The following is a 576716-nucleotide window of genomic DNA, read 5'->3' on the forward strand; positions in this document are numbered from 1 at the left end:
ATTCTTAACAACTTCACCTGCTTCTGTTTCTACAACATGGTTAATTGTAACTGCTGTGCCACACACCAAAAGAACTTACTCTGCTTGATGAATGTGATGTTGAGTCATCCACCTGTATAAGAAAGAGAAGAGGACGCAAAATTAAACTGTATGTGACTTTCTGTGATTCGCCCCATGACAATTTTTTTTTTCTCATTCTAGTATCTGCTTCTTTTTATTAAATATGTGCAAACATATTATTCATCACTGATTCTTTCCACAAAAAATAGTGTGTTGATCGACATCATCAAATGCTCTGGACAGATGATACAAAATATCATTAGGTGATATTGCCAAGAGTTGTGCCACAGGCAGTACGGAGTTATAGCTAGTGTCCCCGCTAGCCTTCTGCAGAACACCAATTCCAATCCAATTACCACTAAATATTTGTTATGAAGTATTCATAATTTCTACAAGGTTCTTGAAACATATTGTGTTTGTTATGTTCACATATCCTGAAATAGTTGATGTTTGTATAAACAACAGCACCCTCCGTATCAGTGTGTTGGTATTTATAGATGGCCGTGCTTTCTGATTTGGACTCAAGTGTGATTTTTGCATGACCCTGTTTGGTGGAGATGTTGGTTATTTCAAAACATCTGTATCTCCTAGCTCCAATTAGACAACATAAAAGGTGTTGTCTTGATGAACAAATCAACAGTAAGTGAACAGCACATCAGACATCCTCCAGTGCCTACTGAAGACAATGGTCAGGACCCAACAAAATGGCTGAAAGGATTCAACTAATGTTTGCCATTCATATACGTTCATGTGGGTGGCATAGCCCAACTACAATTCAGGAACAACAAAGAGCAGTTCATTCGTTGGGGCAAATTCCAGGCCTAACCGAAGAAAACATTCCATAATAATCAGCAGCAGGTCCACTTAGTGGAAGAATAATTGAAGAATGGGGCCCAATTCATGAGGAAATGACTCAGTCATACATAAAAAATATTTTGCCTTTATGCCACATAGTGAAAGCGAATATGACAGAAGCTAACAAAACAGATGATGTATTGTGCTTTTCTGGTAAAGGATATCACAACAATCAACGATTTCATCTAATGTTACCAGTGCATGAAGAAAACACACAAGAGAAGACTCGAATGAAAGAAGTATGATCGGCATCTGAATGTGGTCCCCATGGCAGTTGTGGAAGCCCATCATGACCTCACCTCTCTGACACACCAGGTAATGATACATAAAGCAGTTTATGGTACCCAGGAATGTTGCACAAAGTGCACAAGAGATAGCAGCTATGAACATGAACCCCATACTTCAAAAAAAGAATGTTGACAAAGAGATGTACCAGTCCTTAGCCACAATCTCAGGCACTAGTTGAATGCACCATGAAGAATGGACTCTACCAACTTGGATTATGGCATATCCTTCAAATGACAACCCAGCATTTCTATAATCAGTACAACCAACTCCTCTGCCAAGTACAATGCCCTGTGGAAGAGACATCTGGTGGTCAGAGGACAACACACTGGTATGTCTTCACTGTGGGCACCCTGGAGTCATTGTACGCTAGTGCAGAGAAATAAGACTAGCATGTGATGATTATTGTGCCTTGATGCATCAAGTATCAAAAGAGTTCTATTCACACTAATCAACTGCAGATGATTAGAGTCGACTTGTGAGATGATACCAGTTGTTGTACACTGGGAAAAGTCACCCATCAGATGCTGATAGCGTTCCCTTTTGCCATACACACGTACCAGCCACTCACCTAGAATGTGATCTCATAAAAGCTAAGTGAGGCAACCATCTATGGAGGTGAGGCTGTCATAGACAAAAATCCTCCTTAGTTGGCAATCATCACGGTGTAAGGAAACCACAGCAACATAGTCACTGACGACCAACATGTCTGGGCACTGTTCAACTCCAAGGCATCTTTTTCTGCAATGTTGAATGCTTGTTATCACCAGCAACAGAGGACAATATTCCATGATACAAAAGCGATTGTGCTGATGGTTGCAAGTGGGAAATACATCCACGTGATGTACTGCAAGAATAACTACCATTTAAGAACAACAGCCCTTTGAATTTGTTTGTTTTAACATAACGTAATCACAATGTTGTTTTCAGATAGGAATTCTTGCAGATATGACACACAGTCAGACTGTGCAAAATCAAAGCTCCACATACACAAAGCTATTCCAACAAGCTCTGGGTGGTTATTTGCAACTCAAGATGACATCCCATTGTTGTCAAACTGATCAGCTCCATTCATCAGTCAAGATACTCAGTCAAACTGTGAAGCTCTTGTCAACTACAGAAAGATACTCAGGCCCAAAAAATAAATCTGCATTCATCACTAATTGTCACAAGCAAATACAGTTGTTCTCTAAATGTAATTGCATTGGAACAGCTAAACTAGACCAGAGTTGGCAGTTGAATGCCATTTGTGGAGAATTGTGCTCTGCTACCACTACAGATAATGAAGTGGACGCTGTTATTATCAGACAGCTAATAAGATCTGGCCTGATGAAGGAATAAAGTATGTATGAGTAGCCATTCCGTGCCAATGTTTGGTTGCTTTCAAACTTGAGTGCAGAAGTGAGAGATCATGTGGACCATATTAAAATGGGGCAGAATCCATGAATTAGTTAGCACGTGTATGAGAACACTGGCTGAGTGACACACAACTCATGAGGAAGTGGAGAAAGTGCCACAAGACGTCAGTATTGAGCTTTGAGGTAGCACTTTATCCTTCCTGCAGTTCTCATGAGGGGCGAGGATGGCGCGTGGTGTTACTGCATCGACTACTGACACTGAAAGAAATTCCGAAAAATTAGATAACCCCATTGCTGCATACTATACTCTAGACTGCTAGAAAGTAGCAAAGTATTTTTTTAACGATGATCATGCAGACAGGCTGCTGTCAAAATTGAGATTGATGAGGCTGATAGTGAAAAGACTGCCTTCATAATTCCTGATGGCCCCTCTGAGTTTGAAGACATGTCACTTGCACTGTGTTTATGTTTCTGTTCGACCTGCAGGGTTCCACCTGAGTCTGAAAAAGTGCCCATTCACCACCCAAAAAATAAAAATCTTGGGGCACCAAGTGAATGGCAACTGAGTCCCATCCTGATCCCAGTGTTTCATAAAGGACCTGTGCGGCAAGGCATGTCCCTTGCCAGAATTGCTACAGAGAGACACTAAATTTTCCTGGAATGATGTGGGAGGAAGACGTTTCCTTGCTGATAAGGAGATGCTAACATCTACATTGGTAACACTGTATGACAAAAATATTGAGGCAAACACTGGCAGTTATGGGACGTTGGCAGATACAGTCGAACAAAGATTGGGATACATATTGCCCATCATGACATCTGTGTATGACCAAGCCATGCAAGGTTTCACACTATTCTTTCTGCTCCACAGTCACAAAGCTGAAATTACAACAGATACATTGTTACATTTTTCCTGAGGACATGCAGCTTTACTGTATGATTAAATGATGATGGCGTCCTCTTGGGTAAAATATTCCGGAGGTAAAATAGTCCCCCATTTGGATCTCCGGGCGGGGACTACTCAAGAGGACGTTGTTATCAGGAGAAAGAAAACTGGCGTTCTACGGATCGGAGCGTGGAATGTCAGATCCCTTAATCGGGCAGGTAGGTTAGAAAATTTAAAAAGGGAAATGGATAGATTAAAGTTAGATATAGTGGGAATTAGTGAAGTTCGGTGGCAGGAGGAACAAGACTTTTGGTCAGGTGATTACAGGGTTATAAATACAAAATCAAATAGGGGTAATGCAGGAGTAGGTTTAATAATGAATAGGAAAGTAGGAATGCAGGTAAGCTACTACAAACAGCATAGTGAACGCATTATTGTGGCCAAGATAGATACGAAGCCCATGCCTACTACAGTAGTACAAGTTTATATGCCAACTAGCTCTGCAGATGATGATGAAATAGATGAAATTTATGACGAGATAAAAGAAATTATTCAGGTAGTGAAGGGAGACGAAAATTTAATAGTCATGGGTGACTGGAATTCGTCAGTAGGAAAAGGGAGAGAAGAGAACGTAATAGGTGAATATGGATTGGGGCTAAGAAATGAAAGAGGAAGCTGCCTGGTAGAATTTTGTACAGAGCACAACTTAATCATAGCTAACACTTGGTTTAAGAATCATGATAGAAGGTTGTATACATGGAAGAACCCAGGAGGTACTAAAAGGTATTAGATAGATTATATAATGGTAAGACAGAGATTTAGGAAACAGGTTTTAAATTGTAAGACATTTCCAGGGGCAGATGTGGACTATGACCACAATCTATTGGTTATGACCTGTAGATTAAAACTGAAGAAACTGCAAAAAGGTGGGATTTTAAGGAGATGGGACCTGGATAAACTGAAAGAACCAGAGGTTCTACAGAGTTTCAGGGGGAGCATAAGGGAGCAATTGACAGGAATGAGGGAAAGAAATACAGTAGAAGAAGAATGGGTAGCTTTGAGGGATGAAGTAGTGAAGGCAGCGGAGCATCAAGTAGGTAAAAAGACGAGGGCTAGTAGAAATCCTTGGGTAACAGAAGAAATATTGAATTTCATTGATGAAAGGAGAAAATATAAAAATGCAGTAAATGAAGCAGGCAAAAAGGAATACAAACGTCTTAAAAATGAGATCGACAGGAAGTGCAAAATGGCTAAGCAGGGATGGCTAGAGGACAAATGTAAGGATGTAGAGGCTTATCTCACTAGGGGTAAGATAGATACTGCCTACAGGAAAATTAAAGAGACCTTTTGAGATAAAAGAACCACTTGTATGAACATCAAGAGCTCAGATGGAAACCCAGTTCTAAGCAAAGAAGGGAAAGCAGAAAGGTGGAAGGAGTATACAGAGGGTCTATACAAGGGCAATGCACTTGAGGACAATATTATGGAAATGGAAGAGGATGTAGATGAAGATGAAATGGGAGATACGATACTGCGTGAAGAGTTTGACAGAGCACTGAAAGCCTGAGTCGAAACAAGGCCCCCGGAGTAGACAACATTCCATTGGAACTACTGACAGCCTTGGGAGAGCCAGTCCTGACAAAACCCTACCATCTGGTGAGCAAGATGTATGAAACAGGCAAAATACCCACAGACTTCAAGAAGAATATAATAATTCCAATCCCAAAGAAAGCAGGTGTTGACAGATGTGAAAATTACCGAACAAACAGTTTAATAAGCCACAGCTGCAAAATAATAACACGAATTCTTTACAGACGAATGGAAAAACTAGTAGAAGCTGACCGCCGGGAAGATGAGTTTGGATTCCGTAGAAATACTGGAACACGTGAGGCAATACTGACCTTAGGACTTATCTTAGAAGAAAGATTAAGGAAAGGCAAACCTACGTTTCTAGCATTTGTAGACTTAGAGAAAGCTTTTGACAATGTTGACTGGAATACTCTCTTTCAAATTCTAAAGGTGGCAGGCGTAAAATACCGGGAGCGAAAGGCTATTTACAATTTGTACAGAAAACAGATGGCAGTTATAAGAGTCGAGGGACATGAAAGGGAAGCAGTTGTTGAGAAGGGAGTAAGACAGGGTTGTAGCCTCTCCCTGATGTTATTCAATCTGTATATTGAGCAAGCAGTAAAGGAAACAAAAGAAAAATTTGGAGTAGGTATTAAAATCCATGGAGAATAAATAAAAATGTTGAGGTTCGCCAATGACATTGTAATTCTGTCAGAGACAGCAAAGGACTTGGAAGAGCAGTTGAACAGAATGGATGGTGTCTTGAAGGGAGGATATAAGATGAACATCAACAAAAGCAAAATGGGGATAATGGAATGTAGTCAAATTAAGTCGGGTGATGTTGAGGGTATTAGATTAGGAAATGAGGCACTTAAAGTAGTAAAGGAGTTTTGCTATTTGGGGAGCAAAATAACTGATGATGGTCGAAGTAGAGAGGATATAAAATGTAGACTGGCAATTGCAAGGAAAGCGTTTCTGAAGAAGAGAAATTTGTTAACATCGAATATAGATTTAAGTGTCAGGAAGTCATTTCTGAAAGTATTTGTATGGAGTGTAGCCATGTATGGAAGTGAAACATGGACGGTAAATAGTTTGGACAAGAAGAGAATAGAAGCTTTCGAAATGTGGTACTACAGAAGAATGCTGAAGATTAGATGGGTAGATCACATAAATAATGAGAAGGTATTGAACAGAATTTGGGAGAAGAGGAGTTTGTGGCACAACTTGACTAGAAGAAGGGATCGGTTGGTAGGACATGTTCTGAGGCATCAAGGGATCACCAATTCAGTATTGGAGGGCAGCGTGGAGGGTAAAAATTGTAGAGGGAGACCAAGAGATGAATGCACTAAGCAGATTCAGAGGGATGTAGGTTGCAGTAGGTACTGGGAGATGAAGAAGCTTGCACAGGATAGAGTAGCATGGAGAGCTGCAACAAACCAGTCTCAGGACTGAAGACCACAACAACAACAACAATGTTACAGTTTTAACTGGCTGATACTCAGGAAGACTATGTGAGACACATCATCACCAAGACTGAAGAAGCTAAACAGCTGGCTCGCATATGGAACCTGGAAGCCCAGGAGAAGGACCAAGAGCTGCATAATGCGAAAGTGTAGCTATCAGAAAAGTTAGTAAAATGCTAATGTGGTTTCTATTGTAACCTTCATCTCTTCTCAGAAATCACATACAAAGTAGAGGATTATGATCCTTCACCAAGAAGTCAAAAGTACAGAGATCTCATCAATGTCATCCTTATGAAGCCCTGCTACACTCCTGAGGCACACACTGACACTGGGGCTTCTCTTTCGAGGACACTGAAGGCCCACCAATGACTGTGAAGCTTATTATAATTTTCTTTCATTTATTTATTTGGCCATCAATGTGAGTAAACTACTTAGAAATTAAGAGTTAAAAGGAAAATTGGAATTATTTAACTTGAATGTGAATGTATTTCATTAAAATAACTAAACATTGTTTTGACGGAAGGTCTACCTTTCATGCTCATGGAAGGAAAGAGAACATGACAACAAATTATGACATGAAGATCTCTGAATTGCTGCCAAATGGAAGACCACTGACATGATCTAGATCCAGGATGTTGTATTCAACTCTAGTGAGAAGTTCTGAAATGGGCTGGCATCTGTTTCATCATGAGATGGAGCAATGACAGAATCTGTGCTGCATGGAAGTGCAGTACCAATCAGCACCATTGGCTGGCATGCTGCAAATTATCAGTTCAAATCCAATCACCAGCAAATATTTCTTATTTACTATATATCATTTTTGGAAGGTTCTCAAAGTTTATCATGTTCGTAACGTTTTCAAACTCTGGAATATATGATGGTTACATAAACAGCAACACTCTCCATTCAGGATCCAATTCTGTACTCTCTAAATGTTGGTGTCTGTAATAAATGTACTTTAAGTGTTAAGTATTGTACTTCACTGATGATCCTGCATTCTGCTTTGGACTCAGCTGTGGTTATGTCAACACTTATTTTTTTATGTAATGCTTGTAATATAAGTGATGAAGTCAAGAAAGATCTGGGCATTTTAGTTGGATGGAGACAGACAACATTCACCTAAATGTGCCAGTCCATGCAGATTGAGAACTTCTCACACCTTTGGCTCCCACCCCAGCTACCACCTTGGACTACATGGACATACGCCACCTACTGCCACAGTAGACATAAGTCGGACCACTGCAGCAAGTATAATGCACACCGACATTCAAAGGCATCGCCGCAACTACCGGTACACAAGATGGCTTCAAGGGGTAGCCCGATCACCGACTGCCGGCACCTGGTTCACTGTGCTATGTGCAGAGGTCTCAAGGCTTTCAATTGTCAGTGATTTTGAGATGTGTAACTACCTCCACCGTATTCTTGATAGTGTCACATTGTAAAACAATAAAGTGTATCTTTCTGTTCCTAGTTAGAGCAGTAGCTTGAGTGATTTCTCTATTGAATTAATATCATATGTACATCATTTTGTGATCCTCTTCATTTATTTAAGTATCCTAATCAGACTTGGCTTTCAGGGTTTTACTTACACCAGGCCAGTGCTTACTTATTTCTTTGTTCAAAAAGTATCATATTAACAAGTACAAAGAAGAAGAATGGGTAGCTTTGAGAAATGAATTAGTGAAGGCATCAGAGGATCAAGTAGGTACAAAGGCAAGGGCTCATAAAAATCCTTGGGGAACACAAGGGATACTGAATTTAATCGATGAAAGGAGAAAATATAAAAATGCAATAAATGAATCAGGTGAAAGGGAATACAAACATCTAAAAAAACGAGATCGACAGGAAGTGCAAAATGGTTATGCAGGAATGGAAAGAGGACAAATGTAAGAATGTGGAAGCATATATCACTACGAGTTAGATATTGCCTACAGGAAAAATAAAGACACGTTTGGAGAAAAGAGAACCTCCTGTATGAATATCAAGAGCTCAGATGGAAAACCAGTCCTAATCAAAGAAAGGAAAGCAAAAAGATGGAAGGAGTATACAGAGGGTCTATGCAAGGGACAACCTACTTGAGGGCAATGTTATGGAAACGGAAGAGGATGTAGAGGAAGATGAAAAGGGAGATATGATACTGCATGATGAATTTGACAGAGCACTGAAAGACTTAAATCTAAACAAGGCCCTGGGAGTACACAACATTCCGTTAGAGCTACAGATTGCCTTAAGAGAGCCATCCATGACAAAACTTTTCCATCTGGTGAGCAAGATCTATGAGACAGGCAAAATACCCTCAGACTTCAAGAAGAATTTAGTAATCCCAATTCCAAAGAAAGCAGGTGCTGACAGGTGTGAAAATTACCAAACTACCAATTTAATAAGTCACCGCTGTAAAATACTAACATGAATCCTTTACAGACAAATGGAAAAACTGTTAAAAGAAACCCTTAGGGAAGATCAGTTCCGATTTCAGAGAAACGTAGGGACACACGAGGCAATACTGACCCTACAACTTCTCATTGAAGATAAGTTAAGGAAAGGCAAACCTATGTTTATAGCATTTGTAGACTTAGAGAAAGCTTTTGTCAATGTTGACTGGAATAATCTCTTTCAAATTCTAAAGGTGGCAGGGATAAAATACAAGGAGCAAAAGGCTACTTACAATTTGTACAGAAACCAGATTGCAGTTATAAGATTCAAGGGGCACGAAGGGGAAGCATTAGTTGAGAAGGGAGAGAGACATGGTTGTAGTCTGTCTCCAAGATTATTCAATCTGTATACTGAGCAAGCAGCAAAGAAGACAAACGAAAACTTTGGAAGAGGAATAGGGAGAAGAAATAGAAACTTTGAAGTTTGCCAATGGCCTATGCCAATTCTGTCAGAGACTGCAAAGGACTTGGAAGGGCAGCTTAATGGAATGGACAGTATCTTCAAAGGAGGACATAAGATAAACAGCAAATGAGTTTTGCTATTTGGGAAGCAAAATCAGTGGTGATGTTCAAAGTAAGGAGGATATAGAATGTAGACTGGCAATGGCAAAGAAAAAGCAGTTCTGAAGAAGAGAAATCCGTTGACATCAAGCATAGATTTAAGTGTCAGGAAGTCCTTTCTGAAAGCATTTGTAAGGAGTGTAGCTTTGTATGGAAGTGAAACATGGGTGATAAACAGTTTAGGCAAGAAGACACTAGAAGCTTTTGAAAAGTGGTGCTACTTCAGAAGAATGCTGAAGATTTGATGGGTAGATTACGTACTGGATGAAATTGGAGAGAAGAGAAATTTGTGGTACATACTAATTAAAAGAAGGGATCAGTTAGCAGGACACATTCAGAGGCATCAAGTGATCAAAATGGCTCTGAGCACTATGGGACTTAACTTCTGAGGTCATCAGTCATCAAGGGCTCACCAATTATTACTGGAGGGAAGTGTGTGTGTGTGTGTGTGTGTGTGTGTGTGTGTGTGTGTGTGTGTGTGTGTGTGAGAGAGAGAGAGAGAGAGAGAGAGAGAGAGAGAGAGAGAGAAAAAGAGAGAGAGAGAGAGAGAGAGAGAGAGAGAGAGAGAGTGTGTGTGTGTGTGTGTGTGTGTGTGTGTGTGTGTGAGAGAGAGAGAGAGAGAGAGAGAGAGAGAGAGAGAGAGAGAGAGAGAGTGTGTGTGTGTGTGTGTGTGTGTGTGTGTGTGAGGGGAATAAAATCATTGAGAGAGACCAAGAGATGAATACACTAAGCAGATTCAGAGGGAAGTAGGTTGATGAAGAGATGTAGGTTAATGATGAGATGAAGAGGCTTGCACAGGATACAGTGGCATGGCGAGCTGCATCAAACCAGTCTTTGGGCTGAAGACCACAACAACAACAAAAAAGGTAGATCTTAAAAGTCCTAGATGCGAAATATCCAATGTCTTCTTTAGTACTTGAATATACATAGCGTCTACTTGTTCCTGTTTCAGGGGTTAACAAATTCTTTTTAACCTTTGAAGTCAAATATTGCCAGTATACATATTCTTGAATAATTGGGTGAAAGCAAACAGAATGGGAAAGAGATAGGAAGGAAGTACTGACTTCCAGCCACATAGGCCATTGCAGCAATGCAATGGTAAGAGTTGAAAATTTGTGCACACCCTGACTTGAACCCTGATGCTCCGCTTCTCTAGAACAGTTGCTTTCACCGCTTTGGTCATCTGGATATTCTTTCTGTCAGACCCAAATTCCCAACTTCCCACTCACCGCATAGCAACAACCACCACCCATTACCCTCCTACTCACAGATTTCTGATTCCCATTGGAGTTCTTCAAATGTTGGTTATGCATTCGAACCAAAACCTTTTCCACATTACTTTTTAAATACTGGCATCTGTATACTTCATGCAACCCTAGCATACTATTGGACTCCTTTTTGTGGAGACATTAAGACCATGATCACATTAATTACATTGTGGAATGCTCATCAACACAATTATGTGTGATCTTTCTGAACAGTGAAACTAGTCAGAAAAATGGCTTCAAGTAAGAATAAAACCAAGCATTTGCAAAGATGCCGCCTGCTCATGTTATATTCTATACCTGGATCTATGGGCATAAGTTAAATAAAAATAAATAAATAACATGTACATTTCATGTCCTACCAACTGGTCCCTTCTTCTTATCAAGTTGAGCCACAAACTCCTCTTCTCCCCAATTTTATTCAATACCTCCTCATTAGTTATGTGATCTACCCATCTAATTTTCAGCATTCTTCTGTAGCACCACAGTTCGAAAGCTTCTATTCTCTTCTTGTCCAAACTATTTATAGTCCACATTTCACTTCCATACATGGCTACACTCCATACAAGTACTTTCAGAAATGACTTCCTCACACTTAAATCTATACCCGATGTCAACAAATTTCTCTTCTTCAGAAATGCTTTCCTTGCCATTGCCAGTCTACATTTTATATCCTCTCTACTTCGACCATGTTCTAAGGCATCAAGGGATCACAAATTTAGGATTGGAGGGCAGCATGGAGGGTAAAAATTGTAGAGGGAGACCAAGAGATGAATACACTAAGCAGATTCAGAAGGATGTAGGTTGCAGTAAGTACTGGGAGATGAAGAAGCTTGCACAGGAGAGAGTAGCATGGAGAGCTGCATCAAACCAGTCTCAGGACTGAAGACAACAACAACATTAAAAATGGTCTTCCTCAGATGTATCTATACCTGACTCCTTTGAAGCAGAGTTTTCTTCCATTCAAGACGGGCAGCCACTTCTCCAGCAATATTTCATGACCCTGAAATAGAATGGGTCAGTGTAAACGTTATATGACAAAAAATGTAAATTTACAAAACTCATGCAATATTACACATGTGCGATTTGAGAATGAAAGTCTAATATCTTCCCAAAGACATTAGAGACTAAGTAACAGGAGGATCATGGAAAGTGACTAATGCATCTCAGACTGAATTACGGAAATATCAGAAAATCTTAAAGTGAATGTCACATGGACTTCGTATCTTGTTTCAGTTTGCTGTTTCAGTGGGTAAAGAAAATTCAATGAATCAGCAAACATTCACAAATTTCACTTGGGAACCATAGGTGAGCACATTCATAAGGTGTCATTACTCATTTCGCAGGCAATTAAAAAACATTGCTACCCACTGACTGGATATATGAGCACAGCCTACATGGTTGTCAGATGTCCTATGGTTTTTTATTTCTTTTATTTATTTATTTATTTTTCTGTGGGACGAAATTAAAGAGAAGTCTCCATGGTCATGGAACGAGTCAATACTTGAAATTATAACACGATAGTAGAAACAGATAAAATGAAATATTCAGGTGACAATTCGTAAGTTTAAATAAAGAAAATCAACACTGTAACACTGGAATCTGCTTAATTTTTCAGCTCTTCCAGGAGCTCCTCAACAGAATAGAAGGAGTAAGCCATGAGAAAACTCTTCAGTTTAGACTTAAAAGCGTTTGGGCTACTGCTAAGATTTTTGAGTTCTTGTGGTAGCTTATTGAAAATGGATGCAGCAGAATAGTGCACTCCCTTCTGCACAAGAGTCAAGGAAGAGCATTCCACATGCAGATTTGATTTCTGCCTAGTATTAAGCTGCTAACTCTTGGGAATAAGCTAATATTACTAACAACAAACGACATTAAAGAAAATATATACTGTGATGGCAGTGTCAGAATTCCCAGACTATTGAATAGGGGTCGACAAGAGGTTCTCTAACTCACACCACATATAGCTGGAACAGCCCATTTTTGAGCCAAAAATACCCTTTTTGAATCAGAAGAATTACCTCAAACAATAATACCAAATGACATAAGCGTATGAAAATATGCGAAGTAGACTACTTTTTGTGTTGAACTGTCACTTATTTGAGATACTGTTCTAATGGTAAATAAAGCAGCATTTAATTTCTGAACAAGATCCTGAATATGGGATTTCTACAACAGCTTACTATCTATCCAAACACCTAGGAACTTGAACTGTTCCATCTCGCTTAAAATATGCCCATTCTGTCTGATCAAAATATCGGTTCTTGTTGAATTGTGAGTTAGAAACTGTGAAAACTGAGTCTTACTGTGATTTAGCATCAAATTATTTTCCACATTATGTACATATAGATAACACACAGCCACGAACTTATATCATGAACTACATTATTTGATAATGTTTCAATATTACACACAAGATCCTTCACTACCAAGCTGGTGTCATCATTAAACAGAAATATTTTTGAATCACCTGTAATACTAGAAGGCATATTATTTATATAAATAAGAAACAGCAGTGGCCCAGCAGTGACCCTTGGGGAATGCCCCACTTAACAGTGCCCCATTGGGACTGAACACCACTACCACTATCAAAATTGTGGAGAATTACCTTCTGCTTTCTGTTCTTAAAGTACGAGGCAAACCAATTGTAAGCTACTCCCCTTACTCCATAATGGTTTAACTTCTGCAGTAATATTTTGTGGTCAACACAGTCAAAAGCCTACGTTAAATCAAAGAAAACACCTAGTGTTCACAACCTTTTATTTAATCCATCCAAAACCTCACAGAGAAAAGAGAATCTAGCATTTTCAGTTGTTAAACCATTTCTAAAACCAAACTGTACATTTGACAGCAAATTACGTGAATTTAAATGCTCTAGTAACCTTGTATATACAACCTTCTCGATAACTTTAGTAAACACTGATGGCATAGAAATAGGTCTATAATTGTCAACATTATCCCTATCTCACTTTTTATAAAGTGGCTTCACTACATAGTACTTTAATCAGTCAGGAAACCGACCACTCCTAAAGGAAAAGTTACAGAAATGGATAAGTACTGGGCTAACATACATAGAACAATACTTCAGTATTCTGCTAGATACCCCATCATATCCATGAGAGTTCTTCGTCTTTAGTGATTTAATTATTAACTCAATTTCCTCTTGTCAGTATCATGAAGGAGCATTTCAGGTAACAGTCTCGGAACACTTTTTTCTAAGAGCGCTATATGATTCCCTGTTGGGACTAGGTTTCTATTTAGTTCACCTGCTATATTCAGAAAGTGATTATTAAATACTGTACATATATGTGACTTATCAGTAACACAGACATTCCCACTATGCACTGATTCTATGTCCTCAACCTGTCTCTGCAGACTAGGTCAATTGTTAGACTCAAAAATTGATGGGAATTTCTTCCCATTTGCTGAGGAAATGAGAACAGCTACATTAACCTTCCCCTAGCTTCTCCCATTTCTACACCAACTGTGAGAGTCTTGTCATTTGTGTTCTGTTCAATGAAGGTTCAGCATCATAAAGTGTCATCAGAGATTAGCCACCGACATCCCTCCTCCCCCGTACCCCCCCCCCCCCCCCAAAAAAAAGGATGAGAATTAATCCATCTCCGCTGCACCCCCTCTAATTGTGTGAGTATGTATGTATGTGTGTGTGTGTGTGTGTGTGTGTGTGTGTGTGTGTGTGTGTGTGTGTGTGTGTGAGAGAGAGAGAGAGAGAGAGAGAGAGAGAGAGAGAGAGAGAGATTTCATGATACTTCTTTTTTCCCTTTTTCAGACATGTAGCAGCAGCAGCATCTATGTGAGTTATCTTTTGGCTTTGAGTCTACATTACAGCAGCAGCATCCCACAATAGGCCTATTTGAAATACTGGTTCAGGAGATGCCGCTGTTCAAGTTTCTTCAACCCACCGAGCCACAGTTAAATGGTCCCAGTTTACTACTACTCTTCGCCTTTACCCATAATTTCATTGTCGGTAGATCCAAATGTGCAAATACAAGCAGACTGTGACTACCATGTAGTAAAGCAAACTGAGAATGTTATACACAGTGCACACATGGAGTGGGATAAGCTAAGTCATTCAATGCCATACACCGATGCTCATATGATGATGGAGGATTACCCATCTTACTCTCCCCCAGATATTGGCTTCTGTGGTGTGAAGCTATCCATCATATGAATGAACAGGTATGCAGCATTCAAGGTAACACCTGGTTACTCTTCCATTTATTGACATCGTTCAAGACTTATTAACTCATTGGCCTATGCGGTGCATTACAGATTGTGTTTGACAGACTGAACTAGTGGCAACCATATGACAAAGCTGCATTCAGTGAGCCTGTGTGTTATCTATATGTACATAATGTACATGTAGATGACTTAACAGTGTATAGACTCATGTGTCCATGCAGTGCAAAACTGACTGCAATCATACCCACACGTATTAAATCCATAAACCGAATTTACAGATGGCATATAAGTTTCTTATTGGACCCGTCTGTCTGAACACTGTGGAGACCAAATTCAGATGAGTAAGGAACAATTTGGAGCTGCAATCAGGATGAGTAAGGAACAATTTGGAAACTACAGCACAGCTGTTGATGTAGTGGGGTAAAAGTGTTTTAAGAAAAAAAAGAAAAGGAAAAAAAAGGACGATGATTTGCTGCACACAATGTAATACAATGAATAATATTATCATCTTACAAAACTGTTTTCTTTTTTTCCCCCCTACCCAATCCTGTAACTTAATGTGATTTAAGCATTTATAAAGACATGCAGTCACTTTAGTTCCACAAGTAAGGTGTTCGTTCCTTCAACACAAGTTCATACAGAAAAAGTGTCATTACCATCCTTCCACCAACTTGCTAAGCTTTAACAACTGGACTTTTTTGCATTTTTATACCAAAAACAAAGCTCACATATATTAAACACTTTTTTGTGTTTTAAAGTTGCATATGCTGGTGTTAATTTTACATATTTACAGCAGTTGATAAACAGTTCACCTGTTTCTGTAACAACTCACAAAGCATGAAAATGTCTCAATGGGTAGTATTACTCCTTGCCTCAAGACCACCACCAAGTAAGTATTAGTGGCAATAATTAGTCAGAATGTTGTCAGTTGAGACAAAGTCATCACAGCCACCTCACACAAAACTTATACTGTTTAATTCTAACTATAGTTAAGTAATGGCAGGAAAATGGATCAGTGTGGGAATGAAGATGAATCACGAGTTCTACTCTTGCAAAAACCTAAGTACTGTGATAGGAGACTCATATTATCATACCAACTGAGCCACCACAATTATCATATTCATTTTCATGTTCCTGAATGCATGATGAGTCTGCACCTCTCACCATATGAGGTCATATCCATAACCACCACTCAACCGAACACATTCTGATATGAGAAGAGCACCTGATCCCACTCTTCATCAGTCCCATCCCTACGTGACCACTGAAGGGAATGGACATGCTGCAAATGCACTCCTGAGTCTCTGAGCTGTGACTTAACGATGCATGTGCAAATGTGTGTGGCACCCTATGGCCAATACGAACTACTACTGTGTATTGAACATGTATCTTCTGTGGGCTCAAAACTTCATCATTTGCGTGTTTTGTTCACATTTTCCGTACTTAGCAAAAATGCAGTAGAGCATCAATTATCGAAAAATTGGCAACTGAACAATCACTTACCCAAAATGTTATTTGCCCATGTGAAGACATTCTTGAAAAAATTAAAGACTGGGTGGGAGTCAATGGTACATATGCAGGGCACTAAATCATTCAAGACAGTGAAATTGTAAACCTCGTTACTGAAAGTTCACACTTCCAGCATCCCATCAATTAGTAGCCTGGAAAATGAAACATTTACATGTTTAGATTCTGCCTTGTGAAAGTTTCAAGCTCAAAATGAAAGTGAGCAATATCATATACCTGACCTGCTCGTAAGCAGCTAAGCTTGTGTAGAGAGATCACAATTAAAGATTTTTGTGTTAATTCTACACATATGTACTGCACATGTAAAATGGACACACATTACATACTTTTTGTTTACTAGGCTGTAGAACATACATTCCTACTGCAACTGCCTACACAATAATAATAATTCATTTCATTAAGCATGTAAGTAGTTTTTATTGTTAAATTTTTAAATAAAAGTATACAGTTCAATCAACCACATAAATCGGTCTTCTGAACACATACAGACAGATGTGTGGCACCATGTGGACACTATATGCTGCACAAAAATAGAATATGCAATTCCTACATATGCTACGACTTTTTCCCTGTTCTTCTTGCAGGTTATTTGTGCTTTCCTAAGAATTTGCATGGAATACACATTGAAATAGTATGTGTATGCATTCAAGAGACTGCAACCATCACTGGTGCACAGTCTTAAGTGGCATTTTCCCTGAATAATCACATCTACTAACTGTTAAGTGTGCGCTACAAATAAAACTGTTGGACAAGTGTGTTTGAATTTCTATGCACCATATTTTAGCAAAGGAGTGACCGAACAAAAATTAGACCAACATGGGGTTTTAAAATAAGTGTATTTAGACTGTACTTAACATCTCAGTGTCATTGCTGATAACATTTGTTCTATACGGAGGCCCCAGCACTGTCAAACAGCACAGACACTGACTGTAAGCACCTTTCCAAGTGTCACAACAGTGGACTGACACATCGGACCACCGTGCCACAAGGGGTGACAGCTGAGTCTGTGGCGCTTGCTGAGACAGCAATGTCAAGTCAGCAACACTTGCCCATTCAGTGACAGTTTGATGAGTTGTGTTTGCCCAGAAAGTGACAGTTGAGCAAGCAGGGCTTGCTCAGAAAGTGACAATCAAATCAGTGTGCTTCCTCAGACAGTGACAGTCAAGTGAGTGGTGCTTGCCAAGTCAGCAACAACTGGCGAGGTGACAAAATTGTTGCCTGAAACACAGACACTGTAATTGCCACAAAATGCTAGATGGTGTGGTCTAGTGTCCACAGAACACCAATGTCAGTGGCTCTGTAAAGGTGGCACGGGTTAAGCCACAAATGCACATTTTAAACACTACTGAAAAGGGACTAATGGAGGATGACTATGTCCCCAAGCCAGAAAAACTCAGCAACAGACTCCATTCTGAAACTGGCTCAGAATTTAAGGCAGAACATGTATTACCTATGCTGACGACTATTTGAAGTGTAAACTGTATCCCTTTGCCTTCCAACTCATAACACTTGATGCCAAGGTAGGACTCCTTCAGACGAGAACAGACGACTGCAACAGGAACTCCAAAGGGTGTCAGACCACCTGATTGAGGTACTTAAAGAAAATACACAAAATGAGACAGAAAAGTAGGAATTAATTGTGATGAACCATGAATCAGAGAGTGAGACAAATGAACTCTTAGACAAAGTAGACAACAGGTCCAAGCCCCCGTGACACCTGCAGTCACCTTTACTAGTGAACCAAAAACTAAAGAGCTACAAGTATAGAGCAGACAAAAGCTAAACAGGCAACAACTATGTCCCTCAAATCAACAATTAACCAGGAGATGAAAGCAATTAGACAATGATAAAAAATGTCCTAGAAAGGAAAATTATACACCAGCCTTGATTAGAGCAACCACAATAGCACTCACAGTAGAAACCGCTATACAGAACACATATTTATTGAAAAAGTGAAAGACAAACACCATCATTGGTGAAAGGCCCAGAAAATGAAAACCACTTGTAGCCGTCTACTACATACTACTGATGGAGAACCCTTAGAAAGCCTCTTTGAGCAACAAAATTTCCTGAATAACACCGCATGTGAGGAGTTTGACAGGGTCATGAAACTTAGATTCCAGCAGGATCAACCATCAGGCATACAGATTAAAGAATACATTGCTGTTAATCAGTGGTTTAACTGCCACGACCTCAGCCACAGCATTAAGGAAGTGAGAGGTAACATGCATAAAATATGGACAATCACTTCACAAATGAACAGAGTGCAGCTCAAGCAAGACCATTGTCTGCATATCATGCAAAAACAGATGCCATACCTGTAAAAGGGCTACTGCAGGGGACTGCCAAATGTACAAACAACTACACTACAACTACTGTCGATTATAAAATATTGATTATGGTTCAAATGGCTCTGAGCACTATGGGACTTAACATCTATGGTCATCAGTCCCCTAGAACTTAGAACTACTTAAACCTAACTAACCTAAGGACAGCACACAACACCCAGCCATCACGAGGCAGAGAAAATCCCTGACCCCGCTGGAAATCGAACCCGGGAACCCGGGCGTGGGAAGCGAGAACGCTACCGCACGACCACGAGATGCGGGCAAAATATAAAATATTGATTATGACAGTTAAATTCAACTAAATAAGAGACGTGAATGCACTAAAGGATACCTCAACCACCAAGATAAGCTACTGGAGAGCAATATTCTGACAGAGGCAAAAAGGCCTCCTAACATATAACTTCATAGATGATGAACAGATTCCCGCTCACACAAGTATGCTAACACTATAGGGCAGTTACATCAATACACCAGAATATACTTATGAAATGACTATTGGAGGATATGTTCTCCACAAGGTAGCCAAGAAAATCAAAAAACAAATGTATTACTGCATGGATTTTCAGGCATCACTCATACAACATAAAGAGGAGCTCAAGAACAAACTGATGATTACCTCACAAAAGAAAGCACAGAAAGCAGACTGTATAACAAAACAAACCAACCAGACAACTGGAGGACAACAAACAAACCATCACACTGATTACACCAAATCATGAATAAGCATATGGAACTCGTTAAAAGTGAATATTACATTAAGCCAGTAAAATTCTGTTTCTGGAGGCATTCTTAACACAGGCAATGAGATAAAAAAACGCTCACCTGCATTATAGGAAGCAAACACCTCAAATGAGACTGATCAAAAAGTTTCATTTGCAGGGCAGGAAACAAACACCTCAAACACCACAATGCCTACCACAAGGAGGCAAACTAAATGAGTAAAAATACAAAAGCAACACATGTGATACATGCAGAAATACTAGTATTTACGAAATGTCTAACCCCCCAACTATATCAAGACACAAAACCACTCACTCATATAAACATGGATGACATAACCAAGGGAAATGGTGTGATGAAAAGAGACACAAGAGATGCGTGTAACTGAAACAAGTGTAACGGTGTGCACCTCAAAGAAGATGCTTAAAACAATCACCATCATGGCGCAACATCACACTCAGCTTGCCATCCAGTTATAACACTCGCTTACTGTGACACAAACCAATGTTACCCTCTGGGAGGATTTTTAATTTTGACTCTGTGTGTGTCTAATGGATGAAGGTATCAGACAGTAATTTTGAGTATATTGTAATTAATAAAAAAAACTAAACAGGCTCTTACCTTCGGGATAATGAAAGTAGTAAAGTTCATATGAATGAAACAATAAATGGTCACCAGCCCAATTAGGCACATTAAATTGAAATATTATGCTCAAGAAAACTGAATATTAGTTGTTGTAGTGACTTTCATTAAGACTCCTTTTGAATAGCACACTGGATACACATGAATACAGGGCAATCTAAGTTGTGGGTAGCAGTAATTACCATTAATACACAAACCAGTAACCCTAGAAAGCAAGACTGTACCCTACTCATAATAATAACAGTTGCAATCACTATCATTACGTGACTCAGTACTGAGATGTTACTGCAGGACGCACTGAATTAATGTTGGACATGGAAAGGTTTCTGACTTAGCTGACATATAAAAACCACAAATAAAATACTATAATACTATAGTTACACTGTTTATACTCCCATTTATAGAAATGTATCAGATTTCTTTAGTAGCGATAATATACTAATTATCTTTATAATATGAGAATAATATGGTGGGGACCCATAAACTGATACTGTATCACTAGTCAAACTCTATGATCATTTCAGTTGCAAGATTCAATACAACTACATTTAATTCTGAGCCCCACTTGGAATAGTTTATGTTTTCATCCTTCCAATCAAATTACTCAACACTGAGCTCTATTAACCTAGAAATCATTCATGACAGTAATCAAGATTAAATTATGTTTCAAATAAATTTAACTTGTGTGCCTTTTTCATCACCTGTGAAGCGAGTATTTTAGACAGCAATGTATACACAGCCTGGCAGTGAATTATTGCACATTTAATACACAGGAATAAATTACTAGTTTGTATAAAATGGGATACTTGGTTTTCTGAACACTTGGGAGGGGATCCTGCATACGTTCATGATTAGGATAAAAGTTCTGGTCCTAAACACAGGTTTATAACACTTGGATTATTATTGAAAACACTCACAGAACTTAACTGGTCCATGCTCTGATAGATATCTGTATGCATGAAGTTGATGGAGCAGTGGCAAAGTAGTGGTGGCAAGCAATGTGGTGGCTAACTGTACTCATGGCTCTTGATGCTTGAATGCTCTTTACAATTTCTTCTTGGCGACGGATTTTTACCACATTAGAGCCAGTCCCTGTTTCTGAGAGAACCATGCAACAGCCAAATCCACATCCGAGGCAACATTCCTTGCAAAATGGCTTCCAAATGCCTACCTTGGCACCCTTGATGTTTACCGTGCAATGGCTAGAAACTGACTGCATCACGTTCCCACCAAGGAGCCACCCAGTTCGACCACCAAAACCACCTTTTACATCATGCCAAGCTACTTCTGCTGTGGAGGGACTTCCCTAGATCTTTTAATTATACAATACAAGTGTTCTAAGTATGAACCAGCTTCCTATATACAATGTTTTCTTTATAAACATACATATATTATAAAATTTCATTATTTTAAACATTATTTAGTTTTTTCCATACATACATTACAAACTTAAAATTTCCTGTCACAAATCAATGATCTTAACTAACAAAGAACAAACACTTTATAGTCACAGATACACAGTTACATAGTATAAACCTACGTCTAATTGATATAGCTATTACACAATGATAATACCCAATATCCCAACCTCCGCAGAACCATTGCTTGATCTGATGCTTCAAGTCTGCCCGCACCGATCTGAGCCTTTTGATCTTGAGAAACTCCATAAGAATCAGGTTAGAGTGCATGGTGGTACATGTTTTGATTATATTTAAACACACAGTAAATATTATAGCCATATTAAAACATCCATAATGAGAATCCTTTAGATTAATGCAATGAGGAGTACACTTGTATGCACTGAGCTCCCCAACTGGCTCAAGAACAGCACATGGGAATTCTGTGCATAAATGAATCCCATGCAAGCAAAGGCCAACTTACAAGTCTTTGCACCAACACTGTAATAACAACTGGTGGCATAGACCATAAATCAGTGATAGTTGTAACCTGTACGAGCATAAACACTATTACGATAACTCAGCTTTGCAATCAACATCTTATCACAATAAAATTGAGATACAGTAGGGATACATGGGTGATTGCCTCGGCATGTGCACATTGTACTCATAGAGTAAAGATTTATGCGGATTTAATTAAAGTTGTAGCCACCTACATAACAGGTAGGAAATTTTTCATAAGTGCAGACATCTACTGCAGGTCTGCCCTATGGAATTTTGACAGAACTGAAGAGACGGGTTGCATCATCAATGAAACAATACAATAAGCACACTTTCACATAATATATGTAGAAGGACAAACCACCAACCCAATCAGGACATGACAGAACACAAAGCAACATTGACTACACTCACAAACAATGTGGCTATCATACAGACAACAGGCTGGAGAGCAGAGACAACAATGCAATACCATTCATTCTAACACATGGCCAAACACGGCAGACACAACACAAACCAGATACTTACTATTTCACAAAGCAAACTGCTACAAATTATCAGAAGCAGCACAAGAACATAAACTGACCAACAGAGAGATAAGACTACAAGGCTCACATTCTAACAGAAACAATAAAAAATGCACAAAACACGTCCATGCCAGCAGCATCCAGTACAAAACGCACACGACACACACACCATGGACAGATAAACTAACAAGACTTAAAGAAGAGTCTTTACATAAACAGAAACTATATCAGAAAGTTATAAAAGATAAAAGAAAAACAACCAGACCAGACAAACAAGATTAAATGCATTTAGGTAAGCAAAAGAACTTTATAAACACATGTTACTCAAGACAAGACATTGTGGCCTATTCATAACAACAGGAACATATAAAAACATGGGGGGGGGGGGGGGCATAGAAGATATTAACAGAAAAAATTAAAACCTCTTGGTTCTGGGAATGCAAGATCAGGGGATGGAGAAAACTGCATAATTTCTGATGTATAAACTCCACACTGATGACACCATTCACACAGACACACAACATCAAGCCACACTAAAAAAAAAAGACAATCTATATAAATCTGCCACAGATACCTGATCCTTCTGAGCTAGCAGTGTCAGAACTTAATAGAAAAGTGTCTGAACCAGATGGTATCCATTCCAAAGTGCTCAAACGACTAATAACATGGATCACCCCATGTCTGACAATGTTACTGAATGACGCCCTATGGCTGAGTCTGGTACCTGAAGTTTCGAAAACCTCAAAAGTAGCTACACTCACAAAATCAGCAGACAGAGAGCCTTCTGATCCTAATCATAATGAGCAATGCATCTGATAAACACTCTAGCAAAGGTTCAGGAGATGCTACTTTGTCAGCACCTACAGGCCCCTAGAGCTCTCCTGGGCCTGAGTCCACACCAATTCGGTTTCAGACCCAGAATAATCTATAGGTGACAACATCAACAAACCATTGCAAATTTCAGGAAAACAAGAAATAAATATCCTGTGGCCATAAAGAGACACTGCAGGGCATTTCACATTTTCTGGTGGCCTGCAGCATTTGCCAGGTTAGGACAAGTGGAGGTACTACAGTATCTGTACGTAGTCTTTCAGGCTGCTGCAGAGACAGAGCAGCAGGATCCAAAAAAATTACCAAGGGTTTTCTGCATGTGCTGATTTGTAGCCCCATCTCCTGTACTTACTAGATGGGGAGAATACGACAGTTGGAGCTGTCGTGTTTGACAGATGATTTTAGTCACAATCTCTGCTAAGGAACAGAGACCAACTAGAAAACCACTACATGCTATCACACAATGGTGTAGTAATAATAAAATCAAGACAGGAGAAAGTAAAACCTACTCACTACTGAAGGGATCGCTGAAAAAGAATGTCTCAGTAAAGATTGAGGACATAAACATCAAACACCCCTAGATAGGAGTACACATATATGTTAAAATTAAATTTCCATGAACACACAAAGTTCACAACAGTCAACGAATAAAAAATGCTGTGCAAACTGACAAGGGTAAGTTCAAGCACGTACAGAGTGCCTCTACCAGTGATACGAACATACCATTGCACCGTCTTTGAATCAGTACCAAGTTTTACAGCTAGTATATTGGCATACAGTGTGGTGCCTCCAAAGAGCAATGTGCCAAGGCAAGACTGGTACCTCACGATGAAATGAGAAGTAAATATAATCATTGTCAGAAGCAATGACGAATGTGAGATGGTGGTGTAGACATGCGTATAAGTTTCCATACTCCACTGCATCAACATGCTCGCTTGTGGCAGAGTGGAGGCCTGTTTACCCCGTCAGCAATCATCATCGAGGACAACAGCATCGTCTCTCTACTGAGCCAACCGTGTGATAATTGTATTAAACAGAACTCTGCATAGAAGTTTATAATCAGTTGTACTCTGTTAGAAGAGACCAGTATGGTGTTCTGTATCAAGAAACACATTAATGTTCCATGACATTAATAAATACTCAAGACATTCTTGTGGATATGAGTTGAAACAAAGTTAAGTATTTCATTTGTAATAAAGCTATCTGAAATTTTATGTGTTGTAATATCACCTTAACCCCTCCTGGAGTAAAGCTAGGAACCCACAACTCTACCAGTGAATGTTATTTCATCCAATACAGCACACAAACAGACTCAAGTTATACTAACAAGGTGTCTGACAGACAAGGACGGAGATGTGTCTTGTTCAAACTATCAGGGGCATTAAGAACCAACTCAACTCAGGAAGAGCATTGAGTGTGTTACTATGAATATACCTGGTGAATATTACATTTACCCAATGAATATCACAATTACCAGTGTACCTACACACACCTGAGTGACAATGATATAAGGGTGCAGTTAAGAGTGAACCATACCTATCCCAGCCGAGGTATTTGCACATTTCTTAACTGGATGTGGACCTTATTCCATGAATTTAAACCACATGAGTCAGACAGACAGCAACCTGTACATGTGGGCAAGAAGTATCCCCAGAACATACAGCTTTTCCTGCAGACAGTATACAAACATCAGACACATACTATACCAGGACTACATAACACATAACCACATACATACACAATAATTAGAAACAAGAAATGGGACAAACTTAACACATTAAAGGACAACATCCACAAAGCAACATGAGAAAACTATACATGAACACAAACCTATTGATGGTGAGCCTATACACGACCTCATGACAGATTCAATAGGGGAGCTGCATAAGAATAAGAATAAGAAGAAGAAGAAAAAGAAGAAGAAAAAAGCAACAATTCACCTACAACAAAACAACTTTGGATGACTGATATGACCATACTATACAATAAGTTAGTGAATGAGATCTGCCCCAATACTAAAATCTAAACCTGTTTATAAGATGAAGTATAAGAAAGGGCATGTGTATACTCACAAAAATGCAGTGTAGATCTACAGATACATATAGAATAAAACTGTCAACAGATCATTAGGATGATGATGATGATGATGATGATGATGATGACAATAATAATAATAATAATAATAATAATAATAATAATAATAATAATAATAATAATAATGGACTAAACAAATACACTGCTCGAGTATCAACCATATAGCCAATGCCTTTTCTACTCTTAATTATTAATGTTAAGAATTGTGACTGGCAGTCATCACCTCAAAGCAACAGTTCCAAGGTATTCATCCCCAGTCATCTATAATTTGTCCTATCTTATATTTTCATCTTAAATATCAAAACATTAATTATATCTCATCAAATTTAATGTTCTATTAACTGGTTTTAAAAAATTCTGCAGAAAAGAAAAATTAAAATGGAAAAAATGAAAAAATAATAATACAATAAAAGTTGCTCAAAATCGAATCACATGGGACTAAAATAATTTTCTAAATTGGACAAGTTTCTGGATCACACAAAACACACTAGACTATGTAAAATTTGTAAAGTACCTTACACAAACACATAAGTTTGTAACTATGCACCTATTTAGATACCTTTACTCTGACACAGATGATGTGGCTTAGAACACCAGACCATTACAATACTGCTATGTGATACAGCATATCTGTATTTTTACAGTAACCTTCAATCTGCATACACGTCTTATTCCCTTGTTTATTTGCTAAACATTTTCCTGTTCAAAATTGTTTTTCAAGCAATATTTTAAACCACAGAATCGTTCCAACAGCTTGAGAGAATTTGTATGTGCTGCAAATTGTGTAACATTGTTTATGCTTGCAACAGCTTCTACAGGTGTACTAATTTTTCTAGGGACATTACTTTGCTCCTATTCTTCTTCTTTCTTCCCCTCTCATTGTCTTCTGCATTTGGGATTTCTATTACACCTATTGCCAAAGTAGAAGTGGAACGCATTGACAGAAAGTCATCACTTCAAATGTAGTCATCGAGACTACATATCATGTTTTGCATTTGAATTAATTCAGCACTTGCTGTAGAAATTTCTTGAGCTTTGAAGAGTACAGAAGCATCTTGTTCATCACTTCCATGCCCCATTTTGTTGAAACACTTGAAGGCAGTTTTGGACTTTATTTCCCTTACTGCATTCAGTACAGGAACTGACTGTACTAGAGGATATGGACTTTTGGCTTCTTTATCACTAAGAATAAGAGACTACATCAATAATCATCTGTATTGGGACTTGAATGTGTACTTAACCCTCTAGTCCATTGGTTGTGTGAGGCTGGTTGAACTGGGCAGCAACCCAGTCAATTTCACATTTGATAACTTGACTTTCAGTTTGCAGGATGCATTGTCTAGGAAAAGGAGAACTTGGCGATTTCCTTTTTTAATTTTGGCACTGAAAAAGCTCAACCACTGTTCCATAAGACACAAACACCATCTATGCCTTTTCATTGTTTAGCCATTTGACTGGAAACTCATTGGTGTCTGTGTTTTTGAAACAAGGGAGTTTTGCCACCTTCTCAATCATCAGTGGCTTCTCCATTTCACCCAACATGTTCCCATGCAGCAGTATAGCGAGTCATTCCTCAGACATTTTCCACTGATGTAATTTTCCTGAATTACTTCAGATTTTGTAGGCAGCACATGATAAAATAAACCCTTTTCATCAGCACTGGACAAATCTTTTGGATTGTAATTTACCATTAGGTTGTGAGTATTGTACTCCATTCTGCTTTACTGCACATCCTTTGCTTCCCCGTACAATGTTATATCTAGCTTTGAAATTGTCCAGGTATGTCATGGATGCCTTAAACTCTGTATTCCGATGCTCTTTACAGACTTTCAGAGCCAGTCTCTGCAACATGGGTCCAGCCAAAAGTAAGTATTTTTGCCCACGTACTAATGAAAATTCCCACACAATCTCTTTAATTTCTTCATTTCTGTCTTAACTTTTCTTTTTACTTTCCCATTCCCTTTGACTCACGTGCAGTTCCAGAGCTGTCCCATTAGCTCAGTGAGATGAGCAAAGCTGTGGAGAACAGATATGCACCAAATTTGAAGTTGTGTTCATGACAAACTTTTTTTCATTTCCAGTTAAAGCATTAATCTGTATCAAATTAACACCTCCACAATGTGGTATCTTCTTTCTGTTACTATTACCTTTATTTAAACATTAAGACATAAGATTAACTTCCTACAGACACAAATGACCACTGTGTTTCATCCATGACACAAGTAAAGCTGACAGAAAATAATAGGTGATACATTAACAGTGGCTGTATCCAATGAGGTGCAAAAACACAATAGACAGGCTGTACTAGATTGCACATTGTGCTATGCACAATAATTCTATTCTATATGTTTGACATCAGTCAGCCAGTACATACACATACGAGCTACATTCACTTTAGAAAAGATGATCAAACTGATCACCTCGCTTTGCCACTTCCTGGATCATACTTTGCTCAATCCTATGCAGGACACCGGCATCGACTATTGCCAAAGCAGCATCCACATGAGCTATTACATCCTGTACATCCATAGGTGGAGTGCTATAAACTTGCTCCTTTAAGTATCCTCACAAATAAAAATCTAGTGGATTAAGGAGCGGAGAACAATGAGGCCAGAACACTTGACCTCCATGGCCAATCCACTGACCTACAAATGCTTCATTTACACAGTTACACACATTCATTCCAGAGTGTGGTAGTACACCATCATGCTAAAGCCATAGCTGTTGCCAAACACCACGTTGAACATTTTCTAATGCATTAGGCAAAGTATTGCAAAGAAACATATGATACAGCAGCATATTAAACTTATTTGGCAATAGGTAAGAGCCCAAAAGCACTCTTCCCACACTTGCAACCCAAGGGTTTATGTCAAAACATGCCAAAGCCACGTTCAAGGAAGACATATTGTTGTGTTCTGACTAATTATGGCTGTTGTGGAGGCTCAACATACATTCATGAGTGCAGCTACATTTATCTGTACATACCATGTTATTTATAAAATGTTCGTAATCTTTCATGTGGTGCAAAAGCCATTCACAAAACTGTATTTTTTGAATATGGTCTTATGCTGGTGTTGAGTTAATGTGTAATTACATGAATGCCGTTCTTCATCACAGAACTTCAACAACCAGTCTTTGAGATAACTGGAACTGCCTTGAATTATTACGAGTAATTTTCCGAGGTGATGGTTTCAAGAATCATGACCTCTGTGGAGTACGTCTGGTCCTCGGATGACCTGTGCCATTACTTGTGGAAGAAGATTACCATGGTGATGCTCCAGGTGACAAAAAACATTTTTATCAGGATGGCGCCTTTGATGGCATACATATGAGTAGCAGTAGCAGCAACAACATCTCTCAGTTACCAGATCCATCAGCACCAAAAGCATATTGACATATTCATCATTTGTGTACTCCACTGGGAAGCTGCCTGACATGAATTTGACAAGACATTATGATTGAGCACTGAGTGATTAGTAGACACGTGTAGCATGAACTGTAGTGGATCCCACTGTCATGTGTTGTCCAAGATTATAAAAGGGTCTTATGTGACTCACCATGTATGTATTATGACAATCCCAACAAAATAACACAATGGAAATGACTGCTCAAAATATCAACCACTGCAGGGAATACAGCTCACATGAATGAAATCATATCAGTCATTTCAGATCCTCGAGAGAGATGCGTTGTTGAACAATTATTATGGAGACAACAGTAACTCCACAAACCAGTGTGTGAAAGATTCTCGTGTGGACATGCTGATATATGGCAGGCAGATCTCATAGATATTAGGGCTTGCTGATTTATGGCAGGTAGATCTCATAGATATTATGGCTGTTGACAAAATTTCAGCAATATCTTTTTCACCAATATATAGATATCAAAATGGCAATAATATTAAGTGCCAATATTTTTATTTTATATTAAATTTTTCTGTATTTTTGGTAAATATTTGAAACTGTTCTTTTGAAATTGTAGTAAAACATAATTTTACTTTCACGGTGTGAAGGAGTCTTACTTCTTTTTAAGCTTTCATCACGTCCAGTCTTTCTCTTCGACTGTGTGAAGCAATTTGGTGGCACAAAGAAGTAGTCCAGTTCCACTCAGGGGTGACAGTGTGAATGGAATGACAAGACTACCAATGCGAAGCAACAGCACACCAGTTGGGTTAAAAAACACTTTATAATGCAACTTTTGTGCTATTTCTACACAGCAGCATTATTTTAAAAAAAGTAGGGGTAGGCTTCTGCAGCCATTATCATTGTCAATGAAACAGCTCAGGGGCTGTTAAAATAAAACAGGAGTCAGCATTGTTAAAATAAAACAGTAGTTAGCGCAGCACAAGCCCTGAGGAAGACCACTTACAACAGTGGTCTAAGCTTTGGACAATTTTACATATTTACAATGCTGTAAATAGCCCTAAAGAATTTTATTGACAGTCGCTGAAAAAGATGAACAAAAATCTAAATGACGAGATTGGTCTATGTGGTAGGGTGAGAGGTGTGAGGGGGAATGCTGCTGTAATCGGCTAACAACAGAAACTGCAACGTTTAACTTCACCACACAATTTTGACATTACTACTGCTAGGTCGCTGACATTTGCAGAAATGAAAAAAAACAGGGTGCAGAAATAAAAAATAAAAAAAACATGGAAGTCGACATGAAGTTGTTTGGCCAGACCTGATATGTGATGAAACCGAATGACGTACCCATTGAACATCTTTCATTTACGTGCCACTTACATGCAGTTATCATTGTTAGCAAAGTGATTATCGCCAAGCATGAATGTGCATAACTTTCCTCTCAATTCTTGCTGTAAGAGAGATAAGCAGGCTGCTAGCTTGTTGATGAACAGAACATCTAACAATAAATCACTACAGTACTTAAAAGTACAGCTCTAAAACCAGCCACACATTTACAATGTACGGCTGATATTTTTATAGGCCAATGTTTTTTTCATCGATATATCAATAATTTTTGTGATAACGAGAGCCTTCTAAATAACAATATATCAGATTCACAATATTTTTATAAATATTGACAGTCCTAATTGATGTCACACGATATGCATGAGCAAATACAGGATTTACATATATTTTAATGGTTATAGATACATATTCCAAATTTCCCTGGGCTCTCCCTGGGAAAGCAAAGAGTGGAAAGGATGTTGCATGGGTGTTTGAACAATTGCTGTGGAGAGGGATCAGTTGTTGCCCAGGCAATCTTCAAATCGACTATGCAGGTTGTGATGCACCTTACCCATTTCTTGTTTTCATGTTTTCGATTTCTTCAAAGGCAGAGAGAAGCAGTGAAGTGTTAGCCCAGCATAGAGCCTGTGCCTACCATAATGTATTTTTGATTGTCAAGTGTTAAAAAACAAAAGATGTTTTCCCTGTTTCTTGGTAAAAGGAAGGACTCGCTCTCTGTTAATGAATGAAGGTAGACGCATATTATTTTAGAGTGTAATCTGCCATTTTGGTTGTGAGAATAAGTAAAAAGTCTGTATTTTTTATGTGCATCAAAGGACAAATACAATATTATTTTACTAACTGAAACATTATATGAGTTAAATGATTAATGGGAAATCTCGTATAAAGATGTGAAACAAATACTAACAAAGAGATAGAGGGGCTGGCCAGTACTTACCTCAGCTCAGTACAGCCGATAGATACCATTTTGTGTATCTATGATTAATGGAAAATCTCATATAAAGATGTGAAACAAATACTAAGAAACAGATAGAGGGGCTGGCCAGTACTTACCTCAGATCAGTACAGCCGATAGATACCGTTTTGTGTATCTATTGGCTGTACTTAGCTGAGGTAAGTACTGGCCAGCCCCTCTATCTCTTTGTTAGTATTTGTTTCACATTATATGAGTTATTATTCCAAGTGGTACTGTAATATATAAAAATCCAAGAAGCCCACCTTTGTACTTTGGAGTTACAATGAAGATCCGATTACAATGTTGTAGACACGGTCCAGATTTCTTAGGTGGATACGGTGATCACACGTAGTATTATTAATTGGTAGGCATAAATCTACAACAATAGGAAGAGTAATTCATCAATGCAGAACTAATATGAACCCTTTAAAGGCATAGCCCAGCTTATTGTGCTTGTCTGAGTGCCGAAGAATTAATCTCATTATTTCGATAGATATAAACATTTATATTATTGTATCATATATTTTTTATTATATTATAAGGTGAATCTTACAGTATGTATTTCAAGGAATGAAGTACACTACTACTCAACATTCTCCCATCTGAAACTGAGTACCATGGGACATCTGTACAAAACGACAAAAACCACAAATGTATGTGTTTTAATCTTTGTGGTTCTAGATATTCTCCCACAAATAATTTGGCGGTATAAGCATACTAAATATCACTGATAAAAATAAAATTATCGATGTTTAGGATAATGGGCTTCTAAATCTATGTTACTCTATGAAGACAAGTCATCGTTTAATATCGTTATCAAAAATCTTGGAAAGTTTTAGACCAATTTCTACACGATAGTATAAAGTTTGAATGGACATAATATATACTCTAATAAAAATTCTGGCAGACATATGTTACATGTATATATAAAGGGGAAACGCTGTTAACAAAAATTTCAAAAAGTTCTTGAACGATTTACTTCAAACATCTACACGATACTCTACTAAATGTTCAGACAGATATATGATAGCAAAGTACTTAAACCATTAGACAAACTTTCTCTCTCATATATATATGTATTCTTTTCCTCTATATATAACTTTAAACAAAAACTTTATACACAGTAATGTGCTTTTTTTCTTCTCTTTCCTTGCAGTTCATTTGTGCAGAATACAGGTAAGTTGTATTTATGGCTTATCAGCTTATGATTAGAATACTACCACGCAACTGCATTGTCTGAAACTTTGTAATTCACAGATTAAAACCATATGAATTACTGTCACAGAAGCTACTATCTTCACAGATCCAGCAGCTGGAGATGTCTCTCTCGTACCCTGCATACCAACAAACCCAACCGATTTACCCATACATTTTAAGTGACTTCAGTTTCCATTCAAGGTTTCATTTACAATAACAATAAACGAGGCTCAAGGTCAAGGTCAAGTAAGAGTAGACGGACAGAGGGGGGGATTGTTGTAGACAGAGGCAAGAGAGAGATGGACAGAGAGAGGGGAGGAGGGTATGGAGTGAGAGAGGGGAGGACATGATGGATAGAGAGAGGAGAAGGAGGTGATGGACAGAGAGGAAGAGGATGAGGAGGAGATGGGCAACTGTGAAGCACTGATGGGTTCCCTAGTATGGTAAACAAATGTGTTAAAATGGTGGATCAATGCGATCAAAAATTTAATGCCCCTGATTCGGAACATATTTCAAAATATAAGATGGTGTTTGAGAAATCTTATCAACTGAACTGGTCAACAGAGATATTTACAGTTTCCAAAGTGCAACGAACAAACACAAGAACTTACATCTTAAAGGGCAGCGAAAGTGAAGATATTTCTGTTAGGTTTTTACACAGAAGAATTACAGAGAAGCTCTAAACCAGATGTGGTTCTCATAGAACATGTCACAGGACATCAGGGGAACAGGGCTTCAGTTAAATGTGTTGGCTTCTAAAATTCATAAAAAAATTTCATAGGGTGTTCATGCAGAATATGATACCAAGGGCAAAGTGGAAAACTAAAGAATGCTGGACTGTAAACCTACATGTTGCAGGGGCATTTCGTATTCAATGTGCTGCATACGTAAAAAACGGAATAAAATCTACTAGTCTGACTCATTCAGTGATTTAAATCCATCACAAGAATCGTGCCACAATTTTACCAACAACCACATGTTCTACAGTGTTTGATGCCATCAAGACTCTGATACATATCTCATTTGATATTCCTGACTATGGCCCTCTTGATAACCGTACATGTGTCAGTTGATGTTTAGATGTGATGTCATACCTTCTGACTTTAAAAGAATGGTCATAATTATTAAGCACATATTTTATTAGCAAATTTTATTACATCACCTTTGTGCTTTAATAGTTTAGTTCCTTGAGTTTCTGCGCATAAATTTAATATCTAATAGCCTCTGTTCTTGCATTTTCATTTGCGTCGGAAAGTAGACTGATTTTGTGACATATTACTAGTTCCTAATTGGGGCGAATTATTTAGTTTCACCTGAGTGCTTCGGTGGTTAGGTTTTCGAATATTTGCGTATTATTAGACACAGTTCCTGTGTTTTCATCAGGGTCTACAGCAGAGTTGCGCAGCACATGCCGATAGTCCATTTATCTGATAGTTTACTTTTCCATGGCCTTTTGTATGGACAGGGAATGCAATTGTTGTGTGCGGATGCAAGCTGAGTTGGTGACACTTCGCTCTCAGCTTCGGAATGTGATGGATTCGGTTACACAGCTTGAGGCTGCAGTGGATGGGCACCACTTGCTATGGGCCGGCCGTGGGGATCCGCCGGGCCTCCAGCACGTCCGAGTCCTCCGATCGGTCCTCATCGGTGGCCAACCCAGTTACTGCTCACACTGAGGCTGACCCCTCACCTGTAGTAGAGTGGGAGGTCGCCCTGGGGTGAAGCAGGCAGCGAAAGACTTCTGAGGTGGCCGCACATAAGGCCTCTCTGGTTTGTCTGACAAAGAGGTTCCAGGTGCTGTCTGTGGCTGACACTGTCACTGAGCCAGATGCTGTCACCTGTCCTGTTTCAGAGAAAACCACTCAGCCTGCAAGATCCGGGCAATCACAGAGGGTGAGATTATTGGTAGTTGGGAGCTCCAACGTTTGAGCATTATGAGGCCCCTTTAGGGACCTGGCTGACAAGAAGTGTAAGAAAACCAATTTGCATTCCGTGTGTGTACCGGGTGGAGTCATTCCAGATGTGGAAACGGTCCTTTCAGATGCCATGAAGAGCACAGAGTGCAGCCAACTCCAGGTGGTTGCTCATGTTGGTACCAATGATGTATGTCACTTTGGATCAGAAGAGATCTCTCTGGTTTCAAGCAGCTAACAGAAGTGGTAAAGGCTGCCAGTCTTGCTGAAAGCAGTGATGACCATTTGCAGTATAGTCGACAGGACCAATTGCGGACCTCTGGTACATAGCCAAATGAAGAGTCTGAATCAGAGGCTCAGACAGTTCTGTGACCGTGTAGGCTGCAGATTCCTTGACTTGTGCCAAAGGTTGATTGGGTTTCGAGTTCCGCTGAACAGGTCAGGTGTCCACTATATGCAGGACATGGCTACATGGCTAGCAGGGGCTGTGTGGCGTGCAGTGGGTGGTTTTTTAGGTTAGAGGGTCTCGGGAAAACACAAGGAGGTCTTCAGTCAGAAAGGGTGCAGGCCATACACAGGAAGAATGTAGATACAGGAACCACTGGTATAACAGTTGTAAATTGTCGTAGCTGTGTTGGGAAAGTACCACAGCTCCAAGCGCTAATAGAAAGCATAGATGCTTAAATCATTATAGGCACTGAAAGCTGGCTAAAGCCGGATATTAGCTCAGCTGAAATTTTTACAAAGAACCTAACAGTGTTCCGAAAGGATAAGCTAAACACGATTGGCGGTGGCGTGTTTGTTGTTGTTAGAAGTAGTTTAACTTGTCGCGAAATTGAAGTAGATACTGCCTGTGAGTTAGTACGGGCAGAGGTCATTGTTCAAAACCAGAATAAAATAATAATTGGATCCTTCTACCGACCACCCAATTCAGATGAAACAGTTGAAGAAAGGTTCAAAGAGAACTTGAGTTTGATTTAAAAGACGTACCCAACTCATACGATAATAGTTTGTGGGGACTTTAATTTATCCTCGATATGTTGGTGAAAGTACATGTTTAATTCCGGAGATACACATAAAATATCATCCAAAATTGTGCTAAGTGCATTCTCTGAAAATTATTTCGAGCAATTAGTTCATGAGTCCACGCGAATAGTAAACGGTTGTGAAAACACACTTGACCTCTTAGCAACAAATAATCCTGAGTTAATAATGAGCATCGAAACCAATTCAGGGATTAGTGAACACAGGGTTGTCGTGGCGAGATTGAATATTGTAATCCCCAAATGCTCGAAAAATAAGTGAAAAATATACCTACTCTAGAAAGCAGATAAAAATTTACTTGACACCTCCCTGAGACACAATCTCCACACATTCCCATTAATAATAAAAGTGTAGACCAGATGTGGCTTAAATTCAAAGAAATAGTATTGGCAGCAATTTAGATATTTATAACAAATAAATTAACAATGGAGCTGATCCTCCTTGGTACACAAAATGGGTTAGAACACTGTTGCAGAAACAAACACGCCAAATTTAAACTGACGTGAAATCCCCAAGATTGGCAATATTTTATAGAAGCTTGAATTTTAGTGCCGACTTCAATGCGAGATGCTTATAACAGTTTCCACAATGAAACTTTGTCTCAAAACCTGGCAGAAAATCTAAAGAGATTCTGGTCATATGTGAAGTATACTAGTGGCAAGAAACAATCAATGCCTTCTCTGTGCAATAGCAATGGAGATACTATCAAAGACAGTGCTGCCAAAGTAGAGTTACTAAACACAGCCTTCCAAAATGCCTTCACAAAAGAAGACAAAGTAAATATTACAGAATTCTAATCAAGAAAAGCGGCCAACATGAGTAACGTAGAAGTAAATATCCTCTGAGTGGTGAAGCAACCTAAATCACCTAATAAAAGCTAGTCTTCTGGTCCTGACTGTATACCAATTAGGTTCTTTTCAGAGTATGTTGATGCATTAGCTCCATACTTAACAGTCATATACAACTATTTGCTTGACGGAAGTTCTGTACCTAAAGACTGGAAAGTTGCACAGGTCACCTCAACATTCAAGAAAGGTAGTAGGAGTAATCAACTAAATTACAGGCCCATATTGTTAGCATTGATATGCAGCAGGATTTTGGAACATATATTGTGTTTGAACATCATGAATTACCTCGAATAAAACAGGCTATTGACACACAGTCAATATGGGTTTAGAAAACATTGTTCCTGTGAAACACAACTAGCTCTTTATTTGCATGAAGTGTTGAATGTTATTGACAAGGGATTTCAGATCAATTCCATATTTCTGGATTTCTGGAAGGCTTTTGACACCGTACCACACAAGTGGCTCATAGTGAAATTGCGTGCTTATGGAATATTGTCTCAGAAATGTGACTGGATTTGTGATTTTCTGTCAGAGAGGTCACAGTTCGTAGTAACTGACAGAAAAACATTGAGTAAAACAGAAGTGATTTCTGGCAGTCCTCAAGGTAGTGTTATAGGCCCTTTGCTGTTACTTCTCTATATAAAGGATTTGGGAGACAATCTGAGTAGCTGTCTTCGGTTGTTTGCAGATGATGCTGTCGTTTATCAATTAATAAAGTCATCAGAAGATCAAATCCAACTGCAAAACGATTTAGAAAAGATATCTGAATGGAGCGAAAAGTGGCAGGCGACCCTAAATAACAAAATGTGTGAGCTCATCCATATGAATGCTAAAAGGAACTCATTAAATTTTGGTTACACGATAAATCAGTCTAATGTAATAGCCACAAATTCAACTCAATACCTAGGTATTACAATTATGAACAACTTAAATTGGAAGGAACACATAGAAAATGTTGTGGGGATGGTTAACCAAAGGCTGCATTTTATTGGCAGGACACTTAGAAAATGTAACAGACCTACTAAGGAGACTGCCTACACTACAATTGTCCATACTCTTTTAGAAAACTGCTGCACGGTGTGGAATCCTTACCATATAGGACTGATGGAGTGCATCAAAAAAGTTCAAAGAAAGGCAGTACGTTTCGTATTATCATGAAATATGGGAGAGAGTGTCACAGAAATGATACAGGATTTGGGCTGGACATCATTAAAAGAAAGGAATTTTTCATTTTGATAGAATCTTCTCATGAAATTCCTATCACCAACTTTCTCCTCCAAATGTGAAAATATTTTGTTAACACTGACCTACATAGGGAGGAATGATCACCACAATAAAATAAGGGAAATCAGAGCTTGTATGTAAAGATATAGGTGTTCATTCTTTCAACGCACTATACAAGACTGGAATAATAGAGAATTGTGAAGGTGGTTCGATAAACCCTCTGCAGGCATTTAAATGTGACTTGCAGAGTACCGATGTAGATGTAGAAATTACTTTCCACCAACATATCTAGGCAAGGGTCCTGGAGTATTGCACTGATCAATCTTGAGACATACAACCAATTTCCTACTATCCACAAGGCAAACAATAAACTACATCTAGGAGTTGGTAAAGTTGTGGAAATATGCCCGGCTCATATGATATTGATGATTTAAATGAATGTATAAAAAATTCATCTGTAAAAGAGTGCAAGTTACATGCAAATGTTAATATGTGTAAAATGAAAATAAAAATGGCAAAACAGACAACAGACTTTAGCCATGAGGGTTCCATATGGCCACTACAAGCCTTCTCAAGGATTCACATTTTGGAGAAGAATTCTGATAAATTTTAAGGATCAGAACAACCTGTGGATGTACAAGCAGTTAGCATGATTAGTGTCAAGCATACCATCGCAATGAATCTGAATCTTCACTACAAAGGCCCAGGATACAAAATTGTCGAGATGTGCCAAGCAAACTGATACACCTGCCAGTGACTTGGCAGGCACCAGATCATCTCAATTTGAATACTGTTGACCGGGACAAGAATACAGTTGATTTTTTACAAGAGACAATTGTCATACCACTTCACTTTAAACAGCATGGTACAAAAGGGATGCACACAACCTTCAGTACATCACATCATTTCAGAAGCTCAATGTTGTAACATGGGAGAATTACAGGTTCCTTAAACTGATAGGATTGAAACCACATAGTGATGTCACTCAATATAATGGCTCCAGTCCGTGAACCATTTGCTAGGAATATTTCTCTCATAAGCCTTTTGCTTCAGCAACATTTAATAATAATGATGGGATAAGAATTCTCATTCTACACACACGATGGTTTAACAATTGCGAGCAACAGTTTCCTATACTTGGAAGGGAAATTTGAGAAGAAAGATGGAGGCCCTATACCAGCTTCCAGCTTACATGTAATATTTTTGCCTTTATCTGTCAAGAAATACGATACTAACTGGGTGGCATTGAAGTCGATCATCAAAACATATGTTTCTGTGTCAACTTTGGACTTGAGGAGGATGGTACAAACACAGATGAATAAGTCTCTGCTTTAGAGTATGTATCCCACCAAAAATTTTTATGGGGAGTGTTTAGGATACAAGACACATCATGAACGCTAAGTAAGAACTAATTTTGGTTTGAATTACAACAGATAACTCAATATAAGAGCCTAAGCCTAAAGAGAATAAAAGACCATCAGATAAATTGGTATAGGAAATGCCTCATATTCGTGTGACAGGGGAAATGCCTCATATTCTTGTGACAGATAAAGAACACTTGAATTTTTTATGGGTATTGAAATCAGAAGTTTAATTACCAAGAAGTTTATATTCATAGGAACTGTTTGAATATTCAGTTCTACAGCAGTTCAACTAGAACTGCAATGATTCATTATACTGGCTCTCTAGACGGGATGGGATGTCTGAAAAAGTATTCGAGTGTGTTCAACAATTGTAAACTAACCAAAGCCAAAGTGTACTTAATTCTGAATTCTACCTATATGATAATTTGCAATTTGACTGTGGTACTAACACTCATGGCCTACTCTCTGACATGTGTACAAGGTTTCACTCTAATTAGATACATCGTTCAAAGCAAAATGAAAGTGAAATCAGGACTAAGAACATATGTGTTGAATTTGAATCATCAGATAATTTCCCCAGGTACCACAGATCCACAGCATTTCACAATGACACCTTCAAGTGTGAACATCATTGCTGACACACAGGGTTTCTACAACAAACGAGGAAAATTTGTATTTAAATATATCATCTTTACTGTATTCACAAATGTTGGACATGTAATAATGACATTCTCTGCAAGTGTGACACAATCCAATTGTTCAGAAAAGTAATGCGTGCCAAGACAAAAAATCACATTGTGGTCAGCACATTGTCACCACAGGAAATACTGGACCATCCCAGGAATTGCTTACAACGATATAATGACATCCGTCCAAATCTTTGTACACAAAGACAATGTCATTTACGTCAAAGTTAATGAAAAGGTGTTGTGGATATGTAATTATAAGAATGCTTCAGTTAGCAACTGGGAATAGCATCCATCTGATAAACAGGTGTATGAATTTGAGTGACCAACAAATGATATTTTCTTTTTCAAATAAGCTTCGTATTTAATCAGTTCAATATCCTTCTAAATCCTCCTCCACCAACAGGTTTCAACATGTGTGCCGACAGGGAATTATTCACAGTAAGTATTTATTTTCATCCAGAAACATTTAGGTTTCCCATCCAAAATAGTAGAGTTTTAGATGTGGCTTCTACATGTCTTTGGAATCAGCAACAGTCTCCTGCTGCCTCTTTCTGATACACTATCCAACCCATTCTGAATGCAAACTTCCATGTATTTATTGCACAAACTGAGGTGCACACCTCATACTTAAAGTTCACTTTTTTCTTCATCACTGCACTCATGCTGGATAAAAACCACCCAACATTTATGTCTCAGCCCTTTAGATAATAATGTAACACTGGACAGTGCATACAGACACAGCTGTGTCCTACGCACTCGAAGGAAGAACTCTAATAATGAATTCAAGATATCCAGACCCTGTCGCCACCAATACAATATCGATACCTCTGAACTTCTAACCCAGCATACAAAGTGCATTTTGGGCCTGAAGACAGCATACTGAAATGCTAACACTGGAACCCAAAATAAAATAAAATAACTTCTCAAATATGTACGGCTATTTGGCAATCTTTCTCGATAAAAGTTTTTGGATAGGTCTATGGCAGCAGCATGTCACAGCATTGCTGCAATCCTTTACTTGACTAAAGTAACATCAAGTACATAGGAATGCGCAGATATTTAAAACACCCTCTTGATTTTTGGTGGTTTAAGATATCTTCTATAAAAACAATAATGATATATATGTGTGTGTGTGTGTGTGTGTGTGTGTGTGTGTGTGTGTGTGTGTGTGTGTGTGTGTGTGTGTGTTGGGAGGGGGGAGTGCAAGCTGGTTATCTACTGGGGGATGAGGCTCACTCTCTCCCCTCCATTCCACTCACTGACTCGAAACTAAAACGACTGTAGGAAAAACATTGCCATCAATTAGGTCTCAAAAACAAAGAAAGCAGGCAAGGCCTGTTGATGCTAAAGGAGCTGGATTGGCTAAAAGGCTGTAAGGAATCACTGAATATATCAATGCAGAGTGCAAAGCAGATGGCAGTCCTCCAGGGCTCTTACTACAGTGAGAGTCTTTCCCTCCACATTTGTGATAAACACTAACATAAAGCTTAACAGAACTTCAAACTGGGGTAAAATCTGCTTTCTCTAATGTCTTAGAATTCATCCAATACTCGCTTCACCGTGTCAGTATTTCATCAATATATGGGTTAATGTGAGGAGGGGTACCCAGATGGATCCTCTTGCCATAAGAGAAAATCATTACCAAGCCTTGTATGTGTGATCAACAGACTGCATAAAGTGGCAAAATTCTTTCCTCAAAGTTCAGCAGTGATTTTCTTTCTTCATTCTGATTTTACTGGGGGTAGTAAAATTTTACCAATCAAACTCTCTTCCTGTCATGATTAGATTCATTTCTTGGTGTATTAGGTCAGTACCAGGTATCCTAATGCCTAGTAATTCACTCACAGTTGCTTCCTCAGCAAGATGAGCTGTGAGCTGCTTACGAGCCCAGGAGTGTGCCTCGGTAAGCACATGAAAGTGATGGCACCATCCAATGGAGGAGGTTAATAGTAGATCCTGAACACTGACAGGCATTGCCTTGCATAGTGATGGCTAACAGATTGAAGACAGCTCTATGAGTCAAAGACCAACAGCGACTTTTTGGCTACAATGTGTTATAGGGCTTTGGTGACAATTGCCCGCTCAGCAGTGAACGCACTTGGCAGAGACCAGAGTTTGTTATTACTACTGTACACAAACACACACTCAACTCTACAATAGTTCTATAGCCATCTGTGTACATGGTTTCTGAATTAATATACCCATGAAGGATTAAAAGAAACAGTCACCTACAGACATTAAGGTGTGTGTTCCCTTCAGGTCCACAGAGCAGGTCGAGGTGTATGTTTGAGCTAGCTATGCACTACGGAGTAGTTCGAGGAAAGGATCTGTGCCTACAGTTGATTGGAGGTATCTAAAGACAATTCCTCAATATTTCCCAGTTGTTCTACTACCCCAGAGACATTTCACTTAAAGTCTAGACTTCTGATTGCCAGAGGCAGATGGCAGGGATCACCAGGTGCCTACCCAATCATTATTACATGATTAAATAGAAGTTCCTGATGCTTAACTTGCAATAGCAGTAGCATGCTTCTGCCAGAAGGCCTTCAATGGGACCTGTGCAAGAGGCTCGTTGCCAGCTTCGTACCACTACTGTGGACAGAATCTAGTCAAATACCAATGGTGTTGCAAATCCGTGTGTTATACACCCTTAACCTAAATGGGATAAGATGAAGGATTTCTAGAATTTTGACAGAACTGTAACGATACAGTCACCTTAGCACAAGGTTCCATTATGGAATATTAGAGCGATCTTAGAGTGTTGAATTTTTATAGATAGTAATTTTATTTGGCACCCATGTGATAACCATTTTAGTTTCTTGTCAAAAACGCCTCAGGTGTGAAACAACTCCACCACTTCTTCTACCTGATTATTTGAGATACGTTTAAGATGTGGATACCTAATTCAGATACTATAGAGCTGTATCTACATCTACATAAACCCTCTGGAAGCCATCATATGGTGTGTGGCAGAAGATACCCCATACAACTACTAGTTTTTTCCCTTCGTGTTCCACTCACAATATATGTCTCCGTACAAGTCCTGTTTCTTGTATCATATCGTCGTGGTGCTTACATACAATGTATGTTGGGAACAGTAGAATCGTTCAATAGTCAGCTTCACATGCCAGTTCTCTAAATTTTCTCACTAGTGTTTTTCAGACAGAATGTTGCCTTCCCTTCAGAGATTCCAATTTCAGTTCTCGAATTCTCTGTAACACTTATGTATTGCTTGAACCTACCAGTAACACATCTAACAGCCCCTCCTGTGAACTGCTTCAATATCTTCCTTCCTTACAACACGGTGTCCGCCCCTGATAGCTGAGTGTTCAGCATGACGGAATGTCATACCTAACAGCCCCATTGACATACAAGTCGCCAAAGTGGTGTCAACTCGAAAGACTTGCACCAGGCGAACAGTCCACCTGACAGGAGGCTCTAGCCACACGGCATTTACATTTTATCTGACATGGTATGGATCCCCAACACTCTAGTAGTACTCAAGAATAGGTTGCACCTCTGTCCTATGTGCAGTCACCTTTACAGGTGAACCACTCTTTCCTAAAATTCTTCCAATAAGCCAAAGTAGACCATTCGCCTTCTCTACCACAATTCTTGCATGTTCATTCCATTTCAGATCACTTTGCAATGTTAGGCCCAGATATTTAAATGACTTGGCTGTAGCAAGCAGGACACTAGTAATACTGTAACTCAACATTTCAGGTTTGTTCTTTCCATTCATCTGCATTTGACCGTCATTCATTACACCAACCAGAAATATTGACTAAGTCATCTAGTATCTTCCTACAGTAACTCAACTTTGAGGAAAACATACTGTGATCTTTTACTTACGAAATCTTCGAGCCACTCACACATCTGTGAACTTATTCCATGTGCTCATACCTATGGCAACAGCTTGCAATGCAGCAATGTACCAAATCTAGAAATATGGAATCTGTCTGTTGCCCTCCATCTACAGATCGCAGTACGTCATCTGACAAAAGGACAAGCTCAGTTTCTCACAAGCAATCCTTTCTAAACCCATGCTGATTCTTGGACACAAGCTTCCCAGGCTCAAGAAAGTTTAATATGCTCAAACTTAGAATATGTTCATGGATTCAGCAACAAAACGAAGTTAGGGATATTAGTAGGGAATCTTTTGTGTCTGTTCTTTTACTCTTCTTATTTACTACCATCACCTGTGCTCTTCTCCAGTCACTTGGAACTTTGTGATGAGCCAGAGATTCACAATAAATGCAGGCTAGGTAGAGGCCAAATACCATAGAATACTCTTTGTAAAACCAGATTGGGATTCCATCCAGACCTGGTGATTTATCTTCTTTCAAACCTCCCAGCTGTTTCTCTACGCTAGAGATGCTTATTACTTTGTCATCTTATGAGAGTCAGTCTGATGCTCAAATGAGTGTATCTTTGCATGATTCCCCTGTGTGAACGATTTCTTGAACGCAAAATTTAAAACTTTGGCTTTCGTTTTGCTATTTTCAACTGCCATGCTGGACTGGTCAACAAGGGACTGAATTAAAGACTTACATATGACTAGAATTTTCTCAGGTACTCTGCCAGAGCTTTTGCTGAGGTGTGACTGTGATAGTCGTTGTGTGCTTCATACATAGATCTTTTCACAGATGCATTAATCTCTACTAACCTTCACTTGCCACCATTTGGCATTTTCTTTTGAAGTGAGAGTGCAACAGCCTCTGTTTCCTCAGCATCTACAAAAATTTCGTTTTTAAACCATGGAGGTTCCTTTCCATCCTTCATCCACTTTCTATGCAGTTAACTCTCCAGACCATAATTTTCAATATGCTTAAACTTTGCCCATAATTCCTCTATATCCACCTTACTCAAACTAAGTATTGTCAATTCGCTCGCTAAGTGAGATGCTAACAACTGCTTTTCTGCTCTATCTAGCAGAAATTCTCTCCTAGCCTCTTTTCCTGATTTATTAACTTTAGAAACCATAGTTGCTATAATGATATCAATATTGCTAATCCCTGTTTGTATACTGACATTGTCGATAAGATCCATCCTATTTATAGCTACAAGGTCTAAAATATTTCCAGTGTGTGTGGGCTGCTGAGTTAGCTGCTCAAGATAGATTTCAGAAATCATGTTCAAAAGTATTTCACATGACTGGCAGTCTATACCACCCCAATGAATCCATAGGAATGCCAATCTATACTGAGTACGTTAAAGTCGCCTCCAACTAGTCTTGCACGAAGTCAGTATTTATGCGCTACTGACAAGATTTTCTTTGAATGACTATAGAACTGTCACAGAGGAATCAGATGGCTGGTAGGAACATCCAACAATTAACATGGTTTCACCTACAACTGTTATATGGAAACAGATGACATCACTGTCACACTCAGCTTCAACCTCAATAGAGGCAATATTTTTGTCAACTGCAACAAACAATCCCCCACCTTTGTATGGCCTCCAATCTGCCTTTCCGATATACGTTCCATGACTCGCTAAATATCTCACCTTGGGTTTGAGCATAAGAACTTTCCCGGAGGGCAGTAAATATGAGAACTGTATTCAAACACTTCGACAGTTTGCTGATATTGTGACAGTTGAAGTGTCTTTATTCTGAAGGCCGTCTGGCTTCCTTTGCTGCATATCGACTGTGAGTGGTCATAAGAGCACCTCAAAGTAACATCTAGTCTAAAAAACCTTCATGTGCACTCCACAAGTAATCTGCTACCTGAGTAGCTGCTTATTTTGTGTAGTGCACCCCTGACCCATCAAGGGGAGTTCTACAAATCCTGACAAGATAATGCAGGTCTAGAAATCTGCAGCCAAGACCATCACAGAGTCGACCAAGACTTGGTTGAGACCTTCCACTTGGCTGCAAAGCAACGGATCCTGATCAACTCTGGGAAAAATACTGCAAAGTGCGACCTCTGCTTGTACCCCACATGCGAGGCCAACAGTCTTCACTACATCTGCCAGTCACTGGAATGAGCTGTGGATGGCTTCAGGACCCAAGCGAAAGGCGTCTTTGGTGTCAATATGAGGCACAACTTGCAGATGACTGCGCCCTGCACGCTCGATAGCCACAGGCAAGGCCGCCTCAACATCTCGGATGAGGCCTCCTGACAGATGTATTGGGTGCACATTGGCTTTCTTTCCAGCCCTGAATGCTGTGCTCCTAAGGGGCCCCATAACGCTCCTAGTGTTGGAGCTCCTGATAACCAGTAATCCCCCCAACCCCATGTGCCTGCATGGGCCCTACTGAAGAAGCAGAGGAGTGGCCACCCGTCCACTCACAGGATGAATGGACGAGGCGAGGTGACCGGTCTCCACATTGGTGGTGTGGGTTTTTGTAGAGAACTGGGTGCCACTGTTCAGTATCCAGTCTCTTGAACACCTCGCTAGAGCTGACATTTTGTTATACTAGTGACGTGGAGCTGCAATGTAAAGAGAAGTCATCAACACACAGAGGTCAAAAAACCACACAGCTCACCATGAATATGATGCCACTGACACCATTTACAAAATATTAAATATTGGTGATGCATGAATGTTTTTTAACTGGATATATCAAGAGTATAAAATGGTAAAAAACTGCATTGATACTGGAGTAAATGCTGCCTGAATTGGAGAATTTGGCAGTTCATCACCCGTTTGAAGAGTTTACACATTCCATTCAACAGAGAGATAATGCTGTAGTTGTTCAAAAAATGAGGAACCTTTGCTGACCTCAAGGCTGCAATAAAGGAACTCTTTAGCCATTAGGAGGAAAATACCCCATCTTACCATACCAAATTAGAAGACTTTGAGAACATGCAGTTAATTCCCATGGCTGAGATGTTTTCATTTCTACAGACGTGTTGGAAAATAATGTAATGCACAATGCAGCTTCCATGGACTGTAGCACCATAACGCCTTTGGAATCCTGTATCCTATTCCAGACAAATCTCCACTCTCCCATAAGGGTATATATGTAATATTAGTAAATATTTCTAAAAACAAAGATGATGTGACTTACCAAACAAAAGCGCTGGCAGGTCGATAGACACACAAACAAACACAAACATACACACAAAATTCAAGCTTTCGCAACAGACAGTTGCTTCATCAGGAAAGAGAGAAGGAGAGGGAAAGACGAAAGGATGTGGGTTTTAAGGGAGAGGGTAAGGAGTCATTCCAATCCCGGGAGCGGAAAGACTTACCTTAGGGGGAAAAAAGGACAGGTATACACTTGCACACACACACATATCCATCTGCACATACACAGACACAAGCAGACATTTGTAAAGGCAAAGAGTTTGAGCAGAGATGTCAGTCTAGGCGGAAGTAAAGAGGCAAAGAAGTTGTTGAAAGACAGGTGAGGTATGAGCAACGGCAACTTGAAATTAGCGGAGGTTGAGGCCTGGTGGATAACGAGAAGAGAGGATATACTGAAGCGAAAGTTCCCAGCTCCGGAGTTCTGACACGTTGGTGTTAGTGGGAAGTATCCAGATAACTCGGACGGTGTAACACTGTGCCAAGATGTGCTGGCCGTGCACCAAGGCATGTTTAGCCACAGGGTGATCCTCATTACCAACAAACACTGTCTGCCTGTATCCATTCATGCGAATGGACAGTGTGTTGCTGGTCATTCCCACATATAAAGCTTCACAGTGTAGGCAGGTCAGTTGGTAAATCACGTGGGTGCTTTCACACGTGGCTCTGCCTTTGATCGTGTAGACCTTCCGGGTTACAGGACTGGAGTAGGTGGTGGTGGGAGGGTACATGTGACAGGTTTTACACTGGGAGCAGTTACAAGGGTAGGAGCCAGAGGGTACAGAAGGTGGTTTGGGGATTTCATAGGGATGAACTAAGAGGCTACGAAGGTTAGGTGGACAGCGGAAAGACACTCTTGGTGGAGTGGGGAGGATTTCATGAAGGATGGATCTCATTTCAGGGCAGGATTTGAGGAAGTCGTATCCCTGCTGGAGAGCCACATTCAGAGTCTGTTCCAGTCCCGGAAAGTATCCTGTCACAAGTGGGGCACTTTTGTGGTTCTTCTGTGGGAGGTTCTGGGTTTGAGGGGATGAGGAAGTGGCTCTGGTTATTTGCTTCTGTACCAGGTCGGGAGGGTAATTGCGGGATGCGAAAGCTGTTTTCAGGTTGTTGGTGTAGTGGTTCAGGGATTCTGGACTGGAGCAGATTCGTTTGCCACTAAGACCTAGGCTGTAGGGAAGGGACCATTTGATGTGGAATGGGTGGCCGCTGTCATAATGGAGGTGCTGTTGCTTGTTGGTGGGTTTGATGTGGACGCACGTGTGAAGCTGGCCATTGGACAGATGGAGGGCAACATCAAGGAAAGTGTCATGGGTTTTGGAGTAGGACCAGGTGAATCTGATGGAACCAAAGGAGTTGAGGTTGGAGATGAAATTCTGGAGTTCTTCTTCACTGTGAGTCCAGATCATGAAGATGTCATCAATAAATCTGTACCAAACTTTGGGTTGGCAGGCCTGGGTAATCAAGAAGGCTTCCTTTAAGTGACCCATGAATAGGTTGGCGTATGAGGGGGCCAACCTGAGACCCATGGCTGTTCCCTTTAATTGTTGGTATGTCTGGCCTTCAAAAGTGAGGAAGTTGTGGGTCAGGATGAAGCTGGCTAAGGTAATGAGGAAAGAGGTTGTAGGTAGGGTGGCAGGTGACCAGCATGAAAGGAAGTGCTCCATTGCAGCCTGGCCCTGGATGTGCGGAATATTTGTGTATAAGGAAGTGGCATCAATGGTAACAAGGATGGTTTCTGGAGGTAACAGATTGGGTAAGGATTCCAGGCATTCGAGAAAATGGTTGGTGTCTTTGATTAAGGATGGGAGACTGCCTGTAATGGGTTGAAGGTGTTGACCTACGTAGGCAGAGATACGTTCTGTGGGGGCTTGGTAACCAGCTACAATGGGGCGGCCGGGATGATTGGGTTTGTGAATTTTAGGAAGAAGGTAGAATGTAGGGGTGCAGTGTGTTGGTGGGGTCAGGAGGTTGATGGAGTCAGGTGAAAGGTTTTGTAGGGGGCCTAAGGTTCTGAGGAAGAGGACGTGGGTCCCGCTGGGACGGAGGACAGAACTGTTCCAGGCAGGGTTCAATTTGGATAGTGTCTTGAGGAGTTGGATCATTAGGAGTAGGATTAGACAGACAATTGTTAGCCTCATTTTCTTAATCTGCCACCACAAAACCACTCCTTTTAATACACTTACACGTAGTTTTTTCGAAATTTCTCCATCCTTTAATGTGTTTTGGTGGCAACACAACCACCTAACCTTTATGCACATCGTTGTCTACCAACCCAAGTTCACCACAGGATCAACGTAGCCCAGCTTTGACCAACACTTTTTCGCCTTTTTTCACACCAGATCTCCAGTTGCTTTCTAGTTCACCTTTATCTCTCCCCATATATTTTTATTTCATTTTCATTTTCATTTCAGCCTCATGTTACACTTTCCACCCTCTAATACCATGTCACCCTCACAACACCCCCACAATGACCCCATTAAATTTTATTTACATTCCCTCCGCAAACATGCCTTCGCCCTAGCCAGATTACGCTCCCATATTTTATTTTCTCAGGCTTGTCTGACATTTGGTATTACCCCCAAACGCCTCACACTTAAAGTTCCAAACCCTGGCTACAACCCTTCTATCCATCAGTCCCTATACCAGTTCCAAACTGAACAATCCATTGCCCTCACCCACCAAATCCTTCACCTACACATCAACTAAGCCAATGAACACACCCGTCAACTCCTATCCTTAATAAAAGTCCTCAATCTTTCCTCTCCCACATCCACACCAGCTGTTCAGAGCATCCTCCTACAGGCCAACCGCAAATTAGAACAGCATGCCACCCTCCACCTCAAAAAACTAACCAATCTCCTGGTTTCCCACATCCGGAAAGGCAACTCACTCACCCTTCACAACCTTTCCAGCAAACCTCAACCTCCCCTCGTTGCACACAAACCCAGTCTCTCCCATCTACTCAATCTCCCACTTCCAGCTCCACTCCATCCAAAATCTCAAAATTCCAATCAACACAATCTGGAACCACAAAACCCTAATTCAGTAGTTAACCTTTATTCCAAACCTCTCTCCCAATCCAAAACCTCTCTCCTATCCAAAGGCCTCACCTTCAGCCCCACTCCCAGATTCAACCAAACAGCCCTCATCAAAGATTTACTGTTCTACACTCGTACTCTCCGCCAGAAATATCATTTTGCCACGAAGAGAAATGATCCTAATCCTACTCCTAATGATCCAACTCCCCAAGACACTATCCAAATTGAACCCTGCCTGGAACAGTTCAGTCCTCCGTCACAGCGGGACCCACCTCCTCTTCCTCAAAATCACCCTCTCCAAACCTTCCAGGAATTTCTGACTTCCAGCCTTGCCTCTCAGTCCTTCTACACTACTGGTGAAGCCCAAGCTATCCGTGATCTGAAGGCTGACCGATCCATCGTCATTCTTCCGGCGGACAAGGGTTCCACGACCGTGGTACTTGATCGTTGGGAGTATGTGGCTGAGGGACTGCGTCAGCTTTCAGACAACACCACATACAAAGTTTGTCAAGGTAATCCCATTCCTGATGTCTAGGTGGAGCTTCAAGGAATCCTCAGAACCTTAGGCCGCCTACAAAACCTTTCACCTGACTCCATCAACCTCCTGACCCCACCGACTCCCTGCACCCCTACCTTCTACCTTCTTCCTAAAATTCACAAACCCAATGATCCCGGCTACCCCATTGTAGCTGGTTACCAAGCCCCCACAGAATGTATCTCTGCCAACGTAGGTCAACACCTTCAACCCATTACAGGTAGTCTCCCATCCTTAATCAAAGACACCAACCATTTTCTCGAATGCCTGGAATCCTTACCCAATCTGTTACCCCCAGAAACCATCCTTGTTACCATTGATGCCACTTCCTTACACACAAATATTCCGCACGTTCAGGGCCTTGCTGCGATGGAGCACTTCCTTTCACACCGATCACCTGCCACCCTACCTAAAACCTCTTTGCTCATTACCTTAGCCAGCTTCATCCTGACCCACAACTTCCTCACTTTTGAAGGCCAGACATACCAACAATTAAAGGGAACAGCCATGGGTACCAGGATGGCCCCCTCGTACGCCAACCTATTCATGGGTCACTTAGAGGAAGCCTCCTTCGTTACCCAGGCCTGGCAACCCAAAGTTTGGTACAGATTAATTGATGACATCTTCATGATCTGGACGCACAGTGAAGAAGAACTCCAGAATTTCATCTCCAACCTCAACTCCTTTGGTTCCATCAGATTCACCTGGTCCTACTCCAAAACCCATGACACTTTCCTTGATGTTGACCTCCATCTGTCCAATGGCCAGCTTCACACGTCCATCCACATCAAACCCACCAACAAGCAATAGTACCTCCATTATGACAGCGGCCACCCATTCCACATCAAATGGTCCCTTCCCTACGGCCTAGGTCTTCGTGGCAAACGAATCTGCTCCACTCCAGAATCCCTGAACCATTACACCAACAACCTGAAAACAGCTTCCGCATCCCGCAATTACCCTCCCGACCTGGTACAGAAGCAAATAACCAGAGCCACTTCCTCATCCCCTCAAACCCAGAACCTCCCACAGAAGAACCACAAACGTGCCCCACTTGTGACAGGATACTTTCCGGGACTGGATCAGACTCTGAATGTGGCTCTCCAGCAGGGATACGACTTCCTCAAATCCTGCCCTGAAATGAGATCCATCCTTCATGAAATCCTCCCCACTCCACCAAGAGTGTCTTTCTGCTGTGCATCTAACCTTCGTAACCTCTTAGTTCATCATTATGAAATCCCCAAACCACCTTCCCTACCCCCTGGCTCCTACCCTTGTAACCGCCCCCGGTGTAAAACCTGTCCCATGTACCCTCCCGCCACCACCTACCCCAGTCCTGTAACCCAGAAGGTGTACACGATCAAAGGCAGAACCACATGTGAAAGCACCCACGCGATTTACCAACTGACCTGCCTACACTGTGAAGCTTTATATGTGGGAATGACCAGCAACAAACTGTCCATTCGCGTGAATGGACACAGGCAGACAGTGTTTGTTAGTAATGAGGATCACTCTGTGGCTAAACATGCCTTGGTGCACGGCCATCAGATCTTGGCACAGTGTTACACCGTCCGGGTTATCTGGGTACTTCCCACTAAGAGCAACCTGTCAGAACTCTGGAGCTGGGAACTTTCCCTTCAGTATACCCTCTCTTCTCGTTATCTGCCAGGCCTCAACCTCCGCTAATTTCAAGTTGCCGCTGCTCATACCTCACCTGTCTTTCAACAACTTCTTTGCCTCTGTACTTCCTCCTCAACTGACATCTCTGCCCAAACTCCTTGCCTTTACAAATGTCTGCTTGTGTTTGTGTATGTATGGATGGATATGTGTGTGTGTGTGTGTGTGTGTGTGTGTGTGTGTGTCTGCCAGGCCTCAACCTCCGCTAATTTCAAGTTGCCGCTGCTCATACCTCACCTGTCTTTCAACAACTTCTTTGCCTCTGTACTTCCTCCTCAACTGACATCTCTGCCCAAACTCCTTGCCTTTACAAATGTCTGCTTGTGTTTGTGTATGTATGGATGGATATGTGTGTGTGTGTGTGTGTGTGTGTGTGTGTGTGTGTGTGTGTGTGTGTGTGTGCGAGTTTATATGTGTCCTTTTTTCCCCCTAAGGTAAGTCTTTCCGCTCCTGGGATTGGAATGACTCCTTACCCTCTCCCTTAGAACCCACATCGTTTTGTCTTTCCCTCTCCTTCTCTCTTTCCTGATGAAGCAACTGCCGGTTGCGAAAGCTTGAATTTTGTGTGTATGTTTGTGTTTGTTTGTGTGTCTATTGACCTGCCAGCGCTTTTGTTTGGTAAGTCACATCATCTTTGTTTTTAGATATATTTTTCCCATGTGGAATGTTTCTCTCTATTAAATTCAGATCATTAATTTGAACCCAACAATTACGTTTTTAAGATTAGTAATTTACACCAATTTAAAATGTTGCTTTGACTTTGACTACATTGTGTCTCACCAATATATAGAATGAAGGTAACATATTTCTGGTTATATGTATTCGAATTCACCAAAGCAACTTTGAAATCTACACTAATTTAAACTATTGTGGTGACATTGTTTCATTGGGCCTCACCAGTATATCGTATGAAGGAAACATGTTGGATTAAAAACTAAGGTACCATCATAATTTGCACACAATACAAACTACTGGCACATGGAATGAATAAAATTGTTATTGTAGTTATGGAGTAATTAGCAATTAAAGTTATGATATTTCAAGTCATCGAGAGACAGCTTTTTTTATGTTTTTTAAGTCAGAAATTGTTCATTCTCCAAACAGAAACATGACACAATGCTTTTTCAGACAGAATCAAACACCTTTATGTTTTAATTGGTGTTAGTTACTATAACTGTAATAACGACTATATAGAATGTAAAATTTTACTCGTAGAAAATTTAATTCCTTCCTGTCTTTGTATAATAAATTGTAAAATAAAACTGTTATTCTATGTAATTTTCTATGTGATTTGGGAAGATGTATATAAAAATTTTAATTGTTAAATATGAAAAATTCAATGTGTAACAATAACAGTAATTGTTTAAAATCATATAAATAGAGGCGATTTGTATGCCACCAGAGGGTAGTCCTACGTCAGTCTTAAGTCTGCCTTGGACAGAATTTTTGTGTTAACAGCATGTAGTCAGACTTTGTATGTTCGCCATCCAACATCTAGCATACAAAATAAAGTTCTTTGTGTACAAGAAGTAATGAACTTACTTCATTACACGATTCCCATGTGGCAATGCAGTAACATCAAGTTGAACCTAGGGCAGCATCAAGAAAAAGTACTCTGGATTACACAGGATTTTTTTTTTTTTTTTTTTTTTTTTTTTTTTTTTTTTTTTTTTTTTTTTTTTTTTTTTTTTTTTGTGGAGGATATCCTTAATAAGATGTGGCATATTGACCATTGTTTTTCTTGTGTTAAGCAATGATACACATTCCAAACTTCAGCACAAAAACATTTGCGGCACATTATATTACAACTGAATGAAACACGTAGTAAGACAAGAGCCCCACAGTGCTTCTGAAAAATTCTTCTACTGTTGATAGATAATCAATGGAAAGTCTTGTGTCTGCTAGGATAAAATTTAATAAACAGAGTTGATGGACATGTATTTATGCACTGAAGTTTTAACTCTGTGAGAATCCATTATACTTCCATGTCTCATCTTTGAGAAAATTCCTTGTACTTCTGAGATATACATGACAACTGGTAGTGACCATACATATTGGATGCTGAATCCCCAATCTGGCTTGTTCTAGTTTGAACAGACGCTTTCTATGCAGACCATATGTCACTGGTTTTGAGGAACTTCACATTCATTCTTGTCATGTGTCATAATTAAGCACAGTCTATGAGTGAGACAGAACTTTATCGAATAATTTTGTGGAATACCTGTTCATGAATAAATCTTCAAAAAGGTAACAACTTGCTCAGTAAGACAAAATCTTAATATGCTCTAATGTCAAAATAGTGATGTACACAGGCGAAACAATACACCACAGTAATACACACAGCATATGATTTATCATTTTAAAACAAAATTACCTTGGAAACTATGTTGACATCATCTTTAGTAAAATTGCAGCAGCCAAAGCATAAAATTCACTAAAATAAGTCATGATCAGCCTCAACTGGTGAGAAGAGGCAGAAAGTGTGTGTGTGTGTGTGTGTGTGTGTGTGTGTGTGTGTGTGTGTGTGTGTGTGTGTGTTGGGGAGGGGGGGGGGGGGGGTTGTGTTTGTAGTTCACTCAAACATTACACAGCCCCAAGTGCTGTGACTAACCCCATCATAAGTTTACAGGATTCAGACATAATGGCAAGGAATCAAGGTATTCATCTCTGGCACAAGAGCCAGTGATAATTTTATCATTGGTAAGAAAACCCAAAACTATTTTACAGAGCTGAATACTGCTACTGTGGCAAAGTTCGGCCCATACTAGTGAAGATGAAGTGTGAACTCTCGCTAAGCTGTTCCTAACATTTATTTTTTCCTTTCTTATTAAAAATCAATCCCACACTTAGTAAGGTTTTCTGTGGAAGAATGACATTTGAACCATTGAAGTGCCCATCTCCATGCTTTGATGGCTGCAGCAATCAGTTCTAGCCACCACACCACAAGTTTCTGATGACACTTCCCAAAGAAGCGGGAGACTGTCACTTGTAGTGTGTGAGATTTATTCTCACTTTTTCTTACACAATATCGTCAATTCCCTTCAACTGATTAAATTCAAACACTACTTTGGTGCAAGAAATTGACCAATCAGCTTTTCTGAGAGACAGCCACTGACACAGTGATAATTGTGACTGTGTTAAATAAGGGAGTGATGGTTGGGATAAAATTTCTGACCGCTAGGATATCTTTGCTGAAATGAATTTTAACTCTAGTATTGGGTGGGCAATGATCAAGTTGTGTAATTAATTTTTCTATTGTTTGATGGCTTTAGACTTATTTGTATCATCCCGTTTCTTTGTGGTATATTAGTTCAATTTATCTACACCACAAGAATTGCTCAAATGAAGTATGTCAACCTAAACCAACTTTATTGTTGGTTTATCATTATTTCTTTACCTTTAGCTTTAGCTTTTTTTGCCTCTTGTTTAGCTGAAACTAGTCCTCATTGTCAATTACAAGGAATGACTGTTTCTGTCAGTTTTATCAAATTGAGACTCTATGAGTACTTCCATCACCTTTTCGCACTTTGATATCCTTTCCCTATGGTGAGTTGTGTAATTATGCTCAAACGCTAGAATGTAGTCAGCCATTCAGTTTATAAATATGTGGAACCATTAGAAATCACAGTAATTCATTCTTCATTTGAGATTTATTTGCAGGAAACAAACAATTTACTCTTTTACCACCCACTGAACTGTCAAACTTCTTGCATTTGAAGGCAAGGCCAGGTACTGTGTGCCACATCTTCACTGAGATATGATGAACCATTGAAATCAATATTAAGAGCATAGTTCTCATCGCTCCTACTTTTGCAATTATTACTGATTAATTGCTGCCTAGTTTTACACATAACCTGAAGTAAAATATTTGTATTCTGCTTTGGACTTTCTGCTAAGAAACTTACATTAAGGGCAGTTTCTCCCATGTACACAATTATTTGAGGAGACGGAAGTATCCTTGTCTCCGCCCCTCAGTATTCAATGAAGGATGAGGCAACATGAGTGTAGTGAATGAAATGATCTTCATTAGAACTGGAGCAGATTTGTTTCAAACCTTCACTGAGGTATCTGTTCTTACTTTTAATAAATTGAATTTTTATAGTCAAATAAGCTACATTTACTTACAAAATACTTTACTTTACGATTGCCCTCAGCTTAAGTGGGACAGAAAAGCACCCAGTATATTACAATAACTAGTAAGCTCTTAGGGAGTAATACGCACTTCGAAAAAATGGTGTCACGAAATTTTAACCCAAAAGAACTAATGTTGTGTAGGTCAACAGCGCACCATTTATAAACTATGGAAACTTGCTGCCATACACTTCGATTAACTGCGGGATTGCCCTGTTCCCGGTGGTCTGGAGAATGCGTAACTGTGAATGTTTTGCCTGCCAGAGATCACAATGTATCCAAGACATCCCACACACTCGATGGTACTGTGCCAGCTTTCCACTCTGGGGGCCTCGGGGGAAATCCACCAAGGTCCCAACACATCCATTGCAGTTTCATGATAAGACGTTCAGGGAACAAACCCATCAACAGCTGTTAGTTCATGTACAGAAAGCATTTTACAAATTGTGTCGGCACTGAAAAGAGCCTTTTTTGTAGCTAGGACACTGTTTACCAAAGCAGGTGCTCAAACTGGCGACCCTCTAAAGTGACACAAGCTTGGTAACGTCGAACGGTGTTTCGCCGAACTCTTTCAAGGATTCCTGGCATTGCCCTGATGTGATTGGTGGCATGCTGAATGTGATACATTAATTCCTCTTCATTTGTAGGTGGTTCATATCCAAGTGGGTGAACTAGAACCTTGAAGAATCCCCATAGGAAAAAGTCTGATGGCGTGAGATCTGGTCATCAGGGCCATGTCCTACAAGCACCTCTGTCATTGAACTGGTCGTCGAAGAGTTCATTTAAATATATGCGCACAGCACGACTGTTATGTGCGGATGCCCCATCATGCTGCAACCACATGCGTAGTCAGATGTCCAGGGGAACGTCTTCTAGCAGCCTGGGTAGAGTTTCTTACTAAAAATCAAGGCAATTGGCCCCAGTAAGTTGAGGAGGTAGACGGACCGGCCAAATCAGATGGTCGCCCACAATGACTACCTAAATGTTAAATGAAAATCATTCCTGGTTTACCTGGGCGCATGTGACATGAGGATTTCCCCTTGCCCAGTAATGAACTCGTCGATAAACAACACAATGGCGGGGAAGTCAGGACCTCATGCAACACTTCACAGAAACCACCGGAAAAACCCTAGCCTGTGGTCATAGTCCGCCACAGGATTTAGGTCTTTGACAGGGTGGAAACTAAATGGATGCTGGCCGTAGTTACTCAGAACCTCCCAGACTAACTGATGAGTGACCCCCAAGTTGTGTCCAACCACTCGAGGACTTGTCGTAGGTGCTTCCTTGAAGTGCTTGAGAACAGTCTCTTCAAATGCAGCATCCTATCATGTTCAAAGTCTTCCAGCATCATCACGATATCCCACTAATGAGTATGTTTCACTAAGTTGCTGAAATGAAATGAGCGTTTGGCGTCATTGGCCGGGAGGCCCCTCGCGGGGCAGGTCCGGCCGCCATATCGCAGGTCTTATTGCATTCGGCGCCACATTGGGCGACCTGCACGCCGGATGGGGATGAAATGATGATGAACACAACACAACACCCAGTCCCTGAGCGGAGAAAATCTCCGACCCAGCCGGGAATCGAACCCGGGCCCAGAGGACGGCAAACCGTCACGCTGACCACTCAGCTACTGGGGCGGACACTAAGTTGCTGGTCAATTGCTGTAAACATCTGGGGGTGTGGGTGGCATCTTGCTGCATACCGTTCCTCACACAACTGTCGAGCTTCATGCGCATTACCACTGGCTAGTCCATAGACAAAACTCATATCTCGTTGTTCCTCAAATCAATACTGTGCTGCCATGCTTACTGCATGACTAAATCACAGGTGGTATTTGTGTGCTCTGAAGCGAAGCTTATGTGTGAATGCCTCCGATGTGAGGTGGAGACAAACAATAAGACCGATTCGACGTGTGTGTATCACATGGTGGCAGTGACGGGGCGAGGTGTGTTTGTATGTGTGAACCGACAACCATAGCACTGCCCGTCAACCGATGAACAGCAACAGGGCAATCCCACAGCCAATTGGAGAATGTGGTGCCAAGTTTCCATAGTTTAAAAAGGATGCGTTGTCGACCTACACAACATTAGTAATTTTAGTTCCTATTGGCATCAGCTATCTAGGGTTAAAATTTTGTGACACAACTTTTCTCCATCCTGCTGAAATTATCAAGAAACTGCTTACTAGACAATGGACTTATTTTGCCTGAGTCATGATCATGGCAAAGAAGTCAAAACAACATCTGAGGGATCATCATATGGACAATCTTCTGGGAGAGTATGCCAAACAGTGAGAATAGCTGCATAGTTACTTTTACATGGCACTGTGAAATATATGCTGACGAAAACAAAGGTTTTTTAGTGAACTACTAAATAACGTACATTAAACTCAAGATATCACAGAGATGAGAAGACTAACCTGAAATGTGTGTGCAGAATCATTTTGAAAACCAGGTTAATATTTTAAGAAGATTATATGCTAAAAAATCAAATTTTTCAGATGTAATATCAATATCAATGCTCCTCCCCATCCTCCTCCTCCTCCTCCTCCTCCTCCTCTTCCTCCTCCTCCTCCTCCACCACCGCCACCGCTTAAACTTACCACCAATGTCTGAGGTGTATTAGTTCTTCTCGTGACAACCGATTGCTTCTTATTTCCATACAGATTATCATTGATTTTTGCATCTTGACAATTTGTGTCCAAGTCAACAATGCCATTATCTTCATCACTTGAGTCTTCACTATCACTAATAACATTGAAACTTCTTTCAGCTGTCAGAAAATGATTCTTTGTAGTTGTAGCTGTGTTGCTACATTCTGGTTTATTTCTTTTGGGGATTACACAATTAGTTCTTTCTTCCTCTAAACGTGGCTGATTTCCAGTACTTTTAGTATCACATTTTTCATTTATAGCATTATTAGAACCAAGTCCATGAACTGTATCTGTGAACTTATTGTTGGCAGGTAAGGGCGAAAATGCAGAATTCCTCTTTTGAGGTTTGTTTCTGAATTCCTCACAACTACTTTCTTGTGATGATTGTCCAGGGGCTTTTGGGAGGAGGAACAGCTGTCTAAAATAGCTGCATTGTCATTTCCCTTCCACTGAAAATCTTGTGGTTCTCCTGATTATCAGGCATAAAACAAAAAAAAAAAAAAGATTAAAACTGAGGTGATTATAATGGAGTAGTCAACTTAAGGCATGAATGTAAAACAATCAAAAAGAAATAAAATAATTAATTATTGGAATGATCATATCATTTACAATGTGATATAAATATTTATGTACAAGACTTAAATGACAAACAAGCAAATCTGTGAAACTAAAACTCTTAACTGGTAACTAAGTCAGTTAAATGAGTTTAAAATGAACTAACACAACACAAAATATGGCAGAAAAAGAAAGCAAGCTTTCTCAGAATCGATATAAGGATAACCACTAACCATATAGGTAAGGTACTGAATAGACAACATGCACATACAACGAGACTGGAAATGTTGTTGTGTTTTTGGACAATGTTCTTCTTAGCTTTCAATGTTATCCTTCTAAGCTGATGAAAACCACAGACCCATTGACTCAAACATGCACAGCTATGTTGACCCAATTGATTGCATAGCCCTAAGGCAGCAGCCCAATGGTGTTGGGAGTTCTGTTGGATGGAGAGGGTGGGAGGAGTAGTGAGGGTGAAAGGCAGTGGGAGGAAAAGGCAACAATGGAAAGAGATAGGTATGCAGAAACAGAAGACCCACCCATGAGTAGACACCACAGTTTGTGCAATAACCAAGAAGTCAAGCCTGTTGCGCTCAGCAACATGTTCTGCTACTGGATAGTCAATTTTGCTGTTTGTTATAGTTTTAGATTGGTTATTATTCAAGTGTCATGTTTACATAAAAATCTGTACCAAAGTCACAGCTGAGTTGGTATACAATATGACTGCTTTCACAGATGACCCTGTCTCTGATAGGGTAGCATATGACTGTTGGGGTGGGATGTTCTACTGCTACACTCTGCGGACCACTGTGAAGAGCACTGTACTATATAAGCTTATTTCTATTCCATTCCCACATGGAGCACAGGAAGAATGATTGTTCACAAGCCTCTGTGTGTGCTGCAATAAATTTAATCTTGTCATGACAATACCTATGGGAGCAATCTGTAGGAGTTTGTAGTATATTTGAAAGAGTCAAAATTGATAGCAATTCTAGCAACTTTGTTAGAAGACTTTCTCAGGACTCTAAGGCTGCCAGTTCAGTTCTTTCAAAATCCATGACTCTCTTCTGTGGATCAAACAAACCTGTGACCATTCATAAAACAAGCCTGTGACCATTCATACTGCCCTTCTCTGTATGCATTCAATATCCCCTACTAGTCCTAATTGGTAAGGGTCCCACACAAGCAATATTCTAAGATGGGTCACACAATTGATTTTTAATCTATCTCCTTTGTAAACTAATTGCATTTTCCTACTATTCTACCAAAAAACTGAAGTTTGCTACCTGCTTTACCTATGACCGACCTTATGTCATTTTCCCTTTCATGTCCTACCAAGTGTTACACACGGGTATTTGTGTGAGTTTACCAATTTCAACTATGATTCACTGAAATTATGTTCATCTTATACTATGTTACTATGTTACTTTTTTATTTTTTATTTTGTGAAGTGCACAATTTTACATTTCCGAGCATTTGAAGAAAGTTGTCAATCATTGCACCACTCTGAAATCTTATCATGGCCTCAGTGAATATGTTTGCAGCTTCCTTCAAACTATAATTCATTGTAGATAACTGCATCATTGAAAAAAGTTGAGTTTATATTAATATTGTCTGCAAGGTCATAAATATGCAACATGGACAGCAAGGGACCCAACACACTTCCCTGGGGTACATCCAAAGTTACTTCAGTTCTATATTTGTCAATAGTTCTCTATCCAAGATAACATGCTGCATCCTTCTTACTAAGAAATCTTCAATCCAGTCACAAATTTTGCCCTGTACACCACATGATAGTACTTTTGTCAAGAAATGTAGGTGTGATATTGAATCAAATGCTTTTTGGAAATCAAGAAATACTGTACCTTTGATGGCTTTTAGAACATTGCATGAGAAAAGCATGTGCTGATTTTCACATGATTATGTTTTCTAAATTCATTCTAATTAGCATGGAGGAGGTTGTTCTGTTCAACAGCTCTTATACGTGGGTTCAGAATATGTTGTAAGTTTCTGCTATAAATCAATGTTCAGGATACTGGACAGTAATTTTGTGGATCACCTCTGCTAATTTTCTTATAGACAAGTGTAACCTATGCTTTCTTCCAGCTACTGGGTATGGTTTTTTGTCTGAGAGAACCACTATAGGTTGTAGTAACAGAGGGACTAACTCAGATGAAAATTGGGCAGAATTTGAAAGGTACTCAACCGAGCCCTGGAGCTTTGTTCAAATTTAATGATTTCAGCTGTTTCTCAATGTCACTGAAACTAATACCATTTCACTCATCTCTTCAGTGGTATAAAGATTTAACTGGTGCAATACTCCTGTGTTTGCTTTTGTAAATGAACGTTTGAAAACAGAGTTAAGAATTTTTGCTTTTGCATTACTACTCTCAATTTCAGTTCTCGTCTAGTCTGCAAGTGACTGGATGCTAACTTTTGTGCTACTAAAAGCCCTTACCTATGAGTATATTCCATATTTCATTTAGCATTTCTATCTGCAGCCCTATGGTTTCTTTTACACACATTATCCAGTAGTCTGTTTCTTTAAAAGATTCTTTACAGTGACTGTATACCATAGAGGATCTCTTACATCATAAACTGGGTATATAACTTTCCAATGTACAGTCAACTATTCTTTTAAACTTGAGCCATTATTCCTATACATCTCTGTGTCCTGTGCTGAAAGTTTCCAGTTCCTCACTGAGATATGATACTACTGCCTCTCTGTCTACTGAACATATAGGAAAAGATAGATTGCTACGTATCGTAAAAATGACATGTTAAGTTGCAGATAGTCACAATTAAAAGATATGTAAATTAAAGGGGTATCACTGCTGTTAGCTGCAGTGAAACATTAAGCAGAATCAACGGTGATATTCATCATTTCAGAGCACTATTAAACGAAGGCAGATGCTGAGCTAAAAATGTGGTTAAGTTGTTTTAGTCTAGAGTAACAATGGGAGCATTCCACAGCAACAGGTTCAGTGGAGTGGTTCAAGGATTAGGGCCATATGTGGATATGCAACAGGAGATATACAGGGCTATTACAAATGATTGAAGCGATTTCATATATTCACTGTAGCTTTATTCATTGACATATGGTCATGACACACTACAGATACGTAGAAAATCTCATAAAGTTTTGTTTGGCTGAAGCCGCACTTCAGGTTTCTGCCGCCAGAGCGCTCGAGAGTGCAGTGAGACAAAATGGTGACAGGAGCAGAGAAAGCGTATGTCGTGCTTGAAATGCACTCACATCAGTCTGTCATAAGAGTGCAACGACACTTCAGGACGAAGTTCAACAAAGATCCACCAACTGCTAACTCCATTTGGCAATGGTATGCGCAGTTTAAGGCTTCTGGATGCATCTGTAAGGGGAAATCAATGGGACGGCCAGCAGTGAGCGAAGAAATGGTTGAACGCGTGTGGGCAAGTTTCACGCATAGCCCGTGGAAGTCGACGAATAAAGCAAGCAGGGACTTAACCCCATGCGATTTCTTTCTGTGGGGTTATGTGAAAGATTCAGTGTTTAAACCTCCTCTACCAAGAAACGTGCCAGAACTACGAGCTCGCATCAATGATGCTTTCGAACTCATTGATGGGGACATGCTGAGCTGAGTGTGGGAGGAACTTGATTATCGGCTTGATGTCTGCCGAATCACTAAAGGGCCACATATCGAGCATTTGTGAATGCCTAAAAGAAATTTTTGAGTTTTAGTATGTGTGTGCAAAGCATTGTGAAAATATCTCAAATAATAAAGTTATTGTAAAGCTGTGAAATCGCTTCAATCATTTGTAATAACCCTGTACTTGTAGACTAGGTTTGCAATGGAGTGACTGTGAAGGTTCTGCCAGCATACCATAGGGGTGCATTGCCTGTCACTCCAGGTATGATATCAACATGTGGTCATGTTCTATGGCAGGGGATGGCTGCTAACAGAATAAGGTACTGTTGATGGTTTGTAGTCTCAATGACAGAGGTTCTCATAGAGCCATCGGAGAGATGGAGATTGTTGTCCAGTACAGTGGCATGCCAAGTTAAAGAGGACCGTGTGAATGGAAGAGGAAAGAAAGCCTGGATGCTGTGGAAGAATGAGGATATAGTGTCTTGCCCAGATCAGATCAGATCAGATCATAATGATATCATCAACAAAGACAGACATGACAAGGGCATAGGATTTTTGGGTGGCTAGTAAGGCTTCCTTTAATGACCCATAAACAGACTGGTATGTTATAGACTGGTAGCATTTTAACTTTTCTGTGGTTTCCTTAAATTACACTGACTGACCACATTAAGGGGTGCTGTCAAAGAGTGGTACATGCTTCAGTGGCAGCTTCTCAACTACCGAAAGTACCGCATGTCAAAGAATGTCAACGATGATCTGAGCATTTTATAAGTAACACAGTATCGAGTGTTACCGAGTGGCAGATTTTCATTTCACAGGTATGTGCTTTTGAACAAATGGGCTTTACACTGAAGTGACAAAAGTAATGGGATAGCAATATGCACAAATACAGATGGCAGTAGTGTTGTGTACAAAGGGTATAAGTGGACAGTGCACTTGTGAAGCTGCCACTTGAACTCAGATGATTTATGTCAAAAGGTGTCCAATGAGATCAGGGCTACAGGAGATGAATTAACAGACTTTAGATGTGGAGTGGTAGTTGGAGCTAGACATACGGGATACTCCATTTTGGAAATAATTACATAATTCAATTTTCTGAAATCCACAGTGTTGAGACTGTGCTGAGAATACAGAATTTCAGGCATTACTTCTCAATGAGGACAATGCACTGGCCAACTGCCTTCACTTAACAATTGAGAGCAGTGATGTTTGAACAGAGCTGTCAGTGCCAACAGACAAGTGACACTGTGAGAAATTACCACAGAAATGAATGTGGGATGTACGATAAACATACGCATTAGGACGGTATAGCAAAATTTGGCATTAATGGACTCTCACAGCAGATGACCAACAGGAGTGCCTTTGCTAATGTCACAAAATGTGGCTTGTGAAGACACTGGTTAGACCCTAAATGACTGGAAAACTGTGGCATAATCAGACGAGGCCCAATTTCAGTTGGTACAAACTGGTGGCAGGATTCGAGTGTGGTGCAGACGCCATGAAGTTGTGGACCTGAGTCATCAACGAGGCACTGTGCAAGCTGGTAGTGGCTCCATAATGGTGTGGGCTGTGTTTACATGGAATGGACTGGGCCCTCTGGCCCAACTGAATTGATCATTGGCTAGAAACGGTTATGTTCGGCTACTTGGAGAACATTTGCAGAAATTAATGGACTTCATGTTCTCAAACAACAATGGAATTTTTATGGATGACAATTCACCATGTCAATGGGCCCCAATCATTCTGTACAATTCGAGTAAACAATCTGGCCACACAGAGCACCCAACACGAATCCCATTGAACATTTATGGGACATAATGGAGAGGTCAGTTCATACACAAAATTCTGCACCGGCAAAATGTTCACAATTATGGATGGCTACAGCAGCAGCATACTTCAATATTTCTGCAGAGGACTTCCAATGACTTCTCGAGTCTGTGCCACATTGAGCTACTGCATTACACCAGGCAAAAGGAGGTCTGACACAATATTAGAAGGTCTCCTAAGTCTTTTGTCACCTCAGTGTATTTTGGTTATTGTGCTGTTTCTGTTCACCCTAATCTTCCATCCTACAACTCTTTATTTACACAATCCCTTCAACAACAAGTTTCATAAACAAGGCATAAAGTAATATGCACCCAACCATTTTCTCTTTTCTAGTTATAAAGTTCTTCACTAGTCATATTTCTTGCTGACTCACTGCTGGACTTAGTTCCTTATTCAATTAGTCTCCTGATTTTCAATAAACTCCCTTGTAACACCAAAATTTACAGGCTGTAATATTTTTTTCTGATTTTCCATCACACATGCTATTCTCTAAACAGACTTTCATTAATCTTTGTCTGATCTCTGCATATGGGGAAGCATTCAAATGGTGTCCCATTTTTATCTTATGGGATCAAATTGCTTAGGTCATCGATCCCTATGATGTTCCACAATTCTACATAATTTGATCAGCAATATATAGCCACAATTTGGTATGCCTGTCTAACAATCATCCTGAAACATTAAGCAAGAAGAGTTGAAAGAATTACCATCCTTTCTCATAATTGATCTTTGGACAGCTGAGTAAAGGACTATGAAGTGACTGTGGGACAATGAATGAGACAACACTTTTAGCCATGCTTTGATTATGTCAATCTTTCAATCTGATTCAGACAGAATACTTTCCATCATATATATCACATGAAAACATCTTCAAAGATTTTTTGATATCTGTTGGGCACACTGTGAGAAAAATGAGAAATGTTTTGTCATACCAATATGCAAAAATACTAAGACAATGAAGAGTCAAGGTAAAACCACATCCTTAGGTAACAAACAAAATATCTAGAGATACAGGTCCAATTGCAGTCTGGACACTTGTTAAATATCTTGAAAGAACACTTGCTGAGTAGTTTGTAACTCGAGTCATATGACTGAAAGGTGGAAAGCTTTTCTAGAAATATTCATTTTCCTATAGCTGCCCTTACAATATTCATAGACTTAAAAATATTTATAAGTAAAATCATAGTATTAACAGACAACCTGTTTCATTAATATAATCAGTATATAATAGAAAAGGAAATGTGAGTTTTAACATAGTTTTATACAAAGAACAGTCAAGGGCAAGATGCAGAATTTCACTCAATCAACCAATTGTTTAATGTTCAATTAACGAGGGTATTTGAGATACAGGACAAAATCAATTGGGGGAAAACCAGCCAATCTCCAGAAAACACAGAACAGAAAAATCTGGGTGGCTGGATGGTGATTTGCACCACCTGATTCAGCAATTCCAGTGCACCAAATACTGTGAAATGGTGAATAATGCTATCAAACAAGCTAAAACCATGCATCACATGAGAGAACAGCAAAGTCACTGACTAAAATTACAACTTTAACGCATGTCAAGAAATAATTATAACAACAGAAATAGGGCATTCAGGGTATTACTATAGGGAAAGTGAAAATTCACGCAATCCAGAAAACATTTCATAACCACTATTTTTCATTACTTTGCAAGTAAAATCAAGCTTTTACTGACAAACATGTAGAACTTTTGAAATATTGTTTTCTGAGTCAGTTGCATCACATGCAGCAACAACAACCAAAGAAACAAACAGAGGAAACTGAATCAATTACTGAAACACGTAAAGACTCATACATACAACAAAATATCATGTAAAACTATGTTGTTGTTGTGGTCTTCAGTCCTGAGACTGGTTTGATGCAGCTCTCTAAGCTACCCTATCCTGTGCAAGTTTCTTCATCTCCCAGTACCTACTGCAACCTACATCCTTCTGAATCTGTTTAGTGTATTCATCTCTTGGTCTCCCTCCACGATTTTTACCCTCCACGCTACCCTCCAATGCTAAATTTGTGATCCCTTGGTGGCTCAGAACATGTCCTACCAATCGGTCCCTTCTTCTCGTCAAGTTGTGCCACAAACTCCTCTTCTCCCCAATTCTACGCAATACCTCCTCATTAGTTATGTGATATAACCATCTAATCTTCAGCATTCTTCTGTAGCACCACATTTCGAAAGCTTCTATTCTCTTCCTGTCCAAACTATTTATTGTCCATGTTTTACTTCCATACATGGCTACACTCCATACGAATACTTTCAGAAACGACTTCCTGACACTTAAATCTATACTCGATGTTAACAAATTTCTCTTCTTCAGAAACGCTTTCCTTGCCATTGCCAGTCTACATTTTATATTTTCTCTACTTCGACCATCATCAGTTATTTTGCTCCCCAAATAGCAAAACTCCTTTACTACTTTAAGTGTCTCATTTCCTAATCTAATTCCCTCAGCATCACCCGACTTAATTCGACTACATTCCATTATCCTCGTTTTGCTTTTGTTGATATTCATCTTGTATCATCCTTTCAAGACACTGTCCATTACGTTCAACTGCTCTTCCAAGTCCTTTGCTGTCTCTGATAGAATTACAATGTCATCGGCGAACCTCAAAGTTTTTATTTCTTCTCCATGGATTTTAATACCTACTCCAGATTTTTCTTCTGTTTCCTTTAATGCTTGCTCATTATACAGATTGGATAACATTGGGGAGAGGCTACAACCCTGTCTCACTCCCTTCCCAACCACTGCTTCCCTTTCATGCCCCTTGACTCTTATAACTGCCATCTGGTTTCTGTACAAGTTGTAAATAGCCTTTCGCTTCCTGTATTTTACCCCTGCCACCATTAGAATTTGAAAGAGAGTATTCCAGTCAACATTGTCAAAAGCTTTCTGTAAGTCTAAAAATGCTAGAAACGTAGGTTTTCCTTTCCTTAATCTTTCTTCTAAGATACCTCGTAAGGTCAGTGTTGCCTCATGTGTTCCCATATTTCTACGGAATCCATACCAATCTTCCCCGGTGTCGGCTTCTACCAGTTTTTCCATTAATCTGTAAAGAATTCGTGTTAGTATTTTGCAGCTGTGACTTATTAAACTGATAGTTCGGTAATTTTCACATCTGTCAACACCTGTTTTCTTTGGGATTGGAATTATTATATTCTTCTTGAAGTCTGAGGGTACTTTGCCTGTCTCATACATCTTCCTGGCCAGATGGTAGAGTTTTGTCAGGCCGTCAGAAGTTCTAATGGAATTTTGTCTACTCTCGGGGCCTTGTTTCGGCTCAGTTCTTTCAGTGCTCTGTCAAACTCTTCATGCAGTATCGTATCTCCCATTTCATTTTCATCTACATTCTCTTCCATTTCTATAATATTGTTCTCAAGTACATCGCCCTTGTATAGACCCTCTATATACTCCTTCCATCTTTCTGCTTCCCCTTCTTTGGTTAGAACTGGGTTTCCATCTGAGCTCTTTTCTCCAAAGGTCTCTTTAATTTTCCTGTAGGCAGTATCTATCTTACCCCTAGTGAGATAAGCCTCTACATCCTTACATTTATCCTGGCCATCCCTGCTTAGCCGTTTTGCACTTCCTGTCGATCTCATTTTTGAGATGTTTGTATTCCTTTTTGCCTGCTTCATTTACTGCATTTTTATATTTTCTCCTTTCATCAATTAAATTCATATTTCTTTTGTAACCCAAGGATTTCTACTAGCCCTCGTCTTTTTACCTATTTGATCCTCTGCTGCCTTCACTATTTCATCCCTCAGAGCTACCCGTTCTTCTTCTACTGTATTTCTTTCCCCCATTCCTGTCAATTGTTCTCTTATGCTCTCCCTGAAACTCTGTACAACCTCTGGTTCTTTCAGTTTATCCTGGTCCCATCTCTTTAAATTCCCACATTTTAGCAATTTCTTCAGTTTTAATCTACAGTTCATAACCAATTGTCTTACAATTTAAAACCTGGTTCCTAAATCTCTGTCTTACCATTACATAATTTATCTGATACCTTTTAGTATCTCCGGGATTCTTCCATGTATACAACCTCCCTTTATGATTCTTGAACCAAGTGTTAGCTATGATTAAGTTATGCTCTATGCAAAATTCTACCAGACGGCTTCCTCTTTCATTTCTTCGCCCCAATCAATATTCACCTACTATGTTTCCTTCTCTCCCTTTTCCTACTCTCAAATTCCAGTCACCCATGACTATTAAATTTTCGTCTCCCTTCATTTCCTGTATAATTTCTTTTATCTCATCATACATTTCATCAATTTCTTCATCATCTGCAGAGCTAGTTGGCATATAAACTTGTACTACTGTAGTAGGCGTGGGCTTTGTGTTTATCTTGGCCACAATAATGCATTCACTATGCTGTTTGTAGTGGCTTACCCGCATGCCTATTTTTTTATTCATTATTAAACCTACTCCTGCATTACCTCTATTCGATTTTGTATTTATAACCCTGTATTCACCTGACCAAAAGTGTTGTTCCTCCTGCCAGCGAACTTCACTAATTCCTACTATATCTAACCATAACCTATCCATTTCCCTTTTTAAAATTTCTAACCTACCTGCTCGATTAAGGGATCTGACATTCCACGCTCCGATCCGTAGAACACCAGTTTTCTTTCTCCTGATAACAACGTCCTCTTGAGTAGTCCCTGCCCGGTGATCCGAATGGGGGACTGTTTTACCTCTGGAATATTTTACCCAAGAGGACGCCATCATCATTTAACCATACAGTAAAGCTGCATGTCCTCAAGAAAAATTATGGCTGTAGTTTCCCCTTGCTTTCAGCCATTTGCAGTACCAGCACAGCAAGGCCGTTTTCTTTATTGTTACAAGACCAGATCAGTCAATCATCCAGACTGTTGCCCCTGCAACTACTGAAAAGGCTGCTGCCCCTCTTCAGGAACCACACGTTTGTCTGGCCTTTCAAGAGATACCCCTCCGTTGTGGTTGCACCTACGGTACGGCCATCTGTATCGCTGAGGCACGCAAGCCTCCCCTCCAATGGCAAGGCCCATGGTTCATGGGGGGGGGGGGGGGATGTAAAACTATAATAATGAAAATAATCATTTTTTGAAAATATATTGTAGTCTTTCTTTCTCATCCTGGCCAGTAAGTCTTCCCTGACCTGGGGTTCTGGCTGATTTTTCTGAGCTCTATCTCTTTTCCTAAACCTCACCAGGTCTTTTTCCTTCAGCCCTCTGCCTAAAGCTTGCCTACGTAATACATTTCTTACGTGTGTTCTCCTGCTGCTGTCAGTAACAAGATTTTTTATCTGTCCGTTTATATTATGTATAATTATAAGTATCAGTACATAACACAACGATACTGTAATGCCTTCAGTAAATTTTGTGCATCACTGAATTAAAAGCAGCTCCACTATAGCCGTACGCAAGGCAAGTGGTCAAGCACAGAGGGGGTGACATGTAATTTCACAAGTGAGCCTGTCTGTACACTGTGGTGAAAGGCCGCACAACAACAAACCAGCCTGCATAGTATTTCCACAGCACTGAGATGTTGATATGTATGTGCCTGGGAACAAGGCAACGGCACAATGAGAGTGTTATTAATTGCCATAAATACTCTCGCTTTCTAACACAATTATACACAGTCTGGCAGCACCTTCCACGACATCAGTTCGGTGCAATTCTCCATCATATTACAGGCCAGCCAGCAGCCGATACCAATCTGGGCACCCACCTCCACCAGACCAACTCACAGTTTTATGTCTGCACCTGTAGACTCGGGATGACACAACAGATGAGCCACCCCTAGGCTCTGAGCTCCAATGCATCACCAGACTTCTGCCTTGGAGGGCAGCAGTTCACAACCACGGAGGTATAGCTGCAATCATTACACATTAGGGTGCATTTCTAAACCAGTAGCAGTGGCTGCCTATGAGAATTCAGTGGTTTATGCAACACTGGCACTGCTCACTAAGGGTCACATAATGCTAACTTAGCCATGCACTGCCAAGTGAGGTAAACAGTGTCAGCAATATGAGACAAGGATATCAAACAGCCATCTTGCCCCCGCAACCCTTCGACATCAATGTCAATGCCAGTAGACCACACACCTGAAGAGGGTAAATCTGGGAGCATCACAGCACTTTGACATTGCAGCTCATGGTTAAATAAAATATGTCGTATCTTGCAGCAGAGTTTTCCTAGTTGATCCTGGCCAGCACTATCATCTCCAGGTCCTATGTGCAATATGATTCAGGTGTTATCATTTACTGGACATGAGAATGTTTGTTGGGAGGGGGGAGGGAAAAATGATTTCATAAATGTTTGAAGGAATAATGCAATATCATTAAAAATGGAGTAACACATCTCAGTGCAAGTAACTGATCACTTGGCTTCATGAATTGTGTGTGTGTGTGTGTGTGTGTGTGTGTGTGTGTGTGTGTGTGTGTGAGACTGATTAAGTAGTAAGTTGAGGGCATTAAGTATTTATTTTCTTTCAACATCCATTTGTTCATGTGAACAACACTACATGCTCGCATCACACAGAATATTACAGATTTATGTGGCAGACTGATCAGTTGTTTCTTTTGTATCTAACACAAAGATAATAAAACCAATTCCAGCAAAGACGTAAAAGAAAATGTGGGACACTATGGGATTATTATCTGTATGGTCATCATAAATAGTTCTGGGGCTAACGCTTGGATAAAATTCAATAAGTTAAAATACAGCCATCATCCCAGTTTCTCACACTCATGAACATTGACGTTGACTGTTGATATTGTAGCACAGACACAGTCCCTTTGGCTGTTCAGAGATGTCACTAAACCCACCCAAAGATGTAAACAACCATGCATGAGCAGTGCCTATTAGATGGAGGAGGCCCAACAGCTGATCAGTTCCAGACATTCCACCAGGAAGGAGGTACATGGCTCGTGCTGTCTGTAGTTGAACCATGCCTAGACAGTCAACACCACAGTTTGATCATGTCTGCACTGTTACTTTGTGCCAGGAAGGGCTCTCAACAAGGGAAGTGTCCAGGGGTCTTGGAGTGAACCAAAGTGATGTTGTTCGGACATGGAGGAGATACAGAGAGACAGGAACTGTGGATGACATTCCTCGCTCAGGCTGCCCAAGGGCTATTACTGCAGTGGATGACTGCTACCAAATGATTATGGCTCTGAGGAACCCTGACAGCAATGCCACCATGTTAAATAATGCTTTTCAGGCAGCCACAGGATGTCATGTTACGATTCAAACACTGTGCAATAGGCTGCATGATGTGCAGCATTCACTCCCAACATCTATGGTGAAGTCCATCATTGCAACCATGACACCAAGCAGAACAGTACAGATGGGCCCAACAACATGCTGAATGGACCGCTCAGGATTGGCATCACCTTCTCCTCACCGACGAGTGTTGCATATGCCTTTAACCAGTCAATCACCGGAGACGTGTTTGGAGGCAGCCCAGTCAGTCTGAACACCTTAGACACACTGTCCAGCAAGTGCAGCAAGGTGGAGGTTCCCTGCTGAGTTTGGGTGGCATTATGTGGGGCTGATGAACGCTGCTGGTGGTCATGGAAGGCGCTGTAATGACTGCACGACACATGAATGGCATCCTCTGACTGATAGCGCAACCATATTGGCAGCATATTGGTAAGGCATTCATCTTCCAGGACAACAAATTGCTGTATGGTGGTATAACATGCAATGTGTAGTTTTCATAAGCAATAAAAAGGGCAGAAATGATGTTTATCTTGATCTCTATTCCAATTTTCTGTACAGGTTCCAGAACTCTCGGAACCGAAGTGATGCAAAAATTTTTGATGTTTGTAATTCCTAAATTAAATTATAAAAAATAAAACTGAACGAATTCCTAAATAAATATATCCAATGTTCTGTTCTCTCTCTCTGTTCATGCTTGTATGACATTGCACTTGATAACATCATTACATCGCAAGTCAAAGCCAACACCTGATACAGTATGTTCAAGCGACCCAAAGCAACATGTATACATGCACAGCTACACTGCCCTGGGCAGCTCCATATTCCTACCTCAGCAGTGTAGTTTCTTTATTCCTTCCATTATTCCACTATTTTCCGGTATTGGAGAGTGTTAGAAATAATTTTAGTGTTTTATGTGCCAAACACTGTGGTGAGAGGTGATAAAGTAGTGAGAAGTGGCACAGACCCAATGTGTTTCACTATTGATGTTTGGTCGATTGTCATGAAATCACTAGATTTAAACAAATACCGAAGCCTTGTTGACAATAAAAGTTGAACACAACCAAAACAAGAGTAAAGAGAGAAAATGAATTCAAAAATAAAATTCCAAATATCAATTTGGTGAAAATCCTAAGATATTTATGACTTAACACACCACCATTTCAGCCATATGCTTCCATGGTGTTGTTGCAAGTCTTTTAATGTTACCTATCCATTATCTACAAGTTCAGCATCTCTGTTCTTAGTCTAGCGGAGTCCAGCAAGTAGCTTGCTCAGGCCATCTGCAATCAAATTGTGTGGCTGCAAGTCCTGTCCAACTCAATTTCATTTTTGTTAGCATTATCAAATTAATCTTCCACTGAAGTCTGTTCCCTAAGCCATTGGTATGTTTCTTCTTATCTTATAGTAATTCCCAATGTGTATCTCCTTATTGCTCGATGGACAACCCTCAAGTGTTTGAAAGGTTTTTTAATTTAATGGCCATGTGCCACTGCTTTATGACAAAACTGGTAACAAACACTGATTTTAAACTTTAATTTCAGACATGGCACAATTTTTAATGTATTTAGGAGCAAAACACAAAACAGGGACTCTGTCCTTTCTGTTTGTCTTCAGCTCTCCATCCAGCTGTAGTCAAGAAGTGATCTGAATAGGAAAACTAAACTGTTCTACGGCTCAGCTGTCAACTTGCATCATTTTCTATTACATGTTTTGTAGGTCTACTTCTAAACTTACTGTATTAGGTTTTTTCATTAGTTATTGAACTCTACCTGCACTACACATTAACAGTGATTCTGTACTATCTTGTGTATATTTTTTTAGTTACAAACTAGTCTGCAATGCTTCAATGGATGTGGCACTACAATCCTGCAGACAAAGAGAACATTGCAGTGGAAAACAGACAACTTGAAAAGCGGAGAGAAGATGAAGTGAAACTATTATGGTGAAATGTAGACTATAACAAATACTGCATTCCAGAAATGATCACTGGTCTTGAAAAAGTGCTTGTGTTAACACTGATACAGATCATTTTTAAAAGGTTTGTTCTGTATCTTTGCTAACTTACCCTAACTGCAGTAGACCATTCTCATACATGAAATGTGAATGTTGATTGTGAAAGAACTTTTCAGCAATAATATTTGGCATACAAGGTGAGGAGAAGTGACTGAACAGTTCTTGATCAACAGAGGGAATCTAGTGTCTGTACTCAATCTTGCAAAGGAGAAGGTGCAGGATAGGGCTCACTGATTTGGCTCAAATTTTTTGAGTAGTAGCATGTGGATGTCCCTTACAGGTTCCTTAAAATATCAAAGGATATTCCTCTCATACTGTCATGCCCTTGACCAATATGAAGAAAGTCAATGATTTTGCTGATGTTCATCCAAAATGGAAATTCCTGTTATTAAAAATAACATAGTTGCATTCAACAGCTATGAAACATATGAAGGGTTTCAGGGTGCAATGGACTGCTATGAACAGCTGATGAAGAGAATATTACAACAATGGGCAATAGCAATGCAAGGAGAGGGAAAAAATTTAACAGTGGGTATCAAACCAGAGAGAGAGAGAGAGACAGAGAGAGAGAGAGAGAGAGAGAGAGAGAGAGAGAGAGAGAGAGACAGAGAGAGAGAGAGAGACCGACCACATACCTCTTCATAATGATCTTGTTTGTTAGGTTCAGTGTATAATGTCTTATCTCCATTATTTACTATGAAATTATCATTCATAATTTCAGTTACCTGCTCTGCAATTGCTTGACCCCTAGCTATTTCTACAGGGCTCACATAGGCAGAAAGATTGTTGGTGATCACACCTTTTTCTTCATAAATTGAGAAAGTGTCAGGAAAAGTTGTAGTTTTGATGTTTCCACCCATAACATCACTGGTAGGAGATTCTTGTTGGGTTTCCATTTTCCATTAAAAGAATAACTTTTTATGAAAATCACTGCAAACACAATGCAAGACAGCATTCATAACTGTAGAGACCATTACAAAAATGTCAGGCAACAGATACAGCAACGACAAACTATACGGGATTTGAAACAGCTGCCAGAGCCATGTGCTCTGACCCATAGAAGAGAAACAAACAGGAAGGGTAAAGTGAGGATATGACAACAGAATATTGCTACTGAAGGACAGTTGAAATCACAAACCATCAGAAATGTATCATTTAAAATAATTATTCTTTAAATATATTAATTAATTAAAGTAATCATAACTAAATTTAACATATCAAACAAGGAAACTTCAGGTCAGAATATCAACAATGTAGGAAACGATAGATTGCTACTTATTGTAAAGATGAAACATTGTGTTGCAGACAGGTACAATTAAAAGATACTTATACGTAAGCTTCCAGACACCATCTTCATCAGAAAAAGATGAAGGGTATGGGTGAAAGTATAGTGCAAGTATACTGTTACATTTAAAGCATTAATTTTAAACAATGAAAACTCCAGGCTGGAATATCAACAATATAACGAAAGGACAGAATGCTATTTACTGTAAAGATGACGTGTTAAGTTGCAAACAGGCATAACTACATGACATTTACACATTAGCTTTCAACAACAGTCTTTGTCTGAAAAGTAAACACACTCACACACTCACACACTCACACACACACACACACACACACACACACACACACACACACACACATTCACACAAGTAGGCACACCTGATGCCCACATCTTGACTGCCATCTGTGGCAGCTCCGGCCAGAATGCAACTGTCACGTAGAAGAGAGAAGCAGCAGTCTGGAGGGGGCAGGGATTGGGAAGTGAAAGAGATAGCAGTGCACATGTGGGAGGAGAGATAAGCCTGTCTGGCAGGCCATGCAGCAGACTAGGCTGGTGACAAGTGTTGCTTTGGGAGGCTGTGAAGCCGGGAGTTTGGTGGAAACATGGAGCAAAAAGGGAGAGAAGCGGGAAATGGGAAAGATGGGTGGGTGTGTTGGCAGAGGGTGCCAAACAAAGAGGTTGGGAGACAAGAGTAGGGATGAGGTGACAGAATAGAGGAGGTGAAAACTGTTAGGTGGAGGGTGTGGGGACCGTATGTTGCCACAGGGTTAGGTCAGAATAACATCAGGTGCAGAGAATGTGTTGTAAGGATACTCCCATCTGCGCTCTTCAGAAAAGCTGGTGGTGGAGGGGAGGATCCAGATAGCTTGGGCTGTGAAGCAGCCATGAAACTCAAGCACGTTATGTTCAGCTGTGTGTTGCACCACAGAGAGCTCTACTTTGCCCTCAGCCACAATTTGGCGGTGGCCATTCATCCTGGCAGACAGCTGGTTGGCAACTACAACAATATAAAAAGCTCTGCAACAATCACTGCAGTGCTGGTATATGACGGTGGCAGCTGTCACAGCTAGGCAGCCTCTGAAGGGATACAATAAGCCTGTTACAGGTCAAAAATAGGAAGTGCTGGGTGAGGGACTGGGCAGCTCTTGCACCTGAGCCTCCCACCGGGATGTGATTGGGATTGAGAGTGGTACAGGAATGGACTATAATGCTGAGGAGGTTGGGTGTGTGATGGAACACTACTTTAAATGAGGTTTGAAGTATCTTGGGTTGGATGTATGTCATTAATCACTAATTTTATGTATATAAATGAACTGTTTAAACATATTTACATTTTACAATTAATAGATTAACATTGTGAGGTCCTTTGATATAGGTTATGTTGATATCCCCCTCACCCATCCACCCACCCCCAAAATACAAAATATAGTAGTCCCCTCAGTGTTATTTGAGAGGAATAGGCAATGATCCACTTTCTTCTTAACAGTTCCCAGTCTTTAGGGAGTCAACACGCAAATCTGTTTTTAATTAAGTGTGGTAAATCTGGAACAGAAGCCAAAATGGAAATGTCAATGAATGTTTTTCAGATATTTTTATATAAAAAAACCTGATTAATGTACTAATGGCAAAAATTCTGACAATTTCTTTCACTGAAATCAAACATATAGGATTATTACAAATTAAAAACAGTATAAGTTGTGGGAATACAACACTTCTGCATGAAAAGCTTAAAGCAAACAGAAAAAAGGCAAATAAGAATATCACAAAAAGAGCTTACCAGTTAGACTAGTTTAGTTCAGAGCTAGGTACCATCAGTTTGATTAAAAGTTGCTAACAAGAGGCTCTTGAGGCTTGGGGCAGTCAGGGCAGGAATACTCACATTAGTTGGTTGGTTGGATTTCATCACAATTTCAAGGGTTACATGGTGCTTTTGTGCCTGGAGAATTCTCTCATAGATTTTACAGATGTGAGGCAGCAGAGGGAGTGGGGCTGAGGGGGGGGGGGGGGAGTCAGGAGCTTCCAGGATTATTAACTGGCTTTCCTTGTTTTAAGATTGCTATTAGTGTTGGTTGAAGATGAAGCAATTTACGAGTTCTAGCACCCATTGTTATATTTTAGCTCCAAAACATGTAATTTGTTGTACTAGAATATCATATAAGTGTTTGAGCCTTCTTCACTTTGCTCCTGTTAAGTGCCCTGTTTGGCTCTTCTGCACTGAATGAGTTCCAAGTATTAGTATTTCTTCTTCTTCTTCATTGTTCCTATGTATTTTGAAGTATAATTTGGAGGATTTCAGCCTAGGTGTGCTGTTTTCCAGGAGAGCATGGCTATTTGGCTGGCAGTGGTAGGAACATCCTCCTGTAGAGTATGAAGTGTTGCAGTTGAGACATCTCAAAGATTCAATTGCTCTTCCCATTTACAGTTCTTCCATTGCCTTTCTAATACAACTTGCTGTTTTGGCAATCTGTACTGAGTTGATTAACAGTTAGCTAGTACTACCTGTATGCACAAAGTGGTTAGCTTTAAATAGTTATACATATCTTTATAGCTTGTGTTCCATTTCTCATGATAAACCCTTGAGCTAATTGCACCTACAGCCTCTTGGAATGGACTGTCTTAGAACTTTGTTGCTGGTGTTATTTCAGTACTATGTTATCTATTATGCTCTGGAACATCTTCTGCTTTGCTTTTTGGATTTTATACCTGCATGAAAATCTGACATTTGCAGATGAACATGTACATTACTTGAAAAATATTTTTCCTGTTTTGGTTGTTTGACACAGATGTGCAACATATTTTATGCTCCAAGTTGTAATCTCTTCAACATCTCGGATTTTTAAATGACACAGGGAGTTTGACACTGTCAATACGTTGTAAGTGGTTTGTTTCAATCCACTGAATAATGACCTCCCCATTGTTATAATCTTTGAAGTGGCCCCTTAGGTTTCTGTAACAGCTCAAGCCAGAACTAATGGCAGACAAAATTAACTGAATGTTAAGTCATTGATGTTGTTACCGGAGAAATACATACCTGCTTCATTTTCAATAATATCTTAAGTAAATCTTCCAGAGATCTGCAAAAGGTATGACCCTACAAGCCATCAAGTTTCTATTCTGATAGGTTCTTGAGGACAGAGCTATCTCTATACATTTCCATTTTATAAACTCCATACAACACTGTTTAATGTATGCATGATTATTTCTAGCTGTTATGAAAAGAATGTTGGGTGGGGGGCTATGCTTAGTGCCTACATTTGAGGCTCTGGCATAAATGTTCAGTTCGAATTTTCAATGGTCATTGTATGAGAAATTCCACTTTTGTGCAGGATTAGAAAACACAAGACAAAAGTACTTTTCTGGCACTCTTCAGCTGATACTGCACTAATAGTGGTGACTTACTACTGTATACTCTATTCTAGACAATTATACACAGCAGACTATTTCAATTTCTTTTCCTTTGCCAACTGCTGAAACAGGAACAAACAGATTGACAAATTAACACAAATAGATGATGTATCTACAGTCTTTGCTCAATTATCAAGATAAAATAGGAGAAGGCAAAGAGAACATGGACCACAGCATACATATTTACTTTGTGCTACACTTTGTTCATCATATGAACAAACTTGATGCAAACAAATACAAATGCGATGATTAGTCCGCAACCATAGAACATGTACACTGGTGTTCTCACTCTCTTGGAAGCAGGTCCTACTTATGTATTAGATATCTTATTCCTAGGTTACTCTAAATGAAACTTCAAGATCTTCTATTGTATTAACAGCCATCAACATACAAGGATGGCTTGAAAAGTTCTTGGAACAGAAAAGAAAACAGTACTTATATCACCGAAACTATTTTTATTTTTCAATGTACTCTCCTTGTAGATTAATGCACTTGGTCCAACAATGCTCCAGTGCCTTGATCCCCTCTCAGGCCTGCAAAATAGATGTCAACTCTGGCTATCAGGTCTTCATTTGAAGAGAAACTTCGTGCTCCAAGAAAAATTTTCACTTTTGGGAAGAGATGGAAGTCTGATGAAGCAATATCAGGTGAATAAGGCAGGTGTGGCAACAATTCATACCTCAGTTCATGTGATTTTGCCCTGGCAATGGCACATGTGTGGGTGCACATTGTCTTGATGGAAGATGACTTTCCCTTACTAAACCTAGCCTTTTTTGCAAAACTCTTATTGCAATTTGCCCAGGAGGTTAGCATAGTATTCTCCAGTAATTTTTTGCCCAGTGGGTAGATAATCTACAAACAGAATTCTCCTTCCCGGTGAAGTGATAGTCTTTGCTTTCTTTGGCGGTGGAGAATCAACGTGTTTTCACTGCTTTGACTGCTGTTTTGTCTCTGGGGTATAGTAGTGCACCAGAGTTTCATCTGTGGCCACAAACCAGTGCAAGAAATCTTTTTCATTTCTGCTAAAACAGGCCAAACATTCTTCCAATATGTCCATTCTCACGCATTTTTGATCCAGCATCAAGAGTCGCAGCACCCATCTTGCAGATAATTTTTCCATTTCTAATTATTCAACTAAAATGTGATATACCCTTTCAGATGACATTTGGCAAGCACGAGCAATTTCACACACTTTCAATCGCGGATCTTCGATGACCATTTTGTGCACTTTTGGAATGATTTCTGGAGTAGTGACACATCTTGGATGACCACTGCCCAGATCATCATCTAAGCTCTCCTCACAAAATTTAAATTCATTTGTCCACAGTTTAATATGAAGGAGCAGAGGCTGCCCCCCACCCACCTCCCTGCCCCCCACCCTGTATTCTGGAAATCAGCATGAATGTTGTTTCCTTTCATACCTTTCTTTATGAAATACTTAATCACTACTTAAATCTTGATTTTTTTCTATCTTAACAAATCACTACGTGGGAACAACAACAAAGCCACATTACTGCCACAGCTCTCTTCCAAAAGCACTGATGTGGCATGTGTTTACATGCAACAGTACAATGAATATCATGTAAACAACTCGTTGGGATAGCGGTGACCTCTCATAATGATTCTGAGAAATTTGCATGCCACCCTCATATTTCTTAAATACAACTCAGCTGTGTAGTTTTTATTGCAAAAATTGTGTACCACCACAGTCTCTGTACACACTAGTTGTACTCTAATTGTTGTGCTGTTAATACACACATCAATAAAAGTTTTACATCACCTTGGTTCTGAGAGTTATGGAACCAGCACAGAAAATTGGAATAGAGATCAACATTAACATCATTTCCGCCCTTTTTATTGCTCATGAAAACCACACGTTGCTTGTTGCATCATCATACAGCGAGACCTTCAGAGGTGGTGGTCCTGACTGCTGTACACATTGGTACCTCTAACAGCCAGTAGCATGTCCTCTTGCATTGATGCATGCCTGTATTCGTCATTGCATACTATCCACAAGTTCATCAAGGCACTGTTGGTACAGATTGTCCCTCTCCTCAACAGTGATTCAGCATAGATCCCTCAGAGTAGTTGGTGGGTCATGTTGTCCATAAATCCCACGTCTTGTTCAATAGCGTTCATGTCTGAAGAACATGCTGACCACTCTAGTCGAGCAGTGTCATTATCCTGAAGGAAGTCATTCACAAGATGTGCACAATAGGGGTGTAAATTGTCATCCATGAAGATGAATTCCTAGCCAATAAGCTGCTAATATGGTTGCACTATGGGTTGGAGGATGGCATTCACGTATCATACAGTCATTATGGCGTCTTCCGTGATCACCAGCGGAGTACGTCGGCCACACATAATGCCACCCCAAAACTTCAGGGATCTCCACCTTGCTGAACTTGTTGGACAGTATGTCTAAGGCATTCAACCTGATCGGATTGCCTCAAAACAGGTCTCCAACAGTTGTCTCGCTGAAAGCATATGCAACACTCAATGGTGAAAAGAACGTAACGACAATCCTGAGCGGTCCATTCGGCATGCTGTACCGCAATGCATGGTGTCATGGTTGCAAAAATGGACATTGCCATGGACGTTGAGAGTGAAGTTACACATCATGCAGCCTATGGCACACAGTTTGAGTTGTAACATGACATCCTGTGGGTGCAAGAAAGGCATTATTCGACATGGAGGTGTTGCTGTCAGGGTTCCTCCAAGCCATAAAAGTGGTCATCCACTGCAGGAGTAGCCCTTGGGTGGCCTGAGCGAGGCATGTCATTGACAATTATCTCTGTATCTTCTCCATGTTCGATCAACATCACTGTGGTTCATTCCGAGATGCCTGGACACTTCCCTTGTTGAGAGCCCTTCTTGGCACACAGTAACAATTTGGATGTGCTCGAACCGTGTTATTGACTGTCTAGGTATGGCTGAACTACAAACAACACGATTCATGTACCTCATTCCTGGTGGAATGATTGGAACTGATGGGCTGTCGGACCCCCTCCATCTAATAGGCGCTGCTCATGCACAGTTGTTTACATCTTTGAGCAGGTTTAGTGACATCTCTGAATAGTGAAGGGACTGTGTCTGTGGTACAATATCCACAGTCAACATCTATCTTCAGGAGTTCTGGCAATTGGGGTGATGCAAAACTTTTTTTGATGTTTGTATATACAGTGAAAATTGCTCATGCAATTTCCTGCTCCATACTAAACTAGACAAACAGAACACCTTTAAAAAGTGGCCAAAAACTGGTTGTTCTTAACACTTTTCACAAGTTCTGAGAGGAAATTGGCTTTGAAGTTTTCTGAGGGATTTTATTTACAGAAGTTAAGGCATATTTGTGAATGAACTGCATGGCTGAATCACTAGCCTTAAAGAATTGTGGCTGGATGTTGCACATTGATCACTGGTTTGAAGCTTGCTCTAGTCTTTCTCTTTTCACTGACCCCCCCCCCCCCCCCCCCCCGCCACCAATTCAATTTGATTACATAGATTAATTAAATATAGAATTCTCCTAGATCATTTAAATATAAAATTCATCAAATGTATGCTATTTAACACTCATCTAATCATCATTTCCCTTCTTTTCTTCTTGTTTCTAACTACACATATTCCAGTTTTCACTGCAAATATAAAACTGTAATTATCGATATTTTTCATAAAACTTGCTATTAAAGAGTTTTTAAATTAAGAACACACTAAAAATAAATTTTTGGGACAAAAATGAAAAATCAAATTCTCTTTATTGGGATTAGATCCACCATTTTACATTACACATGTGATCTCAACAAGCCAGAGTGATAAGCTTTGTTATAAATATGGAAAACAATAGTTTCCATGACACTGTGCATATCATACAACTGCTGCATTTTTATAGCTGCCACCATACCACTGCAATCTAAACAGAATTGAGTTAAAGGTTATTTTGTGAGAAATAACATGAAATTTAAGCTCCCAGATGTACTGGAATAAATGTACGAAGCTTTGTCATATGTGAATGCTGAATGCTGGCAGGATGCAGAAAAGCATTCACAAAAAATGGAGGGGAAAAAGTGATGCTTGAATGGCTTCATGGTTTCTCTTGTTGAATGCCTTGTTATCAACATAGCTAATAACAGTTCCTAAACTGTACACTATTTTAACTATACGATGAAATCCCTGCAATACACTTTTGCATTACACATAGCTGGTGCAGAAAAATTGCCCTGTGTTTAAGTTGTACATCACTATGTTAGCTACTGTCAACATTATGTTCTGTTTTCCGTATTGTCTTGTAAGAAGCATACTGCCAGAGTTTTGCTGTGTATTATTTCATTCTATTCAGAAATTAAATGACATTAAAAGCCATATTTTTTGTCTGCTCATCTGTTTTTACATCATAACTGCCAATGTTCACATCACTGCTGGTTACTTGGGCCAGCTAACTGGCCAGTGCTGTCCAAGTTTAATGTGCTGGTAAAACTGTTGTCCTGTATTATCGTTGAGTCAGTGTGCGAGTGATACAGCATAAAACACACCTTCAAGATATTAGAATGGCTGGTACTTAACCAAATCAGTGCCACCCTCAAAGTGAAGTCTATCTCACAACAAGTAGGCTTTCATGCTGGCAAATCATGCAGTAGTCAAATCTCGAATCTAACCCAGCACATCGAGGATGGTTTTGAGAGTTGTGAGATTACTGAAGTCGCTTTTGTTGATCTAACAGCTGCATATCACACTGTGAATCATAGGAAACTGTTAAGGAAAGAGTATTACCCTACTAAGGACTACCAACTAACATCCCTTATTAGTGCCTTACTCCAGAACAGAATATTCCAAGTTTCATTACAGGGTAAGAGGAGTAGATGGTGAACGCAGAAGAACGGTCTCCCCCAAGGCAGTGTGCATGCTCCAGCACTGTACAATATCTACACAAATGCTCAGCAACTACCAGCGAGTACTAGGCTCATCATCTATGACTATAAAACAGCAGTAGCTGTTCAGTGGATAACCTTTAAATAAGTAGAGGGAAAACTGTCTCTAGCAATGGATGAACTCTCCAAGTACTATGATGACAAGCACCTGAAGCCCAATCCCAGTAAAACTCAAGTGAGCGTCTTCCACTTATGAAACAGCAAAGCGCAGCAAAAGGTGAACATCACATGGTGAGGAGCAACTGAAACATTGCCCAACACCAGTCTATCTAGCTGTCACACTGGAAAGGGCTCTAACGTACAGGCAGCAGTGTCTAAATGTGGAACAAGAAGTCTTTGCTCGCAATGGGATACTTAAGAAGCTGATTGGCAGCAGCTGGTGAGCCAACCTGCCTGCACCTCCTAAGGGCTTCTGCACTTGTGCTCTGTGTATCAGCTGTCGAGTATGCTGCTCCTGTGTGGAAGGCTTCAGCTCATGCTGAGCAAGTCGATATTGCGGTCAATGATACTGCAAGGATCATCTCAGGATACTTGAAACCAACAACAGTGCTTAAATTGTATCCGATTGTTGGAATAGCCCCACCCAACATCTGGAGGGTCGCTGCTGCAGACAATGAGAGAACACAGCAGGAAATGACCACCGACATCCTATGTACGGTCATCAGGCAGCAAGATCATGCTTTAAATCTTGCAAGAGTTTCATTCCTAGGACTGTGCCACTGGAGGAAGCACCAGAGGCAATTCATCTTGCAACATGGAAGAGCTCACTGCCTGTAGAGGTATCACCAAAAGAACTAGCTCCTGGTGCAAACCTACAATATCCTGTATGGAGGTCCCTCAACCAACTAAGAGTGGGCATTCCCTGATGCAAGACCAACCTGAAGAAATGGGGAACCCTTCCAGTGAGCGCAGACACCTCTTGCAACTGCGGTGCTGAAGAAGATTCAAGCCTCCTCCTGGGCAACCTGTGCACAGTACAAGATATTTAGGAAGGAAATGACAAAGCTATCACAGCCGTGGTTTTTTGGAAATGCTGACCGGACATGGCAATGAATGAATGAGCATAAAACATACACTTCTTATTGTACTTCACTGTACTCGAGACAGCTTGGCTTCCACTGCATGTGAAATACAATCCCACGAGATTCTAGCACATATGGAAGTATATATAATGTAATGTTTACATCAGGTTTATTCTTATGATATTCAGAGAGTCCTATCATGAAGTACTGGTTCCCACCATCAACAGAGCTATTAATTCAAATGTTATTGTTGAGTCCCAGTTTACATATTTTGTGAGTCAGGAGAATAGAGAGGGTGGGGCGAGGAGAAACGAGAGACACACAGAGAATCTACACATTTGTAAAGTGGAATCTGTGATTTGATTTCATTAAAAGAGCTTTGTGTTCCAGTTTTATCCATAAACCTAAGAATGTGTTGCATAGGTTGGAGAAACCACAGAAAGCCAATCTCCATCAGAATTACACAAACAATTTGTGTTTGACACATAATCATATGCTAATGTCACGTGTGCATAAACTGGTGTGAAGACTGGTTATTTTCAGGTGTCACATACATGTTTGTCATTGGCAAATCCCACCCAATATCTAGTACAGAGGGGCCTGACAATCATGTCACATCACTGAAACCAGTAGCCTATAAAATAAATTGGAGACAAAATTCCAGCTGACTGGGTTTTTGATATTTTTTTACATACATATGGACTGTTGTCGTAAAATTCAGCAAAGCAGAAATGCAGGCACACAAACTGCTCAAATCACGTCCAGCTGTCACCCAGAAAGTGTTAAGCAATATAATGTTAAATTTTTATCAACATTCCACATCTGAAGTTGATTAAAGCTGATCACAGTTATTAATTATAAAATGATGAAACTTTGTCAAAGCATTTGTACCTAATTTGCTGCATCAGCTGTGGAAATATAAACAGAGTATATTACACTCTTTCGTTTTTTTAAAATGTTTCATTATGGCCCACAGTTTACTAACTGTACTAGTCATTTATAAAACACTATTACAAAACAACATATTTCCATCACTACAATTCAAATAAGGAAACAATAATATGCCCAATACAGTAATGAAAATCCCAGAGTCATTTTTGCTGTATTTTAGTTATTGCTCTTACAAGGCGTAATGTGATGATATTGCTTAAGGGCATACTATTACCAAGTGATGGCCAGTCCGTCACCAGTGGAGGTATTGCACAATGCCCATGCGTGTGCCCTGCAAACAGAGTAGTCTCTACGAACAGTGGTAACCAAGTTTCGCAGCGGCAGTCAGTTTGGGTGGGACAGGTAGCTACTGTTTATGGCACTTGCTTGCAGTGATCATCTTACACACACACAAAATGCCATGAAAGACACTACTTTTAGACCAGTCTTTGCAGGTGTAAGAACAGGTGTACATTTAAACTGGTGATATAGTAACACAGACCTGCTTATCAGTATTATGACTTGCATCCAAATATCCAATACAAGTAACACCATGCAACAGCCTTCCTCAAAGTGTAACAGACATTCCATACCCCGCTGCTGCTGCTGCTGCTGCTGCTGCTGCTACTACTACTACTACTACTACTACTACTACTACTACTACTACTACTACTATTCTTGTATCATACTGGAAGAGACAAACAACATCACTAACCAAAGTTCATTATCCTTCTGCCTAGAAGTGAACAACAGCTTATAACATAGACACAAACATAGAAACAAGCAACATACTGATATAAGCAGCTGCTGACGGCAAGTATGAACACAATATGAAAACAAGTGCCTGCTGCAATTTGCTTATAAAGAGAAAGGCTCCAGTATATGATGCGGCAGATGCCACGGCATGTGCGCAAGTCACACGGCCCACTGCAGACGGCCTCTGGTGACCAGTCCACGCAGATGCCATTGATGGAATATTCAAAGTATAGTGTGCTAGGGGCCTGGTGCCACAGCATGTACCCAAGTACCATATCCAGAGTTCTAGCAGCCCTCCTCCATGGGGAGAGAACATTTCAATGATGTGGACATGAGGGCAACTCTCAAAATATCCACGGCCTCTGTGACGGACACCATAAACGATGAGTGTGGCATACAAGGAGATTCAGCGCTGGAATCAGTGAGTACAGGTGCTGAAATGGTACGGCTGCGGACACATGTGGCGTCTGCTCCCTTGTGAAGTCCCATAAGAGAGGAACGGTAACACAGATATCGGTAGCATCTCAATGTCCAGTTCTCGACATGATGGAACTGTGCCTACGGTGAAGGTGCTGGCATCTCATTTGGGGGCACCAGTGTCAAAGGGCCTGAAGGCACTGGCCCTGCTGGAACCAATGGCAGTAAAGCACTGCGGAAAGGCCCGGCAGCAGGCATCAGGGCAGCTGGAGCCTGGAGAAAAAGCAGGAGGTGGCAACCTCCACATGGAGGGTGGGTTCACCCCTACACCAGGGATGCTCTATGAGGCCAGGACAGGTGCTGATGGCAGAGGCAGCATGTACTGTTAAGCAGTACTGGTAGTGGTGCCACACTGTCAGCCTGCCACTGGTGTGCACAATATAGTGGCAGTGGCCTCGGCAGATGTGGACTGTGGCCAGATTCCTTTTTGGTCTGTGGCCAAACACCAAAGCCCAGTCCGTGGAGCCAGTAGTATAGCACAGAGAGAGCTGTGCCTTCGGGCTTTGGCTGAGTGGCATGAGCAGATGCAGTAGGGTGCATTCCTGGCAACCACGGACCATCTCGGTTGGAATCCAATCCCTGTAGGAACTTGAGAAGCATCTCAAGGTCTTGTCTATGTAGGAGGCCACCATGAGGTACTTTTTCATTTGTACATTGAAATGTGTGGACAAGACATCCCAACTCACCATTACACCACACTGTGGACTATCACCTGTCAAGCACTTTCGAGACAGCCTGAATCATAGCTGCGGCTGATGTCTGAGGGCAGTGAATAACATATGGAAATTTATAAAAAGCATGGACAAGCAAAAACCTGGAAAAATTTAGGATGGGTCTCATGAAATCAATATGGACACATTCTCACATACTCTGCAGCACAGACAACAAAGAGAGTGTCATTCACAGTGCTGTCTATTGTGTAGCATCAAGATGTACAATGTCAGCATCGATTCCCCGTCAAAACACAATAACCTGGTACCCAAGAACCCTCAATGTCCCCAATGTAGGAGCTGAAGCACATTCTGCTGTAAGGCAGCCAGAATCACAACCGTAGGCAACAACCCAACTGTAACTAAGACACAATCATCAAACACTGAAAGGTTGTGACATAAGGCAAAAGAGTTACGTAAAGAATCAGAAGTCGTGCCCAGAGGCCTTTCCGGCCAGCTGTGCTTATGAGGTGAACAACTTGATGCAAGACCGTATCAGCAGTGCCTACAGCTGCAATCCAGGAGCCTGTGATAGGACATCCTTTCACTGTACATTGCACCTCAACAACAAAGTGAAAACAAAGGAGTTCACCTTAATAAAAAATAGGACTTAGACCCCGTGGAAGGCAAAACAGCGCATCGGTGTCAGTTTGTTGCACAGTAGGCCAAAAATGAATTTCATACTCTTAGTGACTCAGAAATGAGACCCACCACTGGAGGCAATGTGCTGCTTTGTTGGGCAACAAAGCAGAAGGGTTAAACAATGAAACCGAGGGCTTGTTGTCAGTGAAGAGGAAGAACTTAGACCCATACAACACAATATGAAACTTTCTGAGTGCATAGAGTGCAAGTGCTTCCTTCTCAACTCAGGAGTTGCACTGCTGAGAGAAGTTGAATATTTATGGCAAATTAGCTATCGGACATTCGGAACCATCCTCACCTTGAAGTGTAAGAAGTCTGTAATGGAGGTGTCCATAGCCAAAATGTCATCGTAGTGCATATAGTGTTCTGCCACTGCACCTCAACTCCATGCCACGGTCTAGGTCACAAATGTGTTTGTTACCAATTATCATCACAATTCCTATATCAATTGTATGGTCCTTGGCACCATCATTCAGTTGACTCTTGAAACAGAGATTCCAAATGTTATGTAGATTTCAAAAGCGTGAACACACGCTCCCAGGTCGGTATCCACTGATAACAAAGGTTCTTGTGAAGAGAGACAAGTATTCAGAACACAGAGAATCTAACTGTCAGTACGGAACATGTTCAGAAACAAGGTACACCTTATGTGAAATGGAAAAATCAAAGGTACTGAAAGCATCTAGACCAAACAAATGTGCAGTACCAGCATCCACTACCAAAAATCGAGGAACAAATCACAGACAATACATAGTGGGAGCCATAAATAGCCCAAACGTGGAATGTACTGCTCGTTTTTGGTTGCCAAATGTCAAGTAACTGGAGACCACACTGGAGACACAATTAACATCCACCTTCATCTCCACAGGAGGGGGCTAGGAATCATACACAGACACTAGATGCCCTTTTTTCATTCACTTGTTGCCAAGTCAGCAAGTGCTTAAGGAAAATGGCCTTACCATGTTGCACAAAAAAAAAAAAAAAAAAAAAAAAAAAAAAAAAAAATGCGAGATAGGAGAACAAGGTGCTGCCATTGCTGTGGTGGTTGTTTGGCATGTCACTGTCCAGTGTGGCATGGAGGCTGCATTTGTACAGCTGTCACATCATCCTCCCTGAGTACTGACCAGCACCCAACAACCAGGAACAGGAGCCACCACAGCGATGTCCCACTGAGTCTCAATCTGATAACTAGCAGCACAAGATACGTAGGTTGGAACTTAAAAAGTGGCAACACTGCTGTGGAATCACTATGCAATGGAATCTACTATTGTCACTGATAGCACACGTTGTTGACATACCTACCTTACCTTCAACCAAATGGACTCGTCTGTACAACGTCACTGGCATGCGCACAATCAAGAGACACACAGTCACTTCTGAGTGAGCAGTCTAATGTAATGGTACCACTATGTTTTCGAAACAGGATAATGGAGTTGGATCAAGATTGAATGTGCCAGAGGTTGTACAGTACAACAGTGTCATCAAGGTCCTCAAGAGGCATGTGGGGAATCGGCATTGCCATACAGAACAGTGGCACATTGGGTAAAAGCCTTCAATGCAGGTCGGCAAACTGTGGCAGACATGCATCGGGTAGGTCGTCCTAGCATCTCTGAAGAAGAAGTGCATGCTGTTGCCGTGTTAGTGGACAGTGATTGGTGCCATACGATTCATGGGCTCGCCCATGAAACCGGATTAGCACATACGACTGTGCTTTGCATCCTGAAGGAATGCCTTTGCATGTGAAAAATTGCAGCATGATGGGTTCAACATGACTTGATGGAAATGCAGAAATGGATGCATTAAGACACAGCTCAGATGCACTTGGAGCACTATGAGTGTGAAGGTGACGCTTTTTTACACCATATCATAACACTGGATGAGACATGGGCCACATCGTATGAGCCAAAACTGAAACAACAATCCAGCGAATGGTATCATTACAGGTCACAGCGAAAGTCGAAAGTGCATCAGAGCCCAGTATCGTGAAAGTTATGGCGATTCTTGTGTACAACTGTGATGGCGTTAGCATAATGCATTATGTTATTCCATGGCAGGCCGTCAATGCACAGCATTACTGTTCATTTTTGAAGCATCTCCTGTGACTAGCTTTGTGAAAGAAGCGGCGACACTTTCTGGGCAACCTCACCCATCATTTTGCAAGACAATGTATGGGCACATACGGCAAAAGCTGTGGCTGCTCTGTTCAGTTGATGGGACTGGGAAGTACTGTACGATCCACCATACTTCCTGGACTTAAGTCCTTGTTGTTGTATCCATGGACCCAAACAACCAACCAACCAACTCGCGCACGCACATCCTGACCGTGACATCGCTGGCCACATTTCCTGTCTCAGCCGTCGGCGTCTCATGGCGTTACCGCCGGCGGAAGAGGTCGCGCCATGGCTGAGCTCGGGTCCACACCGCCCTCTGCCTTTTGCATATAAGGAGGAGCACTGGCCACGAGACGGACAGTCTAGTGTCGATTGTCTATTGCTAGCCTTTCATGGAGTTTATAGCGGAGCCATTGCAGTGTGATATTTGCTATTGTATTCGACTAGGCTCAGTACACGGATTACTCTTGGATATTACTTGGACTTGTATTGCTGGTGCACGTTTTGTCAGAAATAAAGATAAGTTATCTCTTCATTTTAGCTGGCGCAATTCTTGTCATTAATTATTTTTCGGCCAACAGACATAGCTACATCCTGGTCACTAGTTACGCTTTATACAATTTGTTGTGGCTGGCCCAAAAGTACCACTGAGGACCTTGGGTTTGGGAGCTGACACAAAACTTGTGACTTTGATTTGATTCCAAAGATGAAGGAACCACTTTGTGGCATTCTCTTCAGAACTGTTCCAGAGTATGACAGGCAGTAGACCACTCCATTCACACCATCAGCAGAACACACTCTGCTAATGGTATACTATGCCTTCCACATCCCTGGCAACGGGTTCTACACAATGTTGGTGACTGTTTGAAAGACAGTAACAGGTGCTAATGTGTAACTCTTTTGTATCGGTTGTGAATAAATAGTTGCCACCATTTAAGTTCCAACCCTTGTACCTTGAAAGATTGAACAATATTTAACACTTCACTCAAAGATGGGTTTTCAGGTTGTAGTGCGCACTGACACACCTCCTTTTCATGAGGCAACCAAATGATTGTGCCATTATCCATAGAACCGGCATAGGAATCGTGATGAGAATTGGTAACAAACTGTCACCTCAGCCCTGTAAGACTGGGGGGCAATGTCAGAACTCTACACACAATGAAACATGTACATTTAATGGTGATAATTTGACAACTTAAACACTTCATCAAATCAAAGTGATGCAAGTTCCTTGAGTGTGGCTAACTGTTAGGTGCATCCATTGGTGCTCTTCATTTTGAGAAATATGGGTGGTGCTCTTTCTTTGTCACACATTAAAAATTCCAATTTATCCAGAATTTTTTGTATTTTAAATCTTTCAGGACTGCTTAGTAGAAGAAATTCACATTTTTCACTGAAAAGAACATTGGAGGGTATGATTTTCATTAAATTGAACAATGGCGAGTCCAGGTGAGAATACCAAAAACTATGAAAAGGATACATTGCTACTCAATGTGTCATCTTTATGGTGAGTAACACTCTTACACCTTTCATTAAAATCAGTGTTTAAGTTGTAAAAGTGAATTACCATTTACTGTGGATGCTTTGTTGGCATACTACTATATACTGAGTCCAGCATGTATTGTATAATGTAGTGTCCTGTAATGTATATGACAGCCGACAAGTTTTGTGTTGCAATCATTCTCTCAGAAAACTTTTGTCGTGGATGAAATAATCTTCCTGCAGATGTTTCCTGACTCATTACATAGCCAATATATTTCTATTGTTGCCAATGTATAATACTGCTTGTAATCCTGTCAAGTCATAGTACAAGTTGATAGTGTGGCATCACAGTCCAGATGGGTGGAAACAAACAGTTGTAATGTTTGCATTTACAATGTTAAGAGTTGGCCAACACATGAAAAAAGAAATGAGATGTAATAATAAACCCAAGCCATGTTTCTGCAAACACTCTATTAACTTTTGGCAGCCACTGTATTGTGAATTTTTAGTTCAGTGACTACAATAAGAAATTTCTGATAATGGTCATCAATGGGTATTTGCTTATAAGATTAATAGAGTGTGTTTGAAATCTTGAAATAGTCACAAACATAACGCAATAAAATTGCTAGTAGGTGGAAAAAATGCGGAAAGAAAAATGAAATATTGCTGTCACTGTTGCAATAGCAGCCATTGATATTCTAAGTAGGATTTCATGAATAACAATTCATGAAATCCTACTTAACATGCACAAAAAAGGAAAGGACAAATGGCTTTCATTGCAATTAGAAAGCAAAATTTTCTCTCCACATCCTTTCCACATACTAGTAAATTACTTGCACTCTGGTCGTGACGACTTCAAGATTTAAAACATGCTCCATTGACTTTGTGAGCAAATACCCATTTATCACCATTACAAGAAATTCCTTGTTGTTGTCATTGAACTTAAAATTCACATTATACGGCTGCCAAAAGTTAAGAGAGTGACTGCAGAAATACTGCTCAGATTTATTATTACATCTCATTTCTTTCCACATATGTAGGCAAACACTAACATCGTAAATGCAAACATTACAACTATTTGTTTAAACCACATGCCCCCATGGACTGTGATGCTACACTATCAACTTGAACTATGACTAAACAGGATTACAAGCAATATCACACATCACCAACAACAGAAATCTACTGGTTATTTAGTTGGTCAGGGAACATCTGCAGAAAGATTGTTCATTCATGACAAAAGTTTTCTAAGAAAATAAATGCAACACAAAACTTGCCACCCGTAATATCCTTTATAGAACAGTGCATTATACAATACATGTTGGACTCAGTATATAGTAGCATGGCAACAAAGCAAGATCATCACACTCACATCATGACATCCATGGCAAATGGTAATTCAGTTTTACAAATGAAACACTCAATTTAATGAAAAGGATAAGAGTGCTACTCACCATAAAGATAACATATTGAGTAGCAATCTGTCCTTTTCATAACTGCTGATATCGCAACTTGGACTCTCCTTTGTTTAATGAAATGTACATCCTCCAATGGCTGTTCTGTCGAAAATTGTGAAACTTTGTATTAACTCCTGCATCTGTACATCATTCCCTTCCTGTTCCAGTTAGTGCCCACTGCTTCACTCGTGTAGACTGTATGGCCTGCAGAGATCAAATTTTTATGTTGTTCACAAATTGCAACAGCTTGTACACTTTTCACACTAATTAAGGCCTCATAAGCGTGGCCTTTTCTGAATGTACTTCTGCCCAAAAAGCAATTCTGGTAGCTAGAGTCCAAAGTTTTCATTTATTTATATTTCTATAGCATTTATTTATATTTCTATAGCAACTTTCATTCCCTAACAAATATTTCTTTATATCTAACCAAAAAGTGAAATACCAATTTTCGTAAATTTAGCTTTAATATCTTTTTAATGTAATGAAATATTTTCTTAAAAATTTTTGACCCAATTGTACTGTCTATGACGCTGAATTTTCAGAAACACTGAAACCTATATTATTATTATTTTTATTACTATTATTATTATTTTTAACTGAGAAGTCAAATACCAATTGTTATAGATAAAGCCTTAAAAATCCTTTAGCAGTTCTTTAGTAATTATTTAATTTTCAAAAGCTTTTCACCCACTATTATACCCCCTTAGTTGTTGAATTTACAAAAATGCTGAAACACATATTTTTATTTCCTGAAAGAAACCAAATACCACTTTTCGCAGTTCTAGCTTCAAAATTACCTTCACAGCAACATATTTTCAAAAAGCCTTTTATCCCCAGTTTCACCCCCTTAGGAGTGGAATTTCAAACAATCCCTTCTTAAATGATGCGTACAGTGTAAAATCCACACCCTCTCCAAACTTCAAGTTTCTGTCCTTAGCAGTTTGGGTAGGCAATGATAAATCGGTGAATCTGTCTGACCTTATTTAATCTCCTTATGGGCTTAATTTCCAAAAACGTGAAACATGTATTTTTAATCCCTAACCAAAAAACCAAACACCAAATTTCAAAGATTTGCCTTTAAAAATGCTATTGCAATGAAATATTTTCATAAATGTCCCCCCCCCCCCCCTTCCCCCCATATTTCACCGCCTTAGGGGCTGAATTTCCAAACACAGTGATTTGCATATCTTTTATTTCTAACAGAGAAACTTAATAAAAATTTTCGTGCATTTAGCTTCAAAAACACTTGTACAGTGAAATATTTCCAGAAAAACTTTCATCCCCTGTTTCACCCTATAGGGGTTGAATTTCCAAATACAGCTAAACACTATTTTAAAATTTCCAACTAAGAAGCCAAATTTAAATATTCACAGATTTAGCTTTGAAAATTCTTTCATAATAAAATATGTCCATAAAAAATATCATCTGCTTTTTCACCCCATAGAGGTTCAACACTGAAACAAATATTTCTTTTATTTGTACCCGAGAAGTCAAAATGCCAATGTTCATAGATGTAGCTTTAAAAATACTTCAATAGTTCCTTAATAATGGTACACTTTCAAAAAAACCTTCACATACTATTTCACCCCCACAGGGTTAATTTTCCAAAAATGATGAAACATATTTCTTTGTTTCTGACCATGAAACAAAATACCAATTTTTGTAGGCCTAGCTTCAAAACTGACTTATAATGACATTTCAAAAATAAAACCCTTCATCCCCCATTTCACCCCTTTTACGGTTGGAATATCGAAAAATCCCTACTTAAACAATTCGTACAGCATAAGTCCCATACCTCTTTCAAATTTCAGATAATTATCCTTAGCGGTTTGGGGCAATGAGGAGTCAGTCAGTAATGATGTTGCCTTTCATACATAAAGATTGAGATATAATGTACCACCTGCATTTATAAGCCATTCACACTCTAAATAGTAGAAAATGTGTCCCTTGGAACAATTCAAACAGATTCAGTTTGTAGCAAATATTTAGAAAATAAACTATTTTCTCCATAACAGTGTAGTAAATATATGGCAGGACATATCACAGTCTTCATCAATGAAATTTTTCAATTTGCATAAAGAATTTCGACTGGCCACAGTATGGGAATCCATTCATTTAATTATTGGTTCAGTCTGAACAATACCACTCCTATAAAGATAAAGAAGATAAACAACAAAATGATTGAATGCATATTGCAACAAGTATAAAATTAACTGTGTATAGATATCGATTACAAAACCAACAATTAATGCACCATTACATGAAAGTTATTTTTAAAATTCCTCATATTTTGCAAATCACTGATCTAGTTTAGCAGCAGTATTTTATCCAAACAAAGTTAACCGTATTTTCTGCTTGTTAAATGTCACAAGAGCAGGGATCTTGCATTAGTGAATAGTAATTTTACAAGTCAAAAGGTACTCCACTTTTATTATTTCACAAAACATATTTGCAAACATATCTGCAGGACCTCACACTATATGTGGGGCCTATAAAAGTGGCAAACAGTATGTATTTCTGCCATGAGATTTGTTGCACAAACTGTTCTTATCACTAATTCTCTAAACATCACAGATTTAGACAATAATCATCATTATCTTCATCAAGAAAGCAACTGACTGTCAAAGAAGTAACAGGATTGCACAAATATAACAAGTTTAGTGGTGCCCACTAGGACCAGAGATTACATTGGTGTCAGCAATGAAATGTAGCTTTCTGCATCTGTTTTCATCACCACATTTAACATGGGATGTGCTGTTAGACACTGTCATGTTTGCCCAAGTATTTTTCCCAGAGTCAACAAAACCATCCCTCCTCATTCTATGAGGGTCACTCCAAAACAAATGTACACTATTTTGTAAAAATACAGTTTTCATTCTGCATGTGTGAAAGTTTTACAGTGTGTAGATACACCCTTCCCACTTATTTTCAAACTTAGTTCAACCTGTTCCTGTGAGTGGCGCCCTCACAGCATGTCTTCAAGGTGGCTGCTACACTTGACGTTTGTCAGAAGCAACATGCTGTCATAGAATTCCTGTGCTGTGAAAACGAGACAGTGGGAAACATACACAAGAGGTTGAAAAAGGTGTATGGAGATTCTGCTGTTGATCACAGTTAGTTGGTGGGCAAGCAGGTTAAGTGATGAAAGCGGGCACGGCAATATTGAGGATTGTCCTCGCAGTGGCAGGCCTCGTACTGCACACACTCCATGATCACAAAACTCGGACAGACAACACTGAAACACCCACCTTACAGTCCTGACCTGGCTCCATGTGACTATCATCTCTTTGGGAAACTGAAAGTCTCTCTTCACGGAACAAGGTTTGAAGATGATGACTGCCTTGTGCACGCTGCCAAACAGTGGCTCCAACAGGTTGGTCCATAATTTTACTGTGCGAGTATACAAGCGCTGGTTCCAAAACAGCGTAAGGCAGTCAAGAGGGATGGAAATTATGTGGAGAAATGAAAATATTGTTCCTAAAGGATGTATCTACACACTGTAAAACTTTCAAACATGTAGAATAAAAGATGGATTTAAAAAGAGAGAGAGAGAGGGAGAGGAGGTGGGATCATTATCTGCAAACTGTTCCTCTACTGTACGCAGTATACAATGCAGTAAAATGTGTTTATAACCATCCACAATTAGCATTTTGTAAGCACAATAAGGTAACCATACCCAAACCACAAGAAATACCTCCATAATGTAACACCACTGCCTTCGTAATTCACTGTCGGGCCTACACAGGATGGTGCCTAAAGTTCTCCAGAATTTACCAAATACCAAACCCAAACCTTTCCATCAAACTGCCACAGGGTATTGTGTGATTCATCATTCCAAATCACTTATTCCCAATCATCCAGTGTCCAGTGATTTTGGCCTTCACACCACCTCAGGTGTCGCTTAACACTGACCATAGAAATTTGATGCTTGTGAGGAGCTGTTCAACCATGGCACACCATTTCTTTTGAGCTCCATACAAACAGTCACTGTGATAGCTCCACTGCTAACAATTAGAAATCCCCAAGTGATTCCCTTCACAGACTTCATGTAATTTTTTACAGTCTCCCTCCCGCAATGGTCAATTGTCCCTATCCATCTCAACATGAGGTCTACCTGGATCGGTTTACTGAGATGTTCCTTTACATTTACATTTCACAATCACATCACCAACAGCTGACTTGCGCAGAGCTTTATAAGGGTTGAAATGTTGCTGATGGATTTGTTACTCAACTGACAACCAATCAGTTGTGCATGTCAAAGTTGCGATATTAAGCTCTCCTGACTGTTAATCCTTCTCTACTGACAGCGAGATACTCCTTGCCTCCTTTTATACTCATTGTTCCGCCTCTTGTGACATCTAGTGGTCAATTCCACGTTACATAGAAGTGTTCTGGTACTTCTGGCCAGATAGTGTATGTCTAGCTTGTATCCACACAGTCATTAAGTATCACTCAAAAGTTATCACTTACTGCAACTTAGTGCATTTGAGGTACAGAATAACACTTCTTTTGAAAAAAATGTAATTCATTGCAAGATGGACCATTTAAGTACAGAAAAGGAGAGCATGACACTTTATGCAAAAATTCAGGCCATTTCTGTGATCTTAGCAAATTTAGTTGATTAACTTTTGAACTGTTCAGTTGTTGTACCTGAATTAGAACTTCCAACAACACAAAAAAGTTTGAAAATTCCATATCAACAGAAGTAGATTCAAGATATCCTTAAACATATTAAAACAAAGTATGTTCTCAATACTCAATAACAGCAGAAACACTGAAATTATCAAAATCAAATATTATCAAATTTTAACAGTTGTTCTCTGAGAATATCTGGAAACTGACAAACATGTAGAAAAATGGCAAATAGCTCTAATCCAAACCCTTCATTTAAAAAAATATAAATAAATAAGGTGTTGATAACTACAGAGAAATATTGATTTCATCTATTCTATTATGAAACTGTAAATAAACTTTTGAAACAAAATTAAGAGAACATTTATCTAAACAATTCCCAGAATATCAGGGTGACTTCAGAAAGGGAAGATTAAATCAGAAATCTACTCTAGATATAAGATCAATAATTTCTCACAGCATTTTATGCACAAAACTATATACTTTAATTTGCTGACTTACAAAACATCTGACCCTGTAGATAGAGTAACACAGGATAAAAATATCACAGAATTTGAAGTGATAGCAAAATTAGTAAACATTATCCGTGAAACCCAAACTAATAATTAGTCATTTTCAAAATTAAGGTATTTTCCAGATTTTTCAAGTCAAATCTTTCTCAAGTTTACTTTTTCACTACATTTGGCTCCAGAGTGTCCTTTTTTTACAGAGATATATATTGACAATTCTTAGAATATCTATAATTAATTACTTTTAGAAGTATAAATCAGAGAGGAATTTGGGACAGATTACATCAAAAATTGACAGATTAGAAATAAAACATTTTTAAAATATTAAATATTGTATTTTGATTTAAAGGCAACAGAAAATATCAAATAAAAATTACAAATTCTGTTTTTAAAAATACAGATACATTATTAGTTACTGATTAAAACTGATTAAAGGGAACAAACTCTAAAAATACATCATAATAAAATGAATATGACACTTCATTACATTTTGTATTTCTGCCAAAATCTTTGGTGCTTTGCTCAACATAATTTCTCCTTTCGTTTCAAATTCTTTGATTTCAGCTTGCTTTCACTTGTTCGGTAATCATTCTTTCTTTTCTTATTCACATTTCTTCTATTTTTTTAGGTCCTCTTTGCACAAAGAATGTGCATGCGAAAAGAGGATATAAGACTTTTGTCAATATCACCATTTCCATAATAGTTTTCTTTATGAACCAAGAAGCAATGCTATACTTTCCCCTTTCAGGTGGTCTTTTGTGTAGCTCAGCAACTTTCTTCTTCAAAAGTGGAATATGTTGTTTAAGTGCTCTCTTCATGACTTACAACATTTCCAACCCATCTTAGAGAACAAAATTTGAAAGGGAGCTTGGAAAACCATGTAATATTTGAGAAGGTTGTCCTCCTTGAAGGAAAATACTTCATAAAGTACAGAACCACCCTAAGAAATTCAAGAACATTCCAGCCACTTTCATTATGAGCAGTTTTCAAAGCTTCATACACTACATGAGGTGAGCAATTGCAACAATGAAACATTGTGTGTTTGATTATCTTCTTCATTTAACAGAAATGCTTGAAAATCATGCAACATATTTAAGTTCACATCTGGTCCATCCACAGAAATTTGGATTATATTCTTAGGTGACAAATTCGAACCCTTCAGATCCTCCAGGAAACCTGACTGTAAATCAGAAGGTGTGGCAAAATTTAAAAACACAGATGTTACATATCTTGTGGATAGAGATCGATATTGTTCATCCCTGAAACAAACCACCAAATCGGTCTGTGCCTTTTGCACAACCTCGCTTAAACTCTTGTCATTTGACACACAAAAGAATCAAACCTCCCTGACTTTGTTAGGTAGGAGTTTCAGGAAATGAGGGCCACGTACACAAGTAATTATATGTGACAACCTACACTTGCGTAATTGTAATTTTTCTGTAATCATGCTGCCAGAAAACATAATTTGGAATATGTCTGTTGTGTTTACAGAACTTCTCACTGAAGAATGAGACATGACTTTATTCATAGACCATATAATCTCAGATTTTACTATCTCATCAATAACTAAAAAATGTCTCAATGAGTTTGTTTTGGAAACCTCTTCAACTGAAGTTCTAGGTATTGTAGTAAGAGCAAGTAATTGTAATTTGTCACTGCCATTTAAATTCCTTTCAGAAGAAACTTGTGACTGAGCTGGCACTGTTTGTACTATAACTCAAGACAACTTGTTTTGTTGCCTTGAAAATAATGAATCAACCAATGTTGAATGTCTCTTTCCTCTTGCATGCGTTTTTACATTTGAAATGCCACTGGTACTAATGTCTAAGTCACATTTGCACAAAATGGTCGACAGATGCCAAGTTATAAGCTGCAAGTAGTACTAATATGATGTGGGAAACATTTTTGTTAGCAAGAAAACAATTTTACTCTGATTGCCCTTAACATCTTTAAAATGAGATTACAATTACAACAGTTTTATATTAGTAATTAAAAATTTCTAAGGAAGTGTCTTTCCAAAAAAGATGCAGAATAAAGATATTTAAACAGAAGTGGGAGTGGACAGAATTACAGAAACAGCTGATAATCCTCCAGCACCACACGGGATGGCAGCACTGTCATGGGTGGAAATACAAGTTATATGTCATTTCCACTAGGTGTATATGTGGTGCCACGTATAGCTCAATCAAGTCACACCTTCACATTTCTCAATTTCCTCTCGTGGTTGCAAACTGCAGTAGCAGAGGCTTTGCTAACATGGCTTGCACAGATGGACTCTTAAGTTTCCTACGCATAATGAAGACCTAAGAGATCTGGAGAATCTTTATATGTTGTTGTTGTTGTTGTTGTTGTTGTTTTGTGGTCTTCAGTCCAGAGACTGCAGCTCTCCATGCTACTCTATCCTGTGCAAGCTGCTTCATCTCTAAGTATCTAATGCAACCTACATCCTTCTGAATCTGTTTAATGTATTAATCATGTGGTCTCCCTCTACCATTTTTACCCTCCTAATTGCACCCCAGTACTAAATTAAATTGGTGATCCCTTGATGGCTCAGAACATGCCCTACCAACTGATCCCTCCTTCTAGTCAACTTACACCACAAATTCCTCTTCTCCCCAATTCTATTCAGTGCCTCCTCATTAGTTACATGATCTACCCATCTAATCTTCAGTATTCTTCTGTAGCACCACATTTAGAAGCTTCTATTCTCTTTTTGTCTAAACTATTTATCACCCAGATTTCACTTGCATACATGGCTACACTCCATACAAATACATTCAAAAAAGACTACCAGACACTTAAATCTATACACGATATTAACAAACTTCTCTTCTCCAGAAACGTTTTGCTTGCCATTGCCTGTCTACATTTTATATCCTATCTACTTCGACCATCGTCAGTTATTTTTCTCCACAAATAACAAAAATCATTTACTACTTTAAGCTAATCATTTCCCAATCTAATTTCCTCAGCATTACCTTATTTAATTCGACTACATTCCATTATCGTCATTTTGCTTTTGTTGAGGTTAATCTTTATATCCTCCTTTCAAGACAATGTGTGTTGCATTCAACTGCTCTTCCAGGTCTTTTACTGTCTCTGACAGAATTATGATGTCATCGGCTAACCTCAAAGTTTTTATTTCTTATCCATGGATTTTAATTCCTACGCCAAAATTTTCTTTTGTTTACTTTACTGCTTGCTCAATATACAGATTGAATAACATCAGGGATAGGCTACAACCCTCTCTAGGGTAACTGGTAGGGTCAGTATTGCCTCACGTGTTCCAACATTTCTACGGAATCCAAATTGATCTTCCCCAAGATCTGCTTCTACCAGTTTTTACACTCGTCTGTAAGGAATTTGTGTTATTATTTTGCAGCTGTGACTTATTAAACTGATAGTTCAGTAATTTTCAGATCTGTAAACACCTGCTTTCTTTGGGATTTGAATTATTATATTCTTCTTGAAGTCTGAGGTTATTTCACCTATCTCATACATCTTGCTCTCCAGCTGGTACAGTTTTGTCAGGGCTGGCTCTCCCAAGGCCATCAGTTGTTCTGATCGAATGTTGTCTACCCCCGGGGCTTTGTTTTGACTTAGGTCTTTCAGTGCTCTGTCAAACTATTCACACAGTGTCATATCTCCCATTTCATCTTCATCTACATCCTCTTCCATTTCCATAATATTGTCATCAAGTAAATCGCCCTTGTATAGACCCTCTATATATTCCTTCCACCTTTCTGTTTCCCTCCTTTGCTTAGAACTGATTTTCCACCTGAGCTCTTGATATTCATACAGGTGGTACTCTTTTCTCCAAAGGGCTCTCTAATTTCCTTGTAGGCAGTATCTATGTTACTCCTAGTGATGTATGCCTCTACATCCTTACATCTGTCCTTTAGCCATCTCTGCTTAGCGATTTTGAACTTCCTGTCAATCTCATTTTGGAGATATTTGTATTCCTTTTTGCTTTCTTCATTTACTGCATTTTTGTTTTCTCCTTTCATCAATTAAATTCAATATCTCTTCTGTTACAATAGGATTTCTACTAGCCCTCGTATTTTTACCTACTTGATCTTCTGCTGCCTTCACTACTTCATCCCTCAGAGCTACCCAGTCTTCTTCCACTGTATTTCATTCCCCCGTTCTTGTCATTCATTCCCTAATACTCTCTCCAAAACTCTCAACAACTCTTGGTTCTTTCAATTTATCCAGGTTCCATCTCCTTAAATTCCGACCTTTTGCAGTTTCTTCAGTTTTAATCTACAGTTAATAACCAATAGATTGTGGTCAGAGTCCACATCTGCACCTGGAAATGTCTTTCAATTTAAAACCTGGTTCCTATATCTCTGTCTTACCATTATATAATCTACCTGAAACCTTCCAGTGTCTCCACGCCTCTTCCATGTATATAACCTTCTTTTATGATTCTTAAACCAAGTGTTAGCTATGATTAAGTTACGCTCTGTGCAAAACCCTACCAGGCAGTTTCCTCTTTCATTCCATTCCTTAGTCCCATTCCATATTCACCTACTACTTTTCCTTTTCTTTCTTTTGCAACTATCGAATTCCAGTCCCTCATGACTATTAAATTTTTATCTCCCTTCACTATCTGAATAATCTCTTTTATCTTGTCATACATTTCTTCAATCTCATCGTCGTCTGCGGAGCTAGTGGGCATATAAACTTGTACTAGTGAGGTAGGTGTGGGCTTCGTGTCTGTCTTGGTTACAATAATGCGTTCACTATGCTGTTTGTAGTAGCTTACCCATGCTCCTATTTTTTTACTCATTATTTAACTGGCTCCTGCATTACCCCTATTTGATTTTATATTTATAACCCTGTATTCACTTGACCAGAAGTCTTGTTCCTCCTGCCACTGTACTTCATGAATACCCTTTATTTCTAACTTTAACCTATCCATTTTCCTTTTTAAATTTTGTAACCCACCTATCCGATTAAGGGATCTGACATTCCACACTCTGATCCATAGAACACCAGTTTTGTTTCTCCTGATAACGACGTCCTCCTGAGTAGTCCCAGCCCGGAGATCCAAATGGGAGACTATTTCACCTCCAGAATATTTTACACAAGAGGACGCCATCATCATTTAACCATACAATAAAGCTGCATGCCCTCAGGAAAAATTACGGCTGTAGTTTCCCCTTGCTTTCAGCCTTTTGCAATACCAGCACAGCAAGGCCATTTTGGTTAATGTCACAAAGCCAGATCAGTCAATCATCCAGACTGTTGCCCCTGCAACTACTGAAAAGGCCGCTGTCCCTCTTCGGGAACCACATGCTTGTCTAGCCTCTCAACAGATACCCCTCCATTGTGGTTGCACCTACGGTACGACTATATGTATCACTGAGGCATGCAATCCTCCCCACCTAAGATACAAGTTACACTTCACCAATTGATTGTCATCCTTCATTATCTGGCACAGTTCACAAGTTCTGATAACTGTTAAGACTTTCTTACTTATGTTCTTAAGGGGACATGCTCGTGAAAATGACAAAAAATTTGAAAAAAAAACAAAAATTCTTGGTCTATAGAAAAGAGCATTTCATGCTGGTTTCAAAAATGTGTAGTTTATGGGCATTATCATTTTACGTTCGTTCTTAAATTGCGGTTGAACGTGATGTTGCACAGTGGTCATCCCCATCTGCCAGTTTGAAGTGCATCAGAATACGTGATGCATTATTTTGTTCCGTTTTTTTGCATCATTAGCTGGGGATCGTTAACACACGTGTATTCTAGAAGGCACTGACTCCCAGAACCAAAGTACAGGCATGTCTAGAAGGCTATGGTTCGAATGTTTACATTGGTGGTTTTATAGTTATTTTGTGTGTGTGTGTGTGTGTGTGTGTGTGTGTGTGTGTGCGCTACAAATGGCGACAGTAAAGAAATTCAGCCTAAAATGAAATTTTTGCGGCAACCTGTTCCAAACACAACCAAAATACACCTCAGTTACTTCAAAAGTCACCCACGGAAACTGTGTCTACAGGCAGTGCTTCTAGACGTAAACTTTCACTTTCTGAAAGTAATAAGAACAATCCTAATAGTATTGTAAGCAGCAATAATGACGGAAATGTTATTGTGAACCCAAATAACCTGCCAAGACTTTTGAAGAGTGCTGTGAAATGTAAGTACTGCAATTGTGAAGAGAGTACTGACGTTTCTGAGGACAATTCAGCAAGGAAGGGTCTTTCAAATTGTTAGTGATTGCCTGTAACTCGTATAAGATGCACAGTGATATTATGACATCGCCAGTAACTGATAGTCAACATTACAGAGTAAATATTGAGCTTGAAACTTCCTAGCAGATTAAAACTGTGTGCCCGACCGAGACTCGAACTCGGGACCTTTGCCTTCCATGGACAAGTGCTCTACCATCTGAGCTACCAAAGCACGACTCACGCCCAGTCATCACAGCTTTACTTCTGCCAGTATCTCGTCTCCTACCTTCCAAACTTTACAGAAGCTCTCCTGCGAACCTTGCAGAACTAGCACACCTGAAAGAAAGGATACTGCGGAGCCTCCGGCTGTGGCTAAGCCATGTCTCCGCAGTATCCTTTCTTTCAGGAGTGCTAGTTCTGCAAGGTTCGCAGAGGAGCTTCTGTAAAGTTTGGAAGGTAGGAGACGAGATACTGGCAGAAGTAAACCTGTGATGACCGGGCGTGAGTCGTGCTTCGGTAGCTCAGATGGTAGAGAACTTGCCCACGAAAGGCAAAGGTCCCGAGTTTGAGTCTCGGTCGGGCACACAGTTTTAATCTGCCAGGAAGTTTCATATCAGCGCACACTCCGCTGCAGAGTGAAAATCTCGTTCTGGAAATATTCAGCTTGCTTATGCAATGCCATGTATTGGAAGGAGAAAGAGAGCTGCCCAGACTTTTTGTACAGTGACGGATTTGCCTCCACCTGCATTGAGGCTTGACAGATACAATAAATTAATACATAATGCTTGATGTGGTGTAAGTCTACATTCAATAAAAAGAGCAGCAGAATAAGAAGTAGCCTTGTCTGAAAATACAGACATTGTAGCAGCATTTAATGGATCTTGGCAAAAGAGAGGTAATACTTCTCCGAATGGGGTTGTAACTGGAACATTTATTGAAACGGGTAAGATTCTAGATTATGAATGTCTAACAGAGCACTGCCAGGGTTGTTCACGTAAATTTATTGGCACATACATTTGTGTACAGAACTTTGATGACACTAGCGGAAACAAGTAAAACGAAAGGAGTTCTAAACATTTTTAGAAGATCAGAGATCAGTCATGTTGTGAGGTATGTTGGCTATCTTGGGAATGGCAACTGTGAAGGACACACTACTGTTGTTAATGACATACCATATGGGAACACCATGATAGAAAAGATGGAATGTGTTGGGCATGTACAAAAAAGAGTGGGAGCTCGGCTGAGAAAATTATGTAAAGACTTCAGTGGAAAGAAACTGTCAGATGGAAAACACATTGGTGGACCAGGTCATCTTACACAAAGTGAAACAGATTCTTTGACTCAATATTATAGACTAGCAATAATGTAGGAGATTAGGAGAACATGAGACGAGCTGCTCAGGCAACATGGTTTCACGGAATATCAACAGATGAAACAGCTTGGTTTGTGTCCAAAAGGGGAAGAATCGTGGTGCAAATATTGCTTGAGCAATGCTACAGGCATACAATAGAACCACAAGCATTCCTTACCACTTGCTGTAATGGAGGATATTAGGCCTTATATACATACACACAAAATTCAACCTTTCGCAAAAAATGGTTGCTTCATCAGGAAAGAGGGAAAGAGAGGGAAAGACGAAAGGATGTGGGTTTTAAGGGAGAGGGTAAGAAGTCATTCCAATACCGGGAGCGGAAAGACTTACCTTAGGGGGAAAAAAGGACAGGTATACACTCACGCACACACACACATATCCATCCGCACAGACACAAGCAGACATTTGCAAAGGCAAACAGTATGAGCAGAGATGTCAGTCAAGGCATGTTTAGCCACAGGGTGATCCTCATTACCAACAAACACTGTCTGCCTGTGTCCATTCATATGAATGGACAGTTTGTTGCTGGCCATTCCCACATAGAAGCTTCACAGTGTAGGCAGGTCAGTTGGTAAATCACGTGGGTGCTTTCACACGTGGCTCTGCCTTTGATCGTGTACACCTTCCGGGTTACAGGACCGGACTAGGTGGTGGTGGGAGGGTACATGGGACAGGTTTTACACCGGGGGCAGTTACAAGGGTAGGAGCCAGAAGGTAGGGAAGGTGGTTTGGGGATTTCATAGGGATGAACTAAGAGGTTACGAAGGTTAGGTGGACAGCAGAAAGGCACTCTTAGTGGAGTGGGGAGGATTGCATGAAGGATGGATCTCATTTCAGGGCAGGATTTGAGGAAGTGGTATCCCTGCTGGAGCGCCACATTCAGAGTCTGATCCAGTCCCAGAAAGTATCCTGTCACAAGTGGGGCACTTTTGTGATTCTTCTGTGGGAGGTTCTGGGTTTGAGGGGACGAGGAAGTGGCTCTGGTTATTTGCTTCTGTACGAGGTCGGCAGGGTAGTTGTGGGATTTCAGGTTGTTGGTGTAATGGTTTAGGGATTCCGGACTGGAGCAGATTCGTTTGCCACGAAGACCTAGGCTGTAGGGAAGGGACCGTTTGATGTGGAATGGGTGGCAGCTATCATAATGCAGGTACTGTTGCTTGTTGGTGGGTTTGATGTGGACGGACGTGTGAAGCTGGCCATTGAACAGATGGAGGTCAACATCAAGGAAAGTGGCATGGGATTTAGAGTAGTACCAGGTGAATCTGTTGGAACCAAATGAGTTGAGGTTGGAGAGGAAATTCTGGAGTTCTTCTTCAATGTAAGTCAAGATCATGAAAATGTCATCAATAAATCTGTACCAAACTTTGGGTTTGCAGGCTTGGGTAACCAAGAAGGCATCCTCTAAGCAACCCATGAATAGGTTGGCATACGAGGGGGCCATCCTGGTACCCATGGCTGTTACCTTTAATTGTTGGTATGTCTGGCCTTCAAAAGTGAAGAAGTTGTGGGTCAGAATGAAGCTGGCTAAGGTAATGAGGAAAGAGGTTTTAGGTAGGGTGGCAGGCCAACTGCAAATTAGAACAGCATGCCACCATCCACCTCAAAAAATTATCCAATCTCCTGGCTTCCCACCTCCGGAAAGGCAACTCACTCACCCTTCACAACCTATCCAGCAAACCTCAACCTCCTCTCATTGCACACAAACCCAGTCTCTCCCATCTACTCAATCTCCCACTTCCAGCTCCACTCCCTCCAAAACCTCAAAATTCCAATTAACGCAATCTTGAACCACAACACCCCAATTCAGTAGTTAACCTTTCCTCCAAACCTCTCTTCCAATCCGAAACCTCTGTCCTATCCAAAGGCCTCACCTTCAGCCCCACTCCCAGATTCAACCAAACAGCCCTTGTCAAAGATTTACTGTCCTACACTCGTACTCTCTGCTGGAAATATCACTTTGCCACAAAGAAAAATGACCCTAATCCTATTCCTAATGATCCAACTCCCCAAGACACTATCCAAATTGATCCCTGCCTGGAACAGTTCAGTCCTCCGTCACAGCGGGACCCACCTCCTCTTCCTCAAAATCACCCTCTCCAAACCTTCCAGGAATTTCTGACTTCCAGCCTTGCTTCTCAATCCCTCTTAAAAAACCTTAATCCTACTCCCAACATCACCACTGCTGAAGCCCAAGCTATCCGTGATCTGAAGGCTGACCAATCCATTGTCATTCTTCCAGCGGACAAGGGTTCCACGACCGTGGTACTTGATCGTCGGGAGTATGTGGCTGAGGGACTGCGTCAGCTTTCAGACAACACCACATACAAAGTTTGCCAAGGTAATACCATTCCTGATGTCCAGGCGGTGCTTCAAGGAATCCTCAGAACCTTAGGCCCCCTATAAAACCTTTCACCTGACTCCATCAACCTCCTGACCCCACCGACTCCCCACACCCCTACCTTCTACCTTCTTCCTAAAATTCACAAACCCAATCATCCCAGCCGCCCCACTGTAGCTGGTTTCCAATCCCCCACAGAACATAACTCTGCCTACGTAGATCAACACCTTCAACCCATTGCATGCAGTCTCGCATCCTTCATCAAAGACACCAACCACTTTCTCGAACACCTGGAATCCTTACCCAATCTATTACCCCGTAAACCATCCTTGTTACCATTGATGTCACTTCCTTATACACAAATATTCCGCACATCCAGGGCCTTGCTGCGATGGAGCACTTCCTTTCACGCCGATCACCTGCCACCCTACCTAAAACCTCTTTCATCATTACCTTAGCCAGCTACATCCTGACCCACAACTTCTTCACTTTTGAAGTCCAGACATACCATCGATTAACGGGAACAGCCATGGGTACCAGGATGGCCCCCTCGTACGCCAACCTATTCATGGGTCGCTTAGAAGAAGCCTTCTTGGTTACCCAGGCCTGCCAACCCAAAGTTTGGTACAGATTTATTGATGACATCTTCATGATATGGACTCACAGTGAAGAAGAACTCCAGAATTTCCTCTCCAACCTCAACTCTTTTGGTTCCATCAGATTCACCTAGTCCTACTCCAAATCCCATGCCAGTTTCCTTGACGTTGACCTCCATCTGTCCAATGCCCAGCTTCACTCGTCCATCCACATCAAACCCACCAACAACCAACAGTACCTCCATTACGACAGCTGCCACCCATTCCACATCAAACAGTCCCTTCCCTACAGCCTAGGTCTTCATTGCAAACGAATCTGCTCCAGTGCGGAATCCCTGAACCATTACACCAACATCCTGAAAACAGCTTTTGCATCCCGCAACTACCCTCCCGACCTGGTACAGAAGCAAATAACCAGAGCCACTTCCTCATCCCTTCAAACCCAGAACCTCCCACAGAAGAACCCCAAAAGTGCCCCACTTGTGACAGGATACTTTTCGGGACTGGTTCAGACTCTGAATGTGGCTCTCCAGCAGGGATACCACTTCCTCAAATCCTGCCCTGAAATGAGATCCATCCTTCATGAAATCCTCCCCACTCCACCAAGAGTGTCTTTCCACCATCCACCTAACCTTCGTAACCTGTTAGTTCATCCCTATGAAATCCCCAAACCACCTTCCCTACCCTCTGGCTCCTACCCTTGTAACCGCCCCCAGTGTAAAACCTGTCCCATGTACCCTCGCACCACCACCTAGTCCAGTCCTGTAACACTGAATGTGTACACGATCAAAGGCAGAGCCACGTGTGAAAGCACCCATGTGATTTACCAACTGACCTGCCTACACTGTGAAGCTTTCTATGTGGGAATGACCAGCAACAAACTGTCCATTCGCATGAATGGACACAGACAGACAGTGTTTGTTGGTAATGAGGATCACCCTGTGGCTAAACATGCCTTGGTGCACGGCCAGCACAACTTGGCACAGTGTTACACCATCCGGGTTATCTGGATACTTCCCACTAACACCAACCTGTCAGAACTCCAGAGATGGGAACTCGCCCTTCAGTATATCCTCTCTTCTCGTTACCTGCCAGGCCTCAACCTCCGCTAATTTGAAGTTGCTGCCACTCATACCTCATCTGTCTTTCAACAACATCTTTGCCTCTTTACTTCCGCTTTGACTGACATCTCTGCCCATACTCTTTGCCTTTACAAATGTCTGCTTGTGTCCGGTTATGTGCGGATGGATATGTGTGTGTGTGTGTGTGTGTGTGTGTGTGTGTGTGTGTGTGTGTGTGTGTGCGAGTGTATACCTGTCCTTTTTTCCCCCTAAGGTAAGTCTTTCCAGTCCCAGGACTGGAATGACTCCTTACCCTCTCCCTTAAAATCCACATCCTTTCGTCTTTCCCTCTCCTTCCCTCTTTCTTGATGAAGCAACAGTTTGTTGCGAAAGCTTGAATTTTGTGTGTATGTTTGTGTTTGTTTGTGTGTCTATCGACCTGCCAGCACTTTTGTTTGGTAAGTCTCATCGTCTTTGTTTTTAGATATACTATGTAAACATATTAAAGACAGTGTTACATGCTGGAATACGGATTTTCACTACTCTGACCACAAATGCCAGCTTGTAGAGTATGTAAACACAAGCATCCAAAAAATGACAAAAGTTATCGAAAATAAAAGAATCCTAAAAGAGGGTAACATCCTTGCCCTAAGAAATAAATTAGCTATAGAAGACTGGGATCTGGTTTACCAGACTGAAGGATCTGACAACAACTGGGCCAAATTCTATGATACTGTGCTAAGACACTTTGACTGATGCTGCCCCGTTAAGAAAATAGAAATTGTGTTCACCCATAACCAAAGTGCAAAAACCAACAGACTGATACTTCCAGCAGATATGATAAAACTGAGGCAAAACATCCCGGACCTGGATGTGTTACACAAGTCAACAAACCTGCAGGTTTTTAAGGCCAAGTACAATGAAGCCAAGAAAATCTTTAAGAAAGAGCTTTCAGATCTAAGAAAACAGATGTACAGCAGTGAAATAGCTCAATCAGACAATATAGCCAAGACCTCATGGAGAATTGTAAATCAATTTCACAAAGCCACGCCGAAGCCAGAAACTGAAATTGTAAATATAAGACATGAAGGAAACACAATTAAAGATCCTAATAAAGTCTGCAATGTTTTCAATAAATACTTTATATCTGCAGCTGTTAGTACAGTTAATAACACAATTGTGAGTAGTGAGGTAAAGCTCTGCCCCTTTGAAAAGCCACCTTTTGAATTCAAACGAGTAAGTGAAAAAGAAATAGGCAGGATAATAAATAACCTAAAGAATAAGTTCTCATCTGGATGGGATGGTTTGAGTAGTATCGTGATTAAAAAATGTAATAAGGAATTAGTTAAAATAATCACCAACCTGGTGAACTGCAGTATTAGAGAACATACATTTCCAAATATATTGAAATGGAGCACAGGTAAACCAGTGCATAAAAAAGGATCAAAGAAAGAGGTTTCAAATTTCAGGCCCATTTCATTAATACCTGTCTTCAGCAAAGTATTTGAAGTTGTGCTGCTGACACAACTTAGTGACTATTTCTTGAAAAATAAGTTCCTAACAGAGACAACACGGATTCCAAAAAGATCATAGTACTATCACAGCAATTACGGAATTTCTTTACAAAACGTATGGTGCTCTTGATCAAGGAATGCAAACAGCTGGCATATGTCTAAACCTTACTAAACCCTTTGACTCGGTAAACCATGAGTTACTTTTAAGTAAACTTGAGTCATACAATGTAAATGTTGCATCCATGCAATTGCTGGCTACATATTTATTTAACCACAAGCAGCAAAATTTGGAGTAGGTATTAAAGTCCATGGAGAAGCAATAAAAACGTTGAGGTTCGCCGATGACATTGTAATTCTGTCAGAGACAGCAAAGGACTTGGAAGAGCAGTTAAATGGAATGGACAGTGTCTTGAAAGGAGGGTATAAGATGAACATCAACAAAAGCAAAACGACGATAATGGAATGTAGTCGAATTAAGTCGGGTGATGCTGAGGGAATTAGATTGGGAAATGAGACACTTAAAGTAATAAAGAAGTTTTGCTATTTTGGGAGCAAAATAACTGATGATGGTTTAAGTAGAGAGGATATAAAATGTAGACTGGCAATGGCAAGGAAAGCGTTTCTGAAGAAGAGAAATTTGTTAACATTGAGTACAGATTTAAGTGTCAGGAAGTTGTTTCTGAAAGTATTTGTATGGAGTGTAGCCATGTATGGAAGTGAAACATGGATAATAAATAGTTTGTACAAGAGGAGAATAGAAGCTTTTGAAATGTGGTGCTACAGAAGAATGCTGAAGATTAGATGGGTAGATCACATAACTAATGAGGAGGTATTGAATAGAATTGGGGAGAAGAGGAGTTTGTAGCTCAACTTGACAAGAAGAAGGGACCGGTTGGTAGGACATGTTCTGAGGCATCAAGGGATCACAAATTTAGCATTGGAGGGCAGCGTGGAGGGTAAAAATCGTAGAGGGAGACCAAGAGATGACTACACTAAGCAGATTCAGAAGGATGCAGGTTGCAGTAAGTACTGGGAGATGAAGAAGCTTACACGGGATAGAGTAGCATGGAGAGCTGCATCAAACCAGTCTCAGGACTGAAGACAACAACAACAACAGTGTACAAAGCTGGCTTACAAAATCAATAATCAGATCATTAATTTCCAGTTCAAATATGAGACAGTCACACAAGGTGTACCTCAGGGCTCAATTTTGGGCCCTTTCCTTTTCCTAGTGTACATAAAAGATATAGAGCAACTCCCAATTGGTAACCTATGCAGACGATACCTCACTGTTATTTCTTGGTAAACAAAATGATGAGTTAAAGTTGGTAGCAACTGAGGGACTACGTCAAATAACTACTTATTTCCAAGATCAAGGTTTGAAAGTTAATATCAGTAAATCTCAGTTATTGCCATTTAAACTTACAAACTCACACCAAACCTCTGTCAGTAACATAGGTGGAATTGAAGTAGTGGACACAGAAGGCTGCAGATTTCTAGGTATTCACCTAGATGAAAAATCTAAGATGGGTAAACCATATCAAATGTTTATGCTATAAAATCAGCAGGTCATTACATCTAATCAGCCAGTTATCAAAAGTAGTCCCACATCAGACATTAAAAACAATTTATTATGGAACCATTTTTGCACAGATTAATTACGGGATAGAGATATGGGGTTGTGCTGCCGACATACATATGAACAGAATATTAACCCAACAGAAAAGAGCAATCAGAATTTTCCATGGATTAGGGTATAGAGATTCATGCAGGGAAATCTTTGTTCATCATAAATACCTCACAGTCTACTCATTGTATCTTTACAAATTAATTATATTTTTTGTGACACATCAAAACAAAGCAACAAAGTGCTCTGATATGCATGCCTATAATACAAGAAATAAAGACTGCTACTACAGACAAAGAACAAAATTAAAAACAACAGACCATAGTCCATGCATTAGTGGTCAAATATGGTAAAACAGATTACCGAGCTCTATAAGGTGCCACAAAGGGAACATATTCAAAGTGAAACTGAAATATTTCTTGATTGACAAGTGTTTATATTCTTTAAGTGAATATTAATATGAAACTAAAATAAATTATTGTATATATATATATATATATATATATATATATATATATATAAAAACAAAGATGAATTAATAGAGGGAAACATTCCACATGGGAAAAATATATCTAAAAACAAAGATGATGTGACTTACCAAACGAAAGTGCTGGCACGTCGATAGACACACAAACAAACACAAACATACACACAAAATTCAAGCTTTCGCAACAAACTGTTGCCTCATCAGGAAAGAGTGAAGGAGAGGGAAAGACGAAAGGAAGTGGGTTTTAAGGGAGAGGGTAAGGAGTCATTCGAATCCCGGGAGCGGAAAGACTTACCTTAGGGGGAAAAAAGGACGGGTATACACTTGCACACACTCACATATCCATCCACACATATACAGACACAAGTAGACATATTTAAATATGTCTGCGAAGGGTAAAAAGAACGAAATAATAGGAGTTGGTAAAACTACTCAATTTGTTTTTATTCATGGACCTTTCGTTTGGTAAGCCACATCATCTTTGTTTTTAGATATATAGACAAAGATTATGTGACTTACCAAACGAAAGCGCTGGCAGGTCGATAGACACACAAACAAACACAAACATACACACAAAATTCAAGCTTTCGCAACAAACTGTTGCCTCATCAGGAAAGAGGGAAGGTGAGGGGAAGACGAAAGGAAGTGGGTTTTAAGGGAGAGGGTAAGGAGTCATTCCAATCCCGGGAGCGGAAAGACTTACCTTAGGGGGAAAAAAGGGCAGGTATACACTCGCACACACGCACATATCCATCCACACATACAGACACAACTATATATATAGTTGTGTAAAATCTGAATATTTGTAATAGGTACAATTTAACACCGAATATTGTGCCTTATTAAGTACAATGGTCCATTTGTATCATGTATATGAAATCACATATGTATATATGACTGTACTAAACTTGTAAAAGAAATGCTATGACGTTTGCAAAAGACACCAGTTGGTGTCTCCATGCAAAAAATTACAATAAATAGAAAATAAAAAAATAAAAGTAGAACTCTGCTAAGCCAAAAAAGGACCTCAGTTGCTTTGCATTCTTACATTCTGAGTAATCTTTAATTGCTCATGTCCTAAAAATTTTAGCTCTTCCCTATCAAAGTATGATTCTGAAAGCTTGAATGTAATACCTTTCACAAAAAACATTTCCAAAGTTTTTGTTAATAAATCACAATATCTTCTCACATTTCAGATACTAAAAGTACATTACTTACATAAATGATTAAGTGTTGTAGTAACTCCTTTCCCAAGTCAGCAGCTAAAGCCCAAATACTGATATGCTCAATCCAAATGGCAGTACTTTAAACTGAAATGACTTACCCCCACATAAAAAAGCTGCAATTTCTTAGATTCCTCATCCACTTCCACCTGCCACAATCCAGCAGTCAGATCCATTGAGCTAAAGTCTTTGGCTTGCTCAAACTTAGCTAAGATTTTATTTATACTAATAGGTCTCTCTCTCTTGGTTTATATATGCATATTTAAAATGCAAGCACAGAGCCACAAACATACTCCACCAGTGGCCTTGTGCACCAAAAGTAGTGGTTCTATAATACCATCATTAATCCTTTTGTCAATCTCCTCTTGTACAGTGGGACGTATGCTTAAAGGTATTGGACACAGTTGAAAAAGAAGAAGAAGAAGAAGAAGAAGAAGAAAGTGTTTCATCCTTTATCTTGAAACTACAAACGTAATCTCCAAGTACGCCTGGTTTATCTCAAAATATCTTCTCATATTTTAATAATATATTGTACAGATCTTCCTATTGTGACTGTTTCAATACATCACTCACAAGCTTTAAACTTAATCTGTGCCTTTATCACACCTTTAGGACTCATTGGATCCTCCAAACTTACTGTTTTTCTTGTAGAAATGAAGCATATTGCATTATCTTCCATGTCTACTATGTTCCTATTTTTAAACGGTATTTCATAAACCATGTTGTTATAGCTACATGTCAATTTCTTAGTTGCAGGTTCTAAGCTTACATTATATGTAACTACCCAGTTGATCCCAAACAACATTTGCATGTTAATAACATTAGGTACTACTAAACATGTTTGCATAAATGGAAACTTGTTTACCAGTATTCTTAGAGGCAGTCCTACTTCTTGTTTGATTTGTTTGGCTTTAGCCCCTGTAACACCAATAACATATACTCCAGTTACTGCAAGTATAGGATATACTATTCTATGTTTCAATAGCTCAAATGATTAATGAATAATCCTTCAACAGGCGTTTATTAATTTCGCCATTATCTTTCTGTCCCTCCTCCAGTAACCATTTCTTTACTGGTAAGTTTCGGTAAATACAACTAATTTTTCTATGTATGTGCCTGATCTTACATAGATATGTGGGTTGGAACTTTAATAGTGGCAACTATTTATTTACAGCTCGTACAAAATAGATACGTGTTGCAAAGTTTTACTGACCTTCAAAGTAGTCACCAGCATTCTTTATAAACCACTGCCAGCGATGTGGAAGTGGTAGCATACTCTTAGCAGTGCCAGTTGCGATGACAGTTTGAGCAGCATGGTCTATTGCCCAACAAATTTATAGCAGTTCTGAAGCGAATGTCGTGAAGTGTTTCCTTCAGTTTAGAAATCGAGTTGAATTCACGAGGGCTTAGGTCAGAGGTGGTATAGCCCATAGCAGACCTATCAGTCAAACAAATCAGTAACAGGTTACAATGAAAGTGCTTGAGCATTGTCCTACAAAATGATGGTCTCGTCCTGCAGAAAGTGTCATCACCTCTGTCTCTATGCTGTTCATTTTTTGAACACAACCTACGACCAGCTTAGAGATAGAAGTGAGGACACTTTCTGCAGGACCTGACCATCATTTTGTAGGACAATGCTCAAGCATGTACAGTGCAAGCTGTTACTGATTTGTTTGACTGATGGGGCTGGTAAGGACTATACCACCTACTGCACTCCTCTGACTTAAGCCCTCGTGAGTTCAACTTGATTTCTAAACTGAAAGAAACACTTCACGGAATTCACTTCAGAACTGCCACAAATTCGTTGGGCAGCAGACCACTCTGCTCAAACTGTCATCACAACTGGCACTGCTAGGAGTATTATACAACTTCCACATCACTGGCAACGGGTTATACACAATGCTGGTGACTACTTTGCAGGCCAGTAAAACTTTGAAACACATATCTATTTTGTATAAGCTGTAAATAAATACACTCCTGGAAATGGAAAAAAGAACACATTGACACCGGTGTGTCAGACCCACCATACTTGCTCCGGACACTGCAAGAGGGCTGTACAAGCAATGATCACACGCACGGCACAGCGGACACACCAGGAACCGCGGTGTTGGCCATTGAATGGCGCTAGCTGCGCAGCATTTGTGCACCGCCGCCGTCAGTGTCAGCCAGTTTGCCGTGGCATACGGAGCTCCATCGCAGTCTTTAACACTGGTAGCATGCCGCGACATCGTGGACGTGAACTGTATGCGCAGTTGACGGACTTTGAGCGAGGGCGTATAGTGGGCATGCGGCAGGCCGGGTGGACGTACCGCCGAATTGCGCAACACGTGGGGCGTGAGGTCTCCACAGTACATCAATGTTGTCGCCAGTGGTCGGCGGAAGGTGCACGTGCCCGTCGACCTGGGACCGGACTGCAGCGACACACCGATACACGCCAAGACCGTAGGATCCTACGCAGTGCCGTAGGGGACCGCACCGCCACTTCCCAGCAAATTAGGGACACTGTTGCTCCTGGGGTATCGGCGAGGACCATTCGCAACCGTCTCCATGAAGCTGGGCTACGGTCCCGCACACCGTTAGGCCGTCTTCCGCTCACGCCCCAACATCGTGCAGCCCGCCTCCAGTGGTGTCGCGACAGGCGTGAATGGAGGGACGAATGGAGACGTGTCGTCTTCAGCGATGAGAGTCGCTTCTGCCTTGGTGCCAATGATGGTCGTATGCGTGTTTGGCGCCGTGCAGGTGAGCGCCACAATCAGGACTGCATACGACCGAGGCACACAGGGCCAACACCCGGCATCATGGTGTGGGGAGCGATCTCCTACACTGGCCGTACACCACTGGTGATCGTCGAGGGGACACTGAATAGTGCATGGTACATCCAAACCGTCATCGAACCCATCGTTCTACCATTCCTAGACCGGCAAGGGAACTTGCTGTTCCAACAGGACAATGCAAGTCTGCATGTATCCCGTGCCACCCAACATGCTCTAGAAGGTGTAAGTCAACTACCCTGGCCAGCAAGATCTCCGGATCTGTCCCCCATTGAGCATGTTTGGGACTGGATGAAGCGTCGTCTCACGCGGTCTGCACGTCCAGCACGAACGCTGGTCCAACTGAGGCGCCAGGTGGAAATGGCATGGCAAGCCGTTCCACAGGACTACATCCAGCATCTCTACGATCGTCTCCATGGGAGAATAGCAGCCTGCATTGCTGCGAAAGGTGGATATACACTGTACTAGTGCCGACATTGTGCATGCTCTGTTGCCTGTGTCTATGTGCCTGTGGTTCTGTCAGTGTGATCATGTGATGTATCTGACCCCAGGAATGTGTCAATAAAGTTTCCCCTTCCTGGGACAATGAATTCACAGTGTTCTTATTTCAATTTCCAAGAGTGTAGTTGCAATTATTAAAGTTCCAATCCTCATACATCCTGGGTTTTGGCTTTTTGACCAGGACACTGCCCATCTTCCTCAAAGAATGTGGATCATGACTGTGTATATCATCGAAATATTGAATATTGTTTTATCATCATGCCTTTTAGTTTTACTAAGTGTTTCTGTATTTGCATTTCTCAGCCTGTTATTCAGTTGTTTATGTTTACCCAAAGATAATTTGTTACCTGACAAAAGTTTGCCTTTTTCTTTCCCTGAAATTCTGAATTAGGTCTACTATTGCCATGATTTGTCTCTTCTGGATTTTGGTTTCTTTCTTCATTGTTCATGGTATCTAAACCTCCTATAAAAGAGAGTAATTCATTTACTGTTAACCACCTGTACACAAAATTTCTTTAGGTACGTAGTAAATTAAACATGTAAGTAGTATCTTCACTACATTCTCGAGTGGGTAGTCTACAGACTTCGATCGGATAAGGTGACACTCTGTATACTTTTTAAAATTTCCCCATGAACTGTTATAATATTTTAGGTCCAGTAATTCTAATGTTAGTTTTTCCTGTATATTTTCATTTAAATATTTTCTGAAAAAAAAAAAATCCGAGATGTAAACTCCTCTGAGTGTCCATTTCCTCACTCTGTTGCATCCCCTACCAAGTAAGTCAATACAGAATCAATGTTCTTACAATCCTCCTACTTTTGTTGTAGGGTCCTAGAAAACACTATCAAGAAATAAGTAGAATGTACACTCATGTCAGAAAAAAGCAGAACAGCCTGAATGACTAGAGATAGGAAATTGATATTCACAGGCATGTACATTAGTATGTTCTGCAGAAATGATTAGCATTTCAGTCACCTTGTTTCAGCATGTCTCCTGTTGCCTAGCAGGCACAGGGTCTGCCATGGGCACTGATAACGCATTCCACGCATGATGGCATTGATGCATATATGATGTGAATGGAGTCTTGTTGTATAGCCATCCATGCTCCATCAACATGGTTTCAAAGTTCATCTGTGGTGGTCGACACTGGGTCACAGCACTGCACCCGTCATTTCACCACATCCCACACACTTTCAATTGGTGGCAAAGTCTCGAGATCTGGTGGGCCACGGCAAAAGGCTGACACCAAAAAGGTACAAGTTCGTGCAGCAACATCTTGCTGAAAAATGGAATCTGGGGTGTTATTCAGAAACGGCAAAGCTATGAGTCACAGGAAGCCATTTGCATGGGTCACACTGGTCACAGTGCCGTGGACTAGGAGCAAGTGTGATTTGTAGTTGTACCCAATAGCACCCCACATTGTGCTTCTCCATCATTTGATGCTTGCCTAAATTTGGTGCTGTGTGTCTTTTGCAAATGTAGTCAGTGTGATGCCGCTCCCTGTCTGCAGACTTCGATCGGATAAGGTGACACTCTGTATACTTTTTAAAATTTCCCCATGAACTGTTATAATATTTTAGGTCCAGTAATTCTAATGTTAGTTTTTCCTGTATATTTTCATTTAAATATTTTCTGAAAAAAAAAAAATCCGAGATGTAAACTCCTCTGAGTGTCCATTTCCTCACTCTGTTGCATCCCCTACCAAGTAAGTCAATACAGAATCAATGTTCTTACAATCCTCCTACTTTTGTTGTAGGGTCCTAGAAAACACTATCAAGAAATAAGTAGAATGTACACTCATGTCAGAAAAAAGCAGAACAGCCTGAATGACTAGAGATAGGAAATTGATATTCACAGGCATGTACATTAGTATGTTCTGCAGAAATGATTAGCATTTCAGTCACCTTGTTTCAGCATGTCTCCTGTTGCCTAGCAGGCACAGGGTCTGCCATGGGCACTGATAACGCATTCCACGCATGATGGCATTGATGCATATATGATGTGAATGGAGTCTTGTTGTATAGCCATCCATGCTCCATCAACATGGTTTCAAAGTTCATCTGTGGTGGTCGACACTGGGTCACAGCACTGCACCCGTCATTTCACCACATCCCACACACTTTCAATTGGTGGCAAAGTCTCGAGATCTGGTGGGCCACGGCAAAAGGCTGACACCAAAAAGGTACAAGTTCGTGCAGCAACATCTTGCTGAAAAATGGAATCTGGGGTGTTATTCAGAAACGGCAAAGCTATGAGTCACAGGAAGCCATTTGCATGGGTCACACTGGTCACAGTGCCGTGGACTAGGAGCAAGTGTGATTTGTAGTTGTACCCAATAGCACCCCACATTGTGCTTCTCCATCATTTGATGCTTGCCTAAATTTGGTGCTGTGTGTCTTTTGCAAATGTAGTCAGTGTGATGCCGCTCCCTGTCTGCAGTGAACCAAAATGTGGCCATCATCTTCAAACAAACAGAACATGGATTCATCTGAAAACACTATCTGATGCTATTCCTGTACCCAGTAACATCATTCCATACACCACTGAGGTCTAGCATGTTTAAGCCACATGCACATTTTATCAGCAGGTGGTGGTGTGCCATGATATTGATGTTTACCTTCAACCCGCGGGCCGACATGATACAAATGCTAATCATGTCTGCAGAACATACTAATATACATGTCCTGTGAATATGAATGTCCTATCTCTAGTCATTCAAGGTGTTCCGTTTTTTTCTTAACACAAGTTTACACTGCCACCAGGTTTAAATTTCGCAAAATGTTTCCACATATTCAAGTTACTTCCTAATTACACTGTAGCAAATACTGCAACCAGCCTCAAATATTTTTAAATGATTTTATTAAACCATTGCTAGTTACAGAGCTAAGCCTATCATCAGATGGCAGCACTGACTTCTTTGCAAGTTTTACATTTGTGTCCTAAATTATAACAAGGTATTTGTGTTGCACTGTTTACAAAAGGCTTTACATTTGTTTCCTAAAATATATCAAAGTTTTTATGATTAAACAGTTTTATGCTCATATATGCTCTATACATAGCACTTACTTCACAAAAAGCCCTCCTTTACATACTATAAGACAGTAGTTTGATTTTCTTTTACAGTCAATGTTGATCAATGAAGTGAGCTAAATACATGATGGCAAACACATTTGTTTACATCGGCAGCTGATATAGTGTGCCAAAGACTGAGATATGTGAACAGATATGGCACAGTTCTAGAGCTACTGCAAAGGTAATTTTAATGGTACAGATAATTCCATACAGTAATACATTTAATTATTAAGGTTTCAAAGATGCTGGTAATGGCCAATGAAGAATTTTCTCTCTGCCAATTAATTATTATTGCTATCATTTCAAATTATAGGAGCTGTATGAAATTTTGGAGATATACTGGATTTCTTTCATTTCCGTTCTAATACAGGAAATAACACTAAGTTGTCTTTGATGCTTTTTTTTCTGTGTTTCCACATTGGGCCATGTGACTAGCAAAAGTTGACTTATTTAGGTTGTTGAGCCTAAGAGCATCTTACCAGTTTGGCTAATGTTAAAGTTGGATCACAGAGAACAATTTAGTTTATAAATGCCAGACCTATGCTGTACTTCAGTTTTTAAATTTAAGTTGTGAACAATTTTGTCTTTCATTTTATTGTTTGTGGAAAAACTAATTTTGATATTTTATTGCATGGAATAAGTTCGCAATATGATATGATGCTTTACCAATGAATGGAAAGCAGATATATTTCACAGAATTCTTTGGAGGTATTTGAGCTAAATTGCTGTTTTATTTGGAGTTAGAGCTATTTTTGTCCCTGTATTTCTTTTTAATTCTGTTGTAAAGTTTAGTGATAGTGTCAGAGCTGTAACCATCATTATGGGTGATTAGTTTGATCGTTTTTAGTTCTTGTAGTTTATCTCCAGTGTCCAAATGGATTTTTTTTTCCCATTCTGTTGAGTGTTACCCTATAATACACCATTTTATGTTGCTCAGGGTGACACGATTAGCTGCTGTTGTGGTATCCAATGTAGTGGGTTTTCTATATATTTTAAACTTATATTTACCATTGTATTTAATAATTTTTTATCCAAGAAATTTATGCCATTATCAGTTTCATGCTCAACAGTAAATTTTAGGTTTCGGTGGGATTTGTTAACCTCTTTTGAAAACTGATCAATTTCCTGTATCATTCAATCAAACAAGATAAGTGTGTCATCCACATAGTGTCTGTAATATATGACTTTTTTCTTTATTGTCATATTGGCATTGAAAAAGATGTTTCTAAATGATTTATGCAAATATTGGCTAGCAGACTAGCTAGGCACCTGCCTATTGCAAGGCCATCTTCTTGTTCATAGAAATTGTTATTAAAGCTGAACTAATTTTGAGACACCACTAAGATTATAAGTTTGACTAGATCATAAATTTCTGGTATACTGATCTTTTTTACGTTTAATTATGTTATTTTTAATTACTGAGATTGTTTCTTTTGCCGGTACTTTTATAAACAAGCTAACTATATCAAAGAATGTGAATGTTCTTTGTGAATCTATGATTGTGATCAAAGTCCTGAGGCTGGAGGGTACATTATTGTGCATTCAGATTTTTCACTAATTTAAGATTTTGCTCAGTATTAATTTCTTTTATGTCACGTTTCTGAAAAAATCTAGTGTTTGTTTATGTAATCGTCTTCATACGTTATCATTGCAGAGCTTTGTTCTCACTGAGTTTTTTTATTTATTTTTCTGGTATCAGTCGAGTCTTGTGAAAATTTGCATTGCGTCTTGTTTGTGTCTGTGTGTTCCTGGATTAACTTGTTTATTTCATTACCTACTGCATTTTTACTGCAACTATTAACTTAGCTATCTAACATGCAATTTTGGTTTCAATAATTGCTTCTTCAATGCTAATTTTTACTTGTTTTAGTTGTAATGTTATGTTTTGGGGCCTTGATTAGCAGATTTATTTCAAAATTAATGAAACTAATAGTTCTGAAATTGATAACTCTATCAAAGAAACAATCTTCATCAGATGATGGGTTTTTGTACGACTTCTTGCTTGAAATTGGGGCTTTTAATTTTCTCTTATGTCTTTGCGGTATGATATGATGTTTTGTCCTAACGAAAACATCAGTTTCATGTACAATGCATATGAAATGCACAGGAAACAGCAAGTTATTTCATTCTAAATGAAGCACATATATCTGTCTTTTACAGAAGCTCTTTCTGTTTGTACTGAGCTCTCATTTCACTATGTAGCCAACACAGTTCACACTTTACATTTGCTAGATACACAGTTTTACTGATGTTCTTGACGTTCACTGTGATATATTTTGGAATGAGTCTTTCAGCAAGACACTTTTTGTTAAATGCTACAGTAAGTATTACTTTCATTAGCTGAAGCTTGCACTTTTCACAAATTATGCTCAGTTCTCCTTACCTGGTGGCATAGTAACTTTATCCACCTTGGTGAGAAAACACCGCAGCTGTTTTCGTAAATTATACTGTGGGAGTAGCATTGACTTTTTTGGAAGTTTTACATTTGTGACCTGAAGTATAACAATGTTTCTGTGATTGCATACTTTACAAAAGGTTTTACATATGCATCTTAAAGTTAACCAAGTTATTGTGATTATTGTGATTACTTATATATGTTCCATAAATTGTACTTTAGTATTTTAAACAAAGTGATTGTGGCTAATAATGGGTACAATCAGCATATGATCGATTACTTGTACAGTAAGAAAACTTTCCAAAACTGTTCGACTTCGAGCAACAACCTTCCCACTGATAGCAAAGAAGCTAAAAAATTTATTTCCATTCTTTTCTTGGGTAATATATTGTATAGGATAAAATGTCTTCTAAGGAAAAAATATAACTGTAACGTCTCCTTCTCTACAGATAACAGTTTAAAAAGAAATCTTGTACATTCAGTAGAGATTGGCAGTGATTGGTTTTCCAATTCAGGTGTTTACAAACTAACCTGTAATAACTGTCCTTCATATTATATTGGTCAAACAGGCAGAACTGTGAAAACAAGATATAAAGAACACCTATTAGGTAAAAAAGGAGCGAATATACATAGCTCTTCTTTTGCTGAACACCTCTTGATAGCCGGTCATATGCCTAAACAGTTAGAAGACACTGTTATCCTACACAGAGAAGTCAAAGGGCGTAGATTAGATCTGTGGGAAAAGTTACAAATTTTCAAACATCTAGAGCTCAAGGACGGTAATATACTGAACGACCAGTTGAACCTTGCTTGTAGACAATTTTTTGACGGCTTTAAACCTGTACTGTTTATGGTATAACATTAATGCTGGTAGCCTTAGTGGTCTATCTCCTCAGGAAGCTATGATGCACCTTCAATGCTTTAATCTCACTACCCCTTATATAATGTGGTTTTCTCACAATGTATGGTTGCCACTACATCGGCCCTTATGTGATTTTGTCTGGCTTTAAAACGTTGGTTCCCTGCAAATGTGTATTAACTGTATTGTATACCAGGATTCCTAATTCTGTCTTAAGAGGCATTATTGTCAATTTTAAAGTTCTGACACATATACCTTTTGTGGGCTTCACTAATATAGTAATGTAATTTTTATATTTTGGCTGCATATGCCACTGTGCATAATTCTCTTGGCGTGAGCACCACATGCCTTTTTGATGTATAACTACATTAATTGTACCAATGCTCCCATACTGTTATAACGGGAGTGTTAAATGCCTTCTTTCTTTTTATTGTTATTTTATCTAAGGATGTTATTAATACTGATAATTTACAAGTTGCCTTCGTACGTCAATTGGCACATGGTTCGCACCGTGAGCGCCACCTGCCCTGGTCGCAGAGCAACTATGCTCGCATATTACACTTAGTCGGTTGGAAGCTCTGCAAGATCCATGTACTAATTTATATTTACGTGACAAACCCTAATTCTAGGGCCACATTTCAATTTTGACAAATGAATCTATGCCGACATTTGTAAAAACGGGGATGGTACATTAGTCCTTACTAATGTATAATTGTAAGTACCAGTTGTTGTTCTCATATTTCTGTAATGCAAGAGCTCTCTAATTTGTGTTAAAATCTATTCTTGACTTAAGTTTCATACTTTTCTAATGTAAGCTATGATGTTCATTGTCCTTAGGCCACCTTCTGAAGAAGACAAATTTATATTTGTCGAAACCTAGGTAAAGAATTCTGTATCCATTGCAACTGGTCGGCTGTTTCTAGTTTTATTAAATGTACTTTACATGTTATAAGATGAAGGTCTGATCACTCTTTTACAATCCACGTTGAACAATGCTGATGTAAACAAATGTATCCACCATCTTGTCTTTAGTTCATTGACCAACATGAAATGTAAAAGAAAATCAAACCTCTACCTTATAATATGTAACAGAGAGCTCTTCATGAAGTAAACACAATACATAGAACATATATACATGTAAATTTATGCAACTTCACAACCTATCCAGCAAACCTCAACCTCCTCTTATTGCACACCAACCCAGTCTCTCCCATCTACTCAATCTCCCACTTCCAGCTCCACTCCCTCCAAAACCTCAAAATTCCAATCAACACAACCTGGAATCACAACACCCTAATTAAGTAGTTAACCTTTCCTCCAAACCTCTCCCCCAATCCAAAACCTCTGTCCTATCCAAAGGCCTCACCTTCAGCCCCACTCCCAGATTCAACCAAACAGCCCTCGTCAAAGATTTACTGTCCTACACGCGTACTCTCTGCTGGAAATATCACTTTGCCACGAAGAAAAATGATCCTAATCCTACTCCTAATGATCCAACTCCCCAAGACACTATCCAAATTGAACCCTGCCTGGAACAGTTCCGTCCTCCGTCGCAGCGGGACCCACCTCCTCTTCCTCAAAATCACCCTCTCCAAACCTTCCAGGAATTTCTGACTTCCAGCCTTGCATCCCAATCCTTCTTAAAAAAACTTAATCCTACTCCCAACATCACCACTGCTGAAGCCCAGGCTATCCGTGATCTGAAGGCTGACCGATCTATCGTCATTCTTCCGGCGGACAAGGGTTCCACGACCGTGGTACTTGATCGTCGGGAGTATGTGGCTGAGGGACTGCGTCAGCTTTCAGACAACACCACATACAAAGTTTGCCAAGGTAACCCCATTCCCAATGTCCAGGCGGAGCTTCAAGGAATCCTCAGAACCTTAGGCCATCTGCAAAATCTTTCACCTGACTCCATCAACCTCCTGACCCCACCGACACCCTGCACCCCTACCTTCTACCTTCTTCCTAAAATCCACAAACCCAATCATCCCGGCCGCCCCATTGCAGCTGGTTACCAAGCCCCCACAGAACGCATCTCTGCCTACGTAGATCAACACCTTCAACCCATTACAGGCAGTCTCCCATCCTTCATCAAAGACACCAACCACTTTCTCCAATGCCTCGAATCCTTACCCAGTCCGTTACCCCCGGAAACCATCCTTGTTACCATTGATGCCACTTCCTTACACACAAATATTCCGCACATCCAGGGCCTTGCTACGATGGAGCACTTCCTTTCATGCCGATCACCTGCCACCCTACCTAAAACCTCTTTCCTCATCACCTTAGCCAGCTTCATCCTGACCCACAACTTCTTCACTTTCGAAGGCCAGACATACCAACAATTAAAGGGAACAGCCATGGGTACCAGGATGACCCCCTCGTACGCCAACCTATTCATGGGTCGCTTAGAGGATGCCTTCTTGGTTACCCAGGCCTGCCAACCCAAAGTTTGGTACATATTTATTGATGACATCTTCATGATCTGGACTCACAGTGAAGAAGAACTTCAGAATTTCATCTCCAACCTCAACTCGTTTGGTTCCATCAGATTCACCTGGTCCTACTCCAAGTCCCATGCCACTTTCCTTGACGTTGACCTCCATCTGTCCAATGGCCAGCTTCACATGTCAATCCACATCAAACCCACCAACAAGCAACAGTACCTGCATTATAACAGCTGCCACCCATTCCACATCAAACGGTCCCTTCCCTACAGCCTAGGTCTTCGTGGCAAACAAATCTGCTCCAGTCCGGAATCCCTGAACCATTACACCAACAACCTGAAAACAGCTTTCGCATCTCGCAACTACCCTCCCGACCTGGTACAGAAGCAAATAACCAGAGCCACTTCCTCATCCCCTCGAACCCAGAATCCCCCACAGAAGAACCACAAAAGTGCCCCACTTGTGACAGGATACATTCCGGGACTGGAACAGACTCTGAATGTGGCTTTCCAGCAGCGATACGACTTCCTCAAATCCTGCCCTGAAATGAGATCCATCCTTCATGCAATCCTCCCCACTCCACCAAGAGTGTCTTTCCACCGTCCACCTAACCTTCGTAACCTGTTAGTTCATCCCTATGAAATCCCCAAACCACCTTCCCTACCCTCTGGCTCCTATCCTTGTAACTGCCCCCGGTGTAAAACCTGTCCCATGCACCCTCCCACCACCACCTACTCCAGTCCTGTAACCCAGAAGGTGTACACGATCAAAGGCAGAGCCACATGTGAAAGCACCCACGTGATTTACCAACTGACCTGCCTACACTGTGATCCATTCTATGTGGGAATGACCAGCAACAAACTGTCCATTCGCATGAATGGACACTGGCAGACAGTGTTTGTTGGTAATGAGGATCACCCTGTGGCTAAACATGCCTTGGTGCACGGCCAGCACATCTTGGCACAGTGTTACACCGTCCGGGTTATCTGGATACTTCCCACCAACACCAACCTATCCGAACTCCAGAGATGGGAACTTGCTCTTCAATATACCCTCTCTTCCTGTCACCCACCAGGCCTCAGTCTCCGCTAATTTCAAGTTGCCGCCACTCATACCTCACCTGTCATTCAACATCATCTTTGCCTCTTCACTTCCACCTCGACTGACATCTCTGCCCAAACTCTTTGTCTTTAAATATGTCTGCTGGTGTCTGTATATGTGTGGATGGATATGTGTGGATGGATATGTGTGGATGGATATGTGTGGATGGATATGTGTGGATGGATATGTGTGTGTGTGTGTGTGTGTGTGTGCGCGAGTGTATACCTGTCCTTTTTTCCCCCTAAGGTAAGTCTTTCCGCTCCCGGGATTGGAATGACTCCTTACCCTCTCCCTTAAAACCCACATCCTTTCGTCTTTCCCTCTCCTTCCCCTCTTTCCTGATGAGGTAACAGTTTGTTGCGAAAGCTTCAATTTTGTGTGTATGTTTGTGTTTGTTTGTGTGTCTATCGACCTGCCAGCATTTTCGTTCGGTAAGTCACATCATCTTTGTTTTTAGATAAACTTTGAAATATTTTAGAACACAAATGTAAAACCTTTCATAAATTAAGCAATCACAAAAACTGTGTTCTATTTTAGGACACAAATGTAAAACTTCTAAAGAAGTCAATACTACACACCTGATGATGGGCTTAGGCCTGAAATTAGTGCTGGCACAATTTTAAAAAAATCTTGTGGCCGGTTGAAGTATTTCTCCCAAAGTGTAATTTATGAAACCAGATGTGGTGTTTTCTAGCCAAAAGTGGATAAAATACTATCTAATTGAAATACTTCCAATAATGTACTAGTGGCACAGGATTTTCTCAGGCACTAATTTTCTTTCTATTGTGGTTTTTGCTAACACATCCCACAATCATTTGAATTCCATGTTGTGTCAAGTAGCCTCATTCCCCAGAAAGTTTGATATTATCCAAGTTCTTTGCCTTTTCTCAAAATTTCTGTTCTAGTAATTCTTCAACTTTTTCCTCCAAACTGGTAAGTGTATCTCGTGAACAAATTGGTTCACCATTTTCACACCACTGTTCTAATAATTTGATGTGGCCTTGTGCCTCTGAGATTGGATCCTTTACATATTTGCAAACCTTCTCAGTCAAATCACATAAATGCTCTCCAATGATGTGTAATTCTTTAATATGACCATGCATTTCACACCTCACCAAATCACACTGCCATAAAATTTCAGTGTGTATCTCCTCTTTTAATGCTGACAGTTTTGCACCTAATTTATTACCTAGCCTCATCTCAAGGTATGATTTCAGAACCTCACAAGTTTCTCGAATCTATTTCTTTAGCTCTTCTACTAATTTTGCATTACTATTTTCTGGCTTAGTTGTACTCTCTTGTTTTTGAAGCATTTCACTATTAAGGTGATTGCCTTGAGCCATAATATTATGTTTTACTATCACAACTTCAAAAGAAAAACTGCTATCTTCATTCCCTGTCCATCAGGGGTTATTTTTCTAGTAATTCACTTTCTGTGGGTCTGTAAAGTCATGGTGCAGTTATGAATGCTTGTTGTGGCTAACAGAAGCCAAATGAAAGATTGGAACTTGCACTACACTGGACAGTATAGCAAAGAGTTTCTGTAGTATGATGTTCAATGATGTGTGTGTATGTAAGTCATAAAGCAACCCAACAAACAGGTTACCAGCAGCAGCTGATCAGGCCATGTCAGTCGAGATGTTGATGATACAAAGAAAAGTCTAGCATACTTCGTAGCTTGCTTAATCCGAATCCGTGAACGATGTTCAACTTGAATATCATCACATGTACAACAAAGAGACACCACTTATAAAAAACCATTAATTGGTGGGATACCCAGTTAAAGGAGACTGGCAGTTTGTTGATGAACCATGTTCTGATAGTCATTCACTACGCCCTGAGTCCGTAGAAGCTGTACAAGTTAGCTAACTAATGAGAACCAAAAAATCTGGTGTGTCTTGCATTGGTAATTAGACCTAAAAAAAAGGTAAGTTCATAAGGTCTGAAATAAAAAGATCATCTTTTTAGGGTTACAAATTGTGGTTGTTGCACAGTATCAAACTGACTGATAGGTCCAAACGATTGAAGTTAATTACAGAATGCTTGATGAGATCAGTTATGATGAACAATTTATGAAGAAGATTGTGTACAGCAATGAGGCACATTCCATGTCTGTCATATTCATCACTGTTCATCAGAATATGGGCTTCAGAAAATCCTTGTGCCTACGCTGAACACAATGTCAACAAATGGTGTGCCCTGATGCGTAAGTTTTAGGCCAATTTTTCTACGTGGAGCAGACTATGATGTCAACAACTACCTTGACATGTTGCATTGAATGCAGTGGCAGTGCCACAATTTCCAGAAGGTATCGTGTTTGAACATAATGGCGCTTCTCCACACTACATCAACAATGATCGCAAATTCTTGGATACAGAATTTTCCCCCACAATGAATAGGAAGGGGTGGTTTTAACTCATGACCACCATGATCCTGGAGCTAATATCATTAGAATTTTACTTTTGGGGTTATGTGAAGCAACGTGTGTACAGTGAATGTATCAACAACATTAATCACAGAATCGCAGATGCTATTCGCGCTGTTACACCAGATGCCCATACACGTATGGTAAGAGCTAGAATATATCATTTAGGTGTATGTGGTGCAAAAAATGGAAACCACATAGAACTGCACCAAACATGTATGCACACTTGGAAAGTTCGTCGTTCACTTTCATCTCGTATCACATTTCTACCTCATTTCACTACATTTCTGTGACCAATTAAAACTGCACTATGACTTTACAGACACACTGTATCTGCTATTTACCAAATTTAATATCACTTTTCCATTATAGTACTCCCTGCACAAAGTCACTTCATTTAATGTGTAGCAAACATCAACAATTAATTTCTTTACTCTATTCACCAAAACAAACAAATTTACCTTAAAATATATTAACCACAGCCCACCCTAAGATAAGAACTGTGTGCTGGTGATGAGTTGTGTGCTGGTGTGCTGCAGACACATCCCATCAAGCAGCTGTCACAGGCTGTTGTAGCGTGGCTGGCAACCAAAAACTGTGTGGTGCCGTAGGCTGCATGCTGAGTCGAGAGGCAGACACAATGTTTGTGGACTGCCATCCTGTCACCATTCTTCTTTACGGAACTCACCACAACATCTTCCTTATCGTAACACTAACTGTATAAGGATTGTAGACCTTTTTCTTTTGTCACACATTTACAATCCTTAGCAATGGACTTGTGTTACTATGATCAACTGCGCTCTTCTGTTTAACCTTTATTAGCACCCTTCTTTTACTTCCCAAATTCTTGGTAATTTGTTCTCCCCTATTTCTTTACCAATTCTTCTTATCTGTTTATACCACATGTCTACAGCTAGATGTTCCATTGTTGATGTCAGTTGCCCTTGGCAACTGTACTTCTCCTTGAATATAAAAGGAAAATCTTTCTTAAATTGATGTTCTTTTTTGATTTTCCATTCTCCTACTACCATATTTCTTTTCTCCTGGCCTATATTGTCAACATATGCAAGTTGGTTTGGGTCTTAGTTTGTCCTCAGACTGGATGTGTGAGTATCATGTTCACACACAGGGAGGTTCACACAAGGGCTATAGAAGTTTCTTTACTCCTTGAATTCCATATATGCTCACACAACAAAACTTCTCTGAATATATAGTCACCTATATTATTTATTACAGAATCCACAGCTGGTCCTGCTATTCACTTCCAGCTTCTCTTCTTCTTTGTGCCTTGATGGGGACCCCTACTTCGACAATTTAAGAAATACACTGAAAGAGAGGTCAATTCTGATCTAGCACCTCTTTCCACTTAAAACATATATTCTCTCATCTGTTAAGAATACAACTTGGTCATATAACATCATCCAGTCTTGCAGACCTCATTTTAAATATTTGCCTCCACCTCAAGTACTTGTTCCATAGCAAGATCAACAACAAGAACAACAAGACCAACTGGAGAAGATATCAAAGATACATTTTTACGTTTTTAATTCAAGTCTTATGTCTTCTCCATGAACATTTCTCATGACACTTTCCAACTTGTGGCTGCACAGAACAACATACGCCCACTACAGCAGATGGAGACATGCGCTGACTATCCACTTCCACCAGACGGGCAGCTCTGCACAAACAGAAAGCCTAGCGGCAGTCTACAGCTCTCAATCATTCTCCCTTAATTTAAAACTTTTCTCTTTATTCACATGGACATTTTCATCTCTTGCAGAGCCTAAGAGATGTACATTGGCATTTTCAATTCTAAATGACACGTAACACTAACAGTAGCACTATCTTCATTTGCCTACATGTTCTTTTTTATTATTTCTTTTTTTGTGCCATTATTAATTGCAACTGGGAAAGAGATCAGTACATGTCAAGCATGTCTGACAAACATATCACTAACAAAACATTTCATTGAGACCTGTAAAGATAAACCAGGCAGCCCGAAATGGCTAACATGTACTAATATTTTTCCCAGTTGCATTTGGTAATGGCTCAAAAGCCTAAATTTGGGAAATAATAAAAAAAAAACACACAGGCAGATGGTGGCAGTGTCATCATTTTAAAACTTTATTATGACTTTGGTACAAGAGTTGAAAACTGAACAACAATAAGCTGTTTGAGTGTTCCAAGAAGAACCAAAAGTAACAGAAGTGGTTTGTTTGCAAAGCACTTTCACTTTCAAGAAAACGGTCGCTTACTTCTTTGGTTACAGTGTAAATATTGTAACCTTTGCATTCTACAAACAATTAATGCTGAATATCACCACTGCAGAAAAAAACAAATTGCTACTTACCATAAAGAAGACACATTAGCTTGCATATTAATTATGCCTGTCTGCAACTTAACGTGTCTCCTTTACAGTGAGTAGCAATCTACCTTTTCCTAAATTGTTCATATTCTTACCTGGAGTTTCCATTCTTTAATTAGTTCCAAATGGAATACAAGAACTTATATGCTACAAGTCATCAAAGAAATCAGGAAAAACCAAAGAATAATAGCCAGAAATATTTTAATAATTGTGGCATTTCAGTCATGAAATTGATAATTCAATACTTTTTACATCACCAAACGTTGTTAATATCAAATATGCAAGACCAAACGGAATTAAAAATACCATCAAGTTGCTAAAAGCAGCAATATTTTTCTATGACAGTGTTTCTAGCAGATTAGTAAAATCTTGTGAAAGGTTGATGTTGTGACAGTGCCACGACATTTAACAGTGCCGCCACATCAGTACGCACAAATGGCGATAGAGGCGCTTCGCAATTCGGTTGAGCGCGGGAGCGCCACCTAGCTACAAACGGCGCCGGCCGCATGTCATGGCACGGCAGTCGAATGACCGATACGGAATTGGCAGCATGTAACCAGCTATTGTTTCTACGTTTGTATATCCACGCAATTTATTAGTGATTAAAGGTTATAAGACTTTTTGGCGACGAGGATAGGATAGTTTTGTTCCTGCATTGTGGATTCGTGTGTTCGTGTCGGGGCAGACGTGGAACAGCTTATGCAAGTGCTCATTGAACAACAAACACAGCTGATAGCCGCTATTCAGGCATTTTCGATGTCGCTTACTCATCATTTGTCTTCCTCTTCTCCACCTCCGTTCCCTCCTTAAGATGAGGCCGCTGAAGACTGGGAGGATTATGAGAAGTGTTTGCGGCAACACTTCTTGGCTTTCGGTGTTGTCGACGCTCCTATGTGTCAGTTGTTATTTCTATCTTGGATTTCCCCACGGATCTATCAGCTGCTATCTCACTTGGCCCCACTGCGGGAACCTGCCTCTCTGTCCTTCCAAGAAATGTGTGACTTATTGTCTAACTATTACCGAAAAAACACCCACATCACTGCCGCCTGTGTGGCGTTCTACCGGTGCCGTAAACAGCCCCATCGATCTTACCGAGCTTGGGCGGCGGAGCTACACGGTCTGAGTAGGAAATGTCAGTTTGTCACGGACACTCATCATGAGTCTTATGCTGATTCAGTGGTTAGGGATGCTATTCTACAGCTTGCTCCTGATAAAGAAGTTCGACAACGTGCCTTACCACTGCCAAATCCGTCGTTGTCGGAAGTTCTAAGCATCGCTCAATCTTTTGAAGTGTCTCACACTGCTGGTGCGCAAATAGATGTATGGTGTGATGTAGGCGCTATACAGACCACTTTCGACTTGTACAATTTGCTCGTTTCCCAGGAGACAGACAATGTGGCGGCGGTTCAGTTGCGTCAACAACGTCGCGTTGGGCCGCCACGCTCGCAGCAAAAATAGCAACCACAGAAGCAGGTTCGTTCCGCACTTCTTTCTTGTCCACGTTGTTTCGTACAGTATGACAGGGCTGCGTGTCCAAAGCGTTGGGCCACATGTAATTCATGTAGGAAAAAAGGCCACATTGCTTCTGTGTGTCAGTCCCCTAAAGTTCCTGTCGACGAGGATGAGGCATCGAACGTGGATGTTAACTATGTGCTTTCTCAAACAAATAAGTCGTTTGTTACTGTTCGTGTTCTGGATAAAGACATTCGCATGCAAGTGGACACTGGCTCTGCAGTAACTCTCATTAATTCTCACACGTATTTGGAGTTGGGCTCCCTTCCCTTGTCTCCAGTTACGCAAAATCTGAGAACTTATAATAAACAGAAAATTCCTATCGTTGGCCCGTTTGATGCTTCCACTGCCTACAAGTCTGTTGTTAGGCCCCTCACGTTTTATGTGGTGGATCATGTGGGCACTGAAAACCTGTTCGGTTATGATGCTTTCCAGTTGTTCGGGTTCTCCATTGATGATGATGTGCACCTCATATCTGAGGATATTCCATATCAACAGCTGGATGGATTGTGTTCTGAATTCTCGTCCATGTTCTCTGCTGGTCTGGGTCATGCCAAGGATTTTGAAGCCCACATTACTCTTAAACCTACACCTTGCCCTATTCCGGTGGCGTTGCGTGCACCTGTCAAGGCTGAGATAGACAGGTTAACAGCTTCAGGGATTCTCCTTCCTGTTACCTCCAGCGAATGGGCATCGCCAATCGTGGTGGTTTCTAAACCAAATGGGAGTCTGCGATTGTGTGGCGATTTTAAAACCACTGTCAACGCTCAGAGCCTCATTGACACTTATCCTCTTCCCCGTCCTGAGGAGTTATTTACCAAGCTCGCTGGGGGCCAGTTCTTTTCCAAACTTGACTTATCGGAGGCGTACCATCAGTTGCCGTTGGATGCGTCTTCCAAGGAATTTCTCATCATCAACACTCCTTCTGGGTTGTATCAGTACCAGCAGTTACCGTTTGGCGTCGCTAGTGCGCCGGCCATTTTTCAGCGGTTTTTGGAACAGCTCACGGCTTCCGTTGCCAGCTGCATAAACTATCTGTATGACATTGTTGTCACGGGGCCCTCCACTGAGGAGCACCTTCGCAATTTGCGTTCACTGTTTCGGGTTCTGCATTTGGCTGGGTTGAAGTGCAATCTGGACAAGTCACAGTTCTTCCAACCCTCCATTGTGTATCTTGGTTTCCACTTGTCTCGTGAAGGTATACGTCCTCTACGTCAGCATGTTGCGGCCATTACCGCTCTACCCCGGCCGTCTACGGTAAAAGAACTTCAGGCGTTTCTAGGCAAGATTGCTTATTATCACAAATTCATTCCATCCGCGGCGGCGGTAGCTCATCCTCTGCATCAGCTGTTACGCAAAAAAGTTCCTTTCTGTTGGTCAAACGAGTGTGAGCAGGCTTTTGTCTGCCTGAAGGCTCATTTGCAGTCGGCGCCTTGTCTTGCCACATTCCGTCCGGGTTAGCACTTGGTTCTGGCGACTGACGCGTCCCAGTATGGCCTAGGGGCTGTTCTCACCCATCGGTATGAGGATGGGTCGGAACAACCCATCGCCTATGCTTCCAAGACCCTCAACGATGCGCAATGGCGTTATTCTCCAATCGAAAAGGAGGTGCTCGCTATCGTTTATGCTCTAAAAAAGGTCAGCGTTTTTTTGTATGGTTCTAAGTTTCACCTCATCACCGACCACAAGCCACTGGTCTCTCTGTTCAGCCCGTCAGCGTCGCTTCCGGATAAGGCAGCTCACCACCTGCAACGTTGGGCCTTATACTTGTCTCGTTTTCACTATGAGATTCACTATCGCCCCACTGATCAGCACGCCAACGCTGACGCGTAGTCGCGTTTGACGATGGGCCCCGACCCGGTTTTCGATCGAGATGAACTACTCTGTTTCCACATTGATGAGGCAGAACGTCGTGCAGTCGAGGGTTTTCCACTTACAGGTTCGCAGGTCGCGTCGGCATCTGCACAGGACCCGGACTTGCGTCAGGTGATCGGTTTTATTCAACGGGGTTAGCCGGACAGGACCAAGGGCCGGGCATCGGATCCCCTTCGCAACTACCATGCCTTGCGCCTTCGTCTGTCTGTTTGTGATGGTGTTGTTCTTCTGGCCACGGATGGCGCATCTTCACGGGTCGTGATGCCAGCCTCTCTTCGCAAAGATGTTCTCAAACTGTTGCATGAAGGCCATTGGGGAATTTCTCGGACTAAGTCCCTGGCCCGCAAGTACGTTTATTGGCCCGGTATTGATTCGGACATCGCCCACGTGGTTGCTGCGTGTGGTCAGTGTGCTCAACAACTGGCTGCACCCCGTACAATGTCCTCTCTGAGGCCTGACCCCGCGCAGCCATGGGAACGGGTGCATGCTGACTTTGCCGGCCCTTTCCTCGGCACTTATTGGCTGCTGTTGATTGACGCCTTCTTGAAGTTTCCATTTGTTGTTCGATGTCCGTCGCCCACCACTGTGGCAACGACGCTGGATTTGACCAAAATCTTTGCCCTAGAAGGTCTTCCATCCACGATCGTCACGGACCATGGCCCTCAGTTCTCTTCGCAGGCCTTCCGTGATTTTTGTACTGGACACGGGATTCATCATGTTACAGCACCGCCCATCCATCCGCAATCGAATGGGGAGATCAAGTGCCTTGTTCGCACTTTCAAAAGCCAGATGAAAAAATACCTCAGTGATTTTTCCACAGATGACGCTCTGTTGCATTTTCTGAGTTCTTATCGCTTCACGCCTCTGGGTGATCGCAGCCCTGCTGAACTCTTACATGGCCGCCAACCGCGCACTCTACTGCACCTGCTTCACCCTGTCATGCCTTGTACTGTGTCCCCTTGTGCGGGAAAATACTCGGTGGGCGCCGACGTGTGGGCACGAGGGTATGGATCTCGCCCTAAATGGATTCCAGGGGTGGTCAAAGCTCTTCGCGGCCGCCGGCTTTGTGAAATACGTACAGATGACGTCATGGTTGTTAGCCATTATGACCAGATGTGCCCACGAGTGGTGGCCACGCCGGTGTCAGCGCCCCTTCCTTCACCTCCACCAGCCCGAGAAGTCAGTCCTGTTGCTGCTGCCGATCTCCCGTGCGTGTTGCTGCAGCCGACATCGCTACCGATTCTGAGTATGCCAGAACCGGCCCCAGTCGCGATGCCGCCTTCTCCGGGACCCATCTCGCTGGAGCACACCCCCAGGTCCACGACACTTATGGATGCTGCTCCGGAGTCTTCACCCTTCATCTCGTCCAGGAGGCACGTTCCACGCACGGGTTTCCGTCCTGGACATTTTCGACCGTACTCTCGTGTTTCTCCGTGGGATCTTCTTGGGGCCTCCCAAGAGGCCATGGGTGTCTCCGCGCTGTCCGTGTCTCCCAGGAAGTGAGTGTTTTTTTTTTGTTTTTTTTTTCAAGGGGGGAAAAGTGTTGTGACAGTGCCACGACATTTAACAGGGCCGCCATGTCAGTAAGCGCAAACGGCGGTAGAGGCACTTTGCAACTCGGCTGAGTGTGGGAGCGCCACCTAGCTACGAACGGCGCCGGCCACATGTCACGGCACGGCAGTCGAATGACCGATACGGAATTGGTAGCATGTAACCAGCTATTGTTTCTACGTTTGTATATCCACGCAATTTATTAGTGATTAAAGGTTATAACATTTGATACAATTAACCTTGAGCCATATTCATAAACAGTCCTTAACTCAAACAAAATTTGCTAAATACTTTTGAGTTTCACATCTAGCCGCCACCATATACCCTTATGAATGAAAACCTCGCAGAACTAAAAACAACCAAAATAATCCCGCTGGTATATTTTGTGACCTTACTGAAGCCTTTTACGTAACTAAATGGTTCAATTTTGTGGAACAAATCTGCAAATTTACTTCACAATGAACAGCTAACTGCATGTTCAAAAATGGTTCAAATGGCTCTAAGCATTATGGGACTTGACATCTGAGGTCATCAGACCCCTAGACTTAGAACTACTTAAACCTAACTAACCTACAGACATCACACACATCCATGCCTGAGGCAGGATTCAAACCTGCGACCATAGCAGCTGCGTGGTTCCGGACTGAAGCGCCTAGAGCCGCTCGACCACAGCAGGCGGCCTACATGTACTAAGGTGAGTTTTCAGCTTCAAAGGACCTGATGACAAGTCATATACTACTTAATCACAAAAAAGAGAAATGTGAAATCAGTTAAATATCAATGTAATCTACATTTTGAATGTGACAAAAGGCAGTCATTGTAAGCAACATGTCAGAAACAAGTGAAATTTCAAACATGCTTACTTGTTCTCCACAGATCCCTGAATGCAGAGATCAAGTTCATCTGTTAAAACACACCTCCATCTTTCAAAGGTCATCACTTTCTGGAAATAGAGGAAAGATAAGTCTTAATTATTGCATAAAGTATATCATTGATCTAAGTTTTATTTATACAGTGATCATTTCTTACTCGTGGAGTTGGTTGCACAACCAAGTCTCTTTTCTTTGCTGCACTAAATGGATGGAATAATTGTACTGAGGTAATCAGAGTTGGTTTACGGCCAAAGTGACTCAAGTGGCCACTTGCAGCACTGTTGGTGCTGGTCATGCAAAATTTGTAAACAAGGTGTCTCATAATAAGTAGCAAAAATAATCAGTTTCTACCCTCAGTAGATTTAGATTTATTTTTAAAGGTCTTACCAAGCTATGGTAAGTAATGTACGAGGCAAGGAGTGAAAGGAAGAGGGGTGATACAAGGTGAGGAGGGGGGGGGTTGCTAAATGTTATGCCACTTTCATGGGAAAATGTTTTTGAAATAGCACTGGAGATAACACATATGAATAAACAATACTGGAGCATTATTTTACAATGTTTTCAGTGCAGTGCCCCCCCCCCCCCCCCCCCCCCCCACCACCCACACACACACACTTTTTCACTAGCACACAATATTTTGTATAAATGAATTTTCTTACCGGAATACAACAGATTGAAAAAAAAATATGTGTTATGTCTTCTTCTTCTCAAAACATTCAGACAAAAAGTGGTCTATTTACTAACACACTCCTTTACTTTTATCTTGTACACTCAGGGTGGCTACATAAACATGCTATTTACAGAACTCTTTTTTTAACTATGACATCCCTCGGATACTGACTGCAACCTGTATAGGACTACGAGCTTCATAAAAAACAGATGGTGTTCTTCCAAGTTCCAACCAGATACTAAACTGCTGAACAGGTGATAGTATGAAGCACGAAGGCTTTCTGCTACAACTGTGGGGAATGTGCAAAAAAAAAAAAAAAAAACATAGCTACAATTAAATTGCAAAATAAGTAAGTCTCTTTTATAGCAAATTGTTTGCCTTCTAAGCAAAATTAGTCTAAATCAATCACAATGGCACACACATTGACGTATGAATAGCCACATGAAGCAACAAAATTACTATCCTAGCAGCCGTCCTGTTTTGGAAACCATTAACAACGAGCTATCTCAATAAAAGCGATTTTCCTTGTGGCAATCAGCATAGGATGGTTTTTGAAAGTAGTGATAAAATAATCTGGTATTTGTGATCAAACAATTTGGTATGTGGAACATCAGCTCCTACAGAAACTGTGTACCTCTTTTTACAGAAAACACCACAATTGCAACCACAAAAGCAATGGGGTAAATTTTGTCTTGGTGCTATGTTACAAGATTCGGGAGTGGGTCGAGAGGCAGGAAACTGTTTGATAAACAGGAAGAAAATAACATCTAAGGGCTAAGATGTAACTTCCAAATGCTTCAGGATAATTTGTCAGACTTAGTTACATTTTATATGAACAATGAATAACATGGGAAGGCTATATTGCTATTCATCAAGGCAGCATTGAGTTACATTTTTTACAAACAATGAATAACATTAATATGGGAAGAATATATTGCTATTCAGCACATAGAAGCTGTGTTGAGCCACAGAGAGGCAAAATGAGAAGCCTGCTAAAATATTACAGCTTTCAGACAAAGTCCTTCTGCATTAAAACACACACACACACACACACACACACACACACACACACACATATATATTCACCCTTGCATAGCTCGCACACACATGACCACTGCCTCAGAGCACTTGAGTTCAACTGCGACTGTGACTGCATCTGCGTCTGATGAAACAGTAATCTGCTCGGATGGGGCGGTGTATGAAGACCTAGGTTGTGGAAGGGAGAGGGTGGAGTATCAGGTTATGGATGGGGGTTGATGCTGGTGCTGCCTGTGAGACTATCCAAGTTGGTTGCTAGAAGCAGCATCAAGAGACTGTGCTGGAAGAGTGTGGAAATGGGGAGGAGGAAAGGGAGGGTACAGAAGTACAGAAGAGGGAAAGAACTTATAGGTGCATTGGCAAGATAGGTATTGCAGTATGAGCTGGGAAGGGGGTAGGCAGGAGGAAGAATGGAAGGTGGAGGCGAGCGGGGATTCATGAACAATGGATATATTGTAGGAAGATTTCCCTGCTTGTTAGCCTGTTAGTAGTCATGCCCATGTAGAATGCGGCACAGTGGTTGTAACTAAGTTTGTAGATCTCACAGCTGCTTACACAGATGGTCCTGCCTTGGATGGGGTAAGAGAGGTCAGTGATATGATTGTAGTAGGTGGTAACAGAAGGATGTATCAGACAGGTCTTGCATCTGAGTCTATTGTATAGATATGAGGCATGTACCAAGGAGTTGGGAACTGGGGCAGACTAGGGATGGACAAGTATATTTCATATGTTGGGTGGGTGGTGGAATACCACTGTGGGAGGGATGGGGAGGATATTTGTCATTTCAGTTTTGACTGTCTCCCGACCTGTCCTGAAATATCCTCACTACTGTCTTCCCCAACCCTCCCATAATGATATCTTGTTGCCCACCAGTCCTAGACAATACTCTTATCCATCACTACTCCTCTCTTGCTCCTAGCACCTTGCCTCAAGGCTTATATCTGTGCAACAGACCCAGAAGCCATATCAACTCCAGTCCTATCACTGACATCTCCTATTTGATCAAAGACAGAGCCACCTGTGGAAACAGCCATACAATCTACCAAATAAGCGGTAACATCTGTGGCACATTCTATGTAGGCATGACCACTAACAAGCTATCGGTTTGCATGAAAAAGCTACCTTATAAAAGGGGAGAAAGGGATAATATGACCAATTTCAGACCTATTTCTATGCCAACAGTGTTTGCTTAAGTTATTGAAAAGGCTGCGTATGTAAGGATAATTGACCATTTTATTTCACATAATTTGCTATCAAATGTCCAGATCAGTTTTAGAAGTGGTTTAACAACTGAAAATGCTATATTCTCTTTTCTCTGTGAGGTGTGAGGTACTGGATGGATTAAACAAATGGTTTCGAGCACTAGCCATCTTTTTATAATCAACTACGGTGCTCAGTTGTGTTGATCACAAAATATTGATACAGAAGTTAGACCATTGCAGAATACAGGTAGTAGCTCACAGTTGGTTCACTTCTTCCCCAACCCCTACCCTACTATCCCTCCCACTCCTCAACTTGTGCCACCTCCTTTTACCTGTCACTCACTTCAGCAGTTGTTGCTCATGTCAAACACAGTCCCAGTCTGGCCTTAATAGCCACAAACAGTAGCCGTGTGTGTGTGTGTGTGTGTGTGTGTGTGTGTGTGTGTGTGTGTGTGTGTGAGAGAGAGAGAGAGAGAGAGAGAGAGAGAGAGAGAGAGAGAGAGAGAGAGAGAGAGAGAGTGTGTGTTCTACTTCTGAGGAAGGACTTTGTCGAAGATTGTACATACTTCCAGTGCCCATTTCATTGTGCTGGCCTGCAAATCAATGACTCTTCTATGTTACGAGTAGAACTCTATCCTCTATATTATTGTTCTTACATCCTGGACCTTCCATTGATCAATCAATAATATTTGTAACTATACAAGCTCTCAGGTAATGTAATTACCATTAACAAAAAGTTATATCAAATGAGTATGTGAAGCAACTACCAGACCACATTAAATGAAACAACTGAACACATACACTTGACAGCACAAAAAGTTCCCCACCCCTCAGAATTCTAAGCCTTGTCATTTGCATGATTTGACAACACAGGATGCAGACACTGTAAGATGTAGACATTGTCTTTCGCTTGAGTTGTTAGAGTGCTGTACCACTCGTGGTCTAGTGGTAAATGTCATGCAATGTAGATGCAAAGTTGTATGCTCCAGTCTATTCATTCCTTTATTTTTTAACTGCAGTTTGACTGCCTGATAATAGTGTGAACCTGATGAAACCTCAAAGGTAATCTGCTTCACTTTCTAACCAAACAGTAATAACAAAAGATCCATCAAGATCACAACAGTTTATGCTTAAACGTTTCCTCACCCTACATAACCACTGCAACCCAACTGCTCACCACCAGGCATCTGACACTGGTTGTAGTCCGAACAGATGAATGTGGTGCATTGCGTTTGGAGCACATTTATGCTCTCACACTGATAAGCATGAAATTATTTATTAGCATAGTTGGATTTTCTGCAGTAAATAACTTTAGTAAACCAAGTGAACATGGAGCTACACAAAAGGTATGAGTGTATTTATCAACTGTCATTTTCTAATTTAAAATTCTAGTATTTGACTTGCAGTTATGAATTGGATTTTTCATAATTTGATCTTTTTAACTTTGTTTATGCATTATAAACTAAGTAGCATGAGGAAGATGTCTAATACATGTGACATACTGTTTGCTGTGGGTTTAACAGAGGGGTGAATGCACCTTGAAGCATTTGTGTGAAGTGTGGAACGAGTGATATTAGGAAAACCACATCAGAAAAGGATTTTCTTGTTTCTTTCATTCTGGTATGAATTAATTTCCACATTCATGAAGTTTCAATAATTGATATATGTGATGAACTGTTACCATTTAACTTTCGTGCAACATTAGCATTCAACTGCCAAAGTTAAGAAGTCAATAGCAGAAGTACAACATGCCACAATTAACAGCAACAAAAATCAAACTGGTGTCTATTACCGCATTTTGGTTTCAGTGTCATCAGTTCACTCATAGAGCTTCCCTATGCCACAGCTATCAACATTGAGAAGATGCTGTTATAAAAGACATGGCAAATATGGAGGCTCTTTCACCTGTCAGTTAACCCCAAAATGAAAAATATGTCTGAAGTGTTAGACCCTTTCCTCTTGCATCTATTTCATAACACTCAAACAATATTCATAAGATTCAACTACACACAATCCAGTTCATAACTACACATCAAACATTGGAAGTTCAAATAAGAAAATGGCAACTGATAAATATATTCACAATAACCTACACATGTGTAAATGCATGGTGTCCACCCCATTTATCAAAGTTATTTCATGCGGAGAATCAAACTACACAAAGAAACAATTTAAATGCGAGAGCAGCAAGGTACCAAAAATACGTCCCAATGAGCTCAACTGGTCAGATGGTGGCTGGCATCAAGAGACCAGTGGCAGATGGCTGGTTGCTGCTCTATAGAAAGAAAACTCTCGACTATAATCTATTCCAATCTTGATGCAGCCATGAGCTCTTGCACAGAAGATTAGAAAGTGAAGCAAATTATCTCTGAGTTTCCATCAGACTGATACATTAAGTACACAGCCGAAATGTGGTTAAAAAATAAAAGAATGAGAGGACTTAAACTCTCAACTATGCAAATACATTGCGCGACATTTACTACCAGATAAAACACTGAAACAACTCGAGTGGAAGACAACATTTCCTCCAGACACATACACATACTATAGTGTTGCCAGATTGTGCAGACGGCCAGACTTAGAATTCTTAGAGGACAATTAATTTTTGTGCAGTCAAATGTAAACAATAGGTTTATCTGGGCTTGCCCAACTTATACAATACAGTATTACAGAAAAAGTATTCAGTATTATATTTACAGACTGCAAGAATGAAAGACATAAGCAAGATGTAGACAACATTTTAAAAACCCAATATTGAGGTGTTGAGAAGCCTCAGATCACCAGTTATTTTGGCAACAGAGAATGTTGCTGTCTTCAGCTGATTTCTGTGGGATGGACTGTTACACAACTGAGTTCACTGGGTAAAAATTTAGCTATCTATTGTGTTGAAACTAAATGAAACAGCACGCATCTGCAGGATACGTGCAACAAAGAGTGGGAACCAACTGCTGACTGAAAACTACCTCAGTATGAAAGCCATCTTGAAATACAAACTGTGGTTGGTTAAGTAGCCCATAATGAAGGAAAGAAAACAAAGTTCTTCTCCTGGCAGAGAGTTGACAATGATATGAAGAAAAGTTTGTTTTAGTTATGCTGAATAAAATATGTGTGAATAGCTCTATGTTCTAGATTTGACCAATTTCTTTTTACATGGTGAGTTAATTGTGAGCAAGTTTTACCATGCATTCATACTATTGATTCACCTCAATAGGTAATTAATTCCCTACCTTCAGTGTGGATGTACGCTTACATTCAACCTCCAGTGTGAATATAAAATCAGCGAGAAAGTACGACATGGACAGGGACTGCTGATAGGTGCCACTGGGTAGCAGTGAGAGTCTGCTGGGGAGCACGATGAGATAGTCTGCGTTTTTGCAATAAACACTGTGTCCAGGTGGCATTGCGGTTAATGTGACTGCCTAGTAACCAGAAGATCATGGGTTTGAGTCCCTCTACAGCACGCATTTTCACTCATCGCTGCTGACTGTGTAAAGTCTCGATGCAGCTACTATCATTAGTCCCTTCCCTTTCTCTGCCTTCCTCTCCCTCCAACTACAATTGCTGTCATAGCTGCAGATTCAGTGTGGTGTGTGTTCTTCCAGAAATGTCCAAAACAATTGACACCATGCTCATATAATAACTGAAAGTACTTCCTCAGGCTTCACTACTTCGGAAAAACCAGAAGAAGCAGAAAATGAACGTTATATTTTTAGGTAATGCCTGCTGAAATTGTTATCAGGGGGATGGCACACAATCCCCATGTGTGACATTTTCTTTATTTTACGCTGACAGTACCATATTAAGTGGTGTTGGCCATTATGACATATTTTTTGTTTTAGAAGATTTCCTTCTGGTGGCACACAGTCCACCTTTTTTCACTTTGAATGATCCTCTGTTTATGTGGTTTGTTCTTCTTCAGTATTCTAGTGAGACAGTACTTAATCTTAACATCTACATTTGTCAAACCATTGGTCATACTTGCATAACCAGTTGATATTATCATTCACAGACTCAGTACTTGTAGCTGACAAGCTATGGAAGAAATACAGTTGTGCAGATGCTTCAGCTGTTGATCTGCACCTCCCCCAACACGCTGTGGTTGTCCACAACAAAGTCTCCATAACTACTGTTGTCCTCCCCAACCACGCCATCTGCACAGCAGCTATGGTCTAGGTTATTTTGTGTGCACTGAGCAAGACTTCAGGAAGTATTGTAAGCTATTAGAACAAAGGTGACTGACTTGTTTATCCAATGAATCTTCAGTACCTTCAAAGCCACCATAAGGGTGAATCTTCAAATTATGGACCAATTTCATACACTTTCCTGCTTAAGGAAGTACCAAGATCATTGTGAAATGTAGAAGAGACCATTCTCACCTAAGGGAAGAATGCAGGTTTCAACATGTGATTTGATCACATAGTGTAAATATTTGAACAAACTATCTGTTGAGGATATAAATCATACATAAGCTTCAGCATGTACACATGTAAGAAATAAGCAATTCAATCTAGGCTCAATGCTTCAATGAGGAGTATTCAAAGGAACATTAATTGCTGTGTAACAAATGAAAAGTATACAAACAGCTTTAAGGTATTACAATGTCTGAAATTTATTTAATCATCCTGTGAGATGCAGTAGTCTTCTTACACTGTCAAAATGCAGGCTTATGACAAAGCAAGCTGGGATCTTCTTACTTCCTCTTGTTTTGTTAACTGCCTCCTTAAATTCTTTTTTTAAAATTTTTGACTAATTACCATCAAAATATGTAAGTATAATCTGCAATTTCATAAAAGAGAAAGGTTGGTCCTCAGTTTTAAAGAATATAGCACCAGATCTAGATTTGTGCTCCGTTTTATGTCTGTAATTGATTTTCTAATTTATTTTAACAATTTATTGTTAATATCTTCTGTTATAGGATGAAATCAGTAATCGTTTTGTGGCTTAGATTCTATTGCTCACTTACAAACAAATATAAATTCTGTACTAATCATAAACATTTGGAAAAAGAATCACTAGGATTCTTGACGTATTTATTTGGCTCTATTTGAAAATATATTAACAAATCCAGCCCTTCATTAATTCCAAAGTAATTAACAGGTTTGTAAAAAGTATTGTTTCTATATCTATATCTGTTAATTTCATCATTTAAACAAATAATTCGGCTTAACCCCTTTGTAGAACACTGTTAAAAAGAACCAATTTTTCAACGTACTCACTTAATTTAATGATTTATGTTTTAATTGTAACTTCTGCAACTTAAACACTGAACAATGTGTAATTTCAGTGCCTATTACTGAGATTATGTATAAAGGCCCAATTTTTGGTCCCGAGACAATCAGTTCACGGGCGATTTTCAGACGAGAAACCTGTGCTGGTCAGGTCAACAACAATGCATCAACGTAACAGTGAAATACGTGTAATAGGTCATGTGTTAAAACAATGACAGTGTTTATTCAATATGTAGCATATTATTCTGCAATAACTGTGTGATCAGGTTTTTACTGCTCATAGGTGTTCAACGGTAAACTACAGTAGCAGTATGCTGATGTTTGCCTGAATACTATTAATGAGGTTCATCAAAAGTTAAACAATAGTGCACTGGCCATATTAACTGTGTTTATTGGCAGGTCGTGAACAGTGAAAGTAAAGAACTAGGAACGCAACTGTGCACCTGTTGGCTACATTATTTACAGTAGTCAGTGTTGAAATTTCACTCCCCATTTTTCATTCAGTAACACAACGCAATATGTTGACACCAAGGACCATCAACAAACAAATAAAGCAGGTGAACATCATGTATGGTTCCCTTCTGGGTGATGATTATCGTAATGGGGCACAATAAACTAGGACTCACAAACTATGAACACTAACTCAAGAACAGTTTACAATACAGTGATTATAACGAAGGAAGGGCAACAGCAAATCAGCGAATCGGTTTCATGGCCACAGTATGACAGCAGCCAATCAGCTAGTGGGTTCTATGGAAGCAGCCATTGAGTACAGGAGCAGCAAATCAGCACGCACATAGACGCAGCTGTGCAGACGATGAATCGAGATGATGATTACTGCTGCTGCAACTGCAGCAGCAGCAGAAGAAGACGAGTGAATAAGAATAAGTTAATTTCATAAAAAAGTCATTTTATATTAAATTATGCATAATGAGTGGCCTTAACGAACAAGACAGTGTGATGAGAGAGAAGGGACAACAGGGAACTGGTTCTGTAAAAAATGACATGCATGTAACTTTGAATGATGGGGACGAAAGCCCTATTGTAGATGAAACAATAAAAGCGTCATGCACACTGTATGGTGATGCAAGTGAAATGGATGAAAACAGTACTGAAGTGGATGAAATCATTAAGGTTAAGGGGGAGTAGTAAAAGTCAGTGAGGGCAACAGGTTAAGGCAGACGAAAAATTGGAATCAATGTTAAAAGGAATTATGAGTAGTATGTGTACGAAAGAAGACATTATTAAGGTGGAAAAGAGAACTCATAGCATTAGAACTGACATGGTTAGCTTCAAGGATGAATTGGAGAAATAAATTAAAAAGGAGATTAAGGTAGTCAGCTCTAATCTTTCAGAATTAAATAAGAAGGTTGAGGCAGTAGCTAACGAGTGTGATGAAAAGATAAAGAAAGTAGCACATAACACTAATGAGAAATTAACATTAATGAGTAGTAAATGTGTAGAAGACAGAAAGAAGCTTTGTGATGACTATAGTAGGAGGGTGCAGGCTTCTGAAAAACAGCGTAAAGATGAAGTCAAAGCAGCCAGGAAATTTTGTGCTGAAAACAGGGTTAAACTTGAACCAAATCAATCAGATTAAAAATGATTTAGAAACAGAAGTGGAAACCAAGTGTGCAGTAGTGGTAGAGGAAAAACTGGTAAAAGTAAATAATAATGTAGATTCCAAATTGGCTGATATGGAAAAAAAGATGGAAGAAATACAAAATCTAAAGTATAGAATATGTAGTGTCCCAAACAGAACTTCATTTGTTGGTTGTAACAAATTTAATAGTTTTGAACCATATGTTCAAGAGCATCCATAGGATCTCATTAGAAAATTTAATAATTTGCTTGAAACATGCAATCAAAAGGAGAAAATGTCATTTGTGAGAGATTTTTTTAAAGGGGTAGCTCACGGGTGAGCAGCTCAGGTAGCTGATAGTTGTACTTTCAGATGTTATTGAATTTAGTTTATATTTCTGCTCCAAGACACAGCCCTCCAAAAATGACACTGTGCATACCATTTTGAAGATGTGAATTTTTGATAAAATTTTAAAATGCTGGAACATCTCTAGATATTTTATTGATTTTTTTTATTTGAAAGCTAATTGCTTTATGATTACAAAGAACCCTCCGTTTGGACTTATATGACAAAGTTCTTTTACTATAGCATTCTGAACTTTTTTTATTTAATTTATGGATTTTTTTTCAGAAATTCCAATCTCTAAAATTTTGATTTTTTTCTGTTGATTAGTACCATATTATTTTACATTCCCTGAAAAGGGGAGCCTCCACTTTTCAGTTGAACAGGTTTCACAAACAATTGAAATTTTTGCCCTACATAAAGCATGTTTTATTATCACATTATCACATAACAGGCTCATAAAAATCAAAAACTACCCTTATTTAACAAAATTTTAGTAGTTTGAAAGATGAGTAAGAGACACATTTTTCAAGCATTTTAAATGATTCCAAAACATATGTGAAAGGTCCAAAGACTTAAAAGTTTCAGTTTATATAACTTATGTGTACTCTGTTTTGTATCGAAATTAGCCAGTTAATGAACTAAATATGTGTTCCAGTGCTTCAGTATCTTCCTTTAATATAGAGTGATGCCTTCCTGTTGAACCAACAGGAACTGGAGCACTTGAGAACATTGTGAACAGAAGGTGAGCACTGATGGCATTGTTGCTGTCCTTCAGCTGGACACTTACATCCAGCAACTGGTCCATGTGGTAGCATAAATTTCACTACAACTTCGTTTAACTCATAACTAGTGTCTATAAATCTCTGCAATCCCAGTCACACACACATGCCACAAACATCCCCCTTCTCAGGTTGTGAATCTGAATATTATCCTACTGTTTCTGAGGTGTTGGCTGAATGAATGAAATGTCTTCTTTCTTGCTCTTTAAAGTGAGTCCAAAAATGTGTCTTCTGAATTTCTTTCACAGGAGTAATTTTTTTGGACCACAGAATTCCTTGATTTCCTCTTTGGACAAAAGAATGAGGGCTGCGGATGTGTAAGATTTCACAACTCTCATAAAATCCTTAGCATTCTGTATTGCAGCTATATTTGGAATGGAAAGATTATGTTTTGTAGCATGGTGCTTCATCAGGCGTCCTACAACACAAGACCCTTTCCCGAGACCAGTAGCACTGTGTACCCAATCAGTTGGCACAAGTGACTAACTCAATTCAAACAGCTGGTAATGATTTTTAAAATGATTAGGAGCACCATCAGAAATAATAACAATCTTCTCTGTTTGCAGTTGAAGAATTTTGTGCACTGCTAGCAGAGCATGTGCTGAGTCATGTCCTGTGTCATCACTTATAACTGTAAAACTTGTGGTCTTGTTTTGAAAATGTCACTCCTGTAAAAATTGAAACCTGGTCATTACACCAATGGTACCCCTGTTTTATGTTACAGACTACTAATGAGTTCACACACCTAACAGAGACGTCATATGTCATGTGATCCAGTAAGTTCTTCAAAGTTACCACACAAAGTTCAAAATTCATGCCGTACACACATAAATAGACATCTCTAGGTGGATTGGAACTACCCACTTACATCGTAGTGCTAAAATTTTGATCTTCCGATATGTGAAGTTGTATTGTTGCTCTTATAAATTGCAAAAGTTTCTTTAATACTGTAAGTCATGTACCTCTACACTTTCACAAATTTTTGACCTTCACCTGTTAGTGTTATAGTGTCTTTTTTGTTGGCACTCTGACAAGAAGAGTCCCATTTATCTTCCAGATAAAATGACTGCACTATAAGAATCTGAGCTGCTTCTACAGGATGACCATAATAGGGATCTGGTCTTCCAAAGATTCCTTTTACAGACTTCACATTTCTTGATTTGTCTACCATGTACTTTGATACTGATGCAAAGTGGTTCAAAATTGTTTTCTTTAAAAATGTCTCTGGAATAATAGTTAAAACTTGCGCCTTTTCACTGTAGGATGCACAGTATACAACAGCTGAATTGATATTTGTGAAAATTCCTGGCTAGAGGTATAAAAGGGCTTTGATTCATTTTCTTCTGAATTTCTACTTTTGAGAGTATGGTCAGTTTTGCTGTAGTGTATTCATCCATAGCTTTAGTAATTTTTCTGCACTTTCTTGATGCATAGAGCTGCTGATTCGACTTCACTGACCACGGTTTCTTAACAGGACAAACATCTACCTCTGTAGTTGACTGACTCAGGGTATTTTATTTCTCCTTTACTGATGCAAAATTTGCATCATCTGCACCATGGGAGGCTTCACATTGTTCAGATACTATCATTGTTGTTATTCTGTCAAAACATTTAGAACACAAAAAGTCATTGCTGGAAACATCTTTACTTTGAAACAGAGTCTTCAAATGAGAACACTTATTCCCAACCTGAACAAAGTCTGCTTTTTCTGTTTGTCTTATAGTTAACTCTTTTATGAATATCCAAATAGTCAGCACACTTCACTCTCCTGTGGCCCCAGTCGGAAGACATTTCAAACAGTCAATTTCAAAAAACACGCTGCAACTGTGTCGACTGGCAAATTCCTCATGAAAACACAGAACGCACTGGATGGTCTCAGATTTCTTAGATGCCTCTTCAGTAAACAAATTAGCACTAAACAACTACAATACAGAAACCTGCAATGAACACCCACAACAAAGAAACTGACAAGAAACTACCACCAAGTGTAAGAAATATCTTCAACAATGAAAGTGAAAAGAAGTAAATGCAAAAAAGAAAGTGATAAAAAATAACTGCAACAAATACAATAGAAATAAACATTGTAACAAAGAAATTAGTAAGAAACAACTTCAGTGGAGTCATATGTTACCCATGAAAGTTGAAAAAAAAATGATTTTTTTAAATAAAACCTGTCCAACTTAAAAGTGGAAGCTATCCTTTACAGAGAGTACTACATAGTACTAATCAACCAAAAAAATCTAACTTTTCTGGATTAGCATTTTTGGAAAAAAAAATCCGAAAATTATTAAAAAAATAAAATTCAAAAGGCGACAGTAAAAGAACTTTGGCAGATATGTCCAAATGGAGGATTTCATTGTAATCATAAAGCAATTATCTTTTAAATTTAAAAAAACTCTTAAAATATCTAGAACAGTTACAGAGATAAAGTGTTTCAAAAATTTTTCCTAAATTCGCATATTCAAAATGGTGTTCGCAGTCTCATCTTCGGAGGCCTGTATCTCGGGGCAGGAATTTTTTTTGGAGAAAACAAAAAATTATGGGTTTTTAACTTACTCCTGAATTTTAACAGATGCTAAATTCAATAACATCTGAGCCTATAAGCGATACAGATCATGCCTTCACGGCACAGCTTTGAAAAACCAATTCTAGATGAATATTGGTCCAAAGAGAAGCAGCAGAGAATTTTGAGTGAATTTTGTGGAGGAGAGAGATTTGCCTGTAGGAAGGGTACTATGAAAGGATTCTGTCAGCTTTGGATAAAAAAAATGAAATATTTGGACAAAGAGCTAGCTAGTGGGTTTAGAAAGTAAGTTGCGTCAGAAAGTTAGAGAATTGCTCGTACCTGCCCCTACAGGTAATATTAGTGATATCTGAGTCATATTGATAAAGTGGAGAGGGTGAAGCCCTCAATGGAAGATCGTAGGAGGAATTTTGATGACAGTAATCAATTAGGGAGAGAATTTCAGGTTAATATGATGAACAGGACTAATTACAGTAGAAATTCAAGGAATGGTTGGGTGGCAGATAGCCAGAATGGACATGGAAATAGTAGGAGAAATTCAAGTAAAAGAAATGGAGCAGATTATTTTAATTCTGGATCAAACCATTTAAACTAGATAATGCTCCAGTTTTGGCTTGCACTAGAGCAGGTAGTGATGAAGAACCATGTGTACATAAATGTGCTGTAATCACAGGTAAGGGTAATGTAAATGATAGTAGTAAGATGAGTGTAATTTCTAATTCTAGTGAGATGTTGAATGATGCTGTGGGTAGCAATATTTATCCCATAAAAGTAGAGGAGGAATGTACTATAATAAAATCAAGTGATGAAACACAGTGTGTTGCTATTGCCCAGGATGTCCAAAGTGTCCAGACAGATGGTAAATTTTTAAGAGAACATAAGGAATTCAGGTGTATTGCTTTATGGTCTAATACTGGAAACAATAATCAACTAATACGCCAAATATTAGATGACAATGAAAGTGACAGTGGGTCTGATTCTGACAGTAGCTGTAATGATGATAGCAGTGACGAATTCAGTAGTGACAAGGATGAGGTATTTAAATTTATAATTGATAATGATGACAATGTGTTACGTAAAGAAAGAATAAAGGAAGATAATGTTAGGTGTAATGAAGAGTTGGAGTTTGAGAGTGGTAATGAGGAAGAGAACCATGCTATTTGTCATTTGACTGTGTCTGGTAATTAATTTGGTGATCTGGATTATAGTCTTTCCAGGCAAAGGATTAATGAGGATTTGTTGTATGACGAAGATCAAATGGTAAGTAAAAAGGAAGTGTGGCACCCTGTAACAAAAGCAAGTGATGGTAAGTGTTTACTGGACAATGGTAGCGATTTGAAAGGCATCTCACAGGCATTTTTTGAAGCTATTAAGAACACAAAGGGTATAGTGGTGATGCACATTTCTGGAATAAGAATTATTTGTGCTACTGGATTATTAACTGTGAAATATGTGTAATAGGTCATGTGTTAAAACAATGACAGTGTTTATTCAATATGTAGCATATTATTCTGCAATAACTGTGTGATCAATTTTCTACTGCTAATAGATGTTCGACAGTAAACTATGGTAACAGTATGCTGATGCTTGCCTGAGAACTATTAACGAGGCTTATCGAAAGTTAAACAATAGCGCACTGGCCATATTAACTGTGTATATTGTGGGGTTGTGAACAGTGAAAGTAAAGAACTGGGAATGCAACTGTGCACCTGTCGGCTACATTATTTACAGTAGTCAGTGGTGAAATTCCACCGCCCATTTTTCAGCCAGTATCACAACACAGTATGTCAACACTGAGGACCATCAGTGAAGAAATAAAGTAGGCAAACGTCACAAGCTGACACATTCATTTCCAGCTGGTACAAACCCATTCAAAAAAATATGCTTGTTCTTCACTTCACTAGATTAGATTGCCTTAGATACACTGTTCAATGTATAGATCAATAGTGAGGAGGTCCTAATGGATGTAAAGTATGTCAGAACACAAAGAAACAAGGAAAAACAATTTTCAAACCAGCCCATGATTGATTAGAAATTCACTTAGAATACCACTCCAAAAGTATCACCACGTTTTGTAGCCTACTGGATCCCTTTAATAGAGCCTGCCCTTTATGTACCAGCAGTTTGTTATTATCAGTACTAGTTATATAAGTGTGTGTGAAATGTGTTCCAGAACAACTGGGATATACTAATAAAATCTTCTAGGTTTCCAGAGCAGGACAAACAAGAGTTAAAACTCAAGTTTTCAAAGATAATCACCATCTTCTTCATCTGGGGATGTGCACATATGACATCTAAAGCATTCAGTGTGAGCGTAGGCCATGTTACACGGAGCAGACACAATGTCGTATTCAGCAGTACTGCCTGGAGCACATTAGCTCTGGGGCAGAGAGACAAATTGGCAGTCACTGAGCACAGTTTGGAAGAAAGCTGCATGTTGTATTCTGAATGAGCAAGAGTGCTTTGTAATGCAATGTAGTTTGGGACAGCATGATAAAGGAATCCATCAAATTTAGGGCTAATAACTGCCTCAGAAACAGAGATGGTGGCTATTAACAAAGTTCTGCTTTGGACCTGTTACTGGCCATAACACACTGTGAGCACTCAGAGCTGAGAGATATCTGTACAATGTGCTAGTTGGTATCTGACTGAACGTGCTGGGATTCAAGTACACTCCCTCATCTGCTCCAATCTGTGCTGGGTCAAGGGCAAGGACAACTCAACTCGCTGCAGTACCTGTATAAGATCAAGCAAGATGACATTTCAACACTTTACCATAAGACGATGGTAGCGACACTCATCGAACTGTCGCATCTGGAAACCCTAGAACTTTATATTAGTTCAACACACAAGAAAGATGACGATGTTTTACATATACATGTTGGCACCAATGACATTTCTTTGGTTTTACTATTTTGTCATGTATTTGGTATAATATGTGGTTCTTTAATACAGGATGCCACAATCCCTTTGGGTCAAAATAATACCAACAGTAAAGGACACTAAAATGAGTATTTTGAGAAAAGAAACAAATGGTTGGAAGTGTGTATTTCAGGTAGTATAAGGTCTTGAATGTACAACATTTTTGAAGTAAATGTGTGTAAACTGCTTATGCTTAGTAGTAAAGCAACTGCCTTCAAACTGACAACCGTAACTTTATCCTGAAAAATAATACACTATTGTCTACACTCTGTTCACAGAGGAGTTGACTGATTGTAAAAGGTATAACATTTCTCATTACAACAAACTAAAGACGTGCATTTAATGTATGATGTTGCAGCATGCAGTGCCGAGAAAGACATACAAATGTAGCAAGAAAAGATTCATAGTACATATCTTGTCAACTGGAAAAAAATTATCATCACAGACAGAAAATTACAAGAAATTGGATTATTCATGCCACAGACAGTCGGCAAATGTTCTCAACAAAGATTTGTTTACAGAGTAGAATTTGAAGAGATGGTGTAGGATCCTGTGACAGGACATTAATCAAGCACTAGGGTCATTCCATTTCAAATGTATCAGATTTACAGATGGTCCTCACTTGACCATTTCTGAATCTAATGTCTTTTTTGGAGTAGGTTCAACGATGTCTTGGATGAACATGTACAAAGTTTCAGCTTGATATTTCTTTTCGTTCCAGTTCTTCAGCTTCTCATAGACAGGGGTCTCAGTTTCCACAACCAACATGCATGCCAGAACGTTAACTGGATAACATTCATGAAAGGTGCTCTTAGCTTATAAGATTCTGCTTTTCTATACTAAACAATATTTTGTGCTGAATAAGAATACATTACTAATTACATGGAGAGCTGCATCAAACCAGTCTCAGGACTGAAGACCACAACAATAACTAATTACATCTTTAAATACAGAGTTGGCCAGAAAAATGTATACACACTTTAAGGAACCATGGTTAGTGTACATGTTCAAAATGTTCACCGTTGGCGGCTATGCACATAACAGAATGACGAGCAGTCGCTGCAACTACATCAGTCAATGTTGCAGTGGAGATTGCTGCACATGTTGCTGTAATCTCCTGGCAAAGTACCTCCAGCATGTGTGGCTTCCTTTGATAGATGTTATCTTTCACAGTTCCCCACAAGTAAAAGTCCATAGGTGTTAGATCTGATGACCGTGGAGGGAACTTCATGGGCCTCTTCATCCAATACAATCCCCCGGAAAATTGTCATCCAGGAAAGCTCATGCGGCTAGGTGGTGCACCATCCTGTTGGTAGAAGACCTCTTCATCAGCTCTATAAAGTGCACGTATATCTGGCAAAATTGATGTGCATAACATTTCCAGGTACACTTCACCAGTGACAGTAGCATCAAAGAAAAAGGGTCCAACAAAGATCCTAGATGATAGTCCACACTGCACACGAACCCCTAGTAGATTGACTGCTTTATCCACTTAAACATGCAGATTTTCTGGTGCCCAGTACACACTGTTATGCCGATTCATGGTTCGCTTAAGTTTAAATTGTGGCACATCACTCCATACTACCTTCATCACAAATTGTTCATCATCAGTTACCAACTGCTGATAAGTTTCAAAAAATTGGATTCAGTGATCAGGATAATCATCATTAATCATGTGCAGTAAGTGTGGAGTGTCAACTTTCCATTTTGCAACTTTCAGAATTCAATGTACACTTGTACTGCTAACCCCCACTTCACGTGCACATTGCGTAGCAGACTTCTGTGGAGAATTAACAAACGCCAACGAAGCAGGACTTGTAGCTGTATGCTGTCTTCCTGATCTTCCTTTGTGAATAGCACAATTTGTTCCATGCATTTAAAACTTGACAATGATGCTTTTAATTGCTAGGTGGGTTGGTGGTTCAGTTTCCAACTACCACCTCCACTGATGTTGCACTTCAAAGTTAAAAAACTATTTCACAATAAATCTTCATTGGTCGAATGTCATGTGTGTTCCAGCCATCTCGTTTTATCAATACTGAGATGAATGTGCTAACATCTGTTGAGCCAAAGAATATACTACAACACACTCATAACTCAATGGAACAACAATATTGATGTCACGATAGAGCCTGACAAAAGAGTGTATAGATTTTTCTGGCAGACTCTGTAAATGTGTTGACAGCTGTAAAACTTCAAAAATAGTAGAAAATTCACTTTGCATCTATGAGAGTCCCTCTTTAATCAGCCATAATTCAAAATTTAATGGGCGGATTCGGCCAAGAATTGGTAATATGATGCACAACCATGCTGTCTTCTTGTGCCTTTCTGCAATAGCCTCAGTTCCTCTCAAAGAAAATATATGCACTTGCCAGTTTAATGAAAATATTTTGGGTGCCAAATTTTGGATAATTATGGAGGTCTATATCTCAGCTGTATATTCTTTGATCTTTTTTGTCTTGCTGTCCCTGCAAAGTGCAGAACAATTCCAACATTTCAGGTTGGACATTTGTCCTAGTTTGTACTAGTATTTTTGTGTTTTACATTTAGGAATCTTAAGTTTTTGAAGTCATGTTACTGTTTTAAGCAATAAAATAACTCTTTTAATTCTAACAAATACAGTTTTCAGATATACATACTAAATTGTCTGCAAAATAATAAATAAAACTAATGCATTTCAACATTTTCTGCAATTCTTTCCTTGGGAGCATAAATCATTCCAGTTGACTTCATGCAGTGGCTGGCATAATGAGCAAGGTTCCTTGTAGTTTGTACACTGAAACTCTTCCTGCAGCACATCTCGTATGCTACCACTTTCACTAACAACCAAAACACACACCTCTCGTTCTTTCTATTGCTTCCAACACACTTCCTCATACATGTCACTGTCATCTATAAGATTAATTAGCCTGGGATCACTGGCTATAACTTACAATTAATAGAATTTTGTGCCACTCTCTTTTCTTTGCCTGCACTACAAACCAATGCTTTGATAGTATTTGGGAAATTTGGAAATTTATCACTTAAACATTTAATAAGAAACTACATATTTGCAAGGTACCTTCAGGTACAGATATTATGTGGCATTTTAGATGTCAGTAAAACATTAGTGGGTATAGGCTCAAAAAATTATGTTTTTTCACCAAAGCTGTAAAATCTGGAAATTCAGATTTAAAAAGTTCATATGCTTCCATTACTGTTGTCAACATTATTCACTGCTGCATCTTATACTTTTTTTGGTAATTATATCTCTATGAACCAAACAATCTCTCTTTCCTGAAAGATTTCTTCAGAAAAAATTTTGGACTTTTGAAATAAGTCCTTTAGTACAAATTTTATGCCCATGCAGTGGTATTTCCGTTCTGGAAGAAGAAGAAGCACCTTCAGTTTCTGGTTACTGTGATAACAGATTCTTCACCACAGCACTTCTTTTATTGGGGCTCTTAGGCAATGCTTCTTTGTCCACTGACTGCCTCTCCTAGTGGACTTGCTGGCTTGTACGGTTGAACTAATGAGTTACCGGACTGTTCTTTCTTCCTCATTCTAAAACATTGTTTTTGTTCTCTCTTTTGTTTTCTCTAATTTATGAAGTGCTAGATTGTCATTCACCGCTTTTCTTATCATTTGGTTTCTTTTCTTATTATTCTTCTTTTTGTTTGCTAAATGTAGCTGACATGCGTCCTCATTGTTCTTCAACTTTTCTCTGAACTTTTGGACTCCAGTCTTTGATGCCATTACTGCTATGTATTGTAATTTGAAATTTAGTTAAAAATATCTATTATTATGTTATTTGGCAAAATAAATGCCCAAAACATGTACCTTCATTCTAAAACAATATTCTTCTTAACCCATTTTCTGACAAAGTTTCAAACATTGGAGAGAATACAGCGCGTAAAGTCCCACCCATAAAATGCAAATGTTATTCTTAACATACTTTAATTTTACCAGCTGAATCCTACACGCAAACTAGCTTGCTTACACAGTATTCTCATGTACAACTTAATGATGTTCTGTGTTACGGTCGGGACAATTCATATTGAAATTAAAATTAATTAATTTTGAAACAATACTCATATCAAATGAACTTCTAATGCACAAATATACTTCTTTTTGACTTGGTTTTTAAGAATCTGTCTTGTGCTCTCAAGAATGGCCCACTGGACTACAAACGGGGTTGCAATAATACACTGTTCTAGTGTTTTGTTCAGCAGAGAAAAGAAAATAACAGATGGTCAAATTTGTGTGTTCTACAATGAATGTTTTGTAAAGGGCTAATTACAACATAACATATGTACTTTCAGCATTAATTTGCCCAGTTTTGAAACTTATATTTCAATAAATATATTTTCAATGAAGTGTCCCTGTTTTTCTGGACCTGTCCAGCAGTCTTTCAGCTTCAGCAGCTGACCCTTGTCTGCTTACAGCTGTAAAACCTTGTTCAAAGTTGTAGGTTTTCATAAAGAGTGTATATGCTCAAATGCAGCATTAATGAGTAAATAGAAAGTAAAATGAGAGAAAACAGCTTTTAAGCCACAAAAATACGAGTGTAGTTATGTACAATCAACTTCAAGCAATAAGCAGCAATAAAACAAATGAAAATCCAGAGAGACAGAACTTTAAACACACTGTATGACTGGAATAATGTCTTTGTACTTCAGACTAAATTAATTGCAAATGCCATCTTATTTAGATTCTGAACAAGTATATTGCCTTCCTGATGCTATTGATGGTGCTTTTGATTTTAAATATGTGATGATCCAGAATCCATTAAGTACCTTAGGTAGATGGACAATGGAAGGAACGGACGTGGCCACTGGGATGCAAAAAGCTGATAAGTGCAGGAATTTCTTCACCGACTTTAAATGCTTTGACTTTGAATACTACAAAATCATTCTAACCTCTGTTTCCCCTAATATTGTTTATAACAATGGGCTTGAACTGTTGATTTTCTCTTATCCTAGCAACTCTGTGGACTACAGCAAACCTTTCTTGATCAAATTCAATTTCTTTAATTTCTTTCTCTGTAATGTAAGACAAGATGATGCTTGAAATGTTGTCCTTGAATTTAAATAGATCCAGACTACAGTGTAATCTATCACTTTGTTAAAGTAATGTATTGCACAGGGTATTTAGGACTGATGAATGATGACCATCAACTACTGGAGCACATTTATTTAAAGTAGTTTGGATAGTGGAACATTCACGTTGACCACTGGGTTTTTCTGCATGTGTATATTGACTGAATGGTAAGGTAGACTATGTTGCTACTGGACAGAGCAACACTGGAAGTGGCTTCCATTTGGCCACACTTGCTGTTCTTAATGTTTTCTCTGTGCAGCAGATCCCTGCTTCAGATATGTGCCAGGTTCCTAGGATGAAGACACATGTGACAATGCATCAGACATACACAGAACCAAGAAATGCTATGGACTGTAACTTGGTTTGTTGCAAATGATGTTGAAATACACTAGCCAAGCAAACAGAACAGCTTGATATCTTTCCTGTGTGTAAAAAGCTATAATAATATATGTGGTTTACAGAAGAAGAAAATTCTCTCATGTAGTAGTGTGCACAGTAGTAGTCTGTTGTTGAGTCTTCAGCACTCAGCAGCATGCCAAAAAGGAAACACAGTCAGAAATACAAGGCATACAGGGTACAGCTGTACACTGATTTGGAGATGGGGCGGTGAGATGGGGGGAGATGGGGGGGGGGCAGTTTATGCAGGTAATGAGCAAAAGGTGTTTTGACAATAGTAGCTAATGTACGGCCCTCATCAGAGAAAATTGTCATGTAGGTACCCAGGAAAAATTTCGTTTGTGGTGAATGCCTCACAGAATGGTGAATCTGCAAAAATTTGTTAAGATACTTGAAAGAAATTAGTATTTTTGTCATAATGAGTTCCAGTAGAAAAGGACACTGTCCATGAAAATGTGGTCAACTGTGAAGATTACTCAATGCAGCAATCATTAATAATACTTTATTCAAGAAAAGTTCATGAAGAATTGAGCTGTTGAGGAGAAAACTTTATAGACTTCTCAGTGATACAGAAAGAACAAAAGGAATTTAGTTGTCAATACAAGAATATTAAATTATTCAACAATAATTGCAACACAGAATAAAATACATGTCTACCATCCAGAAGATCGACAATTCAAGCCGGTGGCTGTTTTCTAGTCTTCAGTTCCTTGTCATCACATGCCAGTTAACTGCAGTTACATTGGCGGCATATCAAACACCAGAGTTGGCCACTGCTGCAGCAATTTCTATTGTAGCCTTCCCACCATGACGGTCCCACTTCGCACTGGCAGTTCGCCGTGCCTAGTGCCACTGAAAGTCGTAAGTGAGCTGTATTTGAATCAAAATAATGGGCCTTCAAGTGGTACTATGTGTTGTGAGAAATTTGAAGTCAGTGGCTGGCCAAAAAGTTGAGTGTTATTGGGCTTAGAATACCGAGTCAACAGACAACTCATTAGCGTTTTTACATTAATAAAGTTTAGGCAACAAATGGTAGAAGACCGACTGAGGATTTAAGTGCAAAAGTAGATATCACAAATATCACAAATGGTAGCCTCCAACAGCATATTCAGGAATCTCACGAAGAGGTAAAAAAAAGGAGATAAATACAAAAATAACTAACTTGCTAACATTTTACCCACTTTACAAGAGTAGTTAAGTACTAAGATAAACGAACTATGTGATCTTGTAAGAAATGCTGGTTTTGAACAATTAAAGGAGGCAGGTCAGAATGTAAAACATATATGAAAGAATTAACTAAACAAATGTTTACAAAAGTAAACGAACAATTCTTAAGACACGCAAATGTGGTTACATGTGTTAGAGCAGGGTAAAAATTTGGACATAACAGCTTTACCAGGTCCACTTTCAGAACTTTGGAGGCATGAGTAAGTGAATTAATTACTCAAAAGGTACAAGAAACAACAGATTTATCAGGCAGTACACTATGGTTCACAGTTGATTTAGGAAAAACAGAAGAGGAACTAGGTAAGCTCTGGGATGGACTTAATAAAACCAGAGATAAATTAAGTAAATGGAAATTTTATGAAAGCAATTGCCTTTCACCAGAACTATCGGAAGAATTAAATTTAGATGGAGAAGATTTAAGATTTATTTACACTCTCAACCTAGGAGGTGGTGCTAGTATTTCATCTGGAGAGCATCATAAAACACTACTGACACAATGTCTCTCACATGGCCTGGTGTAGTATTATTTAGTTAATAAGAGTATATAAGGATTTTATTTACACTGGTATTAATTATAGCCACACTACTTATTTATTTATCTGTTATTTAAAAACACCAGGTGACAAGAAAAGTGGAACTCAGAATATTGGGGACAGATTAACAAACTATGCAAGGAAGAGATTGCACCAATAACTAATCAAAACCCTCTTGAATGGAAAAGGAGGCCTCTACAATATTGACACTGTAAAGAAGAATATAAAAACAAAGTACTAGGCTAGACAAACAACTGCTTGTCACATTCTGGGATTCTTATATACCCTACAGATATTGCAAGTATCTTCAGATTTCATACAAACAGTAGCTCGAGTAGCATTTACTGGTCTCAAATAGATTACTAACTGGTATGAAGATCATTAGGCCACTTGCTGTACTTTATGTTTTCCCTGTGCAGCAGATTCCCACCTCAGAGTTGTGACAGGCTCCTTGGAGGAAGACATTCTTGACAGTGCTTAAAAAAATCTTGGAACAAAAGAAACATGAGAGTAGGGTGTGTTCTAATCTGTAACTCTGTTCATTGCAAATGTTGTCAAAATGTGATTATCAAGCAGACAGAATTATTTGAAGTCTTTCTTGTGTGTAAAAAGCATTACAATATTTGTCATTTACAAAAGAAGAAATTTTTCTCATTTAGTAGGGTGCACAGAAGCAGCCTGCTGTAGAGTTTCCAGCACTCAACAAAAATGAAAAGTCAGTGATATGAGGCATACACGGTATACCCAGATGTCAATTTGGGTGAAGGGGGGGGGGGGGGGAGGGAGACAGCAGGGGGAGCGGTAGAGAGAGAGAGAGAGAGAGAGAGAGAGAGAGAGAGAGAGAGAGAGAGAGAGAGAGTGGTGGCTTGTCAGACCATGACTTTTTTTTATTTCTTTTCTTTTTTAAAGAACCAGTTTCTCTATGAACTCTTCAACAGTTGATTGATGCTTCTCTACAACTTTCTTATTAGTATAAACCCCTGTTTGTACTGTATAATTTCTTCTCGGTCATATGCTTTTAAAAACATGTACTGAATAAGATTCTAGGTCAGGTTATGCAGGACATGGTCCACAATATTGCAGCATGCATTCTTTGATTCCAAATGGCACACAGTTTTCTTGATTAATTCCTCATAGTTACCATCCTTGATAGCTGCTGCAGCCAACACCAGTTGGCCATTTTTATGTATTACACATACATGAACTGAGTGTACCAGCCAGGATTAGGGAGAAAATAAAAATGGGTTTAAAAAATGAAAGAAAAGTAGTTGAAATTGGATTTTATTGCTTTCTTTTCAGATTGATGATTAAACAATTCAATATAAATTCCTATTACTACTCTATTCAAAACAATAACCCATTCTTACAACTACTTTATTAGTGTCTCTTTTCATGCCCTGCCAGCAATGCACCTGAAAGAATCTTGTCCATCTGCCAGTTCATTTGGGCAAAGTTAATAAAAAATTTAGGAGACAAAAGAACTGAGAAATTAGTGAAGATCTACAAATTTCTGCATGCTTCCAAAAAGTAGTTAATTGTACTTTACTCTCATGACAATTCTACATCAAGTTAATTTCTTTTTGCTGGGAGTGTAAATGTTATTTTAGTTGCATTTCTTATATTGCAAGAAAAGTTAAAACACAATATTAATAAAATAAATTCTTGTGACACTACATATTTGCCTTCAGTAAATATGATGGCTCTCTTTAGTTCGTGTAAGGCTAACTATGTAACATTTTGTATGTTAATTGAATTTTCATATTAGATATAGTTGGGTTTTTTTGATTTTTTTTTTTACAATGGGTTTAAAAACGCAATCTTTTTGGGTAAGGTTAAATTACAACAACTCTGGTACCAGCAGCACTACTTTGGCCTGAGTTCACAAAATTTTGAGAAGACCAATTCCAGAACAATACATGTCTAAAAGTCATAAAAATACCAAAACATCAGGAATCCAATATATTTACTCTGAATATGAACAAGACAGTAATAGCAATTTATTCATTCTGATGTGAAAAAGAATTATTCCAGCTGTGTTTAGAGTTCTAACATTCTGAATTTTCATTTGTTTTATTGCTGCTTATTGCTTGAAGTTCATTCGTACATAACTACACTTGTATTTTTATGGACAGAAAAAAGGTTTCACTGATTTTTCTTTCTGTTTATTCATTAATATCACGTTTGAGCATAAAAATGTGTATGAAAAGTAATAACTGTGAGCAAATTTTTTTTTTTCAGTCATAAGCAGGCAAGAGTCAAAAATTAAACTACAGTGCCTCTGAAGTTGAAAGGCTTCTCTTTTTAGATACAGAAAGATTATAAAGATTAAAGAACATACAGTTGAGATACGGACTCCAAAAACTACACAAATTTGGCACCCAAAACATTTACACCAAATTGGCAGGAGCATATAATTTGACAGGAAAGGCCCAAGGCTATCAAACAAAAAGCACAAGAAGACAGCATAGTTGTCGGCCAAATCTGTTGATTAAATTGTGAATTGTGACTGGTTAAAGATGGGCTCTCAAAGTCACACAATGAATTTTCTGTCATTTTTGTAGTCTTACGGCTCTTACAGTTTGCATTTAAAAATGTCAATGATAATATCTTCTAATTCAGCACAAAAACTTGTTTAAGTGTACAAAAGCATCAGCTTGTAAACTGAAAGTACCTTTCACAAAAGTTATCTAAAGTTCACACTTTGGCACGTGTGTAGGTGGTGCAAACTCGGGAACCCTGTTCACAAGAGGCTGTAGAAATGAACCAAAGGAGATATGGAGCTGAATATTAGTACATATCCATTCAAGACATTGTGGAACCTTCTGATAAAATTTCATTACATTCACAAATGGTCCAGCAGAGGCTCCCGTTACACTTGAAATGGAATGAGCCAATTTTCAAACTGTTCATGTACTCCACACCCTAACAAGGACTGTACAGGTGGAGCAGAAAGTGCGCTGCAGTCACAAACAATATTCTTTATTTATTCAGAAATGTATTCCGTTAGAAGTGATTTTAAGGTGGGAATCAGTTTTTAAGCACCAGACTGTGCTTCTCTCTGCATATGTGAGTTCGGAGGAATGATGGTGAGACAAGAATTGAGGTTACAGGATGATCCAGGAAGTGAGGTGGGGGGAGTGAAGGTGGAGGGGAGGGATGTATTGTAGGATCACAGTTAGATGGAAGAGTATACCAAGTAAGGCTGGGTTCAGTACTAGTTTTGAGTTGGTAGCAAAAAAGTGTTTCCACTTTAGGGAGGAGGTCTTTAACAAGCTCAGAACGACCGAATTTGTGAATGTGGCAAAAGATAAGCCCCTTTGAAATGAGGCTTTTGGAGGACAGGTTCACTACTATGTTACAGGACTGTTTAGGCCCTGGGTTCGGTAGGATGGTGGTCGGGAGCTTGTGAGATTGTAGCATATGTAGTTCTGCAAGATGGGGTCAGGCATCTATTAACTGATGTAAAGGAGGTTTGACAGAGGTTTTTGTAGTGGTGCTGGATTGTGGTAGTCCAATACAAGTGCACAAAGTGAATAGACTTTACAGTTTTTAAGGTGGCACTGTGCACGCTGCTCTTGTTCCTGCAGTACGTGGGTTTCAAATTTGGCAATGTGATGTGGTAATTGGTACAGCAGAGTGGAAATATTTTGCAGGCAGTGATGAGGTAGTGACAAAATGTTTAGGACTCAGTTATATATTGTGTAGGGCTGAGTTGGTGAGGGCTGTGGAATGACAGAATTATAACATAGAATCACTGTGGAAAGCTATTTTGGAGCAATTCCACAAACTAAGCAGCAACACAGAAACAGTTATGTGGGAGTGGGTTCGGTATAGGGGTAGGGAAACTTTTCTATATTTACACAGATGGAAGGAACAAAAATCGATTGTGGAGAAAAAATAGTAACAGAGCATTAAAACATATGGGAATATTCTGAAAACTGGAAAAAGACAAAACCAGATTAAGTATAGCGAAGGAAGGATAAAGCTATATGAAGCACAGTAGTAAGACATCAAGATGTAAATAAGACCAATAAGAAAACAGGATGAGATTAACATGAAGACAGGAATAGAAATAAATAATAATACAATAACAGTGTGAGATGCATGTTGGTATGTAGGTATGAGTGAAGCAGGCAGCAGTTGTAAATGGGTTGGGCATGGTCAGTATCTTGCCTTTTCGCTATGATGAACTGTAAAGCCTGTCACACAGCATAAAAGGTAAGAAGACACAGTGCTGCCAATGTACTACCAATTCACACGGGTCCATACTGTACCCTATAGCAAACAAAAAGTGAGATACCAACTGACCTGAATTAGGAGTTAACATAAGACTAATTTCAATTCAAATCAGTGGCTTAACAGAAAGGTTCATTTTCTTCTACCATACAACAAAGAATAAAAATAGTCATCTACAAGCATCATGGCAGTAAAAATATTCCTCAGGATGGATGTATTTATGTGTGACATAATGTGGAATTCACTAACTGATTTAGTAACTGATCTGAAGTTTTATTTTTCCCAGAGCATTTTAATGCACTGGAGGCCACTGACGCCAATAATTTTTGGACTGGTTGCATACCAGTCTCTGCCCACCAGGTCTGTTGGGTGCTATGAAGGTCACAACTGTTACTGTGGCAGAACACTGACATTTCCTTGAAAGTGAAGGTTTCATTGTTATTTTTGCCCTCGCTAGTTTCAACACTATCTGATTTTTAACAATTAAAATCTTAATTTCAATATAAGATGAATAAAAGCCAGTTGTCATCTCATTTCCTTTTTTCATTTATTATTAATACAACAACATACCAGTCATCGTACAGAGCAATAAGTTAAGTCTTCACGAATTTCCTTCTTTTCCTTGTAGTACATTTACTAAATTTAGCATATGCTGCTCTATTTAAAAGGTTTAATTTCACATTTTTGTAAGAAAAAAAAGTCCTTCAGCCTGTAGCGCAGAATTGCTCACTGAACAGCTAGCTAATTAATGCATTAATACCCATTTGTGACACATCAGGAGGGTAACAAGTTGTGTACCTGGGATTCTATCTGCTTTTATAGTTTGCTTCTCAGTTGGTCTTACTAGGATGATTAGGGTGTGTGCATCCTGTATGTGGATGCACGAGGAGTTGGCTGTGGTCCGCGAACAGCTTGAGGTGCTTCTGGCTACAATCGGTCACCTTCAGACTGCTGCCTCAGGGTACAGTGGTAGTGGAGAATCTGGCGTGTTGTATGGGACACCTCAGGTGTCACTTGTTCTGCCCATGGGCTCTGCTAACCAGGCACCTCCTAGTGTACGTGATGCGGTGGATTCAGCCTCACCGCAGGGTGAGTATAGGGAGGTAATGCATTAGCATCAGTCAAGGCGGAGAGCCAATGAGGAGACTGGTCGCTTGGCCTCACCCATTCGCCCTTTAAGTAAATATGCGGCTGCTGCTTCAGTAGGATATGGGCAGGCCTACAGGAGGAGGGGTTTACTAGTTATTGGGAACTCTAAAATTAGGTGCGTTGTGGAGCCCCTTAGACAGACACTGTTCAGGGCTGGAAAGAAAGACAATGTGCATTCGGTAGTGTCTCGGTGAGCCTCATCCAAGATGTGGAGGCAGCTCTGCCTGCAGCTATCGAGCATGCAGAGTGCAGTAGTCTGCAAGTTGTGGCTCACATCGGCACCAATGATTTCTGTCGCCATCCTCAGTTCATACAGGTGGCGGGGGTGGGGGGGGGGGGGAGGAGGGGGCGGAGGAGGAGGAGGAGGAGGAAGTGGTGGTGGTGAAGACTGCTAGCCTCGGTGTGGGGTGCAGGCAGAGCTCGCAATTTGCAGCATTGTTCCCAGGGGTGATTGGGTCCTTTGGTTTGGAGCCGAGTGGAGGGTCTCAACCAAAGGCTTCGTTGATTCTGTGATTGTCTTGACTGCAGATTTCTAGACTTGCATTATCTGGTGGGGATTTGTAAGACTCCCTTTGTCAGGTCAGGGGGTGGACTACATGAAGGAAGCAGCTACTCAGGTAGCAAAGTGCTTATGAAGTGCACATGGGGGTTTTTTAGACTATACAGTAGTTTGAAGTACTCTGAAGAACACTCCCCAGTCAATACGCAGCAAAGGATGTCAGACCACTTTAGGTCTAAAGAAACTTCGACTGTCAAAATTTTATCAGTAAACTGTCAAAGAATTCATAACAAAATTTCTTGAATTTCCTGCCCTACAGGAAAGCTCTCATGCTCAAAGTATTCTTGAGACCAACACCTCACTGAAACCTAAAGTGGAAAGATCTGAGAGATTTAGAATGTCAGGGAACATATGTCGTAAAGACAGATTACACTCCAAGGCATGGGGAGTGTTCACTGCAGCTGACAAAAATACTACCTCTATTGAGGTTGAAGTGGAATATGACTGAAGTTATCTGGTCCCGTATAACAGATGGATGTTTTTAGTGGCGACCCGATTCCACTGTGACAGTTCTTAAATCTTCAAAGAAAGACCACAGTCAGTTGTGCATAAATTCCCAGACCATACAATACTAGTTGGAGGTGACTTTCACCTATTGAGTATAGACTGGTATATCTATGGATTCATTGCAGAGGATACTGACAGACAAACGGCCAAAATAATTTTGAAAACATTTTCTGAAAACTCTTTTGAGCAGTTAGCTTGGCAGCCCATACACAATGGAAATATCTTAGATCTTGTAGCTACAAACATGCCAGATCTTACTGACAATATCAGTATAGAAATGGGGATTAGCAATCATAACTAGCAATTAATGATGGTTATGAAAGATATTACATCAAGTAAGAAGGCTAGGAGAGTGTTTCTTGTAGATAAGAGTAAATAAGCAGTTGTTAGCATCTCACTTTGCCAGTGAATTAACATCACTTAGTTCCAGTAAGATGCAAGTAGAGGAGTTACAGGTAAAGTTTAAACAGATTGTAAATCAAGGTCTGGAGAGTTATGCACCTTGTAAGTGGATAAAGGATGGAAAAGCCTCTCCATGGTTTAATAATGAAATTTGGAAGATGCTGAGGAAGCAGAGGTTATAGCACCCTCAGTTCGAAAGAGACTGCAAAAATGACAACAACAAAAGGTTAATAGAGATTCGTATGTTTACAAAAAGATCTATGCGCAAAGCATACGACGACTACCACCATGATACCTTAGCAAAAAATCTTGCAGAGAACCTGAGAAAATTCTGGTCCTATGTAAAATCCCTAAGTGCGTCTTATGCTTCTACTCAGTCCCTTGTTGAACAGTCAGTTGTGGCAGTTGAAGACAGCAAAACGAAAGCCAAAGTTTTAAATTTCATATCCAAGAAATCATTCACGCAGCAAAATCATACAAATATACAGTCATATGACCATCGGACAGGCTCCTGGCACAGAGAAACAGCTGAAAGATTTAAAAGCAAATAAGGAACTAGGCCCGGATGAACTCCCAATTTCGTTTTACAAAGAATACTCCACAGCATTATCCCTTATTTAGCTTGCATTTATTGCGAATCTCTCGTCCAGCACAAAGTCCCAAGTTCTAGAAGGGCAAAGGAACACGCCTGCAAAATTACAGACAAATATCAATAACTTCAGTTTGTTGCAGAATCCTTGAACATATTCCCAGTATGAATATAATAAATTTTCTTGAGACTGAGAAGATTATGTCCACAAATCAGCTTGACAGAGCATTGCTCGTGTGAAACTCAGATCAACCATTTCTCACATGATATACTGTGAACTACATATGAAGGGCAACAGGCAGAGTCCATAGATTTCTGGAACACATTTGACACGGTGCCCCACTGCAGGCTCTGAACGAAGGTACAAGCATATGGAATAAGTTCACAGATATGTGAATCGCTCGAAGACTTCTTAAGTAATAGAACCCAGTATCAGGGACAATGGTATCATCAGGAGTGCTCCAGGTATGTGTGATAAGATCACTGTTGTTCTCTATATACAGATAAATGATTTAGAGGACAGGATGGGCAGCAATCTGGGGTTGTTTGCTGATGATGCTGTGGTGCATGGTGCTGTACTAATTGAAAGTTATCAACTGAAAACTTCACTATTATACGAGATAGGAAATTTAGAATGAGCTGAGCAGAATAATCTGAAGCAGTGACACCACTCACGGAAAAGCACTCATTCCATTCTCTGTGAGAAGATATTTTGATTCACTGGAAAATAATTCAATTATAATATATACGTACTTAAAGTTTGGAACCAGGCACACTATTATCTTTTGTGTCATAATATCTGTTTACTTCTGAAGTTCACCTGTGTAATAGACATTATTTTTGTGGACTGAATGGCATCCTTTATTAATATGTAAAGTAATTAATTAAAAACTTAATAAAATTAACATAAGGCATTATACAATTAAATATGACTGCCAAACTTTTAGCTGGGGTGTTCCTAACATGGATGAATAAAGTGGTTGCATGAATTTTTCTAATGTAATAATCCACAACATATTTCATACACCCAATTTTGGTCTGAGTATACAGCCCATCCAAAGTAGTAAAACTTAACCTAGTCATTTTCAAATAATTACAGGATTCCGAAAGCAGCAAAACTCTTTACACCACCCTTTATAAGACCAATTCTACCCAAAGTAGTCAGTCAATGGCAATCTCTCACATGATTAACCTATCTGCATTCATATTATCAAAAGTCAGTCCATGTATCATCTTCATTAACATCTTTCTTTTCTTTTTCTACAGTCTTTGCAGTGACATGCATTACCTTTAACTTTTTGGAAACAATCAGTAGGCAGCATATGGGTTGTGTAATTGTGTCAACATTATGAAAGACAGTGTACATGGGTTACAGTCCTGGAAACTGGATGTATCAAACTGTAAGCACCAGGAATACTGTGGTTATGTTAATACGTCACTCTTCATCTGATGAAATGCTCTGTGTTTACATCAACACTGTCACACTACTGTTTCGGATTGTGTTTTTTTTTTTACCGGTAATAAACATTTATTAAAGATCTGAGAGTGGTCATCAATTTGACTTCAAGGAATAGATACTCAAAATCAATTATAGTATTTATTTTGGCATACATTACAGGACAACTTTCCACAGAACTGGTGTTCACTAATAGTGCAATCTTCTGTCAATGAGAGAGTAAATGCAGAATACAAAGTTGCAGCTAAGCAATGTCCCCAGATGGTTGTCACAGCAACTGGAAACTGTGTAACAAACAAAATTTAGTTTCTGTGTCATTATCAAAAAATAGGAAATGAAAGTCATTAGCCATATGTGAGCAGATGGCTTCAAGCAATTCCTTTTGTGCTACACAGTTCTGTTTCCTTTCTTTCTAATCAGATTTTTTCAAGATTCTAAATAGTACATGATCACAATAATGTCTTTGTAGTATTTGCTTTCTATTCAGCACATTAAGGTCATAAATGCATTTTTCTTTGTAGTAGCATACACACAGTGAGCAATATGTGAAAATGTAACATAAGAATGATAAGTACAGGACATGAACAACTGAATTTTCCTTTTGTTGATCTATATTGTTAACTGTTCACAAACTGTGCTCTGAGTTGTTGCTTCAGATCATCATACGTGTTTGTATTACATCTGAACATTCTATCATATAATTATCATTAATTATTTTGATAAAAACTTTAATTTTTTTATCACTTACCTGCAGCAGTAAAGGTTCACTATTTACTGTCAACATTTTTAGTTGTTGGTATTAATGTACGGGGACTATAAACAGAAAGCAGGAATGACGTGACAGCTAGCTTACATTCATCTTACATTTAAAATAATATTTTAATTGTTATGTCTACCACAGTTTTGAAACTAGTAGATGTGACAAAAAGAATGAAATCTTCACCTCTCAAGAAAACACTCAGTGTTACAACCACCAAACAGTAGTCACTTTCCTGGCACCTGGCAAGGGCCGATGGGTGAACACTGTCACACAGCCGGTACGAGAATGATTGACCTCAGTGGCATCTTGTACTTCGTAATAAAGGGTGTAAAACAGGATCACACTAGTCCAGCCCATCAACACAGAAATGCTGTTACTACTAGATCATATGGTTAGTGGTTTTTTTTTTTTTTTTTTTTTTTTTTACTTAAATGTTTGACAGTTTGAAACATTAGGAAAAATTATATGGATCTTAGTGCAGCTACAAAAACTACATTAATACACAACATATTTCTCATATAGACATAAAATCATGTTAATACTGATAAACAAATATGCTTTCAGTTTTTGTCTTATCCTTGTCTGGAGATGCAATTTTCAGCTCCTTAGTGACTCACTGAACATCCCTCAGAAAAGTCTAATACATTCGAACTGTGGCATCTCAACTCTTGTTTGTATTATCTCCATTCACTAATACTACTTTGACATGTGTGTAGAAATGCAAGTGTCAGTTGTGAAAAGCTTAAAACGCTGTAGGAGGGACAAATAAAATTGCAGATCAGTTACTAGATCCATTTACAACTCCACATCATGTCATACAAAAATGTGCACATCAGGAGCAACGTTTTTACTGGCTGTGATTCTTGTGAATTGCTCTTTTCCTTCCTTGTTTTACGGTGTAGACATAGAGTTGTAAACATATAGTATGTTGACAGCACTGTCTCTCCGTTCCTGTTATGCTGTGTGACACTTTACAGTTCAGCATATCAAAAGGCAAGGGATCTTGCAACTTATGTCAACGAATATGTGAGAATATATGTGTGGTGCAGGCAGGAGCAGGAAAATACAATGATGGTGAAGAGAAGTGGTGAGATTAGTTTGAAGATCCAGAAATAAACATATCAGTCTTAGCATGCAGAGATGATAGTTGCGTTTGTGGTGTGTGTGTGTGTGCGTGTGTGTGTGTGCGCGCGCCGTCACATATCTCTTTTGTTTATCCGGGGGTGGACACTCTAAAAAAATTTAATTTAGTATTAGATACACGTCAATCAAAAATAAATATAAAATTAGACTTTATTACAAATCATATAACACTGTTCCCTGATTACATAAACATTGCATTGGATTTCTCAAATTTAAAGAACTTTTTTATGAATTATATAACATAGAATGCATTATTAATCATGTACGAACAAAACCACAAAGACGTAACTTGAACAAATCAGACTACATTCCAAATTTTTCTGCCTTAAAAATTAAGTAGGACAATAACACGATTATTACACAAAATTTTCTTCTTCTTACTTTCAAATAACGTGTTATTATCTCTTAGGAATCTTTATTACTTCCAAGCAAGTTAAAAGATTTCAGTGCTAGTTCTATTTCACACATTTCTGTACTACAGAAAAATTCATCAGATCATAATGTGGGTCACTTTTTCTTCTTATATTATGGTTGTGGTACATTTGATTGTGAGAAAGTTATGATTGAAGAGAGAGAATGTTTGGTTGTGGTCAATGTCCCCACTCTCGTAAAAAGGCTAAGACAGGAGATTTCTCGAGTGACGATGTAACATTACGAGTCAAGACAGCTGTAACAGAACTTGAATAGCGTAAAGTTATCGTTAAAAACGCACGCCGCGCGATTTGTTACGATTTGGTCGGTCATAATAGTAGTAAAATGCTTTTGAATACAATTAAAATATAACGGCGATACCTGTTTAGCGTTATTGGAAATAATATGTAATAAATTAATGAGTAAGGTACCCAATCCTATAAGAAGAGGTAAAATTGGGCATATTAAGGTGTTTTGCTTTATATCGACTAAGCCGATGATACGGCGTCTTTTTTTTCGTTTACTCTTAGGGGGGGGAAAAAAAAAAAAAGAAAAGCAAGTAACGAAGTGCTAATTGTGCGTTGTGAAAAATATAGGGGCGAATTTTAAATAGCTACAGTGTATAATCAGACTAACAAATGGACATTCAGTAACGCGAAATAGCGGACAGTGAAGTGTGGTCATTAAATTGAGTACACCTACAGGGCGGTCAATTCCGGGATAAGTCTATTCGCATCTCACGAGGGACGCGGTATTGAGACCGGTTTTTTTTATTATATCACGGTGAGCGGGCTTCAATTTATAAAAAGGAGAAAACCTGTATCATTATCATTGACTGTTGGGGTTAAGCAACCAAAACTGTTCATCAAAGGGTTTCGGTGAATGAGTGGTGAATGCGAAATGAAACTGTGAACGAAGTTATGTTAAATTAAGCAGAAGAGACAAGACAGTTTGGTCGTATCTGTTATTATTCCATAAACCGTAACATTTATTCTCGTTCTACGAAACCTTTATAGACGATCGTTATGACAATTAGCTTTGAAGGGATCTCGTTACGAGTTAAGTTTTGGGGACCTGGTCAACAGGGGATAGTTCGTAGATCTTAACTACTGCAGCTATTCTGGAATCAGGTGCTACCGTGACCGTTGTGTGTTGTCAATGGCTTAAGGTCATCATATCTCATGCTCTAAGATCGACGCGCCTTTCCTCTTGGTATAACGGTGTCTCACGGTAACCACGACAACGCCGACGGCGAAGGAAGATACGGTAGAAGTGGCGCCACAATGTGCGGCTCGATCGAGGAGGATTGCTGCATCGAGTCGAGTGTCATCCGGATTCACGAACCCTTGAGTTGGAAAATATTGTAGCAGCCAGTGAGTCTGTCCAATGAAAGAAGTATTCTTCAACAATCGCTAAAAGAGAGCGATACTACCAGGTATGATTAAAATAACTGTATAATTATAAAAGAAAAAAAGGAAGTTGAGACTTATGATTTCAGTAGATAAATATATATAAATACATAGTGAAAATAAGTGTATGTCTTGGTAGTGAATAATCATGTCAAAACGAACGAAAAGAATACATGATAATGTGCAGTTGAGTAGAGTAATGAGTAGAGAGAGAGAGGAAAGTGAAGAGGATAGGGATGATGCATCCCTAGAGCTCAATGTGGGACAGGAGACATGTACAGATAATAATACAATTATTGATTTAGAGCCGTTATGAGATTCAAATACAATGATAAGTAAGGTAAGCAGCGTGGGAGAACATAAAGATCTTGAGGTTTCGGAAGTAGATCAGCAAGTTGATCCTCAAAATGGAAATATTAATCAAAAAATGTTTGATATGCTGGTATCAATAAATACTCAAATGGGTGTAATGAATGGAAGACTTGGTTCACTAGAAAAGGATAATAAGCAATTAAAAGAGGACAATCAAAAGTTAAATGAAAAATTTGAGGCCAAATTTGGTTCATTAGAAGTTAAAATGGATTCTTTGGAAAGCAAACTGAACACCTTTGATTATAAACTGGAAAATACTAAGAAAGAATTAAAGGCGGACTGGGAGACTCAATTAAATGCGAAATTTGGAGAACTAGATGTAGAGTTTTCTAACACCTTCGAAAGGCAATATAATAATTTAATGGGAAAACTTCATGACGTAGAAAAGAAATATGAGGTAGTTTCAAAGAGTTATGATGGCCTGTCCAATAGGATGGTTAAGTGTGAAAGCAGCTGTTTCCATGCTAGTGCACAGATAGAAGAGCTTTCGAAACAAGTAGTCGAGTTTGAGTCTGATGCTCGTAAAGGGATTGACAAGTATTTAGTACATCAAACTAAAAGACTTGACGAAGATCTAACTGAATGGATAGAAATAAAAGGAAATGAAATTGTAGACAAGATTAAGACTACTATTGGATCCCAGCCAAAGGAAAATATCAATGAGCACCTAAGTAGAAATGATGAATTAATTAAGCTCTTCACTAGCGAAATTCAGAAAATAAAAGAGAAAATAGTTGCTGAATTATCTAAATGGCAAAAGGAAACCAATCATAAATTGGCGGAGTTAGAACGAAAGTCATCACAAAATTTGTTGGCAGAGGACGAACGTTCGGAGAATAGATCGAAAAACAATTGAACATGTGATAATACGAAGTACAATTGTGGTGAAAATTTGCATTGGGAAGTTGATGATTCGGTTGGTAAAGATGATGATTCTTTTGGTCAGCGAGGATATTTGTCTTCTTTAAAGGTGGAGAACAGCATTTTTAAAAGTAGACAATTCCCAACATTCTCCACTGAAAAGAACAACCTGCATCCGAAAATCTTTATCAATAATTTCAAAAGAATATTTCCGCGTAGCTGGTCAGAACACGACCGACTTCAATTTATAGTATCCAAAATTACCGGAGAAGCCGCATTATGGGCAGCCAAAGTAAGTGAAAGTTGCCATACTTGCGCTGAGTTTGAACAACTTTTTTTGGCTAAATACTGGTCGTCGAGTAAACAAGAGAAATTAAGAAAAGAGGTTTACCAACCTGAGTATTTTAACAGTAAAAGGAGTACTTTAAGGCAATATTTTGAAAAGTACATAAATAAGACACGTTATTGGAGTGATCCAATTTCTCACAAGGAAGTGATCAGAATTTTGAAGGGAAGGTTGCCCATAAATATACGTGAAAAGTTAATAAATGTTCCTGACCATGATGTAGAACAATTCTTGTCGGTGATTGACTCTATAGATATGATTATGGAAGACGCAAGACAAATGAGTAGTAATCAAATGTCGACTCACACTCATAGTAATACGAATAATTATAATAATAATTTAACGTATGATAATAATAATACCGAAAACCAGGTCAAACCCGCATCACAGGAGTGTGGACAATCTTCATCCTATGGTTGCAATAAAAACAATGATTATAATAAATATAGAAGAGATACTTACTGTGCTAGAGGTAAACCTCGATATGGTGACGCGAATGTCAATAGTAGTGATATTAATAAGAGTAACACATACCCAAGTCATGAACCCAATTGTATTCGACCTTGGGAAGATAATTCGAAGCATAATGTTCATCGGCAGGATGGAACAAATGCCTCGAGTCCTCATCCAGCGAAGGAGCCTCCAATGTGCGATGGGGTGAATACCATAACTCGGATCATACTGTACGGATTGTGGAAGTTCATGAATCCCCACCGATGACTCAACGAGATAGATTAAACTAATACCAGTCACCAAATGCCTTCCTAGGATGACTGGAAAGGAGAAGGTAGGCAGGCATCAATTTGAAGTGAGAGTATTAAGGTACAATAATGATCAGGATATAAGGAATGAGTTAATTGAAGAAAAACCTGAAGTTTCTAATAAATGCGGACAAATTTTACAGGCAATAATTCCAACAAGTATAAACAATGTTGATGTTGAAATATTAATTGATACTGGAGCAACTATTAGTGTCAAGACGTTGGACTGTTTAAAACAGATAAGCCGAGGGGTAAAAATGCCCACTTATCCTATCACAGGATGTACCGTGTCTGGCGCGTTCAGCGCAAAAATGCAAAAAGTTGTGAAACAGGTACGTGTTGACGTTAAAATACAGGGGGCTCAAATAGAAAGTACATTCCTGGTTGTTCCACAGTACCATGTATCTGGGGTTTGGATTTTTTATGTGTGACCGGTGCAATCATTAATTTAGAGAAAGGTGAATGTATATTTAATTCCAATGGTAATGTTTTGACAACCACCCTGAGAAAGGGCCGAGTAATTCCAAATCAATTGTGTATGAATCTAATGGTAAAATATGTCAGTACTGATGATGAAAATGTGTACGATATATGCCTTATTGAATGTTCTGAAGAAATGATGGATAAAATGTCATTGCAGGAAAAGGTGTTAGAATCAGAATATTTATCTGTTATCCAAAGGGATGAACTGTACTACTTGTTGGAAGCATATCAGTCAATTTTTAGTAAACATCCGGGTATAATAAAAGACTTTGAATACCATATAAAGATGTATGCACATAAACCCTTTTGTCGTACTTCCTATTCTATCCCATGGACAAAGAAAGAAGTAGTCAGAAAGGAAATCAATAAAATGTTAGAATGGGGTATTATTGAGCCCTCAGATTCTGAATATTGTAACCCTCTTGTGGCGGTAATTAAACCCAATGGTGACATCAGATTGGTGTTGGATGCCAAAGAGATCAATAAGATCATTATACCTGTACAAACGCGACTGGAGAACCTAGAAGAGTTAGTACAAAAGTTTTATGGTGCCCGCTTCTTAACCTCTTTGGATATGCGTAGTTCATATTGGCAAACTAGAATATCGAAAGAATCTAGAAAATATACTGCATTCGTTTTTCTGGGCCGAAGTTACCAGTTTACTGTCATGCCATTTGGGTTGAAAATAAGCGGTGGTGTTTTCATATTGGCGTTAGATACCGTACTGGGCAGAGACCTCTTGAATGAAGTTACTTTATATGTGGATGATTTGCTAATTGCTTCTGAAACTTGGGAGGAACATTTGGACTTATCAAGAAGAGTTTTTGCGAAATTTTTGGAATACGGAGTTACTGTAAATTTGAGAAAATCCAAGTTTGCTCATAACCAACTGAAATTTCTTGGACATATAATCACTCCTGAAGGGATAAAACCAAATCCTAAAAAGATGGATGCGATTAACAGATGTGCTTATCCAAAGAATAGAACGGAATTAAAGTCATTTATCGGCTTAGTTTCATTTTTTCGACGATTTTTACCCAATCAGTTAGGAAGCCAAGACTGTTTGTTACGGCTGTTAAGAAAAAATGACATGTGGGAGTGGAATTCCGAATGCACGCAAGCTTTTGATAACATCCGCAATGCTTTGACTAATGCTCCACTGTTACATCATCTGAGACTTGATCAAGATTTTTATATTGCTGCGGATGCTTCTGAAACAGGATTGGGTACAACTCTTTTCCAGATGGAAAATCCAGAAGATATCAGTACCATCAAGATAATTGGGTTTGCCAGCAGAACACTCTCTAGCTGTGAACGTGCATATTGTACTACTGAATTGGAAGTACTGGCCGTGGTCTGGTCCCTTAGAAAGTTTCGCTATTTTGTATATGGAAAGGAGATCATTGTATTCTGCGACCACAAAGCTTTATCTTTTATTTTAACAGGAAGGATGTTCCATTCACGTTTAACCCGGTGGGCCTTGCTACTGCAAGAATATGATATTACGCTCAAATACATCAGAGGGAAAGACAACATCATAGCCGATGCTCTTTCAAGACTACCGAAAAGAAAGAATGACGACGAGTGTGAAGAACGGACTATTGACTTTAAAGTCATGAATTTATCAAGGCAATATTGTGAGAGGCAGATTTCACAGCTATCTCGAAGTGTTCCACAACTGCAAGAAGATGATAAGTTGTGGAAAGCCATTAGGCATGCTGTTGAAAGCAAAACGTTAAGTCACTCTCAAGAACAGTATCAATTAAAATCCGGAATATTGTATCGGAGGAAGGATGAAGAAGGTGTTTGGAAAGTTTGTGTTCCAAATAAATATTTAGAATCACTAGTATGGTACACTCACTTGAATTGGGGTCATTTTGGTTCCGCTAAATGTACAGCCAAAATAGCACAATACTGCTATCATCCAAATTTGGGACGTATAGCTACAAATATTATTAAGACGTGCAAAATATGTCAGAAGGCGAAACCCATAAACTATTGTCGGAAGATAGAATTACATCCTATCATCCCACAACAACCTTTAATGTTGGTGTCATGTGATGTCTGTGGGCCATGTCCCGTGACACGTGGACGGTTCAAATATGTATTGGCTTTCTATGATCTCTTTTCAAAATATGTGAAATTATATCCTTTGAAAAATCTCCACGTTCGACCCATGTTACGCAAATTTATCAACAACTATATAACTGAGCTTGGCAAACCTATAATGATCTTGACAGACAACGCTGCTTATTATACAAGCAAAGTATGGAGAGACACTATGAAAGAACAAGGAATCCAGCACATTTACATCTCAAGATTTTACCCTTGTGGAAATCCGGTTGAAAGAATCTTCCGAGAGTTGAACCGATTTTTACAGACATACATACCCAAACAACATTATAAATGGATCGATTGGATTTATGAATTTGAGAAAGTGTATAATGACTTACCACACTTATCGACAGGTTATTCACCTAACCAAATAGTATTTGGAGAAACTATTGTGCCAGAATGGATGAAGAAATTACCTGCGATAGAACAAAAGATTACCAAGAAAGAAGATATGGTGAAGAAGGTCTACAAAAACCTGAAGCATAAAGCACAATTGAGAAAAACCTGTTTTGATAAAAATGTGATGAAAGTAGTCACATATGATGTAGGTGAAGAAATTTTATTGAGAAATCACCCAAAAGCATCAACCAGGAAAAGACTGAATAAGAAATGGCAATATTTATATACAGGTCCATATAAAATAATGAAAATACCTCATGAAGGGAGCTACCTCCTGGCAGATTGTGATACTGATGTAATTAAAGGCTTGTTCCCTCACATAGACCTGAAGAAGTATTATCAATAATGAGCAAAATATAGATTCAAGAAACACTGATTGATACCAAGACTACACTCAGTGGACTAAATAAAAGCACCAATGGATAAATACGTACTTATACTAACTTACAAAGAAAATTAAAGAATCTACCGACGATTTCCATGAAATACCTTCTTGGTATCGGCAACAATGACGACACTGAAATACGATTTATCCTCTCACCGAACAGCGAGGATGTATGATTTAAAAGTGGAATTAAGAGGAAAAGAAAAGGACCAAATCCTCTCTGGTTAAACAAGTGGCCCGATAAGGGTTTTGGCCTAGGATGCCAATCGTCGAACCCGGCTGTGATCCCTGCCTTGCACAGTCGGTTGAAGAACTGAGGGCTTCATTCAAGAAAAAAAACGTGGTGTGAATATGAAGTGATTAGTGTGAAGCGTTTCTAAGACAACCTATAAACAAATGTGGAATTTAGTTAAGGGCATTTTGTCTAGGCCCATTAACTCAACTTAAATATTGTAGAATGTATGTACTGACTTGTTGAGTGAATCTGAGAGTGAGTGTATTCGCCGAAACAAATACCCTCTCCTGTCACAGTACACAAAAAAAAAATTAGCCTGTTCTGTCTGGAACCCTCTTCAAGACATCACAGTCTGGGGGGCCGTGTAACATTACGAGTCAAGACAGCTGTAACGGAACTTGAATAGCGTAAAGTTATTGTTAAAAACGCACGCCTTGCGATTTGGTCGGTCATAATAGTAGTAACATGCTTTTGAATACAATTAAAATATAACGGCGATACCTGTATAGCGTTATTGGAAATAATATGTAATAAATTAATGAGTAAGGTAGCCGATCCTATAAGAAGAGGTAAAATTGGGCATATTAAGGTGTTTTGCTTTATATCTACTAAGCCGATGATACGGCGTCTTTTTTTTCCGTTTACTCTTAGAAAAAAAAAAAAACATGTAACGAAGTGCTAATTGTGCATTGTGAAAAATATAGGGGCGAATTTTAAATAGCTACAGTGTATAATCAGACTAACAAATGGACATTCAGTAACGCGAAATAGCGGACAGTGAAGTGTGGTCATTAAATTGAGTACACCTACAGGGGGGTCAATTCCGGGATAAGTCTATTCGCATCTCACGAGGGACGCGGTATTGAGACCGGTTTTTTTTATTATATCACGGTGAGCGGGCTTCAATTTATAAAAAGGAGAAAACCTGTATCATTATCATTGACTGTTGGGGTTAAGCAACCAAAACTGTTCATCAAAGGGTTTCGGTGAATGAGTGGTGAATGCGAAATGAAACTGTGAACGAAGTTATGTTAAATTAAGCAGAAGAGACAAGACAGTTTGGTCGTATCTGTTATTATTCCATAAACCGTAACACGAAGCCTTTATAGACGATTGTTATGACAATTTGCTTTGAAGGGATCTCGTTACGAGTTAAGTTTTGGGGACCTGGTCAACAGGGGATAGTTCGTAGATCTTAACTACTGCAGCTATTCTGGAATCAGGTGCTACCATGACCGTTGTGTGTTGTCAATGGCTTAAGGTCATCATATCTCATGCTCTAAGATCGACGCGCCTTTCCTCTTGGTATAACGGTGTCTCACGGTAACCACGACAATGCCGACGGCGAAGGAAGATACGGTTGAACGAGACACATGAAACTCTTTAATAATCTCATTTTGGGTGTAGACATTTTTCATTGCCCATTAACTGCCTTAGAAAACATTCACAAATCCATAAGTAAATGAAAATATTTCATTCATATTAGGAATTATTCTGATGGCAAGTGTTGCAGAGCACATACTTTTAATTTTCTAAATTAGGAGCATGTGCAACTCCCAATTTTGCTACAATCAACACAACACATTACTATTATCCACCTATACTATACGGCTTGATAATGGCATCACCTTGGGGATAATATTCTGGAGGAGAAATGCTTTCCCTTTTGGATATCCCAGTTGGTAAATACTAAGGAGGAGATCACTAGAGAAACATTTCAATTTTGTAATGGAGGGAAGTTGGAGGGGAGGGGGCAGGGTAACATTATAAAGGCAGAACAATTTTTGACAACAGCACGCAGAGCCAAATGGATGTAGACTGCAGCAGTTATACGAAAACAAAAAGGTCTGTACAGAAAAGAAAAACAAGAAGAACTGCACCAAATAAGTCTTGGCCTTCAAAGTAACCACTGTTAGCTACAACACACTTCTGACATTAGTTGTAAAGCTGTTGGAAACTGTCAACAAATTTTCTTGTGCAATCGCTCAAAGCACTGTGGTCACACACCATTGCATATCTGTGGCATAGCAGGTGATGAGACCTGGTGCTACCAATAAGATCCTGAGACCGAGTGAAAGTCCGTGGCACAATGTTTGTTGTCTTCCCCACCTCCCAAAATGAGTCTTCTGTCAAAATCCAAGATTAAAGGATGTCGATTGCTTTTTTCAAAAGCAAAGTCTTGATCTATCATGAATTTCTATCTGAGGGAGGTGAGGGAAATGTCTGTCGCTCAGTCTCCGGATCGTACTGGTAGCACCCGGTCTCACCTCCTGTTATGATGCGATAAATCCAACAACGCATGACCATGTTACTTAAAACTATCCCACAAGAAGTGTTTATGAACAGTTTTCAATAGCTTTACAATTAGTGTCACAAATGTGTTGTAGCTAATGGTGATTACTTTGTAACTCACATTTTCTTTATATTCTGAGACCATTCATCGAACTTCTTGGATGTACCTTGCATATTTCGGAGTATAATAGCACACTGTAATGCATAATGGGGGTCGACGACAGAAGCGTCCGATCCCACGCGTCGGCTTTGACCCTGGACGTATGGGTGTTGTCGTGTGTGACGTCATGACGGCGCGGAGTTTCGTTTGAGTGTGGCTGTCTCCAGTTCTGTTTTGTCTTATTTTATTTACTCGTACTTCTCTGATCTGTTCATTCTATCTTGTGAGGTTTTTTTTTTATTTAAAAATACTTATTACGTATTTTAATTATCTGTTTCCTCCAATTTCTGTTTTAGTTTATTATATTTATCTTTCTGATCTGTTCGTTCTATCCCGTGAGATTCAAAAAAAAAAAAAAAAAAAAAAAAGAGAAAAAAAACACTAATCAGCTACTGAAGCATCTTTATCTTCTATGGGTTGCAGAGGTTACGACTCCTGGGGAGGTGGGTGGGTATTCATGCATGGCTGTCTTCACTTACACGTTGTAGCTACACAAGGCGTCTAAATTTGTTTATATTTAGTTTGCCCCCCACCGAAAACACCTCATTTGCCACGCTTGTCCCGTTAGTGTCATTAGGCTTCTTGTGGAAAGTGTGTGTGTGTGTTTTTGTTTCCGCCATATTTGTGACGTCATGGGTCAAAGCAGATGGGCGGGATCGGACGCTTCCGTATTTCCCATAATGGTGATAGGTTTTCATTATCATGTTCCTGGGTTTAAAAAGATGGTTTATGCCACCTTACCTTATGTAAACTGCCTTTCAAAAGAGCTGCCCTGTCTTTCATTCTCTTGTACTTCTCAACAAATCCTTCAATCGGCCACTAGAACAAAACAAGAAAGAAAATTGTTGTGAACAAAACCACAGGAATTTGCTCAAGTATTCTATCTACAGTAAAATTAACTTGAGGAAGCTGCTTGGTCCAAAACTACTTGTAACCACCTGTCAAAAGCCCAAATAGCCATCTTTCACAGTGAGAACATGCATGGAGAGTGTCAGTGAGGTTCCAGAAGGTACCAACAGGAATGTGGACCCACTCCAGTTCCACTATCGTGGCCAAGTGTGCTATGTTTCACAGCCGAGGGCCAAAGATTCGTGGCAAAAACAGTATCAAAGTAGTCACCGCATATTCTCAACCGGGTTTTGAATTCAGCATTAGGGTAGAGGAGGGGGCAGGGAGGGGGTAGGGGGAGGCAGGGGAGCATGAGCACAGTGAACTCCCTCTGGTGCTCGTGGTACCACACACTTACACTATGAAGTGTGTGACATACTCCATTGTTCTGCTGGTAGACGCTATCTTGCCAAGGGAAAATAAATTGCATGTATGAGTGGATGTGGTCCCCAAGGATTGATGCTTACTTGTGTTGAACCACTGTGCTTTCCAGAATGATGAAATCACCCAGGGAAGACCACAAAAATATTCACAACACCATAAACCCCCTCCACCAGCTCGAACCCTTCAACAATTGTTGCAGTGCCATACACGCCAAAAGCCGTCTGTCTGATGGAGCATAAAACACGATTCATTTGAATAGGCCATCTTTTGCCACTCAGTGGCATGCAAATTCCTGCCTTTCTCGATGATGGACAGCAACCAGAATACGTGCATGAACCAAACCATTGCTGCAGAGGCCCATATGCATCAACATTTGTTGAACGGTCATTGAGGAGACACGGTTGGTAGCCCCTTGGTTCATCTGGCTGGTCAATTGCTCAACAGTTGCATATTCATTCACCCACACATATCTTTGCACCACAGTTGCCTGCATTCCGGTTTTGGATGGCACTAATTCGCCATGCACGGTATACTTTCACCACGGTGGCATGTAAATAGTTTACAATCTTAGCCTTTTTGGAAATGCTTCTATACTTGGCCCAAAAACCAATGATGTCCGATAAATACACTCCTGGAAATTGAAATAAGAACACCGTGAATTCATTGTCCCAGGAAGGGGAAACTTTATTGACACATTCCTGGGGTCCGATACATCACATGATCACACTGACAGAACCACAGGCACATAGACACAGGCAACAGAGCATGCACAATGTCGGCACTAGTACAGTGTATATCCACCTTTCGCAGCAATGCAGGCTGCTATTCTCCCATGGAGACGATCGTAGAAATGCTGGATGTAGTCCTGTGGAACGGCTTGCCATGCCATTTCCACCTGCCGCCTCAGTTGGACCAGCGTTCGTGCTGGACGTGCAGACCGCGTGAGACGACGCTTCATCCAGTCCCAAACATGCTCAATGAGGGACAGATCCGGAGATCTTGCTGGCCAGGGTAGTTGACTTACACCTTCTAGAACACGTTGGATGGCACGGGATACATGCGGATGTGCATTGTCCTGTTGGAACAGCAAGTTCCCTTGCCGGTCTAGGAATGGTAGAACGATGGGTTCGATGACGGTTTGGATGTACCGTGCACTATTCAGTGTCCCCTCGACGATCACCAGTGGTGTACGGCCAGTGTAGGAGATCGCTCCCCACACCATGATGCCGGGTGTTGGCCCTGTGTGCCTCGGTCGTATGCAGTCCTGATTGTGGCGCTCACCTGCACGGCGCCAAACACACATACGACCATCATTGGCACCAAGGCAGAAGCGACTCTCATCGCTGAAGACGACACGTCTCCATTCGTCCCTCCATTCACGCCTGTCGCGACACCACTGGAAGCGGGCTGCACGATGTTGGGGCGTGAGCGGAAGACGGCCTAACGGTGTGCGGGACCGTAGCCCAGCTTCATGGAGACGGTTGCGAATGGTCCTCGCCGATACCCCAGGAGCAACAGTGTCCCTAATTTGCTGGGAAGTGGCGGTGCGGTCCCCTACGGCACTGCGTAGGATCCTACGGTCTTGGCGTGCATCCGTGCATCGCTGCGGTCCGGTCCCAGGTCGACGGGCACGTGCACCTTCCGCCGACCACTGGCGACAACATCGATGTACTGTGGAGACCTCACGCCCCACGTGTTGAGCAATTCGGCGGTACGTCCACCCGGCCTCCCGCATGCCCACTATACGCCCTCGCTCAAAGTCCGTCAACTGCACATACGGTTCACATCCACGCTGTCGCGGCATGCTACCAGTGTTGAAGACTGCGATGGAGCTCCGTATGCCACGGCAAACTGGCTGACACTGACGGCGGCGGTGCACAAATGCTGCGCAGCTAGCGCCATTCGACGGCCAACACCGCGGTTCCTGGTGCGTCCCCTGTGCCGTGCGTGTGATCATTGCTTGTACAGCCCTCTCGCAGTGTCCGAAGCAAGTATGGTGGGTCTGACACACCGGTGTCAATGTGTTCTTTTTTCCATTTCCAGGAGTGTAGCTCTGTTTCAGCATTACGACAACATCTGCACTCTTTTCTGCATCACCCCTCGACCCACTTTATATATACTCCAATGCTAATGCTGGCATCTGCCGTCTGTGAGTGGTTACTGCATGTTGATATAAAACATAGGCAGTGCTCACATTAATGTAACTGAACTGTGTATAAAATTACAAAGAGACAGATGGGGTGGGCAGTACTTACCTTTAGAAGGTGGAATTTCAAGTACTGCTAATGGACACTTGTAAGTGTATGGGGTGGAAAAAAAATCGAATTCATTAGTTTCCTGATGTCTGAGGGACCTCTTCCAATCATCCCCAAGCTATTAATCTTTCCTCCTTGGGGAACAAACAAAGTTATGAGATATCTCCCTTCCTCATTCCCCCTCATTTTGTGTGTGACAATCAGCAGTACTGTCAATTTCACCTCCTAAATATAAGTAGTGGTCGGCCATAGTGTATCACTGGAATTATATAATTTTCTGCTAGCAAAAATTACACCCCATGCAGAATTGCAGTCAAATAGCATTAGATATAAGTTTTGTTTAACAAGTAGCTGTAGATACTGGCATACACAGTGATGTATAACAGCGCCATTTTTCAGGTTCTTTCCAATGAAGAAAGTACAGAAGCAGGAATAGTATCTGAAATTAAATGGAAAGAATGAAAGGAAAAACAAGTGCTCTTACTGAGTTGTTCACCTCCTCCTTGCTCCAGGAACTCTTGAGAACTTTTTCTATTTAATCTCAATGGTTCAAATGGCTCTGAGCACTATGGGACTCAACTGCTGTGGTCATCAGTCCCCTAGAACTTAGAACTAATTACACCTAACTAACCTAAGGACATCACACACATCCATGCCCGAGGCAGGATTCGAACCTGCGTCCGTAGCAGCAGCGCGGCTCCGGACTGGAGCGCCTAGAACCGCACGACCACCGCGGCCGGCCATTTAATCTCAATATGCATTGTTTCATCCAACCTGTCTTCTCGTTTCAAATAAGGAAAATCCAGGATGGAATATAACAATATTATGGAAATAAAAGTCACCACTCACCATATGGTAGAGATGTTGAGTCACAGATAGGCACAACAGAAAGACTGTCACAAATAAGAAGCTTCCGGCCAGTAAGGCCTTACTGGCCAAACCTTCTTGTTTGTGACAAGCTTTTAGTTGTGCCTATCTATGACTTAGCATCTCTGCTTTATAGTGAGTGGTAACTTTCCTTTTCATAACACTGTTACTTTCTTCTCTTTTGGCAGATTAATATAACCCCAGTTTAAAAAAAAAAAAATTATGTTTTCCATGACTAGGTTTCCCTCGTCTGTGATAATGTCTTCCTTGATGCTTGGTAAGCAGTTTCTATCAATATTTGATATAACACTTATATGGTTGCCAACACAGGAGATTTCAAAATACAGGGTGTACATAAAGTTTAGGAACAGATTCAATTATTTATTGCACAGAAACCAAACACTGTACAGATATCACACATATGTCATTTCGAAGAGAAACACTGAAAGTTCCCCCCCCCCCCCCCCCCCCATGTTTAGAACCAAGTACGGTAAGAAGCCAACAACAAGAAAGGCCATGTACCACTGCCACAACAATTTCGTTATGACAGGTAGCTTGTGCCTGGCGAAGAGAAGCGGACATCCTAGTGTGAGTGCAGTGAATGTGGAGCACTTACGAGAGATATTCATAAGGAGTCCTAGGAAACCGGCGCATCGTGCATCCTGTGAACTGGAAATGACTCCAATGACAGTGTGGAAAGTCCTGCTATAGAAGCTGTCTATGAAACCATTAAAATTGGAGCTAGTGCAGAAGCTCAATGGCAACGACAAAGACAATCATTCTGAGATTTGTTCACAGTTGTAACAAGTCAATGGGGTGGGTATGGCATTGTTGAACACTTCATTTTTAGCGACCAAGTAACTTTTCACAGTACTGTGAAAGTGAACAGGCACAACTGTCGAATCTACGGTATGAAGCACCCACACGAATGCACTGAATTTGAGCGTATTCCCCAAACACAGGTGCCAATGCTAAGGAAAAGGTAATGTGGGTTAGAGGGCAGAAGGAAGAAGTAGTAAACCAGTTCATTCAGAAACTCGGAGATATTAAGTGGGACTGTAAATATAACTGTCAAGTGGGAGTAAATAAAACTGAAACTGCTTTTAAGAACTTCATTAAAAATTATTTAGATTTGTGGTATTCTTGTTCTCCTCTTATAAAAATCAATCTTAAAAGCCAACCTATAAAGAAAAACATTAAGTGGTACACAGATAAACTTACCAATATGAATGTAAGAGAACCTACAGAACTAAGCTTAGAATGGCAAAAAGAACAGCATACGAAAGATACATTGAAGGAGCTGCTAATAAGTGCAAAGCTGCATGGAATGCTGTTGCACAAGAGCATTGCAGGAATGATGAACATCGCATAGCTCTTGACCCGGATAAAGTTAATCATTTTTTCATGGACTCTGTAAGTTATATTAAGAACAAAATTGAAACAACAACCACTAATGCAAGTGATCTACTTAAGCAACAACAACAACCTGCAAACAATACATTTAAATGGAGGACAGTCGCACCCACTGAGATTACAAAGGTAGTGGCAAAGTTCTCAAACTCCAAGAGCATGGACTGCTCTTGGTTGTCCAATTACATAATTAAAAAAACAGTGCATATAATTAGTGAACCATTGGCCTTTCTGTTTAATAGGTGTCAAAAGTTTGGAGTCTATCCTACAACTCTAAAAATATCGAAAGTTATCCCAGTGTATAAAAAAGGGGACAAACATGATCTCAAAAATTACCGACCAGTTTCTATAGTTCCCATTTTCTTGAAAGTACTTGAATCTCTTATTTATAACCAACTGAACCACTACTTTGAGTCACATAACTTACTCTCTAATAGTCAATTTGGCTTCCGCAATGGAAAAAATATCACCACTGCTGTTCTTTCAATTGTGAATGAAGTAATAACAACCTTTGAGAATAAAAATAAAGCCTCACTTCTTTTATGTGTTTTAAGTACGGCATTAGACTGGATTTCTCATGATATCCTAATTGCTAAACTCAAATTCTATGGCATAAAAGATTCTGCATTGGCAGTAATTGAATCATACCTAAAAATTGGAAGCAGTTTGCCTATGTCAGAAACAGAGACTCACAATTGCTAGAAGTTAAGACAGGTTCTGTCCTTAGGCCCTTCTTTTTTATAACTACAGTCAATGATTTACCTCATTGTATCCCCACTACTGTTATTTGGTTATGCTGATGCCGCAACCTTGCTTGCTCAGCACGAGAACATATCAGTTCTGCAAGATATGATGCAAGATGGCCTGGAAGCAGCACAAAAATAGTTCTCACCAAATACACTGCTTTGCAATCCTTATAAAAACCAACAGATTATACTGGGATTGTCAAAAGAGGTATAGGTGAAAGCAGTTAAAATTCTAGGAATTCATGTAGACAAAGTTAATGTGGGAAACACACATCAACCACACCTGCGCAAAATTGTCTCGAGTTACGTATTTAATGTGGAAACTGAGGAGGCTGGTGACAAAAGAATATTTAAGAGTTATTTATTTTGGACTCTTTCAGTCACATATAGAGTATGGACTGCTGATATGGGGACTCTCTCTTCACATCACTGAAGTTCTAAAAATTCAGAAGAAAGTGATAAGGCCAATGAGCAATTCTGGTAGATCAGAGCACTGCCGACCACTGCTCATTCAGCTGAGAATATTAACCGTTATTAATCCTTATATGTACGCCTCAGAATTGTATGCAAAAAACAATATAGCAGATTTTGAAATGGGAGAAAACATGCACCACCATAATACCAGAGGCAAAACAAAATTAGACATACTTAGGCACAGGCTGACAAGAACAGGGAATTCCCATCGAATCAATAGTCTAAAAATATTTAATAAACTTCCATTTTCTTCTCAGTCAGATCACATAAGTAGCTTCAAGAGCAAGCTACTAAATTGGTTACTAATCAATCCTTTTTACAATGTAACAGAATTTATGAATATAACATCAATCAACATTAATTTTTAAGGATTTCATTATGTGATGTCACTGAATGTATTTATCTTATGTTATGGTGTATGTTATGATCTATGGGCAATATTTGCAAAGCTCATTTAGCTTTAAGGTACTATTCAAGGAAAATGTTATATGACATCCATTTAAATTGCCTATTCCACCTCAGGTGGTCAATGGTGAACAAATAATCTGAATCTGTACTGCAAAGGTAAATGTTTTTTGTGTCTTGTCACGTCAAAAATTGTATGAGCCATTCTTCTTCACCAAGAGCACTGTCACTGGAAATTCCTACTTGCACATGTTGCAGAAATGGCTGATGCCTCAAATGAGATTGGACTCTCTGTTCATCTTTCAGCAGGATGAGGCTCCACCCCATTTTCATCGTGAAGTTCGTGGGTACCTGAACACGGAGCTGTCACATCGATGGCTCGGCCATGCTACAGAAGGGGAAATCTGTTTCATGAAATGGCCCTCCCGATCACCAGATCTCACTCTGTGTGACTCTTTTGTGTATCTACTACCTCTACCATATGATGTAGCAGAGCTCCGGGAGTGAATACGGGAAGTGACTGCCACAGTTGACGATGCCATGCTGGGATGGGTAAGGCAAGAATTCGATTACCGTATTGTCATCTACCTGATCACTCATGGTTCGCATATCAAATGTTTATAGAAAAAAATAAACTTTCAAAAAGTTTCTCTTCGAAATGCAGTATGTATGGCATCTGTACATTGTTTAAATAAATAATTGAAAGTGTTCCTTGATTTTATGTACACGCTGTACTTGAACATACACTGTATGGCAGCACATTCAAGATAAGAGAATCAGGTGTAAACAATGGTATACAACTGCGAAGAACACAGTCACAAAGAAATAAGTATTATGTCGTGGAAATAATGTCTGTCTGTCTGTCTGTCTGTCTAACAAACAGTAAGCAGAGACATGAAAAATCCATTTTATTTTATGGTCAATTTCAGAGTTATTTTTGCCTATTTGTTGCGGTTTTCTGTCAACTCTGGTTTACTTTCTGCCAATTTTGATGGTATTTTTGAGGAGTTTGGTATCACTTTCCAATAGCTTATTTTTGAAGTATCAAATGGCTTATATCACTGATCCAGCACTATGAAAACGAAAATATACCTCTTAACTACATTACATACGGCATCACAGAAGAAAAAGGAAATCATTTATATGAAACCCATTAAATGTAATCAATTAAAGAAACCATACACTGTCAAAAGGTTTTCAAATTAACGTACTATTATAGCTTCAATGGTTTCTTTGAAACCTTTTACCACCAATTGATCAGTACTTCACAACAATGCAAAAATAGCAGCGTAAAGTGTAAATTTTTAACATGGGCAAGGAGAAGGCCACAAATGCAGTTAACCAATTCAGCTCATATTTGGCAGCCTGCTTCTATACAACATAAAACGAAGATCAGTTTTGAGAACACCATCCCTACAGTTCATGATGTGAATTTGATTCAAAACTGACCAGATCGATATACAATTGAAAATGGAACACTTTTAATCATCATAGTTGGTGTCCAGAAGCAAACTTTTTTCCTAGGTATTTGCGAAAGAAACTATTACAACTGCCACTTATGTACCCGTAAAGTAAATGCTATTCAATGAAAGTACTGCTGATGCAAAAATCAAGGCATTTGGCTGGGGACCAGAGAACCTGTGTTCAATTCTGAAATGCATTCTGCTGGATTTTTTGTCATCTTTCTTTTCCTTATTGATATTAGTAACAAAAGGAGGGTTAATATGGCAGTTATTAAGGAATAATAACAAGGAGGTAAATAAACTTCTCAAACAACTTGGATTGGTGAAAAATTAAAATTTGAAGCCTCATATGAAAACAAATGTCACGAGGGACCACAGACAGCTTAATATGCTATGCTAGTTTACAATGAGCTGTGGTACAGAACTTTATTTCGAGGTTTCAAAACTGCAATGTACATCTGGAAATCCAGCAGGAATTTCACAACTATCCACATTCCACAACAATTCATAGCATAATTCATGATCAATTTTCAGCACCAATTTTTTAGGTGATGTTGCATGCGTGGTATGCATTAGAATTACACTGGAGATCCAAAGAAACTGGTACACCTGCCTAATATCATGTAGGGGCCCACAAGCACGCAGAAGTGCTGCAACATGGCATGGCATGGTCTTGACTGATGTCTGAAATAGTGCTAGAGGGAACTGACACCATGAATCCTGCAGGGCTGTCCATAAATCAGTAAGAACACAAGGGTGTGGAGACATCATCTGAACAGCACATTGCAAGGCATCCCAGATACACTCAATAATGTTCATGTCTGGTGAGTTTGGTGACCAGTGAAGTGTTTAAACTCAGAAGAGTGTTTCTGGAGCCACTCTGTAGAAATTCTGGATGTGTGGGGTGTCACATTGTCCTGCTGGAATTGCCCAAGTTCTTCAGAATGCACAATGGCCATGAATGGATACAGGTAATCTAGAAAGGATGGTTACATAAGAGTTACCTATCAGAGTCGTATATAGACATATCATGGGTCCTGTATCAGTCCAACTGCACACATCCCACACCATTACAGAGCCTCCACCAGCTTGAACAAGTCCCCTGCTGACAAGCAGTGTCCATGGACTCATGAGGTCAGTTCCATACACATACACACCTATACACTTGATACAATTTGAAATGAGACTCATCCGACCAGGCAACATGTTTCCAGTCATCAACAGTCCAATGTCGGTGTTGACAGATCCAGACGAGGCATAAAGCTTTGTGTCATGCAGTCATCAAGGGTACACGAGTGGGCCTCAGCTCCAAAAGTCCATATCGATGATGTATCGTTGAATGATTTGCATGCTGATACTTGCTGATAGCCCAGTACTGAAATGTATGGCATTCTGAGGAAAGGTTGCACTTCTGTCACATTGAACAATTCTCTTCAGTCGTCATGGTCATTTTCTTGCAGAATCTTTTTCCAGCCACAGCGATGTCAGAGATCTGATGTTTTACCAGATTCCTGATATTCAAGGTACACTTGTGGAATGGTCAAATGGAAAAACCTCGCTTCATCACTACCTCAGAGATGCTGTGTCCCATCGCTCATGCACCGACTATAGCAACACGTTCCAACTCATTTAAATCTTGATAATCTGCCATTGCAGCAGCAGTAACCGAGCTAACAACTGTGGCAGACACTTGTTATCTTATACAGGCATTGATGACCGCAGTGCCATATTCTGTCTGTTTACATCTCTCTGTATTTTAATACACATTCCTATACCAGTTTCCTTGGCACTTCAGCGAAATTCCCAAAAACGAAATATTTTTAAATGTAACCCAAGTCAGTTTTCTGCCAAATCTTCAGAATGAATGATGTAGTTGTGCGAAAGCTGCTTTCATTACATGTTCTTGGTGCCACAAGCATATTTGTTTCAAATGTTTATATGATAAGTACCACCCATGTAGATGTTCAAAGGTAAGTGAAGGCATGTAACAGTGAGTGAAAGAGCCTTTGTAGGGCAACCAGGATTAAAATTATCATTCTTTCTAATCCAAGTCATTAAAGAAATTTATTTCCCTACCTTGTTATTATTTTTCACTGATTACCTTTTGACTTTCCTATTCCTACTAGATTCAATACAGCAAAAATACTAATGAAAAAACTGCAGAATGCCTTTGGAAATTAAACATATGTTCTCTTCTCCTCAGCCACATGCCTTGATCACTACGTCAGTGGCAGTTCTTTTGAACAGTGTTTACCATAGGCATACTCAGTGTCTTTCTTCGATTCTACGAAATGGGCATATGCAGCACCCCCCCCCCCCCCCCCACATGATGAAAACACCCAATTTTCAATTACCTACTGATTTCGTCAAATTTGAATCAATCGCATGTCATGAACTTTAGGAGTGGTTTCCTCAAATATAAGGATGGGGGAGCTTCTTGAGCCAAAATATCTCAGTCCTCTGTTTTAGGTTTATACAAGCACCCTGCCAAATATGACTCAAATTGGTTGGCCATTCCACAAGACCTTCCCCTTGTGAGGACCAAATGTCTTCAGCACAACACCAGACATCTGACAATGTCCACATATCCTGCTTGCATGGGAAGTTGCTTCCCATCAAATTATAAAGGTATTGCTACCCCTTCAGAATATTTCACAACTGAGACCTGCCATCCTATGCACACAAACTATTTGCTGTGTCAGCATGAACATAATTCATCATCATCACACTAGAAATAAGAGCCCAGGACTGTGAATAAGACTAAATATACAGATTTGTCACCATAAGAGTTGTTAGCCTAATGTGAAGGTGCAACATAGTGCCTTTCTCGGTTTTCTTCACCTCGCCCTGAAGCATTCGTTCCATTCATATTTAACAAAAGCTGGCTGGTTTTAGCATCAAAAATTTGTATTTCTCATAATAATGAAGCAGTCTTCAATTGTAACTCGGAATATAGGTACTGTTTCATCCACTGACATCAGAGTTCTCAATATTTTTGCGTAACAAACTGTACCAACAATGAGACAGTTTGGTGAGATCTGTAAAGTGGAGCATCGGTTAAATAGGATTTTTTTGCAGGACACAAACACAACATGAAATATAGCACATAGCACTTTAGCTAGCACGTAAATCAAATTTGCACCCAATTGGTCAGGTTCTCGCCACCGTACACAGCAGCGAACAGAGGGTGTCATGCTAACTGAAAGTACGAAGATTGCCTGGAAAATAATGTACCACATATTTTCTCAATCAGCAAAAATTGTATGAATGTGACAGTTAAGATATACATTATTTGAAGTTTCCAAATTGCACACACAAATACCCCATTTATTCTGACAGGTATCATACCTATAGCAATGTTTTGAAATGGTGTCTCTATATGATGTAAGCTACAAGCAGCGTGTCGTCATTGAACTTCTCACAGCAAAGAATAGAACCTTCGAGAATATTCCCAATTGTTTGCATCCTGTTTATGGAGCATCTGCAATAGACAGAAGTAATGTTAGTCACTGGGCAAAGAGAGTGAGGCCATTACGAGACATTGGTTTGGCAGAGCTCCAAGATTTGCTTCATTCAGGGAGGCCATCTGTGGCTGTCACACTTGACCAGGTGCAGCTTGCTGATGTGCTCATTCACAAAGACCAATGCAGAACAACTTGGCACTTGGCAATGAAGCTGTCACTCAGGAAGGAAAGTGTGGATGCAATTGTCCATAGTCTTAATTACTCAGAAGTTTGTGCACAATGGGTTACGCACTATCTCATGAGGAAACTAAATCTTCTCACTCTTTGATGTGATGCCAAGACACAGTACCAATATTTCTGAAGCAGATGTGAACACATTAACCAAACCCAAAAGGGGCTTCCAATGATTTTGTCACCATAATAACCCAGGTGATTGACTGATTCTATATGATAACGCTCGGCCTCGCACAAGTTTGAGGACTTCAGAACCGTCATTAAACAGGGTTGGACAGTATCATCTCATCCATCCTAAAGCCCTGACCTAGCGCACCTCTAACTTCCATTTGCTCGTCTCATTAAAGCATCACATTTGTAGATGACATTTTGAGGATGACAAAGATGTGATTCTTACAGTGGAGAAATGGCTTCAATACCAGAACAAGGAGTGGCACTGACAGGGTACACACACCCTTGTGTCTCGATGGACGAAGGCCATAGAACAGGGCAGCAATTGTGTGGAAGTATAAGGAATGTAGAATAAACAACATTCTTTCTTTTGTATATTTATCATTGTGTTCAATAAATAATTACTGAAGGAAAACAAATGTAGTGCCTCACTTTTTGGGTAACCCTCACATTTATTTTAATAGTTATTCCATATTATTTTTAGTACTTTGTGAATGAAGCTTGTGGTCAAAGCACGAATTGTTGGTAGTGAAATTTAACAGTGGAAAAGAGAGGGATGGCTGTACTGAGCTGAGAAGACACATTACATTTCAATGATCTGTCACCCTGATGCTACTCATAAACATTTACCTCAAGTCAGTTACCTTCTTGTAGTTTCTCCATTTTAACAAACCTGCTATGCACTGCCACCATGTCTTGTCATGTGACTTTGTTTCCATTTGCAGAGGATTGAGGGCTGTAAGACAGCTCTCTAGTCTTCAAGCCACAAAATAACATAACTGCCTTTTAAACAACTCTTTTGTATTTTGTTACTCTTACGTGACATTCATATACATTGAGTAAACAGAGCTCATTAACGAGAACAACATTTTCAAATTGAATCTCATAACACCACAGAAGAGAGTGACATTGCTCCTTAGCCTTGTTAAGCTTATTCTGGGTGTTGATATTGCAGACAGTGCCTCTTCCTCTCTGCCTTCCAAAACACTGCCTAGCCACAACCCCAATAAGTAAATAACCCCTTCGTAGCAGGAGAAGATGTTCCATATCTGTCACACTTTGATGATGTCCTAAGCCGACAATTCTTTCGTCATTTCTGCAAATATTACACAGTGGGGAGTTCTTTATATATTAACTAGCTAAATAATAATTTTAAATGAACATCTTTATCTCATCATGAGGAAGAGATTTGACATGTTTTTATGGACAAATAACATGTATCGCCTAACTAGGCTGCGATCTACGTTATGTTAAAGGATACCGGATGCCATGTTAATTTACATATTCACAAAACTTAAGTGTCACATCCAGTGTTTTTCATATTTATACTCTTGTAATTTGAAAATACACTCCTGGAAATTGAAATAAGAACACCGTGAATTCATTGTCCCAGGAAGGGGAAACTTTATTGACACATTCCTAGGGTCAGATACATCACATGATCACACTGACAGAACCACAGGCACATAGACACAGGCAACAGAGCATGCACAATGTCGGCACTAGTACAGTGTATATCCACCTTTTGCAGCAATGCAGGCTGCTATTCTCCCATGGAGACGATCGTAGAGACGCTGGATGTAGTCCTGTGGAACGGCTTGCCATGCCATTTCCACCTGGCGCCTCAGTTGGACCAGCGTTCGTGCTGGACGTGCAGACCGCGTGAGACGACGCTTCATCCAGTCCCGAACATGCTCAATGGGGGACAGATCCGGAGATCTTGCTGGCCAGGGTAGTTGACTTACACCTTCTAGAGCACGTTGGGTGGCACGGGATACATGCGGACGTGCATTGTCCTGTTGGAACAGCAAGTTCCCTTGCCGGTCTAGGAATGGTAGAACGATGGGTTCGATGACGGTTTGGATGTACCGTGCACTATTCAGTGTCCCCTCGACGATCACCAGTGGTGTACGGCCAGTGTAGGAGATCGCTCCCCACACCATGATGCTGGGTGTTGACCCTCTGTGCCTCGGTCGAATGCAGTCCTGATTGTGGCGCTCACCTGCACGGCGCCAAACACGCATACGACCATCATTGGCACCAAGGCAGAAGCGACTCTCATCGCTGAAGACGACACGTCTCCATTCGTCCCTCCATTCACGCCTGTCGCGACATCACTGGAGGCGGGCTGCACGATGTTGGGGCGTGAGCGGAAGACGGCCTAATGGTGTGCGGGACCGTGCGTCGCTGCGGTCTGGTCCCAGGTCGACGGGCACGTGCACCTTCCGCCGACCACTGGCGACAACATCGATGTACTGTGGAGACCTCAAGCCCCACGTGTTGAGCAATTCGGCGGTACGTCCACCCGGCCTCCCGCATGTCCACTATACGCCCTCGCTCAAAGTCCGTCAACTGCACATACGGTTCACGTCCACGCTGTCGCGGCATGCTACCAGTGTTAAAGACTGCGATGGAGCTCCGTATGCCACGGCAAACTGGCTGACACTGACGGCGGCGGTGCACAAATGCTGCGCAGCTAGCGCCATTCGACGGCCAACACCGCGGTTCCTGGTGTGTCCGCTGTGCCGTGCGTGTGATCATTGCTTGTACAGCCCTCTCGCAGTGTCCAGAGCAAGTATGGTGGGTCTGACACACCGGTGTCAATGTATTCTTTTTTCCATTTCCAGGAGTGTATATAGTTTAAATGATGCACCATATTAAAGTCTCACAAACACCCATTTTTACACAATAGTTGTGTAAAAGGCTCAGGAAATGTCACATCCATGGCTAAAACTGTTATTGGAAAGTAGTTTGTTTGCAAGGTGCTACTCCAGTCTCCGTAAGCAAGAAATTACTATTACTTCATTTTACAAATGGGCTCCCATTCAGTCTGTCGCCTTGCTGCTGATACAACAATGGACCAGTTAATGATGGACTAGGATAAATCATCACTGTAAAGACCTACCTACCAACCAAATCATGCCACAGGATCACTTGACTTTAGACACTGACTGCTATCAGAGCTGAAGAACATCTCTCTCTTATGTTCCAAACCGCCACCTATAGCAAACACTAAATGGCTCAGTTTCTTTACCTTGGCATTTTCCCTTCTGCTCCTAGATGGTTCTGGAACTACCTTCTGTTGTCCTCCTGACAATTCTCACAATGTAATCCCTATGAGAAAATAAACTGATACGGTTTCCTTTTCCCAACATGAGTACGTATATTAATTACAAGTCCACATCACTATTCAATCCTGACTATACCCCCAAGTGGGTGTAAGAACTGGCATCTGAAGTGAGATGCCAAATTTGACCCACTTTCAGCTTTGAGGTGCCCCATACAAATTACTAAGCCATGAACAGATGTAAGAATCCATCATGCAGGACAACCCGGCTCCATGCTGCGGTGCAACAGACAAGTGCTTAGCACAGTCAGCCCAAGCTGCCCACCACAGTCTGCCCAGGCCTGATGCCACGCTGCCATCACTGCCATTAGGCAAGGAAATTCAACCTCGTCTGCCTCCTCTACCGTGGTCGCACGAGGCCACATCATGATTATGATGTCCCAATGCCACCTCGACACCGGGCATCACCACTGCATTGCTGCCCAATCTATTGTCAATGAACAATTTAATTGTAACAATCAAAATATACGATTTCTGACAATATACTGTACTTGTATAGCTAAATAATCCTTTCACCAAGCAATGGTTGGTGTCTTTCCTAATCATCCCATCTGTTAAGTCTCCCCTGACCTTGCATTCTGGGTGACTTTTCAGAACCCCACTCCCTTCCCTAGACGTCTCAAGTTCCCTTCCCTTCACCCCTCTCCCTACCCGTTCAATCTTAATGCTGGAAGGAGGGGCCACTGGCTTCAAAAGCTTGCATAAGTAAAACCTTTCTCCTGCCATCACTTGGTGACTGGATTTTTTTATCTATCCAATTACTACATATTAAATGTGCAAGCTTCACTTGTAGGGGGAAATTCCTCTGGACCAATGCTGCCACTGACATCATCGACGTCTGTGATCAAATTTTTGTGTGTGTGTGTGTGTGTGTGTGTGTGTGTGTGTGTGTGTGTGTGTAGTTTAAAGCAATTCCCTCAACCACATCACAGAGGCAACTAGAAATGGTTCCAACATATTGCAAACACGGGTGGAGCAACTCCGTGTGAAAAATGATAATCGGCAAAGGCACCTTAGTGAGGCATTAGTAAATGTGATGCTGCGAAACAGCACTGTGCCTGGAGCTAGCCTAACTTCCCTACTCTGTGTTCCCATAGGCGGTTCTAAACTAGGTATAAACGTTGACACAGTAGTACAAAATATAATGGATACAGGGAAACTGTCCCCATCGACTGACGAAAAGTTCATAGGAGTACCAGCACAAAGTTGCAAGGAGTGGCTCACGCTTATGTAGATTCAAGGAAGGGCTGAGAAATACCAAGGCACTTGACATCCTTGCAGAATGCGTTGAAAATATGTACAGAGATAAATACTGTCAGCTACTATAAGGACAATTTTTCCATCAAATAACAAAATTCTGGAGAGGATTTCGAGTGATTTTCTGACCGAATAAGAGTTGTGTCTTGTCATACATATGTACTAACAGAAAGTAATGAAAGGAATGAGACACCACTCAGGAAATCAGAAACTTGCTGTGCAGATTCACTCATTCGCAGGATTGGCCCCACAGGTACGTGACAAGGTGAAGTACACTGAGTACACTAAGATAGGCTATAAAAGTCACAAAGGAGGTGCAACAATTCGTCTAATCATCCACCAGGATAAAGCCCACTTGATGTGCATTCGTTGCCGAAGTGTGCTGCACTCGTTGCAAATGACAAAAAGTTACACGGCTCCTTAGTGTTTGGCACCAGCATGTGCTTGTTTTAGAAAAATCAGACAAGGGGAGAGAAAACTGTCCATCTCTACAGCACTGGTCAGCTAACCAAGTAGGTCAACGAGGTGCTCGAAGGAATGTGAATACGGGAAATGTGAATGGGAGCAGTTCTGCCATTGCTCCTTGCTCCCCTTCTGCAAAGCCAATCCGGTAAGAGAGATAGGAATTGCTCAAGTGGTAAACGTAAGTTTGCAAGATAAATGAACAGCAGAACTTTTACCTTCCTCATCAATACAGGCATACAAATAAATGTTTTGTTTGTTAGATATACTCACTGTCAACTGTACCCCATTCTAGCTGACTTTGCAACTTCATCTGAAGAAAAGAAACAACTTCTGTCAAGCTTCTTAATGTACAAAAGATTCTTACATATGATACCAAGCCAATAGCCCGGAAACCATATTGCATATCCTATCACTTGCAGCCTGCAGTAGACAAAATTGCCTCAGATTTACTAAAAGCTGGAATAATTAAACCTTCTTTCAGTTCCCGGTTGTCACATACAGGGTGTACACAAAGTCCGGGAATACTTTCAATCATTATTTATTGCAAAAGAACTAAACATTGTACAGGTGTCATACATATTGCACTTTGAAGAGAGACTGTGAAAGTTTTTGTTTTTTACAAACATTTGATATGCAAACCATGAGAGACCCAGCACAAGTCAGTATGGTAACTGATACCTTGCCATACCCATCCTAGCATGGCATCGTCTACTGTGGCAGTCGCTTCCCGTATTCTCTCCCGGACCTCTGCTGTATCACGTGGTAGAGGTGGTACATACACCAGATCTTTAATGTGTTCCCACAGAAAAGACTCACATGGAGTGAGGTCTGGCGATCAGGATGGCTATTTCATGAAACAGCTGTCCCCTTTTGTAGCACGGCCAATCCACCAATGCAGCAGCTCCGTGTTCAGGTACCCACAAACTTCAAGATGGAAATGGGGTGGAGCCCCATTCTGCTGAAACATGTCCAAGTAGGAATACCCAGTGACAGTGCTTTCAACAAGGAAGAATGGCCTGTACAGTTTTCGATGTGACAAGGCACAAAAAATATTTACCTTTGGGGAATCACGCTCAAATTCAATGCATTTGTGTGGACGCTTTGTATCCCATATTCGACATTTATGCCTGTTAACTTTCCCATATGTCAAACTACAACATACCTCAACTCACCATGCTTGTGACTAGCACCAACTATCGGCAAATTACCAAAATACGCTGTGGCAGTTGTAATGCTAATGTAAATATAATACTGCCATTAATCTGTATATTTTAAATTTTTTGTTCCGTAATAATTTTGAAAAATTAAACAAATACTATAATGAGAGTAAGCTTTTGTTAAGTGTAGTTTATCTGTTAAAAATAACCTCTTTGATGTAGGTGGAATAAATGTATTAAAACATATTTTGTAAATAATTATGTAATATTTCAAGTACAACTGTAATTAATTATGTCAATTTTGTATGTATGTGCTGTCATGCAATTGTAGATGGTTCATACTTAGGGTTTTTGTAAGCAGAAGTGTAAAATGAAAATGTGTAGGGATCATAGGTAGAATGGAACTCCGTTCTGTGGTGGAATGGGAAAGGTGGTGGGGCACACGAGTGAGAATTGGCGTGCAAGTGACACACACAGTCGGTAGCTGCCCTGCAAGTGGTGAACACGCTCAGACGTGTTCTACATGATGGCGCAGTACAGCAATAAATTAATAGCTCAGAAATTTGCTATTTTATCGTCGCCACCAAGAGGAAGATAGAGCTATGTACATCAAGAGCCGTACCTGTGCAATGTTATTATGCAGCACCACCTCATGCCACCTTCGACATCAGTAACAGGCAAAGTACTTTATTTAGAAGTGTATCACAGTATGAACCATCCTTCTTCAATCAGTTGAATGTAAGTGTTAAATGTACCTTTGTGTTTAACCATAATTTTTCAATTTCATTTACGGAACTTCCTGGCCGATTAAAACTGTGTGCACCGACCGAGACTCGAACTCGGGACCTTTGCCTTTCGCGGGCAAGTACTCTACCATCTGAGCTACCGAAGCATGACTCACGCCTGGCCCCCACAGCTTTACTTCTGCCAGTATCTCGTCTCCTACCTTCCAAACTTTACAGGAGCTCTTCTGCGAACCTTGCAGAACTAGCACTCCTGAAAGGAAGGATACTGCAGAGACATGGCTTAGCCACAGCCTGGGGGGTGTTTCCAGAACGAGATTTTCACTCTGCAGTGGAGTGTGCGCTGATATGAAACTTCCTGGCCGATTAAAACTGTGTGCAGATACTGGCAGAAGTCAAGCTGTGGGGGCCGGGCGTGAGTCGTGCTTCAGTAGCTCAGATGGTAGAGCACTTGCCCGCAAAAGGCAAAGGTCCCGAGTTCGAGTCTCGGTCGGTGCACACAGTTTTAATCTGCCAGGAAGTTTCATATCAGCACACACTCTGCTGCAGAGTGAAAATCTCATTCTGGAAACATCCCCCAGGCTGTGGCTACGCCATGTCTCTGCAGTATCCTTTCTTTCAGGAGTGCTAGTTCTGCAAGGTTCGCAGAAGAACTTCTGTAAAGTTTGGAAGGTAGGAGACGAGATACCGGCAGAAGTAAAGCTGTGGGTGCCGGGCGTGAGTCGTGCTTCGGTAGCTCAGATGGTAGAGCACTTGCCCGCAAAAGGCAAAGGTCCCGAGTTCGAGTCTCGGTCGGTGCACACAGTTTTAATCTGCCAGGAAGTTTCATATCAGCACACACTCCGCTGCAGAGTGAAAATCTCATTCTGGAAACATCCCCCAGGCTGTGGCTAAGCCATGTCTCCGCAATATCCTTTCTTTCAGGAGTGCTAGTTCTGCAAGGTTCGCAGAAGAGCTTCTGTAAAGTTCGGAAGGTAGGAGACGAGATACTGGCAGAAGTAAAGCTGTGGGGGCCGGGCGTGAGTCATGCTTCTGTAGCTCAGATGGTAGAGCACTTGCCCGCGAAAGGCAAAGGTCCCAAGTTCGAGTCTCGGTCGGTGCACACAGGTTTAATCTGCCAAGAAGTTTCATATCAGCGCACACTCCGCTGCAGAGTGAAAATCTCATTCTGGAAATTTCATTTACCTCATTAGGGTCCTTACCTAAACGAATTTATTCCGAGTATTCTGATGTTTATTGAAGCTTGAATAATAGTAAATTACTGGCAATAGTATTTCTTTGGTAGTAAATTCTGAAAATTATTACTAAATACTAAAGTTTGCACATATCGGTTTAAGAACCACCGCTTTGTGTGACCATGAGGATAAGTTTTCAATAGCATTTTTGAAAGTAAGGTAACATAATTGACTAACGGCAACAATCTTAACAGTATTTGTTCGTGCTGCTTCTACATGTCAAAGAAAACCAGACAAATATTGGTGTTAGTTAAATGTTAACAAATAAAAGTCCTAAAGAAATGAAATCTAGTCGTGTTAAATAATAATTTTGGTCATATGAATAATAGCTGTAAGTTTAATATTTTTTTTGTATCCTTGTTGAAACATGTGTGTGTCTTCTTTAAATAATTACTGAAGTATAGTGATAAATTCCATAAGTAACAGAAAGTGGGATTAATAGTACTTAATGCCAAGTGACCCAAGTAAATGGAAATTAAGTGGTTGTGTTTCAGTTACATAGTAAGTGAAAGTAGTTATTTATTCAGTGTCGAAAATTGACTTCATCTTTTTGTGTGGACACTGTGCCCGATTTGGGCTGGTAGCCATTTTATTAAGCGAAACAGTTTATTGTTATAACAGGATTTGTCTGATAAAAGGTTTCCAAAAGTAATTATTCTCACTGCTTTTCCCACAAACTGTATGATTCGGAGAAAAATAGTTTGATAATTTACCATTAGGTTGAACACGGTTAAAATCACTCTCTGAGAGTCGATGGTTTGGAGTGTGCCTGTCACTACTTACTACACAGTTCTGACATTCCTAATCACAGATCTTCCATCTTTACAGTGGTAGAACTTAAACGTTCTGGTACTGTATTGACGAGAACGCGAAAGAACCGTTGCACGGTACAGATGAAAAAAGAACTTTCAGGGTTACTCTTCAAAATGACATACGTATGATATCTGTACAATGTTTTGTTCTTGTGCAATAAATAACTGAAAGTGCTCCTGGACTTTTATCAGGGTGTATACGCGGACAAGGAAAAAAAATTCCCGGATTTTTCACGGATAAAAATACACTTTCTCCCAGGTGAAAACAAGCTTTCTCCATGTTAAGTGACAGTATATTTTCTCTTATCAATCCTTTGAATGGTTATGGTTTTATACATGGGCATAGAATTTCCTGGCACTATAGAAAACGAAACTCAGGGAAAAAGACAAGATTTGGAAATATCTTTCATGTGCAGCAACATGCATGCTGCGTATTTTCGTATTACAAAAGTATACATTAGAATTCCACTAAACACCACATGTTACTTTCCAAATCATTGAAATCAAGATTGGGATGCGCTTTTGTAAGCCAGTCATAGTTCATGTCACATGATCTCGCCAGCCGATATTCAGAGCATAGGACACGTGATGTAGTCAGCCAGCAGCAACATCACTGTTAAGTAGCACGAACACACAAACCGAAAAGTAGCATTACGAAATTTTTATATAAATTTGGGATCGTTTTATTCTCCCATAATTTGTCCCTGTTTCTTCTCCTTCCTTGTTCCACAAACAATCTTGCCACCACTAATTCTGTAGCTATTCGTGCCATTGTCAAAATTTGTTCACTGATTAACTTCACTAACCCTGCCAGAATCACAGGTTAGGTTATCCTGCAATTATTTTTCGGTTAGGCGTTTTACGTTTTTGTGCAACACGTTTTCCACGTTACTTCCAGAACAGGACTTAAGTGGCTGCTAGACGAGAACTGTACTACTGGTCCTTACTAGTGTAGCAATACGGCCAAAAATTTTCTGTCAAAATTTCATTTCCTTGGATACACAGAGAAGATAATACATAATCTTTCTCACCTGTTATTCCTGAGCGTTGTTTATTTCTACTCTGGTAGTCTGACTCTATGGATTTCGCTAGTAATTATAACAACACTGATCATTCACAAACCCAATCAACCACATAATCAGACAGAAATTGGCATTCATCCGTTTGGCTTTAGTCTGCTCAGCTCGTATAGCCCTGTCCCATCTACGGGAAGTTTATTTCTAGACGCGATGAGACATCACATACACTACGCATGCATTCAAAAATCAACTTATGATTCAGTCAGAAATCAACTTAAAATGTGTTCAAAAATGTTCAAAATCCAATAGGAATGCATTTCAAAATCATATGAATAATCAATAGACAAACATGCGCTGCATGCTAGGCACTTTGTGATACAAGTTCTTTTCCTCAAGAATATGAATTTTCCCGGTGGCATCTAGCTGCTTGATGTGGCTACTTGCACAGCCAATCCACATTCCTGTAGCCAGAATCAGGAGAATCCACTACTCAAAAGCAACTCAACTGCGCATGCGCATGAGCCCGCTCGTAACTGCTAAAACGAATCTAATGTAAACAGTTGTGACCTCACGCTCATCGCAGGCAATTTGTTGTTATGAAGCATTGCATAGTCTTCCTAAAGACTTTGACACATCTTGCATTTGGCAGACACTTGCACGAGCACTGTGTGTTGTCGTTGTATATGGCGCATTTCCTTTGCAATTTAATTAATTTTCGTTCTTTTTCTCTCGTTTATCTTTTATTGTTGAAGTATTATTCTGCAGTAGTGGGGTACAGTAATATCTTTTGTTAGAGTATTGGTTCTTACCAGTCAAAATTACAAAAAATTAACTGAAAACAATGAAAAATGCCTGGAATTCTAAAAAAACCCAGTTGTCCCGGGTCGTATACACCTTGTTTATGTACGCTCATTACAGTGGTAGTCCCCAACAAAACCAGTTACAGAGGAAAAGCTTGCAGTATTTTTTGCAAGGATTGATGATATTTTCAATCATCTTGTCAAATGCAAATTCTTCACCATGCTCCAGCTACTATCAGATTCATGTACTATTAAAGATGGAGAAAAAGACAGCTTTTGTTGTACCCTGTGGGCATTATGAATATCAAAGAAAGCCCTCCCCCCCCCCCCCCCCCCCACCCAAACACCCGCCTCTCCCCCTCCACAACATTTTAACATTGTGCCGATTTACTTTTAGGAGGTTTAAAGCCAACCATGTGACTAGTATAACTGGATAACACAGTTGTCTTTTCAAATTCAATGAGAGAACATGCAAAGTAAATAAAAAATGTACTAACCCATTTTAGTGATGCTAATCTAAATTTGAAATTCAAAAACTGCAATTTTGCACTATCATGATTGCACTATCAAGGCCATATAATTTTAGCAGATAGTTAAGACCGGAACCACAATTAAAAAATGCAGTGAATGATTTTCCAGCATCGAGGAACATTAAAGAATTGCAACTGATTTCTCAGGTTAATAAATTACTATCGCCATTTTGTGGAGAACTATCTGGTCACCACAAAATGGCTTGCAAAATTACTAACGAAGGGAGTTGCTCCTGTCTGGACAATGGATAGCAGCAGGGCCATGTTAAAACTGAAAGACATTCGTAACAAGTGCACCTGTCTTGGGTTATTGGCATTTTGCTCTACCTTTAATCTTGTTGTGTGATGCTAGCAATGTCTCAGCTGGTTGTATTTTGAGTCAGATACAAAATGGTGAAGAAAAACCAATTGGTTATGCTTCACGTCAGCTGTAGCAGCTGTGCAAAATTACACCACCACACAAAATCAACTTCTGATTCTTGTTTTTGGCACCCATTATTGTCAGTGTTACCTATAGGCATGACAGTTCACAGTAATTGCAGATTATGTTGCTTTACAGTGCCTTTGGAGTTTGAAGGATCCCAGCAGCAGACTTGTTAGATTGGCCTTAAAACTCTGTGAATATGACTACATAACCAGACTTAAGCCTGGAAAGTTAAATCAGAATCCAGGTGCTTTGAGTACAAAAATTAAGATCCTGCAAGTAGATGATGTGCTTACTGAGGAATTAAAGAAGGCACAAGAATCCCGAGACTACTGGTAAGTACAGGGTTATTACAAATGATTGAAGCGATTTCACAGCTCTACAACAACTTTATTATTTCAGATATTTTCACAATGCTTTGCACACACAGGCAAAAACTCAAAAAGTTTTTTTTAGGCATTCACAAATGTTCGATATGTCCCCCTCTAGTGATTCGGCAGACATCAAGCCGATAATGAAGTTACTTCCACACTCGGCGCAGCATGTCCCCATCAATGAGTTCGAAAGCATCGTTGATGCGAGCTCGCAGTTCTGGCACATTTCTTGGTAGATGAGGTTTAAACACTGAATCTTTCACATAACCCCACAGAAAGAAATCGCATGGGGTTAAGTCGGGAGAGCATGGAGGCCATGACATGAATTGCTGATCATGATCTCCACCACGACCGATCCATCGGTTTTCCAATCTCCTGTTTAAGAAATGCCGAACATCATGATGGAAGTGCGGTGGAGCACCATCCTGTTGAAAGATGAAGTTGGCGCTGTCGGTCTCCAGTTGTGGCATGAGCCAATTTTCCAGCATGTCCAGATACATGTGTCCTGTAACGTTTTCTTTCACAGAAGAAAAAGGGGCCGTAAACTTTAAACCGTGAGATTGCACAAAACACATTAACGTTTGGTGAATTGCGAATTTGCTGCACGAATGCGTGAGGATTCTCTACTGCACAGATTTGCACATTGTGTCTGTCCACTTCACCATTAAGAAAAAATGTTGCTTCATCACTGAAAACAAGTTTCGCACTCAACGCATCCTCTTCCATGAGCTGTTGCAACCACGCCGAAAATTCAAAGCATTTGACTTTGTCATCGGGTGTCAGGGATTGTAGCAATTGTAAATGGTAAGGCTTCTGCTTTAGCCTTTTTCGTAAGATTTTCCAAACCGTCGGCTGTAGTACGTTTAGCTCCCTGCTTGCTTTATTCGTCGACTCCCGTGGGCTACGCGTGAAACCTGCCCGCACGCGTTCAACCGTTTCTTCGCTCACTGCAGGCCGACCCGTTGATTTCCCCTTACAGAGGCATCCAGAAACTTTAAACTGCGCATACCATAGCCGAATGGAGTTAGCAGTTGGTGGATCTTTGTTGAACTTCGTCCTGAAGTGTCGTTGGACTGTTATTACTGATTGATGTGAGTGCATTTCAAGCACGACATACGCTTTCTCGGCTCCTGTCGCCATTTTGTCTCACTGCGCTCTCGAGCGCTCTGCCGGCAGAAACCTGAAGTACGGCTTCAGCCGAACAAAACTTTATGAGTTTTTCTATGTATCTGTAGTGTGTCGTGACCATATGTCAATGAATAGAGCTACAGTGAATTTATGAAATCGCTTCAATCATTTGTAATAGCCCTGTATATACTGCGACAAAGTCATGAGTGTACACAGACACATCGTAATGGGGAAAGTGTCATGCAGGCACACAGGGCAGGCCATTATTGGTGGTCAAAATAAAACGAAAATAAAGAAATAAATAAATACATTAGGATATTAAGTTCAAAATTGTCTTTTTGCAGAGAGTGCAAGAACAAAAACCAAATGTACCTCTTCAAACTATATCTGAGGTAGCTGGACCTTTCAAAGTCTTAGCACTCTATATTGCAGGACCATTTGCCTTAACAGTAAAGAAGTAACATACATTTTATCTGTCGCTGACCGTTTCTCTCATCATCTTATTGTGTGACCACTGGAGACATGGCCGCTGAGATGGTTGTGAGAGCACTGGTAACTTATTTTGCACTACAATCTAGAAGTCCAGAGGCCATTATAGCAGACTGAGGGACAAACGTTATGGCCAATCTTATCATACAGTTATCTTGACTGTTTAAAATAAAGAAGTTCAGAGCTACGTCATTTCATCCTAAGAGTAATGGCAGGGTTGAACACATTCATAAAGCAGTACCTAAAATCCTACCTTATAACATGATTAGCTTGCCTTCAGACTGGGATTGTCTATTACCATATGTAATTTCATCATACAACACCCGAGTACATGAAACCAATGTCGATTCCCTTTGAGGTTGTTTATCATCACAAAATGCATTCATCTTTCAAGACTTGCTAAAAGATTAACATTTATTTTGAAGAGAATTCAGCAGAACAATGCAACTGAACATGGAGACAGCTCCATAATTGAAAGGATGCTAGGATGCTGATATACCCATTAGGAGATCATGGGATGTTATGACAAACTGCCATGAAATTGGGCAGAACTAAGAAATTTACATGACCCTGCACTAGACCATTACAGATACTGTATTTTACATTGCCTGTCAATGTTGAATTACAGATCAGAAGATTATAGCTCAGTTTGATCGCTTGACCAAGTATAAAGATATATAGCATCTACTGTAGTGGATCCAGCAAATCTCAGAAATGTTTAGAACAGATTTTGGTATAATTTACATTCTGTTACCCCATCAATTTACAGTCTAGGGATTAAAAACAATTTTTATTTTAAGTGGGAGACTGATGATTCTGCTCTGTGTTTTTGCCTCGTGGCCTCTTCAGCCCCGTTTCACTCTTATTTATTCTTCTATATTTCATTACCTGCATCTACAACTAAATGGTTTTGTCACATGTTTGCATTATTTCACTACGTAGAGACACTGTCACTACATAATTGTCTAGGTTGTCTGGTGTGGTGAAGTTGCATTAAAATTTATGAAATTTGAAAATCTGCATTACCACACAAGTGGAGATTGTAAAAGCCAGTATCATGGATAAGACTAACGTGTTGTTAGGAAAGGTCTGCAGAAATAAGATCCCACTCTCCGTGAACCAAAACACCTATTGTTAAACCTCGGCCCAAGAAGCACAATCCAGCACTGCTCCATACACCTGGCCTCCAAGCAGACATTGATGATACAGTGTAGTATCTTTACTTACACTTGAGTGGCACAATTCAGCACCTTATGTAGATTCCATTTCTTCTTGGAACATACTGAAGACAGTTTGTCTCTTACACAACAAACTTGAATGGTCCCAGATTGATAGTTGAATTAACCAAACGTTGGTTCCACTTCATGAGTATCAACTAGATATATGCCAACCCCTATGTCGTTCTGGTTTCACTTGTGTTCTCTAATCGGAATTTCACTCTTCACAAGTACCAAGTAACACTGAATAGTAGTAGACTTCTATTCAAAGCATCCTGTTGCAATACTCTGGGACATGAATTTCTGTTCTCAGCACAAATGAAAGAAAATCAAACCATTCCTGTCATCCATTCCAAAAATTAGCTTATCTCTCAGTACACATCCTGTCTCATCACTTTTTCCAGATACTAGCAACAATGAACTGTTCTAGTCCTTAAAATAGTTCATGACACAGGAGCAGCAACAAGTCACTAGATAGAGCTGCCACATGTATTATGGATTCCACCAGCCGAATATTTTATTTAACATAACAGACCCAGTAGTGACTTCCACACTGCTTGCTATTGTGATACTCAGCGTGACTCTATACTGCTGTTTCACACCTGAAGTTATGTAGCAGAACACACACAGCCACTCCAGCTTATCATGTTTCATGGCAATTTCCAACACATTGTGTGAGATGGAGTGGAAAAGTTGAGATATAACACATCATTTTAGGGAAAATGATGAGTTACACTCTCTGTCCTAATATATGAAATATGATTGAGATATTTCATTAAAAAAAATACTTAAGTTTCAGGCAATGAATTTTGCGAGAAATAGTTTATTAATATTTGCAGGAAATATGGGGTATATGGGCGCAACATATCTGCAAGATGGGATGACAAGTTCAGTGTCTCCACCTGATGTGGGCCATTATTTCTTAGAAGTCAAACTTTGAGATGTGTTGCGACCATTAAAGAATGTTGCTCACAATAACCATAGAGACAATATATGAGCAAAAACAGATGTGTGTTTAAACTGTCATTCTGATATTATTTCTCAATCTGACATTTTGCTTTGTCAAAATGTATTTTTGTTGTGCAGTCTAATGAGACAAGAGATGTATAACTCAAACAATAGTAATATGATTGTGTTAAACATATCTTAGGGGAGCTATCTCCAATGTACAAAGGAGCTTTAATTTTCTTGGTCACAGATTCCATCTCTCTCTCACCTTCTAGCACTTAAGACACTGCAAAGGAAATGAAGTCCACTAAGAAGGACAGAAGCACATTTATTTGGATCTGATCAGCAGGTCCAAATCACAATTACTTCACATCATAGGCGACCATAAAAACAATAATATCTACCATTTACTGATCAATTCAATAGGTGGATAAACAACACCCTGAAGTTAATAAAGATTTATTTTTCTGCTGCCACAAACTGTCATCTTGTAATTTCAAAATTGCTCTGAGCACTATGGGATTTAACTTCTGAGGTCATCAGTCCCCTAGAATTTAGAACTACTTAAACCTAACTAACCTAAGGACATCTCAAACATCCATGCCCGAGGCAGGATTCGAACCTGCGACCATAGTGGTCGCGTGGTTCCAGACTATAGCACCTAGAACTGCTCGACCAGCCATCTTGTAATTTCACCTAGGATTGTTTTCTTCAATTAAACTACATGGTGTACATATAGCTTGCGAACACTTTCAATTAGTTATAGCATTAGAACCAACCATTGTACAGATATCATACACATGTTACTTTTAAGAGAAACCCCAACTTCTTTTTTCTTTTTTTTTTCATGTATACGGCGACAGAATAGTTTGGTAATTTTGCTGATAGTCAGTGCTAGTCGCAAACATGGCCAGTTCAGGTGCAGAGCGAGCTTTCTGTCTGTCGGAGTTCGATGAAAACAGGTGGGCTACTGCTGTTCAAAGATCTTTAGAACCAATTACAGTAAGAAGCTACCAACAAGGAAGGTTATTTACCACTGGCACAATAAATTCCACCCCATTTTCATCGTGAAGTTTGTGGGTACCTGAGCACGGAGCGGCCGCATCAATGGATCGGCTGTGCTACAGAAGAGGACAGCTATTTTATGAAATGGCCTCCCCCAATCACCAGATCTCACTCCGTGTGATATTTTTCTGTGGGGACACATCTGGTTTATCTTGATTAAGAATTATGTATAAATTGGAATGGACAGTTACAGAAAGTAGTCAGCTCACAACCTGTAACTTCCATGTATTTTTCATAGTCCATAATAGCACTTATACAACCTCAAAATTAAGTAAAAATTGGTGCATGACTTTACACCACACCCATTAACAATTTGATAAACCTGCAATATGATGCACAAGGCAAATAAAAATCATGGATTAAGAAGATCCTTATATTTTCCTTTTACTGGGTTCAGTAGTCCATGAGCAAAGAGGCCAACATACACAATTTATGTTAAACTCTAATAAAATGTTAGAGTACTTGCTAATGGCCTAAGCAGATAGTCTAGAGACAGCATTTGATGGTAAGTGTATACCGATACAAATATTTGCTACAAGTTACTAAAGAGTGCAGACCTGAACCAGAATCACGTTTTGTAAACAGTGCATTTCCAGTTCAGGTATTTGTTGGAAATGAATGGATAGGTCTTTGTAGTAAGCTGACATTTTGAATCAATCCTAAGGCCCTACTTATATGGTACAATTGGAGAAGATCTGTCCATACCAGACAGGTACCTGGAATGAACTCCTAGTCCAGACCAATGTTTTCACTTGTTTGAGAAAAGTTTCATGTTACCCTTTTAACTATAAACTGCACACCTAAATCAGATCTTGCAATGTAGTTCACTATGCACCAAGGACAAATAATACCGCCAAACTTTACAAGGATTGACAACTACATCATTGTTCAATACCATATGCATAAATGTCCTAGCAGTACTTGTAGAATGTTGAAAATAATTCACAAATAAAGAAGGTGTAGTAGCAAAATATGTAACAACCTTCTCTTCTGAACAATGCTAGTGACATGAATGTCTGGCCACTATGCAGAAATACAGAAATAATTTTTTCTAAATCACAAAATAGAGCTATATACAAAAGCACTTACCTCAATGGCAGTATTTAAATACTAAAGCCACATAGTTATACCAAACTTCTTTACAGAACTGTGTAATTCAGAAGAACCATGCAGACCTCTTGAGTCATTGTATAAAATACCGTTACTTATAACACTTTTGTATAAACTTGCAGCATAGCTATAGTTACTGCATTTAGACTGTTGTGAACAAAGTGATGTTGATGGGGAAGCAGATGCTACAGAAGACTTGAGTCTTGCATTGTAGTGTGTATCTTGTGGGCTAACCTTAGTGGAAACCATTATGGCTTTTTCTAGGTGGCAATCGTTCATCAGGAGCAGGTATTGAAATGAATGAATAAGCATACAGTGCCTTGTGTGATACAAGATTTACTTCTAATTACACAGCCAGTATTAAATAAATTGTAATAATTTACATACCAGCAATCCTTCCTAATGCTGAAAATATAATGAATCACAAAACAATGCCGTGAGCAAGAGTGAAGTTCACACGTTTTATTGGCTCATTTTCATTAATGTTTTACACGGGATCCCGGGTTTGATTCCCGGTGGGGTTGGGGATTTTTCTCTTCCCGGGGACTGGGTGTTTGTGGTATCAGTATCAGTATCATCATCATCATCATCATCATCATCATCATCATCATCATCATCATCATCATCATTTGTGACAGTAGCTACAATGGATTGTGTAAAAATCTGGACTGTGTAAAAATTGGGACTTTGTACGGGCACTGATGACCATGCAGTTGAACACCCAACAAACCAAACATCATCATCATTAATCTTTTACAGAATCAAAGCAGTACCAATTTGTTAACATGCATTCTCTTGCAGTGCACAATTCTCAGAACATCAGAACAGAATTTATCTCAAAAGAAAAAACCACAAAAAAAATGAAAATTTCAATAAAGGTTTTAAGAATTGTCTACTAGAAAAATAGGGATAATTCAGAACAACCAATATGATTAATAAACTAATTTTATGGATACATAGAAAATGTACTAAACAAGATTTGGTACCTTAAGAATCACTACTTAATTAAAGAACTGTTACGCACAAATCATCTGCACTAACAATTGTGAAAATTGCAACCCTAAGAAAGTCACATGTGCTTGCATTTTCTACCACCAATTATGTACGCTACTACACAAATGACTACAATCTCAGCACCGAATATTATCTCTGGCTTTGAGGATTGTGAAGACCCTGCACACTGAAATCAGAAAATACAAGTGCTGCGGAACACAATCAAGGAGACACTGGACATGTTATGGGGACTCGCTCTCCATACAGTTTCTATGAGAGTCTACAAATAGTCTACAGTGTTCAATCAAGTATCCATGACAAACAAGTTGCTAACCAAAACATATCCAGGACACATTTTCCGGTTAACGTGTCATGTGAAAGTGCAGTCAAGTACACTGTGTATATGACATTATTCAAAGAGGTTTTCTGCATTCCTTGTCACACGTGGCTAGGCATACTCCTATTGAAGTACGCTGGGTGGTGTTGTCAGGAGGAAAAGATGTACGTGGGACTGAAAAATATATTGATGCAGGGGTTGCTGTTCACATTTCCAAAACATTTACAATAAAAGTCAATATGTCATGTCGTATTGAAGGACCGTCAAATCATTGAACTCTGTGTTAGTTTGCTACAACACTCCACAACAAAATAAGCTGGACATGGATGGTTCAATATGAAAGATGATAAGATTTCTCAGAGATGTATAAATAACCCACGCAAATTCAATTCCACATCTACACTCCTGGAAATGGAAAAAAGAACACATTGACACCGGTGTGTCAGACCCACCATACTTGCTCCGGACACTGCGAGAGGGCTGTACAAGCAATGATCACACGCACGGCACAGCGGACACACCAGGAACCGCGGTGTTGGCCGTCGAATGGCGCTAGCTGCGCAGCATTTGTGCACCGCCGCCATCAGTGTCAGCCAGTTTGCCGTGGCATACGGAGCTCCATCGCAGTCTTTAACACTGGTAGCATGCCGCGACAGCGTGGATGTGAACCGTATGTGCAGTTGACGGACTTTGAGCGAGGGCGTATAGTGGGCATGCGGGAGGCCGGGTGGACGTATCGCCGAATTGCTCAACACGTGGGGCGTGAGGTCTCCACAGTACATCGATGTTGTCGCCAGTGGTCGGCGGAAGGTGCACGTGCCCGTCGACCTGGGACCGGACCGCAGCGACGCACGGATGCACGCCAAGACCGTAGGATCCCACACAGTGCCGTAGGGGACCGCACCGCCACTTCCCAGCAAATTAGGGACACTGTTGCTCCTGGGGTATCGGCGAGGACCATTCACAACCGTCTCCATGAAGCTGGGCTACGGTCCCGCACACCGTTAGGCCGTCTTCCGCTCACGCCCCAACATCGTGCAGCCCGCCTCCAGTGGTGTCGCGACAGGCGTGAATGGAGGGACGAATGGAGACGTGTCGTCTTCAGCGATGAGAGTCGCTTCTGCCTTGGTGCCAATGATGGTCGTATGCGTGTTTGGTGCTGTGCAGGTGAGCGCCACAATCAGGACTGCATACGACCGAGGCACACAGGGCCAACACCCGGCATCATGGTGTGGGGAGTGATCTCCTACACTGGCCGTACACCACTGGTGATCGTCGAGGGGACACTGAATAGTGCACGGTACATCCAAACCGTCATCGAACCCATCGTTCTACCATTCCTAGACCGGCAAGGGAACTTGCTGTTCCAACAGGACAATGCACGTCCGCATGTATCCCGTGCCACCCAACGTGCTCTAGAAGGTGTAAGTCAACTACCCTGGCCAGCAAGATCTCCAGATCTGTCCCCCATTGAGCATGTTTGGGACTGGATGAAGCGTCGTCTCACGCGGTCTGAACGTCCAGCACGAACGCTGGTCCAACTGAGGCGCCAGGTGGAAATGGCATGGCAAGCCGTTCCACAGGACTACATCCAGCATCTCTACGATCGTCTCCATGGGAGAATAGCAGCCTGCATTGCTGCGAAAGGTGGATATACACTGTACCAGTGCCGACATTGTGCATGCTCTGTTGCCTGTGTCTATGTGCCTGTGGTTCTGTCAGTGTGATCATGTGATGTATCTGACCCCAGGAATGTGTCAATAAAGTTTCCCCTTCCTGGGACAATGAATTCACGGTGTTCTTATTTCAATTTCCAGGAGTGTATTTCTTTGCTATTACGTTACACATTACTGTTACTTTTTATAGAGTATCAATGGTGAGAAGCTTACACATAAAACATACACTATTAAAAAAAAAGGATTTTGAATTTTTTCATTCTTTGGCCAGCAATATTTTTGTTACGGGACCAGATAAAAATCTGTAAATTACACACTTGATAGATCTTCATGATATCAAACTTCAGTACAAATTTCAACTTTGAGATTGAATGGAAACTTATGGAATGGGGAAAAAAATTGAACATGAAGAGTCAAAAATATGTTTCTTAAGACCTGCAATATCAGAACTAATGGAATAAAATAGATCAATTAAATAATTTACACATAAGAATAACACATAAAATTAAAATAAATGATTACTTGTTGAATCAATCCTCTGCAGAGAGTTTCACCCAATCCTTTGCAGACAGTTTCACCAGGCTAGGTGACAGCATCTGAAAGTCTGTACAAGCTCACAGATGAGCCTGTACAAGTCTGTGCATTGTCTTCCCCTTTGACCATCATCTGTTTACTCAACTTAGTTAACAATGAGCTCTTGAAGTGTGGCATTTACCAGTGGAGTCTCAGTGTTCTATTGGTGTTCATATTAATCAAGCTTGGCATAAAGGTGTGTATGGATTGTTTCCTAAAGACATTGCATTAACTGAAGATTATAGTGATGAAGAAAAAGTGTCACTTTACTTACAAATTGGCTCAGAGGTTAATTCAACCTGCAAGTACCATGAAATTAAATACTTACATAAATCACCTTTTTGACCACTCTAGTTTGGACCCTTTTAAGAATCGTAACAAAAGGTCTGAGAGAAATAACATCAGATAATTTTTTTTTAAATCTGTTTTATCAATATAATACCAGGGAAGTCATTATGTCCAACATGTTATTCTAAGATATTTGTTATTAACAATGAAAGGGATGGTGACGGTGTAGATAAAGAATTTTGTGACTTATCATAGACTATAAAAAAGGATCGAGATTGTGAAATCCTATATGTATTGCTTGCTAGTAAAATTAGAAAAAAGACCTTTCGTTTTGAATGCAAAAACTGAGACTGTAGCAATTACTGTCACAAAGAATTTGGAAGTTTGATTTCAAAAGAAAAGTTGCACTAAACCAGATTGAAGTTCTAAGAATTCTCTGATCAAATATGATGATTTGACAGAAAAGCTAAAAACTAAGAATTGTATTTCAGACAAAGAGGATAAAGTTAAGATTATCAGTTCACTACAAAATTCTTGGAGTCGAGCAAAAGTTAGTAATGAATTTAATGTGTAAAAATAATTGGTTAAATTAAAATGGCAGTTAATAAAAGAACACAGAATTTTACCTGCATTACAAAATAAAAATGCATCTAATTCCATAGATGAAAACACGACTGAAAACGCTATTACATTTTATGAATGAAGCAACAACAACTGTTTGATGGATGGCAAAAAAGGTTGTTTCTGTGAAAGAAAATGGTACTAAGGTTCAGATATAAAAAAAGGTTGATATTGTGTAATTTAAATTAACTATTCACTGAACTCAAAAAAGAACATCCTGAAATTAAAATTGGAAGGTCGAAATATTGAGTTGAGATCAAAATGATGTATTGTTGGAGGGGCATCTGGCACCCATTGTTGGGAACATTCATATTTTACTCTTTGATGTGTTATATGTACGGTAGTTTATGTTTTCTCCTTGATCTTAGTTATGTACAATGTTGAATAAATGGTCTCTAAAAATGTGTGTTCCTGGCAATATGGTGTATTGTGTATTTGATTAAAAGGTCAACTTTATAATCTCACAGAGGACTAATTAGAGTCAATATCTAATAGGTTACGGGCCCAGGAGAGATTAGTGAACTTTTCATACCAAAGGAATAGACTGATAAATCAAGGTTGCTATCGTATTTTTTTGCTTAGAAACTTTCAAGATTTATTTGTTTAACTATCTGAATGCATTCAAGATGGCTTTGGGTGGACAATCACTGTTTAATTTTGAAAAGTTGACCAGTATGACAAACTACAACGACTGGAAATACATGTTGGAAATATACCTGAAACATGGGGAACTATGGGAAACAATTGCTGGCACTGAGGATGATGAGAGGAATGTACAGAAAGTATTATCAAAATTATGTTTATCTGTAAATTCATCTGTGTATCCAAAACTTTGTGGAGCAACGACTGCTAAAGAAGCATGGCAAAATTTACAATTTGCATTTGAAAATAGGAGTTTATCTAGTTATATTGGGCTATTACAATGCTCAATGAATGTACGATTAGCTTCTGAGAAAAATATGGAGGCGTATTTGTCGAAAATTACGTCACTTTCTCAACAAATTCGAAGCATTGATATTTGGTAAGAAAATGGGGGATGATTTCGTAGCTGCAATTACGCTAAGTGGACTCCCAGCAGATTTCCAACCCTTGATTATGGCAATCGAGAATTCGGGTGTCAAGATTACTAGTGATTTAGTAAGTCTGCGATTAATTCAAAAATCGACGAAACGTCAAACTGCATCCACAAATGAGACCACAGATTCGGCGCTGGTAGCTAGTAAGCAGAACATTAAACACCAGAAGACGAATATCGAACGTGATGTTCGAAATATCAAGCTTTTAAGTGTTATTGTCAGAAACCTGGCCACAAGGCAAATGGGTGTAAAACAAAGAAGAAACCAAATAAATTATCAAATTCAGCGAATGCAGTGAGTACTGAAAACGAAACTGTGTTAATGGCTCTAACTGCATCTTTGTATCATAGTGATGGCTGGTATGTGGATTCGGGTATTCACGACACATGATGGATCAAAGAAACTCGTTCAACACTTTCCAATCGACCACAGCTGCTAAAGTGACAGTAGCAGATAATAGCAATCTTCAGGCTATTGGCGAAGGCGATGTTCATTTTCGAGTTACTTGTGACGACAAGAATAAACAGATAACTGTTAATGATGTTGCGTATGTTCCAAGCCTTACATACAACCTACTGCCAGTTAGTCAGATGACAAGACGTGTATTGTTTGACAATGCACAGTGCGGTGTATACAATATAAGTGATGTAATAGTTTCTCGAACACCAGTAGCAACAGCAACTCAAATAAATGGTATGAAGTGCACCATTACGCAAATGTTGTAGAAATTGACAGTTATGAATTGTGGCATGGAAGATTGGGACATTTGAATCGTGTAAGCATGCATTTATTAAAAAAAAAAGGCTGATGGACTGAACTGGTCTAACGTCAATTTAGATCCGTATATTCCCTGCATAAAAGGTAACAACCTTTTCCTAAAACATCAGGTAGAAGAGTAAAAGATCTACTTGACATTGTGCATTCTGATGTTTGTGAACCAATGAGCATGGCATAGTGGGGAGGATCAGGATATCTTCTCACTTTTACGGATGATCTGTCAAGAAAATCTTTTGGTTATATGTTAAAATCAACAACAGTGACACATTCATCGAATTCAAAGCACGAGTAGAAAATGAAACTGGTCGAAAAATCAAAATACTTCGAACAGACAATGAAAAAGAGTTTGTCAATCGGCGCATGAAGTTATTTTTAAAGACGAATGGAATTCAACATGAAACAACAACTCCTTTCACGCCAGAACAGAATGGTGTTGCAGAACACTTAAATCGGACAATAATTGAAAAAGCAAGATCAATGTTAACAGATGCAGGGCTAAGTAGACAATTTTGGGCTGAACCTGCAAACATAGCAATTTATTTGAAGAATCGATCTCCAACAAAAGCTGTTAAGAATGTCACTCCTGAGGAATTATGGAGTGGTGTCGTCGGATAAATTTGAGTCATTTACGAATCTTTGGACGTCGAGCATTTGTACATATACTAAAAGAAAAAAGGACGAAATTAGAAGACAAATCTAAGGAACTTATCTCTGTTGGATATTGCAAAGATTCTAAAGCATATCGTCTGACTGATCCAAATTCACCAAAGACAATTGTGAAAGACTGTGATGTGCAATTCATCGAAAACTCAAAGTGCACTTGTAGAAACAGTAATCCAAACAGTAACCCAATTGACGATAACCGTATAGGCAGTCATCAACTAGCGCCAGCAACTAACATCACTGAAGGGGCAACTGAACTCACACAATCGTTGACAGAAATGCAGTTTATCTTGAATTAACACAAAGTGAAACTGAGAAAACAGTAAATAGCAACGTACATAGTCGCACGGAAGTTGCATAGCCAGAAATGCAACCAGAAATTAGAAAATCACCACGTGAAAGAAAATCAAATACTAAATATTCTAATGATGATTTTGCTTGTCTTCCTTGTATTTCTGGACCAAATTCGTATGAAGAAGCAATGAATTGTGGTGACTGTGAAAAATGAAAGGAAGCCTTAGATAATGAATATAAATCTTTACTTGAAAATGAAACATGGACTTTGACTGATTTACCACCAGGCAGGAAGGAAATTAATTCGAAATGGGTGTTCAAGGTGAAAGAAACGTCAAATGGCGAATTTGAACGTTATAAGGCTCGTTTTGTAGCGAAAGGTTATTCCCAAATACAAGGAATAGACTTTGAAGAAACGTTCTCGCCTGTTGTTCGTCATTCTTCACTTCGCATCCTGTTAGCTTTATCAGCTGAATTTGATCTTGACATTGAACATATGGATGTTCAAACTGCGTTCCTATATGGTGATCTTGAAGTAGTTCACATTCGTCAACCTGAAGGCTATGTAAAGAAGGGGGAGGAGATGAAGGTTTGCAAGCTGAAGAAGGCAATTTATGGTCTAAAACAGGCGTCACGCGTTTGGAATATGAAATTAGATGTGACATTACACAACATGAACCTAAAGAAGTCAGAATATGATTCTTGCATTTACTTCAGAATTGAGAAACAAAATATACTCATTATAGCTGTTTATGTAAACGACTTGATCATTTTCTCCAATAGAAATAATAGGTGGAAGAAAGAGTTGAAAAAAGGACTAATGAATCAGTTTAAGACGAGAGATCTTGGTGAACTTAGTTGGTGTCTTGGCATGAGAATAAAATGTAACAGGAAACACAGGACGATTAGTATTGATCAAAGCAAATACGCAGTAAACATACTCAAGAAATTTGGTATGGAACATTGTAATCCGGTTGCATATCCATTTGAACCTGGCTCAAAGCTGCAAAAATGTGAAACTAAATTGACAGATGAGGAAAACCTTGTGTTACATCGCATTCTTTATCAGCAAGCCGTAGTATCACTACTGTATTTAGATCAAAGCACAAGACTGGACATTGCATATGCTGTGCGGGTTCTAAGTAGATTCAATTCTAATTATTGGAAAATCCACTGGGAAGCGGTCAAACGAATTATGCAATATATTAAAGGCACAGTCAATGTAGGAATAACTTTCCGAAAAAGTGGAACAACTGAAACTGAAGGTTTGTGTGATGCGACAGCAGTTTCCTGGACTTCAAAACAACAAACCGTCGCTCTACCAACTACAGAAGCTGAGTATATGGCTCTATCAGCAGCAGCGAAAGAATCAGTATAACTTCAAGGATTGCTTCGTGAATTGTGTGTTTCGCATAGTGAAAAACCAGTTAAGTGTATGCTGTGACAATAGAGGTGCCACTGCACTGAGTCACAATGGTGTGCATCACGCTCGAACAAAACACATTGACGTGAGGCACCACTATACTCGTCATTTAATTAAAACAGGAAAATTCAGTTGAAACCTGTAAGTACCGATAAGCAGAAAGCTGATTTTTTGACAAAGGCACTGCCTAAAGGTAAACTTTCAGAGTTCACGAATTGAAATCTCGAGAACTTGTGGGGGTGTTGGGAACATTCATATTTTACTCTTTGATGTGTTATATGTATGGTAGTATATGTTTTCTCCTTGATCTTCGTTATGTACACCGTTGAATCAATGGTCTCTAAAAATGTGTGTTCCTGGCAATATGGTGTATTGCGTATTTGATTAAAAGGTCAACTTTATAATCTCACAGAGGACTAATTAGAGTCAATATCTAATAACCATAATGTTTGAATTTGTTTGTATCATCAGAATGCTAATTTCATGATAGATAGCGCTAATCTTAAAGAGTTGACCATAAAGACTTTTTGGAAGTTCTCATTTGCAATTGTTGGAATTATGTAATACATTTATATCGGATATGAGAAAGTTCCAGAACATCGTTCTAGAATAAGTTATATCGAGTATCTTCGAGAAGTATCGATTGTGGTGACAGCTATCTTTGTGTATATATGCGTGAGTGATGAGGCGCAATAGATAGTCTTCGTGTGTCTTTTGTAAAGTGAACATATGTATATTTTAATAAAGTATTTTATAAGTAAAAGTGTGAACGTGATTCAAAACATGGTAGCAGAGCGTGGTTATTGAAAAGAAAAGTAGAAGTTAAATATTATATTGTGGCTGATATAACTATTCCTGTATTTGATGGCGAGGACTATGGGAACTGGAAGCAGCGGATAATCATGTACCTAAAAATGAAGAAATGCCATACAGTGACTACGAGGGCAAAAGTGAGCTCAGACAACGAAACGTGGGATGAAGAGGACTTGAAGGCTATCAACTATATTTATGGTGCAATCACAAATAAGCAACTAGAATTCGTGAGTGACAGAGAAAGTGCTTTCGAGATCACGAAGAAATTTGATGAATTATATTCGAAAGAGTCTACAGCCCTTCAAATATTATGCAGAAACAAGTTGGACAAATTGAGGTTAAGTGATTACAGTGATACGGGGACATTTTTCAGTGCATTTGAAAAAACTGTAAATGAGCTGAAATCTGCAGGTGCTAAAGTAACGGAAAAGGAGAAGTTAAATTATATGCTGCGAACGTTACCAGAGTCAATGAGCTATATTGGGGACTTAGTGGACGTCTTGAAGGAAGAGGACCAGACAGTTGAATACGTTAAAAGTAAGATTCAATTATTGAATGCAAAAACTGGAAATGAAGAGGTAAAATCAAATGCATTTCACACAGAAAGAAAATTGAATTCAAGAAATCAGGAGCAAGTATGTTATCGATGCGGCAAAGCAGGTCACTTCAAACGTGATAGTAACCAGGGAAGAACAAGTAACAGAGGCACATGGCATCGTGGAGTACATTTTCAAAGTAGCAACAGAGGTAATAGAAATATGCAGCGTGGAGGCTATAGCAATGTACAGCGTGGAAATTACGGCAACATGCAGCGTGGAGGTTATGGCAGCAGGCAACGTGGTCGAGGAGAGCAGCATGGTTTTAGCAGCAGTCGGCATCACAGCAAGTAAGGTTACCATCAGAGTGATCATGGTATGAGTAGTTTTATAACAGAGGTTAATTCTATGATAGGTCAAAATAGAACAGTAGAGTCAAGTAACAACAATCAAATTCAAATCAATTGGTTATTAGACAGTGGCTGTACTGAACATGTTATTAATAATGAGGAATATTTTTCTAAGAGTATAACTTTAAAACAACCTATAAATGTAAAAATTGCTGATGGAAAAATTTTGCAAGCTACTAAAGTTGGTAATGTAATTAGTAACTTTCCTGTCTATGATCAAATGGTTCCAATTAATATGCGAGATGTTTTCTTTGTAAAAGACATAGACAAAAACTTGATCAGTTATGCCAAAATTACAGATAATCACAAAATTGTATCGGTAGGGAATAATGCTAAAATTTTTGATAAAGCTAATGGATTGATTGCGATTGCATGGAAAGAGAGTCGGTTGTATAAAATGAGTAGTACTATTAATAAAGGAGAAGTTAATGTTAATGTTATGGGTAAAGACAATAATATGACAACAAAGGAAAAATGGCACCGCATTTTGGGACATGTTAATTTCAATTATCTAAATAATTTATGTAAACATCAATTGTTAGATGGGGTTCCTTCAGAACTAGAGTCAGAATTTATGAAATGTAAAATTTGTATCGAAAACAAAATGCATAATGTTCCTTTTAAAAATAATAGAACCAAAGCAAAAGAAATCTTAGAAATTGTTCACACAGATCTAAATGGGCCTCCCTCAACTACTGGAATGCATGGGGAAAGATATTTTCTTTCTTTCATTGATGATTACAGTAAGGCAGCTCGTGTTTACACCATAAAATCTAAAGATCAAGTATACAATTGTTTTGTAGAGTATATTAATGAAGTTGAGAATCTCACTGGGAAAACTGTTAAAAAGATAAGATGTGACAATGGGAAGGAATATTTAAATGAAAATGTCTATGAATTTGTGAGACAAAAAGGAATTGTATTGAATGCTTGTCCACCTTATGTGCATGAGCTTAATGGTACTGCTGAAAGGTATAACAGATCCATCATGGACATGTCTCGGTGTCTGCTAGCCGAAGCGCGAGTAGACACAAGATTTAGGCCTGAAGTGGTTTGTGCAGCAGCGTACCTCAAAAACAGAATTTTAGCTAACACAATTGAAAAGAAAACTCCTTATGAGATATTACTGGGGAAAAGACCTAATGTTAACCATTTGAAGTTGTATGGGAGTAGAGTTTTTGTAAGAGTACCTGAGCAACTGAGGAAGTCGAAATGGGATAGGAAAGCCGATTTGGGGGTTTTAATGGGTTATTGTGAAGTAGGCTACAGAGTGCTAATAAATAATAAGATAGTTGTTTCTCGACATGTGGACATTGTTGAAAGGGGTGTTAAATGTATTGGGTTTAAAGATTATGATTCAGTAAGTGAATATTCTAGTGATTCTGAACACGAAAGTATAGAAAATTAAACTGAACTAACAGAAAAACAGAAGGAAATTGAGAAAAATGAAAAGCTTTCTGATAATCATGAACCAGAGAAAGTACTTGAGTTGAGGAGATCATCTAGAGAAAGAAAACCAAAATATTAAATGATTATGTTTACAGCAATTTTATTTATGTAAACTTTTGCAGTGCAAATAGTCCGGAAAGCTTTGAGGAGGCGATTAACAGCGCCGAATCAAATTATTGGGAAAAAGCGATGAATAAGGAAATTGATTGTTTGAACAAAAACAAAACATGGGAATTAGTAGATAAACCAGTTGATAAAGAAGCCATTGATGTAAAGTGGGTTTTCACAAAGAAATCAGAAAGTGTTTACAAAGCAAGATTAGTTGTCAGGGGGTTTCAACAAAAAGAAGTTGTTGAGGATATTTATTCTCCAGTAACCAATATGCAAACATTAAAGATTTTGTTGTCATACTGTTGTCAAGAAGGTTTGGTTATAGAACAAATGGACGTAGAGACTGCGTTTCTAAATTGTAGTTTTATCTGGAGTTTATGTAAAGCAGCCAAGAGGATATGATGATGGTATGGATAGCACTGTATAAAGCATTGTATGGTTTGCGAGAAAGCTCACGAGCTTGGTACAATTGTCTTGACGAGTTTTTAAGAAGTTTAGGTTTTAAAAAGAGTAAATATGATTATTGTCTTTATGTATTTCGAGATGGAGATGTCTTGATTTATTCGATTATTTTTGTCAACGATTTGCTCATTTGCTGTGTGAGAAAAGAAAAAATTGTTAAGATTAAGAACTTATTGTCAAAACGATTTAATATGAAAGATTTAGGTGAGGTAAAAAGATATCTTGGCATCGATATTAATTATGATTGTGAAACAAGAGTTATGAGTTTGAGTCAAGAAAAATATATTGATTCGTTAGCTGCGAAATATAAAATTGAAGATTCGATCTTGTACAAAACTCCAATGGAAGTAAATTTAAAGTTAGAACCAGCGTATGAAGATTGTAATGACGTTAGATATAGAAACTTGATAGGTACACTCTTGTACGTAAGTTTGGGTACTAGACCAGATATTAGCTATAGTGTGAATTACTTGAGCAGATTCCAAAGTTGTTACAGTAGTACTCATTTTAAATATGCTTTGAGAATTTTGAAATATTTATATTTAACTAAAGATTTGAAATTAAACTATTGTAGGAATGAAAGCGCTGAGATATTAGATTGTTTTGTGGATTCAGATTGGGCAGGTGATAGTGTGGATAGAAAGTCAACTTCTGGTTATGTAATTAGATTATTTGGTAATGTTGTATTTTGGAAGTCAAGAAAACAAGCGAGTGTTACAAAGGCTTCAACTTTCGCAGAATATGTAGCATTGTCTTAAGCTGTAAGCGAGGTGAAACTTGTACATGATATTTTAGACATTTTTAATGTTAAATTTGAAAAACCTATTGTCATATATGAAGATAATTCAGGAGCATTAAATATAGCGAAGTTTGGTAATTTTACAAAGACTTCAAAATACATAGAAGTGCATTACCATTTTGTGAATGAGTATTATTTACAGGGACTCATTGATATTGTTAAAGTAGATTCAAATGAAAATGTTGCAGATATATTCACAAAGTCGTTATGTAAAGAAAAATTCATTAAAATTAGGAATATGTTAAACATCGCGATATAAATGTAAGGAGGTGTGTTGGAATTATGTAATACATTTATATCGGATATGAGAAAGTTCCAGAACATCGTTCTAGAATAAGTTATATCGAGTATGTTCGAGAAGTATCGATTGTGGTGACAGCTATGTTTGTGTATATACGCGTGAGTGATGAGGCACAATAGATAGTCTTCATGTGTCTTTTGTAAAGTGAACATATGTATATTTTAATAAAGTATTTTATAAGTAAAAGTGTGAACGTGATTCAAAACAGCAATATTAACTGTTACAATTGTATGATCATGGGAAAATGTCAAGACTGTCCAGGCAAACAAGCTTTCCTTGACACCATTTTATTGCCAAAGTTGAGGACAAATTTCTGAAAGACAAAAGGCAAACCTTGGCAGCTGAGTGCTTAGCTCTTGCGACTTTTCAGAAAACAATTCCTTTATTGTTCAAGATGAAGTACAAGAGTACAACTGGATAAACAAAGAACCCACAATTCATCCATTTGTGTTCTATTATAAAGGTCAAAATAAAATCGCAGTTTTTGTGTCATAAGTGACTACCCTGAGCACAATGCTACAGCAGTGCATGCTTTTCAACTGCAATTAACAAACTAGATAAAACAGGACAGAACTTCCATAAACAAACTGATCTACTTCTCTGACTGTGCTGCAAGTCAATATAAAAACAAAACAAAAGAATTATTAACATCTCCTTTGCAGGAGAAGGACATGGATTTGATGCAGAACGGCACATTTTTGCATTATGCTTCAGGAAAAATGCATGTGATTGAGTCGGGGGTGCAACAAAACAAACAGTCACAAAATCTAGTCTTCTGTAGACCTAAAAGAACCAAATCTTGACACCTCAAGAAATGTTTAAATTATGTAAAGCAGAGGTGAAAGATTTACCAATGTTTTTAAAATGTGAGGAAATACAAGAACTCTACACCAATATCTTGGAGGAAAGATTCAAAACTTGTCAGAAGATTAAAGGCACCTGATCTTTTCACTGTTTCATATTTCAGTCAAACAACTTGCTGAAGTGTAAGATCACATCAACGTTCCCTGATAGTGAACTTCCCCAGTGTGGAAAAGATGTACCACTGACACTTAAAAATAAGGACATAGTGGCATGGTTTTATGGTGAAAAATGATGGATTGGTGAAGTTGTTAATACTGATTGTAAAAACCAGTATGTGCATGTTTCATTTTACACCTACCAGGACAAAGGATCGTGTTTAATAAAGTTGAAAAGGATCTTGCCTGGACACCTGTTAAAAATGTACTGAAGAACATGTCTCCCTTGGAATTTACAACTGCGGCTGGCTGAACTTTTAACCTAATGCCAAAACTGAGTGAGGAAACTTATCTGTTGTTCAATGAACAATGTAGCAAAAACAAATAAGGTGAGAACAAGATCAATGTAATTAGCTGGCTCATTTAAAAAAAAAAAAAATGATCATAGATATGCTTAAATTACGTAACTGATATACTTTATCTATTAGTCCAGATACTGCCGACAATAAGAAAAGTCTTTCCAACTCATACTGGTAATTTTTTTTAGTAGCTTCCCATTGAGTCCCAAGGTTGAAATTTATACTGAAGTTCTACATCATAAAGGTTTATTAAGTGTGTAATTTTCAGATTTTTAAATGGTCCCCCAACAAAAATACTGCTGGCCAGAGGATGAACAAATTCAATTTTTTTTTTTTTTTTTTTTTTTTTTTTTTGTAGTGAACTTTTTTAAGTGTAAGCTTCTCACAATTGACACTCCATTAAAAGTAACTACACTATGTAGTATAGCACCAAAAATATTAAGACCAACAAATTACTCCTTCTTTGGAGAAATACTGTTCAAAAATTTAGTTTTTTTTTAATTTGCAACCAATAAATCTGACCCATTAAAAATATATTAAGAAATACATTTAGTTAGATGACCATGGCTTTAATTTATAATCCAGTGTATGTTGAATTACATGCTTATTTCAAAGGTCTGGGGCAACTGCTTACTGTATAATTTTTTTAAAAAAACATGATGCTTCTAAATGCAAAAGAATGGTTGCTGCCCGAAACAAAATGAATGCTCTTTCTACATGAAAACAAATTTTAAAAATTTTGTTGTTGTTGTGGTCTTCAGTCCTGAGACTGGTTTGATGCAGCTCTCCATGCTACTCTATCCTGTGCAAGCTTCTTCATCTCCCAGTACTTACTGCAACCTACATTCTTCTGAATCTGCTTAGTGTATTCATCTCTTGGTCTCCCTCTACGATTTTTACCCTCCACGCTGCCCTCCAATGCTAAATTTGTGATTCCTTGATGCCTCAAAAGATGTCCTACCAACCGATCCCTTCTTCTAGTCAAGTTGTGCCACAAACTTCTCTTCTCCCCAATCCTATTCAATACCTCCTCATTAGTTACGTGATCTACCCACCTTATCTTCAGCATTCTTCTGTAGCACCACATCTCGAAAGCTTCTATTCTCTTCTTGTCCAAACTAGTTATCATCCATGTTTCACTTCCATACATGGCTACACTCCATACAAATACTTTCAGAAACCACTTCCTGACACTCAAATCTATACTTGATGTTACCAAATTTTTCTTCTTCAGAAACGATTTCCTTGTCATTGCCAGTCTACATTTTACATCTTCTCTGCTTCGACCATCATCAGTTATTTTAGTCCCTAAATAGCAAAACTCCTTTACTACTTTAAGTGTCTCATTTCCTAATCTAATTCCCTCAGCATCACCCGATTTAATTTGACTGCATTCCATTATCCTCGTTTTGCTTTTGTTGATGTTCATCTTATATCCTCCTTTCAAGACACTGTCCATTCCGTTCAACAGATCTTCCAAGTCCTTTGCTGTCTCTGACAGAATTACAATGTCATCGGCGAACCTCAACATTTTTACTTCTTCTCCATGAATTTTAATACCTACTCCGAATTTTTCTTTTGTTTTCTTTACTGCTTGCTCAATATATAGATTGAATAACATCGGGGAGAGGCTACAACCCTGTCTCACTCCTTTCCCAACCACTGCTTCACTTTCATGCCCTTCGAGTCTTATAACTGCCATCTGGTTTCTGTACAAATTGTAAATAGCCTTTCGCTCCCTGTATTTTACCCCTGCCACCTTCAGAATTTGAAAGACAGTATTCCAGTTAACATTGTCAAAAGCTTTTTCTGAGTCTACAAATGCTAGAAACGTAGGTTTACCTTTTCTTAATCTTTCTTCTAAGATAAGTCGTAAGGTTAGTATTGCCTCACGTGTTCCAACATTTCTATGGAATCCAAACTGATCTTCCCCGAGGTCCGCTTCTACCAGTTTTTCCATTCGTCTGTAAAGAATTCACATTAGTATTTTGCAGCTGTGACTTATTAAACTGATAGTTCGGTAATTTTCACATCTGTCAACACCTGCTTTCTTTGGGACTGGAATTATTACAGTCTTCTTGAAGTCTGTGGGTATTTCGCCTGTCTCATACATCTTGCTCACCAGATGGTAGAGTTTTGTCATGACTGGTTCTCCCAAGGCCATCAGTAGTTCTAATGGAATGTTGTCTACTCCCGGGGCCTTGTTTCGACTCAGGTCTTTCAGTGCTCTATCAAACTCTTCACACAGTATCTTATCTCCCATTTCGTCTTCATCTACATCCTCTTCCATTTCCATAATATTGTCCTCAAGTATATTGCCCTTGTATAAACCCTCTATATACTCCTTCCACCTTTCTGCCTTCCCTTCTTTGCTTAGAACTGGGTTGCCATCTGAGCTCTTGATATTCATACAAGTGGTTCTCTTTTCTCCAAAGGTCTCTTTAATTTTCCTGTAGGCAGTATCTATCTTACCCCTAGTGAGACAAGCCTCTACATCCTTACATTTTTCCTCTGGCCATCCCTGCTTAGCCGTTTTGCACTTCCTGTCGATCTCATTTTTGAGACGTTTGTATTCCTTTTTGCCTGCTTCATTTACTGCATTTCTATATTTTCTCCTTTCATCAATTAAATTCAATATTTCTTCTGTTACCCAAGGATTTCTATTAGCCCTCATCTTTTTACCTACTTGATCGTCTGCTGCCTTCACTACTTCATCCCTCAGAGCTACCCATTCTTCTTCTACTGTATTTCTTTCCCCCATTCCTGTCAATTGTTCCCTTATGCTCTCCCTGAAACTCTCTACAACCTCTGGTACTGTCAGTTTATCCAGGTTCCATCTCCTTAAATTCCCACCTTTTTGCAGTTTCTTCAGTTTCAATCTGCAGTTCATGACCAATAGATTGTGGTCAGAATCCACATCTGCCCCTAGAAATGTCTTACAATTTAAAACCTGGTTCCTAAATCTCTGTCTTACCATTATATAATCTACCTGATACCTTTTAGTATCTCCAGGATTCTTCCAGGTATACAACCTTCTTTTATGATTCTTGAACCAAGTGTTAGTTATGATTAAGTTACGTTCTGTGCAAAATTCTACAAGGTGGCTTCCTCTTTCATTTCTTCCCCCCAATCCATATTCACCTACTATGTTTCCTTCTCTCCCTTTTCCTACTGACGAATTCCAGTCACCCATGACTATTAAATTTTCGTCTCGCTTCACTACCTGGATAATTTCTTTTATCTCGTCATACATTTCACCTATTTCTTCATCATCTGCGGAGCTAGTTGGCATATAAATTTGTACTACTGTAGTGGGCGTGGGCTTCATGTCTATCTTGGCCACAATAATACGTTCAGTATGCTGTTTGAAGTAGCTAACCCGGACTCCTATTTTTTCATTCATTATTAAACCTACTCCTGCATTACCCCTATTTGATTTTGTATTTATAACCCTGTATTCACCCGACCAAAAGTCTTGTTCCTCCTGCCACCGAACTTCACTAATTCCCACTATATCTAACTTTAACCTATCCATTTCCCTTTTTAAATTTTCTGACCTACCTGCCCGATTAAGGGATCTGACATCCCACGCTCCGATCCGTAGAACGCCAGTTTTCTTTCTCTGGATAAAAATTTAGAGTCCACCAAACATGAGGGAATTCACCAACTGAATATCAGTTTCTTCTGAGATGGTCAAGCTACCAACGCTGGACCACTTGATATGGATTGACCCAAGAATTAATATCTTTAAGTACAGAGAAAGATTTTTTCCCAATACTACCATTAACTGGAGTATATATTATCAGAGAGAAAGATATAAAGAGTAAATTAATTAAAAGGGAAACAAGAGCAACTATCAAAATTGGACCATTTACATTTCCATGAATTTTATTAGTGGACTTATTATAAATATTCAGGTGTTATACGGAGCAGATTGATTGAAGAGGTACAAAGCGATTTTAGATTTCCATGCATCATCAATGAAGTGAAATGTGGACAATCACCATGACGGAATACAATTTACATCACCACCTTAGCAAGTACTAAATATGTGAGGTTAAATCACATCCGTTTAGTAAATAATACAAAAGTAGTGGAGAAAGAAAATGTTAATCAGCTACAATAAACGTCACTTACATTCATAAAAATTGTATACGAGTCTGATTTATTAACTAATATGTAAAAGGAAGCATTATACCATGTTTTACGTACCCATGAGAAAATGTTTCCAACAAACTAGGGGCCATAGGCAATCATACATGTAATTTTAAATTTAAGAATAAAGGACTATTTTTCTGCAAATCCTAACCAAAACTGATACATTTAAAACTTTAAGCACAAGAAGATATTAATAAGATGACAGATAATGATATAGAATGTAGCATAAGTGCCTTCAACAATCCTTTACTGATAGTACGAAAGGTTACAGACAGGGTTCACATGCATGTACTTTCCATAGACATAAGGAGATATATCAGTGTATATCAATGAAATATTAGTACATTTTGAGGAAGCGAAGTACTTTAGTTTGATGGATTTGGCAATTGGCAGATGAGATTAAATGACAATTCAAAACCATACTCAGCATTTTTTTTTTTTTTTTGTATGATGGAATAAACTTTCAGTTTAAAGTATTACCATTTGGGCTAAATATATTTGTTTCAGTATTTATACAAGCCTTAGGTCAAGCTCTTAGCAGTCAGTTACTAGAAGAACTTTCAATCTACGTCGATCTTTCAGCCGGTCGGTGATGACATAATCGAGGCACATGCCCTGCAATTTTTTAAAATGATTTTACAGCTTGCAGCTTTATATGTCAGGTTCATTATGAGGTGCCCAACATTTCATTACTCATCATAATTGTTATGATATTTACGTGGAAGTAAGACACAGCATGAAATTCGAAAAAGTTTGCAATGAAAAATTGGTGTCGCTATGACTTTGTGATTGGTGCATGTTACATAATATGTTGCTGTGCATTGAAATTTAGCTAACATATTGAAATTTTCTTCAAACTTGTTGGAGGTCTGTAATTGTCACCAGTCTCGAGAAAATTGATCTGATGTAGCATACTCACTTGTGGTCACACAGTGCCAGCAATAAAGCTAAGGTGATATATCCAGAACATTCCTCATATTTCATAAATGGTTTGAGATATCAAAATGAGAGTTTGACAATCGACAGTACACAAACAGGAGAGTATTTTGCCATACGGTTATTATGTAATTCTTCATTATCTACCATATTGTTCCACTAACTACAGACATTTCCAGTGAGGGAATGTTATTTTTAAGAGCCATCAACAGCTGGTGAAGCAAGAAATGGTATGGGCTTTGGAACAACATAAATGAACTCATTACATGTTTATTTCATACTATGGATGTGCTTTTTCATAAAATGCTCACCAGTTCCTCTGTTGATAAATTTAATGAACCACTGTGTAAGGATTCTCTCACAACTGCGTCTGCACAACACGTTAGTGAGGTTAGACTGTGTAAACTCTGATGAGTTTTGGCAAAAGAAGCATATTTTAACATGGCAACAAGAGAAATGTGTAGGTTTTCCTCAAAATTCCCCATTCATGACACTTCTCTGAAAGTTACAAATGGTTAACAAACAAGGAGAAAATTAATCATTGTATTTTCGGTGGAATTCTTTTTGGATACTAACCACAGAAGAGGTGACAAATCTTTTTGAACAGGCACCATGCAAATGTGGGCATGAGAGGCCTCTCTTAATATTTACAAAACATGTGAGTGTAGGCTTCAGTTTAGAATAGCACTTGCCCTCCAGCACTCAGAGCCCCACCACCACTGATCTCCCCACACTTGCCCCATTGTCTGCGCATCTACCAGCTATGGTACTCTGCCTGCACCAGCCAAAACACAGTTCTTGGGTCACAACTGGCAGAATTTCAATAGTCCTATCTTCAGTCCTGGGTTTTCATCTTTGAATGCCTGATACAGTTAATGCAGGTTTCCCAACACTAGTCATTTTTGTGTATGAACCCTGAAACCCTGCTCATTAACAGAAGCAAAATCCTTCTTCCCAGGCAAATAGTGGCTTATTATGTCTGTTGTTCACTTAAGACACATGTAGGTCTTGGCTTGGGATTCTCTAAGATACCACATTTGTTTTGCTTTTCTCACTAAATAGTTAGAGGATCCAAATTCATTTTCAATCCTTCAAAAGCTCCAACTTTTCAGAAGATGTGTCAGCATCTGCATCTTCTCACTGTCTGCGGTGGTGGTACTGAATTTCTCTTTCAATTCCTTTACCATTTCAGATTCAACTTTTGTTTCATAATCTGCATTTTTCCACACTAGGTATGTATTTCCTTTGCAATAACTCAGAACTTGCTCAATGTTTTTCTGCACATATGTTTTCTTTTCCAGTCTGTTCTTTTTCACTGGGGATTTGCCAAGAGATAACAAACTATCATTTAATGCATCTAAAGCAACTTTTGGGGCTGCAAATGTGTGACTCATCTGAGGAGCAATACAGGTTTGTGGTTTCCCCGTGTTTCAATGTAGCTGCGTCGGCCACCCACCCTTGTCCCTGAGTTAATTTTTTTCTACATTTACCACATATTTTGTAATGTGTCATTATGCCACTAATCATCCGCATTTGCACTTTACATAGATTTTTCTTACATCTGCTGTGTCCATCTTTTCTGAATGAGTTACAGCAATACATGATGATCTCAAACTTCATCTCCTGGTGGATTTGTATAATTTCAACACACAAGACCTATTGCAGCAACTATCTGTGTACACATTGCAGGCACGCTACCATCCAATATTTGTTAGGTTGTTAATGGCCCGCCCACAACGTTACATTCCAGTGCATTGTTAGACCACCACCTTTTTAACAATAAACATGTTTTTCAGTGCTTTGTGTCATATTGTCAGACTCTGAACAGAACACAATTTATTTTGCACGAACAACACATTCCTGTATGTATTAATTAATACCTCATAAACCCATTATCACCCCAACTTGACTTTTTACTGTTGTACAGTGTAACATGAAGAAAATATATTATTTCATCAGTTTCATAGGTGGCATGTTTTTCAATATTCAAGGTCAAAGGTCAAGGTCACTGGCGTTAATTGTGTACATTCTACAACTATGGCAATCTCACATATCATTGAAAAGCTTGTTTCAAGACCTTTCTAAAATTACCTGGTTCACTCTTGTGTCTTTATTAGAATGGAAATTTCAGCTGTTTTTGTCAGCAGTACTTGTCGAATTATCAGCACATTTTTAGAGCTTCAAGTGGCCATTACTCCTGTCTTACTTGTGCTAAAATTCTGTAATTTGTTATTTTTCATTCTCTTGTCATAAGCAATGAACACACCAAATTTCATGAATATTGAAATAGGTCAGGTCGAAAATTGTACTTTTCTGTGTTTATCTGACATGGAATGACTCGTTTTTATCTTTTTCCCTTTTAATCCTTTCCTTTTTCACCTTTTGTATGAAGCAGAAAACTATCACCATTATCATGATATTAAGGCCTTATAATAGGAGAGCAGGTTATACAGGGTGTTACAAAAAGGTACGGCCAAACTTTCAGGAAACATTCCTCACACACACATAAAGAAAAGATGTTATGTGGACATGAGTCCGGAAACGCTTAATTTCCATGTTTGAGCTCATTTTAGTTTCGTCAGTATGTACTGTACTTCCTCAATTCACCGCCATGATTTCATATGGGATACTCTACCTGTGCTGCTAGAACATGTGCCTTTACAAGTACGACACAACATGTGGTTCATGCACGCTGGAGCTCTTGCACATTTCAGTCGAAGTGTTCGTACGGTTCTTAACAACAGATTCGGTGACCGATGCATTGGTAGAGGCGGACCAATTCCATGGCCTCCACGCTCTCCTGACCTCAACCCTCTTGACTTTCATTTATGGGGGCATTTGAGAGCTCTTGTCTACGCAACCCCGGTACCAAATGTAGAGACTCTTTGTGCTCGTATTGTGGATGGCTGTGATAGAATACGCCATTCTCCAGGGCTGCATCAGCGAATCAGCGCATCAGGGATTCCATGCGACGGAGGATGGATGCATGTATCCTCACTAATGGAGGGCATTTTGAACATTTCCTGTAACAAAGTGTTTGAAGTCATGCTGGTATGTTCTGTTGCTGTGTGTTTCCATTCCATGATTAATGTGATTTGAAGAGAAGTAATAAAATGGGCTCTAACATGGAAATTAAGCGTTTCCGGACACATGTCCACATAACATATTTTCTTCCTTTGTGTGTGAGGAATATTTCCTGAAAGTTTGGCCGTACCTTTTTGTAACACCCTGTATAATAACCATTTTGATTTTTCCAGCATAATTATTCATAGTTTTCTTATCAGGTTGCCTACTAGACTGAAAAACCATCATGACAATGTATCTAATAGACTGCCATTTCATATGAGATGCTATTTCTCAATAATGACATGCCTCGCTACTTCATTTTCATCACTGACACCACAGCATGCACACAATGCATTAGGGCCAGCATTGATGTGCCTGGTACATATGTCACTCCATAGTTTGATCTACATAATATTGCTATCTCCAAAAATAGTATCAATCAATAGCTCACAGAGTAAATTTTATACATGAGATATTTCATCTACCTTTTTTCAATTACTGTAGAAATAATATGGGGACAAATTTCTGACACTACTCTGTTTGTTTTAGTGTAACTCAAACCATGTACACAAAATATGAATCATTCTGTATAGACAGTGAACATTTCAGAAGTAATTTTCTGTTAATCAGTAATATAACAAAACAAATCTGTAAGCATGTAAGACTGAAACCCTTAACATGGGATTATAAAAGAAAGAAGTTATTTTGAAATAACAAATGAATGGAGAGGTGAAACAATTAGTAATAGGGTAAAAGGAACTACTACTATCAATAAGTAAGATATTATGTAACAGACTACTGCACACAATGAAGTAGAGGAGTATATGTAAAATAAGTTACAAATGTAAGACAGGACACAAGATAAGATAAAAAATACAACATTATAACAAGGTTTATGGTACATTAATAAATAATCTAGAGAAAATTTATAACTGGTAGAAAATAAACTTTTTCTCGCTTGCGTTGAAATTTCAATACAAAACTTTCCAAGAAGAGACTTAACTCTGTCAAAATTTTAGGTCTGGTACTAATTTTATATTAACCACAACAGAGCAGAAAGTAAAAAAGAAGTCCATAAATGGAAAAAAAGTCGTTAAGATTTGAGCGTGATGCTATGTCATCACTAAAAGCATGCACAGTATAAGTGCTATCTTACGTCAATTTCGCCTCAACTTTCCAAAGTATCTAAAGAATCAAGAGTTATACTCTTATACAGAATGGGTAATGCTGAATATATAAAATTGTACTTAGGAAACTCGGGCAATAGCCTCAGACCACAGGGCACATACAGCTACTTCTGCATTTGATCACTTGGACCTTAGACACACAAATGTCTCTACAACTTCTTAAACAGTGACAATAAACTGCAGAACTCTGGGATCACGATCTAGGTTAGTGGAGTTGCAAGAGGAGTTAATTAAGACCAAATAATATGTAGAAAGGTTATCAGAAGCATTGAAAAAACCAGACCAAATGGAATTAAAATCATCCTGTATGTTTTATTACAGATACAAGTGTAGCCTTTGTAGCAAATAAGAAAATTAAAAGTACTACAGGTATTAAAGGAAACACAAATATTATATTAAACATGGTTTTGAAAATAAGAAAGAGATATATTGTGGCAATCACTTGAACCTATGGACCAACACTCAGATGCTGTTGAGGTATAACACCTCTACAAATATTTACAGTTATTTCAAGCAGAATGACCTCCTCCAAACCAACAAGCATGAATTCTGAAAACCTCCATCACACAACACCCCCCTACACTTCTTTTGTATTTATTTATTTGTTTTACTCCACATACCATCCTCAAAGACAAAGATTGAAGGAATAAGGTAGAGGGAATATTTCCTGATTTATAAAAACAATTCTATTTAATACTGCACCAATGTTTATTAACAAAAGTATGGTGATACGGGTATCAGACAACATATGTGACTGGGTTGATGTTTTCTATGTAAACAGGGTACAGCATGTTTTATCTTAGATTGAGACTCTTCAACAGATGTACTTTCTGGTGCACACAACACAACAGCAACACCAGAAATCCTGGAGCAGGTACATAAATACCTCAGCCAACTGTTCTCCTATAGATCTTGCACATCATTCTGATGGACAAAGACAAATTGAACCTGGAAAGAAGTATGGAAAAAGATGATTTCCATACCACGTTAAATCCAGCACAGCAGGAAAATCGCCAGGACACATGGAATTCCCATTGAATTCTACCATATGTACTGGGATATCGTCAGGGGCATCTTCACCAGTCATAAATGATGTGACTGGTGGTCAAAAAATACCAGAAAATTTCAAAAAGTAACACACTATCTTAATGCTGAAGAAAGCAGCAGTGTGAAAAATAGAAGATTACAGACCTATCACACTGACTACAATACAGCAGCACAAAGCATGGCAGACAAATTAAAAGTGCTGATGAAGAAAATGATACACCCTCACCAGACATGTGCCATGACCAGAAGGGGCCCCTATGAGGCTTTAGCCGAATATAGAGAAGTCATAGGCATTACAGCAGTAAACAAATTCGACGCTGTGATTGTGCCGATGGACTTTGATAAGGCCTTCACTAGAGTGAACCACGGCTATATTTACAAGATTCTAGAAAAACTATGCCTGGATACTCTTTCATCTGAATAATAATGAATATACTTAAGAGCACCACCTCCAGGCCATAAATAAACGGCCGTAACACAAAACTGATGGAAGTTCAGAGGTTGGTGAGACAAAGCTGCCCACTCTCAGTGGCATTATTTGCAATGGCCCTGGATCCCCTGCAGCGGAAAACCAACACCATTACTGGAATCAAGTTGCCCGGCACTACAGTGAAATGTAAAGCTTACACTCACAACATAGGATCCTTCATAAAGACAAGACAGACTTTCCAAGAATACAAGAGCCCTCCAAAATGTTGAAAAAGTGGCAAGGCCCAAAATAAATCCACACAAAACTCCACTCGTATTTATCGGAAACCACAAACTTAACAAAGGGAGCACATGGTACTTGAGACACACAAATGCCAGTGAAAATGGCAGCCAAAAACTGGCAATCAGCTCTACACAAAAAAAGAGAAATTGCAAGATCAAATGGAAATAGACTGATGAACTTATTCCAGAACACAAGTCTCATCAGCAAACAACTACTCTCAAAAGTGTGGTTTCTGGCTGTCAAACTTCCTACTGCTACCTACTGGCACTTCCAAGATCAGCGAAACTGTAATGTCCTTCTTCTATGCCGAGGCAGAATTCTTCACTACCTGAAAGCGAGGCGACACAGAACTGTCTGCTATTGCAGTCAATACTTGTTGATAATGTCCGCTCTTGGCACTTATGAGAGTCTGTATTTGGGGTTACAAAATCAAGTCTCTTTAGCAAGCAAGCTCAGATTCAAATTATTACTATCAGCTAGTTGCATTGTTCAGTGGTTGCCACCTAATTTGCTCATTAACAGATACTAGGTGGTCAATTCACATTTCAAAATGAATTGATATCGTTGATTGGCATAGCACATATACAATGAATTAAATAATGCCTTCGAATGACACAGGCTTCAGTTAACGCAGCATGATGTTTTGTCTGTTGAAAATTATTTTCTTTAATATGAATGTGGAATACTACATCATCATCATCATCTTTATTGTTATTCTTATTGTCCAGGGATAAGCCATACTTGGTTCACTTCTTGTGATGCTCAGTTTGAAATCGTAGGACACTACAGTTTTTCCTTAACTTGGTTTATAATAACACAGTTTTTTTTTTTAATATGATTCACTACTATGAATGGACACACTTGTTTTTGGGCATGATGCAGTATGAAACTGACCAACTGAGCTATATACAAAATGACAATTTCAGGGCCTACCCTCCAAATAAATTTCTTGGCCAACCACTGTCTCATCTGTACTTAGTCCTTTAACTATTGTTGTTGAGTACTGTCTTCATGTTCTGCCGGTCACCAGGTACTTTTGACGAGTTTAAGCACAGCTTGTGGGTTTTCCTTGAGCGCTATTGATGAGTTAACTTAAGCCATCCTGCTGCCCCCTGACCACTAATGACAAGTATAAATGTGCAACTTCACAGGCAGCTGTGTACTGTTCATGAATTTAAGTGCATAATAGAGCTTTGAACCTAATTTTTAGCAGTTTCTCACAGTTCTGGCTACTAAGTTGGTAGTAGTAGTAGTAGTAGTAGTAGTAGTACTGTGTCTACTACGATATTATTTTACTGCATTCAATTTTACTTCATCTTACTGTTCATCAAGATTAGAATAAAAATGTTTGGGATTACGGAAATATCCAATTGCACCCGTATGCTTTGACCAATGACGTCACCAATATGGGGGACATGACCATTCACAATGTCTCCAATATGGCGCCTATGAGGTCATTATGTAAACATGATTACAGATTACAAAATCCATAAATATAATCAAACTCACGGGACCAGTGCGGGAAATTGGGGGTTTTTGGGTGGGGACAAACTAAACACACACACACACACACACACACACACACACACGACAACATAAAACCAATCAAAATTTCCCCAATTCCACTACATTCACAATATTCACAGGAATCTGTCACTTCCCTTCATCTACATAGCTCAACCACAATTACCGATACCACAAAAGAAAAATTGACATCTAGAAAAATTGCAACACTGCGACTACACATACCATCAAAAATGGGAATCGGACACTTCACTTGACCTCTATAGGTCAACAGCAGCTCACAATACCAAAACACGTAGCTACGACGAGTCATTGGAATCGGACACTTCCCTTGACCTATATAACTCAAATACAACTGACAATACCAAAAAAATTGAAATAAAGTACTTCCCCTAAGATACATAAATCAACCACAAGTGCTGATAACGAAACACCAACCACCAACACATGCAGTAAATAACACTGACCCAACAACACACAAATACCCCACCAATCATCATAACATGCAAACAATAGATCCAAAAAAATGGCTACTTACCACAAAAAAGTTCCAGCGCTACATACTAGGTCAGCAACCCCAATCCCCCCACCTCCGCCAAACAAACAAACAAAAACACATCCAAAACAAACCAGCCCCCCTTCCCTCAACCGTAACCCAATTAAACTTAGAAGACATATCCATACCAAACAAAAGAAGCCACAAATTAAATTAAATGACTTACCACTCAACAAACAGCAAATGACACCACAATAACATAAACACAACACAAACTTAATTCTTAACTCACTGAAACCAATTTCTGTTCTTCTATAACAGTCATGACCGATAAATGCACACTTCAAGCAGTGATAACCAAATGAACCCAATACACCACATAATACGCGGACCATGCACACACCACTTGAGGACACCTCCAACTGCAACAAGACGACAGTTACAAACACAACACACTCATAAACTAAACTCCGCACCGTCATGACGTCACACACCACAACATCCTTACGTCACGGATCAAAGCCGACGGGTGGGATCGGACGCCTCTGTTGATCCAAATGTTTTTATCTTCAGCCCTTCTATTGAATATGTTGTTGTTCCCTTCTATTGAGGAAGAAATTATGAAGATATGAAGCATGACAGTGGGGATGAATTATTCGATGTTGATACAAGTGATAACTCCTCCACAGATTCTGACCATGACAGTCTTGAAGTCATGTACCTCAACAAGCGTAACATGTAGTCTTGTGTCTACAAGATGTAATTGATAGTCTGTCCGAGGAAGAAAGGGTGGTGACAAATTTGACAAAAAAAATCATTTTAGTCCACTTAATCACGCATTTGAAGACTTGTCCTGAGGACACATCAATCAGCCAGGGAATGATCCAAGCTCTCTGTCATTCTTCATGTTATTTTTCAGAGAAGATACTGTACTGACTAATACACAAACAGGAGGTTTGGAGTCCCTTGATGTCTCTTTTACACGTGTGAAGTGCACAGGAGTGAAAGTACCGCATACACTGCATCAGACAGACAAAAATTATAAATGATCCTCTGTTTATGGTATTGAAATATTCATAAATCAATAAAGATATTTCATACACTTGGATTTACATTTCTTTGAGGATTTTATTGCACAATTGGGCATAAAACAGATCATTTTCTTTCATTTCATGAACTGATGGTTTTAAAGTTTCCTTGAGGTGTATGAGTCTCAGCTTTATCTTTAATAATTGTAGAAGCTGAAGAAATTAATTAAAATTTGTATCACAGCCATGACTTGAACCTTTTTTCAACTTTATTCAATTGACTGTATACATACAAATATCTACATCTACATCTACATTGATACTCCGCAAGCCACCCAACGGTGTGTGGCGGAGGGCACTTTACGTGCCACTGTCATTACCTCCCTTTCCTGTTCCAGTCGCGTATGGTTCGCAGGAAGAACGACTGTCTGAAAGCCTCCGTGCGCGCTCTAATCTCTCTAATTTTACATTCGTGATCTCCTCGGGAGGTATAAGTAGGGGGAAGCAATATATTCGATACCTCATCCAGAAACGCACCCTCTCGAAACCTGGACAGCAAGCTACACCGCGATGCAGAGCGCCTCTCTTGCAGAGTCTGCCACTTGAGTTTATTAAACATCTCCGTAACGCTATCACGGTTACCAAATAACCTGGTGACGAAACGCGCCGCTCTTCTTTGGATCTTTTCTATCTCCTCCGTCAACCCGACCTGGTACGGATCCTACACTGATGAGCAATACTCAAGTATAGGTCGAACGAGTGTTTTGTAAGCCACCTCCTTTGTTGATGGACTACATTTTCTAAGCACTCTCCCAATGAATCTCAACCTGGTACCCGCCTTACCAACAATTAATTTTATATGATCATTCCACTTCAAATCGTTCCGTACGCATACTCCCAGATATTTTACAGAAGTAACTGCTACCAGTGTTTGTTCCGCTATCATATAATCATACAATAAAGGATCCTTCTTTCTATGTATTCGCAATAAATTACATTTGTCTATGTTAAGGGTCAGTTGCCACTCCCTGCACCAAGTGCCTATCCGCTGCAGATCTTCCTGTATTTCGCTACAATTTTCTAATGCAGCAACTTCTCTGTATACTACAGCATCATCCGCGAAAAGCCGCATGGAACTTCCGACACTATCTACTAAGTCATTTATATATATTGTGAAAAGCAATGCTCCCATAACACTCCCCTGTGGCACGCCAGAGGTTACTTTAACGTCTGTAGACGTCTCTCCATTGATAACAACATGCTGTGTTCTGTTTGCTAAAAACTCTTCAATCCAGCCACACAGCTGGTCTGATATTCCGTAGGCTCTTACTTTGTTTATCAGGCGACAGTGCGGAACTGTATCGAACGCCTTCCGGAAGTCAAGAAAAATAGCATCTACCTGGGAGCCTGTATCTAATATTTTCTGGGTCTCATGAACAAATAAGGCGAGTTGGGTCTCACACGATCGCTGTTTCCGGAATCCATGTTGATTCCTACATAGTAGATTCTGGGTTTCCAGAAATGACATGATACGCGAGCAAAAAACATGTTCTAAAATTCTACAAGAGATCGACGTAAGAGATATAGGTCTATAGTTTTGCGCATCTGCTCGACGACCCTTCTTGAAGACTGGGACTATCTGTGCTCTTTTCCAATCATTTGGAACCCTCCGTTCCTCTAGAGACTTGCGGTACACGGCTGTTAGAAGGGGGCCAAGTTCTTTCGCGTACTCTGTGTAGAATCGAATTGGTATCCCGTCAGGTCCAGTGGACTTTCCTCTATTGAGTGATTCCAGTTGCTTTTCTATTCCTTGGACACTTATTTCGATGTCAGCCATTTTTTCGTTTGTGCGAGGATTTAGAGAAGGAACTGCAGTGCGGTCTTCCTCTGTGAAACAGCTTTGGAAAAAGGTGTTTAGTATTTCAGCTTTACGCGTGTCATCCTCTGTTTCAATGCCATCATCATCCCGTAGTGTCTGGATATGCTGTTTCGAGCCACTTACTGATTTAACGTAAGACCAGAACTTCCTAGGATTTTCTGTCAAGTCGGTACATAGAGCACATTAATAAGAAATGACACATTATATTTAGTTTCAGATTTTCTTTTTAAAAATTTCTCCTTTATTACATTTTTGTTGACTATCTTTTCAGTGTTGGGAGTTCATTTTGGTTTTACATTTAGGATATTTTTCCATGTGTGTGTTTTTGTAATGCTTTCAGTCTTTTTATGAAGTTTTTGAGTTAGGTTTGTTGACTTCTTTCCTCATTGATGATTAATGGCAGCAAATAAACAGTTTTATGTTACTAGTGTAGGTCGGCTCAGAGACAGAGAGCTGTGACACCTCTCCCCCGCCCCCCTGCCCACACATCTAGTACAGAAAAGGCTGCCCCAGGTACCCCATCCCCACTGCACCTCAAGGTGGCACTCTGGAGCCAGTTGACTGTGGCCAACAAAGCTTCCAGCTGCATTTGGACTGTGGCTAACTCCTCCTGCACCCGCACACAACAGACACAGTCCCTATCCATCTAGCTAATATGTGATTTACTATAAGAAACTTAAGGAAACCTACTGCCACACAAGGTTTACAACTACACTCTAGGTGGCAGAAAGGACACTCAACAATGAAAAACAATAAAAATTTATGGTAGAAGCTAGATCTGGTGCTTATTTTGCTGCTAGGGCTATCAAGTGGATACTACAGGATAAAACAGTGACCTACAGTATACTGCTAGGGGCTATATAGTGAATGTTATTTATAAATGTTGAACAGTAACCAGCGGTAAACTACACCTACTGGTTATCCCTCGCATTTAAAGTGTAAACAAACGTTTACGTACACGCGAAAATGACCTAATAAAACTATAAAAACGGCTACATTCAATGTATCGAGTCGAAATGACACAAATAAACGTTAATACTGAGTATTGTACACTGACAGATGCAGGTACAAAACAAAACCTTTAGCTAACAATAAGAGTTCAGAATGAAAATCACAAATACGAGTTCTACTTTATAGGAACCCATAGGCTCACAGTACACGATCACTAATGCCCACAACAAGCTAAGGAAAATAAGCAGACGGCGAGGAGAGTATTAGCTTTCTGCTAACTAAACCGTATGTAAGAATGGCTCAGAAGTTTTATTGTAACATTGATTTACTCAGACATTTTAGTGTAACACTAATTTACCACGTATTTTACGTCTACTTAACTGTTAACGCTCACAGGTTGCGCTAGTCAAACGTATGCTAGTGGCGTTAGAGTTCACCGTCAGTCTCACTTTTCCTAATAAAACGTATAAAAACTGCTACCTTCAATGTAACGAGCCTAAATGACACTAATAAGCGTGAATACTAAGCATCCAACACTAACTTAAACTGATTAACCCTCGTATTTATAATGTAAACAAACGTTCACGTACACGCGAAAAATGACCTAATAAAATGTATAAAAACAGCTATCGTCAATGTATCGAGTCTAAATGACACTAATAAACGTAAATACTGAGCATTGTGCACTACTTAATTGAAGATCCCGCGCATTTAACAATGTAATTTAAGAATGTAAACAAACGTTTGCGTACACGCGAAGCTGTCCTTCGCTTTTCCTATTCAAACGCAAATAAAAACTGAAACCTTCAATTTATCAAGTCTATTTCACACTAATGCTCGTAAATACTATAGAAAATACGGAAAAAAACATTACATATCTCGTAACACTCACTGAAAAAGATGTAAAATTCTGCTGTTGGCCACACGAGCGACAAGATTCACGCTGGTTTTGAATGCATCTGCTGGTTCTGCGAATCTGCGATAGCGATACTGTCACCCTTCGTGTACTGTGTAGTCAGCAGCAACCTCGTGGTGTTGTGGAAATTTGTGTGTGATATTCTCCAGGTAATTTATAAGCGTTTACAAACTGCAAACAAGAATAAGTGAAGAAATGTGTTTCGGAAGTAAATTAACATGGTACTTAATTTCTATCACAGTAACAGTTGAGTTTGATGAGTGTACTAGTTCGCGAATATCTTGTGATGACTCTGCTGTTTGAGGCTGCTGTCTTTTTTATGTTTTAATTTTTAATGGGTACATAAGGATGAGATTTTATTCTGTATTTAATTGTGATCACATCACCTATAGTGTGCTTGGTGACGGTGTGTGAATGTTGTAATTTTTCAGGTTATGTTCATAACAAGTAAATACCTGAGTTGTTAGTGCTTGTTTTTGGCCTGACCGTTAAAATCGCTACGTGTATCTTCGTAAAAGAAACGGCTGAGTGTGTGACGTGCTGTCAGGAGCAGTTTGTCTACGAAGTAATCTCCTCATATACTTCGTGGCTAACGAGAAAAGGCGGACAGTGAAATTCAAAGGTTGTCCATGTTAGTACGGTTATTTTGACTTACTTAGCAGTAATAATAATTGTGATGATAATTTTCTGTGTTGTGATGTAGACATAAAGCGGCTCCAGATCTTAGGGCTAACGTAAGCATTTTTTAAAGTGCCCACAGTTACTACATCATTTCATGGTTTGAGTATGTTCGCATGAAAGGAAATGCTGCAATTCTCTTGCATTTTGTTAGTTTTCACTGTGCTTTGATTATTCGTGTCGTTAGTATTCGTGTAATCATATGTAAATAACAGTTTGTTGTAGTGTGTGGGTTTTAATGGAGTTCTGTATAAGAGTACTGCAACACATTTACGAACTGGCGAGATACAAGGTACAGATTAACTATAATCTGCCTAACGTAAAGCATTACATGTCATCAGAACTCAATAGATCATTCATCATATTTACAGTTAGTATGAAGTCGTTTCAGTAAATCAGTTTTGTTAGAAAATGCTAACCAATGTTTAATCTTGATGGTAATCAAGAATGAGAACTTCCGCATTGCAATGTGCAGTCTACAGTGTAGGTATTGGTTTCCTTTAATAGCAGGTAAAGATTCTAAAATGATGACGCTTCCTGTAAATTGAGCATACATCCGTGAATGAATACAGATGAAGTAAGTTTCAAGGTAATGCCTACGTTGAAAATGCATATTCACTGATAAACAATCCGTATGTCCGGATTTTCTTCATGTCCCTATCACACTGAAATTAACACAATGAACCAAATATAGAATGAAATATTTGATGTTATTAAGTAATATCGCTGTAATTGTTTGTAATGCTGAAGTTAATGCATGCACACAAAATTACACATCTTCCATAAATGTCACAACAGGATGGTATCCATGAGCCAGTGTTACAAAGAAGCAGAAAGAAATTTAAATGCTCAGTTTCCATTGCGTGTTATTTTAAGATTGTTCTCACTCTTCATGACCTGCAAAATGTGAATGAGTTTATATCAATGAACACACTTTTCCTCAGCCACTTTGCATCTGTTTCCTGTGTAATCACCCATTTACTGCACGCAATATATGAGTGACAATACTGCCTTTGAGCTATACCTCATGGTAAAAACAGAAACTGAGTGGGCCAAAAACTTTTCTTATCCGATTGCTTTTTCTTTACAGACTGTAAAACTGAAGCGATGGACAGGGAGCCAACTAAGTGGATAAAGAAAGATGAAACTGATGAAGTAGAAACTGAGTTACACTTCATAGTAAGTGGCTTACTTGTATTTCTTAACAGGCTTTCATTAATTTCTGTGTGCAGTGTGGTGCGTGAATACATACAATTGATGTCATATAGCTGGAAACATGAATAATTCGGTTTACTAAACTGATGACATTTTGCACAGTGCATTGAAATAAGCCTTGTATTAAACCTCACATAGAATTGAGCAAGAGTTTCAATTTAATGTTTAGTAAACATGGAAAACTTTTTTAATGCACAACCCAATTATACTGATAAACTGGTTGCCATAAAGTGGGTATATTCTGCTCTGATACACTTCTTTGAATGACAACCTTAATGTGCAACTTAAGAATAATTATGACTGTAGTGAAGCTTAGCAGTGCCATTAAATTTATAAATGGTATGGCTGCAGTTAATGCATTATTGAAGTGTATCGTGGTATGGAATGAGAATTGTAATTTATTTACTGATAACGTAAAATAAATTATTTATAAATAATTTTGAAGTGACACTTGCATGGTCACTAATCTGAGAAGTACATTTTGTTTACTTTGAATATGTGAACCATATGTAAGTAGAACTCTCAGCAGTAAAGTTAAATTTCAGACAAATATCACATGGAAGCATAAATTGTTACACAACAGAATGAATTTATATGTTGGCAGCAAAGTTTTGATGAAGCCATGGGGCTACACATTAAATATTGACAGGTTCGTTCATAACCACTTTCTGCATTTGCTGCACATTGTTACTCATATTGTTTGTGAAACTGTCACAATGTTACAGTTACTGGTGTAAATAATCTTACATATACATGTCACTTGAAATCTGATGTAGTGCAACCGGTTGTAGGGTATTCACCTATCATCACCAAACAAATTCACTTGGTGCCACTAGTATTTTTATCCTGCAAATGAGAATTGAGCGCACTGACACAATCACGCAAACTACTCGTGAACTATCTGTGCTGAAAAAATCTGTTTCAACATCCATCTTGAGTGCAACTGCAGAAGTACTGGGATAGCATTAATGCAGCATTTGCATTTGAATATATGTGAGTACTTCATTACAGATTATACAAACTATGTGAACAGCTTGCAATTCATTTGACAAGCATTATCACAACAGTAATCCTAAACAATCACTGTGAGGAAATGATAGGAAAATAAATATACTAAATTTTATTAAATACAGTAAAAGAGTGGTTAGACCCAACACAGTTCAGGCTTTGGCTTTGAACCCTGATGTAATGATGGTTTGGCATTCAGGATGATGTGTATGCACAGCACACATCATGTAAATGAAAAGCAGTTTGAAGATCCATTGACTTTGGATCTAAACTGGAGAACTATTCAAAGGCTACAAGGCTAAAATGTGGTTCTAGACCCACTCCCCCCTTGTAACATTGGTTGTAGTGGGAGTCTGATTCATAGTGCATCTCAAGGCTTAGCCTATGTTCAAAGGTGGCAGTGTGGCTGTGAGCTGACAAAGTCTAGAAATGTGAAAGCCAAGTAAAGGATATGGTAACAAATTGATCAGTAGCACAGCTTAATGTTAACCAAAACATCCAAATGGTGCCCATAACGTAACTTTTTACCTACAAGAAGTCTTCTCATACTCTGTGTGCTGTGTTAGTTGATGAACTGAACTTCCCTATGACCTTAACATTGTATCAGTTGAAAGCCACCTTCTTTGCCAAATTAATTAAATGTTAATTTTTAATTGGTGTATATTTTGGGCATGAGCACATGCTGGAAAGTAATGACACAAAATTTCTATTCGGAACTTATTGAAGCATTTTAATTAAAACCAACTTAATATTCAACATATTTATTCTTCATGTTTGTATATTTATTTCAAACATAGTCACCGTGGCACTGAACACCTTTCTCCCAGTGAGACACCAGGTTGTTGGTGTCGTCACTGTAGAATGCTTGACTTCGTTGGCAGACCCATAGCCTCACCTACGCTTACACTAATTCGTCACTATCAAAGTTGAGTCCCTGAAAGTGTTCTTTAAGTTTTGCAAACAGTTGAAAATTCATTGATTCAAACCGGGTCAGTATGGAGGATGATCAATAATAATGAATCAAAGGCGTCAGACTGTTGCAGGTGCAAAAAAAAAGTTATGTATGGTCTGGCATTGTCATGCTGAAGGAGAGGGTGCTCCACATGTGGATGAACTATTTGAATTGGTGCTCTGTTGTCTGAGGGTTTTCTCACATGCTGACACAGTTAAATAACACACACACACACACACACACACACACACACACACACACACACACACATCCCCTGCAGTTCAGAACTGTTCATCAGGAGGGTGCTGCATACTGTGTCAGCAAAGTGGTAACATCAACAGTGTCATATGCATGACAACTGATATTAAGAACAGAATCAAAATTTTGGAGGCATTATTTTCTGGCACACCCTCGTAATAAATTCATGCATTTTACAGTTGCCTCAAATGTTGCAGAATGGTTCCCTTGGCATTGCCCAGCATCCACTTGGAAGTCATAATACTAAATCCATATACACAGCAGCCAAAACATTATGATCACTGATCTACTGTCAGTATAAACTCATCCAGGCAATAGCATCTCACCTTGTCTTCTAGTCAGACACACACACGTTGCATGGAGTATCAGTGAGCATCTTGTTTTGTTGTAAAATAGGAAATGCGCACAATCTGAGTTTGACCAAGAGCAAATTTTGATGGCCTGAAGGCTTGGTATGAGCGTTTTGGAAGCTGCACAGCTTGCCGGGTGTTGAAGTAGTACTATGGCAGTTGTCTTCAACACATGGCATAACAAAGGTGAGACCATGGCTAGACGTTATGGCGTTGGGCAAGTACTCCTCATCACAGATGGTAGACATCATAGGCTAGGCAGACTGGTAAAACAAGACAGGCAACAAACTGTGGTGTAACTAACATCAGACATTAATGCTGGGCAGAGTACAATTGTGTCTGAATGCACAATGCTCCAAACACTTCTAATGATGAGTTTGTGCCGCTGGTGACCCACGCCATGACATTGACAACTGAAATAGGTATATAACTATTGGCGCTGGATGTTGGCACAATGGCCGGTCACTGCATGGTCTGATGAATCCTGATACCTTCATCATGCCTTTGGGAGGGTGCATTTCCGTCACCCACAAAGGGAACAGCCTCTTGACTCCTGTACTGTCGGGGCCTCCATTATACGCTGGGAAACAACCACGTGGGCACCCATGGGTCCAGTGGAGCTCGTGTGAGGCACTGTGTCACAAAAGAAGTATTGTAAACTGGTTGCAAAGCACATCCACCCCTTCTGTTGTTGTTGTGCTCTTCAGTGGCAAGACTGGATTGATGCAGCTCTCCATGCCACTCTATCCTGTGCCAGCTTCTTCATCCCCGAGTAACTACTGCAACCCACATCCTCCTGAATCTGTTTAGTGTATTCATGTCTTGGTCTCCCTCTGATTTTCACCCTCCACCCTTCCCTCCAATACTAAATCGATGATCCCTTGATGGCTCAGAACCTGTCCTACCAACCAGTCCCTTCTTCTATAGGGTGGCACACGAAACGTGTTACCTTTTTGTTTTTGAATATAAACTTTATTGTCAATACAATCCGAAAGGAACATATGCTATAATGAAGAGCCGTCCATGGAGATTTGTTCTAACTCAGTACATGCTCAATATGCCCACCATTTTGTTTCCTAACTTTCTTCAAAGGAACGCTGAAGTTAGTGAGTACCCTACAGCACGTCTTCCCTAATTTCACTGAAAGCTTAAAGAATAAGTCTTCTGAGCTCCATTAAATCACGTGGACATTTCAGGAAATTTTTTTCCTTTAGGTACCCCCAAAGAAAAGAGTCACATGGATTGAGTTCTGGACTATCCAGGGGCCAATTTTGTCCATCATTGAAGCAACCTGGAAACCTGAGTGAAATGATCCGCATGTCGAAATGCTTGTGTAAAAACTCCAACACAGTGTTTGCAGTATGTGGCCTTGCTCCATCTTGCATGAATCACTGTGTGTTGAAGGGCAAGGCAGTAGCAAGAAGCTGTGGAATGAATCTATTGCGAAGCATGCTCAAATAACGTTCGCTGTTCAGTTTCTTCAAAGAAAAAGGGTCCAGTAAGTCCGTGACTGGAAATTGCTTCCCACGCTGTAATCCTCGGAGCATAATGTCATTCATGAAGCACTTGTGGGTTTTCAGTGGCCCAAAAGTGTACATTTTGTTTGTTAACCACACCATCCAAATGAAAATGCGCCTCATCTGAAAACCAAACGTTGTTGAGAGTTTCTTCCCTATCCTCCACCCACTGAGCAAACAGTAGTCTCTGCTGCTTGTGTTCTTCAGTGAGCTTCTGTGCACAGGTCATCTTGTATGGGTACATGTGGAGGTCACTTTTAAGAATGCATTGAATGGAGCGACTGGGTATTCCCAGTTGCACTGCTGCCTTTCTACACAATTTCCCGGGACTTCTCTGTACAGCAACTCGTACTGCTTAAATATTCTCTGGTGAACAAACAGGCTTAGGCCGAGGTCGCTTCGGATCCAATACTGTTCCTTCCTGTACAAGTGTATCGTACAACCCGTGAATGGTCTTCTTGCAAGGGACCCATCGTGTGTTAAACTGTTGTCGAAAACACCTCTGAGTCACAACAAGGCTTTTCGTTTCATGAAAAAGTGACACAATTGCCGATCGTTGCTGTGTTGTCAGTCTTCCATTGTCAGCCATTGCTGGTTACTAGTCTCCTAGTGGCAGTATCATGAATTACATGTCATTTCGTAACTCATTTGTTTTTCCAAGCTCTGCTGGTACTGCTGTAGAGATCCCAGCGGAGTATCTAATGTGTGGTGTAAATTGTAAAAGAAACAATTGGTAACACATTTTGTACGCCACCCTATAGTTAAGTTGTGCCACAAATTCCTCTTCTCCCCAATTCTATTCAGTATCTCCTCATTAGTCACATAATCTACCCATCTAATCTTCAGCATTCTTCTGTAGCACCACATTTCGAAAGCTTCTGTTCTCTTCTTGTCTAAACTATTTATCGTCCATGTTTCACTTCCATACATGGATACACTCAATGCAAATACTTTCTGAAAAGACTTCCTGACACTTAAATGTATACTCAATGTGAACAAATTTCTCTTCTTCAGAAATGCTGTCCTTGGCACTGCCAGACTACATCTTATATTCTCTCTACTTCAACCTTCGTCAGTTATTTTGCTCCCCAAATAGCAAAACTTATCTATTACCTTAATTGTCTTATTTCATAATGTAATTCTGTCATCATCACCCAATTTAATTCGACTACATTCCATTATCCTTATTTTGCTTTTGTTGATGTTCGTCTTATATCCCTCTTTGAATGTGCTGTCCATTCTGTTCAACTGATCTTCCAGGCCCTTTACTGTCTCTGACAGAATTACAATGTCACTGGCTAACCTCAAAGTTTTTATTTCTCCTCCCTGGATTTTAATTCCTACTCAAAATTTTTGATTTGTTCCCTTTATTGCTTGCTCAGTATGCAGACTGAGCGACACCAGGGATAGGCTAAAACCCTGTCTCACTCCCTTCCCAACCACTGCTTCCCTTTCGCTCCTCCCCTTTTATAACTGCCATCTGGTTTCTGTACAAATTGTAAATAGCCTTTCACTCCCTGCATTTGACGACTGCCACCTTCAGAATTGAAAGAGAGTATGCCAGTCAACATTGTCGAAAGCTTTCTTTAAGTTTACAAATACTAGAAATGTAGGTTTGCCTTTCCTTCATCTATCATCTAAGATAAATCATAGGGTCAATATTGCCTCACGTGTTCCAATGTTTCTACGGAATTGAAACTAATCTTCCCTGAGGTCAGCACCTACCAGGTTTCAATTCGACTGTACAAAATTCATGTTAGTATTCTACAGCCATGACTTATTAAACTGATAGATTGGTAATTTTCATGCCTGTCAACATTTCCTTTCTTTGGAATTGCAATTATTATATTCTTCTTGAAGTCTGGAGGTATTTTGCCTGTCTCATACATTTTTCTGACCAGATGGCAGAGTTTTTTCAAGGCTGGCTGTCCCAAGGCTGTCAGTAGTTTTAGTGGATGTTGTCTCCTCCCAGGGCCTTGCTGCAACTTATGTCTTTCAGTACTGTCAAATTCTTCACGCAGTATCGTATCTCCCATTTCATCCTCATCTACGTTCTCTTCCATTTTCAAAATATTGCCCGCAAGTGCATCGCCCTTGTATAGACCCTCTATAGGTCTCTTCAGTATTCCAGTAGGCAGTGTTTGTCTTACCCCTAGTCATATATGCCTCTACACCCTTAAATTTGTCCTGTTACCATCCCTGCTGAGCCATTTTGCACTTCCTGTCGATCTCATTTTTGAGACGTTTGTATTCCTTTCAGCCTGCTTCATTTACTGCATTTTTATATTTTCACCATTCATCTATTAAATCCAGTATCTCCTCTGTTACCCAAGGATTTCTACTAGCCTCGTCTTTTTACCTACTTGATCCTCTGCTACTTTCACTAGTAATCTCTCAAAGCTACCCTTCCTCTTCTGCTGTATCTCTTACCCATGTCCTTGTCAATGGTTCCCTAGTGCTTTCTGAAACACTCTACAATCTCTGATCCTTTCACTTTATCCAGATCCCATCTCTTACAATTCCTACCTTTTTGCAGTTCTTTCAGGTCTGGATAGATATCTGCTTATTACACATTACAACCTTCTCCAAATGTCGGCGGTATCTTTCAGTCAGCAGACAAGATTGGCCTGTATGCTTTTGTGCTGCATGTGTCCCTTCATGCTTCCACTTCACTATCTCATCAGAAACAGTGGACGTAGGAATGTTCAGGAGTGTGGAAAGCTCGCATACAGACATGTGACACCAATGACACCCTATCACCTGACCACATTCAAAGTCAATGAGCTCCGCGGAGCGCCCCATTTTGCTCTCTCACGATGTATAATGGCTACTGAGGTCTCTGATATGGAGTAGGTGGCAGCACAATGCACCAAATATGAAAAAGTAAGTTTTTGGGGGTGGACCGATGCTTTTCAGCACATAGTGTATGATGAAGTTGTGCTCTGTGCAAAATTCTACCAGACGGCTTCCTCTTTCATTCCTTACCCACATTCCATATTCACCTCCTCCTTTTCCTTCTCTTCCTTTTCCTACTATTGAATTCCAATCCCGTATGTCTATTAAATTTTTGTCTCCCTTCGTTATCTGAATAATTTATTTTATCTCATCATACATTTCTTTAATCTCTTCATCATCTGGGGACCTAGTTGGCATATGAACTTGTACTACTGTGGTAAGTGTGGGCTTTGTGTCTATCTTGGCTACAATACTGCATTCACTATGCTGTTCATAGTAGCTTACCCGCACTCCTGTTTTTTATTCATTTTTAAACCTACTCCTCCATTACCCCTATATGATTTTGTATTTATAATCCTGTATTCATCATACCAGAAGTCTTATTCCTCATGCCATCAAACTTAACCAATTCCCACCATATTTATCTTTACCCTATCCATTTCCCTTTTTAAATTTTCTAACCTGCCTGCCTGATTAAAGGGTCTGACATTCCATGTTCCAATTTGTAGAACATAAGTTTTCTGTCTCCTGATAACGATGTCATCCTGGAGATCTGAATGGGGGACTATTTGACTTCCGGAATATTTTACCCAAGAGGACACCATCATCATTTAATGAACAGTAAAGTTGCATCCCCTCGTGAAAAATTACGGCTATAGTTTCCCCTTGCTTTCATCCGTTTACAGTACCAGCACAGCAAGGCTGTTTTGGTTAATGTTACAAGACCAGATCAGTCATTCATCCTGACTGTCGCCCCTGCAACTACTGAAAAGACTGCTGCCCCTCTTAAGGGACCACATGTTTGTCTGGCCCCACAACAGATGCCCCTCCGTTGGGGTTGCACCTACGGAACGACTATCTGTATTGCTGAGGCATGCAAGCCTCGCTACCAGTGCCACGGTCCATGGTTCATGTTAGGTCCACTCCTTCGTGACGATCATGTTTCCCATTCAGTAAACATTTAAGTGTCAGGAAGTCTTTTCTGAAAGTATTTGCATTGAGTGTGGCATTTTTCATGAAAACAATGCACCATTTCACAAGGCCATGAGTGTGATCGAGTGATTTCAGGAACACAGTGGTGAGTTGCAATTGATGTGTTGGCCACCCAACTCGCCAGCCCTGAACCTGGTTGAACAGATCTGGGATGTGATTTAACATAACGTCAGAGATCATCTCCCCTTCCAGAATTTATGGGAATAGGGTGGCCTGATTGTATAAATATGGTTCCAACTTCCTCAACGTCAGAGATCATCTCCCCTTCCAGAATTTATGGGAATAGGGTGGCCTGATTGTATAAATATGGTTCCAACTTCCTCCAGTGATCTATGAGGGCCTCATTGCTTCTGTGCCACTATGTCTCCCTACTGTTGTCTGTGCCAGAGGTGTACATACCAGCTTTTAGATGGGTGATGATAATCTTGGGCTGATCAGCCTATGGCAGTTACCATTATTGAAAGAAGGTTGTTTTATTGTAATGATTGTGATGGTAGAATGATACTGCCACATAAACTTTGGCTAAACAGTACATGCTGCTCACGAGCCCTGCATGACTCACCCTCCAGTCCAGCTTCAAGACACCGACTGCCCGTGAGATCCACTGCTGTTCTTCTACACCCATTGTTGCTCCACAATGCCCACTGGTGCCATGAGCTCTGAGCTGTGAGAAGTGACATCTGCCAGGCACATGGGGCACGAATTTGAAGAGGGAGCCCACCGTGGTTCAGCCTCCTCCACCAAACCAAAATCCCCTGTCCCCACCATTAAGGAGCCCTTTACGTATGCCTCTCCTTGATATGAGTAATGTGCATGTGTGAGGCTTTACTTGTACATAAATTCAGAACCAGGAGGTTTGCCGAACTCACCACCCTGACAATCTAACAGGGTCCCAACAACTGAGGAGCTAGCTTGCTATCGAACCCTAACTCCCCCTTTTCAGCAATATTAGGTTTTCGGACTAACACTGTGTCCCCAGCCTTTCCAATGAACCGTTTAGCCCCTGACTGTAACAGATGGATAACCTGTGACAGGCAATTTTGGTATTATGTCTAGCCTGGCTCCAGTTGTGCTGTGTTACTGCTAGGGTGACTTGTTCTTGAAGCAAATCATTGATTGACTACAGGTTGACAAGAGGAAAATTGACTGGATGTGCTAACATAAGGGATACTGGAGCAACCTCCAGGGACTTGGGTTGTGCAGTGTTAGAGATAAAATTGAGCCACATTGTCTGAGCCTTGTTGTGAAAGATAAGAACAGCCTTCAACTTGCAGTTCACCTGGTCAGCAAAGTATGCTGGTAAAAGGATTTGTGGTCACATCTTTAATTCCATAGCTGGGAAACAGAAGCTATCAAGCATCCTCGGTGGCCTGGAAACAGAAAAAATTCATAACAAATGCTGGCCAGCTGCCAGGAATGTCATTTCTCTGCTCGGAATGTGTCAAAAAAACGAGAAAAGTCATCCATGATAACTAGTAGGTGCCTAATACACACACACACACACACACACACACACACACACACACACTTGATGAAGTGGACCTATATAATCTATACAAAGTTAATCCATCAGGCATTCCTAACAGGTAGGCTCTAAAAGCCACTTGAGGGAATTCAAGTTGGGCTCGGCTCCCTTACGGCTCTCACACTCCTCCACCAACCTCTGGACAGCCTTATTCAGGGAGGACCAGGTGACATGTTGAGTGATCTTGACCCCACCAACCTCCAGGCTTGCTTATACAGGGAGGACCAGGTGATGTGTCGTCTGATCTTGACAACAGTTTTATAAATGCCTAAGAGGGTATTATGGAAATAATGAGCCAAAACCTAACTAAGAGCTTGATTGTCAGTCTGTAAACAAAATTCCTGGTGTTCAAAATAAAATCTGAATTTCTTAAGGGCCAACATAACCGCCAAGGCTTCCCATTCGTACATAGAATATTTCATCTCTGCAGGTGAAAGTTCCCAAGGTGCATTGCTATAGGGCATCAACATGCAACACCTCCCCTGCCATTCTGTTCCTGTAGGAGGACAGCTACCACTTTCTACTCCAGAAGAATTAGGTGTCTGTCTGCAAGAAGAACACGACCTCAAAATTTGGTATGTCTAATACTAGTGGGTTACTAAGCACCACCTTAATGGCTTCAGAAGATTCTGGATGACTTTCATCCCATATGAAATTTCTTAAATCGTTAAGGCACCCCACTAATTTAATAAAATTCGGCACAGACTTTCGAAAAAATTTGTCATGCCTATGAACCGTGCCACACCTTTCTTATTTCTAGGAGCTGGAAATTTTCGCAAATCACTAGTATGCTCTTGGTCCATTCTAATGCAATCAGTGGAACTAAGACATCCCAAGGATGAAACCTATGTGCCAGTGTCATTTTAGATGGCTTCACAGTAAGTCCCACCTCCCTCTGGTAAACCAGAACTGCCTCAAGATGTTGCAGGTTTTCAGACAGACTAGAACTGTAAACAACCATGCCATCTAGGTAATTAGAGACACACTTGAATGTGAAATCACCAAAAACACAATCTAGAAGGCAAGACATAATGGTAACTCCCGTTGGAAAACCAAAGGGCACCCTGTTAAAATTGTGGAGGTTCCAATCTGTACAGCAGGCAGTAATATACTTGAAATCCTCTGTTAACATGATCTGATAATATGCGAGATTGAGATCCAGGACAGCAAAATACTGAGCCTGACTGAACCAAGTAAAAGAATTATGCAGATTGGGAAGTGGCACAGATTCCAAAACTACATTCTCATTAACTGCACGATAACCCACAACAGGATGAAACACCACACTGCTGCCCATAGATACTGAGAATATGGTAGAAGCATAGGCTGAAGTTAGGGGCCTGATGACCCCATTGAACAACACATTATTAATCAAAGCACATATACATTTCATCTTTGATGGAGAAAACCTCTCTGGAATGTCATCTGTAAGGCAAATCTTGTACTGGATTTTATCGGTGATGTCCAATCTGTTAGTTAACATCTGCGGTAACCGATCAAAAACTTCCAGTACCAGCATCACCTCTACTGGATGAAGGTGACTGAGCTGAACACACTGCAAAATTAAGTTCACTGAAAGATTTTTAGTTACTATCCACTTCACAGGCCAAGAAAATTTTCCAATACTCAGTTTTGCCAACCAGAGGCAACATGTGCCCAGTGAGAGCTCAACATTGGGAGGACGGATGCAAACAAGGCAATTGACAGGTATGGCGGAACTTCAAATGCCACAGATAATCTAAATGAGAAACTGAACTACCAGAGTTGAGGAGGGTGCACGTTCGTTCCTGGTTAAGTTGTACCCAAAAATAAGGCAGGGGTTCCCGTACCTCGGACTTGGCACAGATCCAGCCCTTAGGCAGTAGAACACTACCGTGCCTCTTCCATTCTGTGTGATGTCGGCTGTTTGATTCTCATTCCATGTCACCAGACATCGCCATACAAAATGCCACTCTTTGTTACACTGGAAACACATCCTACACTTTTTCCTTATGGGTGGTGCCCTTTTAAATTACTAGGAATCTCAATCCCCATCCTGATAATGGCACTTAAACCCCCATCACTGCTGGTCTGCGAAACTCAGACTTCAATAGCAGACACCGAAGCCTCTAATTCAGTAAAAGATGTGCATTTATTAGCGAAGGTAATCCATGAGCAGTCCTGTAGCCACATTTTCTGTAATATATTATTGAGTATTTGTATCTCTGTGACTTGCTATTCCAGGTATGGAATGGCCATATGCATTCATCTATGAACCTAGGAAAAGGTTCATGAGGAAACTGCAATAGCCAAAAATGTTGATGCCTGAGTAGCCTCTTAATATGAGGTGACAATTTCAGGCCAATAATTGATTTTTACAACTCCCTTGATGTTGCACTTTCATGTAAAATTCGATTGAAAACATGGCTTAACACAGGGCGTACAGCATCTGAACAACAACATTGTCAGTGATGGCCAAAGTGTCAGCATGAAACATAAATTTGATCATGATTCATATGATGGATTTTACCTGTCTTTAAATTCTACATTGAAAGTTCCATTATAGCTTGCAGCAGTAACATTATTTGGTATGGTAATTTCCCAAATGAATTCTCCTGAGGTCCTTATAGGTGTCCGTAGCATTCCTACTACTTCCAGCAGTTATATGTCGGTGGGAGAATCTTGTTCACCACCTATTGCTCCTAATTTGTCTAAATAAAGGCAGCTGTCCCTGTAACTGCAGAGCTAATGTAATCTGCTCAGAATAGAGATTACATTGTGCAATACCCCACAAGTGATTATCCCAATGGATCAATTGTGCCTGAATTATATGTATTTGCTTATGATGGGGCTGACTACTTTCTAAACACACTACATTCTGACACAAGATTGTCATGGCCAGAGCTCAGGCGGCTAGTGCAACATATACCTCCATGGTGCAGTTGGTACTAATCACCAAGGGGTCGTCCACAAGTTGGGCACACCGCCCTTACATGGAAGCTGACAAACTTTTAATTCGTAGATAAACTGTTGATTTTTGAATGAGGACAAACTGGGACAGTTGTGGGACCCCATGTTCCACAGTGGATACCTGCAAACACACACCTCGTGGTGAATGACAGTATGACATCTTCCCTTTTTACTTCCAGGAAAATAACCATCGTCTGTTACCAACCAAACATCCAGCGGAAAAGGGGAAATTAAGTGGAAGGACTGGATGGATTGGGGTTCACATGAGTCTCCATTGTTTATTAAAATGTTTTTATTTAAGAAAAATAACTAGTCAGATACATTAGCAGGATTACAAACACCAATCTGAACTTTCAAATTTAAGACATTACACACCTTAGTTTAGTGACAATTTAAATAAAGCAATAGTTGACTAAAGCTGTGTCTGACACCAGTTCTTAGATTTTAGATTCAAAATTTCCATCTTCACAAACCGCAAATGAGAAAATGCTTCAACAAATAATTACCTGGAAACAGATGGCTCTTTAAGACAACACAGAAGCATAACTCATCTCAAAGGTTAAAACTGAATAGCTATACTGGAAGACAGAGCAATTTATAGCTGCCTCGGGACCCCTAGAAAAAGGAAATTCTTAAAATACACCTCCAAGTGCATCTAGATAATTTAATAAAGTAAACAGGTGCACTGATTTCTAGAGCTACCTTCAGGCAGACAGACAGAGCAAGTTTCTAAATCTTGCACCAGTGAGCAGTTAAGTAATTAAAAAGAGAATGAGTGTGCACAGATCGATGTAACTGGCTTCAGACACAGTGAAAATTCTATTAAGGCATACTGTAGAAAATCCCTAAGTGATTCAGTATGTGAATGTGCATGCATAGCAGCTCAAGAACACCCTTTAAAAAGGAGAACCAGTAATTAGTAGTCAGAACCTACTTGTAGCAGTAAATAAATAACAGGTGAGAAAAGCTCACTTCATGACAACTTTAAAATAACAAACACTTGAACAATTAAATCTGGTAAGCAGTAACTCACCCTGAGATGGAATAAATTTCTTTCACTCTCCACCTCACAAATGGCCAGTGAACGAACACGAAAAACATTCAGAGCTCAGTAACACTTGATGGTTTTACACACTTTTGCTTGTTCCAGTCTCTGGGCGTCAAATGTGCCTGTTACTTACCAACAGGCTATATTTTCACAAGTCTGGATGACATCTGAATGTGACGTGTGATTCACATAGAGATGATCAGCATGTGACCATTGTAACAGTGCTCGACAGTATGTACAGCAAAGGCACTCAAACCAACAAACCCCCAAAAATCAAAATGTACAAAATTTCAGTACAAATTTCGAAAATGATTTACGCAACTTGAGTGAAGGCAGCCTATCGGTAGCTGGCAGTGGTGAATTCCCTGAGGCTGATATACAGAGGCAATGTTAACAGCCACAGCATGATAAGCATGCCCTGAGTCCAAGTCCAAAACAATCAAAGTGTGCCACAACAGTAGAAAACTGGAGCAGACTAAGGAGCATCTAAATTCCACTGTCATTCTCACTTAATACAACTGCACGGCCACGATAGTTGGGTAGATCAATGGACTCGTCACATGATTCTCATCAATAACTCGGTCTAAGGCTAAACATGGTCACGCTTAAAACAGTATTCTGGAATACCAAATCATCAAATCCACTGCTAAACATGGGGAATTGAATAGCAATAACAAGCTTGTCTAGTTGCTAGACACTGCCCTAACCCCTTCCAAGGCAATGCCACAAGGTATTAAGTCATGCAACACAACTGAAATCGGGCAGTTTTTCAGATGAGAAAGCTTGTTGCATAATGTGACTTCCACAGAGAAGAACAAATAGCAAATACAGATAGCAAATACAGATAGCCAAGACCACACCAATGTACTGTCTTTCATTAACACCTGTGCCTGCAGTTATTAACTTGACAGAACGTTTGAAGGGCTATTAGTCACTCCATTCTGTCAGTTGTGGCTGAATGGCAAATACTGTCGACGTACCCTGCGTGGCTCTTATCGTGCCCCATGGCACCCCAAGCTCCAAGCCAAAGAAGTGACATCACCAGATGCTGGATGGGAATTCAAAGAGGTAGCCCGCCATGCCTCAGATAGTAATAATAATAAAATCATAATGATCATTATTTGTACTAGTATATTAGTATTATTGTAGGCAGTTAATTAATACAAAGATCAATTAATAAGATGTTGCTGTATTCTTTCTATCTTTTGCCCAGCATCTCTCTTCAAGGCATCTTCTTTGCGTACATCATTTTGCTTCATTATTTTGTCGATATACTCTTTCTGAAAGTTAAGTGGTCTACTTTGTTTCTATCAGTACGATGATTTCCAATAAAAAATTATTCTTTGGCTGCTAATTATCCAACATCCTCAACAGATCCCAATATCAGTTTAATGATTTTGTTCCTATGCTATCACTGTTTCGTTTGTTTTCATTCCAGCACTTCCTTTGACATTATGTGTTTTTCAGTCTTGATATGCTGGTGCTGTTCCATAAATAATCTTTCCAGAACTTTGTCTTCTTTTGAGATCAGCAAGTAAAACCCATAGTTCAGATCCACAGAATAGGACTGGTGTAGCCTATAGCCTACTATCTCTTTTTGTTCTGTTAGAAACGTGCTTGTCCCGCCAAAAGGAATTCACGAAGTTAGAATAGTATTAAGTAGTGTGCCAACGTAGGGTGTGTGCGTTTAATAATTTTATCATAAATAAGCATTCAGTGCAACAAGGTTTTGATGTAACTGTTCTAGACATTTTATTATTCTGATCATAAAAGTAGTATGAGTGATGTGGCACTTGACAGTCCAGTTTCTGCTCCCCCACACGGTTGGTGTAAACTGTATTGTAATTTGATATGAACAACATTGATTTTATGGACAACATTGAAGTCATTGTTTCAGGTAGTAGCTGTGTTATTTTACTTCATTACACTACCATTATATGCATATGTAGATAATGAAGCTAGAAATATGATTGAAAACAATAGCATAGGGAGAAGGCTGAAATGAAAGATCATAATGAATTTTCAAAGGCGTTGTCATTAATCAGTCTTACAATTTTTTGCTACCTCCCATTGAAGTATACCATAGTGAAATCGTCACTCAGAATTTTGAACTCAAAAGAGAACACTTAACAATAACTACTGTTTAGTTATAAAGTAGTGTGATGGTTGGGGTTTATCTGTGTGATACATTTTATATAATATGGGAGGACTGTGACTGCTTAAAAGTACTTATTACAGTTTGTTATTTTTGCCACAGGCCCAAGATTATCCATGCAGCATGAATGTAAAAGAAGAGTTGGAGGAGAGTGTGAATAAAGAGGTAATTTTAGAATTTATATGACTACATGGAAGTAATCTTGTTTAGCTGTGGTGAAAATAATGAGATGGTAATCAATTGTGTGTGTATTCACTTTAGCAGTCCTGTTTTTACTTTAGGGTAAAGATAACAAGGGTTACAGTATTACAGTATGCTCCAGGTTGGAAACGAGGAAACCGGTAAAATAGAATATTTTGTTACACTTTACCCATATGGATTTAAACATTATATTTGAGCAGGTGAAGTAGTTTAGCTTGTGAGTTTGTAGAATTGCTTCTTTACATTATAAGTGCAAATAAAAATTAAATGAGATAGCATTGATGACGTTATATGAAAATTGGTACCAAGTCCCAAGACTCAAGCTATGATTTCCTGTTTTAATGAGTAGTTCCCTTAATGGTTCTGTGTATGTGAACTCCAGCATTGGATGTTTTTATTCGCCATGTGATACTGCTGTGACAGTTACAGAATCATTGAAGGAATATCTACACAAAGTAGTGCAGAAAAAGTAGGTGATCGTAACCTACTGAGTAGAGACTAAGATGTCTGTGCATACATTGCAAGTGGTATGGACAGGCAGTCTTGTGAAGTACTTTAGAACAGTTTTCTGAAAGCTGTCGCAAGCTGCTAGTTTAACAGCCCACACAAAATTGAAATAGTTGAAATACTGCAACTATAAACAGGCTTGTCCTTACAGATGGTATTAGTGCAGAGAGGGGCTAGTGATCATGATGTCAGCACAGCGATAGTGGTAAATGAGACAGGGCGTGGGAGGGCAGGGAGACAGGGCGGGGGAGGGCAGGGAGACAGGGCGTGGTAGGGCAGGGAGACAGGGCGGGGGGGGGGGGGCAGGGAGACAGGGCGGAGGGGCAGGGAGACAGGGTGGGCGGGAGAGAGGGTGGGGGTAGAGAAGGGGGAGAAAAGGGGAGTTTCTTATCATCTATTTACACTAAGTGACATGCGTATAACATATCCAGTCAGCAAAATCTTACATGAGCATATCTTGGGCATTGGGCAATGGCAAAAGCAAAATTAGATTCGACGTTCAATATAATGCGATCATAATGATGATGCTATGACATATTACAAAGTAACTTTTTATTCCAACACTGGACCATGTTACGACTGGCATGAGAGGGCATTTTGCTGAAGAAGATATTTATCATTTTAAATTCAACATCCTTTTTCCATCACAATTACTGGAACATGATGCTAATGATCTTGCGCACAAACTAAATCAGTGCTTAACCGAACTACTGTATTTTGAAGACTCACACTTTGTGATTAAAAAGAGACTAATGGGACAGTCTCTTCAATACAAGCAACGAGCATAAATGCTCTTAATGATTGCGTTTTTTTTATGCAAGCATTGATTCTCTATCCTGTATCTGACTATCCTACTTTGCACACGCTGTACAAAATATTAGTCTACCTGCATCTATTGCTGCAGTAGAAAGAAGTTTTTCAACACTGCGGTGTACAAAGACATGGCTGAGGTCAACCGTGAAGGAGGATTGACTTAATGGCTTAGCTCTGTTGGACACTCACCCTGACATTGCTTGTCATGCTGACAATGTAATTAACCAATTTGTCAGGAAGAGTAGGTGCATAGAATTCATCATTTAAAGTACAGAACCACAACTATAACTTTTTTATATCATGTATATGTGTATAACCAGTTTAAATAAAACTTTCTTACACTTTCCATATGACTTGATTAGCTTTTATTACAGTAAAAGTAAAGGTAGCTCAAGGTATCTTTAGTGAGCCATCCTTGAGGTTTTTCTGTATCTGCCACTGTCTCATATGAGATATGGTGTAAGTTCTATTGGCCAGCTGTGAACTGAGGCTCGTGTGCAACAACAAAATCTGTTGGTTGGGCTCAGAGGACATCCTAGGCTCACTTTTTGGCTGTTGGCTGAAGAGGCAATGAACATTTGTAAGTGAGGCAAGAGAACATCTTTGTAGAGTCAAGCTGTGGATGAACTACTATCACCTAATTTTGAGCAGAGTTTGTCTCAGATCAGACCTTCCATTAGTTTTGTGACCTCCACTACATACTCTCTGGAAAATGGTAGGGTCCCTATGTAGCATCAATGAGTAAGTTACAGAGATGTAATCTCACATTTACAAAACTGTAATGCATAGATTCGTGCAGTCTATTACAGAGTTGTCTTTTGTTTGTTTTGAATGGCCAGCAACTGCTTGTCTCAGGGGCTCAAACTGCAGTATGTGACACCAGCATAGCACAGTAGGGGATGCATAATTACCTACTGAAAGGTAAGCATATTTTATTCAAACCAGTAGAAAATACAAGGTATCGGTAGTCAATCACTTAATGCTCCCAGTATGCACTGTTGCCCCTTTCAGATGCATTGATGAAGCTGCACAATGAGTGAGTGTTAACCATAATGGCACAGTGAGAGGAGGAATATCACACTGGCTGAATGTTTGTCCCCATTGTTGTGCGTTGATCCCAGCAAGCAAAATTATACCATATTGTGACAATTGTTTTTACCACGAAATGATCACAAACAGGAAATGCTGATATTACACATTCATGTCCACAACGCTGGACAAATGATTGCAGTATGGAAAACATGTTCAGATTGTTCGAACAGGATGCGATGATACATCGACATATCCGAAAGAATGGACACCACATATATAACTAAGGTGATGTCAGCCAATGATCCTTTCAGTGTTGATGCACACCACACTACCTCTTACAGGAACCAGTGAGACACCATGTGTAAGGAGGATCATGAGCATGAGCACTGCATCAGTGGTGAGTAAGTTCAGAATTTGGGTATGACAGGAAGCATGCTAGAGTAGACCACGCAGATGTGATGACCACTGTGTCCAGATGGCATAGTCGTCACTGCAACTGCCCAGTCCACATGAGACTTGGGTTCAATTCCTGGTCCAGCACAAATTTTCAACCATCCCCATTGATGTAAATTAATGCCCACAGACAACTAATGTCTCTACCTCCTTTGTCCCTGAGTCATTGTGGCTGCAGGATCAAAATGCTGTCTGTCCCCTTGGACATGTCCAAAAGAACAGACAACACATGCATATTTGACATGTTGAGATTAGATATGAATAAAAATTTATTTTCCAGTGATAGTGATTCCTTCCATTTATGTTTAACCAAAAATATGTAACTTTACCTCGGGCTAACTTTCATGACCTTCTTTAGTCAACAATCCCTGCTCCTTGAATGTAGCATTATTGAGCAGCCAAATTCTGCCTGAAATAACACCCATAGCACTCAAAATCAATTAGCATGTATGCATTAGGTTACCGTTACTTGAAAAAAAGGTGAAGCCCGTACATTATTTGACTGCTAACAATACCCTGACTTAATCAGGGTTGTTTCAGAATCAAGTTACATATGAAGGGCTTATTTCAATAGTGGTACAAGTCCATTTTTGTTCATCTTGAGATACAGAGTCCTAAAGTTAAATGAGTGCTGCAAAATCTGCAGTTGAGATACCACAAATATATTCAAGCATATGGCTTCTTGCTAGACACGAACCTTTCTTTCTCTTTGTTTGGATCATTAATTTCAGAAGCATTATAGGCAGATAAGTGGAGGTAATGGACTTGTACCACTATTGAAATAAGCCCTTCATATGTAGCTCTCTCTCTCTCTCTCTCTCTCTCTCTCTCGTTTTATGATTACATTCCTTCCATGCTTTTGTAGTAAAGAGGTGCAATCCCATATTTTAGTAACTTTAAAGTGTATTCATGGTCTGTTGCACAGATCTAAATTCTTTTGAATGAAAAGCTACACAGTGCAATAATGCAATAGCCTCCACTGGTGAAACATCAGAACAATAGCAAGCTACATATATAGCTTTCTCTGTGTGTTTTACTGTTAATTCTTGAATAGTAGTACTGGAATGGATATAATGTGTGCACACTGTGTGCAGATGGAAGAGCTGTCCTCAGTTCACCAACAGGTGAAGATGCGTTTTGCCATATTCAGCAGCATTCAGGCTGCTGCCTATTGTAGTAGTGGGGGCCGAGAATCTGGCTCATCACATAGGATGCCTAAGGTGTCACCTATTTTGCCCACTGGCTCTGTTGTCAAGACACCTTGTTGTGTATCCAATGTGGCTGAGTTGTCCTCACCAAATGGTGAGGGATGGGTCGTAACAGCGCTGTTTGAGGCAGAGAGTGATGTGGAGGCTGCCTCACCCATTGACCCTGTGAGTGGACTGGCAGGTGTTCATTCATCAGGGTCCAGACAGGTCCAAGTGGAGAGAAGTTTTCTAGTTAATCAGGACCTCCAACATCAAACGCATTATGGAGCTCCTTAGGGAAATGGCATCCAGGACTGGAAATGAATCCTATGCGTACTGAATATGTCTGCCATGGAGCCTCATCTGAGATGTGGAAAATGTCCTGCCTGTGGCTACGAAACACACAGGGTGTGGCTGTCTACAAGTTGTGGCTGATGTTGGTGCCAATGATACCCATCGTTTGGGTTCTGAGGCCACCTTCAGTTTATATTGAGAGGTAACAGAAATGGCGAAGAGCCCTTGTGTCACACATGAGTGCATGCAGCGCACACAGTTTGTATCAGCATTCCCAGAATTGATTCACGTCCTTTGGTTTGGCATGAGTGGAGGGTCTCAACCAAAGGCTTCATCGATTCTCTGACTGCCCAAACTGCAGACTGCTAGAAATGCATTATGAGGTGGAGAATTGTAGAAATACTTGATGGGTCAGTGGTGCACTACACAAAGCAAGCGTTTTTTGGGCTAGGCAGTTGTTTGCGGTCCTCTGATGAATGCACGCTAGTCAGACTGCATACAAAGTAAAGACCATACTACCATCAACATGTTAACAGTAAATTCTTGATGTATTTGTAGTTCCTAAATGTAATGCCCTCCAAGAAAGCTGTTATGTTCAAAATACGTTTGGACCAAAGCTGACTGAAACAATGAGCAGAAACCCTTGAAATTTTTAGCAAGCCATGGAATGTACACTGAAGAGACAGATGTCACACCTGTGGGATGGTAGCATCAGAAGAGTGGAGGGGAGACGAAGGGCAAGAATAAATATGGGTGAAATTTGTGCAATAAATGAAAGCGCATGCTATTGGTGGTAACCCCCAAACAGTAGTGAAAGTAGGATTTTCAGACTCAATAATATTATTATATTGCCAACATATATAACTATACTTAAAATACTTTTTGCCACAAATAAGTAGGCAGTTATGCAAACATTCATTTTCATTCCATATGTTTTGTGGATTAGCTATGACTGTTGGACACCATCACAAGAGAATTTACTTGTATAGTTTACAATGTGGTAATGGCAGGTACATCACACCTATCCATTTGTACCATTCAGTTCTAATGTATCTTACTGTTTTTACGTAATTTAAGGCATAAAGTAATGACTAACTGCATAGCAGAAGTAGTAAGTCATTGAAAGGCACATCAACTTTGCTAGCTTTCCCACAGATACTGCTTCAGAACTATGGTCTCATTTTACAGGCTGACTACATTGTGGCAGCACTGTGGAGAAGCAGACTAAACAGTTTCACATGATCAGTAATTATGGGATCCATTTCCATTTTTGCAGATGAATTGATTTTTTTTTCAAGAGCCGTCATACAGGATCACAAAATCATTCAAGAAGAATTTTGCACCAACTAGGTATGTCTGTAGTTTTGCACATATTTCCTGTGACAAGTTGGAATGACCTTTGCCTGTTTCTACACATGTGCAAACCACTGTTCCATAAATGAACAATTCGGATGGCAGAAAGGCGTCAGTTCAGCACCGTTTTTTGTGTAACTGAATCTGCTAACTACACTTTATGGTCATGTGACCTCTGGTGTGTTCATCATCTACTTTTGGAGTGCATTCCATATGGAATTATAAGGATTATAGCTCTGGACTTTACTGCAAAATGCTTCTGCCTTTTTCTAGTACTTTGTGGCTCAATGGGTAATTGTGACACTGCAAATCCAAAGGTCCTTGATCATTGAACAGCAGGTACTTTGTAACTAGTTGGGTAAATCAGTTCAGATGTGGAAAGAGGGTAACAGCACATGGTAGTTAGTAGGACTGTGTGTAGTAGAGAACTCCGGTGTTTAAAACCTCCAGGCTGATGACAGCTTTACCTCTAGTTTGTATTTATGTTTACCTTTCTGTCATGTATTCTCTTCATGACACAAGCAGATGACTGATCCTTGGCTCTGTCACATACGCCAGTTAACAACTTATTAGCCTTACAAATGGGCTTACCAAACTTATAAAGCTTGAGAATGCATTTCACATAGAATCTGCAGCTTGATTATCTTCTTTCTGGCTGCTGTGCATGTACGTTTGCATTAAAACTGTGCAAGCCACCAAGCGGTGCATTGTGGATGGCATCTATTACCACAGCAACAACAATTACTACTACTAGGCACTTCTATGGTGTTCTATATATAGTGTCCCTTACAAATGAACCACAGTTTTCAAAATACAAAAAAAGTTGATTATTCCCCGTCCTACTACCATCCTTATGTGCTTGTTCCACTTTATATCACTTCGCAGTGTTATGGTTGAAATGGCTCTGAGCACTATGGGACTTAACTTCTGAGGTCATCAGTCCCCTAGAACTTAGAACTACTTAAACCTAACTAACCCTAGGACATCACACACATCCATGCCCAAGGCAGTATTCGAACCTGCAACTGTAGCAGTCACACGGCTCCAGACTGTAGTGCCTAGAACCGCTCGGCCATTCCGACCGGCCCCTGCAATGTTATACCTAAACATTTCATTGACCAGACTGTTTGTCAATCTGTAGAGTACTGATGTTGTATACAACATTATGGGATTGTTTTTCCTACTCATCTGCAGTTACTTGAATATTTCTGCATCTGCCATTCATCACACCACATAAAAAGTTTGTCCAAGTCATTTTGTATCCTCGTAGTCACTTAGTGATGATCCTTCCCCACACACAATGCCATTAGCAAACAGGCACAGAATGCTGCTCATCAGATCATTTCATATATAGATATGGCACCATTCTCTGTGGCACTATTGATGATACTCTTGTCTCTGAAAAAACAGTTGCTGTTGAGATCAAAGTACTGGCCTCTGTTACTTGAGAGGTCTTTGCACCATTCATATATCGGGGAACCTATTCCATATGCTCATACCTCTATTTACAGTATGCAGTGGTGCACTGTTCAAATGCTTTCTGGAAATATAGGAATGTGGAATCTAGCCTGTTGCCCATCATCCATGGTTCACAGTATGTAATTTGATAGAAGACCAAGATGAGTATTGCACAAAATCAATGCTGATTTGTGGATAAAAACTTTTCTGTCTTAAAGAAATTAATTTTATTTGAACTGAGGATATGTTCAGGAACTCTGGAGCAAATAATCATTATGATATTGTTCTGTAATTTTGCAGGTACATTCTTTTACCATTCTTATATACAGAAGCCACCTGAACTTTTTCCCAGCTGCCTGAGTCTTTGCACTAGGCGAGAGATTTGCAATAAATGCAAGCTAAGTATGAGGAAAATGCTGTAGAGTACTCTCTGGGCATATGATTTGTGATCCTGTTTGGACGTGGCGACTATTATGTTTTCAACTCTTCCAGTTGCTTCTCTACTCCAGGGATCCTATTACTATGTTCCTAATACAGGAGTCTGTGTGACAGTGAAACAACAATATGTTGGTATGATCCTCCTGCACAAACTTGATAACTAAATACAGAGAGGGGTTAGTGACCACCTTCTGCTTTCCTCCAAAGCCACACCAGACTGGTCAATGACTGCCTGGATAGAAGTCTTTGACCAGAAATGTCTCATGTTCTCTGTAAAATCTGTTGCTCATGTATGATGGTGGTAGTTGTATGCTTCACGCATAGATCTTTTTACAGACAGAAGAATTTCCATTAGCACTTGCCTGTCACCACTGTGCATACTTTTTTGAACTGAGAGTACAACAGTCTGCTTCCTCAGTGTTTCCCCAATTCTGACATTAAACCACAGTGGGTCTTTCCTGTCTGTAATCCAGTTACTCACCACATACTTATTCAGCGTGTGATTTACAGTCCATTTAGTGTTTTTCCATCTTCCTCTATGTAAATCATATTGGAAGTAAATGACATTATCATTGTTTAAATGGGATGTTAACAACTACTTACCTGCTCTTTCTAGCAAATCTATTCACCTAGCCCTCTTAAAGGATTCATTAACTTCATTTACCATCCAGAAAGAGATTTTCACTCTGCAGCGGAGTGTGTGCTGATATAAAACTTCCTGGCAGATTAAAACTGTGTGCCGGACCGAGACTTGAACTCGGGACCTTTGCCTTTCACGGGCAAGTACTCTACCATCTGAGCTACCCAAGCACGACTCACGCTGAAGGCAGCCTATCGGTAGCTGGCAGTGGTGAATTCCCTGAGGCTGATATACAGAGGCAATGTTAACAGCCACAGCATGATAAGCATGCCCTGAGTCCAAGTCCAAAACAATCAAAGTGTGCCACAACAGTAGAAAACTGGAGCAGACTAAGGAGCATCTAAATTCCACTGTCATTCTCACTTAATACAACTGCACGGCCACGATAGTTGGGTAGATCAATGGACTCGTCACATGATTCTCATCAATAACTCGGTCTAAGGCTAAACATGGTCACGCTTAAAACAGTATTCTGGAATACCAAATCATCAAATCCACTGCTAAACATGGGGAATTGAATAGCAATAACAAGCTTGTCTAGTTGCTAGACACTGCCCTAACCCCTTCCAAGGCAATGCCACAAGGTATTAAGTCATGCAACACAACTGAAATCGGGCAGTTTTTCTGATGAGAAAGCTTGTTGCATAATGTGACTTCCACAGAGAAGAACAAATAGCAAATACAGATAGCAAATACAGATAGCCAAGACCACACCAATGTACTGTCTTTCATTAACACCTGTGCCTGCAGTTATTAACTTGACAGAACGTTTGAAGGGCTATTAGTCACTCCATTCTGTCAATTGTGGCTGAATGGCAAATACTGTCGACGTACCCTGCGTGGCTCTTATCGTGCCCCATGGCACCCCAAGCTCCAAGCCAAAGAAGTGACATCACCAGATGCAGGATGGGAATTCAAAGAGGTAGCCCGCCATGCCTCAGATAGTAATAATAATAAAATCATAATGATCATTATTTGTACTAGTATATTAGTATTATTGTAGGCAGTTAATTAATACAAAGATCAATTAATAAGATGTTGCTGTATTCTTTCTATCTTTTGCCCAGCATCTCTCTTCAAGGCATCTTCTTTTTTCGTACATCATTTTGCTTCATTATTTTGTCGATATACTCTTTCTGAAAGTTAAGTGGTCTACTTTGTTTCTATCAGTACGATGATTTCCAATAAAAAATTATTCTTTGGCTGCTAATTATCCAACATCCTCAACAGATCCCAATATCAGTTTAATGATTTTGTTCCTATGCTATCACTGTTTCGTTTGTTTTCATTCCAGCACTTCCTTTGACATTATGTGTTTTTCAGTCTTGATATGCTGGTGCTGTTCCATAAATAATCTTTCCAGAACTTTGTCTTCTTTTGAGATCAGCAAGTAAAACCCATAGTTCAGATCCACAGAACAGGACTGGTGTAGCCTATAGCCTACTATCTCTTTTTGTTCTGTTAGAAACGTGCTTGTCCCGCCAAAAGGAATTCACGAAGTTAGAATAGTATTAAGTAGTGTGCCAACGTAGGGTGTGTGCGTTTAATAATTTTATCATAAATAAGCATTCAGTGCAACAAGGTTTTGATGTAACTGTTCTAGACATTTTATTATTCTGATCATAAAAGTAGTATGAGTGATGTGGCACTTGACAGTCCAGTTTCTGCTCCCCCACACGGTTGGTGTAAACTGTATTGTAATTTGATATGAACAACATTGATTTTATGGACAACATTGAAGTCATTGTTTCAGGTAGTAGCTGTGTTATTTTACTTCATTACACTACCATTATATGCATATGTAGATAATGAAGCTAGAAATATGATTGAAAACAATAGCATAGGGAGAAGGTTGAAGTGAAAGATCATAATGAATTTTCAAAGGCGTTGTCATTAATCAGTCTTACAATTTTTTGCTACCTCCCATTGAAGTATACCATAGTGAAATCGTCACTCAGAATTTTGAACTCAAAAGAGAACACTTAACAATAACTACTGTTTAGTTATAAAGTAGTGTGATGGTTGGGGTTTATCTGTGTGATACATTTTATATAATATGGGAGGACTGTGACTGCTTAAAAGTACTTATTACAGTTTGTTATTTTTGCCACAGGCCCAAGATTATCCATGCAGCATGAATGTAAAAGAAGAGTTGGAGGAGAGTGTGAATAAAGAGGTAATTTTAGAATTTATATGACTACATGGAAGTAATCTTGTTTAGCTGTGGTGAAAATAATGAGATGGTAATCAATTGTGTGTGTATTCACTTTAGCAGTCCTGTTTTTACTTTAGGGTAAAGATAACAAGGGTTACAGTATTACAGCATGCTCCAGGTTGGAAACGAGGAAACCGGTAAAATAGAATATTTTGTTACACTTTACCCATATGGATTTAAACATTATATTTGAGCAGGTGAAGTAGTTTAGCTTGTGAGTTTGTAGAATTGCTTCTTTACATTATAAGTGCAAATAAAAATTAAATGAGATAGCATTGATGAAGTTATATGAAAATTGGTACCAAGTCCCAAGACTCAAGCTATGATTTCCTGTTTTAATGAGTAGTTCCCTTAATGGTTCTGTGTATGTGAACTCCAGCATTGGATGTTTTTATTCGCCATGTGATACTGCTGTGACAGTTACAGAATCATTGAAAGAATATCTACACAAAGTAGTGCAGAAAAAGTAGGTGATCGTAACCTACTGAGTAGAGACTAAGATGTCTGTGCATACATTGCAAGTGGTATGGACAGGCAGTCTTGTGAAGTACTTTAGAACAGTTTTCTGAAAGCTGTCGCAATCTGCTAGTTTAACAGCCCACACAAAATTGAAATAGTTGAAATACTGCAACTATAAACAGGCTTGTCCTTACAGATGGTATTAGTGCAGAGAGGGGCTAGTGATCATGATGCCAGCACAGCGATAGTGGTAAATGAAACTTCCTGGCAGATTAAAACTGTGTGCCGGACTGAGACTTGAACTCGGGACCTTTGCCTTTCACGGGCAAGTACTCTACCATCTGAGCTACCCAAGCACGACTCACGTCCTGTCCTCACAGCTTTACTTCTGCAAGGTTCGCAGGAGAGCTTATGTAAAGCTTGGAAGGTAGGAGACGAAGTACTGGCAGAGTTAAAGCTGTGAGGACGGGGCGTGAGTGGTGCTTGGGTAGTTCAGATGGTAGAGCACTTGCCCGTGAAAGGCAAAGGTCCCGAGTTCGAGTCTCGGTCCGGCACACAGTTTTAATCTGCCAGGAAGTTTTATATCAGCGCACACTCCGCTGCAGAGTGAAAATCTCTTTCTGGATGGTAAATGAAGTTAATGAATCCTTTAAGAGGGCTAGGTGAATAGATTTGCTAGAAAGAGCAGGTAAGTAGTTGTTAACATCCCATTTAAACAATGATAATGTCATTTACTTCCAATATGATTTACATAGAGGAAGATGGAAAAACACTAAATGGACTGTAAATCACACGCTGAATAAGTATGTGGTGAGTAACTGGATTACAGACAGGAAAGACCCACTGTGGTTTAATGTCAGAATTGGGGAAACACTGAGGAAGGAGACTGTTGTACTCTCAGTTCAAAAAAGTATGCACAGTGGTGACAGGCAAGTGCTAATGGAAATTCTTCTGTCTGTAAAAAGATCTATGCGTGAAGCATACAGCTACCACCATCATACATGAGCAACAGATTTTACAGAGAACATGAGACATTTCTGTTCAAAGACTTCTATCCAGGCAGTCATTGACCAGACTGGTGTGGCTTTGGAGGAAAGCAGAAGGTGGTCACTAACCCCTCTCTGTATTTAGTTATCAAGTTTGTGCAGGAGGATCATATCAACATATTGTTGTTTCACTGTCACACAGACTCCTGTATTAGGAACATAGTAATAGGATCCCTGGAGTAGAGAAGCAACTGGAAGAGTTGAAAACATAATAGTCGCCATGTCCAAACAGGATCACAAATCATATGCCCAGAGAGTACTCTACAGCATTTTCCTCATACTTAGCTTGCATTTATTGCAAATCTCTCGCCTAGTGCAAAGACTCAGGCAGCTGGGAAAAAGTTCAGGTGGCTTCTGTATATAAGAATGGTAAAAGAATGTACCTGCAAAATTACAGAACAATATCATAATGATTATTTGCTCCAGAGTTCCTGAACATATCCTCAGTTCAAATAAAATTAATTTCTTTAAGACAGAAAAGTTTTTATCCACAAATCAGCATTGATTTTGTGCAATACTCATCTTGGTCTTCTATCAAATTACATACTGTGAACCATGGATGATGGGCAACAGGCTAGATTCCACGTTCCTATATTTCCAGAAAGCATTTGAACAGTGCACCACTGCATACTGTAAATAGAGGTATGAGCATATGGAATAGGTTCCCCGATATATGAATGGTGCAAAGACCTCTCAAGTAACAGAGGCCAGTACTTTGATCTCAACAGCAACTGTTTTTTCAGAGACAAGAGTATCATCAATGGTGCCACAGAGAATGGTGCCATATCTATATATGAAATGATCTGATGAGCAGCATTCTGTGCCTGTTTGCTAATGGCATTGTGTGTGGGGAAGGATCATCACTAAGTGACTACGAGGATACAAAATGACTTGGACAAACTTTTTATGTGGTGTGATGAATGGCAGATGCAGAAATATTCAAGTAACTGCAGATGAGTAGGAAAAACAATCCCATAATGTTGTATACAACATCAGTACTCTACAGATTGACAGACAGTCTGGTCAATGAAATGTTTAGGTATAACATTGCAGGGGCCGGTCGGAATGGCCGAGCGGTTCTAGGCACTACAGTCTGGAGCCGTGCGATTGCTACAGTTGCAGGTTCGAATACTGCCTTGGGCATGGATGTGTGTGATGTCCTTGGGTTAGTTAGGTTTAAGTAGTTCTAAGCTCTAGGGGACTGATGACCTCAGAAGTTAAGTCCCATAGTGCTCAGAGCCATTTCAACCATAACATTGCGAAGTGATATAAAGTGGAACAAGCACATAAGGATGGTAGTAGGACGGGGAATAATCAACTTTTTTTGTATTTTGAAAACTGTGGTTCATTTGTAAGGGACACTATATATAGAACACCATAGAAGTGCCTAGTAGTAGTAATTGTTGTTGCTGTGGTAATAGATGCCATCCACAATGCACCGCTTGGTGGCTTGCACAGTTTTAATGCAAACGTACATGCACAGCAGCCAGAAAGAAGATAATCAAGCTGCAGATTCTATGTGAAATGCATTCTCAAGCTTTATAAGTTTGGTAAGCCCATTTGTAAGGCTAATAAGTTGTTAACTGGCGTATGTGACAGAGCCAAGGATCAGTCATCTGCTTGTGTCATGAAGAGAATACATGACAGAAAGGTAAACATAAATACAAACTAGAGGTAAAGCTGTCATCAGCCTGGAGGTTTTAAACACCGGAGTTCTCTACTACACACAGTCCTACTAACTACCATGTGCTGTTACCCTCTTTCCACATCTGAACTGATTTACCCAACTAGTTACAAAGTACCTGCTGTTCAATGATCAAGGACCTTTGGATTTGCAGTGTCACAATTACCCATTGAGCCACAAAGTACTAGAAAAAGGCAGAAGCATTTTGCAGTAAAGTCCAGAGCTATAATCCTTATAATTCCATATGGAATGCACTCCAAAAGTAGATGATGAACACACCAGAGGTCACATGACCATAAAGTGTAGTTAGCAGATTCAGTTACACAAAAAACGGTGCTGAACTGACGCCTTTCTGCCATCCGAATTGTTCATTTATGGAACAGTGGTTTGCACATGTGTAGAAACAGGCAAAGGTCATTCCAGCTTGTCACAGGAAATATGTGCAAAACTACAGACATACCTAGTTGGTGCAAAATTCTTCTTGAATGATTTTGTGATCCTGTATGACGGCTCTTGAAAAAAAAAAATCAATTCATCTGCAAAAATGGAAATGGATCCCATAATTACTGATCATGTGAAACTGTTTAGTCTGCTTCTCCACAGTGCTGCCACAATGTAGTCAGCCTTTAAAATGAGACCATAGTTCTGAAGCAGTATCTGTGGGAAAGCTAGCAAAGTTGATGTGCCTTTCAATGACTTACTACTTCTGCTATGCAGTTAGTCATTACTTTATGCCTTAAATTACGTAAAAACAGTAAGATACATTAGAACTGAATGGTACAAATGGATAGGTGTGATGTACCTGCCATTACCACATTGTAAACTATACAAGTACCTTCTCTTGTGATGGTGTCCAACAGTCATAGCTAATCCACAAAACATATGGAATGAAAATGAATGTTTGCATAACTGCCTACTTATTTGTGGCAAAAAGTATTTTAAGTATAGTTATATATGTTGGTAATATAATGATATTATTGAGTCTGAAAATCCTACTTTCACTACTGTTTGGGGGTTACCACCAATAGCATGCGCTTTCATTTATTGCACAAATTTCACCCATATTCATTCTTGCCCTTTGTCTCCCCTCCACTCTTCTGATGCTACCATCCCACAGGTGTGACATCTGTCTCTTCAGTGTACATTCCATGGCTTGCTAAATATTTCAAGCGTTTCTGCTCAATGTTTCAGTCAGCTTTGGTCCAAACGTATTTTGAACATAACAGCTTTCTTGGAGGGCATTACATTTAGGAACTACAAATACATCAAGAATTTACTGTTAACATGTTGATGGTAGTATGGTCTTTACTTTGTATGCAGTCTGACTAGCGTGCATTCATCAGAGGACCTCAAACAACTGCCTAGCCCAAAAAACGCTTGCTTTGTGTAGTGCACCACTGACCCATCAAGTATTTCTACAATTCTCCACCTCATAATGCATTTCCAGCAGTCTGCAGTTTGGGCAGTCAGAGAATCGATTAAGCCTTTGGTTGAGACCCTCCACTCACGCCAAACCAAAGGACGTGAATCAATTCTGGGAATGCTGATACAAACTGTGTGCGCTGCATGCACTCATGTGTGACACAAGGGCTCTTCGCCATTTCTGCTACCTCTCAATATAAACTGAAGGTGGCCTCAGAACCCAAACGATGGGTATCATTAGCACCAACATCAGCCACAACTTGTAGACAGCCACACCCTGTGTATTTTGTAGCCACAGGCAGGACATTTTCCACATCTCAGATGAGGCTCCATGGCAGACATATTCAGTACGCATAGGATTCATTTCCAGTCCTGGATGCCATTTCCCTAAGGAGCTCCATAATGCGTTTGATGTTGGAGGTCCTGATTAACTAGAAAACTTCTCTCCACTTGGACCTGTCTGGACCCTGATGAATGAACACCTGCCAGTCCACTCACAGGGTCAATGGGTGAGGCAGCCTCCACATCACTCTCTGCCTCAAACAGCGCTGTTACGACCCATCCCTCACCATTTGGTGGGGACAACTCAACCACATTGGGTACACCACAAGGTGTCTTGACAACAGAGCCAGTGAGCAAAATAGGTGACACCTTAGGCATCCTATGTGATGAGCCAGATTCTCGGCCCCCACTACTACAATAGGCAGCAGCCTGAATGCTGCTGAATATGGCAAAACGCATCTTCATCTGTTGGTGAACTGAGGACAGCTCCTCCATCTGCACACAGTGTGCACACATTATATCCATTCCAGTACTACTATTCAAGAATTAACAGTAAAACACACAGAGAAAGCTATATATGTAGCTTGCTATTGTTCTGATGTTTCACCAGTGGAGGCTAATGCATTATTGCACTGTGTAGCTTTTCATTCAAAAGAATTTAGATCTGTGCCACAAACCACGAATACACTTTAAAGTTACTAAAATATGGGATTGCACCTCTTTACTACAAAAGCATGGAAGGAATGTAATCATAAAACGAGAGAGAGAGAGAGAGAGAGAGAGAGAGAGAGAGAGAGAGCTACATATGAAGGGCTTATTTCAATAGTGGTACAAGTCCATTTCCTCCACTTATCTGCCTGTAATGCTTCTGAAATTAATGATCCAAACAAAGAGAAAGAAAGGTTCGTGTCTAGCAAGAAGCCATATGCTTGAATATATCTGTGGTATCTCAACTGCAGATTTTGCAGCACTCATTTAACTTTAGGACTCTGTATCTCATGATGAACAAAAATGGACTTGTACCACTATTGAAATAAGCCCTTCATATGTAACTTGATTCTGAAACAACCCTGATTAAGTCAGGGTATTGTTAGCAGTCAAATAATGTACGGGCTTCACCTTTGTTTCAAGTAACGGTAACCTAATGCATACATGCTAATTGATTTTGAGTGCTATGGGTGTTATTTCAGGCAGAATTTGGCTGCTCAATAATGCTACATTCAAGGAGCAGGGATTGTTGACTAAAGAAGGTCATGAAAGTTAGCCCGAGGTAAAGTTACATATTTTTGGTTAAACATAAATGGAAGGAATCACTATCACTGGAAAATAAATTTTTATTCATATCTAATCTCAACATGTCAAATATGCATGTGTTGTCTGTTCTTTTGGACATGTCCAAGGGGACAGACAACATTTTGATCCTGCAGCCACAATGACTCAGGGACAAAGGATGTAGAGACATTAGTTGTCTGTGGGCATTAATTTACATCAATGGGGATGGTTGAAAATTTGTGCTGGACCAGGAATTGAACCCAAGTCTCATGTGGACTGGGCAGTTGCAGTGACGACTATGCCATCTGGACACAGTGGTCATCACATCTGCGTGGTCTACTCTAGCATGCTTCCTGTCATACCCAAATTCTGAACTTACTCACCACTGATGCAGTGCTCATGCTCATAATCCTCCTTACACATGGTGTCTCACTGGTTCCTGTAAGAGGTAGTGTGGTGTGCAGCAACACTGAAAGTATCATTGGCTGACATCACCTTAGTTATATATGTGGTGTCCATTCTTTCGGATATGTCGATGTATCATCGCATCCTGTTCGAACAATCTGAACATGTTTTCCATACTGCAATCATTTGTCCAGCGTTGTGGACATGAATGTGTAATATCAGCATTTCCTGTTTGTGATCATTTTGTGGTAAAAACAATTGTCACAATATGGTATAATTTTGCTTGCTGGGATCAACCCACAACAATGGGGACAAACATTCAGCCAGTGTGATATTCCTCCTCTCACTGTGCCATTATGGTTAACACTCACTAATTGTGCAGCTTCATCAATGCATCTGAAAGGGGCAACAGAGCATACTGGGAGCATTAAGTGATTGACTACCGATACCTTGTATTTTCTACTGGTTTGAATAAAATATGCTTACCTTTCAGTAGGTAATTATGCATCCCCTACTGTGCTATGCTGGTGTCACATACTGCAGTTTGAGCCCCTGAGACAAGCAGTTGCTGGCCATTCAAAACAAACAAAAGACAACTCTGTAATAGACTGCACGAATCTATGCATTACAGTTTTGTAAATGTGAGATTACATCTCTGTAACTTACTCATTGATGCTACATAGGGACCCTACCATTTTCCAGAGAGTATGTAGTGGAGGTCACAAAACTAATGGAAGGTCTGATCTGAGACTTAAACTCTGCTCAAAATTAGGTGATAGTAGTTCATCCACAGCTTGACTCTACAAAGATGTTCTCTTGCCTCACTTACAAATGTTCATTGCCTCTTCAGCCAACAGCCAAGAAGTGAGCCTAGGATGTCCTCTGAGCCCAACCAACAGATTTTGTTGTTGCACACGAGCCTCAGTTCACAGCTGGCCAATAGAACTTACACCATATCTCATATGAGACAGTGGCAGATACAGAAAAACCTCAAGGATGGCTCACTAAAGATACCTTGAGCTACCTTTACTTTTACTGTAATAAAAGCTAATCACGTCATATGGAAAGTGTAAGAAAGTTTTATTTAAACTGGTTATACACATATACATGATATAAAAAAGTTATAGTTGTGGTTCTGTACTTTAAATGATGAATTCTATGCACCTACTCTTCCTGACAAATTGGTTAATTACATTGTCAGCATGACAAGCAATGTCAGGGTGAGTGTCCAACAGAGCTAAGCCATTAAGTCAATCCTCCTTCACGGTTGACCTCAGCCATGTCTTTGTACACCGCAGTGTTGAAAAACTTCTTTCTACTGCAGCAATAGATGCAGGTAGACAAATATTTTGTACAGCGTGTGCAAAGTAGGATAGTCAGATACAGGATAGAGAAACAATGCTTGCATAAAAAAAAACGCAATCATTAAGAGCATTTATGCTCGTTGCTTGTATTGAAGAGACTGTCCCATTAGTCTCTTTTTAATCACAAAGTGTGAGTCTTCAAAATACAGTAGTTCGGTTAAGCACTGATTTAGTTTGTGCGCAAGATCATTAGCATCATGTTCCAGTAATTGTGATGGAGAAAGGATGTTGAATTTAAAATGATAAATATCTTCTTCAGTAAAACGCTCTCTCATGCCAGTCGTAACATGGTCCAGTGTTGGAATAAAAAGTTACTTTGTAATATGTCATAGCATCATCATTATGATCGCATTATGATGAACGTCGAATCTAATTTTGCTTTTGCCATTGCCCAACGCCCAAGATATGCTCATGTAAGATTTTGCTGACTGGATATGTTATATGCATGTCACTTACTGTAAATAGATGATAAGAAACTCCCCTATTCTCCCCCTTCTCTACCCCCACCCTCTCTTCCGCCCACCCTGTCTCCCTGCCCCCACGCCCTGTCTCCCTGCCCCCACGCCCTGTCTCCCTGCCCCCACGCCCTGTCTCCCTGCCCCCACGCCCTGTCTCCCTGCCCCCACGCCCTGTCTCCCTGCCCCCACGCCCTGTCTCCCTGCCCCCACGCCCTGTCTCCCTGCCCCCACGCCCTGTCTCCCTGCCCCCACGCCCTGTCTCCCTGCCCCCACGCCCTGTCTCCCTGCCCCCACGCCCTGTCTCCCTGCCCCCACGCCCTGTCTCCCTGCCCCCACGCCCTGTCTCCCTGCCCCCACGCCCTGTCTCCCTGCCCCCACGCCCTGTCTCCCTGCCCCCACGCCCTGTCTCCCTGCCCCCACGCCCTGTCTCCCTGCCCCCACGCCCTGTCTCCCTGCCCCCACGCCCTGTCTCCCTGCCCCCACGCCCTGTCTCCCTGCCCCCACGCCCTGTCTCCCTGCCCCCACGCCCTGTCTCCCTGCCCCCACGCCCTGTCTCCCTGCCCCCACGCCCTGTCTCCCTGCCCCCACGCCCTGTCTCCCTGCCCCCACGCCCTGTCTCCCTGCCCCCACGCCCTGTCTCCCTGCCCCCACGCCCTGTCTCCCTGCCCCCACGCCCTGTCTCCCTGCCCCCACGCCCTGTCTCCCTGCCCCCACGCCCTGTCTCCCTGCCCCCACGCCCTGTCTCCCTGCCCCCACGCCCTGTCCCCCTGCCCCCACGCCCTGTCCCCCTGCCCCCACGCCCTGTCCCCCTGCCCCCACGCCCTGTCCCCCTGCCCCCACGCCCTGTCCCCCTGCCCCCACGCCCTGTCCCCCTGCCCCCACGCCCTGTCTCCCTGCCCCCACGCCCTGTCTCCCTGCCCCCCCGCCCTGTCTCCCTGCCCCTCCGCCCCGTCTCCCCGCCCTCCCCAGCCCCACGCCCCGTCTCCCCACCCCATGTCCCGTCTCCCCGCCCCACGCCCCGTCTCCCACTACCCCCTCAACGCCCCGTCTTTCACCCCCCCATGCCCCGTGTCCCACTACCCCTTCCCCACCCTCAGTATCCCACCCGCTCCCCACTCTGTTTTCTCGCCCCCACTCCCTGATTCCCCGCGCTCACGCCATGTCTCCCGTTCCGCCCTCCCCACCACCACCGTCGTGTCTCGTCCCCCTCTCTCCCCCTGTATGACAGTGTCATGTAGGAACAAGAGACAGATGCCCTGATACGTCACTTTCTTGGTTTTTCAGTTTCTTGAAGACCCATTAAAGGCTGGCGACCCTAGTGTTTGCGTAAAGCAAGACCCCGAACTGAAACACCGTGCTGCTGGATCTGAGCATAATGTAAGTTTTGACACAAGCACTGTATTGTGCAGGAAGTGTAGTAAGAAACTCTAGTTAGATGTTTTATTTGTAGGGCATTACCAATAGTATTTTAACAGCACTTGTAACAAGCATATCTTTATGAACGATTACTGTTGCATTAATTTTTTATTGTGATTCTATGTAATGAATGCCTTAAGTACATATTTGGTGTAAACGGAGCAAGGAAGACTTCCTCTTGGAAGAAATTGTTAATCTTGTTACACCTCTGTGTCACAATGCTGTAACATATGTGGAACTATGACATGTGATGGGTGTATATTCTAGAGTTCCCAGTCACTATTCACTGTAGTATTTACATCATTACTGAAATCCTGCTGTGGAATTCCTTATGATTTTCCTCCAGTACACATGACATAAATTTGCATTGTTTCCTAAAGAGCAGGCACTGAAAATACATCATGATATGGCAAGAGGCTGTGTAAATAACATTAAATTTGTTTAATTTTGATGATAATGTGTGGAATGCCACATTCATTTGATTAATGACCAAAAATTCCTCATGTTTATGGGTTTACTGTTGGAAGATTATTTGCATCTTTATATTATCCGAGTTTTATTTTGAAATGTTGCCACACACGTATATCAAATTTGTATATGGGAGTACAACCATCCGATAGAGTAGGCCATAGTGCCTCTGAAATCAGAGTGGATTATGTGACAGGAATAGAAAGTGAAAGTATGCCAAATAAGTACTGCACAATGGCTGATAGCAAAATCAGGGGCAATAGAACTGATTTGAATGCATTCTGACACACTCTCTTCCCAATTGATAAGAATCTCTTCAAAGTTGGATGATACTAATGAGAAAAGAATATTGAGCGCTGTCATATACACACAGAAGAAAGCAAGCTGTTATAATTCACAGATTGTGTTCTTCTTTCAGTCTGTTGAAGATCCATTGGGAATATCTTTGTCCACTGATTTTATCAAGGAGGATTCTGAATTAAATATAACTGAGAATACTGTAAGTATTTACATCTCTGATATATTGCATGTATTCAAGTCTTTTGTTAAGTGTGTAGAGTAAAAGATGCATTGCAGTGGAATTGTCACAGATTGTCAGTTCTCTGGAATTTGTTGCTGTTCGTAATTGTAGAGTATTCTTGTACTCCTGCACTTGACTTTCATATCACCTCTTGCATTCTGACTGTTTTCAATACAAGTGGAAGGGGACTAGTGGCTGGTATAGTCCTGTTCTCAGTAGCCCTTGTTGTTATCAACTTCATTGTATAATGGTTGTCTGTGATGATCGCGAAATTCACATTTAGATGGAGTGTAAGTTCTAAGAGTGTAGATAATTTGAGAAATATTCCTACTTTCAACAACTTCTGATAAATAGAATTCAAAAGAACACTGGCTGTTCTTATCTTTTGTAAGAATCATAGTTATTCTTGAGTTTGCCCTAAAATTTTTTTGGGATTTGAAGAACAGAGATGAAAGTTGTGGGTTCTAGATCAGCCCCAATATGTTGGCCACAACCTGTACATATTGTGGCAGCTTCTGTGGTACCTGTTGTATTACTTATAAAATTTTCAAAAAACAAAGATGATGTGACTTACCGACGAAACCGCTGGCAGGTCGATAGACACACAAACATACACACAAAATTCAAGCTTTCGCAACAAACTGTTACCTCATCAGGAAAGAGGGGAGGAGAGGGAAAGACGAAAGGATGTGGGTTTTAAGGGGGAGGGTATGGAGTCATTCCAATCCCAGGAGCAGAAAGACTTAACTTGGGGGAAAAAAGGACGGGTATACACTCGCGCGCACACACACACACATATCCATCCACACATATACAGACACAAGCAGACATATTTAAAGATGCATGGTCTTTAAATATGTCTGCGTGTGTCTGTATATGTGTGGATGGAAATGTGTGTGTGTGCGAGTGTATACCCGTCCTTTTTTCCCCCCAAGGTAAGTCTTTCCGCTCCCGGGATTGGAATGACTCCTTACCCTCCCCCTTAAAACCCACATCCTTTCGTCTTTCCCTCTCCTTCCCTCTTTTCTGATGAGGCAACAGTTTGTTACGAAAGCTTGAATTTTGTGTGTATGTTTGTGTTTGTTTGTGTGTCTATCGACCTGCCAGCACTTTCGTTCGATAAGTCACATCATCTTTGTTTGTAGATATATTTTTCCCACGTGGAATGTTTCCCGCTATTATATATATATCCCAAAACAAAGATGATGCGACCCACCGACGAAAGTGCTGGCAGGTCGACACACACACACACACACACACACACACACACACACACACACACACACACACACAAAAAAAAAAAACTCAAGCCCTCGCAACAAACCGCCACCCCACCAGGAAAGAGGGAAGGAGGGGGAAAGACGAAAGGATGTGGGTTTTAAGGGGGAGGGTAAGGAGTCATTCCAATCCCGGGAGCGGAAAGACTTACTTTGGGGGAAAAAAGGACGGGTATACACTCGCGCACACACACGCATATCCATCCACACATATACAGACACATGCAGACATATTTAAAGACAAAGAGTTTGGGCGGAGATGTCAGTCGAGGCGGAAGTGCAGAGGCAAAGATGATGTTGAATGACAGGTGATGTATGAGTGGCGGCAACTTGAAATTAGCGGAGATTGAGGCCTGGTGGGTAACGGGAAGAGAGGATATATTGAAGAGCAAGTTCCCAACTCCGGAGTTCGGATAGGTTGGTGTTGGTGGGAAGTATCCAGATAACCCGGACGGTGTAACACTGTGCCAAGATGTGCTGGCCGTGCACCAAGGCATGTTTAGCCACAGGGTGAGCCTCATTACCAACAAACACTGTCTGCCTGTGTCCATTCATGCGAATGGACAGTTTGTTGCTGGTCATTCCCACATAGAATGCATCACAGTGTAGGCAGGTCAGTTGGTAAAACACGTGGGTGCTTTCACACGTGGCTCTGCCTTTGATCGTGTACACCTTCCGGGTTACAGGACTGGAGTAGGTGGTGGTGGGGGGGTGCATGGGACAGGTATTACACCGGGGGCGGTTACAAGGATAGGAGCCAGAGGGTAGGGAAGGTGGTTTGGGGATTGTGCACTTCCATATTTGCCCTTGTGATGTACATGAATATTTCTACATCTGACATCCAGCACGGTAGCCAGTCCGTTGTGGTGGGGTCGTTATGTACCCTCTTGGTGGTAGCCCTCTGACTACACAGGGATCGCACTGCTGATGCCTGAGCTGCTACCTCCCCACGTATGCCGAGGAGTAGAGGCATATCCCTCTGGGGCATCGGGACTCCCGGCAAAGACCATCCTGCCAAGTGGTCTTTGCTGTGGCTGGGTGGCGCCCGTGGGGAGAGCCCATGGTTGGAGTGGGTGGCATCAGGGCGGATGACCCGCAATGAAGCGTGGTACATCATCTCTCGCTGGTGGGCCTCCACCAACAGTCTCTAAGTGATCGAGGTCTAACCTCAACGGCAAGGAATACGAACCAAGATCATTTCCCTCCCTGGCCACTCCATGGGAGGAACATATGGCTAAAGAAGGCAGTGGAGAGTATTCAGCCCGGTACCTCGTGTGTACGCGAGTTGATGGGGAATCGTTTATGTCAACCAAGCCCCAGTTTTTTGTGGAGCATTTAGAGGACAAGTTCAGGGAGGTGGAGGGCTTGTCCAAAATGCGCTCTGGTTCAGTACTCATCAAAACAGCATCCTCTGCCCAGTCACGGAGGTTGCTCAATTGTGACAAGTGGGGGGATGTTTCCGTTAGCATCACGCTGCATAAGAGTCTCAACATGGTCAGGGTATTATATTCCACAGGGATCTTCTTCTGCAGTCCGCCGATGCACTACGTGTCAACCTAGAACGACGAGGTGTTCACTTCATCAGGCGCATCCATCCGGGTCCGAGGGATAATCAGGTAGCCACCGGTGCCTTCATCTTGGCCTTCGAAGGTGATGTTTTACCCGAAAAGGTCAAGGTGATGGTTTACCGTTGTGATGTGTTAGCCATATAATCCTCCTCCGATGCGGTGTTTTAAATGCTGGAAGTTCGGGCACATGTCATCTCGCTGTACTTCCGGCATCACATGTCAAGATTGTGGACGTCCTTCGCATCCCAATACTCCATGTGCTCCGCCTCCCATCTGTGTTAACTGCGGAGAACACCATTCCCCCTGCTCACCGGACTGTAGGATCTTCCAGAAGGAAAGGAAGATAATGGAATATAAGACCCTGGACCGCCTGACCTACACCGAGGCAAGGCAGAAATATGAGCGGCTACATCCTGTGCCCATGACATCCACCTATGCCGCTGCTGCAACACCAGTTCGAACCTCTACCGTGTCGTCACCTACAGTTCGACCTCAGCTCTGTCAGAATTCACCGGCCCCCATGGTTGTGGGGGGCACTTCACTCCCTGTTGCTCCTGCTCCATCTACTTCAGGAGCAACACCACCCCAACCATCAGGGATATCTGTTCCCCCTTCCCAGCTGGAGAAGCGTGAGCTTTCTTTGGCTCCTCTCGCCCGGAAGGGGTCCCTTGGGGTCCTCCCATCCTAGGCTTTGCCCAGTGCCAAAGCAGACACCAGCAAGTATCTCAAACAACCAACGGTCGCTGGTCGTAGGGCGTCACGGTCGTCTTCAGTCCCTGAGACTGACCCAGTGAGGCCCTCCCAGCCAGAACCACCGAAGGCACAGCGCGCAAAGCAGTCCAAGAAAAAGGCTCCCAAGCATCCTGACATTGCGGTGGCACCTGTCCCACCGCCACCTTCCAACTCTGCGTCCCAAGATGAGGTGGAGATTCTGGCGTCCGCTGAGGACCTGGATCTCGCCAGTCACTCGGACGCAATGGACGGCTGTTGTACAGGTGGTGACTCAGTAGGAGCAGGGGCCCAGGAGGCGTAATCTGCCTCCCCAGTCCCTTCACGCCTTTCCCATCTATGGACAATATCATTCTCCAGTGGAACTGCAGCGGTTTCTTCCACCATCTAGCTGAGCTCAGACAACTTATCAGCCATCACCCTTTCTTCTGCATTGCTATTCAGGAAACTTGGTTTCCAGCAGTGCGAACGCCCACCCTCCGTGGCTATTGGGGTTATTATAAGAACCGGGCAGCTTATGAAAGGGTGTCTGGTGGCGTCTGCATATATGTCCTTAACTGTCTTCACAGCGAGTTTGTACCTATACAAACAGCTTTAGAGGCTGTCGCTGTTCGGGTGTGGACGCCACAGGCTGTTACCGTCTGCAGTCTTTACCTTCCACTGGATGATGCTGTCACGCAGCATGTCCTGGCTGCTCTGATAGCCCAATTGCCTCCACCTTTCTTATTACTGGGCGACTTCAACGCCCATAACCCTCTGTGGGGTGGGTCAGTGGCGACAGGTCGAGGCGCCACCATTGAGCATTTATTAGCACAGCTCGATCTTTCGCTTTTAAATGATGGTTCCTCCACACACTTTAGCATGGCAAATGGCACATACTCCGCCATCGACCTTTCGATCTGCAGCCCTAGCCTCTTACCGTCTGTCCAATGGAGAGTGCATGACAACCTGTGTGGTAGTGACCACTTTCCGATCTTTCTGTCACTGCCACAGCGTCAGTCTTCTCTGCGCCCTTGCAGGTGGCTATGAATAAGGCTGACTGGGACTTGTTCTCCTCCACTGCCGCTATTGAGCCTCTCTCTAGTGACGACATTGATGCGGTGGTTCACTCAGTCACCAACAGCATTGTTACTGCCGCCGAATCAGCCATTCCCAGTTCTTCTGGGACCTCTTGGCGGCGGACTGTGCCTTGGTGGTCGCCTGAGATCGCTGAGGCGATTAAAGATCGCCGGCGGGCGCTACAGCGTCACAAGCGACATCCCTACATTTCTGCATTGAACAACTCATCACCTTCAAACGGCTGCATGCGTGGGCCTGCCGCCTTATCCGCCAAAGCAAGCAGGAGTGCTGGGAGCGGTATGTGTCCGCCATTGGCCTCCATGTATCTCCATCGCGGGTCTGGGCCAAGATCCGCCGCCTCTACGGCTATCGGACCCCTGTCAGCATCCCTGCCCTCTCACTGAATGGAGCAGTTTGTACAGACTTCGACGAAATTGCCAACAGCTTGGCAGAGCATTTTGCTCTTAGTTCCGCTTCTTCCAATTACCCACTGGCCTTCTGCTCTATTAAAGAGCGGATGGAACGTCGTAGCCTTTCTTTTCATATCCACCATTCTGAATCCTACAATGCTCCATTCAGTTAGTGGGAATTTCGCAGTGCCCTTGCCGCTTGCCCTGATACCACTCCTGGGCCAGATCGCATCCACTGTCAGATGCTGAAACACCTTTCAGTGGACTGCACGCGACGCCTCCTCGACCTTTACAACCGCATTTGGGTTGAGGGTGAGTTTCCGTCGCAATGGCAGGAAAGTATTGTTATCCCCATTCTGAAACCCGTGAAGAACCCTTTGGAGGTGGACAGCTACCATCCCATTAGCCTCACCAACGTTCTTTGCAAGTTGCTTGAACGGATGGTGAGCCGGCGGTTGAACTGGGTACTGGAGTCACGGGGCCTTCTGGCTCCATCTCAGGATGGGTTCCGTAAAGGCCGCTCCACCGCCGACAATCTGGTGAGCCTGGAGTCGGCCATCCGTACTGCCTTTGCTCGCCGTCAGCACCTGGTCGCTGTCTTTTTCGACATGCGGAAGGCGTACGATACGACATAGCGCCGTCACATCCTATCTACGCTTCATGGATGGGGTCTTCGGGGCCCTCTGCCGATCTTTATCCGCAATTTTCTGTCGTATCGTACCTTCCGTGTGCAAGTCGTGGACTCTCGTAGTTCCTCCCGAGTCCAGGAGAACGGGCGACCACAGGGATCTGTCCTCAGTGTCTGCCTGTTTTTAATCGCAATAAACGGGCTTGCTGCAGCGGTGGGAAATTCTGTCTCCGCTTCCCTCTATGCTGACGACTTCTGCCTTTACTACAGCTCTACTGGCATTGCAGCTGTTGAATGTCAGCTACAGGGCGCTATCCGCAAGGCGCAGTCTTGGGCTGTAGCGCATGGCATTCAGTTTTCGGCTGCCAAGACCCATGTTATGCATTTCTGCCGGCGCCGAACAGTCCATCCTGAGCCGTGGCTTTATCTTGCCGACGAACTCCTTGCTGTGGTGGAGACCCACAGGTTTTTGGGGGTAGTTTTTGATGCTCGGTTGACTTAGCTGTCTCATATTCGGCAGCTTAAACAGGCGTGTTGGAGGCATCTAAATGCTCTGAGATGCTTGAGCCACACCAGCTGAGGCGCCGACTGATCTACCCTGTTACGGCTCTACCAGGCGTTAATCCAGTCTCGTCTGGATTATGGGAGCCTGGCTTATGGCTCAGCATCCCCATCTGTGCTGGGGGTGCTGAACCCAATACTACACAGCATGATACGCCTTGCCACTGGTGCCTTCCGTACCAGCCCTGTGGACAGCATACTAGTGGAGGCAGGTGTCCCTCCACTGCGGTTACGGCGCCAATGTTTGCTGGGCGCTTATGCTGCCCGTGTTTTTAGCACGCCCGGGCATCCGCACTACCTTCTCCTGTTCCCGCAATCGGTCGTCCATCTGCCAGAACGTCGGCCCCGGTCAGGTTGTATGATCGCGGTCCGCGTCAAAGAGCTTCTCTCCAGGCTTAGGGGTTTCACTGTTCCACCTCCTTTTCGGACCACTTTGCTACACCCCCATGGTGTGTTCCTCGCCCTTGCCTTCGGCTCGACTTGGCCCAGGGCCCGAAGGACTCAGTCCCTCCGGAGGACTTCCGCTGCTGCTTTCTTTCCCTCCTTGCAATGTATCAGGGCTCTGGCATTGCGTACACTGACGGCTCGATGGTTGCTGGTCGTGTCGGTTATGCGCTTACTCTAGGGGACCATTCCGAACAATGTTCATTGACGGCTGGCTGCAGCATTTACACTGCTGAGTTGGTCGCCATCTTTCGAACCCTAGAGTATATCCGCTCCTGTCAGGTGAGTCCTTCGTGATCTGTAGCGATTCCCTGAGCGGTTTACGAGCTCTCGACCAGTGTTTTCCTCGTTCTCGTCTGGTGATGGCTATCCAGGAGTCCCTGCATACTCTTGCGCATTGCGGCCGCTCTGTGGTCTGTGTTAGGACCCCGTTCCATGTTGGGATACCCGGAAATGAAAATGTTGACCGCCTGGCGAAAGAGGCCACGAGTACACCATCTCTGGACATTGGCCTCCCGGAGACAGATTTGCGAGCGTTCCTACGCAGCAAAATTCTGGCCCTTTTGGACACTGAATGGCGCGCCCTGCCTTCACGAAACAAACTTCGGGTCATCAGGGAAGCTACCGGTGTGTGGAACTCCTCCTTGTGGGTCTCTCACAAGGAGTCTGTTGTCCTCTGCCGGCTGCGCATTGGGCACACATGGATGACGCACACCCACTTATTGCGACGTGAGGACCCACCTTCATGTCGCTGTGGCTCCGTTTTGACAGTGGTCCACATTTTATTGGACTGTCCACTTTTAGCTGTGCTCAGGCTGCCGTTCGCACTGCCTGACACGCTCCCTGCCCTTTTAACAGATGACTCTGCTATGGCTGACTTAGTTTTACGTTTTATTCGGGCAGGGGGTTTTTATCATTTAATCTGAGTGTTTCTGTTTTATTTTATTGTTTTGTGTTGATTCTGGCCTTTGGCCTATGATTTTAAACTGATTTTTTAATGTGTTTCTAAGTGGTTGGCTTTTCCTTTTTTATTTCTATGGTCGGCCAACCACCGTCACACTCTGTGTGATTTTAGTCCTTTTTGTCTGGTCTTTGTCTAAGTTTCTCTTGTTCTGTGTCGTCTGTGATCTATTCTGTTAATCGTTTTTATTCTCTGTGGGTGTTTTTAGTATTTGGAAAAAGGGACCGATGACCATAGCAGTCTGGTCCCTTTAATCCCACAAACCAACCAACCGACTTTGAAAATACGTAACTTAGATTAAACAGTGGTAGACACCTGAGAAATCTACGAATAAGATGTGTGACCATAACAGTGATGCTGAGTAGTACATGCAGTTGTGCAGTAAATATCTTAGCTCTGTCAGCTAGAGCCAACATGCAACCTTTGTGGTCTCGGTAGCATAAAATGCAAGAGCTTAATAATGATGCAGAAAAATAGGGCTGACCATTTTGATACTGGCACATGGCCAGCAAGATTCTGTAGTAATTGTGGAATTGGGAATTTTATTAGGTAATTGCATGAGAAGCTAGAGCAAGCTAGCAAGATAGCAAATTAATACTTTGTTGGAGAAGCAGTTCAGTGCCAGGCTGCTACATCTGTTACTGGTAGATTCAAACAACACACGAGTGTAACAGAGATCCTTCAGGAACTCAAATGAGAATTCCCAGAGGGAAGGTGATGTTCTTTCTAGAAACACTATTGAGAAAATTTAGAGAACTGCCATTTGAAGCTGACTGGTGAACGATTTTGTTGTTTCCAACATACACAGCTCATAAGGACTATGAAGGTGAAATTTGAGAAGTCAGGGCTGATTGAGAGGCACATATACAGTCTTTTTCACTCATATTTGTGAGTGGAATGGGAATGGAAATCACCAGCAGGGTTATGGGGTACCCTTTGTGATGTGCCATTAAGTGGATAGCGGAGTATAGATGTATGTGGAAATTCTAGGTAAAATAAGTAGCTGACCAATGTAGTAGGAGCAACAATGATATTTTTCATAGTAGTAAATGTACATATACATACATACAAAATAAGCTATTACTAGTTCCCTTAATTAGCCGTGCGAGTAGATTAGCACTAGTCACAAACAGCTGGTTGTCACTACACTTCACAGAGATAAATCCCTGTGGGAGCTTCTGCCTTAAGATTTGCAGTGTGGCTCGTCCCACATCCATCCACGTCTTCATTTATGGAATGCAATGTGTAAATTAAAGAATGAATAAATGAATAACATTCACACCATATCTCTAGCCAGGGCAGAGATTACAGTGTTGAAAGCAAATTTAATTTTCTGAAAAACATTGTGAAACATTCAATAATAGGTGCAACCCATCAAGACAAATTAAAATCATCATATTTCACTGAAATAAGTTATACCTGTATAAGCAATTCCTCAAGGATGTTTAAAATCATCAGATTTCACAAGACTATAACTTTATTTATTACAAAGGTACAGAATTGGGGTCAAATTTTTATTTTTATACATGCCTGCAAAGCCTTTCTTTCCAAAGGAACCATATGATTTTAATGTTGTTCACATTTTGTGTGTGTGTGTGTGCACATAAAACATTAAGGTACTTTTCACAGCTATGCTTAGGACCAGATTCGTCATTTACTGATCACAAATATCAAAATCCTTTTCTACACATTTAAGCATCCAGACAATAGACTTGATCCATGCATTTGCAAGCATGTCAGTTTAGGAAACTCAATGCTGTTCCCATGTAGCATCACAGTTCATCCAGTGTTATTGGTACACATAGGTGGAGCCTGCCACAAACACCCACCAATAAAAAAGATACCATACTGTGAGATGAAGCAAATTTCATGGTCAGGTCTGCAGAACCTTTAGCTCATCAATGCTGGTTCCAATGCAGTGGTATACCATTCGTATGGAAAATTATATTTCTGATAATTTCCCATCTCTTCGGTTTTTTGACCATCTATGTGTTTTCTAACATTGTCAACTTTCTTCAATTTGTTACAGAATTTGCTCCTCTTCAGATTCAGTTCAGTGATAATCTCATCAAACTGTTCATCACATTACTTATGTGTAGTAATAACTCCCGATCACTACCAACAAACTTCCTGCCCATATTGCACAGCACTTTACCCTCATTAATGTTGCAGCTACCAGTTCAAGTCATCCCTTGAAGACTCATTTTATAAGATGGAAAAGCAATCAGAAATGGCCTACTACTAGAAGAAGTAGACACTACTAGTCACACACTAAATGAAACATACTGCATCCAATTCCTTGGTGTCTGCTTGGGTTTCAATTGAAATGGGGTCCACAAATTGGTAAAATTGTCAAGTTGATCCCCTCAGCATTACTCACCTACAGGCAATTTCAATGGCATCTATTGGAGTTTTCACTTGTTTTTGGAATTATCTTCTGGGAAAGCCAAATAGAAATAAATAAAATATTAATGTTATTTAATGTGAAAGGCAATAGGGAGTTCCATAGTGACATGTAGATGCAAAGTGTTCACATCACATTCCTACTACAAGCTTGTATAGGATAAATACTAATTTGTTCATTGTTGCCATGTCCTATAAGATTATCCTATAGGCTAGGACTGAGAGAAAGCGTGCTGGGAAGCATTTCTGCATGTAGACACTCAGGAGGAACATTTATTAATTGCAGGGCAGAGAGAGATGAGCTTTTTGGTTATCTCATTCTCATGCTGGTGCCTCCTTAATTTATTATCGATCTGAATGCCTAAGAACTTAACTCTTGGAACCTCATCCAGTGTCTGTCATTGATATCTCCTTGTATCTGTAAGTCATTTGAATTTGGAATTGCATGATGTATGTTTTTGTAAGTATAAAGGTTGAATTTTTGTGCTGTTGCCTGTAAACCAGTTGCAAGCATGTTCCATTATTCTCCTGGCTGTTTCTAGTATGAATGTGTTTGGCCATTATCAGTGTACTAATTATCGGCAAGCATTGCAGATTTTGAAGGCATCTCCAGTTGCTTTAGCACAACATTTATGTAGGTCAGCCCTGTGGGACATCATATGTATTGTTTCCCGATTCTGTATTCAGTTTTCCTCCCAAGGTATCATTTATCACTATGACCCAGTTTATTGTTGCTAAGCTAAGATACAGTTCTTGTAAGTGTAATTCATTTAACATGACAACACTTGTAGTTTCCCTGAGTAAAGGAAGATTAAGGCTTTAATGTGATGCCAATAAGTTTTCTCCACTTCTATGTGCCTTGTACAGTTACAGAATGAAAAAGTCATCCCAGCATTGGGGGACTGCTGTAAATAGTGAAGGAGAACATTTTGTTGATTATTTAAGTCTCTTGTGTCTGTTATATATTACAATTAGGTAAATATGCCATGAACCATATACCAACCAAATAATTGCTGGAAATGGGTACATATGCCTTACCTTTTTTTCATTTTATTAGTAAACTGTGTTTCCTTTCATCACTGTCTAACCAGTATGTATAATGTTCAAAACAAAAGGTGGTCTGTTAAGCCCAGTGTCTGAATACAGATGTTGCAAACACGGATTGGTATTGTACATATCTTTTGCAACACAGTTAACTCAATGGATTTGTGCTAAGTCTTCAATGATGAATCATATTGTCTTTAGTTGTCAAGTTTGTAAAGAATTTAATATTTTCTCAAAACGATTCTGATTTACAAGTAAGGTTATGGCTGAGTAAATGGCAGAACATTCTTAATTTCTTGTCGTAAAATGATGTGGCTCTGTTGAGAGGTTAATGTAATCTCTCCACTATTGATTCTCATAATATTTGAGAAGTAGTGTTTGGGTCAGCTGTGTTGTGACAGTTAACCAACATAAAAGCTAATTACTCTTGTTGTGAAGTATCGGTTAAAATAATTTTAATGAACAACCCATAGGGTGCATTGAAATATTTTGTAGGTTATCAACTAAATGTGTTTACTTCATTGTAGAAATAACTGAACTACCAAATATCCACCAATTGATGTTGGAAATAATTTGATTTTGTTGTATGATCAGTAGGCCTGGTAGTTGCAGTGGATAGAGATGCAATTATTTCTTAATGGAATACAACAGTATAGTTACTCATTAAATGGTAGTTGAATCGAAAGTACAATTCAGCTGTGGAAAGAGCAATTCCAAGTTTTCTCTTGGGGAATCACATGTTTAAAAAGTGAGTTTCATTCATTGTTATAGTAACAGTTCCTTTTCTAAATGATTGATAATGGGTTCACACAATTGGCCGTGAGGAATTAAAGATAGCTTCTGAAAGAATTTCTTAAAATTATGTTTAAATCAGAAATTATTTGAATTGCACCCTTCCTTTAAAATCCAAATACGTAAGGAATATGTTAAATTAGGCATGCTATAATTGAATCTAAAACTTGAAATCTTGAAGATAAAAGTCAAAAACTAATTGCATTTGGGACACCATAGATTCTATACATAGCTCACACAAATAGCATTAGTCATAATGCAATTTTTGATACTCAAAAAAACTAAAACTATACATAAATCATACGATTTAAATACATGAGTCTTTCGGTTTTTCATTATATTACATTTTCTTCTTAGAAAAAAAAAAAAGATAAAAAAAATTCATCTTGCAACACAGTCATAGGCCCCAATTATAAAGACATAAGTAATATCTGATGCTTTTTAAATGATCATTGGTTAATTTATTAATGTTCAAATTTGTTCAGTTCTAAAAAAAAAGCTGTCACTTTTGTATTTTGTGAAAAAATTGTAGCCTTTGGAATGGGTTTCAAAAACATTACCATAGGTTTTGCATTTTCAGAGATGCCATAGAAATTGTTTTATACCTCTCTCATTTAAAATTTCTACAATGACAAACAGTCCAGGATTTATCAGATCAATATGCACATTCTTGACAGCATCTGTTGCTATAGTGTCTTCGTCTGCAGCATTTGATCCCCGCAAGAATCATTTTCCACCTCTGAATACCAAGCACATCTTTGATGGGTTGCATCGTTAGTTACGAGAAGATGTTTGGTTTTTTCAAGCTTCATGGTTGTTGTGACAACAATATTATGATAGCTTAAGGTAAAAAATAATAATAGTTTTGAATATGAGCAAAAACGTTTTGAATATGAGCAAAAACATTTGACCTTTATGCGAGTTACACTCACTCGGTTGTCCAGAAACCATCTTCCAGTACCATAAAATATGGTTTTTACTTGAATCTGAGTTTGTGCCATTTATAAAAATCTGTAGCTCAGCCAGCATACCATTTTCTGTGTTTCATCTGGTTCCACACTCCTCTCCTCATTGTACCACAAATAGCATCCATGACGACTTTACCATGTCACGCAGCAAAGAATAACAGTCCATTTCCAGTTTAAATACTTTTGAACACAAACTGGATAATGTGTACTTTTTTTTTTTTTTTTTCAAATATAGAAGAAGTACAGCCATCTCAACGAATTGTCAAATTTTGTTACATGTGAAATCTTCTTATTTACATCAGATATTATTTATATGAGAACACAGCAACAGAAACTGTTTCATGTGTTAGATCTCATTAGTGATGATGGCATGATAAAATGTTCCTGCAGCATCCAGGCTGCAAAGCCTGTACTAATTCATGTTATGAATGAGCATTTTGACTTTGGTCTTCGTTAATCATAGACACACTATCTACAAAGTCAGTCTGTAGATTTCCAGATTTGAGAAATCCATTTTGCACATATCCCCAATTCAGCAGATAGTGAGTTTTCTATGAAGCAGTGAAATATTAAATATAAAATTTCCTTATAAATTTCTGACACTACGTCAGTGATGCTACCATTAACTTCTGCATATTTTTGTTGCTTGTCAACATCAATCCATTTTTTTCCATTTTACTTGTTTGTCAGTCAACTTCATTCTTTAATGTGGAGTGAAGTTTAGGAGTTACAGTTTTTACACTTTATACATGAGTTCGTAGTACACATGAATTATCGGTAGACTACATGTTCCAGTAACTCCTTACCTCATAAAAAAATGCTCTTTTCAGTGCATTCACCAGATAATAAGAGTTGGCATGATACCTTCATACTTACATTGAGGTGTATTCAAAACGAACAAAATGTGTAATAAATGAAAGTATTTTTTATTTTTCCTATTTCTGTATCTGTCTAAAATTGCTTATAAGCTCCCTGAGCTGAAAATACCATGTAGTACTTTTTGGAAAACTCTGTGCATCTTTGTCTTCTGATCTTTAAATAATCTGTCAGGTGCTTGACAGATTGTCATCCCTGTTGTAAAAAAAATCAACTGTTTGCTTCTTTTTTTTCTGAAACCTTGTTATCCAGTTTGTGTTGTTAATGTGTGCTTAAACATAATGGAAGTTGTTCCACTGGAACAATTAATTTGTTTGTTACTGCATATTTCCATGTTGGGCTCTCTGGATGTAGTTATTTCAATCTTTTCACTGCTTTTCCTAAAGTTTATGGGGATTAGTATGAACGTAAATAGGGTTCTGATGATTACACTCCAGTGACATGAGTGGTTGTGCATTTACATTGCTTGTACATACTCTTCACAACTCTTTCCTCTTTACCTTTATTTTAAATCTAGACATTTGCGAAGTTGTTCTCTTCCCTTTCTTCTGAAGTCTTGTGATATTTGCTTGTCTTTTTCTCTACACTGAACCAATTGTAATTGATTTGCTTACAGTTTTGCAAAATTTCTCTCTCTCTCTCTCTCTCTCAAATTTACTATCCATTATCTTTAACAGAAAGCTAGTAATAATAATGTGTAACAACGCACCAGCCTTCAGATACAGATGTATTACTATGTAAATTATTCAGTAAATGAAACTTTTATTGTTTCATCCACAAAATAATTCCGCCATAAATTCTTTGCTTTACAGCACATCTTTTTTAAATTGTTTAGGTTAAAGTTACTTAACAAAAAATTTAAACATTCTTCCTGACCTACCTTCTGTGTAGTAAGAATCCTTGATGTTAAATTCTTCTTTGGATATCACAACTTAATCAGTATTTTTAGTTCCATATCTGGCAGCAAACATGATGAATTTAAACTTAAACTGCCTCTAACACTGTAGCCAAACAAAATGTATTTTGTAACATGGTCTACACAGTTCAAATCAGCACACAGGAATTGTCATACTGATCAGTACATCAGGTATGTAATGTGAAGATTCTTCATATCATTGTAACCTCTACTTGTAACTTTCAAAAAAAAGATGTGGGCAATTTTTTACATTGTTGCTCTTCAGACAGGAAAATAGATACTACAGATAAACCTTGATGCAAAAACACAGATAAGGTTCAGAAAATTATATTTTACTCTCGTGTTCACATTTTGGATTGGCTCAAAACTACAAATTTGTCAGACAAAATAGCTGGTCTTCACTTAACTTCAGGAGTTGAAATAGCTAGTACTGACAATACATGCACACAAAGGTACAAGGAACTTCCCTAGCTTTTGGAATTATTATTTCCTTCATCTGGAAAGAGTTAGTAACAGATACAGGAAGGTTAGGAAAGAAGGGCAGGTCACTGAGACCTAAAGTGTGTTACTCACAAGGAAACATCACCAATTTGACTTTATATTTTATACAGAACAAAAGCATACAATGTTTTATGGACTACGACACACTTTTTTCTTAAAAAAATTCTTACATCTTATACTCAAAATTAATTTTAAAATGTCCTGTGTTTGTTTTAAAATTCCTGCAAGGCTTAAAGAAGGCCATATATTCAATGCTGTGGGCAACCTATAACTATCTGGCAACACGATTCAACTGGCAGCAGCAGTGCACCGATGCAATGAACGTGAGCTGTAGAGCTTAACAAGCTTGTTAACACTGTCCCCCTCCTGCCCCACCATCACAAACCTAGAACACTGTCAAGCCTATGATGTTTCACAGCAGTCTACAGTGCCAGTGAACTTGAACTGAAAGTGATTTGTATTATTGATAACAGAAGAGTATTTTCTTTAGTAGTTTATTAATGAAAAAAATAGGGGTTTCATATGATGTGGGCTATAAATTGAAGATAATAACATATGCAGACCAATATGGAAACAGAGCAGCTGAGTGGCATTTTGGTCCTCCTCCAACAGAAAGAGCCATTCATGATTGGCTTGCCAGTAAGGAAGAACTGAAAAAATGAGTAAGACTACATGTGCCAATTTAGGACTGAATGCAAAATGGCCTAAACTAATCTTATATCCAGAATTAAAGCAACAAACTACTACTTCCCCATCCTGTGTTTCATTCACAATACAATCCTACAAACTGTAACCAGATGTCCATATGATCGTGTTCTGCATGGAAGATGGCATTCCGGTCAACTGACAACTTTGCCAATGATGTCAGGGAACGTATGAAATGAGGTAGTGTTTGTTGGGTAACCTCACATTCACAATCACCATGTACACAGCTACAGACAGTGCAGTTTGACACAGAGAAAATGCCTACTAGATTTGGCATTGGAGGGCCATAGAAAGAAAGGAAGCAGGACAGTCAAAAATTGATGTTTCCTGATGGCTTAGTGTGAATTGTGCTGTTGTTTCTTGGAAGTAATGACAGTTCATAGAGACTGAAACTGTATCCCAAAGTCCAGGGCAGGGTTGACCACATGTGACTTCTGAAGAGAGGACTTTTATTTTGCTGTAAGGTCACAACAGACTGCCTTTGTACTGCATGGTAGCTGGCAAATAAGCCTGCAGCATCCGCTGGATGTGTTGTATCAAGGTAAACTGTGTGCAGATGGCTTTGGCAGAGTGGCCTTTATTGTTGGAGACCTGCTGTATGTCTACCTCTGACAGATCTTCATAGAAGGCAATGTCAAGAGTGAGCAGGCAGCTTGCTTGTGACTAAGGGCAGCCTGCCCTGTCTTATGTTTGAATGGTGGACTCCATGCTGCATTCCAGGATGTCACTGTGGGTGTCACAGGTGTGTGGTGTTGGCTGTGATAGTGGGACAAGTATCATACGAACTGCTTAGTACTTCTACACTTCAGATTGTTTGTTTAGTGTTTAAGGCATGTATTGTAAATGCTAATCTGGTGGCAAGTGATGAAAAACTTCCGTCTTTCCACTAGCATGTTGCAGCATTGGCTGTTGCTATACTATGCCCAGCTGGCTCTGCTTTGCAAAGCAAGTTGGCCATGTTTTGCTTTTCAATGCATAACACTGTCACCCATGTGCAGCTGGCTGTTCTTCTGCTCTAGCATATTTTTTGACCAATTATGGTCAATACGCTACATTGACCTTTTTGTCAAGACTCTGTCTCTCGGATTGACCAAACTATACTACCCATTAAAACAGAGTTACTGGCGACAAGTATTTCCGGCCTTATTTCGCCACTTATGTATTGTTCTAACAATTAGTTACCTTAACCCTTTCACTGAATCTCATAAATTTCCATAGGGCCCCTTGCCCTGCACCTTGACTCAAACACCATGGTACTAATTTCATTACTATGCTTCTTGCACAATTTTTTCCAACTCTATACGTCTCACTTAAAAGCGAAAATAAATTGATTATTCTTCATACTATATCACTGTGCATTCTGCTGCTTTTATGCTTGGGTTATCCAACGCAGTGGAACCTGAACTATGGCTGGGTCCGAACTCGGTCGTGTTCTTTGTCTTTTGTGTACCAGAAGTACTCCAGGCTCAGCAGAATAAGTGCCGCTGCAGTGGTTGGTATGACAATAGTGAGTGTTGTCTCATTCTGGTGCTGATTTTCACAATATGAATTTACATGTTGCAATAACGTTTCCAGGGAGATTGGTCCCTCCTGCCAGTTCAGAAGTGTGTTTACAGATTACATTAGTTCTGGCCCTAGAGTTTGATTTAAGCTGGGTGGTTTGCGGCAGGTGGCACTTCCGTGGGCTCTTCTGGCCAGTACAAATGTGGCTGGGAAATGCTCAAGTGAGTTATCCCTCCAATCATGATGGACAGGCAGAAAGTAGGCCCCATTACTTTGGACGCTGTTCCATTTAATAAGAAAGCATTCACCTTTCATTCTACCCTCGTTGCTGATGTACCCCTCCACTTCTTGTAACAACTAGCTGCTACTACCATCTTGACAAAGCCCATGTGCCTCGACATGCTGAAAGTACAATTCTGGCTGGACCACATTTTAATTGTATTCTCTTTCCTTCTTTCTCCCATTATCAATTTCACTGCACAGGAATCCTGCCCCACTCATATTACCATACGCAGACAGACTATGATTTTCTCTCGGTGGCATTTTTGTAACTTTGCTTCCTCCATTTCTACATATCTTCCTTCATCTTTTACAGTTAATGACAGTCGCTGAGTTTTTACTCTTACAAATTTCTTCAGTGTTCCCCTTGTGATGAGTTATGCATGAATTATGTAGCACTCATGATGTTCTTGTTTCCCTGCTACTGTTACAGAAATGGAAATAGAAACTTTTCTTCCATCAGTTCTCAATGATGCTGTGGCTACTCCAAATTAAAGGGCAAGCCTTTGTGCTCAGGTTCTGAAACTAACCTCAACTTCGGCGATAGTTCCTTCTGTACTGTCCTTAGACCCTTTAAATACTTCCCTTCTTGCAACAAATTTACCCCTAGCTGGAACACTATCTTCTACGGACTGCAAAGGATTCTTTAACCCCAACAACTATTTTAATACCATATGATCTGTTATTACTCAGAATGTTTTACTGTACAGATAAAATTTGAAGTATGAAAGTCCATAAATAAGGTTAACTTCCCATTCTCCATTGTGGAATAATTTCATTCTTCAGAATTCAGTTGCCTTGAGCGTAAGCTACTGGATGTTCTACACATTCTACCTCTTCTGACAAGAGACAGGCTGGTGCATGAGTTTACGCATCACATAATAAAACAAATTCTGTATTAAAATCTGGAAATGCTACAATTGGACTCAATGTTTAAGCATCTTTTAGCTCCTCAAAAGCATGCTGGCACTGTTCTGACCAAACAAATTTAGTACCCTTCTTCTAACAATTGTCAACCTTTTGGCAGTATCCACACACCCTTTTACGAACTGATGGTAATAGTTCACAAGTCCAGAGTGACTGCAACTCTTTTACAGATTGTGGTACGGGAAATTCCCATACAGCTCTAATTTTGGTCTGTGTTACATCCATCTTTTGATATGTCCTTGGTATGCTATCTATTCCATCAAAAAGTCACACTTTTTTGTACTCACTGTTAACTTCACTGCTTTTAACCTTAGGAATACTTCCCTTAAGCACTGCATATACTGTCTGCTGTCACTTCCATAGACGATTATTCCATCAAAATATACAGCATTTCCATGGCTTCAAACTTCTGAGAATTGTGTCCAACAATCTCTGAAATGTTATACAGGTGCATTTTTTAATGAGGATGGCATCCTTCTGATTTGGTAGTGTCCCCATGGTTCCAGAAATGCTGTTTTGTGTCAGTCCCGTGATACAGGCTCTATCTGGTGATACTCACTCTGCAAATCCATTGTTGAAAAATATTAGGATGGCTCTAAATGATCCATAGTTTCTGTGATGTTTGGGAAACGGTAGGCATCCATTATGGTTTTCTCATTTAGGTGTCTGTAATCAAACCAAACCTATATTTTTGGCACAAATATTCGTGCCCACTGTCGACATCACATTCTTCAAGTATTCCATCTTTCAGCTGTTGATCGATTTACAACTTCAAAATTGGGTGAAAGTTGGTAGCTCTTCTGTATGGTTTGTGGTAGACTGATGACTCATTTCATAATGGTATGCAGTGTTGTGCAATATGCATACCTGATAATGGTCCTTTTGGAAAAAATAAACCATTGAATTCCAAAAGTAGTTTTGTCATTTGTCATCTGTTTGCTCTTGCTTCCATCTAGATGCTTCACTTTTGCTCCTCATACAGTTTCAGTGATGTCTGGCAATTCTCTGTGGCTGACACCCCATATGTTCCATTCTTCTTCCTGCAAGATATTCATATTGGAGATTAACAACTGGTGTGTTAATCATGTGCCCTCTGTGCTGAAATGGAACGCAGAAACAGGTATGGGCATGATGTGTCTGTTAAATAAACAACCCACCTGATCTAATACTTAATTCTCTTCTAATGGTTCCATCACACACAAAATTCCTGCCGACAAGCTGGACTCGACACTGACCCAAAGAAATTTCCTAGTACCCTTAGATACATAATCATGCGAATCGAGTCTTAGTATAGTTTTCATGGTTTAATTGGTTCATCTTTCACAATAGACTCTTCTTGCCACCTCTCTATCATGACTTAACCTAACTGAAGCATTTTTCTGCCATGTTCCACCCTATGTAGCTGGAAGTTGAGTATGGCACAATGCTGATAAGGAAATCTAATCCAGTATCATGTTGTACCCCTCAATTGAATGTGACACAATCTCTAGTCATTGTTTAAATTAAGCCATATTCAGGTGGATGCCTGTGTCCACAGTCCTAATGGTGTGATGATGTCTTTATTCCCACTCCATGCAGTCTGTACTGTGGTGGGTCCAATTGCGTACATTTCACCAGATCACTACTGGTGACTGAAACATTCTCCCCTGTGTCCAATGATATCATGGAATCATTTTTGTTCCTATTCTTCTTATCCCATACAGATCTTATGGCATCCACATCTGCATACAATTTTGTATCTAGTCTTACTGGGAAGACCATAGATGGACCAGGGGTCCCAGCTAGTGTTCAATACCTTATTTCTACCTGCTCCTCTACTTTTAAAACTGTTACTTCTTCTTTCTTTATTCACATCACCCTGAGGTTGACAACACTTCGTCCTTACATGGCCTGTTTGTCGAAACTTGAAATGTTTTATATTAGCTGCAAACAGTGTCCATTTGCCCTGTATTCCAGTAGACAAATTGATCTCCTCACACACTGTAGTTACCGCACTGCTGTGCGCAAATCTGTCAGACACCCTGTCCACACACATTCTGACATTTCTGCATGCAGCCCTCTTTAAAAAAGCTTTGAAGACCCTCTGCTATGCTTCTCGCAAAATAATGTCATTAACTTCAGCATCCTGCCCCAATGCACAAGTATGTCCATTGATTTTCCTTGTCCTATCTGCAAATTCTTCCACAGTTTCTTTATTTCTCTTAGTTATTGCTGTGAATTGTTCCCTATAGTGTCTGGCACTATTTTGATCCATATATCTTAGAATTAACCCTTCTTTAAATTCTACGAATATTGTGGCTCCCTTCACAGCCCCTGTATACCCTAAATATGTTTTTACTTCCTTTGTTAGTATCAGTTTTGTAACAGTCAATAATACTTCATTAGACCAACCGTGCATCTTAGCCAGATATTGAAGGTGAAGACATGCTCATTGTCGGTTGTTTTACCATGACAAGGACCAATTAAACTTTTGTCTGACAAATTTACACTGCGTTGAATGATCGTGATCCTGTCAACCCACAAAATTCCTTATTTTCTGCTGGTAATTCTGTTACCTTCTCGAACAATATGCATACTACTTCTGATTGTGGTACATATTGTGTCTCTGGTTCTATTCAAGCTTTGTCCTTGACAACACTCACTTCGAGAACTAACATTCACAATACAAGAAGACAAAATACGTTAACTTAATTCTTACATGTAATTATGAGCCATATTGTCTCCCAGCACTGCCTAGCCGTATGGCCCAAATGATTACATGTGTAACATTTTCCTAGAAGTGATTTCATACATTGCACTTATGACCCTTGAGGTTGCACTGTGCACATCTAACAGTCACTAACTAGTCATACCTTCCATTACCTCTAAGAGTAGAAAAATCCACTGGTTCTCTATTCGCAATAAAATCTAAGTTATAAAATTCATGACTGTCAGATGGGTTTTCTATGACCAAAATATAAGGATTTTCTTTTTCTTTACTTCACTGTAACATAGGGTGTAAGTTCAAACATTGCTAAAAGAAGTGATGGCAAAGTTCTGACATCAATGTTGCATGACCCTTGGATTGTCACATGTGGAGGGTGAAATGAGGTGTCAGGGCGACTGTAGATATGTTTAATTAATTTCTTTTTTCCAGCCCTCAGCTGTAGTAAATCAGGAACAGCTAGGTAGAGGCTCCCAGTTGCCTCTTAAGTGAAATAGTAGACATCTGTCATTGCTGACAGGTCAAGGAGCAAGGCTGAATATGGGGTCACTCAGTGTTGCTGTCAGCAGTCACTCTGGCTGCGACAGCGATGCAGCTGATGATGGCCGTAAACTTCCTCCAGTGAGCGGCCAGCTCCCTTGTGCCTCACAGCAGGCTTCCCTGTGTAGTGGTCAAACGGCAGACCCCATAGTGCATTCTAGGATGTCACTCTGGGTGTCACAGGTTTGTGGGTGTTGTTCGCTCTGATATTGAGACAAGAATCATTTAGTACACAAATAGCTGAATGTTTATTCGTTCCAGACTATGTTCATTTAGGGCTTCAGGCAAATATTTTAAACACAACTGGTGGCAGGTGAGGAAAGGCTCCTGACCTTCTGCTAATGCACTCCAGCGTTGGCTGTTGCTGTATCACGCCCAACTGACTCAGCTTCGCAACACCAGTTGGTTGTGTATTGCTTTGCAGCATGTAATACTCCCACCCACCTGCAGCTGGGACTGTTGCAGCTCACTTCTGCTCTGGCGTATTTTCTGACCAAATTCAGTTGACATGCTACAGACGAAACCCAACAAGGACTTACACCAGAGAGAGCATTGAAAGGACCTACAATCACACCAGTGTGTCACTGGAAAAAAGTTGTTGTCTACTGTAAGAGAAGACATTTTGGTCAAATCTTTCAAGAAGTACTGCATAGGTTATGTTCTGGTGGGCAGTGAAGACCATCTCTTATATGAAGAAGACAGTCGTTATGAAGGAGAAGTTCAATTTTGATATTCAGGGGTCTTTAGGTCAGTGCAGTTCTATACACAGAATTGTTGTTAGCCTGGCTTTGCAATCTAATATTACAAATTGAAAAAATGTTACTTTTTAAAAAGTGCTTAAGTACGAATGTGTACCCTATAGCCTGCAGCATCTTATACTGTGTAAATTATACTGAGGACCCTCACTGATCACTCCAAAAGGAATGGAAAATCATGAAGCACAAGACCCTGGACAGATTGACTTACCAAGAAGCCGAATGTAAATTTGAACGATTACAACCCATATGGTTGACGTCGAAATATGCTGCAGCTACATTACCATCGCCATCACAAGTACCTAGTTTAGGAGCAAGCCCCCCCTCCTCCCCAAATGCAGGGGACATCAGTCCCCACCCACCAGCCAGAGAAGCAACAGCCTCTGGCTCATCTCGTGTGGAAGCGGTCGCTTGGGACTCTCTCTCCCAAGGTCTCCACTAATGCTACAGCGGACACTCGCCAGTGGCTAAAGGAGCCAAAAGCTGCTGGTGAAAGAGCTGCACGGTCTTCCCCCATGCCTGAAGCTACTTCAGAGAAGTCCTCTCAGCAAGCCCCTAACGAGAAGTGAGAGGGCAAACAAAAAAAAAAAAAAAAAAAAAAAAAAAAAGAAGTCTGCTAAGAGAAAGAACCCTCAGGTGGCCTCAACACCACTACTAGCTACCAGTTCTACACCTGTGGATGAGGTGGAGATCTCAGCATCTACTGACGACCTGGATCTCACTTGATGCCTCATCCACAATAGGAATGGATACAAATACTCAATCGGTGGTAGCAGATGATGCTGATGTGTAACCTGCCTCCTTGCATGCTTCATGCCTTCCCAGCCTCACAATAACCTCATCCTTCAGTGGAACAGCAGCGGCCTTTTCCACCACCCGACTGAGCTACAGCAAATGTTTAGGTTTACACCCGCTTTCTGCATTGCCCTCCAGGAAATCTGGTTCCTGGCAATGCGGACCCCTGCCCTTCATGGCTATAGGGGGTATTACAAGAACTGTAGCAACTATAATAGTGTGTCAGGTGGAGTTCTTGTCTATGGCCTGAACTCAGTATGCAGTTAACCTGTGCCCCTTCAAACCACTCTTGAAACTGTGGCTGTCAGGATAAGGACAAAGCAGGAAATAACTGCCTGCAACATATATCATCATCCGGATGGTGCAGTACCCCTGAAAGCAGTGGCTGCACTGATTCATCAACTCCTTAAACCTTTCCTACTTATGGGAGATTTTATCGTCCATAACCCCTTGTGGGGTGGCACTATGCTTACTGGTCAAGTTAGAGATGCCGAAACTCGACCTCTGCCTCTTAAATACTAGGGGCCCCTACACGTTTCAGTGTGGCTCATGGCACTTACTCGGCCATTGCTTCATCCCTCTGCATCCCAGGACTTCTCCCATCTGTCCACTGGAGAGCCCATGATGCCTTGTGTGGTAGTGACCACTTCCCCATCTTCCTGTCACTCCCCCAGCACCATTCCCCCCCAGATGTCTACCAAGATGGTCTTTACACAATGCAGACTGGAAGCTTTCACCTCTGCTGTCCCCATTGAAACTCCATCACATGGTACCATCAATGTGGTAGTTGAGCAGGTCACTAGAACAGTCATTTCTTTGACAGAATTAACGATCCCTTGTTCTTTATAGTGCTCCAGCGAAAACCTTGGTGGTCGCCAGAAATCGTTGAGGCCATTAAAGAGAATCGACAAGCTCTACAGTGACGTAAGTGACACTCTTCCCTAGCACAGTTAATAGCTTTGGAAGGGCTCATGTTCGCATTCTCCAGCTTATAAAAAGACAGAAACAGGCATGTTGGGACAGGTACGTCTCGACCATTGGTGCCATACGTCACCTTCCTAAGTCTGGAAGAGGATCGGACATGTATGTGCGTACCAGACCACGACAAGTGTTACTGGCACTAACATCAGTTGTGTGTTATCTACCGACACAAAGGCAATTGCTGAGCACTACGGTTGAGCCTCTGCACCCTCAAATGGCAGATGGAAAGGAAAGCACTCTATTTCACTGAATGTCACATTGAACCCTATAATGCTCGATTTACAGAGTGGGATTCCTCAGCGCCCTTGCACATTGCCCTGACACAGCTCCTGGGCCAGATCAGATCCACAGTCAGATGATCAAACATCTATTGTTTAACTAAAAGTGCCATCTCGTTATCATCTTCAACTGGATCTGGTGCGATGGCATCTTTCCATCGCAATGGTGGGAGAGCACCATTATCCCAGTGCTCAAACCCGTAAAAACCCACTTGATGTGGATAGCTATTGGCCCATCAGCCTCACCAACGTTCTTTTTAAGCTTTTAGAATGTATGGTAAGTCGACAGTTGTGTTGGGTCCTGGAGTCATGTGGCCTACTGGCTCCATGCCAGGGCAGTTTCCGCCAGGGTCACTCTACCATTGATAATCTAGTTCCCCTTGAGTCTGCCATCTGAACAGTCTTTTCCAGACGCTAGCACCTGGTTGCCGTCTTTTTTGATTTATGAAAAGCTTAAGAAACGATCTGGCAAAATCATATCATTGCCACATTATATAAGTGGGGTTTCCAGAGCCCATGCCTGATTTTTATGCAAAATGTCCTATCGATCTGTACTGTCCGTGTCCAAGTTGCTGCCTCCCATAGTTTGCCCCACATTCAGGAGAATGGGGTCCTGCAGGGCTCTGTATTGAGTGTATATCTATTTTAGTGACCATTAACTGCCTTGCAGCAACTGTCAGGCCATCGGTCTCGCCTTCTCTGTACGCAGATGACTTATGCATTTCATGCAGCTCCTCCAGTACTGGTGTTGCTGAGCAGTGCCTACAGGGAACCATTCGCAAGGTGCAGTCATGGGGTCTAGCCCATAGGTTCTGGTTTTCAGCTGCGAAGTTGTGTGTCATGCCCTTCTGTCGGTGTCGTACCATTCATCCGGAGCCAGAACTTTACCTTAAGGATGATCCACTCACTGTAATGGAGACATATTGATTCTTAGACTGGATTTCAACACGTGATTGACGTGGCTTTCTCATCTTGGTCAGCTGAAGCGGAACTGCTGGCAGCACTTCAATGCCCTCTGGTGCCTGAGCAACACCAACTGGGGTGCAGATCGCACTAAGCTGCTGCAGCTCTATAGAGCCCTTGTTCAATCTCGTCTTGACTATGGGAAACTGGTTTATTGTTTGGTGGCGCCCTCAGCGATATGTTTACTCTACCCGGTTGACTGGTAACAGGAGGTTTCAGGACGAGTCCAGTGACCAGGTCGGAGTCCCTCCATTGAAGGTTAGACATGCACAACTGCTCGCCAGGTATGTTCTCCAGAGCATCCACATTACCATCTCCTTATCCCATACACGGTATTTCATCTCCTGCATCGGAGGCCCAGGTCAGGGCTTATGACTGCAGTTCGCAACTGATCTTGTCTGTCTGGAGTCCTTGCTTTTACCACCTATGCTCAAGGTCCATTCATGTACACCTCCATGGTGTACACCGAAGCTGAAGCTTTGCCTGGACCATTCACAGGGTGCTAATGGATGAGTTAACTCTGCAGCTCTCGGCTGTCACTTCCTCTCGCTTCTCGACAAGTACCGAAACCGTGAAGTGGTTTACTCGGACTGCTCCATGGGTGATGGTCACATTGTCTTTGCATATGTTCATGGAGAGCACACTGAACAGCACTCCTTGTCAGACGGCAGCAGTGTTTGGACTGCAAGGCTAGCAGCCATTTCTCATGCGCTTGAGCACATCCAATGTGCCGTAGCAAGTCGTTTCGTCTCTGTGCTGACTCCTTGAGCAGCCTACAAGCTATCGACCAGTGCTGCCTGCACCATCGTTTGGTAGCGACCATCCAAGAATCCATCTATGCCCTGGAATGGTCCAGTCATTCCGTGTTGTTTGTGTGGACCCCAGGCCACATTGGAACCCCATTGAAGTATACCATAGTGAAATCGTCACTCAGAATTTTGAACTCAAAAGAGAACACTGTTTAGTTATAATGTAGTGTGATGGTTGGGGTTTATCTGTGTGATACATTTAATATAATATGGGAGGACTGTGACTGCTTAAAAGTACTTATTACAGTTTGTTATTTTTGCCACAGGCCCAAGATTATCCATGCAGCATGAATGTAAAAGAAGAGTTGGAGGAGAGTGTGAATAAAGAGGTAATTTTAGAATTTATATGACTACATGGAAGTAATCTTGTTTAGCTGTGGTGAAAATAATGAGATGGTAATCAATTGTGTGTGTATTCACTTTAGCAGTCCTGTTTTTACTTTAGGGTAAGGATAGCAAGGGTTACAGTATTACAGTATGCTCCAGGTTGGAAACGAGGAAACTGGTAAAATAGAATATTTTGTTACACTTTACCCATATGGATTTAAACATTATATTTGAGCAGGTGAAGTAGTTTAGCTTGTGAGTTTGTAGAATTGCTTCTTTACATTATAAGTGCAAATAAAAATTAAATGAGATAGCATTGATGAAGTTATATGAACATTGGTACCAAGTCCCAAGACTCAAGCTATGATTTCCTGTTTTAATGAGTAGTTCCCGTAATGGTTCTGTGTATGTGAACTCCAGCATTGGATGTTTTTATTCGCCATGTGATACTGCTGTGACAGTTACAGAATCATTGAAGGAATATCTACACAAAGTAGTGCAGAAAAAGTAGGTGATCGTAACCTACTGAGTAGAGACTAAGATGTCTGTGCATACATTGCAAGTGGTATGGACAGGCAGTCTTGTGAAGTACTTTAGAACAGTTTTCTGAAAGCTGTCGCAAGCTGCTAGTTTAACAGCCCACACAAAATTGAAATAGTTGAAATACTGCAACTATAAACAGGCTTGTCCTTACAGATGGTATTAGTACAGAGAGGGGCTAGTGATCATGATGCCAGCACAGCGACAGTGGTAAATGAAACTTCCTGGCAGATTAAAACTGTGTGCCGGACGGAGACTTGAACTCGGGACCTTTGCCTTTCACGGGCAAGTACTCTACCATCTGAGCTACCCAAGCACGACTCACGCCCCGTCCTCACAGCTTTACTTCTGCAAGGTTCGCAGGAGAGCTTATGTAAAGCTTGGAAGGTAGGAGACGAAGTACTGGCAGAAGTAAAGCTGTGAGGACGGGTCGTGAGTGGTGCTTGGGTAGTTCAGATGGTAGAGCACTTGCCCGTGAAAGGCAAAGGTCCTGAGTTCGAGTCTCGGTCCGGCACACAGTTTTAATCTGCCAGGAAGTTTTATATCAGCGCACACTCCGCTGCAGAGTGAAAATCTCTTTCTGGATGGTAAATGAAGTTAATGAATCCTTTAAGAGGGCTAGGTGAATAGATTTGCTAGAAAGAGCAGGTAAGTAGTTGTTAACATCCCATTTAAACAATGATAATGTCATTTACTTCCAATATGATTTACATAGAGGAAGATGGAAAAACACTAAATGGACTGTAAATCACACGCTGAATAAGTATGTGGTGAGTAACTGGATTACAGACAGGAAAGACCCACTGTGGTTTAATGTCAGAATTGGGGAAACACTGAGGAAGCAGACTGTTGTACTCTCAGTTCAAAAAAGTATGCACAGTGGTGACAGGCAAGTGCTAATGGAAATTCTTCTGTCTGTAAAAAGATCTATGCGTGAAGCATACAGCTACCACCATCATACATGAGCAACAGATTTTACAGAGAACATGAGACATTTCTGTTCAAAGACTTCTATCCAGGCAGTCATTGACCAGTCTGGTGTGGCTTTGGAGGAAAGCAGAAGGTGGTCACTAACCCCTCTCTGTATTTAGTTATCAAGTTTGTGCAGGAGGATCATACCAACATATTGTTGTTTCACTGTCACACAGACTCCTGTATTAGGAACATAGTAATAGGATCCCTGGAGTAGAGAAGCAACTGGAAGAGTTGAAAACATAATAGTCGCCATGTCCAAACAGGATCACAAATCATATGTCCAGAGAGTACTCTACAGCATTTTCCTCATACTTAGCTTGCATTTATTGCAAATCTCTCGCCTAGTGCAAAGACTCAGGCAGCTGGGAAAAAGTTCAGGTGGCTTCTGTATATAAGAATGGTAAAAGAATGTACCTGCAAAATTACAGAACAATATCATAATGATTATTTGCTCCAGAGTTCCTGAACATATCCTCAGTTCAAATAAAATTAATTTCTTTAAGACAGAAAAGTTTTTATCCACAAATCAGCATTGATTTTGTGCAATACTCATCTTGGTCTTCTATCAAATTACATACTGTGAACCATGGATGATGGGCAACAGGCTAGATTCCACATTCCTATATTTCCAGAAAGCATTTGAACAGTGCGCCACTGCATACTGTAAATAGAGGTATGAGCATATGGAATAGGTTCCCCGATATATGAATGGTGCAAAGACCTCTCAAGTAACAGAGGCCAGTACTTTGATCTCAACAGCAACTGTTTTTTCAGAGACAAGAGTATCATCAATAGTGCCACAGAGAATGGTGCCATATCTATATATGAAATGATCTGATGAGCAGCATTCTGTGCCTGTTTGCTAATGGCATTGTGTGTGGGGAAGGATCATCACTAAGTGACTACGAGGATACAAAATGACTTGGACAAACTTTTTATGTGGTGTGATGAATGGCAGATGCAGAAATATTCAAGTAACTGCAGATGAGTAGGAAAAACAATCCCATAATGTTGTATACAACATCAGTACTCTACAGATTGACAGACAGTCTGGTCAATGAAATGTTTAGGTATAACATTGCAGGGGCCGGTCGGAATGGCCGAGCGGTTCTAGGCACTACAGTCTGGAGCCGTGCGATTGCTACAGTTGCAGGTTCGAATACTGCCTTGGGCATGGATGTGTGTGATGTCCTTGGGTTAGTTAGGTTTAAGTAGTTCTAAGCTCTAGGGGACTGATGACCTCAGAAGTTAAGTCCCATAGTGCTCAGAGCCATTTCAACCATAACATTGCGAAGTGATATAAAGTGGAACAAGCACATAAGGATGGTAGTAGGACGGGGAATAATCAACTTTTTTTGTATTTTGAAAACTGTGGTTCATTTGTAAGGGACACTATATATAGAACACCATAGAAGTGCCTAGTAGTAGTAATTGTTGTTGCTGTGGTAATAGATGCCATCCACAATGCACCGCTTGGTGGCTTGCACAGTTTTAATGCAAACGTACATGCACAGCAGCCAAAAAGAAGATAATCAAGCTGCAGATTCTATGTGAAATGCATTCTCAAGCTTTATAAGTTTGGTCAGCCCATTTGTAAGGCTAATAAGTTGTTAACTGGCGTATGTGACAGAGCCAAGGATCAGTCATCTGCTTGTATCATGAAGAGAATACATGACAGAAAGGTAAACATAAATACAAACTAGAGGTAAAGCTGTCCTCAGCCTGGAGGTTTTAAACACCGGAGTTCTCTACTACACACAGTCCTACTGACTACCATGTGCTGTTACCCTCTTTCCACATCTGAACTGATTTACCCAACTAGTTACAAAGTACCTGCTGTTCAATTATCAAGGACCTTTGGATTTGCAGTGTCACAATTACCCATTGAGCCACCAGGTACTAGAAAAAGGCAGAAGCATTTTGCAGTAAAGTCCAGAGCTATAATCCTTATAATTCCATATGGAATGCACTCCAAAAGTAGATGATGAACACACCAGAGGTCACATGACCATAAAGTGTAGTTAGCAGATTCAGCTACACAAAAAACGGTGCTGAACTGACACCTTTCTGCCATCTGAATTGTTCATTTATGGAACAGTGGTTTGCACATGTGTAGAAACAGGCAAAGGTCATTCCAGCTTGTCACAGGAAATATGTGCAAAACTACAGACATACCTAGTTGGTGCAAAAATCTTCTTGAATGATTTTGTGGTCCTGTATGACGGCTCTTGAAAAAAAAAATCAATTCATCTGCAAAAATGGAAATGGATCCCATAATTACTGATCATGTGAAACTGTTTAGTCTGCTTCTCCACAGTGCTGCCACAATGTAGTCAGTCTGTAAAATGAGACCATAGTTCTGAAGCAGTATCTGTGGGAAAGCTAGCAAAGTTGATTTGCCTTTCAATGACTTACTACTTCTGCTATGCAGTTAGTCATTACTTTATGCCTTAAATTACGTAAAAACAGTAAGATACATTAGAACTGAATGGTACAAATGGATAGGTGTGATGTACCTGCCATTTCCACATTGTAAACTATACAACTACCTTCTCTTGTGATGGTGTCCAACAGTCATAGCTAATCCACAAAACATATGGAATGAAAATGAATGTTTGCATAACTGCCTACTTATTTGTGGCAAAAAGTATTTTAAGTATAGTTATATATGTTGGTAATATAATGATATTATTGAGTCTGAAAATCCTACTTTCACTACTGTTTGGGGGTTACCACCAATAGCATGCGCTTTCATTTATTGCACAAATTTCACCCATATTCATTCTTGCCCTTCGTCTCCCCTCCACTCTTCTGATGCTACCATCCCACAGGTGTGTCATCTGTCTCTTCAGTGTACATTCCATGGCTTACTAAATATTTCAAGGGTTTCTGCTCAATGTTTCAGACAGCTTTGGTCCAAACGTATTTTGAACATAACAGCTTTCTTGGAGGGCATTACATTTAGGAACTACAAATACATCAAGAATTTACTGTTAACATGTTGATGGTAGTATGGTCTTTACTTAGTATGCAGTCTGACTAGCGTGCATTCATCAGAGGACCTCAAACAACTGCCTAGCCCAAAAAATGCTTGCTTTGTGTAGTGCACCACTGACCCATCAAGTATTTCTACAATTCTCCACCTCATAATGCATTTCCAGCAGTCTGCAGTTTGGGCAGTCAGAGAATCGATGAAGCCTTTGGTTGAGACCCTCCACTCACGCCAAACCAAAGGACGTGAATCAATTCTGGGAATGCTGATACAAACTGTGTGCGCTGCATGCACTCATGTGTGACAGAAGGGCTCTTCGCCATTTCTGCTACCTCTCAATATAAACTGAAGGTGGCCTCAGAACCTAAACGATGGGTATCATTGGCACCAACATCAGCCACAACTTGTAGACAGCCACACCCTGTGTGTTTCGTAGCCACAGGCAGGACATTTTCCACATCTCAGATGAGGCTCCATGGCAGACATATTCAGTACGCATAGGATTCATTTCCAGTCCTGGATGCCATTTCCCTAAGGAGCTCCATAATGCGTTTGATGTTGGAGGTCCTGATTAACTAGAAAACTTCTCTCCACTTGGACCTGTCTGGACCCGGATAATGAACACCTGCCAGTCCACTCACATTGTCAATGGGTGAGGCAGCCTCCACATCACTCTCTGCCTCAAACAGCGCTGTTACGACCCATCCCTCACCATTTGGTGAGGACAACTCAGCCACATTGGATACACAACAAGGTGTCTTGACAACAGAGCCAGTGGGCAAAATAGGTGACACCTTAGGCATCCTATGTGATGAGCCAGATTCTCGGCCCCCACTACTACAATAGGCAGCAGCCTGAATGCTGCTGAATATGGCAAAACGCATCTTCACCTGTTGGTGAACTGAGGACAGCTCCTCCATCTGCACACAGTGTGCACACATTATACCCATTCCAGTACTACTATTCAAGAATTAACAGTAAAACACACAGAGAAAGCTATATATGTAGCTTGTTATTGTTCTGATGTTTCACCAGTGGAGGCTAATGCATTATTGCGCTGTGTAGCTTTTCATTCAAAAGAATTTAGATCTGTGCAACAGACCATGAATACACTTTAAAGTTACTAAAATATGGGATTGCACCTCTTTACTACAAAAGCATGGAAGGAATGTAATCATAAAACGAGAGAGAGAGAGAGAGCTACATACGAAGGGCTTAATTCAATAGTGGTACAAGTCCATTACCTCCACTTATCTGCCTATAATGCTTCTGAAATTAATGATCCAAACAAAGAGAAAGAAAGGTTCGTGTCTAGCAAGAAGCCATATGCTTGAATATATTTGTGGTATCTCAACTGCAGATTTTGCAGCACTCATTTAACTTTAGGACTCTGTATCTCAAGATGAACAAAAATGGACTTGTACCACTATTGAAATAAGCCCTTCATATGTAACTTGATTCTGAAACAACCCTGATTAAGTCAGGGTATTGTTAGCAGTCAAATAATGTACGGGCTTCACCTTTGTTTCAAGTAACGGTAACCTAATGCATACATGCTAATTGATTTTGAGTGCTATGGGTGTTATTTCAGGCAGAATTTGGCTGCTCAATAATGCTACATTCAAGGAGCAGGGATTGTTGACTAAAGAAGGTCATGAAAGTTAGCCCGAGGTAAAGTTACATATTTTTGGTTAAACATAAATGGAAGGAATCACTATCACTGGAAAATAAATTTTTATTCATATCTAATCTGAACATGTCAAATATGCATGTGTTGTCTGTTCTTTTGGACATGTCCAAGGGGACAGACAGCATTTTGATCCTGCAGCCACAATGACTCAGGGACAAAGGATGTAGAGACATTAGTTGTCTGTGGGCATTAATTTACATCAATGGGGATGGTTGAAAATTTGTGCTGGACCAGGAATTGAACCCAAGTCTCATGTGGACTGGGCAGTTGCAGTGACGACTATGCCATCTGGACACAGTGGTCATCACATCTGCGTGGTCTACTCTAGCATGCTTCCTGTCATACCCAAATTCTGAACTTACTCACCACTGATGCAGTGCGCATGCTCATGATCCTCCTTACACATGGTGTCTCACTGGTTCCTGTAAGAGGTAGTGTGGTGTGCATCAACACTGAAAGGATCATTGGCTGACATCACCTTAGTTATATATGTGGTGTCCATTCTTTCGGATATGTCGATGTATCATCGCATCCTGTTCGAACAATCTGAACATGTTTTCCATACTGCAATCATTTGTCCAGCGTTGTGGACATGAATGTGTAATATCAGCATTTCCTGTTTGTGATCATTTTGTGGTAAAAACAATTGTCACAATATGGTATAATTTTGCTTGCTGGGATCAACCCACAACAATGGGGACAAACATTCAGCCAGTGTGATATTCCTCCTCTCACTGTGCCATTATGGTTAACACTCACTCATTGTGCAGCTTCATCAATGCATCTGAAAGGGGCAACAGTGCATACTGGGAGCATTAAGCGATTGACTACCGATACCTTGTATTTTCTACTGGTTTGAATAAAATATGCTTACCTTTCAGTAGGTAATTATGCATCCCCTACTGTGCTATGCTGGTGTCACATACTGCAGTTTGAGCCCCTGAGACAAGCAGTTGCTGGCCATTCAAAACAAACAAAAGACAACTCTGTAATAGACTGCACGAATCTATGCATTACAGTTTTGTAAATGTGAGATTACATCTCTGTAACTTACTCATTGATGCTACATAGGGACCCTACCATTTTCCAGAGAGTATGTAGTGGAGGTCACAAAACTAATGGAAGGTCTGATCTGAGACAAACTCTGCTCAAAATTAGGTGATAGTAGTTCATCCACAGCTTGACTCTACAAAGATGTTCTCTTGCCTCACTTACAAATGTTCATTGCCTCTTCAGCCAACAGCCAAAAAGTGAGCCTAGGATGTCCTCTGAGCCCAACCAACAGATTTTGTTGTTGCACACGAGCCTCAGTTCACAGCTGGCATATAGAACTTACACCATATCTCATATGAGGCAGTGGCAGATACAGAAAAACCTCAAGGATGGCTCACTAAAGATACCTTGAGCTACCTTTACTTTTACTGTAATAAAAGCTAATCACGTCATATGGAAAGTGTAAGAAAGTTTTATTTAAACTGGTTATACACATATACATGATATAAAAAAGTTATAGTTGTGGTTCTGTACTTTAAATGATGAATTCTATGCACCTACTCTTCCTGACAAATTGGTTAATTACATTGTCAGCATGACAAGCAATGTCAGGGTGAGTGTCCAACAGAGCTAAGCCATTAAGTCAATCCTCCTTCACGGTTGACCTCAGCCATGTCTTTGTACACCGCAGTGTTGAAAAACTTCTTTCTACTGCAGCAATAGATGCAGGTAGACAAATATTTTGTACAGCGTGTGCAAAGTAGGATAGTCAGATACAGGATAGAGAAACAATGCTTGCATAAAAAAAAACGCAATCATTAAGAGCATTTATGCTCGTTGCTTGTATTGAAGAGACTGTCCCATTAGTCTCTTTTTAATCACAAAGTGTGAGTCTTCAAAATACAGTAGTTCGGTTAAGCACTGATTTAGTTCGTGCGCAAGATCATTAGCATCATGTTCCAGTAGTTGTGATGGAAAAAGGATGTTGAATTTAAAATGATAAATATCTTCTTCAGTAAAACGCTCTCTCATGCCAGTCGTAACATGGTCTAGTGTTGGAATAAAAAGTTACTTTGTAATATGTCATAGCATCATCATTATGATCGCATTATGATGAACGTCGAATCTAATTTTGCTTTTGCCATTGCCCAACGCCCAAGATAAGCTCATGTAAGATTTTGCTGACTGGATATGTTATATGCATGTCACTTACTGTAAATAGATGATAAGAAACTCCCCTATTCTCCCCCTTCTCTACCCCCACCCTCTCTTCCGCCCACCCTGTCTCCCTGCCCCCACGCCCTGTCTCCCTGCCCCCACGCCCTGTCTCCCTGCCCCCACGCCCTGTCTCCCTGCCCCCACGCCCTGTCTCCCTGCCCCCACGCCCTGTCTCCCTGCCCCCACGCCCTGTCTCCCTGCCCCCACGCCCTGTCTCCCTGCCCCCACGCCCTGTCTCCCTGCCCCCACGCCCTGTCTCCCTGCCCCCACGCCCTGTCTCCCTGCCCCCACGCCCTGTCTCCCTGCCCCCACGCCCTGTCTCCCTGCCCCCACGCCCTGTCTCCCTGCCCCCACGCCCTGTCTCCCTGCCCCCACGCCCTGTCTCCCTGCCCCCACGCCCTGTCTCCCTGCCCCCACGCCCTGTCTCCCTGCCCCCACGCCCTGTCTCCCTGCCCCCACGCCCTGTCTCCCTGCCCCCACGCCCTGTCTCCCTGCCCCCACGCCCTGTCTCCCTGCCCCCACGCCCTGTCTCCCTGCCCCCACGCCCTGTCTCCCTGCCCCCACGCCCTGTCTCCCTGCCCCCACGCCCTGTCTCCCTGCCCCCACGCCCTGTCTCCCTGCCCCCACGCCCTGTCTCCCTGCCCCCACGCCCTGTCTCCCTGCCCCCACGCCCTGTCTCCCTGCCCCCACGCCCTGTCTCCCTGCCCCCACGCCCTGTCTCCCTGCCCCCACGCCCTGTCTCCCTGCCCCCACGCCCTGTCTCCCTGCCCCCACGCCCTGTCTCCCTGCCCCCACGCCCTGTCTCCCTGCCCCCACGCCCTGTCTCCCTGCCCCCACGCCCTGTCTCCCTGCCCCCACGCCCTGTCTCCCTGCCCCCACGCCCTGTCTCCCTGCCCCCACGCCCTGTCTCCCTGCCCCCACGCCCTGTCTCCCTGCCCCCACGCCCTGTCTCCCTGCCCCCACGCCCTGTCTCCCTGCCCCCACGCCCTGTCTCCCTGCCCCCACGCCCTGTCTCCCTGCCCCCACGCCCTGTCTCCCTGCCCCCACGCCCTGTCTCCCTGCCCCCACGCCCTGTCTCCCTGCCCCCACGCCCTGTCTCCCTGCCCCCACGCCCTGTCTCCCTGCCCCCACGCCCTGTCTCCCTGCCCCCACGCCCTGTCTCCCTGCCCCCACGCCCTGTCTCCCTGCCCCCACGCCCTGTCTCCCTGCCCCCACGCCCTGTCTCCCTGCCCCCACGCCCTGTCTCCCTGCCCCCACGCCCTGTCTCCCTGCCCCCACGCCCTGTCTCCCTGCCCCCACGCCCTGTCTCCCTGCCCCCACGCCCTGTCTCCCTGCCCCCACGCCCTGTCTCCCTGCCCCCACGCCCTGTCTCCCTGCCCCCACGCCCTGTCTCCCTGCCCCCACGCCCTGTCTCCCTGCCCCCACGCCCTGTCTCCCTGCCCCCACGCCCTGTCTCCCTGCCCCCACGCCCTGTCTCCCTGCCCCCACGCCCTGTCTCCCTGCCCCCACGCCCTGTCTCCCTGCCCCCACGCCCTGTCTCCCTGCCCCCACGCCCTGTCTCCCTGCCCCCACGCCCTGTCTCCCTGCCCCCACGCCCTGTCTCCCTGCCCCCACGCCCTGTCTCCCTGCCCCCACGCCCTGTCTCCCTGCCCCCACGCCCTGTCTCCCTGCCCCCACGCCCTGTCTCCCTGCCCCCACGCCCTGTCTCCCTGCCCCCACGCCCTGTCTCCCTGCCCCCACGCCCTGTCTCCCTGCCCCCACGCCCTGTCTCCCTGCCCCCACGCCCTGTCTCCCTGCCCCCACGCCCTGTCTCCCTGCCCCCACGCCCTGTCTCCCTGCCCCCACGCCCTGTCTCCCTGCCCCCACGCCCTGTCTCCCTGCCCCCACGCCCTGTCTCCCTGCCCCCACGCCCTGTCTCCCTGCCCCCACGCCCTGTCTCCCTGCCCCCACGCCCTGTCTCCCTGCCCCCACGCCCTGTCTCCCTGCCCCCACGCCCTGTCTCCCTGCCCCCACGCCCTGTCTCCCTGCCCCCACGCCCTGTCTCCCTGCCCCCACGCCCTGTCTCCCTGCCCCCACGCCCTGTCTCCCTGCCCCCACGCCCTGTCTCCCTGCCCCCACGCCCTGTCTCCCTGCCCCCACGCCCTGTCTCCCTGCCCCCACGCCCTGTCTCCCTGCCCCCACGCCCTGTCTCCCTGCCCCCACGCCCTGTCTCCCTGCCCCCACGCCCTGTCTCCCTGCCCCCACGCCCTGTCTCCCTGCCCCCACGCCCTGTCTCCCTGCCCCCCCACGCCCTGTCTCCCTGCCCCCCCACGCCCTGTCTCCCTGCCCCCCCACGCCCTGTCTCCCTGCCCCCCCACGCCCTGTCTCCCTGCCCCCCCACGCCCTGTCTCCCTGCCCCCCCACGCCCTGTCTCCCTGCCCCCCCACGCCCTGTCTCCCTGCCCCCCCACGCCCTGTCTCCCTGCCCCCCCACGCCCTGTCTCCCTGCCCCCCCACGCCCTGTCTCCCTGCCCCCCCACGCCCTGTCTCCCTGCCCCCCCACGCCCTGTCTCCCTGCCCCCCCACGCCCTGTCTCCCTGCCCCCCCACGCCCTGTCTCCCTGCCCCCCCACGCCCTGTCTCCCTGCCCCCCCACGCCCTGTCTCCCTGCCCCCCCACGCCCTGTCTCCCTGCCCCCCCACGCCCTGTCTCCCTGCCCCCCCACGCCCTGTCTCCCTGCCCCCCCACGCCCTGTCTCCCTGCCCCCCCACGCCCTGTCTCCCTGCCCCCCCACGCCCTGTCTCCCTGCCCCCCCACGCCCTGTCTCCCTGCCCCCCCACGCCCTGTCTCCCTGCCCCCCCACGCCCTGTCTCCCTGCCCCCCCACGCCCTGTCTCCCTGCCCCCCCACGCCCTGTCTCCCTGCCCCCCCACGCCCTGTCTCCCTGCCCCCCCACGCCCTGTCTCCCTGCCCCCCCACGCCCTGTCTCCCTGCCCCCCCACGCCCTGTCTCCCTGCCCCCCCACGCCCTGTCTCCCTGCCCCCCCACGCCCTGTCTCCCTGCCCCCCCACGCCCTGTCTCCCTGCCCCCCCACGCCCTGTCTCCCTGCCCCCCCACGCCCTGTCTCCCTGCCCCCCCACGCCCTGTCTCCCTGCCCCCCCACGCCCTGTCTCCCTGCCCCCCCACGCCCTGTCTCCCTGCCCCCCCACGCCCTGTCTCCCTGCCCCCCCACGCCCTGTCTCCCTGCCCCCCCACGCCCTGTCTCCCTGCCCCCCCACGCCCTGTCTCCCTGCCCCCCCACGCCCTGTCTCCCTGCCCCCCCCACGCCCTGTCTCCCTGCCCCCCCCACGCCCTGTCTCCCTGCCCCCCCCACGCCCTGTCTCCCTGCCCCCCCCACGCCCTGTCTCCCTGCCCCCCCCACGCCCTGTCTCCCTGCCCCCCCACGCCCTGTCTCCCTGCCCCCCCACGCCCTGTCTCCCTGCCCCCCCACGCCCTGTCTCCCTGCCCCCCCACGCCCTGTCTCCCTGCCCCCCCACGCCCTGTCTCCCTGCCCCCCCACGCCCTGTCTCCCTGCCCCCCCACGCCCTGTCTCCCTGCCCCCCCACGCCCTGTCTCCCTGCCCCCCCACGCCCTGTCTCCCTGCCCCCCCACGCCCTGTCTCCCTGCCCCCCCACGCCCTGTCTCCCTGCCCCCCCACGCCCTGTCTCCCTGCCCCCCCACGCCCTGTCTCCCTGCCCCCCCACGCCCTGTCTCCCTGCCCCCCCACGCCCTGTCTCCCTGCCCCCCCACGCCCTGTCTCCCTGCCCCCCCCGCCCTGTCTCCCTGCCCCCCCCCGCCCTGTCTCCCTGCCCCCCCCCGCCCTGTGTCCCTGCGCCCCCCCCCCCCCGCCCTGTGTCCCCGCACCCCCCGCCCTGTGGCCCCGCCCCCCCCCCCCGCCCTGTGGCCCCGCCCCCCCCGCCCTGTGTCCCCGCCCCCCCCGCCCTGTGTCCCCGCCCCCCCCCCCGCCGCCGCCTCCCGGCCCCCCCCCGCCGCCGCCTCCCGGCCCCCCCCGCCGCCGCCTCCCGGCCCCCCCCGCCGCCGCCTCCCGGCCCCCCCCGCCCCCACGCCCCGTCTCCCACTACCCCCTCCACGCCCCGTCTCCCACTACCCCTTCCCCACGCTCAGTCTCCCACTACCCCTTCCCCACGCTCAGTCTCCCACCCCCTCCCCACTCTGTTTTCTCGCCCCCACTCCCTGTCTCCCGTTCCGCCCTCCCCACCACCACCGTCGTGTCTCGTCCCCCTCTCTCCCCCTGTATGACAGTGTCATGTAGGAACAAGAGACAGATGCCCTGATACGTCACTTTCTTGGTTTTTCAGTTTCTTGAAGACCCATTAAAGGCTGGCGACCCTAGTGTTTGCGTAAAGCAAGACCCCGAACTGAAACACCGTGCTGCTGGATCTGAGCATAATGTAAGTTTTGACACAAGCACTGTATTGTGCAGGAAGTGTAGTAAGAAACTCTAGTTAGATGTTTTATTTGTAGGGCATTACCAATAGTATTTTAACAGCACTTGTAACAAGCATATCTTTATGAACGATTACTGTTGCATTAATTTTTTATTGTGATTCTATGTAATGAATGCCTTAAGTACATATTTGGTGTAAACGGAGCAAGGAAGACTTCCTCTTGGAAGAAATTGTTAATCTTGTTACACCTCTGTGTCACAATGCTGTAACATATGTGGAACTTTGACATGTGATGGGTGTATATTCTAGAGTTCCCAGTCACTATTCACTGTAGTATTTACATCATTACTGAAATCCTGCTGTGGAATTCCTTATGATTTTCCTCCAGTACACACGACATAAATTTGCATTGTTCCCTAAAGAGCAGGCACTGAAAATTCATCATGATATGGCAAGAAGCTGTGTAAATAACATTAAATTTGGGTAATTTTGATGATAATGTGTGGAATGCCACATTCATTTGATTAATGACCAAAAATTTCTCATGTTTATGGGTTTACTGTTGGAAGATTATTTGCATCTTTATATTATCTGAGTTTAATTTTGAAATGTTGCCACACACGTATATCAAATTTGTATATGGGAGTACAACCATCCGATAGAGTAGGCCATAGTGCCTCTGAAATCAGAGTGGATTATGTGACAGGAATAAAAAGTGAAAGTATGCCAAGTATGTACTGCACAATGGCTGATAGCAAAATCAGGGGCAATAGAACTGATTTGAATGCATTCTGACACACTCTCTTCCCAATTGATAAGAATCTCTTCAAAGTTGGTTGATACTAATGAGAAAAGAATATTGAGCGCTGTCATATACACACAGAAGAAAGCAAGCTGTTATAATTCACAGATTATGTTCTTCTTTCAGTCTGTTGAAGATCCATTGGGAATATTTTTGTCCACTGATTTTATCAAGGAGGATCCTGAATTAAATATAACTGAGAATACTGTAAGTATTTACATCTCTGATATATTGCATGTATTCAAGTCTTTTGTTAAGTGTGTAGAGTAAAAGATGCATTGCAGTGGAATTGTCACAGATTGTCAGTTCTCTGGAATTTGTTGCTGTTCGTAATTGTAGAGTATTCTTGTACTCCTGCACTTGACTTTCATATCACCTCTTGCATTCTGACTGTTTTCAATAGAAGTGGAAGGGGACTAGTGGCTGGTATAGTCCTGTTCTCAGTAGCCCTTGTTGTTATCAACTTCATTGTATAATGGTTGTCTGTGATGGTCGCGAAATTCACATTTAGATGGAGTGTAAGTTCTAATAGTGTAGATAATTTGAGAAATATTCCTACTTTCAACAACTTCTGATAAATAGAATTCAAAAGAACGCTGGCTGTTCTTATCTTTTGTGTGAATCATAGTTATTCTTGTGTTTGCCCTAAATTTTTTTTGGGATTTAAAGAACAGAGATGAAATTTGTGGGTTCTAGATCAGCCCCAATATGTTGGCCACAACCTGTACATATTGTGGCAGCTTCTGTGGTACCTGTTTTATTACTTATAAAATTTTCAAAAAACAAATATGATGTCACTTACCGACGAAACCGCTGGCAGGTCGACAGACACACAAACAAACACAAACATACACACAAAATTCAAACTTTCGCAACAAACTGTTGCCTCATCAGGAAAGAGGGAAGGAGAGGGAAAGACGAAAGGATGTGGGTTTTAAGAGAGAGGGTAAGGAGTCATTCCAATCCCGGGAGCGGAAAGACTTACTTTGGGGGAAAAAAGGACGGGTATACACTCGCACACACACGCATATCCATCCACACACATACAGACACATGCAGACATATTTAAAGACAAAAAGTTTGGGCGGAGATGTCAGTCGAGGCAGAAGTGCAGAGGCAAAGATGATGTTGAATGACAGGTGATGTATGAGTGGCGGCAACTTGAAATTAGCGGAGATTGAGGCCTGGTGGGTAACGGGAAGAGAGGATATATTGAAGAGCAAGTTCCCATCTCCGGAGTTCGGATAGGTTGGTGTTGGTGGGAAGTATCCAGATAACCCGCACGGTGTAACACTGTGCCAAGATGTGCTGGCCGTGCACCAAGGCATGTTTAGCCATAGGGTGATCCTCATTACCAACAAACACTGTCTGCCTGTGTCCATTCATGCGAATGGACAGTTTGTTGCTGCTCATTCCCACATAGAATGCATCACAGTGTAGGCAGGTCAGTTGGTAAATCACGTGGGTGCTTTCACATGTGGCTCTGCCTTTGATCGTGTACACCTTCCGGGTTACAGGACTGGAGTAGGTGGTGGTGGGAGGGTGCATGGGACAGGTTTTAGACCAGGGGCGGTTACAAGGATAGGAGCCAGAGGGTAGGGAAGGTGGTTTGGGGATTTCATAGGGATGAACTAACAGGTTATGAAGGTTAGGTGGACGGTGGAAAGACACTCTTGGTGGGGTGGGGAGGATTTCATGAAGGATGGATCTCATTTCAGGGCAGGATTTGAGGAAGTCGTATCCCTGCTGTAGAGCCCCATGCAGAGTCTGATGCAGTCCTGGAAAGTATCCTGTCACAAGTGGGGCACTTTTGGGGTTCTTCTGTGGCTTGCTGCAGCGGTGGGAAATTCTATCTCCCCTTCCCTCTATGCTGACGACTTCTGCCTTTACTACAGCTCTACTGGCATTGCAGCTGTTGAACGTCAGCTACAGGGCGCTATCCGCAAGGCGCAGTCTTGGGCTGTAGCGCATGGCTTTTAGTTTTCGGCTGCCAAGACCCGTGTTATGCATTTCTGCCGGCGCCGAACAGTCCATCCTGAGCCGTGGCTTTATCTTGCCGACGAACTCCTTGCTGTGGTGGAGATCCACAGGTTTTTGGGGGTAGTTTTTGATGCTCGGTTGACCTGGCTGTCTCATATTCGGCAGCTTAAACAGGCGTGTTGGAGGCATCTAAATGCTCTGAGATGCTTGAGCCATACCAGCTGAGGCGCCGACTGATCTACCCTGTTACGGCTCTACCAGGCGTTAATCCAGTCTCGTCTGGATTATGGGAGCCTGGCTTATGGCTCAGCATCCCCATCTGTGCTGGGGGTGCTGAACCCAATACTACACAGCATGATACGCCTTGCCACTTGTGCCTTCTGTACCAGCCCTGTGGATAGCGTACTAGTGGAGGCAGGTGTCCCTCCACTGCGGTTACGGCGCCAATGTTTGCTGGCCGCTTATGCTGCCCGTGTTTTTAGCATGCCCGGGCATCCGCACTACCTTCTCCTGTTCCCGCAATCGGTCGTCCATCTGCCAGAACGTCGGCCCCGGTCAGGTTGTATGATCGCAGTCCGCGTCAAAGAGCTTCTCTCCAGGCTTAGGGGTTTCACTGTTCCAACTCCTTTTCGGACCACTTTGCTACACCCCCATGGTGTGTTCCTCGCCCTTGCCTTCGGCTCGACTTGGCCCAGGGCCCGAAGGACTCAGTCCCTCTGGAGGCCTTCCGCTGCTGCTTTCTTTCCCTCCTTGCAATGTATCAGGGCTCTGGCATTGCGTACACTGACGGCTCGATGGTTGCTGGTCGTGTCGGTTATGCGCTTACTCTAGGGGACCATTCCGAACAATGTTCATTGACGGCTGGCTGCAGCGTTTACACTGCTGAGCTGGTCGCCATCTTTCGTACCCTAGAGTATATCCGCTCCTGGTCAGGTGAGTCCTTCGTGATCTGTAGTGATTCCCTGAGCGGCTTACGAGCTCTCGACCAGTGTTTTCCTCGTTCTCGTCTGGTGATGGCTATCCAGGAGTCCCTGCATACTCTTGCGCATTGCGGCCGCTCTGTGGTCTGTGTTAGGACCCCGGGCCATGTTGGGATACCCGGAAATGAAAATGTTGACCGCCTGGCGAAAGAGGCCACGAGTACACCATCTCTGCACATTGGCCTCCCGGAGACAGATTTGCGAGCGTTCCTACGCAGCAAAATTCTGGCCCTTTTGGACACTGAATGGCGCGCCCTGCCTTCACGAAACAAACTTCGGGCCATCAAGGAAGCTACCGGTGTGTGGAACTCCTCCTTGTGGGTCTCTCGCAAGGAGTCTGTTGTCCTCTGCCGGCTGCGCATTGGGCACACATGGATGACGCACACCCACTTATTGCGACGTGAGGACCCACCTTCATGTCGCTGTGGCTCCGTTTTGACAGTGGTCCACATTTTATTGGACTGTCCACTTTTAGCTGTGCTCAGGCTGCCGTTCACACTGCCTGACACGCTCCCTGCCCTTTTAACAGATGACTCTGCTATGGCTGACTTAGTTTTACGTTTTATTCGGGCAGGGGGTTTTTATCATTTAATCTGAGTGTTTCTGTTTTATTTTATTGTTTTGTGTTGATTCTGGCCTTTGGCCTATGATTTTAAACTGATTTTTTAATGTGTTTCTAAGTGGTTGGCTTTTCCTTTTTACTTCTATGGTCGTCCAACCACCGTCACACTCTGTGTGATTTTAGTCCTTTTTGTCTGGTCTTTGTCTAAGTTTCTCTTGTTCTGTGTCGTCTGTGATCTATTCTGTTAATCGTTTTTATTCTCTGTGGGTGTTTTTAGTATTTGGAAAAAGGGACCGATGACCATAGCAGTCTGGTCCCTTTAATCCCACAAACCAACCAACCGACTTTGAAAATACGTAACTTAGATTAAACAGTGGTAGGCACCTGAGAAATCTATGAATAAGATGTGTGACCATAACAGTGATGCTGAGTAGTACATGCAGTTGTGCAGTAAATATCTTAGCTCTGTCAGCTAGAGCCGACATGCAACTTTTGTGGTCTCGGGAGCATAAAATGCAAGAGCTTAATAATGATGCAGAAAAATAGGGCTGACCATTTTGATACTGGCACATGGCCAGCAAGATTCTGTAGTAATTGTGGAATCGGGAATTTTATTAGGTAATTGCATGAGAAGCTAGAGCAAGCTAGCAAGATAGCAAATTAATACTTTGTTGGAGAAGCAGTTCAGTGCCAGGCTGCTACATCTGTTACTGGTAGATTCAAACAACACATGAGTGTAACAGAGATCCTTCAGGAACTCAAATGAGAATTCCCAGAGGGAAGGTGATGTTCTTTCTAGAAACACTATTGAGAAAATTTAGAGAACTGCCATTTGAAGCTGACTGGTGAACGATTTTGTTGTTTCCAACATACACAGCACATAAGGACTATGAAGGTGAAATTTGAGAAGTCAGGGCTGATTGAGAGGCACATATACAGTCTTTTTCACTCATATTTGTGAGTGGAATGGGAATGGAAATCACCAGCAGGGTTATGGGGTACCCTTTGTGATGTGCCATTAAGTGGATAGCGGAGTATAGATGTATGTGGAAATTCTAGGTAAAATAAGTAGCTGACCAATGTAGTAGGAGCAACAATGATATTTTTCATAGTAGTAAATGTACATATACATACATACAAAATAAGCTATTACTAGTTCCCTTAATTAGCCGTGCGAGTAGATTAGCACTAGTCACAAATAGCTGGTTGTCACTACACTTCACAGAGATAAATCCCTGTGGGAGCTTCTGCCTTAAGATTTGCAGTGTGGCTCGTCCCACATCCATCCACGTCTTCATTTATGGAATGCAATGTGTAAATTAAAGAATGAATAAATGAATAACATTCACACCATATCTCTAGCCAGGGCAGAGATTACAGTGTTGAAAGCAAATTTAATTTTCTGAAAAACATTGTGAAACATTCAATAATAGGTGCAACCCATCAAGACAAATTAAGATCATCATATTTCACTGAAATAAGTTATACCTGTATAAGCAATTCCTCAAGGATGTTTAAAATCATCAGATTTCACAAGACTATAACTTTATTTATTACAAAGGTACAGAATTGGGGTCAAATTTTTATTTTTATACATGCCTGCAAAGCCTTTCTTTCCAAAGGAACCATATGATTTTAATGTTGCTCACATTTTGTGTGTGTGTGTGTGTGTGTGTGCACATAAAACATTAAGGTACTTTTCACAGCTATGCTTAGGACCAGATTCGTCATTTACTGATCACAAATATCAAAATCCTTTTCTACACATTTAAGCATCCAGACAATAGACTTGATCCATGCATTTGCAAGCATGTCAGTTTAGGAAACTCAATGCTGTTCCCATGTAGCATCACAGTTCATCCAGTGTTATTGGTACACATAGGTGGAGCCTGCCACAAACACCCACCAATAAAAAAGATACCATACTGTGAGATGAAGCAAATTTCATGGTCAGGTCTGCAGAACCTTTAGCTCATCAATGCTGGTTCCAATGCAGTGGTATACCATTCGTATGAAAAATTATATTTCTGATAATTTCCCATCTCCTCGGTTTTTTGACCATCTATGTGTTTTCTAACATTGTCAACTTTCTTCAATTTGTTACAGAATTTGCTCCTCTTCAGATTCAGTTCAGTGATAATCTCATCAAACTGTTCATCACATTACTTATGTGTAGTAATAACTCCCGATCACTACCAACAAACTTCCTGCCCATATTGCACAGCACTTTACCCTTATTAATGTTGCAGCTACCAGTTCAAGTCATCCCTTGAAGACTCATTTTATAAGATGGAAAAGCAATCAGAAATGGCCTACTACTAGAAGAAGTAGACACTACTGGTCACACACTAAATGAAACATACTGCATCCAATTCCTTGGTGTCTGCTTGGGTTTCAATTGAAATGGGGTCCACAAATTGGTAAAATTGTCAAGTTGATCCCCTCAGCATTACTCACCTACAGGCAATTTCAATGGCATCTTTTGGAGTTTTCACTTGTTTTTGGAATTATCTTCTGGGAAAGCCAAATAGAAATAAATAAAATATTAATGTTATTTAATGTAAAAGGCAATAGGGAGTTCCATAGTGACATGTAGATGCAAAGTGTTCACATCACATTCCTACTACAAGCTTGTATAGGATAAATACTAATTTGTTCATTGCTGCCATGTCCTATAAGATTATCCTATAGGCTAGGACTGAGAGAAAGCGTGCTGGGAAGCATTTCTGCATGTAGACACTCAGGAGGAACATTTATTAATTGCAGGGCAGAGAGAGATGAGCTTTTTGGTTATCTCATTCTCATGCTGGTGCCTCCTTAATTTATTATCGATCTGAATGCCTAAGAACTTAACTCTTGGAACCTCATCCAGTGTCTGTCATTGATATCTCCTTGTATCTGTAAGTCATTTGAATTTGGAATTGCATGATGTATGTTTTTGTAAGTATAAAGGTTGAATTTTTGTGCTGTTGCCTGTAAACCAGTTGCAAGCATGTTCCATTATTCTCCTGGCTGTTTCTAGTATGAATGTGTTTGGCCATTATCAGTGTACTAATTATCGGCAAGCATTGCAGATTTTGAAGGCATCTCCAGTTGCTTTAGCACAACATTTATGTAGGTCAGCCCTGTGGGACATCATATGTATTATTTCCCGATTCTGTATTCAGTTTTCCTCCCAAGGTATCATTTATCACTATGACCCAGTTTATTGTTGCTAAGCTAAGATTCAGTTCTTGTAAGTGTAATTCATTTAACATGACAACACTTGTAGTTTCCCTGAGTAAAGGAAGATTAAGGCTTTAATGTGATGCCAATAAGTTTTCTCCACTTCTATGTGCCTTGTACAGTTACAGAATGAAAAAGTCATCCCAGCATTGGGGGACTGCTGTAAATAGTGAAGGAGAACATTTTGTTGATTATTTAAGTCTCTTGTGTCTGCTATATATTACAATTAGGTAAATATGCCATGAACCATATACCAACCAAATAATTGCTGGAAATGGGTACACATGCCTTACCTTTTTTTCATTTTATTGGTAAACTGTGTTTCCTTTCATCACTGTCTAACCAGTATGTATAATGTTCAAAACAAAAGGTGGTCTGTTAAGCCCAGTGTCTGAATACAGATGTTGCAAACACGGATTGGTATTGTACATATCTTTTGCAACACAGTTAACTCAATGGATTTGTGCTAAGTCTTCAATGATGAATCATATTGTCTTTAGTTGTCAAGTTTGTAAAGAATTTAATATTTTCTCAAAACGATTCTGATTTACAAGTAAGGTTATGGCTGAGTAAATGGCAGAACATTCTTAATTTCTTGTCGTAAAATGATGTGGCTCTGTTGAGAGGTTAATGTAATCTCTCCACTATTGATTCTCATAATATTTGAGGAGTAGTGTTTGGGTCAGCTGTGTTGTGACAGTTAACCAACATAAAAGCTAATTACTCTTGTTGTGAAGTATCGGTTAAAATAATTTTAATGAACAACCCATAGGGTGCATTGAAATATTTTGTAGGTTATCAACTAAATGTGTTTACTTCATTGTAGAAATAACTGAACTACCAAATATCCACCAATTGATGTTGGAAATAATTTGATTTTGTTGTATGATCAGTAGGCCTGGTAGTTGCAGTGGATAGAGATGCAATTATTTCTTAATGGAATACAACAGTATAGTTACTCATTAAATGGTAGTTGAATCGAAAGTACAATTCAGCTGTGGAAAGAGCAATTCCAAGTTTTCTCTTGGGGAATCACATGTTTAAAAAGTGAGTTTCATTCATTGTTATAGTAACAGTTCCTTTTCTAAATGATTGATAATGGGTTCACACAATTGGCCGTGAGGAATTAAAGATAGCTTCTGAAAGAATTTCTTAAAATTATGTTTAAATCAGAAATTATTTGAATTGCACCCTTCCTTTAAAATCCAAATACGTAAGGAATATGTTAAATTAGGCATGCAATAATTGAATCTAAAACTTGAAATCTTGAAGATAAAAGTCAAAAACTAATTGCATTTGGGACACCATAGATTCTATACATAGCTCACACAAATAGCATTAGTCATAATGCAATTTTTGATACTCAAAAAAACTAAAACTATACATAAATCATACGATTTAAATACATGAGTCTTTCGGTTTTTCATTATATTACATTTTCTTCTTAGAAAAAAAAAAGATAAAAAAAAATTCATCTTGCAACACAGTCATAGGCCCCAATTATAAAGACATAAGTAATATCTGATGCTTTTTAAATGATCATTGGTTAATTTATTAATGTTCAAATTTGTTCAGTTCTAAAAAAAAAGCTGTCACTTTTGTATTTTGTGAAAAAATTGTAGCCTTTGGAATGGGTTTCAAAAACATTACCATAGGTTCTGCATTTTCAGAGATGCCATAGAAATTGTTTTATACCTCTCTCATTTAAAATTTCTACAATGACAAACAGTCCAGGATTTATCAGATCAATATGCACATTCTTGACAGCATCTGTTGCTATAGTGTCTTCGTCTGCAGCATTTGATCCCCGCAAGAATCATTTTCCACCTCTGAATACCAAGCACATCTTTGATGGGTTGCATCGTTAGTTACGAGAAGATGTTTGGTTTTTTCAAGCTTCATGGTTGTTGTGACAACAATATTATGATAGCTTAAGGTAAAAAATAATAATAGTTTTGAATATGAGCAAAAACGTTTTGAATATGAGCAAAAACATTTGACCTTTATGCGAGTTACACTCACTCGGTTGTCCAGAAACCATCTTCCAGTACCATAAAATATGGTTTTTACTTGAATCTGAGTTTGTGCCATTTATAAAAATCTGTAGCTCAGCCAGCATACCATTTTCTGTGTTTCATCTGGTTCCACACTCCTCTCCTCATTGTACCACAAATAGCATCCATGACGACTTTACCATGTCACGCAGCAAAGAATAACAGTCCATTTCCAGTTTAAATACTTTTGAACACAAACTGGATAATGTGTACTTTTTTTTTTTTTTTCAAATATAGAAGAAGTACAGCCATCTCAACGAATTGTCAAATTTTGTTACATGTGAAATCTTCTTATTTACATCAGATATTATTTATATGAGAACACAGCAACAGAAACTGTTTCATGTGTTAGATCTCATTAGTGATGATGGCATGATAAAATGTTCCTGCAGCATCCAGGCTGCAAAGCCTGTACTAATTCATGTTATGAATGAGCATTTTGACTTTGGTCTTCGTTAATCATAGACACACTATCTACAAAGTCAGTCTGTAGATTTCCAGATTTGAGAAATCCATTTTGCACATATCCCCAATTCAGCAGATAGTGAGTTTTCTATGAAGCAGTGAAATATTAAATATAAAATTTCCTTATAAATTTCTGACACTACGTCAGTGATGCTACCATTAACTTCTGCATATTTTTGTTGCTTGTCAACATCAATCCATTTTTTTCCATTTTACTTGTTTGTCAGTCAACTTCATTCTTTAATGTGGAGTGAAGTTTAGGAGTTACAGTTTTTACACTTTATACATGAGTTCGTAGTACACATGAATTATCGGTAGACTACATGTTCCAGTAACTCCTTACCTCATAAAAAAATGCTCTTTTCAGTGCATTCACCAGATAATAAGAGTTGGCATGATACCTTCATACTTACATTGAGGTGTATTCAAAACGAACAAAATGTGTAATAAATGAAAGTATTTTTTATTTTTCCTATTTCTGTATCTGTCTAAAATTGCTTATAAGCTCCCTGAGCTGAAAATACCATGTAGTACTTTTTGGAAAACTCTGTGCATCTTTGTCTTCTGATCTTTAAATAATCTGTCAGGTGCTTGACAGATTGTCATCCCTGTTGTAAAAAAAATCAACTGTTTGCTTCTTTTTTTTCTGAAACCTTGTTATCCAGTTTGTGTTGTTAATGTGTGCTTAAACATAATGGAAGTTGTTCCACTGGAACAATTAATTTGTTTGTTACTGCATATTTCCATGTTGGGCTCTCTGGATGTAGTTATTTCAATCTTTTCACTGCTTTTCCTAAAGTTTATGGGGATTAGTATGAACGTAAATAGGGTTCTGATGATTACACTCCAGTGACATGAGTGGTTGTGCATTTACATTGCTTGTACATACTCTTCACAACTCTTTCCTCTTTACCTTTATTTTAAATCTAGACATTTGCGAAGTTGTTCTCTTCCCTTTCTTCTGAAGTCTTGTGATATTTGCTTGTCTTTTTCTCTACACTGAACCAATTGTAATTGATTTGCTTACAGTTTTGCAAAATTTCTCTCTCTCTCTCTCTCTCAAATTTACTATCCATTATCTTTAACAGAAAGCTAGTAATAATAATGTGTAACAACGCACCAGCCTTCAGATACAGATGTATTACTATGTAAATTATTCAGTAAATGAAACTTTTATTGTTTCATCCACAAAATAATTCCGCCATAAATTCTTTGCTTTACAGCACATCTTTTTTAAATTGTTTAGGTTAAAGTTACTTAACAAAAAATTTAAACATTCTTCCTGACCTACCTTCTGTGTAGTAAGAATCCTTGATGTTAAATTCTTCTTTGGATATCACAACTTAATCAGTATTTTTAGTTCCATATCTGGCAGCAAACATGATGAATTTAAACTTAAAATGCCTCTAACACTGTAGCCAAACAAACTGTATTTTGTAACATGGTCTACGCAGTTCAAATCAGCACACAGGAATTGTCATACTGATCAGTACATCAGGTATGTAATGTGAAGATTCTTCATATCATTGTAACCTCTACTTGTAACTTTCAAAAAAAAGATGTGGGCCATTTTTTACATTGTTGCTCTTCAGACAGGAAAATAGATACTACAGATAAACCTTGATGCAAAAACACAGATAAGGTTCAGAAAATTATATTTTACTCTCGTGTTCACATTTTGGATTGGCTCAAAACTACAAATTTGTCAGACAAAATAGCTGGTCTTCACTTAACTTCAGGAGTTGAAATAGCTAGTACTGACAATACATGCACACAAAGGTACAAGGAACTTCCCTAGCTTTTGGAATTATTATTTCCTTCATCTGGAAAGAGTTAGTAACAGATACAGGAAGGTTAGGAAAGAAGGGCAGGTCACTGAGACCTAAAGTGTGTTACTCACAAGGAAACATCACCAATTTGACTTTATATTTTATACAGAACAAAAGCATACAATGTTTTATGGACTACGACACACTTTTTTCTTAAAAAAATTCTTACATCATTCGGGTGTGTCTTATACTCAAAATTAATTTTAAAATGTCCTGTGTTTGTTTTAAAATTCCTGCAAGGCTTAAAGAAGGCCATATATTCAATGCTGTGGGCAACCTATAACTATCTGGCAACACGATTCAACTGGCAGCAGCAGTGCACCGATGCAATGAATGTGAGCTGTAGAGCTTAACAAGCTTGTTAACACTGTCCCCCTCCTGCCCCGCCATCACAAACCTAGAACACTGTCAAGCCTATGATGTTTCACAGCAGTCTACAGTGCCAGTGAACTTGAACTGAAAGTGATTTGTATTATTGATAACAGAAGAGTATTTTCTTTAGTAGTTTATTAATGAAAAAAATAGGGGTTTCATATGATGTGGGCTATAAATTGAAGATAATAACATATGCAGACCAATATGGAAACAGAGCAGCTGAGTGGCATTTTGGTCCTCCTCCAACAGAAAGAGCCATTCATGATTGGCTTGCCAGTAAGGAAGAACTGAAAAAATGAGTAAGACTACATGTGCCAATTTAGGACTGAATGCAAAATGGCCTAAACTAATCTTATATCCAGAATTAAAGCAACAAACTACTACTTCCCCATCCTGTGTTTCATTCACAATACAATCCCACAAACTGTAACCAGATGTCCATATGATCGTTTTCTGCATGGAAGATGGCATTCCGGTCAACTGACAACTTTGCCAATGATGTCAGGGGACGTATGAAATGAGGTAGTGTTTGTTGGGTAACCTCACATTCACAATCACCATGTACACAGCTACAGACAGTGCAGTTTGACACAGAGAAAATGCCTACTAGATTTGGCATTGGAGGGCCATAGAAAGAAAGGAAGCAGGACAGTCAAAAATTGATGTGGCCTGATGGCTTAGTGTGAATTGTGCTGTTGTTTCTTGGAAGTAATGACAGTTCATAGAGACTGAAACTGTATCCCAAAGTCCAGGGCAGGGTTGACCACATGTGACTTCTGAAGAGAGCACTTTTATTTTGCTGTAAGGTCACAACAGACTGCCTTTGTACTGCACGGTAGCTGGCAAATAAGCCTGCAGCATCCACTGGATGTGTTGTATCAAGGTAAACTGTGTGCAGATGGCTTTGGCAGAGTGGCCTTTATTGTTGGAGACCTGCTGTATGTCTACCTCTGACAGATCTTCATAGAAGGCAATGTCAAGAGTGAGCAGGCAGCTTGCTTGTGACTAAGGGCAGCCTGCCCTGTCTTGTGTTTGAATGGTGGACTCCATGCTGCATTCCAGGATGTCACTGTGGGTGTCACAGGTGTGTGGTGTTGGCTGTGATAGTGGGACAAGTATCATACGAACTGCTTAGTACTTCTACACTTCAGATTGTTTGTTTAGTGTTTAAGGCATGTATTGTAAATGCTAATCTGGTGGCAAGTGATGAAAAACTTCCGTCTTTCCACTAGCATGTTGCAGCATTGGCTGTTGCTATACTATGCCCAGCTGGCTCTGCTTTGCAAAGCAAGTTGGCCATGTTTTGCTTTTCAATGCATAACACTGTCACCCATGTGCAGCTGGCTGTTCTTCTGCTCTAGCATATTTTTTGACCAATTATGGTCAATACGCTACATTGACCTTTTTGTCAAGACTCTGTCTCTCGGATTGACCAAACTATACTACCCATTAAAACAGAGTTACTGGCGACAAGTATTTCCGGCCTTATTTCGCCACTTATGTATTGTTCTAACAATTAGTTACCTTAACCCTTTCACTGAATCTCATAAATTTCCATAGGGCCCCTTGCCCTGCACCTTGACTCAAACACCATGGTACTAATTTCATTACTATGCTTCTTGCACAATTTTTTCCAACTCTATACGTCTCACTTAAAAGCGAAAATAAATTGATTATTCTTCATACTATATCACTGTGCATTCTGCTGCTTTTATGCTTGGGTTATCCAACGCAGTGGAACCTGAACTATGGCTGGGTCCGAACTCGGTCGTGTTCTTTGTCTTTTGTGTACCAGAAGTACTCCAGGCTCAGCAGAATAAGTGCCGCTGCAGTGGTTGGTATGACAATGGTGAGTGTTGTCTCATTCTGGTGCTGATTTTCACAATATGAATTTACATGTTGCAATAACGTTTCCAGGGAGATTGGTCCCTCCGTCCAGTTCAGAAGTGTGTTTACAGATTACATTAGTTCTGGCCCTAGAGTTTGATTTAAGCTGGGTGGTTTGCGGCAGGTGGCACTTCCATGGGCTCTTCTGGCCATTACAAATGTGGCTGGGAAATGCTCAAGTGAGTTATCCCTGCAATCATGATGGACAGGCAGAAAGTAGGCCCCATTACTTTGGACGCTGTTCCATTTAATAAGAAAGCATTCACCTTTCATTCTACCCTCGTTGCTGATGTACCCCTCCACTTCTTGTAACAACTAGCTGCTACTACCATCTTGACAAAGCCCATGTGCCTCGACATGCTGAAAGTACAATTCTGGCTGGACCACATTTTAATTGTATTCTCTTTCCTTCTTTCTCCCATTATCAATTTTCACTGCACAGGAATCCTGCCCCACTCATATTACCATACGCAGACAGACTATGATTTTCTCTCGGTGGCATTTTTGTAACTTTGCTTCCTCCATTTCTACATATCTTCCTTCATCTTTTACAGTTAATGACAGTCGGTGAGTTTTTACTCTTACAAATTTCTTCAGTGTTCCCCTTGTGACGAGTTATGCATGAATTATGTAGCACTCATGATGTTCTTGTTTCCCTGCTACTGTTACAGAAATGGAAATAGAAACTTTTCTTCCATCAGTTCTCAATGATGCTGTGGCTACTCCAAATTAAAGGGCAAGCCTTTGTGCTCAGGTTCTGAAACTAACCTCAACTTCAGCGATAGTTCCTTCTGTACTGTCCTTAGACCCTTTAAATACTTCCCTTCTTGCAACAAATTTACCCCTAGCTGGAACACTATCTTCTACGGACTGCAACCATTTTAATAACTACTTCCCTCTCTAAGACTTCTACTTGGATTTGTAGTTCTTCGATATTCTGAGTAATATGTAATACTGCTGGTTTTCTACTTCAGCTACCTGCATTCCCATGCTTCTTCTCAGTTTTATGAATAAGTTCAAAATCAAATTCGCTTAGCCTTGCTGCCCATCATGTCATCCTATTTGGAAGGATTCTTTAACCCCAACAACTATTTTAATACCATATGATCTGTTATTACTCAGAATGTTTTACTGTACAGATAAAATTTGAAGTATGAAAGTCCATAAATAAGGTTAACTTCCTATTCTCCATTGTGGAATAATTTCATTCTTCAGAATTCAGTTGCCTTGAGCGTAAGCTACTGGATGTTCTACACATTCTACCTCTTCTGACAAGAGACAGGCTGGTGCATGAGTTTACGCATCACATAATAAAACAAATTCTGTATTAAAATCTGGAAATGCTACAATTGGACTCAATGTTTAAGCATCTTTTAGCTCCTCAAAAGCATGCTGGCACTGTTCTGACCAAACAAATTTAGTACCCTTCTTCTAACAATTGTCAACCTTTTGGCAGTATCCACACACCCTTTAACTAACCTTAGGAATACTTCCCTTAAGCACTGCATATACTGTCTGCTGTCACTTCCATAGACGATTATTCCATCAAAATATACAGCATTTCCATGGCTTCAAACTTCTGAGAATTGTGTCCAACAATCTCTGAAATGTTATACAGGTGCATTTTTTAATGAGGATGGCATCCTTCTGATTTGGTAGTGTCCCCATGGTTCCAGAAATGCTGTTTTGTGTCAGTCCCGTGATACAGGCTCTATCTGGTGATACTCACTCTGCAAATCCATTGTTGAAAAATATTAGGATGGCTCTAAATGATCCATAGTTTCTGTGATGTTTGGGAAACGGTAGGCATCCATTATGGTTTTCTCATTTAGGTGTCTGTAATCAAACCAAACCTATATTTTTGGCACAAATATTCGTGCCCACTGTCGACATCACATTCTTCAAGTATTCCATCTTTCAGCTGTTGATCGATTTACAACTTCAAAATTGGGTGAAAGTTGGTAGCTCTTCTGTATGGTTTGTGGTAGACTGATGACTCATTTCATAATGGTATGCAGTGTTGTGCAATATGCATACCTGATAATGGTCCTTTTGGAAAAAATAAACCATTGAATTCCAAAAGTAGTTTTGTCATTTGTCATCTGTTTGCTCTTGCTTCCATCTAGATGCTTCACTTTTGCTCCTCATACAGTTTCAGTGATGTCTGGCAATTCTCTGTGGCTGACACCCCATATGTTCCATTCTTCTTCCTGCAAGATATTCATATTGGAGATTAACAACTGGTGTGTTAATCATGTGCCCTCTGTGCTGAAATGGAACGCAGAAACAGGTATGGGCATGATGTGTCTGTTAAATAAACAACCCACCTGATCTAATACTTAATTCTCTTCTAATGGTTCCATCACACACAAAATTCCTGCCGGCAAGCTGGACTCGACACTGACCCAAAGAAATTTCCTAGTACCCTTAGATACATAATCATGCGAATCGAGTCTTAGTATAGTTTTCATGGTTTAATTGGTTCATCTTTCACAATAGACTCTTCTTGCCACCTCTCTATCATGACTTAACCTAACTGAAGCATTTTTCTGCCATGTTCCACCCTATGTAGCTGGAAGTTGAGTATGGCACAATGCTGATAAGGAAATCTAATCCAGTATCATGTTGTACCCCTCAATTGAATGTGACACAATCTCTAGTCATTGTTTAAATTAAGCCATATTCAGGTGGATGCCTGTGTCCACAGTCCTAATGGTGTGATGATGTCTTTATTCCCACTCCATGCAGTCTGTACTGTGGTGGGTCCAATTGCGTACATTTCACCAGATCACTACTGGTGACTGAAACATTCTCCCCTGTGTCCAATGATATCATGGAATCATTTTTGTTCCTATTCTTCTTATCCCATACAGATCTTATGGCATCCACATCTGCATACAATTTTGTATCTAGTCTTACTGGGAAGACCATAGATGGACCAGGGGTCCCAGCTAGTGTTCAATACCTTATTTCTACCTGCTCCTCTACTTTTAAAACTGTTACTTCTTCTTTCTTTATTCACATCACCCTGAGGCTGACAACACTTCGTCCTTACATGGCCTGTTTGTCGAAACTTGAAATGTTTTATATTAGCTGCAAACAGTGTCCATTTGCCCTGTATTCCAGTAGACAAATTGATCTCCTCACACACTTTAGTTACCGCACTGCTGTGCGCAAATCTGTCAGACACCCTGTCCACACACATTCTGACATTTCTGCATGCAGCCCTCTTTAAAAAAGCTTTGAAGACCCTCTGCTATGCTTCTTGCAAAATAATGTCATTAACTTCAGCATCCTGCCCCAATGCACAAGTATGTCCATTGATTTTCCTTATCCTATCTGCAAATTCTTCCACAGTTTCTTTATTTCTCTTAGTTATTGCTGTGAATTGTTCCCTATAGTGTCTGGCACTATTTTGATCCATATATCTTAGAATTAACCCTTCTTTAAATTCTACGAATATTGTGGCTCCCTTCACAGCCCCTGTATACCCTAAATATGTTTTTACTTCCTTTGTTAGTATCAGTTTTGTAACAGTCAATAATACTTCATTAGACCAACCGTGCATCTTAGCCAGATATTGAAGGTGAAGACATGCTCATTGTCGGTTGTTTTACCATGACAAGGACCAATTAAACTTTTGTCTGACAAATTTACACTGCGTTGAATGATCGTGATCCTGTCAACCCACAAAATTCCTTATTTTCTGCTGGTAATTCTGTTACCTTCTCGAACAATATGCATACTACTTCTGATTGTGGTACATATTGTGTCTCTGGTTCTATTCAAGCTTTGTCCTTGACAACACTCACTTCGAGAACTAACATTCACAATACAAGAAGACAAAATACGTTAACTTAATTCTTACATGTAATTATGAGCCATATTGTCTCCCAGCACTGCCTAGCCGTATGGCCCAAATGATTACATGTGTAACATTTTCCTAGAAGTGATTTCATACATTGCACTTATGACCCTTGAGGTTGCACTGTGCACATCTAACAGTCACTAACTAGTCATACCTTCCATTACCTCTAAGAGTAGAAAAATCCACTGGTTCTCTATTCGCAATAAAATCTACGTTATAAAATTCATGACTGTCAGATGGGTTTTCTATGACCAAAATATAAGGATTTTCTTTTTCTTTACTTCACTGTAACATAGGGTGTAAGTTCAAACATTGCTAAAAGAAGTGATGGCAAAGTTCTGACATCAATGTTGCATGACCCTTGGATTGTCACATGTGGAGGGTGAAATGAGGTGTCAGGGCGACTGTAGATATGTTTAATTAATTTCTTTTTTCCAGCCCTCAGCTGTAGTAAATCAGGAACAGCTAGGTAGAGGCTCCCAGTTGCCTCTTAAGTGAAATAGTAGACATCTGTCATTGCTGACAGGTCAAGGAGCAAGGCTGAATATGGGGTCACTCAGTGTTGCTGTCAGCAGTCACTCTGGCTGCGACAGCGATGCAGCTGATGATGGCCGTAAACTTCCTCCAGTGAGCGGCCAGCTCCCTTGTGCCTCACAGCAGGCTTCCCTGTGTAGTGGTCAAACGGCAGACCCCATAGTGCATTCTAGGATGTCACTCTGGGTGTCACAGGTTTGTGGGTGTTGTTCGCTCTGATATTGAGACAAGAATCATTTAGTACACAAATAGCTGAATGTTTATTCGTTCCAGACTATGTTCATTTAGGGCTTCAGGCAAATATTTTAAACACAACTGGTGGCAGGTGAGGAAAGGCTCCTGACCTTCTGCTAATGCACTCCAGCGTTGGCTGTTGCTGTATCACGCCCAACTGACTCAGCTTCGCAACACCAGTTGGTTGTGTATTGCTTTGCAGCATGTAATACTCCCACCCACCTGCAGCTGGCACTGTTGCAGCTCACTTCTGCTCTGGCGTATTTTCTGACCAAATTCAGTTGACATGCTACAGACGAAACCCAACAAGGACTTACACCAGAGAGAGCATTGAAAGGACCTACAATCACACCAGTGTGTCACTGGAAAAAAGTTGTTGTCTACTGTAAGAGAAGACATTTTGGTCAAATCTTTCAAGAAGTACTGCATAGGTTATGTTCTGGTGGGCAGTGAAGACCATCTCTTATATGAAGAAGACAGTCGTTATGAAGGAGAAGTTCAATTTTGATATTCAGGGGTCTTTAGGTCAGTGCAGTTCTATACACAGAATTGTTGTTAGCCTGGCTTTGCAATCTAATATTACAAATTGAAAAAATGTTACTTTTTAAAAAGTGCTTAAGTATGAATGTGTACCCTATAGCCTGCAGCATCTTATACTGTGTAAAATATACTGAGGACCCTCGCTGATCACTCCAAAAGAAGTGGAAAATCATGAAGTACAAGACCCTGGACAGATTGACTTACCAAGAAGCTGAATGTAAATTTGAACGATTACAACCCATATGGTTGACGTCGACATATGCTGCAGCTACATTACCATCGCCATCACAAGTACCTAGTTTAGGAGCAAGCCCCCCCTCCTCCCCAAATGCAGGGGACATCAGTCCCCACCCACCAGCCAGAGAAGCAACAGCCTCCTCTGGCCCATCTCGTGTGGAAGCGGTCGCTTGGGACTCTCTCTCCCAAGGTCTCCACTAATGCCACAGCGGACACTCGCCAGTGGCTAAAGGAGCCAAAAGCTGCTGGTGAAAGAGCTGCACGGTCTTCCCCCATGCCTGAAGCTACTTCAGAGAAGTCCTCTCAGCAAGCCCCTAACGAGAAGTGAGAGGGCAAACAAAAAAAAAAAAAAAAAAAAAAAAAAAAGAAGTCTGCTAAGAGAAAGAACCCTCAGGTGGCCTCAACACCACTACTAGCTACCAGTTCTACACCTGTGGATGAGGTGGAGATCTCAGCATCTACTGACGACCTGGATCTCACTTGATGCCTCATCCACAATAGGAATGGATACAAATACTCAATCGGTGGTAGCAGATGATGCTGATGTGTAACCTGCCTCCTTGCATGCTTCATGCCTTCCCAGCCTCACAATGACCTCTTCCTCCAGTGGAACAGCAGCGGCTTTTTCCACCACCCGACTGAGCTACAGCAAATGTTTAGGTTTACACCTGCTTTCTGTATTGCCCTCCAGGAAATCTGGTTCCTGGCAATGCGGACCCCTGCCCTTCATGGCTATAGGGGGTATTACAAGAACTGTAGCAACTATAATAGTGCGTCAGGTGGAGTTCTTGTCTATGGTCTGAACTCAGTATGCAGTTAACCTGTGCCCCTTCAAACCACTCTTGAAACTGTGGCTGTCAGGATAAGGACAAAGCAGGAAATAACTGCCTGCAACATATATCATCATCCGGATGGTGCAGTACCCCTGAAAGCAGTGGCTGCACTGACTCATCAACTCCCTAAACCTTTCCTACTTATGGGAGATTTTATCGTCCATAACCCCTTGTGGGGTGGCACTATGCTTACTGGTCAAGTTAGAGATGTCGAAACTCGACCTCTGCCTCTTAAATACTAGGGGCCCCTACACGTTTCAGTGTGGCTCATGGCACTTACTCGGCCATTGCTTCATCCCTCTGCATCCCAGGACTTCTCCCATCTGTCCACTGGAGAGCCCATGATGCCTTGTGTGGTAGTGACCACTTCCCCATCTTCCTGTCACTCCCCCAGCACCATTCCCCCCAGATGTCTACCAAGATGGTCTTTACACAATGCAGACTGGAAGCTTTCACCTCTGCTGTCCCCACTGAAACTCCATCACATGGTACCATCAATGTGGTAGTTGAGCAGGTCACTAGAACAGTCATTTCTTTGACAGAATTAACGATCCCTTGTTCTTTATAGGCCATTAAAGAGCATCGACAAGCTCTACAGTGACGTAAGTGACACTCTTCCCTAGCACAGTTAATAGCTTTGGAAGGGCTCATGTTCGCATTCTCCAGCTTATAAAAAGACGGAAACAGGCATGTTGGGAGAGGTACATCTCGACCATTGGTGCCATACGTCACCTTCCTAAGTCTGGTAGAGGATCGGACATGTATGTGCGTACCAGACCACGACAAGTGTTACTGGCACTAACATCAGTTGTGTGTTATCTACCAACACAAAGGCAATTGCTGAGCACTACGGTTGAGCCTCTGCACCCTCAAATGGCAGATGGAAAGGAAAGCACTCTATTTCACTGAATGTCACATTGAACCCTATAATGCTCGATTTACAGAGTGGGATTCCTCAGCGCCCTTGCACATTGCCCTGACACAGCTCCTGGGCCAGATCAGATCCACAGTCAGATGATCAAACATCTATTGTTTGACTAAAAGTGCCATCTCGTTATCATCTTCAACTGGATCTGGTGCGATGGCATCTTTCCATCGCAATGGTGGGAGAGCACCATTATCCCAGTGCTCAAACCCGTAAAAACCCACTTGATGTGGATAGCTATTGGCCCATCAGCCTCACCAACGTTCTTTTTAAGCTTTTAGAATGTATGGTAAGTCGACAGTTGTGTTGGGTCCTGGAGTCATGTGGCCTACTGGCTCCATGCCAGGGCAGTTTCTGCCAGGGTCACTCTACCATTGATAATCTAGTTCCCCTTGAGTCTGCCATCTGAACAGCCTTTTCCAGACGCTAACACCTGGTTGCCGTCTTTTTTGATTTATGAAAAGCTTAAGACACGACCTGGCGAAATCATATCATTGCCACATTATATGAGTGGGGTTTCCAGAGCCCATGCCTGATTTTTATGCAAAATGTCCTATCGATCTGTACTGTCCGTGTCCAAGTTGCTGCCTCCCATAGTTTGCCCCACATTCAGGAGAATGGGGTCCTGCATGCAGAGCTCTGTATTGAGTGTATATCTATTTTAGTGGCCATTAACTGCCTTGCAGCAACTGTCAGGCCATCGGTCTCGCCTTCTCTGTACGCAGATGACTTGTGCATTTCATGCAGCTCCTCCAGTACTGGTGTTGCTGAGCAGTGCCTACAGGGAACCATTCGCAAGGTGCAGTCATGGGGTCTAGCCCACAGGTTCTGGTTTTCAGCTGTGAAGTTGTGTGTCATGCCCTTCTGTCGGTGTCGTACCATTCATCCGGAGCTAGAACTTTACCTTAAGGATGATCCACTCACTGTAATGGAGACATATCGATTCTTAGACTGGATTTCAACACGTGATTGACGTGGCTTTCTCATCTTGGTCAGCTGAAGTGGAACTGCTGGCTTCAATGCCCTCTGGTGCCTGAGCAACACCAACTGGGGTGCAGATCGCACTAAGCTGCTGCAGCTCTATAGAGCCCTTGTTCAATCTCGTCTTGACTATGGGAAACTGGTTTATTGTTTGGTGGCGCCCTCAGCGATATGTTTACTCTACCCGGTTGACTGGTAACAGGAGGTTTCAGGACGAGTCCAGTGACCAGGTCGGAGTCCCTCCATTGAAGGTTAGACATGCACAACTGCTCGCCAGGTATGTTCTCCAGAGCATCCACATTACCATCTCCTTATCCCATACACGGTATTTCATCTCCTGCATCGGAGGCCCAGGTCAGGGCTTATGACTGCAGTTCGCAACTGATCTTGTCTGTCTGGAGTCCTTGCTTTTACCACCTATGCTCAAGGTCCATTCATGTACACCTCCATGGTGTACACCGAAGCTGAAACTTTGCCTGGACCATTCACAGGGTGCTAATGGATGAGTTAACTCTGCAGCTCTCGGCTGTCACTTCCTCTCGCTTCTCGACAAGTACCGAAACCGTGAAGTGGTTTACTCGGACTGCTCCATGGGTGATGGTCACATTGTCTTTGCATATGTTCATGGAGAGCACACTGAACAGCACTCCTTGTCAGACGGCTGCAGTGTTTGGACTGCAAGGCTAGCAGCCATTTCTCATGCTCTTGAGCACATCCAATGTGCCGTAGCAAGTCGTTTCGTCTCTGTGCTGACTCCTTGAGCAGCCTACAAGCTATCGACCAGTGCTACCTGCACCATCGTTTGGTAGCGACCATCCAAGAATCCGTCTATGCCCTGGAATGGTCCAGTCATTCCGTGTTGTTTGTGTGGACCCCAGGCCACATTGGAACCCCAGGAGGTGAACTTTCCAACAGGCTGGCCAAACGGGGTAAACGGAAACCACTTTTGGAGGTCGGCATCCCTGTAACTGACCTGTGATCATTATTACACCACAAGGTTTTTCAGGTTTGGGAGACCGAATGGCATAATCTCAGTATGCACAACAAACTCTGCGCCCTTAAGGAGACTACAAATGTGTAAAAGACTCCATGCAAGCCTGTCGCAGGGACTCTGTGGTTCTCTGCTGGCTCCTCACTGGCCATACATGCCCTAAATCGCTCCAGGCAAATGCCGGGATGGTTCCTTTGAAAGGGCACGGCCGACTTCCTTCCCTAATTCTATGAGACTGATGACCTTGCTGTCTGGTCTCCTCCTCCAAAACAAAACAAACCAAACAAATGCCGGCCATACATGGCTAACACATGGCTACTTCCTCTGTTGTGAGGACCCACGTCGGTGTCACTGTGGCTCACATATGACTGTCATCCACATCTTGCTGTACTGCTGACTTTTAACCACTCTACGGCAGACTTTTAACCTTCCTAGAACCCCACCTTCGGTGTTGGGTAACAATGTTTCAAACCGCAGATTTAATTTTAGGTTTTATTTGTGAGGGGGTTTTGTCATACAATCCAAGGGTGGGCATTTAGCCTTCTCTCTGAGGTCGCCACCCTCCCTCCATTGTAACTCTGTCGCACTTTCTTTGCATTTGTTTGTCTTCGTTGTCATCTTTTCCCTACATGTGCTCTTCTCGCCGTGTCTTTTTGAGGTGGACGTTTTAATATGTTGCAGAGTGGCTGGCTCATCCTCATTTATTATTGTGATCAGCCAGCCTAGACTATATGCTCTATGGTTTTAATACCTTCTTCTGCTTTTCTTTGTGGCATATGTTTTCCCCATTTTTTGTTCATTCCATTCGTTTTCTTTTTAGGTGTGCTGCTGAGTGTTTTTGTACCTTGAGCCTTGCTTCCGTCAGGGAAAAAGGGTCTGATGACCCGGTACTTTGGTCCCTTTATACTCAAAACCAACCAACCAATCAAGTTTGCTCTTTATAATATTGTTACATTTCTTCCCGGATTTTCCATTGTTGTTGATCCAACACTGAAATTTGTCCCACAATTCTAAGACCATGAATAAAACTAACTGCAGTTCTGTCTTTATCAGTGATGAAAAGGTAGAAAACACACTGCTATATTATTGAAAGAGAATGTGGAGTATGATAATTCAGTTGATTATTGGGTAGTAGTATTGACAGCATGATTCAGGACCATGTGTGCAACACAGAAGTGTGTTCAAAAGAAGGATTCTAGGACATAAATATGTAAATTAAGTTAAGGCTGTACAGAGAATACTATGCCTTGGTGCACAATGAAAAGGCAATTTACTCGATAAACTCTACGTAAATAGGTGTGCCAGGCAGACGAAAGGAAGGTAAGACAGACAGTACTTCATTGAAACAAGCTGCTTTCAAATATGAAGTCCAGTCAAAAGAAGTGTGTCAAAAAACATTGCTTGACATATTTTGCATCACCCAGCAATGAAAACTCTCTCTTCAACATAAACTGGAAAGTGGAGTGACCACTCCTGAAGATGGTTGAGGAAAATATTTGTGGATCTGCTGCAAGGTGTGGTTCAGCCAAAATAGTTTCCTGTCTGATTAAATTTGTGATGCTTGAAAAAGGTATGGGACACAAACTAATTATATGGTCTGACCACCATGTTGGGCAGAACGATAACTGGAGAATTTTAGCACTTTATTTCTATCTGGTCAACTGCAAGTACTGTGTAGAAATACATAAAAAGTTTTTATGTTAGAGTGATAATTTCCTGCCTTGTGACAGGAACTTTGCAGTGATTGAGGAAAGAAAGTGTCAAAAGTTATGGCTCCTTTAGAATGGAAGCATGCCATTGCTTAGGCCACTGTAGAACCTTCGAAGTTGACCATACAGGAGATGATGGAAGACAAGGGCATTGGATCTGTTGAACTGGTTCTCAAAATGCCACCTACTTTGAAAATTACTTCTGTGCTCTGGTTGAAGCTATGCAGTGATGATCCTCAAGGCATAAGAATGTTTCATCCAGGTGAAAGACATTGTATTGTGAAACATAGTTTTAAACATGAAGAAAAAGACCTTCTGTTGCATTTTGGTTTTTGGTTGCTCTACAATGGGGTACTGAAACTTGTAAGGAGAAGAAAGGCAATCTATTGGATGTGACGAAATACGGGGAATCAAAATCCAGGCATTTTATGAAAACATTCAGTGTGCCAACTGAGTGTAATGTGCCAGCTTTGGGCTCAACTTCATGACAAACTCATGTTCTATTACTTATTTAAGACCAAAGCAATCAGTTTACTATAAATATTAGTTTGTATCTTGATATAATTTTTTTATTTAAAACTTTGAGACTCTAGGCAACCTTATAGTTCTAGTAGAGTGTGATATACAGCAATGCTGTATATCAGTTACTATACACTGTTTTTCCATTTTAATAGTTATGTATTTTCTAAAACCTATCCTTAGTGCAATTTTAAAAAGCACAACCAACGATTTTCAACAGTCTGCATCTGCAAACAATAAATATCTGCTATTACATTTTTATTAACGGTTTTTGTCGATTTCCTAAAAACTTGGAAATATACCATACAGCATTATTCATGCACATGCTTCATTTTGCTATGATCATGTGCATCTATCAGGTGACACTAATTGAGAATATGATTGATTGGTGCCTTCTTCCAGCCACTAGGAAGCTTCCATTGGCTCAGAGATGTTTGATATGCTGCTGTTAGAGAAGGAACAAGTTTAGTGTAATATGAGTGGTATTGTACAGCCATCTCATATTGCCCGGGTGCCTTTTCTCTATTAAGTGAGTACACAGTATAAAATCAACAAAAATTGATCATCTCAGAATCTGTCATTACGATGTTTATGCCGGCGCTGAAAGGAGGAACTCCATTATGATATTCCACAATGAAATAGATTTGAAAGAGAAAATTGAATATTTGGCCTTGTGTCTGTTATCTTCAGTTTGTGTGCCAATAGGGCAACTGATAGTGATTTCAGTCCAGCTACTGACACTGTGTGCTGATTGCTTACTGTGAAAATTCAATCAAGATGTGTAATGTTAATGCTTTGAAATTGGTCCTATGATGTACTGAGTTTCAGGGTAGTGAACAGAGCTGATTTCAGAATGTGTCTCTACAGTCCCATGCATGGGTCAAGGCCATCTACCACTGAGTATCTACCCTGTTAAAACCACCAGCTGCCTGTCAGTCGAGCAACATCTAAAAGTATGAAGTTAGGCATATATTGTAATAGTTAATGTATACTTAAACAAGTTGTTTAAACGAATTTAAATGCAGTGACAAGTAAATAAGGACATGTAAACACAGTGACAAAGTTAAGTTGGATGGTGTACTGTCAATGTAAGACACAAAAATAGAAATGGCCATCCTTAAAATCATTAAATTTAATTATATAGGATCACATAGCAAGGGTGAACACTTCAGCTTGAAGATAATGCAGTTCAATTATGTGAATAATTGTGAATATTTGACAGATTCCCCAGTTACATAAGCTAATGTGAAATCGGAACTAAGTCCAGCTGGGTGTTAATCATCAGTGATGCTGTGTCACTGTCAATCAAAGTTCAGTACAAAACAGAACTATCAGTTGCGCAAAGTGAAAGTTTGTCAGTCACAAAAACATACAACAATTTAATGTAATAAGAAAATGCCAAAATCCTCATGTATTGCTCAAAATTTTATCATCCATACAATTTTAGAGATCTGAAATGACACAACTGGTTGGCTACCCAGAGACTTCGGTTCAACTACTGTCAAAACCTATGCAGACTTAGCAGTAACAGTTCACTGGCCCAGACTATGTGAGAAACACACATACATTACCAAAGACTATGAGGCACAGCAGCACTGTTTATTTAAAACCTCAAGAAACCATACCATGCTAGTCATTTTCAAAACATCTTACAAAACTTAATTAAAATAAGTGATTGAAAGTACATTGTTCTTATTGAAACTAATCAACTTGAAATAAACACCTTCCCATACGGGTCACTTTGGAAGCTTACCAAACATTCTAAGATAAATATTAACATTAAATATCAATGAAGACATGATAAACAGCCATCATATGCAACTGTCAAAATAAGTCAATACAAGGAAATATTACTATAGAAACGAGTTTGTCATATCAGATGAGATCATAATTTCCTGCTCATTTACATAGTGCTTTAAGGTACTGTGTAGCACATACCAAATTCGAAGTACAACCAGTTGAACTGGACCCATCTTGATCACACTGCATAATAGTGAATTTGTCAAAAATACCTGAACATAAATTCACTAAGGATGATGGATTTAATTTGATTTTGGCAGAGAAGCTAAGACAGCTTTGGTCTAACCTGGCACTGAAACAGTTTATTGTGCAGTATTGCTCGCTGTATATCTAGTAAAGCCAACTAGTGCCCTTAGATAGTGCAAGGAGTCTCTCTACCCATTATTTGTTAGACACAATTTCTTCACTTCTAGTTGCACTGAAGATTCTGTCTCTTGCTCTCCAATGTCATGCATTGGAAGATTAGGTGTGATGCAGTTTCTTCACTCTCATCACAGATGCTACATTTATGGTCTTCTTCCATTATACCCATTGTATGTAGGTGTTTTTTTTTAAATTCCCATGACTGGTCATCAGTCCAAACATGAGTTTAATCTCTTTCCTCTTCGAGCCCAGGGTTACAGAGCGTCTTTTTAAAGCACAACTTTGGCATCGTTACCCTACCATGTTTTTGCTTATAGACCTTGGTCTAGTATTCTATGTGCTTCTTCTAAGCCAGTTCCATAGTTCGTTTGATCATAGCATTGGTGATTATCAGAACAGGTACCGGCCCACTGAATGGAGTCTTTGCCTCCATCCTGGCCAACCTGTCAGCTTCTTTATTGTCACTGATCCCTGAGTGACCAAGGACCCATATTAAGTTTCCGCTATTGAATCCGCTAACTCCACCAAAGCCCTGTGACATTCTGCAATAATAATGTATTGTGCTGCAGGAGCTCCCAATAATTTGAGGGCTACCTTGCTGTCTGAATAGATGTAGATGCTATGGTCCTTGTAGCACCTATATATATTCTCCTCCACACACGCCTTGATTGCAGTAATTTCAGCTTGGAATACCAAGGCCAGTTTTCCTAGAGAGATGATGCCCTCCAGTTTTGGCTGAACCCTGTACACCCCACCCCCAGCGCCTTGGTCTGATTTTGACCCATCAGTGAACCAGACAGTGCCCTCTGAATGGTGTCAAACTGTTTTCCCACTGCTCCCTGCTTCCAATTATTGTATTGTAAGGCTTGTTGAAGCAGTTGGGAGTTGTTATACAGTCAGGCGGCATTTCTCAAGCCATTCCTATATTTTAGTGTGTGAGTCTGGATATCCAATGTGATCCAGTTTTTACCAGTTTTGAGTGTGTATGCACCAGCTGCTGCCTTCATCTTAACCCAAAGGTGTAGTGGAGGCATGTCCAGCATGACTTACATCCCAGTGGTTGGTGTGCTACTAATTCTGCCTGTTGTGGCAAAGCAGGCCAGTTTGTGCACCTTACCAAGCTCCTTAGCTGCAGCCTGCTGTTGTACATTCTTCCACGACACTATGGCCCCATAGGAGATCCTAAGTCTAACCACTGTTGTGTGTGTCCAGTGCATACATCAGGATCTTAGGCCCCAGTTTTTGCCACAAGGCCTTCTGGTACTCACTAGAGTACAATTCGCCTTGGAGCAGATGCTCTTAATGTGAAGGGTCCATGTTAGTTTCTCATCTAAGATTATCTCTAGATATTTCACTATCCCCTTCACAGATAGAGTTTCATCAAAAAGCTTTAGATGTCCTCCTTCGTGATTGGTACCACAACAGTCTTGTTAGGATTAACGTTTAGGTCCTATGTAATGTACCAGTCTTGCACAATGTCCAGTGCACCTTGTGCCATATTCCTAACCTTGTCAGCAAATTTGCCAGGTATTACTATGACAAGGTCATCTGCGTATCCGTGGCAAAAGCATTGTCTGTAATTTAGTTCCTCAATGAGTTCGTTCTCCAGTAGATTCCACAATAAAGTAGACAAAACTCCTGGACAACCTCTAGTGGTGTTAATTACTATTTTTTCATTCATCATGTGGCCTCTACCCTCCTTCCACTAAGCATAGCCCTAGTCCACCTACATATAGTGGTCACTAGGTCATGCACCTCTGTTGACCTAACCATGGAATCAAAGGTTGTGTTACTAATAGCCCCCTTGACGCCCAGGAAGATGCAGAGGGCTGTTTCTTGAAAGGAAAGTGCTTTCTCCACCCTCCCAACAAATAGTTGGAGAGCTGTCTCACTTGATTTACCTGGTTATGTGTGTTAGTTTGAATGTAGAGGAGCCCTAGTTAGCCTCCTCTCCCCAGCAAGTACATTAACTCGACTGATTGGTCTCATATCCTTGGCCTTCGTATGATCAATTCTCCCTGGCTTTGGAATAAAGACAACCTTCACTGCCCTCCAGGCATTGGGAATGACTCCCACTGCTAGGCTAACCCGGAATAACGTGAAGAGGACTCTCATAAGATTGTCTCCTATTTGTTTTAAGAGAGCTGGAAAGATTCCATCTGGACCAGGTGACTTGACCAATTAGTATGTTGCCACCGCCCATTGGATTTTACTGAAATTGACACACTCCTTGGCTGATTCCCAGTCCTCTTTTTGAGTGCCTGAGAACCATTGTCTTTCAGGGGTCGCATCCTGCTCTATGTTATCCGCCAGAGCATATTGAGGAAAATGAGTGTTGAGGAGCAGTTCCAGTGTCTCATGTGCTGTCTGTATTTTCCCCATCGTCCTTCCTCAATTAACCTCCTGGATTAGTTGGTACTCTGGTGAGGATTTTGTGAAGCCTGGCTTGAGATAAGCACCTTCCCATGCTGGCCACTTTAGAACTTTACGGAACATTCTGAGATAAATATTACATTAATTATCAGTGAAATCATGATAAATTGCCATCATATGCAACTGTTACAGTAATTAAATACAAGGAAATATTTCTATACAAACAAACGTGTCATATCAGGTATGATTGTAATTTCCTGCTCATTTACATGGTGCTTTAGGTTACTACGTAGCACTTACCAAGTTTGAATTACAACCAATTGAACTTGACACATCTTGATCACACTGCATAATAGTTAATTTGTCAAAAACGTATCTAATACACATTTGATAAGGGTGTAGTGTAAAATATGCTGTCTTTTGGTGTATGGAATTGTGGAGTACATTTAGTTCTGCTCAAATTAATTGAGTAGTTCTAATCAAATTGTAGATATCCTGGATCCAGTTGAGTTCCAGTCAAACTATGTATTCACTGTACAGTTTGATGTATTGTTTATGCTTGTGGCAGTTTTGGCTTACATGTAGTACTATTTAGCATTATTGTAATCAGTGTTTATAAAATTAATTAATGAAAAACTATACAGGGCTGTATTTAACTCCTGAAGTTGGGCTGCACAGTTTGAAATAGTACTGTTGAATTCAATTTTAGTGTTTTTCTATATAATATTTGTGAATAATATTTTATAGCAGGAAAGTGACAAATTAGCAGTTGGCTATGCATCTGATTTTTTGAGAGATCAGTCAGCAGAGTTAGAATATTTGATTTGTTGCATCCTTTGTTTATTGCTGTCCGTCACTAATTTTGGCCGCATTCATCTTTTGTTTGTCAATGAGTTTATGATTATGTTTAAATGTGTGACAAAAATTCTACTTGCCATCATAGCACTGACCTTGGGAAAGTCCTAAAATTTCTTAAAGATTCAAATGCAAAAGTTACATGAATGTGAATTTAAATACTGCCTCACAGCTGTCGGCCTTTTCTCACAGGAAAGTAACCCCAATGGATAGTAGGTTAAGGGCATTTCTCTTGACTTAGAAGGAACATAGTTCACCAGAGCAAAATATTAAATGTATAGATTTTCATGTTTCAATGTTAAATGGGAAATGTTCAGTGTCAATCAATCCTGTGCATTTGATGGTAGATTCACATTACTATCTCACGTATGATATTTGAAAGTTTTAATGCATGACAGATTTTCAGTTACCTTCATTATTTGTTCAAATTAATTTCCAGTGGTGCTTACAAAGACTTGACACCATATATTGCAGTTTATAAAGTTCATTTGTTTCTTCAAAAAACTGCCTCCAAAATTGAGGTGTGTTACACTCAAATTTAATATAACAAGTCCAGTGTTCCAGTCAAAATTCCCGGTTGCCTTAAAAATGGCCATATATTCAATGCTGCAGGAAATCTATTTCTACCTAGTAACATTGGATTCAATTGGCAGAAGACATGCACCAGTGCAACGAACATGTTACAGGGATTCACAAGTTTTGTTGAGATGTTTCTCTTGGAACACCAGCTGATTGCGTACAAATCATTCTGTCCTTCCTCCTCTCTCTTCAGGGATGACCTGACCTTGGCTTATTGGTTACTGTTGTTTCATGTTTTTGCTATTGACTGTGCACTCTTGTTTGTGGTTGTGATATGCCATAGTCCCTAGAAGTACTCCCAATCTTGAAGACATGCAAAACAGCTTGTCTCACATCAAGCGAGTGTTCTGTTTTGCTATACTTCTAGTTCTCTGCAAGTAAACAATCACTGAGTGAATACCTCAGTCATAGCAGTTACTGGATACCATACCATCAAGGCAAGCTACAAACTTTTGAGCTAAAGGAATACATACGTACATTGTTGTTGTATGATCGTATTTGTTCACTAGACATGTAACCACAGCAGTGTGCAGCCCTTGATGGAGTGACACTTGAATGCATTGCTCTTTTGTGACTGCATGCAAGCAGTACTGACAGCATAACAACACCACTGCAAAATATTTCTGATCACTGCTGTAGCCTAACAAAACACTCCAAATACTGTTATCTGCATATTTGCAGAGACTCTCTGAGCTGCTTGCTGCAACTTGTTTGCAGTACATATATGATTGCTATGCTTTGCTGAGAAGGTACTACAAATATGGAACAATTTTTTTCCCTGATCAATTACAGGCCAGCTAAGGTTTTATTTATGCTACTCCTTCTTCTGTACACATTTTTCTTTCCACTCACCTGACGTTCAATTTCTATCTTGTCTTTTTGGAATTGTTATTTTGTGGAGAATTTACCAACTCAATCCTGTTTCTGTATTTGGTTTGGTTTTAAATATCTTGCTAATTTATACAAGTTTCTTGTAGGTCTTTGTGCACTCTTGTAAGGCATTGAGATTTTTTAATGGTTTTAGTACTGTTACAGAGTTTTTCTTTTCAGTGTGCTAAGACTCATTAACCTTGTATGCCAAATTTTGTCTCCAGTTATTTTCCTACATATTTATCTATACTTCTGTATTGTTTCTGAATTTAAATGTTTGTGGTGGTATTCTGTTTCCTAATATCTTTTTCGTAATTTTCACTATCTTTTGTTGATTCTAAAATTAGTATTTGTTATACAGATGTGTATTCTGTGTGATACAGATGTGTATTCTGTGTGATACAGATGTGTATTTTGGCCAAATGACTACCTTGCAAGTTGGAGGTTCTGCAATTTTGGAGAATGAATTTTTACTGTAAACATCTTCTGTTAACTGAAATGCAGAGTCCATCTTTTATAGTCTTCCTCTTGTGGTTCCATTTTCCCCACCATTTGGCTACATGAATTCTCATAGATCCTTAAATTTGTCTTCCCCTGACCCTCCCACACTTCGTATTTGATAGGGATGTTGCAGTCGTGTAGTTACCCATTACCGCTTCACTGCTGCTTATCAGAGGAGACGACTAGTCATGCTTCTTCCTACTGTTTTTCTTTCTCTCTGTTCTGTGGTTTCTCTACATTGTCAGCATTGCTAAATTATCTACAAAAGTTGAACAAACAATTTTGAAATTATCAATTTTCTAACCAAGTAGTATTCAACTTCTGGTAGTAGATTCGGAGAGCAGCTCCATCTGTTCAATATTCACTTTTCTAGTATAGTCTGAAAGAAGAATGGAGTTAGTACATTGCCTTGGCTAAAGTCTGATCTTATCTGAAATGAGGCTGTCTTCTGTATTTCAGATTCTTTAAGAATTTTGAAATAAAGCAGTCTTGCTTTATAGTCATAAGCCTTCTAAAATGTTACAGATGTATTCCAATAGTATTTTGCTCCTTTAGTCCTCTATCAATTTGGCCTTCACAGGACCATCCTGTCCTAAGCCATCTCTGATATATGTTGTATTTTAGAATTCTGCTGTTGTCTCCTTGAACTTTTCATGGAATTTCATTGAATCTTATGTGAACATGGTTATCAGTTATTCTAGGCCAGGAATCTTACTTTTATTATTCAGTGGTAATGGTCAATTTCAACAGATATCTATGTCTGACTCTGGAATTCATCATCTTTTCGGAATTGTGCTTTGTTACTGGCACACAAGCTGTCTGATATTCTCAAATCATATTATTGTTGTCCTCGTATCTTTTTAGTGGTGTATGCTAAATGTCTTTTTCTTTGCAGTTTTCCTTTTTTCTTACATCTAGTCAGGCAGACATTCATAAATGAAAACATTTTCTACCAGGGCTGATATGGAATGTATTTATTCAAAATTAATTTGGCAGTTGTACAATTCTCAAGTGGTAGCTCAGTGTGATGTCTGAATCCTTTATAATTCCTTTTGAGGTAATACTTTTGTGTTAACCATGTTTACAAATTCCATTTTCTTTACAAGATGGGAGTCTTTGTAATCTGTAAGCCTAGAAATTGGTAGTACTTCATGTATTAATTTGTATCAAAGTCATGTCATATTGCACATCTTAATATCCACTCCCCAAGCACTAGTCATGACATTTAATAACACTGACTTAGTTCATAGTAAGCTGTCACTTGAGAATGGCATACCAGTCAAAATTCCAGTTGTGAATAAATTCATTTAATAGCAGTTTGGGCAGATAATGATCTCATCTCCATTCTGTGCCAGTCTGAGGATAAAAGTTAAATAAAATCTGTATGTTTTCCTCTGGAACTTCATCAGATGCTTCTCAACATTGTTCTGAGGACTGTTTTACCTTCTGCATTGTTATCCTGATCTGTTGGTGCATGTGCATTAATTATTGTGTACCTCTCACCTAAATATTGAATTATTGCAGGGAGAGAGACTTCTGGAGGTAATGAAAAATTTGGATTTTGGATTGTTTGGGGGAAGAGGCAAAACAGCGAGGTCATTGGTCTAATTGGATTAGGAAAGGATGGGGAAGGAAGTCGGCCATGCCCTTTCAAAGGAACCATCCCGGCATTTGCCTGGAGTGATTTAGAGAAATCATGGAAAACCTAAATCCAGATGGTCGGGTGTGGGATTGAACCGTTGTCCTCGCAAAAAATTTGGTACCGTTTGCAACATAATTGCCATTTATGAATGCAGAGCCTAGTTCTGTAGTAGTTTCGTGAATTTCTTCCCTGTGTTCTCTGTGAGGAATCTACAGTACTCTGATTGTGGTAATTCTTCATCTGTGAATGTGATATTTTGTAATGCCAATTTCAACTTGTCCATTTACAATGTGTGAAACTATTTTGAGTTTGCCAATATTTATTAATGTTTGTATATTTAATGGTCCAAGCCTGTATGTAGTTCTGGGTGTGAACTTAAGGTTGGGTTTAGGAGTCACTCCTCACCTCTGCAAGTTGGTCTGGGCTGCCCAGAGCACAAAGGTCCAAATGTGTCACTTACGATGATGGATTCATCTGTCAGTGCATGGCAGTTTTCATAACAGAAAAGAAGTGAAAGAAAACTTTACACAAAGTGTAAGTGCATAACAGATTAAAGATGTTATTGGTCACTTTCCTTTGTGAAGTATCTAGTAGGAAGTATGGCTACAATCAAATTACTGGCTTGTGTAGTTATTTACAGTACTGAAGACAGTGAGAAAATGGAGAATGAATTCTTACTAACATTCTGTTTCATTAACTGCAACAGTTTATCATGTCCTCTTAAATGATATTTTCAAGCCTAACTTACAGCATTTTGTGGACCAATCACATGTTGGTGGGCGTTAATAGAATTCTATGTATTTACTGTCTCATCAGTTGTAAATCACTGGCCATTTCTTCAAATATTTCAGGTGGAAACCTCAATAAGATGTGCATCTGATAGTGCAAGGTAAGTTTTCATAATTCACTGCAGAACTTTTTCACAAATATAAATTTTTGTTTATTAATTGTGAGAGTACTTCAGTTATAAAATGCACTACTGTAATGATTCATTAATACTATTCTTTGCAACAACTGTTATGTGACTATTCCTAGATAAATAGAGCAAATGTCTGATATCCATACAGGAAAATAAAAGTTCAGGTGGCATATCAGCAGCTGTATTGTGTTTAATGCAGAATGTCACATGAAATCACTTAAATTCAACAGATTCATCTTGATGGGCACAAGCTAATATCATACTGCAGTAGAACAAGTTAGAAGAAAGGGTGAATGACTATATATCCAAAAATTGGAGCTGATTCCCAGCCTTTCAGATTAATGAATATAGTGTTGAACACCTCTCTCAATTCGGTGCCACAGTGGTGCTCAGGTAATGCACAAGCTTGTAGTGGTTTACAGGCCACCATCAAGAAGAAACATAAGTAGCTGGTGCCACTTTCAGTAAGGCTGTGAAGACTTAACTGGTGAATCCTCATTCTCTTTGTTTCTCCTTCATCCTGGTGTGTTCCTGAAGGCTGTCCCATTCGTTAGACACATTACAGGTGTCAAGGTAATGCATAATTGGCAGCTCCAGATCAATGGGTAGGGTTCTCATGTACCCTCTGATACAGATCAGGCCCAGAAGGGTGAGTGACTGAGCTGTTACCTTCCCAAATGCCAATTGGTCCCTCTGTCAGGAGTTTGGGGGGTGTGACCTGAGGTGCGAACAATCATTTACGGTGGGTGAATCCCCCTCTGAGGGGGTTCCCAGTTGGAAAGAGCATGCCATTGGAGATGTTGGCAGTCATGGGGGATTCTTTTGCAATGTATCAATCACTATCTTAGCGTGTGTCTACTAAACATAAACATAAACAAAATGAGGCTATAGATTTGAAGGCCCTCCCAAATGCACCTTGGTTCCTCATGGTGTCACATACTGAAGAGGGTCATTTCTTTGCTACAGTTAATGCATGCCTTATTCTGGAAGGTGTTGCAGTTGGAGACTGTGAAATTTTTCTCATTTATGATAAAGATGGATGCAAACTTAATGTCCACATGCACTCAAAAAAAAAAAAAAAAAAAATGGTTCAAATGTCTCTGAGCACTATGGGACTTAACGTCTATGGTCATCAGTCCCCTAGAACTTAGAACTACTTAAACATAACTAACCTAAGGGCAGCACACAGCACCCAGTCATCACCAGGCAGAGAAAATCCCTGACCCCGCCGGGATCGAACCCGGGAACCCGGGCGCAGGAAGCGAGAATGCTACTGCACGACCATGAGCTGCGGACCCACATGCACTCATTTTCTACCATTTGCTCGAGTAGTTTTTGCCTCAAAGATTAAGGGAGGCTGTGAAGTAATCACAGTCCAACCATACATTTCAAACCAGATGCGTTCCTACAAGTGTCAACATTATAATAAATTGTGTATCCAGTCAAAACATGGCCAAGTGTGTTACTTTTGGCAGAGATGCTCACGAGGGCAGCTGTTCGCCTCCTCTCTGCTGTATCAGTTGTAATCCCGTGAATGTCCCAAGTGTCTTAATGAGCAAGCATCCAGGAGATCTGATTGAAGGCCATTAAACCCCACCCTGTCACTTGAAATTGTTAGCTAGTCAAAATCTGTGCATTTTACCATCTGGCATTTACAGTACCATTTTTGCTATGCCATGCGTAATGGAGGATATGCCCACCAAGACTTCCAACTTCAAGTCAGTGTTGCAGTAGTGAAATCACACAGGTCACAATAGCATCCCTGTCTCCTACTACAGCTACGCAACAAGCAATCAGATCTTTACATTTGGTGGCGGAATCACGTGCTACACAACTATCAGGCTGAAAGGACAAAAGCCATACTCCTTCAAAGACTTTCTACAGCTAAAAACATACTCTTCATCCGTCAACTAGAAAGTTCTAAGAACTCTAACAAAAACAAATGGTCTTCTCCGTCCCTGACTTGGAGATCCACTTCAGTGGTGTTGGCATATGTACCCTTACCTGGCTGACCTCCATTTTGCTGGTGCCCACTGCCTACCGATTTTCTGCCATGGAATTCAGACTGACCCAGGGAGAGTGCCAATATGTTTGTAGATCTCATGAAACAGGATTCTTCAGCCTCTTCCCCCTGTAACAGTGGATTTTTGAAGGCTTGCACTCAGCAGTCACCAAGGTGACTAATCTTCATTTGTTCCCTCTTCCCCAATCCCCATTATGACTTCTCCAATGGAAAATTCATGGCATTAGATCCCAGGAGGGATTACAGCTGCTCTTGGAATTGCAGTGTCCGCTTGTTTTCTGCTTCCAAGAAAAAAAATTATCCTCACAACCCATTTGACGTTTCATGTTTCTTTCTGGCCCTCTGTGACCTTTACCTCCAAGGACAGCATTCCACCTCATGTGGGAGCCATGCTGGCCATCCATCTCATTTAACATGCGACTGCTAGCTGTTGCAGTCAGCATTGCCCTTCCTCATTTCACCTTTTCTCTTTGCAACATCTACACCTCTCCATCATTTGCTGTTACCAAGTCGGACTTACCCTAGCTCATTGATCAGCTCCCTCACTCCTTTTTGCTGCTTGGCTACTTCACTGCCCACCATCTGCTTTGGGGCTCTTAGAGAACCTGTCCAAGAGGTTCCCTCTTAGCTGACCTTCTGAATCATCTCTTACCACTAGAGCACCCACGTTCCTTTCAGATTCCATGCACATTTCTTACCATTTGGACTTCTCGTTCTGCACTGTCCAGCTCGCCTGTCATCTTTGGAATGTGTGTTCTTATAGGACAACTATCCAAGGATTTCCACCCAATAATCCCCAAACAGCTTTTAGAGTTTAGCCAAGAGACAAAATCCAATAATAAGTTAACTTGGCAATACAACTTAAAATCATTTACAAAAACCTTTAAGAATGATGACAGTTGGCACCATAAATACGGAAAACATTAAGAGCAGCAATAAACTAAAAAACATTAATAATAATGGCAGCTTGGCACCATAAAATAAGAGAAATTTATCCTGCAAGAACAAATTACAATGGTGCTTTAAAAGATTTTACACCACAGACCAAGGTCCAATAATAAGTTAACTTGGCATTACAATTTAAAATCATTTACATAAAAGAACTTTGAGAAAGATAATGGCACTTGGCACCATAAAATAAATGAAGCGCAACACACAACCAATAAATATAATAACAAAATAATAATTTGATACAACCAAAGGGCAAGGGCAACTCCCAACACAATCACAGATGGCCGAGCTCTCACACTTCAGAGCCTTCCCACTAGAAATGGTCCCCGAAATAAATGCTGAGAGCTCCCCAACATGCCTCCCACAGCTGCCCATCACTTACGCATGTTGGTTATGTTTTGTAACACACGACAGATAATATCAACACAAGATAAAATTCAAAAATGGAATAACAATATAACATCCCGACAGCACATGATAACCACAGCGCCGTTAACTCAGGCGCTCTTAACAGGTGCCAGAAGCCAACACACACAAATCTTAATAAACAAAACAATAAAACCAAGCACACATGAATAGTCAAACCACAGTCTGAGAAGTGCCTTAACAATACCAAACGTGACTATTCCACCAAGTTAATAATAACACAGTAAGATAAAAATACGGAACATACCACTAAATGCTGTGTGACAAACCAAATTGACGAGATCGTGTTGTCCCAGAAGACCATATATACTAAGCAGAAGTAATTCACTATGCGTATACTGTCCAAAACTGCCTTCCTTAGGCAGACTTTACCTAACATGTCAAATGCCAAATATACCATACATGAACGCAACTCCGGGCAGGTAACAGGATCCACCTACATGAATTCCTTCAAGAAGGAACATACAGGCACCACCAAAGGTTACGCTAAGCAGACCACGTGGGTAACGACCCACTCAGCGGTATAAACAAAAGGTACTCCAGTTGAGCAAATAAATTAGTACCAATGAATATCGTAATGTGCCACACACACACACACACACACACACACACACACACACAGACAGTCACAGCATAAACCTCCAATAACGCCGTCCCACATCAGAATGAGGTTCAGAAACTGCAGCTGGAGCTTCCAGCGGAAAATCTGACGAGCCAACCGAGCTCACACCCTAACCTGGCATACGACTCCAAAATTTAGCAACTGGTTGTCTCCAGGCCAGAGTATCACAGGACCCCACCGGACCTCCACATCGGACAGGCAGGCAGAATAAGTACCCCGACGCCAATTAATCACCACTGCATGACCAGCACAGCAGCGAGTTGATCCTCCCCAGACCACTCTGCTCATATTGCGAGGTACAACCACCTTAGCGCTAGTCACCAGCAGGTCAGGCAGAGCGAACTTCACGTTCCGTGCAATATGCAGAAACCGACTACCCTCTCACTTTCCGCCAGCCACCACGAACACACGTCAGCGACGTAATAGCAAATCACCACCGGAGCCCCACCCGCACTAGAACAGCGAACTATAATCGATTATAGCGCGCGCTAAAAGCAAGATCACATGATAGCGGCGCGCGCTGTATCAACCTGGAATGACCCATTCCCTCTGACACATATTCAAGTGATCACTTCCTGTGTGCATCCATGCGCCGACTCCTACCCCACCTGAGTGCAAATCCAATTGGCAAATTTCTACATCTACATTATACTCCGCAAGCCACCCAATGGTGTGTGGCGGTGGGCACTTTACGTGCCACTGTCGTTACCTCCCTTTCCTGTTCCAGTCACGTATGGTTCGCAGGAAGGACTGCCGGAAAGCCTCCGTGCGCGCTCGAATCTCTCTAATTTTACATTTGTGATCTCCTTGGGAGGTATAAGTTGGGGGAAGCAATAATATATTCGATACCTCATCCAGAAACGCACCCTCTCGAAACCTGGACAGCAAGCTACACCGTGATGCAGAGCGCCTCTCTTGCAGAGTCTGCCACTTGATTTTGCTAAACATCTCCGTAACGCTATCATGCTTACCAAATAACCCTGTGATGAAACGCGCCGCTCTTCTTTGGTTGTTCTCTATCTCCTCTGTCAACCTGACCTGGTACGGATCCCACACTGATGAGCAATACTCGAGTATAGGTCGAACGAGTGTTTTGTAAGCCACCTCCTTTGTTGATGGACTACATTTTCTAAGGACTCTCCCAATGAATCTCAACCTGACACCCGCCTTACCAACAATTAATTTTATATGATCATTCCACTTCAGATCGTTCCGTACACGTACTCCCAGACATTGTACAGAAGTAACTGCTACCAGTGTTTGTTCCGTCATCATATAATCATACAATAAAGGATCCTTCTTTCTATGTATTCGCAATACATTATGTGTGTCTATGTTAGAGGTCAGTTGCCACTCCCTGCACCGTGTGCCTATCTGCTGCAGATATTCCTGCATTTCGCTGCAATTTTCTAATGCTGCAACTTCTCTGTATACTACAGCATCATCTGCATGGAACTTCAGACACTACTAGGTCATTTATATATATTGTGAAAAGCAATGGTCCCATAACACTCCCCTGTGGCACGCCAGAGGCTACTTTGTCTGTAGACGTCTCTCCATTGAGAACAACATGCTGTGTTCTGTTTGCTAAAAACTCTTCAATCCAGCCACACAGCTGGTCTTATATTCCGTAGGCTCTTACTTTGTTTATCAGGTGACAGTGCGGAACTGTATTGAACGCCGTCCGGAAGTCAAGAAAAGTAGCATCTACCTGGGAGCCTGTATCTAATATTTTCTGGGTCTCATGAACAAATAACGCGAGTTGGGTCTCACACGATCGCTGTTTCCGGAATCCATGTTGATTCCTACAGAGTAGATTCTGGGTTTCCAGAAATGACATGATACACGAGCAAAAAACATGTTCTAAAATTCTACAAGAGATCGATGTCATAGATATAGGCCTATAGTTTTGCGCTTCTGCTCGACGACCCTTCTTGAAAACTGGGGCTACCTGTGCTCTTTTCCAATCCTTTGGAACCTTCCGTTCCTCTAGAGACTTGCTGCACAGGGCTGTTAGAAGGGGGGCACGTTCTTTCATTTACTCTGTGTAGAATCGAATTGGTATCTTGTCAGGTCCAGTGGACTTTCCTCTGTTGAGTGATTTCAGTTGCTTTTCTATTCCTTGACCACTTATTTCGATGTCAGCTATACTTTCGTTCGTGCGAGGATTTAGAGAAGGAACTGCAGTGCGGTCTTCCTCTGTGAAACAGCTTTGGAAAAAGGTGTTTAGTATTTCAGCTTTACGTGTGTCATCCTCTGTTTCAATGCCATCATCATCCCAGAGCGTCAGGATATGCTTTTTCGATACACTTACTGATTTAACGTAAGACCAGAACTTCCTAGGGTTTTCTGTCAAATCGGTACATAGAATTTTACTTTCGAATTCACTGAACACTTCACGCATAGCCCTCCTTACGCTAACTTTGACATCCTAAGGCCGACTGGAGGCTATACCCCTCCCTCACGACCTTTACACAGCTGTGAAGACCACGTAAAGTATCTTCCAAATGTTATCCTTATCGCCGAAGAATGTTCCATACCGTTTACTTCAAGTTTAGTGTAGTGTGTCTTGGGCCCTGGTGGACTGAGGCATGCAGCGATATGATTCGGTTGGGGAGATATGCTCTCCACATTTTGAACCATCGTCCTGATACATCTACTAGAGGGCTGGTATCCTCTGTAGTCCGTACATGTGGGGCTTTAGAAGCTGTCTGCCCCATTTACTAGAGGAAGTTTTGAAAGACAAAGTTGTCTCAAGGTTTATATGGTTTGACTTGTCACACACATTTATCCACGAAAACGGGTTGCCTGAACGCTCGTCCTGGGTATCATTGTCTTTGCTATCCCAAGCAACCATATTATGGAATCACCCAACAGGCGTCTCAGCTCCATTTTCGCCAAGGATTTTACACTCTGTTACAGTTCCACACAAACGTGTCTCCATTTGTGGCGTCTTCAGCGTCGTTCCTATCTTCTTTTCTCGTGAAGCATGGACAGTGGCTTTCACTTTTCCACTGCCAAAACCTTTTGTATGAATATTTGGCTGCGTAATGAGTTTCTTACACCATCTTTACATCTTGCACCTTTCGTTCTTCCATTCATTGAAGCTAGAAAATTCCTGTTGCTAATATCTGATAGGAAACTTACTTGGTCCTTCCATGTATTCTTACCTGGCTGTACATGGTACCCAGTTCCTCAGTGTCCTACATCTCATAAGTGGTACTTCCAGGGGAGCGAATCAGACCACCCTCGTCCATTTTTTTTAAAATCCCATGTCCATTCATAACTAGACTGTGGGTGTTTAGTTCATTCCTCAGCACTTCTGTTCATCATTTGCTGTCTTAACACACTCCACCATCATGGAATATGTTTCACCACTGGTGGCTTTTACGCGAGCCCGGTTGAGAGTCTATGCAGAATATGCTGAACAACTAGTCATACTGGCATGATGTCCTCCTCAGTGGATAGGCATGCCGTTTCTCTTTGACGCCTGACCACTCATCTTATTCCCTCTTATTCCATGACTCCCTTATCTTCTAGTATGGGTCATGCCACCTTGGCTTCATGTAGCAGCCCATATTCATTGTGGACGACATTTTCTTCACTTTTATAAGCAAGACTCACTATAGGAAAAAATGCATAAATAATATGGACTAATCTGTCGTCGAGGTACAAAATTCATTACAATATTACACTCTACACGAATTGTACTGACTGGCAGTTGGTTCACCAGTTGATAACTCAAAAATTTTATCAGTATTATGCACCATCACTTGTCCCTCTGAGAAACCTAGTAGCCATCCTATTAAATATTTGTGACTGAAGTCCGCAATGTGTTTTGTTTCTATCTTTGATTTAAACATATTAACGTTTGCCTTCACCTCATACCTCAAATCCCTTAACAAAACGTTTCAAGTATACATATGAATTGTCAGTGTTGCAAGTGCCAAGAGGCATTGACACAACTTCCCAATTCTCTAGATGCAATTTATTATTAATTCAGTGACGTTAGCTATTCTTTCGTATGTTTCCAGCCAGTCAATGCTGTACATCGCTACCCCCTGCACATATATGGGAGGAAAGTAGTTTGCTTTCAATTTAAACCAATTAGGATTAGAGTGAACATAATTTCATCGCAGATTCAAAGGATGTGGAGACTTGCATACTGCTTGTTTTTATGCATTTTTCAGGAAAAATATCATGCAGAAATATCCTCAAAGGTATGAACTGGAGTCATGGTAGCGTCGAACATTGTACATCAGCTGGTTCCTATTGGTGAAGTGACAACACAGTTCTTCAGGTGGCCTTAAATCACCAAGAGCTCCACACCCCAAACAACATCTAAATTGACAGTTCCATGTTTCTTGGATTTCCACATTGTCTTAGGCAATGTATCCTTTATAAGCACGTTGTAAAATCTCGTGATTTTAAGTTTGCTGACGAGGTTAACCAGATCTGTGTTATTAATCCGTTTTTCCAGTATCATTGCTGTGGGCCTTTATGTACAACTAAAGCCATGTAAATATAGGCCTTTACCTATAGCAATGGCCTCCATGGTCATATTATGCCTTTCAGCTGCTTGTAATTACTTTTCGCTTTTTCGGGCGTTCTGTACTGCTTGAATTATATCAGCTCTCCTAGCTAATGAAACCAGTAGCTGACAGCCCAGCAAATGCAGGTATCAGAAACAGAATTATTCCACCAGATGTCTTTGATATTTGTAGGAACGTGGGCGTTTTAACACATCATGTGCACTTTGTATACATTGTCCAATGCATTAAAGCCCTTATCACCATAAGCTAGGCGCTATTTTAGTTTTGTTCCAGCTCCACAGAAATTGTATCCAGAGATATACACTTCTGATGGCAGATTCTCGAGAATACCACCTCCAACTTTGTTGATACGTTTCGTAGCACTCATGTCACACTACTGCATGGTTTCAGCTTTGCTTTTCGTATTACATAGCAAATTGTGGGTGTTCACTCAGCTGTTGAGCTTTGATGAGAAACTAAGCCATTTCATCAATGCCCTGTTCCTTTGACATCATATGACCTGCTCTATGAGGAACATAATGGGTTCAAAGCTTTCCTGTAATTCCTTTGTGACTTCAATAGGTTTGCTCTTAATTCTGTGGTGAATAATGTGATTATACTCGTCGATGATTTTTGGCTGTATGTTCAGCCATTTGCACATACATTGAAGATTAAATTGCTTCCACATTCCATTTTTGATGGTCCAGTTCAACCATTTGGCAATACTAGTTTCCAAATATGAGAATGTTGAGTAGTGGTTTATCCCACTTAATTCGAATTCTGCTTTGAAATGTCTATCGTAAAATTCACTTCCATCATATGTCTTCAAGGTTGATGGACAGTCGATTTAGTCCTGTCTGCAACAACTGTTCAGAAACCTCTCAAACCTCCTTCCCTGTCCTTACATTCAGAGGTAAGGCCCAAGCGAAATTGGAATGTGTCTGTGATTGCGAGAACGTACTTGACGCCATTATTTGATTGTAAGTAGTTTTGCATTTCCAAGAGATCAGTCTGCCATGCATAATCCATTCCTCGTATTATCAGATATATTTTGCATGCAGGTCTGTGAAGCTCATGAACAACTCTCTCCACACTTACTCGACGATGCATAATTTTCGTAGCCCAGGTGAGATCGATAATATTTTGTTCATGTGATCTGCAATCTCTTCACCAGCTAAAGCTGTAAACAGTCGTAATCGATCTATGATTCCATTTAGTTACCATAATTTATATATTCTAGATGTAGACTGTTTAGTGTTTCAGGCTGAACTTCGACTATTTTACCAGCACTAGGTGGAGCTGCTAATGCTGGTTCAGTTAAAATCCTGTTTTTGTCGCTCTATGAGACTTCCATTCATCCTTTTGGGGTTTTACATGCATTGGTCATATGTGATATTGGACCACGTGTTTTTATAGTTTAAGGGTATATTTTTAACAGTCGACATTTTCAAAATTATTAACTGTAACAGCCTAGGCAATCTTTCAGATTTCTTGTTCCCAATTCTTATTGCCTTCTTGCTTAAACATATTGAGTGCTTACCTAACAAATACGGTTTTGCCCTGATGACCTCATATGTTCTTTCTTAACTCGGCACTCCTCCTCCTCCTCCTCCTCCTCCTGTTTCTGGTTTCATCCATAGTCCATGACAGCTCTTTCAGCCTGACAGTTACTGACTGAAATGTTGCTGAGGGACACTGGTCTCGTTGCAGTTGACCTAACTTTCACGAAAGTAACTTCTGTCAAATTGTCTTCCACACCCCAGTTTTTAACATTACACTCCTTTGACAACATGCTGCTGCATACTCATCCATTTTTGAGACAGTTTACAACTTACGTATATTCTGAGACAGTCAGTGGTGATGGGCGTGAAGTGCCTTAGCTATCACATTCTTGTTCCACATATGCGTTGGTTTTACATTGACTCCTTCAATTTTCTCGTTGACACACAGGTCATATTGCTGAATTTGAGCAATCAACACCTCACCATTCATAGCACCTTCCTTGACAAGACATTCAGTTCCATTACTTTAGTGTTGATTACCTCCATTTTTTTGTCGAACGCACGTGCTTTGCATCCTCTGAATGAATGTGCAACACGTGTACATTTGTACATAGTGTACAATATACTGACAGGTGCGTTTTGGTGCATTGCCTTTTTGAAGAATCATTTTGAAGTTTTGACTCTCATTCAGTTTAGTAGTTTGATCTGTAACCAGCAAGCTATACTGAGAGTTACTCCAGCAATCCTCGCATATAACGAATTCATTGAGTGCCATGTCAGTTCCTACATGTACTTGGAAAATATGCTTTAAATTCAGATTGTCCTGTTCGATTGTTATAAGGTTGGTGTATCCCAGACCAACAGCTTTGGTATGCTTAAGTATGTCTCACTCAAATAAATTATATTCACTTCCATGTGGCGTGCTAAGCAGAAATGTCGGCGGATATCCTGATTTTCCACAGAGATGTTGCCAAAAATGAATATGCTGTTTGGTTTTACGTTTTCAGGTGGTGGAACATCACTGCTTTTGCTGGCAGTTTAGTATGTTAGTACCTTAACTCCATGCAAAATCTCCTGCAGTAGCTGATATTTTGATTGAAACAGAATTTTTGAAAAATATATACATGCTCTAAGTGGACTCCCACAGGATATGAATTATTTTCTGCAGCATGAAACCCCAATAACCAAAGCACCTCTAATATCAGGAAGTAATGGTCCATTCGTCTCGTTCTTCAGGTTTCTACCTTCATCACTGCAGGACCAGTCATTTAAAAACCCTTGTGGTGAGACCGTTTCGTCCACTTGGTTATAGTGGTAACTGTTTATTTACTTTGAAATGGAAGGTTTTTATAAACTCTTGCTTACAGCTGGTTATATAAACAAACTTAAATTAGATCGTAATTCAGTGCCCACATTTGGTAATGATGATTCATACATTTCCACTTCCATCAATGCACGGAATGCATCATCGAGTCGAGCTATGGTAGTTTCCAATGAGTGGAGATTTTGGCAAGCTATCGACAGTAAATTACTTGTAGTATATGTGACTGCCATCTTTGCCAACACTCTAGCTCATCCTGTACCGCATTTCATTAAAATGTTAAAAATCAGCTCCTGTAGATTTGTGCTCCCTCTGTTGTTAAATATTTTAACTGTACCAACTCCATCCCCTACAGAGATGGTATGATCACCTGGTAACATCAGGGGAGAACAAACTTTTCTGTGGAACAAGGTTGACATCTGCTTTGAGACATTGCATTGTCAGTGTCATTGATGCAAAGCGAATATTACTTTTTCATCACTAAATCGATGGTTTTCAAGAAATTCCACATACTAGAACTCCCTATTCGATATTACACTGACAGTAACATGCTTACACCCACTGGTATTCAAACAGTAGGTTTGATTGAACAGCATTATGTTGACACCAGATGCCTGCTGCTGCAACGGCTTCACCTTTGCTGCAAGGAAAGCATATAGTGTTTGTTAGAAGCTTATTTGCTCATTTTCTCTGTTCGTCAGCATTAATACTTAAATTGGCTCACAATGGGGACTTTTGATGTATGACTTGACATCCTTATCCTTTGATGTTTGTCACAAGTGAGCGAATTATTTATCAATTGCTGTAGGTATATTTTGGCGACATCTACTACTATTATAGTTGTAATGGTATTATTATTGTTGTTTTGCTTCAAATCCCGTATTTTGTGCACATGTGTGTATTTATCAGGCACATTTATAAGCTTTATAAACTGTGTGGTCCGTAGAACCACTGGCTGAATTGCATCACTCCTTTGTTTTGTGTTACTTGCAGCGCTTAGATCGCCCAATCCAGTGGAAGCTCTCATAGTAGCAGCAGTAGTACATCAGAGTACTGAGAGCTGACATGTTTTCATAAGAAGCGACTTATTTTAAATATTGTCTGTGTTCCTTACCTTCAACTCCTATACTTTGTATATGTCTGTTCATTTACCATGCCAACTCTGGTATGGACAGATATAGTAATTGCTGTGTTCAGATGTGAATGAAGTTGGTGATTCTTCGCTCACAGCTCCAGGTAGTGTAGTCCACCAATTGGTCCACTGCTGCCTTCACCTTGGGTACTGCCAATACTGAGATTGAGCTCTCACTTGGTCCGCAGCTCGTGGTCGTGCGGTAGCGTTCTCGCTTCCCGCGCCGGGATTCGCGGGTTCGATTCCCGGCGGGGTCAGGGATTTTCTCTGCCTCGTGATGACTGGGTGTTGTGTGTTGTCCTTAGGTTAGTTAGGTTTCAGTAGTTCTAAGTTCTAGGGGACTGATGACCATAGATGTTAAGTCCCATAGTGCTCAGAGCCATTTGAACCTCTCATTTGTGGTCGAGTGGGAAGTAATTCCAGTGTGTGGGTGGCAGTGAAAGAATTTCCATGTTGCTGATCGGAGAGCCTGCTCAGTTCGTCTGATGAACAATTTGATTTCTGTCTATGGCTGATGAAATCTATGAACCAGATGAAGTCGCTTGCCATGTTCCAGAGAAAGCCTCTCAGTGTGCAAGACAGGACAGAGGGTAGTATTACTGGTTATTGGAAGCTCCATTGTTAGGTGTGTAATGGCACCATTTAGAGAAACGAGGGGAAGGAATCCAATGTGCATACTGGGAGGAGTCTTTACAGATAAGAAATGGGTGCTTCTGGATGCCATGAAAGACATGGAATAGCCAGCAGTAGGTGGTGGCTCACGTTGGTGCTAACAATATGTGCCACATTGGATTGGAAGAGGTTCTCTCAGGTTTCAGGTGACTGGCTAGTAATGACTGCCAGTCTTGTGTGCGAGATGAAGGCAGAGCTCACCATCTGAAGCATCATGGGCAGAACTGAAGGTGGTTCTTTTATACAGAGTGGAGTGAAGTCTGAATCAGAGTCCCAGACAGTTCTGCAGCTGTGTAGGTTGCAGATTCCCCAACTAGCGTCAGAAGGTGGTGGATTTACAGATTCAGCTAAATGGCTCAAGAGTCAACTACACAAAGGAAGCAGTTCCACGAGTATGCGGATGTGTAGAGGGGACTGGGCTTTTTTTTAAATTAGAGGGTCTTTGGTAAGTGCAGAAAGTGCTTCAGTTTCAAAGGCTGCAAGTAGAACACCGAAAGAGGGTAGATACAACACAGTAAGTATCGTAGCTGTAAACTGTCGTAGTTGCGTTAGAAAAGAACGAGGGATTACTGTTCAAAAAATTCCATGAAAAGATTAGCAACAGCTGGACTCAGAGGGCTGCCCATGGCCACGCCGTCTGTTTGTTCGTGAAACTCATTATCATACTGGAAGGCGCTTCAGACTGGAACTGCGCGACCGCTATGGTCGCAGGTTCGAATCCTGCCTTGGGCGTGTATGTGTGTGATGTCCTTAGGTTAGTTAGGTTTACGTAGTTCTAAGTTCTAGCGCACTGATGACCTGAGATGTTAAGTCCCATAGTGCTCACAGCAAATACATCATGGACAGGCAATGTTGGGACCTCCATAGCCTGGCAGCCAGTCATTGACTCACTGCTACCCGCAGTTGGTAACGAAACGTCAGGAAGTAGAAGTTTTACAGATTGACCATGGCCTCTCAGGCCATAAGTTTTAACTAATGGGGATGCTGACTGTGAAAGCCTATACAGTATGATAAGTACGGGTGGAGCTTACACCTATGAACTGGAATAAATTGATAAGTTCCCTTCACCAATGCTCTGACTTGGATGAAACATGCTGAACACTTCAAAGAAAACTTGTCGTTTGAAATAGGTATGCCACTCGTAGAATTAGAGTTGGTGGGGACTTTCGTCTACCCTCGATATATTGGCGACAATACAATGTCAGTGGTAGGCATAACACGTCGTCGAAAACCGAACTGAATGGTGTGTCTGAAAATTATTTTGCACAGTGAGTTCAGAAACGCACTGAAAGTGTAAATGGTTGAGAAAACATCTTTGACATTTTAATAACCATGGCCAAACAGGGAGCGTAACAGGTACAGGGATTAGTGACCACAATGTTGTTGAGCCATGAAAAGTTCACAAGAGTGAATACTGTAACATCAAAACTCTCCAAAATAAACGCATAATACATGCCCTTGAAAAAGCAGATAAAAATTCACTTGACACATCCCAAAGAGAGAGTTTCCACTCCTTCAGATAAGTCTTTCTAAGCATAGTCCAGATGTGGTTTAAAGTAAAATAAGTAATAACTGAGAGATACATATCAAATAAATTAATAAGTGGTACTGACACACAACAGGTCAGACCAGTGTTTCAGAAGCAATGAAATACACATGCCAAATTTAGAAGAATGCAAAATCCACAGGATTGGCGAAGTTTTACAGAAGCTCGAAATTTAGTGCAAACTTCAATGAGAGAGGCTTCTAATAGTTTCCAGAACGACACTCTGTGTCGAAATCTGGCAGAAAACCCAAAGAAATTCTGGTTGTATGTAAAGTATACAATTGACAAGGTGCATTAATACCTTCACTGCACGATAACAATGGTAAAGTTATTGACGACAGTGCTACTAAAGCTAGTTACTGAAGACGGATTTTATCAATTCCTTCACAGGAAAAGCAAAGTATTCCAGAATTCTAATTAAGAATAACTGCCTATATGAGTAACTTAGAAGTGGGTATCCTAAATGTGTTGGAGTAGCTTAACACTTAAGAAAGGCAATGCCTCTGGGGCAGACTGTACACCACCCACGTTAAGAAAGGCAATGCCCCTGGGGCAGACTATACACCAGCCAGGTTCCTTTCAGAATATGCTGATACAATAGCTCCACACTTAGCAGTCATATGCAACTCTTCAACTGCAGTAAGATCAGTACCCAAAGACAGGAAAGTAGCACAAATTAGACCGGAACCCAAGAAAGGAAATGGGAGTAATCCGATGAAATGCCCACCCATACCACTAACGTCACTTTGCAGTAGGATTTGGGAAAATATAATCTGTTTGAACATTGTGAATGACCTTCAAGATATCATTTATGGACTAATAACCAACACATATTCGGAGACCGTAATTCTTGTGAAACACAACAAGCTCTTTATTCTCGCAAAGTAATGACTGACTTGGGCAGATGACATTACATTGATTCCATATTTTTTGTTTTACAGAAAGCTTTTGACTCTGTTCCTCACAAGTGATTTTCGATTACGTTGTGTGCCCCTGGAGTATCATCCTAGTTGTTTGCACTTATTCGTGATTTTGTACCAGGAAGGTAACAGTTCGTAATACCTGACAGAAAGTCATCGAAGTAATATCTGACGTTACCCAAGTAAGTGTTATAGGCCCTTTCTTGTACCTGATATATGTACACGATCTAAGAGACAATCTGAGAAGCTCTCTTTGATTGTTTGCAGATTATGCTGTCATTTACCTTATTGTAAAGTCATCAGATGACCAAAACGAATTGTGAAGTGATAAAGATGTCTTTAAGATGTGAAAAATGACATTTGACTGTAAATAATGGAAAGTATGAAGTGAACCACATGAGTATTGAAATAAATGTGCTAAATTTCGTTACCACGATAAATCATACAAACCTAAAAGCTGTGAACTCAACTAAATACACAGGGATTACACTTATGAGTAAATTAAATCATAACATTCATATAGATAATGCTCTGGAGGAAGCAAACCAAAGATTGGTTTTTTGGCAGACAACTTGGAAAATGTAACAAGTCTACTAAAGAAACTGCTTACACTGTGCTTGTCTGTCCTCTTGTGGAGTATTGCAGTGTGGTGTGGGACATCAAAGAAATTTACATGATAGCAGCTGTTTTTGTATTATCACGAAATCAGGGAGAGAGTGCTATGGATACGATACATGAAATGGGATGGCGGTAATTAGAACAAAGGCGTTTTTCGCTAGAGCCAGAGATTTTCGTGAAATTTCAAACACGAATTTTGTCGTCAGAGTTTGATAATATTTTGTTGGCGCCCATCTATGTAGGGAGAAATTATCATCATAGTAAATTACGATAAATCGGAGCTCGCATGGAAATATGTAACCCTGCTCGCAATGAGAGTGGAATGGTAGAGAAGTAAATTAAAAATTATGGTTCGATGCCCATCTGCCAGGATCTTAATCGTGAATTGCAGAGTTATCATGTAGATATAGATCATCAGGCATCATCGTCGTCTTATATATATATATATATATATATATATATATATGCTTGTGGGCTTAGGACGTTTAGGTGGTGTGGCTGATAATTGTCTCAGAGCCACTTGCTCTACACATATTTACTGACACTGTTCTCATTACATTTTCTGGAATACCTTAGCAACAACAGCAAATTGTGTCAATATCTTCATCATCAGCACTCACGTTACAGTGTACCATGGACAAAAAGTTAATTAACTGAATATAGAAAATCGAATGCTTAGCAGTGAGATTTCTTTTTTGTTTTTAATATGTACAGTCGACGTCTTAATCAGTCATTGTCAAGATGCAAATGCTGAGAGAGTGCTGTGCATAGATGTTTCAAAAAAAAAAAGTAGAACCTCCTACTGATACAATAGTAACAAAACATAATGAGAGTTTGTAACACCTCCGATTTATTTCGACCCGACCTGATCTGATCGAATAGCAGCCCAATAATTATTATTAATGTGACCGTGTACCTAATGGGGCTGGCAGTCGGAATTGACTGCTACGGAAGTTGTTACTTTCCAGTTCGTCCTTCTCAAATGCTGTAATAATGAAATGTCTGGTAACAAGAAAAACACCAACACAGTTTCACTAATCACGAACCTATATTCGTCTCAAAAGCACAAAAGGAGGAGACAGCCACTGCCTTCGTCATACATATCTAAATACGGCTAATCTCAGCACAGGCCTCTTTATTTCTCATTATCGTCACACGTTAATCCATCACTGCAATCCAACAATGCAATCCAACATTGCAAACCAAAGAGATGCCGGCGCGGTAGACGCGAAACCAAAATATCGGCACTAGAATATCACTAATCACTTGCGTAATAATACTTCTTCACTTTCCCGGTATTATTCTAGCACAAAGGGCTTAAACCGCGGCGATGGCAACTCCCTTTGTCGTTAAAGCCTTGCATTACAACAACTGGCCTCCACACACCTCTGCCCGCAACATGGGACTGACTCAACTCCACACTCGCTCTCGCAACACGACACAATCGATTGTTCGCCCTATCGACCTGTGCCGAGTGCAAACTTATAGTAAGGGCCTACGGACCCCTTACGTCCCCGCCCTCGAAAGCTTCTTTGGAGCCTCGGGCGTAAAAGAATTGGCAAGGAAAATTAGATATCATTACATTTGAACAAAACACACAGTGTAAATAATTAATGAAATTACAATTCACCAAATAATCCCTCGACTCCAGTAGTGGGCTGCCTCCACAATAATATTCTACAAAAGGTTATTACATCTCACAAACATGGCATTGTCCAAATCACAATTTTTGTATCAAGCAGCAATAATCCTCTATAGTCCATATTGAATGCCACACTCAACATACAATCAAAAATTATTACGTATACACATGACATATGAATTATTATATTACAAATTAGTTGTTACAGGTTTTACACCCATTCTCAGGTAATCATCGATATGAAATATGAAGTTCTAGTTATAATACATCAGAAAATACAATGCAAATAAACATTCCCCTTTTTCAAATGTCCGTTTAACAACTAAATGTTCTAAACATGTCTTAGTAGGTCTATTCTGGTCCTTGTAGCTCTCACTCTTGACCAGACCTCATCTGGAGTGTCATTCAGTTTTCCAGTCTCTCTGCCTCTTCTATATGCACTGTCATTCATTCGCCTATCCCTTCCTCTCTCATGATCTCTTGGTTCTTCACTCCTTCTCCAATCATTTCTCCATTGCCGTTCACCACCATGGTTCCTATACCTGTGGCCTCCACCTCTTCCTCTATAATCAGACGAATTATTAAAATGATTCCTTTGGTCATTACTTCCCTCTCGGTTTTGATCATTAGCTTGATTGTGTTCCTGTGATTGAACAGATTCCAACTGTTCCAGTATCTCCATCAAGGCCTCCCTATCTTTAATTGGGCTCCCGGATACAGTTTCTTGCATTTTCCGGTTCAATCTTCTTTTTATTGCAGATATCATATCATCACTCAGGGGTTGTTCCAAGGTCTCGTTCAATTCCCACAAATGTTCGGCAAACTCTCTCAACGCTCCTCTCCATGTAGTAAGTGACTTGCGGTGTAGTAGGTCCTCAATTGCTGCACACTGATGACTTTTGCACCAGTATATCTTCAAGAATTCCCCTTCAAACTGATCAAAACTAGTAGTCCCTTTCTTCTTCCTGACTCCCGAAGTGAAGGCCTCACCTTCCATTGCGACCTTCTCATTATCCTCTTCTCGTTGCACGGCTATGGCATTTCTCAGATTGACAGCCAGTTGGTTTTGCCTATCTCCTATCCCCTTAACCGCATCATTGCATTGTTTCTGCCTCTGCGTCACCTCGGTGATTCGGTGACTGCAATTTGTTTCCACTTCGGTGGCCCTTTCTCCCAATTCGTCTTTAGTTTCTTCAATATCGTCTTCTATCTTTTTTGTTAACTTTCCTTCCATCTTCTCCACGTCTCCCTGGACTTGGCCTATGCTCTTCTGTAGCTTACTCTCTCTCTCGTTGATGTCCATCTTCAGCTGTTCTTGTAACTCCTGCATTTCCTTCTTCAGATTATATTCCATCTTCATTCGCGATGTTTTGAGCTCTTGTGTTAGAGTTTCCTTAATTGACTTTACTAAGTTTTCTTTGGTTTCTTGTAAATCTTCCTTAAATGATTTTCGGAATATTTCAAAACTTTTTCTAGTTTCTTGGAAATGTTCCTTTAATGATTCTCTGAATTCTTGTAAATCTTCCTTTAATGATTCTCTGAATTCTTCTACCATTTCTCTTGTTGTCTTGGCCTCCTTTAACAACTCTGCTAACATCGACCGTATATCTGCATCTTCTGAAACTGGCTTACCTCTCGTCGTTTGTCCCGGTGTCTCGGGATTACTAGTTGAATGTGCTAATGGGCTTTCTAATGACAATCCACAATCACTGATTCCTGAATCATCTCTGTCTTCCTGTCCTGTCCCTTTCCTTTCAACTGCTGCCTCACAAACCTCCTGTTTATCTTCGGTAGACATGTTTGGTTTATGTTTAATGCACAGGCAAGTAATATAAAATAACTTCTAGTAACCCAAAACACTCCTAATTACCACGAAACTAATTAAACAGTAACTGTCGTATCTTCAGTTAATCCCAAAATTGGTACAATACGTATGAATACTGAACATAACGACTCTCAAAACCTAATAATTTCAAATATCAATTTTCACATACACAATTTATGTAAAATGTTTTAAATAAGATAAATCACACCATTCATTATATCTATAAATGTAAAATCCCCAAAAACAATGAGCATATTTGTATAATCACCATTTAGACAGCACAGCATGCATCAATAAGTATGCTATATTTCAGAGTATGTTTCGAAAACTTTTCGGAAATTACTGTAATTGGGGACTTCTCCTAAGGTGAAACACAGTTTAAAACTGTTTATTTATCGTGAAGACAGTACACTGCAATTTAATGTTATGCTAGCCAGTCGTCTTCACTCACCAACTGACGTTACCACGAGTCACGATGTTTTGATGTTTGAAGAGGGCGTGGCGCTGTACTGCCGCTGGAGCCGCGTGAAGTCGCGCTGAAGATCTGTGGCGAGTTGTCGTAGTTCTCAGTCGGCTGCTCCGTGGCGCTGCAGGCGGGCGTAGTTTGTAGTTCGGCTGCTAGATGCCGGGTTGGCGCTCGGTGTCTCGAGGTCGCGCTGATCGCTGTCAGTGTAGTGTGTCTGCACCTGACCTACTCCTTGCACAGGTAGTTGGGATGACGTGTGAAATCACCTCACGGATCGAAGCTCTTTGGCGCAGCTGCTACACGGGTCTGCGTGACGTCACTCAACAATTGCTTCGCCACATATATTGTCGCCTGCATAACAGTTTATGGGTCCACATGAAGTTACTCGATTTTCATCATTCAAAAAGCAATTTCAGTCATAATATTACTATTAAACACTTCTTTAAAGCTTTCGTGACGAATTCTTGACTCGTTTTGCTGTTGTAATGTTCACACGTGTCTTTCTTTGGTGTTCACTTTTCACAGTTTTTCGCGCGGATTTACGCTTTTGCACATTATAACACAGTTTATCGACACTATTACTCGTATTTAATATGGCGAAAAAACAGTTTATTCACAATCGTAAGATGCTATTACTTAGTATTGTTCAAAATGCACTGTTTCTTGTCGCGATTTTAAAGTTTATACTCTGCCTTGATCCGAAATTGAAAAAATATTTTCTCGCGTTAAGCAAGATAAAATTGCCTATTGTTCTTTACAATTCGTCCGAAAACTGAACAACGTCCTGTCACGGTCGCCAAGGTGTAACACCTCCGATTTATTTCGACTCGACCTGATCTGATCGAATAGCAGCCCAATAATTATTATTAATGTGACCGTGTACCTAATGGGGCTGGCAATCGGAATTGACTGCTACGGAAGTTGTTACTTTCCAGTTCGTCCTTCTCAAATGCTGTAATAATGAAATGTCTGGTAACAAGAAAAACACCAACACAGTTTCACTAATCACGAACCTATATTTGTCTCAAAAACACAAAAGGAGGAGACAGCCACTGCCTTCGTCATACATATCTAAATACGGCTAATCTCAGCACAGGCCTCTTCAATTCTCATTATCGTCACATGTTAATCCATCACTGCAATCCAACACTGCAATCCAAAGAGATGCCGGCGCAGTAGACGCGAAACCAAAATATCGGCACTAGAATATCACTAATCACTTGCGTAATAGTACTTTTTCACTTTCCCGGTATTATTCTAGCACAAAGGGGTTAAACCGCGGCGATGGCAACTCCCTTTGTCGTTAAAGCCTTGCATTACAACAACTGGCCTCGACACCTCTGCCCGCAACATGGGACTGACTCAACTCCACACTCGCTCTCGCAACACGACACAATCGATTGTTCGCCCTATCGACCTGTGCCGAGTGCAAACTTATAGTAAGGGCCTACGGACCCCTTACAAGTTACGGGTAGACCAGTTTTTAAACGTTTCTTGTATGGACAGGCATTTTAAACAATTCGAACATATGCAACACTTCATACATGTTAATTGCAGTAACGTCATATGACATAATGGGCTCAGAGGTGTGAGGTGCACGGGGCAAAGTGTGCTGCATGATAGTTGATGGAGCACTGGCCATGGCAGTGGAGGTGTTCATGGCTGGATGCTTATGCTCATAACAGTGAATATGCATTTGAACTGTACTGAAATCTTGGTCCTGTGCATGCAGAGCCGAGGGCAATTCGAACAGGAGCTGCTATATCTACAAGTAGCAGAAGCACAGGGTCCTCTCATCCCTCTCCTTCTCCCCTCCCCTCCCATAATCCCTTTCCATCCTGTGCACCTCAGGCACTAGTTCCTTTCCTGTTTTCTCTCTAACTCTCCCACCCTCCCTTCCTCTCTCTGTCTCCCATGTATCTTCCCAGCCCGTATCTCCAGGTAGGTTGAGTTTCCTAAACTGCCAGAAAATTCTATACAGGCTTATAAATCCATAACCATTCAATGTATTGATAAGGTTTACAGCTCCTATGGAAACGATACCATCTTTTAACATGGAAAAATGTACTTCCACCCAGTAAAAAGTTTTTCACCTTAGGAAGCGCGTTTCTAGCTGGGAAATCTGGAAATTTTTTCTTGTTTGTATATACACCCAGTTAAGAAGGTATCTCTTTCGTATGAAATTAAGTGCCTATTGAGAAGAAATGCCATGCACAGGTGGTACAGCTGTTTTATCAGAACAGCAGCACTGCATTGCAGGACTATCATTGGAATAAATGGCTGTGAAGAGGCCTACATGTCAATAAATGTGTTGAAGAATACAATCAAGGAATTTGAAGAAATAAGTGAATTGGGTGGTGCAGCGGTTTGCCATAGCGGTTGTTGACGTTGCTTTTAGCTACAGCTAATCATGCAGCAGATGCCTCAAATTCTGCAGTAAACGCTAGCGTTCTCACAGGATCTCTCTCTCTCTCTCTCTCTCTCTCTCTCTCTCTCTCTCTCTCTACCTCTCTCTACCTCTACCTCCCTCCCTCCCTCCCTACCTCCTTCCCTACCTCCCTCCTTCCCTCCTTAGTAGGTGGAACCAGATGTAATAGTTTTACGGTGATGTAAGAAACGACCCACCAGGGTAGCCGAGAGCACTAACACACTGCTTCCTGGATTCCCGTAGGCGTGCTGACCCTGGATCGAATCCACATGGCAGATTACCGACGAAGTGCCAGTGTGCCAGCCATCCTGGATGTGGTTTTTAGGTGGTTTTCTACACCCTGCTAGGTGAATAGCAGGCTGGTCCCCACATTCCACTTCAGTTACACAGATTGCAGACATTCGCATTTTCCCATGAATTACACTGGATGGAAACAGTTGGGGTACACTAATTCACTAATTATGTCCCGTAACGGGGGGAGGGACTTTGGGAATGGCGACCCCATCGTAATACTAGCCTGTATAATATGTAATGGCACTTTGCAACCAGCCTCGGCCAAAAGACTGAGTAAAGGTTGCGAAGTCCCATTGATCTGCCAACCCAACTAGTTGTTGGGTAGAGGAGTACTGGCGTAGATAAATCGAATGTAAGAAACTGTTTTTGTTCATAATGACAGCCCTTTGGTTGGAAAATTGAGAGAACAAAGGAAGGTAACAGCTATCATCCCAAAATTTTTAACAAATGTGGTGTAAACCATCAGCAGTGTTACTGTCCAGGCTGTAGTATGTGTGTTGATAAAATACATGTGCACTTCCATCATCACTGCAACCATAAAAAAAAACGCAAAGTATATCTATTTTAAAAAGCTGATAAGAATGCTCTTAACGCCCTTTTAAGAGACAGTCTTCACTCCTTCCGATCTGATCATGTAAGTGTAGAAAAGTTGTGGTATGTTTTCAAAGAGTTAATATCGACAGCAACTGAGAGATAAATACCACATAAATTAATAAGTGATGGCACTCATCCCCCATGGTACACTAGGTGGGTCAGATCGTTGTTGCAGAAGCAACGAAAAAAGCATGCCAAATTTAAAAGAGCGCAAAATCCTCAAGATTGGCAAAGTTTTACAGAAGTTCGAAATATGGCGCGTACTTCAATGTGAGATTCTTTTGATAATTTCCACAACGAAATTCTGTCTCGAAATCTGACAGAAAACCAAAAGAGATTCTGGTCATACATAAGGCACACCAGTGGCAACACGCAATACCTTCACTGTGCGATAACAACGGTGAAGTCACTGAAGATAGTGCCACTAAAGCAGATTTATTAAACACGGTTTTCCGAAACGCCTTCACCAAAGAAGACGAAGTAAATATTCCTGAATTCCTATCAAGAACAACTGCCAAGATGAGAAACATAGAAGTAGATATCCTCGGAGTAACAAAGCAGCTTAAATCACTTAATAATGGCAAAGCCTCTGGTCCAGACTGTATACCAGTCAGCTTCCTCTCAGAGTATGCTGATAAAATAGCTCCATATTTAGCAATAATATACGACAACTTGCTCACCGAAAGATCCTTACCTAAAGACTGGAAAATTGCTCAAGTCACACAAATACCCAAAAAGGGAAGTAGGAGTAATTCGCTAAATTACAGGCCTATATCACTAACGTCGATTTGCAGTAGGGTTTTGGAACATATACTGTATTCAAACATTATGAAGTATCTCGAAGAAAACGATTTATTGACACAGTCAGCATGGTTTCAGAAAATATCGTTCTTGTGAGACACAACTGACTCTTTATACTCTGAAGTAATAAGTGTTATCGACAAGGAATTTCAAATTGATTCCATATTTTTAGATTTACAGAAGGCTTTCGACACTGTTCCTCACAGGCGTCTTCCAACCAAACTGTGTGCCTACGGAGTATCGCCTCAGTTGTGCGACTGGATTCGTGATTTGATGTCATAAAGGTCACAGTTCGTACTAATTGACAGAAAGTCATCGAGTAAAACAAGTAATATCCGGCGTTCCCTGCTATTGTTCCTGATCTACATTAACAACATAGGAGACAATCTGGGTAGCCGTCTTAAATTGTTTGCAGATGATTGTCATTTACCGTCTTGTAAAGTCATCACATGATAAAAATGACTTACAAAATGATTTAGATAAGATATCTGTATGGTGCAAAAAGTGGCAACTGACCCTGAATAAGGAAAAGGATGAAGTTATTCACATGAGTCCTAAAAGAAGTGTGCTAAATTACGATTACACGATAAGTCACACAAAATTGAAGGCTGTAAATTCAACTAAATACTTACGGATTACAAATAACCTAAATTCGAACGATCGCGTAGATAATATTGTGGGTAGAGAAAAAGGGAGAGAAGGAAACATAGTAGGTGAATATGGATAGGGGGTAAGAAATGAAATAGGAAGCCGTCTGGTAGAATTTTGCACAGAGCATAACTTAATAATAGCTAACACTTAGTTAAAGAATCATAAAAGAAGGTTGTACACATGGCAGAATCCTGGAGATACTAGACGGAATCAGATAGATTATATAATGGTAAGACAGAGACTTATGAACCAGGTTTTAAATTGTAAGACATTTCCAGGGGCAGATGTGGACTCTGACCACAATCTATTGATTATGAACTGTATATTAAAACTGAAGAAACTGCAATGGGAATTTAAGGAGATGGGACCTGGATAAACAGACTAAATCGGAGGTCGTACAGAGTTTCAGGGAGAGGATAAGAGAACAATTGTCACGAATGGGGGAAAGAAATACAGTAGAAGAAGAATAGGTAGCTTTGAGGAATGAAATAGTGAAGGCATCTGAGGATCGAGTAGATAAAAAGACGAGGGCAAGTAGAAATCCTTGGGTAACAGAAGAAATATTGAGTGTAATTGATGAAAGGAGAAAATATTAAAATGCAGTAAATGAAGTAGGCAAAAAGGAATACAAACGTCTCAAAAATGAGATTGACAGGAAGTGCAAAATAGCTAATCAGGGACAAATGTATGGTTGTAAAGGGTCATCTCATGAGGGGTAAGATAGATACTGCCTACAGGAAAATTAGAGAGACCTTTGGAGAAAAGAGAGCCACTTGCATGAATATAAAGAGCTCAGATGGAAACCCAGTCGTAAGCAAATAAGGGAAAGCAGAAAGGTGGAAGGAGTATACAGGGTGTTCCAAAAAGGTACGTCCAAACTTCAGGAAGCATTCCTCACACACACAAAGAAAGAAAATGTGTTACGTGGACATATGTCCAGAAACGCTTACTTTCCATGTTAGAGCTCATTTTGTTACTTCTCTTCAAATCACATTAATCATGGAATGGAAACACACAGCAACAGAACATACCAGCGTGACTTCAAACACTTTTTTACAGGAAATGTTCAAAATGTCCTCAGTTAGCAAGGATACATGCATCCACCCTCCGTCGCATGGAATCCCTGATGCGCTGGTGCATCCCTGGAGAATGGCGTATTGTAACACAGCCATCCACAATACGAGCATGAAGAGTCTCTACATTTGGTACTAGGGTTGCGTAGACAAGAGCTTTCAAATGCCCCCATAAATGGAAGTCAAGAGGGTTGAGGTCAGGAGAGCGTGGAAGCCATGGAATTGGTCTGCCTCTACCAATCCATCGCTCACCGAATCTGTTGTTGAGAAGTGTACAAACACTTCGACTGAAATGTGCAAGAGCTCCATCGTACATGAACCACATCTTGTGTCATACTTGTAAAGGCACATGTTCTAGCAGCACAGGTAGAATATCCCGTATGAAATCATGATAACGTACTCCATTGAGCGTAGGTGGAAGAACATGGGGCCCAATCAAGACATCACCAACAATGCCTGCCCAAATGTTCACAGAAAATGTGTGTTGATGAAGTGATTTCACAATTGCGCGCGGATTCTCGTCAGCCCACACATGTTGATTGTAAAAATTTACAATTTGATCACGTTGAAATGAAGCCTCATCCGTAAAGAGAACATTTGGACTGAAATGAGGATTCACACATTGTTGGATGAACCATTCGCAGAAGTGTACCCGTGGAGGCCAATCAGCTGCTGATAGTGCCTGCACACGCTGTACGTGGTACCGAAACAACTGGTTCTACCATAGCGCTCTCCATTCAGTGACGTGGTCAACGTTACCTTGCACAGCAGCAACGTCTCTCACGCTGACATTAGAGTTATCGTCAACCGCACAAAGAATTGCCTCATCCATTCTCCTCGTCATTCTAGGTCTTCCCCAGTCGCAAGTCATAGGCTGGAATGTTCCGTGCTCCCTCAGACGCCGATCCATTGCTTCGAACGTCTTCCTGTCGGGACACCTTCGTTCTGGAAATCTGTATCGATACAAACGTACCACGCCACGGCTATTGCCCCGTCCTAATCCATACATCAAATGGGCATCTGCGAACTCCACATTTGTAAACATTGCACTGACTGCAAAACCACGTTCGTGATGAACACTAACCTGTTAATGCTACGTACTGATGTGCTCGATGCTAGTACTGTAGAGCAATGAGTCGCATGTCAACACAAGCACCAAATTCAACATTACCTTCCTTCAATTGGGCCAACTGGTGGTGAATCGAGGAAGTACAGTACATACTGACGAAACTAAAATGAGCTCTAGCATGGAAATTATGCGTTTTCGGACACATGTCCACGTAACATGTTTCCTTTATTTGTGTGAGAGAAATGTTTCCTGAAAGTTCGGCCATACCTTTTTGTAACACCTTGTATAGAGGGTCTATACAAGGGCGATGTGCTTGAGGACAATATTATGGAAATGGAAGAGGATTTAGATGAAGATGAAATGGGAGATACGATACTGCATAAAGAGTTTGACAGAGCACTGAGAGACCTGAGTTGAAACAAGGCCCCGGGAGTGGACAACATTCCATTAGAACTACTGATGGCCTTGGAAGAGCCAGTCCTGACAAAACTCTACCATCTGGTGAGCAAGATGTATGAAACAGGCGAAATACCTTTAGACTTCAAGAAGAATATAATAATTCCAATCCCAAAGAAAGCAGGTGTTGACAGATGTGAAAATTACCGAACTATTAGTTTAATAAGTCACAGCTGCAAAATACTAACGCGAATTCTTTATAGATGAATGGAAAAACTGGTACAGGTCAGCCTCTGAGAAGATCAGTTTGGATTCTGTAGAAATATTGGAACACGTGAGAAATACTGACTCTACGACTTATCTTAGAAGAAAGATTAAGAAAAGGCAAACCTATGTTTCTAGCATTTGTAGACTTAGAGAAAGCTTTTGACAATGTTGATTGGAATAATCTCTTTCAAATTCTAAAGGTGGCAGGGGTAAAATACAGGGAGTTGAAGGCTATTTACATTTTGTACAGAAATCAGATGACAATTAAGAGTAGAGGGGCATGAAAGGTAAGCAGTGGTTGGGAATGGAGTGAGACAGGGTTGTAGCCTCTCCCCGATGTTATTTAATCTGTATATTGAGCGAGCAGTGAAGGAAACAAAAGAAAAATTCCGAGTAAGTATTAAAATACATGGAGAAGAAATAAAAATTTTCAGGTTCGCCGATGACATTGTAATTCTGTCGGAGACAGCAAAGGACTGGGAAGAGCAGCTGAACAGAATGGACAGTGTCGTGAAAGGAGGATATAAGATGAACATCAACAAAAGCAAAACTAGGATAATGGAATGTAGTCGGGTGATGCTGAGGGAATTAGATTAGCTAATGAGCCATTTAAAGTAGTAGGTGAGTTTTGCTATTTGGGGGGAAAAATAACTGACGATGGACGAAGTAGATAGGATATAAAATGTAGACTGGCAATGGCAAGGAAAGCGTTTCTGAAGAAGAGAAATGTATGAACATCGAGTACAGATTTAACTGTCAGGATGTCGTTTCTGAAAGTATTTGTATGGAATGTAGCCATGTATGGAAGTGAAATATGGAGGATAAATAGTTTGGACAAAAAAAGAATAGAAGCTTTCGAAATGTGGTGCTACAGAAGAATGCTGAAAATTAGATGGGTAGATCACATAACTAATGAGGAGGTATTGACTAGAATTCGGGAGAAGAGGAGTTTGTGGCACAACTTGACGAGAAGAAGGGACCGGTTGGTAGGACATGTTGTGAGGCATCAAGGGATCACAAATTTAGCATTGGAGGGCTGCGTGGAGGGTAAAAATCGTAGAGGGAGACCAAGAGATGAATACACTAGCAGATTCAGAAGGATGTAGGTTGCAGTAGGTACTGGGAGACGATGAAGCTTGCACAGGATAGAGTATCATGGAGAGCTGCATCAAACCAGTTTCAGGACTAAAGATAACAACAACAGAGCAAACCAAAGACTGCAATTCATTGCCAAAACGCTTAGAAGGTGCAACAGGTGTACTAAAGAGACTGCTTACACCACGCTTCTTTACCCTTTTCTGGAGTATTGCTGTGTGGTGTGGGATCTGCGTCAGGTGAGACTGAGAGATGACACTGAAAAAGTAAAAAAAATGGCAGCTCGTTCTGTATTATAGCGAAATAGGGGACATAGTGTCAGAGACATGGTATGTGAATTGGAGTGGCAATCATGAAAACAAAGGCGTTTTTCGTTGTGACAGGATCTTCTCATGAAATTTCAATCACCAGTTTTCTCCTCCGATTGGGAAAACATTATGTTGGCACCCACTTACATAGGGAGAAATGATCATCACGATAAAATAAGAGAAATCAGGGCTCGCACAGATAAATTTAAGTGCTCGTTTCTCCTGCGCGCTGTTCTACAGTGGAATGGTAGACAGTGAGTTTGAAAGTGCTTCATTGAACCATCTGCGAGGCACTTTATTGTGAATAGCAGAGTAATCGTGTAGATGTAGATGAATAGTTTATCGATGTACCTGCCACACGAAATGCTCTCCAGTGAAGATTAGGGATATGACAGAAGCACCCAGTATCTACACAATGCTTACATGGTGGTCTCTAAAACAATTGATAAATAAAAACCTCAAAATTTATTTATTGCTAAAGCTTTCCAGAAATTCTGTTTCTTATTCTGGTTGGTTTATGGTTGACTGGCATATTGTAAAATTTTAATTGTAAGTTTTATTTCTAGTACTTTGACAAACAGAAAGGTATTTGTTTGAAATCTTATTTGCATATTTTTCTGATGTGTTTTATCATTATTGGTGTTCAGTTACTTCACTTACATGTGTATGAAAATACAAGTTGTAAATTATTGAGTTATAAGAGTTACAATATTTAGTGATTCAGTTGTCAACTTCTAGAATCTGTCACACCATGATACCAGTTACATTTAAAAAAGTCGTGTGATCCAATTAAGTGTTCAAAAACACTCGAAATTTACCAGATACCATGCCTAACAAAACTATATACTCAACACAATGGAAAAAAGTGAAAAGGTACAGCCAGAACAAGAGAAAACTCTGGAGCCTGCACACCTTCAGTAGTTTGTAATCTTTCATATCCACCGATGTACGTACTGGGGACCTGAAAAGCATTACAGTTCTTTTCTGTGGGAAAGGGTTTAACTGCAGGTATAATAATGAAACCCAGATACTACAGGTGTAGCTCATGCATCAGCTGTTATCACCGCCACTAAGTATGTAGTGTTACCCTTCAGTACTTAATGGGTGATGATGTGATCATTTATGTGTGTGTCCTTCAGTCAACGGTGTTCTGCAATGCCGGGAGAGCAGATGTTGGGAAGATGTAAAAATTTTCAAGAAGGCTCACTCCAAGTGTACTGGAAAATTTGCAACCATTTCCATCTGTTCAGACAATATTACCATTTGTGGAAGGCTTCATATAAGTTGCAGTGCCAAAAACAGTTTTAGATTAAAACCATCTGCAAGTGTGTCATTCACATTCATTCATCGGTATGGAAATTTATTCCCTTGATTGATGTCACATTGATTCTTGTTCATGAACAATCATTGTCCAGCTGATCAACATCCATTGTCGATAACGAATGAAAATATTGATGCTTGCACTAGTAATTGATTTATTTGGAATCAAACAAAAAAATTGTTTACCAGGTGAAATAAATTTACCATTCGTAGAGGTTGAAGTGTTGGCGAAACAAGGAGAATGCACTTACAGAGCTAACATAATCGAAGAGGAACATTTAGAAATTATTTCTCTTAAATAAATCTGAAATACCTTGAACTTAAAAATTTTGAATTAAAACATGTAATTGATTCATTTTTTGATACATTTCATAAATTGTTGTAGACTATTGACTTGTAGCACTGTATTTTAAAAAGTAACACGTGAAAGTGAAGTATTTTAGTTCTAATCTAAGAATTTCAGATCAAATCGGCAGTGACTCAGAATAATCATTATTGAATTTCCTCTGGTTATTTTCGTTTTAAACCACTTTTACCTCATCAGTTCTTTACTTCTGGTGGAATATTATAATTTTAAATCAGTAACAGTTACTGAATATGTCAATTCGTATGCACTTTTATGACTTTTATAGTACTGGATTTATGGTCACTCAAATATTTTTTCTTTGTTGTATATCTCAATATTTTAACATTATCCTCCTCACTCCTCAGATTTACTCAGACTACTGGTGGGAGTTGCAGCATATCATGTGAAGAAACTTGTCACCATAGACTGGTCCAGGATGAGTTGGTGATAGGCATGGAGAAGTCAACACATGGGTTCAGTACCAATACAGAAGATCTGACTATTGATAAGGAATGCTCAGTTGCCACCCAGTATGACTGTAGTACGAGCGGAAAGGAATTGCATGTATATAGCTGTAATTTCTGCCAGCAGAGCTTTTCTTCAAAATACAGACTCATAATGCATGTGTTTATGCACATTGATGGAACGCAACCACCTTTGTATGTTTGTAAGTGGTGTGGTGAGGTATTTCACAGTAATGTTGGCTTGAAAAAGCATATGACAATGAGTGAGAATTGTCAAGTTTTAACTGCTGACAGTCATGAAAAATATGCACATAGTGATGAGCATCAAACCACTACCTCGTTGGATAGCGAGGCAGAGGTTTCTGTCACAGAATACAATGACCAGTCTTCATGTAAGGAAACTTGGAAAGATTCAAAGAAGCCCTCTAATGACATATGTAACACACACATGACAAATGATAGAGAGAAAACAAGTAATTATGGAACTTTGTCTATAGCTGTTAATGTCAGTGCCCAGGCTGATCTACTTACTGCAAACAGAACTCACAGATGTGGTATTTGTGGCAAATTGTTTGCTAGGTCTGGTGATCTCAACGGACATGTTTCCATTCATACTGAGAAAAGACTTCACAAATGTGATATTTGTGAGAAATGGTTTGCCCAGTCACGTTATCTAAAGGCTCACACATTAATTCACACTAGGAAGAAACCTTACATGTGCGAGATTTGTGGGAAATCTTTTACTATGATAGGTAACTTCAAGAAACACACATTGATTCACACTGGAAATAAACCTCACAAATGTGATATTTGTGAGAGATGGTTTGCCCAGTCACGTTATCTAAAGGCTCACACATTAATTCACACTAGGAAGAAACCTTACATGTGCGAGAGTTGTGGGAAATCTTTTACTGTGTTAGGTGATCTCAAGAAACACTCCTTAATTCACACTGGAAAGAAACCTCACAAATGTGAGATTTGTGGGAAATCTTTTACTAAGTTAAGTACTCTCAAACAACACACATTAATTCACACTGGAAAGATACCTCACAAATGTGAGATTTGTGGGAAATCTTTTGCTGCGTCAGGCTATCTCAAGAATCATGTTTTAATTCACACTGGAAAGGAACCTCACAAATGTGAGATTTGTGGGAAATCTTTTGCTGCGTCAGGTTCTCTCAAGAGACATTCATTAATTCACACTGGAAATGAACCTCACAAATGCGAGATATGTGGGAAATCTTTTTCTATATTAGGCAATCTTAACGAACACTTCTTAATTCACACTGGAGATAAGCCTCACCTATGTGAGATTTGTGGGAAATCTTTTACTATATTAAGCAGTCTTAACAAACATTTATTAATTCACACTGGAAACAAACCTCACCTATGTGAGATTTGTGGGAAATCTTTTTGTTGGCCATACGATCTCAAGAACCATGTATTAATTCACACTGGTAAGAAACCTCACAAATGTGAGATTTGTGGGAAATCTTTTACTATGTTGCGTAATCTCAAGAAACATTCATTAATTCACACTGGAAAGAAACCTCACAAGTGTGAGATTTGTGGGAAATCTTTTGCTGCGTCAGGCTCTCTCCAGAAACATTCATTAAGTCACACTGGAAAGAAACCGCACAAATGTGTGATTTGTGGGAAATCTTTCACTATGTCAAGCCATCTCAAGAAACACGTATTAATTCACACTGGAAAGATAACCTACATGTGCGAGATTTGTGGGAAATCTTTTACTATGTTAGGTGATCTCAAGAAACATGTATTAATTCACACTGGAAAGAAACCTCACAAATGTGAGATCTGTGGGGAATCTTTTGCTACATCAGGTGATATCAAGACACATGCATTTGAACACACTGGAAGTGGACCTCACAAATGTGGTATCTGTGACAAAAGTTTCACTTACTTGGATACTCTCAAGACACATGCATTACTTCACATCAGAAAGAAAATGTAAGAATGTGTTAGTTTACGCAAATAGGTTTTCGTGGTTGGTGCCGTCAAGGCCTATAAAATAATTTATGTACCAGGGGACAATAAATTGTACATTCGGCGAAATAACTTTAAAATCTGGTAGAATTGTGAAAAAGCTTGTAATGATGGGTGCTATAGAGTGCTATCAGATAATGTGACAAAACATTCATATCTGTAGCTTCAGATGTCAAGAAATGGTATTACCAAATACTCAAGAAACATGAATCAAATGTGTTTTTGTCGTTAGCACTGCTGCTTTTTCCTATTGATCTTGCGACATGAAGATTGTGAATTGTGATAAATCCTTACATTTGTCAGTAATCATAAGTATCTTGCAATATTCAGTATAAGGCCAACGAAATGTGATGACTTGCTGCTTAATATTCCAAACAAAGTCATCATGTAGCACTTGTAACTGTATTTTAGAAACAGTGACAGTAAAAATATATTCATGGCACTTGCTTCATTGAGGCTAGTAAACTCAATACTGGAGAAACGATTACAACAATTATTTTACTCAGATATGTTTTCTCAAGAGACTTGGTGTGTCATTAATAGTCTGTACATTTATGTTCTGTTGGTACTAAACCTGCATTAGTAAACATAACAACAAATATAATAACCTGTTTAATAGCATGTTTGGCCAGCTTTGGAATACAGTACTTTGACAATTCTACATGATATGGACTTGACACATCATTTACATGCTTCTGGGTGTATGTTGCACCAGTTGTATTCCACACGTTCAGATTAGCTAAATGGTATGGTCAAGACATCAGTGTTAGTTACCATGCTACTCAGACCGTGCACATGTGACATGGACAATTATCTTGCTGAAAGATGCCTCCACTATGGGAGAGCACACCAGGAATGAAGGAATGCATGCAGTTGCAATAAATGTCATGTAGGCTGCAACTGTCATGATGCCTTCTGTTGCTAACAGGTGTCCCACAGGAGCCAAAGTGACTGCCCCCATAGCATAATGGGCCCTCTGGTGCCATTCATTTAGATGATAGCATATCTGGATGTGCAAGTGACCTGGTGTAACAGGAAATGTCGCCCATCCTGACAGTTACATTTGAATTGACCTTCACTCCAGCCTCAATGATCCCTTGCACACTGCAGTTGCAAGTGAACATTTTGGTGGATCGGTATGGAAACATACAGTGACCGTATGTTCCAGAGCCACACATTCAACAATGTACATTGAACTGTGGGTTCCAAAACGTGTATGGCTGCCCCAGCGTTGATTTCTGTCATTAGATATGCCACATCACCAGCTTTACAGAGCAGGCAAGCTTCTGACCTCCATACTTTGTGAAGAAGTATAGATGTATTACATCTTATCATAATGTTATGGACTTATTACCTTTCAGCCACTTTCCTCAGATGTTCACAACAGTAGCATAGATCCATTGTACCAACTTCACCACTTTTGAGGTTCTAGTTCCCAACTGCAATGCCACTTTAACTTCCCCTTTGCTAAAGTCATTTACATCAATAAATTTACATGTTTGCAGCTCACCTTACTGATAGAACAAAAGGTGTAAATCTCTGGTCTGCTTATATACTTGTAATCTGCTTACTGAATCATGTACATACAACGTGGCATTCATTCTCCTCATGAACAGTGTTAATGACATTTTTGCCCATCAGTGCATCTTCATGTAAATGGGTCAGATGTGGAAATGTGTAATCTAAGAAATTCATCATGCTTGGTTGCCATTTACACTAGTGCACAATAGCTATTTTTTGTGAAATATTTTTGTTTCACGAAGCTCTGTACATAATTCAGGAATAATATAGGTAAGTGTTATCCAAAAAAGCTCTTAATTACTTGTTCAGCATCTAATACTGCATAACTTCTACAAAAAAAAAGAAATAGGTAAACAAACATTAGGTGTTATGATTTGATTCCAGTTTCTTTTTATACACAAGAACAACACTTGGGAGAGCTCAGAACGTGAGCACTAAATATTTCTTGTGTTATATTCAAAGATGTTTCCATTGTGGGTAGTTTTCTTAATTTGTGGTAAATATACAGGTTTTTGGAAAATTGTACTTATGCTTCAGTTTCAATTTCAGAACGATTGTTTTTAATTTTGATTTCCTACCTATTTGTTATTGTTGAAAGTGGTTTAGTATGTTTCATCATATGTGTAACAGTGGGAGATAATTAAGTGATGGGCACTGTTCTATAGTTATAATTAAGTGATTGGCACTTCTGTGTTGCTACACTTCAGCTGTGACACTTTGTAGTGATATGATTACATTGTATTTCATCTTTCCCATGATAGTACATCCACAACTGCTGTATGGGTTATTCATAATAGGAAAGAAAAACTGGGTTTCTGGACAATAGCCTTATATTCCAATGAATCTGAAAATGTACTACAAAGTGTGGCGACTATACATAATATGAATCTCTAAGAAACAGTAAAATTTGTAGTAACATGTTAAAAAAAGGTACACAATATGGACTGAATATCTATAGGCGTCAGCTAAAGATGGGTCATATGGTGTTTCTCTGGTACATGAGATGTAAGCAGAAAATAAACATATTCAGTGGTTGTGTGGAAAACCATCCAAAGAACTGAGTCTCCATAAACACTGTACATACCCATAAATTAAAGAGTGTAACTGCACCTATTAAAATAATAACCTAAGCTAATCACTACAGAATAAACTGTTGTATAAGAATTGTCAAGGACAAGTCAGTTGTAGGTTGTGGATGCAGGAGTAAGGGTAATCAAACATATTGTTTAAAATAAACAACGAGGAGTACTTTAAAACAACTAACTGGTATTTACATCAGAACTTTACTTCTAAGGCCACTAACAGATTGATGGGCATAGTGCTGGAGAATTGAATAGAAGCACACCTCTGATCAGACTGAAAGCTGGTTGCCAATAGTGAGCCAAATTTATCCCGGCTATGGCCTATGGCCCCATGTGACCATTAACAGTGGTCTCATTGGTTGTTGGATGGTTTTCTAGGTTTCCCTCACTAAGGATGCTTCTCGGAAGTGTCTCCTCATCAGTATCCTCTGTCAGAATTGTATGAATGTGAACAAGGCATATACAGTGGTAACTGATACAGAACTAGCCCCTGACTAGCCACAGCTCTGAAGTGAAACGTATTTTATAAAGTGTTCCCCACTCGGTTTATCAATCTACCACACACACTTCACTCCCTCTCCATACCAGCAGGCTAATTATTTCAAAATTACAAAAGTAGTAGTTTGATGTTGGAAAATGCTCCTTTGGACCGGTGGCTCTTGCTAAAGGATGCAACGTTCTAATAGGGGAAACAAATAATTTCCAAAATGCAGTAAAAAACTTGGACATGAATAGAAAACTAAAAGTATTAAAGAAGTGACAAATAATAGTACAATAATTTAGAGTTCGAATTGGCCAATTTTGGCTATTGTAGAAATAATTTTGGCTATTGTAGAAATATACGCAGCCAACTGAAATGATGCACTGATACAGTGGTGTGGTGGTGCTGAGGCAACAGGTGTGCTGACCATGTACTGAGCCAGCAGGGACAGCATGAGCGCTGCCAAGATACATCAGCTGGGCAGTGGCTAAGCTGGTGCAATGGTGATGCCAGTGGACAGTGATGGAGTATTGTGGTTCAGAATGACAGCATTGGGGCCAGCAAATGTTGTTACCAGTTGTGAAGGTCTAGCCTCGCAGATCATGAAAGGCTGTAACACTGCATCAGATGGGTGCATCATCGAAGGTTGGCTGGCTATTTCCATACAAAAGGAGGTCTAGCTCAATAATATTAATAAGATTTATTACTTTTCCTATAATATCTGCAGTTTGTAGTATAAAAGTTGAAATTACAAAGTTATTGAAGGATACATTGCAAACTGATTATATATCCATAATAAAATAATCTCATTAAGACAACTGTAACACTTTCATTGTTTTATTAAATCTTATTTCATGTACTTAGGTTGACAACCCTGTAGCCAGGCAGATGTGCGTGTATGAAGCTCTCACTAAGTTAAGCGATTAATATTGAAATAAGAGCTAATTTAGTTAATATTACATTTTAGACTAGTGCATTTACTTCGTATCTAATCTATGGATTGAAGGTTTTGCTTTTCTAAACGTAATTACATCGAAAAGGAAATATTTTGTAAAGGCCGGCAGTTGCGTTGTTGTTTACATATTTTGGCGTAAATTTCGTATGAGTGTAGATATTTGTTTTTGACTAGACTTAACTCTTCAAAGTTAAATTAATTCGTGTCTCTCATCCAGAATTTGTGTGGTTGATTAAAAGTTTCTGAGCCAAGTTTATAAGTTTGTTTACATTAGTGTTTAGTTACATACTAGGACAGGTTAAAACCTATTGTGCTGTTGAAGTTATTTTCTGCTTTTGTGTCACGTTTTACTATCAAACCATGTGTGACAAGTGTGGTGGTCGCCGTAGAAATTTGAAAGAGGGAGTGTTCTGTATAGACTGTAGGTTGTGGTTTCATGGGGGAGAGTGTAGCGGAGAGGAAACAAGGATAGATAATGAGGCTCTTCCGAGGCAGTGTAGGTTACATAGAAAGGATGGAAAAATCGCGGAACTGGTGGCAAAGATTTGTGCCCTTAAGGCTGAATTAGAAATCGCGAATTTGGAATTATTTAAGCTAAGGGAGGAAAAGGACTCTGGGCGCTGGTAAAAGGTAGCAAGCAAAGGGCGAAGAAGGGAAACAGTTGATAAAACTTATAAAATTCAGTTAGGAAATCAGTTTGGCTTGCTATCTGAAGTAGTGGAGGAAGGGCCTCATCCAGATTTAGTTGAATGTAGGTTGAAGCAGAATATTAGCTTAAAGAAAAAAGACCGGTCGGGATCAAACCAGAATAGGAAAAGAAAAATTATGCTTATAGGTAGCAGTCATGGGAGGGGTGTGGGCCAACAGCTACAGGAGAAATTAGGGACAGAGTACCAGGTCATAAGTTTTGTGAAACCAAGTGCTAGCCTTAGCCAGGTGACAGAAAACTTATGTCAGCTATGCATGGACTTTGAGAAGGAAAATTAGGTAATTATAGTTGGGGGAACAGTAAGCAGCCTGGCTATGAATCCAGGGTATAGTATTAGGAGTGATCTGGATGAAATAGGAACAGAAACTGGGCACACGAATGTTGGGTTTTTGGAGGTATTTCAGCGCTATGATCAGCCCTGGGTATCGCGTGTTAACACAGAACTGAACAGGATGCTCCAGACACCGGCAAAGTCTCACATGAGTGTTGGTCCAGTTGATGCTATTGGCAGGTGGGGCTACACTACACATGGCCTGCACCTTATTAGGAAGAGGGAAGATAAATTAGCTTCTCTATTAGCAGATACTGTAAGGGGGGCCACAGTCACACAAGGGGTGATCCCTGTGGTTATTGCCACCAAGGCAGACAGGTTTTTTTAGGTTAAAGTCAATTTCCAGACAGACAACAACCAAGGAAAATAGAAGAAAAGAAACTTCATGCACAGCAAACAAGGATAAAGCTAAGGATGATATCAACTTCACCAAAATATCAGATGAATAAAAAAAAGTAGGTGAGCTGATAATGTATTTAGATGATCTCGAAAATAAGAATGAGATTGATATACTTTGTCTGTCTGAGCACCATGTAACTGTGGGGATGGAGAATGTCGGTATAAATGGGTATCATTTAGCATCTTACACTTGTAGATCTAGTATGGATAAAGAAGGAGTTGCCATTTTCATAAAACAAGGGTATAAATACAGAACTGTTGAAGTGAGCAAATTTTGTGTTGATCAGTACTTTGAGGTTTGTGCATGTTAACTTCAGCTAGATAATGTTGATATTAGCAACAGTGTACAGGTTTCCACTAGGAGATTGGGAGCTATTCATAAAAAAGTTTGACTCCCTATTATGCTGTCTGTCAGACAAAAAGAAGTTATTAATCTGGGGTGATATCAGTGTTAACTTTTCTAAGCAATTCTGATAGGAAAAGTGAACTAGAAGTGTTGTTAACAACATATAACTTAGAATCAGTAATCAGTATCCCTACACGTATAGCTCAAGACAGTAGTACTCTAATAGATAATGTATTTGTACAGCAAGAGGATGTAGAACAAACACATGCTTTCCCTGTGGTTAATGGATTATCTGACCGTGATGCACAACTGATTAACTTACAAAACATAACAGGGTGTACACTTCAGAAATCATTAAGTAAAATTGTGAGGGTGCTCAACCCGGTATCTATAGATCACTTCAGAGAAAGTTTAGGAAATGTAAACTGGGAAGATATATATAATGATCCAAATGCTAATGATAAATGCAGCGTATTTCCTAATAAATTTATATCCCTTTTTGAACATTGTTTTCCAAAGAAAATTACTAAATTGTAACACCACAATATTTTTAAAGAAACCTTGGATTATTGTAGGTATTAATGTGTCTTCAGAAAGAAAAAGAAAACTGTATGAGACAGCAAGAAGTAGTTTTACACTATAACAATTATTGTAACACACTGAGAATAGTTGTAGGGAAATCAAGAAATATATATGTTAGAGAACAAATTAACAACTCCAGCAATAAAATCAAATCAATATGGAATGTTGTTAGAAGGGAGACAGGAAAACTAACCAGTGGGGTAGGTAGTATTGCTGATAAAGAGAATGAGACCATCTTAACCAACATTACACAGCTGGCCAATGTATTTGACAATCACTTCTTAAGCGTAAGAGAAAAAATTGGTGAGAATAGTTCAAAAGAAAAAGCCAGGCAGCACATGGAAGAGTCAGTTTTGAAAAATTTTAGTCAGATTAGATTTCATCTAACAAACTCTTGTGAAATAAGGATACTTATGAAATCATTGAAAAATAAATGTTCTTTAAGAGTAGACGACATCAAAACAATTTGGAGCAATTACAGCTGATATTTTGAGTCACATATGTAATGCATCACTGACTCAGGGAATTTTTCCAGACAGGTTAAAATATATCCATTGTGAGGCCTCCCTGCATAAAGGGGAAACCACAGATGCCAATAATTACGGCCAGTATCCTAGCTTACAGCATTTTCAAAAATGTTTGAGAAAGTAATGTACTCAAGAGTGGTTAGCTATGTCAACAGTGATGGGATACTTAGTAAATCACAGTTTCGATTTCAGAAATGCTGTTCCACTGAGACAGCAATATGCAATTTCACTGTCTACATAATAGAGTGTTTAAATAGTAAAATGTCACCAGTAGGAATATTCTGTGACTTATCCAAAGCATTTGATTGTGTGAACCATGACATTATGTTAGAGAAATTACAATTCTATGGTATAAATGGAAAAGCATATGAGTGGTTTGAGTCATATCTACAGAACAGGAAGCAAAAAGTCTCCCTGTATGCTTCTAGTGATAGGAAGGAGTTTGCCACTTCATCTAAGTGGAATGAAATTACATTAGGTGTTCCACAAGGTTTGATCATGGGTCTCCTCCTGTTCTTGATATATGTGAATGACCTCCCTTCTTATGTGAAACAAGATGTTGAACTGACACTGTTTGCTGGTGATACAAGCATAATTATTAATCCAGTAAAGGAAAGTCCAATAGAAAATGATACAAATAAGGTCTTTTAAAAAGTTATTAATTGGTATTCTGTGAATGGGTTTCCTCTGAACTATGAAAATATAATCCAATTTTCTGCTGCAAAAAGTATAATTCCTTCAATAAACATAACACATCAAAAGAAGTCTGTAGCCAGGGTAGAGCATACTAAGTTTTTGGGTGTACATATAGATGATAATCTTAATTGGAAAATTCGTGTTTTGGATCTCCTAAAGCGACTAGGTTCAGCAACTTTTGCAATCAGAATAGTTGCCAATTTTGAGAATGTAGAAATTAGTAAGCTAACATACTTTGCATACTTCCACTCTCTGATGTCATACAGAATAATATTCTGGGGCAACTCAACACTTAGGCAAAAGGTATTTATTGGTCAAAAGAAAGTAGTTAAAATAATGTGTGGGGTTCCTAGTCACACAGCTTGTAGGCATCTGTTTAAAAGGTTAGGAATTCTTACAACTGCTTCACAGTACATTTACTCAGTAACGAAATTTCTTCTCAACAATATGGACCAGTTTAAAATCAACAGTGACATTCATGATCACAATACCAGAAAAAAGAAAGACCTACACTATCCTTTACTTAACCTATTTTTGGCACAGAAAGGGGTAAAATATGCTGCTATAAAAGTTTTCGAAAAATTACCAGATGAAATAAAATGTCTGACAGACAGCAGTAATAGTTTCAAAAGCAAATTGAAATCATAACTCCTTCTATACCATAGATGAATTCTTGAATATGAGGAAATAAATGTGGAGATATAATATATGCATTTTGTGCCATTTAAGGGAATGTTGCAGATAATAGAAATATTTAGGTAATGTAAACACTGTAATGTAAACAAAAAAAAAAAACAACTTGTTTCCTGTGCGCATTTCTTGTGCATTTGACACGTTCCACATCATAATGGTTTTTCCGTGCTATTGATCAATGGAACACGTAACTAACTCAATAACTAACTAACTTAATTGATATTGGTTATTAAATCCTATATCATTGGTTTGGTCCTTAACTAAGTGGAATTTAATGCTCGCCCATGTTGCAAAATACGCAAAATAACAAAATTATACAGTGGAAACAATCTAATACATATTAGCATCCCATCTCCTAATGCTTAGTCATAAACGAGAGTGGTGACTGAATTGCGCCAGGATCCAAAATCCACTTACGTATAAAATTACCCAACAGCTGCTGCTTGTGCACCACTGGTTTGGTGATCTGAATAGTTCACATTAGCCTGGATTACATATGATCCATATAACCATTCTGAGGACAACTACAGTGGCTGGAAGATACATGACACCGGGGCAACCACTCTATGTAGGAATTCCAGCTTACTCCACTCAGTGATGTGTGCAATGCCGTGGTCAATGGTAACTTGCAATTTTCCCAAGCTAGTATTCATCAAAGGTTTGCAGAAGGTGAGTCTTTGATTTTTTTGATAGTGTAGGCAGGCTGTCGATTGGGTGCCAGCACAAAAGGTGTTTGAGGAAAATTAGAAGAAAAATTTAAATGCTATTCTGTGTGTAAGTTAAATGAGCAAATAACCTAATGGTGGGTGTGATACATCATAATAAGAACACTGAATAAAAGTCTATCGTTAGAGAAACTCGAGAAGTCTGGAGTGTAAATGCATGGTCACAGCAGAGAACTGCTACTATAGTTTACTGTGCTACCAAATACAGTAATCTGTCCCCAGTGGGCATAAATAAAGATTTGTGCATTGCAACAACAATGTGAGAGCAAGCAAATTCTGTAGTTTTCCCTAAAAGCAATGCAATTTCACAATGCACTAATGTAGAGTAATAAGGTACGAGGCTTGTAATAATTAGTGTGAATGCACAGTTGAAACTCGAACTACATGGCAGTGTGATGGACAACCCTTGGAAACAATCAGGATGCCCGTTTGCAACACAGTGCGTTCATAGGCAGCCAAACAGGCGACAGAGAAAGAGAAGGTGATAACACTCAAATTTGCGACTGGTGCAAGTTATGGGCAGGGATATCTGCACATTTAAAACATCTGTAGATCATGACAGTTGTGCAATAGCAGCAGTGCAATAATACAGCAAGGTTGATTCCTAGATGGAGTAGATCATTTGCATGTGTACTGATGCATGAAATGAATTATTAGTTATGGTTTGCTGGAAGGTTTCAGCTGGCACTAAGTTACGGCTGAGGCTCTGTTGCAGTCTTGACTGACTGGTAGTGTGCACAGTGTTAACATGCAAGTGTTGCGTGGGTGTTATACAACAAGATCTGTAAGGCTTTGGTCCCTTCCAAAGTAGCAGTCAGTTTGCACAGTTCCCTGTGTGCAGTTATTAAGTCACGCTGGATCGCGTTTTTAAGTTCTTCGTTTTTCAGTATTAGCACAGCGGCTATATTATGGATTTGTCAGTTGGTAACCAAAAGTTGTCTTCAGTGTGATTGAGCTGCACATCCCAGGATACTAGGATTTCATGATACTGCGTAACAAAGAACGAAGCTCGCTGGGGAGCTTTATCACAGCGATCATCATCAGTCTGATCAGGGGCACCAAATTTGTTTTCAGCACAGCTGCACTTCTATTAAACCAAACTTGCATAGCAATGCGGAGTGGTACTGTAACTGTTTGTTCACAGGATGAACAGCGTTTGTAATGCAGTGAAGGAGAATTAAATCTGTGAAAAGACAGAGATGGTAGGACACATTGTCTGGTCGTTTCTGCTTGCATGCTGCAAGAGATAGCACTCGTGTAGAGGCAATAGCAACAGGGTACCAAGGTTCGACGGCTTCGCAATCAAAATGATTGATCGGCAGTATTTATAGAGTGTTCACAGGTGCTAGATGTCTTGAAACTTTGCAAAAGTTTAAAAGATCATTATTCTTTTGAAAAAATACTGATGAAGTATGTTGAGCAGGGCTGAATTTTGAGGGGACTGAATTCACAGCCAGTTGTTTTTGACATGCTTTTAGAAAGAACAGAAGGCGTTATAGCCTGGCATGTTGCAGAATTAGGTCAACAGTTGGCTAATGTGAATGATTCACTGTAGTGTGCTAATTCTATACTTTGTTGAGAAAATAAATGTGAGTTTCTATCACCACTTTTCTGAAAATTAATGAGAATGAAACCACATTTTCGAAGCGTCCATTATGTAAACTGGCATGAATATGGAAATGTTAGATTTAGGACAAAGATGTCAAAATGAGAGCCAGTAGACATACCCTGTAGTGATAACTTCCTTGGTGAGCTATGAGAAAGAATAGAGGGCTTAGCTGTTAGGAAAATGGCCAAACCAGCTTCAGTTATCTGTAACGAAATTAAAATTGAGAGTATTGGTTACATTTACAATTGTAATGCATTAAAATATAATGGGTGGTGCAATGAGAGAGGGAGGTGAACTAGGAAGGGAATCATGATTAACTGTCCAAACTCATGATGGCTAGGACTGTAGTCTTGTGACTGTTGAGGGACCTAACTGGTTAAATTAGGTGATAAAAACAGTTCGCAGAACATGACAATATGAACTGGGAAACAGAAATACATTAACAGGAAAAGAGGTGACATCATGCACTACAGTTACTGCAACTTAATCATAAAGGGAAGCTAAAGGAATGGCAGGAGCTCGTTTCTAGATGAATCAGACGTTTTTCGTCATCTCATCAGGCTATCAAGGTGTAATGAACTTACAAGTGGTAGGAATCGAAAAGAGTGTGCTGCTTCCAACAAGATTTGTGTCATGAAGCCATAGAATTTTATTTTGCTGCTATAAAAGTATGTCAAAGCTAAATATGGTAAAGGAATGTGAAATGAGCAGAAACGCCTGTTGATACGTGAGTTAGGTAAATGAGTTAAAAGAGTCGAAGCATTTAAAGTTTTTCTCAGGGGTGCAGTGCTGACAAGTAGTACGTTAACTCTGTAGGTGTGTAAGGCGCTGTGGTGTATCCAATTGTATAGTTACTTATAGTGTACTACATGTGAATGCATAATGTGGTACGTATCAATGGATATGAAAGGGTCGCAAAAGAAACCTGTATCAGTAATGTATGCATATCCACTGCTCTCTTGGTTAGTGAGAGATGGGGAAGCACAGAGAATTTGAACAGATTGCATGAAGCATTCTAAATCTTCCCATAAACGGAATGGTAGGCATCAGATGCGTTCGCATTCACGTCATCAAAATAACACAGCCTAACTGGCAGGTAAAACACATCACTAGAGGGACAGATGCACAAAATAGTGGCTTAGTGAGTATTTAATTAATGATTGTAACTGATAACATTGGTGGCAGCCACATTGGGAAAAGACTTCATTATTCATATTTTTTCTTGAAGGAGTGAGCAAGGCTGAAATTGGTGTGGTGGCAGGTGCATCAGTCAGGAACTGCTTGATAAATGTGATTTTGTACTGATGAATGCCACATTTTATTCAATGGAGGATGTAGATAATATCTGAGGTCCGCTTTTGCACAATGGTGACGAGTAATGTAGAACAGCTGCCCGATGTGACCGAGCGGTTCTAGGCGCTTCAGTATGGAACCTCGCGACTGCTATGGTCGCAGGCTCGAATCTTGCCTCGGGCATGGCTGTGTGTGATGTCCTTAGGTTAGTCAGGTTTAAGTAGTTCTAAGTTCTAGGGGACTGATGTCCACAGCAGTTCTAGGGGACTGATGACCTCAGATGCTCCCATAGTGCTCAGAGCCATTTGAAACATTTTGAATGGCATGCCTGTTTTTGGAGTAACTGTCACAGTGACAAGAGCAGTTAGTTCATCGCAATGTAATTACAACAATCAATGCATTTACCCTTCTTTGCAGAACCGTATGTTATTCTTATTTGTCCATATGACAGTCATGATGCTACTGTTGTTTGAAAATTGTTTGTCTCTTAACTTCATATAGAATGGGGCATAATTACACATTACCTTTCACAAACCATTGCTGTGAAACTACATTTGACACCTTCTGTGTCTTTAATGCCTTTCAGGTATCATTGTTTGGTAATGAAGTTAAGTCATTTGTGATACAGAAGTAGTATATAATTCAACTTATCTATGCTTTCGTTCTCCTGACCTACCCTTGATATCCTATATTTTTGTCATGCTGGATCTGTGGTCTCGACATGTAGTAGTGTCTTCTGACAATGCACATAACTGTGATGTTCAGGATTTCACGTCTGAAGTCTATTGTAAATTAGGTGGAGAATGGAGGAAAGGATAGTTTTTAAAGGCGTAATACATTTCCTATAATGGCATATGGCAAAATTCGTAACCATAAATCGCTTGTTTCACCAGATCAATCCACATGGGGTTGTCGCGTCCCAAGCGTGGGTATTGCGAGGGATTGAGCGACACGGTTCGTGGATGGGATTTAGCCGGTTGACCTTAGTGAGAGGGAGATTTTTTGATCTGGCTAAGATGTAGAAATCCCTGGTGTGAAGGTACAAGGCTAGGAAGCGGGTAGAATTAAAGTCTTGATAACTTTAACAAATTGCAGTTTATTCTGAATGAATACAGCTCAGCCTAACTGTGCGGTGGTTGCATTCACAGGAAGGCCAAGTCTAACACAGAGACGGTGACTGACTCCACCGTTCCGACTGCCTACTAGAAGTTCTGCAGTATTTCTAGGACCCTACGTTAGAGTCCCGCGGCTACGCCCTAACGCTCTCCAGCGACCATCTCCGGCTGCCTGCCTACAGCCCGTTCCTCAGCCCAAGTCGGCTGCTGCTATCACTCTCTAACTACTCGACCCGACCAGACAAGACCCGACAAGACCCCAGAGCCGCGTGCTCTCGGGTTTTGTTAGCGTTTCCCCTTCGACCCCGCCAGCGCTTGGCATGACGTAGCGTCGAAGGCAACTTGTCCTTATTTGGTATCGTTAAAACATTGTTGTTGCTATTGTTCTTGAGAGGCTGAGTGGAGGGATAGAGGCGCCTCTCCCTATATGGTCACGCACTGTGTCCTGAGCCCTTCATTGGCTCCTTATGATGTAGCGCTGTCCCCACCAAGGGCCCCTCTTTCTTTCTCTCTCCACTCCCAGACCTCTCTCTCTAGCCAGGAATGCTGAGCCAGACAATAGGAGATTTTACTTTATTACATGAGCCTCCAACCAGTAACTTCATTTTTCCATTGCGGCCAAGCCACGGCCGGCAGGGTTAGCTGCCTGTAAATTCTTTCATCCCACGGTTTAGTAACAGGAAGTCAGCACCGATGAAGGGCACCTTGTTCACGCGACTCTCTCATGTGCTGACGAGGTAACGCCGCCCCAGGCGTCGCTTAGCAGGCAACGCTCTGGAAAGTTCCATGCCGCCCGCACGGTTTGCTCGGTCCTGACCAATCAGGGTGGAGGAAGCCGCGTGGTGCGTCGAATATACCCGGCTGCCCGTCGCTGGGCCCGCTCTCTTGTATTCTTGCTCACCCGCGAGTCGGATGCGCGCCCTGTAGCATTGAACATCTCCCGATTCTCCCGGTGCTGCGGCACTGTGGACTTAGTTTTGGCAGACAACCACTTTCGGTAGCTTCGCGAACAATGTTCGCCAAATTGTAAGCTCTGGCTCACCCTCACCTCCCTAGGCCTTTGTAGCCCCTTTTCATCATGCTTTAGCCAATAAATGGCCTTTCTCTAAAAATTACTCTATTATTCCATAACGCCCACCGCCTGCCCATACCTGCCATCCTGTACAATACTTCTTAATTGATGGCTTATCATGAGTCCCTACACAGACCTTAGTTTGTATCTGCTGGCTGTTTGCTTTCTTATCAAGCGCCACTGTCCAGCAGTTTGACTGCCGCCTCGGCTGACCCCTCGGCCACGCCTGGCGTCCAGCGCTACAACTTTAACTTCTTCCTACGTACTATTCTCAAGGTACTGCAATTAGACTTGGCTTGTTCCTGCGCTTAAAACAAGGTACTATACATTCTACCACAAATTACGAAGGCCAGGACTTATTTTTGTTGTGTTATCCTTCACATACAAAGAATATAGATCATCTGACATGCAAAAGTCCTGCCAAACAGTAACTTATGCTGCTCTATATTCATGTGTTGGCCTGACTGCTAGTAATATCTTGCAGTGTGAGTTATTCTTTGTTTACAAAACGCTAACACAACTTTGAGATAATACCATGTTATACATTGTAACTTCCCACTAGTGTATACTTTGAGAGTCTTGGGTAATTTCATAGCTGTGGTTTGCAGATTTTAGGCGAGTGTAAGTACATGCTCTCTGTAGGGTACTCATTGCGTGCATGAGTCTTTGGTATTAACTCAAAGCACTTATATAGAGGTCGCCAGGCTGTTGCAGATTTGGTTCTTAACTGTTATATAAATGAATGCACTTATCTCTTGTCTCTTCATGTATTAAATTAAGGAGTTTACTTGCCTATTGTGGACAATATAACTGTGAATTCTAAAGTAAATTTTGATAGTAAAGTGGAAATAGCATGATATCTGATAATAAGTGAAAATTTGTTGTATGTGTTTTTCGTACGAAACTCGGCAAAAGAAAAATATGTATTGCTGTAAAGAAACCATTCGATCAATATCAGCTACTGGAAAGAGACTTCGTTACTTAACGTCTCCAATTATCTATTTCACTTCAATGCTGCTTATGAGTTGGTTAAGTAAAACATCGTTCTACCTCAAAACTGTAATTCTCATCTTACAACAATGTAGTACTGAGTAAACCTCGTTTTCAATAGTATAAATGCGTTCGTAAAAAGTCCATTTCACATGATGTAAAGTCTCTAGTGCACATAATGTAAAACTAACAGTTATTTCATGTATCACCACAGTATGGTTCTCACATATAGGAAGGTTTACAGCTTTACTGAGTAACATAGTAATCTCCTGATGATGTTGAATTGTAGCCCCTCACATTCTCTTTTACTGGTACTTGATTATTATAAAAAAAACTGATCTCTCTAAACTCGTGTCCACTGTATAAGCAATTACTTCTGGTCACACTTTAATCATTTACATTATCACTTCTCTCGTTACTTTGCTGTTAATATACAGTAACTTAGAATACAGCAAGGCACACTCTTACTTTAGAAAGCAATTTTGGCAGCATCTTGCATAAAAAACTGCAAAAGAGAGATCGCCAACTAGCCTCAACTGGGGACTGGTTCTATAGTCTAGCACAATTCGTTTGCACTAGCCAGTCAAAATGACTGACTGAATGGCAGAATTATTACTCAAAACAGCATCAATAAAATAAATTTCTTCCTATAGTGAAATCACTCCTACACAGAATAAAATACCACATAAAACTCGTTCGAACAAACGATACCTCAATCCCATGACCTCAAGGCATAAGGGTGCTTATTTCTCAAGGCATACAGAGGATGAGCTGACAGCAACTTGTCCTTTTCTTCCTGCATTTCTGCATGATAGTACCTGTGACTTATCATAAATAATTTTGAACTGAAGCAAGTGATACTGCAGAGGGTGGCAGAGCTTGACCATGGTACAGCTGTAACCAGTCAGAATATACTACCACTGTATGGTCAGAAAATGAATATCTGCATAAACAGAAGTCACTCGTGTGATGGCATAAGGCATTTCGTATTGAGACATGAATTTCTTAGTCTTCCCTTTCTTAATCATGGGGTTACAAATCAACAGTAGGTCCCCAAGTTTACACTGAGAAAGCACAGTCCCTTTGTTACTTCGTTCATCTTGTTTCTGGGTAGCTTATATTTATTTTGCTTTATCTGCTTCCAGATAGCTTTTAGGTGACAACTTCTGCCAGATCCACTGCAGATGGGTGTTTATCATGTTCAAATGGGGAGCTCAGAGGCCATCTATATACTTCCTCATAGGATGTATACCTAGTTGATTCATGTACATGACTATTTCATGCAGAAGTTACATAGGCAACCTACCTGTCCCAGTCATTGAGTGGTTTATGTAGTAAGACCAAATCCGAACTGCTGTTTGATGAACACATTGGAGGTGGCTATTAGCTTTTGGATGATAAGGAGTGTTTCTCTATTTTTGGGTTCATAGTAATTTGTACACTTGTAGAAACAGGGTGTACATTAAATTAGTCCTTTGTTCAGTCAAAATATCATCATGGCCTCCGAATGATAAAAATTAAGTATTTACAAAGGCACTCATTACTATTCCTATAGTCATACCTGGAACTTGTACTAGACTTAGATATCTAGATCAGTGGTAGATAGGATATATTAATAATTCTGTGGGGTCTGTGGGAACGGTCTGACACTGTCTAAGGCAACATTCTGAAATGGGTTTGTAGCGTCTATAAGTCTTTGCAAGGCAATTTAAGTCCATTGTGGGACTGAACTCTGACCAGAAGGCAAGTAGTTTTGTATATACTTATGAACATCAGTCTGTCTACCTTCTCATCAATACTGTGTGTCTATTCTGGCATTCATGGCCTTTTGTCCATTATGACATGCCTGCAAACTGTCATGATACTGAGCTATTATACATTCCTGCAACTCTTTCTGCAATTATGACTCTGTTGCTCAGGGGAATTTATGTGGTATACAATATAATCAACTGTGACAAAATGTTGAAGAGAATTGTACCAGTTACATTGTACATCTCTCAATTCTTCTATTAAAACATTGTCAGTATGAATCATTTTGACCTTATGGCCCAGTGCATCAACATTCAGGTATGAACAGCCTGGTTTGTGGCATGTGTCATAATCATATTTTGATAGTTTTAATGCCCAACGAGTCAAATGACTACTGGGGTCCTTTAAACTGCGCCTCTACAAAAGAGCAGTATAATCGGAGACCACAGCGAATTTTCTTCTGTAGAAATAACGTCTGCAATAGTTGACTCCGAATTTAAGTGCTAGCAATTATTCCTGACAAAGAACGGTACTTATAGCATATTCGAGGTGTCTGTTCAAAGGATAAAAAGATTTTCAGAATCAGTATATTAATAATGCGAACCTGTCAAATCATATTTAAGTTTCCTCATAGCCCATTCATATCCTTCTGTCCGCTCAAGCACTGCACCTTACTTTAACAACTTAGTTAATTGTTTGGCTGTCATAGCAAAATCCTTTACCAAAGACGATAATAATTAATGGAGGCAAGAAAAGTTGCATTTCCTTATCGTTAGTGGGACCGGAAGAGTCTCAACTGCTTTGGTCAGCTGTGGATCTGTCTGAACTTCATCTTAACTGATAATATGTCTCAGGTACTTAACCTTTGATTGTGCAGAAAAAAAACTTTTAAATTCAAATGTGTATGCTGTAATCTTGATAAAACGTACCTCAATCTCACCAAATGTTCCTCAGTACTCCTTGAAAACATCATGTCATCCAAATACACAAAAGATGTTGTAGGCTTCAATCATCTTATTAACAAGTCATCGAGTCTTTGGAAAGTGACAGGCGCATTTCTAAGGCTGAAAGGCATGTGTAAAACTCATACAACCCTCATGGAACCACAAATGCGGTATTTTAGGTATTCTGGTGCAATCAGAATTTGGTGGTAATTAGAATAGATGTAAAATGTAATAAAATATCTACAGTTTCCCAATCTCTCCAATGTTTCGTCGATATGGGATAGAGGGTAGGTATCAGTGGCAGTTATCTTGTTTACTGCTTGTACGTTAATGCATAGGCGATAGGCGTTCTCTCTACTGATTGCCTTTTTCTGGTCCCACAACGATAGGGACCAAGCAGGGGTTCGCAGAGGAATGATCTATCCCTGCAGCCAGCTGTTGTTGTGTAACATCCTGAACAATGGATTGTAGATAAAATAGGAATCTGCCCAGTTCCGATCCTGTCCAGTTTCTAAGCAATTGGCCTAATGTCTTAAGTTTGAATTTCGTGTTGTACAACGTCAGTGACTGACATATACTGCTGTTCCTCGAACAACCAAGCATATTCATTTACTACCGAGTACAAAAGATTTCACTTACACTGCCAATTGTGCTAACTTCTCATAGGCCTGATTTTTAAGTAAGGTCGCTACTGTGCAAATTCTCCTTCTATCAGCTGCTTCTTGCTCTTACACTTTAACTTATTTTCACACTGAAATTCTACAACTTCCTGAGCACTATCAAGTATTGTTCCAGGTGTAATCTCTATATCTTCTTACCAAAAATCATCAATAAATACTGGAGCACAAAACTTCTGTACCAATGTCTCTATTTTATTTGTACTTCTTCTCTCAGGAATCAACAACCTGTAGAGAACTTTGTTTAGACCGAGTGTATCAACGAGAAAGTCTAATCTAGGCAACATTTGGATTGTGAAGTCGGTCCTGTGCCACTGCTGATTGTTACCAGTTGTGTAAGTTTCAAATGCCCATGTATGTGATTCTGTTGGAGGTTGTGGAAGAGGCCTCATTCCACAAGTTCCTAGTGATTGAGGGTCGCGAATTTCGCCGAAATAGTTGCCTCACTGAATCTAACAATATGCGCTCCATAATCTACCACCACCCAGTACTGATGTAGGATATCTTTCTGTAGAATGACACTGAAATCCCTTCTGCGTCTTCTCCCAACTTACCTATCAAAACCATAATTCTTACCATCCATCTGCAGGTTTACAAAACATTTTCCTGTGGGCAGTATTACTTCTTCTCTTAATCCACTAATGTTACAGCGAAACGATTTAAGTGCACTCTTATCATTAAGAGAAACAAATACTGCTCTAATTTGAGCCCCTGTATCTACTGACACTTTGGCAACTCTTCCTCTCATATTGTCCTTTAAAATCATGTAAATCACCTCATTTACACTTCTGTCTTGGTCTGGATACATTACCCACGTTACGTTGAGGATGGGTGGTGGGGCCTGATCCCCCTACGTGTATATCAGCGTTTGGAATTCGTGTCGTTTACAAAAACGTGGCGCAGCTTATTGCTTTGTGACAGAGTACAGACGAACCTTGCAGCCTTCTTGCAAAAATGTGTCAGTCTTACTGCCTCATGCAGTGAAGTATGTGAGGCCACCTTTACTTCACTACATATCTGCAGATCTATTTCACGTATGAAGGCGTCAATTGTGCAGGCTCTAGCTAGCTCAATTAACATGTCATTGCATGTGGCATCCCACCCTAACACATATGTGCCGCCTGACACAGCTCGTATTTGATCAACAAAATCTTCATTCACCTTGTGCCTTAACGTGGATAAATGGTCTCTGTAGTAGCTGACTTCTTATTTGTCGGAATATTGCTCTGCTAAATCGTATGCCAGGGCTTCAGAGAAAAGTAATTAATAAGATTACCAAGGACTGTTGTCAAAGTTATGTAAGTGGTCCACTGGTTTGGGATCTTAGTATTGACCCTGTTACATCTGGGGCAGATGCTATTGAAAGTGTTGTCACATACGCAGATGACATCCTAGTAGGTGTGTCTGCAGACTCCAGGGCGAGACTTAAGGCAAAGGCGAGCGGTGGGCTTGCTCAGTTGCAGCGTTGGTGCAAGAGCAACAAACGGACTACATCTGTTCATAAAACCACATACATACTTTTGAAGCCTTCCCTGAGGCTTGACAGAATACCTGCAAAATCCAGCTCTGCTAGTATATATTTAGGCTTTATTCTAGGCGAGAAAAGAAACTGTCTAGAACACTAAAAATCTGTTACTCAGAAATTGGCCGAAATTATGCATAATATTGCCTGTGCTGACTATAAATTACCATTTCATGTGGTGTGGTCATATCACGAAGCTAACTTCGACACCATTATGGACTTCACTGCCAGCATCTTGACACATCATCTTAGACTGGTCAGCAACAAAACAATACTGCGACGAACTCTGTGGAGCATACTTCTGCAGGTCACTGTGACTTTCGCACCACACCTGTAGAGGGTTAATTGGTGATAGTCGGGCTATGTCTGATGAATATCGTGGTATGTTACAGGGAAGCGCTGTTTTGGTTAGGGTGTGAGCCATATGATCATGTGTATGAGATCACAAGAATGCATATTAGTGATAAAAGACATTTATGAGCCTGGAAGTGTCACCATTATTAACCAATATGTACGACCTGTTTGGAGTTTCCAGAAAACAGATCTAAGATTCGTAGTAAAAACTAAATTGAATTGAACTGAACTGCTTCAGATTTTATTGCGTTTTATAATGCATCAACATATTAAACGTACTTACGTCTGTCATCTGGCAACTTTGACCTCACTATGTTCAGTAATATTCCATTTGGCCAAGTCCAAAAATGCCCCAGATCGCGAACATTCTGTAAGAAAGTGGTAACACCTCCATTCGGCTTTCCCAAAAATGTAGGTATAAAAGAGACGGCAGAGGACCTGTTTGGAATGATTGCTATAGATGCTGCAGAACTAGCTGGAGGGGTTCCTGAAAAACTTGCAGCTATCTGACAAGCTTTGTGCTCAGTTTAATCCCTTTGCACCAATTCTTCACACTTTGCCTGTAACACTAACTTCTGACAGGTAAGTATATTAATTTGTTCAGCTGACGTATCTATCAACTGGACTAACACCATTAGAAGTAATAGGTAAACCCTGTATAGGTGAATCACCTATTAAATGTGTACGTCGTCTGAACAACATACTACAGATGACCAACTGAATCAAACGACAGTTGCTAAGAACTTCATTAAGAGAGCCCAACAACTAGTAAGCAAACATAACGAGAAGGCTGTTGTTGTGGTCTTCGGTCCTAAGACTGGTTTGATGCACCTCTCCATGATACTCTATCCCGTGCAAGCTTCTTCATCTCCCTACTGCAACCTACATTTTTCTGAATCTGCTTGGCGTATTCATCTCTTGGTCCCCCTCTACGATTTTTACCCTCCACGCTGCCCTCCAATACTAAATTGGTGAGCCCTTAATGCCTAAGAACATGTCCTACCAACCGATCCCTTCTTCTAGTCAAGTTGTGCCACAAACTTCTCTTCTCCCCAATCCTATTCAATACTTCCTCATTAGTTATGTGATCTACCCATATAATCTTCAGCATTCTTCTGTAGCACCACATTTCAAAAGCTTCTATTCTCTTCTTGTCCAAATTATTTATCGTCCATGTTTCACTTCCATACATGGCTACACTCCATACAAATACTTTCAGAAATGACTTCCTGACACTTAAATCTATACTCGATGTTAACAAATTTCTCTTCTTCAGAAACGCTTTCCTTGCCATTTCCAGTCTAAATTTTATATCCTCTCTATTTCGACCATCATCAGTTATTTTGCTCCCTAAATAGCAAATCTCCTTTACTACTTTAAGTGTCTCATTTCCTAATCTAATTCCCTCAGCATCACCCGACTTAATTCGACTACATTCCGTTATCCTCGTTTTTCTTTTGTTGATGTTCATCTTGTGCCCTCCTTTCAAGACACTATCCATTCCGTTCAACTGCTCTTCCAAATCCTTTGCTATCTCTGACAGAATTACAATGTCATCGGCGAACCTCAAAGTTTTTATTTCTTCTCCATGGATTTTAATACCTACTCCGAATATTTCTTTTGTTTCCTTTACTGCTTGCTCAATATACAGATTGAATAGCATCGGGAAGAGACTACAACCCTGTCTCACTCCCTTCCCAACCACGGCTTCCCTTTCATGTCCCTCGGCTCTTACAACTGCCATCTGGTTTCTGTACAAATTGTAAATAGCCTTTTTCTCCCTGTACTTTACCCCTGCCAGCTTCAGAATTTGAAAGAGAGTATTCCAGTCAACATTGTCAAAAGCTTTCTCTAAGTCTACAAATGCTAGAAACGTAGGTTTGTCCTTCCTTAATCTAGCTTCTAAAATAAGTCGCAGGGTCAGTATTGCCTCACATGTTCCAACATTTCTACGGAATCCAAACTGATCTTCCCCGAGGTCGGCTTCTACTAGTTTTTCCATTTGTCTGTAAAGAATTCGCGTTAGTATTTTGCAGCTGTGACTTATTAAGCTGATAGTTCGGTAATTTTCACATCTGTCAACACCTGCTTTCTTTGGGCTTGGAATTATTATATTCTTCTTGAAGTCTGGGGGTATTTCGCCTGTTTCACACATCTTGCTCATCAGGTGGTAGAGTTTTGTCAGGACGAGCTCTTCCAAGGCTGTCAATAGTTCTAATGGAATGTTGTCTACTCTGGGGGCCTTGTTTCGACTCAGGTCTTTCAGTGCTCTGTCAAACTCTTCACGCAGTATTGTATCTCCCATTTCATCTTCATCTACATCCTCCTCCATTTCCATAATATTGTCCTCAAGTACATCGTCCTTGTATAGACCCTCTATATACTCCTTCCACCTTTCTGGTTTCCCTTCTTTGCTTAGAACTGGGTTTCCATCTGAGCTCTTGATATTCATGCAAGTGGTTCTCTTTTCTCCAAAGGTCTCTTTAATTTTCCTGTAGGCAGTATCTATCATACCCCTAGTGAGATAAGCCTCTACATCCTTACATTTGTCCTCTAGCCATCCCTGCTTATTTTGCACTTCCTGTCACTCTCATTTTTGAGACGTCTGTATTCCTTTTTGCCTGCTTCATTTACTGCATTTTTATATTTTCTCCTTTCATCAATTAAATTCAATATCTCTTCTGTTGCCCAAGGATTTCTATTAGCCCTCGTCTTTTTACCTGCTTGATCCTCTGCTGCCTTCACTACTTCATCCCTCAAAGCTACCCATTCTTTTTCTACTGTATTTCTTTCCCCCATTCCTGTCAATTGTTCCCTTATGCTCTCCCTGAAACTCTGTACAACCTCTGGTTTAGTCAGTTTATCCAGGTCCCATATCCTTAAATTCCCATCTTTTTGCAGTTTCTTCAGTTTCAATCTGCAGTTCATAACCAATATATTGTGGTCAGAATCCACATCTGCCCCTGGAAATGTCTTACAATTTAAAACCTGATTCCGAAATCTCTGTCTTACCATTATATAATCTATCTGAAACCTGTCAGTATCTCCAGGCTTCTTCTATGTATACAGCCTTCTTTCATGATTCTTGAACTAAATGTTAGCTATGATTATGTTGTGCTCTGTGCAAAATTCTTCCAGGTGGCTTCCTCTTTCATTCCTGAGCCCCAATCCATATTCACCTATTACGTTCCCTTCTCTCCCTTTTCCTACTACCGAATTCCAGTCACCCATGACTATTAAATTTTCGTCACCCTTCACTATCTGAATAATTTCTTTTATTTCATCATACATTACTTCAATTTCTTCGTCATCTGCGGAGCTAGTTGACATATAAACTTGTACTACTGTAGTAGGCATGGGCTTCGTATCTATCTTGGCCACAATAATGCGTTCGCTATGCTGTTTGTAGTAGCTTACCCGCTTTCCTATTTTCCTATTCATTATTAAACCTACTCCTGCATTACCCCTATTTGATTTTGTGTTTATAACCCTGTAGTCACCTGACCAGAAGTCTTGTTCCTCCTGCCAGCGAACTTCACTAATTCCCATTATATGTAACTTTAACCTATCCATTTCCCTTTTTAAATTTTATAACCTACCTACCCGATTAAGGGATCTGACATTCCACGTTCCGATCTGTAGAACGCCAATTTTCTTTCTCCTGATAACGACATCCTCTTGAGTAGTCCCCGCCCGGAGATCCGAATGGGGGACTATTTTACCTCCGTTATATTTTACCCAAGAGGACGCCATCATCATTTAACCATACAGTAAAGCTGTATGCCCTCGGGAAAAATTACGGCTGTAGTTCCCCCCTTGCTTTCAGCCGTTCGCAGTACCAGCACAGCAAGGCCGTTTTGGTTAGTGTTACAAGGCCAGATCAGTCAGTCATCCAGACTGTTGTCCTTGCAACTACTGAAAAGGCTGCTGCCCCTCTTCAGGAACCACATGTTTGTCTGGCCGCTCAACAGATACCCCTCCGTTGTTGTTGCACTTACGGTACGGCTATCTGTATCGCTGAGGCATCGCAAGCCTCCCCACCAATGGCAAGGTCCATGGTTCATGGGGGGAGGAACGAGAATGGTATAGAACCTCAATATAAGTTAGATGATCTAGTCTTAGTAAAACAACATCTTCAGAGCTCTGCCTTGTAGAGAGAAACGCATAAATTTTTTCGAAAGTGTGTGGAGCCTTACCGAGTGCAATGGGTAATCCACCCAAAAACCTTATTCTTAGTGAGTCATACAACTGGAGAAGAAAAAGGAAAATATAATGTTAAAGATATAAAGTGGTGTATTCCCCACGAACGTTAACATTCTGTGTTAACGGGGGAGTGACGACCATCGATTCTTGAGTTGGGTGCAGTGTTACTTCCACAATTAGTTTTCTTACACTGAATTCCCTTCAAACCTTTGACAATTCTGTAATCTAATTATAACCTCATAAATACTAAAATGATAGGATAGTTTAAGTGACTGATTGTGACTGCACCGTTATGACTACTTCAAGGAGTCACAGTAAACAGTAGCATCTAAGCATGAGGTAAAACTAATAGAATAACATTCTAGAAGAAGATATAATATGATGGTACTGTATGATACGTAGATGAATAAGGTGAACAGGGTATCTTATGTGTGTATAAGATATGATGTGAAGTGACTAACTGGTAAAACAACTATTTGACTTTAGTGTATAATTTTCTATTTTTATAGAGTATTTTATACCTTTTGGTGAGATAGCATATGAATGGGGAGGGATTGTACCAATTTTGAAAGGGGGTTGTTAGTGTAGGTACACAACGTTAACGCTACACACACACACCACACCTGTCACACAACCCTCGCAGACAAGTGTGACTGATTCTTCACCATTTGCTATTCCATAGGAGTTGCTAAGATGTTTCTTCGGGGACTTCAAAGGTGAAGGTGAGAATGTCCATTCTTTAGGTGACGTTTAACATCATACACTCTCCGGCTCCTCACTTAAGTATCGGTGAAATGGGGATCCTGGGGAAGGGCGGTGGGAAGGGTTTCCTGTCTTTAGGGCTATCTTCTCTCTATTCTTCGATCTTAGCAACCGTTTCTACTTCTCCTTTTCTTACTTATCTTCTGAGTACCGGTCCATCTTTCCCTCTTTCCATATGCATACACTTCTATTGCTGAAGTCCTTCTTAGTTTCTGTGGTTTCCTATTACCTTCAACTTATTTAAAATAAGTAGGCCGAAGAACCAGGCTGCATGAAAACATATCGACATACACACAAAATTAAACTTAGACACAAACATGAAAATTACGAATTAGAAAGCTAAAACGATGGCAGACCCGCCAAGAGATGTATAGAAATATAGATATATGTCCATTTGAATCGATGCTCATATTATATTGTTGATATGTGATGGTACTGCATCGCTAATTTTGTAGCTCTAACATATACACTCCTGGAAATTGAAATAAGAACACCGTGAATTCATTGTCCCAGGAAGGGGAAACTATATTGACACATTCCTGGGGTCAGATACATCACATGATCACACTGACAGAACCACAGGCACATAGACACAGGCAACAGAGCATGCACAATGTCGGCACTAGTACAGTGTATATCCACCTTTCGCAGCAATGCAGGCTGCTATTCTCCCATGGAGACGATCGTAGAGATGCTGGATGTAGTCCTGTGGAACGGCTTGCCATGCCATTTCCACCTGGCGCCTCAGTTGGACCAGCGTTCGTGCTGGACGTGCAGACCGCGTGAGACGACGCTTCATCCAGTCCCAAACATGCTCAATGGGGGACAGATCCGAAGATCTTGCTGGCCAGGGTAGTTGACTTACACCTTCTAGAACACGTTGGGTGGCACGGGATACATGCGGACGTGCATTGTCCTGTTCGAACAGCAAGTTTCCTTGCCGGTCTAGGAATGGTAGAACGATGGGTTCGATGACGGTTTGGATGTACCGTGCACTATTCAGTGTCCCCTCGACGATCACCAGTGGTGTATAGTGTAGGAGATCGCTCCCCACACCATGATGCCGGGTGTTGGCCCTGTGTGCCTCGGTCGTATGCAGTCCTGATTGTGGCGCTCACCTGCACGGCGCCAAACACGCATACGACCATCATTGGCACCAAGGCAGAAGCGACTCTCATCGCTGAAGACGACACGTCTCCATTCGTCCCTCCATTCACGCCTGTCGCGACACCACTGGAGGCGGGCTGCACGATGTTGGGGCGTGAGCGGAAGACGGCCTAACGGTGTGCAGGACCGTAGCCCAGCTTCATGGAGACGGTTGCGAATGGTCCTCGCCGATACCCCAGGAGCAACAGTGTCCCTAATTTGCTGGGAAGTGGCGGTGCGGTCCCCTACGGCACTGCGTAGGATCCTACGGTCTTGGCGTGCATCCGTGCGTCGCTGCGGTCCGGTCCCAGGTCGACGGGCACGTGCACCTTCCGCCGACCACTGGCGACAACATCGATGTACTGTGGAGACCTCACGCCCCACGTGTTGAGCAATTCGGCGGTACGTCCACCCGGCCTCCCGCATGCCCACTATACGCCCTTGCTCAAAGTCCGTCAACTGCACATACGGTTCACGTCCACGCTGTCGCGGCATGCTACCAGTGTTAAAGACTGCGATGGAGCTCCGTATGCCACGGCAAACCGGCTGACACTGACGGCGGCGGTGCACAAATGCTGCGCAGCTAGCGCCATTCGACGGCCAACACCGCGGTTCCTGGTGTGTCCGCTGTGCCGTGCGTGTGATCATTGCTTGTACAGCCCTCTCGCAGTGTCCGGAGCAAGTATGGTGGGTCTGACACACCGGTGTCAATGTGTTCTGTTTTCCACTTCCAGGCGTGTATTTACATGTGCCATTGGAGGAAAGTTAGTAAATACACATAGACATAGCACCTACTAGGTGTGTGCATGATCTCTATTTATATAGTTAAAGTGAGGAGTGAAAGAGGACTCTAGGGTGTAAGATGATGCATTAGAAAATGGAATATGGGTGTAAAGTAGATTGGTAATCTGACCAGAAAATACTTAAGAATAGTATACATAAAGATGTATGCTAGGGCAATGAACCAGGAGGCCTAATCAGGAAGGAGAAAGAGGGTGCAGCCAGCATTTCTTGGATCCTAAGGTGCAGATAGGCAGACCCAAGAGAGGCTGACCTATACTGTGCAGCAGGGGCACCAAGATGGGGATGACCTGTGTACCATAGATTAGGAATTAAAAAGGGGTGTACCTACCCAAACGGAAGTAGAAAGGGTACTCCTAGGATCAACTCATGTGAGATATCGGTACTGTTCCAAAAGGGAAAAAGGGGCAGTATCGTGACAGAAGTCACATGTTTACAGAGATTATTGTGGTAAGTTTGAATTCTCTATTCCACTAGCCTTGTCAGGTTTACAAATATCCAGGAAGGGAACACTTTTATTCTACCCAGAGTTTCTCCAGATTACAATAAGTTATAATTAAGTACATACTTAGGAAAAGGAGTAGTACGGGAAGCAAGAACAAAGCAAAAGAATGTTCATGAATCATGTGCACCTGGAATTTACGATTGGAAGAGGAACAAAAAACAGAGATAACTCCGACCTGGATTGAAAGGTTCACAGTTTGTAATTGTGGTATCATCTTGTGTAATATTTATATATAGAATGCATATGTGTAAAATGTTGCGCATTCGATTTAAAGGGAGGGATATATAGTGCTTCGAGAATTTCGGGGTAAATTCTAGAAACACTTGGCTGTCCACCATTTCGAACGCCCGGTATTTTAACGACGAAGGTGAGAGAGCCTTTTTACTGCGCCACACGTATTTGTGTGCGCAGGTAGGACAGCTGTCACGAGAAGCCTGGAGCGGCGTCAGACGAGCGGCCCTGACAAGTGGGGGCCGCGTACACCTTGGAAGCCGTATGTCCGGTCCAAGGAGTAATCAAGGGACACTCTTTGACAGTGAAACAGTAGTGACTGTTTGGAAGAAATGAAATATATTTTTATCTAGAGACTCTAGATACTCTGTTGTTTGACTTACTAGGAGCAAGAACTGTTTTAAAAGAGGTTATTAAAACCAAAAGAGTCTGTAGTGTTATATATTAAGTACTAATGTTTTCCGGACAGGGTTAATTTGCGAGAAATGGAAAAGAATGTGAAACTTATGTATTTGTTATATTGCGAAGAGGAAAATACAGACAAGATAATTTGAAAGTATTCTGAGAGTAAGAGATCATTTCCAAAGTAGAGAAGTAGTTGAGTATAATTCCCGCAACCAGTACGAAATTTTCGGAGAAGAAGCATTGTGGAGATCGATGCATCCGTCTGCCTTGAGAAGAAGATCGGCTGCGCACAATACGTAAGTCAACGGCGAGAGACGTGCGAGTCTTGCACACCAGTACCACACAGTCTGCGGTCGTCAGGAAAGCAGTAGAAACTCCGGTGGTAATTCCTTCTGTACTTTAATTAGACCCTTTAAATACTACTCTGCCGACAGCGAATTTGCACCTAACTGATCCCTTACAGCCTGCTACATAGCCTCCTATAGTTCTCTCACTTTCCCTTGTGCTTCACAAACACTAACATACACGAACTGCAACCACTTTGTCATTACTACTTCCCTATCTAAGACTTCCACTTCAGTTTGTAGTTCCCTGGTATTCTGATCAAGTGCCTCTTCTGCAGCTCGCCGCTTTACTTCTCAGGTGAGTTGTAGTAGTCGTATGTTATTCAATACGTCCTTCTCTAAACCTCACCTGTCAGCAGGAGTACCTATTACTACCCTCCCCCTTTAGTTCTTTGCTGCCCCACAGCAGCTTACACTAAACGGACTAAATGTAAACATAACTAAAAACAATATTAATGTCCGTTTCCTAGGCCTTAATCCATATGGGTTCCTCATTACTGTTTCTTTCACAAGTTCTTTTTTCCTCTTCTAATACCTTTCGCCTCACTCTCCCTTTCTGGTTCACATTCCTATCCCTGGAATTACTTCCGTACTCCCTTGAAAAGCTCTCAGCCGCCCTACACGCACAATTATCGGTCTCCTCGACAATTTAATCTTGACATTTACTGGTGACGTAGTGTCTACCACTTGGTATGGCCCCTGATACTTCTCAAAAAACTTTTTTTATCTTTCCCTTAGGCGTACACAAAGTTGGCAGCATCGCCACTGATCAACCTTATACTGTGGCATTCTTACTGTATGGTACACTGCTTCTTCCTGTTTCTCCAGTGCTCATGTATTTGCATTCTGTTCTGTATTCCAAATTTCCCTAATCGCTCTGGCAAATTCCTTAACAGGCTCTCTAGTCTTCCCGTTCTTAACTTTCAATATGGTCGTAAAACGACATCACCATTTGACATATTGAAAGTGACGAAAGGGAAGACTAGAGAGTCTCATAAGGAATTTGCTATTTCATATAGCCATAATCCTGGATTTGTATGCTGCTTTAAGTCGAAGGTGGAGATGATATAGTTCAAATAGACATCCTGGTTGGTTTGATGTGAGTCATTGCAGTATCCAAGCATGTCCCTGACCGTCCTGTGCACTCTTTCACTTCTTCCATTGGCTTGTCGATGGAGAGAGTTCATTCTTAACTTCTTCACATTCAATAACGTACACAAGTTCTTGAATAGATCTGACATGGAATTCGTTCCCTGGTCTATCGTTATTGTTTCAGGCAATACAAAATCAGTATCCAATTATTCAAAACAGCTTGTGCCACTGTTTCTGCCTGTTAGTTTGGCATTGTGACAATTTCTAAGTATCATGAAAAATGATTTATGATTGTGAGTATGTACTTATTCCCTGCAGGTGTTTTTTTTTTTTTTTTTTTTTTTGAATGGACCTAAACATCAATCCCCAGAAAAGCCTTATGTTTCAGGTAACCCTGCAATGGTACTCTCATTGGACACAAATCCGCTCTCTGTGTGCACTGTATGCAGTTCCACGCATACTGCTTTACGTCTGTCTGCCTGTTCCTCTATCAATACCTTTTCACTACTCTTCTGTTGGTAGATCTGCAACCTCCATGACCCACTAATATGTGATTTTGAGCTTGTTGTAGCACGCTATTCCTTAGCTTCACCTGCGGCCCCAACTTGGTTTCTTTATATACCGACCCATCCTCCATACAAAACTATGACTGCTTAAAATACTGCTTAATGCTTCATCTACTTTTTGTGCAGCTTGTCATTCTTATGCTTATTACCCCCAACATGTAATACTGCTACTTTTCTACTTAACCTGCCCATATTTCTGTGATTCTTCCCAGATTTATGCATAACTTAAAAATCAATTTCACTTAGTCTTACTGCCCAACGTGACAACCTATTGGAAGTATTCTTTAATCCCAACAACCATTTTAATGCCGCATAATCTGTTACAACTCTAACCTTTCTACGGTACAGGTAACGTTTGAAATGTGTTGTTCCTTAAATAAATCTTAACATGTCTTTCTATGTTGTGGAATAATTTCTTTCCAGAGAATTTAGTTGCCCTGATACATAGGCTACTAGCTAGTTACAGTATATGACGTAGCTTCATTCAGTAATTCAAAACTACCCTCCAAAGTTGTGCATACAATTAATGACTCAACAATTAGAAATTTCAGGGAAGATCTTCAGCAGTTAGACAGGGACGAGGTGTACAAGGAACCCGATGCTAATTTAAAATATAACTTTCATGATGCATAATTTGAAAACTGTTTCCCCAAGAAAATAGTTAAATCTAATTATAAAAAACCTTGCAAAAAACCTTGGCTTACTAAAGGAATAAAAATATCTCATAAGCACAAAAGGGAACTGTATCTAACAACAAGAAAGATTAATGAAACAGAAACAGCCAAAATTATAAAAACTACTGTGCTACATTAAGAAAGGCTATTACAAAGTCCAGAAGTATGTGCATCATATCTGAGATTAATTCCTCTGACAGCAAAATCAAAACCATTTGGAATATTATTGCAAGAGAGACAGGGCAACCAAGAGTACAAGATTATGACATTACCATCAAAGCGAATGGAAACTTGACAAACAACAAACCGGAATTCGAAAACCTTTTGAATAATCATTTTTTAAATGTTGTAGAGAAAATAGGATCTAAATGTTTATTAGAAGAAGCAAGACAGTTAAAGGAAGAGGCCTTACCCACACAATTTGATACAACTGAAATTCCACCCACGTCTCCTACTGAAATTAATAAGATAATAAACTCTCTCAAGAATAAAAGCTCACATGGAATTGATGGCATTTCCAGCAGGATAATAAAAGCTTGTTCCCAAGAGCTAAGTGGGATTCTTAGCCAAATACGTAATAGCTCTCTGAAGCGGGGTATTTTCCCAGATAGGCTGAAGTATGCCATTGTTAAGCCACTGCATAAAAAAGGGGATACGTCTGATGTCAACAACTACCGCCCATTGTCCCTTGTGACTGCCTTATCCAAAATTCTTGGAAAAATAATATATTGTACAGTAGCTTCACAGCTTTGTAAAAATAAAGTTTTAACAAAATGTCAGTTTGGTTTCCAGAAAGGTTTTTCGACGGAAAATGCTATATATACTTTCACTAATGAAATATTAAATGCTGAAGTCACCTGTTGGGATTTTTTGTGATCTCTCAAAGGCTTTTGATTGTATACTCCTAGATGAGCTCAAGTACTGTGGTATGAATGGGACAGCGCTCAAATGGTTTAAATCATACCCAACTGGAAGAGTGCAGAAAGTTGAAATAAGCAGTTCACATAATATGCAAAAAACTGGCGATATCCCAAACTGGGGAACAATCAAGAATGGGGTGGCACAAGGTTCGGTCTTGGGTCCTCTGCTGTTCTTAATATATATTAATGACTTGCCATTCTATATTCACGAAGATGCAAAGCTGGTACTTTTTGCTGATGATACAAGTATAGCTATCACCCCCAACAGACAAGAATTAACTGATGAAATTGTAAACGATGATTTTCAGAAAATCATTAAGTGGTTCTCTGCAAATGGGCTCTCATTAAAATTTGACAAAACATGGTATATATAGTTCCACACAGTAAATGGAAAGATACCATTAATAAATATAGACTTCGATCAGAAATCGGTAGCTAAGATAGAATATTCAAAATTTCTAGGTATATGCATTGATGAGCGGTTGAACTGGAAAAAACACACTGAAGCTCTGCTGAGACGTTTGAGCTCAGCCACTTATGCTATTAGGATCACTGCAAATTTTGGCAATATGCATCTCAGTAAATTAGCTTACCACGCCTATTTTCATTCTCTGCTTTCGTATGGCATCATATTCTGGGGTAACTCATCAGTGAGTAAAAGAGTGTTCATTGCACAAAAGCGTGTAATCAGAATAAGTTCTGGAGCTCATCCAAGATCATCCTGCAGACACTAATTTAAATAGCTAGGGATCTTCACAGTATCCTCACAATATATACATTACTTACGAAATTTGTTATTAACGATCTGAACGAATTCAAAAGTAATAGCAGTGTACATGGCTACAAAAACTAGGAGAAAGGATCATCTTCACTACTCAAGCTTAAATCTAACTTTGGCTCAGAAGGTGATAAATTATGCTGCCACAAAAGTCTTTGGTCACCTACCTAATAGCATCAAACTCTGACAGATAGCCATATAGCATTTAAAAGGAAATTAAAAGAATTTCTTAATGGTAACTCCTTCTAGTCATTAGATGAATTTTTGGATATACTAAGTCAGTAATTCCCCCCCCCCCCTACCCAAAAAAAAATTAAGTGTCATGTAATATTTTGTGTAATTTAATATCTTGGATAGACACCTTTTATTAACCTGATACGTTTCACATCATTACGAAGTGTCGTATTAATGATCTATGGAACAAGTTCTAATCTAACCAAATGTCTAAACGACTTCTACCTCTTTTACAATACACAGTCTAGTGTATGGTTTCATGCATCACATGATAAAAGAAATTCTCTGTTAAAATCCGGAAATACCAACATCGGACTCGATGTTAAAGCTTCTTTTAACTCACCCAAAGCACGCTGGCACTCTTCTGACCACAAAAATTTAGTACCCGTTTTCAACAACTGAACTGTGTCAATGGTACGGTAGTATCCACAAACCCTTTTCTGAACCACCGGTAATAGTTTGTTAGTGCCAAGAACGATTACAGCTCCTTTACAGATTCTGGTACAGGAAATTCACATATGCCGTAAAATCATTTTTACTTATGATGTGACATAAGTATGCTATCTGTTCTATCACAAAGTTGCGCTTTGCTGCAATCAGTGTTGAGTATGCTAAATTTAACCTTAGGAAAACTTCCTTTAATTGCTGCATATGCTGTCCCATATGACTCCCATAGACGATTGTGTCATCAAGATACACTAACAACGGCCATGGTTTCAAACCTGAGTACTCAGTCCAACAACCTCTGAAATGTTGCAAGTGCATTTTTTAATCCATATGGTACTCCTCTGAATTGGTACTATGCTGAATAAGCTCATTTATGTCGATCCAGCTTCTATCTGGTGAAAATCGCTCTTCAAATACATTGTTGAAAAAATTTGCATTGCGCTAAGTGATCCAAGGTTCTGTAATAATTGGTAATGCGTAGACGTCTATTATAGTTTTCGCATTTAGGTGTCTGTAATCAAAGGAGAACCTGTGTTTCTGCGACCTATTGAATGATTTTTTTGACATGACGACTGTTCCTAACCCCCATGGACTATTACTTTCTTCAATTATTCCATCTTTCAGCTGTTGATGGATAAATTTGTCCAAAACTGTCTGCATGTACCTTGGTAATTACTTTCTTCAATTATTCCATCTTTCAGCTGTTGATGGATAAATTCCTCCAAAACTGGCTGCAAGTACCTTGGTATTCTGAATGATTTGCGCTAGAAAGGTGATTTATTTCCAATTGGTATGCAGTGGTGTGTAATATGCATAAGTGCTAATGATTATTCTTTTGGAAAAAATAAATCTTTAAATTCCAAAAGAAATTTTTCCATTTATTCTGCATAGCTGCTCTTTACGTGCTTCACTTTTTCCATTATGCAGTTTCAATGACACCCCTCATATCCCATTCTTCTTGCTCCATACTAGCGATTAGCAACCTCTTTGTTAATCCTATGTCCTCTGCGCTAAAATTATCTATAGAAACAGATACTTCTCTTCATGCCTTATTTTTTGAATGTATACAATACCTCTTTTAACTAAGCAGCACACCTGACCTAATACTTCATTTTTCTAAGGGTTCCACCACTCACAAAAGTCCTACTGGCAAGCTAGATTCAGTACTCATCCAAAGCGATTTCGCAATACCCTTAGGTAAACAATCGTCTGAATCAAGCTCTAGTTTGGTCGTTTATGGTTTAGTCGGTTTGTCTTTGATGACAGAATTCCGTCCCGATATCGCTACGCTGACTGTGGCTTCTCCTAACTAAAAATGTTTCGATCAAGTTCTACTCTATGTAGCTGGCACAATACTGATATAAGAAATCAAATTCCAGGATCCGGTCATAGCCCTTACTCATGTGTAGCACAATCTCTACATATTGTTTGACTGTACTGTATCCAGGCAGAAGTCTGTGTCCACCGATTGTCACTTCTTGTCCCCCCTTTCCATTCAGTCTGTACTGTGTTGCTTACATTTCACCAGATCACTACTATCGACCAACACATGCGTCCCTGTGTCCATCATTTTCCTGCGACCTGTCTTTCCTACTATTACCCCTCTGCATACGATTTCGTAGCATCCAATCTTACTGGGATGGATCGTAGGTGGGCCTGGGGCTATTCCTGCCTGGTCCTCTACTTCTAAAACTATTACTTTCTCTTACTTTATTCACATCATCTGGATGCTGGTGACACTGCCTCCTTACATGCCCCATTTGCCCAGACCTGAAACATTTTATATTAGCTGCCAACACTGTCTGTTTCCTGAACATTTCAATCAACAAGTCGCTCTCTTCACATTCTATAGCTAGCTGAACTGCTGTGTACAAATCCGTCTGAACCCAGCCCACACATGTCTTGATATTTCTGCATGCAACTTTCTTAAAAAAAGCATCGAGCACTCTGTGCTTAGTTTCTTGGAAAATAATTTCACTTTCTATCCCAATTCATAGGTACATCCATTAATTTTCCTTAGCCCATATGCAAATTGTTCCACGGTTTCCATATTCTTCTTAGTTATCAGCCCTAATTGTTCCCTATAGTATGTGGCACTATTTCGTTCCGTATGTCTTTGAATTGACCCTTCTTTAAATCCTTCGAATGTTGAGGCTCTCTTAAGTGCTTCTGCATACCCTACATAAGTTTGTGCTTCCCCTGTTAGTCTCAGTTTTGCAACACTCAATAATTCCTTATCAGGCCAAACTTCCATCTGAGCCAGATTTCGAAAGTCTCCCACAAAGGCCTGCACATCCTTGGTGCCTTGCGGGAAAAAAGCAGCAATTAAACCCTACTTGCAATAATATCTACTTTACAAAATGCATGACCATCAAACTTCTTCTCCGTGACCAAAATAAAATAATTTTTTTTGAATCACTGTACCAAAGATTGCAGGTTCATACTCTGATCTGAGAAAGTGACATCATTGTTCTGACACCAGTGTTTAAAGACCCTTACATTGTCTCCCGTGCAAATTGAAATGAGACATCAGTACGACAGTAGATTTTTTCAATTAATTTCTTTCTTCAGGCCCTCGGCCGTAGTACTTCAGGAGCAGCTTGGTGGAGGCCTCCAGTTGCCTCTCGTGTAAAAAAATTGACGTCCATTGCTTCTGAATACGCAGAGAGCGAGGCCTAGCAGGGCGTCACTCGAATGCTGCTGTCAGTCACATCTCTGGCAGCGACCCGAGCGCCTCCCTTGTGACTCATGGCAGGCTGCCCTGGCTCGTGGTAGAACAGCGGGCCCCATACTGCACTCTGGGATGTCGCTCTGGGTGTCACAGGGTCGTGGTTTAGGCTGTGCTACTGAGACGAGAATCATTTAGTACGTGAATGGGAATGGCTGAGAAATTGAACGCTTAAGGCACGTGCTCTAGACTCTTCCTTAGTTGCAAGTGAGGAAAGGCTTCTACATCTACATCCATATCTACGAGGATACTGTGCGAATCACATTTAAGTGCCTAGGCGAGGGTTTATCGAACCACCTTCACAATTTTCTATTATTCCAATCTCTTATAGCGCGTGGAAAGAATGAACATCTATTTCTTTCCATACGAGCTCTGGTTTCCCTTATTTTATCTTGGTTATCGTTTCTACCTATGTAGGTCGGTGTCAAAAAAATATTTTCGCATTCAGAGGAGGAAGTTGGTGATTGGAATTTCGTGAGAAGATTCCGTCGCAACGAAAAACGCCTTTCTTTAATGGTGTCCGGGCCAAATTCTGTATCATTTCAGTGACACTCTCTCCCATGTTTCGCGATAATACAAAACGTGCTGCCCTTCTTTGAACTTTTTCGATGTAATCTGTCAGTCCTATCTGGTAAGCATCCCACACGGCGCAGTTATTTTCTAAAAGAGGACGGACAAGCGTAGTGTAAGCAGTCTCCTTAGTAGATCTGTTACATTTTCAAAGTGTCCTGCCAATAAAGCGCAGCCTTTGGTTCGCCTTCCCCACAACATTTTCTATGTATTCCTTTAGATTTGACTGATTTATCGTGTCACTGAAGTTTAACGAATTCCTTTTAGCACTAATGTGGATGAATTCACACGTTCCATTATTTAGGGTTAACTGCCAATTTTCGCACCATTCAGATATCGTATGTTCCAAAATGCTACTGCATATCGATGTTAATGATATGGGCATGTAATTTAGTGGCTTACTCTTACTACATTTCTTAAATATTGCTGTGACCTGTGCAACTTTACAGTCTTGGGGTACGAATCTTCCGTCGAGCAAATGGTTGTATATGACTGTTAAGTATGGAGCTAATGCATCAGAATACTCTGAAAGGAACCTAATTGGTATACAGTCTGGACCAGAAGACTTGCTTTTATTAAGTGATTTAAGTTGCTTCACAACTGTAAGGATATTTACTTCTACATTACTCATTTTGGCAGCTGTTCTTGACTCGAATTCTGTAATATATACTTCCTCTCCTTATGTGAACGCATTTCGGAAGGCTGTTTTTGCAGCACTGTCTTCGATAGCATCTCCATTGCTATCATGCAGAGAAGGCATTGATTGTTTCTTTCCGCCAACATATTTCACGTACGACCAGAAACTCTTTGGATTTTCTGGCAGGTTTCGAGACAATGTTTCGTTGTGGAAACCGTTATAAATATCTCGCATGGAAGTCCGCGCTAACTTCCGAGCTTCTGTAAAAGATCGCCAATAATGGGGATTTTGTGTCTGTTTAAATTTGGCATGTTTGTTTCGTTGTTGCTGCAATAGTGCTATGACCCGATTTGTATACCAAGGAGGATCTGCTCCGTCGTTTGTTAATTTATTTGGTATATATCTCTTAATTGCTGCCCTTGGGGGTAACCATATTCAGTCTTGTTATGACAACCCTGTGTTTGCTGATCCCTTTTTATCCTCGTTATTAACTCAGGATTATTTGTTGCTAAGAGGTCAAGTATATTTTCACAACCGATGGTTGCTATACCGCGCCCAGATGGCTCTGCTTCACAACGCCACTTGGCGGAGTTTTGCTTTGCAATGCATAATGCTCTCGTCCACCTGCGTCTGTCTTTGTTGCAGCTCTGACGTATTTTTTTACCGAATACAGTCGATACGCTACAGGAAGTACATAGTCCACTGTGTGGGAATTATACAGTAACTGAATGTCAAGCTATTAATTAAAAAAAACACGATTAATTTCACACTTGTTTATTTCATAAACACACACACACACACACACACACACACCGTTGTAGTAAAGCCAACGTTTCTGTCATGTAACCAACCTAGAAGTACTAACAAAAATTTTCCAGCAGACGATAATAGCTGACGTAACTGTTCCATAAATGAGTTCAGAGCGACTGGCAGTTCTGTCTTAATGGTCCTGTTTAATTTTAAAGCATGAGTCAATACGTGCTTAGACCAACATAGTTGCTCACTGGAGTCCAGATTGCAACATAAATGACGAGGATACAGTTTCACGAGGGTAAGTGAAAAATATTCGGACTTTTAATGAGACACTCCATTTACTTGAAAAATAGAATTTGATTTACACATTATTTTTCAATATAGTCTTCTTTCTGTGAAATGCGCTTGGTCCAGCCGTCCACAAGCTTGTGTATGTCTGCCGAAAAGGTTTGTGATGGTTGAGAAGCCACTGGTTTGCGGTTGGTTGTGAAGCCACTGATGCGACACTTCTGGCACCCGTGTGTCCCAAGAAAATCGGTGACCTCGCAAAGCGTCCATCAGCGGCCCAAACGAATAAAAGTCTGATGGAGAATGATCTTGATTGTTAGGTGGATGTTCCAGCGGCTCGAAACACAGTTTCTGGATTGTGTCAAGGGTGAGGCGAGTCATGTGAGGATGGGCGTTAGGCCTACTACGTAACGGTAAAACGTACCATGACAAAAGACCTCATCCTTTATTGCAAATTGCTGGATTAAGTTTCTTAGTCAACAATGCACAACAATAGACTATGTTGATGGTTTTCCCCTTCTCCATGTAATATTCCTTTTGCATCGAAAAACACGGTTTGCATAACCTTTCTTGCTGATGTTGCAGACTAGAATTTTTTCTTCACTGGTGATTCTGGGTGCTTCCACGTCACACTCTGGTGTTTTGATTCTGGCTCATACTGATGAGCCCACGTTTCATCACGCATCAGTATTATTTCCAAAAATGGCTCGCCTTCTCTATTATAATGGTCGAGTACTTATTGGCTGACCTCAAGACGCCTAGGTTTGTGTTCTTCAGTGAGTTGTCATGGCGTCCATGACAAACAAATTTTATGGAAGCCAAGTTCATAACGGATGATGGTATCACCAGAACTTTGACTGATGTTCAGTGTAGGCGCTATGCTGTCGATAGTAATCCGCCCATTCGTCAAAACCGTCAACTGAGCTTGCTCCATTTTGTCGACCGCTGTGGACGTTGACAGGCGCCCTGCTTCCTTTTTGTGAGTCAGTTTTGTCCAGCCACATTTGAATTCTCGACCCACTTGAAAGAACTTGACCTTGACAGTGTAATGTCCCTGTACTGTGCTAATAGTCTACCATGAATTTTAGCCCCTTTCACTCCTTATGACCAATTAACCGTGTCACTCGTCCTTGTTCTTCGTTTGCACATGTTGCTAATGGAGGGGATATTTTTACGCTGCCACTGCCAGCTCACTTCAGTTGCGATGAAGATCAAGTGAATTTCATTCCACCATAGTAATACCAACGGTAAGTATGATTTCACAGACTACCATGAAAGTGTTATTTTTAGGAAGATTTGGATAATTTTGACTTACCGTCGTACATTGTGTCCTTTACAGAACTGCAGTTCGATTCATTTGGAATTTCTTGATTGAACTAAGTTTACTGGAAGATGATACAAGTGCCACTCGAAGATAAAAATGTAAAAGTAGAAAAGTAATTTCTAATGCATGTTACTCATTTACGTTTTGTGTATAACTCTTGTTCCTGTTAATAAAATTCTCCCTTTATTGATGTTAATGAGGTAGTTGTCAATTTAACAAGGTTAAATTAATTATTTCATTAATTAATTGTGTTTGATTTGTAAGGGGTGAGATAATTCTGTGCACTACATAGGCTACTTACGTAGGCCACTCATCTATTATTCGTATAAATTTCTGCAAGGTGGAGCAGCAAAGTTGTACATCTGTGTAGTTTTATGTCTTTGGTTACAGTTCATGGCTCATGAGAGAGGTATCTGATGTAGTCATTTCAAGTAAAAATATGTGCCCAGGGTACATGAGTATCCCACTGCAGTGGTTCTTGAAGTTAAGCTTCTTTTTGTAGCGTATGATCACCTGATTTTAACATATATTGTTATAATTCCAATTGTTAAACATCCATTGTCTTCTTCTGTTACTACCACTAACCGTTTTCTCCTCAGGCAAAATTAAAGTTTCGTCTAAAATAATAACTTCTGGGGAACAAATATGTATCATTTGTGGAAGAGGCACCAAGGTAGAAGGCTTTCAGCATTGTGATATTAACAATGAAACATTATATCCTTAGGAAAAACTCATCAAACCTCAGTACGAAATCCAGTCACCTGTGTTCGTGGGACTATACGAGTTTCTGCAATGTAAAGCCTGCCATGTGCCTTGAGGGTAGAGTGGAACTAATGTTTGTCACGAGGTCCACTGAGACATAATTAAAGTCAAAGAATTCTGTGTCAAAGGCAGTTGGGAGTTATCACTACAGTCTGTGATTATAGCACTAACATAGGTTACATTTGGACGCTTCATAAGGTGGAGTTCCCCATCTCAAGAACATCAAGGTTGTGTCTTCTGATCCGTAACAGAGACAAAACACGAAAGCGACTGTTGCAGATGGCCTAAACCAGGTATGGACAAACCGCAGCTCTCACAATTGGTATGATGGTGGCACACCGCTCACTGTTCATTCTAGTAAACTTTATTACCTACCTTTCACTGTTGCCAGGAAAGGAGTGGCTCAGCCCTTGTACAACTTTTGAGTCACGCCAATATAGCTGGTACTGCGGCAGAGGAATCCACATTCGATATAATAACTTATTTTACTGAAAATTATTTCTTTTCTGAAGTGGCACACTTCCACAACAGAGCAGTTCCTGTGACAAGAGCTGCACGTGGGCCTGTGGGGAACAGCGTTGTTCAGTTGTCAGTGGGTTGGGTATTATAGAGTACATGCTTTGCGTCAGTGAGATTCTTCACTTTATGCCATTAGCCCACTAAACATGTATTATAATAACAAAAGCATAAAAATAATTAAAATGAATCTTTGTGAAACAAATGACATCGAATTGTCTTAATTTGCTGCGATCCTTACATAGTCACAGTGAGGAGTTTGTGGCCTGTGCTACTAGCTAAGCTGAAAACCCTTGGCGTAAGACATCTTCCCTTTAGCAGAATCAAATTACAAAAGAAGAACTCACAAGTGTGTGCAGGTAGGTATGGGAGGCGTTCTCCCTATCCATTCTGTTTAGTTATTGAATAAATACTGACCTATGCTGTGAGTTTTCTAGGTCTCAGTGCTGCCCTTGAGCTTTGATACGCCTACAACAGAACTCATGTAGCGGCATATTTCCCTCGCTACAACAATTGGGCACAGAAGATGAAACTTTATGAGAAACGAAAAGATAAAAATTAACTTTAAGGAATCACTGTTTCGACGACTGACATCTAGAGTTGCTCATCATTCACACTTTCGAAAAGACATATGAGACATAGCTGAAGGGATCCTGTAAGTAACTTCTATTTAAAGTGTAACTGAGTTTGGTCAGACTCAGTTCACTTCACTTTGCAATAACAGAAATATAAAAACTTATGAGCATTACAAAATGGCTTCCCCCCCTTACAATATCTGGATTAGGTGATATGATATTCTAAAGTGAATTCTAAAGTGAGCTGCTGAAGAGGTACAATATCTCAAACACTCGGATGATCATAATGAGGTTTGTAATAGAAAGGCAAATAAATACACTATGTCAACACCAATGAATAAGAATATTAAGCAGTTTCTATTTTAAGAATGGGAATTAAAATTAATCAGAACTAATTAGGGACCCACGCAACAGACGAAAAACGCTCAGAAGGTACAGTACTTTTAAAAATTGGCCGAATTTTAAGATTTTTTTATCAGTCCATGATACGTTAACATAAAAGTAGAAAATCTCACTGAGCGTTCACAGAAACTGAGAAACAAGTATATACGAGTACGTCTCGCCAAACGTCTTGACCTTAATAGCTGCCACTACATAACCATTATATAATTAGATCCCTGGAAATGAAAAACGAGAATTATTTCAGTCCAATGGTAGCACAAAGAAAAGTTGCACTTCATTGTGAAAATGTTATCAAACCCTGTTACGGTAAAACCTAATACTCAAATGAAACTAGACCAAGCACAGCTGAACAGGGCATTTAAGTAAAAGGAAAACATCATTATAAATGTAAACAAGTATGAAAAACCATCAAACATCTTTATCAAACATCGTAACCATTATATATCACATAGTCCCATTTAGGTAAATAAGTAACAAATAATGTAATCCAATAAAGCATACAACAAATAGATGACCACAGTAGTAGTCATAGAATAAACTATTATCATTCGTTTATCATGTATTACAAAAAAAAAATGAAAAAAAGGAAACTAACGTATTAACTTATTCTGTATTTAAAGCTCACCTTACAGAATTGCTTAGGCGTTTCATGTTTTCTTTCATATTTACTTATTTCTCAAGATCGAAGGCCTACGGGATATTAATCACAAAATTCTTCGAAATAAAAATGAACCTGAAACGGCAATAACGAAAACAGAAAAAAAATCTGGTTTCCTACAGCACAGAAATAAGTTACTTGAGCGCAAAATTCCAATTACAGGAGAGATTTGTGCCAAACGATGACTAGTAACGTTACAACGATTTGCAGTGGTACGTGACAGAGGCGAGGCACATTCTGGCATAATTTATGCGCATAATCAGAGCGAGCAGGAGATTCAAGAAGATGATGGCCACAAGCCTGCATGTTCTATTGTACTTGTAAGCAACACAGGCTGAAACAGGGCAAGCAACCTTAAATTAAAAATGCCTCTTCTCTGTGGGAATATACATAACGGATATTCGAGTGCAGATTGTAGACACATGGTTGACGACATATGGAGGTTTGGGTTTGGCCGTGACTCATGCTTGCATAGCCTGATGGTCAGGCGACTGCTTGCGATAAGCGGGAAATCCTGCTTCGAGCCGAGGTCTGCCACAAATTTGCCCTGTTGTCATTCGGGTATGCAGCTGACGGTTGCCCACATTTGCAACTGTGAATGAATTTGGCTCTGAGCACTATGGGACTTAACATCTATGGTCATCAGTCCCCTAGAACTTAGAACTACTTAAACCTAACTAACCCAAGGACAGCACACAACACCCGGTCATCACGAGGCAGAGAAAATCCCGGACCCCGCCGGGAATCGAACCCGGGAACCCGGGCGTGGGAAGCGAGAACGCTACCGCACGACCACGAGCTGCGGACTGTGAATGAGTTTCATGTATTTCATAACTGCTTTAGTCGCTGCAGTGCCTGTTCCTAAGGACGTGCGTACATGTCCAGAGGGACTCTGTATCGTATTTATGAACAACACAGGCATTGTAATATCGTACAAACAGTAATACAGAGAACTGAGAGAAAAGAAGAGGTCAAGCAGTACTCATCTGTTTAGACAAAGGCTGTACCCCATAGTCTATAAGAAAACGTGTGCTATAAATCATAAATATTCACATCTTACAGCATGAAGGAGATGCTTTATGAGCTAAAATAATTTTATGAAATAAAATCTGTCTCTATTTCTCACCTTCTCTTTGCATATATCCCCTCCATGAAACGTGTGCAGTTGCAATAAATTTCATTTCATTAGGAAGTAAAATCTCCTCACTCATCAACCAAGACACCTGAAGAAGTGCACAGATAGGTCCATAGTCTGTAGCAGACGTTACCCAGAACGGACTTAACTACCTCCTGTGTTTGTGATGTATCAGCAGCATCAGTCTGTTGGCATTGAACTATGAAATTTATATATGGTAGCAAATGCTTTACTAAGAGCTGTAATGAATTACATACTTATACTGTTGCACAGGTTACTTAGAACATCATGTGTTGATCACTTATCACCAGAAATTTCACATATTCTTGTTTAAGAGAGATAATAATAATGGCGTGTGAAGAGGGCCTCCCGTCGGGTAGACCGTTCGCCTGCTGCTAGTCCTTCGATTTGACGCCACTTCGGCGACTTGCGCGTCGATGGGGATGAAATGATGATGATTAGGACAACACAACACCCAGTCCCTGAGTGGAGAAAATCTCCGACCCAGCCGGGAATCGAACTCGGGTCCTTAGGATTGACAGTTTGTCACGCTGACCATTCAGCTACTGGGGGCGGACTTTTAAGAGAGATGAAACGCCATTATTACGAATGTAACAGAAAAAATATTCCTATATGCTAACACTTAAAAATGCATGCAATAAAAGATAAATATTTACGTCTTACAGCTTAATGGATTAAGTTTATTGACCAACACAGTTTTATGAAATATAACAAATATCTGTCTCTATGTCTCTTTTTCCTTCTTCAAACCCCTCCACCCTCTGCTCCAAGTATCTAAACATACAAGAAATATCATTTCATGAACATCCAAACCTCTTCAAAACTTCTCATTCCACAGATCAACCGAGATAGTTATAGAAGAGCACAATTGTGGCTGTTATCTGTTACAGGAACCACCCAGCACAGAATAACCTCCTCGTAAAATGCACTAATGATGTGTAAGCAACAACAAGTCTCTCGGTTTTGCACAGTGAAATTTAGGTATGGCAGTATACACTTTGTAAAGACATGTAATGAATTACGTATTGTTCTGTTTGCATGAGAGACTTGGAACACCATGTATTGAACACTAACCACCACAAGCTTCACCTCCATCTTCTTATCTGTGAGGTTCATCATAAATTTGCAGCATACCATGTTGGGCGTTAGTCAACTACACGAATTATCACCCGCCCCCTCAAACACACACCTAAAACCTGTAACAAACTGAACTTCCATATATTTCTCTCAGCATAGGACTTTGAAGAGAGAGAAAAATGTAGGTTCTCTCAATCCCATGACCTAAACATTTTAAAATTTAAAACATGGGATCTCCATTTTTATCGATAATAATGTAATTACAGCTACATTCCCAGTATTTTTTAAGTTAAAATTTGTAAGTCCCTCCTCTCTTTAACATTAGCACAATCATCAACAATTTTCTTCACAAAGTCACTAAGAAGCATATTTGTAGAAACAAACAACCTAATGAATACAGGAAAATGGGAATATGTAGGAAGAGGGAGTGTGGGAAGTAATGAACAACAAAGATGATTATATGAAGTTTAGGAGAGGGTAAGTGCTGAGCTGTGTCTGGTAATTTAGGATGAGATCTGGAGTGTGAGCAAGATGTTTGTTAATTTCCAGGGCTTCGAGCAGGTTGAGGTTATGGCCTTTGTTTGTTGAGTGAAGTACATGGGACACTGGCTGGTAGTTGTGACCCTCACTCAGTACATGCTCAGCAAATGCAGAGTCTGAATTCTGCAACCTCCAGCTGCGTTCATGTTCAGCTGGCCTAGTTGATATGTCTCTGCCTGACTGAACAATGTAAAATTAGTCACATCAGAACAGGTGATTTTCTATACCCCACTTTTGGCTAATAACTGGATCTTGTCTTTGCTAAGAAACCTTATACTTGCAGGATTTCAGTGCTTTGGCTACAATCTGACCTAGAAATGGTAGTGTACACCATTTCTTACAGACAGTGGATGGGGAAGCAGGTGGGACATAGAGGAGGGGTATAATTTTTCGTTTTTGTTTCCAGTGCAAGGTGTGGTCAATAAGAACTGGATTGTAGCCATTGGCTGTGGCAATAAATTTTATTGTATCCAACCCTGCTTTAAAATCATCTCTGGACATGGGGATAGATATGAGATGGTATACCATTGAGTGAAAACCTGCGTGTTTGTGAGCTATGGGGTGTTGTGAGCAAGAAGGTATTACTGTGTCTGTAGTTGTTGTTTTTCTGTAAATTTTGAAACAATGGTGAGATCTAAGAAGTTTATGGATTTGTTGCCAATCTTCATAGTGAACTGGATATTTTTATGTTGACTGTTTAGGTTTTTCAAGAATGTGTTGAGTTGTCTTGTAGTACCAGTCACCATACACAGGACATCATCTACATATCTAAACCAGTATTTGATGTTTACACTCAAAGGTTCTGTTTTTAGAAAATTTTGTTCAAAATGGTCCATAAATATTTCAGCCAACAGTGGACTAAGAGGGGAACCCATAGCTAAGCCATCTAATTGTTTATAAAGAATCCCTTGGAACTGGAAATAGATCTGTGCGAGGCATGTCTGTGTGGCCAGTCTCAAGTCATTCAGTTCTACAGGACTGACATTAGACTTGTGCATCAGCTCTCTCAGAATATCAATGCAGTCTACTACTGGTATGTTAGAAAACAAATTGCTGACATTAAAGGATACTAATTTATTACTGGGTGAGACAGGTATACCTTTTAACTTGTTTACTAGATCCACAGAGTTTGAAATACCATGATTTGGTTTAAATTTAGTCTTGCTCTTAATTAGGACATCCAGTTTACTGGTTAGTTTGTAAGATGGAGCAGTGAATGATGATACAACTGGACGAATAGGAACATCTTGTTTATAGAGTTTAGGAAGCCCATACATTCTAGGAGGCACTGGGTTCATATTGGTTAGTAATTTTGCTTCAAATTCAGAGAAAATGCTTTTGCATGAATTGATTGCATATTTAATATCCTCTTTGAACAATTTAGTAGGGTCTGTAGGAAGGACTTGGAAGCCTGTGGTATTCAGGAAATCATTAACCTTATCCATATAATCATATTTGTTCAAAGGCACAATACTGTTGCCTTTATCAGATTTTGTGGCAATGATACCTTGGTGTTGTAATTTCTGTTTTAAGTACTTGAGGGTATGAAAGTCAGTGGACTGTGGGATGTTACACACGAATTTGGTTTCGTTCTTTAGTGCATTGGCAACTGTGGTGTCTTTCGTTAGGTCATATTCAATATCAACTTTCATAACATCCAGTTGTTTTTCTGGTGGAGGGTGGGGAGGAGCAAAATTTAAAACCTTTCTCAAGCACTCTTTGTTCGTTTGGAGACAGAACCAAGTTCGATAAGTTAATTACGCGTTGTGAAAAATTTTGTTTACAGTTTGAGGTTAGAGGTACACTCACCTTCCTAATCACAGATAATTTCTTGTTCTGCCGCAAAAATACATCGTGAATAAGATCACTTACACTTTGACGAACTTCTCGATCGAAAATGTCGAACTCACAGGGGTGTAACTCAGATGTAATTGCTATATGTACCACTTTTAGATATGTGCACATGTTGTCACGAACACGATAACATTTCTTCATTTCTTCCTTTATCCACGTGTATCTTGCGACGTCAACGGCTTTGTTTGCAGCGGCGGATGTTCCTCTTGACTTTATGTAGACGTATTTTGCTTAATTTTGCGTTGCAAACACTGTTTGTTAAACCAAATGCGTTGTGTAGACTTTGCTTTTTGTCTCAGTAATCTACTATAAAAGACGGATAATTGTGCGGTTGTGGCATATTTTATCATATTAACAGAAACTTCCGTCGGTTCTTGGTAGAACAACATTATAATAAACGAAAAGTATAGGGTTTCCTACTATGTCAGGAACACGATAGCCCAGTGTGTTTTCAATAGTAAAGACAAGAACCATTTATTAGCCAACAGTGGGGTATACAAAATCACCTGTTCTGATTGTGACAAATTTTATATTGGTCAGTCAGGCAGAGACGTATCAACTAGGCTGGCTGAACATGAACGCAGCTGGAGGTTGCAGAATTCAGACTCTGCATTTGCTGAGCATGTACTGAGTGAGGGTCACAACTACCAGCCAGTGTCCCATGTACTTCACGTAGCAAAATGGTTCAAATGGCTCTGAGCACTACGGGACTCAACTGCTGTGGTCATAAGTCCCCTAGAACTTAGAACTACTTAAACCTAACTAACCTAAGGACATCACACACATCCATGCCCGAGGCAGGATTCGAACCTGCGACCGTAGCGGTCGCACAGTTCTGGACTGCGCGCCTAGAACCACGAGACCACCGTGGCCGGCTTCACTTAGCAAACAAAGGGCATAACCTCAACCTGCTCGAAGCCCTGGAAATTAACAAACATCTTGCTCACAGTCCAGATCTCATCCTAAATGACCAGACACAGCTCAACACTTTCCCTCTCCTAAACTTCATATAATCATCTTTGTTGTTCATTACTTCCCACACTCTCTCTTCCTACATATTCCCATTTTCCTGTATTCATTATGTTGTTTTATTTTGTTGAAGTTGTCTTTGTATCCCACATAGACTGTAGTTTCAATAGTTAAGGCTTTCTTTTAACTGGTAGTTGTATTACTTTCCACGTTTAACACTCCTTGTAGTTGTCTCATCAAATACTGCTCATATTTACTTTGCTCATTTATTTAATGAAAACTGTTACACAGCCACTGCTTTGATTACAATGTTAATGTTCAAATGCAGTACCACCACACTCTTAGACTGTAGGTTCCCTCAAACACCTCCTTTTTCCTGCATTTATTTATTTCTGTTTATCTTATTGATATTGCTTAAGTTCCTTATGTATTCTGTATTTACATTGATAACTGTCTCTTCTTTTAATTTGTTGCGTATCGCTCTCCATGTTTTATACCTCCTGATGAAGTCTTGTCTAGTACTAATTTTATTTTGTTTTATTAGTTTTGTTGATTAATAGAAACTGTTATGTAGGCATGCTGTTCCTATTTTGTGCTAAAGGTTTTCCTCTCTACTCCATTGTTATTCATGTACAGTTCAGTTTTTACTTTTTCATTGCAAAGATGTTACTTACTGTATGTTTCTACATCAGTCTATATGTATTACTTCTCTTCCAATGTTGTCTACTAACATTTCACTTCTTTGGTGATAGTACTCAGTAAATTTCTGAAGATGGCCTTGTAAGCCGATAACGGTTAACAATAAAAGTAATATTATAGAACAAAAGGAAACTGGTGCTTTTCATTTATTATAAATTTTAATATTCAGGATCATTCAATGTTTGTGATGGCTGGCTGTGAGCTTTAGGCTCGATTAAATTTCCACTGAAATTCTGTGATCTTTCTTAGCTCAGAAAAACGTGTGAAATCATATGAATTATCCAGCCTTTTCTTTAGTGATGAACTTCTTGAATCTCTCAACAGCGCCTGTCAAGAGTTCTTTTTGCTATTTCGAAAGTTTATTTATGTACCGAATCTTGACAGGTTTTAGTACCACTCGTTGCTTTCTTACATATACACAGTTGGAAAGCAAAGACATACCCTGCTCAATGGTCAGAGATATCACCTCCTATGTCCATTCTTTTCCATTAAGCCAGGTTTTCCCAATAGATTAATTTTTTGATTGTGTACTTCTTTTGTATGTGTACTAACTTTATCTCTTTTTCTTCTTTCTTGCTTCTGGAATGTACGAGTAATTACAAGAAAATCAATTACATTTATTCAAATTTAAACTGTGAAAAAGTGAAAAAACAGACATGTACACCTCTTATGTCGTAACTAATCAATGCAGATTGTTATTCTACTTTTGATTTTATACTAATGAAGACGGTTTTCACCAGATCTATATTACTGAGAAAATTTAAAAAAAGTCCTTGCTACCAACGCTTTGTCACTAGCCATTAAAAATATTTATCCAAACTCTGCCTCTTCAGGCACTGACTCCTATCCCTAAAACATCTACCATGAGCGTTCAGATGCAAATATTTTGGAAACCCAATTTTAGTTTGAATACAAAAGGAATAAAAATCGCTACTCTCATGTGTTTAATGGTTACGTGTCCTTAAGAAGCTAGATACTTCTAGAGGATGAATTTCCATCACATCAACTAGTTAAACAAGTGGTTATTTTAATCTAATAGAATTATGCTTTGAGTTTTCCTATCTTAGTACTATGTGAACTGGAAAACTAGATGTCACGGACAAGTATTTTATCACTGACTTTATCTGATCAAAGAAACTTCAAGACTCTAAATCTTTTAGGTATCAGAACCTTCTTTCAGATCAGATTCACTATCAAAAATACAAATATTTTTCCATTCAGTATTAATAATTCACATCTGTACCAACTGCTACAATTCAGAGAGAATTACGGAACCATTTATAAACAAAGAAGGTTGTGCAGTTTTTCCCCTTTTCAACAATAGTTTTGACTTTTCCTGATTATTATCGCTGCTCCTCATTGTGGTCAGCTTCTCAGCCTCTGGTCGTGAAAGTCCACCAGGGATTCCCCATTTACTCTGTCTCTCTTGTGTCACCATCAGAATCTGTTCCTTTTTCTTTGTAACACCAAACACATCCATACCACAACAATATCACCTGAATAAATTGCATTTGCTATTGATGACTATGGGAGATGTTAGTATAAAATTATTTTCGTGATTATTTTCATCTCTGGCAAAGTGATCGCTCCATTTTGGCCTATCACAGAGCCTCCCTTTCTTTGGATCACATTAAAGACCATCCTCCATTACTATAAATATCATCCTTCTTCATTGTATCATTATTATAACATACTCTCACCAACCCCATGCCTCATAGAAATCAGAGAAATCATTAAAAACCTTAAGAACAATAAAGCACCAGGGGAAGACATGATAATTGCAGAAATGTGGGAAAGTGTGGATAATACAACTAAAGAAAAACTACTGGGAATAATCAATGAGATTTGGAGAACAGAACGTATACCGGAAGAATGGAAAACTGCATTAATCCACCCCATCTTCAAGAAAGGGGATAAAACCGATGCAAATAACTACAGAGGGATATCTTTACTTCCGGTAACGTATAAAATTCTATCTAAGGCCCTACAAAACAGATTGGAGAAACAACTTGTTCAATAATGTAGGATATGGGCACAACTTACATTATTATAAGATTTCGCATGTTTCCCTTCTGTCTATCACCTGAGACAAACAATGTTTTCTTCACCTGCAGGTCCAAGGCTTGTAATGTTGTTGCTTTAATTTGTTATGAAAGCGGTGCTGATAGACAATAAAAGCGGGTTAAAAGCTGTGCGCTGTCTGGGGAAGTTAACCTTGCATTACTGAGCAACTGTTTCACCAGGTATCCTGTCTAGCTTACCAAATTCCCAACCAGACTAACATTAATTATAATCGTTTAATCGTCATACGGCAACCGGTGATATATATACAGGGTTATTACAAATGATTGAAGCTATTTCACAGCTCTACAATAACTTTATTATTTGAGATACTTTCACAATGCTTTGCACACACATACAAAAACTCAAAAAGTTTTGTAGGTATTCACAAATGTTCGATATGTGCCCCTTTAGTGATTCGGCAGACATCAAGCCGATAATCAAGTTCCTCCCACACTCGGCGCAGCATGTCCCCATCAATGAGTTCGAAAGCATCGTTGATGCGAGCTCGCAGTTCTGGCACGTTTCTTGGTAGAGGAGGTTTAAACACTGAATCCTTCACATAACCCCACAGAAAGAAATCGCATGGGGTTAAGTCGGGAGAGCGTGGAGGCCATGACATGAATTGCTGATCATGATCTCCACCACGACCGATCCATCGGTTTTCCAATCTCCTGTTTAAGAAATGCCGAACATCATGATGGAAGTGCGGTAGAGCACCATCCTGTTGAAAGATGAAGTCGGCGCTGTCGGTCTCCAGATGTGGCATGAGCCGATTTTCCAGCATGTCCAGATACACGTGTCCTGTAACGTTTTTTTTTTTTTTTTTTTGCAGAAGAAAAAGGGGCCGTAAACTTTAAACCGTGAGATTCCACAAAACACGTTAACTTTTGGTGAACTGCGAATTTGCTGCACGAATGCGTGAGAATTCTCTACCGCCCAGATTCGCACATTGTGTCTGTTCTCTTCACCATTAAGAAAAAATGTTGCTTCATCACTGAAAACAAGTTTCGCACTGAACGCATCCTCCTCCATGAGCTGTTGCAACCGCGCCGAAAATTCAAAGCGTTTGACTTTGTCATCGGTTGTCAGGGCTTGTAGCAATTGTAAACGGTAAAGCTTCTGCTTTAGCCTTTTCCGTAAGATTTTCCAAAACGTCGGCTGTGGTACGTTTAGCTCCCTGCTTGCTTTATTCGTCGACTTCCGCGAGCTACGCGTGAAACTTGCCCGCACGCGTTCAACCGTTTCTTCGCTCACTGCAGGCCGACCCGTTGATTTCCCCTTACAGAGGCATCCAGAAGCTTTAAACTGCGCATACCATCGCCGAATGGAGTTAGCAGTTAGTGGATCTTTGTTGAACTTCGTCCTGAAGTGTTGTTGCACTGTTATGACTGACTGATGTGAGTGCATTTCAAGCACGACATACGCTTTCTCGGCACCTGTCGCCATTTTGTCTCACTGCGCTCTCGAGCGCTCTTGCAAGCGAAACCTGAAGTGCGGCTTCAGCTGAACAAAACTTTATGAGTTTTTCTATGTATCTGTAGTGTGTCGTGACCATATGTCAATGAATGGAGCTACAGTGAATTTATGAAATCGCTTCAATCATTTGTAATAGCCCTGTATATATATATATAAAGAGAATATAATAAAAAGAAATAAATCAGTTTATATTTGGAAATTTATTTTAACATTGATCACTGAAATTTCAGCATATTAAACTTGATTCATAACTGAACTGGTGCCTTATTTAGGACTGTGAAAATGTGAGTTTGTAATCTTACAGAACACATCAAATATGGAGCCAAGATTGGGAGACTGCATACAACGCTGTATTCATAAAATAACACACGAAGAACGTTGAAACATAAGCAAGAGGAAATTAACCACAACCAACCGGTTCAATTTTCGTCCAAAGAAGTTACATTCGTAGTGCAATCCTGTCCGTCATGTAATTACCACACACTGGTATACTAAATTCATACTAACTCTCTGTGATATCTTTCTGAAAAGAATAGCTGAGGGCTACTTTGATGATTACACCACTACACAAAGAGTGTAACTCCACAATAATTTTGATAATTAAAATAAATTAGATCGAAAAGCAATTTACAAAAAAAAACCTCGAACTGGTTACTATCGTCTTATTATTAACCTGATGGGTCAAACAACTGTATAAGCACGTGGTACTGATCTTGCGAAGTACACCCCACTTGGGTTGAACATAAAGATAAGCTGCTATATTGAAAAATATTGTCAAGACGCGACGTTATAATCTCACACACATTCACATTTAAGATTGATGATCTTAGTTAGAGTTACTGATCAACACGTGGTTCCACTTTACTCACAAAGTAGTGACAAAGCAACTACCGGAAGACATTCTGAACTTCACACTCGAATTACACTGCATTGCAATTTAAGATAACATTAGACAGTCTAGAGCTAAACCCGAAATAAAGTTGATTAAATTTTCAGTTAGGCTGAACTTAAGAAATTCATTGTCCTACAGACTTAGCAGAGATGCGCTTAGCCAGAGATCTTACCACTTCAGACACTCGCCGTGGACAGACTGACCTGGGTCGCTACAGAGCGTGCTTAACAGATACAAACGAAAGTGACCAGAGAGGCAGCTTCCTATACCAACATGACAAGGTATGAAGAGGACCATATTAAGAATAGAAACCTCTCTGCTTTTAGAAAGCGTAGCTACCTGTTCTGACGTTGGTCCTGCTGTTGTCTAGCAGACAGGCTTGTCTGCTACCATCAAGCATGCAACTAGAAATACATTTGCTCATTCATTCTCTCACACAGAATGGAAGGGGGATGACAGTATCTTATCATATACAGTATATAAAAGTAAGCGGATGTAGATTCTGTATGAGACTGTGTGACATGAATTACATATAAACTGTGTTTTAAAGTGTAGTAGTGTGATAGATCGTTCTTGTTTATGTGTAAAACTAACACGTTCACTGCTCAGTCTCCTCCCAGATAGTCAGAAACACCACAGTGAATTTAGAAGAGGAATTTATGCCATAAATGACAACATATTTAAGAAATTAACATGGAAGGAATCCAACAGAGACTTTCATAACCCCAACGCTCTGGGAAAAGACTGTGCAGGGAATTTTTTGGCCATGCTAGGACATTCCCAAGCAGGCTTCTCACATACAACTTAAACCAAAAATGTAAAGAAAAGGCAAAAGGTCACCAGCTACTTGCTAAAACACAATAATTTCAACACATCTTTAGAATCTACCAATTTCAAAGGGAAAAAAAATCTGTGACACCTATTTAAAAGATAGTGTAGACCTGATTCGGTCAGCAAGTAAAAACAATGGTTCCTGTGTTATTACTATGAAAACAATTTCTGGTTGTTACACTTATGGAGTTGATCAGTATTTGCTCATTGCAAGAGCCAACTGATCACAGGAAAATTTATGACTGTTTATTAACAAGTAAAATTTGTAAAAATAGCAAACGTGCCACAGCAATTAAAAAAAACATAACAATAACATCAGTATTATAAAGCAGCACATTACAATGCACAATCCGCAAAAGCAAAAAAAGATAAGAGAGAAACATGTTTTACAAAGTGGTTATCGCAAAAAAATTCTAAATCTTATTAAACCAATAATCTGTAGAATTAAAATAACTTTGTGGCACTAATTTAATCACTCTACCATATTTCAGTTAGTTAGCAAACAATGATCACTGTGTCATTATACTGAAACTACAATTAATTATGTGATAGTTACCCTTATGGGGTTCCTCACTATAAATATGCCTCATGCACAGGCTAATCGATCACAGTCCAATGAGAATGAATAGCTATCTGATTGATAAATGAAGCAATGCCACAGGAATGAATTTACGAAACCAAATATCACAAATCTAATACATCACACAAGAACAAACATTGATCAATAAAACAGCTCTGAAAATACAATAATCAACGTCTAAAAAAACACCAATAAATAAAACACCTGCAAAATACAAGAGTTAAAGTCTAAAAAAAAAATAACAAATAGAACAGCTGCGAAACACACGAGTCAAAGTTTCTCCGACAGAAACACACGTATATGCATTGGACTAAGAATCACTGTTCACTGACACACTCAGTAGTTCCACTGTTCCGTGGCACAATATAAGGGGAGGGGGGGGGCGGTTATTCGTCGCAGCTGTCAGTAGGGTTTTTTGTCCATCTATTGCGTGCATTCCAGCCGTCTCTGCCCTCTCATGAAGTTTCTCTTGGTGGCCCGTGTCACGTACATCTCGATTTGGTTCCATGTTTGTGTTGTCAAATTCGTGTGGTATCCTCGTTTGACACGCCAGGTTGATATTCCTGGGTAAGGATGACACTTAATTGCTCTTCTTTGTGCCACCCTTACCTAACAGAGAACATCGAACTATGATTTACTGTCGCTTGACAGTGGGCATCCGTCAGGAAATGTTGATAGTCGTCATTGACGTCTGCAAGTTTCTCTGTACAGTACCTGTCAAAAGGCTCCACGCCCCTTTATCCCTTGTCTTTTGCCGTTTCACCGCAGCCGTCTCATCACGGTCGCGTGCGTGTGGTGCGTTGCCAGCAGATGGATTTCCGTGCGGTGGACCGCTCGGCCATCTCAGGCCATCGCCTCCACAAAGGGGCGCACTGGTGCGGCCAGCCATTAGCTCCAGGTGCAAGGGAAAGTGTTTGCCCCACAGCCCTTCTTTTGTTGGCGGGCGTGCTCCAGAAGTGGCCCGGCTGACAGTGTGTCCTGCTGGGAAACCCGCCTGTTAACACCTAGTCCTCCTCCTCGCTGCTCCCGCTGTCTCGTAAGAGTTTAGCCGGTTCGTTTTCACGTTCTCAACTGCATTCACAGAAATTGTTCATCATAGTTATGTGATTACAAAGTGTCATGCATAATACCGCTTAGTATTGTCTTTCACATTTTTTAAGAACAAAAGTGAGACTTATTCTTCTTTTTTAAAATAAAAAAGTTACATGAATCGACAATATAAAAATAAAAGTTAAATGACTTGACAATATAAAAAAAAGTGAAATGGCTTGACAGTATAAAAATTAAATGAACTAACAATATAATATCTAAATCCACATCACTAATGTGGTTCACTTGCGTTTTAATAAATTAAATGCTACTTATTAATTCACTAAAATGAATAGGATTATGCCTTGTGCAAGTATAGGTCAGGGCAGCATAGGGTTCACATGTTATTTACACACACACACACATGCACACCTCTTGTCTATACTACAAACTAACTACCCATAAACATGTATTGCTCAAAATTCTACTTCAATCCACTACTAGTTAATCCAAAAAGCTACTTCAATGCTACTTCAACACAGTGTTTATACCACTACAACATTGTTCTAATTCGTCCTCTTCTTAACGCTCGCGGCATATGTATTCTCACATGATAAATATGGAGAAACTTGCCTTAAACATACATAGTAAAAAGAACAATGGTTATTTGCACGCTAAAATATTTATACCAGTTGACACACCTGATAAGAGACTCGCAATTATATATTTATCTTACTCATATGTTTATTCATAAAACAGTAAGACAATTTCATCTAAAATTACATTATCACAAGAATTAATGACGCAGATGACTCTGAGAAGGGTAAAAATATTTTCATCCTGCAGGTTATATTACATTTTCTTACCCATTTTGCTCCAATTTCGTTCCTTCTTTAAGTTACCTTTCGCTTCCAAATCAGTTATTTCGCCTGTGGTGGTTATTCTGGATTCATTTCCCATGAATGGCAAAATTGTGGTCTCCTCTATTCTGTAAAACAGTTTCATCTTAACATATTGAACTTACAACAGACACAAAAGATCCGAATCCTCCTGTAGTTTACCGAGCGAGGTGGCGCAGTGGTTAGCACACTGGACTCGCATTCAGGAGGACGACGGTTCAATCCTGTCTCCGGCAATCCTGATTTAGGTTTTCCGTGATTTCCCTAAATCGTTTCAGGCAAATGCCGGGATGGTTCCTTTGAAAGGGAACGGCTGATTTCCTTCCCAATCCTTCCCTAACCAGAGCTTGCGCTCCGTCTCTAATGACCTCGTTGTCGATGAGACGTTAAACACTAACCACCACCACCACCTCCTGTAGTTTAAATGACAAATGTTTTGCTTCATCCTTATTACATTAAACCAAACTTTCCTTCAGTCCCATAATCAAAATTATTTAATCTTCCTCTACCTTCAAGAGGGACATTTCTTCAGTTCAACTCATATAGGCTGCGATGCATCTTGCACCAGCGAAAACAGTAAGCTGTAATGCTCACAGCATCAGCAAAACAAATAAACGTCGCTTTTCTAGGACAAGTATTAACGCAGAATAATTTTTCAGGCTCTGGCTCAACATCAATCAAGACTACAGAAAGGATCCATATTTCTGTTCCATTCTCCATTTGCTGAAAAACTGCTCGTATTTGACTACCATAATACTATTTCAGGGCCACGTAAATTACACAAACCACAACTCCTCTTTCACCCTGAAGGGAATCAATCTGCTTACGAAATCCACAGACAGCACTTTATGTACTCAGCTATAAAGAACAAAAAAGATATATCATCAATATTATCATATAAGTGCATATTGGGAAGTCATTGGTTAAACAATCGTATTATCGCATCCTGTTTTCAAGATTCCAGACTTACTCATTCCTTTCTCAGAGTTCTCCTATCTTAAAATATTCATACAGCACGCATACTATAGTAAGAGATCCTCATTTATACTGATAGGTATAGAATAGTAGCACTGAAAGCAGAAAATCGGAAACAAGGCTACTAACAACTGGGGACCTGGGTTTGCCAGACCCATAATACCCACAAATCGGAAGATTCCCCTGAGTTTTGCATTAATTTCAACACAGACCTTCCTTCTCTCAGGAGTGACTCTTTTCAATTTACACAAAAAAAACCATAAACAGCAATTTACTCGTTCACAAAGAAACCTTTTATCTTCACATTTGAACCAACCTAAATCCTAATTGCACAAGGAAAGAAAAAAAAGCAAACATCACTTCAATCAATCACACAGAAACATCTTTATCATTCTTTTTACCAACATATTATTCAAAATGCATATGTCACAAATTTAAACTAATCAATTCTTTCTCCTCACCGTCCTCTCTACTCTTCACTGTCCTCTCTATATACCCTATGTACTCATTTGCCATGTCACTCACTTGTTCCGATTGGGCGCCTTCTGCGCTGATCATTTGTCATTGCCGGTTTTGTTCATTTCCATTTGCTGGATTGTGTCTAGGGTTGGCCGGCCGAATTTCAACATCATGCGGTGCTCCACTTACAATCCTATTCCCACTGTGTCCATCGTAGTATTGGTTCTGGTTGCCGTACCTGTAGCGTTCACGATCTTGTCCACGTCTTCAATAATTTCCGTTGTTCCACCTGTGCTCGCGAGAGTTACCCCAGTGTCTATACGGCCGGTCATGATTATTGTTCCGTTCGCGTCGGGACGACCAGTCACGCCGTTGATTAGTGCTATGGCCAAGACTGCGGTCATGCTGCTGTGCCCCGTAATAACTTTGTACCTATTTAGGCGAGCATTCTCCTGTATTTTATTCCAACTCTTGGAGAAGTGTCTTAAACGTTTCCACGTCCTCTTTGCATCGTCCCCGCAAGAATGACGTGGCGCAAGTGCATCGGCAATGTGGTGATGCATATCCTAATTAGTTCTGCAGGCCCATATGGGTCATATAGAAATTGATTTGCCTGCAGCATGTGGTCGAATAGGCGTGCTGGGCTGCTGTAACCAGACTGGTTCAAATTTAGCAGCATAATTATGCCATGCTTGACCCTATCTTGTGCCGCTTCCGACCCATAGGTGGACAGAAAGGCTTGTCGAAACTCCCGAGTGGAGTTGCAGTGACACGCTGCCGACCTCATGCGAATCGCCGGTTCGCCTTCCAAATAGCCACACATATATTCTATCTTATGTGAACTTGCCCAGTCAGGGGGAAGACAGAACTCAAATTGCTCGAGCCATGCTCGTGGATGTATTCCTTTTTGCGAATTTCGAAATATCTCAAACTTTCTCGCTGTAAGGAAATGTTTGAAATCAAATCCCCTTGAATGTTTCTATTTTTCTCATGTCTGCCCCTCAAAATGCATTCTTCCCTGTCGTCAAAATCTCCCTCGTCGCCGGAGTCCCTCTCTACACTGTTCGTACGGCTATTTTTAGTGCTATTGGCGAGTTCGGAATCACACCCAATGCGGCTTTCCAGATGCGCCACGTATTCTTGTAACTCGCCTGTTACAGATTTGTGCCGCCTGTTCACTTCGAACTGTCCGTTCTGAAATCTAAGAAGCGAAAGCACTTCTTCAATCTCTGCGACCGCTACCTGTGTAGTATTGTTATTGCTCTCCGTCACCTTCATCGTGCCTATGATGTCCGCTAATGCCGCAATCTTATCATGTATTTGTCTGTTGTCCTCCGCCCCAGTTTGCTTCAATTGTTCTACTTGCTGTTCGAGTGCGTGAATCGCTTGACTGTTGTCCGCTACTGTGTTGCTAACGGATGTGGGACAACGCGTTTCCGCCTCCTGAACCCTGGAGAGTACCTGCTGGCGCTCCCTTTGGCATCCTTCTCTCAGCGCTTGGAAATTCCTAAGTAGCTGTTCCTTGCTCTCTTTCGATTCCGCATCGCGCCTCTGCTTGCCCTGTTCTAAGGCTTGCAGACGATCATCGATTTGTTCATATGTATGGCCTAATTCTTTCATAATACCACTTTTTATTTCACTTGCTAGATTGTTTATTCTTTGTGAGATATCATCGGACACTCTCTGCATCGACTTGTCGACTTTATTTGTCTGCTGGATTAGTTTTTCGTCTATTTGTTCGCCTAGGCGCGGACTGATTTTTCAGATTTCTGCGTCATTTGTTTGCCTAGCTCATGGATCGATTTTTCAGATTTCTCTATCATTTGTTCGCGTAGCTCTCGGATCGATTTTTCATATTTCTGCATCATTTGATCGCCTAGCTCTCGGATCCATTTTTCAGATGATTCTTTTTGTTCTCGGAACGATTTTTCTGATTTCTCTGCCTTTTCTTTATTTTGTTGCAATAAGGCTTTCGTGAGTTCTGCCAAATCAGTTTGGTTAGTTGGACGCAAATTAATTTCTGGCTCTGCTGTGAGCCCGTTCGTCCTGTTTAGCATTTCGTCTGAAGTATTTTGGGAACCATCCGACGCGTTAATATTCGAAATCAAATTATCCCCTTGGTCCATGTTGTTTAAGTTGTTGGACCACCTACTTTTAGCCTGGTTACGTGTCTGCATTAGTTTAATTTATACCCGGTACACAACACACTAACCACAATAAATGTATCCCCCAAAAATTATGACAGTTACACGAAAGGTACCCAACCTAGTACGCACTTTTTCACATGCAAAACAAATTTTTATCTTTGATCGAAGCAGTGCAATTTACAAGCGAGGAAAAAAACACATACACATATAAAACACACAAATATAGAAAACAAAACAACAAGACAAACAACACAACGCCGCTCAACAACACCATGAATAATTTCAAAGTCTCTTCAGAAACAACGCAGAAGTTGTTTGAGCGCTGCAGGGAAAAAAAAAAATTAAGATTATACAACGCTCGCAATCTAACGTTTCAGAGATTCCAGAGTCTAGCGGAATCACAGAACAGGGTCGCCATGTGTAATGTTGTTGCTTTAATTCGTTATGGAAGTGGTGCTGATAGACAATAAAAGCGGGTTAAAAGCTGTGAGCTGTCTGGGGAAGTTAACCTTGCATTACTGAGCAACTGTTTCACCAGGTATCCAGTCTAGCTTACCAAATTCCCAACCAGACTAACATTAATTGTAATCGTTTAATCGTCATACAACAACCGGTGATATATATATAAAGAGAATTTAAATAAAAAGAAATAAATCAGTTTATATTCGGAAATTTATTTTAACATTGATCACTGAAATTTCAGCATATTAAATTTGATTCATAACCGAACTGGTGCCTTATTTAGTATTGTGAAAATGTGAGTTTGTAATCTTACAGAACACATCAAATATGGAGCCAAGATTGGGAGACTGCATACAACACTGCATTCATAAAATAACACACGAAGAACGTTGAAACATATGCAAGAGGAAATTAACCACAACCAACCGGTTCAATTTTCGTCCAAAGAAGTTACATTCGTAGCGCAATCCTGTCCGTCATGCAATTACCACACACTGGTATACTAAATTCATACTAATTCTCTGTGAAATCTTTCCAAAACGAATAGCTGAGGGCTACTTTGATGATTACACCACATGCTTCATGTGGTCAACTTGGTTTACACAAAGAGTGTAACTCCACAATAATTTTGATAATTAAAATAAATTAGATCGAAAAGCAATTTACAAAAGAAAAACATCGAACCGCCGGCCGCAGTGGTCTAGCGGTCCTAGGCACTCAGTCCGGAACCGCGCGACTGCTACGGTCGCAGGTTCGAATCCTGCCTTGGGCATGGATGTGTGTGATGTCTTTAGGTTAGTTAGGTTTAAGTAGTTCTAAGTTCTAGGGGACTGATGAACACAGATGTTAAGTCCCATAGTGCTCAGAGCCATTTGAACCATTTGAAACCTCGAACTGGTTACTATCGTCTTATTATTAACCTGATTGGTCAAACAATCGTATAAGCAAATGGCACTGGTCTTACAAAGTACACCCCACGTGCGTTGAACATAAAGATAAGTTGCTATATTGAAAAATATTGTCAAGACGCGACGTTATAATCTCACGCACATTCACATTTAAGATTGATGATCTTAGTTAGAGTTACTGATCAACACGTGGTTCCATTTTACTCACAAGGTAGTGACAAAGCAACTACCGGAAGACATTCTGAACTTCACACTCGAATTACACTGCGTTGCAATTTAAGATAACATTAGATATTTTAGAGCTAACCTGAAATAAAGTTGATTAAATTTTCAGTTAGGCTGAACTTAAGAAATTCATTGTCCTACGGACTTAGCAGAGACGAGCTTAGCCGGAGATCTTACCACTTCAGACGCTCGCCACGGACAGACTGACCTGGGCCGCTACAGAGCGTGCTTAACAGATACAAACGGAAGTGACCAGAGAGGCAGTTTCCTATACCAACATGACAAGGGACGGACAGGACCATACTAAGAATAGAAACCTCTCTGCTTTTAGAAAGTGTAGCTACCTGTTCAGACGTTGGTCCTACTCTTGTCTAGCAGACATTCTTGTCTGCTACCATCAAGCATGCAACTAGAAATACATTTGCTCATTCATCCTCTCACACAGAAGGGAAGGGGGATGACGGTATCTTATCATATACAGTATATAAAAGAAAGCGGATGTAGGTTCTGTATGAGACTGTGTGACATGAATTACATATAAACTGTGTTTTAAAGTATAGTAGTGCGACAGATCGTTCTTGTTTATGTGTAAAACTAACACGTTCCACTGCTCAGTCTCCTCCCAGACAGTCAGAAACACCACAGTCATTTTAGAAGAGGAATTTATGCCATAAATGGCAACATATTTAAGAAATTAACATGAAAGGAATCCAACAGAGACCTTTCAGGCTATCTGTTAGATGAAGGACCCCACTCAGACCTTATAGATATGCAAACATGTTATTCACCCTGGGGATAGTAAGCATTTCAGCAACATGAAAAACCACATAAGATGGTTGTTTTAAGCCAGTAGTCACTCAGAACTGGATGGTTATTTATAACAGTCTGGTCACTTATAGAATTCATGTGTCTATTCCCTGGATATCACACACACATTGCTTGTCCTGGGTCCAATTTTCATTACATTTGGATCTGTCCACTTGTGCTAAGTTCTTAACACTACGTGAGGGGGAAGGGACCTCCCCATTCTACACCACCATCCTGTGCTCCTACACCACCCCATGCCACAACACTGAGCAAGTGTGCACAAAGGGCCAGATGTGCCACAGCTTCCACCTCTGGCCATGCCGTGCTAGATAGCAGCCAATGCGCATCACCATCAGCCAGGCTGGGCAGTAAGATGGCTAATTTACCTGTGTTGCACTGTCACTCAACCCACAGAGCTAGCGCTATTCCACTCATCTGCCTAGCATTAACTGTAATCATATTACAATGCTTTTAATGAAGTGTAAATAATGCCATCTTAAAGAAAGAAATCTACAATGCAAATGTACATCCCTACTGTAAAAAAATATGGCACTTTATGCAGACATTTGTGTCTGACTATAGCAAAAAAAGAATGAAGTGTAATTGCATTCATTATTCTTATAGAAAAAGATTTAAGATTTGTGCAATTCTGTGCATATATATATATATATATATATATATATATATATATATATATATATATATATATGTGTGTGTGTGTGTGTGTGTGTGTGTGTGTGTGTGTGTGGTGTGTGTGTGTGTGTGTCATACTTGAAGTAGAAAGAAAACAAATAACTAGATTTTAACAAACTATACTTATTTATTCATCAACGTTGATTCCACCAACATGCTTTTACAAAATCATATCTGCCATATGTTGTACCAGTTCACTTTCAAATAATATACATATTTCAGCACAGAAAACACAGTAGGATTTAACATAATATAATATATTTGTTTCAACACAGAAAAGCAATGTACAAAAACTGTGCAAACTGTGCATTCAATATTTACAAAAATCATTTAACAATGTACAGAAATATATGCACAATACATCTCCTAGGTTAATACTTCTTTGTCTGCAGTTGATGCACTCACGCATTTCCCTTCCAATAGTTAGGAGTAGGCATAACACAATTTAAGAAGTTGTATTACAGTTGATGGGCTTATACACTTATGGACTTTAACTGCAGTGGGCAGGGAATTTTTATTCAAAAATTTCCTGGGAGATACAACACTGATTTAAAATAAATCCCTTCTGGTATGACCAGCAGCAGCAGAACTTAACACAGCATACAGACTGTGGTGTCACCGCCAGACACCACACTTGCTAGGTGGTAGCTTTAAATCGGCCGAAGTCCATTTAGTACATGTTGGACCCGCGTGTCGCCACTGAGTGATCGCAGACCGAGCGCCACCACAAGGCAGGTCTCGAGATACGGAATAGGACTCGCCCCAGTTGTACGACGACATTGCTAGCGACTACACTCACGAAGCCTTTCTCTCATTTGCCGAGAGACAGTTAGAATAGCCTTCAGCTAAGTCAATGGCTACGATCTAGCAAGGCGCCGTTAACCATTTTAAGATAGAGTCTCACTTGTATCATCAAGGAATGCTGTAAACAACTGATGGATTAAAAGTTAAGTATTATAGCAGCTACGTACTTTTCTTGCTACCATTCATTACGTATCCTGTTTCAGACCTCTATCTAGCCTACGTGAGATTACGCGTGCCTTTCGGCTACTTCAGTGTGGCGTAGCTGTCTTGTTACGCCACAACACAGACATACACACATGATGTGCAAAAAAGTATAACTCATTCATATAGTGTGCAAAAAACAAACTCACAGTATGTATGCATATAAGCATCACATGAAAAAACTACAAAGAACGAAACTCGTCTAGCTTGAAGGGGGAAGCCAGATGGCGCTATGGTTGGCCAGCTAGATGGCACTGCCATAGGTCAAACGGATATCAACTGTGCTTTTTTAAATGGGAACCCCCATTTTTTATTACATATTCGTGCAGTACCTACAGAAATGTGACTGTTTTAATTGGACCACTTTTTTCGCTTTGTGATAGATGGCGCAATAATAGTCACAAATTATAAGTACGTAGAATCACGTAACATTCCGTCAGTGCAGACGGTATTTGCTTCGTGGTACGTTACCTATGTTAAAATGGACCGTTTACCAATTGCGGAAGAGGTCGATATCATGTTGATGCATGGCTATTGTGATTAAAATGCCCAACGGGGGTGTGCTATGTATGCTGTTCGGTATCCTGGACGACATCATCCAAGTGTCCGGACTGTTCGCTGGATAGTTCGTTTGCATTACTTAAAGAAACAGGAAGTGTTCATCCACATGTGTAACGTCAACCACCACCTGAAACAAATGATGATGCCCAAGAAGGTGTTTTAGCTGCTGTTGCGGCTAATCCGCACATCAGTAGCAGACCAATTGCGCGAGAATCGGGAATCTGAAATACGTCGGTGTTGAGAGTGCTACATTAACATCGATTGCACCCGTACCATGTTTCTATGCACCAGGAATTGCATGGCGACGACTTTGAACGTCGTGTACAGTTCTGCCACTGGGCACAACAGAAATTACGGGATGATGACAGATTTTTTGCACGCGTTCTATTTAGCGACAAAGCGTCATTCACGAACAGCTGTAACGTAAAGCGGCATAATATGCACTATCAGGCAACGGAAAATCCACGATGGCTGCGACAAGTAGAACATCAGTGACCTTGACAGGTTAATGTATGGCGCGGCATTATGGGAGGAAGGATAATTGGCCCCCATTTTGTCGATGGCAATCTAATGGTGCAATGTATGCTGGTTTCCTATGTAATGTTCTATTGATGTTGCTACAAGATGTTTCACTGCATGACAGATTGGCGATGTACTTCCAACATGATGTCCGGCACATAGCTCACGTGCGGTTGCAACGGTATTGAATAGCATATTTCATGACAGGTGGATTGGTCGTCGAAGCACCATATCATGGCCCACATGTTCACCGGATCTGACGTCCCCGGATTTCTTTCTGTGGGGAAAGTTGAAGAATATTTCCTATTGTGATGCACCGACAATGTCTGACAACATGCGTCAGCGCATTGTCAATGCATGTGCGAACATTACAGAAAGCTAACTATCGCTGTTCAGAGGAATGTTGTTACACGTATTGACGGACATCATTTTGGACATTTATTGCGTTAATGTGGTATTTACAGGTAATCACGCTGTAACAGCATGCGTTCTCAGAAATGATAAGTTCACATAGGTACAGGTATCATATTGGAACAACCGAAATAAAATGTTCAAACGTAGATATGTTCTGTATTTTAATTTAAAAAACCTACCTGTTACCAACTGTTCGTCTAAAATTGTGAGCCATATGTTTGTAACTATCACAGCGCCATCTATCACAAAGCGAAAAAAGTGATCCAATTCAAGCATTCATATTTCTTTATGGGTACACGAATATGTAATAAAAATGGGGTTTCCTACTTAAAAAAAATGCTGTTGACGTCCATTTGACCTTTGGCAGCGCCATCTAGGGGGCCAACCATAGTTGCATCTGATTTCCCCCTTCAAGCTAGACGAGTTTTGTTCCTTGTAGTTTTTTGGTGTGATGCTTATTTTGTGCGATATTTGGCCCAGTCACGATCAGTGGACCACTCTGCATATATATATATATATATATATATATATATATATATATATATATATATATACTACGATAAGTGGTCATACTGTAACATCTGCAAACACACACACACACACACACACACACACACACACACACACACACCAATTTTCACCATATATATGTAGTATATATTCATACATTCTACTGATCAAGTGAAAAGTGCGTGTATGGTAGCAAACCAGTTCTGTCACCAAAAATAACGTGCTTGTCATCATGTCATAACAGGCCAATCCTCAGTTATGATGTATTGGACACCTAATGACATTGTGCTTGAGTAATGGGTTGGTGTTCAATGTGTGGTGTGGGAGACAGAATGCGGCCAACACGGCCACGTGGGTACTTCAAGTAGATTTCAATGTTGACAGACATTGGTGCCACACAGCACACACCCATAGCCCGGGTGTCAACACCTGTTTTATTTGGGATTGGAATTATTATATTCTTCTTGACGTCTTAGGGTATTAGCCTGTCTCATACATCTTGCTCATCAGATGGTATAGTTTTGTCAGTGCTGGCTCTCCCAAGGCTATCAGTAGTTCTAACGGAATGTTTTCTACACTCGGGGCCTTGTTTTGACTTAAGTCTTTCATTGCTCTGTCACTCTTCACACAGTATCAGATCTCCCATTTCATCTTCATCTACATCCTCTTCGATCTCCACAATATTGTCCTCAAGTTCATTGCCGTTGTATAGACCCCCTATATACACCTTCCACCTTTCTGCTTTCCGTTCTTTGCTTAGAACTGGGTTCCCATTTGAGCTCTTGACATTCATACAAGTGGTTCTCTTTTCTCCAAAGGTCTCTGTAATTTTCCTGTATTCAGTATCTATCTTACCCCAAGTGATATATGCCTCTTCATCCTTACATTTGTCTTCTAGCCATCCCTGCTTAGCTATTTTGCACATCCTTTCGATCTCATTTTTGAGACGTTTTATTCATTTTCGCCTGCTTCATTTACTGCATTGTTATATTTTCTACTTTCATCAATTAAATTCAATATTTCTTCAGTTACCCAAGGATTTCTACAAGCCCTCATCATTTTACCTGCTCGATCCTCTGCTGCCTTCACTATTTCATCTCTCAAAGCTACCTATTCTTCTTCTACTGTGTTTCCCTCCCCCGTTCTTGTCCATCGTTCACTAATGTTCTCCTTAAAATTCTCTACAACCTCTGGTTCTTTCAGCTTATCCAGGTCCCATCTCCTTAAATTCCCACCTCGTCGCGGTTTCTTCAGTTTTAATCTACAGTTCATAACCAATAGCTTGTGGTCAGAGTGCACATCTGCTCCTGGAAATATCTTACAATGTAAAACGTGGTTACTATATCTCTGTCTTACCATTATATTTCTGAAACCTTCCAGTGTCTCCAGGCCTCTTCCACATCTACAACGTTCTTTCATGAGTCTTGAAACAAGTGTTAGTTACGATCAAGTTATGCTCTGTGCAGAAGTCTACCGTGGGCTTCCTCTTTGATACCTTACCCCCATTCCATATTCACAGAATAGTTTTCCTTCTCTTCCTTTTCCTACTATGGAATCCAGTTCCCCATGACTATTAAATTTTCGTCTCCCTTCACTTTCTGAATAATTTCTTTTATCCGATCGTACATTTCTTCAATCCCTGCATTATCGGCAAAGCTAGCTGGCATATAAACTTGTACTACTGTGGTAGGTTTGGGCTTTGTGTCTATCTTGGCTACAATAGTGCGTAAACTATGCTGTTCGTAGTAGCTTATCTGTGCTCCTATTTTTTTTATTCATTATTAAACCTACTCCTGCATTACCCCTATTTCATTTTGTATTTATAACCCTGTATTCACCTGACCAGAAGTCTTGTTCCTCCTGCAACCGAACTCCACGAATTCCCAATATATCTGACTTTAACCTATCCATTCCCCTTTTTAAATTTTTCAACCTACCTGCCCGATTAAGGCATCTGACATCCACGCTCCGATCCGTAGAACGCCAGTTTTCGTTCTCCTGATAACGACGCCCTCCTGAGTAGTCCCCGCCTGGAGATCCGAATGGGGGCTATATTACATGAGGAATATTTTACCCAAGAGGACGTATTAGTACTCTTAACTAAAATTCTCATTGTGCCTTTCAGCGAAACAACTAAGACAACTTTTTACACAAAAACAATTTAAATTGTGCCTCTTTATATTAGCTTGGCACTTCATAAGTCTATAAAACGGGAAAGATTAATCAAACACTTGGAAGTAACCCTACACAGTTATAAAATTAGGGTGAAACAACAGGGTAAACCAGTTTTTTTAAAGTTCACGAATTATTATTCTTTAACAAAACACAGTTTAAATTAATGGTTCACGCTGTACAAAAGTAAAATACTGTACCAATTGTAAATTGGCATTCAAAGCTTGTCCTGCTCCACAAGGGTGTTGCCTCAATCACCGCTGCCACAGACTGTGTGACTTACTTTCCGCACTTGCTCTAGGTAGCGCGCCAATTCGCCCTTGCCACCTCTTCCATTTCCAGAGCCACTTTCGTTTCATTCAAAAGCACCCTGGCTTTTACATAACACCTATTTCTTACATTTTTCCTAAGTGTGACCATTTCTTACAATTAAATTACTCACAATTAAATACAAAATGTCATCAGAAAATTATTTATCGCGATAGACAGTTTACATAGTATTTCATGTACATTACTTACATACAATGCCAAGAACTTCAACCTCCAGTATAGAGACACTTTACTTTACATTTTAAAGCAAAAATTGTAAAAATTTAAATGAACTGAAAACAAATAGTCTTATAGTCTATTTATATTTTGAAAAATAAAATAGACGACATTGAAAATTACTACTGGCACACTTTTGGAAAACATGGGCTTAAATATGAGAAGGCATGAGTGTTTTAAAACGTGTCTTAGCATAATGAAGCCTTAGTAGCATGATCACAAAATAAATACAATATCAGCTTAACATCGTTGCATACACACTGACGGGGGAAAATCAATAAAACAAGAAGGAGTTGTGCGACATAAATGGAAGTTGAGAGGCGTGATTCTACATCTGAGATATGATATCTATTCAAATTTCGCGTGAGTCGCATCTGTGTGGCGCTAGTAGTGCCACTATGAAGATACAGACTAGGTTCGCTTTAAATACACGCTTTAACGGTCGTCAGTGTTTTTTATCCTTGAGATTGGACGTAGCATGGGGATGTTAGTCAAGAATGCCTTTAAAGCTATAAAGACTCCCTTATCAACACCTCACTGAATTTGAATGGGGTCATGTAATAGGGCCATGACAAGCTGCGATACTTATGAAATATTTGGCAGGAATAAAGGCACTGTGCATTATTACAGGCACCAGTCGTCATGAGAATGTACAGTCAGAAGAAAACCGGGCTCAGAACGACAGAGAGGAGAGACCATTCTGCTCTGCATACGGCTCTGATGAACCGTACTGCAGCTGCAGCAGTAATCTGAGTAGCAACTGGGCTCACAGTGACATAATAAACTGTTACAAATAAATTACTTTAAAGACAGCTGCGAGTCGGCCAACCTGTAGTGTGCAGCCGACTGGAATCAAACTACTGCCACTGGCAAGTTGAGTGGTGTCGCGCGAGAGCACAATGGAATGCAGGGCTGAGGTCTGCCGTACTTTCTGATGAAAGTTGGCTGTGCCTCGGTGTTAGTGATGACCTATCTGTGTGCTGGACACGCTGGACCTACATCTGGAGCTATGGTCTGGGGTGCGATTTGCTGTGACAGCAGGAGCACTTTCGTCGTTATCCCAAGCACCCTGACTGCGAAATTTTACGTCAGTCTGGTAATGCGAGCTGTTGTACTGCCATTCATGAACAACATTCTAGGGTACGTTATGCAACAGCATAATGCTCGCCTACATTGTAACCCAACATGGTCTGTACACTGTCAACAGGCTTCCCTGACCTGCTCAACCACTAGATCTGTATCCAGTCGAACACATATTTGACATCATCAGATGAAAAGTCCAGCATCATCTGCAACCAGCATTAATTCCATTCCACAAACTGACATCCCCCACCTGTACAAGACAATCCATGCACGTTTGCATTCTTGGAATCAAGATCCTGGCGGTTACACCGGTTATTAATGTACCACCATTTCATATTTGCTATGTCTTATCTCGCGCTTGCATTAATCTATGATCTTGAAATGTTAATCACTTAAATGTGTTCGGCAAACAAATACATTCCCGAAATGCCATTACTCTACATAAATTTTCTTTGTATTGTTATTTTTTCCATCAGTGTATTTAAAATATGGTGTAAACTAGGCCATAGTGTGGAGAGAGTAATCTTGTTAACAGCGCTATTGTTCACAACACACTGATGAACAGTAGCCAAAACCTACCCATATTCATCATTTACATAATAGCACAATATGCAATGAAGGAAGAATGCAGTAAGTAACGGATGTATAAGCTACTACAGTGATAGAATGCAACAAATGAAACTGTGCCTGAAGTTAAATCTAAACCGTTAAAACGAAATGGTTAAGATACAATATGTAATCCTGTATGCTGTTGTAGCGATTTTATGTACAAAAAAATAATGATGTACATGAGAACACGAAGCTAACATAATTATGTAAAAATGATAAAATAAATATGGAAAAAAGTCAAATGCATGAAAATACAGTCTTCAGTAAGTAATCTGCGCACTCTCTTGGCATGGCCACTAAAATTCCCTTAGGCGACAAGAGGTTAGAGCTCATCATACCCTGTGACACGCCGGCACCAGAACAGAATAATAAAACACCTTAGCAGTCAATTTATGAAATTATATAGTTAATGAAATATATTACATAAACAGAGAAAGGAGAAGTAAATACGAGCGTGGTACGCTCACTGCAAGAATATGAAGTAAATATGTAATATATTCTATACTAGGGAAAGACAAAGGCAATATGTACGTAAGAGAAGTTCAAGGACTGAACTGGGTACAAATTCGCTCTACCCATTGAGCGGTCTTGCAGACTCTTGTTTTTCTAGGTTTACAAACTCAAAGCTGTACCCACAGTCACCCACTCACTCATTGGCAAAGGCTCCCCCACACTTCCAGTGTCCGATGACAAAATATCCTCAAACTCTGTGCACAGCTGTATGAATGTGTCTTTACTCGCTCAGAAGTTTTCTGAGCATTCCTACACGCCTCAACTTTTGGACGGAATACTCTTGCACCAGCGATGCCTCGCTTGTCGTTCCACAACTAGCGTAATTCCGGTCGCTCAGGAAAGCTGTTTCGAACGCTTTAACGGATGTGGATAATAGTTTTGAACATCCCTTTATGTGCAATCTCATTATCATCATAATCATCACCATTATCATCGTCATCATCATCATCATCCTTAGTATTTCACTGGTGTCCGTTGGAAATCCACACTCTCCATTATTTGTATATTAGGAAAACACTGATGAAAATTCGGAACACCGAGGACAGTGGCACTGTAGAGACCATGCGTCTGAGAATCATGAATCTCGCAACATGGACGCTAGTTGGGACTAACAAAACCGATTACAGTTTAACATGTTAATATGACTGGAGAAAACGGTTTCCGGAATTTTCGTCATGCGAATGTTGTGTCCCACGTAAACGTCGTATCTGTCGTACCGTCACCTCACGTCGCTCAGTAAATGCATGTAAAGTCGCAGGAGGTATTAAAGTCTAGCAGCCCAACTTGATTAAGGCCTTGAGGCGAAATTTACCAACTTTCAGTATAGTCAAAACCGTTAATAAGTAGAATAGTGTTTGCCTGTGTTTGAGATATAAAACGAGAGCTACTTGGTTACATAGATTATTATCCATGTATTTTAGATACATATCGAGATACAAACAGGAGTTAATATCACCGTATTTAACAGTCTCTTTGTCGTCATTTCGAAATCACAGACGCTATAAAAGTGTTTCGTCATTACTCAGTATCATGGGAACAATGTGACCAATACAGTTATCAGTTTTGTTTCATTTTCAATACTTTGGCAATTGACCAACGATGCATAGTCCTTCTTTTCATTAACACCGATTCTGTAGGGTCACGTATGGTGCCCTATAATAATGTGACACACATTTTTGTCACTAGATTTATTTATTTAGTAGCTTACTAGAGGGCTTTTTGTAATTAATAAATATATTTTTCATCTTATTTTGTAGCGCCTTGGTCATACGTATCTCATTTCCTGTTGCGTACCTACTGTGTACCACCGCATTGTGCCGTTTTTAGCACATCAGGCTGTCACTTCACTACAGGCGAATATAATGGTGCTGCAGGGCAAACCTCGCTCAACCAGCACTGCTTGCGTCATGACGATTCTTCTCACGTGCGCCACACGTGTATCACCGAACGACTTCCAGTCGAGTCGTCCGCCTCCGCTCCGCCACGTCACTGGAAGGCCATCACGTGACACAGAAAGCCACCAAACCAGCATCAGAGGACACCGAACTCATTTTGAGCACATTCAATCACAAATGCAGATCCCTGAAATGCAGAAACCGAATTTATGTCTCCGTCAATTCTCCGATTCCTGCAGCCGAAAGAGCTTTGTCACTGTCTTCCCGACTGATTGTCGCCATTAAGATTTCATGAACGACTTAGCTGTCACGGCAGCCCTATGATGGCAGACATCTATAGCTAAGTCTTTCTATTTTGCGCTAGTTTATCGTTGTTGCCGCCAAAATTGCAGCATTCATTCATACTACGCAGTACATAAGTCGGTTAGTCCTTTTATTAAATATTCAATTTGTGAGGTTACATATGAATTGCATGTAGAGGTAATTACAAAATCATTTCTGCGCCGCAACAGGTAATGCGCTGGCAGGAAGAATTGTTTCGTGGATGACTGCTGTGTCCTGTGAGCATTTTGCTCATTCTTTACCTAAGAAAAATAAGAGAGTAGTAATAGTAATAGTCAACTTCGTCGTGAGTTAGAGCCATAGTTAACTCTAATTCATAAGAAGTAGTTGAAGACAGCTGCGTGTAAAATGAAATGTGGCAAGGACGATAACGTTAGTTAATTTGTCTGTGGAGGGCGTAACTTTAAACCTGGGTTTGTGTAATAGCTGTTAACTCAGTCCTACTACGTAATTTACCGTTTAAAATTGCCATCGCATAAAATCACCAGAAACGTGCAGTTTTACTGCTAGCTGCTGCGTTCGTTACTTCTTACTGTTTTTATTCATTTAATAGAATCCCAATCACTCCGGAGAAAGCCTGAGTTTAACTGTCGTCATTCCGTGGCTGCAACAGCAACAATCGACCGATGATGCAGCCATTGAGCTCTGTGGTCTGCAGGATACGGAGAATTGACTGAAAGATAAACTCAGCTTCTACATTAGTAGCCTACGATCGGCATTTGCGATTAATGTCTGAATGTGCTCGCAATCAGTACAGCATCGCTATGCGAATCTGACGCTGGTTTCGCGATTTTGTGGATCGCGTGCTGGCTTTCCAGTGACGTGGCGGAATATAGGCGGACGACTGGGCTGGGAGTCATTCAATGAGGCATGCGTAGCGTACGTAAAAAGTGAATAATTTGAACAGGGCTGGTTGAGCTAGGTTTGCGATCCAGCACCGTTATACAGGGCGTGCGAAAACAATTTGACCAAAGTGCCGGGGTGGAAAAGACAGCATGAAAAACAGAAATTTGTGTATGACAACTAAGGGTCGTAACTACATATTTTCAGCGCTATAGGAAACTGATTGAAATCTGACATACAGATGTCTTTACTCAAAATGATGAGTAATTTGCAGAATATGTATTCGTAAACAGGATGTTTGGATGAATCAAGATAAACTTGATGTAGCACATACACGGGCATCGGATTTAGCTGACGTACCAGACAGTACTTTTTCAGAGATTAAGACAATAACATCTCCATGTTTCATGTCTTTAAAGAGCCAAAATGAATGAAAATTTTAAGTGTGTTCCGTGCTGCTATAGCACCATAAATAATCAAATGCCACCTCTAGTTTCGTATTCAAATTCTTTCGTTTGATGCTGCCTTTGTGACCTATACTTTTGGTCAAATTGTGTTTCCGCATTCTACACTCCTGGAAATGGAAAAAAGAACACATAGACACCGGTGTGTCAGACCCACCATACTTGCTCCGGACACTGCGAGGGGGCTGTACAAGCAATGATCACACGCACGGCACAGCGGACACACCAGGAACCGCGGTGTTGGCCGTCGAATGGCGCTAGCTGCGCAGCATTTGTGCACCGCCGCCGTCAGTGTCAGCCAGTTTGCTGTGGCATACGGAGCTCCATCGCAGTCTTTAACACTGGTAGCATGCCGCGACAGCGTGGACGTGAACCGTATGTGCAGTTGACGGACTTTGAGCGAGGGCGTATAGTGGGCATGCGGGAGGCCGGGTGGACGTACCGCCGAATTGCTCAACACGTGGGGCGTGAGGTCTCCACAGTACATCGATGTTGTCGCCAGTGGTCGGCGGAAGGTGCACGTGCCCGTCGACCTGGGACCGGACCGCAGCGACGCACGGATGCACGCCAAGACCGTAGGATCCTACGCAGTGCCGTAGGGGACCGCACCGCCACTTCCCAGCAAATTAGGGACACTGTTGCTCCTGGGGTATCGGCGAGGACCATTCGCAACCGTCTCCATGAAGCTGGGCTACGGTCCCGCACACCGTTAGGCCGTCTTCCGCTCACGCCCCAACATCGTGCAGCCCGCCTCCAGTGGTGTCGCGACAGGCGTGAATGGAGGGACGAATGGAGACGTGTCGTCTTCAGCGATGAGAGTCGCTTCTGCCTTGGTGCCAATGATGGTCGTATGCGTGTTTGGCGCCGTGCAGGTGAGCGCCACAATCAGGACAGCATACGACCGAGGCACACAGGGCCAACACCCGGCATCATGGTGTGGGGAGCGATCTCCTACACTGGCCGTACACCACTGGTGATCGTCGAGGGGACACTGAATAGTGCACGGTACATCCAAACCGTCATCGAACCCATCGTTCTACCATTCCTAGACCGGCAAGGGAACTTGCTGTTCCAACAGGACAATGCACGTCCGCATGTATCCAGTGCCACCCAACGTGCTCTAGAAGGTGTAAGTCAACTACCCTGGCCAGCAAGATCTCCGGATCTGTCCCCCATTGAGCATGTTTGGGACTGGATGAAGCGTCGTCTCACGCGGTCTGCACGTCCAGCACGAACGCTGGTCCAACTGAGGCGCCAGGTGGAAATGGCATGGCAAGCCGTTCCACAGGACTACATCCAGCATCTCTACGATCGTCTCCATGGGAGAATAGCAGCCTGCATTGCTGCGAAAGGTGGATATACACTGTACTAGTGCCGACATTGTGCATGCTCTGTTGCCTGTGTCTATGTGCCTGTGGTTCTGTCAGTGTGATCATGTGATGTATATGACCCCAGGAATGTGTCAATAAAGTTTCCCCTTCCTGGGACAATGAATTCACGGTGTTCTTATTTCAATTTCCAGGAGTGTATATATGCTACACGCGGCGTGACAGAATGTTGATCGAATTCTTAGGAGTCCAGTACACTTAGTCCTTCGCAGAAAGTGCTAAAAACGGCAGAATAACGGAATGCGTTGCTAGCGATATGTAACTAAAATTCAGTAGAAAATAACTACGCCAAAGAAAATGTCATACGTTTAGCAAAGGAGCTATGAAAATAGGTGTACAATACCTTTCTTGATTACAAAAAGTCCTTGAGTAATGAAGTAAATGTATAAATGTCGTGACAAGAGTGCAGTCACGCTATTATGGGCCAACATATGAGACCTCACAGAATCTGTGTTAAGGAAAGAACAGACTTGCCAAAGCATTGAAAACAAACCAAATGTTTAACAGCTTTACTGACAATGTTCCTATCATCGTGAGCAATAATAATATACTTTTCTTGTCTTCAGTTATTCGGAAGTGATGACTGTTAAATACGATGATATTAACTCACATTTGTATCTCAATATATATCTACAACACATGGACAATGTTCTATGGACCCATGTAGCCGTCGTTTTTCTCCCGCACAGAGGCAAACACTATTCGCTTTAAAACCTGTTTTGACTATACTGAAAGGTGGTAAATTTTGCCTCAAGATCTCCTTCAAGGCGGGCTACTAGCTTTCAATACATCCTGTGAGTTTCCTCGTATTTACTGAGCACGCGAGGTGGACGGTACGACAGACACAACGTTTACACGGGACGCAAGATTCAGCTGACGAAATTTTCGGGAACCGTTTTTCTGTAGTCACGTTTACATATTAATGCTTAATAGGTTTTGCTAGTCCGAAGAAGCGTTCATGTTGCGAGCTTCATAATTTTTACTCACAATGTCTCTGCAGTGCAACTGTCCTTGTTACAGCGAACTTATCGGTGTTTTCCTAACATCGAGATTGCTCACAAAAGGCATGTCCCAAAGTGTTATCCATGTCCGTTAAAGCGTGCGGAGGTGCTTTATTCAGCGACCAAAGTTACGCTTCTTGGGGCACGATTTTCAGTTAAGTCTTGATATAGGTTGCGCACCTATTTCTTTTATGGCTTTTGTGGTATCGACTATTCAGACACGTCAGAGAATGGGCGGCATACTTGTCGAGAGGTTACAAAAATGATAACTTTACGTGTTTCCACATTGCCAACAAGACGACTATGTTCCTGTTTTTATGTACGACCGGAATGTGGAGGAGAACAGAGCACCGTTTCGGGAAAGAAGGTGTCACAGCGATGTAAACATGTCGTCTACACGGCTCGCGCGATCCTTTTGCTGAATCAGAAGTTCAAGAGATTAACAATTATATAGTTGGCAGCTGTAACCGGGAGAGTTAAAGCCTATGGGAAAGATGTCCGCAGTTTGCGTTTTCAAGGTGTATTAGGCGTATACTACAGCAAAAATGGGACACATTAACCTGGAAAAAAATGTTTCTTCAGATTTTAATAAGAGGAACTCGAATATAGGAGTAACAAGTTTGGCAGTGCAGTATCGTTCATAATAAATGAGTCGCGAGTGTTGATGTTACGACGTCACCATAATGTAACAGCAATAGACGCCATCCCGAGACTTGAATATATGTAACACAACTGAAGCGAAGGGAACAGTTAATTCTGGGAAGCGATCCATATTTATAACATTTTCCGTCGTTTTCTACTTGACTCAACTAAGTATAATACTTGGCCTAACGTTTTACGCAAAAATATTTAGACTACTGTTATCAACGAAAAAATCGGGGAATGCAGACAATCTTTTATATAATAAAGGGGATTTCCATTTTCTGTCATCAGAGAGGCCACACAGATCAGATCCTGCAAACATAACTTCAACTTTTACAGAGGCTGTTCGTCGAATCATTGCGATTACATTGATGAGGTGAAGCATTTTATTAGCTGCAGTGTAACCGGAAGCACGTGTGTTTCCTGTGGATTAAGACAGACATAACTGTGCTCTTTCAGTCTGTTCCCCTAACCAATGAAAGAAACAGAAGATTTACCCGAGTTGGCAAATCGCTTCATCGCCTGGCTAGTAAGGACGACCAGATTTGATAGTGTCTCTGGTTTGGAAACGGAGAGTCAGCCGTTGGCAAAAGTTCTCTACCATAACTAACTAGAGACGTTACCTCAGTTCCCAAAGCCGGCCGGAGTGGCCGAGCGGTTCTAGGCGCTACAGTCTGGAGCCGAGCGACCGCTACGGTCGCAGGTTCGAATCCTGCCTCAGGCATGGATGTGTGTGATGTCCTTAGCTTAGTTAGGTTTAATTAGTTCTAGGCGACTGATGACCGCAGAAGTTAAGTCGCATAGTGCTCAGAGCCATTTGAACCATTTTTTTTTTCAGTTCCCAAACGAAGCAGTTCACACAGTGAGAGGTGAATAACATTCACAGAAATGTAGGACGACGTTAAATACTCAGATATGAAGCGTCTTTTTTCCTTATCTGGTCTCACTGCGAACCTAAGGCATAATAGCAACATACTCTGCGTGACGTGGTGATTGTACGTGCAGCAACGGTTAAGAATAAAGAGACGCTACAAGTTTCTTCCGACAAGAAGACAATGTAGCTTCCTATGTTACCAATACTGACTAAATTGAGAGCCCCTTAATACTGTCTCCAGAACGATATTTGCATTCGCTCCAAAACCTTAATAGTTGCTGGAAATTTCGACGTTTACATCGAAGCATCGGTCTCAACGAAACAACAGAGTCGTAGAACGCATCATTCATAGAAATGTTATCAGTGCAAGATACGCTTCGCTATGTAAAAGTCGATGCATTAATGACAAATGGAAAATTATAGTAGTGCACAGTAATTCTATTACAGCAATTCGGTTTTCTGTAATTTGGTCATTGTTTTTATAGAAAATATGTACATGTACCATTCGCTCCAATTTCTAGTACAGTCTTCTAGTATGGACTATTTAAAAACACCAGAGAGTAGACAACACATTTGGTAGAAGCAGATATTAATGATAAATTTCTTGTGTGTCGACATCAAGGCAAGTTTGATACTGATTTGATACGCGGCCAGAATGTGTCAAGATGCAGCAACGCTACTTCAAGGAGGAAAATGCAACTACACCGTTAACAATTGGGCAACAGAATTTGGGAGGTTCCATTGTCGAGAGTGGAAACAAAGCGATGGCAGTTTGTGCGTTTTGCACTTGCAGCCCACAGTGTTCCTAATTGTCGTTTAATTATACGCCAGTTATATGTTAAAATAGTATATTACAATTGTAGCCGAACAAAAAATACCGCTTTTAGACGATTGAACTTAATAACAGGAGGAATCTTTTGGTAGCTCGTAATAAACAGGACGCGAGTGAAAATTTCATAACGTCACGGTTGTTTATCATGGAATGCGATGTGCATAGAACGTACGTAAATTTTCTAAAGTAGGTGTCTACATCTGCGTATGCGTTCCAGGGCTGGGTTAACGGTGGTGAGTTGTCGGTACTGCTTAAGATGCAAGGGCTTGCCGACCATCACAAACACACGTGAAACAAAAGTGATTACTGTTTTCTCTGTAACGGGGGACTGAGAAATGTTTGGACGCACTCTTTCAAAGGGAGAATTTCAAGCCAAATGACTTCACAAGCTGCGCAGCAGACATATTCCAAAATCCTTCTTTCGATGAAAGTAGGGATGTAGGCTACGTCGGTCGTCAGATACAAGACTCTACGAATGTTGAAAATTTTTGACACAACAGAACGTTTATCTCTGACCCAGTATTATGAATTTCCTCTACAAGTAACGTTTTCTGGCACATCACGCTTCTTATCTCGATATTATATCGATAGCCCTATTCGATTAAGCAAAATTCATAGCCTTCTATTCCATGTAAAAATCGGACATTACGAATGGTACTTCGTAAATCATAATAAAACACATCACATGTACTCCTGAGTAAATATGTTTCCCGCCAAACCGATATTAGGTCTCCTGTAAAAACGGTCAGCTAAATGAGCCACAGTACAACAAGGAAAGGAAATCGTCGAATTACTGTAATTCCTTCGTTTGTGGAAATAAAGAATTGTCAGGACAGTGTTTGAAACGTTTGCTGTCGTTCAACCTGGCCAAACGTAACAAGCATAGTTATCAGTCTAACACTGCGACTCTTGGGAAAATTTGGTTAATTGAACAAAGAGATCAGTTGTTGAAATCATTGCTTGATTCCAGCTACAGATACCGCTACTGTCTGATCTATTTGGTTTCAAATACCATCACGGCAGGGATAGAGGCATGCGCCATCTATTACAACATCTCTATGGTCCATGGTCCAAGGTTAGCGTTTGCCCACATACGACAACGAGGAGCGTATAACCCAGTCAAGAACCGTAAAATAAAGCTTTGGTGGCCATCGTTCTCGCGATCGGTGCTCCCCAGCGGCACGTCAGAATGATATCGCTGAGAAAAGTTTCTTTTTCTTTCCATCGCCTTTTCAGGGAATTAATTGTTGACTTGGATGCAGTCTACCTCCTCTCATGTGCAGTGTGTAAAGGCCCTGGACGGATCGTTTATTTATCTGTTACCGTTTAACGAACGCAGTTTATAGAAACAAAGAGAGAACAGAGGACTCATTGCCACGAAGTAAAACGGTTCTCACACTGAGTATAAATTTCACAAGGATACAAAACAGGTGATGCTGTCATCTTTTTTGTTACGTCTACAATAGCGATAGCTGGTGACAACATGTCCGCTAATTGTACATAAACGATTAAGACCTTTTTTGAATCGAGAGGAATATTTCTAGCCACTCCAAACTTCAAAGCCATGGAGTGTGAATACGTTCTCCCTTTTACCACTGCACATAATCTTCACAACGCATGTCATCCAGGTCAGCATAATAACACAGTATTACGTGAGTTAACTGGCTTGGATAAAAACATTTTGAAGATATCTTTGACGATTGCTTTACGCGTTTTCCTTAAGATTTTCTCACACAATCGCCTCCTTCTCAGGACTGTAGGGTAACATCAGCTGGAAGCAGCTGTGACATAAGGCCATCCATGAATGTGCGGAGTGCGAAACAGCACTCTCCGGATCCTAAATTAAAATTGTGCAACTGGCCAGCGGCTGGGAATGTGATTCACATGTGGGAATGGATACTCATCTCGCAACTTTAGGGATACACGCGGTTCTCATGTGGGTAGATATTAAAAATTAAGTCGCTGCATCATGTAGGGATTTCGATTATGAACACTTGCATGTGACTTACTTTTCCGTTTTCATTTACTTCAGAAAACTGCCATTACTCACGAGAAAGTTAAAAAGTGCCATTCCGCGGTGCTAGTAGCAACAATCAATCGCTGAGGCAGCAAGAATGCTCTGTCGGTTGCAGGAGACGGTTGATTAACGGAAAAATAAATTCAGGTTCTACATTACTACTATGTGCATTTGTGATTAACGTCTAAATGTGCTCACAGTCAGTACAGTGTAATTATGCGGATCAGATGCTGCTTTCGTGAATTTGTGTGTCGTGTGCTGGCTTTGCAGTGACGAATAGGCGGGCGACCGGGCTGGAAGTCATTCAATGACATATGTGTAGCGTACATAAATAGTATATAATTTAAGTAGTGGTGGTTGAGCAAGGTTTACCATCCCGCAACATTATACAGGCTGCGAAATATCAATCTACCCGAAAGTGTAGGGCGAAAAAACAGTATGAAACATAGGAATTTGAGTACAGAAATTCACGGTCGCAAATGCGTATTTACGGCGCTACAGGAACGCAATTAAAATCTGACATACTAGTCGTCTTCACTCAAAATGAAAGAATTCACACAAAATGTATGTGTAAACACAGTCTAACCAGTCTCCAGGATGAAATCAAGAAAATCTTGAAACATCACAAACATGTGTATAATACTCAGCCGAAGTTCCAGACAACACTTATTTAGAAACAAAGACAACCACATGTCCATGTTTTATGTTTCTAGATGTCTTAAAATGGTCAAAGTAAGTAATAAATAAGCGACCACAAACTAACATAAGTATGTTGTAACAAAGGTTGAAACAGATTACCGCATTCATGCTGGCATAGCGCTGTAAATATTCAACTACGACCTCTAGTTAGTATACCCAGATTATTTTTTTATGCGGTCTTTCTGCCCTACAATTTTGGTCAGACAGTTTTTCCGAACACTGCGTATGCCGGACAAGACGTTACAGAATGATGGCCAAATTGTCAGGAGTTCATAGAAAGCGCTGGAAATACCAAAATGACAGAATGCGTTCGTGGCGATTTATAACTTTGAAATTTGGTAGACGCTAACTACGAGACAGAAAATGCGATATGTTTAACAAAGGTTTTACAATCTAAGATGTAAAATACGCTTCTTGATTACAAAAAGTTATCAACTGAAACAGTGAATGTTTAAATGTCGTAACGAAAGTGTCTGTATGTTACTGTGGGCAACATATGAGACCCTACAGCATCGGTATTAATGAAGCGAAAGCCTATGCACTATTGGTCAATTCCCAAAGCATTGAAAATGAAACACAATTTGCGTTGGTCACTTTGCTGCTATCATCCAGAAAAAAAAAACGGATTTTATAGCTTCTGTGATGTGGAAGTGATGACTCAGAGACTGATGCATAGTGTGATATCAACTCCTCTTCTGGATATATACTTGTGATGCAGTATCCCATGGAGTAAGCTTTGAATGCATGGTACTCCTTGTGCACAGTAACTCTTGGACATGCAGTAACGATTGTGGATGTGGTAACTCTCGTATGTACAATAACTCTACTCTTGTGTGTACAGTATGTCCAGTGCGTGCAGCAACTTTCGTGTGTGCAGTTACTCTCACGGGCGCAATAACTCTTGCATATGCAGTAACTCTTGTGCAGGCAATAACTCTTGTACATGCAGTAAGTATTGTGTGTGCAATAACTGTTATGCATGCAGTAACTCTCATACATACAGTTACCATTTTGCATGCTGCAACTCTTGTGCATTCAGTAACTGTTGTGTGTGGAAAAACTGTTGTTTTTGCAGTGACTTTTGTGTACACAGTAACACTCGCATGTAGAGCTACACTGGAATGTGCAGGAACATTCAGCAATTCTAGCTCATGTAGCAACCACAGCGTGTGCAGGAGCTCTTGTATGCACAGTATCTCTAGTGCAGAGTAAGTCTTGCATGTGCAGTAGCTCCTGGATAAACAGTAGCTCCTGCATGCACAGTAACTCTTGCATGTGCAGTAAGTCATGTGTTTTCAGCTAATGTGTGTGCAGTAACTGTGGAGCTTGCATTAACTGCTTTGCATGCTGTAATGCAGGAAGAAACAGATGGAGAGAAAGAAGAGTAGGAGGCAGAAGGAATGGAAGGACAGAGGAGGGAGGGATGGAGGGTGGGAGAAAGGGAGGCAGGGAGGGTGCGAAGGAGGTATGGAGGTAGGGGGGAAGGGAGAGGTGTAGAGGAGGTGGAAGGTTTGGGAGAGGAAAAATGACAGAGGACAGAAATAAGGGGAGGAGGAGGGGAGGAGGACGGTGGTATGGGGAGAACACGGAGGAGGACTGGGGCAAAGGGCAAAGAGGAAGATAGGGAGTGAGGGGTGGAGGGAAGGAGGGAGGGAAAGTAACAGAGGGGGACAGAATGGAGGGAGATAGAGAAAAAATATGTGTACTATATTGAGATCACACAAACATGTTGAACAGGCAGTGAAGTCGAGACTGATGAGGAGAAAACAGGCACTAATTCTCTGGTGATACGAAAAGTATAATCTTCGATGAAGTTGAGAGACATCGATTAATAAAGTGGAGAAACCAAGTTGTAGAATAGGAGCTGAGCCATATAGCAACTGAAATAAATTACGCTCGTTGTTGTGGTGTTGAACATTAGTTGTGCTGTCTGTCACGACAGCAACATAAATTTACAATTCAAACACACGCACCAAAATCGCAGTCGATTGGAGCATTACAATAACTGAAAGACAAACACTGCTATGTGACGCCGGTGGACAAGTTTTCAAAAAAGAATTGAAGGTAAGCAATCCACTCTAATGTGGGACGTGAGCGAGAGACGGACCAGCCGCGCTAGATGCTCCTAATGGCGTTGTGAATCCATCAATGCTTCTGACATACCAGCCCTGCTAGATGGCGTTGTGCGACCAACAACGTGCGCTCCGTTTGATACCGGCCCCCTATCGACGCGACAACGCAAAACAAGTGACTGCGAGAGAAACTCATGTCTCAAAACACCTCGCGACACACTCTCTACCCTACGCTATGTTCCTTAGCGAGCATCCACCACAACTTTTAACGTCAAAGTATGCGACACGTCCACACACTGTTTATTCGTCTTGTATAATTACAAGCTAACAACTTTCCGTTGTTTCCCTTACTGTGAACACTTCTTTCTGTCCACGTCTCATGGCTCTAGGTCAACGAAAAGTACGCTAGTGGGGTCTACGGCGCGTCGCTTCGTGTTTCAAATCATGTGGCAAAAATGCAAAATGACAATAACGTCTGACTGCCTACACTTAGAAGCATGAAACTTTTACACTGCCAACAGACCATCAACATCTATTTGTTATATAAATGTGAACTGGCTCCAACAAACTGTTCCAGGGAAAAACGGTCGCAAAGCCGAAAATACAAACCCAATAACGGATAAAAAGTGAGAGAAAAGCCATTTTTTCGTGCTATATAATTAACTAAACATGTGTCCTTGATTCCCGAGAATGACACACACACACAAGAACCACCTACGTACCTGACAGCAGGCGCTGTATTGCCTCGTAGTCGCTGTAAGCAATGCACCTACCCTGAGCTCGTGGTGCCTCGTCAAAAAAGAAATATAAAGACTTCACAGCGCGGCACACAAGACCTCCGCCCTCTGACGCGGCCTTGGACTCGGCAGTGGACCTTGACACACTTTGATGACGTGGTTATGTCAGCCAGGAGATCTTAACAATTGTTGACTTAGGTGCGCTTTGCATGCTTGCATGTACTGTTACAGCTAAAGGCAATTCATCTGTTGCCATGCTGTAATACTGAATAATTATTTAATTAATAACTTAGGATAAAAAAGTAAAAACATTGAACGTTCACTACACCATTTCTAAATATCCTGTTCCACCAATGTCATTAAACCCCGTTTTTACAACTCACAATATTACAACGTTTCTTAATTTTCACCGGTACAATTTCGGAAATTTAGAGCGCTATATTATACTCAACACTGACATTTTCTTAAGACTACTTCGTCTGTATTCACACATTCATAAAATATTATATTGCCACTTATCTTACGACAGTAATTTCATTCGCCACATCCAAAAGTGGACAAAATCAATGCTGTCCGCATGCGATCTGTTCCTGAACACACAGAACTCACTCTCGACAATATGGCTCCAAAAAGCCCATATGAGACGTTGATCGCACTAAATGTCGAACAGAACAAGAAGTGCTAAATTTACAGCAACGAAGCTAATTAGGCACCCGTCCAATATCGCCAGCTCTTTTCCACCACTGTGAGTCTTGTGAGGGTACAGAATTTTTTGTAGTTTAATTCTGGATTATTTTCAATAAAAATTAGAAGTGCAAAGTTTCCTGTACCCTGTTCTCCTATAGAAGAGAAAACATGCAGTCGCTTAACACGATGTTTCCTTTTTAACGATTCACACATGTACACTTCGTGGAAAGCGTATTATTGGAAAGGATATTACGTGCTAGTACAAATATTTATTAGTTCTATATTATTATTATTTTTTGAGCTAATCCTTGGGCGACGAGCAACAGTTGAAGTTTGCTAGCAGAGGCCTTTATGTCACAGCAAGTGCAGCACGGAGATTCCAACTGCATGAGGCAACTCCGAGAAAAGGCGATTTTGAGAACCGCCAATGAAAGATATGGTCAAGAGTGTGTACAACTAAACTCCCATAGAAAAAAGGTCAGTTCATTTCAGTATTAAGAACGCTTCTGTACCAAAAACATATCTCTACAAGTTTTCCTAATGAATGTTCATAGTCGTACAAATCAGACTAGGATATTACCAAAGCTTTAGGGGAATGGTCAACCCACCTATATTCATAAACCGCTATCCTACAAAACCAATAACAGTTGCAGGTTTGTCTCTCTAACGGCTTCCAGGGCCAACTGAAATTGGAATTTCAGTATTGCGCGTAATTAATGACCGACTCTAAGAAATTAAAATTCTATAAAAATCTACTGATTGAAACTACTAGCGTTTCGTTAAACGTTTAACACAGCGAGACAGATAGTAGACTTAGAATCTGTGTGTTTGTCTTGACGCAGCGCAGCTGCTGGAGTGCAAGTACCCGGACTTTACTCATCCAGTGTCAGAGGCTGACAGCACTTGCCGACGCTGCCAGGTCAGCCCCGTAGCGATGGTCAGCAGACGCAACACGCCCCGCTTATTAGGCGGCCAGGGATTGTGCGTAAAATAATCTGTCCAGTTAGACACGAAAAGGCATTCCACCTGCTGTCCACTGGAAAGACGATGACGTCCAAATCTACAAAGGGCACTATCGATTTTAGCTCGCTTGTAAAACGGAGCGCTGGGTACACCGAACGTTGTGTGTTGCAAGTTGTCAACAGCGCAAAACTTACTGAGAAAGTCCCTAATGTTTTTCGAGCTAGTCATAATAACCGAATGAATTATAATAGAGTTGTACTGATTACCAATAAAAAGTAGGTAATGCACGAGTTTAACACACTCATTTTTGTAAGTCTTCTACAACAGCCTTTCATTGCTTCCACAGTGTATGTACTTTCGATAAGAGCCGTGTACAGCGAACGTTGCATTCTTGCTGCTGGAATCCTTCTGAAAAGGAATTATGGTTTGGCGGTTTCTGCGTTTCTTATATGTTGTTTCTTTGCGGTCGCTGTGCAGTAATAGGACACAATACTACCGTGTAACAACGGTAGAAGATATGAAGTGAGTGAAATATGATTTTATCTAGTGGCTGAGAAGCTCGCCGACAGAAAAACAACAACCACTGAAGAATCAAGCAGCCTCCTTTGTTTTGTTAATACAAGCCATCGTTAATAAAAATTAAAAAAGAAATGCATTTGTCTCATATGTGCAAAGTTTACAAAAGTGTAGATATCAGTCATCGATGTTTGATCTGATAATAAAAGTTAAGGTTATGATGCAGTAAAGATTTATTTGTCACTGAGACACCAGGTGTGGGACTTACTTTTTGAAACCTACCATACAGGGGTGTAGTACTGGGTGCCAAGTTTCACACCAGGCAGCCATCCACCCTGGTGGACCCCAGTTTGTGAAAATCTGACGAAACTAATGCCTCGTGAGACACTACACCACTAAAGATAACACAAGTTTACCCAGCAGCTCCCCAGCGTAGTGGCTGAGGCTCTAGGCTCGTGAGCTAAAGGTCGCATACTCAGTACCTACACAACGCTAATGTTAGAAGAATCTTTATCAAATGGATGTGGTCTTTATTTTGCATTTGATTTTGTTTTAAACATCGTTCTTTTCTTAAATTTGATTTCTGATCCTTGAAAGCCTCACTCCAGTTATTGTATTCGTTTTATTACTTTGCACGAATTAAATGACATGTACTTGTATTTAAAAATGTGATTGCAGTAACATAGCATTTACATTTTCTCATAGTACGAGAAGAATTTATGTTTTAAATATTTGTGTGATGATAACCATCCAAAAAATCTACATATTTTTTGAGAACAATGTGCACCAACTATAAAGTCTGTAAAATATTTAGTGAGCCCAGCCACCCTTATTCTGTAGGTTAAATGTCAGAACAATTCAATATACACCGAGACACTCCTCAATGTTGCCAGTCTTTGCTAACTGCAGCGTAGACACGCGGCTGACTACAAGTAAATGACAAACACATGAAGGTGAGAAACTTTATAACAGACTTTAACAACTGTGTTTGAAACCAGACATCAATGACAACGAAATTTTAAGTTATGATGGGAATGTTTCTCGTAAGGATTAATGCAGTAAAAAATTCGATGAAATCACAGATTCCCAATCTGAAATAACCTGGGTGGAGCTGAGCATCAAACAACAGTGAAAATGGTGATCGGATGCTTTTGTAGACCACCTGGGTCAGGATCTGTAGTTATACAGCGCTTGAGACAGAACTTGCAGGATGTCATTAGTAATTTTCCTGATCATGCCGTTGCAATAGGGAGTGACTTCAACTGCCCAGATATAGATTGGGAGTGTTATGCCATCAAAACTGGTGTCAGAGACAGGGTTTCGTGTCGCGTTGTTCGAGATGTCTTGTCCGAAAATTACCTTGAGCAGGTAGTTAGGGAACACCAACTAGTGAGGGTAACGTCTTAGACGTCATGGCAACTAACAGACCTGAACTTATCGAATCAGTTAACGCTGAGGAAGGTATCAGTGATCACAGAGGTGTGACAGCATCTATGATGACGGGCTCTACAAGGAATGTTAAGAAAGGTAGCAGGATATATTTACTCAGCAAAGGTGACAGGACACAAGTTTCAGAATATCTCAAATACTCGGTGATGAGGAAGAAGATGTGGAGAACAAATGGAAAAAATTCAAAGGCATCGTTCAGTATGCCCTAGACGGGTATGTTCCGAGTAAAGTTTTAGGGGATGGGGAGATCCTCATTGGTTTAATAGCCGTATCTGAAAAGCGCTGTGTAATCAAAGAGCACTACATCTTATATTCAACAGAAGTAAAAACCTAGCTGACAAACAAATGCTGAGCAAAGTGAAAACGAGTGTAAGGAGAGCCATGAGACACGCGTTCAATGTACTTACCTGATTCCGATAACGTTTTTAATAAACTGCACAGTTTGGCGTGGGAAGTTCAAACGTAACGTTTCAAAGAGCAACCCAGCATGCCACAACTTACGAAACGCGCGTTCGCTGCCCACCAGGAAGCGTGCTGCCTTTGCGTCTGCCGTGTTGCGTTGAGCCTGTGTCGCTTTGCTGCTCAGTTCTAGGACCAGGTTAGCATTACGTTGCTTTCTTCCTTGAATTTTTTTTAGTCTGTCTCGAAATTTTTCCCTACCACTGCGAGCACGGTAAACCATGACTCGGGGTTGATTTTTCGTCTATCAGCTTTGGAATCACTTTCGTTCTAGCTTGCTTCTTTTTTAGAGAGACTTTTTCAGTTTCATGCCCAGGATGTTAAAAGTGTTTTTTAAAGTGTTTGAGGCAGGTGTTTTGTGAAAGGAGTAACTTACGTTGTTATCTTCCGGTGCCTATAGTCCCTCGGCTCTTCCATTTCAAATACCTTAATCTTACGAAGTAGTGGATGTTAAGCGGTCGCATTTGGTTTTGGAGTGTTATTTCTTCGTGAGTTTTGTCGAATTTTGGATACTATGGATGATCATGAGCCTTTTTACTAGCACGTTGCGGACATTCCTTGAGGTCGTCAGTAATGGATGACGTTCGCATCTGGTATTAATGCATGTACGTGCAGTTACAATTAAAATAACAAACTGGAATTGTCAATTCGCTTTAAGGAGCGCACATACTGCCAGAGTTGCACTGCCTTCGATGACAAGGGATTTATGGTGCAGGAAATTTTACATAGCGTTGAGGTGCTGTTCACTGTGACCAAGGGAAGAATGCCTGATTTGATGGCGGAAATAGAAATGTAGGGTAATAAGAAAAGGGGTATTGAACAAATACTAAATCAGCAAGGTGAATTCGACCAGAACTACTTTTTCAATATTTTCTGTGACATATGTTAATAAACATGTTGCAAGTTAGGATACTGAAGGCGCCGGTATGATGGACCAGTTTGAAAGTGTTCTCCACAGGACACTGTGACATGGGTTTCTGCCCCTCTCATGGTCGTCCCCACAAACACGTTGACATCGGCTCCACTGCACACACACACACACACACACACACACACACACACACGCACACACACACACACAAACACTGGGAGATGTCCCATTCATTGGATTATTATTTTTCAGTTTGTACTCACTTGTTTTAAAAATGCATATTAGGTTCCTTGATTTTGCCTTGATTTAAATAGTTCCCCTCTGAGAGCTGCTATGTGCTCTGATGTATTCGTGGTAAAGTTACTGCAAAACTGACATTGTGATTAGCATTTGTCATACACGATATGCACTTATTATATATTTTGTATTTCTTATAATGATAATAATAGTTCTATTTTATTATTTCAATTGTAACTATACATATTTATGGGCCAAATAGCGATTATTCTGGCAATATTTGATTGTCACCAAGAAGTACACACAGCATTTAATGTTCTGGTATCTTCAAATGGTGAGAGGTAAAGTCGACTATCTTTTCATATTTTTGTATTTTACATTCTCAATATGACAACTTACATTTCTAATGAGGCTGTAAAGACTTAGTGTCGCTTCTTAACAAACATAACGTGTATCATTAGCTTCTGCACTCACTTATTTACTTATTTATTGTATAATGGAAACAAACATGTATATACAACATCTGTAAATAAATGCGCACAGTCACTAACTAGCATCTTCCATCTACAGATCTAGTTGTCTGATCTATTAGATTGCATCATCTGATGCGTAATAAATGCCCATTAATGTTTCCTTGTTGGCTCGAAGACAATGGTCAGCAGCAATACGGTGGATTGGCTGTAAGGCGGTATCACAGTCGTGATTTGCATAACTTGCTCACCCCCATTTGTGAATTAAATGGTAGAAGAGGATTGTTCTTTTATGGATAGTTCAAGGTCCCTTTCTAATTTCGCCAGTTGCCCTAGTCTCAGTACAATCATAACAACAAGAAGGTCAAACGTGGTGACATGTTTTGCTTCGATTACCTGGATATTTAATTATAATTAAATTATGTTGCTATTCTCCTGTTGTGCCTTGATCCTTAGATATATGTCATCATTTCATCAGATCTTATGTAAGATGTTATCAGACGATTATGTTGTTCCTCGGGTCCTGGTCCTTGCATTCAGAGATGTATGTCATACGTTTGTCAGATAATTACGCTGCCTGTTATGTGATATTTTTCGTTATACTCTTTGAAAATGAAATGTATTTATCAGTGTGCTTGACTATAACATTAACTAAATCGTCAGGCATGCCTAATTTGTTCAAGTGTTCAGTGGGAAGTGCACATGTTATCTGCTCAAATTGTATGTGCCAGGGAAGTTTATAACTCAAATTACAGAATTTAATTGTTAAATGACAATGGTCCCTAACAACTTTTTTAGTTGTTTTATCCAACAGTTGACTGCAAATGCATTTTCATATAGTGAATAACTTTCAGGTGTTTCGATTATATGAACAATGGTATGACAAAGATTATCAGTTCTCACTGCAAGTTCTTCCAGCTCAGATAGCAACCATTTTGCAGGACCTGTACCAACGTACAGGTGTGAGTAGAAATTACAGGCCTGCGTAAACAGCAAACGGTAGTCGCTCTTTGTGGTGACAATTTTTAAATTCTGTGAATTTATCGTGACCTGTTTACACAGTCGGAAGCTTTTGTAGAACAGTCACGCTGCTGCTCAGGAAAATTTTCACTCATGTGGAATGTACTCAAACATCTACTGTAGATATACTGCACACCATGATGTTTATTCAGCTGTGATGAAATAAGCTGTGATGACAAATAATGATGCTGCTTTGTATTGTTTTCAGCAGAGATGATCAGAAAATCTGCATAGTTTTCCCGTTGCCTGGCAAATTCTCAAAAACTCAGAGAGCCAACAACTTTATGAGCAATCTTACCATCACTATCGTTTCACGCATCCAAGGCGTATGGGAGATATGAATATTCTACATCTACATCTGCCTCTACATGGTTACTCTGCAAATCACACTTAAGTGCCTGGCAGAGGGTTCTTCGAACCATTTTCATAGTACTTCTCTACCATTCCACTCTCGAATGGCGCTCGGGAAAAAAGAAACCCAAAATCTCTCCGTTCGAGCTCTGATTTCTCTTCTTTTATTATGACGATCCTTTCTCCCTACGTAGGTGAGTGTCAACAAAATATTTTCTAAATTGTTAAGGCTTTCGTGGCCACTTGTTGACAAACTGCCTATTGGCTTCTGTCTCGGGTTCTTCGGCTGACGTTCATATAATGATTTTTCTGACGTTTCGCCAGCACGAGTGGCTGGCATTGTCAAAGCTTCACCCTACATTGCCGGTGGTGAACTGGAGCCGAGCTCGCGGGCGCAGACTATATGTACCTGGCGCGCCAACGTCCGAGGGCTTCTCTGCGGTCATTTCCGGTGCGGTTCTCCTCTTGCTACCTGCGACGAAATGACTGGACGATCCATCAACACCAGGATCAAAGAGCATAAGCGACATTGCAGGTTGGAGCAGGTGAAGAAATCGGCCGTGGCAGAGCACGCACTGAATGAGACCGACCACGTAATAAAATTCGCCGACACGGAAGTTCTGGCTGTAGAGAAGCACTATCACACGCGCTTGTTCAGAGAAGCTGTAGAAATACAAATACACGCGAACAGTTTGAACAAGAAAGAGGAAAGCCTTAAGGTAAACGGATCCTGGCTTCCCGTACTGCAGCGAACGACCGTCGCAGGTAGCAAGAGCAGAACCGCACCGGAAATGACCACAGAGAAGCCCTGGGACGTCGGCGCGCCAGGTACATATAGTCTGCGGCCGCGAGCTGGACTCCAGTTCACCACCGGCAATGGAGGGTGAAGCTTTGACAATGCCAGCCACTCGTGCTGGCGAAACGTCAGAAAAATCATTATATGAACGCCGGCCCAAGAATCCGAGACAGAAGCCAATAGGTAGTTTGTCAAAATATTTTCTTATTCGGAAGAGAAAGTTGGTGATTGAAATTTCGTAAATAGATCTCGCAGCATAGAAAACCACCTTGGTTTCAATGACTGCCACCCCAACTCGCGTATCACTCTCACCCCTATTGCGCGATAACACGAAACGAGCTGCCATTCTTTGCACTTTTTCAATGTCCTCAGTCAATCCTACCTGGTAAGGATCCCATACGGTGCAGCAATATTCCAGCAGAGGACTGACAAGTGTAAAGTAGGCTGTCTCTTTAGTGGGTTTGTCGCATCTTCTAAGTGTTCTGCCAACAAGGCGCAGTCTTTGTTTCGCCTTTCTCACAATATTGCCGGCCGGGGTGGCCGAGCGGTTCTAGGCGCCACAGTTCGGAACCGCGCGATCACTACGGTCGCAGGTTCGAATCCTGCCTCGGGCATGGATGTGTGTGATGTCCTTATGTTAGTTAGGTTTAAGTTGTTCTACGTTCTAGGGGAGTGATGACCTCAGAAGTTAAGTCCCATAGTGCTCAGAGCCATTTCATTTTTTCACAATATTATCTATGTGGTCTTTCCAATTTAAGTTGTTCATAACTGGAATACATAGGTATTTAGTCGAATTGACAACCCTTAGATCTGTGCAGTTTATCATATACCCAAAATTTATCAGATTTCTTTTAGTACACATGTGGATGACCTCGCACTTTTCTTTGTTTAGTGCCAATTGCCACTTCTCACACCACACAGAAATTCTCTCTAGATCATTCTGTAATTGGAATTGATCGTGTGATGATTTTACTAGACGGTAAATTACAGCGTCATCTGCGAATGATCTAAGTGGGCTGCTCAGATTATCTCCTAGATCATTTGTGTAAATCAGGAACAGCAGAGGGCCTATGACACTACCTTGCGGAACGCCAGATATCACTTCTGTTCTACTGGATGATTTACCGTCTATCACTACGAACTGTGACCTCTCTGAGAGGAAACCACGAATCCACTCACACAACTGAGACGATACTCCATATGCACACAACTTGATTAATAGTCGCTTGTGAGGAACGGTATCAAAAGCCTTCTGGAAATCTAGGAATATGGAATCGATCTGAGATCCCTTGTCGACACTACTCATTACTTCATTGCAATAAAGAGCTAGCTGTGCTGCACAAGAACGATATTTTCTGAATCCGTGTTGGTTATGTATAAATAAGTCATTTTCTTCAAGGTGATTCATAACGTTCGAGTACAGTATATGCTCCAAAATCCTACTGCAAATTGAGATCAATGATATTGGTCACTCCAATTTCCTTTCTTGGATATTGGTGTGACCTGTGGTACGTTCCAGTCTTTAGGAACAGACCTTTCGTCAAGTGAGCGGTTGCATATGATTGCTAAGAAACGCTTTATTGTGTCTGTCTGTATACTCTGAAGGGAACCTGATTGGTATACCATCTGGACTGGAAGACTTGCCTTTTTTAAGTGATTTGAGTTGTTACACAACACCTAAGATATCTACTTTTATGCCACTCATGCTAACAGCTGTTCTGGTTTCGAATTCTGGAATATTTACTTCGTCTTCTTTCATGAAGGAATTACAGAAAACTGTCTTTAGTAACTCCGCTTTAGTGGCACCATCATTGGTAACATTTCCATCGCTATCACACAGTGACGGTATTGACTGTTTTTTGCACTGGTGTACTTTACATACAATCAGAATGTCTTTGGGTTTTCTACAATGTTTTGAGTCAATGTTTCATTGTGGAAACTATTAAAAGCATGTCGCATTGGCGTCCGCTCTAAATTTCGAGCTTCCGTGAAACTTAGCAAGTCTTGGGGATTTTGCGTTGGTCTGAATTAGGCATGCTTTTTTCGTTGTTTCTGCAACAGTGTTCTGACGTGTTTTGTGTACCATGGTGGATCAGTCCTGTCTCTTATTAACTTATGCAGTATGAATCTATCTATTGTTGTCGATACAGTATCTTTGAATTTGAGCCAGATCTGGTCTACGCTTACATAATTAGCTTGGAAGGAATGGAGACTCTCTCTTACGAAGGCATCAAGCGAATTTTTATCTGCTGTTTTAAATAGACATATTTTTGTTTATTTTTAGTGGTTTTGGTTGATATGGTTTTGAGCCTCGCTACAACGACCTTGTGTTCACTAATCCCTGTATCCATCATGACGCTCTCTATTAGATCAGGATTATTTGTGGCTAAGACATCAAGAGTGTTTTCGCAGCCATTTACAATTCGTGTGGGTTTATGAACTAATTGCTGAAAGTAATTCTCAGAAAAAGCACTTATTACAGTTTCGGAAGATGTTTTCTGTCTTCCTCTGGCTTTGAACACGTATTTTCACCAACAAATCAAGGGTAGATTGAAGTATCCACCAATTATAACTGTATGAGTGGGGTACTTATTTGTAATGAGATTCAAGTTTTCCTTGAACCGTTCAGCTATTATATCATGTGAGTCGGGTGTTCGGTAGAAGGAGCCAATTATTGTTTTGGTATGGCTGTTGAGTATACAACTACAACTACAATAGCGACTATTGCTTGGCTGATTCTGGTCGTTTCTTTGCCCTGTACCCTTTGAGACTTGAGCCCTTTTTGATCTTTACCGAGACTGTCTAACCTAAGAAACCGCCCAGTCCACGCCATACAGCCCCTGCCACCCGTGTAGCCGCCTCCTGTGTGTAGTGGACACCTGACCTATTTAGCGGAACCCGAAACCCCACCACCATAAGGCGCAAGTCGCGGAATCTGCAGCCTACACGGTCGCAGAACCGTCTGAGCCTCTGATTCAGACCCCCCACCCTGCTCTTCATATTTATCGATATCCTGAATTTTCAAGGGATAACCATTGCCTTCATGTTTATAATTACTGGGAACATCGTACTTGACATATTTACCAGAACACTCTGGAAGGGAGTCAAAATTATTCTCCCGGGCCACACTATACAAAAAAAATTCATCTTCATTTATTACATGAACAGCCGTATGTTACGATGTAGTATCTCCTGGAAGTTTTATGAATAAAGAACTGTCATTACGTTGACAATGGATGAATGCACAAATGTCTAAGTACAGCACATTACTTTATAGTTTCTCAGAGTGTCTTTCTTCGAATTATGACAACTTTGTTTGTAAGCGGTCGTAGACATACTTCTCGTACCATTCAGTGAGCGAGGTGGTTTGCAATATTTCGTTTATTCTATTCGGGTAGATCACATAACTAATGAGGAAGTATTGAATAGGATTGGGAAGAAGTTTGTGGCACAACTTGACCAGAAGACGGGATCGGTTGGTAGGACATGTTCTGAGGCATCAAGGGATCACCAATTTAGTATTGGAGGGCATATGTGTGCCATCTCAGTCACATCGTGATGTGTAGGAATTTCAGACTCATAGCATAGCATTGCTTTACAATTAACTGAAGGGTATTGAAGCTTCTTCGAATTTTAGACATCCTTTGGCTCCAAACAGGTTTACATGCATCAGAAATATAATGGGAGGGTGTCCAGATATTAAACACCACTCTTAATTCGAGGATGTGCAATTCTGTTTCTGATAACACACCAGTCAGTGAATAATTTAGGTCTATGGTCTGGCTGATCTCAAGCAACTGGTCTTTATTATTGAAACTGCTGCTGAGACTGCTGTACCCTCTACTGATAGAACTCTACTGCAGTGACAATGTTTGCAGTGATTGTGCGCCTCCAGCATGGGTGAGAGTTGGAGGTGTCTCCCAGTGTTAACATCCGAGTTGAGGTGACGTCACGCTGCATCTGCCACTGCTGTGTGACGTAGGTGCTGGGGCGACAATAGCAGCGGACCTCCCACTGACATCATGCTGCTGCCCCCACCATGGCCACCTCCTCGCTTATGTTGATGTAACGAGTTTCCACAAAGAAGTGTTGCTCTGCAGTGTGCATATACAGTTTTATATCCCCATTACCTTTTTTCAAATGTAGTTGCACGATTATTTCTTCTTCACAGAATTTGCAAGTTGACTGTCTTGGTCAACAACATTCACCTCAAGCGTATCCAACGTTTGAACGGTTACAGGGAGATATATAACATTAGATGGAGCCTCTAATGTTTTGTATCCAGCACCTACTGCAGGGGGAAAAAAACAGGAATTGTGTGTAGCAGCTTATCCTTTAGATACATATCTGTTCCAAAACTGCATTAAGCATGAATTGTCAGGAATATATCTACAGCTAGGTCAGACTTGTAAATCTTTTTAGCATCCAATGCTAGACGTTCTTCTCTCAGAAAGCCTAAAAGTAGTACTACTGAAGCTTCATTTGCAAAGTCAGTAGCCCCTTCAGTTGCTCATGTCTCTGCTTTAAGTGTCTTGGTATTTGCAAGTAACTTGAACCCATTTGATGCTGTTATAGATGTGTGTTTATATCGTCGAAACTTTTAGACACTCTGCAATATTTACACTATTCACTCAGTGAGTGAGTTATTTATGTATGTATGTTTAAGTGTTTGCAGAATAGTGTGACCTGTTTATCATATCTGCAAATATCTTGCATAATGTTTGTTTCCCGCTGCTGTTGTTGCAGTAAAAGACGAATATACATTGTATATAATTTTGTTTATTAACTTTTTTACGTACAGAAAATAAAAAAATACGTTGTTGACACATTTCTTATTATTCATACTGCCTTGCATCCTTACAGTATTGTTTAAATAGTTTTTTATACCCTCTAAATTCTACTATCATTGTGTTCAAATCAACAGGATGCACAATATATTTCGGTTCTCCATCAGTAAACCAATTCTACAGATTCAATATACATAGGAGTTATAGTAGCAGACTTCGGTACTGCAAGCATACATACATTTATACGTTGTTCTGAATCGTCTTCTATGGTACATTTCATGTACATAACTTACAACATCATTAAACAACGGTTTCACATTCGGTTGCCACCGACTTTGTCTGTTGCGATCCATATTGAACTTTATAGCCAATATAACTTCGTAACACATCTAAGTTTTAAATAAACACACTGTGAAGAGTCCTGCGATAATGATGATAACTTTAATGTAGGAGTTTCATACAGATCGATGATGGTTGCCTTATTGCTACAGATGTTCATGTCAGGAGGAAGTTGAGATGGATCAGAGTGTGTTGTCATCAACTTCACAGTGTGCTTCATCGGCCTACATTGCTCTCCCTACTTTATCTCTGTAAATTGTGTTTTAGCATTACGACGAACATTGTCAGTTTCTACTATAACTTCACATTCATATAGATACACTAATCTTACATTCGCATGTTTGGAACCGCATGCTGTTAACATGTATGTACTGGTAAGGAGTAGCATTTGGAAATGAACTGACAATATGAAATAGCTGTATAGTTTACTCTCTGCAGTATAGATGACCTCTTAATCCTAAGACTTAATGTAGTAACATGTAAAAATTGTGCAGCACAACTTCAGGGCAATTACACAGATTTTGAGCCTTGAAGACATAATAAAAATGACACTGTACGAGGATTCTCATTTCAATATCCACAGCCGAGTGTGCTTCAAGATCCAGGGACCAAGACCATGGGAGCAGCATAATTGATAAAATCACGTGTAATTATTTGTTGAAATTATGACATACATCTCAGGATCCAGGAGACAGCCCCAGGATAATTACATATCCTGATGATTAAACACGGAGATAATCGAATCAACACGTTTGACGATATAGAGATCTCTGAATTAGCACAATTGGATCATCATGTGACGTCATCACGGGGGACAGGGCATGCACACGCCTCAGAGGGTGTTGCAACATGTGACCTTGTTGTTGTTATATTGAGGCTAGGCAAATGGAATATTTAGAAAGTGACATTGATCGTCTGTAAAAGAACACTCACCACCTACTTTAGATAAGCACATATGCCTTGTCCAGTGCTAATACAGTTCATGATTCTCTACTGACGTCTGAGGAGATCGAATCCTTCTGTCTGCATGAAAGCGTCCTTGACTAGATGTTTGTTCACTACTGATGACTGCGCTTACTGAATTTTCCATGAATAACTGACAATGAAAGGGGGCACAACAAGGTTTTTTGCTGTGCACCATGAGGTTGTCCTTGATTTCAAGCCTTGGTATTCTGGCTGTGCAATATCTCGATGAATGGGTAGTTGAGAATTCTTCCGAACATTCTTCCAGACCTTTAGGACAGTTGATCTTCTGGCAGCTGGAGGTGGGATGATGCTGAGAACGGGAAGTCTTAGAGTGTTTGTACTCTGAATACATCTCGTAATTCCTGATCGAATCGCACATCTATCTTCTTTGTATAGGCATCATTGATTCTGGTCGAACAACAATCTTCAGTAACAGAGCACCTGCGGTAGGATTAAAGATATAGCTCTTAAAACAGGGGCATGAGCTCCCAATAAGGCACCAACAAAGACTGTTGTTTCTCGTTTTGACTTTAGTTGCTGAAATAGAAAGATGCTACTTTCAAGTTAAGAATTCTGTATAGCGCTAGGTATTATGGTGTAATGCGATACAGCAAGACTTGGCCTCTGGATCTGACGTCTGGTATGTAATCTGTGTTGTGCATAGATGTAATGAAGCTAGAACTGTTTTCTGATGATTTAGGTTCAGGCACCATTTCTTGAAGACTCCCCTATCAGTGGTTAAAGAGGTTTCAGCATCAGAAACGTTGTGGCTCTGGACCATCAAGCAAATGTCATCAGCATAAACTATAATCCTGAAGACGCGATCCCAGCACAGATACTTGTATAAAACCATTATTCAGTTTACGTACCCTGTATCTCTCTTTGTTAGAGTAGATATGAAATCATCTATTGCTTAGCATGTTATAAATTAAGTCCTTAAATTTACGACATGAGATAACAATCGTAAATTCCTAAAGAAGTCCTCACCAAGCAGTGTCGTGAGCAGCTGATAGGCCCAAAAAGATAGCTACCCTTACTAATTTCTGCTCATACCCATTTTCGATATAAGTGACGAGAGGGAGTTTCTTTTCATTAAATTAATTTTGATTTTTAAGCTGTATAGTGCCTTTATTTTTAACGAAACGGTGTGTTTTGATTGTCCATAAACGTTCAGAGTTGCACTGTCTAACTTCGTTGGTGCAACCAACATTCTATTGAAAATATGGCTCATTAGTCTAAATGGTACGTTTCATTATTTCTTTTTGCTAATTTCTATGATATCTTCAAATAGTGTACTGTTGATATTGACCAGACAGGTACTTTCCATTTACTTACGTAGTTCCAAGATATGCTATTAGATGATCTCATTCAAGCCTACAGAATTCATTGCCTCATAGTATTTACTATGAGCGTCAAATTATCACTTCACACTACATAACTTTCATTACATAGAATTAACGAATGTAACTGAAGATTTTTAAAGTCAGTTAAACCTAAGGCAATTTTCTGTTTCCTCTTTCTTTTACAGGCCCGAAGATGGTTGTTTCGTAGCCAGAACTTGTAATAAATAGTAGATGATTGTGTTTTTGAGTTCAAGAAAACTAAAAGGTTTTGTAATTTAATTTTGATGTTTTAGAAATACGTAAGATTACAATTTCCATCACCAAAGTCAGGTTTTAATAACATGTGATTATGATTAAGATGATTCATTGACTATTTCAAATTCACCTAGTTAAAAAAGTCAGCTTCTAAGTTGCTGATCCCAATTACAGTCACTGTTTACAGACTAGAGGTAAAATTGAAAATACTTAAGTTTAGTACAAGTATTAGTATGCCTTGCCAAACGTGTAACTCTTCGAACTGGTATGCACTTAATGGTGTTGTCACAGTGTTTGCCTTTAATCTCAGGCTCTTATTTGGTTTGGACATAGTGCGTAATCCTGGTGGATTGGAGGACGATGTGATTCTTATTGCTGAGTCCTTGCATTCACCTTATGGCTGGGTTAAAACTTCTGGGTAAAAAAACATCACCTGGGATTGTTTGTCGAACGTCAAAGCATTTTGAGTCCTGTTCCAGTGTTCTGGTTATCTTTTCGACTAACTTTTAAAAACTAATCTCTAATATAATACGAAGGAGTTTATGAAATAATTGTTTAAGTCAGCTTTTGACGAAAATGAGCTAAGTGCTATGTTATTTAGCAGAAACTACAATCTTCTGAATGGTATAGTGATGTATGTTTTTGTGTGCGCATTAGCATAGCTACATGATATTTACAATTTCTGCTGTCATGAAGTCATACAGTTTTCGTTTATAGCTAACGTAGTTATGTCAGTTATATCACAAATTACAAAAAGGGAAGTGGACACAGTTGTAGATGAGATAGGAGATGTAATACTGCGAGAAGAATTGGACATTGAGCTGAAATATCTAAGTCGAAACAACGCCCTAGGAGTAAATATTCTGTCAGCACTATGGATAGCCTTGGGTGAGCCAGCCACGACAAAACTTTTCCATTTGTTGTGTTATATGCATGAAAAAGACGAAATACCTTTGGACGTTAAGAAGAATGTAATAACATCAATTCCAAAGAAAGCAGTTGTTGATTTGTGTGAAAATTACTGAACTATCAGTTTAATAAATCATGGCTACAAGACACTAACAGGAATTCTTTGCAGAAGAATGAGAAAACTGATATCCTCATGGAAGTTTAGTATGAATTCCAAAAGAACTGTGCGAACACATGAGGCAGTACTAACCATACAGTTTATCTTAGAAGATGGGATAAACTTACGTTTATAGCGTTTGTATACTTAAATAAAGCTTTTGACAATGATGAATGGAATATCCTGCGTGGAATTTTGATGGTAGTACCGGTAAAATAAAGAGAACGAAAGGCTATTTACAACTTGTACAGAAACCAGAGGGCAGTTACAAGCGTCGAGGCGCATTAAAGAGAATTTGGAGTAGTGGTTAAATTTTAGGGAGAAGAAATGAAAGCTTTGAGGTTTGCTGATGAACTGTAATTCTGTGAGATACAGTAAAGGACTTGGAAGAACAGTTGAAGGGAATGGACAGTGTCTTGAAAGGAGGATATACGATGAAAATCAACAAAAGCAAAACGAGGATGATGGAGTGTAATCGAATTAAATCAGATGATCTTAAGGGAACTAGATTAGGAAATGAAACACTGAAAGTAGTAGATGATTTTTGCTGTTTGTGCAGCGAAGTAGCTGATAGTGGCCAAAGTAGAGAGGATATAAAATACGAGGGCGGTTCAGAAAGTAACCTCCGATGGGTCACAGTGCGGGTTGTGGGGGGAGTAGCGACGCCATCTGTGCGTTCACGCACTCAACAGGTCAGTCGGCATCAAGCCGTGGTCGAGTGAACGTCGTACCTGCGCTAGTTTAGTTTTTGTGGCAGTTTGAAATGTGTGCTGCAATAGAAAACCCCGCCAAATGTGAAGTGCGTGCTGTCATAAGGTTTTTTACAGCCAAAGGATATTCTGCAGCAGCTATTCATCGTGAGCTTTGTGCCGTGTATGGACCAAGAGTTATGAGTGAAGGAGTTGTCCGTGAATGGGTACGTTTATTTAAAAGTGGACGAGAAAACGTTCATGATGAAGAGAGCAGTGGTAGACCATCCTTGGTGACTGACGAACTCGTTGAGACAGTTGATGCAAAAGTTCGTGAAAATCGACGTTTCTCAATGTCGGAGTTGTCTACTGGTTTTCCACATACTTCTAAGACTCTCTTGTACGAGATAGTGACAGCAAGATTGGATTACCGTAAGTTCTGTGCACGATGGGTGCCCAAAATTCTTACCGACCACCACAAAACTCAAAGAATGGCCTCTGCATTAGACTTTCTGTCACGTTATGAGGACGAAGGAGAACCATTGTTAAACAGAATCGTGACCGGTGACGAAACCTGGTTTAAGTACGTGAACCCTGAGACAAAAGAACAATCAAAGATGTGGGCACATTCAAATTCGCCTACCAAACCAAGAAAAGCCTCGCAAGATTTTTCTGCCAGAAAACTGATGGCAACGGTGTTTTGAGATGCCAAAGGGGTGTTATTGGTTGAATTCATGGAACGTGGTACGACCATTAATCAAGACGTGTACTGTGAAACAATAAAAAAGTTACGACGGGCTATACAGAACAAACGCCGTGGTATGCTGACTTCCGGTATCGTTTTTTTTGCACGATAACGCCCATCCGCACTCTGCTCGCAGAACAACGGCCCTTCTTGAGTCCTTCAAGTGGGACGTTATCAACCATTCACCTTACAGCCCAGACCTGGCGCCAAGTGATTATCACATTTTCATGCATTTGAAGAAATGGCTCGGGTCACAGCGGTTTCATGACGACGAAGAGCTCAAAGATGCGGTCACAGGCTGGCTCCAGGCACAAGCGGGTGATTTTTATGCAGAACGAATTTCAAAGCTTGTGAAGAGATACGATAAGTGCCTCAATCGCTATGGAAACTATGTAGAAAAATAGTGCAAAAATGTAGTTGTAAGATGTATATATTAAAATATTTTTATTTAACTTGGTGTATTTTTTTAAATCAACCGGAGGTTACTTTCTGAATGGCCCTCGTATACACTGGCAATGGCAGGAAAAGTATTTCTGAGGAAGCAAATTTTGTTAACGTCAAATATATCCTTAAGTCTTGGGAAGTCTTTTGTTGTAGCTATTTTTATGGGGTGTAGGCATATGTGGAAGTGAAACATGGATGATAAAACAGTTTAGACAAAAAGAGAATCGCAGTTTTCGAAATGTGGTGCTACAGAAGAATGTTGATTAGATGGGTGTATCACATAGCTAGTGAGGATATACTGAGTAGAATTCGAGGGACAAGAAATGTGTGGCACAACTTGACCTAATGGAGGGATTGGATGGTTGGACACATTCTGAAATGTCAAGAGATAACCAATTCAGTCTTGAAGGGAAGTGTGGGAGGTAAAAATCGTATAGGAAGACCAAATGGTGTACACAGTAAACAGATTCAGAAGGATGTAGGGTGCTGTAGTTATTTGAAGATGAAGAGGCTTTCAGAATGGAGAGCTGTGTTTGAAACCAGTCTTCAGAATGAACGCCACAACAACATCTTTCTGCGTTATAACATCTTATTTTCCAGTTGGTGTATTTCTTCATTGTTTATAACTGACTTGCAGAATGTGTCTGACGTAACTTCAAGGATGATGTGTGGGGAATAAATATATATTTAAAGTATGAGTAATTGAAGGTCCCAGATAGGTGCTGAAGATGTCGTGAATCCGGGGTATTTTAATCTACGGAGCTGTTCTTTCATCCCTCGACCAAGATTTAGCGGTGTCAGCTGAGTTGCTCGTGTGAAGTAGTGAAGACGTGGCTGTTCCACGTGCCGTCTTTGCGACTGGCGTAAATCTCGTCGAATGGTGATCACCGATACGGTCTTGTATTTACCTGTTCCCAGTAACGTTTGTAATTAATTGCATAGCTTTCCGTGGGAAACTGCAACGTAACGTTTCAAAGAGCAGCCCAGCATGCCACAAGCTATGCAACGTGCGTTCGCTGTCCACCAGGGAGCGTGATGTCGTTGTGTCTGCCACGTTGCGTTGAGACTGTGTCGCTTTGCTGCTCAGTCCTAGGACCGGATTACCTGTGCTATGATTGCCGCTGAATCCGGCCTGTTCTTGTCGGAATATGTTGCTTTATTCCTTGAAATTTTTTAAATTTGTCTCGAAAGTTTTCGCTATCACTAAGAGGACGGTAATCTATGAGTAGGGGTGGTTTTTGGTCTATCAGGTTTGGAAGACGCATTCATTTTGGTTTGCTTCTATTTTAGAGAGACTGTTTTCAGTTTCATGGCCGGTATGAAGAAATGTTTTAACGTGTTTGTGGCAGGTGTTTTGTGAAAGGAGAAATTTACGTTGTTGTCTGCCTGTGCCTCTAGTCCCTCGTCTGCTTTTCTTACGTTTCAGATTCCTTAATCTTACGAAGTAGTGGATGTTAAGCGGTTGCATTTGGTTTTCGAGTGTCGTATCTTCTTCGTGAGTTTTGTCGAATTTTGGATACCATGGATTATCGTCACTCTTTTTTGTAGCACTTTGCAGAACTTAGTTGAGGTCATCAGTAATGGATGACATTGTCATCTGCTATTAAGGCTGGCTGTTCTCAGATGGTATGCTATGGCTCGTTTGAATTCTTTTCCAAAAACGACTGGCACTGTGGGGCCTAATTCTTGTGATTCCCTCGCCCATCACTTGGCGGGCTTCTCTTTTTATTACGGCATTGAGACTATTCAAATCAAAACGTCCGTTTGGTTAGTGCTGTATTGTCTCCAGAATTTTATTTCTATTTAATTTTGTTTATTATGTATGTAACTAGTGTTTCTCTGTGTTATGTTGGTTTCTTCTTAGGGGCGTTTTCAGGTACAGCAGGTTGTATTGGTTGCACTGATTGTTGGTTGTAATATGCTATAATAAGTGGTTTCAGTAGCTGATACGCTATGTTTTGTGCTTAAACGTCTCAATCTGAATTTTTCGGCGATTAGAATCCGTGAATCTATGTTGGTTTAATTTTTTCCTGCTTTTGTGGTTAATAGCTGTACATCATACAGTAAATGGCAGGTACTCATTAGCTATGCTGTCGCCTAATTCAGTCTCGCTTCTGTATCTGTGATCGAAGATAAAACTGTCATAGTGATTGTTAAAAGTGGGCGTTATTTCTAAGTCTGGCGAGATTCCAACAGGTTACAACAAGTTACCCATTTTTGAGTTTTACAGGAAATATCGTGGATCTAGCACTGAGTCTCCTGTGACTTTAGCTGGCCCGAGTGAAGGTAAGAAAAATGATGATATCAATTGGGAGTTCCTCGGCAAGAGGTACATATATCGTTGTGTCTCTTATACCGTGCTCAAATTTTTCACAAGATCGTTTGGTGAATGTTTAGATTTTACTGCAGAACGATTCCTGTTGTTCTCTGCGAATGTTGGAGAGTAATCAGTGTGGGCGTTGTCGCGTGAGCTGTAGCTCACGGAAAGCTTGGTGATGTTAGCTAAGTGGCAATATCGCTTAGGTTAAAAGTGACTGACTTGGATGCGGTAATTTCATAGTGATAATATGAATTTGTTATCTTCCAAATCTGGAAGTGTCATTTTTTGAGTCATCCTTACCCTATTGACATTGACCTGTATATTTCGTACAGCCAGTCGAGGGTAATTTCCCGAAATTAGCTGTATTTGTTGGATTTATTAGTGTTCAACCAACATATATATATATACTGGTTGAACACTAATAAATCCAACAAATACAGCATATATATATATTGGTTGAACACTAATACCTGAAAACGCCCCTAAGAAGAAACCTATATATATATATATATATATATATATATATATATATATGTTGAACACTAATAAATCCTAATAAACCCAACAAATACAGCATATATATATATATATATATATATATATATATATATATATATATATATATATATATATGTGTGTGTGTGTGTGTGTGTGTGTGTGTGTGTGTGTGTTTGTTTGGATATGCAAAGCGTTTCCCAACGATTGTAGTAAGTAATCTCAGTGCATAGGATACATAGACAGAGCCTACCACTTCCAAGTAAGTAGACAGTCAAAAATAAAGAAGACATTGGAAAGGAGAAGTACTGGCTGTACGATATCACATTTAATTACATTTGATGTTGTCATATTAGATAGATTTCATTTTTATTGCAGGCTTTAATGCAATCTACTGTCAAGACAGTTACTGGAGAAAAATACTGAAGGAGGCTACAGAGAGGATTCTGTAACCAGAGACTGCTCATTGTTTCTCCTGGCCAGATTCCTCTCAGCTGCTGAGCAGAGGTGTCCCCCTGCAGGGATGTTAGTTGGGTTAAACCACGCTAGTATCCTGTTCTTCAGTATGGGGAGCGTCGTTCCATTACAAACGAAACAGACGAAGAGCACTGGTCCTTGCACCATTGTAACTAGATGTACGTAATAGACAAACTGCGCAATTCCTTGAGCCTGGTGGAACCCAATTCTAACTGTAACACCTATTCCAGTTACGATAACAGCCTTAACTGACATAAAAATACATTGCTTCTTTGAGGCAAATTTATTGTTATCAACAATTTTGAGTTGCCGCATGGAATACCGATTACGTAGGTACATGTATCCAACCAGTCCGAAACAAACCAAATTGAAAGCCACTGACAGACAAATGCCCACAAGGACTAGCACACGACTGTGGATCAGGTAATATTTACTCGTCTTTTCCAAAGCAACAGCTGCCACACACACTATACTCCACGGCATTAACACGTACAACACCTGACGACGGAATAACTTGCTTACTTCAGCAGGTAGTAGGTCGTTAGGAAGCCTGAGATGACGAACACAAGCATACATCTGGTAGCAGAATGAGTTTAGCCAGATACAGCTGAGAAGTGTGAGGGCGCTATCTACCAGCACTGCTGTAGGTAAGTCAGGGAAACCTGCCATACGATACACGACCTCAGAACACAGGATCTGGATTATGCACGTGATCTGAAAGGACAAGAGTATCTTTCCAGGCAAGTTACGTAACTGGGGAAGGTACATGTATACTCCGGCTGTCGAAAAGCGGAAAATAATGTTTACCAGTATAAATGAGATTTCTAAAGGCTTTAAGCTATCGATTTTGAAATCCTTGTATTTCAAGTTGTCGTTCTTTAAACGGTTTTTGCGGTTCAGTGTTTCTTCTGTTAGCTTTTGATGCAGTATTCTGCTAGAACGATATTGCTGTATAAATGGGTAATAAATAATGCAATTATCCGAAGCCGTGGTGGAGGAAAAGTCGCGACACTTCAGCAGCAGAATAGCTCTGGAAAAAGAGCAGATGGGATCTGTAGCGTTCGATTCCAGACACGATTGATCGTCAGGACTATCGAAGTAGCAGCGAGCATCGCTCACGGACTGTATCATACTAAACGGGACGCCCTGACAAATGCTGTACGAGTTGACTGCCATCCAGGCCAGCAGACAGAGGTTGACGTTCACCCTCTGCGTGTAGGCCAGGTAGCTGGTCACGGGTATGTGGGGCCACCTCTGCACCACGTCGTCCCACAGCTGCTCGCGGCACTGTAGGCGCTGCTGGATGGTCTCCGGTGGCAGGTCTTCCAGCGGACACGTGGGGTGGTCCAGGGCGTTCACCAACAGCTGCACACAGTCAGTGTCCACGGAGAGCGTAGCGCTGCTTCTGTCCTCCAGCTGCCACTCCTCATCTGCAAAAATATGACAGGAAGTATGTGGCGCCCATATACTGCAAGTAGCTGGATCCAAAGTCTCCTCTAGGTGATAAGATTGGTCGTTGTTTACCTATGTTATCCAGGTTCAGTTACTCAGAATTAATTAAGGCGATGTGTCATAACAAATTAAGATTATTCAGATAGACAGATATCACTGTTACCATGAAAGTCTATTTCATCTACAGGGTATCCAAGAAGTCCCTGTGTCACTCTTGGCTTAATAAAAATGAGGAAAGCAATAAGTTTTATTGATATTACTGCTTTGAAGCTGGAGAAAAAGCAATGTTATCAGTGTTGTATTTCTGTTTCAGCACTGTAGCCTCTGAGTTCCGAACCCATGGTGCAACAGCTATATTTCAAGGGAGAGATTAGTGGCAGATTTGTGTGAGCATGAACATCCATAGATAGAAAAAAACTACGAAGGGCATGATGAGACAACTTGCCACAGTCTACCTCGTAAAGTAGCCTGCCTGACTGAGATAAATGTCCTGTTTTTTCAGGTTGTCTCAAAGACAGGTCACATATTGGAAGCAATAAAACGTGAGAGGAAACGTGTGTCATTGTCTCTTAATCAGATGAGCCGTCTCCAATGAAATCCATTTGCAAAAGAGCAGTTGGACTTCAAGCATCTTGCTCAACAATGCAAGACCACATTGAAAGAAATTTGAATACGAAAGGATCTAGGCCGATGTTTGTTACTGAATTAACTGACAATGATATGGAGCTACGATTTGTAGCCTACCGACTTCGTTGGGCTCAAGACTGTTTACTGATAAATGAACCATATACCGCAGTTTGCACAGGAGAAATATTGTTTTCTTGTCTAAGGAAAATACCTATTATCAGCAAGAGTTAGAAAGAAACCCACTTCATGTCACATGGGCCTTGATGTGATCGCAATACATGTTTGGACCACATTCTTTTGAAGCTTACATGAATGGGAACTTTTATTTAACTGTACAACAGAAGTTTGCAGTACCTCTGGTCAATGAGAAGGCAGTCACGGATCATGTGCGGTTATGGTAGGACAGAGCTTGAGTCAAATTTTGCTGTTCAGGTGTGTGGGTTCCTTAATGAACAATTTTGCCTCGGATTATGTTTTGCAATATCTGAAGCCACATTAAAATAGTGACTGTAGCCTCCCCCCAGTTTCGCACCGAACTATATTATTCACATACACTCTAGGTGAAGTTATATTTTAATTATTATAGCAGTATCTATATCTTTCCTCCTTGTTGTGAGACTCATTGTTGTCCACTTCTGTTAATGTCAAAACCACTAAATGATAACATCTCCTTCCTTAAATGCTGGAATTTATTAATTAAATCACTCAATTTATAAACATCAAACACTGTGTACCATTCTGCCACTCATCTCCGGCCTCGCTACCGAGCAACCTCTCTCTGTAGCCTCTCACACCCGACTTCCACCCATGGACTCCAACACTAGACTACAGCTTACCCTCTCGCACATTGTTGACTGCACTGCAGTCTTTGCTTAAACCATGTATGATCTCTGCATAGTGCATAATCGATATTACATAAGGGTACTGTACCCTTACATATCCCCACCAAAATAATACTTTAATATGAAAAAATGTAATAGTGATATTACACTCCTGGAAATTGAAATAAGAACACCATGAATTAATTGTCCCAGGAAGGGGAAACTTTATTGACACATTCCTGGGGTCAGATACATCACATGATCACACTGACAGAACCACAGGCACATAGACACAGGCAACAGAGCATGCACAATGTCGGCACTAGTACAGTGCATATCCACCTTTCGCAGCAATGCAGGCTGCTATTCTCCCATGGAGACGATCGTAGAGATGCTGGATGTAGTCCTGTGGAACGGCTTGCCATGCCATTTCCACCTGGCGCCTCAGTTGGACCAGCGTTCGTGCTGGACGTGCAGACCGCGTGAGACGACGCTTCATCCGGTCCGAAACATGCTCAATGGGGGACAGATCCGGAGATCTTGCTGGCCAGGGTAGTTGACTTACACCTTCTAGAGCACGTTGGGTGGCACGGGATACATGTGGACGTGCATTGTCCTGTTGGAACAGCAAGTTCCCTTGCCAGTCTAGGAATGGTAGAACGATGGGTTCGATGACGGTTTGGATGTAGCGTGCACTATTCAGTGTCCCCTCGACGATCACCAGTGGTGTACGGCCAGTGTAGGAGATCGCTCCCCACACCATGATGCCGGGTGTTGGCCCTGTGTGCCTCGGTCGTATGCAGTCCTGATTGTGGCGCTCACCTGCACGGCGCCAAACACGCATACGACCATCATTGGCACCAAGGCAGAAGCGACTCTCATCGCTGAAGACGACACGTCTCCATTCGTCCCTCCATTCACGCCTGTCGCGACACCACTGGAGGCGGGCTGCACGATGTTGGGGCGTGAGCGGAAGACGGCCTAACGGTGTGCGGGACCGTAGCCCAGCTTCATGGAGACGGTTGCGAATGGTCCTCGCCGATACCCCAGGAGCAACAGTGTCCCTAATTTGCTGGGAAGTGGCGGTGCGGTCCCCTACGGCACTGCGTAGGATCCTACGGTCTTGGCGTGCATCCGTGCGTCGCTGCGGTCTGGTCCCAGGTCGACGGGCACGTGCACCTTCCGCCGACCACTGGCGACAACATCGATGTACTGTGGAGACCTCACGCCCCACGTGTTGAGCAATTCGACGGTACGTCCACCCGGCCTCCCGCATGCCCACTATACGCCCTCGCTCAAAGTCCGTCAACTGCACATACGGTTCACGTCCACGCTGTCGCGGCATGCTACCAGTGTTAAAGACTGCGATGGAGCTCCGTATGCCACGGCAAACTGGCTGACACTGACGGTGGCGGTGCACAAATGCTGCGCAGCTAGCGCCATTCGACGGCCAACACCGCGGTTCCTGGTGTGTCCGCTGTGCCGTGCGTGTGATCATTGCTTGTGCAGCCCTCTCGCAGTGTCCGGAGCAAGTATGGTGGGTCTGACACACCGGTGTCAATGTGTTCTTTTTTCCATTTCCAGGAGTGTAGATTTGAATACTGAAGTAGAAAAATAAAGTAGAAAAATATATAGAAAGACAAACATGAAAAAAATGTGAAATTACATTATTTAGTCAAAACTATTTGCTTATTAATGCTGTGATAGTAGGAGGAGAGGTGATACTCCAACGTGGCACGTCCCAGATGGCTGATAGGGAAGTTCTCACCAGTTTACCGGCGGACTTGAGTGAAATAAAATAGCTCTCGTACCAAACACACCCTCTGTGGTTAACAATCATAGTTGTAAATCGGAGCTTGCTCCAACTAAGGTTGACAACCTTCGAAAGTAAAAAAAAGGCAAGGTCTTTTAGGCAAAAATTCCACCGTCCAGCTTAAAAAGTCAGGAAAAGGCTACATCGGATTCGGTGGGTAATCACCTAGAAGACAGCAACGAATCGGAGCATTTGCAACCATCAAAATGCACACTAAAACACAAAAAGAAGATTAAACATAAGCAGATAAATTATATAGCAACACACAACATATACTCACTACTTCAGACCGGAAAACTCAAGGAGCTCATAGATGAACTAAATAAACAAAAAATTTTAATAACAGGGATCCAAGAAATAAGAAACACCACAGAGGACTCATTCGAATCCCAAGGATACAGAATTTATAATGGGAAACCAGGACCGAGGGCAATGAAACAACGTCCCCAGTTTGGAACGTGATTTTTAGTAAACATAAAAATAATAGATTCAGTAGCGGATTTCCAAGCAGTATCGCCAAGAATTGCGACTCTACTAAACTTAAAAACAATGAATAAAACCTATACAATAATAAATGTTCATGCCCCAACAATTGAAAAAAAAATTGTCCAACAAAAACAAAGAGGTAGATAAATTTTGGGACCATCTTGAACAAACTGTGAACAGAGTAAATAAAATCAATGTAAAAATCTTATTGGGATATTTCAATGCTCAGTTGGGAAAAGAAAGGAAATATAAAGATAGAATTGGAAAATGGAGTCCACATAAATTTACGAACAAAAACGGTCAAAGACTTGTAGAACTCTCCATCCAAAACTAATTAAAATAATACAACCCACTCTAAGCAACACCAAATCAAAAGTGAAGTTTAGAGGAGAAATTTCGGAACCATTCCTCATAAAAACAGGCCTATCACCATTACTTTTCAACTGTGCACTGGAATACATAATGAGAGAATGGTACAAGGACAATCCAAAGAGGATAAGAATTGGAAGTGCAAAAGATGATGTTAGCTTAAACTGCTTGGGATTCGTGGATGATCTTGCTTTCCTAGCCAACGCCATTCAAGAAGCCAAGCAACAAGTGAAATCACTACAAGAAATAACAGAGAAAGTAGGCCTTAGAATATCGTTTGAAAAAACGGAGATTATTCTAACTGATCCACCACTTGCAAACAAAATTACAATAGGAGTGCAGGAAATCAAAATTGTTGATAAATTTAAATATTTAGGCGAAATAATAACATACAATCTAAATGAGAAGCCATCATGGTAAAATAGAATAAAAAAACTGAACTATGCAAATTACATTACCAAAACCACAACAACAAAAAAAGCCTATCCATAGATGCAAAATTAAAACACTATAAAACAGTTACACAACCAGAAATAACGTATGCAGCTTAAACTATCTTCAAAACAATGAATACAACAGAAACTGACAGAATACTAAAAATAGAAAGAAGAATAATTAGGACATGTATAAATAAACAGTATAAAATAAATGGACATTGGAGAATAGCATCAAATGAAACAGTATATAAGAAAATAGAACCAGTCATGAGCACAATCAGGAAGAAACGCATCTCATTCTTTGGACATCTGATGAGAACTCCAGAAAACAGAATTAGTAAAAAAGTAATACAAAAATTGTGGAATAGCAAGAGCGACATTAAATGGATTACAGAAATTAAGGAAGATACAGAAGAACTTCAAATTACAGTAGATGACCTAAAAAACAAGAAAGAGAAAACCAGAATACTGCAAGACCCGCAAACCAGACTACAAATGAAAATCAATAAAAGGAGTACAGGAAGAGTGGTCTCAGATGAAGAAAGACAGAAAATATCTGAGAGAATGAAGAAATATTGGGCAGACAGAAGAGCAAAACACCTTTCATATAAGAATAGCCTCTAATAATTATATTACCTAAATATATTAAGTTATTGTTGAACCAAATTGTATCCATGTGTAACAACTTGTTTAAAACTTTGTATTTTTGACTACAGTGGTCCAATGAAGGCCATAAAATAAATAATAATAATAGAACTCTGCAGAGAATACAACCTTATATCTAAATCAACATACTTTAAGAGTAAGTAAACTTAGAACGTGGAAACATCCAGACTGGAGGAAGGGGGAGTGGCAGCTAGACCATGTCTGTATGGACAAAAATTTTCAGAAGGAGGTCCACAATGTTAAAGTACTGAGAGGAGTAGACACAGGCTCAGACCATTATATAGTTAAAATTAAAATCAAATTCACTCCATTAAAGAAGAGGACCAGAAAAACTAATAAAATAAAAAGGAGGTTTGACCCACATCAGCTAATTAAAAATAATAAATACCTAATCTTAAAAAAGAAGCTGAGAATCTAGCTCCCTTGAACCCAAAAAGGAAACATGCATGGTGGACATCAGAATGTGACAAATTCCATAAGACAGACACCAAGCATGGTTAAAGTTTCATACACATAAAACTGAAGAAAATGCCATCAACCTAAAAAATGAAAGAACTTGTTTTTTTACTTTGTATTTTTGACTAGAGTGGTCCAATGAAGGCCATAAAATAAATAATAATAATAATAATAATAATAATGGAGAACCTCAATTCATTAATAATAATTCTCATTTGTGTAAGGAAAATGGTGTTTAAGAAATTCAAGTATCACTTAATCACAGTACATTAATCAAATTATATAATTAAATCACTCTCTAATTAGCAACAAGATAAGTCAGGTTAATTGCAAATGCTTGTGCACACTGCATAATGTCATTGAATTAACATAGCAACATGAAACACAATGCTGCAACGTCCCAAATAAATAGTATGGCTAACTGTGATACACGAATAACAAGTGTCTATCAGCTTGTTCATGAATATTTGTTTTGTAATGAATGAAATACTAATAATCAGATAGTCACTCTATTGAATGAATAGAAACATAGGCCTAATGAATGACTGTGATAAAAAAATAAACAAAATAATAAACAGACAACTCTAACTACTACACAATATTCACAGGAAAATATTCTATTACTACCCCACATAAATTAACACTCTAAGTGGCAGCATATTATGAAAATGCGATACTGTTATATTTATGGCACACAGTTTACAGGGTTAGTAATACAAGAAATTTGACAAAAGGCACATACCTTGGAAAGTAATCCGTAAACAAATAATCACCTTGGAAAACACTTTTTTATGTAGCACTTCATATCTAATTACTCTGAATAGGTCGCTGCCTATATGTTGAGTCATAAATCACACGCAAACACGCTGGTTCACAATGCACTGGGCTGTGGCATCGATACCGCTGGGGATATACCACCACAATAACAATAACACTTTCACTGTTTACTCAGCTTTTTCACTTCCTTATATGATGCGATGCAAAACACCCGTATTCGTAGCTTTCGATGAATTATAGGGCTGTGGCATCGAAGCCATCGGGGACTGTAGACTCGTTGCCTCTGCAAATTGTTGGAATTGTAGTAACAGCGTCATAACAGCGACTCCCGCGCCGTGAAGCTTGTTGTTGTTGTTTTGATCAGCTGGCCGCTGACGTCAGCATCCCATGGTTCCGCATTCCACACAGCTCGCCAACCTGACAGGCTGGCGCAGCGCTGTAACAGGCGACAGTCGCGCTGCTTGCTAGTTCCTCGTAGGGGTTGGTACATCCTCCACTGCAGCTTAACATGTGACGACCGCGCTGCGCGCGCATCGCTTCACGTCAGTGACTCCACATCGGCTCGCCAACATACAAACACTAAACGGAATTACGGCAGTGGCGAAACAAAATACACTGCTGGCGCACGTCAGTCAGTCTGTAGTAACCACAACACTCGCGCCACGCGTTCCTATTATTGCTTATAGACGTGTGTCTGACTTAAGCACTGCACAATGTTTACGTGACGGCATAAAATGCTTAAAACTGATTGCATCTAGCTCACAGTAGCTACCTACTACTGTCCACTATAACTAACTCACAATACCTACCGACTATTGTCCATTTATTTTCACACAGGCAAAATGACATGTACACAGATAACACAATGTTCATTTTTTTTTCTTTTTTACAGAGCATCTCTGGCTTGCAACACTTCTTATAGATGATACGGTTTAATGTTTTCTACATGTTGTAGGCTATGATACTGACCGGACTGCACCATTTCAATTTCAACCGAATTAGGGTGAACAAATTTTCTAATTATGAATAGTCCTCTGTAGTAGTGATGAAACTTTTTTATCTCTTCATTTGCACTTGATGGTTTCGTATGAGTTCGAGTAAGTACTAAATCACCAACTTTGTACGTAATGGGCTTCACTATTTTGTCATGTGCCAGCTTCCGTTCTGTTGCTACAGCATGTATTGGGTTTGAATATTCGCTATTTGAGCGCTCAATTATTTGATTATTCAACATCCTCTGTATTTCCTTGTTAACAGCTTCCCTTTTTGCCAATGCTATTGCATATGACAAACTGCGAAATGGTTCATGGTCCTTTACTTTAATTTTACAAACATATCCTTTAATTAATCCTGGTATCTTTGAAAATATATCAACGTAGCACCTCAGTAGTTCCCTCAGTTCTTCTCGTTCTGCTTCAGTCAAGTCCACTAACGCTCGAATCTTGGTTTGAATACAATTTAGAGTATCCTCCTCGTTCCTCTCTTGCAGCTTAGCGCAGTTTTCTGAATTGTTTAAAGTGGCAGCTTCATATTCTCCTCTATAGCGCATCATACTTATTTTCACCCCCGCAGCGCCCTTATTATCTATAATAAAACCGTTGAATACAATTCTTCTTTCTTTATTATCTCTCCACGTCCGCAGACAATTCTCCTCAAAATTAATACAGCATCTCATCTCTGACAACCAATCAACTCGGAGAACTAGCCCAACATTGAGAAAACCAATGATTAAAACATTCTGCTCATATTCGTCCCCTTGAATACGAAATCTTAGTAATGCTTGCCGTTTGATTGGTTTGCTTCGGTTTCCAACTGCACTGACAATATGTACACTGTTAACAGGAAATGTGGGAATAGCGACAAGATTGTTTAATTGCGAAAATAGATTTTCAGAAATAGCACTTGCCTCACTAGCTGAATCAATTAATGCATGCATAACAATATCACATACTTCGACTTCAACAAACGGCATCAGAATTTCTTTATTAGTTTCTTCATTTTCTCGAGACAAACCTTCGTTGACATATTTTACATGTTCACACTTTATGGCATTTATCATAATATCCGACCCTTGTCCCTGTGACAGAGTTCCGGAGCGGGTCGTCTCCGAAACTTTGCTTTGTTTAACGGTTCAGAATCTCGCTGATTGCGATCGCGGCTTCTTGCACGTTCTGGCGATCGATACCTGTCTCTGTCATTGTGTGGCCTGTTCGGCGGATGATTTGACCTGAATCCGTCTTGTACATTGTATTCGTTTCTCCTGTGTCTATCATCGTCTAGGCGATCAAATACTTTCGGTCGTTCGTAACTTAGGATTCTTGCTCCATTGTTAACTGTGGTGTGAGTGCTAACTTCTCACGCACCAAAAATGGTAATTTCTGCATTAATATAAGCATTAGCTCTTCTTCTTTAACCGGATCGTCCAAGTATGCATTGTCGTTCCAGTACCTTTGCATAAACTCATGCATTGTACCGTTCTGTCTTGCATAATTTGGCGGTGTGAGAATTTTTGATTTTACGTCCCACTGTTTTTCTTTCGACCAAATTTTTTTTAAAATGCTGTTTCAGATTCTTCATATTTGGTGTAATTGTCGGATACACTTATACCCCAAATATGTGCCTCACCCTTCATGTGACTGACGCAAGTGTCAATTTTAGCACGTTGCATATAATGCCTCGGAAACGCATCTTTGAATTGTCTAATGAAAGCAACTGCGTAGATGCCTTGTTTCGGTTCATATTCATGAAATTTTCGACCGCTCAGTCCATTGTCAACAATTACTTGCGGCAAAGCAACAATATTGTTATCTGGTTCACGTAATACTGCATTAATTTCATCGCGCAAAATTTCTTTATTAATTCCATTTGACATTGTGTCGTTGTTCGTTACCTTTTGTCGTATCTCACTTAGTTCATCACATCACGTTTGTACGCCGTTAACCGTCTTAATTATCGACTCTTTGTTGGCTTAACAAGAACTTTTAATTTTGACTATTTCGTCATCTTGAGCCTTAACTTTGCCATTAACTTTTCAAATAAAATCTTCCGTTTTCCTACACCGTCCATTAACTTGAATTTTAAGATCTGTAATTTCGTTGCCAATGGCCTCATGTTTGTCTTGACATTGTTTTCAGAGCTCATCACGCTTTTGTTAAAATGAGCTGGCGAGTTCCATTCGCAAATTGCTAATCGCATTAGTTAGTGTTTGATAATCATTTTTGAATTCCTCATGGAACTTTCTTGTTTCCTCATAAAATTTTGTTATTTCCTCACACAACTTTTTATTTTCCTCATGAAACGCTCTTGTTTCTACACGCGCCTGTCTATTTTCTTCATGAAAAGCTTTTATTTCTACACACGCCTGTCTATTTTCCTCATGAACATTTTTGATTGCTTCTAACAATTGAGATATACAGTTTTTACTGACAACAGCAGTTTCTGTTTGCTGGATAACCATCGGTGTAGAACTTCTGTTAGGCAAATCAAAACTAAGAATACCACTGTCCTCAGTCGAATTAGTGTTTTCCCTCACATTAATTTGTTCTCCGTCAACCACGTTATTAAATTGTCCTCCCTCGTCTTTAGTAACACTACCATTTTGTTCTGAATTAGCCATATTAACATTGTTCACAACAATCACTGTTCGTTACAACTTATGGTTGCTCTAAATTGAAAAGTTCACTCGCAACATAAAAGTCAGTAACACTATTAATTATTCCTATTCCTGTTCATTCCTACACAACGTTGAGTTCACTGAATTTCGAAGCGCTGCTGTGCTGAAATACTGTGTTGTCTTCTCCATCGTTTCCAAAGATTGCTGTGGAATCGAAGTCCGACACACACGTCACCATATGTAACCTCCCCCCAGTTTCGCACCGAACTATATTATTGGCATACGCTGTAGGTGAAGCTATATTTTAGTTATTTTAGCAATATATATATCTTTCCTCCTTGTCCTGAGACCCATTGTTGTCAACTTCCTTTACTGTGAAAACTACTAAATGATAACATCTCCTTTCTTAAATGCTGGAATTTATTAATAAAATAACTCCATTTATAAACATTTATGAACATCAAACACTGTGTGCCATTCTGCCACTCATCTTCGGCCTCGCTACCGAGCAACCTCTCTCTCTGGCCTCTCACACCCGACTTCCACCCACGGACTCCAACACTCGACTATTGCTTACCCACTCGCACATTGTTGACTGCACTGCAGTCTTTGCTTAAACCATGTATGATCTCTGCATAGTGCATAATCGATACTACGGGTACTGTACCCTTACATGACGACGAAATCCCAGCATTACCACCTCAACAACCCTTGTAAATGGCCATGACAAATTTCGGATCTTACCACTCCAGTAACTCTTTATGAAGAATAATTAAGTCCCATGTAGCTCAACGCTGAAGCTGCGTAAACGACGCATGTGTGCAAAGATTGTACATCTGGGCACAGTTAACATGGATGGTTTTACGAACTTCCAACATGCTGAAGCAGCCTCGGTCGGCAACTTCTGTTATTCAGTCGAAGGAAAAACCAGTCCAAGTCCCAATATTTACTTTTTGTTTATTCTGAATGCGCTGCAAATGTTCATGGCACATTTTTGACATATTCGGCTATGTCATTTTCGATTATATTATGACGATCTGAAAATCGCTCTCGGTCCGAAACTAGTCATCGAATGAATAGAAAGTAAAAATTTGCAACTTGGACTGGTTCCTCGGTCTGCTGATGGCTGGTTTTGTTTGTAACTGGGATAGGTGGGATGGTTCTGCGATTCTGTGCCAGCTATTCGTCACACAGGAAGTATTTTTGACATCTGTAGGCTTGCGTTTGCGATTTAGTTGATTCTACACAATGGCAGCGACAGCAAATCAAGGCTCTGTTCTTGATGTGATGGTCTGTTGTGGACGAGAAATCTGTAATAATGTGAGAATTATTGTTGATACAGAAGGTTTTGGTCATCTGGGTTCTGGAATGGGAATTTAATTCCTGCCCAGCATCTTCCACTGTGTTTCATGTTCACCAACCTGGTTGACAGCGGTGAAAAGGAGTGTACTCAGAGACTGAGGTTGAGTAGGATTGAGTGGTACTAAGAGAAGTGTTGCTTCCAAAGAGACTGACTGGGATGTTTTGTAGGAGGAAATCAGGATTTCTGCAAATTGTAAAGATGGATTCATTCCTAAGAATTAGCTATTAGATTAGTTTAGACATGCTAGTACTTTTTCAGACTGGGCCCCAAGGATTTAGGCCTAAGGAATTTAGTGGATGGGTAGGACTAAACAAAAGAGTAAGTCGTTGGAGAGAGATTTTGAGAAGTAGTGAGTGTGGAATATGTTTACTAGAAATTACGAGATATATCTCCCTTTTTTGTAGGTTGGGAGGTTTATGGAGGCTGAGGCTTTTGTTAGTTTTTGTGGCCGGGTTGTCATGTGAGGTAGTTCGTAGGATAATTTGGGGGAGAGAGTGATTACCAGGTTTGTTGCTAGAAGTAAGCATTTTTGTCAGTAACCAACATGTACAATATATACTCTCTTAATGATTCCACAACATTCAAAAAAAAATCTTTCTGTCTGTGTTTGAACTAAACTAACAATTAGTAAACTAAAGTGATGCGTGATGAAACTGAATATACTTATACTTTCACAAATGTTTGTCCAGTCAACTATAGTATTAGAGACTGGATGCTACAGATTTACCACCGTATAATACATTTTCTGCCTTTGAGTAATGTACAATTCGCTGAAAATGTGAAAGGTTTATAATTCTCAAAGAGGCGCCCCGATGCAGAAAGCGTCATTGCCGGCGCCACTTGCCACCTAAGCAGGACGGAAAACGTCTGAGGAATGAAGGCGTTATCAGCTCTCTGTGTACCAGCAGGTAGATCGTGGCCACTCCCATGGTCAGCGGTTGAAGTGAGTCCTAATGTTTGACGTCAGATGGTCAGTGGGGACGCTCATTCGGGTGTGATTAGAGGCTTCCGCATTTGGCTCAGGGAATGGCCGCCTCCTCTCGTTACAGTTCTGCTGGGTAGTGATGCGTAAAAAAGCAGGCAGTAAAGCGCCACGGTTTTAAAGTGGCGAGGGTAGCCTGCTGGATGTCGTAAGCCATCTGCAACATGGCCACGTGCTCAGAAGAGATTCGCAACCGTTCCTCTTCCCCCCCCCCCCCCCCCCACCACGCTTGTTATCTCCACCGGACTGCCGCCATCTCTCCGATCTATCTGGATTATCATTACGGCTTTCCCCTGACAGTATGTTCGATGTCGGGCTTAAAGTTAGCATCCAGACAAACGGCTAGTTGTCCGCAAATCTGTCGGCTCTTGTCGCTGCTCGATCAGTAAAATCTTCTCAGCACTCGCTCGCATTTTAAGGAATTGAAACATCGACTTCAGCTCACACACGTATTCACAGGGTCCATTACAGTTTCAGGCATAATTATAGACACGCTGCAGAGAGCAGCGTAAGAGTCTCTCATTCCCCGACACGTCTACTTGTTTAATAATTTGCTAACAATGCATATTTCCGTTTATGCGCCAGTATTATTCTTATGAATGTCTGCAGTAATTTATTGGCGTAGCCGAAATTTTTTAAAGGTAGGTCTTTGCAGTATTAGAGTTCCTGGTTCTAATATAGGCATATTCTTATGACAACTTACTTCTTTATCTGTTGTAACCCTTGTCGACCATCTTAGTTTGTTAATTAGTCACTTTATTACCAATTAAAACCCAGCAAGTTCAGTTGCCTGAAGCGGTCAAGAACGACACCGGCAGGCATAATCAATTTTCCCATGGGGCTCGCTGTCCTCCCCTCCTCTCATTTAAATGGAGTTACTCCCTACCGAGCAAGAAGCTGTCTGGCAGTTACAAGGAGAGAAATTAACGATTACAACTCCTTTCATATCTGGTGCACGATAGACAGATCGAATGATCGAGCAAGAGATAAGTCCAGCATCGAGAATAAAATAATAAATAAATACAAAAAATATAGTGATCTCGATGAAATAGAATTGTTTAGCAGACAGGTGCCGTTGCTGAAAATACCGTTTTTCCTCAGTCCCAATGCAGTCCATAGTATTAACATACATTTGTAAGAATAATATTAACAGTTTATCTTGTCCAATTAACTGTTCAGTTACAAATCAAAATATTATTCGTAAAGAAAGTTATTAAATCGAACAATATCATAACAGAGCGAAATTTAGAACACTACACCAGTTACAGGATTAACAAAAAGTTTGTTTGTAACCGTTGTGTCACAGAAACCAGCCGCCATTTTTAAAACAAGCCTTATACTGGGTCTGAAAAAAACTACATGTACCGAAGTTTAGAGTGTTTAGAGAATATAAAAAGGAACACTTTTTTATGTGACGCAAATGTCGCACCTCCACTGACGTTCAGAGACGGTGTTCAACCTGCTGTGCGATGAATACCCTTTTAGACACGTTGCGGGCCTCCTACGGGAGGGAGTCGAGTTGTTCGGTGTACCAGACACTGGCAGACACTCCAGGTGGGCTGGTTGCCTGTCAGGCTGAGGCTGCTACCATTATTTGTGAAACAGGTTTCGAATATGTTATACAATCATTAGCACCCAGCCGCCACTAGTGTAACATCACTAAAACATCACACAGTCTCTGAACATCACTAGCGTCTAAACCTTCATGGTCTACGAGCAGGGTCCACCTGTGACGTTTGTGTCACAAAGCTATGTTCTTTCTCAGTGTTCTCTAAACACAGCAAAATTTTCTGAATGTAGTCTTTTTTACTGCCTGTACAATGAAGGAGACAACAGTACATCGAAATGAAGCAGTTAGATTGTAACAGGTCCAGATGGAGGGTTGCCAAGCAGTCGAAAAACTGACTTTGGAAAGAGCACCAGTGATTACCTTGGGTGGCATGCAAAATCACGTAAGATCCAAAAGTAGATATTCAGAAGCGTATTTGAAGCTCATTTCTTAACTAACTGGACAGTCGTCAGCGCATAGCCATAAAGTGGACGGGTCCCACTATTAAGCTTACCTACAGTCTTGAAATCATCTTCGTAGAGCATATCGACGTACACAGCTACAGTGTACCAGTTGAAACGATAGTAGGCGTACAGTGTGTCAGCGAGGCTGAACATTTGCGGTGCCTCTGGCTGCTGCTCCTTGCACAGCGCACTGAAGTCGTGAGAGGAAAGGTTCCACGGCTGGTAGGGCAGTAGGCGTTCACTCAACAGCGGCCGCCTGCAACACACAAGCCGAAGGGGTTAAAAGTTAAAAACCAACCGTGTACAGTGTATGCAAAAATGTAAATGTATCCAGAATGGATTTCTGCTCAGCGGTGGATGATAACCTTCCTGGCAGATTAAAACTGTGTGGCAGACTGGGACTCATACCTGGAACTTTCGCATTCTTTAAAGGAAGCATAGAAACACAGCAAACAATCGCAAAGCTATTCGTTTTTTAGTATTCTTGCACCTCGAGATTTCCCATTTCAGAGCACTCAAGAGAGATACTGATTTTAACTATTTCTTGCAGAACATCCACTGCTTTCTCTGCTGCTACATCGTTTGAACTGATTTTAGATGTAAATTAGACACATTAAACTGCAGAACTGAAGCGCTTCCTGCAGAATGCGTCTTTTCTTTAAAGAAGAATTTCGCATTCATTCCACTTCTCCAGTACCTTTCAGCTAATCCAATGGTTAAGGACAGCGCATTATGATGACTCAAGATATTTCAAATCCATCTTTGCAACTACCAAAAGTATGTATTTATTCCACAATATGTGTTTTGTTTTACTCATTTAAACCATTGTCAGATGTGGCTTTTTTATAATGTTTTCGCTTACATCCGGAATTGCGCATCCCAGCGTCTGACACTGCTATGTATGATATATTTGGAGCTTGACGTCCAAAAGCACATGTTGCTGACGTAAGACTTGACAAAATAACGCACCACCATTGCATACAAATGTTTGTTTACCCGGTTCTGAACCATTCGCTGGGTCTCGCTTCGTGAGTTGTTGGTGTGGGTCTCTCATTTAACAGTGCAAGTTATCCTACGGCATTTTTGGCCCTAAAACTTGGTCCTAAGGTCAGTGTTCTGTAGACCGATTCGATGCATATGTATCAGGTACATCTCATGACGAGAATGGAACCCTCACAATAGGATATGAGGCAATTTTTTCCTAATTAGTCTACGACTGCATTCACTATAGCCCATCAACGATGTAAAGCTTACAAACAACCTGAGACAATGCGCAACAACCTGTACTCCTTGCGGCATGGTCCTTGGTTATCACTGTTACTTGAGAACAACGTTATCAATTAAAGCATGAAGCTGCATGGTAATGAGTTTCGTGTGATGTCTGGGTCCGCAGTTTCACCGGAAAGCAATCCCTCCCAAGAGATGTCGTCGGTGCCATGGCGCTAAGACTCTCAAATCGTTTCCATGCGACGTATCCCCGCAAGGTGTTCTGCCTGGATGTACAGCACCACACCTACTCCACGTGGCACGCTAGGTCTCAGAATCCGTGCCGTGATTAAATTCATCACTTGCGCGCCCCAGAGGGAGGAAGTACGTGCATATTGACAATGATCTGAATAATCATTATACGGAGATTTGGTTGAGGAAGAATTTCGGCAAAGGGCTGTTTTTAACGTAATGGAACCGTTCATTCCATAAGGCAACCAGAAAATCGATTGAAGTACATGAAGGTGGTGAACATACAGTCTCCATTAAAACAAAGTGTAAAGAAAATTTCGAAACTTCTGGACAATTTGCAATGTACTACACAGCGGTAGTGATACAATACTGACTGCCATATTCAGTTCGGGAGCACGTGCATTGGTACACAAAGTGGCAGATCAACAGAAGACGCAATAAATACTCGCCACAGTGACCTGGAGTGTCGGCGAGCGAGGCAGACCACCACAACGGAAGACAATCGTCAATTTGCGTACAGAGGCAGGGGTCAGTGTGCGGTCCACGGTTTTGCCTAGTAGTGCTGGAGCCATTACTAAAGGTATCATGCGAGTCCAGTAATGAAGTGGAGTGGAGGAATTTAGAGCTGAGCTACTATAAATGGTGATACGTGTACTATAGAAGATACACGAGATGGTACCCTGCCTGAACTAGAAGGGCGGTACCAAAGCTCCACCACTGCCGTTGGAACTCTGAGCCCCCTCATGCATCTCCGGTATTCGACTTCGTACTGACATCCAACAGACAATAAACACACCGGAGCGTATTAATAAACAAGAGGACATTCTCTGTAGAGGATTCTCAGATCAAACGCACATTTTCTGAGAAAGCTCTTATGAGTAAAACATTTGAAGCCATATTCTCTGACGAGAGTGTTCCTTCCCACTACCTCTGTTCCCTGCTGAGTTCTCGGCGTGCGTGTGGTCTGCCGTGTCCGGCACAGAAAGCACGCGCCATGTTACATTTCATTCAGCTCGCTCAAACAGGCGACGTGTATGGGACCGGCATCAGTGTGTTCTCCCAGAGTTTCACTACGTTTCAATTTACTCATTTTATGTGCGGCAACAAATTATTAAAACGATTACCTACAGTTTACGAAAATGCGTCTTCTAGCGATGTTACCGATAACCCAACATGAGCTAATTTTTTCTATTATAGTAGTCAGGTGAACACATTATGCAAACGAAACCGTAAGATTACATGACTTTTTATCCACCCCAAACTGAAACTCTGTCGGAGAGAGAAATACAGTAGAAGATGAATGGGTAGCTTTGAGAGATGAAATAGTGAAGGCAGCAGAGGATCAAGTAGGTAAAAAGACGAGGGCTAGTAGAAATCCCTGGGGGAACAGTACAGATATTGAATTTAATAGAAGAAAGGAGAAAATATAAAAATGCAGTAAATGAAGCAGGTGAAAAGGAATGAGATCCTCAGGTAGTGCAAAATGGCTAAGCAGGGATGGGTAGAGGACAAATGTACGGATGTAGAGGCATGTATCACTAGGATAAGATAGATACTGCCTACCAAAAAAAAAAAAAAAAGAGACTTTTGGAGAAAAGAGAACCACTTGTATGAATATCAAGAGCTCAGATGGTAACCCAGTCCTAAGCAAAGAAGGGAAAGCAGAAAGGTGGAAGGAGTATATAGAGGGTCTATACAGGAGTGTGTACTTGAGGACAACATTATAGAAATGGAAGAGGATGTAGACGACGATAAAATGAGAGATGTGAAGAGCTAGACAGAGCACTGAAAGACTTCAAGGCCCCAGGAGTAGACAACATTCCATTAGAACTACTGATAGCCTTGGGAGAGCCAGTCCTGACAAAACTCTGCCATCTGGAGAGCAAGATGTTTGAGACAGGCGAAATACCCTCAGGCTTCAAGAAGAATATAATAATTCCAATCCCAAAGAAAGCAGGCCTTGACAGATGTGAAAATTACCGAACTATCATTTTAATAAGTCACAGCTGCAAAATACTAACATGAATTCTTTCCAGATGAATGGAAAAACTGGTAGAAACTGACGTCGGGGACGACCAGTTAGGATTCCGTAGAAATCTTGGAACACATGACGCCATACTGATCCTACGACTTATCTTAGAAGCTAGATTAAGGAAAAGCAAACCAATGTTTCTAGCATTTCTAGACTTAGAGAAAGCTTTTGACAATGTTGACTGGAATACTGTGCTTCAAATTCTGAAGGTGGCAGGGGTAAAATACAGGGAGTGAAAGGCTATTTACAATATGGCAGTTATAAGAGTCGAGGGGCATGAAAGGGAAGCAGCGTTTGGGAAGGGAATGTGACACGGATGTAGACTATCGCCGATGTTATTCAATTTCTATATTGTGCAAGCACTAAAAGAATCAAAAGAAGAATTCGGAGTAGGGATTAAAATCCAAGGAGCAGAAATAAAAACTTCGAGATTTACCGATGACATTGTATTTCAGTCAGAGATAGCAAAGGGCCTGGAAGAGGAGTTGAACGGAATGGACAGTGTCTTGAAAGGAGGATACAAGATGAACATCAACAAAAGGAAAATTGGGATAATGGAATGTAGTCGAATTAAATCGGATTATACTTAGATTAGGAAATGAGACACTTGAAGTAGTAAATGAGGTTTGTTATTTGGGTAGCAAACTAACTGATGATGGTCGAAGTAGAGAGGATAAAAAATGTAGACTGGCAATGGCAAGGAATGCGTTTCTGAAGAAGAGAAATTTGTTAACATCGAGCATAGATTTAAGTGTCAGGAAGTCGTTTCTGAAAGTATTTGTATGGAGTGTAGCCATGTATGGAAGTGAAACATGGGTGATAAATAGTTTAGACAAGAAGAGAATAGAAGCTTTTGAAATGTGGTGCTACAGAAGAATGCTGAAGATTAGATGGGTAGATCACATAACTAATTAGGAGGTAATGTATAGAATTGGGGAGAGGAGGAATTTGTGGCACAGCTTGATTAGAAGAAGGGTTCGGTTGGTAGGACATGTTCTGAGGCATCTAGGGATCACCAATTTAGTCTTAGAGGACAGCGAGGAGGGTAAAAATCGTAGAGGGAGACCAACAGAAGAATACACTATGCAAATTCAGAAGGATGGAAGTTGCAGTAGGTGCTGGGAGATGAAGAAGCTTGCACAGGATAGAGTAGCATGGAGGGCTGCATCAAACCGGTCTCTTGACTGTAGACCACAACAACAAAAACATCATCTTAGAAAAGGACAAGCTGAGTGTCGCACGAGCGATGCTAACACCGTGGTGATTCGTGCACATGTGCTCCTCAGTCTCGAGAAAGTTGATTATATTAAAACTGAGAATATGTTCAAAGATTCTGCATTAAACAGAAGTTAGGGATATTGGTCCGTAATTTGGCGGATCCGATTTTTTACCTTTCTTTGGAGTCACCTGCATTTTTTGACAGTCACTTGGTTCTTAGCGCTGATCGAAAGATTCGCGGTAAATGCAAGCTAAGTAAGAGGCCAATGACGTAGAGTACTCTTTGTAAAACCAAATTGGGATTCTATCCAGACATGACCACTTATTTATTTTCAACTCTTTCAGTTGTTTCTCTACGGCAGGGGTGCTTATTACTATGTCGTCAATACGGGGCTCTGTCAGATGATAAAACGACGGTACGTTTGTGCAATTCTCCTGCGTGAAAGATTTCTTAAACGAGGAATTCTTAACTTTGGCCTTCCTTTTGGTATATTCTAGCGCCAAAGCAGACTGGTCAACGTGTGACTGAATGGAAGCCTTAGATCCGCGTAGCGATTTTGTAAAGGACAACAAGAACATTTCGGATTCTCCGCCAGATCTTTAGTCAAGGTACAACGATGGTAGCCGCTGTATGCTTCGCGCATGGATCTCTTCACAGACGCACGTCTCTCTACTAATCTTTGTCTGTCGTCATTTGCGCGTCCTATTTTGATCCGAGAATGCAACAGCCTTTTCCCTCAGCGTTTTCCGAATTTCGTTATTAAACCACGGTGAGTCTTTTCCGCCATTAGTCCACCTAGTAGGCACATATTTTTCAGGAGCCCGATTTACAGTATGTTTAAACTTTGCCCATAATTCCTCTGTTGCCATAATTCTGGAACTAAATGATTTAAGTTTATTGTCTAAGTGAGATGCTAACAACTATTTATCTCCTCTTTCTAGCAGGAACACTCTCCTAGCCTTCTTGATTGATATATTGACTTTCGTAACCAGTGTCGCTATGATAACATCACGACCACTAATCCCCATCTCTATACTGACGCCTTCGATAAGGTCCTGCCTGTTTGTAGCTACAAGGCCTAAGATACTTCCGCTTCATGCTGGCTGCAGAAGTATGTGCTCACCACAGTTTTCGGAAAATGTGTTCAAATATACTTCACAAGACTATCTGTACCACCTGCAATGAATCCATATCGTCCCAGTCTATACTTGCTAAGTTAAAGTCACTAGCAATTAGTGTTGCATGATCTGGGTATTACCATAAACCATCTTTGAATGACTCTACATCTGTCTCAGCGAGTCGGTTGGGCGGCAAAGACACCCGACAATTAACATGGTTTCACCTAGACCTGTTTGCGCGGCCAGATAACGGCACTATCACACAATTTTCAACGCCAGTAGAGAGAATATTTTTTGTCGACTGCAATGAACATTTCAACTCCTATGGCGTCTAATCTGTCATTACGATAAACACGCCAAGACTCGCTAAATATGTCACAGTTTTTTACTTCGGGTTTTAGATAGCTGCCGGGCGGTATGTCCGAGCGGTTCTAGGGGCTTTAGTCTGGAACCGCGCGACCGCCACTGTCGCAGGTTCGAATCCTGCCTCGGGCATGGATGCGTGTGATGTCCTTAGGTTAGTTAGGTTTAAGTAGTTCTAAGTTATAGGGGACTGATGACTTCCGATGTTAAGTCCCATAGTGCACAGAGCCAACTGAACCATTTTTTTAGACAGCTCTCAGTTCCTAGAATAATTTGAGTCTGAGAACTTGTTTGGAGTTCGGTAAATTCGTGAACTTTGTTACCAATACTTCGACACCTTATTGATAATATTTTTACAGTCCATCTGTCTTTACTTTGAAAGCGGTCTGATTTCTCTATAGGTGTACCAACTGGCGAGTGTTCATGAGAGTACCTCCAACTACCACCTAGACTAAAACCCCCCATGTGGACTTCGCGAGTACTCTGCTGCCCGAGTTGCCGCTTCCTTTGTCCCTGTCTAACAATACACTCATATACACTTTTCAAGTCACCTCCCCAACCACTGGTACATTCGTGACCACTCCCTGACAGATTATCCATAATTTTATCCCATCGCACCATGTGCAGGTTTCTGTATACAGTGAACCAGTAACCCAGTCACAGCGCCGATGACAGATGTAGAGTAGCGAACCAAAAATGCCCACACAATAACCAATGTGAAGTAACAATATTGTTCCTCAAAAACAGCACCAATTACCTACAAATCATGTTCAATCACTCTGCATAATACTTTATCCTCAGTGTGAATTTTACCACCCTACTGCCTGTCTCTGTCCAAGCCATCCCATACCACATAATTTCCATGCTCACACTGACCATTGCCTCTCCACAGCTTTACTTCCACATCAGTTCCCATGATGAACTTAAGTGTGGACGTCAGTTGATCACCTTCGTTTCAGAAGACATAGCCCATTTCCGAAACACACTCATCCCAGAGTGACTCCCATACCAAGCTCTTCAGACGTAACTGCAGAAGTCTTTGATGCAATTGGAAGCCATCACGACTGAGTCTATTTGTCGGTCCTAATCCATGTTTCCCACCTCCATAGCTATCTCACAAGAAGCCACCTAATATAATCCAAGAACACGGCCACAAGACGTGGGAAGCCTACTGGGAGCTTACCCATTACCACATAAGAAGCCACCTGGTCACACTCCATGCTGCCACCATATCTCCTACACTACTCCCTTCCACGGCCTCGTATGTAAACCACTCGAGAGACTATTCCGCTTGCCTCTCGCTTGCAACTTCCGGTATTTACGCTATATTCTACGGACTGATTTAAGCACGCCAACCCGCTTCCTTCACTTTGCTGACATCTTCCCTCATGGGTGCTTAGATTTTTTCTTCGTCTATTCAGATGAACATGACACGTGGCCTCTTTTCCTCAACGACTAGATGCCTACTACACGGTATTGGCCTAATTTATCCCGCAAGTAACTTTCTTTTTGTTCCGCACAAGATGAGGACTCGCTCAGTTTTTGTGTCAGGTTCCTCGTCATTGTTTCCACAAATTATGAAAACTTTGGACGTATCTGCAACCATCTTCTCTAGTCAAAGCAGTAACATCGCTCGTTGTGTCTCTTTTCGTGCTATCTGTTACGTAACACGTGGAATCAAAATACTTCGCAAATGACTAGTTTCTGTAACCATCTCTTTCACTACGGTCTCTCACTCCTAGTTCTCTATTCCACCCTGAATTAAATGATCCCAGCATATTCTATTGCAGTAATGAATACTTCCACGAAAAAAAGTGAAATAATCACTAATGAATCATAGCGATCACATCACAGTGAACAATAGGAAAATTAAAATAGTGAAACAATTTAAATACCTGGGTGAAATTATAACACATAAATTGGACGAGAAACCTGCATGGCGAGCAAGAACTAATAAAATGATAAAAGCTCAAAAACTAACATGGTATACGTACAATAAAAAATGTCTATCAATTAAAACAAAATTAAAACATTACAAGACGGTGGTTCAACCAGAGGTTACATACGGAAGTGAAACTCTTTTTAAAGTCACCCAGAAAAACAGAATTGACAAAATTTTAAAAGTAGAGAGAAGAATTGCTAGAACATGCATTGATAAGAAATATCAAAAAGCTGGGCAATGGCGGATAGTTCCAAATGAAGTGGTATACAGAGAACTGGAGCCCATCACTGATACTATACGAAAGAAAAGGCTCTCTTTTTGTGGTCACATTCTGAGGACACCAGAAACCAGATTATCAAGGAAAATTATTGAGAAACTCTGGAATTTGAAACAACAAGGAGGATGGCTTAAGGAAATAAGAGAGGATATGGAAGAACTGGAAATAACTCTGGATGATTTGCAGAACAAAACGCCAAATTTAAAGAACTTGAGGGACACAGAAATAAGATTTAAACCAAAAATTGACAAACGACATACAATGAAAAGGGTATTTACAGATAAGGAACGACGAAAAGCATCGGAACGAATGAAGAGATACTGTGCCACTCGGAAGAGGAAAATACCAAAGAAGAGGACCAGAAATGATTGACTGAAGTGGTCTAATGAGGCCGTAAAAGCAGAAGAAGAAGAATCATAGCGAGTACGGCAAAGATTTGAGTGCACACTGGTTCATACCTGACTATCAAGCGTCCCGGCCTGTCCTTGTCTTCTTCCATCTCGTAGTGCTCTACCTGTTTGCTGACGCATTGCGCGTCGTGTACCAATCCGGTTACTTTCGTGTGCAGCATGTCTTTCACACGTTCCACGTCCTTCATCCAACCGTGGAGTTGCTGATCACTGGTGTGGTTACCCTGAGACACACAGAAAACAGTTCAAATTCCTCTCATAATATTCACAAGCAGCAGCCTGTCTTAATTTACAGTTACGTGTACCACTAGTAAATAACACTGAAATTACTGCCAGCGCGTGAGTGTAGTACATTCAGTTTTGTACACGCATTGAAACATTTACGCACAGCAGATGCCTAGTGGGGTTTTATTAAATACACACATTTCTCAAACTATGACATCAAGTAAGAGAGGCGCAGGTATTTCTTGGTAGTTGACATTACAGACGTCTGGATGTATGAATGCATACTCTCGTAACGACGTGTCCGACTGAAATGTTCTGGGGCCACCAGCAGCGTCGAGTTCCTACGTGTAGAGCCACATGGCGAGGCTGTGGCTCTGAGGAGATTCTATCCAAACTTTTGAGCAATTTTCGAAAATAGAATGGTGAGATCGCAGACCATTCCGTCAAAATCTTACTCGCTACCAATGCTATGAGAAACCTGAACACACGTTGCGACCGTTTACAAACACAATGATATACATCAGCCGTTCCATGTCAGAAAAATTATCTGAATTAATTGTGACATGTGAAATGTCAGTTTGACTCAGCATTCTGTAGCGTTGCTCCATTGCCTGGCTGCTCGCTTTTTCCGAAAATTTCCGTTTATTGCTCTTCATCTAAAACGATGTAGTCTATATCTGAACACGTTTCGAGTATTGCAGATTTGAAGGGATGTAGCACGGCTTATTGACGTTGGAGTTTCAGATGGGACAAATTGAGCCTGTCCCATTTGTTCTAATTGATGTTAACACAGAAACCAAAACAGAGAAAGTGTCTCAAAATAACTCGAGTGGATAAAGACACAATTCTGTGGAATCATTAGGGTTCGATGTTTCAATCTGTAAAACGGAAACCTCATAGAATCGCTTTGCTGTCCGTTTGTCGGTCCGACTGTTAAGAACCCTTGTCGCTACGTATCAAGTTCAAATTCATGTCACGTGTTAATGTCTGTGCTCCCAAAGAGGTATCAAAAGTTTACGTTTACAAGTCACTCCAATCAAGAGATACGGCCATTTATGGCGTATATATCCACACTCGAAAACTCACTCGTCAAACCCTGAAAGGTGCTTTCCATTGATCTGGAATCGTGAAATTTGGCAAGCGGGGTTTCACAGTACATGTAAAGGAAAAGAATCCGAAAATTATTAACCTGTAATTATATTAATTATATAACAATAAAATATACTTCCTTGTCTTGTTTTTATCAATCTGTCTGTCTGCCTATCCGAATGTTAAGATCCTTTTTCCTGGACCAGTTTCGGGTACGAAGTTCAAACTTATGTCACATGTTAAGGTCTATGCTCCCTTGGCGTTGGACAAATTGTAAGTTTCTAAGTCAATGCAATCAAAACATATGGCCTAAATCTGAAAGTCCTTAATTTGTAACTATATAACTCTAGAAAATACTTTTCGTATTATTTTTTATCAGTCTGTTATTTGTCTGTCCGTCTGCTAGGACTCTTTTTCTCTGGATCAGTTCTGGGTATCAATTCAAATTTATGTCAGATATATAGGTCTATGGACCTTTGGCGACGTAAAAATTGTAAGCTTATAAATCACTCCAGTCAACAGATACGGCCATTATTTATGTCATATATTTTGATAATCGAAAACTCACTCACCGAAACCTATAGGGTTGACTTAGAATCATGAGATTTGGCAGCAACTGAGTTTTCCAGTACAAGTAAAGGAAAAAATCTGAAATTTGTTAAGTTGTAATTATATCACATGAAAATTTTTTTTTTGCCATTTGGACATGCATTGCATTGATGATCTGTTAAAAGCATAACATACGAACATTAGTGCATCCAAACATAAAATGTATGTTGTAGTCATGAGATAGGGAACCAATGCTCGAAAATGCATATTTATTGTGCTAATGACGTACACAGCATGCACTACCTAACAACAATGAAGCTCATAGTAACTGTTGCAGCCAACGACTGTCAGTCTCAATGCATGTATTGCAATGATGCCTGCAGTTATTCATACTCTTGCAAAGATCTCGTGTGTCCGTTGTGCACTCGAGCAGTAGCAGCTGATAAACAGTGTACACTCCTGACCTCCAAACATACATACTGTACACAACTTGGCTCGTAGCACGTGTGTCATGTGACGACTGCAAGCATCGCACTGGAGCACTAATCTGCGCTGCAAGCACACCACTGTCCCTGCTAGAGCTGTCTATTGCACCAGACAGCTTGTGACGTGTCATGGTGAGGTGTGTTGCTGTGTACAGTGCACAATGAGTAGTTATAGATGGAACCTTACTGGTCGCAAGAGTTTGCAGACGTGTATTTAATGTGCGGTCCAATAGGATGTAGTGGCTGTAAAGCAACATGAGTGCACAGAGATTGCTTTTTCAACAGACATCATCGTAATTGGCAGAAGTTTACCTCTGTAGATACCGACTTGAGAGAGAGAGGTTCATTCACGCCACGGAGGGCCAGCAATAGTACCCGCCAAAGACTTATCTGAGCAACAGACTTTGAAGAGATGGTGTTATATCATGTAGCCGATTACCAAGCATTAAGCAGCTGTCAATTTACTAGAGAAATGCACGCTTCAAAGGGCAGAGTGTGTAGAGTACTGGTGGAGTAGGTATTACATTCCTATGATAAGGAACGTGTGCAAGCACTGGGACAAAAGGATTTTGAACGCCGCCTCCGCTTCTATCAATCCATTATCCTCCACAGTGCTGTAGGATCAAACTTCATACAGTTTGTATTGTTTGCTGAGGAGGCCTCATTTACCTATGACGGTGGACAGCCGAACAGCCAGATCTGGAAAGAGGACAATCCCCAGACTACTCATATCGGTGGCCATCAGCAAACATTCTCTGTCAAGGTATTTCTAGTTGTTAGCCAATATCACTCGTACGACATTATTTGCTGCCTCCCCATCTGATTTGTCCACATAACCCGGTGTTTCTCCGAGATATGTTACCATATTTCTTGGAGAATGTACCTTTTGTTGTCCACAGAATTGTGTCGTTTCAACACGTTGGTGCAGCAGCCCACTTTGATGTTAATGTTTGCAAACACTTAAACAACACCCACCCTCATTGTTGGATTGGAAAGGGGAGATCCTGTGCGACAGCCAGCGCGATAGCTGGATCTTACAACCCTGGACCTCTTTCTCTGGGGTTATGTCAAGATGTTGGTGGTGTATGAAACACCTGTAGATATAGCTGAACACCTGCTTTCCAGAGTCCAAACTGCCTGTCTGCCGGTGCAACATATTACTGCTGTGCAAGCTTTTGTGATATGCACCGGCTCAGTCGGTGTTTTGACAAGTTTCTACACAGTTGTCACTTCGCCCCAGCTATTCATAACAATGAAATGTGACATGACTTAGAAAACAGTAGCGTGGTTGACACGACTCCATCAGCGCAGAAGCTGGTACGATACAGGAATGATCTATGAGGATATGCTGGCATTACTCCGAAAGTTTATATTAAAAAACTAGAAACCCGCCTCGATTGCGAAAAATACACCTAGTGTTAACCTAGGTTTCGGCGTAGATAACTACACCTTCTTCAGAACAGTAAAACCCACAAGTGCCTAAGAAGACCTTTGTCAATGATTAAAAGAACACCATAGCTATACATTTATAAACGAAAAAAAGGAAAACACAAACAGTACATATGTACAAAGTCTAAACCGTTATTTAACTTAATGGTGTAACCTCCACCTCAGACCGGCCTATGTTCGATGGGCCATGACCCGCCATAAACTCCGAAAGTTTGATCATAGAGACAGCGTCGTGCGCGTCGAAGGTTGTGAGAAGGTGGTATGAATGCGGGAAATTTTCAAGAACGCTGCCATCCTGAATTTGGAATCATGCCACTGTCCATCAATCCGACGTCTCGAGCAAATGTATGGTGGTGGAAAGAAAATCGGGTTTACTTGTGTTGCAGATAGGTACAAATACTATTAAAAAGGCAGAGCTATAAATAAATAATTTTTAATAAAACTTTTGAACTTATTTAGATACTCACTACAGCATTCTGTACAGTTATTTTGTCAGCTACGTTTATTTACCACGTAACATCTACACTGTTTTTCGAGAACTGACGAGATGATTTTCCAAGTTCCTGCAAAGTGTCGCTCAAAACGTAGCCTATCAGCGACTGCTTGCAGCCAACATATTCCATTTCGTGCATTTCTGTCGCAGCATAATCCCACTCGTTTAATATGTGAAGTTCTTCTTCTGTCGAGAAATAAACCCGTTCGTGCTGCCTTGCAGCTTCGCCTGGTAAGTAATGAGAGTAGTAGCAAGTTGGGAGAGGCACGTTCAAACGTGTACCAATATGGTGGGACCTGTCCCAATGAACTATGTGTAATTAATGTTAGTGGTGAGAGAAGGAGCGTGGTGAACTGCGACTTGAATTCCTCATCAGCGCACGCTGCGTGGCTGAAGGGGTCTGTGAACTGCCCTGTGGAGGGCTGCCTGCGACTGCCAGCCAGCACTGACGTCGGAGTGAAGCGCTCGCGTGGCAACCGTGGTGATGATGGTGACTGCAGTGGGCGCCCACGCACATTGGATGACAATGATGACGCCGCGCTGCTGTCACTATTTACCGACGGGGGTGTGCTGTCATTCACCATGATCAACTTGGCAGAGGATTAAAGTAAATATGCATATTTTCTATACTGTTTTTAGTGATTCTTATGGGGTCTACTTCTCATTCGCTAGATGCGATCAGCCATGACTCACTGTGGCACCTGAACCCAGCAGCTGATAATGATGAAGATGATCCCTGGGGAATGACTTCGATTGTTCAGGAGTAGATATGTGAGTTCTACCTTCATTATTCTACAGTATAAAATATAAATAAAAATTTTTGCGCTTGTTTATGAGATGCTCTTGTGTGTAGATGTGCGCAGTGAGAATATCGGTATTCTGACAGAACCGCTAGCTACTGGTGCATTTGAAGCTGAGTTGTCGTTTGGGTTTGCCTATATTCTCTCAGTAACATGCCCCTGCCGACGCCATACACCTCCACTAATGCCCATGCTGAATACGACCTTAATTGACAAACACGCCCATTGATGATGAGTTGCTTGAAGTGTATTCCAGTAATGAACACAACAACAGTTATACATGTAAGTACTCATAATTTATTATTATTATTATCAATGATCGAATACAGTTTTTCATTTCTCATTCATTAGATTCTTGTCAACTGCTTCTCTTTCTTCTTCTTATGCGCAGAGTTACTAGGAGTTGGGCTTACACCGCAGCCCACCCCTCTCTGTGGCTGCCTGGATACGTCATCGATACATAGTATTCCGTCATTAAGTGGAAAGCAATTCTCTGCTGTGGATTTACGCACCCCCAAAAGAGGACATGATGCTGAGAAGAAGAGCATTGTCCAAATCTGGGTTAGAACTGTTTGCGACATCATGGGGCGAGTCGATACCAGAGTGGTCATACTGCGTCATAAATGCAGGAAATGGGGTCCAGTAAGACACTCAGCTATATACTCCACCCTGATTTATATTCATAAGATTTTGATCCACTTATTGTGGATCCCTCTTCGAAAGAATATATTGCTAAAATTATCCCTTAATGTCCAAAATCTTGATGAGAGAAATTTAAATTGCTTTGCATGGTTGCTTCTCGCTAGCGATAGAAATAATACTAAAAATGAAGGCACACAGATGCGTACCAAACATCAGATGTCCAGTGACATTTTAATTTCCCGAGCACAGAATTCCCCATAGTACTCCAGGTCATTTCAAAGACAGTAAGAACTGCGAGTATTCAATTCGCGTTTATGGGCTGAATGTTGGTAAGCCGGAAGAAGAAGAAGAACATCAACACACTGTGTCGCACAACAACAAAGAAGTCAAGCATAAAGTAGTTGGTCCTCTCATCTTGTCCAAATTAGCCGGTAAACGTCCCAAAAGTGTAGACCTGCCGCTAATCACTAAAGGCGATAAGCAACACTATGTTTGGATCAAATGAGTATCCCACCTACTTTGTTCTCAAATGAGAACAATAACTTGCAAGATATTTTTGCTGTAGATGTCTCAAGTCATTTAGCAAGAGCTGGTATCTTGAAAGACACCTCATTCACTTCTGAAGCAAAGAACCTATATGGGTGGAAGTGCTTATCAAGGGTAAATGGTTCCTGAATTTTAAGAACGTCTCTCACTGGCAGCTCTGTCCCTTCATTGTTTACATCGATTCAGAGTGCCTCCTAGCTCTCGTGGGACTGTGTGAAGGTGATGCCTCGGGGTCCCATACCACTGTCACAGAATGACGCATATGACATGTGGCTACCTATCAAGTTGTCTACACGTACAACTCTTATCACAAGAAATTAAAATCTTATGTCGAGGGAATACTGTGAGATGGTTGTTCCCTGAGCTGGAAAATTTTGCATGGGATGTTTATAACATTTATAATGAGAACGTCCTCACGACCAACTAGAAGGAGAATGATGCATTGTACAAGGCAGGTAGCTGATCGTTACATCTGGGGACCGCGACTGGACAGAGATGAGGAAGCTCCCTGTAGAGCCTGTTCTCATGTAATGGGGAAGTCCCACAGTGCAGATCACAAGCCTTTTATCTTTAAGTACTAACTGCCACACCACATAGCGGTCTTTTCCACAATTTAAGTGAGTATGATTCCCACTTTCTAGTTCAGCACTTTGGTGAGTCTGGGATGTAGGATGATAAGATCAGTGTCATTTCTGGCACCATTCGAATATACATGTCGTTTCATTGCTGATCACACAAAGTATAATGTTCCACTTCCTAGGTTCACAACGCTTCATGCTCACATCTTTTTAGAAACATGCTGAACCAACGCGTCCTGAAGATATGCATAGCAAAGGGAGCCACATATCTCGATGATTCAAAGTTTCAGCTTATGACGAAGAAGAGGTCTGTCTATACGAAAATCTGGACTGGTGAATGTAGGAGTTTGGCATCTCTGATTTATAAGAACATGTAAAATAATGAACACCATGTACGTCTGCCTGCCGACATCTTCGAGAAATTCTATAGTGCATCCCTGAGCTTTCGTGGGATGCCATGTTAGGAAAGACACATGCCAGCATTGAATTCTTGACCAACGTTGAATTGCTTGTCTCCTTGGAACATGCGATACAGGAGTGACTTGGCCAACCTGTGCATAGGTATGCCGAGGCGAATAACTTGCAAATGAGCCAGAAGGAGTACATGTTGTCTGACGATTTCAGTTACACCCTTTACCTGGCTGTAAACAGCCTCTACAGGCAAACCAGACCACAAAGTCTATCATTTGGAGGGTTCTGATGGATGTCCACAGGGGAAGTTGCCAGAATGAAAAAAAAAGATGAAATATGTGGCTGCTGATGCTGTTGAGGGATAAGTCCCAGTGGTACAGCTGGACCATCCCACCAGTTTACATGACGAGCACAGCCATTTGCAAAGCCTCAAAGGCTTTCCTAATCGGGGACTACAGCAGGTGCTTCCTCGACGGCATTGGGGCATTGGCGCTGCACCACAAATGCTGATCAGGTAATCTTTCGATCGAGGTATATACTGAGGTATGGACTGCAATTGTAGCTGGAAGCAGGGCTGTCCTTTCACGATCACAAGTGATCCATCTCTCGCGATGGTTTGGGACCCTTCTGCATCCAGACTATTCACTGAAGGGACTGAGTGTTTTTATTAATTATTAAACCATTCTAGCTTGTGACTTTTGTTTGTGGTACAGTTTGGTGAACCGTTTGTCACAGTTCTCTCTGCATGTGTGAGGTCATGAATGATTTATTGCACAATATATATTCAGGGTGAGTCACCTAACATTTCCGCTGGATATATTTCGTAAACCACATCAAATACTGACGAATCGATTCCACAGACCGAACGTGAGGAGAGGGGCTAGTGTAATTGGTTAATACAAACCACAAAAAAATGCACGGAAGTATGTTTTTTAACACAAACCTACGTTTTTTTAATGGAACCCCGTTAGTTTTGTTAGCACATCTGAACATATAAACAAATACGTAATCAGTGCCGTTTGTTGCATTGTAAAATGTTAATTACATCCGGAGATATTGTAACCTAAAGTTGACGCTTGAGTACCACTCCTCTGCTGTTCGATCGTGTGTATCGGAGAGCACCGAATTACGTAGGGATCCAAAGGGAACGTTGATGGACCTTAGGTACAGAAGAGACTGGAACAGCACATTACGTCCACATGCTAACACCTTTTTATTGGTCTTTTTCACTGACGCACATGTACATTACCATGAGGGGTGAGGTACACGTACACACGTGGTTTCCGTTTTCAATTACGGAGTGGGATAGAGTGTGTCCCGACATGTCAGGCCAATAGATGTTCAATGTGGTGGCCATCATTTGCTGCACACAATTGCAATCTCTGGCGTAATGAATGTCGTACACGACGCAGTACATCTGATGTAATGTCGCCGCAGGCTGCCACAATACGTTGTTTCATATCCTCCGGGGTTGTAGGCACATCACGGTACACATTCTCCTTTAACGTACCCCACAGAAAGAAGTCAATAGGTGTAAGATCAGGAGAATGGGCTGGCCAATTTATGCGTCCTCCACGTCCGTCAAACATCCTGTCAAGGGTCAGCCTAGTGTTAATTGCGGAATGTGCAGGTGCACCATCATGCTGATACCACATACGTCGACGCGTTTCCAGTGGGACATTTTCGAGCAACGTTGGCAGATCATTCTGTAGAAACACGATGTATGTTGCAGCTGTTTGGGCCCCTGCAATGAAGTGAGGACCAATGAGGTGGTCGCCAATGATTCCGCACCATACATTTACAGTCCACGGTCGCTGTCGCTCTACCTGTCTGAGACAGCGAGGATTGTCCACGGACCAGTAATGCATGTTCCGTAGATTCACTGCCCCGTGGTTTGTGAAACCCGCTTCATCGGTAAAAAGGTAGAACTGCAACGCATTCTCTGTTAATGCCCATTGACAGAATTGCACTCGATGATTAAAGTCTTCACCATGTAATTGCTGATGTAGTGACACATGAAACTGGTGAAAGCAGTGACGATGCAGTATGCGCATGACACTACTTTGACTCAGTCCACCGGCTCTCGCAATGTCCCGTGTACTCATGTGTGGGTTCATGGCAACAGCAGCTAACACACCAACTGCACCCGCTTCTCCTGTGACGGGCCTGTTACTGACCCGTTTGCGTGTTACGGCCATACCTGTTGCATACAGTTGGCGGTAGATGTTTTGCAATGTGCGGCACGTTGGATGCTCTCTGTCCGGGTACCGTTCGGCATACACTCTGCAGGCTTCAGCTGCATTTCGTCGACACTCGCCATAGATGAGTATCATCTCCGCCTTTTCAGAGTTCGAATACACCATGGTCACAGTTCCTTCAACACTACACTATCACAGACGTCTGGTAACACGGTGTGCTACAGTTGGTCTACGTGCGGAGACGAATGCAGAATAACAATAGCAGCAAGCGCTACACGCGGACACTGCGTCAGTTAGACCAAACCACAACAGTGCACTACAGCCACACTCGTAAACACGGACGTCATCGTAAACATGTCCCTGCAGATGCTGCTTGCCGACCGTGGCCCGTGTTTCTTACAACACGCAACTGAACGTCGGAGGTTTCAAGCGTCAACTTTAGGTTACAATATCTCCGGATGTAATTAACATTTTACAATGCAACAAACGGCACTGATTACGTATTTGTTTATATGTTCAAATCTGCTAACAAAACTAACGTGGTTCCATTAAAAAAAACCTAGGTTTGTGTTAAAAAACATACTTCCATGCATTTTTATATGGTTTGTATTAAACAATTACACTAGCCCCTCTCCTCACGTTCGGTCTGTGGAATCTGTTCGTCAGTATTTGATGTGGTTTACGAAATATATCCAGCGGTAACGTTAACGGTTTATATATATATAAGTGAGGATATACATACGACATCAAACCCTGTAAGGAAAGTATTTTATATATTTGTGGTGTGTGCATGTGTGTGTGTGTGTGTGTGTGTGTGTGTGTGTGTGTGTGTGTATGGGTGTGTGGGTGTGTGTCTATTGTTTTTGTGCTGCCATTGCTGTTGCTGTCATAAGTAGGTATACACTGAAAGCTTCTGCCTCTATTACTAATAAATGTTTTTTACGTATTATAAACTGAAATCATTACCTTATTCATAGGAAAATGTGTGTATTGCAACAAACATGAATCAATTACGAAGTAAAAAAATTGTAGGGTACATGGAAAGTAAAAACTTTGAGTTGTTTTGACAACAGACCAACACCCACTGACGCAAAATGCGCCAACTGATGGACCTCATCTTCAGGTTGTGGTTGTTGTCCCTCGTCCTTTGTGGTTGTGGTGGCAGGAGCATTGTCGAGTCACAAGCATCAGCTACTTAACATCTGGTCCCGGAGTTGCGGGGAATGGAGACGTGAAAGTTTAGGTGGGAGGAGTTGGAGCAGTTGTATCGAAGTGTATAAATTATCAGATATGTATACAGGTTAATTAGGAAATGCGAAGTCCACGATCCCCTATGTTGAGGAGAAGTAATTTTATAAGGCCAGATGTCAACTTACGCAATTCTTATGAATGTCAATTGTTACTACAGCATAAATTATAGCCTACCGTAAAATACTTACAGAATAGTACTGAACCAACATCAACGAGACTTGACTTCTCTGAAATAAATTTGAATTATGACTTGTATTAGTGAGCACGAGAAAGATATAGTTATGTTCTAGCGTTTGTAGGCTAATAAACTAATGTTCTTCAATTTCTGCTCATGGTCTTCCTGTAAAATCACATCGTCTGCTTATGCTATGATTTTCGTGTCACCTGCTGTTGAACCTTGCCGAAGTATCCTTACGATATTTTCCAATGACAACATCCATATCAATGCGTAAAAATTTATTTATCTGCTACCTTATTAGACGCTGCAATTACCTGGCTATGTAATCTCCGACTCCTACCTTCCTCCTTCCATTAGGAGTACATGTTCCAAAGAAGCAAAGATGCATGTGGTCACATAAAAACAGATACAATAGACACTAGACCAGTCCCCACTAAATATGTAGCTAACAGGCTTGGGATTGTAAACCTGGATCTGATGCAAAGTGTCTTAATTCTGTTAAAGAAGTAGCGAACAAATACCAGAAAAGGAAAATACAGACGATTTTCTTCCCTATCCTCAACCATTCTGAGCTTAACTTCCCTGTGTCCTAGCCCCACAAGGCTCACAGAAGTTGAGGTCAGTTCAGAATTCTGGCAGAGGGTTAGCAATAGAACTGGAGAACCAAATATAGCTCCAGTGGGAACCAGATAAACCTGGAAACAGCCTCCGTGAACTGACCAGGCCGTGTGTGTCATTTTATCACCTATGGTACATATAACAAAGTTTGTAAGAGGAGGAAAAATCACCGCTTACCACGTGTTCGAACGCGAGGGGAACCAACAGCTGTGAGAAGTGCGTCGCGCCGAGTGAGACCAGCTGCGCCACGGCTCGCCAGTGGCTGGAGAGGCGCTCCCGGAAAACCGCCGCCTGGGCCCGCAGTTCTGCACAAGACGGGAGGCGACTTACTGGTGAACAAGCCAGTGGCCCAAGTCTCTGTGGAAGCACAGCTTTCACTTTCTGCCTTCACAGAGTGTATACAAGTAGCATTTACCTTTTGAAACTAGATGAATATACATTGTCAGTAATCGTAAGACTTACAACATGGACACCTTGATCAGGTGTTACAAAGCTCATATTCCAATCACAAGTTTAAAGAGCACATCAGGCAGAGCGAGAAGAGTGCATCACCTAACGTAGATTCAGTGATAAGGATTCTAGTTTGCCTATTTGGCATTGACTTCCTGACAAACATAGGAAGCAACGATTTGCACGGAATCGTGCCTATGCTGGTTTTATAATATGAGTAGTCCGTATGACGTTTCCAATGAGTTGTATGATTTGTATGAAAACGAGGAAGAATCATGTCCACTCATACACGTCTTTATATTTGGGATGCCTTTATTTTAATATATGTAATATATTTTAGTAATTCAGGAAAAAATTGTATGAGGTGTTTTGCAAGTGCAACTTAAAAAGCCCTTCTCCCCCTAAACGTTCTAGGGACCATGGAAATCTCTGACTACATTTGTACTGGTATGGTACGTTACATACTGTTAGTGCATTTTACAATTAGGTAGTGGTACACATAATGTTCTGTAATTTGTCGAAAGTATCCCATCACACATTTTTATCTCAGTTTATTGCACTTCTTTTTTTTTTTTATTTGTCGTGTGGATCAATTCGTGTACGATAATTGTGAATGCGATTTATGTCATTGTGTTGCTAATTTACTACAATGAATTTACATGTAAAATGAAATGTATATGATTATTAATGCTATGTTTTTATGAGTATCCAAGCTACTGTAAGTCTTGGAGGTAGATACCACATGTGCTACTACGCCCTATGATAATAAACAAATTTCTTACCTTATTTCTTTATGTCATTTGACTGTATCGTAATACACAATGGTGAATTCTGTTAACGAATGTAAACGTGGTATAAAGATACTCTGATATAAAACATTTACTGTTGGATGTACGATCACTGATGAGAGCTAAGGAAAAATGACTTGTGAATATGTTCCCCCACCAACTGCCTCAGTTGCCATGTAAACAGTGCACATGAACAGTGATTTGATGAGATTCATGTTAATTATGTTGACATTGGTAACAATAAATGTACCTTATGCCATTTCTGTGATCCTTACGCTCATTTAATGATGATGTACTCTCAGATTTAGAATACTCAACAAAAAAAATGGTTCAAATGGCTCTGAGCACTATGGGACTCAACTGCTGAGGTCATTAGTCCCCTAGAACTTAGAACTAGTTAAACCTAACTAACCTAAGGACATCACAAACAGCCATGCCCGAGGCAGGATTCGAACCTGCGACCATAGCGGTCTTGCGGTTCCAGACTGCATCGCCTTTAACCGCACGGCCACTTCGGCCGGCTACTCAACATACAGATACAACAGTGAGGTACATACACGTCAGAACGTTCGTAATTTTGACATCTACTGAGGTACAATGTAAGTGATGCGTTGTTTTTAGTGTTTTTGGCATTTTTTGTAATGCAACTGTAGTATGGATGGCATGATAGTGCCATTCTGCGCATGCCCTCTGTCCTTCATTTTCAGCTTTTGCTGTAGACCCCTTTATAATGGAAATAAGATTGAAACTGCAGGTGTGGAAATAAATAATTTTTACAGTTAATTTCTGCTACGTTGTCTTTTAAAAAAAATTATGCTGCATTACTTCTATGCATATGCGATGATTTCGAGATTAGTCCTTACGCGAGCTTATTTTCAGTACAGAATAGATATACCTACAGATGGAGAATGATGTGAGTACACGATGGTTATTGTGTGTGTTTAACGCAATTGGAATTATTGACGGGCAGAACACAAAATAAAATGTCCAAAGAACGTGCACGTTCAGTTTATGGGCATCCTTCAGACTTTGTAGAAGATCGAATCTTCGGCATGAGGGACATTACACTGACACTGCCATTACACTGACATTACACTGACATTACACTGACATTTCGCAGTAGGGCAACAACTGCACAACGTGTAGCGACGGGATGGGGTCGAGACAATGGAGTGGTGAGATCACCAGCCATCACAGACAGACTGCTGGTATCGGGCTTGAGGTCTGTGGTTACCACTGACACCGTACCACGGGCAGTGTAGTGTGGAGCCAGAGTCAGCTGGGGCACTGAGTAGCGTTCTGTGGTGTTGGGCGGCGGGTGTCGCTTTTGCCTGTGGCGGTCAGGTCGACGCTGCTTTGTCCTCAGGTGACCTGGTGGGAGGTCGCGGCAAGCAGCGGTCATAGACATGGCTGCCTCTCCAGCCCAAAGAAACAAACAGAGCTGAGGAAAACTTGCGACCAAATCATGTGGAAGGCATAAGGAACAGTCTTTCGGAATTTCGAAAATTGTTGAGAGATTTTGAAACGAAACTATTATACCAATTGGTTTGGTAGACTCTATGGTTCCAGAGACATACAATCAGAATCTCAGGAAAATACCATCCACACAGTTCAGATGCTTGCAAGTGCAGCTGAGTGTGAGAACATCCACACAAAGCCAAAGAAAGACTAAATTAATGAAGTGTAGCGGAAATGAGATTATTGTTCAACTTAACGTCAAAACTGCAGACGAGGATCTAGACGAGCTGAAAAGATTCTACTACCTTAACAACAAAGTTACTCATAATGCACAAATTAAAGGACGTAATAAGTAGACAAGAGCATTCAAAAACGACGTTCAGGGCCAAAATAAGTCAACTAATATCAAATGTCGATGTTAGTTTGAGGACGAATAACTGAACATGGAGATTGTATGAAAGTGAATCAATGACACTGGGAAAACCGGAACAGAAGAAAATCGGAGCGTTTGAGATGTGGTGCTACAGAAGAACGTTGAAAATTAGATGGACTGATAAGACAAGAAAAAATAAGGATTTTAGCAGAACATTGAAGAATGGAACCTACAGAGCATGTTGGTAGGAAGGTGGGACAGCATTTTGTTCTTGGTCTTGCATTCTTATCGTTGTCTTTTGGATCTTGTAAGTATTGCATATTACTCGTATTTCACTGAATCGTATTCTTACTTTTCTCAATATTTTGAACATATTGCACAATTTTACGTTTCCAGATGATTCTTCTAGGTCTACAGGTCCTATGAATGTGTTCATTTTATTTTCAAGTTTTGCTTCCCTCATCAATTACAACGTCAGACGTGCTGCTCTCTTGTGCTGTTACCCTTCTGCCAGCCAAAATGATCGTGATTTGTTATATCCTCTATTTGCTTTTCCATTCCTTTGTACAGACACTATGTGATCAAAAGTATCCGGACAGCCCGAAAACATACGTTTTTCGTATTAGGTGCATTGTCCTGCCACCTACTGCCGGCTACTCCGTATAAGCGACCTCAGTAGACGTTAGACATCGTGAGAGAGCAGATTGGGGCTCCCCGCGGAACTCAGGCACTTCGAACGTGGTCAGATGATTGGGTGTCACTTGTGGCACCCGTCTGTACGCAAGATTTCCACACTGCTAAACATTCCTAGGTTCAAAATGGCTCAAATGGCTCTGAACACTATGGGACTTAACATCTATGGTCATCAGTCCCCTAGAACTTAGAACTACTTAAACCTAACTAACCTGAGGACAGCACACAACACCCAGTCATCACGAGGCAGAAAAAATCCCTGACCCCGCCGGGAATCGAACCCGGAAACCCGGGCTTGGGAAGCGAGAACGCTACCGCACGACCACGAGCTGCGGACAAACATTCCTAGGTCCACTGTTTCTGATGTGATAGTGAAGTGGATACATGGAGGGGCACATACTGCACAAAAGCGTAGTGGCCCACCTCGTCTGTTGACAGACAAAGAGCGCCGACAGTTGAAGGGGGTCGTAATGCGTAATAGGCAGACATCTATCCAGACCATCACACGGGAACTCCAAACCGCGTCAGCATCCACTACAAGTACTATGACAGTTAGGTGGGAGGTCAGTAAGCTAGGATTTCACGGTCGAGCAGCTGCTTAGAAGCCTAACATCACGTCGCTATAAGCCAAACGACGCCTCGCTTAGTGTAAAGAGCGTAAACACTGGACGATTTAACAGTGGAAAAACGTTGTGTGGAGTGACGATACACAATTTGGCGATCCGATGGCAGGGTGTGGGTATGGGGAATGCCCAGTGAACGTCATCTGCCAGCGAGTGTAGTGCCAATAGTAAAATTCGGAGGCGCTTCTGTTATAGTATGGTCGTGTTTTTCATGGAGGGGCCTTCCACCCCTTATTGTTTTGCGTGGCACTATCACGGCACAGGCTTGATGTTTCAAGCACCTTCTTGCTCCCGCTGTTGAAGAGCAATTCGGGGATGCCGATTGCATCTTTCAACACGATCGAACACCTGTTCATAATCATGGCCTGTGGCGCAGTTGTTACACGACAATAACATCGCTGTAATGGACTGGCCTGCACAGAGTCCTGACCTGAATCCTGAAGAGCACCTTTGGTATGTTTAGGAACGCCGACTCGAGCCAGGCCCCACCGACCGACATCGATACCAGGACGTAGCCTCACCTGGGACTTTCCTGTGCCTCGATTGTTTTATAAGCATACGTGCTGTGGGGAAGCAAGAGTTTTCGATAGCCGGCAACTGTTGCGACTTAAAACGAAGAACGACGGAGAAAGATAGAGAGAGAGAGAAAAGGATTCCCCTCGCATCCACTCCTCTCCAAGGCCAAACCTGGTGTGCGATCATGATTGTTTGTACTGCAGCCATAATGTTATGAAATTGCGGTACGTAAAATTTTGATATTTTTATCATTATGTAATTTGTTAATAGAAAGGCGAAGAGACATGTAAAATTAATGCATTCACAGTTTGAAACAGTTGATCCAAAAATAGATGTTTTACGTTGTTTTACATCTATGTCAAAGATGCAGAGCTACAATTTTTGTAGTATGTGTATTCTGATATAAAGCATAACATATACAATTTACATAAATTTCTGTCATCAGTGATAAGACGAGCTACAGTTGCAAAATTTTCGAACTGTATTTGATTTTATCACTGGTGATGAATATCAACACTTGTGCATGTCCCATCAAGAGAAACGTGTGTTCATATCTGTGCATTTTTATTGTTGTTGTTAGTAATAGTAGTATAATTATCACTACTACGTGCTACTGTTGTAATGTTGACTCACTAAGATGTCAGGTTATATGTGAGTGAGTGCGCCGGCCGGAGTGGCCGAGCGGTTTTAGGCGCTACAGACTGGAACCGCGAGACCGCTACGGTCGCAGGTTCGAATCCTGCCTCGGGCATGGATGTGTGATGCCCTTAGGTTAGTTATGTTTAAGTAGCTCTAAAATTCTAGGGGACTGATGACCTCAGAAGTTAAGGCCCATAGTGCTCAGAGCCATTTGAACCATTTTGTAGGTGAGTGCACGAATGCCTTCATTTTATCAGGTGAAATAAACGAGTAAAGAAGTAAATAAATGTACAAAATGTGGCAAAATACGCTAGTGCTTGTTATCCACTTTAAACTATTTCTAAGGCCACCTGCTCTGCCCTTTCTTGCGACTCATAGTGTCTGTCCTGCTGGGGTTGGCATTGTGTAGTGGATCCCCGTACCCTCTGGAGCGTATGTGTGTCAGCGGGCCACACGCAACACCAGATGGCCTCAAAGATCTGAAAATTTCGGAGGAAAATGGCGCCACCTTTCTCCATTGTAGCTTTTATCAGAACGACAATGGACAGGAGTCTTAGAAGATCACGTGTCAGAGATTTGTGCTGAAATTATGTGTACATGCAGTCTAGATCGCATCACATCACATAGTGATCTTTTAATTCCGGACCTCTGGCCTGGCTTCATGCTGAGTATCCTGTGGACTCTCCCGAGACAGCAGCCGTGTTCACAGATCTGCGTGGACGCGCTCCTGGCTTTGCGACCACTCAGGCGTCCTGTCACGTCCCCATGTGCCCGCCAAACGATTCGATTCACAGGAAATGTCTGCGACCAGCGTGTGGAAAGTGAAGGTCTCAAAGTCCCTGCGATCTGGCGGCTCTACGGGATCTGCTGAGTGACGTCAGCTGAGCACGACACAGCTGGAGAGACTTGTGGAGTCTCTGTCGGTGAACTCAGGCCCTTGTCAAGGCTAGAGGCGGTGTGCTCTACTGCTGTGTTAGCATGATGTCTCCTTATCTGACATCGATTGAAATCTGTCCTCAACCTTCATGTTTATTATTTGTAACCTAACAAGTAAACACAACCAACTTGACCTTGTGTTTTAAGGAGAAAAAGGTACACTTGCAAGATCTCAACCATAGCAACCGAACACCCGCTCCCTCTTAAAATAAATGTCCATAATTATGATAACATTAAATGAAGACTTCTTGAATGCACTGCTTTTAACCTTTTGCACGTGCAGGTTGCCTGTCACTGGCTCCTTCCCACTTCAACTGCCTAATGCACGAGTGCAGAGTACTGTACAGGGAGGTGGGGGGGGGGGGGGGCGGTGACATCCAGACCCCTCATACTCGCTTCATGTTGAAAGCGTGGGAGGAGGTGAGTGGAACCAGTCATGCCTGCCCCATGTGTTTCGAAACTTTGGTCTACAAGTGGAACACATGTTATTTATCATGTAAAACAGGTAAGCAATATGAGCAGATAGTATGTCAATCTCATGCACATATATGATCAACATTGTTTAACGATATTCTAGTACTGATATTCTCAAGCAGTTTTATATAAAACACACACACTGATACATAGATCTCTGTTATCTGACAATATTACATCTTCAAAGCAAGCTTCTTAATCAGTCAATTCCTGATTTTACGTCTCTGTTCCACTGTATCAATGAAATTGTTTGACGAATGTGGTTTTTTGTGAAAGCGCACCGCCATCATTGTCACCGTCATCCTCTCATAAAGAAGACTCTACCGTCACCCAGCTTTTGTTGCCTACATTTACCAGATGTTCTCTATGATTACTACTAATAAATTACAAGGTACAAATACGAGTAATATCAGAAAGAAACACTTGCACACTTTCATTTCTTGCGTGTAAGAGTTAGACGAATGTAACGATGATTACGAGTCACAACTTTCACGAGCTTTGAGGTTTAATCGTTGCAATTTGATCGTCACTGTATACTGATCCTGGAGGTGCGACACTATCGCTTGTTGGTTCACCGACATTATAAACACAAACCTCTCACTCATTGTACCTACCGTACAGTAGTTCATGCTCTGACAATGGTCGACCGCAGTGGGCTGGAGAGTGTCAGAAACAAGTCGTACACGAGCGTCGAAAAGCTATGTGTTCAGATGGCTATAACTGCGTACTCTTAGAACTATGGCACAAATCTTCGCGCGAGATCTATAGTGCGGGCTAATATTTTGCAAGTCTGCTTTTTTTATATGAGACCCAGTTGGTGATCTTCCCTTGTTGGATGTTATCGGTTGTCAGTAGATAACTGTTTTTTTCTCCAGTGCTGTTATTATTTAGATCTAATGTTTTTATTTCTATGTATAATTTGGACAGAGTTTTCACTCCGTCGCAACTCCATCATCATGTGTCCATTAACTTTTATGTGATTTTTTATAGAATACCTTAAGGAGCACTTCCCGCTTTATTTAACAATACGTACTCCCAAATAAGATACTCACCAGTTTTGTTCAAGTCCCTCCACTTATAATTACGTAGACGGCGGCTCTCACATCTTTCCCTGGCGACCACGGCTCTTGTGATCCTCCGAACAGCACGCAGTGACTGGGACACGACGTCATGCCTCAGATCATCCCTCTGCAGCGTTGTAATGTTCCATTCCATGTTGTTCAACCTTTCAAAATAAAACGGAGTCAGCAGATGTAACAGACGATATTCTGAAACTTGATAGAAGTCACCAGCTCATTAGTGTCGAATCGAGGTGTCAGACAAGTATTCTGGCGTAAATTATGATTGGTATGCAAGTCTGCTGACATATTCTGGTGGACTGATCGTCTCTCAAGAAACACAAGAATTCACATACAAACATGCAGCCAGGACAACGACAGGACAAGCACGGCAGACCACCTTTAAACACACGGAGTGGGCGCTCCCCCACAACATGCCTCACCGTCTGCTCCTCGGCACCACAGTCACAGGCAGCGCTTCTACTATGAACCCACTTTTTCAAGACGTAGGCAGGTCTCCTGTGTGCCATTTGGATGAGGTTGAATCTTGAGCTTTCGTGACAAGAAAGACCATACTGTGCAACCTTACTCAGTCGGTGGTCTCCGCTATTTAGGACTGAACTCTTACCGGACTCTGCCTCGAGAATTAGCATCTTGGCATCTTTGATTGTGAGATTAGCAGGGACAAAACTGGATAGAACAGGTAACCACTAAGCGGGACCTGTTGTAGCAGTGCCATTAATAGCCAACACGGCCCCTTTCGTGTTAATTGTATGAGCGCTGTTCTCCCTCGCTATAACACAATATGCAGCAGCTCAATATGCAAGAGAAATTACAGCTTTCTATTGTTTGTCTGAATTTCCACCCCAGTAGTTTCTAGAAATGTGGTTCAGCTTATTTAGAATAGGACTTTAAACGACTTTCATAGGTTCGTGCAGAGCTGCATGGGTGACAGTGACAGGCAAAGTGAGACACCGAGGTAATTAAGGAAGTAGTTGCAGGACATGTCCGTAAGAACAGACACCACATCCATATAAGTATATAGTTCTGGCAATACCGGCCATGACCTTTTTATTCTGTGCAGATGCACACATATTCCCCGAACTCTTACGGGACTTGGTAAGAATGTCTTCCACGAGTCATGAGTGCGTTGGGGTGGGACACTATGACTGTAGTGTGTGGACATGAAAGGTGAGAATGTGGGTCTCGTGGGAGGCGTGCGCGAGATAGTTCCTGCAGTCGCACTATCCTCTGTGCCCTCGGTGGCTCAGATGGATAGAGCGTCTGCCATGTAAGCAGGAGATCCCACGTTCGAGTCCTGGTTGGGGCACACATTTTCACCTGCCCCCGATGATATATATCAATGCCCGTCAGAAGCTGAAGGTATTAATATAATACTAATTTCAATAAGTAAATAGCCAGCTGCACTCGATGAATTTGGTTCCTAGGCGTCCATTATGAACAACAATAACAACAGGACTTTGGAGTGCGAAGAAATTGGCTAAGGGGTCACGTGAAACGGAACCTGGGCCAGTGGAGTGGGCTTCTATTCACCGGCAAGCACAGGTTCGAATGACGCCTGGGGCTCGTCATACAAGACTGTGTAGGTTACCAGCAATCGGTGCACGTCTCTGTCCATGGGTTCAGCTGGGAGACAAGTCGGTCATATTTTGGGCTGCTATTGTGGATGGGTACCCGACGCTGGTGTAGCTGCTCTATGCGTAGCGTCTTTGATTAGCAATCCAAAAGTCCTCGTTCCTGGATTCGATACCCGACAGTGCTTACATTTTCATTAATAATCAGCATTGGTCGCCGAAGACTTCCAGCATAAGAGTCACCCTCTCTTGCCCTTGAGGTGGGAAAGTGCCCCTAAAGGCGGAACAATCAGCAATGATCAGCTGCATGAGGATGCAGAAGACAATGGAAAACAATTCATTAAGGTCATATAACGTGTATCCACAGGGCATGTGGCCTGTTACTGAAAAAGTGTCATGATCCTCTCTATCGGCAAAAGTTATGGAATAGCCCCCGTTCGGATCTCTGGGAAGGGACTGCCAAGGGGGAGATGAAAACGAGGAAAAGGTTGAATAATGAATGAAAGGACAACGTTCTAATGTCGGGGCGTGGAATGTCAGAAGACTGAATGTGATAAGGAAGCTAGCAAACCTGGAAAGGGAAATGGAAAGGCTCAATCTATAGTAGGGGTCAGTGAAGTGAAATGGAAAGAAGACAAGGATTTCTGGTTAGATGAGTATATGGTAATATCAACAGTAGCAGAAAATATTACAAACATCAAATAAAGTTTTGCATCACCTCGGTTCCGAGAGTTCCGGAACCTAAACACAAAATTGGAATAGAGCTCAGCATAAACATAATTTCCACACTTTTTACTGCTCATGAAGACCACCCACTTCATGTTGTACCACCAAACAGCGGACCTTCAGAGGTGGTGGTCCAGATTGCTGTACACACCGCTACATTCGAACCTGTGCTTGCCGGTGAATAGAAGCCCACTCCACTGGTCCAGTAGCAGATGCATGCCTGTATTCGTCGTGGCATATTATCCACAAGTTCATCAAGGCACTGTTGTTCCAAATTGTCCCACTCCTCATCGGCGATTCGGCGAAGATCCCTCAGAGTGTTTGCTGAGTCACGTCGTCCATCAACAGCCCTTTTCAATCTATCCCAGGCATGTTCAATAGGGTTCATGTCTCGAGAACATGCTGGCCACTCTAGTCGAACGATGTCGTTATCCTGAAGGAAGTCATTCACAAGATGTGCACGATGGGGGTGCAACTATCGTCTATGAAGACGAATGCCTCGCCAATATGCTGCCGATGTGGTTGCACTATCTGTCAGAGGATGGCATTTACGTATCGTACAGCCGTTACAGCCCCTTCCATGACCACCAACGGCATACGTCGGCCCCACATAATGCCACCCCAAGACAGCAGCGAAATTCCACCTTGCTCCACTCGCTGGACAGTGTGTCTAAGGCGTTCAGCCTGACTGGGAAGCCTCCAAACACGTCTCTGACGATTGTGTGGTGAAGGCATATGTGACACTCATTGGTGAAGAGAACGTGATGCCAGTCCTAAGTGATAAATTCGGCATGTTGTTGGGCCCATCTGTACCGCACTGCATGGTGTAGTAGTTGCAAAGGTGGACATTGCCATGGACGTCGGGAGTGAAGTTGCACATCATGCAGCCTATTGCACACAGTTTGAGTCGTAACACGACATCCAGTGGCTGCAAGAAAAGCATTATTCAAAATGGAGGCGTTGCTGTCAGGGTTCCTCCAAGCCATAATTCGTAGGCAGCGGTCATCCCCTCAGTAGTAGTCCTTGGGCGGCCGGAGCGAGGCATGTCATGGACAGTTCCTGTCTCTCTGTATGTCCTCCGAGACGCCTGGACAGTTCTCTTGTTGCGAGCTCTTTGTGGCACAAAGTAACAATGCGGACGCGATCGAACCGCGGTATTGATTATCTAGGCAATGTTGAACTACAGACAACATGAGCTGTGTACCTCCTTCTAGGTGGAATGACTGCAACTGATCGGCTGTCGGACCCCCTCCATCTGCTCATGCATGGTTGTATACATGTTTGGGCGGGTTTAGTGAAATCTCTGAACAGTCAAGGGGACTGTGTCTATGACACAATATCCACAATCAACGTCTGTCTTCAGGAGTTTTGGGAACCAGGTGATCCAAAATGTTTTTTGATGCTTGTATAACGGGAGTGGGATTATTATGAATGGGAATGTAGAGCAAAGTGTGTGTTACAGTGAACAGTTCAGTGATAGAGCTGTGCTTATCACAATCGACAGCAAACCAACAATAGTTCAGATATACGTGCCGACGTCGGAAGCTGAAAATAAACAGATAGAGAAAGTATATAAAGATAATGAAAAGGGTAATACAGTACGTAAAGGGAGATGAAACTCTAATAGTCATAGGGGACTGGAATGCAGTTGTAGGGGGACCTGGAAGAAATGGTAAACAAGAGAATATGGGCTTGGGACAAGGAGTGAGACAGGAGAAAAGCTACCTCAGTTCTGTAATAAATTTCAGCTAGTAATAGCGAATACTCTTAATCACAAGAGGAGGATGTATAATTGATAAAGGCTGGATGATATGGGGAGTCTACAGTTAGATTACATCATGGTCAGACAGAGATTTCGAAATCAGATACTGGATTGTAAGGCGTACACAGAAGCAGATATATACTCATATCCAATGTAGTAGTGATGAAGTATTTTGAAGTATCAGAGATCAGTCAAGAAGAATCAATATGCAAAGATGTCAGTTACAGAAGCACTAAGGAATGACGAGATGCGCTTGAAGATCTGTAACGCTATGGATACAGCAATAAGGGATAGCCCAGTAGGCAGTACAGTTGAAGAGGAATGGACATCTCTGAAAAGGACAATCACAGAAGTTGGAAAGGAAAACATAGGTACAGAGAAAGTAACTGCGAAGAAACCATGGGGAATAAAAAAATAACTCAAGTATTTATTGTATTATACATGATGAAAGAAGGAAGTCCAAAAATGTACAGGGAAATTAAGGAATACAGAAATACAAGTCACTGAGGGATGAAATAAACAGAAAGTGTAGGGAAACTAAGACGAAATGGCTGCCTAAAATGTGTGAAGAAATCGAAAAAGAAATGATTGTTGGAAGGAATGAGTAAGCATACAGGAAAGTCAAAGCAACCTTGAGTGAAATCAAAATATGGGTGATAACATTAAGAGTACAGTGAGAATTTCACTGTTAAATGCAGATGAGGGTACAGAAGGGTGGAAAGAGTACATTGAAAGCCTCTATGAGGGGGAAGATTTGTCTGAGGTGATAGAAGAAGAAACTAAAGTCGATTTAGAATAGGATATCCAGTAATAGATCAGAATTTAAAAGAGCTTTTTGGAGGGACTTAAGATCAAATAATTCAGAAGGCATAGATATGATTCCATCAGGATTTCCAAAAGCATTCGGGGAACTACAACAAAACGATTATTCACGTTGGTGTGAAGAATATATAAGTCTGTCGACATACCACCTGACTTTCTGAAAAATATCATCCACATAATTCCTAAGACTGCAATAGCAGACAAGTCCGAGAATTACCGAAAACTCTGCTTAACAGCTCATCCATCCAAAGTGCTGACAAGAATAATGTATAGAAGAATGGGAAAGAAAATTGAGGATGCGTTAGATGACTATCAGTTTGGCTTTAGGAAAGGGAGGCAAGAATGACTAAAGAACAATGAAGGCACAATCGTAGGATTTGTCAACCTGGAAAAGGCGCTGAGCAATGTAAAATGGTGTAAGATATTCGAAATTCTGAGACAAACATGGATAAGCTATAGAGAAAGACGTGTAACACACAAAATGTACAAGAGCGAAGTGGGGGTAATAAGAATGGACGACCAATAATGAAGTACTCGGATTAAAAAGGGTGTAAGACAGGGATGTAGTCTTTCGCCCCTACTATCAATCTGTGCCTCGAAGAAGCAATGGTGGAAATACAAGAAAGGTTCAGGAGTGGGATGAAAATTCAAGATTAAATGGTATCAATGATACAGTTCGCTGATGACATTGTTATCCTGAGTAAAAGTGAAGAGGAATTACATGATGGGCTGAGTGGAATGGACAGTCTAATTAGTACAGAATATAAATTGAGAGTAAATCGAAGAGAGACGAAACTAATGACAAGTAGCAGAAATGAGAACAGAGAGAAACTTAACATCAGGATTAATGGTCACGAAATAGATGAAACTAAGGAATTCTGCTACCTAGGCAGTAAAATAACCAATGACGGATGGAGCAAGGAGGACATCGAAAGTAGATTAGCTCTGGTAAGAAGGGAATCCCTGGCCAAGAGAAGACTACTGCTATCAGGCCTTAATTTGTTGAAGAATTTTCTGAGAATGTATGTTTGGAGCAGAGCATTGAATGGTAGTGAGACATGGACTGTGGGAAAACCGGAACAGAAGAGAATGGAAGCATTTGAGACGAGGTTCTACAGATGAATGTTGAAAATTAGGTAGACTTAAAGGTAGGGAGTGAGGAGGTTCTGTGCAGAATCGAAGAGGAAAGGAATGTGTGGAAAACACTGACAAGGAGAAGAGATACGATGATAGGACATCTGTTAAGACATCAGGCAATGACTTCCATGATACTAGAGGGAGCTGTAGAGGGAAAAAACTGTAGAGGAAGCCAGAGATTGGAGAATACATAGAGCAAATAATTGAGGACGTAGGTTGCAAGTGCTACTCTGAGATGAAGAGGTTGGCATAAGACAGAAATTCGTGGCGGACAGCAACAAAGCAATCAGAAGACTGAAGACTCAAAAAAAAAAAAAAGAAAAAAAAAGTGGGAAAGGTCTCTAACCTTTCGTATTCAAATGTTGGAGACATCTTCAGAGGGTATGAAGGCTCAGGCAGCAGTTTGAAACTTCTATAAACTCAGCAAGCCGAACTGTTTATACGCATCCACGCCACAGTCGGACAGTGATGTCATCACACGGGTGCTTAAGAGCGCAGAGACACGAGTGCGTCTGCTGTCGAGCCTCTGCCGGTTTGCCTGGTCTCTGTATTCAACACTAAGGCCAGCAACTCGTCTAATTTCAGTCATTCTCCTTTTCGTTAAAGTTGCTTCTCGTACTTATGTGTGTTTGACCGTGTGTGCAAGACAATTTATATAATCCTCCTATTGCAACTGCTGGCCATACATTCTTTACAGTGTTCAGAACCCTCACGCTCCTTTGTTATTGGCATAAACACTGCACTCTGATGATGTGGACGGTGACTGCTTTTACTAATGGGAATAGATCTTTGGTCCTTTTCTTGAGTAGCTCCATATCTGTAAGCAGATATTGCAATATTTAACTCTCTCTCAGATTAATCATTTCTTCTGAAAGTAGTGTTTAAATGGTTGGGGTGTTCCTCCAACTACTGTGGTGACAGATTATTTAAGCCCAGCCCACAACTGCTCTTTCCAGTTTGGACAATGACTGGAATTTTTGTGAATGTATCGACATGTGTGAGTGAGGTTTCTGCAGACATTCTGTGCCTAACATCTGTGGATTCTCTAAGCATCTGTACAGTGTAAAATATTTCAGTTTCTTTCTGTTCAGGATTTCATCTTATAACTAAAATAATTTGGAAAATTTAGAAATTCTGTCTTCTTTTTCTCCATGAGGCTGTATAATGAAGTAAAAAGTCTAACGACAGTGGTATTTCTTGGTGGACTAGTGAGCTGTTCCTTCTAGTTTTATATATGAAACTGCGCTGTAACTGTGCTGAGTGTGTTTCTCGTAGTCGCACTACCAGTTTTCCAAATAGTTTGTGGTCCTATCGAAAATATGTCATTGTGAAAGAGTATTTAAAGCGATCATACCTGTCCTTTGCCAAAATTCGTTCTACGACGAGAAAAAAAGAAATGAAAATGACGCACCACAAAGGAATCATCTTAAAGGGACGGATATCGGTAGACATGATGTACACAAGCAGACAAACAAATGAATACAGTTTCAGAAAAACTGAATGAAATATTCTAGAGAAAGAGTCTCACAAACTGAGCAAAGTCAATAACGCTTTGGTCCACATCTAGTACTTCTGCAAGCAGTTATTCATCTTCCCAATTATTGGCAAAGTTGTTGAATGTCCACCTAAAGGATATCGTTCGAAATTATGTCCAACTCGCAGGTTAGATCATGAAAATCCTGAGATGGTTGGAGAACCCTGCCCAGTATGCCCCAAACGTCCTCAGTTGGGGAGAGATTTGCCGACCTTTCTAGTCGAGGTATGTTTGGCGGGCACGAAGACAAGCAGTAGAACCTCTCGCCTAGTATGGGCGGGAAATTACTTTGCTGAAATGAAAGACAACACAACTGGACGTGGAATATCGTCGGCGTATCGCTCTGCTGTACGGGTGACTACTAAAGCGGTCCTGCTGTGAAAGTGAATGGCACGCCAGACCAGCGCTCCTGGTTCCTGTGCCTTATGGCAGGCGACAGTCACGTTGGTATCCCCCAGTCTCCAAGGCGACTCCAGACACGCCTTTCCTGGGCACTGGGGCTCAGTTAGAAGCGGGGCTCATCACATAAGACTGTTCCAGTCAATGACATTCCTGGCCTGGAGACGCCCCAGATAGCCTTGGGATACCAATCTTACTGTTGTCCGCCATATGGTGTGACAGCCTGGAGTGATGCTCAGGAGTGTCATTTGTTTTCACAGCAGGACTTATTTGGTTGTCATCTGTGGCACCCTCACAGCACACCAGTTCGTGTGCAGCCCATTTTGCTGCCCTTCATGGTAAGCCATCCATGGCTAACTTTTTTGTCTTTGGACTTGCCAAATCCTACCTTGGCCAGCAGGGTGCCCAGACCTCTTCCTAATTGACAATAATTGGAGCAATATAGGCAAGGACCAACCAGGTCGGGATTTTGAAGATCTATGGCACCACTTGGACAAAATATGGCAGGATGTTACTCTGTCAGACATCCAACAACTCTGTCAATCAATCCAAGCTGAATAATTGCTTACGTAAGGACCAGAAGTGGACTAATGCATCATTCTTGCTTAATTTGTCAAGCTTTTGTCTTGAATAAATCATCCAGTTGTTTGTTTATTCATGTACAGCACATTTACTATTTTCTTTGCTTCTCGGGTAGTTCCTTCATGGAGTGTTGCTTTTTTTCTTGTCTAAGAGTGTAATTTCCATGTCTGACATCGTTTCATTAAAAGCACCCATAGTAAGCAGTGATAGAACGTCTACACAGGCTAATATTGGATGGACTCAACATCATGGATTTTATTTTTTTCTATAAATATCTTTTTTTGTTACAGAGGGCTGCAGAAGACTGGTCAAGTATTTGGCAGTCACGTTTGTCAGACAGTCCATAGCACTAGCAACTGCTCTGTAATGGAATGATGGGTTTGTCAATTTTTGGTACAGCTAACAATCTTGGTGGGACCAGTTCTGATTTGATAAGACATTTCTTGTTGGTGGGAGAAATCAAACAGGCTTTTACTGTCTGATGCATTACCCTAAGTATTTCTGTTGTGGCATTTCTTTTAATCTCCCTGTACCTTCCTGGCTGTAATACAACCTCAGTTTTACTGGAGTAGTGTCATTATCTGATTAGCATTGTAGCGTTACCCTTATCTGCTGGAAGTTCTTGAATATATCAAAATTAAAATCTCGGAGAGTTTTCTTTTCATATTTCATTAAGTTACTGTTGCCTCAGTGCTTACTTCCTCTGGAAGTGTCTTTGGTGGTGCCTCCAGATTTAGGAGACGAAATCTTAGGCACAGAAATATGCCTTGGACGGTGGCCTCATACCCATTAAGCAAAATTCACCAGCAGATTGTATTCAAATTAGTTACCAGTACGAGTATGGTTGTTAGTGTTTGTAGGAATCACGAAAGAAACGAAGTGTGTAGAAATGTGAGAAATCTTTAGAGAAAGGGCGGCCAAGACATCGGCTCACGGGTCATGCCCGGGCAAAAGTGCCAAAGTAGTCAGCCTCACTTCATATTTCCCCCACCACCACGCCACGCTGTCTGAGCGTGAAGAAGGGGAAGAGCGCAGAACTGCAAATGCGCCATAATTAAATGGCAGTGCAGTTGCACAGCACACGACTTAGTTCTATGTTTCACATTTCTCAGCAATATAGCTCACAAACAAAACAAGTTATCAGCATTGTTTAATTATTTTTAGAGCACTGAAACAATATATAATTTTTGCCTGGTTCAAACTACTGGCATACAGGCAGACGAAGACTATTACACAGAATTTCGCACTAAAGTTGCTAAGTAATCGTGACCTGTTTAGTCACAAAAATGGTTACTGTAGAACTTTTGTAAACTAATTATAGAGACGTGGGAACTCTACTTGAGAAAATCAGTAACTGGAATTACCTTGCAGGTCAGTCAGTTACATCTACACTTGTACAGGGGCGCAAACAACTGAAACGGCAAAAAGTCTCGAAAACAGTTCAGAAAAGTTGTGAGACTGACACTGTTAGTTAGTTACTTCGTTAGTGACGTGTTCCATTGATCAATCTCACGGTAACCATGATGTTGTCAAGTGCATAATAAATGCACACATGACTCATGGTTCTTATTTCTTCTTAAAAGCTTAAAATTTTTAGTAGCTACCCCATTCCCTTAAATGGAACAAAATGCAATATTATACCTACGGATTTATTTATTCCTAGTCAAGAATTCATCTATTGTATGGAAACAGTTGTCACTTCATTTCTGAAACCATTAGTGCTGTCTGTCAGACATATTAAATCATCTGGTAATTTATCGAAGCGTTTTATAGCAGCATATTCTATCACTTTCTGTGGCAAAGACAGATTATGTAGAGGATAGTGTAAGTCTTTCTTTCTTCTGGTATTATAATCATGAATGTCACTGTTGATTTTAACCTGGTTCTTGTTGCTCAGAACAAATTTCATGACTGAATAAATGTACCGTTACGCTGTTGTAATAATTCCTAACAGCAGAGAGTGAAAATGTGCAAAATATGTTAGCTTGCTATCCTAGGTCACTCAAAATTGGCAGTTATTCTGATTACAAAAGTTTTGGAACCTAGTCGCTTTATGAGATCCAAAATATGAATTTTCCAATTAAGATTCTCATCTATATGTACACCCAAAAACTTGGTATGGTCTACCCTGACTACTGACTTCTGCTGATGTGTTATATTTATTGAAGGAACTGTATTCCTTGCAGTAGAATACTGGATATGCTGTCTTTTTCCAAAATTCAGCCCACCAATTAACAACTTTTCCAAAGTCATTATTTGTATCATTTTCCACTGGTGTTTCTTTTACAGGTTTAATAGTGATGGGTGCATCATCAGCAGTGTCAGTTTAGCTTCTTGTTTCAGATAAGAAAGGGCATCGTTCATGTACATTCAGAACAGGAGAACCATGATTGAGCCTTGTGGAACACCTAGTGTAATTTCACCCCAGTTACATAAAATGGAAAACTTCTGTAAATCAATTAAACCATATAAATAAACGTTTTGCTTTCTGTTCTGTAGATATGACTTAAACCAATCATATGCTGTTATTTATACCATAGAATTGTAATTTCTCTAATATCATGGTTAACACAGTCAAATGCTTCTGATAAGTCATAGAAAATTCCTAGTGCTGGTGTTTTACTACTTAAAGATTCTATTACGTGAGCAGTGAAACTGTATGCTGCTGTCTCACTGGAACAGCATTTTTAATCCCAGTTGCGATTTACTAAGAATCCCTTCACGGTTGTGATGGCTAACCACTCTTGAGTACATTTCGTTCTCGACGATTTTTGAAAATGTTGTAAGCAAGGATACTGGCCATAAATTATTGACATCTGTGCTGCCCAATTTTTTGTACAGTAGCTTGACGGAGGGATATTTTAACCTGGCTAGGAAAATAGCTTGCATTACTGATGCATTATATATGTGACTCAGAACATCAGCTGTAACTGCCCCACATTGTTTTTATATCTTGTTAGAGGTGTCATCTGCTCCAACAGACATTGATTTATCAAAGTTTTAATGATTTTTCTTTTTCAGAAGAGGTTTCTAGGTGAAAATTAATGACTGAAATTTCTCACAATTGGCTCTTCCATGTACGGTTTGGCTATTTCTTTGCAACTATTCTCACCAATTCTTTCACATACACTTAAGAAATTATTGGTAAATGCAGAGTAAGATTGTCACTCTGCAGCAAAGTGTGCGCTGATATGAAACTTCCTGGCAGATTAAAATTGTGTGCCGGCCCGAGACTCGAACTCAGGACCTTAACCTTTCGTGGGCATGTGCTCTACCAACTTTTTTATTATTATCAGATTGACTTGGCATTTTGATGAAAATCAGACAACCATAGTCAAACCATCATTTAATATCAGCTGCAAAAAAGAAAATCAACTAATTAGTTCAAGCATGAACAATTATTAAATTCTGAATGGGAAGACTAACCTATTATCCCACCCTTTTGCTCAATTTTTTATATGCATGTGGAAAGTGACAAAACGAAGCTAGAAGGGAGGGGGCTCAAGCTCAGGGAAGAAACAAGGATCACAGGGGAATTTAACCAACAGCCTGTCAATTAAACACAAGAATGAGCATATTCGCAAAAAGCGTTCGGTATCATGGCAATCGCTGCCATTGACAATGCGCAGTTGTCAGATAATGGTGAAAAGCGCGGGGATTTGGGTCATTCCCGCCCTCAATGACATAGTGAACATAGTAACCCAAGAGCCAGACAATAGTGTTCGTTTTCATCTGAGAAAAAGAGGATACATCCGGATGTAGGACAGTGTCGTCTGGGTAAGTGGTTTCAGGCCCTCGAGTAAGGAAAGCTAAGTGATGACGGACTCAGAGCCAGTCATCCCGTCCGCAAGCAACAAGCCTGTGAAGCAAGGTGTCAGACTGATGACAGTCCTCAAACTGATCAGTCGGACGAAGGCCGATACGAAAAAGACGATCACTTGTTGGTATCAGACGGTGAGTGACCTTACACCACGTTGAAGCAATCTCCATCGGCCATACAGGAAGACTAAGATGAGACCAGACCGTTTTCTAAGACGTTGACGGGGAAGCAAGTTCAACAGAAGAAAGGGGACATGGCGCACGCCCACGGGGTGATAATATGTTGGTAGTAATATGCGTCATAGAAAGTATATCAGACCTAAGATACCGATAATTAGAAAGTATTCACGAATGTGCCGCAATTTAGGATTAATCCGTTCAACAACAACAGGAGGGGTCAGACTGACCAGCCGGAGACGGGAAAGTAAAGGAGAGGTAACTGAATGCGGAGCCCGCATATAGGTTAAAACATTGCAGTGGACAAATAGGATGGATGTCTTCACTTTGATATCGGAAAGACCCAATCCTCCAAGCTTACGAGGCCTGGCCACGACTTCATACCGGACACGAAAGGTGTGACGGCGCCACAGGAATCGACCAGACAGCTGTTTCAGTCTGCGGGCCATCATCGCGGGAAGGGGGAAGAGCTGCGCGACGTATACTATACTGATGACATAGGTCTCTAAAACCTGTACCTTGTGAAGAAGGCTAAGAGAATGGCATTCATGTTCAGGGATCGCTCCGTGAACACGACTCGTAACCTCACGCCAATTTAGTGACGCCATTTCGATCGGATTGCGATCCACTAAGATCCCTTACGGCAATTGACGACCATCGTCCAAGGAATAACGACATGATCTAAGCCTCTCAACGGTAGGAACGTGCATTTACTATCATTTATGCGAGCACCGGCAAGATGACAAAATGAATCCAACGTATCTTCAATCCTCGGTATGTCCTCGACATGTCGCACTAAAACCGTGACGTCATCGGCGTATGCATGGACCGAAAAAGGTTCCCCCAATGCAGACCAGGCACGTAATTGCATTGCGAGGCGGCGAAGTAAGGGCCCGAAGAACAAGAACAAGAGTGACCTGATTGATATCCGGGGGGGGGGGGGGGTTTTGGGGGGGGGGGGGGTAAGGTAACCGTTAACAATCACTGAGAGACTAGTACCGGTAAAAAGGCGAGTTAAGACCTGTCAAGCATCATTATTAAAGCCGACAGCGCTGAGCACCTGGCTAAGGCTAACATTTGGTTTCACAAAACTTGTGACCTGATGCGCTGCAACTAATTCCTTCTGAAGCTCCTGGCCTACACCCCTCTCATGACTGCTGCCTAGAAACAGCATTCTTCTTTTCCTATTCTGATTTGATCCCGACCTGTCTTTTTCCTTTAAGCTAATATTCTCTATCAACCTACATTTAGCTACATCTGGGTGAGGCCATTCCTCCACTGCATCCGATTTACTAACTTTTTTCAACAGTTTCCCTTTTTCACCCTTTGCTTCTACCTTTTCCCAGCACCCCATCTCTTTCTCTTCCCTTAGGGCACATAATTCCAAATTCGCCTTAAGGGCACAAAAGTTTGCCTCCTGTCCAGCGATTTTTCTGTCCTTTCTACATAACCTGCATTGCCGTGGAGGAGTCTCTTTATCTACCCCGTTTCCTCGCCGCTACATTCGCCCCAATGAAACCACAACCGACAGTCTTCATACTCCCTGCTTCAGATTTCTGCGGCAACCACCACATTTGTCTGACATGTTCTGATAGAAAAATTTACACAAAAGCAGAGAATAGCTTGGCACAAGAGCACTGATATTTCATAACCTGTATTTATACGTAACTGAACGCTAATGTAGACAAACTTTTAAACAACTCAAAATCTTTATAAAACTACACTTGCAATTCTTTCTAGGTCACAACGTATTCTTCGAACCTTGCATTTTTTTAACGCCAGTTATCTTAGGAACTGGACTGTCTCTGTCAGAATGTGTCCCTTTCAGAAACGCGATTTTCTTTTTACATGTATACCCATCAAATCAGAAAAAAGTTACCTTGCAATGCCTTACTATGAGCAATATGCAGTCATGTTCACTTAAAATGTGAAATCTGCGCTCGATTTCAGATGTTCCGAGTTTCGTTCGTGCACTCCTTTCTCCTTCAAAAAATAAAACGTTCGACCAATTTCTTCACGTGCTCCAGATCTGCAAATTTAGCACAAAGTACTTTTTAATGAACAAAACAATGAATCCCGTCTGTCGACATTTGGACTTTTATCCCTCTTTCATTGTCAACTAAATCTTTAAAACCTTTCTGTGTGGTACGACGAAGTAAATATTCCAGAATTCGAATCAAGACAGTTCCCAACATGACTAATTTAGAGGCGATATTTTCGGAGTAGTGAAGCAACTTAAATCATCTAATAACAGCAAGTCTTCCGGTCCAGACTGTATACCAATTACTTTTCTTTCAGAGAATGCTAATGCAATAGCAACCATATACATCCCTTCACTGGAGAAGAGATCCGTACCCAAAGACTGGAAAGCTGCACAAGCCACACCAGTATTCAAGAAAGGTAGAAGGAGTAATCCACTAAATTGCAGGACCATATCATTAACGTCGATATGCAGCAAGATATTGGAACATATATTGTGTTCGAACATTATGAATTACCTCGATGAAAACGGTCTATTGACACACAGTAAACACAGATTTAGAAAAAATCGTTCTTGTGAAATACAACTAGCTCTGTACTTGCACGATGTGGTGAGTGCTTTCAACAAGGGATTTCAAATTGATTCGGTATTTCTAGATTTCCCAAAGACCTTTGACACTATCAGACAAGTGGCTGGTAATGAAATCGCGTGCTTACGGAATATCGTCTCAGTCATGTCACTGGATTCTTAAATTGCTGTCATAGAGGTCACAGTTCGTAGTAATTGACGGAAAGTCATCGAGTGACACAGAAGTGAGAACTGGCGTTCCCCAATGTAGTGTTATAGGCCTATTGCTGTTGCTTATCTATATAAATGATTTAGAAGACAATCAGAGCAGCCGTATTAGGTTGTTTGCAAATGATGCTGTCATAAAAGTTAGTAAACTCATCAAATGATCAAAAAAATGCAAAACGATTAAGAAAATATATATGTATATTGCGAAAACTGGGAATGAGCCTAAATAACGGAAAGTGTGACGTCATTCACATGAGTGGTAGAAGACATCCGTTAAACTTCCGCTGCACGATAAATCAATCAAAGCTAAAGCCCCCAAATTCAACTAAAAGCCTAGGAGTTATAATTACGGACAACTTAAATTGGGAAGAACATATAGAAAGTCTTGTGGGGGAGAGAACCATAATACTGCGTTTTATTGGTAGAAACTTGGAAAATGTAACAGATCTACTAAGCAGACTGCATACACTACGCTTGTCTGCCCTCTTTTGTAGTACTGCTGCACTGTGTGGGATCGTTACAATATAAGGTTAATGGAGTACATCGAGAAAGTTCGAAGAAGAGCTGCACGTCCTGTATTACTGCGAAGTATGGGAATGAGTGTCACTGACATGATACAGAATTTTGGGTGGACATCAGAAAGGCGTTTTCCGTTCAGAATCATCTCACGAAATTTCAGTCACCAGATTTCTCCTTCGCGTATGAAAGTAATTCGTTAACTCAGAAATGTTCAAATGTTCAGATGTATGTGAGCTCTTAAGGGACCAAACTACAGAGGTCATCGGTCCCCAGACTTACACACTACTTAAACTATCTTGAAGTAACCTATCCTGAGAAGAACAAACACACCCACATGCGTGAGGGAGGACTCGAACCTCCGGTGGGAGGGGCAGCGCAATCAGTGACATGGCGCTTCTAACCGCGCGGCCACTCCGCGCGGCTACGCAGACATACTCAGGAGAAACGATCATCATAACAAAATACAGAAAATCGGAGTTACCACGGAAAGGTATAGGTACTCGGTTTTTCAGCGCACTGTTCGGGATTGGAATAACAGAGAATTGTTGTGAAGGTGGTTCGGAGAAACCTCCGCCAGGCACTTGAGTGTAATCTGCAGAGTATCCATGTACATAACGTCGTTTCATAGCAGATATGCGCTACCTGTAACGTAAGCGAATTGAGGAACCTCTTCGCTCTCTTCTGTCACTGCCATTCATTTTAAAGAATTCCGACGGTAGATCGCTTGACTGCCCCCTTCGTGCAAACAACCACCGGACCAGTGAACCTCCCCCATACCGCGGAGAAATAGCGAAGGGTAAACAGCGCTGACGGCACGATTCCGCCGAACTCCAGAGACTTGTGCCGGCCGAAAGACGCCGGATGAAGCGCCGCGCTCTGCCGGGCGCCTCCGAGGAGGACCGAGCGGAGCCGAGAGGCAGACTGTGGCCGGCCCAGTGCCGCCCTGTGCTGCGGCCCGCACAACACACGCTGCACGCGTGGCGTCTGGCAGCCGCGGCCGGCCGTGGTTTGGAGACTCCAGCCAGCTGCGGCGAAGTCATTCAGTCAGCGTCTAACGCGTCATCAGTGGCCAGAGGTGAACAGGGGACAGAGATTGGATATAAGATGTAATACTTCACATGTGTCCGTTTCATGTTTTCCGGGTAAAAGATGTCCACTGCGGTACAAAAACCATTTTTAAAAGTGGCAGAGAGACAGCGTGTAAAACACAATGCATCAGAATAACACACGTTAAAAACAGAAATACTATCAAGGAATACGGCAGTACCAAGAGCCATCAGCTAAACATAATTACAGAAAGCACTGTAATATTTCGAAAAATGTCATTAAAAAACTGAGAGCATCAGCTGTGCGAGTAGTGCGTACAAACCTCACAACAACATCAAAGTAAGCCGGTATATAACGAGGACAGGGCCAGGCGAGTATCGGAAACATTCAGCTCACTGAATGTGGTAGTGTGAAAATGTTGTTATCATCAATGGGGTATGCAAAAGTTTAAGTAATAAATTCAAGTACGTCAAACAGAAACTCAAACTCCTGTGGCCCATCTACGCACATTGCCTGTAACACCATTTTTAATGTGCGCAGATGAAGGTAAGGCTGAGGGATGCAAATGGTAAGGAAATCGAAGCAGTAATTACGCAATAAATAGGGTGCATGTGGTTGAGATCATATACCATGTGGGACAGTGTGTTTTCATACATCATGCACTGGCACTGTACTTCGTTACGTCAGTAACATACCTTGAGAAATAAATTTTTTCCTTTACCAGAGTAAATATTGTGTTGTAAGGCTGTAAAAATAACAAGTTGGCAACATCAAAATTTTCTTCTACTTCGATACCTTAAAAACCCCTTGAAAGTGGATGGCAGAGGGTATTTCCTGCAGTAGCACATACTGGGCAGTCTGCCTGGTGTGGGAGTGGGTATTCATCTTGAGGTGATTTGTCTGCATGAAATCTCAGGTTTTGTATCTCGTCTTTGATTTGAAAAGATTCAGCCTTGAACAAACCCGGTTTCTTCTTTTTTTTTACCGATATATATTCTGTCGGTATTTCAATATCATCAGTGGGTTTCCATTAGTTCTTCTGCAGAGTAAAGAGTAAAATACCACACTGGGATAACAATACACTCTTTGTTCGACAGAAAAATGAAGGGAACCTCTCCTAACGGTAAAGCTTCGCCGAAACTTGAACGGGTGAAGAAGAAGAAATTGTGTTTTGCTGAAGGCGGAATGTTTTCAGATAATATTTATTTACAGGTAGGCATTCACGGAATATTTGGCATCTACCTTCAAACGACTGCCAGTATAGGTTTCTGTATTGCCTACACCTGCGTGTTTCTGTGAATTAACTGATTCCAATTCCGACTCACTGGTGTGGTAATCGTAGGATAGCTATTATCTGCTTTTTTTCTAGGTGCACAATTTTACATTTACAAACAATTAAAGAAGTTGCCAATCTTTACAAAACTTTAAGTCGCGAGTGGGTGCGTCTATGTATAAAGTGCAGCTACTTCAAATTACCTTGTCTTCTACAATTCTCTACATAATTAATAAAAAACTACATTGTTGTTATAAAATTGCGAGCGTTATCTATATCTTCATTATTGCTTCAGCTAACTCAGTGCTAAGTTGTGTTGTCATTCGTCCAAGTGAGCTGTAGTAACGCAAAATAGACAATGCGTGTGCCATCTTAGAACACAAGATCTCGCCACCCTTTGTCCACAAGCGGGCCCCTGTCGCCCTCTGCAGGCCACACAAAAGCTGACCGACAACGAGGAGCCTGTGTGGCCACTCAACGAGGATCCAGGGTTCGACACCGAACCAGGCAACGAAAACGGTGACGTCACTGAGGATGAAGAGGAAGAACTTATCGCACGAAGTGACCGCGATTCGGACTCTGAACGAGAACACAATTCAGACGGTGACCGCGAATAATCACTCTCCGCTGTTTGTATTTTTACTGGGAGGGAGGAACATGAAAATGGAATAAATTATGTGCTAATGAGGCCAAAAAACTTAAAGAAAGAATATTTTAAAAATATTTCCTAAGGTGAAAGTGTTGCCAAAGAGGTGTCAAGTGAAATGGACAGTACTTAGACTGGAAATGATTGACAAAATAGTAAGATACACAAACTTGTGTACTCAGTCTAAGAAAGAAACTGTACAGTATTACAGATAAAGGGATGCAAAAAAAGGCTACAAGATGTGAAATAATAGCATTAGTGGGATTGCTTTGGGATTACGCAAGGAAACCACAGTAATGTCATCGAACTGTGGAGAGCAGATGGTACAGGTATGGAGATTACGAGAGCTGTGATGAAATACGGAAAACTCCTGCTCCTTTTACGTTGCATCCGTTTTGGCCACAGAAGCTCTAGGCAAGAAAGGAGAGTAAGTGATAAACTTCCTGCAGTAAGGCCAGAATTACAACGTAACAAAGGAAGGTGGAGCCTACACAGCCGATCAGCTGGGAGGTGAGTATTCCATGGCCACTGGTCGTATCCTACACTGCCATGGTTAAGAGCTCAAATCACTTTCCATGCGAATGAGTTAAATCCAGAAAAGAAGAGGAGCATATCCTTGGAAAATTTAGCATTTTCCCTTGCGATGCCTCAGCTAGTGAAAACAGGCAAGATTCCTTCACTTCCTCTCGACACAGCAACTCTCATAGAGAGAAAAAAAAGGGACACCTCTACTACCTTCAGTTGTGGCCCATGCCGTAGCTTTTTTTAGCAAAGGACATGGGAAAACAACGCTTAACATATCAAATGTTTCAAGTAGTCCGTATGTTTTTCTGTTTATCAAAGTAGCGGCAAACCGTCCATCGAACTTGAGTAGCTACACGAGAAACTAAGTAACAACTTAGTACACACCAATACTGTATCCACAACACTACCCAATCCCTATTGCATAACGCTGACATACGCAAGCTCACGTTTTTGCATTTGATTACTAACAGCCGCTCACACAGTTGCAGATGACACAATGTATGTCGAGAAAAAAGGCAACAGAAAAAAACGGAAAATATGCCGCAGACAGCGACAACAGTCTTAAAACCACGCTGTAATGTATAATAAATAAAGTATTATGAAAGTATTCACAGAAAACAATATTTAAAAAACAAAGAGTACACATATAATAATGTTTTACAATGTTTTATAATTATGCCATTTTCTGTATGTTTCAGATTTAAACAACCCACTGATTATGGCGACATTTGTAGCTGAAACTAGTTTGGGGAATGAATAACTAAACAACAAAAATGTTTTGGATCAAGGCGGACCCCCAATTCCCATATTGTTCTTCACATCTCGATACTTCAGTTGGTGAGAGCGATGTTCGCAAAAGGAGGAGGACTGGGTTTGAGTCCCAGCCTGACACGCAGTTTCCATCTGCCAGCAAGATTCAGGTTTTCGTCCGTCCCATTACATTAATGTGAAATAACTTTATTTCTGTTATCACTACAATTGTCGTAGCTATTTGTCTTTGTCGTCGTTAGCTGGAAGACTGGTCTGACGCAGCTCTCCACGCTACACTATCCTGTGCGAGCCCCTTCACTTCCAAATACCTACTTCAACCTGCATTCATTTGAACCTGTTTGCTGTATTCATCACTTGGTGTTCCTCTACAATTTTTACTCCGCACACTTTTCCTCCATTACCAAACGGACGATTCCCTGGCGGCTCAGGAGATGTCCTGTCAACTGATCACTTCTTTTAGTCAAGTTGTGCCATATTTTTTACTGTCTCTAATTCGACTCAGTATCTTCTCATTAATTAAACCATCTGTATACCTATTCTTCAGCAGTTTGATCTACCATTACATTTCAGTTAGCTCCTATTCTGTTCTTGTGTCAACTGCTTATCGTCCATGTTTGACCTTCATACAAGGCTACACTCGAGACAAATACTTTGAGAAATGACTTCCTAACAGTCAGATTTATATTAAACAATAAAAAATTCCTCTTTTCGAGAAATGCTTTCCGAGCTGTAGACAGCTCGTCTACATCGGCTATCAACAGTTATACTGCTGCCCGAATATAACAACTGATCTACTGCTTCAGTGTCTTATTTCCTAATTTAATTACACTTTTGAATGTGACAGGTCAACTTTTCAGCAATCTTATTAGCTAAATAAGATACGGATGTGTTGAGATGTAATTCACTTCTTAATATGACGGAGACATAACTGCATTTGACAGAAAATGAAACTGAGTAAAATGTATTATCTTTCGATGCTCTACAGAGCATGAAAATAATATCACATCGGAAACATTTTCCACAACCGATCATGTTGTCACTTGATCATAGCATAAGAACCTGAATCCTAGATTGTGATTATGTAAATAATAGTTGCAGAATATCAGGAAAGTTTTCCTTTGCTATATTAAAATGGCATTATGTCCAAATGAGGAACTAAGATTTGAGATTTGTACATATTCAGTGAACAGTACACGTATGCCTCTGACAGCAATAACAAGACTTGTTTGGTTATCGTAAAACGACGAGTCTTTTGTACAAGGAAATTAATCCACCGATAATGGTACACCACTTGTGAGTGAAACTAAGAAAGAACAAAGGGAGCTTCAAGTCGCCAACTAGAGCATGATTTCCAACCTGATGCTTATCATACGCGAATTAAGTGTTGGCTAAAAGTGTACAAAACCCAGAGCTTCTGTAAAGCACGAAATAATCTCCCCACGCGAAATGCTATGCCTCCACTTAACTGAGCACAGGGGTCGCTTTGGAGTGGTGGATGCTGTGGTGCAGGGGAGGCACCAGGCGGTCACGTGACGCCCCACCGCTGACGTCAGTGGTGACGGTGAGGTGACAATAGCAGTGTGTACGCGTCAGTCGCTCGCGTGGAGTCAGCGCGGTCACCTGGGTCGACGTGGCGATGTCGAGAAGTGGCAGGAAGGAATTTTTGCGTTTGGATATGTCCACGACCACACCGCGAGCAAAGCTGGACAATTTGTTATTGTGTCAACGCGGACTGTCCAAGTATCTGCGACGAATGGTGAACCACTCGTAGTGATGTAAGGCAGTGGCGTGGAAAGATTCTAGCCGACAGGGCTGGTGATGAGTGTCACTCCAGGTCACCGGCGATGAGTTTCAAACCAGACGAAAATTGGCACTGCCAGTCGAAGCAGCTCCTTCTGAACCAGCTGCAGAGAAATCGTTGCGAAGGCAGCTGCACAGGCTCGACATTTCTAGTCAGCGACCGTCGTTCACTGAGACACACACAGATGCGCGTCTTGAGTGGGCCAAAAACACAGTGGCTGGTTGGAGGTGCGTTATACGAGTCCCGATTTCGCCTGTTCTGAAAATACTGAGATGTCGATTGGACCGACGGCCGAATGAGGCGTTCAACCTGCAGTGTGTAGAGGATGTAGTTCAGGCCAGTGGTGGTTTCATGGTATTATGCGAGTGTTTCTGTCACCATGACTTGGATTCAGTCATTAAGATTAATGTGAAGCTGAACCAGCACGTGTATTTCAACCTTCTCCATGACGAGGTGTTGCCCTATCTTCTATACCTTCCTGATCAGTATTCTCTGGACACTTGATTTGTAGAAGATGACACAGTCGTGTTCTCAGGGCTGCGTGCGTACACTCCTGGTTTCACGAACACTCAGGCACCCTTCAGCACCTACTAGACAACCCAGTCTTATAGCCACAGACGTTGTACGGTACTTTTTGGAACAGCAGCTGCGAGGTGGCAGCCGACATCCCCGCTGACTGGTAGCTCTACGGGATCTGATTATCAGTGGGAGGCCTCGGGTGGATGCTGCGTATCTGGAGAAAATTTCGGTACTATCATCCTCGGCGAACTGACGGAATTTCCGAGGCTAGAGGCGGTAATATCGTGATTCCATTGCATGATCCTTCAAGAAAAAGTTGACTTGAATCTGACTGTCTTACTGTAACTTAATGATGTATGGACAGAATAGGAATCACGCAACCAGCTAGTTGTACATCAAAAGTTTATTCAAATCTTTATCTATGTTTCAAAAGATATAAACCGGTCTTCCTTGGAAGAAGTGTAAACTTATTGTGTGGAAAGAGAAACCAGGTCATAAGGCTCGGTCAGCGATTAACTGATCCATATGAATGCTAAGATACAGCCACATGGCGTAATGAACAAGAAACCTAGGTAAAAGTTTGAATAAACTACCGACGTGCCCACTGGTTGGCAGTATGATTCCTATGGCCTCCATAATGTTACTGTTTCTAACTGCTGCCGTGTTAGAGATTTTAATGGCGTATATATAGCAGATGATATGGAGCACTACTATTATCTGGTGGTGCAGGGCGTTGACTCTCTAACTGCTTCTTTCGATAAAGTAATTAATTTAGCCACTGGCGGTGTTTATTGTTCACTTTTGAACTTATTTACAACTAACAACGACATCAAACTGCAGCTGTTGTCATCTCAAATGACACTGTACTCTTATTGATTTTTGATAATATGGTTAAGGAATAGGGATTCAAATTGAATTTTAGTAAGGTAATGAGCCTCAATCGCAAAGTGTTTTATTGACCGTTACCGCTTTCCATATTGGACTATCGTCATTAGACCATTTACTGTTCCCTGTAGCGATATGCGGAGATAGCGACTGGAGAGAGACGTATGCCACGAGTCACATTCTTCGACTACGCGGTGCAAAGTGTCAACAGAAGAGGCGGCGGTAGAAGGTATTAGTGCACTGCCTCCTTGGGTCTAACTAATGTATGCTTACTGGCAGATGGTCAGTCTCGGGAAATAGTAAAAGTATGTGACAGCATTGAGATCAAAATTAATGACAGAAGAAGAGGATTAGTTGTACAGTTAGTAGATTTGGCGTCGAGTGGGGTGCGTACCTCGGTACTGAGCAGGAGTCGATGCAGTCGGCAGCGATCCGGCAGCCGAGCTCCCCGACGAGTTCCGAGGATTGGCGGTCCGTGAGGCGGCGGAGCTGCGCCAGGGCGCCGGAGCACCCCTCTTCCTCCCCCCCAACACCGGCAGGCGGCGGCGGCAGTCCGTAGCCGCTGACGATGGCTGCCAGGTGCTCCACAGCTGCCACGGCGGCGGACAGGTGCTCCGGGGTGCCGCACGGCATGAACTCCGGAAACAGATCTGCGAAACACTCTTCAGTCACCTCAATGTCTGCACTCTGACTCCTTACAAGAGCTTCCATCGACTTCTCCTATCCACATCAGTACAAGCAGCCACTGAAAGTGAAACACTAAGAGAGCAGCAGTCAGCAGTAGTCGATACGGCGTGGGGTGTACTGCACACTTTTACTAGCAAATGGTCAGCAAGCAGCTGACTGTCAGCACGGCGGCCACTGCTGCGGCTCCCCTTGAGGAGGAAGCGGGCAGAGCTACCCCGACAGTACAACACTGGACACTGGACACTGTGCCGTCAATCCGTACAAGCCCTCGTTCTGATCAGATCACCACGAAGGACGATCGGTGTATCGAGGCCCCGAGCAGAGTGGAGTGTGCCACGTTGCATTCTTTGTTCTCATTCTCGTCCATTTCATGGGGAGCCTCTTGGTTTACAACACGTGATCGGTTACATGGATTGCAACTGTTACATTCCTGAGACTTCGAGACAGTTCACTTGCGATCTTTCGACATCCTGTCCACAAAACAATTCGAGGCTCCATGTCACCTTTGCAGTTCTGCTCCAGCTTGATAGAGCCAGCTCTGCCCGAAACAAGTGGTACCACAGTAACGTGGAATGTACCTCGCTAGGCGCAGAGAGTATTATTCAAGTCAAAAACACACTTATTGTTAAGTGATTTGCCTGGCGATATCGCTAATTTGAGCTGGTTGATGAGACATATAGACCCGCGCTCATAAATCTTTGCAGAACGCTAGCGGAGAGGCAGTCTTACGTTGGTGTCGGAGCTGCCAGTGCGGGGCTGGACAGGAGACTCCAGGCTGGCCGAGAGGCAGCTGGACTGCAGCCGTCATGGCGCTCCAGACGTCGCCCCTCGCTGCAGCGGTAGGCGATGGGAGCCTCTCCAGGTGACTCCAGGGCTCCAGTCCAGGCTGTGCCGTGAACGACGTTTCAAGGCATTCTGTGGCCTCATCTCCTGGAGCGTCACCCACTTAGCCCGTCTCATCGCAGTCTGCCTGCCAAAGATTGCGTCACAGTCACAACAACCGCAGCTGGAACTCTCATTGACATAATCGGCATACCACTCCTTTCTCGCTATAATCGCTGGCATGCGCCTCTGAGCTGTATTTTGCCGTTAGTTGTCGCCCTGCTTACTTGGGTTATCTCGTCAGGTAAGTAGCGGATGCGCTATCATTCGTTGTTCTGTACACGTCTGAGGTAGTAGTTGCATTTTTTGTTCCTTTGTTACTTGTGTGGGAACGTTCAACGCTTACGGAGCAGGGAGAAAACAAATGTAGTAGCGAAGTACTCATCAAATGTTCAGATCAGTTTAGAAATAATCGTACTGAGATTGTCCACCGATACGGTAGTGCGGTTGAGAAACGGCTCCTCGCCCAAATGAAGCAGCAATGAAGGCACTGAGTGGCAGGCAGTGGCTGTGCACTAAAAAGTAGCAATCTGTTCCCATCTGCCAGAAAGTTTACGGCAGAGTCTCTGGACACACAAAAGGTAGTCTGCCTGCTCATTCCCTCACGAAGGATCAAACAATAACTGACGAGAGCGAATTAAGTCTTTCTGAGCAAATGTATGAGAAAACCCGCAGTGAGTTAGAATGCAAAATTAAGAAAAAAAAGAAGAAAGCGTAATATCTCTGTAAAGAAACAGAGGGTTCGCGTGCGCGGCTACACCCGTCAGATCGGCTTCGCTGAGGGGAGTCAAGATGAGGTCACCTCGACGATGAGCTAATCTCGTCAGTAAACACTCAAAAAGTCTCGTACCGCCTCCGTGTTACTGCTAATTCTGATTATGTCCCTCGCAGCCGGTGGGACCGTCGGGCTGTAAACTTACAAAGAGTGGCTTCTGATGGCACTGTGGACAGTGCTGTTGATACAAAGCAGAGCAATGGCAATGATAAACAAAGCAAACATTGCGTTATATCTTCAATAACAGTAGCCGAAGTTGAGTTTTCATGAGAAAGGAACACAAGAAATCTCGCCGAGTGAGGAAGCAGTGGCGCATGAAAGATTAGCGTTCATGCGAGGTGGGTCAGTGGAGTGCGTGGTGTCGTGTATGCTCGACAGTGCGAACAATGTACGTGAGGTGTGCAGTGATGACGATTACGTGTTTAGCAAGAGAAAGTGGCGCTGAGGCAGGGGTCGGGCCATCACTTTTGTGGGGTAGAGAGCCCCAATTCCCGTCTTCAGTGAAATGTAGTAAAGGACAATCGTTGTCCAAGGAAAAGGTACTAAACATTCTTACGTACTTGGAAAATCATTCACAGCATAGCAAAAGAACAATTATGAGCAGACTAAGTCTGCAGAAATATGACCGGTAGTGCAGAAGAAGAACTTCACCGGAGGACGAGGCGCACTTGCCACAAAAACTGATGAAGTTTGCGCGTTTCAATGGTGCTCCATACAATTTACTGGAAGTACATGCTAGAGACCTACTACGTTAGGCACCTCAAATTGAGCGCGACATACATTGTAGTAATTTCAAGAGAAGCAGTGGATGGTGGCATAACTTCAGACAATGCCACACAACTGGAAGACGTAAGGCGCCGAGATTTCAAACAAAGCCTCAATTTGGCGATGCACAGAAAACTACGGAATCGGCCCAAAGCCGGCAGGTGTGGCCAAGCGGTTCTAGGCGCTTCAGTCTGGAACCGCGCGACCGCTACGGTCGCAGGCTCGAATCCTGCCTCGGGCATGGATGTGTGTGATATCTTTAGGTTAGTTAGGTTTAAGTAGTTCTAAGTTCTAGGGGCTGATGACCTCAGATGTTAAGTCCCATAGTGCTCAGAGCCATTTGAACCAATCGGCCCAAAAATTTGTAGAGGAGGTAAACAAACTTATCCCATCGCTCAGTAAGGAATATGCTTTCAGCTACAACCAATAGGCATTTGAAGAGGAAACGAATACGAAAGGGACCCAGAAAATTAGAGGTTCCGAGAGAGTTGTATCAAATTCATCTAATATAAATTCCTTAACGCATTCGTATACTATTATGCCGGCTTTTAAACCAGGTGGTAAATTGGCTGGACGCTATTTATTGCGCTGCGAGAAGTAAGAGGCGCTCTTCGCCTATGATTGATTATTTCTTGTGTGTGTGATCCTGGCAAGGGCAACAGGGAATACTTACGTCACAGCAAGCAACAGTGGGAGAATGGGCTAAGAGAACTACAACTCTGGTATGAACACTTATTTTGGCTAATAGCTCGTCAAAATAAGTTGCTTCTGCTTGATCCGTAGTCTGCGTATAAAAATCATACTCCTCGAAAGTGTGCGACATTGCAGTTTATACCACCTGGGTCGAGCACATGAATTCAACCTCCCGATGTCTGTGTTTTCCGCGCGTATAAAAATTTCCGCACTATCTGCAGCAACGCCTTAAAGGACAGCCAGTTTCACGATAAGTAGCGCGACAGGCTGTTTTGCAGTCAGCTGGACGCCATAACATTCCATTAGTTCTCATCAAGCCCGTTACACCAGTGTCATTGTATATGCAGTCTTTAAGATGGGGTACCTCGCAGAACGTCTTGCGAGGTTTGTAACTCCCAATGACTCCGCCTTTGATACTGATGGAGCGAATCTTTATGATCACAAATGCGCGCCATTTTTTTATTCGGTTTTCATGATGCAGGTTAATGGCTTGCTCTGAACATTTCCTGAAGGTCGACGATATCCATTTCGTGAAGTGAACGCATCCCATAGAAGGTTGGTTTCTGTACCTCCTGGACTCTCCTCTTCTGAGGAGACGGTGAGTCATTACAAGTTAATATTTGTCATGTCGAAATTTTCACTTTCAAATGAGCCTTACTAAAGATTGGTCTGTTCCTTGTAAGTCATCTAACAGAGAAGGTTAAGAATCGAGAGGAATCTATTGGACATAAGAATGCTTATTTACATTTTTCAGCCCTTGGGAAAACAGAAATTAGGCAACACTTTAGCTCAGCTTTCATGTAAAATACAGAAATTCAGAACGGCAATGTAAGGTAAAACCACTACCTTCTTTCCAAGACAACTGGCTGTATTAAGTTCTGCAGTGAGTCTTAACTTGCGTTACGTGTACATGATGGAACAGTAGAATCTAACAGTCCTGGAATACTCAGAGAGCTTCAGATGCAGTTGTGAAAGAGCAAATGAACAGTGCTGCTGTCTTTTCGGTACATCCAGTGGACTGTACGTTACATGTGTGTCATGAGGAACGCAATTCAGAAATAGCTAAGACAGACTATGTGTCTGTGATAGCACATTAAACTTGTAATGTATCTTCAAAATTTCAATTGTTTGTAGTATTTCATTGCCTGTTGTCTACTGAACAGCCGGTTGAAAGATTTTGGACATTTTTAAATCAATCGCGTAACAGTGTTTCCGCCTTAGCTGTTTCAGTTTAAAATGTGCCCGCCGATGTTGTCCAAACACCGAAAGAAAACATAAAATCTCAAATTTATGATGGCGCCTGCGTCATGCGTGAAAATCATAGAGAAATCTAAACCACTGTAAGAAAACATCTTAACGTCATATACTATGTGGATTTGCCATGAACACCAACTGAACTTAATGCTTGCCCAAGCTACCAGTCGAAACAATTGAAACTGTTTTTCATAACTATTTGCAGAGGTAGCAACCTCGAAAAGTGGCTGCTGCAGATGCAATTGTGAAACGAAGAATCCGTCATGGATCAGCCATAAGACGGAACTTTAAATCGTGTAAAGTTCTCATAATTCATAAGAGCAAAGAGGCCATTGTGAAATGTTAAACACATTGAAGGTATCAGCAAGCAGACGAAAATGGTGAATCAAACGTTTGGTCTAAGGTTAAAACTCCAACACTCAAAATTTTCCATTCGGTCACAGATACTTTCTAAAATAATTAGCTGACAAACCCAGCAATGTACAGATATACATTTGACAATATTCTATGAGAAATGAAAACAAAAATGAATTATGTTTCTCTGTAAATAGAAAAAAATTTCATTTGGATGTATTCGTGGAAACACTTTTGAAATTACAAAACAGTCGTACAAAGAAATATGCATAATTTCCAGATGCGTAAGCGCAGCTCATTCTCATGTCTAGACTCCGATTTTGTAAACGTCTCTATAGGCACTTCATAGCTCTATAGACACGGCTAATGTTTTCGCCTACTGCCGTTTGCACTTTGCAGCTGAAAACTGTCAAAAGCTCTGCCATGTGTCAGGGATTTCTCTAAGTGGGCTCAACTCTCTATGTGTCTTAATAATACAGAATAAATGTATTAAAAATTCATACATGATGCGGCATTTCTTCACGCATTTCAGTGTTCATGACGCCATATCTCTTGATTCATGTGTCATACAATGATATGAGTTTGTAGGTACATTCAGCAGCGTACGTCGGTCTCTGTTCAGAATGTGTTGCAAACAGAGGTAGTAGGGAAGAAGCAATGAATACAAACGTCATGTATGATGAGGCAGTCAGTCGTGCATCGCACTGTTTATAACATCATATGTCCTGACCTATAATAAGTAAACGAAATTTTGAAAATTAGAAACATTGTTCGTAATACCACAGAGCAAATCACTTGTTGGCCTCTAATTTACTTCACCAGCAGTTCTACTTTTCACTGGCAAATAAGAGTCCACAGCTCGTGGTCGTGCGGTAGCGTTCTCGCTTCCCACGCCCGGGTTCGATTCCCGGCGGGGTCAGGGATTTCCTCTGCCTCGTGATGACTGGGTGTTTTGTGCTGTCCTTAGGTTAGTTAGGTTTAAGTAGTTCTAAGTTCTAGGAGACTGATGACCATAGATGTAAAGTCCCATAGTGCTCAGAGCCATTTGACAAATAAGTGTCTTGTAAAAATTGTTTTTGCTGTTGCGCAGTTTTTGAACGGAGCTGAGTTAAAAACAGAACTGCAAATCATTTATTCCCGAAATAATTTTTAACAAAAGAAAAGCGCAGTAGCCCTTGTAAAATTTTTCATCGAAAATAGCCTACAACAATCTTTTGGCGACTCCATGAATATGCCGAAATTAGCGGCTGCTATCCCATGAGACCGTGTGAAGCAGAGAGGGGTTTTTCCACACTCTATCGTAACAGTCTCGTAGAAGTACCGTAGATGAAGATAGGCTGCCTGCTCTTGCCATGCTTTCTAAAGAGAAGGAAACGATTCACAGGTCTACATATTTTAACGACAGAGTCATAGATCCAACACCAAAAAGGAAAGGCAGAAGGACTTTCTCTACATATCTACAGACGATTCAATCCCACGAACGCCGTCAAGCTCATTGTAAGGTAATTTTAGATTTATAAAAATATTTTAAATGATTTAGAAAATTAAATTATTCGCAAAGGTGGGTTGTACAATGCAGTAAAGGTAGTGAACTTCACCGTGCTTGCGCAACGATGGAAATTTTGTATTTGGTTTGTATTTCATTCTCTTTATTATCGATGTATCGCTGTACGTTAAATAGTTAACAGCCGTTTGACATCGCTATATTCATTCTGAACTGTTTATTATTATAATGTCAATCACCGTAACTATGTAGAATACGTAACTGTGGAAAATACGTAAAGGGCGCAATTATGGCGAGGTGCGTCAGAACTTCTGCTCGAAAGTACTTCAGTACAGCAGAATCTACTCATCGTATCTGGCAACATCTTACTTCCATCTATTCTCACACACATATGGAAAACGTTTTTGGCTCAATTAAGACATATAGATGATTAATTTACAATCTTTCCAAATTGTACTTTATCATATCTTCTCACTCGCAAAAGGGTGCTGCAAAATAAATTGACCGAAAATGTAGAGAATGAAGTGCAGTTTACCCCTGATAAACATAGTCCTTCACTGTCAGTGAGAAAACTATAATCTTTGATAACGGCATGTGAAAGCCAAGCCGGTTGTGAGAGTTTGAAAACTGCACTGCGCGTAAGTCTTGTGAATCCGTACTGCACGAAAAAGCACTTACCGGGAAAGTCGCAGTAGTTCCTCTGTATCTCGAATTCAGCGTAACTGTATCCCGAGCGTACAGAGCAGACGCACTCCAGCACCGAGGTCCCATTCCCTGCGAGCAGAGCCGCCAGCGCGGCAACCACTCCTGCCGGATGCATTGTCTGCTGTCGACACTGGGCAGCAGGCAGAGGCAGTGCGCGTCGCAGGCAGAGCAGCCTCGATATAACGACGAGTGAGGCGGAAGTCTGCCACAGGACGGCTAAACACAGGACACGTGACGTCTCTCCTTCGCATCGCAGCCATATTCCTGTGTGCGCAGTAGTAAATTAAAAACGTTGTCCAGTAAAACAAAACTGATATCTGACCGTCCCCAGCGAACTGTTGTAGGCGTTCTGCTGTTTCTAATCTATATAAACGATTTAGGAGGCAATCTGAGCAGCCATTGTTCACGGATGATGCTGTCGTTTACCATCTAGTAAAGCCATCAGAAGATCAAAACCAATTGCAAAATTATTTAGAGAATGTGTCGATTTTGGTGCGAAAAGTGGCAGTTTATTCTAAATAATGAAAAGTGTTATGGCATTCACATGAGAACTAGAAGGAATCCATTAAATTCCTGCTACTCGAGGAGTCACACAAATCCAAAGGGTGCCAATTCAACTAACTGCCAAGGGATTACAATTAGGGCCAGTCTTGTAGGGAAGACGAGTCAAAGAGAGTTTGTTCGCAGGGCACCCAGAAGATGCAACAAATCCAGTAAAGTGACTGACACTTAGTGGTTCTAGAAGCACCCTCCGCCACACACCGCCAGGTGTCACGCTGAGTATTGGTGTAGTTGTAGATGTACATCTACATCTCCATACGTACGTCATACGTCACAGTATGATGCATGCTGGAAGTTGCCTTGCACCTGCACTAGTCACTTTTCCTCGTAAGTACTCTGAGGAGAAAACGACTGTCTATATGCCTCCACAGACACCCTAATTTCTCTGTCTTAGTGCTCCTTATGCGTTGACGCCAGTGAAATCGTTTTGCAGTGAGTTTCGAGTGTGGTCGGTTATCTAAATTTCCTCAACAGTGTTCCCCGAAAAGAACATCGTCTTCCCTACAGGAGTTCCTAGTTAGGTTCACAAACGACCTCCATAAGATTCGCATGTTATTCGAACCTACAGGTAACAAATCTGGCTACACACCTCTCAATTGCTTCGAAGTCTTCCTTTCATAGGACCTGGTGCGGATCAAAAACACACAAACAGGGCCCAAGAACAGGTTGTACTAGTGTCCTACATTCTGTCTTCTAGAGATGTCCCGCACTTTCCTAAAACTCTCCCAATTGAAGTCGATCATTCACCTTCTATGCTGCATGGTTACATGCTCATTCCATTTCATATCGCTTTGCAACGTTAAACCTTGATATTTCATCGATATGAATCTGTCAAGCAGCACACCGCTAATGCTATATTCGAATATTTCTACACTTACATCTAATTACGAATCATCTTACCAACTAGAAACTTTTTTAAGTCATCTTATACCCTCCTACAGTCACTCAACACTTACATCTCCCCGTACACCACACCACCATCAGCTCATCCTCTCTGTCAGATTATGTTCTGCGG

At 40.8% G+C, this 576716-nt stretch overlaps 1 protein-coding gene, 1 long non-coding RNA gene and 1 other non-coding gene across 13 annotated transcripts; 2 read left to right on the forward strand and 1 right to left on the reverse strand.

Annotated features, from left to right (window-relative positions):
- Window positions 1-137979: 137979 nt before the first annotated feature.
- On the reverse strand, window positions 137980-246367 carry LOC124553864. Its single transcript, XR_006968157.1, has 4 exons — window positions 246284-246367; window positions 183568-183645; window positions 138263-138342; window positions 137980-138116 (listed from the first exon to the last, which is right to left on the reverse strand). It is a non-coding gene; the product is annotated as an uncharacterized LOC124553864 (long non-coding RNA).
- Window positions 203063-203136, forward strand: Trnal-caa. Its single transcript has one exon. It is a non-coding gene; the product is annotated as a tRNA-Leu (tRNA).
- Window positions 246368-246375: 8 nt separating the features above from the next.
- Window positions 246376-397377, forward strand: LOC124553865 (zinc finger protein 708-like). Of its 11 annotated transcripts, XM_047127858.1 has the most exons (11): window positions 246384-246456; window positions 246739-246938; window positions 248076-248164; window positions 264013-264075; window positions 274400-274462; window positions 284178-284270; window positions 285196-285276; window positions 324743-324835; window positions 325761-325841; window positions 360197-360234; window positions 391470-394045. In XM_047127858.1, exons 3-11 carry the CDS (start codon window positions 248093-248095, stop codon window positions 393541-393543), a joined length of 2658 nt encoding a protein of 885 aa, XP_046983814.1. In that variant the 5' UTR covers window positions 246384-246456; window positions 246739-246938; window positions 248076-248092; the 3' UTR covers window positions 393544-394045. The 11 variants fall into 11 exon arrangements, with proteins under 11 accessions (XP_046983822.1, XP_046983813.1, XP_046983816.1 ...); XM_047127866.1 differs by lacking the exons at window positions 246739-246938; window positions 391470-394045 and adding an exon at window positions 397077-397377 and having other exon boundaries at window positions 246376-246456; XM_047127857.1 differs by lacking the exon at window positions 246739-246938 and having other exon boundaries at window positions 246376-246456.
- The last annotated feature ends 179339 nt before the right edge of the window (window positions 397378-576716 follow it).

Source organism: Schistocerca americana, chromosome 11 (genome assembly GCF_021461395.2).
Source record: "Schistocerca americana isolate TAMUIC-IGC-003095 chromosome 11, iqSchAmer2.1, whole genome shotgun sequence".
Classification (NCBI taxonomy): Eukaryota; Metazoa; Arthropoda; class Insecta; order Orthoptera; family Acrididae; genus Schistocerca; species Schistocerca americana.

Excerpts from the sequence above, each read along its gene's own strand:
- LOC124553865 (XM_047127857.1), top strand. The coding sequence starts at position 248,093 with ATGGACAGGGAGCCAACTAAGTGGATAAAGAAAGATGAAACTGATGAA. Across the intron at positions 264,076-274,399 it reads AGGAGAGTGTGAATAAAGAG|GCCCAAGATTATCCATGCAG; the intron begins GTAATTTTAGAA and ends TTTTTGCCACAG. Across the intron at positions 285,277-324,742 it reads TAAATATAACTGAGAATACT|TTTCTTGAAGACCCATTAAA; the intron begins GTAAGTATTTAC and ends TTGGTTTTTCAG.